The following is a 576,716-nucleotide window of genomic DNA, read 5'->3' as shown; positions in this document are numbered from 1 at the left end:
GATGATAACCTACCCGCCTCCCCCCGCTGCCCGCTTGGTTAGGGGCATAAACAGCAAGACAATACATAGACGTCATAGTGTAACACGCAGAGACAGGAGTGAAGCCGGAGGGATCGTAAATACACTCCTGACCCTCCTGTCAGGTAACCATAGACAGACACCACCCCTCATCGGCGACACCCCTGGCCAAAGGTCTTACAAGGTATTGTTTATTAGGAGCAGGGGCCTGAGCTAGCAACAAAACTGACCTACAACCAAAACCTCCTTAGCTCCAAACCTGGCCTCAGACCCATAACCCTAAGATTAAATACATCCCGTGAGCACTGACATGCCCTGTTATAACCGAAAAGCACTCACCTCATCTCCGACATGTCCTATCAAATGCAGTAGATATATAACAAAAAGTGCTGTATAACCGTTGATATTTACCTATGTCTCGCAAATGTATGCCTGTTTATAACCTATTCCTGATGTTGTGGCAGAATAGGTCAAATTGTTCTATCGTTCTAAATAACGAAATAAAAACGAATAAAAATAAATAAATAAATAAAATTCATAGGTATGTGTGTCTATATATATATATATATATATATATATATATATATATATGTGTGTGTGTGTGTATGTATGTATGTATGTATGTATATATATATATATATATATATATATATATATACTTATACACAGAAATATGTGACGCTTCCTGGAAAGAGAATACAAGCCACAAACTTTAGATCATGCCCTAACTAGAGCTAGAAACAAGATGCAGACTCTAAAGCAATACGTGTGGCTTGTGTCCAAACTTACTACATTGAATCCCCTCGTTTGAAACAAGTGACTCACAAACAGTGGTAAATGTTTGCCAGAAACACCAATCTAACAGAGCCATACCACAATCTACCACTAATGAGCAACAAGAGAAATGCCAATCTACGGGACATGCTAGCACACATGGATTAGCTTTTCATACAACAAAAGTCCAATTCGGATGCAGGCTGCTGTAGATGCTTAGGCTGTATCACCTGTGGCCACATGGCACAAGTCCTTCTATCATCACTCTTCCAGGAAAAAAATCACCCCTGTGGCCTCATCTACATTGGCAATACCTCAACTACTTTAAGAGAACACAGTGGACACTGCTCTTCTATCGTATTGCTTTATCAGAAGGACAGTCGGAAAACTGCACCCCGACCGGGTACCTTCGTCAATCGCTGCTTCCTAGTACTGCCGAGTGCCATAAGCACTGTGCTGGAGCACCATAACCAGCAGCTTGGTTGGGGTCTCGCCGTCCTCCTTCCCACCCTGGACCTATGACAAGACTCCAGGTTCCAGTGGGTGAAACTCTTTCACTCCAGAGAGACAAGCAGGAACAGCTCTTACAATAGCTTAGTAATTATACTCAGGGGAGTATAGTGATTATAGCAATCCCCAGAGTGTAGTTCTCCAATCCCCCAAACATGAGCCGAAACTTCATGAAGGTGCAAGATGATCTGAGGGTTTAATGGTACAGGTTGGATTTGTATACAACTTTTCAGGCCAGAGGAACACCCAGTGGACCTGATGGGGCACAGGACACAAATTGTACAGACCAATAGAAACAATGTAACAATGCCCGACACTCCCGCATACAGCACACAATCCCTCCCCTCTGCCTGTGATGCCATTAAGGTAGATAATGTATTAACGTAATTATGTCCAAGCATAAAACCCACATATTTTACAAAACCCCAAAAGCACCCCAAAACACAACATATCCCCATCTTACATTCCTCGATAGCCCCGATCTGGGTGAACAACATATACAAAAATCAACAAGGGCAGAGCAGGGGTTCAGGAAATTCCTGGAAATCTTATTTTTGACCCACCGTGCACATGGTCCCATGCCCAAAACAGTTTCAGAGAATTAGGGCTAACAGTCGGTCTCTCTGTCTAGAGTACAAAAGTACTTACTTCACATGAACAGAGCCTTTTAAAGTGCATTGGGCATGGTATATTGCAGGGCCCATATTCCTGAGGCAATAGGCTGGCCAGCAGGCCCCTCCAAGAACCCTTGACGAGGTTCAGTTAGTCACAGGGCCTTAATCACAGGGTAGGAGGCTGGCAAACAAGCTCCTCCAAAAGCCAGTGACGAGGTTACTTTCGTCACAGAAACCAATTTAATTGAGGTTTTGATGCATCTGGAGATCCCTTAGAGGTGAAGGATCGAGTAGCAATATCAAACGTCAAAGACATGAATACAAGGTATTCTAAAAAATATACAAATCATTGTAGTGAACATAGTGTGAACATAGAGGCACTTTGTAAAGAGAATATTAAAGGGACACTATAGTCACCCAGACCACTTCAGCTCAATGAAGTGGTCTGGGTGCCAGGTCCCCCAGGTTTTAACCCTTCAGATGTAAACATAGCAGTTTCAGGGAAACTGCTATGTTTACATTGCAAGGTTAATCCAATCTCTAGTGGCTGTCTTCCTGACAACCGCAAGAGGCGCTTCTGCGATGCTGGATGCGAAATTTGCATCCAGTGTGCATAACGTCAATAGGAAAGCATTGAGAAATGCTTTCCTATGGACTGTTTGAACGCGCGCGCGGCTCTTGACGCGCATTCGCATTCCACTCGGGAGCTGACATTGGTGAGGAGGAGAGGTCCCCAGCGCCGAGGGAGCTCGGCGCTGGATTAATGTAAGTAACTGAAGGGGTTTTAACCCCTCCAGCGCCACGGGAGGGGGGCCCTGAGGGGTCCTAAGAATGCTATACTGTCAGGAAAACGAGTTTGTTTTCCTTACACTATAGTGATCCATTAATGATCTATTTTGTTAAATAGCAACTATAACACTCTGTGGATACTCATTAAATCACACAACCAATAATATAACAGAAGGGGGGGGAGGAGGGGGGGGACTGACTGTTGTGGTGAAAGGACGCACTGTGAAAATCACTCTTATTGCCCTCATCTGGTCCGATAACGTGAAGGCAAAAGAGTGATTTTTAGAGTGCAGCCTCTAATTTCCCAACTCATCAGGCATACCATACTCCGATCATCACTGCACTGGCAGCTTCATTACCCCACCTTGTCAGATGTGGAGAAGTGCCTGCCGGGCGGAAGATGCTCAGAAGCGATAACCTCTAGCACAGAGCCTCGTCACCCTCCCCCCCCCCCCCCCCGCCCTTTGGACGGGTAGGGAAGATCTCTGTACACACCTGAGAGGTTACTGGGACTTAGCACCCCAGTGGGAGGCATGCATTGAAGTTGAAGAAATGTACCACAGGTCAACCAAAATGGCGGTGACTGCGTGTCTCCTGAACCCCAGCTCCGCACAACGTATGCTTGATGCCAAGCTAAATGCAATATTCACCATCTTCTAGAAGCGGTTGGAGGCACGGGTTAGTGAGCACAATGTGTGACCCTGACACCTCAGCATCAGTCATCTCGCTACCCCCTCAGCGACTAAACTTGACTCCACACCAGCGGTAATCCCAAAGGCGCCGGAGATGCCCGGATTGCTGCACAAAACCCGAAGGCAGGCAAACCTCACCTTCATCACTGCTTCAATGATGGACCTGCATTACGCTAACTCTAGGGACTAGCCGACAGAAGGGGCCTTTGATGTTGAGGCTGGGTCCATTTTTATGCTCTCATGGCTTTTATCTGAGCCCCTGTGTCTGATGACTGTCCTCCTCACCAGCACTCTGTGGAGCCACAGAGCAGCTTCAGCTAAATTGGGCATGGAATTTTCACCGTCTGGCGTTGATCCCCCTCTGGAGTTTTTACACTACCGAACTCTGAATGCTAAACATGATTAGAGCTACTACATATTGCATGCTTTTTGCTTATAATGCTATTTTTTTAATAGCTAATGTGCCTGTGTAAAGTAAAAGTGGAATACTCAGGGGGTCTCTTGGGTGTTTTAACCTTATCATCTCCATGTCTTAGTTATGTAATTTGTAGTTTACCTCTATAAAATGTTTAGATTAGACATGTTTAGCTCAGCTTAAGACTAGGTGCTTAAGCTGAGCTAAACATGTCTAATAATTGTTAATTAAGTATCCTAGCTTTGCTTAAGTCTATTGTCTTAACAGGTTTATTTAGCCTGTGTTATCCTGTTATATATTTTCAGAAAAAGTGCAACTTATCTTGACCATATGTGTAATATCTATCTGCCTCTTATCATTGTGCAAGTCAATGCCATATGTCAATACCAACTCGTATCTCTTCTACTGCACTACCAAAAATAATGTAAAAAAAAAAAAATCTAACAGAAAAAATATGTACTCATTGGATGTGCAGTGCTACATTATAACAACTTACCCTTTGGTATTGACCATGGCAGTACCTTGACATATATACAAGAAGAAAAAATAACGCAAGACTGTATATTTCTAATAAACTGTGCAAAAAAAGTGAGCACTATTACACTCACATTTTAAAGAGCCTTTTAGATAATTCGGCTTTAAATGTAAAATTTTCTGAGCCTTTTTGGTGGCAACACTACCTCCTCAGGAGTGGAAACAGGTATCTTCCAAAAGACTGGAGAGAAAGAAAGAAAATATTTTTTTAAAAAATTAAAGAAAAAAGAGAGGGAGTTTGGGTCTGTCCAAAGAAGGAATGGATGCTCAGATTGGATTCTGAAAATGAAAGTTTCCTAAAATATTTTTTGGAAAAATTGGTTAAAAACTATAAAAATACACAGCTTTACTATCTTATAAAAAATTTAATAATTCAAAATTCAGATTGATACCATATGGGCTCAATGTATTCAAATTAAAAATCCATTTAATTTCTGCCTGACCCAATCATTCTACAATATCCAAATCCCTCCAGTTTGTGGAGACTTGTTGTATGGCTAAGAAATGTAAATCATGTAGGTTGCTGTTATGGTGAAGTTTGCAATGAAGAGAAACATGTTTTTCATATGTTTTTTGACTTCACCATAACAGCAACCCAAAAGATTCCTGGTAAGGAGTAACTCCTGTAGAAAATGAATCAATTTTGAAATGTTGGTATATAACATTTCAGACATACTGCGATCAAAGGTTGGTCACAGGCTGCATCCTGTCTGCTTTTGTAGGTACCAAAAAGAAATTGCTGAAGAAACCCGGTGACTGTAGAGGAAAGTGTACAATAGCACCTATGTCAGCTAAAGTGCATACTTCTTGAGAAACCAGACTTTTGTCATGTTCTGAGAAGTGATCGGGGTTGTCAAGAACTCTATGTGGTATCCCATCACAGTCTGTAGAACCCACTCATCCGTAGTCAAGGTCCTCTATGCCCTGTATTATGCATTAGTCTACCCTTTGGTATTGCATGGAAAGAAGGAGGAGGTAACATTAGACTTACCATAAGGCTTTGAGGAGTGCCTCTGAAGTCATGCATCTGCCAAGGGCAATCTCTCTGGGGGAAGGAAAAAGCAAGAGAGGCTGTTTAGTTTTGTAAAAGTATGCCCTAGGATGTCCGGTGCTTCGTGGTCCGCAAAATGACCGTCTGATGAATGGAGTGGCCGTGCTCTGCCGGCCATGCCAAAAACCTTAGGTTTAAACACCTTATGCATATTAGACTGTGACTTATCAAGGCCCACAAAGGTGCTAACAACGGTGCAAAGTTATTTTACAAAACTGTTTTGGAGGCTCAGAGGTGGCAAGGTTAGCCATCTTCAATAAGGTGGCCTTGTGTCTTTCAGTGGCCAAGTTTGTAGCAGTGCCAATTAGGCAAATAATCCTTTTTATCCAGCCTCTAACAGTGAGTAGGTCTATGGAAGTGACATAAAAAGAAAAAGGGAAAATCTCCTCGGACAGATCCCTCTTGGAGTACAAAGTAATAAACTGGCTGATGGAAGTAAATACAACATATTACGATTAACGAGGAAGTGGATACTATGTAATGACGGGTAGGTTAGTAAAATGTAAAATAGGTAAACCACCAGGCTATATTTTCCTTTCCTGAAATGTATTACCCAAAAACAGTATCATCTGTATTCATAATAATAATGGTCAATGATAGTATCAAAAGATAATACATTTATCCATTTACGAAAAAGCCTTTATATTTTGTGGTCTAATTAGACCTATAATTAATGGGCTTGTATTAAACTGAAGCACGGAAAATTAAATTGGGGAGAGAATCACTAAGGTTCAAATTAAACATGAGAGGTAGATGTCAACAGTATAGGGAGATATATGTTAGGTAGGTCAAGTTAGAGGAGTGCTCACCAATCAAAATGTTTAAGCAAAAGGGTAATGGAAGGAGTACAGTGGAAATATAGAAAAAAAATATATGATTTAATAGCTCTAATAATGGTCTATAGGCACAGGGTATCAGACAGCCGAAAAATCTGAGCAAATAGGTATCTTGTTATATATATATATATATATATATAATGCGTCTGAGTTGCGAAGTACCATAGACTGTTGTAGGCAAAAGACTGTTGGTTCAAAACGCTATTGCTTCACAGGATTACTTAGATTCTAATCTCCTCCAAAAAAAAACTTGCATACATAGTAATATCTCCGTATAATATTGTCTGAATAACGGCAACTCAGCTATGCTGTCCCTATAGCACCTTCATGGGTGCCAGTTAAACTAGGTCTCCCTGCCGCTATAGCTGGATCGCTCTCACCTGCCTCCTCCAGTCAATACTGACTATACATTAGACCCCCTCTTCCTCGTTAAAAGTCCATATCCAAAACAAAAGTGAAGTTAACAAATTAGTGCATGGTGCATAGTGCTAAGTCATGAAAAAATAAAAAAAGGTCCCGCCGCGCGTTTTGGTGCTATAGAAGCACCTTTGTCAGGGAATAAAAAAGGTAAACACATTATCTATTAATAATTGAGAGAACTTATGCTATCATTGACCTTTATTATTACTTTTTCTTGTTTGACGGATGGTACTGTTTTTAGGTAATACATTTCAGACAAGGAAAATATAGCCTGGTGGCTTACCTATTTGACATTTTACTGACCTACCCATCATCATATAGTATCCACTTCCTCGTTAATTGGTATATGTTGTATTTACCTCCCTCAGCCAGTTTATTACTTTGTACCCCAAGAGGGATCTCTCCGAGGAGATTTTCCTTTTTTCTTTTTATGTAACTGTTTTAGGGTTCATGCCCAGATTGGTGGGTACCACTCACACTGACCACCCTGGTTTGGGATATTTCCCACACAGGGGTTATTAGCTACTTCTCCTTTGGTGTATGGAAGTGCCCTCAGTGAGAAAAGACTCTACTATCTCAAAGATTTTAGTACTAGGGCCAAGAATATCCAAGACCTTATCTTGGCAATTGCATTTAGGCTCTTTCTGGCTTTTCATAAAGTTTTTCCTAGAAATTGGGCAATCTTGGGGTTTACCTCTGGGGTGGCGCAGATTGATTTAGGTACAGTGGGCCCAGGGCACTTAGCCCTGAGTTTGTTCATTGTGGCCTTGAGTGATTTGCACATATTTGGCCACATGTTCTGTGGGGTACAAGCCTGTCAACCGTGGATGATATAAGTCATCAGGGTCGAAGAAGGGTTTACCCTGGGGGTTAGGCAAGACAGAGTCATATATCTGCGGATTTGTAGCGTTGGAATTTGCGAAAGGAAAAACTGGAGCAGTGTGTCGATCAGGTAAGCACTACAACAAGTAGGGGGCATTGAACAGCCATTAAAGCAGAGGAAATTGAATAAGAAATATTGGTGGACATAATATCCACACCGACTTAGCCATACCTAAGTGGATTGCCTGGGTCACAGACTAAAGGACTATGATGAAATTCCTCTGAATTCATTTGATCAATCATTACCTCAGAATAATGGTTTCCCAGAAATGGAGTGCACACTGGAAATTGTTCCAGGAATAGGGCACTGAGGAATAGCTTCAGACAGCAAATGAGAAGATGTGTATATCCAGGGTAGAATTAGTACAGGAGGGGTGTACCCAGGCAATGGTAAATATGGCAGGCAAGTTGGCAAGGTGCAGTACCAATTAGGCAGGGAGAACTGCAGTATACCCGAAGAAAATTAGTATATAGGAATAGTGATGTCCCGAACAGTTTGCCATGAACCGTTCGCCAGCGAACATAGCGTGTTCGCGGCTGTGAACACGCGCGATGTTCGGTCCGCCCCCTATTCGTCATCATTGAGTAAACTTTGACCCTGTACCTTACAGTCAGCAGACACATTCCAGCCAATCAGCAGCAGACCCTCCCTCCCAGACCCTCCCACTTCCATGACGAATAGGGGGTGGACCGAACATCGCTATGTTCGCCGGCGAACGGTTCCTGGCAAACTGTTCGGGACATCACTATATAGGAACAAATAGGTGGGGTAGTAGCAGCTACCAGGCATCTCAATACAGTGGCACTGAGAAAAATCCTAGTACTGGAAGCTACCCAAAGATCCATCAAGGATGCCTCAAGCGATCTCCGGGAGCCTGGCGAGTGACAGAGCATCCAATCAGCAGCCGCATGCAGTCAGAATGAGTGTCGCAAATCTAGGACAAGGTGGCAAATGTCAATGACCACCAATAAAAGGGGCCGCCACACGTTGTGACCTGGAATTGTGCATGTGTAGCAGTTTGTTTGGCATGGTTGCACTCCAGAACCATGGTCTACAGGAAAAGGAGGGAGTGAGGAAGCAAGGGGTTGACGGTGGGGGACAAAACCGACATCAGTGGGGGCGTTAATGGGAAAGAAAGGTAGAGAGTGTATGTGCAAGTATCTACAGAACCTAAAGACTAGTAAGGACTGCACAAAAGACAAGTAAAAATATATGGAAATGAGCAAAGGGTGCAGCAAAGAAAGAGGAGGTATTCTGGATTACATTCAACTATATATAGTGGGAGATATTGTGGGATGTTCTGATTGGTTGTGTTCATACTTGGTTAATATTTTTGTTCTGTGATGTAATTTTTTTAAAGTATCTAATATTTCCATTTCTCTCTTTGCTGCTAAGGGAATAAAGACGGTGTTAAGCATATTGTGAGCCTCAGTGTCTTTATGTTCATGTTTTCATAACATTTCCAGCTACACTAATTGTTTACAAAAAAGCTGAACAATTCTACAAAAAGACACATATTAGCTGTAGTCAATTTATAGGGCATGACATTTATACCTAGCACTTCCACAGATTAAAAATTATTCAGCAATTTATTTTTCATACATCATAGCAGTATACTACATATTTGTCATGGCAATAAATAATACATATATGTCTTGCATTGAGGGCTGTGTGGCCAGCCTCCATAACCCCAACTGAGGCAAAGGAGAGGTATACCTGGGTTCTCCTCTAATTTATTAATTAATCTTTGGCAGTCATTTAATTGTAAATAATACATTTAGCCACACAGTGCAACATTAATTAATGTTAGGTATTACTATTAGTAAAAGGAGTATTGACTAATGTGACAACATGATGTCAGTACATATAGGCCAAGGCTTGATGCGTATCAGAGATGTAGTTGGCAGATGCTCCTGTGATATCAGGTTCAAGCTTAGACAGGCACAGTAGCCTGAGGCCTGGAAGAAGGCGGACACACCTGCCTGTTCTTCTACATCTTTTTAAGGGCTATATCCTTAATATATCCTGGCATATGTTTTCTCTGCCCAAAACACTATTTGGCCATTCCTGCAGACAGACATTGATGATCTTTCCACTAAGGACTGTATTGCTGTGTGAATCCCACTCTATATTTCAAGAGAAGCTGTTAGTGGTGAAAGAAGGAGTGAATGCTCTGCCTTTTTGGGAGTAGGATGTGGGTGGTGTGCTAGACTGGCAGACACAGAATTGTCTAACAGAAATCTACAAAAACCTGTAGTGTGTGAACTCACTATGAAGGCTTCCAACATGGAGGATTTGAGCAGAATGCAGAATATGTCAGGGTTGCTGGATGACATTTCTTCTATACTGTTTCCTAAACAGGATCAATTGATTTAACTGTATGGATGTTTTAGGATAAAAAAAGTCCTCTAGATCACTGGTAGACCCACACAGGGATGTTTAGCTAATGTTCCACACTATTTTTTTTTTCAATTCTTTATTTAAATGTCAACAGGCACATAGCACGACATTACATTTGGCCTACGCAGAGGCCTAATCATCAGTCATTGCTCGACGAGTGTTTACAGCAGGGAGGAAAAGGTTAGTATTACGTACAACAGATAATGTTGATACTTTTCATGTGGCTTGCGCAGAAGCCCTTGTGGCGTGTCATTTCGTTATGCCTGTCGTTGTTTTTCTTGTTTTTTAAAAAAACAGGTATGTTTATACAATGAAAGAACAGAATAAAGGAAAATAAAGATAACAACTAGAACTGTGGGTATATCCTGCTGTGTTACCCTGTATTGCACAAGTGAAAGTTTGTCTATGAGGGAGCGCTATGACGTGTCGAGTTATATGTCGTATTGTTCCCAGAGGGCCCACGTTTCTTGAAATGTGGCGCTGGTGTCAACTTGATTCCACACTATTTTAAAGAAAGAAGCCACCTTTAAAGTGACAAATAGCCAACAATTCTTCTCTTTTAAGGGATCCCAGATGTCTTTCTTTTGGTCTAAGGTACAATAGGCGCGCTCCCTGACAGTTCACTGACAAATATACTGAAAGACTGATCTACTACTTACTGATACGAGTTCTCAAATACACTTTCTCATTGAGAAAAAGGGTAAAAGTCTCAGTATCTCATGTGTCTCTGAAACTAATGAGTTCTTACAAGTATTGGGACTGACACAGACCATTGGAGGCCTTTCATGGGGCATTGCTTACAATGACCAATTTGTCCCTCAGGAACTCCTAGTAGTATCAACAAATCTACCAACTTGAGCTGTTTGTAGTATTAAATTATTCTTAATTCCATTAGGTAAGAGAGACACATGTGAACAAAGGTCTCTGATCAGCCTAAATAGAATAGAGAGATAAATCTGAAAAAAAACTTAAGAAAAAAAAGGGATGGAAATAATGGTTTCTTTGCTCCCTGCATGTTTAGGGAATGTAACAATACTTTTGAGCCTATCATGGGCCTCTGTGATCCTGTGTTTTCAAGTATACCAAATATTGGCCATTGTGGCGCATCTGGAATATGAATCTTTAAGTCATGCACCTGTAACGAGTATATACCCCTACACGCAGGATCCAGCCAAACAGAAGACAGCACAGAGGAGAGATACGTCTACCGGACCTTAGAGTGGCCGTACTCGACGTAAGAGGAGAAGACAGAGTCAGGAACGATCCGAGGTCAAGGGCACAAAGAGACAGCGTAAACGAAAACTAGCCGGGGTCTGGTACACAGGAATCAGCAAGCCGGCAAACAGTACAGACAAGGATAAAGCGAAAACGAAGTCAGAATACAAAGCCAAGGTCAAATACGGAGAAACACAACTGAACACAACAAGCACTAAAGGGAACTGTAGCAGAAACCACGATAGGGCAAGGAACTAAGGGAAAAGGGTAAGTATAAGTAGCCTTCAAACTAATGTGATTGGCTCCTGTCACTTCCACACCCCCAACAGGTAAGTGTATGGGGTGATTGGCATGACAGGAGCCAATGGGAGCCTTTTTGCAATTTAGGCTCCCACTGTCTCTTTAAGAGCGCGCCCGAGACTCGCGGCGCGCTCTTAGCTGCAGGCGGGACACGTGACCGCATCTCGCGGTCACTGCCCGTCTTCCTGTTAGGAGAGTCGGATGAGCCGCGTGCGGCTCGTGCAGCCGCAGGACCGCGCACGGCTTGAAGAGAGGACCGCGGCCGGCCCCCGGATAAGGTAAGTACCGCTACAGCACCTTCTTCGAAAACACCTGGTAATAAGGTCTTTACCATAGATGGAGCTTTAAATAAAAATGTAATTAAATTGGATTAAACAGTATTACTTTAAGACAGGAATTCAAATGGGAGACCCCAGTTTTAAATTGGAGCAGTTAGGTTAAATAGGCTATGTATAATAGTTTGAATCATTTTCTGGAAAGTGGATGCTGGGAAGGGGCACTATAGTCACCAGAACAACTAAAGCTTAATGAATATAGAGAGAAATGGCTGAAGGGTTAGACAAAGTCCAGCCCTAAAGCCCGAAAATAGGACTAAATGGGCAACAGAATGGGCATAACCCAGAGTAATATATCAAAAAGAGAATCCTCAGATGTCAAAGGTAGCTGGACAGAAGAATGAATTCAACTTCCAACACACATTTAACTAGAGGTGTGCCCATATAGGGAGGTATATAGCTCAATAGTCATGATTATACCGTATGGAAAAATAAAATAAAAAAACTTTATTAAAGAAATACGTAAAAATCAACAGAAAAAACAGGGACAGACAGTGCTACCCTCAGAGGGTCTAGGTCGTAGCTAGAGTCTAATTATTGCAAGTATAAAATTAAGGTCTAATGTCAGATGACAGATAGGTATCGCGATAGGTATAGTATAGACAGTACACAATGTCTATGTATGAGAGGTTTACATCTGTTAAACCCAGGTACTACTAGTAGTAGGAGCAACCCTGAAGATATATATAATTAGCAATGCACATCCCTCTCAATATGAAGGTAATCGTAAGCCTATATAACCTAAGCTGTTTGCTTGTAAGCAATAGTCTGTATAGTAGAATCAGGTAAAGGAGACAGCCCCAGATCAATAAGTATGTTGATGAATGAATTAAATCTTAAAAGCCTGAAGTGTCACATATCTTATACCTGAGGTACATGTATCTGTGGCCACCATAGCAGTGGGTCTAAAGACACTAAGAAAACTATGTTTAGTTTATAGACTTTAGACCATATGCTGGACTCAGGTAAAGGAGGCAGCTCCTGGTAAATATGATATTAGTAGAGGAATTGAAGTGCCAGATATCTTATACCTGAGAAAAAGATAAAGGTACTATATAGTGACCACAGTAATAGACTAAATTACAGCTTAGGAGAACCTAATAACGGTGGTTGCAGGCAAGTAGACTTATTGAACAGTCCCTAGATCACCTATCTCATAAACATTGTAAAGTACTCTTAGGGCAATAAGCCACCCTAAAGTCCTAAATCACCTATCTAGCGAACCCAAAAAATTATGAACGTTACTAAATGCCGGTTTCCCAACATGAGAGCTAATCAGATAGTCCAGCACGACCCACAACCCGTGAGACCAAACCCATAGTGATTAAAAAAGCTAACTAGGAGCTGAAAACAGGCATGGAAATCGCCTATAAGCCTAGCTAAAGCGTCCTTGCTGACGCGCGTTTCGGCGCTATGTGGCGCCTTTATCAAAAGCAGAAATTACCTGATTCTACTATACAGACTATTGCTTACAAGCAAACAGCTTAGGTTATATAGGCTTACGATTACCTTCATATTGAGAGGGATGTGCATTGCTAATTATATATATCTTCAGGGTTGCTCCTACTACTAGTAGTACCTGGGTATAACAGATGTAAACCTCTCATACATAGACATTGTGTACTGTCTATACTATACCTATCGCGATACCTATCTGTCATCTGACATTAGACCTTAATTTTATACTTGCAATAATTAGACTCTAGCTACGACCTAGACCCTCTGAGGGTAGCACTGTCTGTCCCTGTTTTTTCTGTTGATTTTTACGTATTTCTTTAATAAAGTTTTTTTATTTTATTTTTCCATACGGTATAATCATGACTATTGAGCTATATACCTCCCTATATGGGCACACCTCTAGTTAAATGTGTGTTGGAAGTTGAATTCATTCTTCTGTCCAGCTACCTTTGACATCTGAGGATTCTCTTTTTGATAAAGCTTAATGAAGTTGTTCTGGTAAGTATAATCATTACCTGCGGACATTTTCATGCAAACACTGCCTTTTCAAAGAAAAGGCAGTGTTTACACTGCCCCCTAGGGATACCTCCAGTGGCCACTGGAAGTGCTTCCTGGGGCAGTGCTGCACAATAGCATCTCCACGTTTAACATCTCCACGCTCCTCATAAAGATGCATTTATTCAACGCATCTCTATGAGGAGGCGATGATTGGTCAAAACAATATTTGGCCCCGCCTCCATCCCATCTCATTTTGGAAAAGCATTGGATTGGCTAAAAATCTGCAATTTTCATGATGTCACCAAGGAGGCAGATTGGGGCGGGGCAAGTGATGGCCGACCCACGTAGCGCTGGAAATAAGGTAAGTTTTAACCATGGGCATCCGCGGGGGATTCATCAGGATTTATCAGTTTGTTCTGCTATTTTTTGTGTGAGATTGAAAATACAGTGAAATATGTGTGTATGGAGAGAGACAGGGATAGGAAGCTACATCTTATCCCAGCTTCTCTCTCCTGACTGAATCCGCAGGGGAGCAGCACAGAGTGCAGTCAGCAACTCCCAACCTGCAGAGGCAGCCTACAGATCAGGTAAGTGAGGAATGGGGGGGCAGCCTACAGATCAGGTAAGTGAGGGATGGGGAGGCAGCCTATAGATCAGGAAAGTGAGGCATGGGGGCAGCCTATAGATCAGGGAAGTGAGGCATGGGTGGGGCAGCCTATAGATCAGGGAAGTGAGGCATGGGGGGCAGCCTGCAGATCAGGAAAGTGAGGTAGGGCGAGGGGAGAGACAGCCTATAGATCAGGTAAGTGAGAGATGGGGGCTGAAGCATACAGATCACGTAAGTGAGAGATGGGGGGATCCGCCTACAGATCAGGTAAGTTAGAGATGGGGGGATCCACCGACAGATCAGGTAAGTGAGGGATGGGGGGGAGGCAGCCTATAGATCAGCTAAGTGAGGGGTGGGGGAGACTACAGAAAGGGTCAGCAAGGAGCAGGAAGGTAAAGTAAGAGAAGGAGCAGAAAGGATAAGGAACATAAATGAGCAGGAAGGGACATCAAGGAGCAGAAAGGGGCAGCAAAGAGCTGGAAGGGACAGCAAGGAGCACAAAAGGTAAAGTAGGAGAAGGAGCACAAAGGAACAGAAATGAGCAGGAAGGGGAAGCAAGGAGCAGGAGAGGCAGCAAGAAGCAGGAAGGGGCAGCAAGGAGCACGAAGGGTCTGCAAGGAGCACAAAGGGGCAGCAAGGAGCAGGAAGGGGCAGCAAGGAGCAGGAAGGTAAAGCAGCACAAAGGTAAAGTAGAAGGAGCAGAAAGGGTCAGGAAGGAGCTGGAAAGGGCAGCAAGGAGCAGGAAGGGACAGAAGGAGCACAAAGTAGGAGAAGGAACAGAAATGAGCAGGAAGGGACATCAAGGAGCAGAAAGGGTCAGCAATGAGATGGAAGGGAGGGGCAGAAGGAGCACAAACGTAAAGTAGGAGAAGGAGCAGAAATTAGCAGTAAGGGTCTGCAAGGAGCAGGAAGGGTCTGCAAGGAGAAGCAAGGGTCTACAAAGAGCAGAAAGGGACAGAAGGAGCACAAAGGTAAACGAGCAGAAATAATCAGAAGGAGCGCAAAGGTAGAGTAGGAGAAGGAGCAGAAAGGGTCTGCAAGGAGCAGAAAGGGATCAGAAAGAGAAAGAAGCATAAGGGCGCAAAATAAGCAGAAATTAGCAGAAAGGTAAAGGAGCCAAGGAGGAGAGAAGATAGTGTCAGAAGAAAAAGACTGTGTCAAATGAAGGAGAAGAAAAAGAGATTGGGGCAGGAAAGACAAGTGAAGTGAACCCTACACTTTATTCTGGACACCACATCATAAGGCTTTGGTACCTGGGTCTGGCAGGGAAACTTTGGACCTTCTCATTTTCCTAGGTAAAAAAAAATATCAGTGTTAATTTGTTCACTTTTATTAACTGAGTGACATCAAGGAGCAGAAAGGGTCAGCAATGAGCTGGAAGGGAGGGGCAGAAGATGCACAAACGTAAAGTAGGAGAAGGAGCAGAAATTAGCAGTAAGGGTCTGCAAAGAGCAGGAAGGGTCTGCAAGGAGAAGCAAGGGTCTACAAAGAGCAGAAAGGGACAGAAGGAGCACAAAGGTAAATGAGCAGAAATGATCAGAAGGAGCGCAAAGGTAAAGTAGGAGAAGGAGCAGAAAGGGTCTGCAAGGAGCAGAAAGGGATCAGAAAGAGAAAGAAGCATAAGGGCGCAAAATAAGCAGAAATTAGCAGAAAGGTAAAGGAGCAAAGGAGGAGAGAAGACAGGGTCAGAAGAAAAAGAAGACTGTGTCAAATGAAGGAGAAGAAAAGGAGATTGGGGCAGGAAAGACAAGTGAAGTGAACCCTTCACTTTATTCTGGACACCACATCATAAGGCTTTGGTACCTGGGTATGGCAGGGAAACTTTGGACCTTCTCATTTTCCTAGGTAAAAAAAAATATCAGTGTTAATGTGTTCACTTTTATTAACTGAGTGTCATGAAGCACAAAGTGCTGCTGGGTAGGGGTGTCGCTGATTGGCTAGAGCAGTCAGCTAGCACTCTAAGCCAATCAGTAGCTCCCCATTCATAAAAAAGTTTTAAAAAATTATGAACCGGGAACTAGCGATTGGCTTAGAGCATCAACTGACCACTCTAGCCAATCTGCAGCACCCATGCCTGACGTCAGTCTGCACTTCCTGACACTCCGTTTCAGAAGCCGAATACCACTGAGATCTGTAGCTGGAGGAAGCCTTTGGGGTTAAACCATTTGAGAGTGGTTTAACCCCTTAAAGGAAAGAGAGCATTTTCATTTAGATTAACTTGTTATGGTGACCAGAATGTTCCTTTAATTTGCTTAAAGGAACACTATAGTGTCAGGAATACAAACATGTATTCCTGATACCATAGTTGTGAAAACGCTATTCACCCTGGCTTTATGTGATAATGACTATGCCCCTACCCTTTCATGACACGGTCAAAAAGGGACCAAGCATGGATGTCATTACAATTATGCCCCTCCCCCCCCCCCTCCCGGAAACATTCCTGCGACGCCCATGGTTTTAACCCCTTCTAAGGATGCTAAGGGGGGCAAGCCACCTAAATGGTGGTTTTAACACTATAGGTTCAGGAATACATGTTAGTGTTCCTGACCCTATAGTGCTCCTTTAATGATTTGGTGCATATCTAGTTCTGGGTTGCCTCCTTACCAAGCAGACAGTCACTGGGTGTGTGTCTCCAAGTTCACTTTGGTTTTAATTCTCTGATTTATGAACGTTATGGAATTAATGACCGTTTCCAAGACCAGTGTTGACATATCAAAAGTGGTCTATTGGTTGATCAGAGTGAAAAATAATATAGGGGATGAACACTAATTGGTGCAACTCTGTCATGAAATTCATGATATGAGACATTTATATGTGGAATTTACAACTATAACTGTAGTAATTAAAATTTTCAGCTGTTGTGCCACTGGTATCCTAGAAGGGTATGAAGATGCAATATGGATACCTAGAGTTGCAATTGTTTACCTAATTTAACCCCTTAAGGACACATGACGTGTGTGACACGTCATGATTCCCTTTTATTCCAGAAGTTTGGTCCTTAAGGGGTTAAACCACACTTTTTCAAAAGTGGAGAATAGAAGAGGATTGTCCTTAAATGTAGTTGGAAGTGAGGTAGGTTTAGAGAGAGATTTTATATTGTTGTTAGAAGCATGTAAAATTAGGTCGTTATAATTTTAGCTGCTCCTTTCATCGGTCCATTGCACATATATACTGAGCTGCTACATTGTCAGCTTCAAAATTGGAATAGTAAATGCCTCTCCATCTAACAATGTTGTGGTAACTTAAAATTGTACATTTTGTTTTGTAAAACCATATAAAAGATTGTAGTTTTCTATTCCGTATTTTAAGGTCTGGTTTTATTAAAGGGAAATTCTTAAAGGAACACTATAGTGTTTGAAACACAAACGTTTATCCTAATACTACAGTGCTGAAATAAATATTTAGATGACCGGCTTCCCTCCATAGCTGAGTTTATCAATCTTAATGATCATGTAGAACGTGGAGACACTGAATGCACGGGCAAAACACAGTGTAGCACTGAAGTAGGAAGCACCTCTAGTGGCCATCTCAGTGATTACCACTAGATATGTTACTAGGCAGTAATCTAACTACTGCCTTTTCAGTGGTTCTGGTGACTATAGTGTCCCTATAATTACCAAAATCAAATAATCTTAATTAAGTGGTTTGGGTGAATAGGTTCTGCCCCTGACTTCCTGAGAATGAAAAAAGGGCTGCTTCTGAGAAAGAGCACAATTTGCATTTTGCAGTTTTCACACTTATAATCACTGTCAATCAGACAGCTCCTAGAGGCTTTGGACAAAACTAGATTCAATAATTGAATCTACTTAATGTCTGGTTTAGCATGCAAAGTACAAATATAATCAGCATTATTAAACCCCCATTGAAAATCAGGTTTATTGTCAAAATGTGTAAACAAAAGCAATTGAAATAGTTAAAACAAGAAATGATTCAAGTAATTTGAAAACGCAACTTATAATGACTTCTCCAGTCTCTAAATTATTCAACCCCTGAACAGAATACCTCTCAATAGCACAATATGCAAAACAGGTGTTGTCTCAAGCACACCTGATGGAACTAATCAAGAGCTTCATTAGTTGCACTAGGTGTGCTTGAGCTGGAAAACTTGAAATACTTGAACTGGCTAGGGGTTTGTTGAGTGTTACATTAAACTGCATGCAAAAAGAGATCATCACCCTTCAAAAACAAGGAACATGATACAAAAACCTTGGGAAGGGACTGAATGTTCCTAGAGAGACAGTTGAAAGCATAGTTTGCAAGTTCAAAGTTGATGGAACAGTGGTTACACTACCAGGATGGGGCACTAAAAGGAAGCTATCAATGGCTGCAACCAGATGTCTGAGAAGTCATATAGTGAAAAACCCTCAAGTGACTGCAAAAGACCTGCAGCAAGACTTGGTGGCAACAGGTTTCAGTGAGCACAGTAAAGCACGTACTAAATGCAGAAGGTCTCCATACAAAAACTCCAAGACATCCACCACTACTGGCCCAAAAGCACAGCTACAATATGCTCAAAACCATATAAATAAACCATAGAAATTTTGTGATTCTGCTCTGTGGAGTGATGAAGCAAAACTGGAACTTTTCAGCCCAATGGATCAAGAAGAATGAAGTATACACTGAAAAGCACACTCTTCCGCAATGCCACAAAGGCTTGGTTGCAAGTCCTGGAAAATTCTACAGTGGCCATCACAGTCATCTGACTTGAACTCCATAAAAAATATCTGGTGGGATTTGAAGAAGGCAGTTGCAGCACGCAAACCGAAGAATATTACTGAACTGGAGGCCACTGCTCATGATCAATGGGCTATGATTCCTCGGGAAAGCTGCCAGAAGCGGGTGCCTGGTTATGCATTTCATTTGCAGCAGGTCATAACAGCAAAAAACTTTAGTACTAAGTACTAAAGATGCTTGCCATGAAGGGACTGAATAATTTTGAGACTGGAAAAGTAATTATAAGTTTCATTTCCAGTTTAATTTGAGGAAGCCACTGGAAACATTTGTTTATTGCAAACAGCTGAAAGTCTGTACATTTTGATAATAAACCTGATTTTCAATGGGGGTTGAATAATTTTGATTACAAGTCTTTGTTGATGCTGGATGTGACATACAGTTATTTATTTATTGTGTTTAAATGCTGTAGCCTTATAATGCAATTGTTTAAATTGTTTTTTTGGAGATGGGAGAAACCACTGCAACACTCCGCAGATCTGGCCTTTATGACAGACTAATGCCTCTCCTCGCTGCAAGACAAATGAAAGTATGCTTGTAATTTGCAAAAAAGCACATAAAGGACTGTATGAAACAAGATACTGTGGTCTGATGAAACAAATATTGAACTGTTTGGCCTCAATTCAAAGCATCATCTCTGGAGGAAACCAGGCACTGCTCATTACTTTTGTAATACCATCCCAACAGTAAGGCATCATGCTTTGAGGGTGTTTTTCAGCAACTGGGACTGGGAGACAAGTCAGGATTGACAGAAAGCTGCACACAAAAAATACAGATATATCCTTAATAAAAGCCTGGTGCAGTGCACTCAGAACCTCAGACTGGGCCAAAGGTTCACCTTCCAACAGCACAATGCTTTTAAACACACAGCCAAGACAATGCAAGAGTGGCTTAGGATGAGGTTATGCCGTTGATTGGCTTAAACCCAACTGAACATCTCTGAAGAGACCTGAACATGGCCGTCCCCGCGGATTATGAACCCAGCCCCAGGACACTCTAGAAAAACCAAAAAGGTCGCTGTGGGGGTTCATGCTTGGAGGGAAGGTCTGAACTCTTTTCTGTAAATTCTGCAATAGGATTAGAAATATATCAAATCTATTGGTAGAGTGACTGAAGTCCTCTCATTGGGGAGACTGCAACTGGATTCAAAGCTTATTGGATCCTCTTGATAGCACACTGTTACACCAGGTATGCAAAGCTTGTCACATAAAACCCAAAAAGACTTTAGGCTGTAATGGTTGCCAAATATGCTTTAAGTAAGTACTGGGTTAATGGTCTGAATACTAATTTCAATGTGATATTCCAGTCTTTTCTCTTTAATATATTTGCAATGGTGTCAAAAAACTAGTTTTTGCTTTGTCATTATATGGTATTTAGTGCAGATTCATGAGACAAAAAGAATCTAAACAATTGGCTGCAATATTAAAAAAATGAAGGAGCCTAATGCTGGATTATAAGCAAGGTTAATGGCAATTAAAAGTATTTTTTTTTTTTTTTTAAATGAAAGGATAAAAGAACACAGTAGTCTAAAGAATATTTAATTCTTTGAATGTTCTTTTGATCCACAAGGGGAGTATTTGCAAATTTGCAATCTGAGAATGATGATTATCACCAAACGGCACTACTTTTTATGATGTTAAGAAATACGTTTTTTTTCTACGTTTGGTAGGTTTTAAGAAGTAAGGGGGAGATGTTAGTTTCATATAACATATTATATTAAGTAGGAAGAAATAAAAGTTTTTACAATTTTGGGATGCTCACTAAAATGAGAATGTAGTCCTCCAGCCACTCTTGGCTTTTAGAAAAATAGGTAGCATCATAGTCTGGACGTGGTCGATTTGGAAGCCAGAGTCTATGTGAAACCATCAAAGGAAATATAGAAACATGGGAATCGCTGTTCTTAAAGAAACAATCCTGAGATCCTCCCCTCCGATCTCCAAGTATTCACACTTAATTTCTTCTGAAACCCTTTAGTCAACATTGCCATTCAAACTAGTACTTCCAGATTCATACATCAATTGTCAGCACAATTCCTGAATACATATTAATAGAATGTCCATATTCCCAACAAAAGTCATTACTAGGGCAGCTATTTCAAAGGCACACTTAAAAGAAATACATTAAATATGCAAGTTCATTTACTTTCATAACAGCAGATAAAAGTGCAACTAGAGGGGGGGCGGGGCCAGGCTGCCATGCAGAGCAGACGTGATGTGCCTGAGCTCTTAAGCATTTTACTGCATCTGAGGTGATATCCCTCGGTTAAGGTAAGACTACGTCCAAGCAAGGGCACTAGCCGAGTTGGGGGATCCCTGAAGACTGTCCTGAACCTTGAACGGTGTTTCTACTCCACTGGAAACCGTGTCTCTTTGTTGCGGCCTACTGGGGACGGAGCTGGGAAGAGGCGGCCGATCTCCTCACTTCATAGACCCCGGTTTGGCTCAGATACACTTCTACCCCCCCTCCCCCCCCTCTGGACCGGTGGGTGATATCCCGGTCCCCACGGGATACACTGAGGTTAACTACCTTACCTACTCTGCACTCCATGTGGAAATAAGCAACACATAACCCGCACTGGGTAATCAAAATGGCGACTGCTCAATCGTCCGGCCAACAGGGCCTACAAGCACATCAATATTACTCATCTGACCTCACCTCGCAACGGCTGGATGAAATATTCCAACACTTTTGGCAGAAGTTGGAGGAGCGTATCCAAGCCTCTGCGGCAGAGCGGCAAACGGCTGCGCACACCACTAAGCCACCAGACTGGAGTGTGCCTCCGCAGGGAGAGAGAGCACAGCAAGCTCCCAGGCGCATAGCTGCCCGCCTACCCGTGCCGAGAGCTACTCGAGACCTCCCCGCCAAGCATCAGCCACCAAAGCGGAGCAACCACAGTAAGCTGCATAGACCAGCCAAACCCCCTACCCGCTCCAGAGGGAAAATAACCTTGGTATCGGAAAAGGTCCAAACCTGCAAACAAGAAGCGCCGGCCCTCTTGCACGTGTGGAGTTGGAAGAAAGCCCAGATATGCCGTGCCGCCAAAGCATATTCCCGACCGTTCCTGCACATGCATCAACCCTGCCGATTGCAGGAATTGGGTGATTCCGGGACTGCACCAATAATACGAGCCTGGCTCAGACAGCGGCGGCAATTGCATACCCAAATGACTCTGCATTGCTTATTATGTTTTCAGTTTTCTGCTATCGATATTTTCTTTATATTATGCTTATTATGTTCCTATCTATTTCATACCTAGACAAACACTATCCCTAGTGCCCGGGCGTTGGCGCTAGTGCGCCCCAGGGTCCAGTGGCCTTAAGCGTTAATTATTAGCTGGTTGTCTGCGTATGAATATTAGATTTTGATATGCAACACTAATGTGTATAGAGTATAGATTATATATATATATAAATGAGCATAGCCAATCTAGCACCGTAAAGCGACATTTATCCTACAACATGTGTTTATGTTTCTAGCATGATACTGCCAATGATACGCAATTACGCCAATAGGATTGCCCATGGCGTGGATATTGCACCACTCTAACAACGCTATTGTATATAAGTCTTGTATATATATATATAAGCATAGCAAATCTAGCACCATGAAGCGATGGTTGGTCTACATCATATACTACGTCACATGTTCAGGTCTCTAGCATGTTACTGCCAATGATACGCAATTACATTACTCGGATTGCTTATAGCATGGTTAAAGCATCGTTCTAACTTACTTATACTTACTTATATATGTCTAAAGCTAAGTGTTTAAGCCTGATTTAAAAAAAAAATTGTGCCTATCATTCATATGCCCCGCATTTTAAGCATGGGAAAAGACGGAGGATTGCTTTTGGGGCACCTCTCGCCACTCTGCACAATTTGCGTGCACAGCAAAAATAAAGAATTGAAAAAAAAAAAAAAAGTACAACTAGAAAATACACATTAGTTGAAAGACACATCATTGAAACTTCTTCATTCACGTGGCACACCTTAAATAGAGCGAAATAATTCTTTAATATCGAAGTGAACAGGAATTAGAATTAGTAATTTGTTATTTGGCAGCCTATGAAGAATGATATGGTGCATGCCTTGGGGTAGGGCAGGACCTAACTTTATTTCTAAAAATATTTATATAAAATATAAATAAAATGCTAACTATACAAATTTGTTCTGTAAATATATTGATATGTAGCCAGTGGATTGATGACATCTGCCAATATAATCAATCCATTGACTTTCCAGAAAATGATTGGCCAATGTTTACTAAAAAAGGTTGAACATACCCCATTTGCAATACCTTGGTCCTTTTGCAAATGGTATGCCAGGCAGAATAAGAGAATAATATTATTAGGCTACTATAAAACATTACATGTTACTTAAATGTGGCATATGTATACTCAGGGGAGGGCTGGCAAGGGAGGCAATTGCCCCCGGGTCACTATATTTCAAGGTTTGTGGGCTACAGCCCCAGTTCATACTGATCAAAACTGCAAGGACCTATGATGCCAAAGATGACTCCAACAACCTACATATGTTAAAACCATATATCATTTGAGCAGTGCGAGTAGGTCTATCCGCAAAACTCCATGTTTTTTTGTGTAAAAAGGTAATTCCTTTTCACATCCAGCAAGGCCAACAGTTGCCAACCCTTCGCTGCGTATATTAATGCCCCAAAAATACATGTAAGCTTTATTTCCGAGGGAGGCTGTATTTTGTAATAACATGTGTTTGTGGTTTCCCTGCATCTCCACATACCAGAACGTAATGCATTTGTGTACTGGTCCAGCTCCTGAGTCAGGATGAGGTCCAGAGCTAACCTTCTCCCCGTGATGGTGTGAAGATGAGGACTCTGTTTATCATTGCTTGCAGAATAATTGGTTCCTATCAAAAAAAAAAATCTAATTAGTGCCAAACAGTAGTACAGATCTTTAGGGATACAGGGTTTCAGTGTCAGCCCATTGAAGAACAAAACAATTTCAAAGAAGGGGAGCAAACAACCATTGATAGGATTGTGTGTTAAGAAAGAAGCAAAAAACAAACCAAAAAAACAAAAAACAAACAAGCAATACTTACTACATAAAAAGTATAAAGTGCAGCACATATAGAAAAGCACTGCTCATCTTCTGATTCAGTAAATGTTTACTGCTATTCAGAATAAACTCTTTCAACTGTTTGCGAAGACATAAATATAAAGTCTAAAATGAGTATATCACGGCACGTCTAACACAGCAAACATATGGTAGACTTCCATTAGCATTCAAGATGGATGCATTGGACTTGAGACTATAACTGGACTGAGAACAGGAAAGCTGAGTAGCTAATATACTGACACTTTTTGTTCCAGTGCGGCTTTTTTCAGGACTGATCACCTGGAGATACTGTATGTTTGGCACTACAACTGACTTCACAAACGGTTTGTAAGCAGTATACGTATCCCAAATCGTTTTTAAGAGTAAGAATATGGAAGGGATTTTAAGTTATGAAGTTTTTAACTTGCTGGAATTAACATTTTTTTATATTTTAAAGCCTTATAATCAAAGGAAAAGGTGGATTTTTTTCCCAATATGTTTAATTATTGGGTAAGTGTATAATATTTATTTGTCAATGGTCACCTTGTTTCCTAATATGTTTGAGAATAAAGAGGACAGGTGCTTGAGAGAGAAAGAAAGATGTACTTACCATTGACAGAGATTCCATGAAACACCAATCTATTTGGTATTGATGTTCATGACATAAGGCAAGTTGTAATAAGGAAAGTGGGCATTCTTGTGTTGCTACATTCTTCCATTAAAATAAAAACTACAGAATTAGCTTCTCTAGGAGATGTACATGTACATTGTATATATAGATGGAATAGCAAGGGAAATTGTAGTAAAAACAATATCCTTTAGTTGAACAAGTAGGAAGGGAGACTCAAAATGCATCCAAAGAAAGAAGCGAAGAACCTGTCAGAATGCCATGTGAACCTGATCAGTTCTGTGCAGCACCTAATTTAGTCAGACATTTGTGTTTTCTTGTTGGGATTTTTATCAGCATTTATTATCGCTAACAAAAAGTTTTATATCCTAGTATGGGGTATTTGTAAAGAAAGCAGGATGTTAGGAGAATTTTACAAATTTTCTAGTTTACATAAACTTATATGTCTACTTTTTTCAGGGCTTCACTTCTTCAATGAGGGGTGGTGAAAAAACATCACGTGACACATATATATGCAACTCTTGTGATATGTGATATGGGCTCAGGAGAGAATACTCATAAATGTAATTATAGGCCCTTTGGTACCTTAGAATATAAGTGATCACCTACTACACTGTCTATCAGGATTGTGGAAGGGAATTGCTCCTATCTCCCCCTGGTTTGTTTTAGATGGACATGAAACCTCTAACTTCAAAGAATGCACTTACTTACATGCCTCTTTAATCTACAGATAACGGTAAACATCTTCATCAGGGATGCATTTCATAAAGGTATGAGGGGCTAATTTACACTCTCTATAAAGCCATATAAAACACAGAAGGAAATAAATCCATTTTGGAAAGATGGGACCAGCTTTCCAGTTTCATAACCATCTCAGGGTAGATGGCTAGCATAAAAATGGCACCCATACACTTAAAGGGACACACTAGACAACAGAAGCACTGCAGGCTGAGCTATGCAATCCCTGCTTTTCTGCTTCCCCGTAGAGATGCATTGAGTGATGCTGATTGGCACAGAGGGGTCACTGCCACCCATGCACACTAGCCTCCGAATGGGGAAGCATTGAATTGGTTGAGATCATCTGTACAATGGGCAGTCTGTTAGTCCACCCATTGTACAGCGCTATGGAATTTGCTGGTTCTAATAATAAAATAATAATATCTGCCAGAAGGGCAACTGAGGCGAGACCAGCGCTTTGGGGCAAATAAGTGAGGAAAATATATTTTATCTTCCTCCATGAGGAAGCATAACAAAATGGGCAAGTGAAAAGATTTGAGTGACTCTGACAAGGGCCAAATTGTGATGGCTAGACGACTGAGTCAGAGAATCGCCAAAACGGCAAAAGTCTTGTGGGGTGTTCCCATATACAGTGGTTAGTACCTAACAAAAGTTGTGCAAGGAAGGAAAACTGGGGACCCAGCATCAGGGTCATGGGTGCTCAAGGCTCATTGATGCAAGTGGGGAGTAAAGGCTAATCTGTCTAGTTTGATCACACAGAAGAGCTACTGTAGCAAAAATTGCTGAAAAACTTAAAGCTCACCATGAAATATCAGTACACAGTGCATCGCAGTTTGCAGCATATGTAGCTGCATAGTCGCAGACCGGTCAGACTGTCCATGATGACCCCTCTCCAACGCCAAAAGCGGGTCTAAATACATGGACATTAATATGTAATTGGTCCCTCCCTTGCAGTTCTAACAGCTTCCACTCTTCTGGGAAGGCTTTTCACAATATTTTGGAGTTTTTCTGTAGACATTTTTGCCCGTTCATCCAGTATAGCATTTGTGAGGTTGAGCACAGATATTGGACAAGAAGGCCTGGCTCGCAATCTCCGTTCCAGTTCAGCCCAAAGGCAGGGCCGGACTGGCCAACGGGGATACCGGGAAATTTCCCGGTGGGCTGTCGGCATCTGGGGCCGCGGAGACATGTGGGTGTCCTGCGGCCGCATGGAGAGCTTGGATGGTGGCCGCAGGGGAAGCTCTTCTGGCAGCTGCTGGGGGAGCAGGCTGTTCTGTCTCTGCTCCCCCTCCCTCGCGTGCTAGCGCACCCACACAGGTAGCAACAAGTGTCTGTGTCATGCTGTGTGTGTGTGTGTGTGTGTCTGTCTGTCTGTGTCATGGTGTGTGTGTGTCTGTCTGTCATGCTGTGTGTGTGTCTGTCTGTGTCATGGTGTGTGTGTGTGTGTCTGTCTGTGTCATGGTGTGTCTGTGTCATGGTGTGTGTGTGTCTGTCTGTGTCATGGTGTGTGTGTGTCTGTGTCATGGTGTGTGTGTGTCTGTGTCATGGTGTGTGTGTCTGTGTCATGTGTGTGTGTGAGTCTGTGTCACGGTGTGTCTGTATCATGGTGTGTGTGTCTGTCTGTGTCACAGTGTGTGTGTGTGTCTGTCATGGTGTGTGTGTCTGTCTGTGTCATGGTGTGTCTGTCATGGTGTGTGTGTGTGTCTGTCATGGTGTGTGTGTGTGTCAGTCGTGGTGTCTGTGTGTGTTTTTAAAAATAGTGTTTTACTCACCTTTTTTTTTTCCTACGTCGTGCTGGTCTCTGTCTCTATGACTGAGATCATCAAGCTTGAAGATCTCAGCCAATCCGCACTGACACAGGAAGCGCCTCTAGTGACCGTCTGAGTGTTTGTCACTAGAGGTGTCACTAGGAAGCAATGTAAACACTGCCTTTTCTCTGAAAAGTCAGTGTTTACATTCAAAAGCCTGCAGGGACAGAACCACCAGAACCACTACATTAAGCTGTGTGTGTGTGCGCTTGCTAGTGAGTGAGCTTGCTTGCATGTGTGTGTGTGCCTGCTAGTGAGCGCGTTTCGGCGCTATGTGGCGCCTTTGTCGAAAGCATTGCTCTTTGTGGGGCCTTTGTCAAGAGCATTGCTCTTGACAAAGGCGCCACATAGCGCCGAAACGCGCGTCGAGCTAGACGCTGCAGTTAGGGTCTCCTTACCACTGAGTTAGACGCTACCTTTAGGGTCTTGATACCACTATGGTTTTTTCGTTATTTTGTTATCTGCTGAGCTGAATTACTGCTAATATACGAATTCAGGGGTAGTGCTGCCTGGTTACCACATCGGACTTATTTAGGCAGGAGTTTTGTCTCGGTCTAGTAGCCTATTTTGCAGCCTACCCCCATCTCCTATTTATTTACTTTACTAGCCAGCTTGATCATTTAAGGGGCTGTACAGCCCAGCCTTTTTTGTTTGGACCAAACATTAGTTAGATGGCTATTCAAGGTTTAGCAACTCTGTCTACCTCTTTACAATTAGAGTGTGCCTTATAGCAGTTTGCAACCCAGTATCCTTTATTTCGATACACTTAGCTATTTAACATTTGGATACTGTTATCCAGATATATTATAGATTACTTCTCCTAGCCAAATTCAATGTACATTCTGCATGAACAATATCCTCTAGGAAGTTTGGATCCTTGATAGGGGATATCTGTAATTAATCACTTTGGATATCTATATCCTTTATATTTTTACCTAGCTTACTGATTCACCTAATAATCTCTATTAGGTGGTCAATTTATCTTTGTTGGGCTGTATTTCCCTTTATATCTGGGGTCCCTGTGACTGTTCTTTGGTCCTAGTTCTTTGAGGAAGGTATTTTGTTTCACCTTTGAACACTGGTTCTATATTTTAGAAGTCCTTTCCTCTATATTTATCTAGATTTTTATCCAACTATATGGTCTACCTTTTCTAGATATCTATTTATACTATATACCTTAGACCTCACCTTTAGGACCTCAGTCTATCCAGACCCTGTGTGTATAATAGAATGCTTGGTTGTATAGGGAGAGGTATTAGCAGTAGAAAGAGGGAAGTGCTCATGCCATTGTACAGAACACTGGTGAGACCTCACTTGGAGTACTGTACACAGTACTGGAGACCCTATCTTCAGAAGGATATTGATACCTTAGAGAGAGTTCAGAGAAGGGCTACTAAACTGGTTCATGGATTGCAGGATAAAACTTACCAGGAAAGGTTAAAGGATCTTAACATGTATAGCATGGAGGAAAGACGAGACAGGGGGGATATGATAGAAACATTTAAATACATAAAGGGAATCAACACAGTAAAGGAGGAGACTATATTTAAAAGAAGAAAAACTACCACAACAAGAGGACATAGTCTTAAATTAGAGGGACAAAGGTTTAAAAATAATATCAGGAAGTATTACTTTACTGAGAGGGTAGTGGATGCATGGAATAGCCTTCCAGCTGAAGTGGTAGAGGTTAACACAGTAAAGGAGTTTAAGCATGCGTGGGATAGGCATAAGGCTATCCTAACTATAAGATAAGGCCAGGGACTAATGAAAGTATTTAGAAAACTGGGCAGACTAGATGGGCCGAATGGTTCTTATCTGCCGTCACATTCTATGATTCTATGATTCTATGAATACACTTTTATACACTTGTTTTTTCACTTATTTGGGATTTATTTTATTAGGTGTTTTTTCTACAGTTTTTGTCTAAATAAAGAATTTTATTTATATTCATTTCTTTTTTATTTATTTGACACCATGGGATTTGAGTTATTCATCCCTCCAGGTGGGCACACCCTTTGTTAGTGACTATTGGGGGGTTGAATTTCTCTTTTTCTCCCTCCATATAGTCCTTCCATTTGGGATCTTTTTTTCAGCATTCATAGTTCTGGGTTTATGCCCTATTTCTGCTGATCACCTAGTCCTCAGCCTGACATCAGGGTCAGTCTCTCTCACCCTGTTGTCTCTCTCTTTATCTTCCCCAAAGTGTTCCCACAAAGTTGGAAGAATAGCATTGGCCAAAACGTCTTGATATGATGAAGCTTTAAGATATTCGTTCACTGGAATTCATGGGCCTAGCTCAACCTCTGAAAAACAGCCCCGTACCATAATCCCTCCTCCACCAAACTTTACAGTTGGCACAATGCAGTCAGGCAGGGAACGTTCTCCTGGCATCCGCCAAACCCAGACTCGCCCCTCACACTGCCAAACAGAGAATCGCGATTCGTCACTCCACAGAACACGTTTCCATTGATCCAGAGTCCAGCGTTGCGTGCTTTTAGACCACGCAATCCGACGCTTGTCATTGTACTTTGTGATGTGATAGGTTACATGCAGCTGCTCAGCCATTGAAACCCACTCAATGAAGCTCCCGCAGCACAGTTTTTGTGCCGACATTAATGCCGGTGGAAGTTTGGAACTCTTCAGCTATGGAATCAGCAAAGTATTTGGGACGTTTACGCATCATGCGCCTCAGCACTCGGTGACTCCACGTGGTCTTCCTAAATCTTCCACTTTCCAACAATACCACTTATCGAATATCGAGCAGGAATGACATTTCACGAACTGACTTATTGCAAAGGTGGCGTCCTGTCACAGTACCACTGTCCTGTCACGGTACAGGCGTCCTGTCGCGGTACCGGCGTCTTGTCACAGTACCGGCGTCCTGTCACAGTACCGGCGTCCTGTCACAGTACAGGCGTCCTATAACAGTACAGGCATCCTATCACAGTACCGGTGTACCGGTGTCCTGTCACAGTACCACTGTCCTGTCACGGTACAGGCGTCCTGTCGCGGTACCGGCGTCCTGTCGCGGTACCGGCGTCCTCTCACAGTACCACGCTTGAATTCACTGAGGTCTTCTGAACGACCCATTTCTTTCTCAAATGTTTGTAAATGCCGGCCGCACGGCTAGGTGCTTGATTTTATACACCTGTGGCAATGGGCCTAAATGAAACACCTGAATTCAATCACTGAGAGGTGTGTCCTGGTACTTTAGTCCATGTCAGTGTTTAAAGTGTAGATGAAGAGATAATGGGCAGGTAAACTGGTGAATGGACAGATAGATAGATAATATGTGGAGGTTATTTTTATTATTATGTTCTAGCTCCCTGTGTCAGTCCATTATAATACAATACAGACATGGTGTCATTACTATCTGTGCTATATTGTCCTCCCTGCACATTGTTTTACCTCATGCCTCCATTCTGTGCCCCCCTCCCGCTATACTAAGGCTATAAACCATTAATGCGACCAGCCCTCACACAGACTGACCCCAGACTGTCAGTGACAGCGCCCCCTCAGGCCGAGCCATCAATCACAAGGATAGCCGCAGAAAGCGCGGGAAGAGGGAGGGAGAAGGTCGCGCGCTGCGGCACGCTCTGCGCTCCAGCCCGCCAACCTCGCCACGCGCCCTTCTCAGCCAGGGTCCGCGAGGCCATGCCTCGGGCTCGATCCTGGTTGCCGTGGAAACACAGCAGCGCATTCCCTCTCCCGGAGAACGTGTCAGGTGACCTAGCATGCGCCGCGGGCGCCCTGAGGGGGGAAACAAAAACAAGAATCCAATAGGGTCTCCATAGCAACGGGTGACGCTGCAGAACTAAAGGGGGAAGAAAGGGACGCATTTCGTGCGTTACCATGGCAACCAAAGATACAATACAGAGAAAGAAAACTATAATAATATATATATCTATTATAATAATAATATCTATAATAATATATATCTATAATAATATCTATAATAATAATATATATCTATAATAATAATAATAATATATATATATATATATATATATATATATATATATATCTATAATAATATATACAAAAAATGCTAAATTGCTTGCACTCCTGGAATAGGTAAATAAGGTGCTGGTCAGGCAAATAGCATCGAAAAACAGAGAATGACCGCACTCAGGGACTTGTAAATATCACTAAAACGTAACTTTTAATGCTCGAGCACCACGAGCGTAAAAAAAGGGGGGGGGTTTTATTGCAGCAATATTTTAATTTAACTGTGAATTATAGAGAAACTACAGTATTGCAAATTCTAGGCCAGTCAAACTGTATTTTTTGTAAATTCTCCATAATACATGGTTCACTGAATAAACTCCACAGGACTTTATAACAGTAACAACACGTTTTTTTCTGTAGTGGAGAGGGGGTGTAATTCACACCTTTTTCATTTTCTATAGAACGCACCCTTATTTTTTCTGGGTGTGAATCCTGACAAGGAATTTTATACGCTGGATAGAAAATTCTTTCAAGGTTGTTCACTAAATCAGGAAACTGCACAGTTTAGGCCCAAATAGTCAAACTGGGAAAATATGCGTGTTGTAGCAATTTCTAGTTTGGCCGTTTTTGTCAAACCTTTGCAATTCCCTTGTTAAAATGTTAAACACAGTCAAAATATATTACAAGATAAAGTGTAGACTTTCTTCCCACGATTGACAAAAAGCGGAACTACTGCCCTCAAGTTGTGGAAGTTCACTCAGCCGACACTAGTGCCTTCTGAGGTAAAATGACACTGTCTCACTGATCGCAAGACAATATCTAGACTGTAAGCTCTTGTTCCTGTGTCATTGTCTCATTTATTGTACAACTCCCCCCCCCTTCATAATATTGTAAAGCGCTGCGGAATTAGTTGGCGCTTTATCAGCAGTTCCCAAACTGTGTGCCGCGGCACCTTGGGGCGCCGCAACGGGCACACAGGGGAGCCGCAAGATTTTTTCCTGGTGCCTCCCTCTCCCCTGCCGGCTCTGCAGGACCGAGGGGAGATACGAGTACTCCCTCACGGGCATGCTAGCAGTTTAATGCTGGCAGCCAGCAGGGGAGGGAGGGAGAGAGGACCCGGGGGAGCTCTTTCATGCAGCTCCACCGTGTTCTCCTCTCGTGAGCACATTGCCGCGGTTACCAATGGTTAAAGTTTGGGAACCACTGCGCCAAATAAATACTACTAATAATAATATGAAGTCATATGCAGTCATATGCAGTCGTAAAGACCACTGATGTGGGCTCCAGGCAGGTAAATCGCCAAGAAAAAAAGATGGCAGCATCAGGTAAGTATATCTCACCTACACTGCGCCCCCCGGCCACCGCAAACCAAGCGGCAACGTCACCACTGGAGGTCTCTGCAAAATATGCAATGACCCCAGAAGGTGACCTGCCGCTTTAATTGTCAGGTTTTCAAAGTTTAGTGAACCTATTAGTGATGAATTAAAAAACAAAGTTACTAAGTAATGGCCAAAATAGCTGCGGTACAAACATTCTCCGACCCAGGTATATTCCCAGTTTTGATATGTTTGGTGAATTCTTTCCAATTTACCACAATTTGCTGTTTAGTGAATAAACTCCTTTGTGTTATTTTATACTCTGTGAAACATATTATCTGTTCATGGCTCTCAGCAAATGTTATCAGCTAGTATCGTCTAACTCTTATGAAGTGTCTAGAATTATGAGATCGCCCAGACTTGCCTTACCAGTGTTTCTTGTTTAACAGGCAGATTAAATCCTACAAGAGATTGTGTTTGTCGAGAGTTTCTAGACCTTTCCACCAAGACAGAGCATTAGTTTTACTTAACTTACGTACTAGAACCTTGTATAGGGCGTTCCATTTTATATACATTTTATAAACGTTCATATGATTTTGTATCCTAAAAATAAAACAAAGAAGTTTTTTTAAAAAAGAGAGAAAACACTGTGCGTGAGATTATAATGCTTTATTTCTCTTTAATGGTAATTTTTTTTTTTTTAAATAGATGGATGATTTTTTTTTTTTTTTTTTTTTTTTTTTTGATTGGGTGACGTGGATTCAGTCTTTCAATGAGCAAGCTGGCTGTTCCTTCTTGGGTGGAAGCTTAAAGGGACACTCCAGGCACCCAGGCCACTTCTGCCCATTGAAATGGTCTGGGTGCCAACTCTCACTACTCTTAACCCTGCAAGTGTAATTATTGGTGCATACAGGTCCAAGAATCTTCAAGGCATTAAGGCGTATCCTACCAGGGCTCTTTCTCCCTTATGAGCGTCAGTAGCTGGGGTTTCGTTTGAACTGATCTCCAGAGCAGCCACATGGTCTTTAAAGAATACCTTTGTCACAAGTCAGCAGGAATATGAAATTATTATTAATACTTACCGTAATTTGTATTTCCCGGTATTAGGCCATGGCACTATTATGCTCCCTCCCTATCTTCACAGATATGATTATCACACAAAATGGGCATGTTTTTTTTTTTTTTTTTAATCATAAAACCAGAAAGGAACATTTTTTACAACATTGCAAGGTGTTAAGTGAAGATAAGGAGGGGTGGATACAGGGTGTGGAAGTGCCAATTATTCAGTTGCATCACTAGTGATGTTCGAGGCCAGAAAGGGATAATGTCAGTACAGAAATTGTGTGTCTTGTTGACAGGTGACCGTGCATGATAACCATGCATTTTATTGTTTAGGATTATTTTCTTTTGTGTTCATCAGGTCGAAAATTGAGTCTGACCCACTAGATCTGGGATAAATATATCAGGAAGCAGTAAAGTTATGTGTCCTTTGTACTAATTGTAATAATTATGAAATGCATAAAAATTATATTTGAGTCTTCTCTCATTTCTTCCTTGTTAAGCATGTACTAGGAATATGTGCAATACTAGGCATATAAAATGAGACATGCCCAACAAAAGTACACTTTAATAGTATGGTAAATATAAACTAAAGGAAGCTAACAGGGTTCTTCACTAAAATTAAATGTAAGGCAAATTCAAAGTAAATTTTAAATCGCAGGTCAAATAGCAGAGCTGGAACCATTCTCTAAGTCCTAGCTATGCTTCAGTTCGGCTCCCCTGACCTTAGATTTAAATTCACTGTGAATTCTCAGGTTAATGAATAATCCTGTGGGTGTATCTATTCTGGTTCAATAATCTGATATTATTTTAACTACAATTGCTGTTTGATTCACGATAGTACGATCAGATATATTCACGTTTCTTGGTGGTGATTCTGATTTGTCACTGATTATGGGTTCTGCAGATAATTCCATGGCTGAAAGTGACAGACCTCTGATTATATGCCATCAATACTCTAAAACAGGGGTTCCCAACCCAGTCCTCAAGTACCTCCTAACAGTCCAGGATTTAGGGATTACCCAGTTCTATCTAAGGTGTTTTTAGAAAAAGAAAAACACTTTAGACACAACTGGGTGATCTCTAAATCCTGGACTAGTGGGGGTACTTGAGGACTGGGTTGGGAACCCCTGCTGTAGATGCTCTAGACACACTAATGCATGCTTGGGCACAGATAAATACTTGAGTTTTCTTGTGCTTTTGGGTCAGTAGTGTTCTACGTCTTGGCGTTCTGGCATGGAACGCACCTTACAGTTCTCAAGTCTTGCTGCAGGTCTTTTGCATTGACTTGAGGATTTTTTACAACCTGCCTTCTCAGAAATCTGGTTGCTGCCATTGATAGCTTGTCTTTAACCCCTTAACACCGCAGCCAAATGTACAAGTTGTGAACGAAACAAAACGTAAACAAAACCTGGCATTTGCGCTATATGTCTGTCCAACCGTAATTCACCTCTTTCATATTAAATGCACCCCCCCTTATTATATATCATTTTATTCAGGGGAAACAGGGCTTTCATTTAATATCAAATATTTAGCTATGAAACATAATTTAATATGAAAAAAATGGGACAAAATAAGATTTTTTTTTATTTTTTTCGTTCTACATGACATTTTAACTGTCAATGTCATAATACTGTTTGCTTTTACTGCAATAAAATACACATATTTGTATTCAGCAAAGTCTCACGTGTAAAACAGTACCCCCTATGTACAGGTTTTATGGTGTTTTGGGAAGTTACAGGGTCAAATATAGCGTGTTACATTTGAAATTGAAATTCGCCAGATTGGTTACGTTGCCTTTGAGACTGTATAGTAGCCCAGGAAATAAATTTACACCCATAATGGCATACCATTTGCAATAGTAGACGACCCAAGGTATTGCAAATAAGCGATGTCCAGTCTTTTTTAGTAGCCATTTGGTCACAAACACTGGCCAAAGTTAGCGTTTGTATTTGTTTGTGTGTGAAAAATGCAAAAAACGCCAATTTTGGCCAGTGTTTGTGACTAAGTGGCTACTAAAAAAGACTGGACATACCCCATTTGCAATACCTTTGGTTGTCTACTATTGCAAATGGTATGCCATCATAGGGGTAATTTTCATTCTTGGGCTACCATAGGGTCATAAAGGCAACGTAAGCAATCTGGCGAATTTTAATGTGAAAAAAATTAAACACAAGCCTTATATTTGACGCTGTAATTTTTGAAAACACCATAAAACCTGTACATGAGGGGTACTGTTGTACTCAGGAGACTTCGCTGAACACAAATATTTGTGTTTCAAAACAGTAAAAAGTATTGCAGCAATAATATCGTCCCTGTAAGTGCTGTTTGTGCGTGAAAAATGCAAAAAACGTCACTTTTACTGGCGATATCATGGTTGTAATACATTTTACTGTTTTGAAACACTAATATTTGTGTTCAGCGAAGTCTCCCGAGTAAAACAGTACCCCCCATGTACAGGTTTTATGGTGTCTTGGAAAGTTATAGGGTTAAATATAGTGCTAGCAAATTAAATTCCCTATACTTTCGGCATGGGTGGTCAGGCAGGTCCCGCTAATTGTAATTAATTAGGATACCTAATTATGTAAAATTATTACATAAATATATGTGTAGAATTAATATATGTATATATATACATATGTGTATATATACGTATATATATATATATATTTTTTTTAATATTTTTATTTATATATAGGTATATATATAGTGATATATACGTATATATTTATGTATATAGATATATATATTATTTCGTTATAAGTGTATTTTGATATAAATATATATATATTAATATCAGAATACAGTTAGAACGAAATAAAACACATCTATATATTTTTTAATATTTTATTTTGAATTATTTTTTTTATTTAATTTTTTTACGTATTCACATATTAATTTTTTTTATATTATTTATAAATATATATATAACAATAATTATATATATATTTAATCAGTATCAGTCTACGTGTAATTTGATATTAATATATATATATATATAATTATATATATATTAATATTAAAATACACCTAGACGGTGTATGTGTATGTGTGTATATGTGTATATATATACTTAGATCATATATATATAATATATATATATGATCTAAGTATATAATTTATTTATTTTTACACTGTTTTAACATTTTTTTATTTGATTTTCAGCCAGCAGGGGGACCAACTGTCATTACAGTTGGTCCCCCTGCTGGCAATGCAGCAGGCAGCTATACCGGCCATGTGATTGTGAGGTCCTCGCAAGGACCTCACTCTCACATGGCCGGGAGGGCTCCTGGAGGGCGGACGTGCCGCGGGGGGCTCCCTGGGAGTCCCCCGAACCGCGATCGCCGGCGTGGGACCGCCAGCGACCGGGTAAGTTACTAAAAACCGGAGGGCGTACTATTACGTCCGGCGGCGTTTAGAGCCGCTTTTAAAAGGACGTAATAGTACGCCCTCCGGTCTTAAGGGGTTAATTCCCCACCCAGGTAGTGAAACCACTTTTCCTTCAACTTTGAACTTATGAAATATGCTTCCAATGGTGAAGGAACATTCAATGCCTATGCTATCTTTTTGTATTCTGTTCCTTGTTTGTGAAAGGCGATTATCTCTTCTCTTACCTTTGTGTCAAACATGACACTCTAAAAACCCCTAACCAGTTCAGGTATTTCAGGTGTTTCAGATCAAGCACCCCTGGTGCAACTAATGGAACCCTTGATTAGTTGCATTAGGTGTTCTGGAGACAATATCTGTTTTGCATATTTGCATGCTTCATGCCAGTTAGACATGGCTATTCTTCAGGCGGATTTGCTCCCTTTGCGGGCATGCCTTTTGACCAGTACCAGTGATGCAGAGAGCATCACTAACCCTGCCCCCTTTGAACCCTCTCATTGATGTTCCATTTTCCGAGTATGCCTCCAGGGGAAACTGTTATTTAAATAAAGCACACAGGAACACAGGCAGGGCTACTTACTAAAGAGAAAATTCTAAGTAAATTCCATATTTAAGGCTACTACAGCTGAATTTTCTGAGTTCAGTTATTTTGAACTTATATTTGTGATTCACTTTAAATTCTCAATTTAGTAAATATGTCTATAACTGGTAGGTACATTCCTTCTCCTGTACATGTCTACAGCTCCTTTTTTTGTGTGAATAATTGTTTATTTACGTTTTCAGTTTTTACAAGTACAAACAGTACCAGACAATGCAGTAAACATTAAACAAAGAGACAACGTATAATGTTTATGTTGGTGCCCTAACAAGGTCGAGAAGAATAGCATAAAAGTAAATGGATGTCTATTAATGATATCACAGTGTTACTGTCAACTTGCCTAGCATGGTGAGCACAGATTACAATGTCAATCTAAACAGAAACAAACTATCAGGCTCAAAGCCTATCCTGCATACATAACTAGATATGGTGAGGTGAGGTTTTCCAAGTAACGGTGAGGCAAAATGAGGATCCATAAAAGACAGCATGTAGTAGCAATAGTTAACTCGTAAGAATACATAGTGTCGGAATATTCAAATTTATTATAAACATGATACGGTAAACAATCCTGGACTTCCTCAATAGCTCAGTACATGACAATCCAGAGGATGCCACTAAAGTCTCATCAGCAAGACTACTGGCTCAGGATGACTATATATGGCCAATGTAGAGGCTATGTCAGCCATCACTGAAGCACTTTGCTAACCGAGTTACATAACAAACGTGGTGTTAACGTGCGCCTATTAAACAAACCAATCATATGGTAAAAATGTATGACGAATAATACTCCAGCTTTAAATTTTGCTTGTCAGACTTCTACCAAATGCATTGATTTAATTGTATTCCTTTTTTTCTATTTAGCTTTTTTTTTATCTAACTGGCTTCCTAACGTTCCTTTTTTTGATGCCACTATTAGGTAACCAAACCTAGTAATGGAGAAAAAATGGAGCAGTAAACCTGTATGTTCAAATGCAACACGATCATGTTCCCAATGCAACCTGTGGGTTTAAAGGGAAACTCCAGTGCCAGGAAAACAATCCGTTTTCCTGGCACTGCAGGTTCCCTCTCCCTCCCACCCCCCAATCGCCGGTTGCTGAAGGGGTGAAAACCCCTTCAGTAACTTACCAGAGGCAGCGACGATGTCCTTCGTCGCTGCTTCCTCCTCCGCCGCCGCTCCTCCTCTGCTTTGCGTCGGCCGGTGGTCTAGACTGATCCCGCCCACCGACCGGGGAGACCTAATGTGCATGCGCGGCAATGCCACGCATGCGCATTAGCGCTCCCCATAGGAAAGCATTTCAATGCATTTCAATGCTTTCCTATGGGGAAATGAGCGATGCTGGAGGTCCTCACACAGCGTGAGTGCGTCCAGCGACGCTCTAGCACAGGTCCAAGAATCTTCAAGGCATTAAGGAAACTTCTACCAGGAGATTGCAGAAACAGTTCATCTATTCAAAGACGATATAGATGCAGCTTTATTTTTGTTGAGGCTTGAACGCAGAACAAACAGTCAAAAAGTTTTCTTTAACAGAGATGTTCTTCCAATATAAGTAGAGAGAGCTCTAACCAAATCCAAATTGTGCCATCTCAGCTCCTCGTCTGAAGTTGGATGAGGGAACAATGCTGGAAAGATATCTTCTTGATTGAAAACTGGCACAGACTGAACTCCGAATCAAGAAACAAACAAAATGTTTGTCCATTGTCTGTCTAGTTTGTTTCATGATTTGTCCATATAGCGTTGCAGAGTTTGGGATTATGGACGAGTCGCAGATTACACCAAATTCTTTGTAACCTAATACACAAGTCTAGTTGCATTTTTTCTGTGTACATTGCAGGAGGTGTTTATATCCCCACTAAATATTTTATACAAATTTTTCTGTGTCTGGCAGGAGATGCTGGAGGCAGAGTACTTGACACATTTATAAAGTACATTTTTTTTGAGGCATCCACTACATAAAAAAATGACAGCAATAAGAAACCTGCTATTAATGTAATTGTCTTCCTTATCATCCCTTGTATCACTGACTTGAAATGGTTAATTTTTCAGCCCAAGGTGTTTCTTCCGTTTGATATTTTATTATTACCTCTCGCTTTGCAATCTTTGATTGTGTCCTCCACATAACCCTGTCACCTCCCATAGAGCATCTTGCCAAACGTGCTTCTCAAAAATGGCAAAAATACAGCAAATAATTTAACATGACACCTCACTAGTGTACGTATCATCACCTCCGCTGGCAATAAATAAGGATATGTTTTAACCTGTTTTTGCTATTGGCAAACGGTCACCAAGTAACTTCCTTTTAATCTACTCAAGCTCATCTATACTTTGTCTCTATCTCCTCTGCAATCATGCATGCTCATCTTTAGTTACTTAAAATACACAATGCAAATGTCTGTGAAAAACATCCCATAATGAACAGCCAACCTAAACATGGGGTGTGTCAAAGAATATAATTGATAAACATTTCCACTGCTGATGTAACACATCACTGTAGCTGATATTAACAAAGCCTTTCCGTACAAGAGCATTGCCTAGCCAAATCATCTTATTAAGAGAAATCAGCTTACTTTAGCTTAATGAAGCAATTTTGGTGTGTAGACCATGCCCATTCAGTCTCAGAGCTCAATTCTCTGCCATTTAGGTTTTAAATCACTTTGTTTATGAACCCTAGCCACACCTTCCTGCATGTGACTTGCACAACCTTCCTAAACACGTCCTGTAAAGCGAGATGTAATGTTTGTACTTCCTTTATTGTACAGTCTTTAATTTACTATTCATCTCCTGCACTGTTAATAACTTGCTACACCCTGCAGGATTTTCCTGTCTGTGATTAAAGTTCAATTTACAGAAAAGGAGATAAAAACGTCTAAAGTTAGTAAAAAACAAAACAAAAGCTAAAACGTCTAAGTAACATCTGATTGAAAATTAAGCCATTTTTTGTGCATTCAGTCTGTGTGAGTCACTTTAAGTGCTTTTTTACTCTAGTGTGATTCTGTCTCTTAGATGCACAGTCTAAGCATTCAAAGCATTAAACTAACTTTATGTCCAGCTTAATTAAAGGACCACTCCACACCTCAAAAGTGCTGAACTGGTGGATCATGTCGGCCAGAGGTTTCTCTCCCTTGCTGAGCTATGGGAGCATTTTGCAGACCTTCCTCTTCCATGGTTCGCCTACCTTCAAACACGACACTACTATAACACCATTACCCAACACTTCACGCCTGCTGACTGGGAGAACCCTTTAGACACAATGTTGTGCTCTTCTAACTCCACTGCCTATTCCATTTCCAATCTCTATAAGCACCTTACAATCAGGCATGGTGAAGTGGAGGACACACTTTCCGAACATAAGGAACACCAAGGCTGATCTGTATCACTGTCTGTGGGATTGCGCTCTAATCCAATCTTTTTGGATCAAGCTAAACGGTTACTTAGATAGCGGGGGCATGCCTAGCTTACGGCTTACCCCTGAATTCTTGCTTTTGGGACACGTACCAGGGCTCCCACTGCCTAACAAACGACTCCTCCTCATCATGGCAACGGTGGGACGCAGAGCCATCCAGCACATCGGGAACCAGCCACTAGCACCCACCATGGATTTATTTCTAACCAAGCTTGCTTTTGTATTTAAAATGGATTGGTTGGACACACTAACTAACAAAGAACTCCTTGCCAAAAAATGTCTCTTGACCTGAAGATCATATATACTCACCCTAGACGAATCTTTCAAGACCAAGGTGAAAACCACTTTGGCATACACAGCATGGTTCTCGGCTGAGGTGGTGGCGGGTCGAGATCCCCTTGCAGTAATTCCTTGATGGGCTTATCTCAACCTATCCCTGGACACTGGCTTACCATTGGGCTGGAAGCGGGAGGCTAAGGCAAACTGGCAATTAGTTTACTATTGTAACGGATCACCTGGCACCCCGACCGGGTACCTCCGTTAATGGATGCTCCTAGCGTTTCCTGAGGACTCCAAGCACTGCAGAAGACACCACAACCACCGAATCAGAGAAGCGTATAAATCCTCTCGAGCATATGAATGCTGTAGACAGTTGAATAGGAAACCATACGAATAGGTTTACACTCCTAGCAGTCAAACTGGAACAGCATACAATAAATCCTCCCCCAATAATGAGACGACACTTCACTTTGAGAGTTAAGCAGGAACTCTGGACTGGCTCATCCAGCCTGGCTTTTATTTCCATCTCACACATACAGGCCACACCCAGGGGGCGGCATAAAATGACCAATAGTATCACGGGTGCAACCCACACATCCCCTCCCCTTAGTGTGACACATAATCCCATTATGCATACAGTTTAAAATATACTTTTTACACAACTTTCATAACTCTAAAACCATACATCACAATTACATAAAAATACATATCCACAATCAATCCATTAAGGGGAACAACATATTAAATGGCATGAATCCGACCAGGGGTTCAAAAGTTACTAAAAGTATCTTTTGTCCCTTACTAGCCGCATGGCAAACCGGTTTAGACAGGTTTTACATAGGCCTCTATCCTGGAGACAAAGAGGAAAGTAATCCAATTATCCAGGGCTAGAAGCAGACTCCATTAACCACATGGTTACAGAAAGACATAAAACACTTTAAAATACAGAAAGTTACTTTTTATCCATAACACACAGACATTTCACATATCCCCAGATAGCTGGGATCTGAGCGCACAAAACTATCGAATAGCGCGCAGATCCTATTCACACAGTACAATTGCCATGGAGCTAAAGTCTTTCCCATAGTCTTTCATTATATGAATAGGCTCCATGGTATAGCTATCTGGGGTATCACCGCTCACACAGGGCCATAATCACTGAATAAAAGTCCATACGTTTTTAGGGGCCATAGTCTGTATTGTTACCCAAAGTCTCAATATGTCCCCAGACAGTTCTTAAAGGGCCAGCAGCAGTACAATAAAATTCCATTCACTGTGCTTAAAGGGCCAGCAGTCGCACAATAAAATACAATATGCCCCAAATAATCCAGGGGCCATAGTCAGCAGGTAGGAGGCGGGCAAACAGGCTTCTCCAGGGCCCAGTGGCGAGGTTGGTTTTGCCACAACTATGTTCTGTTTAATTTAGTTTGGTCTTTCAATTCATGCTTTGGTAGCAGAGCACTGGAACCGCAGACCTTCTTTGGTGTACCTTCTCCTGCTCTTAACTGTGAAACTGCAAACTATTGTATGTTTCATTGCCCTGAGCAGTAACAACTCATAATCCCTGATCCACGCAAGTGGTATCTCGGAAGAACTGGCAATGGCTAAGCCTGCCGGACACCTACATCTAAAGGTAACTGTCTAAGCTCAACCTCTTACTTATTAACAATGACCTATTTGGTTTGGTAACTCTTATTTGTTTTGTTTTGGTTGTTTTCTGTTTTGTTTATGTTGAGAAAACCGCAAAATAGTGAATGTAACTTACCGAATAACCGCTTAAAAGCATAAATGATAATGTCACTCGTGTTATATTCTTGTACCATGCATTCACAATAGAAATGGTTTTGAAGAGTAAAAAAGTGCTGAACTGCTTTATGGGTGAGGAGTAACCTAGTTTAACCCCAGTTTATAAAAGTGCTGATTTCTCTGTGAAATCTGCACTTTTATTAATTAACTAGGGAACTCCCCCCTGGCTGTCAATCAAACAGCCAGGGACTCCTTCCTACCCAGGAGAGCTAAGGGAAGTGGCAGGCATGCTCTAATTGAGCGTGATTGCCTCCCTCTCCGTCACAGACCTCAGACCAGCTCCTCTGTTGCAGACGGGTATGCGTGAGCAGGCGCGCACATGGCGCGCACATGCACGTAATTACCTAGTCAGAGGCTTGTCAATGAGAAGCCCCTGATTGGTTATTTTCCTGTAAAGAGGAAAAAAGGGGAGGGCTTGCAAAGTCTGCAGTTCATAAGATCTGCAGCCTTTGCAAACTCTTTTATACCCCCCAATGAATACATGCATTAAAATTCATGCATGAATGCATTGGGGGTATATATCTACTAAACAGTGATTTTTAAAAAAAATAAATTTTTACCAGGTGGCAGTAGAGTGCTCCTTTAGGTAATTTTGTTGTATATATGTTGTTCCTGCAGCCTTGGAAGGAGAAACTGAACTGTTTGCAGCCAATGTGAACTAGAAAAAATTTAATTACTGAATCTATTTGACACTCAGTATGCAAAGTATGCTGATACATCCAATGTATTCCGTGCTTCTCTATTTATTTAATGCAACCTATCTTCATAATAATCTGCAATTAGCAATATTATGGTAACGCCACTCGACCTCTGTCTCCTAGGCAAATTTCTGCAGGTTCTTTGCAAAAAGTAGGTAAAATCATTTTGTGAATTAGCCTGCTACTGTATTTGTTGTGAGTAAATCCAGTTGAAATGTATTATAGTTTATATAGTTTGGTTTTGTTAAATTAATTTTGCTGATGCTGAAGAAAATTTTATCTCTACAGGCTTATTCAATAAAGTGGGAATTGTCTGGAATCCAAAGGTAATTTCAAATTTAAGGGTGAAATAGAAACATAATTGATCCGAAAAACCGGCGGGAAGCCCCATAAAAAGAAGATGGAGTCCACAGAATATTTGAAGCATCTCATCACTCCTGAGGAAGTCTGGAGGACAGACGAAACGCGTAGAGTGAGCTGTTTATTTGTCACTGTATTTTATTTATTTATTTTATTTTATTGTGTACCTGTTTTTTCCTGCTGGATATTCACTTGAGGGTTACTATACTCTACAGCGATGGAACAAACAGATTTGTACTGATGGGCCTTTTTATACCTTTTACATTGTAAGTGCAAACATTAAAAGCAAAATTTTTTACTTTAAGACAGTGCTATACTATGCCATTTTTTATCTTTTTCATGATACACTCATCATTCTTACTGTGAGGAAGACGTGAAGATCCACACATTTGATGTGCCTGAAAACCACTTCAATTTTGTGAGTGAGACCTATTATTAAGGGGCAATTTATGTTTTGACGTTAATCCCCTATGAGCGTATTTTCTTTTGTTTTATAGGTTTAGGTATTTCTTATATTTTCTGAAATAGAAACATAGAATGTGACGGCAGGTAAGAACCATTTGGCCCATCTAGTCTGCCCAATTTTCTAAATACTCTCATTAGTCCCTGGCCTTATCTTAAAGGGACACTCCAGGCACCCAGACCACTTCTGCCCATTGGAGTGGTCTGGGTGCCAACTCCCACCACCCTTAACCCTGCAAGTGTAATTATTGCAGTTTTTATAAACTGCAATAATTACCTTGCAGGGTTAAGTCCTCCTCTAGTGGCTGTCTAACTAACGTGTTGTTAGAAAACGAAAAGTGTTTTAAACGACGCTGGACGTCCTCATGCTATGCATGCATGAGAATCTCCAGCGTCGCCGGAATCCCCATAGAAAAGCATTAAATAATGCTTTCCTATCGGGAGGTCTAATGCGCGCGCGGCCATTGCTTTTATTGGGAGGAGCGTGGGCAGAGCCTGACCCAGCGCCGAGGGACATCGGCGCTGGATTCAGGTAAGTCACTGAAGGGGTTTTAACCCATTCAGCAACATGGGATGGGGGCTGGGAGGGAGAGGGACACTGCAGGATCCTGCAGTGCCAGGAAAACGGATATGTCCCTTTAACTCTAGGATAGCCTTATGCCTATCCCATGCATAATCAGCAAAAAGACATACCATACCATCTGTTAACGGTTTTGCTAGTACACCGCTAAGCTCTTTTAATAACTTTGGGTGTATTCCATCAGGCCCCATTGACTTATTTGTCTTTACTTTTGACAGTTGAAATAGAACCTCTTCCTCTGTAAACTCACATGTAGCAAATTACTAATTTGTCCTTTTTCCTAACTGAGGCCACTTTCATTGATCATTCATTCTCATCTGTAAATGCTGAACAAAAATATTCATTGAGGCAGTCAGCTAGACCTTTATCCTCTTCTACATACCTTCCTTCTTTTGTTTTTAATCTAACTAATCCTTGTTTTACTTTCCTTTTCTCATTTATGTATCTAAAAAAATGTTGTCCCCTTTTTTTACTGACTGTGCTATTTTCTCTTCTGTGTGTGCTTTGCAAGCTCTTATAACTTGCTGTTTTTTTTTATAATTACTAAAGGCTAACTTTTAGTTTTTTTACTATTTTGGCCACATCTGCAGAGTACTTCACTTGTTTTTTTATCTCACTGACAAGCCTAATGCAATTTTCTGTTGCCTTCAGCAGTGCAACTTTTAAATAATCCTACTTCTCCTGGACTCCACTTAAACTGCTCCAGTCTGATAATGACTACTGATAGCTGAACGGGAAGCCTAGGTGACTTGGAGAATTTTTCAGGCTCAGCTATTTTGGTCTTAAATTCACTTTGAATTTACTTATAATGTCTGGCAATTCTTACTCTAGTCTATAAACGTGACTGTCTGCGATGAACACAAATTGCCAACGCTGACTTTATAAAATGAAGGTAAATAACTAAATTGCTCCAAACCACACTGGATGTCAGCATGCCTTTAAGAGGTCACTAATCGTTGAGTGATTTGTCTGAAGTGGGTTTGAAGTGGAGTCAGAAAAACAGGTAGCTACAGTTACTTTGAATTACTTATTAGATTATTTAGATGTAGAGCACAAACACAAAGGGTGTTCAGACATTAACTAAATGCATTTGTATTTAATGCTTTAGTGAAGGGTACTTGAAGATAACAAAAAATAATCTTTTCTGAAAGAAGCCCTTCAAAAAGTCTCGTTAGCACTTTGCAATTACTTCCTCAGCTTTTTGTTTCCTATAATAAAATAAAGACCCATAAATAATATTATGCATTTATTATTGCTATAGCGCCAACAAATTCCATAGCACTTTGCAATATTATTGGAGTCGGAGATTTAACAATAAGTGAGACAATTACAAAAACTTACAGGAACAATATGATGAAGAGGACCCTGCTCAAACGAGCTTACAGTCTAGAGGAGATGGGGTATAAAACACAGTAGGGCAGGATATAGCAATCAAGGTAAATGTACCAGCTTTATGCTGTAACTATACAGTAACGTTTGCTATATTTTACTATTACATTGTGTCCCATGATGCAATGCTAGGCAAATAAAAGCCAGTAAAAAGCCTCACTGCGGCACAATTCTTTGATAATTGCACTCACTTTGTAGACGACTTTTTCTTACTTTTCCTTTCGAGGCCAGTGTTTCATTGAAGAACTTGTCATAATTGTTCTGCATTTATGTAGCTTTGCCTTACTTTGACAAGTGCACACATCCAAATCCTTTTTACACAGCCAGTTTGTATTCTTTAAAGAGCTAGGTAGTCGAGCATTGGAAATGTACTTGACCCTTTGAATGTCAAATGGCTTTGAGGTCCTTTGTGTTGCACAACTGCTTTGGCTCTCGAGGACTTTGACTCTGTTACATATTATATTTTTGTAGGTTTTCTATGAACACAAAATGTGCAAAGTAATCTTTACAACAACCTCTCCCAACAGCTTACATATAACAGTACTGAAAGGTGTAAGGGTATGGTTGCTGCATGAATTGCTTCCTTAAGGTTATTACATAAATATTTAGAAGTAACTGTGAAAAGGGATAATTATATATTTTTTTAAAATTGATTAATTATTTTTATTTTGTATCCTTAACTGTGAAAGTATTATCTAAAAATGTTTATTAACCGTTAACTTGTAAAACACAGACATTATGACAGCTTCGCTGGGCTGTGTCTGAACGTGAAGAAGAAGGTCTTGCTAAACCTATTAGCTAATTAGCTCTCCTACAGATGGCTCCTGGCTCTAATCGTCTTTGTGGCCATTTTAATCCTGTTCAAAGTGACCACTCAGAAAAAGATCAAATCTTGTTTTTCATGTGGATCAGCAAACATGTCTAACAGAGAAATGGTAGCTCTCCATTCTAAACCCATTCAAACAATACATTACATCCGCTTGATGAGATCTCCATGAACATTTCTTTTACTGGATAAACTCAGATGTTATTATACCATGGACGGATTGAAACATGAACATACTGAATGAAAACACATTTTTATTAATGCAGTTCTAAACCAGGTACGTATGGCTATTCATTTCTTGGTAATATCAGTAAACCATACCTGGTTATATTGCTAACAATACAAGAGACAATTCCATAATGGTTCTTTATCTCCGTTCTATTCTCATTGAGTTCCCATTGGTGGAAAAAACCATTTATCAGGAAATTGTCCTCAATAAAATGTTTATAACCTTCATTGGGATCGTCACATTTTATAGTGGTTGGCAAGAGCCTAATGAAGGTGGTTTGCAGAATTCATTTGTCTAGCTATAACAAAATAAGAATGTGTTTATGAACTAAATTTGCAATTGAAAGCTGACTCACCAATATAAGACTGTTTAAGCAGCTACACAGATTCTCATCCATCCCTGGGTCCCCCTACCGGAGGATTGAGGGTTTAGATCTATGAAATAATAGCACAAATAATTATTTGCCAAATCGCATTGATCAGAATGTTTAAAACAGATAAGTCATCATTTCTGTTGGCACAGGTGCCCTAATTTATTTCCCTTAGCCCTTTTAAAATGCAGCGTTGGCCTTGTTGTGATTTTTAGGACACTGGGGGGGTTTTTGGAAGCTTGCAAAACATTGAATTGTTTACACCTGGTTGTTTAAAGAATGTGTTTTTTTTATGAATGAATTCATTTATATTTGTTTTTACTTTAACATATTAAGGATTGGTTCAAAAACATATTTGCATAGTCCTGGCCCTAACATGTAATCGGTCCTAAAGAGGTCAAATTGAAAATCCTTCGGTGAGGTTTACAATGATGTGTAAAATTTAATCAGCCTATGTTACAGTTACATGTACAGTTCTTAGGTGGATAAATCCAAGCTCCAAGTTACTGAGGGGGTTTCCAGGTTCACAATGTTGCTGTTGGGCAGTATATAAAAAGTGCTGCCCTGCTGTTTGTAGCATGTACGTGTTATGGGAGAGAAATCCGTTCTCTAAGAGGGATAAAACTAGTCTCCTTTTACTGGTTATATAATTTCCCAGTGGCAACATATTGATTCTAAATAGAGAAAGGCAGCCCTTTTCATATACTCCCCATCAGCAGGTATAAGTGAAGTATCTTGGACTAGGAAATCATGAAAGCCATGGAGACCTGGCATTCTATAGTTGGACTTGGACACCCTTATTTGGAACTGTATGCCCACTTAAACAGGACTCCATTTTCGCCAAAACGTATTACATGTGTGTCTCTCAGGATTTAGTGTGAATTGTAATACAAGGAAAAAACTAATTAGCAAAACGTTGTCCCAAATAACTGGATTGGGTAATTTTTTAAAAACAATTCATCTAATTTGATATGTATTTGGTAGCCAATTGGACTATTAGTTTGCCACAATTGTTTTTAAATTATTAAACCCCAGTGTTCTACCATGCTGAGCCTTTCTTCTACAGTCTTAAGTTAAATTATAAAAAACAAACTAAACATAAAATTATAATATAAAAATATATACACACCCCTCTCCCAATCCCCCAGACATGAAACAATTTTCTTCCTAGAATACATCATTTAGGGAATACTCGTATTTGTGATTTTTTTTTTTTCATTTGATCTGGCACAAGTATAGACAGAACACTACTCTGACGTGTCTAAAAGGAAACTGTTATACACTGGCTGTAAAATCTATGAAAAGTTAATTGAAAATGTTTTTCTTTGATTTTGCTTTTTAAATCACTTCAAGTAGACTTTCATTCATTCACATTGCGTGGAATATGTTTATTTAAAAAGTTGATTTCAGGATTATTGTATACTAACTAGAACACCTGTGTTCACCAACATTTTTTGTCAAATAAAATATTTGTCATTTTTACAATCCTTATTTTTAATTAACCCTTGGTTTAATATATTTGGTGCAAACAATCACATAGCTCAACATCACTCCAACTCCGAAAGTTGAGTTAGATATCCAATTGACACACATATTTATTTATAAAATATTTTACCAGGAAAGATACATTGAGATCTCTCTCGTTTTCAAGTATGTCCTGGGTCCACAAAACATTGCATTGATACAGTAGGGTACAATAAAATACAAAATACATATGGTTATTTGGCTTAAAAAGTGAAACTCATTTTGTAGTTCCCAAGTTTGCACCTTAGTGAATAACTAATTACAAGATATTGCTGTTGTGACAATCAGAAGGGTAATATTACACAGTGGTGTTAGAGTTAAACACTTGTCCATGTGCGAAGGTATTCTGTTGCTGTGACAATCATTTGACCCTAATCGCCATGAACAGCTGACCTTATTAAGAAGTCTCCAATACACAGATTAGCACTGGAGGCCTGACTCAACAGGACATGGTATACACATGTAATACATTATTGTGCTGGATGATAAGTTTCAATTGGTTTATAGTGAGGTAGACAGATAAAGACCGAGTTTCGGTGGAAACATTGCTCCTATTTGTAATGGTTCCAATAAAGGGATCTCTTAACATCAAGGAGTGCTGGACATTTTGTTACTTTGCAGAGAGGTGTGAAATACCCTAAAGATACAATACAATTTCTTGCCTGTAAAAAAAAATATATATTTGTTCACTTATTACCTGCTATTATCACATGAACCCCCATTTGCTATAATTTATTTGAAACATAGGAAAATAGCTATCATATGAAACATAGGAAATATACCCTGCATAAATGTAAATTAAACAGCTACTTTGTATATTGATTGCTGTTCGGGGATTCTCTAATATTAACATTATATACATTTACACAGTTTTAGTTTTTCGGTAATTTGTTCATGCTTTGCAGAAATATTGATGGGATGAATGTTTTGTAGCGGTTATGTAATATCCCTCATCCCGCAATATATTAGACATAGTCTTAGATATTGGCATTGAAGCAGAAAAACACATTTTGTAATATGCAGTAGATATGACAAAGTGTATAAATGCAAATATGGGTATTAAAAATAAAATTAGAGGTCCACAGGCGTCACAACGTAGGGTGAAAGCAAAAAAATATATATAGTTACATAGGCGGAAAAGAGATATGTGTTCATCAAGTTCAGCCTTCATCACATTTGTTTTTTTGATGTTGATCCAAAAGAAGGCAAAACACCCAGTTTGAAGCACTTCCAATTTTTCAACAAACTAGGAAAAAAATCCTTTTTGACCCCAGAATGGCAGTCAGATTTATCCTTGGATCAAGAAGCTGTTAACCTACATTGAAAAATTATATAATTGACTATTCTGTTTTTACAAGTATGCATCGAGTTGCTGTTTAAACATCTGTTCAGACTCTAATAAAACCACTTCTTCATGCAGAGAATTCGACATCCTTACAGTTCTTACTGTAAAAGAACCTTTCTTTTGCCTTAGACTAAATCTCCTTTCTTCTAGTTTACATAAATGACCTTGTGTCCTATGTAAAACCCTGTTTGTGAATAGATTTCCAGACAATGGTTTGTATTGGCCTCGGGTATATTTGCATGATATTATCATATCCTCTCTGAGGCGCCATTTTTCCAACCTAAAAATGTTTAAAACCTTTCTCCATAGCTAAAATGTTCCATTCCTTTTATTAATTTTGTAGCCCTCCTCTGCACTCTTTTTAGAGCCACAATATTCCTCTTTAGAACAGGTGCCCTAAATTGCACAGCATATTCAAGATGTTGTCTTACCAGTGATTTATAAGGAGGCAAAATTATATTCTAATCCTGAGAATTATTGCCCCCTTTTTATACGGACCAATACCTTACTGACTGATTGACATTGCACATTGTTGCATAGTTTGTTGTCTATAACAATTCCCAAATCCTTCTCGTGTATTGTTATCCCTAATTCACTACCATTTAGGGTATAATTTACTTGTGCATTCTTTACCCCGAAGTGCATAACATTGCATTTTTTCTACATTCAATTTTATCTGCCATTTGAGTGCCCAGTCCCCCAAATATTCCCTCAAATATTTATTAAAGAACAAAAAGGAGAAAGAAAAAATAAGATGATAGATGATAGGTTGAACCGTAAATATTTTGTTTGTCCTTTTTGATCTCTGATAAATATATATATTTTTTGCCTTCACACTACATTGTGAAGCCTGTGGACTTCGAGTTTTAGTTATTCCTTGTGGGCTGCGTACACCCTTCCATAAGCTCCCACGTGTACTTGCTAGTTGTGTGCACTCTTACAAATATGGGTATTTGTAATGAACCCAACAGCATGCATCCAGAATATACAGATAATGACTCGATACAGTAAGTACTGTTACACCAAGCATCTGTACTATACAGGGCATGGCAGGCTGCTACTTATTGTTTCATTGTTACTTTATACTTTATCGCCAAAATAAAAAGCTGTTTTAAGTTTACCTACCATTCAGAGTCTTGGTCGGTTCCTGATCTACGGTGGTAACTACCAGTTAAGAAGGGGATAATAGCCCCCCCATCTACTTCGGGGGAGGCACCCTTGGAGCGATTTCTATCTAACAATCTTGTGAGTGCAATCTATCGCAGTGTGTGTTTTCTACTTAAATTGTATTACACCATGTTTAGTTTATTTCTTTATAATTAATACCAGCTGTATCCCATTTGTATTTTGTATATATCCAGGCTGCTAATAATGCCTATTAATAATAATTGCAGTATATGTAGTGTGCTCAGCACCTCATTCTCTTTCCTGTTACTGGCTGCATGATGAAGTCAGTATTATTTACATTCCTCACCTGTAATACATAGGGCAAGACCATCTTAGCTGTGGATTATTTATCTATATTGTGAAAACCATAACTAGATTATTGGGAAGGTTAAGTGGGAATTTATCGGCATGCAAATCAGACATTAGGGCAGCTCTAACACAGCAGGAAAGGCAATAAAAGGCTTCTGACCTGCTGTCTTATGATGGTTTTCTTGTGCATTTGTTCTGCATAAACTGGAGAAATGTCCCCAATATGCACAGCTCAGGCAGATAATTAGCATTACTAGATGCAGTCTTGCTGTGTAAACTGGCATTAAGCCCATACGAGAACACGTCACAAATGCTCTGCACATGGGCAACCTTAAGTGGAGCTGCAGGTTGGTCCCATGTGCATGCAAGCCTTGATGGCAAGCCCCTTTTCACGCAGGATTTCCCTTCTTTGTGGGAGATTTCGTTTTGGAAAATTAATAATTTAATGGATGACCCTGCCAATGTCCAGGTCTAAGCAGGGTCCATGAACTTTCTAATCTGAAATAAATATGTGCCAGGTCGACTGGGCTACCACTTTAATTCCTTGGTCCAGTAGACTTAAAAATAAAAATTCCACATTCTTGCTAAAGTTGTGAATTCTATGAAATTTAAAGTCAATTTTAAATTTAAGACCAAAGTAACCTTAAATGGAAACTTCTCCAAGTCAGCCAACTGTTCAGTTCAGCTATTTCGGCCCGAAGGTTAAAATTCACTTCTAAACAATTCACACTTTAGTGAATAATCCTCGTTCGTGTAATATTGCTATAATCAGTTATTTAAAGCATAAAAATTTGTGGAATAAATCTCTGCATATGTAGGTGACGATCTCTAGAAATTCACTATTCTGGAAGGGCGCATGTTGCTTATATTTTGATTCTGCGGTCATTGCTGCCGCCCAGGAGTAGTGGGAGTCTGGGCGCAGGACTTAATTTTGTGTATTTGTATTTGCCTTTGCATCACACAGCCATGTTAAAGTGCTGCCGCCATCCCATGTGATCCCTATTAAGGGTTAATAAGTATGTACGGGTTTAAAAAAATCCCCCTTTCAGTCTCATTAGAGGTTTTTTTTTACCTGAAGCTTAAAAGAAGCCAGGAATTGTTAGTGCAGGACCCACCTAAGGGGTTTTCCTTGACGTGGCAGGTGGGCTTACATCTAATGGCCATTGGAATAGTACTAAAAACCTCCATTTATTTAAATCTGCATGGGGATTTGGGATGGGGCGCAAATAACTTGTTTCTTTGTTTTTTGTGTGTTGGGGCTGATGTGTGCTATAATCACTGCAGCCGCCCAGGAGTAGTGGGAGTCTGAGCGCAGGACTTGTTTTTATGCTTATATTTGGAAGTTGTAATAGTGCTTGGGCTAGCTTTTCAGCTAAATTAACTCTTCTACATTACAATGCCCGTAAGCAATTTCTCATATATGGAACCATTCATTATATCACATTTCAAATGGTATGGAAAATGTCCATTATATGGCCAGTCATAGACTAACATCATTATGAAATCTGACTGATTTGGTTACAAAAGGGAACACCCCCCAAAAGTCCCAAATCTGGCAGGAATGCTCTTGGCAAGCACAGCAGGAGCACAAAATAATTTCAAATTAGAAAGTTTAGGGACCTTGCAGACTTATTCATTAAATTCAGGATTTGCCAAAAACCAAAATAGCTGATCTGGATATTCTCCAACCCAGCTATAGTCACAACGGACTATTTTTGCCTCAGATTATTTAATTTGTGAAAATTCAGAGTTGCCTCACATTGTGCCCTCCCACATAGTGTGTGCATGGTGGCTAAATGGAATGAGTGCGTGGTGTGTATTGGTTGAGTGTAAAGTGTGTGTGGTATGTGTTGGCTGTTTGTAATGTGTGTTTGCTGTATGTAATTTGTGTGTGGTGTGTGCTTGCTGTATGTGTGTACATTGTGTGTTGCAGTAGTACGTAATTTGTGTAGTGTATGCTGGCTGTACGTAATATGTGTGGTGTGTCCTGGCTTTATGTAGTGCGTGTGCTTTGTGTTAGCTGTATGTAGTGTCTGTGTGTGTGGTGCTCTCTTTGGCTCCTACTCCCAGTGTGTGTGTGCTGGCTGTATGTAGAGATTGTATTAACTGTATGTGGTGTGCATTTTGTGCTCTGTTTGCCCCTTCCTGTGTGTGTAGCTGGCTGTATATAGTGTGTGGCGGTCTGTTTTGTGCCCCCTGCTTAGCTTTCCTAGTGATTTTTTTGGAATCCTGGTGGTCCAATGGTGCGTCATATTCCCTAGCGGTCTAGCGGGGTTCCTGGATCCCTGGCATGCATGAGGTCTGTACAACAAAGCAAGTGCAAACCTCAGTAATTGCTCCTCACAGTCCCGGTACTCAGTGAGTCAGAATGCATGCTGACCTTTAATATAACACTTAAAATAAAAGTGGAGATCACCACCATAAAGGTAATAAACTTAGTGAAAGAGGAACTGTTCAGAAGTTTTCAGTGTCCTCAAAACAGAAATCTATTTGCGCAAAAACAATTATTTGCCCAATTGAGAGATATAAATAAGATTGTGTGCAAGAGCCTACAGGATAACGGCAGCAACACAATTACTTATTCGTATTGACATAGAGGCTAGTGTAATACACGAGTGCAGCGTCAATCTTAATAACTAGGTAATGGTGAAAGGCTGAGACCTCCTACATGGAGATCGCTAATTGCCCAAAGCTTGGTATGGCACCTAGTTAACAATGTATCAAATGCTCACATAGTTAGTAATAGGCAACCTTGAGTGGTGCCTAGTAAAAAGCCTTATATGGTACTTATACTTATGTGGGAATCGCCACCGTAAAGGTAATAAACTTAAACTTAATGTGGGGATCGCCACCATAAAGGTAATAAACCTAAGGTTATGAACATTAGTAGAAGAGGAACTGTTCAGAAGTTTTCAGTGTCCTCAATGCAGAAATCTATTTGCGCAAAAACAATTTTTTGCCCAGTAGGGAGATATAAATAAAATTGTATGCAAGTGCCTACAAGATAACGGCAGCAAAACAATTACTTATTCATATTGACATAGAGGCTAGTGTAATGCACGAGTGCAGCGTCAATCTTAATAACTAGGTAGTAGTGAAAGGCTGAGACCTCCTACATAGAGATCGCTAATCTGCCCAAAGCTTGGTATAACACCTAGTTAACAATGTATCAATGCTAACATAGTTAGTAATAGGCAACCTTGGAAGGTGCCTGGTGAAAGCCTTATATGTGAATATATGCCGGGGATCGGTCACGGTCAGCAGTAAACCCCAAAAACGACAATTATTTAAGTTTGATTTATACATAACCTTTAGTATAGTACTTAAGCTTGATGTGGGAATCGCCACCATAAAGGTAATACACTAAGTAAAAGAGGAACTGTTCAGAAGTTTTCAGTGTCCTCACTATAGAAATCTGTTGCGCAAAAACAATTATTTGCCCAATTAAATAGGCAACCTTGAATGGTGCCTAGTAAAAAGTCTTATAAGTGAATATATGCCGGGGTTCAGTCACGGTTAACAGTAAACCCCAACGACAACAATTATTAGTGCATGAAATAAAAGACTAACAACTGAGTGGGAGGGACGTATACACAGAACCGGCAGAATGGCCCATAAACGGTTTACTGTTAACCGTGACTGAACCCCGGCATATATTCACTTATAAGACTTTTTACTAGGCACCATTCAAGGTTGCCTATTTAATTGGGCAAATAATTGTTTTTGCGCAACAGATTTCTATATTGAGGACACTGAAAACTTCTGAACAGTTCCTCTTTTACTTAGTGTATTACCTTTATGGTGGCGATTCCCACATCAAGCTTAAGTACTATACTAAAGGTTATGTATTAATCAAACTTAAATAATTGTCGTTGTTGGGGTTTACTGCTGACCGTGACCGATCCCCGGCATATATTCACATATAAGGCTTTCACCAGGCACCTTCCAAGGTTGCCTATTACTAACTATGTTAGCATTGATACATTGTTAACTAGGTGTTATACCAAGCTTTGGGCAGATTAGCGATCTCTATGTAGGAGGTCTCAGCCTTTCACTACTACCTAGTTATTAAGATTGACGCTGCACTCGTGCATTACACTAGCCTCTATGTCAATATGAATAAGTAATTGTTTTGCTGCCGTTATCTTGTAGGCACTTGCATACAATTTTATTTATATCTCCCTACTGGGCAAAAAATTGTTTTTGCGCAAATAGATTTCTGCATTGAGGACACTGAAAACTTCTGAACAGTTCCTCTTCTACTAATGTTCATAACCTTAGGTTTATTACCTTTATGGTGGCGATCCCCACATTAAGTTTAAGTTTATTACCTTTACGGTGGCGATTCCCACATTAGTATAAGTACCATATAAGGCTTTTTACTAGGCACCACTCAAGGTTGCCTATTACTAACTATGTGAGCATTTGATACATTGTTAACTAGGTGCCATACCAAGCTTTGGGCAATTAGCGATCTCCATGTAGGAGGTCTCAGCCTTTCACCATTACCTAGTTATTAAGATTGACGCTGCACTCGTGTATTACACTAGCCTCTATGTCAATACGAATAAGTAATTGTGTTGCTGCCGTTATCCTGTAGGCTCTTGCACACAATCTTATTTATATCTCTCAATTGGGCAAATAATTGTTTTTGCGCAAATAGATTTCTGTTTTGAGGACATTGAAAACTTCTGAACAGTTCCTCTTTCACTAAGTTTATTACCTTTATGGTGGTGATCTCCACTTTTATTTTAAGTGTTATATTAAAGGTTATGTATTAATTAAACTAGGGCACTCAACCTCCTCTCTCCTTTGCATACTACTTTGGTAGTTCCCCTAGGGTTAACCCCTTGCCTTTGAGTGCTCCTTTCAGGCTTCCAGGTCTCTCCCGTTTTGTTCGCTCTAAGAATGCATGCTGAGAATTCTGCGGTTGCACTACACTCACTAGATAGCAATGGACCGCAAGGGAATAATCACTATCATCTGCACCTGTCGGAAATCCTGGACCTGTCTTCCTACTGCTAAATTTTTAAAAAAAATTGGTCCAAGCAAACATGGCCCGGGAGTCGTGTGATACAAATTTCACGCTCTTTTTTGTGAACCTGTACATTGCATACATTTTTCACCTTTGGCTATTCGTTTTTTGTTTAACTAAAGCGAGAATTGTGAGAATAAAGGGGGAAATTGAGAATTAAACAATTTTAAGCCAAATTAGAATGGAAAACTTGTCTGACGCTATTGTGAAGTACAATGTGAAATTCACTTTGAATTCACTTTAGTAAATAGTCCTGTAAATCACAGCCCATAAGTAAATGCCACAATATAAATTTTAATAGCTTTTTTTATTGCATTTTGGAATGATACATAATTTCCTTATACCCGATACGTATACCAGACTGCTAAACATCAAATCCTGGCTTGTAATCTATACTAAGTTTCATAGGTTTATACCTTTTATGAGACCAACACTTATAATGACCAACGTATTGACTTTGTCTTATCTCCTCATTTGCAGGAATAAAATGTGACAATGCTTATGTTACCCCCTATTATCTAACCATTAAGTATTTTCAGTGTTTTCCTGTAATAATTCTGCAGCTAAAGACAAATAACTTAAAATATGTTCACATCTTAGTCCTGATTGTTAAAATTTAAATATGTCCAGGATTTCAGGTGAGATTTGGAAGTTGAAGGACAAATAGTGCAACATTCTAAAAATTAAATTTTTATTTTAAAATGAAACCTTTTAGAAAGAAGCACAAACAATTATGTCCCCAGATCCTTTATTCCGGTACCAAATAAAAAAGGCAACGTTTCGGCCACACACAGCCTTTCTCAAAAGTCTCCTTTGGCACTTTAATGAAGGATCTGTGGAATTAATGGACCACTCTAGGCACCCAGACCACTTCAGCTTAATGAAGTGGTCTGGGTGCCAGGTCCCTCTAGGATTAACCCTTTTTTTTTTATAAACATAGCAGTTTCATAGAAACTGCTATGTTTATACTGAGGGTTAATCCAGCCTCCAAATCCTCTAGTGGCTGTCTCATTGAAAGCCGCTAGAGGCGCTTGCATGCTTCTCACTGGGTCAATCACAGTGAGAAGACGCCAGCGTCCATAGGAAAGCATTGTAAATGCTTTCCTATGCGACCGGCTGAATGCGCGCGCGGCTCCTGCCGTGCATGCGCATTCAGCCGATGACGTCGTGAGGAAGGAGGAGAGGAGGAGGAAAGCTCCCCGTCCGGCGCTGGAGAAAGGTAAGTGTTTAACCCCTTCCTCTCTCCAGAGCCCGGCGGGAGGGGGTCCCTGAGGGTGAGGGCACCCTCAGGGCACCATAGTGCCAGGAAAACGAGTATGTTTTCCTGGCACTATAGGGGTCCTTTAACCCCTTAAGGACACATGACATGTCTGACACGTCATGATTCCATTTTATTCCAGAAGTTTGGTCCTTAAGGGGTTAAAGGTTTGTGCTGGACATTGTTATTTTTCCTATATTATTGTTGGCCGGGGTGGAGCTAGGGTCTGTGTACCCTTAAAAATGAAACCTTAGCAAATGTTAGTCTGCTGAGACTATAACTTCTATCACTTTAATAGCGGACATATAATCTAGAATATAAGTATATATTTGTAAGCAATAGACCCCCCAGGGTGTTTACCTATGAGCTGTCATGAACTGTAATTCCAGTATGTAGAGCAAGCATGTCATGCTCAAAGGCTAACACGGGCCAAATAAACAAGATTTAAATTTATGTGGGCCGCAAAAAATCAAAAACTTCAGTTTTCATAGAAACATAGGTTTATTTAGAAAATTACAGTATAAAAAATGTTGCCTGACACTGGACGTCCTCACGCTCATAGGGCACCCTTCCTAAAATGAAAACACAGCCCACCCTCTCCCCTAGTTTAACACGCTGCCTCCGCACCCGAATTTAGCACACTACACAGGAAGGTTCCCCAAACCCCTCTTCCCCTACTTTGAAATGAGCCGCCGGCCCTACAGTTCCAGCCCTGCTCTTCTCTGCCTAAGCAGGCCAGACGCTCCTCTGGCACTGCGAGCATGAGGGAAGGGAGAGTGGCTGGCCTTTAGGAGCACGCGATCGGCCATCGGAGATAAGACAAGAATCAGACAGAAAATATCTTTCCTGTTTTGGTACTGATCGCAGCCACAACACAAATTGGCTCCAGGGCAGGTGAGCCGCAAATATATCCATCGTGGGCCGCATGTTTGACATGTTTGATGTAGAGTATAACCCCAATCAGTACACCAGCAGTCAGATAAACGTGTAAACAGAGTCAGGTCAAGGGTTCCAGAAGTCAGAACAGTCAATAGAAAACCCAGGTCACAAAACAGTAAATAATAATGATTTACCCAGGGCACAGAACACTGGGAAACACTGCTACTTATATGTTGGGAATTTTAATTGATAATCATGCCGTCAAAATGTGAGGGGATGTGTCAAATTATGCATACTTGTGCCAATGACGTAATGATGTTGGCACGCAAGCTCCGCTTCATAAAAGGGGGCATCCGTTGTCTGAATCACCATGAGAGGTTGCAGATGATTCCAATATGGAGTGGTGATGGATCGGGACTGGCGGCATGTAAGGGTAAAATAAGGCATGCTTATACGATCATTTTGACAGTTTACATTTACAGGGACACTCCACTGCCCAAATCACCACTGAGGAGATAGACCCCAATCAATAAATACCTGCATTTTCCATGCATGTGATCACTGGGGTATATCTTAAAAAAGTCTTGCAAAAGCTGCAGTTCTTATGGAGGCAGGAGCAGGCACAACACACAGGAGATGGGGGAGGGAAACCTGCAACCTCAGACTCCCACCAGCCTTAGTCAGCCAGCTACCACTGGACCCCAGGGAATCCACTTTCCTGCACTGGAAAGGTATGGAAACAGAAGGTTGGCTAACATGATCTTAAAGGGTCACTCCAGACACCCAGGGCCGGTGCAAGGATTTTTGCCGCCCTAGGCAAAAGTAAAGTTTGCCGCCCCCCCCCCCCCATATGACATCACAATGCCCCATGTTAACTAACGCAAGTGCTGCAGTGCCGCCGTGTTTACATTAAAAGGCCTGCAGGGACAGGCTATAGACACCAGAACCACTACATTAAGCTGCAGTGGTTCTGGGAACTAAAGTGTCCCTTTAATGTGAGGTAAATTAGAGATTAGTGCCACGAATAATATACTAGATTGCCTACTTACAATCAGATGAGGATGGTGATGGGCTCTAGCTGCAGTCTGGCTCCACTCGTCTGGTGTAGAACAGGCATTCTGGAGGCTGTTTGTGTTCTGGGAGAACGGAAAGCAGCTCCATTTTCTTAAAGGCCCTTTACACAGCTCATGGTCTGGGCCCCAGGGTCCACCTTCATGTTCCACCAAATAGTTTGTTCACAGGAGTAGGGGATGTCCTGATATGTGTGTAAGGAATGCATTGTGTGAATCTGTGTTTGTATGTGTAAGGGCTGCAATGTGTGTTTCTGTGTATGTACGGGATGCAGTGTGTGCGTCTGTAAGGGGTGCATTGAGTGTGTGTAAGGGGTGCATTGAGTGTGTGTAAGGAATGCATTGTGTGTTTCTGTGTGTGTGAGGGATGCATTGTATGTAAGGGTTGAATTGCTTGTGTGTGTGTGTCTGTGTGTGTAATGCATTGTGTGTTTTTCTGTGTGCAAGGGGTGCATTGTGTGTGTGTGATGGACGTCAATCTCTCCCTCTCCCTTGTCACTCTCTTCTCCCCCTCTCCCTCCCTCGTCACTCTCTTCTCTCCCCCCCTTGTCCCTCTCTTCTCTCCCCCCCTTGTCCCTCTCTTCTCTCCCCCCCTTGTCCCTCTCTTCTCTCCCCCCCTTGTCCCTCTCTTCTCTCCCCCCCCTTGTCCCTCTCTTCTCTCCCCCCTGTCCCTCTCTTCTCTCCCCCCTTGTCCCTCTCTTCTCCCCCTTGTCCCTTTCTTCTCCCCCCTTGTCCCTCTCTTCTCCCCCCTCTTGTCCATCTCTTCTCCCCCCTCCCTTGTCACTCTCTTCTCCCCTGCGTGTCCCTCTCTTCTCCCCCCTCCCTTGTCACTCTCTTCTCCCCTCCCCACTCTCATTCCCCCTCCTAACCCCGTCAATTCCACTCCCTGTCAATTACTTCCCCCCCACCTTGTCAATTTATTCCCCCCACCCTCCCTGTCCATTTATCCCCCCTCCCTGTCCACTTATTCCCCCCCTCCCTGTCCATTTATACCCCCCTGTCCATTTATCCCCCCCGTCCATTTATTCCCCCCCTCCCAGTCCATTTATTCTCCCTGTCCATTTATCCCCCCCCGTCCATTTATTCCCCCCCTCCCTGTCCATTTATACCCCCCTGTCCATTTATCCCCCCCCGTCCATTTATTCCCCCCCTCCCTGTCCATTTATCCCCCCCCGTCCATTTATTCCCCCCCTTCCTGTCCATGTATTTCTCCCCCCTCCCTGTCCATTTATTTCTCCCCCCCCTCTCCATTTATTTCTCCCCCCTCCCTCTCCATTTATTTCTTCCCCCCTCTCCATGTATTTCTCCTCCCCCCTCCCTCTCCATTTATTTCCCCCCCTCCCTCTCCATTTATTTCTCCTGCCCCCCCTCCCTCCCTCTCCATTTATTCCACCCCCCTCCATTTATTTCTCCCCCCCTCCCTCTCCATTTATTTCTCCCCCCTCCCTCCCTCTCCATTTATTTTTTCCACCCTCCATCCCCCCCCCCACCCTCCCCTACCTATGTCGTAGCGTGGCCGAGCTCTGTACTGTCCGCGGGTACAGGGAGCTTTTGTTTCCTGTACCCGGTCGGACTAAAAGGAAGTGAACACTCAGTGTTCACTTCCTGTTAGTCCGTCCGGGTACAGGAGACAAATGCTCCCTGTACCGGCGGATCATACAGGGCTCGGCCACGCTACAGTGAGGGAGTGACAGGAGGGAGTGCTGAGCGCTTCCCTCCTGTCAGCTCCTCTCTTCATGCTGCGCCCGGGCGGTGCGCCCTCATGGACGCACCAGCCCAGGCGAAGCTGCAGCCGCCTGAGGCTCTCTACAGAGCGCTCGGGCGGCTGCAGCATTAGGGGGGGCGGCGCTGCTGGCGGCGCCCCTTCCCAAGGGGCGCCCTAGGCGGCTGCCTAGTCCGCCTTAATGGTAGCGCCGGCCCTGCAGACACCCAAAAAATTTTATCTTGCTGAAATGCTTTATGTGTCGAGGGTGTTCTCTTTTTTCATTTTGCAAAAAGTGCAGATATCATTAGAAATTTACACTTTTATAAATGAACCTGGTTACACCCCCTTGGCTTTCAAGCAGACAGCAGGTAGTGTTATTTCCTGGTTTTGTTAGCAGCAGCTGACCGGATGCCCACATGATACCTGACTTACAAAGTCTGTGATTGGACAGCCACAGAAAGTCTGGGTGGGGTTAGAAGGGGAGAGTTTGCAAAGGCAGCAGACAAGATAACTTTTTCCAGCTGTTTTTTTTTTATATACCCCAATAAAAAAAAAATAGATAATTAAATGCATGCAGGTTTTAATTTGAGGTATATCTACTAAACATTGATTTTTATTTTGAACACTACATACAAATACACACCTGCATTCAAACGTCAACACTACATACAAATACAATTACATTCAAATGCAATTACTACAAACACGTCCCTGCATTCAAACTTACTCTACGCAAACACACAACTGCATTCACAAACACTGCACACACATACACCCTTGCTTTCCAATGTCAACACAGCCTGCAAACACACTCCTGCATTCAAATGGCTACAGTACATACATCACACAGCTGCATTCTAACTCCACAAATACACCTTTTTTTTATTATTGCAAGAATAAAGTTATACAATGATGACATTACATGAAGTTGTTCTTTGTCCCCTTTATTTATGTGCGTTTGTGCATAAATACATTTTTTGCATTCGGCCCTCCATACCTTTTTCGCTGGACTATTTGGACCCTCGAGAATAAATGAGTTTCACTCCTCTGCTGTATATGTTTTATTATATGTTTTATTCAGTCATGTAGTTTCCAGAGAGGTGACAGTCCCCTTATAATTTCACTTCTCTCCCAATAATAATGTAGAATATTTATTGATTAAAAAGACACATTCAAGACAGACTGCAGTCTACCTGGTTTAGTGAGATTTGTTTTTTAGATTTTTCTCCATGTAAGTTCTGTCTGAGCCGATATGTGTTTCTTTTTTTATATTAACCACAATCACTGTTTAGAAGGTGGGACTCGCTGCCTTTTCTTAGACCATGATGCATCTCTTCAGCCTAGCTGATCAGATCATCTTCTTTTTATAGACCGTGTGCTTTCTTAATTCTCCCAAACCATGATCTCATTAAGGACATTTAAAGGAGTAAACCATCCGGTTAGCAATGTCTGTTTCTGATAAAGCTCAAAGAAAGCACAGGTTAATGTACGGTATTACTTATAACAATACATATCAGATACAGGTTGAATGATGGCAATTCTAGTTATTAATTCACCACGTACAGTTGAACTGTGATGTGTGATGTGACTGGGTTCACAGTTTTTACCTAATTTGTTGTTTTTATCAGCAAATTAGTAATGGTGTCACCAGTAAACTGAATGTTTTCTGATAGGTCTTATGAAGTGAAAGTTCTGGTAGGTGTCAAACAGTGTTTAATTTAAACATGTGCAGGGCTGACCAATTTTGTTGACTTGGTCCAACAACAAAATGATGTCCCCATCCCATGCGCTCACTAACTGACACACACACACACACACACACACACACACACACACACACGCGCACACACACACGCACACACACACACACCCTTCCCTAGTCTGTCTGTCTTTTTTGCCCCTTCCTAAACCCCTCTGTGTCTCTTTGTGTACCCCAAGTCCCTGTCTGTCTCTTCTGCCCCTTCCCCAACCCATCTGTGTCCCCCCAGGCCCTGTCTGTCTCTTCTGTCCCTTCCCCAACCCATCTGTGTCCCCCCAGGCCCTGTCTGTCTCTTCTGCCCCTTCCCCAACCCATCTGTGTCCCCCCAGGCCCTGTCTGTCTCTTCTGCCCCTTCCCCAACCCATCTGTGTCCCCCCAGGCCCTGTCTGTCTCTTCTGCCCCTTCCTGAAACCCTCTGTGTCCCATCAGCCCCTGTCTGTCTCTTTTGCCTTTCTGCTATTTTCAAGCAGTTTAACATTGAATGAGGGTCCCTGGCTTCCCACCGTCCGGCCCCCACTCGAAGTGTGGTTTATGTAGAGATTATACACTTCCTTCTAGCCATACTGAATCAAACCAGCCATAAGGGCCGCCATCAGGGGGCGACAACCATAACGCCTGGGCCCCACATGGAGCGGCGGAACTGTCGCCGGTGCATCTGCACCGGGGGCCAACCGATGAGCCCTATATCTTCAGGGGCCGGGTCAGCGCTGTAATAGTGCGACTGGGCCCCTTTAAAAAAAAAAAAATGGCGGCTGCACCGCAAGTGCTGCTGGGAGGAAGTGATGGTAGGTCACTTCCTCCCAGGTTACTCCGCGCGGGAACGAGGAGAGACAGCATGAAGGTGGAGAGGAGAGGCAGCCGACGCCCATCATTCCCAGCCACCCTCCTGCAACACAAAGGTAAGGAAAAGGAGGGTGGCTGAAAAATGAGGTGTGTGTATATATGTATGTGAGTATGTATGTGTCTGTCAGCATGTATGTATGTAATGTATGTCAGTGTATGTATGTATGTATGTCAGTGTATGCATGTATGTCAGCATGTATGCATGTATATATGTCAGTATGTGTATGTATGTATGTCACTACGTGTATGTATGTCAGTATGTGTATGTATGTCAGTATGTGTGTGTATGTATGTCTGTATGTATGTCAGTATGTGTATGTATGTAATGTATGTGTCTGTATGTCAGTATGTGTGTATGTATGTATATATCAGTATGTGTGTGTCTGTATGTATATTAGTATGTGTCTGTATATGTGTGTGTCTGTTTCAGTATGTGTGTGTCAGTAGGCCTGTATGTGTGTAAGTCTGTTTCAGTATTAGTGTCTGTTAGTATGTGTGTATCTTTCTGTGTGTGTGTCTGTGTTTGTGTCTGTGTGTGTATTCCGGTGGGCGTGATTTTGAGGCGGGTCCTGGGGGCGGGCACCCGGGGGCCCAGATCTTGAGCTGTGTTAGGGGCCCCAATTTCTGATGGCTGCCCTGCCAGCAATGGGCACTGTGATTGACTGAATGCAGTCAGCTGACACTCTCAGCTAATCATAGTCACCCATTGCTGGTCAGGCTAATGCTTCCACATTAGCCGAATGATTTGCAAGCACTATGTATAGGTGACATTTTATTCTCTTTCAAAACAGTTTGGGGATTGACGGGAACGCTTTAAACAGCCCTAGATGTTAATGTGTGTAAATAGCCCTTATACTCTCATACACGCCTCATTAGACCAGCATTAACAGCTTAGCACCTTTGAAGAATTCAATTCACTAGGAGGTGAAGGAAATAGATGTATGGAATAAAGAATATTCCAAGAAATCCTGTCTTATACTTTTAAAAAAATATATGTAAAAAAATTATATGTTTCAGGATCCTGCCTCTCATCCCACCCTAGTGGACCTCTGCATTTTCCATGTCGTGAAGAGCAGAGACCCATTGCGACAACCAAAAAGTTATTTGGAGAACGGTTTCTCCAGGTCTAATGAATCCGCTGACACACTAAACAATAATAGAGTGCATTGCTTTAAATAGAATTGCACAAACACGTATCATGTTTAAAATACCAGACAGTTATAGCAAGTAATTATCAATGCAACAAAAATTTCTGTTGTGCCCAAACCAACCCACTATATTCTTACTAATGGTATAGTAAATAGCGTGAATCAATAATTCAGTGTGATGTCATATAACCTAAATGGTGATAAGCTAAAAACATGAGCACCATTGCTCACGACAAAACTGGTGGAAGACTGAGTTCCTCACAACCAGTACCTTCCGTGAGTTGCCCGTCCGCGCCACAGATGCTAGTTGTTTACAGTTTCTGGCAACCTGTTCCTAAACTTACATAGCCCAATCCAAAGAAGGACTGATACATGCACTGTGAACTTTATAAATCTGTTGTATTCCACTGCAATAATATCTGCAAAGTTGTTTTCAGCTAGATTCTCCAAATGTCCCTCATGTTCACTTTTTTACAATGCCATATTTGGATCCTGGTCTTTTTGGTTTTAAATTTTTCACTTGGGACATTAGTAGAAATGGGGCTAGTGACTAAACTAGCCTTCAAGCAGCCCACTCACAATCGCAGTGCGTGAGGGAAATATATGGAACCCACATAGACAGACTTGCGATCAATTCATTGTTGTATGGTACAGTGATAAAGAGGTATATTTTCCCAAAGTGGGGGGATTGGAAGCTTTTACTTGACTCCAAGTCTTCAGCTCATTGTGTGAACGGGACACTTTCACATAATTAACCATTTGGTTACTGAGTTATACAGTAAATATGGAGTTAATTCGTTTTTAGGTGAGGGTTGCACTTAGGTGGAGGGAATACATTAAGGGGAGAGAGTTGGACTCCCTACTCGAGCTTTGCGCACCCAATCACTGGGAAAAATATGAAAATGAAGTGCACTAAATGTCTGCCCGTAGATGGTAAAGGTAACTAGACCTTGTACATGTTCATATTTCTGACGATCTCTTCTAAAGGAGCTATGAACCAGTTGTCAAGGTTCAAACTTTGCATGGTGGTCAGTGTCATCTGGTCACGGGTTGCTTCTGACCAAAGAGAAGTTAAAATGGCTGCCTGCACAGAGCAAGAGTAAGACAGTGAAATGGTGTATTTACTTATTTGTTGGCTTTAAATCATCATACACAGAGAGGCTATAAAATACATATTTATTTTTTATCAATAATAATAAAATGTATTAAAACATTTCTTCAATGGTGCATGTAAAAAAAACAGGAAGTGATGAAGGAAGATATCAAAACATTTTCACTTATTTGTAATATTTAGTGTCCTACATTCTATGAGAAATTCCATATAGAACCAGAGCAGAAATTCTATAGGGGGACTTTGTATCTGATAGGCCTCAGTGCTATTAGCATGGATATCATGTCAGCTGGGTTAATTCCTAAACCATATGTCATATGATTGCATTATGATTGCATTAGCAGATCTTTCATGTGCATTTCTAATTCAAGTAGTCTGATTTCCATGTGACTGAACAGACCAATGAACCGGTGATGTCAGAGGATGTTGAGTGGTTATAGTTTTTTCTTGACTACCCCTTTAAATAGATTCGGCTTTTCTAACCAACTAATTAAATTCCACGTAGCGTGAACTTTTACAGTATGTAACTAATTATAGTGTTTTCATTTTCCTGCGTTCCTTGCTTAGCATTAATTATCTTATGTGTCTTAACATCAGTTTTAAACTGTGAATGTAACCTCCGTTACCTCCAGAACATTAAAGGGACACTATAGTCACCTGAACAACTTTAGCTCACTAAAGCAGTTTTGGTGTATAGAACATGCCCCAGCAGCCTCACTGCTCAATCCTCTGCCATCTAGGAGTTAAATCCCTTTGTTTATGAACCCTAGTCACACCTCCCTGCATGTGACTTGCACAGCCTTCCATAAACACTTCCTGTAAAGAGAGCCCTATTTAGGCTTTCTTTATTGCAAGTTCTGTTTAATTAAGATTTTCTTATACCCTGCTATGTTAATATCTTGCTAGACCCTGCAAGAGCCTCCTGTATGTGATTAAAGTTCACTTTAGAGATTGAGATACAATTATTTAAGGTAAATTACATCTGTTTGAAAGTGAAACCAGTTTTTTTTTTCATGCAGGCTCTGTCAATCATAGCCAGGGGAGGTGTGGCTAGGGCTGCATAAACAGGAACAAAGTGATTTAACTCTGTTCTCCAGAGATTAGAGGTAATTGTACTAACCTTTTCTCCCATGCAGCGGTGGTCTCAACGCGGCTGGCTCTGTTTGGGTGGCTGAGATAATCAATCATGAAGATCTCAGCCAATCCAATGATTTCCCATAGGAAAGCATTGGGAGACTATTGTGCATGCACGGTAAAATGCTGCTCTGTACCAATCAGTACCTCCTCATAGAGATACATTGAATCAATGCATCTCTATGGGGAACATGCAGAACTTTGAGATGCTGTATGCCCTCAGGCATACAGAGATAGGAAGTACCATTAGTGGCCGTCTGTGTGACTGACCCTAGAGGTGTAACTAGTCAGCAATGTAAACACTGCCTTTTTTCTGAAAAGGGACAGGGAGTAGACACCAGAACCATTACATTAAGATGTAGTGGCTCTGGTGATTGTAGTGTCCCTTTAAGAGGATGTCGTTCCTTTAAAGGAACAGCATATTGTCAAGAATACTAACATGTATTCCTGACGCTAAAGTGTTAATAACACTTAGGAGACTGGACCTTAATTGACATCTTAAATAAAGTAAAATGTCACCTTTATTTCAGCGCCGTGCTGGTCTGCTGGCATTAGATCCATCCACGATCCGCCCCCTTGGCCTGGTCATCAGAATTGAAGTTCTCAGCCAATCCAATGCATTCCTGTAGGAAAGCATTGGGAGAATAATGTGCACACGAGTCAAAGCACCACGCTGCCCAATCAGCATCTTCTCATAGAGATGCATGGAAAAGCTAAACATGCACCACCTCCCCAGGAAGCACCTGAGTGACTGCCACTATAAGTGTCCCTAGGCTGCAATGTAAACACTGCCTTTACATGAAATTGCCTCCAGGGAATGATTATACTCACTAGAACAACTACGTTAAGCTGCAGTTGTCCTGGTGACTATAGTGTCCCTTTAATTATTTTAGCAAAGGGCAAGGCATATTTCAATGGATTCCTAATTAAGAATAGCTCACCTTGTGATGAAAGCGTATTCTGTTCTGATCCGTGATTATCCTTTAAGCCCCATATTTCTGTGTCAGTGTTGCAAGGTTAACAAATGCGATTTTGTAGATGAGGAATTTACATATATTTGCAGAAGAGCGTTTTATATTTTCCCGGTAAAATACAGAAACAGTGTTTTTGTATCTGAGTTTGAAATAAATTTTTATTAATAATTGAAAATATCTATAAATCCATAAGACACTGTTACATGCTCGCTCTGAAAATAAATTGCTCGGTGGATTCGTACCAACGCTTGTTTAAATCTTGTCCATTGGAACCATGGAGGGCTAGCACGGCAAAGGGGGACCATTGCTCCAAGACTATTAGCATACAGGGTTTGTGGGTAGCAGCCTCTCTCCTGCTGATTAAAGACAGCTGGTGGTGGGTTACAATGTCTGGTGGCAGAGTGCTCTAGGAGTGATCCAGCAATAGTAATTGTATTCTACTGTTTTTATTTGAGCTGGTGTGGTTTGCAATCTCGATATATTTTACTGCAGTACTGGGGGCCAATCCCAGCTGCCAGACTCTGATGAACCCGTATACCGTGGAGGTGTTTTAACAGACATTGTACGTTACATGCACAGGTCTTCACTGGTGGTAATGGGATTGTAGGAGACATAGGCTGATCTGTCAGTCATGTAGATAAATATGTGCATGCTGAGCAGGTCATATAAAGGAAGGATGCTGGCATACGTAATGTCACATGATGAGGGTACTTGTTGGTCATTCCCGGTCTAAATGGTGTCTCTGTAGAGTAACAATAACAATTAGAATTACATCCAGTTAATTGGGTACAATAATGCTGGAGCCATTATCATTAATTCCCAAGTGATTCCCAATAGTGCACGTGGAATGGTGGCTGTGTGCCAGTATCCTTGCAATCTCTGATGTTCCTATTCATGAAGCCCATGTTCTCCTGTTGTCAAGCAGCAGTGATGGACAGAACGCTGTCTTTGGCTGGAATCACTCTCAATGGCGATACATTTAAATATTTGCATCACCCTGACTCATAGTCTAAAATATTTTTTTTCCACACAAGAATCATTCAACCCCTGTAATATTTTTCAAATAGCTCTTCAATTGCAGTAAACAAGAAGAAACAAAGAACATTTTTTTAAGTTTTCTAGTTTATTCTGATGTCTACGTTTCTAATTTTAACTTTCTTGTGTGTTGCTTTTACCCATCAGGGAGATTAGTCCGTTATAACATTTCTGGCCCCTGCAGAGCTGCAATCACGGATACATTCAGTATGACTATTCAGTCTGGTAGATACCACATTATTTCTAGCATGTATTTTATAATACTATATTTTCCGCAAATTCCGTGTTATATATTAACTCCGTATTCCTAATGCTGAAGGAATGAACATGGAGGTTGAGTGGTTATAAAATGTGTCTGTTCCCAATGCATGCCATGTCTGTGAAAGGACAAAACTGGATTATTATTATGCTATGCGTACTTTAATTTCCTTTCTTTGTGATTTAGTTTCCATCGTAACCACTACAGCTTGGACGGGCTCCTAGGTAATGGGGTAAACAGTCTATAAATGGTTTGCCACCTTACCTGGGTCTCCAAATCACTGAAGTGGTCATGGCACTTGGAATAAACCTTTAAGGAGCAACAGAATAGGACAATAGGGTGGAGAACTTGCTAAAAATGGGTGGAGGTGAAAGCTTACTTTATAAATCTGAACATAATAATAATAATAATAATAATGTCCTCTGCTTCAATTACAGCTCCTGCTAATTTCTCAGAATGAACCTTACTGGAACAGACGTTTCTATGGATGCTCCTTTTAGTCCGGAGCAATCCCTACCTGCTGTATCTCGACAACATCCAGTCACAGAAGTAACTCCTGCTAAAAAGATAACTTTCTTTAAGAGTGGTGACCCTCAATTTGGTGGAGTTAAAATGGCCATCAACCGGCGTAGCTTTAAGAGTTTCAGTGCGCTCATGGATGATCTTTCCAATCGCGTACCTTTACCATTTGGCGTTAGAACAATCACCACTCCTCGGGGAACACATAGTATACATAGACTTGACCAGCTTCAAGATGGAGGTAGATATATCTGCTCTGATAAGAAATATGTGCATCCAATTGCTAGCAATGGACCATGGCGCAAGGGAAGCCACCACAGACCGAGCAGACCACTTAGTGCCCGAAAACAACTTCAACAGGAAGAACTGGTTGAGGACCAATATGCCGCTCATGCCCAACAGGCATCAAAGCTACATAAGAAAATCACTCTGGTGAAAAATGGGGATCCAAACTTTCGCCGTCCAATTATTCTTAACCGTAGGAATGTGCGTAGCTTTAAAGCATTCATTGAGGATGCTTCAGATCTACTACAGTACACAGTAAGAAGACTGTACACAGTGGATGGTAGGCGGGTAAGTGAGCAATGTGCGCTAGTTATCTAAAATAAATTATTGAATAAGAGAATTTGGTATTAGAGATATATCATTATTAGTATATTATTTTATGGGACCTTCTTTACACAGAACTCAACAGTCTAGTGTACTAATGGCTCCTCTTGCACAAAACATGAGTTATTTTGGTGCTTTTCCTGCATTATAAATAAGGAACCTTATAACTGGTGTTGAAGAGGGAAACACTTTTTATTGGGGTGGAAAGGCACAGGGGAAAAGGGAGTGATGAAAAAAATGTTATGGCCGGAGTTTTTAGTTGAAGAAAATGAGAAACCCAAATAAGGTTATTGAGGAGAAAATTGAAAAAGAGGAGGAAAAGAAGTGTAAGTATGTTTTATTATGTTTGCTTAATTGATTATTATTTCTTGCAATGCAAAGTAAAGGTGATGATATTGCCTTGTTTCAACACCATGTAAATCTACAGATACAGAGATACATGTAAATATAATTTGTACCATGGCGAAAATGCAACCAGGCCCTTGTGGGGTACATGAGGGATGTGGGGTGTTAGCCATATTTGGGAAGTATAATGCAATAATTTTAAAGTCAAGATCTGCTGAAACCATCTGACATTGGCTGGAACCACTCACAAATGCCCTAAATTTATTTATTTGCATAAATGAGTTCTAAAACAGTTTTGCAAAGTCTTCAGATAACATTATTACTTACTTTCTTCAATCTGGTTATGATAGCATAGACGCTAACTAGGAAGATTGGGAAGATGTTTACTTTTAAATAATCTGGGTGATCAGATGACAACCCATGTTTTGAGCAATATATATCCTCTATTCGTCTTTAAATTAGAGTAAGCTTTTATTTTTCGGGGCCTGTACTTGGGGAAATTTACCCTTCATCAAAACTCATTATAAACTACACTGGTATTAAAAACTCATGATCAGTCCATGTTGAGAATGCCCATTCCAGTGTCCACAACTTTGAGATGGGAAAACTAGCAGACAGTACTCGGAAAACCAACCCCTAGGGCTCTATAACCAATCAGGAACCATCCAAACTACAAACCACATTCCCTAAAATAAGTGGGAAAGACAGAGTATGTGAGAGAAAGGTAAAGACAAAAATTTGCAGGTCAAAATAAATATACAAATTACATGAGCTTCACATCCACTTACCCAGGAACCAGGTAGCATTCTAAATTTGATGATATGAAAGTAGAATACAAAGTCTCCCCAAGGGGTCACATACTGTGGATGTATCATCCCTGTGCTTGCTGAGCTGACACTCTACATTACCTGCCAGTCAGCCAGGCGTCCATGGTCTTGAGGGCAAGCAAAGCCATTTAGTGACATGCTTGAATTGTGATTTCTGCTGACTTTCTCTGGTAATCTCTTAATAAACAAACTCTTTATCCATTCGTTTTCACCTCACATTACCAATTATGCCATAGGTTTCTACCGTAGGGGGAAAATAAAATACAATTGCGAATTACCAGATTATTTTGATGGTTTATTTTAATGCTATATTCACAATATGATTATAGACTGGACCTCACGTGTATGTTGCGATCATGTCAAAGCACTATTACTTTCCTTTTAACAATGTTAAAAGTATATACTGTCCCATTGGTTCTGAGATCACTGGGAGTTATACAACACATGGCAAGGCTCTTGGTTGGATTGTGGATTGTTCTGTAATGAGGGATTGCGTCAGTAGTAGGAACAGATTGGATTCCATTATGGAATGTGATGATACTGTAACAAATTAATGTACTGCTTTCCTGAGCCTTGTACTTCCATTGGTCATGTTATATTATAGTAGGGAAACGTGTAAATTTTTCATATTGAGGGAAACATGACCCAATCCAAAAGGGAATGTTAAAGGCTAACCATAAAATAAAAGCCAGTTAAACCCTTTGTGGTGGACGATGGGTTCTATACAGTGGCGTACACACAATCCATGGGGCACCTGTGCAAAACTGATCCATGGGCACCCCTCCCCCCACCAAGCCAGCCCCCTCACCTCATCGCCACCCCATACAGACACACACAGCGATACATACAGACACACATACATACTTACAGACGCACATACATACACACAGAGATACATACATACAGACACACACACACATACATACATACAAACAGGCAGGCACATACATACAGACACACATACATACATACAGACAGGCACATACATACAGACACACACACATACACAGTTACATACAGACAGGCACATACATAGATACACACACACACACACACACAGAGACAGGCGCACACACACATACAGACACATAAATACAGACACATACATACACACACATTCATACAGACACACACATACATAGACACACACACACACACAGGCACACACACACACAGACACATACATTCAGACACACACATACATAGACACACACACAGACAGACACAGGCACACATACATACAGACACACAGACACACACAGGCACACAGACACACAGACACACAGATTCTATATGTATTTTGTAGGAGAAGCTGCAGCTTTCTGATTGTTTTGGCCCAGCTACAGTTTGAATATTGCTACTCCGGGTAATGGCTACTCTAAATTACAGGTAAGTTAATCATTAAGTGGAATCTGAGCGCAGACAGTGGCCACAAAGCCCTTGCAGAGTTCATTGTAGATGGTGGTGAAGAACTAGGAATATTGTTATATGAGATGCCATTTACTATTCTAACATGAGCCATGGTGTGTTTTACAGATCTCCATAGCAATATTATTAATGTGCAGTGTTTGTTCACAGAGCTCCACAGCAATGAGACACAAAGTAATGTGCATTGTGTGAGTGGTCACAGAGCTCCACAGCAATGAGACACAAAGTAATGTGCATTGTGTGAGTGGTCACAGAGGTCCACAGCAATGAGACTCAGAGTAATGTGCATTTTGTGAGTGGTCACAGAGCTCCACAGCAATGAGACTCAGAGTAATGTGCATTGTGTGAGTGGTCACAGAGCTCCACAGCAATGAGACACAAAGTAATGGGCATTGTGTGAGTGGTCACAGAGCTCCACAGCAATGAGACTTGCATTAATGTGCATTGTGTGAGTGGTCACAGAGCTCCACAGCAATGAGACTTGCAGTAATGTGCATTGTGTGAGTGGTCACAGAGCTCTACAGCAATGAGACTCGCAGTAATGTGCATTGTGTGAGTGGTCACAGAGCTCTACAGCAATGAGACTCACAGTAATGTAATGTGCATTGTGTAAGTGGTCACAAAGGTCCACAGCAATGAACCTGACAGTAATGTGCAGTGTGTGAGTGGTCACATAATGCTAGAGAAATGACACTCACAGTGGTAATTACATAGCTAATCTCCAAACATGCCTGCAAATTGAGCTAATCGGGAAAGTCCTTTTGCATGTGTTTCTGAGATTATCTCTGAATTTGTTAATTAAATCCTAACCACCTGGATGTCTTGTGAAGAATAAGTCTGAAAATATCTGAATTTATTGGAGCAAAATATGAGATCACAGTAATTTAATAAATAAAATGTGTTTTAATAAAACACAAAACAAGTTTTATTGTTTAATAAAATGTATTTCATGGATAATACTGCATGCTTTTACTCCTGTACAAGGATAAAGGGGACTACAAGATCATGCTAGTGTCAGATTTCCCAACATATACCTACCATGACACCAAGCTAGTGTCAGATTTCCCAGGATATACCTACCATGACACCGAGCTAGTGTGAGTATTCCCAGGATATACCTACCATGACACCCAGCTAGTGTCAGATTTCCCAGGATATACCTACCATGACACCGAGCTAGTGTGAGTATTCCCAGGATATACCTACCATGACACCGAGCTAGTGTCAGAATTCCCAGGATATACCTACCATGACACCGAGCTAGTTTCACTATCCCCAGTATATACCTACCATGACACCGAGCTAGTGTCAGAATTCCCAGGATATACCTACCATGACACCGAGCTAGTGTGACTATTCCCAGGATATACCTACCATGACACCGAGCTAGTGTGAGTATTCCCAGGATATACCTACCATGACACCGAGCTAGTGTGAGTATTCCCAGGATATACCTACCATGACACCGAGCTAGTGTGAGTATTCCCAGGATATACCTACCATGACACCGAGCTAGTGTGAGTATTCCCAGGATATACCTACCATGACACCGAGCTAGTGTCAATATTCCCAGGATATACCTACCATGACACCGAGCTAGTGTCAGTATTCCCAGGATATACCTACCATGACACCGAGCTAGTGTGAGTATTCCCAGGATATACCTACCATGACACTGAGCTAGTGTCAGAATTCCCAGGATATACCTACCATGACACCGAGCTAGTGTCAGAATTCCCAGGATATACCTACCATGACACCGAGCTAGTGTGAGTATTCCCAGGATATACCTACCATGACACCCAGCTAGTGTCAGAATTCCCAGGATATACCTACCATGACACCGAGCTAGTGTGAGTATTCCCAGGATATACCTACCATGACACCCAGCTAGTGTCAGAATTCCCAGGATATACCTACCATGACACCGAGCTAGTGTGAGTATTCCCAGGATATACCTACCATGACACCCAGCTAGTGTCAGAATTCCCAGGATATACCTACCATGACACCGAGCTAGTGTCAGAATTCCCAGGATATACCTACCATGACACCAAGCTAGTGTCAGAATTCCCAGGATATACCTACCATGACACCGAGCTAGTGTCAAAATTCCCAGGATATACCTTCCATGACAACGAGCTAGTGTCAGTATCCCCAGGATATACCTACCATGACACCTAGCTAGTGTCAGTATTCCCAGGATATACCTACCATGACACCGAGCTAGTGTCAGTATTCCCAGGATATACCTACCATGACACCTAGCTAGTGTCAGTATTCCCAGGATATACCTACCATGACACCGAGCTAGTGTCAGTATTCCCAGGATATACCTACCATGACACCCAGCTAGTGTCAGAATTCCCAGGATATACCTACCATGACACCGAGCTAGTGTGAGTATTCCCAGGATATACCTACCATGACACCGAGCTAGTGTGAGTATTCCCAGGATATACCTACCATGACACCGAGCTAGTGTGAGTATTCCCAGGATATACCTACCATGACACCGAGCTAGTGTCAATATTCCCAGGATATACCTACCATGACACCGAGCTAGTGTCAGTATTCCCAGGATATACCTACCATGACACCGAGCTAGTGTGAGTATTCCCAGGATATACCTACCATGACACTGAGCTAGTGTCAGAATTCCCAGGATATACCTACCATGACACCGAGCTAGTGTGAGTATTCCCAGGATATACCTACCATGACACCCAGCTAGTGTCAGAATTCCCAGGATATACCTACCATGACACCGAGCTAGTGTGAGTATTCCCAGGATATACCTACCATGACACCCAGCTAGTGTCAGAATTCCCAGGATATACCTACCATGACACCAAGCTAGTGTCAGAATTCCCAGGATATACCTACCATGACACCGAGCTAGTGTCAGAATTCCCAGGATATACCTTCCATGACAACGAGCTAGTGTCAGTATCCCCAGGATATACCTACCATGACACCTAGCTAGTGTCAGTATTCCCAGGATATACCTACCATGACACCGAGCTAGTGTCAGTATTCCCAGGATATACCTACCATGACACCTAGCTAGTGTCAGTATTCCCAGGATATACCTACCATGACACCGAGCTAGTGTCAGTATTCCCAGGATATACCTACCATGACACCCAGCTAGTGTCAGAATTCCCAGGATATACCTACCATGAAACCGAGCTAGTGTGAGTATTCCCAGGATATACCTACCATGACACCGAGCTAGTGTGAGTATTCCCAGGATATACCTACCATGACACCGAGCTAGTGTGAGTATTCCCAGGATATACCTACCATGACACCGAGCTAGTGTGAGTATTCCCAGGATATACCTACCATGACACCGAGCTAGTGTCAATATTCCCAGGATATACCTACCATGACACCGAGCTAGTGTCAGTATTCCCAGGATATACCTACCATGACACCGAGCTAGTGTGAGTATTCCCAGGATATACCTACCATGACACTGAGCTAGTGTCAGAATTCCCAGGATATACCTACCATGACACCGAGCTAGTGTGAGTATTCCCAGGATATACCTACCATGACACCCAGCTAGTGTCAGAATTCCCAGGATATACCTACCATGACACCGAGCTAGTGTGAGTATTCCCAGGATATACCTACCATGACACCCAGCTAGTGTCAGAATTCCCAGGATATACCTACCATGACACCAAGCTAGTGTCAGAATTCCCAGGATATACCTACCATGACACCGAGCTAGTGTCAGAATTCCCAGGATATACCTTCCATGACAACGAGCTAGTGTCAGTATCCCCAGGATATACCTACCATGACACCTAGCTAGTGTCAGTATTCCCAGGATATACCTACCATGACACCGAGCTAGTGTCAGTATTCCCAGGATATACCTACCATGACACCTAGCTAGTGTCAGTATTCCCAGGATATACCTACCATGACACCGAGCTAGTGTCAGTATTCTCAGGATATACCTACCATGACACCCAGCTAGTGTCAGAATTCCCAGGATATACCTACCATGAAACCGAGCTAGTGTGAGTATTCCCAGGATATACCTACCATGACACCCAGCTAGTGTCAGAATTCCCAGGATATACCTACCATGACACCGAGCTAGTGTCAGAATTCCCAGGATATACCTACCATGACAACGAGCTAGTGTCAGTATCCCCAGGATATACCTACCATGACACCAAGCTAGTGTCAGTATTCCCAGGATATACCTACCATGACACCGAGCTAGTGTCAGTATCCCCAGGATATACCTACCATGACACCTAGCTAGTGTCAGTATTCCCAGGATATACCTACCATGACACCGAGCTAGTGTCAGTATCCCCAGGATATACCTACCATGACACCGAGCTAGTGTCAGTATTCCCAGGATATACCTACCATGACACCGAGCTAGTGTGAGTATTCCCAGGATATACCTACCATGACACCGAGCTAGTGTCAGTATTCCCAGGATATACCTACCATGACACCGAGCTAGTGTCAGAATTCCCAGGATATACTTACCATGACACCCCGCTAGTGTCAGAATTCCCAGGATATACCTACCATGACACCCAGCTAGTGTCAGAATTCCCAGGATATACCTACCATAACACCGAGCTAGCGTCAGAATTCCCAGGATATAGCTACCATGACACCGAGCTAGAGTCAGAATTCCCAGGATATACCTACCATGACACCGAGCTAGCATCAGATTTTCCAGGATATACCTACCATAACACCGAGCTAGCGTCAGAATTCCCAGGATATAGCTACCATGACACCGAGCTAGTGTGAGTATTCCCAGGATATACCTAACATGACACCGAGCTAGTGTCAGAATTCCCAGGATATACTTACCATGACACCCCGCTAGTGTCAGAATTCCCAGGATATACCTACCATGACACCCAGCTAGTGTAAGAATTCCCAGGATATACCTACCATAACACCGAGCTAGCGTCAGAATTCCCAGGATATAGCTACCATGACACCGAGCTAGTGTGAGTATTCCCAGGATATACTTACCATGACACCGAGCTAGTGTCAGTATTCCCAGGATATACCTACCATGACACCGAGCTAGTGTCAGAATTCCCAGGATATACCTACCATGACACCCAGCTAGTGTCAGTGTAACGGACCGTTTCACTTACAAGAGGGTAAAACCCAGTTTAGGCGATAATCCCCTTTTCTGGAGACAGGCACAGCTACTGCAGAACACCACACTCCCGATCTGGATACGAAATAACACTCCGAACTGGAACAGCTGAACAAGAAAAGCATACAATCGGCTTACAATCCAATCCCCCCCAAGAACGAGACGACACTTCATTTTGAGGGTTAAGCAGGAACTCAAGACTGGGACACCCAGTCTGGCTTTTATTACCAACAAGTACATACAGGACACTCCCAGGGGGAGGATGAAATTAACCAATCACATGGATGTACCTCCCACACATTTCCTCCCCTTAGATTAACACTTAACACAATTATACTGTACACCTTTTTCCCCAATTCCTGGATGTACCCCAAATACATATGCTACACCTCCAAAACAGGTATCCCCTGATAGCCCTTATTCAGGGGGACAACATATGCAAGAATCAGCCCATTCGGATAAATGGTTCAGGAGTTATGGAACTTTAAAGATTTGACCGACCGCATGGGTAAAGTATCCGAAAACAGTTCCATGCATTTTGGCCCTGCGGTCGGTCACAAACAAGGGAATGAAAACAGACGAATTGCCTGTGTTATAGAGCCTGGAGAGGGTTTGAATGAATTCCCTTGTTTATGGGGCTCTTTCTACCGAACGGGGGGTCATTCGGTAGTTTCCATACGAATTTCTGGAAGTATGGAGGTCTCAGCGGTGTTTGCCTAGTCAAGTGTCCGATTTTAGTTCCAGACACTCGACGGCAAAACACCGCTGTTCGGTAGTTTAAGATGGCCGCCGCCACGTGTTTGTTTCCCGAATGGCGGCCACCCAGAGGACAAAGAATACATTACATGGATTGCCAATTACCCGTTTGCAACATTGTTGCAAACTGTAATTGGAGGCACACTTATTCCTGGGTGGTCTGGTTGTTCGGTAGTTTCACTCAATATAATGAATGGAGTGATTCTACCGAACAATCAGGTGAATGCTGCAGGTTAAACTTAACACATGAATACATATACAATATACAGGCAGTACAATAGAACATGCTTCACAGTCTTAAAGGGACAGTAGTCCCAAAATGTCCATCGCTGATTTTAAAGGGCCAGTAGCAGCAATATAAATTATTACATGCCCAAATATAGTTTTTAAAGTGCAACATGTCCAGGGGCCATAGTCAGCGGGCAGGAGGCTAGCAACCAGGCCTCTCCAGTTCACAGTGGCGAAGCTGGTTTCGCCACATTTCTCCCCTTTGCCAATTAGACTAACAGGGTACCTGACTTTCTGCCGGTCAGTGCCCTGGTTAGTCCAGCAACCCACCCACGAAACAGAAATAACAGAGCAGCCCACCCCCCCTAACCGGTTACTACATCTGGTTGAGGAAGAATTCTGTCCAATTTCTGGTGTCTCACCACTGCTGGGTGGGAGACGAGTAGGCTGTCTTGGTGGGTTGCTGAGGGGGCAGAGACCAGCGGTACTCTGTCCTGTTGCCAGCACTACCACGGGAGTAGTCTGGTGGGCGCCTGGTTGCTGGAGACTGACTGTCTCCCCTTTAGGTGCACAGCTCGACTGCCGGAGGGGGAGACCGACTGTCTCCCCTTTGGATCCATCACACTGAGGCTGGGGAACAGGACCGACCGTCCCTATCCCTTGTGCTGTAAGTGCAGAGACTACGGTCCCATCTGCACAGTTGTGGGGCTTAACATCTCCCCTTGGTGGGTTAGGTTGCCATGGGAGAGAGGGTGTAACAAGCTCCTCTCGCTGGATGGCAAACTGCCGCTGTGGAGAAAGCATGGCACCTTCTGCTCCCTGGGGTACACACTGCCGCTGGGGAGGAAGGACTGCACCTTCTGCTCCCTGAGACACACACTGCCGCTGGGGAGGGAGGACACTGCTCTCCTCTCCCTTCACTTCACACTGCCTTCCGGGCATATCACTTTGCTGCTGGGGGGCAGGAACAACAACCTCTGCCCCCTGTAACTCAGCCTGCCGCTGGGGAGGAAGGACGACACCTTCATCTCCCTGGGGTACACACTGCCGCTGGGGAGGATGGACGACACCATCAGCTCCCGGAGACACACACTGCCGCTGGGGAGGGAGGACGCTGCTCTCCGCTCCCTTTACTTCACACTGCCTTCCTGGCACATCACTTTTCTGCTGGGGGGCAGGAACAACAACCTCTGCCCCCTGTAACTCAGCCTGCCGCTGGGGAGGGAGGACGACACCTTCATCTCCCTGGGACTTACTCTGCCGCTGGGGAGGATGGACGACACCATCAGCTCCCTGGGTTACACACTGCCGCTGGGGATCTGGGCCGACTGCCCAGCATCCCTGTAGGGCCGGTAGAGAGACCTCGGTCCCATCTCCACCTGCCTGTTGTGGTTCCTCACAGGACCAATCTATGAGGACCCCTACTTCGGGTTCTTCCTGCCGCCTCGGGGGGGGCGGCTAACCTCCTCGGATGCAGCCTCTACTCTGCTGCTGTACCACTCTTCCTGCTCATCATACTCTTCGTCCATCTTTGAGTTTTGCTCAGCCATGACCTGGTTCCAGATCCCCTGGAATGTGTCCATGGATATATAACCCCCATACTGGGCCACTTGCTGCCTCACCTTGGCCATAAAATCATCTTCAGCGTCAGAGCCTTCCATACTTGTCTGCTCCAAGTCGCTGGATACCTCTGCTGCCAGGGGCGCTGCACGAATGCTAACGTTGCCCTCAATTTGTAACTCCAAGGAATTGGTGTTCTGTAGCTGTCCTTCTGGCTGTGGGAACAATCCCGCAGCTTGTTGGTTCCTCTGCGTCGTTCGCAGCATGAGGTACGCCTGTACATCGTTGTAGACCCGGTCTGCCATCCGCTCCGCTCGGGCTGGTGAGAATAGAGCCATCCTGCTCCTATATTCCCTGGCAAACTCGGATTCCTCCTTCTCCCTCGGAGGTGCTGCAGCAGCTGCGACTCTGTCTCCTTCCATTTTCCTGATTTCCTTTGTAGATAGGGTCGCTGTACGGATACTAGCGTTGCCCTCAATTTGTAATCCAGAAATGGTGTTGTCTGTAGCTGTCCCTCTGGTTGTAGGAACGATCCCGCCGCTTGCCACCAATGTAACGGACCGTTTCACTTACAAGAGGGTAAAACCCAGTTTAGGCGATAATCCCCTTTTCTGGAGACAGGCACAGCTACTGCAGAACACCACACTCCCGATCTGGATACGAAATAACACTCCGAACTGGAACAGCTGAACAAGAAAAGCATACAATCGGCTTACAATCCAATCCCCCCCAAGAACGAGACGACACTCCATTTTGAGGGTTAAGCAGGAACTCAAGACTGGGACACCCAGTCTGGCTTTTATTACCAACAAGTACATACAGGACACTCCCAGGGGGAGGATGAAATTAACCAATCACATGGATGTACCTCCCACACATTTCCTCCCCTTAGATTAACACTTAACACAATTATACTGTACACCTTTTTCCCCAATTCCTGGATGTACCCCAAATACATATGCTACACCTCCAAAACAGGTATCCCCTGATAGCCCTTATTCAGGGGGACAACATATGCAAGAATCAGCCCATTCGGATAAATGGTTCAGGAGTTATGGAACTTTAAAGATTTGACCGACCGCATGGGTAAAGTATCCGAAAACAGTTCCATGCATTTTGGCCCTGCGGTCGGTCACAAACAAGGGAATGAAAACAGACGAATTGCCTGTGTTATAGAGCCTGGAGAGGGTTTGAATGAATTCCCTTGTTTATGGGGCTCTTTCTACCGAACGGGGGGTCATTCGGTAGTTTCCATACGAATTTCTGGAAGTATGGAGGTCTCAGCGGTGTTTGCCTAGTCAAGTGTCCGATTTTAGTTCCAGACACTCGACGGCAAAACACCGCTGTTCGGTAGTTTAAGATGGCCGCCGCCACGTGTTTGTTTCCCGAATGGCGGCCACCCAGAGGACAAAGAATACATTACATGGATTGCCAATTACCCGTTTGCAACATTGTTGCAAACTGTAATTGGAGGCACACTTATTCCTGGGTGGTCTGGTTGTTCGGTAGTTTCACTCAATATAATGAATGGAGTGATTCTACCGAACAATCAGGTGAATGCTGCAGGTTAAACTTAACACATGAATACATATACAATATACAGGCAGTACAATAGAACATGCTTCACAGTCTTAAAGGGACAGTAGTCCCAAAATGTCCATCGCTGATTTTAAAGGGCCAGTAGCAGCAATATAAATTATTACATGCCCAAATATAGTTTTTAAAGTGCAACATGTCCAGGGGCCATAGTCAGCGGGCAGGAGGCTAGCAACCAGGCCTCTCCAGTTCACAGTGGCGAAGCTGGTTTCGCCACAGTCAGAATTCCCAGGATATACCTACCATAACACCGAGCTAGCGTCAGAATTCCCAGGATATAGCTACCATGACACCGAGCTAGTGTCAGAATTCCCAGGATATACCTACCATGACACCGAGCTAGCATCAGATTTTCCAGGATATACCTACCATGACACCGAGCTAGTGTCAGTATTCCCAGGATATACCTACCATGACACCGAGCTAGTGTCAGAATTCCCAGGATATACTTACCATGACACCCCGCTAGTATCAGAATTCCCAGGATATACCTACCATGACACCCAGCTAGTGTAAGAATTCCCAGGATATACCTACCATAACACCGAGCTAGCGTCAGAATTCCCAGGATATAGCTACCATGACACCGAGCTAGTGTCAGAATTCCCAGGATATACCTACCATGACACCGAGCTAGCATCAGATTTCCCAGGATATACCTACCATGACACCGAGCTAGTGTCAGAATTCCTAGTATATACCTACCATGACACAGAGCTAGTGTCACTATCCCCAGGATATACCTACCATGACACCGAGCTAGTGTCAGTATTCCCAGGATATACCTACCATGACACCGAGCTAGTGTCAGAATTCCCAGGATATACCTACCATGACACCAAGCTAGTGTCAAAATTCTCAGGATATACTTACCATGACACCCCGCTAGTGTCAGAATTCCCAGGATATACTTACTATGACACCCCGCTAGTGTCAGAATTCCCAGGATATACCTACCATGACACCCAGCTAGTGTCAGAATTCCCAGGATATATCTACCATGACACCGAGCTAGCGTCAGAATTCCCAGGATATACCTACCATAACACCGAGCTAGCGTCAGAATTCCCAGGATATACCTACCATGACACCGAGCTAGTGTCAGAATTCCCAGGATATACCTACCATGACACCGAGCTAGCATCAGATTTCCCAGGATATACCTACCATGACACAGAGCTAGTGTCAGAATTCCCAGGATATACTTACCATGACACCCCGCTAGTGTCAGAATTCCCAGGATATACTTACTATGACACCCCGCTAGTGTCAGAATTCCCAGGATATACCTACCATGACACCGAGCTAGCGTCAGAATTCCCAGGATATACCTACCATAACACCGAGCTAGTGTCAGAATTCCCAGGATATACCTACCATAACACCGAGCTAGCGTCAGAATTCCCAGGATATACCTACCATGACACCAAGCTAGTGTCAGAATTCCCAGGATATACCTACCATGACACCAAGCTAGCGTCAGAATTCCCAGGATATACCTACCATGACACCGAGCTAGCGTCAGAATTCCCAGGATATACCTACCATGACACCGAGCTAGTGTCAGAATTCCCAGGATATACCTACCATGACACCGAGCTAGCGTCAGAATTCCCAGGATATACCTACCATGACACTAAGCTCGTGTCAGAATTCCCAGGATATACCTACTATGACACGGAGCTAGTGTCAGAATTACCAAGATATACCTACCATGACACCGAGCTAGTGTCAGAATTCCCAGGATATACCTACCATGACACCGAGCTAGCGTCAGAATTCCCAGGATATACCTACCATGACACCGAGCTAGCATCAGAATTCCCCGTATATACCTACCATGACACTGAGCTCTTGTCAGAATTCCCAGGATATACCTACCATGACACCGAGCTAGCGTCAGAATTCCCAGGATATACCTACCATGACACCGAATTAGCGTCAGAATTCCCAGGATATACCTACCATGACACCGAGCTAGTGTCAGAATTCCCAGGATATACCTACCATGACACCGAGCTAGCGTCAGAATTCCCAGGATATACCTACCATGACACTAAGCTCGTGTCAGAATTCCCAGGATATACCTACCATGACACGGAGCTAGTGTCAGAATTCCCAAGATATACCTACCATGACACGGAGCTAGTGTCAGAATTCCCAGGATATACCTACCATGACACAGAGCAAGCGTCAGAATTCCCAGGATATACCTACTGTAACGGACCGTTTCAGCATATGAGGGGTTAAAATCCGTTTAGGCGATAATCCCCTTTTCTCAGAAAGGCACAGCTACTGCAGAACATCAGAACTCACGAACTGGATATAGGTGAATAAGGTAGCACTCCAGCTGGAACCTCACAAATAGCTGCTAGCAGATGAATAGGAAAAGCAGACATCAGCTTACACTCCTAGCAGTCAAATCTCCAACAGCATACAGTGAATCCCCCCAAGAACGAGACAAGGCTCCGTGTTGAAGGTCAAGCAGTGGTCTGTTTATTCAGGGCTACCTGCCCCTGTATTTATGCAGGTCTCCCACCTGGTGGACACTCCCCTAGGGGACCAGATGGAAGACTGAAACAGCAGACAGACATGTATCATTTTCGTACACACAGCCACAATACTTTCCCACAATGCATCTTGGTTTCCTCCTCCCTGCCCTGGAGATAATTAATGAAGTAATTCAATTATCTCCTAAGACAAAGGCCAGACTCCATTATGCACATGGTGACACAGAAACAGACTATCACTTTAAAATACATACAGACACATTTTATACATAAAACACAGACATGTAACATATCCCCAGATAGCTCAGGTCTGGGTGCACATTATTAGGTGAATGGCACCCAGATCACACAAATACATTTTAATTGCCATGGAGCCAAAGTCTTTAATTATATGAACAGGCTCCATGGCAGGCTATCTGGGTTACTACAGTTCACATAAAACATAAAATACCGAATTTCCATGCATTCACCAAATTCATACGAATGAGAACCAGGGGCTGGAGGTTCAGCGGTGCCTGCACGGAAAAGTGTCCGATTTTGGTGCATGAAAGCCGGGCAGAAAAGTGCTGGCTGTCCGGGGAGCTCCAGAACAGCGCCACCTACCTCGCTAAGTGTAACAGCGGCCACACAGTTAACAGGCAATAAACCGCAGCTTCAGGGAGGTAAATTGGCAGCACACTCCAGCTTCTGGGTGGCCAATTAACAACGCCGGCCGGCTTCCCACGGCTCTGGGGAGGTTGGTGAACGGCTGTTTGTTCGGTAGATGAAATCTACCGAACTGCTGTGCAGAAAGGGAGAAATAAATCCTTCTGCACAGTAAAATTAACCCTTTAGCTGCCGGTCCATAGTCCAGAGGCAGCAGGCGGGCAACCAGGCTCCTCCAATACAATGTGGCGAGATTGGTTTCGTCACATCTCTCCCCCTTTCCAAAAAGACTAACAGGGTACCTGACCTCCTGCCGGTCAGTGCCCTTGTTAGTCCAGCAACCCACCCACAAAGCAAAAAAAACAGTACAGCCCACCCACAATAAATAGTTACTACACCTGGGTAGAGGCGAAGTTTGTCCCTGTCCAGGTGCCTCACCACGGCTGTGTAGGGGACTGGTAGGCTGCCTTGGTGGGTTGCTGAGTGGGCAGAGACCAGCGGTACTCTGTCCTGGTGCCAGCACTACCACCGGAGTAGTCTGGTTGGAGCCTGGTTGCTGGAGACGGACTGTCTCCCCCTTAGTTGCATAGCTCTGCTGCTGAGTGGGGAGACCGGTTGTCTCCCCCTTGGATACACAGCTCTGTCGTGGGGGGGTAGGACCGACCGTCCCTACCCCCTGTGTGGTGAGTGCAGAGACCACGGTCCCATCTGCACCGGTGGGGGGTTTACAGTCTCCCCCTGGTATATTAAGCTGCCGCTGGGGAGAGGGGGTAACAGGCTCCTCTCCCACTAGAACACTCTGCCGCTGGGGAAAGGAGACTGGGCTCTCTATTCCCTGCACATTACGGATCCGCCGCTGGGGAGAGGTGGTAGCAAGCTCCTCTCCCATACATACTTTCCACCTTTGTGGAGGGAGACCGACTGTCTCTCCTCCCAATACAGTGTCCTGCTGCTGGGGAAAGGAGACTGGGCTCTCTATTCCCTGCTGGACACTCTGCCGCTGGGGAAAGGAGACTGGGCTCTCTATTCCCTGCATATCAATGATCCGCCGCTGGGGAGAGGTGGTAGCAAGCTCCTCTCCCATACATACTTCCATCATCTGTGGAGGGAGACCGACTGTCTCTTCTCCCAATACAGTGTCCTGCTGCTGGGGAAAGGAGACTGGGCTCTCTATTCCCTGCTGGACACTCTGCCGCTGGGGAAAGGAGACTGTGCTCTCTATTCCCAAAAAATCACGCTGCTGCTGGGGGGTAGGACCAACTACCTCTGCCCCCTGTAACTCAGCCTGCCGCTGGGGAGGGAGGACGCTGCTCTCCTCTCCCTGCACTTCACACTGCCTTCCCGGCATATCACTCTGCTGCTGGGGGGTAGGACCAACTACCTCTGCCCTCTGTAACTCAGCCTGCCGCTGGGGAGGGAGGACGCTGCTCTCCTCTCCCTGCACTTCACACTGCCTTCCCGGCATATCACTCTGCTGCTGGGGGGTAGGACCAACTACCTCTGCCCCCTGTAACTCAGCCTGCCGCTGGGGAATGGAGACTGGGATCCCAATTCCCTGCAGGACCGGTGGAGAGACCTCGGTCCCATCTCTACCGGCCACCTGGGGTTCTTCCCAGTAAATCTCTACAATATCTTCCCAGCGGAAGGGGTCTGGATCTGGGTCTGTCACCTTACTGTCCTGCTGAGCCTTCCCAATGAAGTGGAAGAGATCTTGGTAGTTTTGCTCCAGTTCCCACTCCAGGGTTGCTAGGTGAGCCAGGTCTTGCTCTACCTCATGGGGGTCATCCCACTCATGCCTAGCCTCCCTCTCATAGAAAATGTCCTGCAGTCTGGTTTGCGCAGGGCTCCCGAAGCCAGGCTCTGCAAAGGACTCCCATAACAAGCCAGGACCATCAAACTCCTCTCCCTCTGGCTTGTCATGTTCGGCTGTCCAGGGTATATACTGTGCCATATACCACCAGAGCGCCTGGTAGGCATCCTCCAGCCATAGCTCCTGCCATACCCGGTGCTCTAGTTCCTTCACCCATTCCTCCAGGGGCTGCTCTCCCAGGAAGGGCATCCGCAGGGCCACTTGCTTCTGCAACCGCTGCTCTTCACTGGGGAGACTCTCACCCCGCTGGTATTGTACATTATCCAGGGCCTGGTACCAGATGCCTTTCCTTATTGCATCCCGGTCATCCATGTCACCCTTATTGTACTCCACTGCTGGTTCCATCCTGGTGCTGTCAGGGTCGCTGTACTCAGACATGCGTTGTCCTCAAATTGTAAATCCAAAGAAATGGTGTTCTGTAGCTGTCCTTCTGGCTGTAGGAACGATCCCGCCGCTTGCCACCAATTGTAACGGACCGTTTCAGCATATGAGGGGTTAAAATCCGTTTAGGCGATAATCCCCTTTTCTCAGAAAGGCACAGCTACTGCAGAACATCAGAACTCACGAACTGGATATAGGTGAATAAGGTAGCACTCCAGCTGGAACCTCACAAATAGCTGCTAGCAGATGAATAGGAAAAGCAGACATCAGCTTACACTCCTAGCAGTCAAATCTCCAACAGCATACAGTGAATCCCCCCAAGAACGAGACAAGGCTCCGTGTTGAAGGTCAAGCAGTGGTCTGTTTATTCAGGGCTACCTGCCCCTGTATTTATGCAGGTCTCCCACCTGGTGGACACTCCCCTAGGGGACCAGATGGAAGACTGAAACAGCAGACAGACATGTATCATTTTCGTACACACAGCCACAATACTTTCCCACAATGCATCTTGGTTTCCTCCTCCCTGCCCTGGAGATAATTAATGAAGTAATTCAATTATCTCCTAAGACAAAGGCCAGACTCCATTATGCACATGGTGACACAGAAACAGACTATCACTTTAAAATACATACAGACACATTTTATACATAAAACACAGACATGTAACATATCCCCAGATAGCTCAGGTCTGGGTGCACATTATTAGGTGAATGGCACCCAGATCACACAAATACATTTTAATTGCCATGGAGCCAAAGTCTTTAATTATATGAACAGGCTCCATGGCAGGCTATCTGGGTTACTACAGTTCACATAAAACATAAAATACCGAATTTCCATGCATTCACCAAATTCATACGAATGAGAACCAGGGGCTGGAGGTTCAGCGGTGCCTGCACGGAAAAGTGTCCGATTTTGGTGCATGAAAGCCGGGCAGAAAAGTGCTGGCTGTCCGGGGAGCTCCAGAACAGCGCCACCTAGCGGCCGCTAAGTGTAACAGCGGCCACACAGTTAACAGGCAATAAACCGCAGCTTCAGGGAGGTAAATTGGCAGCACACTCCAGCTTCTGGGTGGCCAATTAACAACGCCGGCCGGCTTCCCACGGCTCTGGGGAGGTTGGTGAACGGCTGTTTGTTCGGTAGATGAAATCTACCGAACTGCTGTGCAGAAAGGGAGAAATAAATCCTTCTGCACAGTAAAATTAACCCTTTAGCTGCCGGTCCATAGTCCAGAGGCAGCAGGCGGGCAACCAGGCTCCTCCAATACAATGTGGCGAGATTGGTTTCGTCACACCTACCATGACACCGAGCTAGCGTCATAATTCCCAGGATATACCTACCATGACACCGAGCTAGCGTCAGAATTCCCAGGATATACCTACCATGACACTGAGCTCTTGTCAGAATTCCCAGGATACACCTACCATGACACTGAGCTAGCGTCAGAATTCCCAGTATATACCTACCATGACACTGAGCTCTTGTCAGAATTCCCAGGATATACCTACCATGACACCGAGCTAGCGTCAGAATTCCCAGGATATACCTACCATGACACCGAGCTAGCGTCAGAATTCCCAGGATATACCTACCATGACACCGAGCTAGTGTCAGAATTCCCAGGATATACCTACCATGACACCGAGCTAGCGTCAGAATTCCCAGGATATACCTACCATGACACTAAGCTCGTGTCAGAATTCCCAGGATATACCTACCATGACATGGAGCTAGTGTCAGAATTCCCAAGATATACCTACCATGACACGGAGCTAGTGTCAGAATTCCCAGGATATACCTACCATGACACCGAGCAAGCGTCAGAATTCCCAGGATATACCTACCATGACACCGAGCTAGCGTCAGAATTCCCAGGATATACCTACCATGACACTAAGCTCGTGTCAGAATTCCCAGGATATACCTACTATGACACGGAGCTAGTGTCAGAATTACCAAGATATACCTACCATGACACCGAGCTAGTGTCAGAATTCCCAGGATATACCTACCATGACACCGAGCTAGCGTCAGAATTCCCAGGATATACCTACCATGACACTGAGCTCTTGTCAGAATTCCCAGGATATACCTACCATGACACCGAGCTAGCGTCAGAATTCCCAGGATATACCTACCATGACACCGAGCTAGCGTCAGAATTCCCAGGATATACCTACCATGACACCGAGCTAGTGTCAGAATTCCCAGGATATACCTACCATGACACCGAGCTAGCGTCAGAATTCCCAGGATATACCTACCATGACACTAAGCTCGTGTCAGAATTCCCAGGATATACCTACCATGACACGGAGCTAGTGTCAGAATTACCAAGATATACCTACCATGACCCGGAGCTAGTGTCAGAATTCCCAGGATATACCTACCATGACACCGAGCAAGCGTCAGAATTCCCAGGATATACCTACCATGACACTGAGCTAGTGTCAGCATTCCCAGGATATACCTACCATGACACGGAGCTAGTGTCAGAATTCCCAGGATATACCTACCATGACACCGAGCTAGCGTCAGAATTCCCAGGATATACCTACCATGACACTGAGCTCTTGTCAGAATTCCCAGGATATACCTACCATGACACCGAGCTAGCGTCAGAATTCCCAGGATATACCTACCATGACACCGAGCTAGCGTCAGAATTCCCAGGATATACCTACCATGACACCGAGCTAGTGTCAGAATTCCCAGGATATACCTACCATGACACCGAGCTAGCGTCAGAATTCCCAGGATATACCTACCATGACACTAAGCTCGTGTCAGAATTCCCAGGATATACCTACCATGACACGGAGCTAGTGTCAGAATTACCAAGATATACCTACCATGACCCGGAGCTAGTGTCAGAATTCCCAGGATATACCTACCATGACACCGAGCAAGCGTCAGAATTCCCAGGATATACCTACCATGACACTGAGCTAGTGTCAGCATTCCCAGGATATACCTACCATGACACGGAGCTAGTGTCAGAATTCCCAGGATATACCTACCATGACACTAAGCTCGTGTCAGAATTCCCAGGATATACCTACCATGACACGGAGCTAGTGTCAGAATTCCCAAGATATACCTACCATGACACGAAGCTAGTGTCAGAATTCCCAGGATATACCTACCATGACACCGAGCAAGCGTCAGAATTCCCAGGATATACCTACCATGACACCGAGCTAGCGTCAGAATTCCCAGGATATACCTACCATGACACTAAGCTCGTGTCAGAATTCCCAGGATATACCTACTATGACACGGAGCTAGTGTCAGAATTACCAAGATATACCTACCATGACACCGAGCTAGTGTCAGAATTCCCAGGATATACCTACCATTACACCGAGCTAGCGTCAGAATTCCCAGGATATACCTACCATGACACTGAGCTCTTGTCAGAATTCCCAGGATATACCTACCATGACACCGAGCTAGCGTCAGAATTCCCAGGATATACCTACCATGACACCGAGCTAGCGTCAGAATTCCCAGGATATACCTACCATGACACCGAGCTAGTGTCAGAATTCCCAGGATATACCTACCATGACACCGAGCTAGCGTCAGAATTCCCAGGATATACCTACCATGACACTAAGCTCGTGTCAGAATTCCCAGGATATACCTACCATGACACGGAGCTAGTGTCAGAATTACCAAGATATACCTACCATGACCCGGAGCTAGTGTCAGAATTCCCAGGATATACCTACCATGACACCGAGCAAGCGTCAGAATTCCCAGGATATACCTACCATGACACTGAGCTAGTGTCAGCATTCCCAGGATATACCTACCATGACACGGAGCTAGTGTCAGAATTCCCAGGATATACCTACCAAAAAATCAATCTTAATACCTCACTCGAATGCATATATTATGCATATATAAAAAAAAATTGGATAATCAATATATAGATATGCAAGAAAAAAATTAATTTTTTGTACACCAGTTTGTGTGTAATTCATGTGAATAGAACGTATAAATCAATGATCTTTCCTATTGTAGAAAATAAATTCATATATAATACACGTAACTGAAATTCATGGTATATACACAAATCTACAACTATTTACAACTATATACAGTTCATATTCCCCATATATATGGGACGGTAATTTCATAGGTAGATCCTCTACTCAATTGTGATGTTAATTATGCACTGTGGATTCCAATCACAGAAAACTGCAAGCAAAAGAAAATATGGTGAAAAAATCAATACGGAAAAACTAGCAAATATCGAACTAGTATCAGAATTCCCAGGATATACCTACTAAGGCACCAAGCTAGTGCCAGAATTCCCAGGATATACCTACAATGGCACTGAGCTAGCATCAGAATTACTGGGATATACCTATCATGACACCGTGCTAGTGCCAGCATTACCTGGATATACCTATCAGGACACAGTGCTAGTGCCAGAATTCCCGGGATATACCTACCATGACACCGAGCTAGTTTAATAATTTCCAGGATATCCCAAGCAGAGGCTTAACAAGCTCCATGGTGATCTTCAGTTTGTGCGGCTGTTCGGTTCCCGAACCAAATATAAAATCCCACGAACCAAGTCTGTTCAAATAGTTTTTAAAGGGCCCATAGTCTTTTGGTAAGAGGCTGGTCAGCAGGCCCCTCCAAGCACACGACACAAGCCTCAGTTCGTCAGCTAGTGTCAGAATACCCGAAATATACCTACCATTCCATAATGACAGCACACTAGTGTCAGAATTCCCATAATATTCCTACCATGACACTGTGACACCGAGCTAGTTTCAGAATTCCCTGGATTTCTATACCATGACACTGTGACACAATGCTAGTCTCAGAACTCACATGATATTCATATAAAGAACAACCCTATTAATTCTAACTGAATGCAAAATGTTAGGATTTCAGATTTGTAAATGTTCCTTTAGGGCCATCCTTGATGTATTCCAGGCACTGGTGAATAATTAGAGTAATTAGGGAAGAAACGTTTTCTTGGGTAGGATTCATCCTACATACTTTCTTTGTTTTCATTATCCTAATGCTACAGAACATTGTGCTACAGAACACATATTTCTCCAGACTGGCAGGAATGTCTCTCCTGGCTATAATGAATGCCAGCTATCCTTTAGGTTTTTCACTGCAATTCAGTTTGAACTGTGGAAACTGTCTGACATGGAAAGGAATTTTGATATAGAAAAGGTTATTCCCTATGAACATTGAAGTGGTATGTGATGCCCAGTGGCATATCATATCAAACAAACCTTGTTCTATTCGTTGCTCTGGGAAATATTACGGATAAAACATTTGGGAAAAGTATGAGATCAGAAATAACTCCTTTGTAAACAATTATTTCATGTTATTATTAATTGTTTTTAATTATTCTCATTATTTTAACATAGATGTCTTCTTTAGTTAATAATCCTGAATAGAAATCCACAGACTGCTAAATAATATAGACACTTTGATGCCCACCATTCTACCTCCCTTATTATAGACACAGTCTGGGTTTCTTGCTCCTCGGATAGTCTATCTTGAGATTGGCAAAGTTGGCAGATATCAATGTTACCTGATGTATACTGCATAATGCTGATCTGCTGTATAGTGGGACAATTATTACAAGGGCACAATGGGTTGCTTTATATCTCTATAGTCCAGGGGTAGTCAACCTTTTTCTACCTACCGCCCACTAATGCATCTTTCTTGATGGAAAAATTTCCTTACCGCCCACCAGTTTTTGCGCAAGTGCGGAATATTTTTTAGAAAGGAGGGTGTTTTTAAAAATAAAATAAATGTATGTACATTTATCTTTTTATTTCTACTTTATCCATGTTTATAATGTTTTTTTTAACTTTATAAAGTTTAATGAGAAAACAATAAAGTAAATTGAAATTACCTTTACTAGTGATTAATGAGGTCCTTGAGGTTGATGCTGCGAGACTAAATATTATCTGGTTCGATTTTCGTAAGGTGGATGGGGGGGCTGTAAGGTGGGTAGGTGTTCTGTAAGCTGGGTAGGTGTTCTGTAAGCTGGGTAGGGGTTCTGTATGGTGGGTAGGGGTTCTGTATGGTGGGTAGGGGTTCTGTATGGTGGGTAGGGGTTCTGTATGGTGGGTAGGGGGACTGTATGGTGGGTAGGGGGACTGTATGGTGGGTAGGGGGACTGTATGGTGGGTAGGGGGACTGTATGGTGGGTAGGGGGACTGTGAGGTGGGTAGGGGGCCGTATAGTGGGTAGAGGGGCTGTGAAGTGGGTAGGGGGACTGTGAGGTGGGTAGGGGGACTGTGAGGTGGGTAGGGGGACTGTGAGGTGGGTAGGGGGACTGTGAGGTGGATAGGTGGACTGTGAGGTGGGTAGGGGGACTGTGAGGTGGGTAGGGGGACTGTGAGGTGGGTAGGGGGACTGTGAGGTGGGTAGGGGGACTGTGAGGTGGATAGGGGGACTGTGAGGTGGATAGGGGGACTGTGAGGTGGATAGGGGGACTGTGAGGTGGATAGGGGGACTGTGAGGTGGATAGGGGGACTGTGAGGTGGATAGGGGGACTGTGAGGTGGATAGGGGGACTGTGAGGTGGATTGGGGGACTGTGAGGTGGATGGGGGACTGTGAGGTGGATGGGGGACTGTGAGGTGGATGGGGGACTGTGAGGTGAATAGGGGGGCAGTATAGTGCGTAGGGGAGCTGTGAGGTGGGTAGGGGGGCTCTATTGTGGGTAGGGGGGCTCTATTGTGGGTAGGGGGGCTCTATTGTGGGTAGGGGGGCTCTATTGTGGGTAGGGGGCTCTATTGTGGGTAGGGGGGCTCTATTGTGGGTAGGGGGGCTCTATTGTGGGTAGGGGGGCTCTATAGTGGGTAGGGGGGCTCTATAGTGGGTAGGGGGGCTGTGAGGTGGGTAGGGGGGCTGTGAGGTGGGTAGGGAGGCTGTGAGGTGGGTAGGGGGCTCTATAGCTGGTAGGGGGCAGTATAGTGGGTAGGGGAGCTGTGAGGTGGGTAGGGGGGCAGTATAGTGGGTAGGGGAGCTGTATAGTGGGTAGGGGGACTGTGAGGTGAATAGGGGGGCTGTATAGTGGGTAGGGGAACTGTGAGGTGGGTAGGGGCAGTATAGTGGTAGGGGAGCTGTGAGGTGAGTAGGGGGCAGTATAGTAGGTAGGGGAGCTGTGAGGTGGGTAGGGGGGCTCTATAGTGGGTAGGGGGCTGTAAGGGGGGTAGGGAGGCTCTATAGTGGGTAGGGGGCTGTGAGGTGGGTAGGGGGGCTGCATAGTGGGTAGGGGGGATGTGAGGTGGGTAGGGGGGATGTGAGGTGGGTAGGGGGGCTGTGAGGTGGGTAGGGGGGCTGTGAGGTGGGTAGGGGGGCTGTGAGGTGGGTAGGGGGGCTGTGAGGTGGGGAGGGGGGCTGTGAGGTGGGGAGGGGGCAGTATAGTGGGTAGGGGAGCTGTGAGGTGGGTAGGGGGCAGTATAGTGGGTAGGGTAGCTGTGAGGTGGGTAGGGGGGCTCTATAGTGGGTAGGGGGCTGTAAGGGGGGGTAGGGAGGCTCTATAGTGGGTAGGGGGCTGTGAGGTGGGTAGGGGGGCTGTGAGGTGGGTAGGGGCCTGTGAGGTGGGTAGGGGTCTGTGAGGTGGGTAGGGGCCTGTGAGGTGGGTAGGGGCCTGTGAGGTGGGTAGGGGGGCTGTGAGGTGGGTAGGGGGGCTCTATAGCTGGTAGGGGGGCTCTATAGCTGGTAGGGGGGCAGTATAGTGGGTAGGGGAGCTGTGAGGTGGGTAGGGGGGCAGTATATTTATTTATTTATTTATTTATTAAAAATTCTTAAGAAACGCAGTCTTATTACCCATAGGGTCTCGATGCGCATACCAGCAATAAAAAACAGACAAAACAATATCCAGCAAACAACAGCATTATAATCACATGCATTTGGACCAAGTTAAAAATATTCATGTCATCCCGTACGCCTGAGCAAATAAAGCTGTTTTTAAGCTCCGGCGGAACTTCAGTAGATCGTTCTCAAGCCTTACTGACAGTTGGTGGCCAGTGGTAGCTTGCTTGTCTAAAGCCTTACTGACAGTTGGTGGCCAGTGGTAGCTTGCTTGTCTAAAGCCTTACTGACAGTTGGTGGCCAGTGATAGCTTGCTTGTCTGAAGCCTTACTGACAGTTGGTGGCCAGTGATAGCTTGCTTGTCTGAAGCCTTACTGACAGTTGGTGGCCAGTGATAGCTTGCTTGTCTGGAGCCTTACTGACAGTTGGTGGCCAGTGATAGCTTGCTTGTCTGAAGCCTTACTGACAGTTGGTGGCCAGTGATAGCTTGCTTGTCTGAAGCCTTACTGACAGTTGGTGGCCAGTGGTAGCTTGCTTGTCTGGAGCCTTACTGACAGTTGGTGGCCAGTGATAGCTTGCTTGTCTGAAGCCTTACAGTGGGTAGGGGAGCTGTATAGTGGGTAGGGGGACTGTGAGGTGAATAGGGGGGCTGTATAGTGGGTAGGGGAACTGTGAGGTGGGTAGGGGGGCTCTATAGTGAGTAGGGGGCTGTAAGGGGGGTAGGGAGGCTCTATAGTGGGTAGGGGCTGTGAGGTGGGTAGGGGGGCTGTGAGGTGGGTAGGGGGGCTGTGAGGTGGGTAGAGGGGCTGTGAGGTATGTAGGGGGGCATTATAGTGGGTAGGGGCATTATAGTGAGTAGGGGGTCAGTATAGTGGGTAGGGGGCTGTTAGGTGGGTAGTGGGGCATTATAGTGGGTAGGGGGGCATTATAGTGAGTAGGGGCATTATAGTGAGTAGGGGCATTATAGTGAGTAGGGGGCATTATAGTGAGTAGGGGGTCAGTATAGTGAGTAGGGGGTCAGTATAGTGGGTAGGGGGTCAGTATAGTGGGTAGGGGGCTGTTAGGTGGGTAGTGGGGCATTATAGTGGGTAGTGGGGCATTATAGTGGGTAGTGGGGCATTATAGTGGGTAGGGGGCATTATAGTGGGTAGGGGTCAGTATAGTGGGTAGGGGGGCTGTATAGTGGGTAGGGGCAGTGAGGTGGGTAGGGGCAGTGAGGTGGGTAGGGGGGCAGTATAGTGGGTAGGGGGCTGTGAGGTGGATAGTGGGCTGTGAGGTAGGTAGAGGGACTGTCTGTGAGGTGGGGGCGTTTGAATGGTGGGTAGGGGGCTGAAAAAGGTAAATACCTTTCAGTGTCCTCTTGGTACGGTGGGCAGCTTCCCAGTAACGTGTGGGGGTGGAGCTTGAGGGCAGGAGGCAGAGCTTCTGTTTGGGGGCGGGGCATGCGACCGGAATGATTTTAGAGTGTGCAGGGAGACTGAGAGGTCTCCCTGCAGCTGCTGGCAGCCACACCAGCCCCCAGCTCCTCCCTCCTTCCTCCCCTCGGACTGACAGGCTGGCACAGTCTGAGGGGAGGATTAATCAGAATGATTAGGTCTGTCAGCCCAGCCCCAGCCCCACCAGCCCAGCCACCCACTCTCTCAAACAGAGGATTTAGCCGCCGAAATCCCTACCGCCCACCTGGAATCCTGAAACGCCCACTAGTGGGCGGTAGGGACCAGGTTGACGACCCATGCTATAGTCTATAGTTTTATAATAGCATATAGTAGTTGTTACATTTTATCCTTATGCATAAAAACTTAACATTAGTTATGTTGCCAAACTAATGCAAGGTACAACATAATGAGGTCAAATCCCAAGTGTAATTATATTTTTTAGGAAAAAAACAATATATATATTTTTTAAAAGCACTGTTGCTTATATCTGTTTTAGTTGTATCGGATTGTTTTCTTTCAAACTAAAGTACATTTTGTTTTATTGAATAAACCTCTATTTTAGCTATACTGGCATTCTGTAACTTGCAAACAGCATCTGAGTGAACTCAGCCACAACATATTGCAAATCTCCGTAGCTCTTTGAGAATAACTCATTTTTCGTTTGGAGCTTATAAACACAAAGGTAACTTTGCTAGATTATATTTAATTTCTGTAATTTGTTAATGTAGTAATAAATAGAATAACACCATGTATTAATACACTTTTTATATTTATTAGAATATATGTAAATAGGCTCTACCTGTCCTATATAGATAATCAAATCATGTATAGAAATAAGAACAACGCGGATATCTATTCCAGGGCAAATATAGCTAGGAAACATTGTCAGATTTTGTAAACCTGCCTCAGTGTGCAAGGGATAGTATTCTAGTTATATAAATCAATGCTAGAAATAAAAATGTGAACATTCGATATCGAGTGTCATGTGAAATTGCAGGATTACTGATCGATAACAGAGTATCCCAGACATACAGGATCAGACAGGTTTTTAGGGCGTGAGGATGGGAAAAGTAAATAAAGAGACTGATAGGATAACGTATTATGAATTATTTTGCACAAAGACGTCACAAGGATGATAAAGTCACACTAGACCCTAGACTAGGGATAGGCAATCTTCGACACTCCAGATGTTTTGGATTACACTTCCCATGATGCTTTATGGGGGATGTAGTCCACAGCATCTTGAGTGCCGAAGGTTGCCTATGCCTGCCCTAGACTTTGAATATCAGTAGAATGTGAATATCAGGTGAATACTCCACCCATCACCCCTAGTAACTATCTGTATTTCTTTTACGGAAAATTAGATTGATCACCATCCACTAGCAAAATGCTTGTATTTACAGGTGTCTTCAACCTATACCATCTCCGTTGCTCTATGTCTGCTAAAATGTTAATTTTAAATCATCAAGTATCTTTAATTATTGGGCAAACTGTGTATTGCTGGACACAGGGCCACGATGTATCTTACCTGAAGTTTTTAACCATAGTTAAACCAAATAATAAACGGTTTTGCAATCTCAGATTTTACGCACAGCAGACAGCACTATAGTTTAAATCATTTCCAGGACATTCTGCTAGTAATATTTGTGAGTTATCACAACATTGTCTGTTAGCACTGAAATAGAATTTGTTTTGTCCATTTGTCTCTTGCTCACGCTTCTTGGGGGATCTATAAATACAGAGGTATTAGGAGATTAAGAATAGTTAACCTTTAATCAGGCTTTGTTCTATTGGAGTTTGGTCTGATAAAGAGGGGTCTAGTCTTTTTCTACCACCTACACACGGCATTGTTCTTTAACCTTGTAGCAAATTACCCATAATATTTTATTTGGTAGAGCCACAATATGTAAGTTGAGTTTAGGGGAGTTCATTTCCTGTTGAACTTTCTTCTTCAATGTTTGTGTTTATTCCTGTTGAACTTTCTGATCAGATAGGTCCTAAAAATGGCTAATAATAATGGAGGGGGATGATTGAATCATGTACGGCAAATAAAAATGCATAGTTTTGTTTCAGACGGTCGCCCATGGCACTATTTGAGGGATATTTTTTTTTAATGTAGAACTTTTTGTTAAACAGAAATAAAATAAAAACAATTACCAAATAATGATTTTACGAAAATAGAAAAAAAAAGTAAGGTAAATAATGTTTTTGAACACATAACATATTTCCCAGGAATTCTGCAATTCTCTTACATTGTCCCCATGTATTCCCTGTATATTGTTTGTGGGTGTGACTGTGTGTGGGGAGATTATGTTTGTTTTTCTTGCCCTTTTTAATTACCTTGGGGCAGGGAGAGTGGCAAACCCCTCATCGCTGGGGCTCTAATGGTATTGCTGATTCTGTTTGTCAAATGGGCAGACCTCCTCCAAAGTCACCACTTGAAAATTAATTTTGTTTACAAGAAATACATTTTGCTTGCCGTTGACAAACGTGTGCATACACAATTCTGGGGGTATTACTACTATCAAATACTTGGACAATCATGTATGTGTGGTTTTGGTAATGTAGGGATTAGAGTGTAATTTTCCCAAACAGTTACACAGACCTGTCCTTGCTTGAAATATAACTTTTTAGTTTTCTTTACAGACAGACTGACATACTAACCATTTAATGGAACGTAGCCTTCATAGGCATTCTCACATAACCATTTAATGGAACGTAGCCTTCACAGGCATTCTCACATCTTTAACAACTTCAATTCATTGAATTTTGGTGAAAGGAATGTCTAGGCATTATCTTACCTTTATGGGTTGAAATCTTTTTCTAACAGTTTAACCCTGAAGCTGGTCCCACAGCACATGACACCTCAGCCCTCTAAAAAGTAGAGTCTATAGAGCAGTGGTTCTCAAACCAGTTCTCAAGGCACCCCATACGAATCTAAGATTTAGGCATTACCCATTTGTGTCTAAATTTTTTGTTGTTGTTTGTTTTTTCTAAAAATGTCTTAGACTCAACTGGGTAATCCCTAAATCCTGAACTGGTAGTGCTGCCTTGACGACTGGTTTGGGAACCACTACTCTAGTGAGACCTCCATAGGTGGTATTACATTCCAGTCATTATGAGACAATGTGAGTGACAACTGACAGGAAATAGCAAGATATGGTAATGGAAGCAGCTTGAAGCTTCTATAATTGCCAGCTTTTGAAAATATTGGGCTGTAGAGTGTGAATTGTTGAAAATTCATAGCGAATTTCAAGAGTAAGGCACAAATTGCCATATTGGAAAATAACACCCTCCAAGTGAGTTTTGTTTTCACTTTGACTGTTTCGACCTAAAAAAATCTAAAATGACTTTGAATCCAAGAAAATGTGCACATTAGAGAATAAGCTACATATTTCTCTGTAATGGTAATTTAATTATCAAAAATTCAAGGAAATGTCTTCTTGGTTTGTAAAATGGGAATTCTTCTATTTTTCAGATTGACAACATTCAAGGAGTTCTGCAGGCTCCTACAGTACTCATCTGTGTTGGACGAGAACCTTTTAAACCTATCCAGATTGAAACTGCCAGAAAAAGTATATCTGAAAAACTGCCGGGGCTTCACTCTCATCCAAGTATCACCACCGAGGTATTGGACAACAAGAAAAATGGTGAGTTTCACATTGGCAGGTATGGAGACCGTGGAGTCTCGTTACTAAGCTGCTGTGGCATCTTGAGGACCAGCTAGAAAGCCACAAACTAAGTTGAGCTTTTTAAGAGTTACAATCTATTTATTAGATTTGTGCATGTCAATAAAATTCAGTTTAGCTGAACCAGTTTTTCGGAAAGTTATAATTTGTTTCGTCACACACAAAGTTTCTCCATAGCCATCAATCTTTTTTTTCCCCCATCAATCATCTGTTTTTTTTTTCGTGCCGCAGTCGGAATTCACAATCACGACCCAAACCGAAAGTGTTTGGAATTGCGCCATTAAGCTGGTCCGTGATTCAGATAAATTTCGGCTCATCCGATTGGCCCAAATTTGTCCGAATTGAAGTTGGTGCTGAAACTAATCTCCAACTCTTCTATTTATATAGGATTAAAGATTCAGTCAAGATTCAGTCAAGAAGATGATTCATAAAAACATTAAAGGGACACTATAGTCACCACAACAACTACAGCTTAATGTAGTTATTCTGGTTAGTAATCATTGTCTTCAGGCATTTTCATGTTTACATTGCCCCTAGGGACACTTTCAAGTGGCCACTTCTCAGATGGTCACTGGAGATGCTTCCTAGGGCAGAGCTGCACAGTAGGCAGCACTGCCGTTCAGCATCTCCACGCTCTGCATGGGGACGCTGATTGGCCAAAAACGACGTTTGGCCCTGCCCTTACCCCGCCTCCTTGGCAATTTTAGCCAATCCAATACTTTCCCTATGGGCAAGTCTGATGATGTCATCAAGGAGGCAAATCGGGGGCGGGGCTGGAAATAATATGAGTTTTAATTCCTTTTAACGGGGATGAGAGGGAGGCAAGCCACCTAAATGGTGGGTTTAACACTACAGGGTCAGGAATACATGTTTGTGTTCCTGACCCTATAGTGTACCTTTCATTTCTTTCCTAATACAGCCTTCCTTCACTCAATGATATTATAACTACTAATCTTAATAAGATTATAAATAAATAAACTGATAAATGTATTCTCTTAAATGGAAATCTACCAACTTTCATCTATGCCCTCTGTGTTGATGGACAGATATGCAGCCATGATTGACAGGGAGCCAAAATGGAGCTGTACAGTTTCAGGACAGAGTTAAATATAGTCCAGGTTTTGTCAGTATCTCCATTGGAAAAAAAACAGGGACACACATAAATCCTGGACTGTTGGTGGTCCATGAGGACTGGGTTAGGGATCACTGTTCTATATTACAAAAGACGGGAATGTGATTTAATCCGTGCTTTTTACAGTGTGAGTGGATTCTATTCGCGTATGAAATAAAATGTCTGTTTAAGCAATTTCACACTGTTAGCAATGTCTCCTTTTAATGGAGTTTATTTAGCTCCAATATAAGCATGGCAATATTTAAGCTTTTCCTGTGTCTTGCTTCTCTTAAAGGACTACTGTCACCCCAAAACAGGTTTTTAGTATAATAATCCTTTCATCACGTTTTAAAGGATTTTTGAAAATGAAGTATATTTTAAAAATGTAGAAACGTATTCCTACCATTAGTATATGACTGGATACTTCAGCCATATGCATACACCTTGGGTCAGACACAGTTTGGAAACCGACAGTTAGTCTCTATGGTCTTCCCTATTTCCGTACTGGGAGCGAAGCAGGAGAAACCATAGAGACTAACTAGAGGGCTAATTTGTTTACATATACCTAATTTTAAAAATAAATTAGTTTCCTTTCTAAACTTCATGAAAGGATTATTATATTTAAAAATAATTGTGAGTTGATCGTTGTGCTTCCCATAACTGTGGTTCCTCCATCGTTTTTTTTGTGTGGATTTTGGACGAATGTTTTTGAGGAGTGCAGCAAAGAGTTGTTGACATAAATAAATGTGTATACTTTTTCTCTCTTTCTGACATTTATAACTTATTTTTTATCTTTATTTTATTTGTATTATTCCAGCATATATACATATATATATGGCCATTTCTCATATTTGTTATATGTGGGGCCATTCTTTAAAATCTCAGTTGCTATAACCTCACTCTGAAGCTACAGCTTCCATTGCAGCTTTGCTCATTTTTGCCCATGTGTCAGGGCTGGTACTCCTTTGAAATTCATGCAGGCTCCACTTTGCGAATTCCACTTGTATGTTTGGCAAAACCAAATGTTATCCGCTTAATTTACATGCTGACAAAATAGTATTTGTACCTCCTCAGGACTACAGGGAGGTAATTTACATAAAATGCCTTGTATTCAACTCTTCAGAAATGTAGCTGTAATGTTACGGCTTATTTTTATTCATCAGAGCATTTATAAAAGAATGTATAAGTATAAATCAATAACTACATTTTTGTGCTGCATTTCAAAATCTGAGTTTATTCCTTGAATCGTGAATTGTGAATAAGTGACACAAGAAATAGCCGACTTTAGAAGCCCAATTGCTGGGCTGGACAGCTAGAAGTTGGAGAAATTGTGTTTAAATTCAGACAATTTTTAGATCGTCTCTTGTGTAAAACCATGACAAAAGGGGTGTTAAAGGGTAAATAGAACTCTGAAAAATAAATGTAATTCTGCAGTTCTGTGGGTCTCACCATACAAACCAAAGGTGCAGCTCATCAAAGTGTTATTTTTTTTTAACAACCTATAATTTGCTTCCTCAAGTTCAGCAATAAAACTCAGCACTATGTAAACAACAGCAGGACTGAGTGACACTTTGCAATGCTAGCCCTATGACATGTGTTTTGGGTTTAATCTCAGGATGGTTTATATAGCCCTACCATCCCTCTCTGGTTATCCTTTTAGCTCTGCCATCTCCTGCTAATCCAGGGGTCTGCAAGACATCGTTTGATGTCAGACAGGCCTCAGCCTGTGATACGTGACTTCAAAGTAGGCATAGTCAAGGAAATGGCGTGTGAACTAAAAAAACATGGAATCGGACATGGGTTTTAAAGTCTCCCACCGAGTAGGTACAAGCAATGCACTTTTTTTAGTTTGCTGTTATAAATATCCATTTAATGATAATATATAATAATATGGTAACTGTATCGAGAGAGGACATGCACATAGAGCTTATTCTAAAAGATCACACAAAAAAAAAAAAAAAAAGATAAAACGGATTCTGGGGAGAGATACACAGTCTGGGAAATACTTTGGAAAATAAAAAAAAATATAAAAAATTCAAACATTGACATTATTTTTTTTACAAGTGAAACCCGATGACTAGTCAGTATTAGAGTAATCAGAGTTAGAACGTATGTTCGTAAGAACGCCATAACATGTCCTGGTTTGGGGTTATATTCAGGTTTATGGGCCTGTTGCATTATTACTATTAACTATTATTACTAAAACGCTAACTATCCTTAAACCTTCATCATAGGATTCATTGCTTTCCCTGTGTAATACAACGCCATGTACTCTGATTCCAGAGCTGTAATGGCGCCAGGGCCGGATTTTCCTATAGGCTTCAGCCTAGGGCCTCAAGATCAAGAGGGGCCTACATTCAAATTGTTAGCAAAATTAAAATTACACTATTCTAAAAACAGTGAACACTAAAACACTGAACCGAAAATAAGGAGAAATTCTACGCATATGATATGACCAGTGGCGTACTAAGGGGGGGCGGGGGCGGCGGTCCGCCCCGGGTGCCACTTACTAGGGGGGTGCCCGGGGCAGACTGCAATGCCCCTCCTGCCGTGATCGCCGAGACCGACGGTCTGCAGCTCCGCAATGTGCAGAGCTGCAGACCATGGATCTCCCGTGCACTGCCCAATAAGAGCGTTGCCGCGGGTTACCACGGCAATGCTCTGATTGGGTCTCGCGAGATCCATGGTCTGCAGCTCAGCGGAGCTGCAGACCAGAAATTAGGGCCACCAGACCACCAGGGACCCCACCGGACCACCAGGCAGCCCCCACTGGACAACCATTTAAGGTAATTTTTTTAGGCACCCCCCCTCTCCTCATCACCCCCTCCCTCTCACAATCACCCCCCCTCTCCTCATCACCCCCTCCCTCTCACAATCACCCCCCCTCTCCACATCTCGACTTTTTTTAATATATTATCCGTGCCACATTTTTTATAAAGGTTAGTACCAATCACAACATGTTTCATTTAACATATTGATATATATCACAGTAATGATGTATTTTATTGTCTCTCATGTAATTTACAAACTTAAAAATGGGAGGTGAAAGGGCGTCATAAGTGGAATAGCCTAGGGCCTCTTTTGATCTAAATCCGGCCCTGAATGGCGCCATGAATTATAAACTGCGTTAGAATGACGAATAATTCATTGTAATGAGGCGATAGCACTGCTTTTCATTGGTGTGATTTTTTTAGTTTAAAATCTAAAACTCAGCAAGTTGTGCTTTATTAATGTTGAATATCCGAGATATAGATCAGCTATTTACTAACCCTGTATATCTGGGATATAGCTATTTACTAACCCTGTATGTCTGGGATACAGCTATTTACTAACCCTGTATATCTGGGATATATCTCTTTACTAACCCTGTATATCTGGGATATAGCTCTTTACTAACCCTGTATATCTGGGATACGGCTCTTTACTAACCCTGTATATCTGGGATACAGCTCTTTATTAACCCTGTATATCTGGGATATAACTATTTACTAACCTTGTATATCTGGGATATAGCTCTTTACTAACCCTGTATATCTGGGATATAGCTCTTTACTAATTCTGTATATCTGGGATATAGCTCTTTAATAAACCTGTATATCTGGGATATAGCTCTTTAATAACCCTGTATATCTGAGATATAGCTATTTACTAACCCTGTATATCTGGGATATAGCTCTTTACTAATTCTGTATATCTGGGATATAGCTCTTTAATAAACCTGTATATCTGGGATATAACTCTTTAATAACCCTGTATATCTGGGATATAGCTATTTACTAACACTATATATCTGGTATATAGCTATTTACTAACCCTGTATATCTAAGATATAGCCCTATATGTCTGGGATATAGCTCAGCTCTTTACTAACCCTTTAAATCGGGATATAACTTCATCTCTTTACTAACCCTGTATATCAGGATATATACTAAACCAGTATATCTGGGATACTGCTCAGTTCTGTACTAACTTTGTGTATCTGGAATACAACTCTTTTCTAACTCTGTATATCGGGATATAGCTCATCTCTTTACTAATCTTCTTTATTCAGGATCAGGCCCGTACTGGCCATAAGGCAAACAAGGCAAATGCCCCATTGACGACGATGGCCATAGGCTGAGGTTCACAGGGGAGATCAAGGGATCTCCCTGGCTAGCACCTGCAGGGCTGATGGCTGTCTCTACTCAGGTGCCGTCCCAGAAAAGGGGCTCATTCACTGGTGGGGAGATCATTGGACTTGCTGTACTAATGCTTGATGGAGGAGGGATTCAGAGAGCTTAGTCTGATCCTCCAGGGGGTTCTCCACTCTTCCTACTGTATCAGAGCAATGCTGCGGGTTACCACGGCAACACACTAATACATATCCTGGTGCTGGCCAGAAGGAGCATCTTCCACTGGTCCACCAGGATATCAGGATACCCCCTTCCAGGCCCAAGGTAAGCCTCAGGGAAGGGGGGAATAAACTTTAGGGTTTCAATTAATTATTATTATTTTATTCTTTTTTTTTTAAACTTGACCCTATACCCCCCACTTCAGACCCTATACCTCCCACTTAGTCCCTATTTAACTGCAGTGCTTATCCCCCTACATTACAGCCCATTTGCCCTTCACTACAGCCCCTATCACCTTACACATCCCAGCCCATCGCCCATACACTATAGCCCTCATACACTACAACCCCAATCACCCCACACACAGCAATTTCATGTCTCACAGAATGTAATAGTATTATTTAAAAACACCTCACCTAGGCAAAAAATAATGTTTAGTATATGATCATACATTGCATAAGCCTGCCACAATGTCAATGTACCCCATTCTTTGCAGGTCCTACTCTAACAGCCTAATGTCTACTCTTATGAGACTATTATATTCTGTGAGACTTGAAATTGCTGTTTAGTGAATAAGCAAGTGCGCTGGATCTTGTATGTTGTATATGTGGCCCCAGAAGCATCCTGTAATGTATGCATGCCTCTTTGTTTCATATATTTATATTTGGGAGTCCAGGCCAACTCCCCGGTTTTGCACCTCTCCCTGTCACATGTGCTTCATTCAAGACCACTATTTAACCTTGACCTGCAGAGAGTCCCAGGAGGAAGCCCAAGTAAGTGGATTAATCTCCTGAGAGCAAGCATTAGGATGCTAGAATGTGATACATTGATGTTGTGGCAGGCTTACGCAATGTATGATCATACACTGTAACTAAACCCCCATTATTTTTCCCAGGTGAGGTGTTTTTAAATAAACGTATTACATTCTGTACAACTTGAAATTACTGTTAGTGAAAAAGGGAGTGTATGTTGTATTACTTGGCCCCAGCAGCACTCTATAATGTATGCATGTTCAGGTGAGTTTATATCAGTTTGTAATTAGTCCATCTAATATTACATTTTATTATTTTAAATTGAGTAGTATAATCTTTATTTTAGAATTGCCTTAATCTTTTTATGTTTAATGATACTACACTTGTATAATGTTTTTTTTCTTCTCTTTTTGATTTCCCAATGTATGAAATTTCGACATAAACCAGCAAACTTTGGACTGAAAACGAAGAAGAGTGTGATTCATCCCCGGTCTGCCTCAAGCAGTAAAACCAGGTTTTCTATATCCTCTGACAAATCCTACCCAAATGGTCTCAACATGTCTCCAGTAAACAGCGGCTTTGCATCTTTCACCAATGAATGTCCACATATGAAATCAGAAGATGGCGCCCACTCGTTAGTCAATGACGATATTGAGAAAAAGGTTCACGTCAACAAAGATGGAAGTCTTTCAGTTGAGATGAAAGTTCGCTTTCGTCTCTTAAATGAAGAAACAATTCAGTGGTCTACCCAGATAAAAAAATCAAGCACATTAGGAAAGACAAAATGTGAACAGCTCTGTCTATGTGATGATGAAGATTGCTTGGAGACCAAAAAAGAAATGAACTCTGAATTTTATTCTGAAACAGATGATTCATTTTACCCATGTGATGCAGACTCCTACAGCTCAAAGATTTATGATCCAGAATCAAAAGATATGTACTGTGCCAACTGCGGCATGCAGTGTCAGGATTATAATATTTGGAAGAATCCTATGCATTCCAACCAGCCCGAAGAAGACTACATCAAGAGAAGAACTTGGCAGACTCGATCATCTGCTTCTAGCACATCTTCTCACAGAAACCTAAAAAAGAATCAGAAAAGATCAATAAACAGCTCCCATACTATGTCTTCTGAAGAATATACAGAACGCATTATTCATACATCTTCAAGTTATTCAGAAACAAGAGAAAACAGAGGAACAAGGGTCACATACTCAGCTGTAAGCCAATGTACAAGTCGACGCAGTCAGTCAGTTACCTCCAATACAGCTGTAACATCAGAAAATGAATGCACACATATAGAGGAGGGCGGAAAAAAGCCATGTCCCAGTTTAAGGAGCTCCAGCTCTCTTCAGCATCAGTGCTCTGAACCTTTCTATGGAACAGCAAATTTAGTAAGCCAAAATGGTAGCTTTGAGGATTATGTTGAAACCTCATCAAGACCATGTTCCAACAGTGAAGATAATTGTATCCAGAGAATAAGTGTAATTTCTCAATCTACAGCACCACATGAAAAATGTCATAGGAGACTTAACAAGAAGGAAAGCACAAGTGCAAAAAGTCTCCAGTCACGCATGAGCTGTGGAGAGGAGAGTGATCAAAACACTAGATCAACACCCATAAAGAATATTAGGGGAATATCAAATGAAAAGGGTGACCTTGAAGACACATACGATACTGAATGTGCAGATCACTCTATGGTAAACGGGAAAGAAAGTAATGAAATGTTTTGTGATGGGGAAAATAATGAATTTGCATTAAAATCTTCAAGAACTGATGTTAGTGACTATGAAAAGTCTTCAAGAGCATCATCCCGTATGACTGAAACGTCTAATAAAAAAAGTTTGCAGAAGAGCAGAAGTGGTCAAGGCAATGAACAAGGCTCTTGTAAATCTATATGCTCATCTTTGCTCTCCAAGCAAAATAGTGACATTCTAGATAATGCTAGCAATGGACTATATGGTGGTCAAGAAAGGCTACAGAAAGCTAGCTCACCTACAGAATCAAATGCAAACTTATTAACTAAAAAACGCCAACAGACTTTGCAATCTAACAATTCCCTTCAGACTGTATCTTCTATTACAGAATCCAATTCATTTCATGAGCAAGACAACCCAAGCAAACCTTGTAGCCCTGAAATTCCTAGAGACTCCCAGCAAAACCAGGATGACTGCATGTTAGAAGAGGGTAAGGTCAGCCTTCCGAATTCACGGCCATCAAGTAAATCCCAGTCTTGTAGTTCTAAATGCAATTGTATCAGCTGTCCAGAAAATGGTAATCTTTATAGTATGAGTTCTAGAGTGTCCACAGTTTCTGAACAAAGAAGCAAGCATTCTGAGTCCTCTGGGCCATGTAACCATGGGTCAACAAATGTCAGGATAGAAGAACAGACCGACTCAAAAGTGCAACCAGACTGCCACAGTCAGAATGCTGATGTATCAAGCAAAGCATCAGATTCAGAGTTTGAATGTACTTATAGCCCTTCACCACCAAAAGGATGCCCAATCAACCGGCATCTGAGATTGTCTAAGTTTAAACATTCCAGTGGCAGTGTTAGCAGTGAACAAGGGAAGACTAGTGAGAAAGGAGAAAAATCAGTTAGTTCCCGGTCTTCAACACCTGGTTCCAAGGGAATTGAGGCATCAAGAGCTAGTACAGAGACTTGCAAAAAAATTAAAAACAGCATTAACAATAGTGCTGAGGAAATAAATAGTAAAAAACGCAAAAATAGCTCTAGTTCCTCAAAAAGGAAATTGAAAAGTGAGAATGTTGATAACGACAATAAAATCCATAGTGAACTCATTCCATCTGCATTGCCAAATGTGTCTTCCGAGGAAGTTGTTCATGAGTGGCTAAGAAAGATACCTTCTCGTACAATGGTAGTCGATTATGAAGTTGAAGATTGTCAGACAAAGGTATGTCAGGAGTCCCATTGTGAAATATTAAATAAAGACCAGGAAGATGTTAAGAGCTATAAAGATTTAGTCTTAGAAACACAAGTTTGCAATCTAGCGGAAAACGAAGGAACTAGTTCAATAACATATATTAGCGATAACATTACCCCAGATGTAAAAAATGAAAAGAAGGACGAAAATGAAGCATTAAATGACGCACAAACCAATAATATTAAAGGTAGCAGTGTACCAATACATTCAACGTGTGACTTAAAAACTCTCCCAAGTACTATACATACCTCTGTCCAGATAATGAAAGCATTGCTAAGCCCATCACAAGAATCTAAATTTGACAGGTGTAACAGTTTACCTGAAGTATCCCCTGTGAAGGGACAAAGGCTCAGTAATTCTGCAAAGGTTTTGATTTCTTGTCTTGCTAGTCTTCAACTTTTAGATGAGAACCCAATAGATCCCACTAAAAAAGCAAATGAGTTAAACAAACCCAAGTACACAGAGTTGATGGACATATTTCAGGCTCTGTGGGCAGATGGTTTGCCTAGCAAGATTGCTGCAGACATTAAACCTGGTAAGATCTACTCTCGGGAAGATGAACTAACTCCAGTTTCATCCTCTGGAGTGGATGTCAACAGTGGTTTTGGGGGTTCCGGAGATGGTAGCATAGTCGGTGGTGGTGAGTGTCCTGTAGTAGCTGAAAAGGCTGAAGAAGGGGTTTTAATAAAAGCAGCTATGAATACTAAAACTACAAATAACATCACATCAGTTGCTCAACATGCTGACTCTACTGTACAGAATACATTAACTAAAGACTGTGAAAAACCTGCGTGTCATGGTGAAGCAGAGTCTGTATATGTAGATGAAAATATGAATGAGAAAAAAATAAATCACAGAGACAGTTTGCCAGAAGAAGAATCTAGAAGTTCGGTTGTAGAGAATTTAACAAATGGTAGCTGTAATAATGTTAATGGTGATGAGACAGTAAACCTGGAGCACAGTATTTGTAGTAATGATAAACTGAACAACCTTAGCCATATTGAAAAAAATCCAGAATCAAATGAGTCCAATTCACAGGAGACAAACTGTATTAATTCTCCAAGTGAATGTCAGTCAACTGTTGTATCTTCTGATTCAAATGGAAATAGTGAGACAACTATTGATAAGCAATCATATGAAGCTGATCCAGTATGGGTACTTAAACTACTGAAAAAAATTGAGAACACATTTATGACTCACTATGTGGATGCTATGAATGAATTCAAGGTCAGGTGGAATTTAGAGGACAATGATAATCTTGATGAAATGATTGCAGAGCTTAAGTCTGAAGTAAGTCAAAGAATCCAAAGGAGTATTTCAAGTGAGCTTAAGAAAATACAAACCCGAGCAGGACACAAGGTGCCAAGACCTCCAAATGAAAGCTTAAGGCGCAAATCTTCCTTACAAGCAGAAGAGAGAAGAAAACGGCTGCAAAGTATGCACAAACGATCAGTTATGCTTCCTGCAAATGGAGAGAACAGGGAAAATGGCACATACGATCTTTCATGCGAAACTGATGAAGAAGACATGACTTTCAGTGCGTCATTTGGAAATGACCTCAATGGACAATCAAATGGTGAAGAATTTTGTCCATGTGAAACATGTATAAAGAAAAAAAGGATTTTAAAGTTAGAAAAACCCAAAGCTGTTATTGTGGATGCCCCTATTATAAAAGCATTTGATCTTCAACACATTCTAAAGATGAAAAAAGACTATAATGAATGTACAAACGGTGACACAACCAACCCTACAGTAGAAAAGTGCAAAACAGAAACTGATGATCCTGGTGTAGATGAGAAGGGCTGCTTAACTAATTCAGAAACGGAAGATCATCCAAATTGGGCAAAGTCAGGATGCTCCATAGGAGAAGATGAAACTGCTGGTCATAACGGCCATGCATCAGAAACAGATGATAATAAAGATAGTACTGCAAATAATGTTCAGGGTGAAGTTGACGAAAATATAGAATATACTGGGACAGATGTCAAGCCTGATGATGACATGGCAGAGAAACTAGAAGAGAACAACAATAAACAGCTGGAGAAGAGTTCAAGCAGTGCATCTCTAAGTGCCAAAATGTTGACCTTGGGTTGTTCACCTGAACATGAAACAACTGACATCTGTGAAGAGAATCAACATGATGAGCAAGAAGAAGGCTCCACTGATATAAATGAAGACCCTAATGTAGACCAAGATCCAATATCCGTGGTGAAAAATGAAGAAATGAAAGAGGATTCAGAAAATGGAGATGAGCTAAAGACAGAGAATAGAGAGGGCGAAGAACCAGAAGAAAGTTATGAGGGTGATGTAAACTGCAAAGAAAATGATATGAATGAAATGAGCTCAAATGAAAATATTGATGGAGAAGATACAGAACTGCTTGATGCTAATAATTACTGCTTGTCTAAGCCATGTTTGGGCCAGCATTCACTCATTACTCAGAATGGCGCTGCTGAAGATGCAGATGGAGATTATATTGGAATTAAAAACAGTACAGGTGAGACATCACCCAATAGAGACTCAAATAGTTCAGGCAGCAAGCAGTGCCAGATGTACCCAGTTAGCTCCTCAGAAGATGAGAGAGGAGACTCAGAATGTACAAGTCCCATTGGTAATTGTAAGAATGATGCTATGGGCAGAATGAATGTAAACAAGACAGGAAGCTTTGAGCAGTCTGAAAGGACATCAAGAAGGGATTCACAAGATGAAACCATTGACCAAGATGACTTTGACTTTTAGCTTTTTGTGTTGCTAGTGCCCAACTCAAAAATACCAAGCATGGTAATAATAAACAAATATTAACAATATTATGCTGCTACTTCCCAGCTCGGTGTTATGAGATATTTTATATTCCATAATTAGACTCTTTCTGGAAAATTGCTTTCTAAGAATGTCCAGAGCAACAAAAAAAAGGACAACTAAGTACTCCTCGCTGCCAATGAAATGGATTAACTAATGCTGAATGATAGAAAACTCATAGCTCCTTACCTGGCGTACTGACACAAATGTAGATAAACATCTTACCTAATGATGGTCATCCTTGGGATCACAGATACTTGTGAGCTGCATTAACCATGATGCTCAGCCAGTGGAGGTTTGCCATCAGTGGTCTAACTCTTTCAGAGCCCTACGACCGGATTGCTTTGACATTCTTTTCATTATGTCTTGGGCATAAAATATTGCATATTCTGTGTGTACCATGCTATGTCTCTGTATATTTCTTAATTTTGTATGCAAAACATGACTTTAACTCAGCAAATGTAGTAGTGGTTAGTTGAGAACACGTTTCATTAATAGATTATATATTTATTTAGCCTCATCTCGAATGTCATCGTTCAAAGAACAGGAATACATAGTTCCTGTAGAACAGAATAAAATAACTACCATTATTTAACAACAAATAAAATACATATAAATATGCATGCGATATATATACTGTGTATCATAGATTTATACAATTTGCAGAGCAAATCTACCTCTGGCCCCAATTTTAATATTTTTGGATAAACTTTTCAAAACATTAAAATATTACAAATATCTCATATTTAAAAATATATATCAAGGTATAAAAAGATAAACACAATATGAAAATACTAAAAGATTTTTCAAAGTTATAATTTTTTTTAAAGTTTATCTAGAAATATTAAATCGCTTGAAAAGCTTATTCAAAAGTATTGAATTGAGGCCTCTGTGTCAATACATCATCATCATATCTCAAAGACTGGGAAATTTAGGGCCAGCCACAGGAGTAGCTGCTTTAAATTTAACCTGGAAATATTAGGATCAAGTAAAGGTATTCCTCATTCAGTATTATGTAACATATTACTGTGACGTCCTGTAGACGCCAGCATTATCCTAAGCACTTTATTCACCAAATGTATATTAAACATAAGGACGTGTTGCTAATGAAATAATTTATTTATAAAAAAATAAACAAAAATGTTAAAACAATTTGATGATTTTTTTTTTTAATGACATTTCTAATGCAACATAATGTGATACAGATATAGGGCTCAAAAAATGTCCAAATTATTTAACTACAACAATTCATATAGACTTTAACAGAGCCTTCTACAGATAAATCATTTGGAAAGCTGATTAAATCAAGGCCTTCGTGTATTAAACATTGTATTACCTGAAAAAACAGGGTCATTTTTGTTTTAATTTGTCCACTGAAAAGCCAGATGTGCTATGCAGATTTTTATAAAAAAAAAAAATTGAAATATCAAACTATAGCTGTTTAAAATATATTTTTATTGATACTTTATAATGAAGAAGGGCCAAATAACAATTATTTATATAACATGCGTGTGCTCTGATGAGGAAAATGAATAAGACCATGTGGCTGATTCAATAACTAATTAATTGTGGTGTAATGAAAACACAATTTGCTAAATTTGGCCAATTTAGCTCAATTTGACATATGATTAAAATTAGATTTTTTTTTTGCTGTCCATCTAAACTATTTAAAAAAAAAAAAAAAAAAATACCTGTTCCAGGCTTGTTTCTAGTTCCACAAAATTCTCAATGTACTAATGATTATTTTCTCACCGTTCTACATGTTTAATATCCCGTCATGATTTTTTTTTATTATTCTTTATTTTTGTTGTACAAAAGATTGACAGACAAGCTTGCTATGCCACAACAGCAAATCGAAGATTTTCAAGAGACATAGTACTGTGACATGTGATAGAACGGCACATTTTTAAAATAATAAACAAGCTATACCGTAAAAATACAAGAGATTATAACCACTGGAGAGCAGGCACACCCAGTAATGCATGACTACATACAGAAAATGATTGTCAGTATCAGACTTGTGTAACTAGATAAAGCGATTCACAGAAAAATAAATCAAGCTTAAAAACCTTTGCTGTCTATGCAGGAGTATGACCGGTAGAAAAAACTAAAGAGCACTTAGTGGTCTATGCATGGCCGGAATACGAGGCCTACTATAGGTTAGGTTAAAATCCTATGATGGAGGGCTGGTAAACAGCAAAGTAAAACTTGAATTTAGGAGATTATGGTTAACCTATGCCTAAACTTGGGGAGAGAAGACTGACATTTAACTGCCCTATAAGCTGATATAAGCACTCCCAGCCCCAGATCCGTTCCAGAGACTAAACAAAGTGTCCGATAGCCCCTCCATACCTGGTGCTCAAGGACGAAGTCCCCAGACAGTCTTCCCCTGCAGAGGTCTCTCCGGAGGTATGGACTATGTGTAGGAATAATCCTCCCATCGCTCTCCAACCCAGGAGGGGTGCAAGCCGCCTCAGCATGCTGCACTGCAGGTAAGGAGAGCTGATGTATCTTTGCTTTTAGTCTGCGCCAGAGTTGATAGCATATGACATCAAAAGCTGCTTCCCATTGCTCAGCTACTGTAATGTCGGTAGCCATCTGAGGTAGCCAGGTACTTTGCTCACTTGTGGCTTGTGTAGGGCCCAACATCCAGGGCCTACCTGCTGGTGAGGTAAAGGAGAGTCTGGGGTTCAATGAGACACATGGGGATTAAGGAGGGGCTGGGGTTAAGGAGTCATATGGAGGGGCTGGGGGGGGGGGATAATGAGACACATGGGATAGCTGGGGGCTAAGAAGACACATGGAGGGGCTGGGGGGGTTAATGAGACACATGGGGATTAAAGAGGGGCTGGGGTTAAGGAGACACATGGGGGTTAAAGAGGGGCTGGTGGTTAAGGAGACTTATGGAGGGGCTGGGGGTTAATGAGACACAATGAGACACACATAGGGGGTTAATAAGGGCCTAGGGTATTTAAAAGACACACAGAGGGAGGGGGGCTAAGGAGACACATGGGAGACACAATGAGACACACATAGGGGGTTAATAAGGGCCTAGGGTATTTAAAAGACACACAGAGGGAGGGGAGGTTAAGAAGACACATGGAGGGGCTGGGGGGAGAGAGTGCTAGGGGGGAGAAGAACAGAAAGGGCTGAGGGGGGAGAGGCGCATATTAGGGCTGGGGAGGTCAAAAAGACATACAGTGGGCCTGGGAGGGACAAAGAGTGGCTGAGGGGGGAAATGAGACACACAAAGGGGCTGGGGCAGGAAAGTGGCAAATTTAGTTTTTTTGTAGGAGGGCACAAGTAGCTGGTCTTGCCTAGGGCTCAAAATAGTCTTGCACTGCCCTTGCAGTATACTGATACACATCAACTGAGATATAGTAACCAGTAGAGGGAAATAGAGAACCAGTAAAAACATTCTATCTTTATATATTATATTTATTAAATATATAATATATAAATATAGAGTTTGAACTGCTTCTCATGTTTTTACTGAAATGGTAAATAGAGGGAAAAAATAGGAGTAGTAGTAAAAAAAACTATTTATATATATATATTATATATTTAATAAATATATAAATATAGATTTTTTTTTGTTCCTACTTTTTCGCATCTATTTTTCACTTCTCTTTTGATCTGTGAATAAAATGAACATTTAGAGAACTGTTCCTTAACCCCTTAAAGGGACACTCCAGGCACCCAGACCACTTCTGCTCATTTGAGTGGTCTGGGTGCCAACTCCCACTACCCTTAACCCTGCAAGTGTAATTATTGCAGTTTTTCATAAACTGCAATATTTACATTGCAGGGTTAACTCCACCTCTAGTGGCTGTCTATTAGACAGCCACTAGAGGTCACTTCCTGGGTTCTAGCACAGGTTTCCTGTGCTAGAGCGTCGCTGGACGTCCTCACGCTGTGTGAGGACCTCCAGCGTCGCTCAAAACCCCATAGGAAAGCATTGAAATGATTTTTCAATGCTTTCCTATGGGGGAGACGTAATGCGCATGCGCGGCATTTCCGCGCATGCGCATTAGGTCTCCTCGGCCGGTGAGCGAGATTAGTCTCGCCCACCGGCCGACGTAATCATTAGGAGGAGCGTCGCGGAGGCGGAGACAGCGGCGAGGGACATCGCCGCTGTCCCAGGTAAGTGACTGAAGGGGTTTTCACCCCTTCAGTAACCGGGGATTGGTGGGTGGGAGGGAGAGGGACCCTCCAGTGCCAGAAAAACGGATCGTTTTTCTGGCACTGGAGTTTCCCTTTAAGACCGCAGGGCGTTCTATGCCATCCTTATTTAGATGACTCTAAACGCCGCAGGGCGGCATAGAATGCCCTGCGATCTTTTGTACTTACCCGGTTGCCGGCGATCCCACGGTATGAGGAGTTACCTGGGAGCCCAGGGAGTCCTCCTCCGTCCTCTTCGACCCCCCTGAGCCATGTGATTGCGAGGTCCTTGCGAGGACCCTGCGATCACATGGACGGCATAGCCGTCCAAGGTATTGCCAGCAGGGGGAGTGCCTGTAATGACCGGTACTCCCCCTGCTGCCTGGAAATAACATTAAAAGATGTTAAAACAGTGTAAAATGAAATAATATATACTTAGATCATATATATATATTCATTATATATATGATCTAAGTATATATATACACATATACACACATACACATAAATACACATACACTGTCTACTGTATGTGTATGGGGGCAGTGTATGTATGTGGGGGCAGTGTATGTATGTGGGGGCAGTGTGTGTGTATGGGGGCAGTGTATGTGTATGGGGGCAGTGTATGTGTGTGGGGGCAATGTGTGTGTATGGGGGCAGTCTATGTATGTGGGGGCAGTGTATGTGTATGGGGGCAGTGTGTGTGTGGGGGAGGTCTATGTATGTGGGGGGCAATGTGGGTGTGTGTGTAGGGTATGTTTGTGATAAGGATGGGGGGCTTTTTTAATGGTTTTTTTTAAATTTGATAAAATGTTTTATTTAATTTATTTAAAATATACATAATGTCCCCCCTCCCTTCTTACCGTTGTTTAGGGAGGAGGGGGGACATTTCTCGATCCCTGGTGGTCCGGTGGGGAATCCCTGGTGGTCCATGTGGTGAGAGTGAACTCTAGCCCTGGTCTCCAGGGCTAGAGTTCACTCTCGCAAGATCCGGAGCTCCATGCTCATGAGAGAAGGACCTGGAGGAGCTGCAGACTGAGCTCCCCCGGGTCCTCTCTCTCTCCCTCCCCTGCAAACAGTGCCTGCGGACCGGAGAGGGAGATCATTACAGCATTGCACAAAGTCTCAATAAAATAAAGATTGACAAAAATAAAGTATGTAACAGTCTTAGCACAGCACCCATAAACGGGATGTCCAGTTTGCAAGGTAAGAATATTGATCAAGTGCTGTTTTAGCGCCCAATAACCACTTGTAAAGATTCGCTTTAGGCCTCTGACACTCGGAGCTACCAGGCCAAGCTACTGCTCCGCTAGATTCCTTCTTAATGCATTGCATTCATAACGCTATGAAATAGAAAAAGAATACATTAAAAATAATACAAATTTACAAATATAGTTTGAAATGGCTTGACACCATTAAAAAACAAAGATGTGACTTTCGTACCATAATACTAGAAAAAGCATGACTGTAACTTAAAAAACAAACAAAAAACAAGTCAAACGTTACAAAATATTATTATTTGAGCACAAATTCTACATTAGAAAAACAAAGCAACTCAAGCACTGTAAAACGCGCACAAAATGTACAGTTTGAGAATTAGGGTCATTTTTATAAGATTGCATGTGTAACATTCATGTAGACATCGGTAATTCCTTGGATTGGGAAACAAAATGAAGGCGTCATTTATCAGGTTTTCCCCTATATGCTACAAGAAGGAATGGAAAATAAATAAATATATATTTGGTTTGCAAGCTCACATGCCGGCCCACAAATTTGACCCCTGCCACGGCAAACAGATTGTCTATGTTGTTATCTTGTGGCGTAATTCCCCTACGCTAAGCGGCTTCTTACAAGATTTATGAAATCAGCGGAAAAATGCTAACTACTGCAATATTCTGATCAAATTTAGAAGGCAGGCGTACATCAGCGACAGTCTCCCCGGACCACTAATAGTGTCTTCCGATGGAGAAATAATGTGACCGAGGTGTTCGTGGTCGCCTTATAATTACTTTTTCTTGACAACCGCTTTGTTTCGCCATACTGGGATAGTATCTTTAAGTGACAGACACCCGTAAGTACAGCTGCTTACTAGTGTATCTTAAACAAAGGTCTAGTTTTTAATGGATTCGGACGCCCACTCTACACCCAGGGGGAGCTCAGGACTCATATGCATCGAGTTTTGTACGAGTGGGCGTATTGTAGCATCTGGAAAGGCCGAATGACAATACATTAATGTATTGTTTAAATAACCAAGCGATGTTGTCTGTCTCTTTTATTCCATTACAAACTTGTGAGATATGATATAACACCCACGCATCCAGGCTCAAGTCAAAGCCCAAACAAAGTGAATTGTAACTTAATTACATAACTAACTAGCCGACAATTCTAAATACACAGAACAGAGCTAGTGCAGAGGGAAGGAGGGTCATGGGCTGTGACAACATTTGAATTCAGAGATTATTTTAAATAGAGAGATGCTGTTGGCGTTATCACATGCAGTAAAAATGAAAACATGCACAGTTTTTCACTAAATTGTGAATTACTGGGAATTCAAAACAACTTTTGACGTCTACGACAAAATAACCGAACAAAGTTTGCAATTTTTGGTAATTTTAAGCTATAATTTGAAATTCACTTTGAATTCCCAAACAATTAATTTGTTTTGGAATAACAGTGTCGGTTCTTAAATTTCAAATGTTGCAATGACCAAATATCAGATTCCTTGCGCTTCGAAATGCATGGTGGGTCTATAACTGACACAAAAAAAACCCCAAAATGATGCAAATTTTGCAATTCCTTTCTCAATTTTCCAGAATTCCAGACTTAATAAATAAACTCCATTGTTTAAGACATCCTTAATTTAGTGCATATACTGGTGTGATCTGCAGAACAATGGGATAATAAACATCTATATAAAGATTACATGATGTGTGTTTTGTACTGGGCAGATATACAATGGATACGTTGCTATCAGTCCTTGCAAAATATCAGCGAAGGTATATCTCTACATTTCCAGGTGAGCTTCTCATCTGCACATGCAGGCACAATAGGTCAGGACTGTATTTGTGAAAAGATATTTGGATGATAATAGGCCCTATCTGGGGAGAAATATGCATTTTATGTTCTTGATTTAAAAACCCCTTGGCTTATTTTGCATTTTAACACTTTCGGTATAAATTTCGACAGATAGCTGTGTGTATTCCATAGATCATGATAAAACTGTGTTTTGTAGGATACATACAGCCAGGATGGGCTGAATGATCTGTGCCATTTCCTGGTCTATGCTGACATCACTGTAGAAATAGAAGGTACTGGAAGTATCATTCGGAAGTGAGAACATTTTTATTTTATTTACTTTTCAATTATTTTTCTTTTTAAATAGATATGCCTATACTTTTTTTTTTTTTTTATAAAATTGACAGAACTGATGATGAAAATACAAACATGGAAGGGAACACACAATATTGACCCCCAATGTGCCTCTAGTCCAGAGGCAGACACATTCTCAAGTAGATGAAACACGAATTAGAACTGAGCACATGTGCGAGGTCTAAGGCAGCTTTAATGGACAAGGTGCAGCAACGTTTTGGCTCCAAAGAGAGCCTTTTTCAAGAACTAATGGCACAGGCATAATCAGAAATAAAACACAAAATATGATAAAACATATCAAACATTTTCACACTCACAATGAATTTGGCATAATAATTAGGAGAATGAAATAGAAAAGGAGAAAGCAAAAAGAGAAGGGGAAAAAAGGGTGAAATTAAATAAAAAGGATGGTTGGACCCACTCCCATGTTCAGACACAGAACTCAAGAACTGAAGACCTTAGGACCCGATGTAAGAAATACAGGCTTCCAATAGACAACCAAAAGCGAGAGAAGAATGACGGCAGGATACATTCTAATGTAGCTCAAAGAGCTCCTCGTCGCCGTGGAAGGGACCAGTCCAGAGCAGGCTTCCTGAGTTGGAGACCCGACCTGTCACAATTGGAAGAGTAAGAGTCTGTACCACAAGATCAGCCTACTGGACTGCCACTTGCCGAGGTCCGCATCACCACCTCTGCGACACCTGAACCCAGCAAAGAACTGGAACACTTTTGGGACATTGACTATGGCACGAGTATACCATCACTCTATGGACACTGCTACCACCGTCTATTGGCATGAAGCATTCACACATTACTGGAAACATTACTGTGCTACCCTGCGTGTGGGGGAGATGGTTTCTAAAAAAAATTATTAATAATTGTTCAGTGCACAAAAAAAAAATCATTATTCAGGTGTCCTGGAGGGTGGGGGGAGGGGCGGGAAACAGGACTCTTACGGCAGGTAGGCGACATTGGCGGAGGTCCAATGTGACATGAGCAAAGTCAGCTATACATGGGCTACAGGGACTAAGGGGATCGCAAAAACATAGACCCCTAATCAAACATGCAAACTCTCCACTTAAAGGTTGGATGACCCAGGTGCAACGGCTTAGGTACACTTAAAACCTCATAAGGTGTGGGAACCTAAATTACTGTTGAATCTGTGTTTACCTCACAGTTTACTTAATAGTTCTGCAATTAGTTAACATTCTCAATTGATAGCCATCCGCCTAGGGCCAGGCGTGCTACCCATACCCATTTGTATGGTTATAAGATGTACATTGCGGGTCTTGCGGGTCTCTTCTTTTCTAATACGTTACCATACCTGCCTGTCTAAACCTCTTGCATTTAAAGGTAGTATCTTACCAGCTAGGTTATGTGCGAGACCTGCGAGCCTCAATATCTTGCCACAATATGTCATTATACGATAAACCAATAAAAAAATCTATATTTACAAAAATATATATATATTTCTTAATTTCAAACTTCTTCGGAAAATGATATGTAGGTAGAAAGAATCGTACAGTCTACGTGGGGCAAACTAATGGTTTTCGTATGTTGCTAATAACTGTTGTAACATAAATCAGAGAGATGCACAGGAGAAAGGAGACATCCAATTAGACAGTGCAGTCTCTATAAAATCAATTCTCCTCCAGGATTCTTTCAGAATGTCTTCAAATCCATGAGAATGTAAAACAAAATCCGACTCATCAAGGTGAAGATGTTGTTATAAATCAGCTGCATTTGCTTTCATTTTGCAAGCTGGTTGTCACTGTACACACTTTATAGTGAACTGACGGCCTTAGAATACATGAGCCAATGATATGGTGCTTCTCTGTCAATCCATTGGCAAATTACCACCTACAGTCTCTACTACAAAGAATTCCAGATTCCAAACTTGTTCATATTCCATCCACACATTCACCGCTTTATTTACTATAAGTCAGGCACTGTTTAAAATTGACAAGAAAGTAGCATATTTTACATCAAAACAGCCAAATTTCGAAAAATTCTCCAACTGACAATTTTTTTCCCAACTATCTTATTTTGTGTTAAAAATATACACTTCCCTGATTGATTCCTGACAATGCACTACACTTGTGCATGGTGAAAAACATTGGTTGTGCCAAATTAATTTGTACGTAAAAAAAATTATGTTCGGGTAGTCTGAAATTCGTTCATTCGTCCATGCAAATAATTTGGATGAACCAAAAAGGTCGAGAAAATGATCCAATCACTATACTGCAAAATAAAAATATTAACAGACTTATTAAACATTGCTATCACTTTAAACAATACCCCTTTACATTACTCGTATTTTATTTTAATTTATTTTTTTTACCATTTTGAGCATGTAAAGGCTCGTGTTTAATATCTGCTAAATGCTATAGATTTTCTGGATCCTCGGACAGGGATTATTCCTCGGATCATATATCATGCATACATTGCCAAGACATAATAAATAACACACCCAAAACTTTAAAGGTAAAAATCAGCAAAACCATTAATAATGTTGCTGCCACTATATATCAATTTGAAAGTTTACCATTACAAGCCATCCCCTGTTACTCGCAAGATGTGGATGAGAAGCTCTTTTCCTGCTCTCTCCGAGATGCATTTATAATTAATTAATTCCTCATCATTAAAAGAAAACATTGGAAGAGCTCTGATATCAAATCTTCATTCTTCTCATCATCGTGTTTTTCTCCCAACGTGCTCTGGTATACCCCAACACCGCAATTTGTGGAGAAAGGTTTTCTTTTCTTTTTTTTCTTTTTTGTTTTTTGTAATTCACATTTTTATTGAGGCATATAGCTTAAAATCACAGGATTGTACAGCAGGGACATTGTGGTTTTTCAGGCAGACAATGAGTAGGCAGGCTTCATAGTACGATTCAGTGGCTAAGCATCAATTGCACAGGCTAAGTGATGTATCTAGCAACTCAGGATAGTACATTATGTCACGTACAGGTGATAGAGGCTTTGTTTTATGGTAAAGGGAAGTAAACTGAAAAATGACCACGATTATATTTGTTACTAAACAGAGGATCTCAATAACAGAAATCAAGAGATAACCAGTGGTTTTGTGAAACACGTTAAGCTATCACAAGTGATGATAAACTAGGATTAAGGACATGGGTAGGCAATATAAGCACCAAGCTTGGTTCAGTGTCCAGGCATTAGATGAGCCAAGTGTAGCTTCTCTCCCCAGAGTCTGCTTCTAAGGAGTGTACCCCAGCAAGACTCACATGTCTGTCTTAGAATGATGGTTAGTGAGTGGTGAGAGACTAGTGAGATAACAGGAATTAAGCACTAAAGATAAGAGTAACGAGCTTATGTTAATCTTCTCGTAGGGTAAGTAGACTGCTACTGGGTAAGTGACAGGTACCATAACAGATGCTAAACGAACAGAAAAATAAAAGATTAAGTCCCCTGGCGGCCACCCCTAGAGCAAGTATATAACAAACATATATAAACATAAACAGAACGAGTGGGGGTCCCTACGGCAATGGTGCCGATGTGGTATATTAACGTACAACAGGTACATTACCAAGAGACCTAGTGGGCTCAGAGTACAATCAAAACTGGTGGCATCCAGGGGTAGTAAGGCAGTTTGTTCGCACCTAGCCGAATAAGGCTGATGGATCCCCCTGGTGCACCCTTTTTACAGTCCACAGTCACCCTATACCTTGTATCGGTAGGGCACAGTCCCTGTCTGCACTGGGGCATGCCAAGCTTTGGGGTCCAGATGCTAGGCAGTACAGTTTGGCGACCAGAGTTTGGTCTTTCTGCAGCTTGTCAGGTGTGGGCTTGATCCATGATGGTTCCCGCCACCATACCTCCGCTTGTGGGTCTTTGCCGGGTCAGCTTGTGGAAGAGCCTCGCTTTCCGCGGTGGCCCATGGATCGGGTATGCGCTCGGTCCTGTTGAGTTTTCCGTCCGGGGGTTAGTCTGCTGTTCCGATTGGATATGTGAGCCCGCTGTTTAGCGTGTGGGGTTGGTCGGTGTCTCAAGCTCTCCTGGTGCCGAGGTCGACTCGCGGCGGCCATTTTATGCGCTCCACGTGGGTGCTGTATTGAGCAGGTGCCTTGTTTAAGTGTGGTGCTCTGCTGCATGCGCCGCTCCAGCTCATCCCAGAACGCCTGGAAATTCGCGTCCAGCCTTGCAGCGTATGCAGTGTGTTCTGGGCTTGAGATCCCTGTGATCGCCCTGGGTTTTGTGGGTGCTACTGCGGCAGCAGTTTCAGGGGATTCTCGGGTCCGTTTGGTTACATGCTGAGTTGTGGGGATAGTCGTCCCCAGCGAGGACCGGGATAACCCCCGCCGGTCCAAGGGGGGGGGGGCAGCAGGGCTCTCGGGTATGAGCGTGTCCTGTGCCAGGGGATCGGCCGCGCCAGGGGATCGGCCGGCTCTAGGCTCCGCTCCGCAGTAGCCGCATGGCCGGTTGCAGTAGTCGCTTGGTGTACCGGGTCAGGAGAGGTATCTCCCTGATCCCCGCTTGATTCCGCTTCAGTTTCCGAGCCTCCCGGGCTGTTGGAGCCAATATCTCGTTCTAAAGTAGCGTGTTTGCGCCCGTTAGGCCAGGAGCTCTCAGAAACCTCGACCGGCTATCTTGGCTGTCAGGCCCCGCCCCCCTCTTTTCTTTTTTTTAATAAGGGTATTTTTTCCCTGTGAATGCTTCCAAATTGCAAATATACAGTAACATGAGTACACTGAATCAGTACATTGCTAGGAGAGACTTTTACGGCTACAGCCCCAGATGTGGGCTACTTACCATTGGATCTCTACAATTGGTGGAAGATATTAGTGTTTTTTTTATTTTGAATTTTATATTAGACAGCAGCCACCTATTACAAAATTGAAGATGTCTGTGTGGCTATGCCTTCTTTGAGAGTGTCAGCAGCAGCTGTTCATGGGTGTAGAGGAGGGGGCATAACATAGAAAGGTGGAGACATGTCATGACACTTCTCCACCTCTCTGTTAGAGCAGGAGGTCATCAAACTTTCCTTTGGGCCCACGTCCCTGGTGTTTCTGGAACCGAGCAGTGTCCCATGATAAAATACTGTTTGATCAAGTACATTGGCAGACCTAAACATCTGGCTCAATTGTCTGTAGTTACTCTTATGAAAAGTTTAGCACATTTAAAGATTGGTAAAATGCTCAAACTATCTGCTCTCCTGCATTTGAGGGTTGAGGAGGATATTAGAAAAATGGCCCCAGGAAGGGATAACCTCCATTATTCATGAATGTGTCTATTTGTTGGAACCTTTCCATTTGGCTAGAGGACAGAATTTCCGACACAGAGGGCCAGAACACATAGTCACAACAAATGTATTATGTCACATTTCCTAATCAGGAATTTCAAACTCAAGATTGAATACAGATCAAATACTTACATGACACCAACCCCACTTCCATTGCCAAGAGTCTACAGGTCCCGTTACATCTGGTGTAAGACCAACTAAATAACCTAGGCATGGTAACTGTTGGGTATGTCTACCTCGATAGCAGTAATTTTGACCCCTTTTGAACAAAGAGATCAAAAATTGATATATAGGTCCCCCTTCCTCCCCCCCCCCCCCTTCCCTCACGCAACCCACCCACTCCCTGGTAAACACAGGGTTAAAAACACTTCATTTACTTACTCTTTCCCAGCACCAATGGTAGACAGCCACTGTGGGCAGACCTAGAGCTGCAATGTAAAAATTGGAGTTTCTCTGGAGCTGCAATGTTTAACATTGCAGCACTAAGGGCAAAAGGGACACTGCACCCAGACCACTTCAAGACGCAGACGTAATCTGGGTGCCTGTAGTGTCCCTTTAAATACCAAGATTCACTATCTCTTTTACATTCAGTTGCATAAGATTTTCTCTATCTCTTTTAACACAACAATAGTCTCCTGTGACTAGCAGGACGGGCACACGAGTCTAAAGCTCTCCAAGAATATGACTGGCCTGTGGCAACCATCTTTTTGTAGGTATACCCATACCACACAATATTGTTGGCAAGCCTCTGCAATGTTGCTACATTATGCAACAGCAACAATTTCCTAAAAAAAAAACTTTTTTTAACCAAATAATTGCTGAACAGTTCTACATCCCTGATCCCTGGCAGAATGGAGATATATATCACTACCTGGATCCTAGGCATCGAATCCATGGCATTTAATACGTTGTGAGCTCCTATTAAGTTTACTCCCATGCACACCTTCCATCAGGGTATATTAAGGAATGGTCCACAGGCCAACCCTGTTTCGGTTACACTGAGTATGTTATGGACGTCAAGGCTTTTACTTTCTGTTGTCTTTTTATTAATTATCTGTCTTTATCTCTTGTGTTGCTTGTTACAAATCGCTATTTGTAACTGGCCCTTTAAATGAAAAATTGCCCTGCTTCCCTGGATTGTGGAGAAGCCTATTTGCCAGCCTCCTTCCTTATGACTATGGCCCTGTGTGAGCGGTGATACCCCAGATGGCTATGCCATGGAGCCTATTCATATAATGAAAGACTATGGGAAAGACTTTAGCTCCATGGCAATTGAACTGTGTGAATAGGATCTGCGCGCTATTCGGTAGTTTTGTGCGCTCAGATCCCAGCTATCTGGGGATATGTGAAATGTCTGTGTGTTATGTGTAAAATGTGACTTTATGTATTTTAAAGTGTTTTATGTCGTTTTGCAACCATGTGGTTAATGGAGTCTGCCTCTAGTCCTGGATAATTGAATTACTTCCCCCCATTGTCTCCAGGATAGAGGGCCCTGTAAAACCATGCTTCCAGAAGGTCAAATGCACATTTGTACTAACTTCTGAACCCCTGGTCCAATTCGTATGATTTTTGAGTATGTTGTTCCCCTGAATGGATTGATTGTGAATATGTATTTTTATGCGAATGTGATGTATATTTTGGGAGTTATGAATGTTGTGTAAAAACTGTATTTTTACTGTCTGTGATAATTATGTTAATCCCTTGTGTAGCATAATTATATCACAGACATAGGGGAGGATTTTGTGTGTAATTACTGGGAGTGGTTTTAATGATGTACGTGTATGATTGGTTGTTTTGTCCCGCCCTGTGGGTGGTCCTGTATTTTCAAAATGGTAATAAAAACCAGGCTGGGTGTTCCAGCACCTCAGACCTATTCTGACCCTCTAACTTGCAGCCTTGACTCATGTTTGTAGGGGACAGCTATAATCACTACAGGGATTGCTATGCTCTTCATACTCCCTTAGCTACTGAGCTCTTGTAAGAGCTCTTGTTCCTGATCCTGCTTCACTCTACAGAAGGAAGAGGTTCGCCTATTGCAACCTGGAGCCTGTTCGTAGGTCCAGGGCGCAGAGCAGACGGCGAGATACCAGCCCAGCAGCGGTGGTTCGTGGAGTCTGCAGTGCTTATGGTGGCTGCGGTGCTGATGGTCACTTGGTGAGCGCTAGGAGCATCCTTTTCTACGGTCCAACTTCCAGCCAGCCTGGAGGCAACCGTAACATTGCTAATAACCCAATTAATACTCTAAGAATTACAAGCATTATGTAAAGGATTCCATTGTTCTGTAGCTTCTTATAAAATGTATAATCATTAAAAATTGAGTGTGAAATAGACAAGATGTATCAAAAGAACGATGGTGACACTGACAATGATCACAATAGACCATTTATCTGTCACTTGCTAATTGTTTACAGCATAGAAGTAACATAATTAGAGATGTCGCGAACATAAAATTTTCCGTCCACGAACGGCGAACGCAAATTTCCGCAAATGTTCGCGAACGGGCGAACCGCCATAGACTTCAATGGGCAGGCGAATTTTAAAGCCCACGGGGACTCTTTCTGGCCACAATAGTGATGGAAAAGTTGTTTCAAGGGGACTAACACCTGGACTGTGGCATGCCGGAGGGGGATCCATGGCAAAACTCCCATGGAAAATTACATAGTTGATGCAGAGTCTGGTTTTAATCCATAAAGGGCATAAATCACCTAACATTCCTAAATTGTTTGGAATAACGTGCTTTAAAACATCAGGTATGATGTTGTATCGATCAGGTAGTGTAAAGGTTATGCCCGCTTCACAGTGACAGACCAAACTCCCCGTTTAACGCACCGCAAACACCGCAAACTGTTGTCAGAGGCAGACACACCAAAAAAATGCCACACTGTTGAGCTCTGCAATGACGGCATTCTGGTGGTGGCAACAGCATACGTTGATTGGCGTGCTGTCTGGCTGACCCCGGGTGCCGATGCATGCTGTCTGACTGTGCCACTAGCTCCTTGCGACGACCTCCCCCTGCTTCCAACTCGTCTCCTCCTCCTCTCTGTCTCCCCATCTGAACTTTCCCCCTGTTCTTCTTCTCTTCTAGCGGGCACCCACGTGACATCCACGGACGCATCGTCATCATCAACCGCTTCACTTGTATCTGACAACTCAGCAAAGGAAGCAGCAGCGGGTACAACATCATCATCATCACACCGTACATGTGTAATGCTGCCTGACTGAGACATATCCCTGTTATCTACATCCTCTGGCAATAATGGTTGCGCATCACTCATTTCTTCCAACTAATGTGTAAATAATTCCTCTGGCAGATCAAGTGAAGCGGCTGTGGTGCTAGTGTTGGTGGTGGCGGCAGGCGGGCGAGTGGTAACTTGAGAGGTGCCCGGAGCTAAGCTGGAGGAGGATGGTGCGTCAAGGTTCCGAGCGGAAGCTGTAGAAGATTGGGTGTCCTGTGTTAGTCAGTCAACTATGTCCTCAGAACTTTTCGAGTTCAGGGTACGTGGCCTCTGAACACTGGGCATAATTCTAGGGCCAAAGGGAATCACAGCACCACGACCATGACGGCCCCTGCGGGGTGGCCTGCCTCTGCCTGTCATTTTTTTTCGATTAGTGGTACTATGCGTGCAAGCTACTGTGACAACAGATATGAGTGGCACTGTGCACTGGCAGAAGTTGGCAGAGTAGATGTAGGCCTGACACACACGCTTGCAGACAACTAACTGCTATTCAATCTATTACAGTCAAAATAGTTTTTTTTTTTTTTAAATGTACACTACTGTTACACCAGATATGAGTTGCACTGGTGTGACACTGTGCCCTGGCAGGCCCTGAAACGCACACGTGTGAAGGAAACTGACTGCTATTATATTACAGTCAAAAAAGTTTGTTTTTTTTTAAATGTAAGCTATTGTGACACCAGATATGAGTGGTGGCACTGGGCAAGTGGGCACAGTATACGCTGTGAGCCTAACACACACGCTGGCAGGCAGGCAACTGCAATTAGATTACACAGGAAAAAAAAAAAAAGCAGACTGATGTTCTAGCCCTAAAAAGGGCTTTTTGGGGTGCTGTCCTTACAGTAGAGATCAGATGAGTCCATCAGGACTGTAGTGGACACTGATTACGCTAGTCTAGCTATCGATTTCCCTATTAAATCAGCAGCAGCTACACTGTCCCTCCTCTCACTAAGAATGCAGCTTCCGGGGGGGGGGGGGGCGGGGCCTAGCTGTCATGGAGGAAAGACGCACTTCGTGTGAGCTCCCTCAATATCTCACTTTAAGCAGCTATCAACAAGCGAATTTCACCCCAGAAGGGGATGACCCAGCAATGTTGCTCCTACCTGACCGACCCGACATGCTTAATAGCGGTCAGCAACTCGACAGAGTCTTACTTACCTCCGCGTGGCAAGTGTGGCCTGGTGCTCACCGGGCGGGAGAGGCGGCCGATCTCCCGATCCTGGGATGCCCAGGAGCAGCTACTTCCTGGCAGGAGCTCCGTTAACCCCCCTGACCGGTGGGGGTTATCCCGGTCCACCCCTGAGAGGCTGTCTGGAGCTAATGGACGCACAGAGCACAGCCGCCCAGGCTGACATACTCATCTGCGACTCTCCCAATATGGCGGCAGCCGTGTGTCCTCCTGGTACCAGAAAAGTATGGCAGGATATTGAGTCTAAGCTGGACAGACTCTTTAATCAATTTTGGAAGCAAATAACAAGCAGGAAGCCCCAACAAGCTCCACCACAGCCCCAACAAGCTCCACCACAGCTAAGCGAAGCAGTCCCCATTAAAATCCACCAACGCAAAAGGCGTCGAAGACGGGACCGGAGGCACAAACAGAAATGCAGAGCCTGCCCCACGTCAAGCACTCGCCTCCACCTTAAGCCACCACAATCCCGCACCAGACGTGAAGCACCACCGGGACAGATCCGACCACCCGACAAAACAAGCTTCCACCACCTCAAGCCGCGAACCCGGCACTCAGCCAGAGACTTGCCTTTGTTGTTCCAGGTATCAGGGACTCTCAGGGTCTGCACCTGGCACCCAGAAGGGATCGGATGAGCACAAGCAGTAAACAGCAGCCTGCCAAGCATGTCCCACTATAGCCGATCCTCCACACCATGCCTTTGATCACATGAACTGCTCTCTGCACATTAACTAATCGTAAAGTAGCAAGCGTTTAAACATGTCATTATTTCACCTCCTAAAGAGTTTATTGTCGTAGTTCCTTACATGTCTTTACCTTAACCGTTCATGTATTATGTTATTCACTAGTCTCATGTCATGGGGCGACTCACACTTGATTTATAACTAGTGGTGGAGCTGCTGATATAAATACACAGTTGATAACGTGCAAGCTACACCCTAAACATGACAGCCATCTTTCACAACAATGTACTGCTATATACTCATACCCTCAGTGCAAGTAGCCATCATATACGCACGTTCAGCCTAGCATGCTCAAATATAACACACTTCTGTCTAAAAAAAAAAAATGCAGCTTCCGAATGAATCTACAATGGATGCTGTCTAGGAGGTGGGAGAGTCTGGGAGGGAGGGTCTGCTGCTGATCGGCTGGAATGTGTCTGCTGACTGTGAGGTACAGGGTCAAAGTTTACTCAATGATGACGAATAGGGCGTGGACCGAACATCGCATATGTTCGCCGTCCGTGGCGAACGCGAACAAGCTATGTTCACCAGGAACTATTCGCCAACGAACTATTCGGGACATTTCTAAACATAATGTCTCAATACGATTTCTTGTAGAAACGGACACTCAAAACAAGACGCAAACTGACATGATCAAAATGCAGGTCGTTATTAGTGTACAGAAAGAAATTTCAGATATAAAAATAGTTTTGGGACACCCGAAATTCGGTTGGATGTCAGTTCAGCTGGCGGAATGTGGAAACCAAACCAGGAGAAGAAACCAAAAAGGTGTTAAAATGGGACAATCAGTGTGCTGCAAAATATATACACAATATATTTTGTACTGAAAGGCACATTTTCCTGCCTTTTGGTTCAAGATCAATTGTGAAAAAGAGGGAATAGGAGGAGAAGCAGAAATACTCTATACTTATATATTATATATATTTAATAATTATATCAATATATGTTTTTATTGGTCCTAATAGTTTTACCTCTATTGCTCACTCATTAATTGATCTGTGAACAAAACCAACATTTTGTGACTGTCCCCTATCCATCAATCATTTTTTTCCATAACTCATGTCTTTTTTTGGCGACACGGGCAGAATTCAGAATATTGACCCCCCCCCCCCCCCCCCCCTCCCCAAACACGTTTGCCATTGCATGGTTCAGATTGTATATAATTGCTGTACGGTCCAAAATGAATCTAGTGGTTACTCGGCCAAAAGCCAAATTTAATCAGGTAGATAAGTGGTTACAAACTTGTATCTGACGAGCTGCGAATTAAAATCAAACCAATGTTTTGAGTTCCCTTGTCATCTTCCCTTAGTGAATAATCCCCTCTATGTTGTAATACAGCGAATGCAGAGTATATCTTGCCATAGCTATGATAGATACTCATCTAATTCCCGAAACCACTAGATCGTGCCCCTGCCCCGTTCTGGATCCAACTTAAAAGCAGCATAAGATCAATGTAAATTTTTACAAGTCAGATGAAAAGCCAAAAACTAACACCTGCTTTTTACAAATATCATTGCAATCTAAACAACTCGCCATTGATCATACGAGGGGATTAAGTTCCATGTGAGAACAGGTAAAGCCTCGTGAGAGTGTGTGTAAAGGAATAAAGAGATTAGCTGTCATATAGTCTTGTCTTACTCCACTCAGTGATCTGCTTGACAGCCAAACCTCAACTGTGTTTACTGTTAATTTTATTGACTAATGCAGTAATGAAACCAGGACGTCTTCCATAAAACCCCATGATGTTGTACATTATAAAACCATAGTTTACATACTGCTAAGTAATTAGACTTGCAAAGCTGATTGTTATAACCTCTGCAAAAAGACGACTATTAGATGATGCCTTCGGAGTTTCCTCTGTACCTCATGTCTTAGACAGGTAAACTCCATAAAATATGCCACTAATGGGCCTCACTGTGTATGAAGGACTTTGCACTTGTCCTGGTCCTCTACACCTGTCCCATTGTATAGACGTTATTGTATTGTCTTTACTGATATCATTATGTTTTTACCGGAGAGACAATGGCTCTTTCAGTGCAACTGGTGAGAGGACATCTTTGTCTCGACAGGTGCGCCTCGACATTTCTCCTTAGTCCTATTTCTTTCCTTTCCTAAACCTTTTTCATGGTGCTTTACCCAGATTCAGGCCTCGGTTTAGTATGTTTGGATAAACTTTTCATAGGATTTTTTTTCCTCAGAAACATGGAAACATAGAAACATAGAATGTGACGGCAGATAAGAACCATTCGGCCCATCTAGTCTGCCCAGTTTTCTAAATACTTTCATTAGTCCCTGGCCTTATCTTATAGTTAGGATAGCCTTATGCCTATCCCACGCATGCTTAAACTCCTTTACTGTGTTAACCTCTACCACTTCAGCTGGAAGGCTATTCCATGCATTCACTACCCTCTCAGTAAAGTAATACTTCCTGATATTATTTTTAAACCTTTGTCCCTCTAATTTAAGACTATGTCCTCTTGTTGTGGTAGTTTTTCTTCTTTTAAATATAGTCTCCTCCTTTACTGTGCTGATTCCCTTTATGTATTTAAATGTTTCTATCATATCCCCCCTGTCTCGTCTTTCCTCCAAGCTATACATGTTAAGATCCTTTAACCTTTCCTGGTAAGTTTTATCCTGCAATCCATGAACCAGTTTAGTAGCCCTTCTTTGAACTCTCTCTAAGATATCAATATACTTCTGAAGATACGGTCTCCAGTACTGTGTACAGTACTCCAAGTGAGGTCTCACCAGTGTTCTGTACAATGGCATGAGCACTTCCCTCTTTCTACTGCTAATACCTCTCCCTATACAACCAAGCATTCTGCTAGCATTTCCTGCTGCTCTATTACATTGTCTGCCTACCTTTAAGTCATCAGAAATAATCACCCCTAAATCCCTTTCCTCAGATGTTGAGGTTAGGGCTCTATACAATATTCTATACTCTGCCCTTGGGTTTTTACGTCCAAGATGCATTATCTTGCACTTATCCACATTAAATGTCAGTTGCCACAACTCTGACCATTTTTCTAGTTTACCTAAATCATTTTCCATTTGGCTTATCCCTCCTGGAACATCAACCCTGTTACATATCTTAGTATCATCAGCAAAAATACACACCTTACCATCAAGACCTTCTGCAACATCACTAATAAAAATATTAAAGAGAATGGGTCCAAGTACAGATCCCTGAGGTACCCCACTGGTGACAAGCCCAAGCTTCGAATATACTCCATTGACTACAACCCTCTGTTGCCTGTCACTCAGCCACTGCCTTACCCATTCAACAATATTGGAATCCAAACTCAAAGATTGCAGTTTATTGATAAGCCTTCTATGTGTCAAAAGCCTTACTGAAATCTAGGTAAGCAATGTCTACTGCACCACCCTGATCTATAATTTTAGTTACCCAATCAAAAAAATCAATAAGATTAGTTTGGCATGATCTCCCTGAAGTAAACCCATGTTGTCTCTGGTCTTGAAATCCATGTGTTTTTAGATGTTCAACAATCCTATACTTTAACATGGTTTCCATCACTTTCCCCACTACTGAAGTAAGGCTTACTGGCCTATAGTTGCCCGACTCCTCCCTATTACCTTTCTTGTGAATGGGCACAACATTCGCTAACTTCCAATCTTCTGGGACTACTCCTGTTATCAATGATTGGTTAAATAAATCTGTTAATGGTTTTGCTAGTACACCACTAAGCTCTTTTAATAGCTTTGGGTGTATTCCATCAGGTCCCATTGACTTATTTGTCTTTACTTTTGACAGTTGAAATAGAACCTCTTCCTCTGTAAACTCACGTGTAATAAATGACTCATTTATCCTTTTTCTTAACTGAGGTCCCTTTCCTTCATTTTCATCTGTAAATGTCCCCAAAAAGTCCCATTAAGGGGAATTTTTGTAAATAAATTACTTGAAAAGTTTTTCCAACAGATTGTGATCATTTGAAAAGCTTATTAAAAATGTTTAATTGAGGCCTTAGTTTTCATTCCCCGAACCAGCTATTAAACTTGACTGGGGCTGTTGGTAAGGTAACAGGCATGGTGGCTATAGCATTTATAATGTATTTCCTCAAAATGGCTGACACAGACTAAAGAACTACACATCCAACAAACTCAGTATCTCCAGAAATATGTGGGAGAATGTTTAGAATTTCGGAATGCAGAAAAACACATTAAAGGCCAGGGATACACGTTAGTACACACACAAACAGCATGGTTTTAGACACACAAACATCTCAAGAAAATAATTAGTTAACACACATACAGCAAGTGAAGAGTTAACACACAAATATATATAAATCAAGTAAAACATAAAACGTGTAACAAGCACACAAAGTAAAGTGTAAACTTACACAAGTACAAAACAAGTACAGTGTAAAAACACATGTACACATACACAGTAAGTAAAGCATTTAACACACACATTGCAATTAAAGAGTAAACACACACACACACACACACACACATACTGCAAGTAAAGAGTAAACACACACACTGCAAGTAAAGAGTAAATACACACACACACACACACTGCAAGTAAAGAGTAAACACACACACATACACACACACACACACTGCAAGTACAGCGTAAACAAACACATAGAGCAAATACAAATACATAGAAGAACAGAACATAGAAGAACATGGCAATAGATGTGTAAATGATTGCTACTAAAAGCTTGCAGAATAATTGTAATTGGTTAACTCAAGACAAGGTGCTGCAGCAACTAAAGAAAGTTAATATAAACAAAGCTCCAGGGCCTGACGGTATCCATCCACGCAGGGCCGGACTGGGAACTAAAATCAGCCCTGGAAAAAAATTCTATACCAGCCCAATAATGCGTCGCGCCAGCATAGTGTGCTGATATAGAGGGTGAAAAAATAACTTAAAATTGAAAACTCTTACTCAAACGAAGGAACGCATATAGGGCTTCAAAATAAACAAAAGAGCGCCTTTATTTTAAGTAGACGTACATTTGCATGTAATCAATGTTTCAGTACAACTACTTTGGCCTATTAAGGACATTTTAGTAATGATACTGAAATGCTGAATGTCTGCAGTTGCACAACTAAAAAAAATGAAGTGATCTGGTTAATTTTGAAGTTCTATGGGTGCGCTCTTCACTTTGAATATGTTATTGTGCATGAGTATGCAACTAGCAACAAGACAGGGCCAATACGTGCTCATTACACACATACACAGATACACACAAACATACATATATGACATTTATGTGTGTATAATGCATATATAAATGTATATTACAATATGTGTAAATATTATAGGCTTAATTATATGTTACTAATACACACATCAATATACATGCATATATATATATATATATATATATATATATATATATATATATATATATGTGTGTGTATTACTGTCAGGATCACATCAATTTACGTCTATTACCTTTACCTTGTTTAGTGTATCTTGTCTCCAATTGTCTCCTTTTTTTTCCTCTTACAGCAACCCTTGTGCATCTTTTACTTCATCCCAGTCCCTGTTTGTTTCTTTTTACCCTTCTCCAGCCTCTGTATTTCTCTTTCCCCCAGCCCCTTTTGTGTTGTTCTTAGCCCCAGCCACTTTGTCTCTTTCTCCCCTTCCAAATCTCATCTGTGTGTCTCTTTCTAACTCCAGACTCTGTGTGCCTCTTTCTCTTCTCCCAGCCACTCTCTGTCTCTTTTTCCCCAGCCCAGCGTTGCCTCCCACAAATCTTGTGTCACTTTGTTCCCCTTCCCTACTGTATGTCTCTTTGTCCCCCCAACAAACCGTCAGTGTGTCTCTCTTCCCCATCTCCTCCCTGTGTCTCTCTTCCCCATCTCCTCCCTGTGTCTCTCTATTACCCCAGATGTCTCTGTGTCCCCCCTTCTCCTGTGTCTCTCTAATACCCCTCTCTTTGTCCCCCCAACCCCTATGTCTCTCTATTACCCCTCTGTCTCTATTATTCCTCTTTGTCCCCCCATCCCCTGTCTCTCTATTACCCCTCTGTCTCTTTGTCGTCGTCCCCCAACCTGGTGTCTTTCTATTACCCCTCAGTCTCTGTGTCCCCCCTTCCCCTGTGTTTCTATTACCCCTCTATTTGTCTCTCCCCTTCCCCGCTATTTGTCTCCCGCCCTTCCCCTCTATTTGCCTCCCCCCTCCCCTCTATTTGCCTCCCCCATTCCCCTTTATTTGCTCCCCCTTCCCCCTCTATTTGTCTCTCCCCTCCCCTCTATTTGCCTCCCCCTTCCCCTCTATTTGCCTCCCCCTTCCCCTTTATTTGCCCCCCTTCACTTCTATTTGTCCTCCCGTCCCCTCTATTTGCCCCCCTTCCCCTCTATTTGCCCCATTTCCCTCTATTTGTCTCTCCCCCCTTCCCCTCTATTTGTTTTCCCTCTATTTCCCCTCCTTCCCCTCTATTTCTCTCCCCCCTTCCCTCTATTTCTCTCCCCCTTCCCCTCTATTTATCCACCCTTCCCCTCTATTTGTCCCCCTCCTTCCCCTCTATTTGCCCCCCCCCCCTTCCCCTCTATTTCTCTCTCCCCCTTCCCCTCTATTTCTCTCACCCTTCCCCTCTATTTCTCTCCCCCCTTCCCCTCTATTTGCCTCCCCCTTCCCCTCTATTTGCCCCCCCTTCCCCTCTATTTGTCTCCCCCCTTCCCCTCTATTTGCCTCCCCCCTTCCCCTCTATTTGCCTCCCCCTTTCCCCTCTTTGTCCCACCATTCCCCTCTATTTGCCCCCCTCCTCTCTATTTGCCCCCCTCCTCTCTATTTGCCCCCCCTTCCCCTCTATTTTCCCCCCTTCCCCTCTATTTGTCTTCCCCCCTCCCCCTATTTGCCCCCCTCCCCTCTATTTGCCCCCCTTCCCCTCTATTTGCCTCCCCCATTCCCCTCTATTTGCCTCCCCCTTCCCCTCTATTTGCCTCCCCCTTTCCCCTCTTTGTCCCCCCCATTCCCCTCTATTTGCCCCCCCTCCTCTCTATTTGCCCCCCCTCCTCTCTATTTGTCCCCCCCTCCTCTCTATTTGCCCCCCTTCCCCTCTATTTGTCTCCCCCCCCTCTTTATTTGTCCCCCCCTTCCCCTTCTGACCTTTTTACAGGAGGACTGAGGGAGGGGGCGGAGCTAACTACCAAGCTCCCTCGCGGTTCCCATAATTCCCAGCATCTACACATCATAGAGTAGGGATTACTCTATGATGTGGCTGAGCTGGGAATTATGGGAACCGCGAGGGAGCATGGTAGTTAGCTCCGCCCCCTCCCTCAGTCCTCCTGTGCTGACAGCTATGATGCTGTCAGTATCAGTGAGTGTGCTGCTGGATCGCTTAGGCGGCCGCCCGGCACACTCACTGATACTGACAGCATTATAGCTGTCAGCACAGGAGATGGGGCCGCCGGCCGCAAGTAATCACCTCATAGTGTGCCGCCGGACCGGCCACCCGGCGGCACCGACATGCGGCCGGCGGCCGCGATATTCTTGTGCTGCAGGCTCCATCTCTCCCTCCGGCCCCCCAGGTGCCGCGGCCCACCGGGAAATTTCCCGGTATCCCGGTGGGCCAGTCCGGCCCTGCATCCACGTGTACTTAAGGAACTAAGATTCTTTTCTTTCAGGAAGTGTTCCGGAGGATTGGAGGAAGGCAGATGTGGTTCCTATATTCAAAAAGGGTTCAAAATCTTTGCCTGGAAATTATAGACCTGTGAGCTTAACTTCTGTGGCTGGTAAAATATTTGAAAGATTATTAAGGGATAATATTCAAGAATTCCTTGAGAAGAACATGGTTATCAGCAAAAATCAGCACGGTTTTATGAAGCACAGGTCGTGTCAAACTAACTTGATTGCATTCTACGAAGAAGTAAGTAGAAGTATTGATCAGGGTGTTGCAGTGGATGTGGTCTATTTGGATTTTGCCAAGGCATTTGATACAGTTCCACACAATAAATCAGTGTTCAAACTCAAGGAAATCGGTCTAGATGAAAATGCTTGTTCTTGGGTAGAACATTGGCTTAAAAACAGAGTACAAAGAGTTGTCGTTAATGGTAAATTTTCAAGCTGGACAGAGGTGGCAAGTGGTGTCCCTCAGGGGTCTGTTCTGGGACCCCTTCTATTTAACATGTTTATAAATGATCTTGAAGACAGCATTGAAAGTCATGTTTCAGTGTTTGCAGATTACACACAACTTTGTAAAATAATACAATGTGAGCAAGATATTACTTTGCTGCAGAGGGATTTAGATCGACTGGAGGACTGGGCACTCAAATGGCAGATTAAATTTAATGTTGAAAAATGCAAAGTTATGCACTTCGGTGTAAAGAATACACAAGCAACGTATACCCTTAATGGAAGCAAATTAGGCATAACAACACACGAAAAGGACTTGGGAATTGTGATAGACAACAAACTATGCAACAATGTGCAAAGTCAATCAGCAGTGGCCAAGGCCAGTAGGGTATTGTCATGCATGAAAAAGGGCATTCATTCTCGGGACGAGAATATCATTTTGCCTCTTTATAAATCACTGGTAAGACCACACATTGAATATGCTGTGCAATTTTGGGCACCTGTTCTAAAGAAGGATATTATGGCACTAGAAAAAGTGCAGAGGCAGGCTACAAAATTAATAAAAGGAATGGAACATATCAGCTATGAAGAAAGGTTAACAAATTTAAACCTATTTAGTTTAGAAAAACGTCGCTTCACAAACCGGACTTTACATAGGACACGAGGCCATGCGTTTAGACTGGAAGAAAGAAGATTTCGTCTAAGGCAAAGGAAAGGTTTTTTTACTGTAAGAACAATCAGGATGTGGAATTCTCTGCCTGAAGAAGTGGTTTTATCAGAGTCCATACAGAGGTTCAAACAGCTACTAGATGCATACTTGCAAAAACAGAATATTCAAGGATATAATCTTTCAATGTAGGGTAATAACTGCTTGATCCAAGGATAAGTCTGACTGCGATTCTGGGGTCAAGAAGAATTTTTTTTCCTTGCTTGTTGCAAAATTGTGCTTCAAACTGGGTTTTTTTGCCTTCTTTTGGATCAACAGCAAAAAACAAATGTGAGGAAGGCTGAACTTGATGGACGCAAGTCTCTTTTCAGCTATGTAACTATGTAACTATGTAACAGTTAAACGGGCAGCACTCCAGGATGCAGTGGTCACAGTGTTTATTAGAGGGTAATGTATGATTAAGGCTCTAAGGCAGGGGTCCTCAAACTGTGCCCCCCCCCCCCCCCGCTGTTGCTGAACTACAACTCCCATGATTCTTTGAATTACAAAGATAGCCAGAGAATCAATGGGAGTTGTAGTTCAGCAACATCTGGAGGGCCGGAGTTTGAGACCCCTGCTCTAAGGAGCCAAAACACTGTGACCACTGCATCCTGTAGTTCTGCCTGTTTTTTTCTGTTCTTCTTAATACTGGGACGAATTGATGATGTCCATTTGCGCAGTGCGCCTCCTGGGAGAGTGGCCGGATTATTACATGGAACCAGAGACACACACACTGATAGACATACAGATACACAGACACCTACACTAACAGACATACAGATACATACGCTGACAGACATACAAATACACACACGCTGACAGACATACAGATAAGTCACACACCGAGTAGTGACCATGAGATTGCAGCGAGTAGATCATTGGATACTTTGATTAGTGCCGTTTCCACAGAGTGCTTAACGCGGAAACCAGACTGAAGTGGGTCAATTCATTTTTTACTTAACCTACTTTTCCCCTCTAATGCTCATTTCTCACTTGATCTATGAATAAAATCAAGATTTAGTGACTGTCACCTAACCATCAGTCATCTTTCTCCCACTAATCTTATAGGGATGTGCATGGGCAAAACATTTGGTTCGGTTCGGCAATTCCGAAATTCGGGACTTCAGCAATTCGGGACTTTGGTTCGGATCAGCACTTCTGAAATTCAGGACTTCGGCAATTCGGCACTTCAGCTCTTCAGCAATTCGGAACTTCGGCAATTCCCTAACCCCTATCCCTAACCCTAACCCTACCCCTAATCCTAACCTTACCCCTAACCCTACCCCGAACCCCTAACCCTACCCCTAACCCTAGCGGTGATTGCAATGTGTACTTACTATGACTAATACCCTTATATGACACAGAACCACTGTTACTTCCAATTACAATGGTCCGATGCTGTGATTGACAGTTGATGCCTGTGGACCAGCTGTCAATGGGCTAGCAATAACAGTGAATCAGCCCAGCAATAGTCATTGATGGTCTTTCAGGCTACCTCATCACCCTGGGTGCCAATCACAGCAATCGCTCTCGCAGTGATCACTGGGAGCCAATCTATCAAACAGTTAATGGTAAATGTCAGTGTTGGAGGGCAGAGCTTAATCGCGAGCCAGAGCAGACACCATTCCGCATCGCTCCATTTGCAGAGCCGATAAAAAGCCTGTTTTTTGAGGTGTAAACCCCTCACCATCCTTCTCCATGGAAAAAGCACCACAGGGGTAACTTATGCTGTTTGTACACCCCACTAATGTGAAATGGCAGAAGCGCAGGTCTGGTGCCTACAGACCCACTCCAAGTCTAGATTGGTCGGAACTGCTAGACTTATTTGAGCCTCTCGGGAATCCGGAGGCGCTAGACTACCCTGTTGCTCACTGACCTGTCCTAGCATTGATGGGCCGACGGTCCCAGAAGCCACCTCTGGAATCAACTTTGGGGTCCAGAGACATAAGGGTACTGCTGCAGCGACAGCCATCTCCTAAAATAGTGGGAAGAGCTGACCGCGGAACCACAAAGGTACCAGCAAACCCCATACAGTCTGACTCATCACCAGAGCGGCTACATTTTAATGCGGGGAACCCGGATGGGTCAGTTACACAGCGGGACTTTCCCAATCTGGTCACAGAGATCAAGAGTCTGGGGGCTGATGTGGCAGTCATTAAAGCGGACATGCAAGCAGTCACTGATAGGGTGAAGACCTCAGAGGAAGACATAGCAGACATCAAGCAGGGACATTCATCCCTGCATGACTCGTTAGGGACCATACAAGCTCACCAACAAGCTCTCTCGCTTCACTATATAGCGCTGGATGACAGGTCACAACACAAACTACCTAAAGCTTAAAGGTGTACCCTGTGGCAAACAGAACCTGCTTGCCAGCCTCCTGCTAATGACTATGGGCCCTGCAATATACCTTGACCAATGCACTTTAAAATGCTCCGTTCATGTGATTTATGTACTTTTGTACTCCAGAAATAGAGACCGACTGTTAGCCCTGATTACGTGGAACTTTTTTTTGGCATAGGACCATGTGCACAGTCGGTTAAAATATGACTTCCATGGAAATCCCGAACCCCTGAACCGATCTGGGTGATTTTTGGATATGTTGGTCCCCCAGATGGGGGCTATCAGGGTATGTAACTTTTGTGGGGTTTCCATGTGTTTGGTGGGTACTTTCGGGATGTTGTTAAAACGTTTTCTATTCAAATTTTGACCTAGAGATAATTGAGTTTAGTACAGTTCCTGACTAGGCCCAGGGGAGGGATTACCCTGTTTTGTGTGGGAGTGTCCTGGACCTGAGAGCCAATGTAAACATGTGTATGTTTTACTGTAGTCTCCTCTCAGATCCAGAGGGGAATTCCCCTGGAATATGTATCCGGAAACCCCTTGCATGGGGAGTTGCATATAAGGCTGTATGTGGCTCCCATTAAACCAGTTCCTCTTCACCCTCAACATAGAGCATCACTCTGGGGATTGCTATACTCATTAAACTCCCTTGGATTATAAACACTTGCTTTATTCTCTGGATTGGGAGAGGTCTACCCACCGGAAGCTGGATCCTGGTCTTGGGTCCAGGGTGGGTGGATGACAGCGAGATCCCAACCAAGCTGTAATACTGGCAGCAGGGTTTGCGGTGGTTATGGTGTCTGGTGGAATCCTTGGAGTACTTGGTGAGCACTAGGAAGCATCGAGGGGGTGCCAGGCGGTCCGCCACATACCCAACACCATCACACCTGACTAGCTCCTTCACTATATGAGACAACTCGTAGCCTCAATACTACCACCAAATCACGCTAAAAAGTTTACCCTAGATGGGATCTACCATTTACCATCATCAGGTGGAGCTACCTCTACTACAGTACTAGATGTGATCGTCCGTTGTTCTACCTCACAGGATAAAAGACTCCTGATGTCAGCACTCCAAGGCAAGACGCCACTAACCTTTGAGGGAGCTTCACGGCATTGCCGTGTACTCATCTGACCCTGGGCGCCCGCGACGCCTTCGCGGCAGAGTCGCAGTACTTGCCGCTCCTGGAGACCCCTCTCCCGGGTCTGTGGCGGCTTCCTCTGTCCTTCTCACCGCAGAGGTCCGCAGGGAGCACGCCGTCACGGCAAGATGGCGGCCGCCATGCGGACCCGGCGTTCTGCACAAAGAGGAGGAGGAGAGCTGCAGATCCATGAGGGAGGAACAGGTCAGGGACTATGGTGTAAAGCAAGATGGCGCCGAGTCCCTGACCTCTTTATATAGATCCTGTGTGCTCCACCTACTGGTGGGAGGTGGCCGGTAATGTGATCCCAGCCACCTATTTAAACCAAGCACACCTTCCAGTCAGTGCTTGGTTATTTTGCTTGTCTCTATATACCTGCCTATTGCCCTGATTTTTAGGCTATGTTCCTGGTTCCTGATCCTTGATTCTCCAGTTGATTATTCCTGCCTGCCTCACTCCAGATTGATCGGCTATTTCTGTCTGCTGCCTGACTGCGTTTTTATTTCTATGTCCCCTGCTCCTGTTTCCTTGGATTCTTCATTTGGCTTCTTCCCTTTAAAGGCCTCCACACCACCACAGACCCTTTGGGACCCTGTCTCCACTTGCAGGTGCTCCTGAGGGTCGTAATAACTGGGTTCCATCATCTCTGCAAATTCCCCAGGTGGGTGTGACAGGGATCAAGTATCTCTTTCTATGAGAACCTCACCAGATCCACGCTACAGTGGCGAAGATCCCTGAATCCTGTCAGCAGCCACCTAAGAGCAGCGGGAGGGGAATACCACTGGAGATCTCCCAGGTTCCTGGTGGTCACACACAATGGGACTGTATACGAAATATCTTCACTTGCAGACCTACCTTCTTTAGGGCTCTGGGCTTACCTGCCCCCAAAAATGCCACCGACCAATGATCCAGCACACCCGACTCGGACACGAGGCAGGCTGTTCCAACTACACCTACAGAAAGCCTGCTTTCGCAACCAGAGACCTGACTATACTGAGGGTCCTATTAACTATCTGTGGCTCGAACTCTTCAGTTTGGTTTAGATAATTTTTGGATAGGATTCACAACCAGTTTATTTATTTCACTCCCTTACCGAGTATATTCACCTGTCATTAAATGCTCCGGCACTCAGCCGCAAGGGCCTTTGCCCTAACATTATGGTGTTTTAAACTGCACCAACAACAGCCCTCAGCCCCCACTACTGTAGCAGAATGAATGCTCTAGCTACACTTTTATTCCCTTTTGTGTGGTCTCCTTGTTCGCACCTTTTAATTACCGACCGCCCCTGGCTGTTAACCACAAATTGGGTATTAGTTCAAGTGTTCCCCTGTGTGGCCACTGTTCGTATAACCAAACGCAGTTGTTCAAACAATTGGCGGCCATCATGTCTCCCGAACGCGGGCTGCAGTACATGGTCGTCGACAGCATGGAACTATTTTTGGAAACGCATCCCTGTGAATGCCCGGGAAACTTGTAACGCTGCCCATCCAACTTCCCGAACAGTTAGGAGAACATCGTTCTAGAGGCAAAAACTACCGAACAGGGGGAGCTTTCGTATCCTAACAGCCAGCGGATGGATTCATCAGTGTTCGTGCAAGAACCCCCGAAAGATGACCGGTCGTTGCCTTGTTTTCTCTGGAAATGTTTTGGGCCATCACCTCGTGGCCAACCGGTCAAAACTTCATTTAAATGGCGTTCCCGAACCACCGGAGGGATCTGAGTGATATTTTGACAAAGTGTGCGCTCAGCTCCAAGCTATTCAGTGATATGACCCTTGTGGGGTTCTGAAGTTATTAAAATAGATTTTTGTGATTTTCTAAAATATTGTAGATTTTTCTGTAACTGAGAGATAATTAAGTTATAGCTATTTCTCACGCAAATATCTCTCAGGCACAGAGGATCTTGGGAAGAAAAGCCCTGTAATTGTGACTAAGAAACCCCATGCTAGGGGCAATGTATATGAGCCGTGTGTGTCAAGAATAAAACAAGTTGTATTCCCAGAACTGTGTGTCGTCCAGTCGCTGGTGAGGAGGTGGGATATCTACTTGGAGTTTTCTTGTTCCTGATTTTACTCTTGGGTGGTCCAGCTGAGAGGAAGTCCCTGCTAGGACTAGGGCTCCACTACACCTACCTTGCATTGTTATTCTAAAATGTTTTTTAATAAATATAAAATATTAAATATAAATTTAATAATAAGAGATTGACAAAAATTTAAAAATGTCAGTGTTATGGCTAGCTAGGGTTAGTTAAAGATTTTCAGTAAAAGCAAAAAATTCAAGAAACCACTGTGGTACTCCGCAGATGTGGGCAAAATAGTAAAAAACTCAAAGTTAGCATTTAGAAAATATAACAAAAAACCAGAGTGAGAAAGACAGACAGATCTATAAGATTAGACAGAAAGAGGCTAAGCAAGTTATAAGAGCTTCCAAATCACACACAGAAGAGAAAGTAGCACAGTCACTAAAAAAAGGGGACAAAACATTTTTTTAGATACATAAATGAGAAAAGGAAAGTAAAACAAGGATTAGTTAGATTAAAAACAAAAGAAGGAATGTATGTTGAAGAGGATAAAGGTCTAGCTGACTGCCTCAATGAATATTTTTGTGCAGTATTTACAGATGAAAATAAAGGAGAGGGCATCGGTTAGGAAAAAGGACAAATGAGTTATTTGTTAAATACATAAAGGGAATCAACACAGTAAAGGAGAAGACTATATTTAAAAGAAGAAAAACTACCACAACAAGAAGACAGTCTTAAATTAGAGGGACAAAAGGTTTATGTAACGGACCGTTTCGCTCACAAGGGGATAAAAACCGTTAATCCCCTTCCAGATAGACCAGCAGCTACTGCAATCACCAATCTCCCGAACTGCAAACTACACGAATTCCCCAACTCCTGAACAAGAGACACACGAACACTGGAAGCAGCCGAACAGGAAAAGCCATACGAACAGCTTACACTCCTCCGCAATCGGCATACAATCAAATCCCCCCCAAGAATGAGACGACACTTCACTTTGAGGGTTAAGCAGGAACTCCTTTACTAGGGCTACCTGCCCGACTTTTATGCAGGTTTCCCACCTGGTAGGGGACCAGATGGGAAACTGGGAAACATATAGGACGCAGACCAATCACAGACATACACCTTTAAACAATCCCACAATGCATCACAATCCCTCCTCCCTGGCCTGGAGATAATTTGAGAAGTAATCCAATTATCTCCAAGGACAGAGGCAAAACTCCATTACCCACATGGCAGACAAAAAGACAGTAAAAGACACAAAATTACCCACTGACACATTTAGTACACAAAACACATACATGCAACATGTCCCCAGATAGCTTAGATCTGAGTGCACATTATTACCGAATGGCGCTCAGATCACATACATATAGTTCAATCGCCATGGAGCCAAAGTCTTTCACATAGTCTTTCGTTACATGAATAGGCTCCATGGCATGGCTATCTGGGGTGAGGCTGTTCATACGGTCAAACTACCGAATGAACAGCCAGTCGGTTCCACTACCGAATGCCGAGGTAAGGAGGCTGGCGGCTCAGCGGTGTTCGCGCAATAAAGTGTCCGTTTTCAGTTCCATAGTTTGAGCGCTGAACACCGCTGCCCGTTCTGGAGTTAAATTGGCCGCTGCCACGTGTTCGGCAAACGAACAAAGGCCACCCAGCGTTCATCAATTAAGCTGCGGTTTAGCGCAGCTTCTGGGCGGTCAATTGACGGCACACTCCAGCTCCTAGGTGGTCCCTCGTACGGTAGTTTGTTCGGTAGCTGGAATCTACCGAACACCCCGGCAGAAAGGCACGAGCAAGCCTTTCTGCAGCGAAAATAAAAGCTTTAACCTGCAGGGCCATAGTCCAAAGGGAGCAGGCGAGCGACCAGGCTCCTCCAGTGCACAGTGGCGAGGTTGGTTTCGCCACAGTTTAAAAATAATATCAAGAAGTATTACTTTACTGAGAGGGTAGTGGATGCATGGAATAGCCTTCCAGCTGAAGTGGTAGAGGTTAACACAGCGAAGGAGTTTAAGCATGCGTGGGATAGGCATAAGGCTATCCTAACTATAAGATAAGGCCAGGGACTAATGAAAGTATTTAGAAAATTGGGCAGACTAGATGGGCCGAATGGTTCTTATCTGCCGTCACATTCTATGTTTCTATGTTAAGCATAGCTAAGGTTAGGCATATCTGGGATTAGCTAAGGTTAAGGTTAGCTCAGATTAAAGTTAACTAACATTAGTAAGGTTTACCTTGTGTTAGAAATCCCAGTTTGACAGCAGTCAGTAAGATGACAAAGTCACGTTCCCACATACTATCTCTGGGAAACAATTTGGTCATTTTCATAAAAAACAGGCAAAAGCATGCTTATAGGGAATGGCTGCTGCACTCAACTCATTAGATGTAGCAGAATACAAACCTAAGTTCTTTGAGACACAAGGCCAGGACATAAAAAATAAACAAGAAAATAAAATGTACCACTCAATTCTGCTGAAAAAAATACATCGTACTTCTGCCTTTAGAGGGGTAATGTTCAGATTGCGGTGACTATATTCAGACCCAAAAGGACCCAGTAAACCAATCAGTGAAAATTGGATATTTAATAACTGACATTGAACTCTGGCCTATGCTTAAGGCCTAAGACAGTAGCAGGATACAAATTTTGGTTTTTGTTTACAGTAGTGGGACACACGATCTTTGAAATTCCTCTCGAAAAATGAAAAGCGTGAAAACCACAAAAATAAAAATAAAAATATGAAACAAAACCAGCAGATTGGCAGAGGGTGGTTATAAAATGGTTAAATGAGAAATGTCAAAATGCTCATTAACTTTAAAATGAGAAATATTATGGAAAACAAATGGCCGGGCAAAATACAATAAAATCATACCCAAGACAGTCGACAATTCTCTACAATTTTTATTGTATCTCAAAGTTTAACAACACCATTTCCTCAATAAAAGCAACATGTGAAAGTCATAGCAAGTGCTAAGATTGTTTCTCTTCATCAAAAAAAGTAAAAAAAAAAAAAAGAAGAAGTTAAAAATAATAAAATAAATCAGCAATTTTAGAACGGAGCAATCTATAATAATTCATCAAACAGAAATTCAAACTTCTTCTATGCTTTGACACAGCAGTTTGCCTTTATTATATTATTATATTTTTTTTACTAAAGAATCCGACAGCCCAAAGTGTGATGTACTTGTCTTTAAAGCTCACATTGAAGTTCATTTTTTACTATAGAAATAGTGGTTACACATCGCCCTCTAGTGGTTATCATAAGTGGTGTATGGACTTTCAAAATGTACAGTCAGAATTGTAAAATAGTTCCCAAGAAAATGGACAAATATCTAAAAAAAAAAAAATGGAAGCAATCGTCATGAGAACCATTGGAATGCAATGGATATTCCCATTAGTTTCCATGGCGATTGCTCTCATTGTAAAATTTTCACCAACCGTATTTTATCAGCAAATACTTATAAATCTCTTGGTCATGGTTATTGCAGATTGAGTACAGTTTTACAAACACAAGTATTATGTAATGTAATGCAATTCAGGATGTTTTCAGTATCTCAATCCCAAATTAGTTACGTACTGTTCAGTGATGGTGAATTATCCAACTATGTAACTTCTCGCTCAAATAAATTCACAAGTCAGGGTCGGATTTACATCTTTGCACCTGTAAACACAGAATTCTTACCTACCCGTAGCACCCCACAGATAATCCAGTTCCCTGTTGCTTGTGTCATGATTTGTAGGATGCACAAATTAGCCAAAACGTACATATCTCACTTTGTCCCTCTACAAATAAAAAAAATAAATTAAATTGGAAATACAACTACAATGATTTATAGAATGCCAACATATTCAACAGCGCTGTACAGTAGATACACCAAAACAAATAATAAATTCTAACAAAACACGTTTGACATACGAAAAGATTGCTCAAATTAACTTACAAACTACAACCACTTAATTGTAAATAGTAATTAAAATAACATCTAAAAAGGAAACAAATGCAATTTTTTTGTCACAATAGGCGCCCCTTGTAACGGGGTGCCCTAGGCAGCTGCCTACTTGTTTTAGCACATCCTGATTAGCCTGTTAGCCTTTGGTTCCATTTGGAATAGTTTATCTCATTTGCTGTTAAACCCCTATTTAAAATTAAAGAGTACTCCAAAAGTAAACACTACATAAATGGTAATAATAATAATAATGGCAATGATATGAGAGGTTGGAGGGGAAGCTCAGTAAATGTATTCTGTCGATTCCTCTGTGTGGCAAATTCTGGCTAGTCTAGTGGCTAGCATGTAATGAGAGATGACATCTAGTGGTCATAGAAGGTACTGCAGGTTAAAAAATCTACCTGCCAAAATTTAACAGATCTTTTATAGACATTGCCCATCTGTGCATGATTGATTAGTCCACTTTATAACTTGTGTGACCAGTGGCGTACACACAACCCATGGGGCCCCGGTGCGAAAACTGATCCGGGGCCCCCCCCTCCCCCCGCGCGAGCGCTTACTCTGCGCAGGCTGGGGCCGCAACACATGGGGCGGGCACCTGGTCGCAGGGCTGCGACCCGTGCGACCGCGGTATGTATGCCAGTGCATGCATAAACACATACACTTAAAGGACCACTACAGACACCCAGATCACATCAGCTCAATGAAGTGGTCTGGGTGCCTGGTCTCTCTAGTTTTAACCCTGCAGCTGAAAACATAGCAGTTTCAGAGAAACTGCTATGTTTCACTGAGGGTTAATCCAGCCTCTAGTGGCTGTCTCATTGACAGCCGCTAGAGGATTTTCTGCGATTCTCACTGTGAAAATCACAGTGAGAAGACGCTGAACGTCCATAGGAAAGCATTGAGTAATGCTTTCCTATGGGCGGTTTGAATGCGCGCGTGGCTCTTGCCACGCATGTGCATTCGGAGCTGAGAGGCGGATGGGGACGGAGAGATCCCCAGCGTTAAGGGAGTCCGGCGCTGGAGAAAGGTAAGTGCTTAAGACACACACTCTCATGAACAGACGCACACATTTACTGACAGACACATACTCAGTGATAGACACACACACTAACACACACTCACTAACACTAACACACACACTCACTAACACTAACACACACTCACTAACACTAACACACTCACTAACACACACACACTAACACACACACACACACACACTAACACACTCTAACACACACACTCACTAACACTAACACACACACTCACTAACACTAACACACACACTCACTAACACTAACACACACTAACACACACTCACTAACACTAACACACACTCACTAACACTAACACACACTCACTAACACACTCATTAACACTAACACTAACACACTCTAACACACACTCACTAACACTAACACACACACTCACTAACACACTCACTAACACTAACACACTCACTAACACTAACACACTCACTAACACTAACACACTCACTAACACTAACACACTCACTAACACTAATACACTCACTAACACTAACACACTCACTAACACTAATACACTCACTAACACTAACACACTCACTAACACTAACACACTCACTAACACTAACACACTCACTAACACTAACACACTCACTAACACTAACACACTCCCTAACACACTCACTAACACACTCACTAACACACTCACTAACACACTCACTAACACACACACTCACTAACACACTCACTAACACACTCACTAACACACTCACTAACACACTCACTAACACACACACTAACACACACACTCACTAACACTAACACACACACTCACTAACACTAACACACACTCACTAACACACTCACTAACACACTCACTAACACACACACACACACTCACTAACACACACTCACTAACACACACTCACTAACACTAACACACACACTCACTAACACTAACACACACTCACTAACACACTCACTAACACACACACACTCACTAACACACACACTCACTAACACACACTCACTAACACACACTCACTAACACTAACACACACACACTAACACACACTCACTAACACTAACACACACTCACTAACACTAACACACACTCACTAACACACTCATTAACACTAACACTAACACACTCTAACACACACTCACTAACACTAACACACACACTCACTAACACACTCACTAACACTAACACACTCACTAACACTAACACACTCACTAACACTAACACACTCACTAACACTAACACACTCACTAACACTAATACACTCACTAACACTAACACACTCACTAACACTAATACACTCACTAACACTAACACACTCACTAACACTAACACACTCACTAACACTAACACACTCACTAACACTAACACACTCACTAACACTAACACACTCCCTAACACACTCACTAACACACTCACTAACACACTCACTAACACACTCACTAACACACACACTCACTAACACACTCACTAACACACTCACTAACACACTCACTAACACACTCACTAACACACACACTAACACACACACTCACTAACACTAACACACACACTCACTAACACTAACACACACTCACTAACACACTCACTAACACACTCACTAACACACACACACACACTCACTAACACACACTCACTAACACACACTCACTAACACTAACACACACACTCACTAACACTAACACACACTCACTAACACACTCACTAACACACACACACTCACTAACACACACACTCACTAACACACACTCACTAACACACACTCACTAACACTAACACACACTCACTAACACACACTCACTAACACTAACACACACACACACTAACACACTCACTAACACACTCACTAACACACTCACTAACACACACACTCACTAACACACACACTCACTAACACTAACACACACACACACTCACTAACACTAATACACTCACTAACACTAACACACTCCCTAACACTAACACACTCCCTAACACTAACACACTCCCTAACACTAACACACTCCCTAACACACACACTCACTAACACACACACTCACTAACACAATCACTAACACACTCACTAACACTAACACACACACACTCACTAACACACACACACACTCACTAACACTAACACTCACTAACACACACACACTCACTAACACACACACACACTCACTAACACACTCACTAACACACACACTCACTAACACTAACACTCACTAACACACTCAAACTTTTTTTTTTTTTAATCCCCCCAGCCTCCTTACCTGTGGGAGAGCTGGGGGGGATTCCCTGGGGTCCAGTGGTGTTGCTGGCCAGGCTGTCACCCAGCTGGCTGGCGGGCGCGCGAGGGAGCACTGTCCCCTGGGTAGTCCCTCTTCAGCTCCCTCGCGCGCCGCGTACTGATGCCGGAGCCGGAAGATGACGTCATCTTCCGGCTCCGGTTTCAGTGCGGTGCGCGAGGGAGCTGAAGAGGGAGCACCCAGGGGACAATGCTCCCTCGCGCGCCTGCCAGCCAGCCGGGTGACAGCAGGGCCAGCCTCGGGGGGCCCGGAGGTGGCCGGCTCCTGGGCCCCCCAGCAGAAGAGGCTGGCCCAGTGACCTACATACCTGGGTCGCAGGGCGGCCGGGCCCCCTGGTGGGCCGGGCCCGGTCGCAGCCGCGACCCCTGCGACCCTGGTATGTACGCCACTGTGTGTGACAAACTCCCCTTCGCAAGTGAGTTTGCCACGAGCTCCTGAAGGAGCCTGCTTGCCAGCCTCCTGCCCACAGACTATGGGGTTGCAGGGAAACCTGTAAAATAATATTTAACTGGTTTGGTTCGTGTGATTCCCCTATGCTGTTCGGGAACTGAGCCACTGCACGAACTATGGAGCACCGGGAGCTTTTTTCGCCTAATGGATACATTGTAATGATCCTAATCGAGTTCATGGAAAGGAAAACGAACACTGAAACTCCTGAACACCGCTGGACTTCCATGATTACCTGCATTCAGTTTTATATAACTTTGTCTGGATCGTTCGTCTGGATGAAGGGAGCAAGCTCCACGGTATGTCAATGGATTCTGTTCGGTAGTTTGTTCTTTTTTAAGATACTGAACTTGACCGACCGCTACCATTTTTTCCCTGGAATTATTTTGGGCAGGAGCCTCGTGTGCGGTCGGTTACACTATGACTTCCGTGAAAATCCCTAACACCTGAACCGATGTGATTTTTGGATATGTTGGTCACCCAGATCGGGGCTATCAGGGGATATAACTTTTGTGGGGTTTTCACGTAGTTTAAAAGTACTTTTGGGGTGTCGGTGAAATGTATTTTTTGTGCCTGGAGATAATTGAGTTTTGTACAGTTCCTGACTCAATTATCTCCCAGGCAAAGGGGAGGGATTATCCTGTTTTGTGTGGGAGTGTCATGGGCGTGCTTGTCTGTGTTCAGAATTGTATAAAAGTGCAAAAACAGAGTGGTAGACCGCGCCACAGAGGAATTGAAGATAGTAAATTATGAAAATGATATATACATACATACAGGGTATTCCAACAATATGGTATTGGATATAAACCTTGAGGAAATACAAATATAAAACAATAATAGTGCAATATGTCAATATAAAATATGTATATAAAATATATGGAAAACCGGTAAAAAGGCTAACTCACACTTTGCAGAGCTACTGAGAGCTCTGCCGTATAGTGCCTGGACGGTATAATCCCCGTCTTGGGATATAGGAATTGTGATAAGATGTAATATCCAAAGCTCCACAGCCGTGCATAAAACAAAGACACAAATAAAATCCAATGGTATAGTATGTACTATAAATGATTGGTAAAAAAAGAAGTAAGTATCCGACTTATGATTTCCAGAGCAATGACTTGCTCTGGTGATGAAAGCTAATGGTGGTATAATCCCCACCACGGGAAGCAGTCCATCTGGCCAGATTGAAACATTCCAGCTTGTACTCCCAGAACTATGTGTCATCTGGTTACTGGGAGGGGAAAGGGCTAATTACTGTTCCAGTGTGGAGGAATCAACGGGGAAAGTCCTTGTAAGGACTAGAGCTCCCAAGACTGAGTGTCGTCCAGTGCCTGGGGGTGACTAGAGCGAGTTCCCCATTCAGCTCCAGGACCCCAGTCAAGCCACGGCGACTGTGGGCAGAAGTGCTGCGGTTAGTCCCCTGTTCCAGCAAGGAAGCGGTCCTTGGCAGAGGTACCCAGCCAGAGGTAAAGGGAGCTCTGTTACAACTTGTATAGACTTTCCTTCTTCTAATTTGTCAATGGGAACAGTCCTCAACATGAGCAGCATTGCTCTCATCCCTACTACAACATTTAAATTCTACAGCGATCTCAGTACAGTCATGTTTTAAAATCTGGTTTTTGAATAACCAAAACTATAAAAACACCTTCGGGGCAAAACATGATCTAACATTAATCTGAAAAGTGTTTTTCTGATATCAGTTTGGAAATTTAGAAACAAATTGTAGAGACCTTCGCTGGAGCAGTCTGCTTGCTACGCTGTGCACATCAGGATTTCTAAGTATTTAGAGATCAGGAAAATTAATTTTCAGTTAACACTAAAACATTTACATAGTTACATAGCTGAAAAGAGACTTGCGTCCATCAAGTTCAGCCTTCCTCACATTTGTTTTTTTGCTGTTGATCCAAAAGAAGGCAAAAAATAAAAAAAAAACAGTTTGAATTTTGCAACAAACTAGGAAAAAAATCCTTATTGACCCCAGAATGGCAGTCAGATTTATCCTTGGATCAAGAAGCTATTACCCTACATTGAAAAATTATATCCTTTAATATTCTGTTTTTACAAGCATGCATCTAGTAGCTGTTTGAACATCTGTATGGACTCTGATAAAACCACTTCTTCAGGCAGAGAATTCCACATCCTTATTGTTCTTACAGTAAAAAAAAAACCTTTCCTTTGCCTTAGACAAAATCTTCTTTCTTCCAGTCTAAACGCATGACCTCGTGTCCTATGTAAAGTCAGGTTTGTGAATAGATTTCCACACAATGGTTTGTATTGGCCCCGAATATATTTGTATAATGTTATCATATCCCAACGTTTTTCTAAACTAAATAGGTTTAAATTTGTTAACCTTTCATAGCTGATATGTTCCATTCCTTTTATTAATTTTGTTGCCAGCTTCTGCACTTTTTCTAGTGCCATAATATCCTTCTTTAGAACAGGTGCCCAAAATTGCACAGCATTTACAAGATATGGTCTAGCCAGTGATTTTTAAAGAGACAAAATTATATTCTCATCCCGAGAATGAATGCCCTTTTTCATGCATGACAATACCTTACTGGCCTTAGCCACTGCTAATTGTTGCATAGTTTGATGTCTATAACAATTCCCAAGTCCTTTTTGTGTGTTGTTATCCCTAATTCGCTTCCATTAAGGGTATACGGTGCTTGTGCATTCTTTACGCTGAAGTGCATAACTTTGCATTTTTCAACATTAAATTTCATCTGCCATTTGAGTGTCCGGTTCCCAGTCTATCTAAATCCCTCTGCAGCAAAGTAATATCTTGCTCACATTGTATTACGTTACAGAGTTTTGTGTCATCTGCAAACACTGAAACATGACTTTCAATGCTTTTTTCAAGATCATTTTTAAACACGTTAAATAGAAGGGGTCCCAAAACGAACCCTGAGGGACACCACTTGCCACCTCTGTCCAACTCTTTGTACTCTATTTTTAAGCCAATTTAAAACACTAGAACTGTTTCAGCTGGTTTAACTTTCGTTTCTCTGTATGGAAATAGCTAATTTATCAAACACCCTGAATGTAGACTGAATATTGGGAAAAAAACAATCTTTTGTATTGTACTTTAAATCATTATAACACGATGGACTATATTGAAACACAGCTGATAGTCAAACAGATGGATTCATATTGTAATTTTTCCCTCTTTATAAAACGCTGCCACCTAACCTCTAGTAATGTATGTTAAATATGTTAAAAATTCTAATTGTAATAAAATGCAATAACACACAGCTACTTCCACTGAGGTAGTTAGATGGAATGCTGTGTGATAGTGCGACTTATTTAACTTAACTTTGAATTATGGTGAATTGAGGGTAATACGGTCTAAAATAGCCAATCTGTAACCATAGCTGAATGAAAAAAATGTTTTACAAATATTTTATTGATCCTCATTTTTGCAATTCACAATTTAATTCACCACTAATCTATGTATAGTAAATAACCTCTAGGTTTTAAAAATATTTTGTTACTGTATCTACTTGTCTCCATTACCACTAAATATATGAGGAGCACTTACCTGGGGTCCGCCATTACTGGTCACTTCCTCTATCGAGACAGAGCCAGTGGAGTAGCCAATACCGGACTTAGCTTCCGACTCTCATGGGATGATGTCACCAGGGCCCCGTGAACCTCAGGTAAGTTGTCACACTGCTATCAAATGGTTGCACTACTAACAATGCCGGGTCATCACGATACAGCTAACACCATAGCCACAACTTGGAGTGTTCACTTACAATGATCTGTTGCAGTAGAGTGGAGTAGAGTAAGTACACTGTAAAGCCCATATTACTGTGGACCATTGTCATTAAGGACCAGTTCATTAAACACCTCCAGGTTCTAATATGGAACTAACTGAGCCTGGGATCTTTTTGCACCACAATTATCCCTACACTCTGGGAGACGCCAAGTCGAATTATTAATTAAAGGGATAAATGAAAGCATGCATTAGTTGGAGTCTTTTTCAGTATAAATGACGGTGTTACTATGTAACTAAAAAGTAATGCGTAATGAAGTGCGGGGAATTCAGTGGGTACAATATTACATGCTATGATCGGTCAGTTCGCACAACAGAGAGTATTAAATTAATGTCTAACTAAATATAGGCTAGAATGACCAAGCAATGGCTACAAGCTGAGTTGGAATCTTTTTCAGATTTTTAGCCTTTATTTTGCCACTCACCATGAGACACCGGATGTATTCCTATCTACGTAGAACATCTCTTCTTTAATATCAAGATCTCACTCAAGATTACACATTCACTATCAGACCGTAGGAGTCTACCAGCCTCCCTAGGGTCCATGAGAACGTTTTCACCACATACCCTGATAATCTGTACCACAAGGAGCCAGATGCAGGCACAGGACCCCACATTTTGGGATTGCTGTAGTAATTAAATAACTGATTATCATTTATCTGCTATTTCACATGAGTATAAGAGTATTTGTTTGGTAAAAAAAATGGCAAAAATAACGCCGTAAAACACCCAGCTGAAAAACTTAATGAAAGTAATGGTATAAAAGAGACATTTAAAATCTAGTTTATTTAAGTAACAAACCTGTTCCATTTGTATTAACATTTTCCTGAAGGGTTACGCCAAGCATCAAAACTCTACCACCCACTGCAATAAAGCTTTTCCCTCTTACCTGGGTCCCCACTGGACTCTGAAAGCTCCCTGGTAGTCTGATGACAACTTCTGGCTTCTGCAGTGCTGCAGAAGACGGAAACCAACCCAGTCGCTACCACCCACTGCAATAAAGCTTTTCCCTCTTACCTGGGTCCCCGCTGGACTCTGAAAGCTCCCTGGTAGTCTGATGACAACTTCTGGCTTCTGCAGTGCTGCAGAAGATGGAAACCAACCCAGTCATTGACCGCTGTCAACCAACGAATGGCACACTGTGCAAAAAACTGCACGGAATTGACCTTATCCAGCCTGGAACTCTGTATAGGATTAAACATTGCATGTCTAGCATTTTATAGAGAAACGCTGCACTTACAAACCAACGGCACCATAACCACTTCAAATCACTGAAGTCGTCATGGTACTCAGAGGGAGTAACCCTTTAATATGAATGCTGCTATACAGATATGCCCCACTTGGTGCAAGGTATCAGGATAAGGTCATTAGAATATTGGAATATTTTAATAATTGAAGGTACTGGAAGTGGGGGGTGGGGAGGAGGGCAGGAATATCTAGGCAAAAGGGCTAACAATGACATTTCAAAATTGACATGTTAATAAAGCACATTAGCAGACATCATTACTCCATAAATCCATAAAACAAGCTTTCATAATTATCTACTAAATTCTAAAAAAAATCTCTCCATTATGTCTGCTATATAAAAAATATGTTATGTTAATTGTTCCACTTCTTATCAAACACTATTATGGTAGAGTGTCCATTAGACCCGAGTGAAGGGGACAATTAGTTTAGACGACAGTGGAGGTTGAATGTGTTAATCAAAATAAAACTTTGTATTTTTAATTGTGTGAAATTACCATCTATCAAAGTTACTCACTAATGAGAGAATTCAAATTGAGCGGTCGATTTAAGGTCATAATACAAAAAGATGAGTCCTGCGCTCACTCCCATCACTACTGGGCCGGCAGCAATGACTACAGTACACATCAGCCCCAATATATAGTAAAAACCAAAGAAAAGGAAAAGTTACCTGCGCTCTCTCCTTAATCCCTATGTATATTTAGACAAATGGAGGTCATGTAGTTGCTCCAATGGCCATTGGAGGGAATGCCCGCCTGCCAAATGACCTCCATTTGTCTAAATATACATAGGGATTAAGGAGAGAGCGCAGGTAACTTTTTCTTTTCTAAGGTCATAATAGCTAAGCTCTAAAAACTCCTTAAGTCAGCAATGCTATCAGTATTTTAAAAATTATTTATTTATAGCTCTGGGAAACAAAATGAAGGCACAGACATAATGGAGTAAGCCTAAATCCCACCTCTGCTTGTGTTGTGGCAGACTATATCTAACATTAAAGGCCGATATCAGTACAAAGCTTCTTCGCCATATATGTAAAAAACTGAGAATTAGATGGGAACCAAAGTTGCCCCCTCAAGGTCACGCTCAAGGCTCAGGAAGAAAAAGAAAAAAACACCCCAAGACTGGCCTGCAAACCAACCATGAGCTCTCTATTATACAGTATAGGTATTGAAATCCCCTTTAAATTCTCACCTTAAGGGGTAATTCACCAAAGTCTGAATGTATATGGGGCCAGTTAGACTGCTAAATTTGAACGTTGTTTATGCATTTTAGCAAAGCACGGAATTCGTAATTCTGGCTGCAGAATGGGCCTGAGTTTGGTCCTGATTCCAGTTAGACCATACCAAGCTGGAAGCCTGAAATCCAGACCAAATGTCGCAAACCCGGGCCTGCTGGCTTCAAATATGGGCCCGAATTGAAAAAATCCTCACCAATGCCAAGATTATTCATGTGGCAGCTGGCCAGCACTTGCAAGAAAGCCGCCACATTAAATAGTACAAAATAAATTAATAAAACTTACATTGCATTAAGGAAAATATATATATTTTTTGTCAATCATTATTTTTATTGAGGCGCATATTAGAGAAACATGTTTCTCAAATCATGTTACAGATATGTCACCCAGAGGCAGCTCTAGACATTGGGGCCCCACTAAGAAAAAAGTGAAAAACATAGAGTTGCAATACATGCACACTGTCACATATACACATTGATGCACTGTTTACCTGTGTGTGTGCCTGACAGAGAGTATCCTTGTGTGTGTGTGTGTGTGTGTGAATGTATGTCTCTGTGAGCATGTTTGCTTTTTTTGTCTGGGACAGTATGTGTATGGTGTAGCTGCTTGAAGTGTGTTGTGTGTATGGGAGGTCTGCCTGTGGCCTTTGTGCATTGTGTTTATGGCAAACCTATGTTTCCTGACTGTGTGTGTATGATGAATGTCTTCAGCTGGTGACTGTGACAATGTGAGTTAAGGGGTACCAGTGGCAGGGAGAGTGTGGCATTGCAAAGGGGGTAAATGGACAAGGAGGGGGTGTGTGTGAGAGAGAATGAGGGGCAGGGAGTATGACATGGTTTGATGAGGGAGTGTGACAGGGCGAGTGGAGGTAAGTGTGTCAGGGCAATTGTGGCAGGGTAGGAGGGACGAGTGTGTCAGGATTAAGGGGGGTTAATGCGACAGGGTGAGTGTGGCAGAGTGAGTCTGTGCATGTTTGTATGTGAGTGCATGTATGATTGCAGATTTATGCAGATTTATGCATGTGATTTATGCATGTGTATCAATGTAGGGGATAAAAAAGAGGAAAAGGGTTAAGAAACAGACAATAGGTAAGAATGGCTGATACAGATACAGAAGAAACTACATGGGTCAAGACATACACACAAGAAATTGAAAAAGTGTTCAAAGACACACAAACAAGGTCTGGAAATACAGAGAAATACACACAAAGGGATGAGTGGGTTAGAAAGCAAAACACAAAGGTTTAAAATTGTGGGTGGAAGGGGTGACAACATAGATTTCTGTCACGGGTGACAAGTGCCTAGCTACGCCTCTGCCCAAAGGGGCTGGGGAAGAAGAAAAAGAGACACACAGAGGGGATGGGCTGTAGAGACATACAGAGGGGCTTGGGGAAGTAAGAAACACACAAAGGGTATGAAGTAAGAGACTCATAAAGGAGCTGGGGGAATTAAGACATACAAGCAAGGTGTAGGACACACAAAGAGGAAAAATAGAGTATACGATCCAATAAAAGGGGTTGTAAGACAAGATACAATACAAGGGGGGAGAGGCTAAAAGATACGCAGATAAAAATGCATTTTTTGGGTGGAGGGGCAAAATGCATCTTCAACTGAGTAGCCACAAATCGTAGCACTGGCCCTGAACGTGTGATACACAGAGATCCTAGAGTACACGTGGTTGTTGCTGATCTGTCAGTTCTTGGATTTGGCCCCCAAACTTAATATTTAAAGTGCAACTCGAAGCACCATGACAAAATTGTTGACTTGAAGTGGTCATGGTGCCTAGTGTATGTATGTGCAGCGTTTCGCTATGAAACTGCACCTCCGGCAGCATCATTGGCGACGCCATTAGCCCACCTGGAACTAGAGTTCTGTACATATTGGATATTTGACACCAGGATGCAAAACGTGCTGTTGACAGGCCCCTCATTCCCTGCTGCCCGTGTACTCTCACCAGCCCACCCTCCTTGACATGCCTCCCGCTCCAGCGAGGGGAAGGAATGTTAGTGGAGGATCAGACTACCAGGAAAACTTGGCCTGGAACCTATTGGCTTTATTTTATTTATTTAAATTTAGAGAAATAATTGAAGCTCTATATAAGCTGGAGGTATAATATTATAATCTATGGTACCAGCAAGTCAATGACAAGATCCCACCTTAAAAATGCTGTGCAGGTTTGGACATTACATAGAGATATTATGGAACTTAAAAAAGTGCAGAGGTGAGATACAACTAACAAGGAAATTGAATATTTAGTAATGAAGAAATGCAAAAAACATGCTCAGAAAAAAAAGACATAGATAACGTTATACAAATTTATATATATATACAGCCAGTACAAACAGCTCTCAACTTACCTCTTCATTAAAAAGAATGTACAAAGAACAAGGGTCACCCACTTAGACTTGAAGAAAGGAGATTTTTCACAATTTGTGGCAAAATTAAAATCACTTTAAATTGGGTTTTTGTTATCAACAGCAGAAACAGATGCATGAACGTCCTTTATTACTATGTAGCATGTACCGTTAACTATGTTTGTACATATTTCTGACCAAGTATTAAAGGTAAGTCACTGTAATAGTTAATGCTTATCTTCCGAGCTGATCGTCTGAAGCAGAAATAAAAACTGCTGACCTTGAAGTCAGATTGTTCATTGCATCCACCTATATACAATGTATTTTTCAGAATAATGCTTTTTATTTATTTATATGTACCCATACACCCCCTCCCCCTTTACACAATATGTTTAATATGAAAAAGAGTTGGCAAGACTTCCTTGAGACCCTTGTTTTCTAGTAATGTTTCTTGGCATATAGGTTATAAGGACAATATGCCCTTTGTTATTAACGAGCGTGGAGTAGCGGTAGAGGAAAGAGGAAACCCCTAATGCAGTCCCGAATAGACCTGTGAACAAGCATAATAAAAGTTATCCTGGATTTCCTTGACCAGCAGGTGCTTCCTATAACATTTCCATTCATTCATGAAGAAAAGGATAGGGGCTGCCAAATCCCCAGGTTCATGTGTTCATGGGTGAGGTAAGGTTGACCCTTGGGCTGCGGGATTCCAACCTCGATAATGCGAAAGGGAATCCCCCAGGCACTCAGTGCCTCAAGTTTCTTCTCAACAAGTTTGGCCTTTATGACTCAGAGAAAGCAATATAGTTTAATGCGTTAAAATGTAACATCCAATCTCACTCACAGGTGGACTCATCTTATTTATGTCTGTAATGTTGTATTAGAATTAAGGATAACTATCTTGATAATTATCTTGTGTTAAAATGAGTGATCATTTTCTTGTAATATAATTGACGATAATTATTTTATTACTCTCAAGCAAACAATCCATCTTTATGTTAATGCATACCTTGACCACCACAATAACAGGTCTCAGTGCATCATATAAAACCATCAGAGCCCCTGAGACTGGATCAGCAGTCGGGAAATATGGTGCATGGATGGGTCAGATGGAATAGAGACTTTGTCTAGAGCTGCTCACTGGTAGACCGTACGTAGCATAGTGACTGGTGGAGTCAGCATGTTGGATCATTCTTTATATCTGCTGTAATTACATTGGGTAGGGAGAATACTGATTTATTTTATTTTACCTGTCAAGGGACAAGAAAGACTCTGTTTTACTTTATAGATAAGAATGTGTGGCATTATGAGCAGGGACGTTTTAAAAGGACACTATGTGTATAGATCATACCCCTGCAGTGTAACTGCTTGATTCTTTGATATTTAGGACTCAAATCACTTTGTGCATGCCTCCCTGCATGTGATTTACACAGAATCCCTATTCATTTTCTGTAAAAAAAGATCTCATGTTTAAACTTCCTTTTTTTGCACAGTCTGTTTAATTTAGAATTTTAGTTTTCCTGCTCTGTTAATACCCTGTTAGTGCCTTCAGAAGCCTCCTGTGTATGATTATAGTTCAATTTACAGAGCAGGAGATAAAAACTTCTAAAAAAAATGTTATGCTGGCTGTGTGAATCACATGCAGGGGAGGTGTGACTAGGGCAGCAAAAACAGAAACAAAAGTCATGTAACTCCTAAATGGCAGACAATTGGGCCGTGAGACTGTAGAAGCATGCTCTATATATGGAAACTGTTTCATTGAGATAAAGTTGTTTTGGTGCTTATAGTGTCCCTTTAACACTATGCAATTTTCTCTGCTGCTTTTATCTTTCTAACAATCCATTCTAATTTAGTCATGAGGTGCTACTGTGGAATTTCCCTCCCTTAATGCAACCCACTTTTGCTTGTGCTAGGGTGCACACCAAGAACCATCTCCTCTCTGATTCTCTTTCCTTAACATAATTTTATCTAGTCAACTTCCCACCAAATCCAGGACACTTAGCTGATATGGTTGTTGTAGTGTTTTCTATGTCTACAATCCTGCAATTAGATCCAATATAACCACCAGCACCTGATTGATGCAGGTCTTAATCCAACATTACTCATAGATGGCCAACCACCAAGAGATAAACTCATGGAACAACATCTGAGGACAAAGTAACCAGGTGATTGGTAGGAGACTTAGGAAGGACCTCACATCATTCAGTGAGATTTATAAACCCTACAGGATCATATGTCATTTGATGTGAATCTTTAATGGAATGGGAGATTATGGAGCAAAGATATAACGTGATCAGAGGGGCTTCCACATCTTAACGACTGAGTTGCTATGTTAATTATCTCTCCACATGCTTCCTCACCACTGCATTAACAACTAGAATGAATATTCGGAATCTGAATTTGGTCTGATTGGATGTTCGGCCAAATATCCTCGAAATGCCTAGGGGACAGTCAATAAATGTTGACTTTTTTCACAGATCTAGTGTGAAAGAGAATAAAAAAGGAGAATCAGTGAAAAAACAAATGCCTATGTTATGCAATATATATGTGTGAACTATGGATAATAAGACAGATATATTGATAGAGCATATATTGATAGAGCATATATATGAAATAAGTACATATAAATAAGTCCACAATAGTACAAATTTGCACTCTGACGATAAGTGTCTTTTAAGGTGCTTTTGGTGATGGGGTGTCCTCACTGTTTATAGTAGTACGATTGTTCTCGTGATAGAAAGACAGGAGACCGATCGTATAGACTGTGTGGGTCAGTATATGTGAGAAGAAAGATAGGTATATTAAACTCACATTTAGGAGAGCTATAGCCAGCTCAGGTATAACAGACGTACATCGTTATGATCCCCGCTTATGGGATATATGGGTGGTTGTCTTCTGGAGGGAATGATGTCCAACTCTCAGGAAAGAGATATATAAAAACAGCTGATAGTGCTCTCTGTTTAGCAGTATATAAAATTTATAAAAATGAAAATGTACTTACAAGTATAGTGCAGGCCAACTGCACTATGATAACAGCGTTAGTGGTATGATCCCCACCTCGGATAAGCTAGTAAGCACGCGATAAAATCGATAAGAAGCCAGGTAAAAATAGAAAATGTGTATAAAAAGATAGTTGGCACAAATAGTAACCAAAAAACCTTTAATTATCTAAAATACACAAATAATAAAACAATCTACGCGTTTCGCCACTAGGGCTTTTTCAAAATGGGATAAAGGTCTATACAATCTAAAGTCTATACAATCGGTGTCCTATTTTGTGTCTTCCATATCACGAGAAAAATCGGACTACTATAAACAGTGAGGTCACCCCATCACTAAAAGCACCTTAAAAGACACTTATCGTCAGAGTGCAACTTTAAACTATCTTGGACGTATTTATATGCACTTATTTCATATATATGCTCTATCTATATATCTATCTTATTATCCATAGTTCACATTAAGATACTCTGGCACAGCCTTGCACTTCTGTTGTTTTTTGTTTCCTACTTTTATGCTAGAGGGTTAGAGGGTGACCCTCTGCTAGGCCGCTGCCTACCCACCTTTTATTATTATTAGCGCTGACCTTTTTTAACTTTTAACTTTTATGCAATATATATGTTCATTAAATATGTAATATATAAAGATAGATTTTTTTTTTTTTTAATTCTTTATTTTGACGTGCATAGTGATGACAAACATGCCGGCCTTGCCACAACAGCAGGTGCCAGCCATTAATCGACATAGGTTACATCTGCACATTTTTTGTTATAAGTGTCATGCTTGGTTCAGGGTTAAACTACAGCTTATGTCAGTGTAACAGGCAATATAAAGCATTGAAGATCCGAACATATACTGACATTGAGATTAGGTAGTTAAACAATACTAGTACTTGAATTTTTAAACTGGAAAATAACTGGCTTTTTAACATTAGCAGGTAGAGACATAGGAGAGACACAGAGTTGGAGTACTGCAATTATGGACACAATAGCATAGGGTTTTCATCGTTGTGTTTTTTACATGACTACAAGAAAGACAAAGCAGTGAGTTAGCAGGTGGTGCTCTCTACCCTAGCCATTATCTAGGCACTGGATTGTCACAAGCTAATATTCGGTTAAGCTCATAATGTAGATCATGCATGTTTATTTATGTCAGGTATTCTAGGCTGCACTATACATACTGCGTGCAACCTTGCACTCTCGCTTTATACAACATATGACGGGTCCCTTGCAGTGCCATGGTATGTGGTAAGGGCAGTCTAAAACCGCACACAGCACCCATAAAAGAGATCGAGAACTAGTTGAGCGCCTATGATAAGACATGCGAGGTAGCAGGCCTCGACTGAAATTGACTCGTGTGTAAGCAAAATGATAAACTGTTGCAGTGTTATAAATTAATGCAAAATTATAAAAGTCAGCTCTTTTTACGTGTCCGCCAGGTTAAGTGTGTTCTGCAGGGTCGTCTATCTCGGCATCATCACTGGAGCCGGCCGGCAGGCGGTCCGGGTCTTTCCTCCCGCTCAACCGATGCCCAGTCTATGGAGGGGAGTGTAGTCGCTTTGCCGCCGACTCATATTGCTGTTAATCTGGTCATCTGTGATGGGGACCCGAGGTGAGCGAGGATGCTGTGGGCTGTTGGATCTTAGAGCGTCCAAATCGTGATTATGGGAGTAGCAGTCCCGGGGTTCTGTGAGTTTAATCACATGCCTTCTTTCCGCCCCTGCCTGCCGGGATGAGCGGGTCTGCTGCTTGCTTAACGGTGGGCATAAGAGTGGTGACCGATTGACGGTCCGGGGTGTGCCGGTCTGCTGGTTCAGGGACTTGGCTGGCAACATTCGGCTCGGATGCTGGAGCCGACGCCTTAATTGGGCTTTACCTCACTTGTGTGTGCGTGGAGAGGGATTCCCGCCAAAATGGCATCGTGTTGCCGGGCGAATCCATGCTGCCACCTCCCGTATCGCCCTCATGTAGGCCGGTCTCTGAGTGTGTAGCGTAGTCCACAGGCTGGCACAAATCTTGTCAAAGAACACCCCTATGTGCTGGGGTGGCGTGTGGAGTATGCGGTTTCTGTGAGACCGTGCTTGTGCCGCCATCTTGACCAGGGGCCTAGTAGCTTCTCCTCGTTTTAGTCGTTGTCTCTCGTGTTGGTCGTGATGTGGGGGTGAGCGTCCCCAGCCGGGACCGGGATGACCCCCGCCGGTCCAGAGGGGGGGGGGGTTGGAGGTGAGTGCTGTGTGGGTATCACCTGCGAGGTTACCATCCAGGAGAGCGTCCGCCTCTCCCTGGCTCGGTCGCGGTTAGGCCTCAGGCTGGGATTGTGGGGACCCAATGGAGTACGGGTGAATGTCTGACATCAAAACGATTCCCTAGGCCTCCCCCACTCAGTAGGCTCCTTCCCAGCAGTGAGTGAACGATGGATCGGGGTTTATCCCCCGTTTTAGTCGTCGGTGAGCAGGAGCACTCGTGGAGCACATCCACCCTGCTAGGAAGCTAAGCTCCGCCCCCAAGATAGATTTTTTTTACTGTTCCTCCTGTTTTCCCCTCTATTGATGACTTTTTCTCAAATGATCAGTGAACCAAATGGTGGGAATACTCCACTATCGGTGTACTGCAAAATATTGATATAATACTTCTGTATGTTTCCCTGAGTCTTTTCCCATAGAAGAGATTTGTCTAAACCGAATTGGCACATGAACGAGCGCTGGGCAACCCGAACAAAATTTCAGTTTCACCGTGCACAAGTCTAGTTGCAACAAGAATCAAAACAAACAAGAAACACGTATTTAGATTTATTTAAAAACAATTCTTAATGATGCTTACGTCTATTTATTGTTTCTGTCATAAAGTTATAATGTTCTATCCGATACATTTAGTTCTGCCATCTATAGTGATACATATTACTTGTGGGTCATTTTAAATATATATATATATATATATTTTTTTTGTGGTAAGATGACCAAACTGTGCACAAATCCTTGTAACCTGTGAAGAATGAAACAAATGCTCAATATGAGATTTATATGATGGATCGTTCGGGTGTAGATAAGCAAAAATTAGATTTTTTGGTTGCAGGTGAAAAGGATCTAAGCACATGTCTAGACCAAACTGCAACCAGCCATTGCATTGTTTGATATTCCAGCCTTCGCTTTCCATATTGATCCATGTTTCTTCCTTCTATTGAGCATTTACTTAGCAGGAAGTTCATAAAAAGGACAAACAATTAATATGTTAAATTAAAGGTCAGGAAGACCCTTGTCACAAACACACATTTGACTTAACAATGACATATAACTTCTCATGTCTCCGACCCAGAAACTTATTAAAATGTAATGTTTAGGGATCTTTGCCCTCGTCAGGGATTATGTGTTTGTTACCCATACATAACCTCGACAAGCACAAGCATTGGAATGAACCTTATTGTCCCAAACTCACTGATATCAATAAAAGGAATTAGCTACTTTACTTTAATTGCATTGTCTATTCTACTGTTTCCAGCCTCAGATTTTGCTATCCCCCCGTCTCCATAACTCTTTTCTGCTCAGGCATTCAGGGACAGAAAAAGAGAGGTAGGGAATATTGTTGGTAAAAGGTCATGGTAGGGAATATTGTTCGTTAAGAGGTCATGCTGCAGGTTATTTTACAGTAAGAGACCCTGGTAAGAGATATTGTTGGGTGTCAGATCTTGATATGGGATAGTGTTAGGTAAGAGGTCATGGTGGAGCATATTGATGGGTAAGAGGTTATGGTGAGTGTATATTGGGTTAAGAGGTCATGATGAGTGTATATTGAGTTAAGGGGTCAAGGAAGTGTATACTGGGTTAAGAAGTCCTGGTGAGGGATATTGTTGGGTGTGAGGTTGTGAAGTGGGATATTGTTGAGTAAGACGTCATGATGGGGGATAAGGTCGGTTGAGATTCTATTGCCCCTTTTGTTCACTATTATACTCTAATTGCTCTGCTTACTACTCTCAGTCCTTCATGTTGTTGTTCCTCTCTCCTTGGTTATCTTCCACTCTGGAATAGGTGTGCATGCATGGATAAACAGTTTACATCCCATGGAGGACTGACCAGCACATGGGCCTTACAAGGAACTAAAGGAGAAAAAAAAAAGATCTGTCAGCACAGCCACCGTCAGCCAAGTGACCTGGGCATGCATCAAATGGTCAACTTTATGTGGTCTGGTTGGGAAGATATAAATAAGAGATCATGGTGGTAGATATTGTTGGATCAGAGGTCACGGTGGAGGATATCGGTGCCTGGTACCCCGGCTGGGTACCTCCGTGAATCTTACTTCTTAGCTCTCCACCAGGACACCCATAGTGTTTCAGCCCATAGCCGCCGCAGCTTGGCTCTCCATCCCTTCCTGCCCTGGAACAGGGTACTGGGTACAGCTTCAAGTGATTAAGCTCTCCTGCAGAGAGTATAGCTGATCCACCCAAACACTAGTCCAGAGTGAAGGGTGAAAGGAACTAGTTTATTCAGGCAAGGCACACAGAATTTATACACAGCCCCCAGCATGGGATCTCCATTGTAATCAATACAAGCCCCTCCCAGAGATCTTTGAATTACAGACCAGTAAGCCAATTATCTCCCAGGAAATGAGCACCAAACACAAAACATAAAACCATAAAAGTCCCCCAAAACATTATAAAAATATATAATAACCCCACATGTCCTTCATCCCCAAACAGCCCTGATCTGGGCACCTAAATTGTCCAAATAGCACTTACATCCATGCAGTATAGGGGAAATGCCACTGGGGCAAAGTTCTGACCAGCCGCACACGTGGTCCTAGCCCAAAATAGTTCCAGAGCGTTTGGTGCTTTTGCCAGTCAACTTTCAGGAACTCCTGAGGCCGAAAAATTGAGTGTTTCGCTTGGCTCCCAGGGAGCATTTGTTCCCCTTATTCTCAGACACCTTCCCTTCATTAAGTGCTTTCCTGGGCAGACTAGATGGGCCGAATGGTTCTTATCTGCCGTCACATTCTATGTTTCTATGTTTCTATGTTTCTGGTGCATCGCAAAGTAGTTCAAAACCCTGGACCAAGTTGTCCGGGAACCGCAAGGTCACCTAGCCGAAAACAGTTCCATAACATTCGCGGCTAAGGACCATTGAGGTGACCGGGAACCACAAAGTCCTCACACCGAAATTAGTTTCATAGCGGTTGCGGCTACCTCTGAGGACTGTTTGTGAATTTGTTCATGCAAACAGCCGCCAGGGAGCTAGCGTTCGATTCATGAGAAGGGAAAGTGCTGAACCAAGAGCACCGAGGTAAAGCTGCTAATGGCGGCTGGGCAGGGTAACTCCCGAATAGGGTCTCAGACCTAGACCATAGTTGGTGGGCAGGAGGTCAGCTTCCACACTTGTCCAGGAGTTCGTGGCAAACGTCTGTGGAAAACAGCGTTTGTCACATTGAGCTGCGGTGGTTGAGAGTTTCCAGTGCTCTGGCTGTAAAATGGAGGGTTGACACTTCCCATGCCCAATTAAGTGAAGGGAAACCTCTACTGTACTGTATTCCTGCCTTGCTGCCGTTTGTAAAATCCACCGATGTTCGATCCAGCTTGTGCACGTGTGTCCAATCACCTGCTCCTGGAAACTTGTTGGAAGGTCCCGCCTTACACATTTCGTGGCGCTATCAGCCACTTCATCAGAGGCTATGCATGACCTGTCTACATTCGACATTAAATACCCCAAGGTCTTAAAGATGCAGTATCTTCATTAAGATTTAGAGGGGGAGTATATAAAAGATCAGTGTGCTGCAAACACTGGAAATAAATATACATTGTGAATCAACCACTGAAGTTGACTGTACATTGCCCACACTCACAAAACCGAAATAGAAGAGAAAACAGTAAAATAGTGAAAATAATTTTTTCTTTTTTTATAAAAAAGAATAAATAAAGTAGGGAAAAAAAACTAATGAAAAATAAATAAAGTTGGAGGAAAAAAACAAAACAAAACATGACTTAAGCATCTATAAAATATCTACACTTATCTTATTCCTATGCTTAATCTATGCTTAACCCCTTAAGGACCAAACTTCTGGAATAAAAGGGAATCATGGCATGTCACCAGGGGCGGACTGACCGGTCGGGCACTTCGGGCATGGTCTGAGGGCCCGGCCGGGAGGGGGCCCCACCATCAGGGGGCCCGGCGGCACACTCTGAGGGGGGCGGCCGCGTTCAGGGCCGGCCCTTTAAATGCTGCAGCTGCCTGAGCGCTCTGTTAAGAGCGCTCAGGCGGCTGCAGTTGCTTCTCACCTCCTCTGAAGCGTGGCCGAGCTGCTCTGCTGTCCGCGGTGCCCGGCCGGAGTGATAGGAAGGTGCACACTGAGTGTGCACTTCCTGTGAGTCCGGCCGGGTACAGGAAACAGAAACTCCTGTTCCGCACGGAGTTTCTGTTTCCTGTACCCGGCCGGACTCACAGGAAGTGCACACTCAGTGTGCACCTTCCTATCACTCCGGCCGGGCACCGCGGACAGCAGAGCAGCTGGGCCATGCTACAGTGGAGGGGGGAGTAAGAAGAGAGGGGGGTAAGAAGAGAGGGAGGGGGGTAAGAAGAGAGGGGGGGTAAGAAGAGAGGGAGGGGGGAGTAAGAAGAGGGTAAGAAGAGGGGGAGGGGGGAGTAAGAAGAGGGGGGAGGGGGGAGTAAGAAGAGGGGGGAGTAAGAAGAGAGGGAGGGGGAGTAAGAAGGGGGGTAAGAAGAGAGGGAGGGAGGGAGTAAGAAGAGAGGGAGGGGGAGTAAGAAGGGGGTAAGAAGAGGGGGAGGGGGAATAAGAAGAGGGGGAGGGGGGTAAGAAGAAGAGGGGGGAGTAAGAAGAGAGGGAGGGGGGAGTAAGAAGAGAGGGAGGGGAAGTAAGAAGAGGGGGAGGGGGGAGTAAGAAGGGGGTAAGAAGAATGGGGGTAAGAAGAGAGGGAGGGGGGTAAGAAGAGAGGGAGGGGGAGTAAGAAGAGAGGGAGAGGGGAGTAAGAAGGGGGTAAGAAGAGGGGGGAGTAAGAAGAGGGGGAGGGGGGAGTAAGAAGAGGGGGGATGGGGGAGTAAGAAGAGGGATGAGTATAAAGAGGTGGGAGCAAGAAGAGGGGGAGGTGGGAGTAAGAAGAGGGGGAGGGGGGAGTAAGAAGAGGGGGAGGGAGGAGTAAAAAGAGAGGGAGGGGGAGTAAGAAGGGGGTAAGAAGAGGGGGAGGGGGAGGGGAATAAGAAGAGGGGGTAAGAAGAGGGGGGAGGGGGGTAAGAAGAGGGGGGAGGGGGTAAGAAGAGGGGGGAGTAAGAAGAGGGGGAGTGGGGAGTAAGAAGGGGGTAAGAAGAGAGGGAGGGAGGAGTAAAAAGAGAGGGAGGGGGAGTAAGAAGGGGGTAAGAAGAGGGGGAGGGGGAGGGGAATAAGAAGAGGGGGTAAGAAGAGGGGGGAGGGGGGTAAGAAGAGGGGGGAGGGGGTAAGAAGAGGGGGGAGTAAGAAGAGGGGGAGTGGGGAGTAAGAAGGGGGTAAGAAGAGAGGGAGGGGGGAGTAAGAAGAGGGGTAAGAAGGGGGAGGGGGGAGTAAGACGAGGGCAATTGCCCCCCCCTCCCCTCCCCTCCTCTCCCCTGTCCGCAGGCACCGTGCGGGCAGCCGGCAGGGGAGGGAGGAAGAGAGGACCCGGGAGCTCAGCCTGCAGCTCCTTTGGGTCCTTCTTGCGCAAGCACAGATCATTGCCGCGGTTGGAGCTACGGGCTAGAGTTCACTCTCAACACTGTGACCACCAGGGATTCCTGGTGGTCGCAGTGGTGAGAGTGAACTCTAGCCCCATAAACACACTGCCCCCACACACACACCATACACATTCACACACTGCCCCCACACACCATACACATTCACACACTGCCCCCCATACACACACACTGCCCCCACACACACCATACACATTTACACACATTGCCTCACCCACACACATACACTGCCCACCCATACACACACAGCCCCCCATACTAACATTGCCACACACATACACAGCCCCCTCATACACACATTGCCCCACACACCCTACACATTCACACACTACACCCCCTCACACACACTGAACCTTTCACACACACTGCACCCCTCACACATTGCACCACTGCTCCTATACCCTACTACAGCCTCATATCCCAGCAGACCCCAGGTAAGTTGTCAAACTGTTCTTAAACGGTTTGACTACTTACTCTGGGAGGGGGACCCGGCCCTCCTGGCACCATAACCACTACACAGAGCAGTAGTGGTTATTGTGCATGGATTATTTCTTTAAATAATCTACAAGTGCCCCAGTAGCAAGCAAGCCAGACAGTCCACAGGCCAGCCAGCCAGCCAGCCCACAGGCCGACCAGCCAGCCCACAGGCTGGCCAGTAGCCAGCCAGCCCACAGGCCACCAGTTAGCCCACAGGCCAGTAGCCAGCCCACAGGCCTACAGCAAGCCACAGGCTTACAGCCAGCAAGCCCACAGCCTGCCAGCCGCAGCCAGCAAGCTATAGCCTGCCAGCCAGCAAGCCATAGCCTGCCAGCCAGCAAGCCACAGCCAGCAAGCCACAGCCTGCCAGCTGCAGCCAGCAAGCCCACAGCCTGCCAGCCGCAGTCAGCAATCCCACAGCCTGCCGGCAGTAGCCAGCAAGCCCACAGCCTGCCAGCAAGCCCACAGCCTGCCAGCCGCAGCCAGTAAGCCCACAGCCTTCCAGCAAGCCCACAGACTGCCAGCCAGCAACAGTAATTAAGGTAAGAGGAGCCAACTTGGCCTAGGTATCAGCGAGCTATGTTGTGTTGCTATATTATGAATAGGAACCAGAGTGTTGGAGAGACCCCCCTCCAGGCCCCATTAGACTCCATGGTAGTCTCTAATGGGACCTGGAGGAAATTCTTTCTAACACACTCTCTAAAGGACAATGAGATGAGATGGACAATGAGAGTCTCTGCTAGAATGACCCCCCCCCCCCCCTCCATGGCCCATTAGCCCTCAATTGTAGTCTCTACTGGGGCCTGGAGGCGACTGTTTCCAGCAGGGACGCTGAGATGGCCTCTGTAGGAAAGACCCCCTTCCAAGCCTATTAAACTCCATTGTAGTCTCTAATGGGGCCTGGAGGGGATTCTTTCTAACACACTCTCTAAAGGACACTGAGATAGCCTCTGCTAGAAAGACCCCCCTCCATGGCCCATTAGCCCTCAATTGTAGTCTCTACTGGGGCCTCGAAGGGATTATTGCACTTTTGTTCCTTGTGTCTAAAGACTGTGTAGGGTGTGGCTGGAGGCGGTGCATGGAGGCGGGACAAGAGTGGCGCTTGCTGCGGAGTATGGGTGGGGCCTGTAAGGGGGCCCTTGATTTATTTTGCCCGGGGGCCCTGAGGGTTCTCAGTCCGCCCCTGCATGTCACACATGTCATGTGTCCTTAAGGGGTTAAAGGAACACTATAGTCACCTAAATTACTTTAGCTAAATAAAGCAGTTTTAGTGTATAGATCATTCCCCTGCAATTTCACTGCTCAATTCACTGTCATTTAGGAGTTAAATCACTTTGTTTCTGTTTATGCAGCCCTAGCCACACCTCCCCTGGCTATGATTGACAGAGCCTGCATGAAAAAAAAAACTGGTTTCACTTTCAAACAGATGTAATTTACCTTAAATAATTGTATCTCAATCTCTAAATTGAACTTTAATCACATACAGGAGGCTCTTGCAGGGTCTAGCAAGCTATTAACATAGCAGGGGATAAGAAAATCTTAATTAAACAGAACTTGCAATAAAGAAAGCCTAAATAGGGCTCTCTTTACAGGAAGTGTTTATGGAAGGCTGTGCAAGTCACATGCAGGGAGGTGTGACTAGGGTTCATAAACAAAGGGATTTAACTCCTAAATGGCAGAGGATTGAGCAGTGAGGCTGCAGGGGCATGTTCTATACACCAAAACTGCTTCATTAAGCTAAAGTTGTTCAGGTGACTAAAGTGTCCCTTTAATGTTATATCAATTACCTATACTTACTTCTAAGTCTGGAACTTTATCTATTATTTACTTTTAGCTCTTGGCTTAAAATCTCGAATTAATGTTAGATTAGCCACAGTCACCTCTAGAGGGCTGTAGAATCAATTACTACCAATACTTAGTTCTATAAACAAAATTCTATGATTTAACTGCACTTATCTCTAAACTGTAATCTCCATTTATACACAGTTACCCCTGCACTGTAAGGAATATCCATACCCACAAATACACTGATCAGCCACGTGAAAACCACCTGAATAACATTGTGTAAGTCCCCCTTGTGCTGCCAAAACAGCTCCAATGCATTGAGGCATGGACTGCACAAGACCTCTTAATTTGTCCTGTGGTTTCTGGATATTAGCAGCAGGTCCTTTAAGCCCTGCAAGTTGTTAGATGGGGCCTTCATGGATCGGATTTGTTGTTCCAGCACCATCCAACAGGTGCTCAGTCGGATTGAGATCTGGGGAATTTGGAGGCTAAGGCAACGCCTAGAACTCTTTGTCATGTTCCTTAAACCATTGCTGAACAATTTTTTTTTTTTTTAAATTCTTTATTTTATTGTGAATGAGAAAAAATTACAACGAGGCAGTCAATACCACAATAGCGATTGCCGGCGTATCTTTCAAACTATAGAAACACTTGCGTGACAAAACTAAACATTGCACATTTTATGGATTTACTATAGTTTCCTCATGAGTTAAACAACATGCAGTTACGAGTGAGTGCTAGAGTTATAGGTTCATATATCCTAACTGACTATGTTGTGAGAATTTAGGGTTGCAAGCTTGTCTATGATCGTTTTTCGAGTATATTACCACCAGTCAGGATATGGCATATCGTGTTATCAGCGTCAATAGGCAGGAAAGTAAAATTAATGTTACTTTAACATTAACAGTAACACCAACAGAGAGGGAGCATGCCTATCAATATCTACAACCACCACATCATCAGATGGGGCTAGCTGAGGTATATTGCAACGGTATATGTCTTAATTGTGGTATAGCCTGATGGACTGGGGTCACCGCCTGCTCCGATCATAAGTGAGATATTAAAAAGTTAGCCCATTCCCGTGCGTGGGGAAAGTCCCTGTAAAATGCCCACGAGGTTCACAGAGTCCCGTTTCTGGACACGGCAGTAAGAGGGGACACCTAAGGTCCTCCTCCTGGCCCCCACCCCTGAGCGGCGGGTGGGGGCCCTAAATACTAATAAGGGGGGGACCTAATGTGGGTGGGGGCCCTATATACTAATAAGGGGGGGGTTAATGTCCTCCTCCCCTAAATACTAATAAGGAGGGGATCTAAGGTCCTCCCCCCTGGCCCCCACCCCTGAGTGGGGGCCCTAAAAAAAATTGTTAGTAGGGGCAAAATTTCCTAATACTAAGTAATTTTTACTTAGTATTAGTAAATTTGGCTGACATACCAATTTAGGTCTTTCAGCCTTTTGGTAGATAACTCCCTTATACCGTGGGAATTAGGGAGAGATCTACTAAGCAGCTGCAAGAGAAATCCTGAAGTGCCGAAGTCCCAAAATGCTGAAGTTCCGAAATTCCGAAGTGTCGAAGTGCCGAAGTTGCCTGAAGTTCCGAAGTGTTGAAGTGCCGAATTGCCGATGTCCCGAATTGTGAAAGTCCCAAATTTTGGAATGCCGAACCGAAAATTTTCCCCATGCACATGCCTAGTAAACATGCACCAGTTCATCCACTTAATCTAAAAAAACATGATTCATCAGACCAGGCACCCTTCTTTCATTGCTCCATGGTCCAGTTCAGATGCTCATGTTCCCATTGAAGACACTTTTGGTGGTGGACAGGGATGATCACAGGAACTCAGACCAGTCTGTGACTATGCAGTCCCATACACAGCAAATTGCAATGCACTGTGTGTTCTATCTATCATGGCCAGAATTACAGTTTTCAGCCATTTGAGCTATAGTAGCTCTTCTGTGTAATTGGACCAGACGGGCTACCATACACTCCCCATGTGCATCAATGAGCCTTGGGCTTCCGTGATTCTGATGCTGGTTCACCAGTTGTCCTTCCATGCACCTCTTTTGGTAGGCACTAACCACTGCATACATGGAACACTCCACAAGACTTGCTGTTTTGGAAATGCTCTGACTCAGTTTTCAAGTTATTTCTATATGGCCTTTATCAAAGACACTCTGATATTTTCTCTTACCTCTTTTTTCTGCTTCCAACACATGAAATTCAAGAGACTGTTCACTCGTTGCCCAATATATCCCACCCTTTGACATGTTCCATTGTAACAATATAATTAATGTTTTTCACTTCACCTGTCTGTGGTTTTAAAGGAACACTATAGTGTTAGCAATACAAAACCCTTTATAACTAACCTGATTCCAGCACTGATATCCCTCTGCGCTAGGTGAGGCTCTTCGTCATCCAATGGGAAATATGTAATGTGCTTGCTTGGGGAGCGATGCATGTCTATTATCCCTTCCCCATAGGCAAGCAATGCCTCAGTGCTTTCCTAAGGAGATTTTAAAGACGCTGGGTGTGCTCAGGCAAGCAATGTGCTTATGTAGCTAAACTCTGTGAAACTGCAGGAAGCACCTCTAGTGGTTGCCTGGCAGAGGCGGCTCTCTAATTAGGCGATTTAGGCGGATGCCTAAGGCCCCATGCAAACTGGAGCCTTAAGGCTGCCAAAATCACCTTAGGGCAGACTGACATGTCTGGTCCTCAGTCTGTGACCGAGGACCCGACTCATGGGGGGCATGGCGGCTTGCCCATTATGCCACCAGGTGAAAGGCCCCTCCATTCAGTCTGCCCTGGGAGTAAAGCACCCTGTACATCATCTGGTCTGCAGCTCTTCCGGGTGCAGAGCTGCAGACAAAGATGTCTCACGATCTCCAGCAAATCAGAGCGTTGCCGCAGGTTACCACAGAACACTCTGATACTTCTGGAGATCACAAGATACATACCACGTAGTCTGCAGCTCTGCACCTGACGGAGCTGCAGACCAAATAGGAATCCACAGGACCACCAGGGGAATGAATCCGAAATAAAAAGTATGTTTGACTACCCACCTTATACACACAATGCAACCCCTATTTATTTTTACTTTGGTCGTTAGTGGGGGCCTCATGTTTGAGTTTCGCCTAAGGAAACACAAAGTCTAGAGCCGCCACTGATGTCTGGTAGACATTGCAGTTTCTCTAAAATGGTAATGTTTTACATTGCTTGGCTAAGGGGAACAGGGACAGTGCCCCCAGACCACTTCAATGAGATGAAGTCGTCTGGGTGCCTATAGTGTCCCTTTAATGTTGCGACTCATCAGTGTTTCTCCGCCCCCCCCTAGGCAATTTTAATAGGTCCTCATTGGTTGGACAGACCCTTCATATTTAGGGTGCAGGCAACCTCTGACAGTATATGATTTACAATAGGAGCAACACCATGGGTGGGTGTTCATCAGGTTTGTGTGCCTTAGCCTGCTGCTCCCTAGTTGCCAGTTTTCTCCAGAAGGTAGAGAATAGGTTGTCTAACCTAGCCAGAATGTCAAGCTTCTCTTCGTTGTGGTTGGGAGCACACATCTCTTGCAGGTGGGTTGCCTCTCAGAAGTGAACCGGGATTACCTCCACCGGTCCGGAGGGTGGGCAGGGTGTTGGTGGGTCTGTACCTCCGTTGCAGGGACCAGGAGAGCAACCGCCTCTCCCCGGCTCCATCACCTGCAGGCCGCATTGAGCCACCCCGGGCTCCTGAGCACTAAAAACACTCAGGTAAAGTATCAGGCGTTTCATCCCTAACTCAGGTAGTGCACCTCAGCTTGTATTCAGTCTTGGTTGTGTTGAGTATCTTTAGGAAATCGGCAAGTAAAGCGAGAGCCCAGCTATCATGCGACTGCTCAGCTTGCTGGTTAGCCCCCGCCCCCCATGCACATTTTTTTATAAGTATAAATTATATTAAAATTGAAGAATGGATTGCTGAACTAATTTCACAACTAAGAATTGGGCAGCAGTCTGATGACATGTACATAAATTTCGGTCAAAGACAAAAAAAGTTGAAAACCACTGAACTCATTTATCATCACATTATAATCTCTATCAGTGGAGTCAGTGAGCTATATATCTGTTCCACGTTTTTCTCTGTGTATTTATACCTTGTCCATTAATGATAGACTTTCCTTTGACTGTACAATGTAGAATCGGCAAAATCTGTGTAGTCATATATAGGTGCAATAATATTGATCACAGAAAAGTTGAGGGTTAAGATAATTCCGGAGAGTGAAATGAACAACGGGCTTTCGTTATTCAGATTTTTATTTGGCAGGTAAAACATAAAATGTTTTAAAAAAACATAAAAAGATAAATATCTCGTAAAAAGCAAGATACCCCAGGGAATGTAATGTAATAACGATATGAATGGACTGCATCCTACGGAATCATTTACTTTTTCTACAAGAGAAAACAAGTGATTTTGTTTCAACAATGCTTACTTAACACGTGTAAAAGATATAATCCCTGTGAATAAAGGAAACAAAGCAAAAGTGTGTCCACAGGGAGTACAAATCAAGAACCTTGGGGGCCTGCTTCGTTTATTGTTTGGGACCAAGGAGTGTAATTACTATCCCAGTTAGTTCGTTTTGACAAATATGAGAAAATGGCATTTTCAGTACAGATGTTGGCTGGCCAGACGAGGTTCCCACACAAGGAGGAAACAAGCCGAGATCAGAGCCTAGAGGAAGTGGCAGCATGTCTCTTTGTAACGCTGGTCTGCGGAGGGGAGAGGGGAAAGCTCACACTATCTATTTATAGAGGGCAGGTCTTATTGTGAAAGCTGTCCGTGTGCACCCTCTATGTAAAGGGGAGCCATCTGAATTGTTGTCCTTATTTCTTTTCTTTTTTTTTTACTTCTTAGTAAACGTGTTCATTCATGTTTTTTCCCCTCTTATCGTGTAGTTCCTTGCATAGGAAACAGAAGGTAAAAGTCTTGTATCTCCGTAAACAATAGTCAGCAAACAGCATATGGGACAGATGCCAAAGGATGACTTAATGGTCAGAACAGGTCAGAAAAGGCCATGTCTGCTAAGTAGGAGTCCATGTCTTCTAAGTAGGGGTTCAGCCTCAAGAATCTTTGATAAGTTAGGACAGGTATGGCTGGAACTGCAGGTCTTTGTAGACTCATGATCCATGATTCTCAGCCGTCTTTGACTCATTAATGACTAGCTTAGCCTCCTTGATAGAAATAGTCTTCAAAAGTCTACACTGCCAGGGTTAGACATCATTGGGCAAGTATGACAATATTTCTAGTTTAACCCCTTCCTTATTAAGTTATTTTTTATTAAATTGTCTTATCAGTTATTTAAAACTTTACATATAATTTACCTCTCTCATATTAAGTGCACCCACATTTATTATATATCATTTTCATCAGGAGAAACAGAGCTTTCATTTAACCAGGGCCAGAGCTTTTTATAGGCGATTTAGGCGGTTGCCTAGGGCGCGTTTTAAAAGAGTACACCATGCCTGCTGTGCGCGTAACGTCTCGCCAACTCTGTACTATAATCTATGCACTTCCGGTGCCTCTTGACCCATTTTGCAGCAGCCGTCCGAACACTGTATGGCAGGCTCCAGGTGACACAGCACTACCATAAGGGAGATGGGACGCCGCGTTGCCGGCTGTGGGTGCCTCAGCCAGCCGAACCCTTGGAGCCAGATGAGGCATTGCTGAAGAAAGCTTCCTGCTGAAGCAGGAAGCGCACTCCTACTGCCCTCCCTCCCACACCAGTGAAAAGAGATGTGTGAGGGGCGGAGTAGAGCAGCTGACAGAAGTTGGCCAGTGTGGGCACCCAGCAGCACAGTCTGGAACTGTGAAGGAGGTGGCCTGCTGCAAATGGAGTTGATTCATGCTCCCCCAGAGTGTAGATTATGGTAAGAAGCTGTCAGAGAGCCTGTTCTATACTACACCAGATTAGAGGCACCAGACTTCAGCAAGAGATAATCATCTTGCCCTCATCTGGTGGTAAATAGGCAATCTGGTAGAATATTATTGGCACTAATCTCTAATTGTGGCACAATAGTCACTAGAACAACTGCAGCTTAATGTGTTGTCTATAGTCTGTCCCAAAAAACTTGCACCGGCCCTGCATTTCACTACAAATATTAATATATGAAACATAATTCAATATAAATAAAATCTAAAAACAATTGAGAAATTAAGAAATGTTGTTTATTTTTAGGTTCTGCGGGGAGTCCATGTCTCATGTCCCAAGTAGGGGGTCTATATCTTCTAAGTATGAGCCCATGTCTTCTAAGTAGGGGTTCAGCCTACTGTTAGCTTTTACTGCGATACAGGTTATAGGGAAAATATAAGGCTTTCCCCATTTTCAGTTTTTACACCTAGAAATCTGCCAGATTGATTTGCTGGGCCTTTATTGCCTTGAATGCCAGGAATGAAATGCCAGGAATGAAAATGCCTCATCTTGGCATCCCATTTACAAAAGTAGACAACCCAGAGTAATCAAAATGTTGGATGTCCAGTCTTTTTTAGTAGCCACTTAGTCACAAACCCTGGCCAAAGTTAGTGTTTATTTGTGTTTTTTGCATTTTCCACACAAAAACTGCACTTTCACTGATGATAATCGTTACTATACATTATACTGCTCTGAAACACTCATATTTGCATTTAGCGATGTCTCACGAGTAAAACACTACCTCCCGTGAACAGATTTCAGGGTTATATATATTTTTGCACATTAAAATAGTTGGGTATGTTGTAAGTAAAAGTGGGCGGCATTGGCGTGCTAAGGAAGGGTGGGGGAGGGCGATCTGCCCCAGGTGCCACCAGGTAGGGGGGTGCCATGACCCTGGACTGGCAGCGGAAGGGGGATGTGTGAGCTGTGCGGACCCACAGTGCCCCATGGAGGGAAAGTGGGGGCAGATCTAAGAAAAGTCGGGGCGGGGCCAAACCGGCAGCTAATGCGGCCCTTACCCCTTTCTGTTGCACATGAAGGTGAAGCAAGAAGGAATCCCTGCTTCTCCAACTAACAGGCTCCAGGGAAGGACTTCAGTGAATCCACTCCTTTTCCAGCCCACACTGTCTGTAAGTAAGAGTGTGTGTGTGTGTGTGTGTGTGTGACTGTCTGCCTGCCTGTAACTGTGTGTGTGTGTGTGTGTATGACTGTCTGCCTGTAACTGTGTGTGTGACTGTCTGTCTCTAACTGTGTGTGTGTGTGTGTGTGTGACTGTCTGCCTGCCTGTAACTGCGTGTGTGTGTGTATGACTGTCTGCCTACCTGTAACTGTGTGTGTGTGTGTGTGACTGTCTGCCTGCCTGTAACTGTGTGTGTGTGTGTGTATGACTGTTTGCCTGCCTGTAACTGTGTGTGTGCCTGTCTGCCTCTAACTGTGTGTGTGTGTGTGTGTGTGTGTGACTGTCTGCCTGCCTGTAACTATGTGTGTGTGTGTATGACTGTCTGCCTACCTGTAACTGTGTGTGTGTGTGTGTGTGTGTGTGACTGTCTGCCTGCCTGTAACTGTGTGTGTGTGTGACTGTCTGCCTGCCTGTAACTGTGTGTGTGTGTAACTGTCTGCCTGCCTGTAATTGTGTGTGTGTGTGTGTGTATGTGTAACTGTCTGCCTGCCTGTAACTGTGTGTGTGTGTGTGTGTGTATGTGTAACTGTCTGCCTACCTGTAACTGTGTGTGTGTGTGTGTGTGTAACTGTCTGCCTGTAACTGGGTGTTTGTGTGTGTGTGTGTGTGTGTGTGACTGTCTGCCTGCCTGTAACTGTGTGTGTGCGTGTGTGTAACTGTCTGCCTGCCTGTAACTGTGTGTGTGTGTGTGTGTGTGACTGTCTTGATTTGAATAAATCCAACTAGGGCAGGGTGGATTCATTTTTCAAGAAATAGCTATCACTTTTGTAATTATTTTAATGTTGATGCTTATCCAGAAAGTTGGGTTGTAATGTTTGGGATCTCATTGGTCCTGGTCAGGTTAAAGTTTTAGGCAAATGTTTGCCGTTAACATTTTTGCAGGTAGTTTTTCTCCTTGTAGAAAAACATAAACTCTGCAAAGATGAGGAAGTAAGGCATTACTACATTTCTTAGAGTTCATGGCTGTCAGAACATCTGGTCCTGGACTGTTTAGCGGTTGGAATGATATGAAGGCTGCCTGAAGTTCTTAAAGTTTCCTTGGATTCCAGGGAGAGAGTCGGAAGGGAGAGAACTTTAACTATAACTGATCAGGTGATTCAAATAAAGAGAATTACATCATCCACTTTGGTGCAGAAAGAGTTAAATCCCTTAAAATCTATTCATCTCCAAATACCATATGCACTTTGCAGATATAGAAACTGAATTAAAGCGTGTGTGCGTGTGTGTGTCTGTGTGTGTGTGTGTCTGTAAGTGTGTGTCTGTGTGTGTGTCTGTGTGTGTGTGTGTCTGTAAGTGTGTCTGTAAGTGTGTCTGTGTGTGTGTCTGTGTGTGTGTCTGTGTGTGTGTCTGTGTGTGTGTGTGTCTGTAAGTGTGTCTGTGTGTGTGTCTGTATGTGTGTCTGTGTGTGTGTGTTTTAATCAGATATCCTTAGTTACACTCGTTTTATTGTGTAACATTTCCTAAAGATCACAGATACATTGTAACAATGTTTGCATTGAAACAAAGACATTCTCCTACAATGTATTTAAAGGGACACTGACAGTGACCGTGTCTCATTCACAGCTGCTCAATGTTTGGAACAGGAAACGCTGTTTACTTTTGTAGAAAGATTTCATTTAATTCCCTGCTGACAGATGAAAAATAGCGTTATTATTTATGTGGAAACAATATATATCACCTGTATACAGACTTCCATATCAGGAAAAAGCTCAAACAAAAGAGCTCTTAAGAATGAAAGGGAGAAGTGAAATGGACCAAAGAGAGAATATATTAACTGTTTCAGAGCGAGAAAGTGATCCAAATATGTATCATTCAGACACTTTGTCCTGCATTGGGATTTAGTTCTATAGATTCACTGAGAATGGAACCAGATTCCATGTAAAGACGGATCACATTGTACGAGATACAGTATAGGTGAGAAACATCGCATGGATGGTGCCAAATGTATAGAGAGATAGCAGATTTCTTACCGATTTCAATCTTTTAATATACTTTATTTAAATGCATTATAATATAAAGGTCATCACCATGTGGGTAAAAGATATTTGGCTTTTATTTCCCCCTCCAGACTCTCTATTGTCAGTGATCAAGGGTCACTCTCTATTCTAAGTAGTGAATATCAGGCTGCTGCCACTGATCCAAACTGTAAGACAGGAACACAGCAGCTCTCACTGGGGGGAACACAGCAACTGACGCTGGGGGGAACACAGCAGCTCACATTGGAGGGAACACAGCAACTGACGCTGGGGGGAACACAGCAGCTCCCACTGGGGGAACACAGCAACTGACGCTGGGGGGAACACAGCAACTGACGCTGGGGGGACCACAGCAGCTCACACTGGGGGAACACAGCAGCTCCCACTGGGGGGAACACAGCAGCTCCCACTGGGGGGAACACAGCAGCTCACACTGGGGGGAACACAGCAGCTCCCACTGGGGGGAACACAGCAGCTCCCACTGGGGGGAACACAGCAACTGACGCTGGGGGAACACAGCAGCTCACACTGGGGGGAACACAGCAACTGACGCTGGGGGGAACACAGCAGCTCACACTGGGGGAACACAGCAACTCCCACTGGGGGGAACACAGCAGCTCACACTGGGGGAACACAGCAGCTCCCACTGGGGGGAACACAGCAGCTCCCACTGGGGGGAATACAGCAGCTCCCACTGGGGGGAACACAGCAGCTCACACTGGGGGAACACAGCAGCTCCCACTGGGGGGAACACAGCAGCTCACACTGGGGGAACACAGCAGCTCCCACTGGGGGGAACACAGCAGCTCCCACTGGGGGGAACACAGCAGCTCCCACTGGGGGGAACACAGCAACTGACGCTGGGGGGAACACAGCAGCTCACACTGGGGGGAACACAGCAACTGATGCTGGGGGGAACACAGCAGCTCACACTGGGGGAACACAGCAGCTCACACTGGGGGAACACAGCAGCTCCCACTGGGGAGAACACAGCAGCTCACACTGGGGGAAACACAGCAGCTCCCACTGGGGGGAACACAGCAGCTCCCACTGGGGGGAACACAGCAGCTCCCACTGGGGGGAACACAGCAGCTCCCACTGGAGGGAACACAGCAGCTCACACTGGGGGAAACACAGCAGCTCCCACTGGAGGGAACACAGCAGCTCTCACTGGAGGGAACACAGCAGCTCACACTCGGGGGAACACAGCAACTGACGCTGGGGGGAACACAGCAGCTCCCACTGGGGGGAACACAGCAGCTCTCACTGGAGGGAACACAGCAGCTCACACTCGGGGGAACACAGCAACTGACGCTGGGGGGAACACAGCAGCTCACACTGGGGGGAACACAGCAACTGACGCTGGGGGGAACACAGCAGCTCACACTGGGGGAACACAGCAACTCCCACTGGGGGAACACAGCAGCTCACACTGGGGGAACACAGCAGCTCACACTGGGGGAAACACAGCAGCTCCCACTGGGGGGAACACAGCAGCTCCCACTGGGGGGAACACAGCAGCTCCCACTGAGGGGAACAGGGCAGCTCCCACTGGGGGGAACACAGCACCTCACATTGGAGGGAACACAGCAGCTCTCACTGGGGGAAACACAGGAGCTCACACTGGGGGGAACACAGCACCTCACATTGGAGGGAACACAGCAGCTCCCACTGGGGAAACACAGCAGCTCCCACTGGGGGAACACAGCAGCTCCCACTGAGGGGAACAGGGCAGCTCCCACTGGGGGGAACACAGCACCTCACATTGGAGGGAACACAGCAGCTCTCACTGGGGAAAACACAGGAGCTCACACTGGGGGGAACACAGCACCTCACATTGGAGGGAACACAGCAGCTCTCACTGGGGGAAACACAGGAGCTCACACTAGGGGGAACACAGCACCTCACATTGGAGGGAACACAGCAGCTCCCACTGGGGGAACACAGCAGCTCCCACTGGGGGAACACAGCAGCTCCCACTGAGGGGAACAGGGCAGCTCCCACTGGGGGGAACACAGCACCTCACATTGGAGGGAACATAGCAGCTCTCACTGGGGGAAACACAGGAGCTCACACTGGGGGGAACACAGCACCTCACATTGGAGGGAACACAGCAGCTCCCACTGGGGGAACACAGCAGCTCCCACTGGGGGAACACAGCAGCTCCCACTGAGGGGAACAGGGCAGCTCCCACTGGGGGGAACACAGCACCTCACATTGGAGGGAACACAGCAGCTCTCACTGGGGAAAACACAGGAGCTCACACTGGGGGGAACACAGCACCTCACATTGGAGGGAACACAGCAGCTCTCACTGGGGGAAATACAGGAGCTCACACTAGGGGGAACACAGCACCTCACATTGGAGGGAACACAGCAGCTCCCACTGGGGGGAACACAGCAGCTCCCACTGGGGGGAACACAGCAGCTCCCACTGGGGGGAACACAGCAGCTCCCACTGGGGGGAACACAGCAACTGACGCTGGGGGGAACACAGCAGCTCACACTGGGGGGAACACAGCAACTGACGCTGGGGGGAACACAGCAGCTCACACTGGGGGAACACAGCAGCTCCCACTGGGGGAACATAGCAGCTCCCACTGGGGAGAACACAGCAGCTCCCACTGGGGGAAACACAGCAGCTCCCACTGGGGGAAACACAGCAGCTCCCACTGGGGGGAACACAGCAGCTCCCACTGGGGGGAACACAGCAGCTCTCACTGGAGGGAACACAGCAGCTCACACTGGGGGGAACACAGCAACTGACGCTGGGGGGAACACAGCAGCTCCCACTGGGGGGAACACAGCAGCTCCCACTGGGGGGAACACAGCAGCTCCCACTGGGGGGAACACAGCAGCTCCCACTGAGGGGAACAGGGCAGCTCCAACTGGGGGGAACACAGCACCTCACATTGGAGGGAACACAGCAGCTCTCACTGGGGGAAACACAGGAGCTCACACTGGGGGGAACACAGCACCTCACATTGGAGGGAACACAGCAGCTCCCACTGGGGAAACACAGCAGCTCCCACTGGGGGAACACAGCAGCTCCCACTGAGGGGAACAGGGCAGCTCCCACTGGGGGAAACACAGCACCTCACATTGGAGGGAACACAGCAGCTCTCACTGGGGAAAACACAGGAGCTCACACTGGGGGGAACACAGCACCTCACATTGGAGGGAACACAGCAGCTCTCACTGGGGGAAACACAGGAGCTCACACTAGGGGGAACACAGCACCTCACATTGGAGGGAACACAGCAGCTCCCACTGGGGGAACACAGCAGCTCCCACTGGGGGAACACAGCAGCTCCCACTGAGGGGAACAGGGCAGCTCCCACTGGGGGGAACACAGCACCTCACATTGGAGGGAACATAGCAGCTCTCACTGGGGGAAACACAGGAGCTCACACTGGGGGGAACACAGCACCTCACATTGGAGGAAACACAGCAGCTCCCACTGGGGGAACACAGCAGCTCCCACTGGGGGAACACAGCAGCTCCCACTGAGGGGAACAGGGCAGCTCCCACTGGGGGGAACACAGCACCTCACATTGGAGGGAACACAGCAGCTCTCACTGGGGGAAACACAGGAGCTCACACTGGGGGGAACACAGCACCTCACATTGGAGGGAACACAGCAGCTCTCACTGGGGGAACACAGCAGCTCAACCTGGAGGGAACACAGCAACTGATGCTGTAGGGAACACAGCAACTGACGCTGGGGGGAACACAGCAGCTCCCACTGGGGAAAACACAGCAGCTCCGGGAATTCTGGCATTGGATTAATAGTTGCCTAACAATACCTTATCCACCAGTTGTACACAAGGATCATGCTGCCGATCCACCGACCCGCTCCTCTTTTGGACCCGCATGGAGTCTTCTCTACATCGCCTTCCATATACATAGGGGCTCGTTGGGAGCCTGTGGGCCCAAGACCCTCCTTTTGGGCCCTGAAAGTCTTATGGACTTGGATATCAGCCCCCTTCATTGCTCGGAGCCAAGGGTGCAAGGATTGGATGCTGTGCAGCTGTGCATCGGGCGGTAGGGTACCCAGCGAGGCTTCCACAGTGATGTGGAGGGGAACGGAGATACCGAGATGAGCATGAAGCTGAACTCTCTTTTGTGGCCCACAAGAGATGTAGGATCAACAGGCCTGGTTACTCCCTTACATCTGCCAAGACCAGCATCCCGGCTTCATAGACAAGTCTATAAATATGAGCATATTAATACCCAGTGGTACATTTGTTACACATAATGTCAGATAATTAAAGACTAATAATCCTAATTTAATAATGACAGGAGACGAGTATTTTGCATTAACTTCCTTTACTACTCCATAGCAACAAAAAACATAGAAAAAACAAATGACCAATAAGAGACAAGCAGAGTGTATAACAAGCTCCTCCCCCTGAGGCACTTCCTCTTAAAGACAGCGACATCACAAGTCACAAAGTAACAGTCCATCATAGATCAGAACCATGAAACGTCCAACAGATTTCGAACAGATAAGAATTGTCCATATAAAATCCATGCGACAGCCGGAATGTAGAGAATTCTTTTCACGGGTCTGAATACGGCGTCGTGTAGAGTTAAGCTGAAATGAGACCGACAGTGTTTTAGTGGTTTATCAATACTCGTGAAAACCATGAGCAACCATAGTCTGGCTAACTAGCGATATTACTTATAGAATGTAATAAAAAGTCGACCATAGTCTAACTGACTAACACCATCATTATCGAACATTAACATACTGACAATAGCACAAATACAAAGAATGTATACCATACATGTGAAAACATTTAACAGTGAACTATACTAAACAGGATTAGTGAGAAGAACAATTATGAGCCATAGCCTGAATCCCAAGCCCAGGGAAGGAGGGGGAACGATAAGGAGGGGGGGGGGGGGGGAGCGGGGGAGAAATACTCGCCTCCTGTCATTATTAAAATTAAGATTATTAGTACACTAAAGCTAGCATAATCTTAAATTTTTTACGACATGACAGGAGGCTTCATATTTTGCAATTTTAATGCTACTGTAACAGGGAGAGTGTGGTATTTGGAGGCGGACAAATATAGAAGGTCTGAAAGGTGTACTCTGATGACCAATCTGCCGGCGCAAAAATATCTGACAAGGAGACCCTGCCGCCGCACCCCAAATTCAATGCGCACCAAACGACGTGAAAATACTGGATAAGGACAACAGCCACCTTATTTATCATGACAAGGTGGGAACCGAAACTGGACTGTGGGGTTTAACATAGGAAATTAATGGTTCCCGAGAGGAAGTATGCCAAACTGTGGTTGTAGCCTCTAAGTAAGCACGTAGAGTAAATATCAAAGAGAGAAGGAATATCAGGTGTAGCGCTCTAATAATAGTGGATATGCTGGTATAAAAGAAAAACTTGATATACCTTAAGGGGTCGTATACACTTATATGTGGTCCCAATATTTTCAGATAAACCTTAAATAAGAAACACAAATATACAGAACATAGTGTAACCTGTATATAAATATATAATGGAAATAGATATGTAAATTGCTAACTCACACTTGTCTGGGCTAAAACACTAGCTCAGGTATATGCGCCTTAGGGTCTGTTGAGGCGACCCTCACCCTCTTTTAGATCCAAATTTCTCCAGGGGTTATATCCTAGATAATAAGTATAGGAGGAAAATATAGCGTAGTACAGTCGATATACTGGGTATATATTATGAGATAACTCATATATACTCACAAACCCAGAGCCAGTAAGTCGTCTCACTTCATAAGATGCATGTGGTTAAGGACCACATTCCTTCTTTGTTAAAGCAGGTAAAAATAAAAGCCGTAAGTGTAAAAGTAATAATTTATTATTTATAAAAATATATATAATTAAACATATGGTAAAAAATATATATAATAAAAATAACACTTATTCGGCTATAGTCCAATAGACAGTTCTATATGCTCACTGTTCCTTCAGGACGCGTTTCACCAATAGGGTTCCTCAGCTGGAAAAATTCTGTGATCTCTAGGACTCCTTCCTGCTTTAAATAACTTTGTTGAGTACAGCATCTCTGTCTCTGGGCTTGTAATTTTTGCAGGCAATCTCCATGGTAACAGAGATGCCCTGCGGTTCAAGCCTCCTATTCGTCCGTTTACTTCCGGGTATCTGAAAGTAAACGGACGAATAGGAGGTTTGAACCGCAGGGCATCTATTGGACTATAGCCGAATAAGTGTTATTTTTATTATATATATTTTTTACCATATGTTTAATTATATATATTTTTATAAATAATAAATTATTACTTTTACACTTACTGCTTTTATTTTTACCTGCTTTACCAAAGAAGGAATGTGGTCCTTAACCACATACATCTTATGAAGCGAGCCGACTTACTGGCTCTGGGTTTGTGAGTATATACGAGTTATCTCATAATATATACCCAGTATATCGACTGTACTACGCTATATTTTCCTCCTATACTCATTATCTAGGACATAACCCCTGGAGAAATTTGGATCTAAAAGAGGGTGAGGGTCGCCTCAACGGACCCTAAGGCGCATATACCTGAGCTGGTGTTTTAGCTCAGAAAAGTGTGAGTTAGCAATTTACATATCTATTTCCATTATATATTTATATACAGGTTACACTATGTTCTGTATATTTGTGTTTCTTATTTAAGGTTTATTTGAAAATATAAGCGCTTGTACTGTCCATTTTAAATATCAAAGAGAGTTGGGGTTTGTGACGAAAGTAACCTCATCACTGGCTTTTGGAGGGGCCTGTTTGCCAGCCTCCTACCCTGTGATTATGGCCCTCTGACGAACTGAACCTCGTCATGGGTTCTTGGAGGGGCCTGCTGGCCAGCCTCTTGGCTCAGCACAGTGGCGTACATACCAGGGTCGCAGGGGTCGCGTCTGCGACCGGGCCCGGCCCACCAGGGGGCCCGGCCGCCCTGCGACCCAGGTATGTACCCACAGGGTCAGCCTCTTCTGCTGGGGGGCCCAGGAGCCGGCCACCTCCGGGCCCCACGAGGCTGGCCCTGCTGTCACCCGGCTGGCTGTCGGGCGCGCGAGGGAGCACTGTCCCCTGGGTGCTCCCTCTTCAGCTCCCTCGTGCACCGCACTGAAACCGGAGCCGGAAGATGACGTCATCTTCCGGCTCCGGCATCAGTACGCGGCGCGCGAGGGAGCTGAAGAGGGAGCACCCAGGGGACAGTGCTCCCTCGGGCGCCCGACAGCCAGCCGGGTGACAGCAGGGCCAGCAACACCACTGGACCCCAGGGAATCCCCCCAGCTCTCCCACAGGTAAGGAGGCTGGGGGGATTAAATTAAAAAAAAAAACGTTTGAGTGTGTTAGTGTTAGTGAGTGTGTGTGTTAGTGTTACAGTGTGTGTGTTAGTGTTAGAGTGTGTTAGTGTTAGTGAGTGTGTTAGTGTTAGTGAGTGTGTGTGTTAGTGAGTGTGTTAGTGTTAGTGAGTGTGTTAGTGAGTGTGTGTGTTAGTGAGTGTGTGTGTTAGTGAGTGTGTGTGTTAGTGAGTGTTAGTGAGTGTGTGTGTTAGTGAGTGTGTGTGTTAGTGAGAGTGTGTGTTAGTGAGTGTGTTAGTGAGTGTGTTAGTGTTAGAGTGTGTGTGTTAGTGAGTGTGTTAGTGTTAGTTAGTGAGTGTGTTAGTGTTAGTGAGTGTGTGTGTTAGTGTTAGTGTGTGTGTGTTAGTGTGTGTGTCTGTTACTGAGTATGTTTGTGTGCGTCTGTCACTGAGTGTGTGTCTGTCAGTAAATGTGTGCGTCTGTTCATGAGAGTGTGTGTGTGTCTTAAGCACTTACCTTTCTCCAGCGCCGGACTCCCTTAACGCTGGGGATCTCTCCGTCCCCATCCGCCTCTCAGCTCCGAATGCACATGCGTGGCAAGAGCCACGCGCGCATTCAAACCGCCCATAGGAAAGCATTACACAATGCTTTCCTATGGACGTTCAGCGTCTTCTCACCGTGATTTTCACAGTGAGAATCGCAGAAAATCATCTAGCGGCTGTCAATGAGACAGCCACTAGAGGCTGGATTAACCCTCAGTGAAACATAGCAGTTTCTCTGAAACTGCTATGTTTTCAGCTGCAGGGTTAAAACTAGAGAGACCTGGCACCCAGACCACTTCATTGAGCTGATGTGATCTGGGTGTCTGTAGTGGTCCTTTAAGTGTATGTGTTTATGCATGCACTGGCATACATACCGCGGTCGCACGGGTCGCAGCCCTGCGACCAGGTGCCCGCCGCCATGTGTTGCGGCCCCAGCCTGCGCAGAGTAAGCGTTCGCGCGCGGGGGGGGCCCGGATCAGTTTTCGCACCGGGGCCCCATGGGTTGTGTGTACGCCACTGGCTCAGCACTATTGGCCCTGCAATATACCTTGCCCAATGCACTGTAAAAGGCTCTGTTCATGTGAAGTATGTACTTTTGTACTCCAGACAGAGAGACCGACTGTTTGCCCAAATTCTCTGGAACTGTTTTGGGCATGGGCCCATATGCACGGTGGGTCAAAAATACGAATTTCCAGGAAATTCCTAAACCCCTGAACTGATCCGGGTGATTTTTGGATATGTTGGTCACCCAGATCAGGTCTATCTATGTAACATTTGTGGGGTTTTATGTATTTTTAGGGTACTTTTGGGGTGTTTTAAAAAAGTATGTTTTTTCTGTGCTTGAGGATGATTGTATTAGATTAGTACAGTTCTTGATTTAATTATCTCCAAGGCAGCGGGGAGGGATTGTGTGTTTCTATATGGGAATTTCATGCATTTAACCATTGTTGTTATTGGTTTGTGACTTGATGCTGCAGTTCCCCACAAGGTTCAGGTGGGAGTGACCCTTGCATGGACACTTGCATATAAGGCCAGTGCTGGCTGCCATTAAAGAGAAGGCATCACCCTTTCATGAAGTCTTGGCTTATGTTTGGGGGATTGGAAAACTACATACACTCTGGGGATTGCTATATCACAATACTCCCCTGAGTATAATCACTAGCTCTTCTAAGAGCTGTTCCTGATAAGCTCTCTGGACTAGTAGAGGTCTACCCACTAAAAGCTGGATCCTGGTCTTGGGTCCAGGGTGGGTGGAGGACGGCGAGACCCCAACCAAGCTGCGGCGGTACGGTGCTTATGGTGTTCCATTACAGTGCTTATGGTGCTCGCAAGTACTAGGAAGCAGCGATTGATGGAGGTACCCGGCTGGGGTGCCAGACGGTCCGTCACATTGGTGGCAGCCGTGGGATGGCTTCTTAGTGAGGAGAAGCATCCTGGAGACACCGGTATCGTTTGGATTTATAATTTAGGGCAACGCTAGCATTCGTGCAGCACCACTGGTTGCGGAGGAATTTGGTTGGTCCTACTCCTCAGTGGCAGTGTACCGTACAGATTGGGGGGACAACCAGTCTCTCAGCGGCAGACAGTATTACCGGGAGAGGAGATTGTCGGTCCCTCATCCCAGCAGCAGCAAACATCCCTAGGAGGGGAGATAGTCGGTCTCACTACCCAGCACCAGGCAGCGTCAGTGTAACGAAAATATACCCCAACACACAGGATTCAACTCAACAGAAGACAACACAGAGGGGAGATACGTCTACCGGACCTTAGAATGGCCGGTCTCGACGTATATGGGAGGAGTACAGAGTCAGGAGCGATCCGAAGTCAAGGGCACAAAGAGACAGCGTAAACTAAGACTAGCCAGGGTCTGGTACACAGTAAACAGCAAGCCGGCAAACAGAACAGATAAGGATAAAGAGATAACGTAGTCAGGAACAAAGCCAAGGTCAAGTACGCAGGAACACAACTGAAAACAACAAGCGCTAAAGGGAACTGAAACAGAAACCACGATAGGGCAAGGAACTAAGGGAAAAAGGTGAGTATATATACCTTAACATCTATTTTGATTTGCCTCTATCCTATCCACGCCCCCAAAAGGTAAGTGTATGGGGAGTGTGGCATGACAAGGGCCAATTTAGGCTCCTACTGTCCCTTTAAGAGCACGCCCGATACCCGCGGCGCGCTCTTAGAGTCAGGCGGGACACGTGACCGCTTCTCGCGGTCACTGCCCGCCTTCCTGTCACAGACGGCAGATGAGCCGCGCGCGGCTCGTGCAGCAGCAGGACCATGCGCGGTTTGAACAGAGGACCACGGCCGGCCCCTGGAAAGGGTAAGTACCGCTACAGTCATAGGTAGAGGAGATTGTCGGTCCCTCATCCCAGCAGCAGCAAGCAGTTCAGCACCAGGCAGCCGAGACAGTCTCGACTCCCGCTACAGTCACAGGTAGAGGAGATTGTCGGTCCCTCATCCCAGCAGCAGCAAGCAGTTCAGCACCAGTGGCAGTATGGGCTAAAAGGAGAAGAGACAACCGGTCTCTCCCCAGGGGCAGCCGGAGTTACCGAGAAAGGAGATTGTCGGTCCCTCATCCCAGCAGCAGCAAGCAGCACTGGGAGTGGAGATAGTCGGTCTCACTACCCAGCACAAGGCAGCGTCACAGGGAAAGGTGATTGTCGGTCCCTCAGCCCAGCAGAAGCAAACAGCAGTGGGGGTGGAAACTGTCGGTCCCACTACCCAGCACCAGACAGCATCACAAGGAGAGGACATTGTCGGTCCCGCATCCCAGCAGCAGAAAGCTGACAAGCTGACTCATCTTAAAGTTTGAACTAACCTGTAGCAGGTCCCTGAGACAGGCAGTAAATGATAGGCAGATTGCTGAAGAAATTCCCCAATTTATCACAGCACTGGGTGAATACGTCCACACAGTAGAAAACTCCTATACACACTCTGGGTTTAAATTGGCCGCGGGGATCCTCATGATGCGAAATCCAAGATGGCCATTAAAAAGCCTGTGAATCTACAATAGATTTCGCGGGAAAAACCCGCTAATGAAATAGACAAAATAAAAACACTAACAGCGTTGAAGCGCAAATACCGTTGTTTATTAAGAACTGTTCGTGGCGAAGATACGAACCCAATGGGAAATTATCCACCAAACACGTATGACTGTTCGTGTTCAATAAGTAGCGTATGGGAGATAAGCGAACGCTGGTGCTCGCTAACGACCGTGCATTCGCGGGAAAATGAATCGAAGGAGGGAAATTCACTGAACGCGTAATGTAATGTACTCGTTTGGTGGATGAAACACACCGAACAGGCAAATGTTGCCACACGAACGAGTGTGGCGCGCAAATGCCCAACAGTAGGAAAGCCTCACAGGCACTTTACGCTCACCGTTGTGGGCAAGCTGTGCCGCGAGACCTCTCCAAAGTGGTAAACATAGCCACAGAGGGGTGGGAATATACCCCGACAGATCAGTACCGTCGGTATAAGCCCGAAAAAACCAACACCTATGGAGAAAACTAGAGGTACTGACAATCTCATCTCCCTGTGACACACTGGCACATACACACAGATACAGAGGGACCGAGAATCTAATCTCCCTGTAACTCTGGCTGCCGCTGAGGAGAGAGACCGGTTGTCTCTTCTCCCTGCATGATACACTGATGCTAGGGAACGAGACCAGTTGTCTCCTTTCCTTGGACCACACTTATGGAGCCATCCGTGCTCGGTGGGCAAAGGCCAGCGGCGATCTGCCCCGTAGCCAGCGCTTCAGCTGGGTTAGCCTGTTTGTGGTCAGGCTCAGGAAGAAGGAAAAGGGGAGGGCAGAAGCCAGCTGCGCTCTGCCCTGATGCCAGCTCTTCTGCTGGGAGGGTGTCAGTGGAGACCGCAGTTCCATCCACTACACCTGGCAACTTGATGTCCCCCCCAGGACCAGTCTAATAGGTCTCCAACTGCTGGAGCTGGTGGGTAGGCAGGGTCCGCTAACAATGGGACAGGTAGGGCAGAGGCCAGCTGCACTCTGCCCTGATGCCAGCTCTTCCGCTGCCGCTGGAGAAGGAGACTGGTTGTCTCCACTCCTTGTAACACACTCTCCCACTGGGGAGGAAGGGTGACACGCTTCTCTCCCAGGTCTGCACACTGCCGCTGAGGTCTCTCCCAATGTGCCAACTCACTTTCCAGCTCTGCTTTGCACTGCAGGTACTCGGCCACTAGTTTCCTCGTGTGTTGTATGCTTTTCTCAGAGGGGTTGGGTCCATAGAAAGCCAACAGCCCCTTAAACTCTCTGTCAAAATCCACATCAGTGTAACTGGGCGCCATGTTTGTTCCACTCCAGAAGATGTGCAGGAGTCTCAAGGGTGTTCTAGATGTTCCCCTAAGGAAGCCATCCCACCACTTCTGCCAATTTAACAGAGCTACCCCGACTAGGCACCTCCGTCAAGGACCGCTTCCTAGCTGGAACAAGAGAAAAACCTCAGCGCTTCTGCCCCCAGTCGCCGTGACTTGACTGGGGTCCTGGAACCTCTTCGTCCTGGAGCCAAATAGGGGACTAGCTCTATCTACTCCCAGGGACTGGACGACACTAGTCCTTACAAGGACTTTCCCCGCTGAATCCTTCACGCTGGAACAAGCTGGAACAGGGATTAGCCCTTTCCCCTCCCAGTAACCAGACAACACATAATTCTGGGAGTACATGCTGAAATCCTTTAATCTGGCCAGGTGGCCTGCTTTTTTGTAAAAAAAAAATATATTTTTTTGCTGTGCATAGAAACATAACAACAGGCGCGAGGTACCCCAACGGTATTCCTCACGCTGATTTTCAACGAATGAAACAGTGGGGTATACAAGATTATTAGCACATTTTGGTATTTAAAATGAGGAACAAGTGGGAACTTAATGATAAGAATACAAATAACGGTGGCCTGCTTTTATACATTTATGGACAAAGTCAAACACGCCCATGACACTCCCACACAAAACAGGATAATCCCTCCCCTTTGCCTGGGAGATAATTGAGTCAGGAACTGTACAAACTCGATTATCTCCAGGTACAGAAAAACATACAATTTACAAACATCCCAAAAGTACCTTCAAAACCCACAAACACCCCACAAAAGTTACATCCCCTGATAGCCCTGGGTGACCAACATATCCAAAAATCACCCAGATCGGTTCTGGGGTTTGATTTTTCCATGGAAGTCAATTATTTGACCAACCGCGCACATGGTCCTTTGCCCAAAACAGTTACATGAAATCAGGGCTAGCGGTCAGTCAACTTCGGTAACAAAAAAACAAATAAAATACTGAACGTAGTCTTTATTTGAACCGTGGAGCTTGTTCTCCTCATCCAGACGAATGAGTGAGCACTTCCTGTCAGTCCGCCGGCGGCCGGGTACAGGAAACAGAGGTTCCTGTCCCGGGTTCCGCGCCACCCGGCCACACTACATGGGCAGGAGGGGAGGGTAAGAACCACTATGGGAGGGGGGGATAATGGACTACTAGGGGAGGGGGGGAATAACGGACCACTAGGGGAGGGGGGGGAATAACGAACCACTAGGGGAGGGGGGGAATAACGGACCACTAGGGGAGGGGGGGGATAACGAACCACTAGGGGAGGGGGGGGGGGAATAACGGACCACTAGGGGAGGGGGGGGGAATAATGGACCACTAGGGGAGGGGGGGAATAACGGACCACTAGGGGAGGGGGGGGGAATAACGGACTACTAGGGGAGGGGGGGGGGAATAACGGAGCACTAGGGGAGGGTGGGGGAATAACGGACCACTAGGGGAGGGGGGGGAATAACGGACCACTAGGGGAGGGGGGGGAATAACGGACCACTAGGGGGGGAATAACGGACCACTGGGGGGAGGGGGGGAATAACAGACCACTGGGGGGGGAATAACGGACCACTAGGGGAGGGGGGATAACGGACCACTAGGGGGGATAAGGACCACTGGGGGTGGGTAAGGACCACGAGGGGGGGTAAGGACCACTAGGGGAGGGAGGGATAAGGACCACTGGGGGTGGGTAACGACCAGGGGGGGTAAGGACCATGAGGGGGGGAAAGGACCACTAGGTGAGGGGAGGGAGGATAAGGACCACTAGGGGAGGGAGGGAGAGGGGGGGATAAGGACCACTGGGGGTGGGTAAGGACTGGGGGGGGGTAAGGATCATGAGGGGGGGTAAGGACCACTAGGGGAGGGGAGGGAGGATAAGGACCACTAGGGGAGGGAGAGGGGCGGATAAGGACCACTAGGGGAGGGAGGGGTGGATAAGGACCACTGGGGGGGGGGTAAGGACCACTGGGGGGGTAAGGACCACTGGGGGGGTAAGGGCCATGAGGGGGCGGTAAGGACCACTAGCGGAGGGGAGGGAGGATAAGGACCACTAGGGGAGGGAGGGAGAGGGGGGGATAAGGACCACTAGGGGAGGGGGTGGATAAGGACCACTGGGGGTGGGTAAGGACCAGGGGGGTAAGAACCACTGGGGGGGGTAAGGACCACTAGGGGAGGGGAGAGTAAGGACCACTAGAGGAGGGCGAGGAAGGACCACTAGGGGAGGGGAGGGAGGGTAAGGACTACTAGGGAAGGGGAGGAGGGAGGAAAGACCACTAGGGGAGGGGAGGGTAAGGACCACTAGGGGAGGGGTGAGTCAGGACCACTGGGGGAGGAGGGTGAAGGAACACAGGGGGAACGGGGGTGGGAAGGTAAGGACCACTGAGGGAGGAGGAGGGGAGGTCCACTAGGTGTTTGGGAGAGGACCACTAAGGGGGGGAAGGACCACCAAAGGGGGGTAAGGAGGGAGGACTACTAAGGAGAGGGAAGGAGGGTAAGGACCACTAAGGGGGGGGGGGAGATTACCACTAAGGGGGGGTGGGAGTAGGGGAAGGTCTACTAAGGGGTTTGGGAGAGGGAGGACCACTAAGGGGTTTGGGAGAGGGAGGACCACTAAGGGGGGGAGAGGGGAGTGAGAAGACCACCAAGGGGGGACTGCAGAGGGACAGGGGGCCAAGGGAGAGCACTAAGTGACACACACACACAGAAACATACAATGCATTCCTACTCCCACACAATACATCCCTTACGTTCTCTTACATAATTAATGCACCCCTTACAGACACACACTGCATTCAATTACATACACAGAAAAAAACCTTGCACCCCTTACACACACACACACACACACACAGAAACATACAATGCATTCTTTACACGCAAACACACACTACATCCCATATAAACACACTACATCCCTTACACAAATTGCACACATGTAGGTGGATTTATGGGTGGGCATTGTAGGCGTATGCCCCCTGGGGGCCCAGACCTTGAGCTGTGTAAGGGGCCCTAAAAAATGGAGCTGCTTCCTGTTCGTTAATTGTTGTGAGCACTGTTAAAAACAGTCTCCAGAGAGCCTCTTCTACACCAGACCTGTGGAGCCAGACTGAGCCCATCATCAGCCTCTTGTCCTCATCTGGTGGTAAGTAGGCAATCCAATATATTATTAGTGGCACTAATCTCTAATTTACCTCACATTAAATGGATACTATAGTCACCAGAAGCACTACAGCATAATGTAGTGGTTCTGGTGTCTATAGCCTGTGCCTGTAGGCTTTTTAATGTAAACACACTGTCTTTTCAGATAAAAGACACTTTGTGAAGACTGGCGTTGGCCCATATGGCAGAGCATATGGGCGGGGCATTGTGATGTCACATGGTGGGCAGGACATATGGGGGGGCGGCAAAAAATTTTTTGCCTAGGGTGGCAAAAATCCTTGCATTGGCCCTGGACAGAAGGCTAGGCGCAATGCAGGACACAAATGTGAGTGCAAACCCTTGCGAAACCTGGCCTTATTACCTGTAAACAGTGCCAGGGTACTCCTAACATCACAACCATTACAGCGGGCTATATTGGGTGTGATGCTTTGGGTAACCCCTTAAGTGTGCATCATTGTTATCTGTGAATGTGAATATAATTTTATAATATTTAAAGGGACTCTCTTTGCTGGAGATAACCACTTTTTTGTAAATGTATTTTTTTTAAATGTTATAATCTAATCATTGCAGTGTTTATCCATTAATACAGTAATCTTCATGATGATATATTCACTTTTTAAAAGTATAATAAAAAACACTAGGTGGCACCAGAGATCCATAAATGGAAGGTTGGCCTTTTTTTTTTTTTTTAATGATGTAGCCATGAGGCCTGCTACATTCCACTAAACCACTGAGTTTATACAGTTAAACCCATTCATAACACAAAGTGTGAATTTGTGAAAAGTTAAATTATAGTAAAAAAAATATGTAGACGTGTGTTATAGAGGAGTGTTCACAATGGTTTTACAGGAACCCAAAAATGAATGTCTGTGTCATTTTAGTGGGTCCCTAATGACAGTAAAATCTATTTGTTAGACCCCAGGTAACTGCCTTCAATAAACTGTTTACTTAAAATAAAAGACTGAAATGTGAAACAAATTGAGCAATGAGTTCCTTTATAATAGACATGTATTTAGTTTTCCCAGAATTGCAGTTCCTCAGCATTTTGGGCAATTGGTAGGTCTCCTGAATTCTCCGATCTGCCATATCATCGAATTACAAAACAATGGACAATGGCCAAGCCAGTTTAGTTTATTCGTGTTTCGGTGTTTGGCCATGGCTCAAAAAAACATAGATGATTCATGGTTAGGGGACAGCATTCAAATCAAATAAATAAATAAATGCTAAACCATGGCTTAGCTAGACCAAAATTAAAATATACAGCCAAATGTTTAAAAGTAACAGAATGCTCAAGTGAGCGAATGTTGACTAAATTGACACCAAATTTGAATGGTAAAATACTTTTCTGTTCAGTCATAATTAGGTTGGAATTCGGTCAACCAAATTGTTACTGAAATTATTATATATATATATCTCATCTCAAGACGTTTAGCCATAGAAACGTTGATCTATTTTCATGTGAACTTTAGTACACACAATTTGATTTCATGAAATCCAGCAAGTGCTCTCTTTTATATATATATATATTCACACAGACATGCAGGGCCGGATTAAGAGCACAGTGGGCCTGGTGCTGACAATTATGATGGGCCTAATTACGGAATCTTATCGACCACAAACACTAAAACAGTCATACCTCCCAAGCGTCATGTATCTGATGGAGATGGTGCTAGAGGGAAACTCATAGGATGCAAAATAAAACACATACTCTATGCTAATCTCTCTCTAACTTATGCTTTCATCTTTCAAGTAAATCGATAACCCCTAACAGCAGTGTCCAGTGAAGCAGGAAGTCAATGGGCGGGGTAAAAGGGTGTGCCACTGGTGCGAATCATGTTACCAGACCTGCCAAAAGGGAGTGAACATGCCCAAAAAGAGGGAATGTTTGTCCAAAGAATTGGAAGGTCAGCCTGGCATGAATGCATGTCAGGCTGCCTTCCAATCCTGCAGGCTGTCCAACTAAGGGCATACTATGCAGGCAGCACCCTGAGCTTGACATAAATGCGTCTAATGATGCACTTACTCCATGCTTTCTAAGGACTTTACCCTAGCACTCGCTGGTCCACTTGTCTCCTTACCTTCTTACTAGCAGGCAGAAGTTCCTGGTATATAGTCTGAGACAGAGAAAAGGTGTATGTAGTGAGTATAGAAGAAAGGGAACATGCCACAGTGTTAGAGAGACCAACGTCTGCATTACCTAAACTAATTTTATTGTCAGCCAGTCCACACAAGTTTGTTCCCATACATCCCTCTTAAGCTTCCAAACTTAAAGGGACACTATAGTCACCAGAACAACTACAGCTTATTGTATTTGTTCTGGTAAGTAGAATCATTCCATTCAGGCTTTCTGCAGTAAACACTGTATTTTCAGAGAAAATAACTCCTTTGGCCGCTCCTTAGATGGCTGCTAGAGGTTCTTCCTGGGGCAGTACTGCCTAGTGTGCAGCACTGCCATTCAGTGTCTCCACCCTCTGCATGCAGACACTGAACTTTCCTCATAGAGATGCATTGATTAAATTTATCTTTATGAGGAGATGCTGATTGGCCAGGGCTATGTTGGACTTGTGCTGGCTCTGCCCCTGATCTGCCTAGTTGACAGTCTCAGACAATCCTATGGGGAAGTATTGTAATTTGTTCAGACCACCACTTCTGATGATGTCAGCAGACAGTCAGTTCAGAGGCAGAGCCAGCAGCTGCAGACTTGAATACAAGTAAGATTTTACTATATTTAGGGAGGGAAGAAGGGGCCAGGGTGGTGGTTTTAACATAATAGGGTCAGAAATACATGATTGTGTTCCTGACCCTATACTGCTCCTTTAAGCAAGAGTATGTGAAGAGTAGTTAAGGTTGCCACCTTTCTTGGAAAAAAATACCAGCCTTAATCATTTGTATAATTAGTTATGCATGACATCGCATGATGTAAATCACAAGGAGTGACATCAGAGAAAATTCTGTAAAATCACCAACAAACTACTCACAGTTTGATTCTGCTGTATAGATGGATTGCTCCCAGTGTCACCCTGTCTCCCAGTGTCTCAGTCTCGCACGTCACCCAGTGTCTCAGTGTCCCTGTCCCCATGTCGCCCAGCCCCTAGTCTCCCAGTGTCTCAGTTTCCCCATTTCTCCCAGTGTCCCAATGTCTCAGTGTGTCCCCATGTCACTAGGATACTGGGGACACAGTGAGACATGGGGACACTGAGACATTTAGGGAAACTGGGTGAAATGGGGACACTGAGACACTAGGGACACAGACACTGGGAGACATGGGGACACTAAAACATTTGAGGACACTAAGACACTAGGGACACAGAGACATGGGAACACAGAGACACTGGGAGACTAGGGGACACTGGCTGGGAGACAGACACTTGGGGACACTGGGAGACATGGGTAAAGTTGTGGACATAGACATGGGGACACTGGGACATATAGGGACACTGGGAGACATGGGGACACTAGGCACACTGAGAGACATGGGACACAGACACTGGGAGACTTGGGCACACTAGGGACACTGGTTGGGGGACATGGAGACACTGGGAGACATGGGGACATAGTGTCTCCCAATGTCCCTATGTCTCACAGCGTCCCTATGTGTCCCAGTGTCTCAGTGTCCATGTTTTCCAGTGTCCCCAAGTGTCTCAGTGTTCCCAGGTCTCCCAGTGTCTGTGTACCCATGTGTCCTAGTGTCTCAGTGTCCCCTAGTGTCTGTGTCCTCTAGTGTCTCAGTGTCCCCATATGTCCCCTAGTGTCTCAGTGTCCCCTAGTGTCTCAGTGTCCCCATATTTTCAAGTGTCTCAGTGTCCCCATGTTTTCCAGTGTCCCCAGGTGTATTAGTGTTCCCAGGTCTCCCAGTGTCTGTGTCCCCATGTGTCCTAGTGTCTGAGTGTCCCCATGTGTCCCTGCTGCCTTCCCCCCATCCCTCACTTACCTGAGCTGTATAGCTGCTGTCTGTGCTGTGTATCTGCTCCCCCACGGATCAGTGAGTAGTATAGATAGGCAGGGAGGGATATGCTGTAACTTCCTGTCTCTGCCTCTCTCCACAGACAGTGACCCCTACTGGTTGGTGCTGGTATTGCAGAGTAATCTCCTTTTATTCTGAGAAAAATACCTGCATTTGTATTGCCGGTATTACTGCAATACCAGCACGGCCAGGCAGCCTTAAATACCGGCTGTGCTAGTAAAATACCAGTCAGGTGGCAAACCTAAGAGAAGTGTTTTTTTTTTTTTTTTTAAATGGGCCTATTCCATGGGCCTGGGCCTGGAGCTGCAGCTCCATCAGCCCCTATGTTAATCCGGCCCTGCAGACATGATATTACTTGTAAATTTTGCAGTCTACTGATTGGCCAATTTTCACAAGGTTTTGGTTCACCCAAATAGTTTTTTTCACAATTATTTACATGGACAAAATTCAGACACACGTAACCGTCGCGTAAAAACGAAATTCCATTGACCGAAACAAAAAACCTTTTCAGACAAATTGTTTCGGCTAAACCAATTTTTTTCTCTATGCAGTCTAGTACATATTGATAGTCCTTTGGTGATGGAGCAAGGTGTGAAATCCAGATCATCTATAACAAGATCATGGTTTTCACAGCCACCAAGCTGCATCCAACTATTTTTATTAACATGTTTTTTTTGTGAAAAGCTGATTAATGAAATTACAAAATGTTCCTGGATATTTAATTGTAAAAAATATTGACCGTACACCAATGTTTTCAGTAGGTTATGGCTTCTGGCCTTCCTAAAAATCCACCATGCCATATTTTATTACATTATTTATTTAATAGAATCTGAATGATAATGATCCCTCTATAAACACTGTCCAACTCTCCGCTATATATCTTCTACCAATTATTGTAGCACCATGCGTTCTCATTCAACCTGTTTCATGTTTGTAATAGACTTTTCCAGTAAAACATGTGAAATGTACTTAATGCCAGATGCCATCAAAGCTTCATTTTCAGTGGAGATGGATCAAAGAGCAGAAATGAGGTACTAAAGAAATACACAAAACACATTTCATCTGACATGGTGCAAATTGAATTTGTGCATATAATAAACGTGTTGACATGTAATTTGCAAAAGAGCAGTCCTACAAGATATTGGATATTATGTTAATGGGTATATTAAACAAACTGGTGAAGATTTGAAGACAACCAGATCATGCATCATTAGTCCTGTTACCTGACGTTACAATGTTACAATGTTAGTGAGACTATGTGAAAGATATGTTTGGGTCTGTGTAGAGCAAGCATAAGTCACATCTATTTTAAATTCAATTACACCCCTTTTTCTTGATATAGGTAGAGGGATATTCTCAAACCATAGTGTCACAATCCACCTGGTGATTAGAGAGCGAATGGTAGTCACAAGCCAAATGGTGGTCAAGGTTCATTTAATGGTATAGATACAGCCTTCATGAGTTGGAGATTGTGCCTCAAAAAATGATTAGATAAATAAAGATTGAGTTACAGCCAGAAATAGATGTACTTGATTCCTTCACTAGTTGAAGCGCTAATAAAGCTCAATATTTGTTTAACTTTCTACTACCTCTCCCAAGCCAAGATCCAAATGACTTGGCATGAACACATGAAATTATTTTTAATCAACAGATCAATCCATCAATCACTTGGATAAATCAATCCAAAATTCATGTGTGGGGTCCTGTTCAATAAAAAAACACATTGGGCACCTCTTAAAGTCAATTGGTCATGTAATCTGGCAGCCATTTTGAAAAATAGAAACATGCAAAAATACACAATGACAGTTCATTGTAAATTAACTGCAAAATCAAAACTACTTAACAAAAACTCTTCAAAATCAATATGATGACAACAGCTACTTTGTGCACTGACATTTGCAATATGAAGCCCATATGTCTCTACAGCTCACATATAGCCCTTATGCTCGTCCAACTCCATTGGTTAATCAGTCATGTATGTTGAAAGCCATTTTGAAATTGTCAAAAATGTGTAAATAAACTTCTAAAATAACCATATAATCAAAACAGCAGCATGGAAACTCTTTAAAAGTGGTTTTAAGATATATATCTACAGTGTGATCCACCATCATTATTATGAAGCTCAGATCTCATGAGGTCTGGTGGCCATGTTGGTTTGTTTGACCCGAAATTTCCAATATTGTTTAAAAATGCAATTCCTTTTTCTTTGCATACAATCTTTCTCCACTTACTGTGGAAGGCTCTAGTTGGGGTGGACTTGATACAAGCCTGGAAACATGAAGTCGGGGAGGTGAGGTGTAATTAATAATTAATTTAAATAATTTCTATCTAGACGGTGATCAAAGAAGGGGCTTCCCTTTGGTCAGAGCTGCCGTGGATTATAATATAATGAACACATTTTCTACTCAATTGTTTTTTGGTTCCCAACATCGACATGAGCAGATCTTCTAGGGCACACCTTAAAGGAAGGCAAATTTGTCCTCTCTGCCTCTCATGTAAACTCCCACCTCAATTTTGAATCATTTACATTTTTTATTATCTAGTGGCTGAAAAAGAGCTTACAAAAATATAGGGTATCAGTTTATTTATCCGGTTAAAGCTAGGGAAAATGCTGTACCTCTCCTGTTTTTGTTTGGATTTTTTGAAAACGAAAAATAGCTAGAAATTAAAAAAAAACAAAAAAAAAACCCTCAAAGTTTGATTAATTAATATACTATAGTTATCGTTTATAAATGTTATAAATGTTTGCCTTTAATTTGGAATAATCCATGTAGAATCAGCATTCACGTTCTGTAATCCCCGCAGTGACGAACAGCCCGGGGTACAGCGTTGCGCGGTACTAGTACGCATTTCACAGAAAACAATTACTTTGTAGCAACCTGGGCAGAGACTGGCTAAAATGATGGATGAGTTTTCAGGTGAAAACTACAAATCTGGTTTTTTTTTATTGTAAAAGGCATTTTTTGGAAGTCCCAACACATCTGCTCTAATAAATGCAATTATTGTTTCTGCCAGTAATGTGAGAAGTGGATTTTCTACTCATAACTGTGAAAATCCTACAGTGGTTTGCAATCAATAATGTCTCACTTGGGCTTACTCTGCCATCCCAACATATTTCAAAAAACAAAGACGAAAGAAAGCGTATTGGGAAAAAGAAATGCAAATCAAACAAGAACGTAATTCTTTGTAAACTGAAAAAACATATTATGAACTTACTTGGAGTGCTGTGATTGCACGTTGGTTGTTTGTGTGTGACCGTTACACAATACAGAACCCTCCATTCAAAACCAGCATAACAACGTATAAGGTTTGTAAAAATATCTGTTTCTGGTAAAACAATGGGAATTTAGATACAAAATATTATCATACATTGCATTTGTCGGCCATACTGTCATTACACCCCATTTTGTTAGGTACTACCATATCTGAACCTAATGACTGATTTAGCCTACCCACCCCCACCATTGGTGAAGTGCAACACTAATGGCAGGGGGGTAAAGGAGGTGGCGCAGTAGAGTCACTGGCAGTTCCGCCCATATTACCGACCGGTCAGCCTAGTATGAATGCATATAAGGCTGCGTGTTAATCAAGCAGGTCAGGGTATGCACTGTTCCAGTACTCTCTGCTGGCTTCTAGTGCCCTGAGTGCTAATGATGCCTCGTGCTACCCTTTTTGCGAATAGTTTCCTTGTGTCCCCAAAAGCGGGAGACCAGGGAACAAAGTAAGCATGATGGGAGAGGACCCAAAGGCAGGACAAAAGGCAACAAAGCAAGGACGATGGGACAGAACCCAAAAGCAGGACACCAGGGAACAAAGTAAGGATGATGGGAGAGAACCCAAAAGCAGGAAACCAGGGAACACAGTAAGGGTGATGGGACAAAGCTAAAAAGCAGGACACCAGGGAACAAAGTAAGCATGACGGGAGAGGAACCAAAAGCAGGACACCAGGGAACAAAGTAAGGATGATGGGACAGGACCCAAAAGCAGGACAACAGGGAACAAAGTAAGCATGATGGGACAGGACGCAAAAGCAGGACACCAGGGAACAAAGTAAGGATGATGGGACAGGACGCAAAAGCAGGAAACCAGGGAACAAGGTAAGAATGGCGGGACAGGACCCAAAAGCAGGACACCAGGGAACAAAGTAAGGATGATTGGACAGGATGCAAAAGCAGGACACCAGGGAACAAAGTAAGCATGATGGGAGAGGACCCAAAAGCAGGACACCAGGGAACAAAGTAAGGATGATGGGAGAGAACCCAAAAGCAGGAAACCAGGGAACAAAGTAAGTATGATGGGAAAAAGCTAAAAAGCAGGACACCAGGGAACAAAGTAAGCATGATGTGAGAGGACCCAAAAGCAGGACACCAGGGAACAAAGTAAGGATGATGGGACAGGACGCAAAAGCAGGACACCAGGGAGCAAAGTAAGCATGATGGGACAGGATGCAAAAGCAGGACACCAGGGAACAAAGTAAGGATGATGGGACAGGACGCAAAAGCAGGAAACCAGGGAACAAAGTAAGGATGGCGGGACAGGACCCAAAAGCAGGACACCAGGGAACAAAGTAAGGATGATGGGACAGGACGCAAAAGCAGGACACAAGGGAACAAAGTAAGCATGATGAGAGAGGACCCAAAAGCAGGACACCAGGGAACAAAGTAAGCATGATGGGAGAGGACGCAAAAGCAGGACACCAGGGAACAAAGTAAGGATGATGGGAGAGGACGCAAAAGCAGGACACCAGGGAACAAAGTAAGGATGATGGGACAGGACGCAAAAGCAGGACACCAGGGAACAAAGTAAGGATGATGGGAGAGGACGCAAAAGCAGGACACCAGGGAACAAAGTAAGGATGATGGGACAGGACGCAAAAGCAGGACACCAGGGAACAAAGTAAGCATGATGGGAGAGGACCCAAAAGCAGGACACCAGGGAACAAAGTAAGCATGATGGGAGAGGACCCAAAAGCAGGAAACCAGGAAACAAAGTAAGGATGGCGGGACAGGACCCAAAAGAGGGACACCAGGGAACAAAGTAAGCATGATGGGACAGGACCCAAAAGCAGGACACCAGGGAACAAAGTAACGATGATGGGACAGGACGCAAAAGCAGGACACCAGGGAACAAAGTAAGGATGATGGGACAGGACGCAAAAGCAGGACACCAGGGAACAAAGTAAGCATGATGGGAGAGGACGCAAATGCAGGACACCAGGGAAAAAAGTAAGCATGATGGGAGAGGACCCAGAAGCAGGAAACCAGGGAACAAAGTAAGGATGGCGGGACAGGACCCAAAAGCAGGAAACCAGGGAACAAAGTAAGCATGATGTGAATAATCCAGATGGGGGGGATGGATTCATCAGTGTTCGTGCGAGAACCCCTGGAAGATGACCAGTCGTTGCCTCGTTTTCTCTGGAAATGTTTTGGGGCATCACCTTGTGGACCGGTCAAAACTTCATTTGAATGGCATTCCCGAACCAACAAAGGGATCTCAGTAATAATTCAGGAAAGTGTGCGCTCAGATCCAAGCTATTCGGTGATATGACCTTTGTGGGGTTCTGAAGTTATTAAAATGTATTTTTGGGTTGTTTTAGAATATTGTAGATTTTTCTGTACCGGAGAGATAATTACGTTATAGCTTGTTCTCACGCAATTATCTCTCAGGCACAGAGGATCCTGGGAAGAAAAGCCCTGTATTATTGCGCGGGAGACCCAATGTAGGGGTTTGTGCATAAAAGCCGTGTGTGGCCAAAATAAAATCAGTTGACTCCCAGAACTATGTGTCGCCTAGTTGCTGGGGGGGTAAGTGTCTTGGATTAATATACAGCTTCTTTCAGCTTCGAGGTAGGAATAGCAGACAGAGATACCTGTGCCAGGTATTGGAGCTCTGCTACAGACACTCTAATACCTTTGTGCTAAAATAATTAAAAAATCCTTTCTGTTTCCTTCAAACTATCTTTACTGTGTTAGAATGCACAACTTCGGCAGAAGGTGGAATCCAAATCTGTTCCTGCTGTTGTTTATAGTATTGTGTTGGCTCCAACATATGAAAATGTTTTAATCTTTCTTACAAAAATGATCAGTTTTGCTCCATTTAACAGTCGCATGCAGCACAGGGGGAAGAAGATTAAAACATTAATCTAAAACCTTTCTATGCAAAATGTAAGAACTAAAGAGTTGATCTGATTCCACGTTGTGTCTTCATGTAGTTCCCCAGAATGAGTAAAGATCACATAGAACAGGAAAGTAAACTATTATTTCATCAGAAGCAGTGATTCCTCAGTCACGACGCTAAAGATTTCGTAACTGCCGCAGTTTTTTTTTTTTTTTTTTTTAATTTTCCCATGTCCTGTCACTGACTGTTCCATTTTGCAATGTTGTGATGCACATTAAATAAAATAGATCCAATGTTTTGTGCCATTTTATTTTTGGAAGAACTACGGAATGATACCATCTCCACGTACAAAACCTCTCAGGCATTTTTCGTTTTGAAGTTATTTGCATTAAATCCTTATAATCAAAATCTAAATCCAATAATCTAGTCCAAAGCTAATAATCCAGATCCAAATATAATAATCTCAATCGAGAACATAACACGCAAGCGCTCATGGGAAACACTGCATAAGAATTGACATTTGTTTTCTAAGTCTTAAGTTCTGCTTAGGACATACTGGTACGCTGAACCAATATCCCTACATATAGTGTTATATATAGATAGTATTGCTTTTATATGTTAAATCATTTTTTTTACATTTTTGTGGTTTTACTATATAACTTATAACTGTAAAAATAGATTTTAGATCATATAGCAGATAAGATAAACATGACCTAAACTTGTCTGCTACCCCAAATAATGTCTTATTGTAGAAGCACAGAATATTCATTTATAATTTATCATATGAGAAATGTATCCGCTGTGTTGTTTGATGTCATAATCTGTCTACTAGCTTATGTGATGTCATGATTCTAAACATATTTGCACGTTATGCCCGTAAATGCAGGTCTAGCCTTGCTTCAAAGTGTAAGACGTGGTTAATGAATGCACCAGGGGTTCTGAAGCGCTTTCAAGTCTACAGCTTCTGCTGAAATTCTGAAGGCAAGCTTATTAAATATCTCCAACCTTTTCAGAAGACGCTTTCTGGAGGCTGGCAAGACTGATTCGCATTTACTTTGATACACAGCCAAAAAAATGACTCAGCAGACAATTTCAGAGAATTGTGTTGCTATCTCCATTTCAATTAAAAATGGGGGCACATAGGACGCGCTTGCAGAATGCAAATAATTTGGCTCCGTGAAGCTCTGTTAAAAGCTGTCAGTTTAAAGCATTGAGTTTTTCAAATCACATTTAGGGCGAGTAAACAGGAATTGTTGCTTTTAGAAAACAAAAAAAATTCAGGAGAAGACTTCAATAAATTATAGTAAAGACTTTCAGCTCAATTCACTAAGGCCTGTTTGAAAAAAAAAAAAATTAAAAAAAATTACTTCACGACTCATGTTCAATCTATCGCCAAATCCTGCCGCTTCCATCTCAAAAACATTGCGCGCATCTGCCCCTATTTAACGCCAGATGCAACTAAGGTGCTGGTCCATTCCACTGTCCTTTCTCGCCTTGACTACTGTAATCCGATTATCAGTGGTCCTACGTGCGCCCAAGTTGCGCCGTTACAGTCCATAATGAATGCAGCGGCAAGGCTCATCTTCCTGTCCTCCCGCACCTTCCACCCCTCACCCTTCTGTCAGTCTCTACACTGGCTTCCTGTAAGATATAGAGCTTAATTTAAAATTCTGGTTCTTGCTTTCAAATCTCTACATAATGCTGCTCCCACCTATCTATCCTCCCTAATACACAAGTATGTCCCGTCTAGGCCCTTACGCTCTGCTAAAGACTTACGTCTATCTTCTGTCCGTATTTCCACCTCTAAACCTCGCCTTCAAGACTTCTCGAGGTCTGCAACGTTCCTGTGGAACTCGCTTCCCTCCTCCGTTAGATGCTCACCCAGTCTCCACTCCTTCAAAAAAATCATTAAAAACCCACTTCTTTATAAAAGCGTATCAATTAAACTGTTAATAGTTCCTGACTGATTCCTCTTCTGCAACTGTCACTAGTCTAATACAATCCTTAAATTTTTGTGTCATTTCACCCCACTCCCTCTAGCATGTAAGCTCATTGAGCAGGGCCCTCAACCCCTCTGTTCCTGTGTGTCCAACTTGTCTGGTTACAAATACGTTTGTTCGTCCACCCACTGTAAAGCGCTGCAGAATTTGTTTGCGCTATATAAATAATAACATAATAATAATAATAATAATAATAATAATAACATAATTTAGATTGATATAAACTGTATTCTAGAAGTGAGTAGATCCATACACTTTGAGTTCTTGGATTTAAAAAAATGCCATTTGCTTTTACTTGTCGTCAGTACAAAAGTAGCTAGCCCTTTTGAGACCCTCCCCATAGCATGATATTGGTTAGGAACATCATATGTTCATAATTTCAGGGTCCTACTGGCAAGTCTTCCTGAGATTATTACTGGAGTAAGAAAACCCATGTGTAAAAATTAAAATGGCCTTCCATTGATTTCAGCGGTGTGCCTCTCTCTCTTTAACCCCTTAAGGACCAAACTTCTGGAATAAAAGGGAATCATGACGTGTCACACATGTCATGTGTCCTTAAGGGGTTAATAAGAGACGCATACTGAATATTTAAAGGGATAATTTTTTAATCTGCTTCATTGCATCACATGTGCAAACTACAAACCAGTCACTAAATGCCTGTTATGGAGCAGGGATGACCCCTACAGAATTACTCAACATCTGCGATAGACAGGATGGTATTGGTCCTGGAATAAATGTGCAACCTTGGTCAGAGGCGTAACTAGAAATACCCCTGGCTCCCCATATGTGTCTCATTCCCTTGCCCCAGCTCCTCCATGCATCTTATTCCTTCCCCCCAAACCCTCCATGTGTCTTATTTGAATTTCCCCCTCCATGTTTCTCATTCTATCCCTCTAGCCTCTCTATGCATATCACTCCCTCCCCCCAGTCCCTTCATGTGCCTTATTCCCTTCCCTCCCCCCCCCCCGGCCTCTCCATGTGCCTTTGTCCCTTCTCCCCAACCCCTCCATGTGTCTCATTCCCTCCCCACCAGCTTCTCCAATGTATCATTCCTTCCGCCCCGGCCCCTCTATGTGTATCATTCCCTTTCCCCCCAGCCCCTCCATGTGTCTAATTTCCTCCCCACCAGCCCCTCCATGTGTGTCATTCCCTCCTCTCCAGTTTCTTGATGTGTCTCATTCCTCACCCCCCAGCCTTGCATATGTCCCATTTCCTCCCATCCCAGCCCCTCCGTGTGTCCCATTTCCTCTGCAACCGGCCCCTCCATGTGTCTCTTCCCCCTCCCCTAACTGCTCACCGTCACGGTACTGGGTCTGACAGGAAGACCTTTCTCAGCTATGCTACAGACAAAGGCAGCAGGGGAGCAGCACAGCCGTGCATTTTCCCTCAAAGTATGCAGATGGCCCACGGTCACAGGGGTTGCAGCTGTGGTATTTACTCCACTAACCTTGGTACTGTTACTTAGTGATTTCCCGAATGGTTCGCTGGCGAATAGTTCCTGGCGAACATAGCTTGTTTGCGTTCACCACGGATGGCGAACATATGTGATGTTCGGTCCGCCCCCTATTCGTCATCACTGAGTAAACTTTGACCCTGTACCTCACAGTCAGCAGACACATTCCAGCCAATCAGCAGCAGACCCTCCCTCCCAGACCCTCCCACCTCCTGGACAGCATCCATTTTAGATTCATTCTGAAGCTGCATTCTTAGTGAGAGGAGGGACAGTGTGCTGCTGCTGATTTAATAGGGAAATTGATAGCTAGGCTAGTGTATTCAGTGTCCACTACATTCCTGAAGGACTCATCTGATCTCTGCTGTAAGTACAGCACCCCAAAAAGCCCTTTTTAGGGCTAGAACATCAGTCTGCTTTTTTTTCTGTGTAATCTAATTGCAGTTGCCTGCCTGCCTGCCAGCGTGTGTGTCAGGCTCACAGCGTATACTGTACCCACTTGCCCAGTGCCACCACTCATATCTGGTGTCACAATAGCTTGTATTTAAAAAACAACAACACTTTTTTGACTGTGAAATAATAGCAGTCAATTTCCTTCACACGTGTGCGTTTCAGGGCCTGCCAGGGCACAGTGTCACACCAGTGCAACTCATATCTGGTGTAACAGTAGTGTACATTTTAAAAAAACAACACTTTTTTGACTGTGAAATAATAGCAGTAAGTTTCCTTCACGCGTGTGCGTTTCAGGGCCTGCCAGGGCACAGTGTCACACCAGTGCAACTCATATCTGGTGTAACAGTAGTGTACATTTAAAAAAAACCTAGAAATCTGACTGTGAAATAATAGCAGTCCGTTTCCTTTACGCGTGTGTGTTTCAGGGCCTGCCAGGGCACAGTGTCACACCAATGCAACTCATATCTGGTGTAACAGTAGTGTACATTTTAAAAAAAACAACACTTTTTTATTGCGAAATAATAGCAGTCAGTTTCCTTCACGCATGTGCGTTTCAGGGCCTGCCAGGGCACAGTGTCACACCAGTGCAACTCATATCTGGTGTAACAGTAGTGTACATTTAAAACAAAACTAGAAATTTGACTGTGAAATAATAGCAGTCAGTTTCCTTCACGCGTGTGCATTTCAGGGCCTGCCAGGGCACAGTGTCACACCAGTGCAACTCATATCTGGTGTAAAAGTAGTGTACATTTAAAAAAAAACTAGAAATTTGACTGTGAAATAATAGCAGTCAGTTTCCTTCACGCGTGTGCATTTCAGGGCCTGCCAGGGCACAGTGTCACACCAGTGCAACTCATATCTGGTGTAACAGTAGTGTACATTTAAAAAAAAACCTAGAAATTTACTGTGAAATAATAGCAGTCAGTTTCCTTCACACGTATGCATTATCAGGGCCTGCCAGGGCACAGTGTCACACCAGTGCAACTCATATCTGGTGTAACAGTGGTGTACATTTACAAAAAAACTAGAAATTTGACTGTGAAATAATAGCAGTCAGTTTCCTTCACACGTGTGCGTTTCAGGGCCTGCCAGGGCACAGTGTCACACCAGTGCAACTCATATCTGGTGTAACAGTAGTGTACATTTACAAAAAAAAAAAACTAGAAATTTGACTGTGAAATAATAGCAGTCAGTTTCCTTCACACGTGTGCGTTTCAGGGCCTGCCAGGGCACAGTGTCACACCAGTGCAACTCATATCTGGTGTAACAGTAGTGTACATTTTAAAAAAACAACCCTTTTTTGACTGTGAAATAATAGCAGTCAGTTTCCTTCACGCGTGTGCGTTTCAGGGCCTGCCAGGGCACAGTGTCCCACCAGTGCAACTCATATCTGGTGTAACAGTAGTGTACATTTAAAAAAAAAACTAGAAATTTGACTGTGAAATAATAGCAGTCAGTTTCCTTCACACATGTGTGTTTCAGGGCCTGCCAGGGCACAGTGTCACACCAGTGCAACTCATATCTGGTGTAACAGTAGTGTACATTTAAAAAAAACCGAGAAATTTGATTGTGAAATAATAGCAGTCAGTTTCCTTCACGCGTGTGCGTTTCAGGGCCTGCCAGGGCACAGTGTCACACCAGTGCAACTCATATCTGGTGTAACAGTAGTGTACATTTAAAAAAAAACTAGAAATTTGACTGTGAAATAATAGCAGTCAGTTTCCTTCACGCGTGTGCGTTTCAGGGCCTGCCAGGGCACAGTGTCACACCAGTGCAACTCATATCTGGTGTAACAGTAGTGTACATTTAAAAAAAAACCTAGAAATTTGACTGTGAAATAATAGCAGTCAGTTTCCTTCACGCGTGTGCGTTTCAGGGCCTGCCAGGGCACAGTGTCACACCATTGCAACTCAAATCTGGTGTAACAGTAGTGTACATTTTAAAAAAAACTAGAAATTTGACTGTGAAATAATAGCAGTCAGTTTCCTTCACACGTGTGCGTTTCAGGGCCTGCCAGGGCACAGTGTCACACCAGTGCAACTCATATCTGGTGTAACAGTGGTGTACATTTACAAAAAAACTAGAAATTTGACTGTGAAATAATAGCAGTCAGTTTCCTTCACACATGTGCGTTTCAGGGCCTGCCAGGGCACAGTGTCACACCAGTGCAACTCATATCTGGTGTAACAGTAGTGTACATTGAAAAAAAAAAAAGAAATTTGACTGTGAAATAATAGCAGTCAGTTTCCTTCACACGTGTGCGTTTCAGGGCCTGCCAGGGCACAGTGTCACACCAGTGCAACTCATATCTGGTGTAACAGTAGTGTACATTTAAAAAAAACCTAGAAATTTGACTGTGAAATAATAGCAGTCAGTTTCCTTCACACGTGTGCGTTTCAGGGCCTGCCAGGGCACAGTGTCACACCAGTGCAACTCATATCTGGTGTAACAGTAGTGTACATTTACAAAAAAAAAAAACTAGAAATTTGACTGTGAAATAATAGCAGTCAGTTTCCTTCACACATGTGTGTTTCAGGGCCTGCCAGGGCACAGTGTCACACCAGTGCAACTCATATCTGGTGTAACAGTAGTGTACATTTAAAAAAAAAACGAGAAATTTGACTGTGAAATAATAGCAGTCAGTTTCCTTCACACGTGTGCGTTTCAGGGCCTGCCAGGGCACAGTGTCACACCAGTGCAACTCATATCTGGTGTAACAGAAGTGTACATTTTAAAAAAACAACACTTTTTTGACTGTGAAATAATAGCAGTCAGTTTCCTTCACGCGTGTGCGTTTCAGGGCCTGCCAGGGCACAGTGTCACACCAGTGCAACTCATATCTGGTGTAACAGTAGTGTACATTTAAAAAAAACCTAGAAATTTGACTGTGAAATAATAGCAGTCAGTTTCCTTCACACGTATGTTTCAGGGCCTGCCAGGGCACAGTGTCACACCAGTGCAACTCATATCTGGTGTAACAGTAGTGTAAATTTAAAAAAAAACTAGAAATTTGACTGTGAAATAATAGCAGTCAGTTTCCTTCACACATGTGTGTTTCAGGGCCTGCCAGGGCATAGTGTCACACCAGTGCAACTCATATCTGGTGTAACAGTAGTGTACATTTAAAAAAAAACTAGAAATTTCACTGTGAAATAATAGCAGTCAGTTTCCTTCACGCGTGTGCGTTTCAGGGCCCGCCAGGGCACCGTGTCACACCCAGGGCCGCCATCAGGGGGTGACAACCATGACGGTTGTCACGGGCCTGGCGGCCCTGTGGGGCCCGGACTGCTCTGGCAGTCCTGGGCCCCACTTTCCCTCCCTGCACACATAGATAGCGAATATCGCTATCTATGTGTGCAGCCGCGGGCCCCCCGGCTTCCCGGTTACCGCAGAGGGGGCCCAGGCAGCACACAGCCTCTTCTCTTCGCTCTCCTCTAATAACTCTTGCGAGACCCGGTTGCCATGGCAACGCTCCGCGGATCTCGCGAGAGTTATTAGAGGAGAGCGAAGAGAAGAGGCAGTGTGCTGCCTGGGCCCCCTCTGCGGTATCAGGGAACCCGGGGGGCCCCACCATGCCACCGGACCACCAGGGATGGAATCTCCCCCCTCCCTAGACACAGGTAAGCAGGGAGGGGGGGAGAAACAATTTAATTAAATGTCATTTTTTTAATTATGTTAAAATGCCCCCCCTCACCCTAGATTGCACATTTACACACATACACTGACACAACACACACACACTACATACACTGACACAACACACACACACTATATACACTAACACAACACACACACTACATACACTAACACAACACACACACACTACATACACTGACACAACACACACACTGCATACACTAACACAACACACACACACACACACTGCATACACTAATACAACACACACACACTGAATACACTAATACAACATGCACTCTGCATACACTACACACTAACCCACTCACTGCATCCACTATACTGACACACACTCTGCATTCACTACACTAGCACACACTCTGCATCCGCTACACACTAACACACTCTCTGCATTCATTACACATTAACACTCTGCATTCACTACACTAGCACACACTATGCATCCGCTACACACTAACACACTCTCTGCATTCACTACACATTAACACACTCTCTGCGTTCACTACACTAACACACTTTCTGCATTCACTACACTAACACACTTTCTGCATTCACTACACATTAACACACTGCATTCACTACACTAACACACACTCTGCATCCACACTAACACACCCTCTGCATTCACTACACATTAACACACTGCATCCGCTACACACTAACACACACTCTGCATTCACTACACATTTTCACACACTCTGCATTCACTGCACTAACACACACACACTACATTCATTACATTGACACACTCTGCATTCACTACACACTAACACACACTCTGCATTCATTACACACTAACACACACTCTGGATTCACTATACTGACACACACTCTGCATTAACTGTACACACAGCATCCACTACACAAACATCCTGTATTCACAGTACACACACTACATCCACCACAAATTGAAACACTCTGCATTCACTATACACAGACACTGCGTCTAATACACACACTGCATCCACTACAGACACTGCATCCACTAAACACATTTCATCTAGTACATACAAACACTACATCCACTACACAAACACACACTACATCACTGTACACACACTACATGCACTACTCAAACACACTTTGCGTTCACTATACACACTGCATCCGCTACACAAACACACACTCTGCATTCACTGCACAAACAGTATCTAATACACACAAACACTACATCCATTACACACATTCTAATTCACTTCCACTATACACACCACATTCAGTCCCGCATCATTGTCAGCGGACTAGGTAGGGCGTGGGCGGGCCCGGGAGGGGGCGGAGGGGGGGGCCCAGACCTTGTGCTTTGTCAGGGGCCCCACAATTTCTGATGGCAGCCCTGGTCACACCAGTGCAACTCATATCTGGTGTAACAGTAGTGTACATTTAAAAAAAAAAAATTTTTTTGACTGTAATAGATTGAATAGCAGTTAGTTGTCTGCAAGCGTGTGTGTCAGGCCTACAGCATCTACTCTGCCAACTTCTGCCAGTGCACAGTGCCACTCATATCTGTTGTCACAGTAGCTTGCACGCATAGTACCACTAATCGAAAAAAAAATGACAGGCAGATGCAGGCCACCCCGCAGGGGCCGTCGTGGTCGTGGTGCTGTGATTCCCTTTGGCCCTAGAATAATGCCCACTGTTCAGAGGCCACGTACCCTGAACTCGAAAAGTTCTGAGGACATAGTTGACTGGCTAACACAGGACACCCAATCTTCTACAGCTTCCGCTCGGAACCTTGACGCAGCATCCTTCTGCAGCTTAGCTTCGGGCACCTCTCAAGTTACCACTCGCCCGCCTGCCGCCACCACCAACACTAGCACCACAGCCGCTTCACTTGATCTGTCAGCGGAGTTATTTACACATCAGTTGGAAGAAATGAGTAATGCGCAACCATTATTGCCAGAGGATGTAGATAACAGGGATATGTCTCAGTCAGGCTGCGTTACACACATGGACGTACGGTGTGATGATGATGATGTTGTACCCGCTGCTGCTTCCTTTGCTGAGTTGTCAGATACAAGTGAAGCGGTTGATGATGACGATGCGTCCGTGGATGTCACGTGGGTGCCCGCTAGAAGAGAAGAAGAACAGGGGGAAAGTTCAGATGGGGAGACAGAGAGGAGGAGGAGAAAAGTTGGAAGCAGGGGGAGGTCGTCGCAAGGAGCTAGTGGCACAGTCAGACAGCTTGCATCGGCACCCGGGGTCAGCCAGACAGCACGCCAATCAACCCATGCTGTTGCCACCACCAGAATGCCGTCATTGCAGAGCTCAGCAGTGTGGCATTTTTTTTTGTGTATCTACTTCTGACAACAGCGATGCCATTTGCAACCTGTGCCAAAAGAAACTGAGTCGTGGGAAGTCCAACACCCACCTAGGTACAACTGCTTTGCGAAGGCACATGATCGCACATCACAAACGCCTATGGGATCAACACATGAGTACAGGCAGCACACAAACTAAAAGCCGCCATCCTCCTCCTGGTCCAGCATCTTCAGCCACGTCAACCACTGTTGTCCTCCTTGCCCCCTCTCAACCATCCGCCACTCCGTCTCTCGCCTTGAGCAGTTCCTGTTCATCTGCCCACAGTCAGGTGTCTGTCAAGGACATGTTTGAGCGTAAGAAGCCAATGTCACAAAGTCACCCCCTTGCCCAGCGTCTGACAGCTGGCTTGTCTGAACTCTTAGCCCGCCAGCTTTTACCATACAAGCTGGTGGAGTCTGAGGCATTCCAAAAATTTGTAGCTATTGGGACACCGCAGTGGAAGGTACCCGGCCGAAATTTCTTTTCACAAAAGGCAATCCCCAACCTGTACTCGATTGTGCAAAAGGAAGTAATGGCATGTCTGGCACACAGTGTTGGGGCAAGGGTCCATCTGACCACTGATACCTGGTCTGCAAAGCATGGTCAGGGCAGGTATATCACCTACACTGCACATTGGATAAACCTGCTGACGGCTGCCAAGCATGAAATGCGTGGCTCTGCAGAGGAGTTGGTGACACCGCCACGACTTGCAGGCAGGCCTGCTGCCACCTCCTCTACTCCTCCTACTCCATCCTCTTCCATAACCTCCTCGGCTGAGTCCTCTTCTGCTGCTGCGTCTTGCTCCACATCAACGGCACCCCCCAGCTCCCCAGGTACTATTCCACATCCCGGATACGGCAGTGTCACGCCGTCTTGGGGTTGACTTGCCTGAAAGCAGAGAGTCACACCGGACCAGCACTCCTGTCCGCCCTGAACGCACTGGTGGATCAGTGGCTGACTCCGCACCAACTGGAGATCGGCAAAGTGGTTTGTGACAACGGAAGAAATTTGTTGGCTGCATTGAATTTGGGCAAGTTGACACATGTGCCGTGCATGGCACATGTGTGTAATCTGATCGTACAACGCTTTGTGCATAAGTACCCAGGCTTACAGGACGTCCTGAAGCAGGCCAGGAAGGTGTGTGGCCATTTCAGGCGTTCCTACACGGCCATGGCGCACTTTTCAGATATCCAGTGGCGAAAAAACATGCCAGTGGAATTCAACACTCCTAATATTCGACCGCCTGCTCCAACAAGAAAAAGCCGTTAACGACTATTTGTATGACCGGCGTGCTAGGACAGCCTCTGCGGAGCTGGGAATTTTTTTGCCATGTTACTGGACGCTCATGCGCAATGCCTGTAGGCTTATGCGTCCTTTTGAGGAGGTGACAAACCTAGTCAGTCGCACCGAAGGCACCATCAGCGACATCATACCATTTGTTTTCATCCTGGAACGTGCCCTGCGAAGAGTGCTGGATCAGGCCGTAGATGAGCGTGAAGAGGAAGAGTTGTGGTCACCTTCACCACCAGAAACAGCCTTATCAGCATTGCTTGCTGGACCTGCGGCAACGCTGGAAGAGGATTGTGAGGAGGGGGGGGGCGGGAAGAACATACCTTCAGTGAGATCACTGAGGACCCGGCGAACTGTTCGGGACATCACTACTTAACACACCTTATAATAACGCAGAGAGAGGCAACACAGAGAGAGGAGTCTGAAGAAGAGGAGTCAGAGGAGGAAGGTGGCTTTGAGGAGGTGGAAGACCAAACACAGCAGGCGTCCCAAGGGGCTTGTTGTCACCGTTCGGGGACCCTTGGTGTTGTACGTGGCTGGGTGGAGGAAGAGACCTTCAATTACATCAGTGAGGACAAGGAACGGGACATGGCTAGCTTGGTATCCAACCTTGTGCAAATGGGGAGTTTGCTGTTGTGCAAATGGACTGTTTGCGGTTGTTTGCGGTGCGTTAAACGGGGAGTTTGGTCTGTCACTGTGAAGCGGGCGTAACTCTTACATTACCTGATCGATACAACATCATACCTGATGTTTTAAAGCACGTTATTCCAAACAATTTAGGAATGTTAGGTGATGTATGCCCTTTATGGATTAAAACCAGACTCTGCATCAACTATGTAATTTTCCATGGGAGTTTTGCCATGGATCCCCCTCCGGCATGCCACAGTCCAGGTGTTAGTCCCCTTGAAACAACTTTTCAATCACTATTGTGGCCAGAAAGAGTCCCTGTGGGTTTTAAAATTCGCCTGCCTATTGAAGTCTATGGCGGTTCGCCCGGTTCACGAACATTTGCGGAAGTTCGCATTCGCCGTTCGCGAACGGAAAATTTTATGTTCGCGACAACACTACTGTTACTACATTATTAGTAAAATGCTCAGAATAAGGACATACATGCATACTTATCTAGTAGACATTTTTATTCAACTCAATTTATAATCTGGTATATGAGGTACATTCACAACCATTGATTTATGGGATAATGGTAACCTTTGGCAATATTTGTGGAAAGTCTTAAAAGGGCATAGATAAAAGAGAGAGTGTGTGTGTGTTTGTGCATGACAAGATTGGATGCTAGGCCAACAGGGCAGATAACATGTGTTATACAAATTGCCCATGTGAAAGGACCAGGTTATATCCAGTACCTTGGTCTCTGTTTACACCAGACTACCCCAATCCCCTAGCCCCAATACTGTGAAACCTCCAAGTAATAAAGAAATTAGATAATGTCCAGTCTGCTGGTTTTAAGTGTCAATCTCACTATTTACCCAGTGCTGCGCTCCCAATCTATAAACCACCAAATCAATATATAGAACTGTCTCCCTTCCCTTGCTAGAATAATATAATAATACAGTACATAAATAGCCCCCATCAAGCTACGTTTTACCTTTAATATATTTTGTGTCTCCCTTAAACATTGTGATTAAAATATTATATAAATTATTGATGTTTTTAGGTAGATTTATGCTGAATTCACTTTAGTTTTGTTCTGACTTAATGTCATGTTATGTACTATGTCCGCGTATTAATGGTAAGTCCCAGTGAACGGGCTGTAATGTTGAATAAAAATATATTATTGTAAGACTAGTTTTGTTGATCTCTGGTTTTATATCCACACTAGAATGGTGGACATCTTGGAGCATCCATATTTTACAAATTGTTGTCTACTATGCAAATTATGCAATGGTAGTTTTATATGACAAGGAATCAAAGTATCTAGTGACTACTTGCTGTATACAGTCCAATATATCTGGGGAGCGAGCAGCGGGGCCCGACGCTGCCATCATATACTCTGTTAGTCATTTGCCCTTCACGGCTCTGATTCCAGGATGCAGAATTCTGGATTTTTGTCATCCTGTTCGTCAGAATTAATTTCTTCATTAATTAAGATCCAGTTGGCCAAAAATATGAATAAAAAAAACCCCAAACCATTCAGAAAACTAATAAACAGTAGACAATAAGAGGATATAGAATCAAATGATAATATCCATTTGGGGCTGCATACACAAAGTGATTTAATTCCTAAATGGCAGAGAATTGAGCAGTGAGACTGCAGGGCCATGATGTATTTACCTAAACTGATTCATTAATCTAAAGTTGTTTTGGTGACTATAGTGTCCCTTTAAATGTAAACGAAAATGGAGTATATTATGAAAATGTTTTTTTTTCAATGGGTTTTTTTTTTGGCGTAGAAATGACAGTTCCCCTTTAACACAAAAGTGGACCCTATTCCCATCAACAGGCAGTAAATCCCAGAGAAAGATAATTTATCTCAGATTCCTTTACAAAGGACTCACATTTGGTGACAGGGTATGCCCATAAAATGACATAATTTGAGGATTTGAGAGTTTCAAAAATCTTGACTGCCCACGCTCTCAAAATGATAGTAAAAAGAGAAACGATTTAACACAAAGTTATAGTTAAAAACCTTCACGTTCATGTCCTGTGGAGTTCTCCTGACAATATGGTCCTTGTTCCCAGAGCCCCTCTTTTTTCCTCCAACACCAATCACACTCTGTGCCCTGGCTGGTCCTAAGCAGTGCCATTGTTCACACTTTAGTTTACCATCGGTGAGAGACATTCTGCTTCTCGTTGGTATACAAAGGGTTAAGATTTTCTGTAACCATTGTCCGTTATCTGTTGCAGGAATCTCTGGGGTGTGAATGTCTTGTATTTTAACCGCCTGTCCAGTTCTAACTTTGCAGACACAAATCATCAGTTATATAGCTTAATTAGGTAATTATTCATGGCGATCCCACATATGTTCAGCAAATATGAAATCTGTTTCTAATTTATAATAACTTGAAATGTATTAACACTGGAAGAGCCAGCAGGCCAAGGAAAACACAGACACAGATTTTAATGTTGGGTTTTGTCTTTAGAAATAAAACCCTGTAATAAAAAGAATTGGAACTCTCTATACAGCTACGCCATCCCCGAAACAATAAAAAACGGACCTCTCTATACAGCTACAAAAACGCTGCAACAATATGAAATAGTCTCTTTATAGAGATACAATACCATTCAATAATACGAAACGTAACCTCTCTATACAGCTACACCCTCCCCAAAACAATAAAAAACGGACCCAGGGCACAAACACTGCCAGCAAACACAGGGCACAAACACCGCCAGCAAACACAGGGCACAAACACCGCCAGCAAACACAAGGCACAAACACCGCCAGCAAACATAAGGCACAAACACCGCCAGCAAACACAGGGCACTGATTCATTCTTCATTCTTCTCTGACTCCCTATAGCAAGTAACAGTTCAAAACGCAATAAGTCTAGTAACATTTCTTTGTGTATATTGGTAATCATGTCTTCCCATCTTATAATAGATACTTTAAGTTTATCTGCCACCAATTTCTGCATATATTTTCCAGCATTTTTATAAACGCACACTGACACACACATACATGTGCTCTCTCTAACTCTATCTCTCTGTCTATCTTGCCAGTTCATTATTATTGTGTTTGTGTTAAGAAATACAGGAATACATATGACAGTTTTGTATTAAAGAGACACTCTGGGTACCGACACAACCCCTCCATGTGTCTCTCCCAACCACTCTCTCAAATTAATTTTACTTTCTTGAGGCCTATCCAGCCTCTCTACCTTTGGGAGAGCTAGTGTGGATCCTCTCCCTGGAGTCCAGTGTGGGGCTGTGTTGTAATCTGGCAGTTCCTCACTCCTCCCACGCGCTGATTAGTATGCCGGGCCGGAATGATGTCCTATTCCGGCTTCCGACATCACACAGGGCACGCGAGAGAGGGGAGAGAAACTGACAGATCAGTGCTCCTTCATCACCGCCAAATGGCGCTTGCCTCCTGTCCTCCCCTGCAGTATATATCAACAGAGTAGGCAACTGCCATCCAGGTAAGCAGGTGCCTACTCTGCCTCACTGGATAAGCGCCAATTCAGGGGTGCCCTAAGGTGGGCCGCCTGTGACAGCGCCTCCACCTTCCGGCAGCCCGCGGTTGCAGCAGTCAGCAGGGAGGGACAGGACCAATCGCAGGTGCGACCTCAGGTTGCATTTGATAACTTTGACCCCAATATCATGTGGTAGTCTTTGCATGCTGAGCTCAACTCAATAGTTTATTATTACTTTTTTTAACAAATGTTTTTTTTTATTATTTTGCACCATAAATCTTTAGTCTCCAGTTCTAACCTCCGTTTAGCTCCTTTAAACATTTCGTTTGTACTCGTTAATAAACATGGAAACTAGACGTGTTATGCTAAATCTATCAGCCCGACAAGTTAACATCCTTCCAGATTAGATTTAGCCTTTTAATATTTCAAGGTCAATATGAGTATCAAAGAGTTGGGTAATCATAAGATCTATAACACCATCCAAAATATACAAAGAAAACAAGAGCAATTTCAGAGTATTCTTCTTGATAAAAGGCTTTCATATTTCAAACAATAATCTATGCTTTTTACCTTTGAACACATTATATGCGGAATCCTTAATATCTCCGTCTGTACTTTGTAAGGTTTTGTAGCATAACCTGTTCTTTTGAATTGATCAGATTTCGCTTACATTTTGAGCACAACCGTATCTGAACAATCAAATATTTAATGGCAAATTTACTGTAATTTAGTTTGCCCCCTTCCATTCCATCAAGAGCCCACCTGGCTATTATTTGAATAATAAATACAAAAGAAAGTTTTAAGGAAAAAAAAAAGACAGATATAGAAGAATTGTATTAGCCCTAAATTCTGTAATCAAGCGATTTGAAACAGCGTGTATAAAAGTACAAAAGATTAGACCATAATAGAAAAGACAGACTGTTGAAAACAGTTTGCCATTTTCTTGTCCTCTTTCTTTGTATTGTCAAGGTAAAATGAAACAAGTGTTTGGAGAATGTCAATTAAATAGCAACACTTTTTTACAATATTTGTACAGTACGCAAGAAATTCTGCAAAACAGATTGATTCTCGCCCGTACGTTGAGGGAAGTCAGAGGTGGCGGAGTGTCGGCCCAGCGCAGAGGGACATGATAGTGCCAGGAATACAGCTTTGTAATATAATACAGAAATATAGATTTTTTTTATTTACTGGTCCTCATTTTTTTCCTCCACCTCCCACTTGATCTGTGACTAAAAACAACATTTAGGGACTGTCTACTAGCCATCAATCATCCCCTTTTGCCATCAATCACTGCTTTTTTGGTGCCACGGGCGAATTCCAGGATCACTAGCCAAACCACGAACATGTTTGGCGTTGTGCGTTACAGGTGGACCATATTTCGGGTACATTTGAACTCAGAGTGAACACCCTGATCGGCCCAAATTCGCCCAAATTGCAGTTCAACCAAAACAAATCTCTAAGTCTGTTTAATCAGGCTGAACTTCAGTTGCCGATCGTGTAGATAACCAGCCCTGCATTATAAGGTGAAAAGGGAATATACCCCAAAGCTGAATATCTGATCGGAACTCTGCACTGCAAGCAGTAATAGAATGTGTAAATATTTTTTTTTTGTTTGTGCATGAGATAACATTCCGGTCCTCTTCGCCACAACAGCTGCAGAAGATCAATCAACATTAGAAAATAATATGGCATAACAATTACTGTGCACAATTTTTTAGGTAATAGACAAGTGTGAGCAATATGAGTCAGTGTGTGAAATTACAGAAGGCTAAGTTATTATATGCTTTGTAGCCTGACTCCGAGTTAGTAAATATAGTGAAGTAAATAGCTTGAAAAGTTGTAACAAGTTAAGGCTAGCTGTGTCATAGTAGAGAGGTATTCAAGAGTTAATAAGACTTTTCTAAAGACCTGACACTGAGTAATAATACAACAAGTCATAGCAACCAGCAGAGGCAATAAACATAATAATAATAATGAAATTGAATGCAATCAACGTATCACGCTGGTAAGATATATAACTGGCTGATACCCTGGTTGCATTGGGTCGTTTGTTAGTCTGCTTGTGGCGTTCAGCCTATGCCGCATAGAGTCCATGTAAAGCGTTGTCGCCTGGTACCAGTCTCTGCGTCCCCCTCCTGCTCTTTCCTTGTGCGGTGTATAGGCAGAATGGGATGGGATCTCCGTGTGCCTGCGACTTAAGGGGACTGTCTCTGGTTTGTGCCGTACTCGCTGGGGAAGTCGGGAGCTCTGCTGTCGAGGTGGGTAGAGATGTCCGCGCTGGTGGTCTGGTCGGTAATGCGTTGCCCGCCGCTATGGCTTCTTGTGCCTTCTCCTGTTGGTAGTCGTGTGGGGAGGGGGGGGGGGTGTTTTTTCTTACCGCTTCTTTTTACAGGATGACCTCCAGAAGCTGCTGGGCTTCCCGCCGGCTTATAGGGTGGCTTTCTGGATTGTTCTCTCTCAGGAGATCGGTGTGGTATCTCTGCAAGACAAGCTTCCAACTTGTCAGAAGCTTGCAAAGATCCAGCACATGTTCGGCGGCCCCTCCTCGTGCCTCCATGGGCTGATGCAGGCATGTTTGTTGGGGCTTATGCATGGCCACCATTTTAGGTGATACGGCCTCGTGCAGGCTTTGTGGGGCGGTGATCGCTTAGGGTTGGTATAGGCGCCAGCCAGTGGATACCGGGATGACCCACGCCGGTCCAGAGGGGGGAGGGATAGTTTTATTCCCGGGTCCGCTCGATTTGTCCAAGGTGCCTGGGAACGGCCGTCTCCCCAAGCTCAGGCTTGTGCAGGCCGCAAGTCGCTAGCAGGACGTTCCGGGGTCGGACAGGCACCCAACGGGTATCCACTGGTGCACCGACGGACCCTCAGTAAGGTGAGTGCGTCTTGCAGTCTGGTTGTTGGGAAACCCGGATATAAATCTCGCTTTGTTTGGGCCTGCTGCAGGAGCTCTTGCAGAGCACGTCTGGCTGCCTTAGCTGTCAGGCTCCGCCACCCCCCCACCCCCCCGTGTAAATATTTATTGATACATTTAAAACTGTTTATAACCCCAAGCGTTAATGTAGGGATATGGTCAGCGTAATATCAACAATTTATCGCAGGTCATAGTGTCTATATTTAAAAAAACATTTTGCCGGGTTATTCAATGCACTCCAAAATGTAGCAAATTGAAGTTAAGATCAAGTAATGAATGGATGCCGCATGTGACTGTGTTAATAAAAGCTCTCATGTATATGACTATGTGATAACTTGATTATACTATTAAAATAATCATATTGTAAGAGGGACCATCAGGATCATTGCGAAGGTGGGTGGTTGTCTATGTCTCCTTACAAATAACGGCTTATAACAGCAGCAGTTTGCAAAAAAATCTTTGCAGCAATAAGCCCGCTTCTTTTTTATTAGATATTAAAGAATGAATTCATGCTTTCTACGATGACTGCTTAAATATTTGCATGGTGTGCATACGCTGTGCAAGTTCCTGCCTCGTACCAAACTAATAGGATTATACGGGGATAGCAACTTGCTTTCATGTGTGCACCGATATTGGGAACATGCATTATTTTCATTATATATATATATATATATTTTTATGATAATTTTACCAAATAATAATAATTCGCCAAATAAGACAAATGAGAATATTAGTAGGAAATAAGACTAATTTGCAATTTGAAGATTTGTTTTATCCCTTAAACAAAAGGGAAAGTGAAAAGCTGTGTACCCATCACAGAAAATCAACCACTCTGACTGAAATGGAAAACTTTGTTGCAACCACCCTCCCCTTCACCCTTCTTCCCCCTCCCCCCACCAAAAAAAAAAACCACAGCACACTTTCGCACCTCTGTTTTATACTTTGGGAGCGACACTTTTGTGAACTGAAAAAGAAAAATGGAACAGTAACATAAAGTGTTGGAGGCACAGTAAGGAATATTTTGGTGCAAATAAGAGAATAAACAGGTGCAGGAAAATACCAGAATACCAGCCTAAAACGGAACACACAATAATAGCGAAAATGTTGTAACATGCTGTGTAAGCTTGTAGCACTCTACTGACAGTCTCAATTATACATTTGTGAATCCTTATCTGGGGACTCTCTCACATAGCCCAAAACCGGAGATGAAACCTTAAACTAACATAAAAAATTTAATATTCTCTTACTTACAATCAGCTCAAGAGACAAGTAGATGTAACAAGACAAGTTGGACGCACAGAAACAGATATGGAGCTTCCATTCTAGGGAGAGTGGGGTAAAGTGACACAAGACGTCATCTACATATCATTCGTTACACCTGGAAACATTTTCCTATTTTCCCTCGGCTAGCCTTGATGGACACGTTACACGTATCCACCACAATCTCATCTTCTTCTTGTCCTGTACAGTTTGTTAGTGAAGAAGCTGTTGACATAACCAAGTGAATGCAAGATTGTGTCTATAGCTTCATTCATGAAATCAGGAATGGAGTTATTAGTAAGCTGACAGCAGTTACACTTGCAATATATTAGCCTTAATGGGCTACTTTAACCCTTTCTAACACATTTTCTGTCTAAGTTTACTATGCTCTATTGGGCGTGCTAGCTAGATTCCCTACCATTTAAAACCTAAAAAAAAGACTTTAAAACTTACCTGAAATCCCGCGATGGGCGAAGCTCCCAGTGCTCCTGTCCACGTCTCCATCAGACATCACCAAGGGCCTCATGAAGTCCAATCAAAAGTCTGTCACTGAGAAGCCTTTGATTCGACCGTTTTGCTGTCTCAAAGTGCATGCGTGTGCTCAGAGACCACAAGAGGAGGGTGTAGGAAAGGGGCGGGGGGAGTCAATCTAAAATATGGAGGGAGGTGGGAGACAGTGTACAGAGGGAGAGAGGGGAGACAAATGCTTCCCCTTGCAGTTGTGGCGTTATCAGTGTCATAATGTTAGCGCGTACGCACAGCGTCATAAAAAAGAGTAGAGTTACAGCGGTCGGTGTCGGAACCGCAGGGGACATGAGAGGGATCATGGGAAGGGTCTGTGGCGGTGCTCCCTGTATCCCTGTCTGGGTACCTCCGCCAAGGACCGCTTCCTATCTGGAACAGGGGACCAACCGCAGCACTTCTGCCCACAGTCGCCGTGGCTTGACTGGGTCTCTGGAACCACTCCCTCCTGGAGCAGAATGGGGAACTCACTCTAGCCACCCACAGGCACTGGACGACACTCAGTCCTGGGAGCTCTAGTCCTTACAAGAACTTTCCCCGTTGAATCCTCCACACTGGAACAGTGATTAGCCCTTTCCCCTTCCAGTAACCAGACGACACATAGTTCTGGGAGTACAAGCTGGAATAAGTTTAATAAGTTTAAGTTTAATTAAGTTATTATGTTTTTTTATTTTGCCTTTTTTGGGGCTGAAAAAAGAAGATTTTAGAAGAAAAAAAACATAGAATGTTTTTTTTTACAGGTACTTAGTTAAAGGCCCCCCCCTCATTAGTTTTTAGTGTGAGGGAGGTAGGTAGGGGGATAATTTGTATTGGGGGAGGGAGTGACTAGGGGTTTGGGGACCCCTAGTCACCTGGGGGGGGGAACATTTTTTTTAGGGCCCCGACCCGCCGCTCAGGGGTGGGGGCCAGGGGGGAGGACCTTAGGTCCCCCCCTTATTAGTATTTAGGGCCCCACCCGCCACTCAGAAGTGGGGGCCAGGGGTGAAAAGGGAATATACCCCACAATTTAGGGCCCCACCCGCCGCTCTGGGGTGGGAGCCAGGGGGGAGGACATTAGCCCCCGCCCCTTATTAGTATTTAGGGCCCCCACCCGCCGCTCAGGGTTGGGGGCCAGGGGAGGACCTTAGGTCACCCCCTCTTATTAGTATTTAGTGCCCCCACTCGCCGCTGAGGGGTGGGGGCCAGGGGGGAGGACACTATCTCCCACCCTTATTCTTGTTTAGGGCCCCAACCCACCGCTCAGGGGTGGGAGTCAGGGGAGAGGACATAAGGTCCCCCCTTATTCTAGTTTAGGGCCCCCACCTGCCGCTCAGGGGTGACTGCCAGGGGGAGTACATTAGGTCCCCCCTTATTCTTGTTTAGGGCCCCCACCAGCCGCTCAGGGGTGGGGGCCAGGGGAGGACCTTAGGTAACCCCCCCTTATTAGTATTTAGTGCCCCCACTCGCCGCTGAGGGGTGGGAGCCAGGGGGGAGGACACTAGGTCCCCCCCTTATTCTTATTTAGGCCCCAACCCACATTAGGACTCCCCTTATTAGTATTTAGGGCCCCCACCCGCCGCTCTGGGGTGGGGGCCAGGACATTAGGTCCCCCCCTTATTAGTATTTAGGGCCCCCACCCACCGCTTAGGGGTGGGGGCCAGGGGGGAGGACAATAGGACCCCCCCATCATTTTACTTTAGGGCCCCCACCCGCCGCTCAGGGGTAGGGGCCGGGGGGCACTATTTTTTTTTTTTAAACAGTGAGCAGTCACAGGCTGCTCACTGTTTACTAGACATGCCCCTACTCCCGGTATAGCGAGTAGGGGCAAAATTTACTAATACTAAGTAAATTTTACTTAGTATTAGTAAATTTGGCTGAAAGACCAATTTAGGTCTTTCAGCCTTTTGGTAGATAACTCCCTAATATCGTGGGAATTAGGGAGTTATCTACCAAGCGGCTGCAAGAGAAGTCCCGAGGTGCCGAAGTCCCGAAATTCCGAAGTGTCGAAGTGCTGAAGTTGCCAAATTTCCGAAGTGCCGAAGTTCCGAAGTCTTGAAGTGCTGAAGTCCCGAATTGCGAAAATCCCGAATTTCGGAATGCTGAACCGAACCGAAAATTTTCCCCATGCACATGCCTAATGTTTTTTAACAGCCTGGGCAACGCAAGGTACCATGACATCGTATCTCTGCTACGTTTGATGTTTAAACGCTGCACATACAGACTCTGTTATACATGCAGACACATTACTAGGAGTATTATTGCTGTGGAGCTCTGTTATACACTCAGATACATTACTGTGAGTATTATTGCTGTGAAGCTCTGTTACACAATCAGACACAATACTGGGAGTATTATTGCTGTGAAGCTCTGTTATACACTCAGACACATTACTGGGAGTATTATTGCTGTGGAGCTCTGTTATACACTCAGACACATTACTGTGAGTATTATTGCTGTGAAGCTCTGTTACACAATCAGACACAATACTGGGAGTATTATTGCTGTGAAGTTCTGTTATACACTCAGACACATTACTGGGAGTATTATTGCTGTGGGGCTCTGTTATACACTCAGACACATTACTAGGAGTATTATTGCTGTGAAGTTCTGTTATACACTCAGACACATTACTGGGAGTATTATTGCTGTGGGGCTCTGTTATACACTCAGACACATTACTGGGAATATTATTGGTGTGGAGCTCTGTTATACACTCAGACACATTACTGGGAGAATTATTGCTGTGGAGCTCTGTTATACACTCAGACACATTACTGGGAGTTTTATTGCTGTGGAGCTCTGTTATACACTCAGACACACCCACAATATGGAGCTCCTAGAAAAGAAGGACAGAAGGATTTAGGCCCAAAAAGGCCATATATAGTGGCTCTTGGGAGATACGCGCTATCGATATATTAGTGTGTTTAAACAGCTGAAGTTTTAGCATTGCGAACTCCGAGAAAGCAGGTCACGCTGGAAACTTGCAGACCAGTACCTTAAAATATAATAATATAAATAATGAAGACACATAAATAGGAGTGTGACATATCTTCTGAGGTTTAATGTTGGTGAGGTAAACTGTGTATTCCTAAACGAACTGGAATCCCATGAAGCCGTAAAAGTTATGAAATATGTATGAGTACAAGAAATACACATTTATTTCACTAGTGTCCTATTAAAAAATAATCACTGCGGCCAATCTTCCATAGAACATTGATTTTTTTTTCCAGATAGAAAAAGGAAATTCTCCCTCTCCAATTTGCTCTGAACATCCCGATGCACAGAGCACATTTATCTGGAAGTGAATCTGTCACCCCGGTAGCGAGGCGCTGCTTTATGGGCTTGTCAAACTTCCAGTAATCGCACCAAAACTTCTGTCAAACAAGTATTAACAGCATTCAGGCTGGTAAGGTGTGCGCCCAGCTCGTAATGTCCATGGATTCTCATGCAATGTTTTAATTCCGTTCTTTTTTTTTTTTTTTTTTAATTCTTTATTTTTGTTGTGCACAAATTAACAAATAGTTTCAATACGTCACAGCAGTGGTAGCATGATATATGGTGTTTCAACATACAGCGCATAATGTGACATGTGAGATTTCTGCACAGTTTTTTTTTTTAAAAAATCAAGGAAAAGAACATGCATCAAAGACTAAACCTTCATGACTAAATGCTACTTGTAGGGTTATGCGGCATAAAATGTGATGTGAGTGTGACAAGCTGCATAATATTAAGACTAGTTAGAGCTGTGACCCATGGCACCATGGATATATTCAATAGGTACCTAACAGTATACGGTAGTAGTTTGCTAATTAGACGCCGTATAAAGTGGGGAAGTTCAGACTCTGGGACCGTCTCTGTAATGCCTCTAACCTTTATGTTTTGGGCTCGGCGTGAGTCTTCCAGTGCCGCCATAGTCTGTTCCATCCTCAGGTGCTGTAGTTGTAGCGTTTGCACCTCCTGCTGGAGCGTGGACATTTGTCTCGTGTGGTTGCGACAGTCTTGCTCCACAGTGCTCACGCGATGTGTTAGGCCCTGAATATCTTTTTTCATTTCAGCCATATCACCCTGTATGTTTCTGCGGAGCTCCGCCAACAGCTCCCTCATCTCAGCTTTAGTGACCGGGGCAGTGTCCGGCTTTGCTTGAGGCTGTGTCAGGGTGTGCATTGCCGGTGGGCATGTCTCCTCAGGCTCGGAGAGACCTTCGTCGGAGTCTACAAAGTCATCCATGTAGGCGTCTAAGTCAGGCTCCGGAGCGCCACGTGCTCGCCGCCATAGATCCCCTATGCTGGTGCCCGGCCGGGGCGGGTCAGGTTTTGGCTTTTTATGTTTCCTGCCCATTGGTGTGCCGCCTGTTGCAGTAGGTCCTCTGTTTTACACCGTATGGTCTACAGTAACAAATCAGATTTTACCTAGATATTTGCTTAGCACGATGTTACGTAAAAAAGATGATCTGATCCTTAGCCGGCATTGTGAGTCCAGTTGTGCAGGTTTTTGTACTGCGTGTTGTGTAAGAATTAGGTCATCACAAAGTAAAACTCTTGTGAGCACATACCCTGTATGTTATAGCATATTGAAAACATGATAAAACTCGAGACCATCTTGCTTGTCTGGAAGACACACGTTTAGCTTCAGCTACATAAGAAAGATTTTTTTTGGGTCGGTAATTACCAATATAGGATATTTGGAACCTCATAGTAAGTGTCTCCATTCCTTAAAGCGACACTGGCATGCCGAACTTACCTGGGTGAAGATGGATTACGTTTTCAGAGTTGGTATTATTATATTTTTATTGATTTTTTTGTGCTCGTTTTTTATTTTGTTTGATAAGTTTGACGGGTAGTATGGTTTTTTATTTGGCCTTTTTTGGGGGCTGAAAAAATAAGGTTTTAGAAAAAAAAAGACATCAAATAGTAAGGGGGGGGTGACAAAAGTAACCTCGTCTTTTGGAGGGGCCTGTTTGCCAGCCTCCTACCCTGTGATTATGTCCCTGTGACGAACTGAACCTTGTCAAGGGTTCTTGGAGGGGCCTGCTGGCCAGCCTATTGCCTCAGGAATATGGGCCCTGCAATAAACCTTGCCCAATGCACTTTAAAAGGCTCTGTTCATGTGAAGTATGTTCTTTTGTACTCCAGACAGAGAGACCGACTGTTAGCCCTAATTCTCTGGAACTGTTTTGGGTATGGGACCATGTGCACGGTGGGTCAAAAATAAGACTTCCAGGAATTTCCTGAACCCCTGCTCTGATCTGGGTAAGTTTTTGGATATGTTGTTCACCCAGATCAGGGCTATCGAGGAATGTAAGATGGGGATATGTTGTGTTTTGGGGTACTTTTGGGGTTTTGTAAAATATGTGGGTTTTATGCTTGGAGATAATTACGTTAATACATTATCTACCTTAATGGCATCACAGGCAGAGGGAGGGATTATGTGCTGTATGTGGGAGTGTCAGGCATTGTTACATTGTTTCTATTGGTCTGTACAATTTATGTCCTGTGCCCCATCAGGTCCACTGGGTGTTCCTCTAGCCTGAAAAGTTGTATAAAAATCCAACCTGTACCATTAAACCCTCAGATCATCTTGCACCTTCATGAAGTTTTGGCTCATGTTTGGGGGACTGGAGAACTACACTCTGGGAATTGCTATAATCACTATACTCCCCTGGGTATTATCACTAGCTCTTGTAAGAACTGTTCCTGCTACGCTCTCTGGACTAAGAGAGGCTTGCCCACTGGAAGCTGGATCCTAGTCTTGGGTCCAGGGTGGGTGGAGGACGGCGAGACCCCAACCAAGCTGCGGCTGTTCGTGGGGTTTCAGTGCAGTGCAGTGCTTATGGTACCCGCAAGTACTAGGAAGCAGCGATTGACGGAGGTACCCGGTCGGGGTGCAGGTGGTCCGTCACAAGGGGTGACTAGGGTCTTGGGGAGGTATTTTTACACTTAGTCCCCACCTGTCATCCATGGGTGGGCGCAGGGGGGGAGGACAATAGGTCCCCCCTTTTCATTTAGGGCCCCCACCCATCACCCATGGGTGATGGAGGACAATAGGTGTCCTCCCCCCCTCATTCTCATTTAGGGCCCCCACCCACCGCTCATGGGTGGGGGCCGGGGGGGGGGGGAGGACAATAGGTCCCCCCATTTTCATTTAGGGTCCCCACCTGTCAACCCTGTGTAGAGGTAGGGTGGGGGAGGACAATAGGCCCCCCTTTTCATTTAGGGCCCCCACCCATTGCCACTGGATGGGGGAGGACAATAGGTGTCCTCTCCTCCCTCATTTTCATTTAGGGCCCCCACTCGCTGCTCATGGCTGGGGGCCGGGGGGGGAGGACAATACATCCCTCCCCCCTTTTCATTTAGGTCCCCCACTCACAAGGCACGGGTGGGGGCTGGGGAGAACACTATGTCAAAAAAAAGAAGACATCAAATGGTATTTTTTATTTACAGGTATTTAGTTTTATTGTCTCACCCTCACTATTTTTAGGGGGGAAGACAATAAAGGGGAATTTTAAAACTTAGCCCACACCCATCGCCCATGGGTAGGTGCAGGGGGAAGAACAATAGGTCCCCCCCATTGTTATTTATGGCCCCCAACCGCTGCTCATGGGTGGGCCCCGCATGGCAGGACAATAGGTTCCTCCCCTTATTGTAATTTAGGGCCCCCACCAGCCACTCATTGGTGGGGACCGGTTGGAAGGACAATAGGTGTCCCTCCCCATTTTCATTTGGGGCCCCTACCTGTCACCCCTGGGTGGGGGCAAGGACAATAGGTCCCCCCATTTTTATTTAGGGCCCCAACCCATAGCCCATGGGTGGGGGCAGGACAATAGGTGTCTCTCCCCTCATTTTCATTTAGGGCCCCCAACCGCTCTTCATAGGTGGGGGCCGGGGGGGAGGACAAGAGATCCGTCCCCCTCTTTTTCATTTAGGGCTCCCACTTGTTTTTTGTTTTTCACAGTGAGCAGCCACAGGTGTGTGCTGGTACTCCAGAGACGGGTTCAGGAACAGAAAACACTCTTAACAGCTTTGTCTTTTACAGCGTCTGGCTGTAAATGTGCAGTACACACTAAGATCGTCTGCAAGGCCTGGGCGAATTGATCCATGCGGTGATCAATACCGTCCATTCTTGCGCCACAAATGGTCAACTGCTGTGACACGTCTGTAGGTTCCATAATCTATATCGCCCTGTTGTAATGTCAGGAATCCTGGAACTTGAACACACAGACAGAATCACTAAAAGAAAAAGTCTGTTATAGCGGTCCTTAGAATGTCCGGAACATTGTAGGTATAGCAAGCCAGCATCAAAGGAGTACAGAGATCAGAGAATAAGATTTAAACAAGCCAAGGTCAATGGATAACAGAGGACAGGATAAACGTTGATGAGAGCCAGAACAATATACCAAGAAATACAAGAGGAACTATCAAGAAACCACAACAGGGCAACAAGGAATGGGTAAGGTAAGTATATATATATGCATCAATTACTCCTTTTCCATTTGGAATACACCACTATTTTCATGTACGGTACAGCGAATGCAGAATTCGGTAGGTTATTCAGGCGCATACTTATACAAGGAATGCCGGAGGGGATCGCGGCACTCGGAGCTTCTGTGGGAGGTAAGCGGCCAGTAAGCCTGACAGTTTCAGCGCTAATTAGGTTGAGAAAACTTTGTGAAGCTCGGAACCTTAAAAGAGAATGTTGTATCAGATTGTTTCATCAGACGATTCGTATTCAGTTTGTAAACTACTGAAGTATTTATAAGCAAGGCTAGTGTGGGCGGTAACAGAACGATTAACGTGTTACATTTTCTTTAATGATGCATCAGTGTGCTGAAAGCACGCGGGTCAGAAATAAGTCATATAAAATATTTACAAACGAAAAAAGCTTCTCTCTGTAAAAATGATGTGCTCTCAACAATCCACTAATGGAGAAGTGGTCCTTCCCTAGCGTTAACATATACGATCGTCGTACCACCAGAGTATTTTGGAGAAACTACCTGTCACATCATCCTATCCCTCATTTTATTGTTCTTCTTCCTTTCTATAGAAACTAAACAAAGTGAGCATCTCCTAAAAATGTGAATTAATCCCACACCTGCTGCAAAGGTACAAGAAAAGGGGGTACGCTGTCTCTTTAAGAAAACTACACACCGAGTGAAACCGTGTTCTCTGTGCACCAATGATTTACCACACAAAATTAAAAGTGACAATTCACCTGGCAGCGGTGCTAATGTTTTGGCTAGTCCAAGGCATTGTCATCTTTTTTATGTACAACTTTTCATCTGTTTGATTCCATTGGCATGCATTGCAAATTGCCGTGGCAACAACCTTCATTTTTAATTAATTAGCGTGTGTAGAATCGCCTCCACCTTTGCCCTAAAGAAGATGTTGAAACGATACACAATACCTCACACCACGACTTATTACATATTTTAGCCTGTGGCAGCCATTTGTCTGAGATAGCCCCTAGCATTGTATGTGAGCAATGTGCCACACAGACACCAACTGAGTGTTAGTGGAACTTCATTCTCCATCGCTTAGTTCATCGTACCATCAGGAACTAAGAGCTGGCCGAACACACATAGCCGTCACAGCAGGGTCAAATGTACTCATCCTGTGCAATACCAGAGCAGTCAGACAGGGGGCAGTGAGTCTGCTTTACGTTTTGCTTACGGAGAATTAGCACTGTGTGTCCTGTTTGATATTGTTTATCTCCCTTGATGCTAGTTATTATCTTGGTTTGCAATGTTTGGGAGGTTCATTATTTAACTATTATTTCACATCATTTTTCTTTCTTCTTTCACATGTTGGAAAAGTGGCGATGGGATTTGATTTTATACATATTAAGTAAAAAAAAAAAAAAAAAAGGTTTTTGTTTGTTTTTTGATGGAGGGATTTGTGATTATTACCATCGTTAGATTTTAAAACAGCGCTTTTCCAGATACTCATTATTTAGACGATCAAGACACACTCACATACTAACGCATTATATTTAAATACACTGTAGGAACGAAATAGAATCTGGGGGTAGACTGCATTTCATAACAGATATGTGGTCTTTAGGGAGATAATGTTAAATGATGCGCTTTTCTATAGATACAATTATAACTGTAATAGCGGAGCCTTTTAGTGGAATGTAATAAAGCTCTAAATAAGCTGCCTGACCTCAACATATAAATTTATAAATAAAGTTAAAATAAAAAATCAATTATTTAATAAAGGTCTTTTTCCTTATATTTTTGCATTTTCTTGTTTAAATGTAATTCTTTTAAAGTTTAAAAGGAGAAGATAACCAACTCCTTTAAAATATGTTTTTTTTTTATATATTTCTTAAACAGTAAACCTCCCCACACTACATTTCCACCCCTTCCATCCCCCTGCTTCCTGTATCTGTGTTCAAGTAGGATACATTTAATGATAGGGATTTACACATATTTTCCTATAGCAGACATATCACCATTGTCCCCTTTTGCAATGTAAGCAGAGCTGGGCACCCACTGAAGTTTAGCTTTATCAATATTCCAGCTCTATGCTGCTTGGGATAGTAACCATACATCATTTCAACAACCAATTCGATCTGGTGCTCCTCACTGACATCCATCCTAAATTCTTGAAATTAGATAAAGATCACTGTGCACAGTTACCAACATCTGAGGTCAGTCACCTTAGATCATCTGTTCCAAACAATATGGGAGTTGAATGGGTTACCGGCCAGGAACGTATGTCCATAGGAGACACAGAGCATTCATGTGAAATGTATCGATAAAATAAGTAGATAGTGCTAAATGTTAAGTTGGAGAAGCTTTGCCCAGACTATGACAAACGTATTAAATAAAATTAAAAAGATCATAACTAGAATCCAAAAATCACAGCATTTTTTACATTTTGCTTAAAATCAAGCAGATTATTTAATTAATTGTTTAAGGGCACAGCATGATGTTTTTCGTTTAAAATATTATTTTACTATTTCAAAATTTCAACTCAATTAACAACAGTAGTTCCCTTATAAACATGAGGAAAACCGGTCAAAATATTTCCACAATAATATAATGGCATTTTTCTCAAATCACCCTATAATGAGGTCTGGCACATAAAAGAATATAAAGGACCTCTCGCAAGCATTAAGATATTCTTTCTGTAACATTTAGAATTTGTATTTCTAAGAGAAGAACAAACTGTAGTAAATCAGGGTTTGCCGTAAGGGATTGCAGATCCTAGTGGTCTCTCAACCTGACACTAATTCATGTGTATAGGTAGGAGCTATTCAATTCCGATAGGGCAGGAGACACCAGTGCCACCCAAACCACAGTAACCGTTGGGCGTCTTGCTGAGGTACTGCTGATGATAATCTTCGGCGTAGTAAAAGTTTGTTTCTTCTCGGATTTCCGTAGTAATTTCCCCAAAACCCTTCTTGGTTAGTTCCTAAGAATAAAACAGAATCGAGGCAGTAATGTAAGTCATTTCAGGTCAAAACTTCACGAAGCCTAGAAATGAACAAATCATTAACACATCATGCCCAATTACCAGCACGCTTCACTGCGCCCATTAACATCTGTCTACAGATGTAGCACTACCCATTTACAGTTCACTATATTCTAGTCAACACATAACATTTAAAACAGTCATATTTATCCACAACAAATACGTATAGAACGTTTACAATTTTATATTTCTGTAAGCAAGATTTTTTTATATTAACCCTTGTGTCACAATAACATTTTGTGAAATTACAAAGTGTGTAAATAAAACAGAAAAACCTAAATAAAGTGCAATTTTAAGTAACACTCCAATCATCATAACCACTACAGCTTGCTGGAGCTATTTAGAACAATTTGACAACTTACCTGGGTGTCTCTTTAGAGCAGAGCAAGCCCGCAGTTATAGACTCAGAGCGTCACCCGGAGGTTCTCAGCCAATGAGCACTGTCCTGCATTGGTTCTGCAGGACTACAACTACAAAATGTGACACTTTGTGGAATCAACTAAGGTGGGAAGGGGCGGGGGGTGAATACTTGAAAATTAGTGCCAGATAGGGTGTTTACTAAGGATCTATCATATAAAGAAATGCAATATAAGTCCTCCTGTGTGAAAAACAAACCATTAAGACGGATCTTCTGGACTGGTTTTATCAGAACTATCATGTTGAATGTAAGAATGTATAACACTCCAGGCATACACAGAAAGAAGATACCATGGATACATTGTATATGCAATGAAAAAAGAAGGTTTTAACGGTAACAAACAATAACATGGGTTTTACCTTGAGTAGGCTGGGTTTAATTTGCCATTACAATATATGTTTCTGTTTTGCAAACTCTAACATGAACGTGGCTCTACATTAATTAGTAGCAAATTAGGAACAGAGCAGAAGCTGCAGATGTGTCGGGATATGACCGCGGGCAAAATGCCAACTTTCAGCTCATTGATGAAAGACAACCAGATGTCTTAGACCTATCAGTCGCCGTGCTGGGATGTCATGGTATATACAGATGTACAATCTATTCACATGTGGCACTCTGTGTATGTGTTGGAGAAAGGGGGGCAAGTGCCAAAACAATCATGTCCTGAAATGCAGCACAGGACCTTCGATGCCAAGAGACTCATTATTACATCTTTTCATCTGTTATAGAAGTATAAAACATTAACAATGGTTGTGAAAAAAGAGCCACTATCAAATATAGAAAAACATGCACCCGAGAGTAAAGAAATATAACGGCTTCGTAAAAATCACGCGTCGCCATATTTGTATTCAGGTCAGATTAACCCGCTGGCCCATTTTCCTTTTGAAAGATAGTGTGTGATGGACTGCGGTTGGATGTGTTTGTCTATCATTCTTTTCATAAGGCGTTGAACTTATGTTGTCTACAGAGTGTGTAAGGTATGGTCCGAGGTTTGAATACCCTCTGCCGATATGTGTTTTAAAATGGTACAAATCAACCCCCCCCCCCACCTTCAGAGAGCTATGGAGAAAAACATAAACAGATTTTTTCGACAGATGGCTCTGTACAAATTTCTGCCCAGCTCACATTTTTTTTTGAAATTGCAATACTAAGGATTGCCTCAAATGACCTATTTTCTATAGTAAGATGTGATATTGCATAGATAATGGCGATACGACCTTTCGATGTGCAACACCGTGTACCAAGACAGCACTTTCTTTGTCGTTGTGTGTTCTATGTACATCGTTTGTACTCTCTGTATTGAAGGGATTGATATGTTGTCCTTCCTGAGCTCACGGCTGGGAATATAAGATCCCGCTGCACGGTTTGTGACATTACGGCAAAAGCATGATATGATGTCACTTTGGATGACTCATTTAGGTGTAATGGTTCTCACAGCGGTTATACTTCCACTGCAGGCTAATAAAAGCTCTCTCTTATTGTTTAATAAAAGTACAAAATGAACAGGCTAGACCAGGTGCTCAGACAGCGTGAACAGATTTTCAATATAGAGAATTTATTTCTCCAACCAAGGTCATCAACTGAGTTCTGAGAAATAATTGTGAAATCTGCCAAGAAGATGATATAACCTTTCATCGCAAAGCAAAAGCAGAATAATAGCACAGGAGAAATTTGTTAAACAATGCATACGTCTTGATAACTCCACTGACAAATAAAACAATATGGTTCTTAATATCATCATTCAATGCAATTGTCTTGGGCAAAAAATGTCATGCATTTCTAAGTGTAAGCAGAATACTGAGACTTTGGTCAATGTAAATAATAACACTCTAACACAGTTATTTGCAAGATTTCAGAGGGAATTTCAGATGTGAGGTCCAAAGTGCTGAATTTGAAAAATGCTCTAAGTCAGCTATGCTTTGTGTTCAGCTACTTTGGCATTACATTTAACAAGTAACCCTGAAAGAAACAGAACATTCTTGGAGAAGGTACACTGGAGACAGAACATTCATGTAAACAAATGATTCAGTAAATGGGAATTCAGGTGAAGAGAGACACGTGTTTAGTAACTAGAACACTAGACTTAAGGAAGACTTGTATTCAGTAAACAATATTGATCCTATTGTGGTATTCAGTAGACAGAAACAAAAAAAAAACCTAGAGTGTGGAGAAACTTGATTTAGGTGATGGCAAAATCCCTAGAGCTGTGACAGATTGATGTAAAAAACTCCTGCTGAAGAGAGACTAGAGGCCAGTAGATCATAAGAATCTTTGTTGAGATGCGTCTTCAGAAGATAGTATGAAGAGAGACTGCAGATTAGTTGGTATACTTGATTCTACTTAAGATAGACCGATGTTAAGACAATCGTAGGAATCCTAATAGAAAGTGAATGGTGGTCAGAATATGGTAAGAATCCTAGTCGAATAAGACTGGAGCTCAACATTTAATAAGAATCCTTGTGGAGAGAAACTGGTGGTCAAATATTATTCCCATTCTATCATTGTAAATCAACGCGGAATACGCTGGCGATAAATAAACAATAATAATAATAGTAAGAACCCTAGTGGAGAGAGACTGGTGGTCAAACAATATCCCCATTCTATAATTGTAAATCAACGCGGAATACTCTGGAGATAAATAAACAATAATAATAATAATAGTAAGAAACCTAGTGGAGAGAGACCGGTTACGGAAAGGTAATAAGAATCCTAGTGGTGAGAGACTGGTTACGGGAAGGTAATAAGAATCCTAATTGGGGGAGAGAAAGGTAATCAGAGAAGCGGAAAGAGACTGGAGGTCCGGAGTTAGTAAGAATTCTAGTTTAGAGTCTTGTGGTCACAATATGGTGAGAATGCTGGAGGAGTGTACTTGAGTCCAAAGTCATTTGGTGATTCCTTCATAAAGCCCCATCCATGGTCCTTATCAAAATCCCTTCCCCGCCCATCCGTAAACCCATCACTTAACACACCTCTTGGCACACTCTTAATTACTTGAGTGTGAGACACACAGACATGCACAAGCACACAGAGGTACAGGCACCAACACACACATCTATACACAGTCAAAGATAGGCACAAAGCCACAGACAGACAGAGCGGTACATACATACACACAGGCATTCATTTACACAATAAAAAAAAAATATGTTTCTGTACCTTGGAGGATAGTTAAGGTAAAAGCAGGTAGCCAGTCACTGTTTCAGAAGGACCACTGTGAATCTTTCTCCCAGATTCCCACCCTCTGTATCCCACCATCCCGTCTATTTGCACTTGTGGTGCCTACGCACAGATCCCCTTACTCTGTATCCCATCTGTCCAGTACTCTGTACATTTTCTGCCCATTCCCCTCCAGTCCACATTCCATCTGCATCCCATCTACTTCTTTCCATCCTCCTGTATCCCTTCCGCTGTACTGGTACCTCACCTGTCACCATCCGCAGCTCACTCTCCCAGCCCTTTCCACCTACCCTGTAACTACCTGCACATTACTCTTTTAAACACTGGTACACCATCCAGATGTATGTACCTACATCCAGTATTCTTCATATCCTCAAACCCTGCCAGTTACCTCACCTGCCTCCCTGGTCTCACTGATCTTGGTCAGGTTGTTTTGCAGGTGCAGGAATATACTTCTGCAAACATGAAGCCTTAACCCACCGCCATGCCATGCACCATAGCCTCAGACCAGAGAAAACCAGGAGAACCAACAGAGCAGCTTCATTAGTCTACCTGGTCTCCTCTGCTGCCAGGCCACTCTGTTCTATATGCCTGCTGTGCCCATTCACCTCAGTGAGGCCCAGTAGGCAGCAGAAGAAGCGTAGTGAGAGAGACACACAGGGAATATGACACTAACATGTTTTTCTATCACTGTGCTGCTTCCACTCCCGACCAACTCATAGACTCACCGAGGAGACAGAGAGCAGAGAAGGTAAAAAACAAAAGGATCTGGGTCTGTAGAGCCCCACATTCGGGCCTCCAGCACCCCTAAGAATCTTTGTGGAGAGATACTGGTGTTCAATTGATAGCAAAAAATGTTTCAGAATAGGAAATTGGTCACTTGATGGACCCCTATGAGAAATCTTGTCCATACCTATCTGCTAAGAACTGAAAGTCTGTTCTGGTATTTAATAATTTTATGAATCTTAGACTTAAATGTGTCTTGTACACAGTTGAAACCTCTGCGTATTGTTCAAGTGGTGTACATATTACAAACAATGGATTGGAGACATGTCACAATAACTGTCCCTTACGGCACCGTGCGATCACGGAAGTGATGCCTCTTCTGTGTTCTGATGAACAAGCACTCATCTCTAGCTTCCTGGTGCCGCATGGTGATATCATATAGGACCTTTAATCCACCCAAAGCCTGTACTGACTCAACTCATGTCCTGACATTGACCCTATACTTCCCAACCTGAACGTCAGGATTCCATGGTTGGAAAAAAAACAGTGTTCCACGACATATGTGAAAAAACTTTTAGGTTTTATACATATATATGTCAAACTGGTGAGAAGTGGAGGGGACAAATTAGTAATGAAATTCAGTGCTCATGGCTCTAACTCAATCTGTGAGAGTGTGGGCAGTGCATTCTGGGAAATTACACTAAGCATTATGGGACTGGACATAGGAGTTTAGAATCCTCGTCGATGTTCCAGATAGAACGGGGTATTAATTCAGCAGAATTAGTGAGAAATAGTTATTGTTTACAAAACTGTCTTACATCGAAGACATAATGCTACCACAAATATGGGCATACTGTATTCTGGCAGCATCACAACTGTCCCTGACAATCAAGACTAACCTCATTTTCTCCTTAAATCCCCAAAAGCTCTTCCTGAAAACACACATTTTCCAAGATCCCATCGGAGTGCTCTACGTGCCAGGTTTGAAGCAGCAGTATCTTGGCATCATTCATGGAGCCAGATGTCCTACTTATTTGACTGTGTTGCCTGGTAATTTCTTGAAATGAACAGCAGAATTAGAAGGAGGGAGATTAAAAAGAAGGGCAATAGCAGTGTTCCGTGCTAAAGTAACACCAATGGAAATAATCTGTACTCAATCATATATCATTTTGCACAGATATAAAGTTAAGCAGCCAATTTGTCAACGTCGGTTTATGTGAATGAAAATGTGCATCTTATGTGTTCTCAGATCATTGAGAAAATATACAGACAACAGGGTCAATTCATGTCCTCCTGTGTTGATCTGGCAAAAAAAGATTCCATTCCATTGGTGTCCGCAAGTGTTACTGACAACTTGCTAATTGTATAAATGGCTGTCGCTAACTTCAGTGACTACAATTTCCATGCTATAAAACTTAACCCCTTAAGGACCAAACTTCTGGAAAAAAAAGGGAATCATGACATGTCACACATGCCATGTGTCCTTAAGGGGTTAATGGGACTCTGTGCACCAGAACAACTTTAGCTTAATAAAGCCATTATATATATATATATATATATATATATACATATATATATATATATATATATATATATATATATTTATTTTGTATATATATGCTTAACGAAATAGTTATGGTGTATAGATCATGCCCCTGCAATCTCACTGCTCAATCCTCTGCCATTTATGGATTGAAGGATCACCAAAGGCACCCAGACCATTTCATCTCAGTGAAGTGGTTTTGGTGCAGTGATTCTGTAGTTTTAAGCTTGCACTTTATAGAAAATGCAATGTTTCCATGCCAGGTAGAACACACTTTAAGTGGCTGTTCTCCACTCCAACTGAGGATACATGTTATGGTGTTCCTTTAAAGCACTCTTGTTTATAGATCTCTAGTTAAACCACGCCACCCAACCACCCCATTGAGGTCATCCACTTTCCTGAGCTGTTACATCGTAATGTTGGGAGGTATGAGTTTAAGAGACCCTCTTAGTACCAGAACTACTACAGCTTAATGAAGTGGTTCCGGTGCAAGGAGACTGTACCTGCAGTCTCAAAAATGTAAATGCTGCCTTTTCTGAGAAAAGCCAGTGTTTACATTGCTTTCTAAGTCCACCCCTAGTGTTTGTCACTCAGAGAGCCACTAGAGGGGCTTCCTGGTGCGGTCCTGCAGTCTTTGTAGGATGTTCGGTATCTCCACGCTCTGCATGAAGATGCCAAAAGTAAAAAAAACATTCATCTACAACAGCGGTTCCCAAACTGTGTGCACACAGGGGTGCCGCGGAATGTTTCCCCAGTGCTATGATTATAGCACCGGGGGAACAATACTACTGAACAGGGGCCCGGTCAGGTGCCGCAGTCCTTTAAGACCACGACTGGGCCCCTGTAATGTTGGCCGGCTGGGAGGAAGTGACAGTCTGTCGCTGACTTCCAGCGTCCTGCTGGGAGACAGCGCGTGAGGGAGAGGAGGCACCTGCAGCGTGAGGAGCATGAAGAGCTGGACTCCAAGCCACCCTTCTGGCACATAAGGTAAGCTGGAGGGAACAGGAGCGTGGCTGGAGATATTAAAAAAAAAAAATCACTTGTATGTGTAAGTATGAGTGTATTTTAGTATGAGTGTATCTGTGAGTATGAGTGTGAGTATGTGTGTTAGTCTGAGTATGAGTGTGTGTAAATATATGTGTATGAGTTTGAGTGTGTGTGTGTGAGTATGAGTGTTTGTATGTATGAGTGTGTGTGCATCTGTGTGTGTATATATATGTCAGCGTGCTTCTGTGTCTGCGCACAGATCTGTGTATGTGCATGTGTGTTTTTATGTCAGTGTGTGTATCTGTGTCATGGTGTGGGCATGTGTGTAACGTTTGTGTGTGTCAGGATGCAGGTGTGTATGTCGCCCCCAACTCTTACACTCACCCCCCACCATTTCACACCAGTCCCCCAAACTTTGCCATACTCCGCTCCACAGCCTGCCACACTCACACCCCTCACCCTTTTACACTTAACCTCACAGTCAACCCCCTACTCACCTTATCAAATTCACCCCTGACAATAGTGATTGTCAAGCACAGTCACCACTTGAAACACAGCCTCACCATAAACACAACACACAAAGACCACGAGCAGCCTCCCTTACAACACAATGCAAGCAACTACCCCACACACATACACTTCCGGACACAGACACACACAAGGATGATCAGGCACATACACAGGTACATTATGCTAGACACACAGGCAAACTTAGCCACCTCCCATACAGCTTTCAGCCTCATCCACACACAACACTCAGCCACTAAATACGCTCTCACACTCACAGAAACAGAGAGGCTTTAAGCTGGTACCCTACTTAGGGCACTGGGCAACATTAATCTGGCTCTGTATTTACATATTTATGCAAAATAAAAATGTGTATTTTGTAACGCAATTCTTTAAATTTTAAATAGTAATTTTCTCCAGGTGTACATCCTAATGCAATTTGCTACACACGCCTATGGAGGCATACACACATTTAAAAAATATAACACAGAGTGTGTTTAATATTTCTTGTATATCTATCCTGAGTTTGCGGAGGGAACATTTAAACCGCACTTTATGAGAGGAAGGCAAGAATCCTCTGCTACTCACCCGAAAAGGGCTTTATCTAGAAAAACACACTTCCTGATTGACGGACTTTAGTTATCATGAATAAAGACGAGCTGTGTGAATGTACGAAGGGCTGGTTAACAGATTTCCCATTATACTGTCATACAGCTCATTTGTGTTTATGTCTGTATACACAGTGTGTGTGTGTGTGTGTGATGTCAAAGGAAATTGTAAAACCTGCCAAAAATACCAATTTTGTTGCCATCTGCCTTAAAGGACGAGCACACCTGTCATTGGCAGCTGCTAGATGCAAAACAGAGGTAAGGAGAAATCAGTTCCACACTCAAGTTGGCGTGGTTACGCTGCCATGTGTAACGCGGAAAGCGTCTGTCTGAGTTTTGTCATTAAAAGTAATGAAACTAACAATCTATAAACAGAAATGTATGCAGTCAATCACTGGCAAATTGCATGTACTGCAAAATACATTCAAGTAAGGTTTTATTTAACCTATTCAGTGGCAGAATTCGTTCCAGCAAATGTGTTTTTTTCTAATATCTTTATAGCTAAAAGGGCTAGACGACACTTCGGGATGTAGTGAACCCCCTATTTGTGCTTAACATAATAGGACACGCAAGTCCCCAGTTCTGACAAATATATCTGGTCTCACGCGACATTACACAAAGATCAGTAGCTGAATGGCATGGGTCTCGCTGCTCCTTGCATAGTTATTCAATTAGAAAGATTACCAAAGAGAAGGTGGCTAATAGGAAAAGAGCCCAGTCTAATACACTAGTAGCCAAACAAAACAACCAACATATTTAATAATATCAGAAAATGAGCTACTAGAGAGAGAACTCTTACCAAAATGGTAAGTGCATCTGTGAACTAGATAAACAATTATCCTAATATTTGGGCAGGTGAATAATATAGGAGGGAGGGGTAGGAAGTAACAAGCTCATACCAAGATAAGGGATAGAGGAATGAAATCCTAGGAATAAACCCTACCCAGAAAATGGTCTCCAAATACTGAGCTGAAGTCCTAATTATAGAACACTACCTACCCCTAAGTGAAATACCTCTAGAGGACAAGGGACATAGGACACTGATACTGCCCACAACTAGTAGACAAGGTTCCCAGCTAGTGGGAATAAATAGTAAACGGCAAGGTTTGCGAGGGTCAGCACACACACTTGTCCCTATTTACCTCGGCACCGCACAAAGCTAGTGCAACCTGCACCGATGCACCGAGAGTCCTTCAAAGAATAATCAAGGTGAATAAAAAAAAAAGTTTATTCTGCCCCATATGATGGCGTAGCCATACGCCGAAACGCGCGTTGGGTGTTCTCTTTCTCCTTTTTTATTTCCAGTATTTATCTCCAGTAGTTCTTCTGTGTGATGAGACCAGACGAACAAGCCTTATTGCATTAAACACAAATATAATACCTAAAATACACACTACTGTATGTTTTACTTTTGTGGAGCAAAAACAAAAAATATTAAGCTCCCCAAAAAAGGTCACAGGATATGAGTATGTGGGTGTGTACAATCTGGAAGGATTAAACACACAACTACTAATGAACCTGTGACCTAAAAAAGCAAAAGAAGGAACGAGAGATAAAATGAAAAACCTCCATTGATATGTACGAAGGAGGTTATTTCAGCAACAGCTACAATTATTTGTCTCAGGCCTCATGCTTATTACAGGATTAGGGTATAAGTCTAGACATTGAAAGAGAACCAGGCCTTGTGATGCGATTGCATCCTTTCAGGAGAGCTTGTCAGATGGATCAGACAATGCGAAATGTCAGACATATAAGGAGGCTTTTACAAAACGCTAAATAAAATTCCCGACAATACAAGTTCTGAGAGCTCTTTCATAATCATACAATACACGGCGGTGACATTCTTCTGTGATAAACACGTCCGTTCCAAATGTGGCTTGTGTCTGGGGGAAATGTATAGACTTATATTTTCATCTAATGGTTGTATACTTAATAACATAAAAGGCATTGCAGGTATATATTGCAGGGGATATTGTGTTAACTATTTGAGTGTTTATTGAATAAGGGTGTATGGCATAAAGAAATATTTTAAAATATACAGGGTTATTCACTAAAGGGAGAATTTCAGGTGAGTTCAAGTGAATTTTATATTAAAGGCCAAAGTACCTGATCTGAAAGTATAGCCTACTGGGATAATTTTTCCAGTTCAGCTATTTTGAACTTACATTTTAAATTAAATTTGAATTCCCTACAATTCTCATGTATTGGAGTGAGGGTCCGTCATATATATATACACGCCAGATTAAATCAGTAAATTGATTCTTTATATTTTAAATAGTAACTTCTACCTTACAACAAATGCTTACTTCCCGTATGTCAGTCGTGGCCAAGTGTCCTTCAGCAGAATAGTGCACCCAACTCACTGCAAACATTATTCTGGAATGGTTTGAGGAACATGACAAATAGGTCAAGGTGTTGCTTTGGCCTCCAAATTCCAAAATCTCAATCCCACTGAACATCTGTGGGATGTGCTGAAATAACAAATCTAATCCATGAAGGTCCCACCTTGCAACTTGCAGGGCTTGGATTGGCTTTATGATTCAATAGCTTGTAGAACCACCTTTAACAGCAATAACAGGAAGTTATCAGTTTCTGTATAACTTTATCAGTTTTTCACATCACTGTTGCTTCAGTTCGTCTGACATTTATTTATGGCCAATACTCTTAAAGTCCTGCCACAGCATTTTAATCAGGTTTAGGTTTGGACTTTGACTGGGCACTTGCAAGACCTTGATTATTTTCTTTTTCAGCCAATTTGTTGTAGATTTCTTGATTTGCTTGGAATCCTTGTCTTGTTGCATGACCCAATTTCGGCCAAGCTTAAGCTGTCAGAAAAATGGCCTCACATTTGACGCTAAAATACTTTGATATACAGAGGTGTTCATGGTGGACTAAATGTTTGCAAGGTTCCCAGGTCATGTGGCTGCAAAACAAGCCCAAATCAGCACCCCTCCACCACTATGCTTGACTGGTAGTAGGAGATGTAGTATGAGATGTTTGTGCTGATATTCTCTGAGATCATTGCTGATGTCTTTCCTCCTTGGCATTGTGTTAACACACACCTGAATGCTCCGGACTAGGAAACTGCTCAAACTTTGGCTTTTATAGAGGAGGTCACACTTGCTGATGATCAATTCAGCAATGGCATTTAAATAGCAGCATCAGTCTGCTACTTAGCATCTTAATTTCTATGGAAGCAATAAGGGTGTACTTTGTTTTTCCACACATGGCTTCTCCATTTTGGCTTTATTTTTGTTTAAAAATTGATGACATGGTATAATTGTGACAGACCGCCGTCACTGAGTACCCTGCCCACTTATGCCCACTTGCTTGCCCGCTTTGTTTCAGATCAGTGATCTCCCTATTTAAGAGGCAATGTATTGGTTGTGGGGTTCCCTTGTTCGCAAATCATGTTTGAGCTGGATTGGAAGATTGTGCTTGTCCTATTCTGGATATAATATTAAATCACAAGGGGGTGTTTGTTGCTGAAAGCTGATGTGCATTAACATGTCAAAGGACTTCCAATCTGAGAGGCAAACCAGGCTTCCAGGGCATTTAGGTGTGACTTCTCACACCTTACCGAATAGCTCTGCTGGAGTCCCCAACTTCAACGAGTAGCTCAGGTTGTAAGCTATGTCCTTTCATACAATCAATGAACCCCTTTTGTAATGTTAAAATGTGTGTGTGGGGGTTTGGAACTATTGTAGACTTTTCTGGACCTCAGAGGGAACTTGATTATCTCTAAGGAACAGAGGATTATGGGAGGGATTACCCTCTCGACCTGAGAGGAAACTTGATTATCTCCCAGACACAGCGACGCCGGGGCGGGTTTATGTTTTGGGTTACTTTGAACGGAGACACCCTGCTGGGGTCTGTGCATAAAAGATGTGTGTTCCAAATAAAGATTGTCAGAGTTTGTACCTCCAGAACTGTGTCTTGTCTAGGTACTGGAGGGGAGGAAGATTTAACCTTTTAAGGACTGAGTGTCAGGGTCGGCCTTAGGGGTGCGCGAGCTGTGCGGTCGCACAGGGCACCATGGAGCAGGGGGTGCCCTGTGGCCGACACAGCTCGCACATGGCTGGCTGACAGGGGAGCTTAAGCAGGATCTATTAAAAAAAAATAAAGAAATTCGCGGCAGAGGGGGCAGGGCTTACCGAGCGGCGGGAGCGGAGCTTATCGCAAGGCGGAGGCGAGGCTAATACCTCCTGAAGCCCCTGCTGCACAGGAAGAGGGAAGGAGTCCCTGCTTCCCCATCAGCCAACTGCATCCACTGGAAAGAGGTAAGTGTGTGTGTGTGTGACTGTCTGTCTGTCTCTGTGTGTGTGTGTGACTGTCTGTGTGACTGCCTGCTTGTGTGTGTGACTGCCTGTGTGTGTGTGTGACTGACTGCCTGTTTGTGTCTGTCTGTGTGTAACTGTCTGTCTGTCTGTCTGACTGTCTGTCTGTGTGTGTGACTGCCTGCCTGTGTGTGTATAACTGTCTGTCTGTGTGTGTGTGACTGTCTGTCTGTGTGGGTCGCTGTAGCTGTGCCATTGTGTGTACCTGTGCCTGTATGTGTGACTGCCTTTAACAGAGTGTGTGTGTGTACATGCCTGTAACAGAGTTTAAATTTCCCCCAGCCCTTCCTGTCATGGCCACACTTTGACTGACAGACTCTCACTCACTGACAGACGCACGCTCACTGACAGACACACACTCTCATACACACTGGCAAGCAATGACATACACACACTATTACTTGGACACACACTGACAGATGCACACTCTCACTGACAGACGCACCCACTCACTGAAAGATGCACGCCTCCACTGACCGACACACACATTCACTCACAGACACAAACACACATAAACACTTACAGACAAACACATATTCACTTACAAACACTTACAGACACTTACACACTTACAGACATACAGACATACAGACACACACACATTCACTCACAGACACACACACATTCACTTAGGCATACACACTCACAGACACACACACACACACAGACATTTCCACTAACACTCACAAACTAATATTTTTTTATTTTATTTTAAATCCACCCAGCCTCCCTGGGAGAGCTGGAGTGGATTTCTTACCTGCAGTCCAGTGTGGCTGCTGGGCAGGCAGGCAGGGGGCGCACAGGCTGAGTAGGCAGCGCTTAGTGTTGCCGGGAGCCAGGCTGAGGTCATATTCCGGCTCCCGCCTTCATTAAGCGGCGCGGAAGGGAGCTGAGCAGGAAGAGCTCAGGTGAGTATGCTCCTTCGATGCCTGCTGCCAGCCTCAGGGGGGCTCAAAAGTGGCCAGCCGGCCAGCTCTTGAGCCCTCCAGGACGCGAGGCAAGCAAGGGAGATCTGCCTGAGCATTTTGCCAGTCCCTGCAAAGTGCCGCCCAAGGCAGATGCCTTGTTTGCCTCGCGATACACACGTCCCAGGTGCCTGTGTGTGTTACTATATTCAGGCAATTTGGTGGGGGCGCCGTGAAGACTTTTCGCACAGGGCGCCTAATTGCCAAAGGCCGGCCCTGATGAGTGCCATCCATTCCTGGGATCGCATAGAGCTAAGTCTCCTAACCATGTAAGAGTTCCTGATCAGCTTAGGAAGGGAACTAGCGGAGTTAACTGGTCTAGTTAGCCGGGGATCCGCTACAGTTATATATCATGTCTTGTTGTTCATCTGAGGTTGTGTTTACCTAATTAAAATTTTACGGATATTAAAACATAGACACACAGATATATTTAGAAGCAAGAGAAGATGGCTATCTATATTGGTTTAAACAAAATACTTCACATTAATACCACCAGCAGTATTTAACGGTATCTCAAACTACAAATAACTATTAATAAGCAAGTAAGATGTATACAGTGCATTTTTTTTAATATATAGAATATGCTAAGAACTTTGCAAAAGATCAGAGTCACTGCTGAATAAATTGCCTTTCCTCCTTCGACTGGCATACTGCCTGTTCCTGATAAGCCTTGGCACTCTCGGCCTTTGCCTGTTGGCCCTTCTGTTCCAAATAACATGGTAAGCTACTTAAAGAGACGTGGCCCTCTCCAAGGTCCTCCCCATACGTGCCATTCTGCTGTACAAACTGAGATACAGAAAGACCTTGCTAGGATTAAATAATGGCCCGTACAGGAGTAAAGTATTTTTGACTTTGAGGGAAAAACAAAAAACAAAACACTCCTAATACTTTTTAAAAAGGAATAAATTATGTTATTTGTATAACTGATACACACGTATACTAAAATAAAAAGCATCTATCTATCTAGTTATCCATCTACCTATCTATCTATCTGTGTGCTTTGCCAGTGCCCCTGTGAGAAGCAGATTCTGGCCAATTTTCATGCACATTTTATCAAATCATATTTGAACAAAATTTTAAAATAACCAACGGGACAAATTTAAAATTGATCTGACCACAACAATCTAGATTTCAACCTACCTGCATATTATAGGACCTTATAGGCCACCAGACCACTTAATCGCAATGTCTGGGTGCAGTGGCTTTCATTGCAGGGCTAAACACACCTCAGGGCTAAGCACACCTCTAGTGACTGTCTTCTACGGAAATGGCCGGGTTTGAAGACAAACAAGGTCAAATGATGATTTAATGCGTTTCTATGAAAAGCATTTTATTGGACGAGCAAGGAGTTCACCTCGCATATGCTTTGCATTCCCTGTGCTACTCTCGGAGAAGCATTGGATTGAGCGAGAAGACGGAAGACGTCAGCATGCTTGCTGACAAAGAAGGAGGTGGAGCAGGTAGGGAAAAAATATAATTAACTTGCCTTTTTCATAGAAACATAGAATGTGATGGCAGATAAGAACCATTCGGCCCATCTAGTCTGCCCAATTTTCTAAATACTTTCATTAGTCCCTGGCCTTATCTTATAGTTAGGATAGCCTTATGCCTATCCCACGCATGCTTAGACTCCTTTACTGTGTTAACCTCTAACACTACAGCTGGAAGGATATTCAACATACAACACACATATTTTCAACATACAAGGGGGTGGACAGAGGTCACGGTAACAGCAGGGGGTTGTAGGTTACCTTTAAAATGCACACATAAATCACTTTCATATCTGTCTGTATTTTGTTTATTTCAGCACAGGTTCTAAATATCACGCAATACGCACTGAAAAAGAAAAGATAAAGAGGAGGGGGTCACCAGGTTAATTTTGGGATGTATGCTCTAAGGGAGGTGATATAAATACAAATCTGATGCATACTGTATCTTAACACCTTGGAAATGGCATAGAGGATTTAAACATAGCAATAATCATTTGTTTAAAGTTTTTCGGAGAGAGATTTACTTTAAATTGTGGAGAGAGATATACTAAATTTAGATAATATCTAATGAAACCTAAAACTCAGAGTTACATTTGTTTATCATTTCTTTTACCAAAAGCTCTTGGGAAGGAAAACCCAGTTTCTTCTATAGGACAGTTAGCAAAATAAGGACACTTGGGAGATATGCAATAAATATTCTTTTTATTAAGGTCTGCCTTTGTGTGATATACAAATCACGTTACCATAGAGACATGTATAACAGTACTGGGTTTTTATGTAGATTCTAAATAGTTTGTGTTTTGGGATTTTTAATCCAATTTTGCCAGCGCAACCCATTTTGAAATAGTCCTTGTGTTGGCAGCTTTTATATTACATTAATAGGTGTGGGTGGTGTTAATAAGCGGATTTGTATGTTTATTTTGTGTCTGACAGGGACGAATGGTGATTTATTTTAACCTTTGCACTCAATGAACTCAGTCGTTTGTATGCCTGGAGTGGTCTTGTTCGTGACAATGCCCACCCACCGTCTTCTTCTGCAACAGATTACTGAAATGCCTGTTCTAGCAGGAACACATTGCAATGTTTGTGGCTCCCGAGTAGCACATTATTTTCGATCCTGGAGGGAAAGGAATAAGTGAGAAGGGAAGAATCACTTGCTCAGCTTGCAGATGGCTGTACAGATGTATTTTGTGTTACCAGGGACTTATAGCTGTCACTGTGTGACAGTCAGGTGGAACCAACATGCCAGCTATGTTTGTATGTTTTTCCCGTGAAGCATATTAAGAAGAACACAAATTGAGTATCAGCACAGTGTCTCAAAAGAGCATTAAAAGCAGATTTCATTTTATGAACTCATTTACTCCATATGCAGCCGGTTTTAACAGCTAGAAAGAAAAGATCCATGTATACAGCAGTGTAACCTATTGAACTGTATAACAATATATTACATGCTGGAATGTAACTGAAACCATAAGCGGTTTACCATACCCTATTTTGGACCCAGATCCCTCTGTCCCTCTTTTGTCTCCCAATGTCCCTCTTTTCTAGGAGCTTGGTATTGTTGGTGTGTCTGAGTGTATAACAGAGCCCCACATCAATAATACTCCCAGTAATGTGTCTGAGTGTATAACAGAGCTCCGCAGCGATAATACTCCCAGTAATGTGTCTGAGTGTTTAACAGAGCTCTGCAGCGATAATACTCCCAGTAATGTGTCTGAGTGTTTAACAGAGCTCCGCAGCGATAATACTCCCAGTAATGTGTCTGAGTGTATAACAGAGCCCCACATCAATAATACTCCCAGTAATGTGTCTGAGTGTATAACAGAGCTCCGCAGCGATAATACTCCCAGTAATGTGTCTGAGTGTTTAACAGAGCTCTGCAGCGATAATACTCCCAGTAATGTGTCTGAGTGTTTAACAGAGCTCCGCAGCGATAATACTCCCAGTAATGTGTCTGAGTGTTTAACAGAGCTCTGCAGCGATAATACTCCCAGTAATGTGTCTGAGTGTTTAACAGAGCTCCGCAGCGATAATACTCCGAGTAATGTGACTGAATGTATAACAGAGCTCCACAGCAATAATACTCCCAGTAATGTGTCTGAGTGTATAACAGAGCTCCACAGCAATAATACTCCCAGTAATTTGTCTGAGTGTATAACAGAGCTCCACAGCAACAATACTCCCAGTAATGTGTCTGAGTGTAAAACAGAGCTCCACAGCAACAATACTCCCAGTAATGTGTATTTAGACTACAATAAATGTGTTTAGAAATCAGTCTGTGTAAATAAGATACATTGTTATTAGTAAGTCACCTAAAATTTCCTTAGCCCCGCGCCTGGGCATACCTCCATTCACACTCGAAACCTAAAGTGTAAATCTTTGTCCATTTAAAACTTGTTGGGAGGTATGGTTTAAATATGAAGCTTAGCTACCTAGACACTCCAACCTCAGCAACTCACATACATCACCATAGGACACACGATCCGTTTAACAGGCAGGAAGGGAACATACATCACAGCACTTCCCCTCCTGCTGGTCATTGCATGTGGTGTGGCCAAGCCGAAGACCGTGGTAGAGGAGTTTCTATATGCTCTACGCAATCTGACATGAGAGAGACATCAGAGAGAGCGACGAACAGTTTCCTGTCAGTCCAGTAGAGGATAAAGAAGCTAATCTACTGTGCCACGCACAGGAAGGTGAGTGGGCACAAAATGGGTAAAGAGACCTCAAAGCAAGGGGGGGGGGACAGGGGGAGGCTGGGAGAAGAATCAAAAGAGACAGAAAGGGACAAAAAAGACACCCAGAAGGCTGGGGGGGGGGATAAAGACATAGAGCAGCTAGGGGTGAAATAGACAAAGTACTGGGGGGGGGGGGGAGGAGGGGGAGAGACACAGAGGAGCTTGGATAGGGAGAAAGAGACACACAAAATGAGCTTGGGGGAGAAAGAGACATAGAAGGGGAGAAAGAGACACACAAAGGGACAGGAAGGGGCAACACACAGAGCAAGGCTAGGGAAGAGGAGAAAGACACACAAAGAAGCTGGGGGGAGAAAGATACACACAAAGGGACTGAGTGAAGTAAGAGGCACACAATGGGCTGGGGTAGAAAGAAAAACACAAAGGGGCTGGGGTAGAAAGAAAAACACAAATGGGCTGGGGTAGAAAGAAAAACACAAAGGGGCTGGGGTAGAAAGAGACACAAAGGGGCTGGGGTAGAAAGTGACACACAGGGGCTAGGACAGAAAGAGACACACAAAGTGGCTGGTGTAAAAAGAGACACACAATTTATTGATATTTTATAAAACAGCCCCACCATGAGCCTGATAAGTCTTTATAGGTCTGATCGTTCAATGTAAACAGTCTAGAGTCCAGAACAGAAGTAGCAAACTGACCCACCTCCTTACATGTTTTTTTAGCATCCCATGCATGCGCTCTGAGCCAGCTAGAATGGTCCACTCAGATGTTCCTCTATGAGAAGCATGGGAGTGGACCATGGAGAGGGAGACAGTGATGAAGTGTGACACCCGGCAAGGCATGGAAACGCTCATGGAAAGCTTTGCACGTGCTGGATTGAAGATACGTTTATACTCTTTTTATAGGTTTTTGGGGTTAAGTGTATCAACTATATCCCTGGGTGGAGATTACTAGTAATAATTACTACTAGTAATTTGTTTTATTAGATTTTTTTTTAAATTGGTGCAACCTGGTGTTTGTAATATTTGTTTACAGACTTTTGTGCTGATGCCATGTTAAAGTTAATTGATCTAAAGAGGAAGCTGTGAACTCCTAAGTTGAGGAACCCAGTACATCATACCATTTAACTCCACTTATGAGAGCTGCAGAATAAAGTGTACTTGCTGATTTTATAACAAGACAAGGAGGCTCATATTGCATATCACTTTCTTAACTGTCCACCAATAGCAGCAAAGAATACAAAACAGTAAGAAAAAATGGCATACATAGTGATAAGTCACTCCCATACCAAGTCCCAGTATAATAGTCAGCACCTCCCTACACATTTCCTCTTTCTTTGCTGCTCCACAGTCAGTTGAGTACCATTTATTTTGTCTCTTGAGACTTTGGTTGTACTAGTTTTGTGTACTTGTGATAATTTGTCTGGGGATTTTAGTATTAACTTAACCTTTGGGTTTACCTTGTAAAGACTGTTTGTGCACCTGTTTATTGTGTATTTACTTGGTTCTGTGCTCAGGGTCCCAGACAGGCTGGAGGGGGAGGGAGGGGGGATTCTTCCTCCTCTCACTTGGGGGTGTTCCTCACTTTTTCATTCCTTTCTACTTCCTGGTCTATGACTTTGATTGCGGGGGTGTTCGGGTCTTGTTATTTCTGTCTCCCCAGCCCGCTGCAAGGGGTCCCAGAGCCTTTTTGTAGTGTTTCTTGCTCTCGTTCGGCACTATTCATACCATACCATACCTGTGATATCTGACGTTCAGGAGATTGCACGCGCCGAGAGTTCGCCTGTTTTGCTCATTGTTTTTCGGGCCGCAAATGTTGTTCGTTCGTGGGCTCCTTCGTATCCGACCTTCCGTTTGTTCAGCCACTTTCACCAATTGTCTCATAGTCGCATTCGACTTGCAAAGGCGCCTTAGTCGTGATACAAATTTTCTTGTTCGGGAGTTTTTCTCCTCGCAAATTTTCACGGCTTTTCCTTCCGGTTTTCTGCTGGTACCTTCCTCCTTCTGCCTCATGTCTCTTGCTGCTGGTCTGCGAGAGCAAAGAATGAGAGTGACTCCGACTCAGAAATCGGGTCTAGTGAGGAGGCTGGAGTGGAGTCCAATAGTGACTCGGAGAATCATCATGGGGACTTGGGTCTTGATCTCCTTACCTCCACCACAACGGGGATGACAGGAGGCGACTCTGGGGCTGATCCTCCCGCGACTGTGGCTCCCGGCAGACCATGTGGCCCGCTACCTGGAAATTGGGTGCGGCGCCCCCATAGCAAGGCGGCACGTAATAAGCTCAGAGCTGCATGCCCTAGACCGGTGGTTCCTAACAAGGTGTGCGAAACCCCGGAAGTGGACCCCAAAATTACACAATTCTTATCAAAGATGGGTTGGAACCCACGTAAAGGCCTGGACTCGGCACTCAGGTCGTGCCAGAATAAACACCTAGACATTTTTGGGCCCCTGGCCAAGCTTTTTGATCTAGCTGAGGATGCCAGGGCTGATAACAGGTTAGTCGACCCGGACAAACTCCGTGGTTGGGTCCAACGGGCCATCTGTATTGCGGGCAGCGTCAATGCTTCTCTATCTATGGAGCAACTTTAATTGGAATAATCCAAGAACATATGTATGTATTTTTGTATATTTTATTTTTAATACTATAAGCGCGGTATACGCCCTCTCTTTTTCTGCTATTTCACTCACAAGGTTGGGGAATCCTTGTCCTGTATACTGCTGCCTGGTTACTATAGTGAGCGCCTATTACCCTTCTTTTTTTGTGACTATCATTAATTCCTCATATAGGCAGCCCTATAGATTATTGTAGTATGTCTCTTTTTGAATATCGAGACAATTATACCATTAACATCAATGATGTTTTTAATGAATTAGAAGAAATGAATACCAATGAGCCCTTAATTGTCTTCGATAATCTACCAGAATTACTAAAAGAATTAGAATTCTCTCTAACAAAAGAAATGAAATTAAGGTGGGAGATTGCAACATTAACTAAATATGTAGAGGAGAAAATAACCCCTAGAGGTCTCAGGTTGTTTAAAATGCCCACCTCAGATACTGAAAATGAAAAATTTATGGAAGAATGGTATAACCATCTAGAATATTGTACATTCGGACTAATGAAAAGTCTCATTAAAGTTAAAAACGAGAAGTTATCTATAATAGATAAAAAAATTAATGCATTGCGAGAGCAACTTATCCCTTTTGGGGACACCGAAGAGTACTATAATGCATCCCAAAAAATAAAAAAAACAGTAGAAAAAATTGAAATCGATACAAAAAAGATAAAAATTCAGAAATATAACCGAGACAAATACGACTATGCCCAAAAACAAGTTCGTACATACAATATAAAAAAACCAAATATTCAAAATCGATGGAAAAATGGGGGAACTAACTACAACTCAAATACACAAGGAGGTCATCAATTCAGACACAAAAGGTTACAAAGTAAAGAATTTCACGAAAAGAAATACGTTCACAATAATCGTCACAAATCACCGGATAGATCTCCAAGGTATAACACAAGATATGAGAGACACAACAAAGGATATGATAAATTTAATACTAGATATCAACAGAATACTCACTATCCGAACACTCGTTTCCACTACAAACCCTCCAACTCACACGATTCAGAAAAAAACGAAGATCGCACCAAACACAAATATCACACCCACCACGTTGCCCAAGAATCACCCCTTGTCGTTAGACCTAAAACTCACAGATACACATTTATGCCAGACTCCCCCAAACACAAATTAAGAAATAGAAAGTACTCTTGGGAAATCCCCAAAAAAACCTACAAGAGATTAGATGAAAACAAACCACCATCACCACAAGATCTAACCAAGAACAATAAATACCATGTCTTATCTTTCTGTGACCAATTTGATGAGACATCTTTTTTAGAGATCCCCTCCAACAGAGAGAGACAAACTCACCAACTCAACATCTCACCTATAAAAAGTCGCAAAAGATGCTTAGAGGGAGGAGATCAGGTAGAAGATACCAAAAAAGGAAGACTAGAGAGCTTTTAGATCAAAAAACACAGGAGACACCTACTGGTATATTCAATCTATCTGATAAAATCCTGAATACAACAGAAACAAATATTTTAAAACGAGGCTTAAAGTTTGCCCCCACAAAGTCATACAATTCTTTCCTAGCCTACATAGACGTGAATAAATTTGTTAGGAATGCGACCTTAAAACGCTTTTTTGTTAATAAAAGTAAAACTAACCAATCAGCTAATACAGCGAATACAAATCCAAAAGTTTATAAAGATAGTGAATTAAAAAACAAATCCACTTTCTACCCGGCACATTTTAAATCAAGTGCTTTAGATATATTCGAAAAGAAAGTAGTCAAGGACTTAAAAATCCTAGACACTAAAAAAATAAAAGACAGACCAAATATGAGCAGAAAAGAAATAAAAATATTAAAAGAACTATATGACGATACTTCAATAGTAATCAAGCCAGCCGATAAAGGCGGAGGCCTCGTCATTTTATCTAAAGACAAATACGAAACAGAAGCTTATAGACAGCTCAATGACCCCAATACTTACATTAAATTGGACAGTGACCCAATAGGAGATATAAAATTTAAATTTTATGACTATTTAAATAGAGGTAAAGAGATTGGAATTTTAAATGAGAAGGAGTATAATTATATAAAAATACTATTCCCCAAAACCCCAGTGATATACTTTTTACCAAAAATTCATAAATGTTTAAATAACCCACCGGGACGCCCTATTGTGTCGGGAATAGGATCCCTTCTCTCCAACCTATCTGAGTATATCGACATAATGCTGCAGCCATACGTTAAACAAACAAAATCTTACTTAAAAGACACAATAGATCTTTTGAAAAAATTGGAAACCATTACCTGGAACAATGATTATATACTCATTACGTGTGATGTGCAGTCACTATACACGATTATTCAGCACAGTAAGGGATGCCAAGCAATAAGATCTGTTTTAGAACGAGATGACTCTATGCCTCAAGAACACACTGATTTTATTATTGAAGGCATAGATCTAATTTTAAAATATAATTATTTCTGGTTCAAAGATAGCTTCTTCCTACAGAAAACTGGCACAGCTATGGGTACCAGGTTTGCACCCAGTTATGCCAACCTCTATATGGCGGAGTGGGAGGACCGAGCCGTATGGAGGGGGCGTGACTGGGTGGAAAACCTGGTATCCTATTCTCGTTATATAGATGACCTCTTATTCATCTGGAAGGGCTCTATGAGTTCGGCCAAGGATTTTATTTCTTTTTTAAACATAAATGAAGAAGGAATAGTTTTAACAGCTGATTTTAGCAGTACTGCAGTGACCTATTTAGATCTAAATATATACATTAAAGATAATCAAATACAAACAAAGACACATTTTAAAGAGGTAAATGTAAATAACTATATAAGCACTGAAAGTTGTCACAATAAAATATGGCTGGACAACATACCCAAAAGCCAAATGATGCGCCTAAAAAGAAATTGTTCAGATAATTCTGTGTTTTTAGAGCAAGCAAATACATTGAAGAAAAGTTTTATACAAAAAGGCTATAATGGTAATCACATTGATTCAACTATTAACCAAATTACCACAACCAATAGGAACCAACTTATACATAAGGTCAAAACTCCAGCGAATCAGAACAATCGTGATTTTACCCTACCAATCGTATTAGATTACAATAACAAAAACAGACAATTAAAGAAAATTCTAATGAAACACTGGCCCCTATTGAAGGAAGACGAAATTTTAGGTAAATTAATCCCTGACAAACCAAGAATAATATTCAGAGGAGCTCCTAACCTTAGAATGCATTTAACAAAAAAATTTACAAAAAAGAGTCCTAATAAGATAAATAATTTTATGGACAAAAAAGGTTTTTATAAATGTAATTGCTGCATGGCATGTAAGAAAACAAAAACTACTAAAAGAACCATTACTGAGTTTAAATCAAATAATACAAATAAAATATATAATATAAAAGATGTCATTTCATGCAACAGCAAAAATGTAATTTATCTATTAGAATGTTCATGCGGCCTTCAATATGTGGGCAGAACGATCAGACCACTGAAAACCAGAATTGCAGAACATTGCAGAAATATAGAAAAAGGTGTACAAAACCACTCAATACCAGCACACTTCTGCATGCACAACAATGATCCTAAGCACCTTACTTTTATTGGTATTAAAATAGTAAAAAACCACTGGAGAGGAGGAGATATTATAAGAAAGATTGGACAAACTGAAATGCAATGGGTATACCAACTAGATACCCTACACCCCAAGGGGTTAAATGTGGACTTCGACCTTTTTAATTTTTTATAATTATACTTCAAATTTAAGTTTTTAAAGTTCAGATAGATATTCTATATTTTATAGATTTCTTATGGTTAATCTTTTATCCTCCTTTTTTTTCATATCAGATTTTTACTAGTAACCCCGTTTTTATACAATACACTATATTATATATTATATATATATTTTTTTTACTCTATAGTTTAAGCCATATGCTTCCATTATTATTTGTCCACCCTTTCTCAGAATATGCTCCAACATCTATAAATTGGGTGCACCTATTCCCAATACTTGTACCCTGAGAATTATGTATGATAACTAGTCTTATCTGCAAAAGCTATTGTCACTATATTCACTTTAGAGGTTTTAGCCATTTAGTGAAGCTGCCCTTTTTATTCTTGTTTTTATTCTGATTATATGATATCACTATTATAATATCTACTTTCCTTATAATCATTGCTTGTATCATTTATCATGTATTATTATGTGTTTTTTTCATATATTTACGGACTATTGCCCTTATCCAATATGGCCGCCACACCATCATCCGGTCATTACAGCCTATACTCTCTTTAAGATTGGACTTAGGAGTGACATCTGGAACGCGACGCACACCACTTCCTGGGTGTACGTGCGTCCCACGAGCGTCACGACATCATGCTCCCCCTCCCCTTATGGACATGCCGCGGCCATTCCCGGCCTGCATCAGAACAACGCATCACTTCCGGTGCGACACGGATGTCGCGCCATTTCCGGTCTGACGCATGCGTATCAACACAAAGCCGAAACCCGGAAGTCACCTCACCAGGAAATCATCTACTCATCAAAGAAGATATAAAAACGGACTGTTTGAACTCTACACCACACTTCTGAAGAAGCCTATCAGGCGAAACGCGTTAAGTGGGACTAGATTTTATATCTATATTTTATATCTATATTTTAGAATTCATTGTTTAGTTTGTTTACATTAAAGTATACTTTTTAAGTTACTTTTTTATTATCTTCATTTCCTGGTATCCTGTATATCCTTGGTGGGGATCATACCACCCAAGCTGTTTACACTAGAGCAGGTTACATGCTCTGGAAAGTGTAAGTACATTACTTTTTACTATTTTATTTTACCACTTGGACTTACTTCACCATATTGCTGCTATTTTTTCTTTTTATACCAACTATACACTTGGCACCTTTGAATACATCTGCGGCAACCACCACAAATCCCAAGACGGGGATTGTACCGTCCAAGCGCCTTACAGTAGAGCTCTGTTATAGCTCTACTTCATGTGAGTGGACTGTACTTAGTTTCCTATCATTTATTTCTTAAACTATATTTGCTGTATTGCGCTATTATTTTTTTATTTCTATTTCCCTTTGAGGTCACGATTAATTGGAATATCCAAGAACATATGTATGTATTTTTGTATATTTTATTTTTAATACTATAAGCGCGGTATACGCCCTCTCTTTTTCAAAAAAGCCATCCTGTTTAAGATTCAGACGAAACTGGCTAATCTCGCTCTCACTGAGGCTGGCAAGGATGCCCAAGGCCTCCTGTTTGGTGACTCCTTTATTAAGGACCTTGGGCATTTCATTGGGGAGTTTACTGCCCTAGATAAAGTCCAGTCCTCCATGAGGAGGGTGTTCAAGGGACGGGTCTCTACCAGGGCCGGCAGATCCAGGAGCCGTCTTGCCGGCCACAGCTACTTCTTTTCCTGCGGCACGGGAAGAGGCTCCATCAATCAGCGCCCCAACTTCCATGAGGCAAAGACCCGATCTCCCTTATTCCCATCCCGTGGTCGGCCATGGTTCCGGTGGCAGACGATCCTATGTTAAGCTTGATTCTTCCACATGTTTCTTCTCCTGTTTGAGTAGGGGGCAGACTCTGTCTTTTTTTCCCAGCATGGGCGTCTATCACATCAGACACATGGGTTCAGGACACGGTGAGAAGGTTTCACATAGAACTTGTGGGGACACCTTGTTACATCCCTACCCCTCAACCAATCTGTTTTTCCCCGGTTGATCAATGAGGAATTGTAGGCCTTACGTGCAAAAGAGGCTATAGAGTTGGCGTCTCTAGGCCCTCCAGGGGTCATCAGCAATATATCTTCCTGGTAGAAAAAAGGGAGGTAAAATGTGCCCGGCTATAAACATGCACCTGCTCAATTTCAGGGTACGTTACCGGCATTTCAAAATGGAGGGCATCCATCTTCTCAGGGATTTACTCCTGCACGGGATTGGCTGGCGAAGCTAGACCTGAAAGACGCATACCCCACAGTGCCAGTGGACGCGACTTCCAGGGACCTCCTACGCTTCTGCTGGGAGGAACACATATGGCGTTTCACCTATCTTGCGTTTGGTCTCCCTTCGGCGCCTTGGTGCTTCACCAAGCTGCTACGGCCAGCTATGGCCTGGTTCCGCAGTCAGGGTGTACGCCTTATTGTTTATCTGGACGATATTCTGCTCATGGCCCAGTATCGCTCCGTCCTCCTGCAGCATCTGCGATGGTGAATCTGCTGAAATTGCAAATCTTCGAGAGGGAGCATCATATGCAGACCTAGTATCACTGGACAGGGAAACGAAAGACTAATTGCGCTGGTGGATTCACAATCTATGTGCGTGGAACGGCAGGGCCATATTCAGATCTCAGTCAGAGTTCACCAGACTCGGACGCGAACCTCCATGGCTGGGGCGCTCACTGCGAAGGTGTGTTCACAGGAGGGCGGATTGGAACTCACATTTTCTCTTGGACAGAAACGATTAGAGATTGGATGTAGGAGTGTTTGGCACAATTTCATCCCTTTGGGGTCCCTTTATCATAGACTTATTTGCCTCACGGCACTACACCCAGCTGCCCCGTTTCTTCAGCTGGGGTCCGGAAGCAGCTGCGGAGGCGGTGGACGCTTTCCTGCAGGATTGGAAAGGACCTCTTCTCTACGCTTTTCCTCCATTTGCCATGCTTTCCAGGACGCTGCTTCAGGTTCGCCACCAAATGGCGGAGTTGGTTCTCTTAACTCCATTCTGGGGGACTCAGTTGTGGTTCCCTCAACTGCTGGGTATGGCAATAGATGTTCCCAGGTTATTGCTGATACGTCCGGACCAACTTCAGGACCCAGCAGGACGTCATAATCCTCTCCTCCTGGAAGGATCCCTCCTGTTGATGGCTTGGCGGAGTTCAGGGGATCCTGGCAGATCTTGGGAGTTTGGGACGCAACTCAGCTGATGCCTTGCAAGTGACGTGGATCCCGTTTCAGCGCTTGTAACAGCAATTCTTCAATTTCTCACGTCTCTGTTTTAAGCTGGCTGGGGCTATTGAACAATAAATGTATACAGGTCAGCCATTTATTTGGCCCATCAGGGTTTCAAGGATTGTCCGGCATGACAACATCCCTTAGTATGTCGGCTTCGGTGTGGCTTCCGCCTATCATGCCCAGCTAGACCCCGATACTCCTCTACATGAGATGTCTCCTTGGTGCTATCACTGTATGAGATTCGCACTGAGCCGCATCGGTCGCCATATAGACCTCATCTTTTTCTATCCTTTCGACCTCCGTCTCCACCGGTGACGAGTACTACCATGGCTCGTTGGTTGAAATGGTTGTTGCAACAGGCGGGTGTTGACACTTCTGTGTTTGGAGCCCATTCTGTCCGGGGTGCTTTGGCTTTGACCTTGGGAGCATGGTTGGAGGACCTGATGAGGACGGTGGACTGGTCTCGGGAATCTACTTTCCGTTAAATTTATTTTCGACCGGTGACTCATGTTTTTTCTACGGTTGTCAGTCAGCTTTGAACTTGCAATATGAGCTTCCATGTCTTGTTATAAAATTACATGATTTTGCTATTACATGATGAAAAGTCATGATTTTATTAAAGACACGGAGGCGAGTATTGTCCCACCCTAGATACAATTCTGTCTTGGTTTACATCTTCCCTCCCTGGTATGTTTATGTTTGGATAAGGTTTGTATTACGGTAAGTGGGGATATTATTGCTATAACCTTTATGGTCAGTATATATTTTGAATTTGGGTTTGTTCTTGGGTCTCATGCTTATCTGAAAAAAAGGGTCTGTCTCTCCCTTATGATTGCACTAAGTTGCATGGACTGAAATAACCATGTGGCTCCTGTCTTTTTATGTTTTCACAGCCTAATTTGGACTGGTGTGATGGACTCCAACTGATTATCATATAATGGAATCCTCTATGTTGGCGGTTTCTTGTTTCCTATGATGGATTTGTCCCGGTTCATTGGATGGTTACCTGGTTGGACTCCGACTGGATTTAAAGGCAGTTGTTATTGTGCGGTAGGACTGATCCCTCGGATCCTGTTTGATGTTTGTTTATTGTGGTCGCATCTCCAAAGAAAAAGGAAATGTATAGGGAGGTGCTGACTATTATACTGGGACTTGTTATGGGAGTGGCTTATCACAATGTATGCCATTTTTTTATTTTTACTGTTTTGTATCCTTTGCTGCTGTTGGTGGACAGTAAAGAAAGGCATATGCAATACTCGCCTCTGTGTCTTTAATAAAATCATGACTTTTCGTCATGTAATAGCAAAATCATGTAATTAAAATAGTGTTTCTACATCAATGCTGGTTTTATTTCCAAGCTACTCCAAGTCAATAACGAAATAATTGGAGTCAACATCCGACCGACCTCTGGAGAGATAAGAACCCTAAATTGGGTTCACATTACTGGGATTATCTCCCACGAAATATATAATACAATAAATTCACCCTTGAGACCCCAGCAAGCTGATTCTGCATTTAGAAAGACAAGCAAAGCAGATTACGTATTTTTAGGTCAACAAGTGCAGCTCATTTAAACCATTTCCAAACTGTACATCTTGTAAAAAGGTTTTCTCTCATCGTGGCCAACAAAAACGGACATTACTTAAAATGCACTGCAGAAAAAATCTGGATGGACCTGGTTTTTCAGCAGCATTTCACTCTTAGAGAATACATTTAACTTTATGATTAAGCTTTAACCCCTTAAGGACACATGACATGTGTGACATATCATGATTCCCTTTTATTCCAGAAGTTTGGTCCTTAAGGGGTTAAAGGGACACTCCACTGCCTAAAAATGAGATGATAATAAAAATCACTATTTAGTAGATATACACATAATGCATTTTTTCATTGGGGTTAGTACCTGCAGTACTCTAGTCTGCTGCCTTTGTAAGCCCTCCCCTTCTAACCACGCCGAGACTTTCTCTGTCTGTCCAATCACAGGCTTATGTCTGCAAGGCAGGTGCTCTGGGCAATTGCTGCCTCTTGAGTTTGGCTCCAATCAGATGCAACTTACATTAAAAGTTTGTTTCTCCTGCTCTATAGGTTGAACTTTAATCACATGCTCCTGCAGATTCTAGCAAGCTATTAACAGAGCAGGAGATAAGAAATTCTAAAATAAACAGGATTTCCAGTAAAGAAAGTGAAAACATTAGATCTCTATTTCAAGGAAGTGTTTAGGTAACTGTGCAAGTCACATGCAAAGAGGTGTGACTAGGGCTGCATAAACAAATTTAATTCCTAAATGGCAGATAATTCAGTGGTGAGACTGCAGGGGCATGATCTACACACCAAAACAGCCTCATTAATTTAAGCAAAAGTTGCTTTGGTGACTATAGTGTCCCTTTAAGTGATCCGTTTCCTATTATAGTGACTCATGCAGCGTGTGGTAAAATAATAGTTGTGGCTGCTAACCTTAAAACACATCAGTAATTTCACGGGTTGATGCAAGCTTTTATTATCACGTATAAAAGTATATGGAAGAAAATATGATTTTCACATAATAAATTGAGAGGTGTTAAATAGAGTGCATGCACGACTTTGATAAAAGCCTGTGACACGCTACAGAACGTCAATCACTTTCAACAACAAAGACAGTGAGAGAAAAAAATATCTAAATACAGTGTGGCATTACCTAAGGTTTTCACAAGTTCACACGTTTGAGATAATGGAAAATTTGACAAATATTTTGTGAAAATGAATGTTCTTATACCACATGCTGCTGGCTTCTCATTTTAACAAACAAGACTTTAGGTAAAATTCCACAACACCGGCACATAACAGCTACCCTGACATCAGACGAGCTACCAGAACAAAGGAACTAAAGGAGAACGGTGAGCCGTTCTTTGCTGGATGCACATTTTACATCTAATTCTGCACATTTAATTAAAGAGAAAAATAATAATTTGTGAAGATGTTTACGTGATAACATCCATACAGGCTCAGTGAGGAAAGGAAGACTTGGACTATTTAAATAGAGACCAGATCTGAGCAAACACAGGCTCGTTGCAAATCTTTTCTGCCAATTATAGAGGCATTTGCAACCCTCAGTACAAGCAGTCCAGTTTGGTTGCCCGATAAAACTCACTCACTGTCAGCCTGACATGCATGGATGTTGTCCAGACATGTCAACTTTTTTGTGTACATGTGATGCCCAGAATTGCTCGTATCATCTACGTGACTCCCTATCATGGTAGGGTTTACATTATTTAATTGATCAGGAGCAGCATCATTTAGACTATCGACCTGAAGTTTATAAGCTTTTTTCCATTTCATCATTTTGATGACCTCATATTTTGATTCAACATTCGATGATCACACTTTTCTTATTTTTCCCTCGTTTAACTTTGCCAATTGTGCTGACTGTCATTCGCACAATCTGGCGTTGGCGACTAACGCTGCAAGTCACGGAGGGGGAGAAGTATCTGTAGACCGTACACTCATCGTTGGTGAAACAATGTGTGTCTTTGCTGTAGCAGCATTTCACTGATTCTTGCTTTTACAATGTATCTTCTACTCCAGCACATTTCTTTTCTCTCTGGACTGATTTCAACTAAAAAAAAACAGCAAAAAAAAGACTAAAAATAAAATAGATGCCTATAGATAATTGATATTCTGGAGGCGTTGTCTTAAGATGAAACAATGTAAATTCGGATTTGGATGGCAGATGGCTGGCAGTTTACTCTTTGGCAAACCAACTGGTATGGTATTCTAGAATGTAGGAGCAGCAGGTATTACAGATCAATTTAAAACGACCACAGATGCTAGGAAAGGAGCGGGGGAGGGGCACAAGCTGGTCAGGAAATTAAAAACAGTACTCAGAACTCAGACGGAAAAAAATTATGGTAATTAGTTAAAAGTTTAGCTTTTTTTCACTTGATGGCTACTGGCATCATAGACAATTAAGAGTAAGGATGAAATAAAAAAATGGGGCACTGAGTGAACAAAGCCTGGAAATATTGACGTGCCAGAGCCTTCCGGTTCTTCTGTCAAGTCTCCGATGACTATGACATAACCTAAGATAATGTGACGTGGTTGGGACACCAGTAGAAATATGGTTACCGCTCACTACGCTTTATGAAGACTGGATAGAGCGGCCCGAGGAATGGGTCGGATGATAAATCACCATCTGATTCTGAAAGTAATATTGGGAAATATCCATATGATCCCCATTCAAACACTTGAGGAACAGATGATGGCAAAGGTTAGAGATTGCAAGAGCATCACCAGTAGCCTTCATCATACAAACCCTGTCATTGTCCACTTCCTGATGTGGCAATATATCAGTATACGGCAGTCGTAGCCAGAAAGGCCACAAAGGAAGGTTGACAATGTTCCAGGACACTCAAGGTAAAGTAGATATACCCCTAATGGATGTGATGACTAACAGGTACAGTGTGGCCAGTTTACATTATAAGTCCACGAACAAAAGCACAGAATGCTTGCTCAAAACTCCAGGCTATTACTGACATAGGAGGCCCTTTCCAAGATGGAGTACTGGTTGTCTAACCACCAGCATAGCAATAAAGTACGAGGCACTGGTATAACAGAATTCTGAGTTTCTTTCTCACTGTATAACAGAGCTGAAATTTCCAAGTTTGGACCTTACACATCGGAGGTTTCCCTCTTGCTGGAGTGCAATTTGCCCATGATCAGCAGGTTCTTCACCTAAGACTTTGACACCACACTCGTCCCACTGCGATATAGCATGTAAGAGTTACGTAATCTATTCTCCATATTAATTCTTTTATGTTTTACTATCTTATTCAGATGCACACCTGCGTTACGTTTTAAAACCATAAAAAAAATCGCAAAACTAACAAGATTATTTTAGAACAAAAATAAATTAACTAAAAAATATATACTTCTGCAACCATCCTGTGTACTGTGTTTTATATATATATATATATATATATATATATATGGATGTGCCAGTTGCATACTTCAGCCACTAGACCACCAGAAAGTCTATATAGAGGTAGGGAATGTGCTTAAACATTCCCAGCATTCTACACACTTACTATCCACATGAACACGTTATATTTAATTAACACAATTGCCGAAACATACATACTAGGAAATCAACCTCAAAGTGGAGGAGTTTCATTGATCAGTAAACATGGATTGGTGTCTTCCTCCAGCACAATGTATACATTAAATTTGTACCTCGCCATCCACATGATTTTTGAATGACACTTTCCATGCACAGCACATTATCAGCACAAGACAGAGGCACCTTGCTAATTCTGATAAAGGCCATTAGTCATCCCATCACTTTTGCTTCATTTCCAATATTTTCTTGACGCCACAAATATCCGAGCCAGACAATTTGAAGAAAAAGCAACAGAACAACAACCAAAACATTTAGGTAAATGTTTTTTGTTGTGGGTGTTTCTTATACTTTCTCCCCTCTCCAATTCACATTAAATAAAAAGGCAGACTCATCTTATTGTGTGGTATTAGCAATTTAGAGGATTCTATTTAGATAACACACAAGTGCACACGGAACATTTAAGTCATTTGCAGTCCCACCATAGAACAGGAAATAAGCTACTTAGATGGAATGGGTCATCTGTGATTTGCAGCCGGAAAAATGGTCAAACTCTGCGAACAAAGCAATTGTTATCTCCTGTCATTTTGGTCCACTACAGATTGAACAGAATTACATTTTTTGAACAGAAACTGTATAGTTCCTGAGTGAAAGGTTAAAATAAAGTTCCTCTATTTCATATAACAACAAAAAAAAAGAAATCCAATCAAAATGTCATTTAGTGTGTACCAAAAAAGTGAGACGTATTAAAAATGGACAAGGGGTGTGTGTCGCATAAACCCCTGTAGCATTGTAGATAAGCAGGTGTCATTTTATTTTACATGGTGAGATGGCTGTAAGATTTTACTTTTATTAAATCCTATTTATATCATGTAACATTTTAGATGAAGATTGTTACAGGGAATATGTCGAAAAAAAAAAGAATAGGATGGAAGATGTACAGTATTACAAAACTGTAGGCCAGATTCCTAATTCCACTTTTCTAATTATGTCTCAGCTGGTTATAACATTTTGTTCGAGGACGTACAAAACTTTTGACTCCCGTCTGTTTTAGAACTCATCCCAACATTCATCTGTTAAAGGTGAAATAAATCATTGGATAAAATACATCAACAATCGAAAACAAACTTCTCAGAAACAGATACATGTAGCGTTACAATTTTCTGTAAAGTATTTGGTCATTTTAAAGATTTATCATGAATTTTCACATTTTTTTTCCTTATATCTCGATTTAATGTTGATAGAATTCTTTGAAAGCCTCTGCTTGTCAAGCCATTGTGTGTATTCGTGTTTAGAAATTTATTTTAATTGGGGCAATTATTCTTTGTGCTAGATTTTCAGTATTGTTCTTAGGAAATGCTACCATTGGACATAGGAAATAGAAGCTGATTATAGTCACTCTTTATAGCATTAAACCAAACTTTGCTAAGTTAACATTCTGATAAAATGTTATGTTGAGCTAATGCTGGACCTTTCTTTAGCCCTCCTTTAGAAAGATTGTCAGAAAAAAAACTATAAAACACATTGTCTATTTTGTGAACATTACCTAAGAACCAACACTATAAAATACGCACATCCCTATTTATTGGTCATCGCTTGCCACTTAGCCCCACTCATACTGTTATTTGCATCCCATTTCCACCCCATCATGCTAACAAAAGGTAAATGGTTCTACATCAAGCATGTCAAACTCAAATGCTAACACAGGACACATAAACAAAGTTTACTTTTCTTCTTTTATTAGCTCATCCTCTCGCAATCCCAGACGTCTTTTTGATACCTTTAACTCTCTTCTTTGCCCTGCTGCGGCCACCCCCCAAACTAACCTGGGCCGCAAAGATATTCATCGCGGGCCGCGAGTTTGACATGCTTGTTTTACAGCATGTGGCCCACAATGGGCATCTTTGCAGCCCGGCAAGCCGCGAGTGCATGCTTAGTGTTAAAGCAGAGTAGGCAACTGCTTTCTCCACATTGCAGGTGCCTACTCTGCTAAAAGTTACCTGGCCGGAGAGGAGAGGAAGGTGGATGCAGCGAGGGAGCTCAGCCTTCCTGCTCCTCACTGCTCCCTCGAGCACGCGTCTGTAGTGATGCCGGGCGCCGGAATATGATGTCATATTCCGGCATCACTAAACTGCACACGAGGGAGCAGTGAAGAGCAAGAAGAGATCTCCAGATAGAAAAGCGCCCACACCAGCTCCCAAAGGTAGGGAGCAATAAATAAAATTATGTGAGTGCAAGAATGTGTAAATGTGTGTGTGTGTCTGTCAGTTTGTGTGTGTCTGTCAGTGAGTGTGTGTGTCTGTCTGTGTCGGTCAGTGGGTGGGTGTGTCTGTCAGTGAGTGTGTGTCTGTCTGTGTATGTAGGTCATTGAGTGTGTGTCTGTCAGTGAGTGTGTCTGTCTGTGTCAGTGTGTGTCTGTGAATGAGTGTGTGTGTTTGTCAGTGAGTGTGTGTGTGTGTATCAGTGAGTGTGTGTCTGTCAGTGAGTGTGTGTGTATGTGTGTATCAGGGAGTGTGCGTGTGTGTTCGTCAGTGTTGCATTGGCTGCAACTGGACAGTGGAGTACCTGGAGGTGCATGGAGGCACGCAATGCCACGTCACATTACGACACGACATCGACGTGGTCCACCTTCACAGGGTTTTAAGAAGTAGCCGGAGGATCAGATTTGGCACAGAGTGCAGACGGCGCCATTTGGGGTATACCAGAGGCCGGAGTCGCATACTGGCAGCGGCAATGTGAGTGGAGTCTGCTTGTTGGCTAGAGGAGTACTAGAATTTGGTATATGGGGGGGGGACTGGGATTTAGTAGAGGGGGGGGGACTGGGATTTAGTAGAGGGGGGGACTGGGATTTAGTAGAGGGGGGTGCTGTGGTTTAGTAGAAGGGGATGCTGTTTTTTTTTTATACTGTACTTTTTTCAAAATAAACCTACGTTTCTATGAAAATGTAAGGTTTTTTTTTTTGTGTTCCACATAAACTCAAACCTTGTTTATGTGGCCCATGCTAGACTTTGAGTTTGACATGCTTGTTCTACAGTTTAGCTCTTAGTGACCACAGAGCTGACTGCATTCCTTCCCAAGCAACCTTATTTAGGAGGGACAGTCCCTATTTTGAACCCGTAGCCCTCTGTCTCCTTTATCTAGGTGCTACAAATGTTTAGTTTGTATGAGTGTGTACTGGAGCTTTATATCAACAAAATGTTTTCACTTTATGAAATACAATTCTTTAGTTTTGCTGTAATTTGGATTTTCAGTTACACAAGCCGTAGTTCATGAAGTCATCTAAAATGATCCACAATAGCCCCACCTCGGCTCAACCTCACTCACTACTTGTTATGACCTTGTGCTGGGTTGAAATGTTGCCAAGTTGGACTGTGGCCTGAATAGAGTGACTTCACTTTCACAGAGGTACTGTGTGCTCATTATCACGGAATTACCAAACCATGAATTGGGTCAATTTTGAATATTCAGACAGTTAATGGAGGTGTTCCGTTTCCGCATCTTGGCAGCATAAATTGTATCGTGTATAGTGGATACTACATCCCAAAGTCTGGGAAACTCTACATTTATCGCGGCACGGCATTGTACAGTATCTAGACCAATATTTTTAATATACTGCTCATGTTAGTTCATCGGCATAGAAAGTAGGTAGGAAAAGTAGAGTTTGGAGTGCACTACACAACGGGTATGATGGTTAATTTGATCCCTGGAGTTTGATTCGCAGACTGACAGATTCTGACACCAGATGGTCCCGACTTAATGAACACAAACTTATCACTTTTACTCACCAGGGAAATGTGCAGCTCAATCTCATTTGTTCTCTGAAACTAAAAATGTTTAACTTTTTTGTCCCCCAAGCATTACATGGTGTTAAAATGACACTTCAGGAAAAATTGCAACTACGCAGACTGATCAACAATGAACGCTCACGGAATGTGAGTTTCTTGTATCTGTCCAAGAATAAAAAAATCTGATACTTTTTTCTTTTCATAAAATTGATTCATTAAAACAGTAGAATAATATTTATTAAGCGTTTGAGCAGCACACTTCGAGACACCCTATCTATACTTTTTACTCTCACATCACTGCAATCCTTGTCTTACTCACTCATCTTCTTCACTGTTCTGTTTATTCTTCCACTAACTACTATTGAATTGTCATGTTCAGTCACCAAACTTCGTTGCATCAAACTTGAGAAAACGCGACCCTAGAAGGGACCTTGTAGGCGCTGTAACTGGTTCATAGCAGTGCATTAGTCATGGTATTTGGAGACCCCTGGTGTCATCATTCCATTCAGTGTAAAACCAATTTTAATGTTTTTTTTTAATGTGAGTCCCCAGCAGCCCAGTGCTGCTCGGGCTAAAGAGGAAGAATTAATGATTGATTAATTTGTTAGTTAGTGCTTGGGCTAATAAAACAACATCAGCAGCTCATTTCAGTGCCCTTTATTGGTATGGCTTGAAGTAAGTGTGTAATCTATGAATTAAAGGATCACTATAGGGTCAGGAACACAAACATGTATTCCTGACCCTATAGTGTTAAAACCACCATCTAGCCCCCATGGGCTCCTCATGCATCCATACATATAGCAAAATCTTACTTGTATTCAAGCCTGAAGCTGTAGCTCTGCATGCTGTTTGCCTCAGGAAAACAAGCTGTCTGCTGACATCATCAGAAGTGGTGGCCTGATCCAATCACAATGCTTCTCCATAGGATTGGCTGAGACTGACAAGGTCTCATAGAGATGTATTGAATCAATGAATCTCAATGAGGAAAGTTCATTGTCTGCATGCAGAGGGAGGCGATACTGAATGTTTGGATGCATTTTAGGCAGCCATAACCCAGGGAAGATCTTTAGCAGCCATCCGAGGAGTGGCCAGTGAAGTTATCACTAGGCTGCAATGTAAACACTGCATTTTCTCTGAAAAGACAGTGTTTACAGCAAAAAGCCTGAAGGTAATGATTCTACTCACCAGGGTATATGTACGTGTGTAATCTATGAATTAAAGGATCACTATAGGGTCAGGAACACTAACATGTATTCCTGACCCTATAGTGTTAAAACCACCATCAAGCCCCACTCCAATCACGTGAAGATCCGGGTGCTAAACTGGACAAAGTGTCAGCACCAGCCCCAGGGAGTAGATATCAGTGGTAGAAAGAGGATCCAGGCACTCCAAGTATCTTGAATTGTATTTATTAGACATGTGCAACATATGCGAGCCGCCTTGCATTGGATGATAAAGTAGACATGTGCAATTAGTTTCGTTCCGAATGTACATTCGTACAAATTTCATGCCATTCAGACATTTGGATGCTTACGAATGTCCGAAGTGCCGAAGTTCGGCAGTTCTGAAGTGCTGTACCAAGCCGAATGCCATTGGTCCGAATTGCTGAAGCAGACGCATTGTTTTACTTACCCGAATTTCCGAAACGAACCAAATTTTTTGCCCATGCACATCCCTAGTATTTATTTGGATAAGTTTCTACCACTGATATATATGGCACATAAACAAGTATTGCTTCTCTGCACCCTTCTGGTACTTCAAGTGTTAATAGGGGTCTGCCTGCAATTTATTAAAATAACACATTTATTTATCAAATTCAGAGAAGCCAAATGGTTGCTCAAATCATTTTTGAATCAAGTGAAAAGGCAGGGGAATTCAGAAGAATGGTTTGTACAAACCAAATGTTTATTTTTGTGTATATGTCTATTTAACCCCTTGCATTTTATGTCACGCTGGCCTTTTACTTCTGAAGCTGTGCCATTGAGGTGTTAAAATCATCCACAATGATTAGTTTAACAGAATCGTTTACTCTATGAGTTGTTCTGCAGTTTAGGCACAAGTGTCTCGCTGGCAATCTGAACCGTCACCTCTGACCGAATCTTAAAACTGAAAGGTTCGAGAATCAGTTGGCAAAATACACGAGTAATGGAAGCAAAACATGTATATATAACTACGAATCCTTGGTAAAAAGAACAGGAGTACAAAAATAAACTCCCACGTGTTGAGAAAGTGACAATGACTCAAAGTCAAGAGAAATGAAAAAAAATCAAAAATCAAAATCGTGTTAAGAGAATCAGCAGCGTGTGGGAAGAGATCAGCTCTTCCGAGACAATGTAACCTAACACGTCTAATGTTAACGTGTAACATGTCACGCAGAGATCATACGGTTTGATCTATAGTTTGTCCTCACAAGGTGCCAACTCAATATATATGTGAGTACAGAGAAAAAAACAGCACTGAAGGTTCCATCCATCGGTGTGTTAATAAAGGACAGCTAGAAAAAATATCAGTCCTGAAGGAGTGCAGTTATATCAAAAGGAATTTCAAGGCCAAAAGGGCTGAACTGGAAAAATCCTCCAAGTCAGCTATGCTTTTAGTTTAACTGCTTTGGCCTAAAATGTAAAATTAACTTTGAGATCTCACTTTAGTAAATAACTCTGAATTCTAATGGAGCATACAGCATTCGGTGGCTGAACATTGTGACATATAACATCACTGGACAGAACATTCAGCTAAATTAAAGGAAAACTCCAATGCCAGGAAAACAATCAGTTTTCCTGGCACTGCAGGTCCCCTCTCCCTCCCACCCCCCATCCCAGGTAGCTGAAGGGGTGAAAACCCCTTCAGGTTACTTACCTGAGACCCCACCGATGTCCCTCGGCGGTGGTTTCGGGTCGGCGTCGCTCATCCCAGTAATCACGTCAGCCGGTGGGCGAGACTAATCCCGCCCGATGGCTGAGGAAACCTAATGCGCATGCGCGGCAATGCCGCGCACGCGCATTAGGTCTCCCCATAGCAAAGCATTGAAAAAGATTTTCAATGCTTTCCTATGGGGAATAGAGCGACGCTGGAGGTCCTCACACAGCGGGAGGACGTCCAGCGACGCTCTCGCAAAGAAAATCTTTGCTATGAATCAGGAAGTGCCCTCTAGTGGCTGTTTAGAATACAGCCACTAGAGGTGGAGTTAACCCTGCAAGGTAATTATTGCAGTTTATAAAAAAAAACTGCAATAATTACACTTTCAGGGTTAAAAGTAGTTGGAGTTGGCACCCAGACCACTCCAATGGGCAGAAGTGGTCTGGGTGCCTGGAGTGTCCCTTTAACTATATGTTTCTTAAAGGGACACTATAGTCACCAAACCAATTGTATCTGGTGTATAGATCATGCCTTTGAAGTCTCACTGCTCAATTCTTTGCCATTTAGGAGTTAAATCATTTTTGTTTCTGTTTATGCAGCCCTAGGCACACCTCCCCTGTCTGTGACTGACACAGCCTGCATGAAAAATAATGGTTTCACTGTCAGTCAGATGGGACTTACTTTAATAGTTTTTCTCTCCTGCTCTGTAAATGTAACTTTAATTGCATACAGGTGGGTCCTGCAGGATCTAGCAAGCTATAAGAAATGTTAAATGAAACATAATTTTCAATAACGGAAGTTTAAACATTAGATGACTCTTTACAGGAAATGTTTAAGAAGGCTGTGTAAGTCACGTGCAGGGAGGCATGACTGGAGTACATAAGCAAAGTGATTTACCTCTGAAATGGCAGAGAATTGAGCAGTGAGATTGCAGGGCATGATCTATACACCAAAACTGCTTCATTTATCTAAAGTTCTTTTAGTGCCTATAGTGTCCCTTTAAATATAATGGTTTACAGTGCGTCCGCACCTCCCACGCCTCCCCCTTTGTCAGTCCCTACATTGGCTTCCTGTAAGATATAGGACTCAATATAAGATCCTGATACTTGCTTACAAATCTCTACACAATGCTGCTCCGACCTACTTATCCTCACTATTACACAAATCTATCCCATCTAGGCCCCTACGCTCTGCCGGAGACCTACGCCTAACCTCTGTACGTACTCCAACCTCTGATGCTCGCCTTAAAGACTTCTCTAGGGCTGCACCGTTCCTATGGAATACCCTTCTCCTCTCTGTTAGACTCTCACCCAGTCTCCACTCCTTCAAAAAATCTTTGAAAACATACTTCTTCAGGAAAGCACATTATTTAAACTGTGAACAGCTTTCTCTCCCCGCACCCTGATTCCTGTCCTGAAATTGTAATCAAAACAAAACACTAAGCCCTCAATGAACACTATCCTTGCAACCTACTTTTCTACCCTACCCTTACGTGTCACTATACCCCACTCCTCTAGCATGTAAGCTCATGGAGCAGGGCCCTAAACCCCTCTGTTACTGTGTCACTATACCCCATTCTTTCTAACATGTAAGCTCACTGAGCAGGGTCCTCAATCCCTCTGTTACTGTGTCACTATGCCCCACTCCTCTAGCATGTAAGCTCAATGAGCAGGGCCCTCAATCCCTCTGTTACTGTGTCACTATACCCCACTCCTCTAGCATGTAAGCTCATTGAGCAGGGCCCTAAACCCCTCTGTTACTGTGTCACTATACCCCATTCTTTCTAACATGTAAGCTCACTGAGCAGGGCCCTCAATCCCTCTGTTACTGTGTCACTATATCCCACTCCCTCTAACATGTAAGCTCACTGAGCAGGCCCTCAATCCCTCTGTTACTGTGTCACTATACCCCACTCCCTCTAGCATGTAAGCTTATTGAGCAGGGCCTCAATCCCTTTGTTACTGTGTCACTATACCCCGCTACCTCTAACATGTAAGCTCACTGAGCAGGGCCCTCAATCCCTCTGTTACTGTGTCACTATACCCCACTCCCTCTAGCATGTAAGCTTATTGAGCAGGGCCTCAATCCCTTTGTTACTGTGTCACTATACCCCGCTACCTCTAACATGTAAGCTCACTGAGCAGGGCCCTCAATCCCTCTGTTACTGTGTCACTATACCTCACTCCCTCTAGCATGTAAACTCACTGAGCAGGACCCTCAACCCCTCTGTTACTGTGTCACTATACCTCACTCCCTCTAGCATGTTAACTCACTGAGCAGGAACCTCAACCCCTCTGTTACTGTGTCACTTTACCCCACTCCTTCTAGCATGTAAACTCACTGAGCAGACCCTCAATCCCTCTGTTACTGTGTCACTTTACCCCACTCCTTCTAGCATGTTAACTCCCTGAGCAGGGCCCTCAATCCCTCTGTTCCTGTGTGTCTAACTTGTCTGGTTGCAAATACGTGTCTGTTAGTCCACCCATTGTTGGCGCTTTGTAAATAATAATAATAATAAAAATAATAATAATGTAATTTTGCTTTGAAGAGATCAGATACTATTATTTAGACCTTTTTTGAAAATGAAAAGCTAAATGATAAACGGCTAAATAGCACACATCTTGCATCTTGCAAACTGATTAGTGGGACACTCCAAGTACCACAGCCATTTTTGCTATGGGTACAGTCTTTCCATTTTTTGTCAAACTATTCAAGAGCTTTCCTTGGCTGCCTGGAGACTGCATGAGCAGCGTTTCACTTTGAATTGAACCCTTTTGCAGCCGGAGGTGTAAATCCACCTGTCGCATCTGGCTAATGCCAATTCTGCAAATTTTGATGCACAGACACTCATTCATTGGCTGAGAGTGATCAGCTGACACCGGCTGTGGTGGTTATAAGATCGGGAAATACATTAGCTGTAACCTGCGTATGAATGCGTACGTACTCCCTCCAGTGATAGGAGAGTCACTATCAGTGCTGCACATTTATAAATGCACGTGTTGCGGGTGTTCTAATCCACTTATAATATGGTGCGTTAGGTAAATTGCTGAACAGCAGTGATTGCAAACATTCTGTATGACCTGACTCAACGAGAATCTGGCACAATAAAACACTCAGCCGTTATTACACTGTTTAATGTGATATTGACCCATTTACTAATGGACAAAAATGTGAACTGCACAGTAATACAAATAACCACAAACTAAAAATAGTCCATTAATGATCGTCAGATTAACCAATTCACTAAATGAGCTTGATTCTATTAGCGGTTCAGGAAAAGAAACATTTGTTTAAAAGGCCGTGGGGGATATTTCCGAGGAATAACTTGAGTAATGTACAGCTGGTGCAGGAACGTTCACATTGTGTAGTAGAATAAAATACATATATATCTCACACACAGGGTGGGAACAGACGTGCCCCGTACGGATATCGACAGACACGTATCGCTGTTTTCTAGCCGTAGTCGGCTGTTTATCTTTACATGTGTCGGTGGTGTTTGAGGTACCAAAGCCACCTACACTTACCCTTCACGAAAGGGACACTAAAGGCACCCAGACCATTTAATTTCAATGATCTGGGTGTCATGTCACTGTCTGTTCAAGCCTGCAATGTAAAACATGCCCGTTCTTTGGGAAAAGCGATGTTTACATTGCAGGATTCACACGCCTGTAGTCTTCCAGACAGCCACTAGGGGCGCTGCTTCTGTTATAACTGAGTTAAACATAGTTAAATATCAAATGCTGCTCATTATTATTATTATTATTTATAAAGCACAGTGGCAGGAGGGACTCCTGGATGGGAATCATGATACTATACCACTAATATAAGTGTAGAAAGTAATCCAGGCACGCCAACGAATTCCAAATAAATAGGCAATTTTATTAGAACCAGGAACTACACAGCAACGTTTCAACCCCTTAGGGTCTCTGTCAAGCTGTGTAGTTTCTGGTTCTAATAAAATTGCCTATTTATTTGGAATTCGTTGGAGTGCCTGGATTACTTTCTACACTTATATTTCACATTTGGTCCATTTGGTACTGGGACTTTTCCATTGGAGCACCCTGGATTCCAAGACAGATGGGTTGAGTGCACTTCCATTTGCTATTGTATAACTATACCACTGACATTCCTAATTCCATCATGTTCTTTTAACCAGGCTACTGCATGCATCTTCCTGCTCTGACATTAGTTAGTATTTTTGCATTTGTCCATCATGACAAGCAGTCGTGCCTATGTGTTCCTCTGGTTTTGATGCCTTGTTTCCTGCCCCTCCCTGTGTTCCTGTATTAACCATGAGCAGTCCCGGACTGGCCATCGGGCAAACCAGGCAAACACCTGATGGACCGCTATGGCCATGGGTCGAGATCGGCAGGGGAGATCAGAGTATGCAGTGCCAGCCTCATTGTGTGCCTTCTCGGATCATTGGGAGATTCTCCCTCACTGGCTCCGTGGCCCTTTGTTGAGAGAGGTTGAACAAACCTCTCACAAGCGCGGGCCATGGTTACCCCGCCAACATTCTGACACAGCACATAGCCGGAGCTCGCAAGAGGACAGTACACAGCCTGCTGCATGAGAAGCTGCAGGCCAGAGTCTCTCAACATCACAAGACCACCAGGGCTCGCCAGTCCACCCTTCCTGGGCAAAAGTAAGGAAAAGGGAGGGGGGACATAAAGGTTTTTGTTTCTTTTAAACAAAAATAAATATATAATTGCTCTTTTCTCACCCCCGCATAATAGACTTTATACCATCAAACAAAGTGCACCCCTCAAACACACACTATATCCCCAATACACTGGATCCCCTGGATCCCCTAAACACACTAGATTTCCTGTATATGCAAACACACACTACATTCTCTAAACACACACTACAGTCACTATGCACACACTACAGTCACTATGCACACACAATGCCCCCTATACACTACAACCCCATGCCGCACATATTACATCACAAACACAAAATAACTGAAACTGACCTATTTACACAAAACACAACACCCCAATCAGCTCACTCGACACACACTCAATCCCGCAAGCAGCCTCCAAACACACGCACAATACACTTTTCTGGCCCTTTTTACCTCTGGTTTCCACTAATAGAGAACCAGAGACAAGTCACAAGTAAACACAGCACGAGCATGTCATTAAATTTGCTTGCGCTGTGCAGAACAAATACAGGGCCTTTTTCTCATGCAAGAGCTCTTCAGCGGGGCTCTGTGCATGGTCTGCCCTGGAAGAGCATTGAACCAACATGCTCACTTTGAGAGGGGGCATGTTTGTCATTGGTGATGACATGACAACTCTGCCTCTCTAACCCTGCCGCCTGCTAACTGGGCCGCTGTGATAAAAAAAATGACCGGACCAAATGTTTTACCCGGACCAGCCCTGACCATGAGCCAGTCAACTTCTGAACTTGACTTTATACCCGGTTTCTGTATCCAACCTGAAAATGTTTCTCAATACTTTCTCTGTCTCCCACTTGCACACCAGCTTGCCATTTTCACTTTCCACCCTCTATCAAAATCATTACAGAATTATCGCACACCATTCCCCATCACATCCATCTGTCCAGGTAGCCTCTACCCTTCCTCTAGAGGTAATGCCTGTTCTATATGTAGAATCTCGTCTCCCTTCACGATATACTTAAATCACCCAAGTCATAGTCTTCTTATCTGCCTGCTGCATTGCTGCTACAGTGTTTGATGTGAGTTATCGGACTAGATGTGACTAATTGTCTCAAGATTATGTCACAGAGCTAAACGTGGGCTCCAAGGATTGACAGTTACTTTGTAGGCAGATGGTGAGTGACACTTTGGGCGTTCACCCACCACCTGTCTACACTGGGAAAGCAGAATATTACTGACATTGGGTGGAAGAAATTCTGTATTTCCTAAGAGCATGTTCTCAATGTCGCTTTATTTGATCGTTATAAGCCTTCAAAATGTAAAAAAAATTCTGAATTTTTCTTTCAAGCCTGTGCAAGCAAAATATTGTTAGATTTTATTAATGGATCATAATTAATATTGGAAAGGAAAGTTACCTCCTCAGAACCATAATTTAATGGATAGTACACCCAATGTTTAAACGTCCTCAGGAAATATACATGCATGTAGCACAGTAGCAGGTATTTCAAGTTCTCCAGCGTGATGTATGGCAGGTTGTACACTAGGTGGCGCTCACGTGACAGAGACAGAAGAGCCGCACTGCATATGTATCGATCGGGGAACAATATAAAACATAAAGTCGTTTTGTTGCTGAGTTATAGCAACAAAAGGTTTTTTTTATAAAGAGGATGTATCGACAGCCAGAAAAGATTAGATTTTTTTTATTTTTTTTATCACATTGACTAGCTCGGAGCAATAAATCTGCATTACACATATCAGCTATATTCTATCAGGGACAAACCTACTACAACATATTTCCCATTAACAACAAAAAAATATATAAAAATAAGAATCTGTAAAAACAATCTGTTTGTATATCTTATCCGAACAATGAAGACCCCCCAGCTGTCCAGCCCTTGTGCTCTTACTATATTTACATTCCAAAGTCAGAATAAGATTGCATTCTTTGTTTAAGGCTGCAATCCATCTTTATGGATGTTTTGAAATGATACGCTGTTGTATCTTCTCTCTCTATACAACTCATCTGTCCGACCTCTCCTTTCACCCATTTTTACGCAGACAATGTCCAGATCTTACCCATCCTTTACACCTGATCTCTCCTCCTGCACCTGATTTAGGCTCTCTGATATTTCACCCTGGGTCACCTCGCATTTTCTGCAGATAAAACGACCTAAATCCGAAATGCACTTCACCATCTCAATTACCAGTTCCTTTCATCCTCTCACTTTTCCATCTGAACATCAGCCCACAGCGTACATGCAGGGCTGCCATCGGGGGGGGGGGGGGGGGGGGTACATAGGGGCAGCAGACTGGGCCCCTTAGCTGACTGGTATTAGTGGCAGGATGTGATAGTACATCCTCCCAGCACGCGAAAGAAGCCACAGCGCAGTGAAGAAGAAGATGTCAGCACAGGTTAAACTGGCTCCCACTAGATCTCAGGAAAATCATTCTCATGGGACACAGGCCTGGCAAACCAGAGGGGGATACAAACATGCACTATAATATTTGTGTGTAGGTGGAAGTGTACATTTACAGACATGTGTTTGTGTCTGGTAGTGTGCACTAGTGTGTTTGTGTCTGGTAGCGTGCACTGGTGTGTTTGTGTCTGGTAGCGTGCACTGGTGTGTTTGTGTCTGGTAGCGTGCACTGGTGTGTTTGTGTCTGGTAGCGTGCACTGGTGTGTTTGTGTCTGGTAGCGTGCACTGGTGTGTTTGTGTCTGGTAGCGTGCACTGGTGTGTTTGTGTCTGGTAGCGTGCACTGGTGTGTTTGTGTCTGGTAGCGTGCACTGTTGTGTTTGTGTCTGGTAGCGTGCACTGTTGTGTTTGTGTCTGGTAGCGTGCACTGTTGTGTTTGTGTCTGGTAGCGTGCACTGGTATGTTTGTGTCGGGTAGTGTGCACTGGTGTGTTTGTGTCTGGTAGCGTGTATCTGGGGGTCTGTGTGTTTAGCAAAGTGTATTTATTTTTAGCTTTGTGTATCTGTGTGTCTCTAGCTGTGTGTGTATCTGGAATAGTGTATATGTGCGTGGATCATAGTGTGTGTCTATCTACACAACTGCTTCACTAAACTTGACTATTGCACTTGCCTCCTGCCCTGTCTCCTGCAACTCTCCATTATTTTAACTCGAACACATTCCAAATGTAGTTTGCCTGTACCCTCCTCAACACGTCCATCCCTTCATAAAACACTCTAGGGGCTCCCACCTTGCTCTATTTTAACCCCTTAAGGACACATGACATGTGTGACATGTCATGATTCCCTTTTATTCCAAACGTTTGGTCCTTAAGGGGTTAATATGTAAATCTCTCCACAGCCTGGCTCACTGCTTACTCATTGCTGCTACACTCCTACTTCATTTTTACATTTAGCCCCCTATTGGATCCCCCGCAACTGGCTATCTCTTTATTTGGAAAAATCTTGAAAACCATTATCTTCACAAAAACCTCCTGGGATACTTCATAACTCAGTCCCATTAATTGTCCATCTCAGTCCTCCACATCTGACTATATCCCCTTACCATCATTCCCTGCCCCCGACATTGCGAATATCACTCTGACCTCTACCGTTCCCATTCTCCCTCTCGACAGCTCCAAGGATTCAGATTCTATGTGCCCTTTAATAATTCTATGTTTTATGTATATAATCATTGCTTACTAATGACTGTAGCATTACTTATACGCCATTCAGCGGTTTGGATAAAGACTGTATAAGAAACGATGAAAAAATAAATATGATTTCACCCCTCCCCCACACCCAACACCTCCAATAATAATTATGAATGCAAAATCGTATTGGGTTTTCTTATTTTTTTTAAGTATGTATGTAGACCGGCACCATATACTTTAAAAATTAGTCACAAAATAGCCAGGCATTAGTACAAGCACAGCAAAAGTATTGCTATATAATAAGTATTCAAAATAAAAACATGGATACATGCAGAAATGTCATCAGAGAGGCCCAGATTCTGTCTAATAATTTACCATTTAGCACAGAGAAATGTCTAATTGATTAGAAACATTATTGCCTTCTTTTGGAAAAAAATATATATCATATTTGGTCTTTAATACTGAACATAAAACGGAATGTTTCAATACGTATTTCTTCTTTTCTCTCACTCAGAGATTGAGGTAATGACCGCGACCTAGAGGTCGATATATCCGCCCAGCCTGATAGACACAGCTGCCAGACATCGTCACCTTGTGAATCCAGGTCTTACCCGCTTAATTCAGCCGGGAGGAGCAGCTGATTGAAAACAGCGGCATATATACACAGGGGGCATGAACTTTGACCCTGGAGGACTTTAATTTTTTATTCTTTTCTGTTATAAGCCAATGAGGGCTAGCGCTCAAATGAGCTGCCATGGAAACGTGACTGGTTTTAGTCCTCATTTGAGCAGATGTCACACGATCGAGTGTGGATGTGGTGACAAGGGAAATGGCTGATAGGAAGACGAAGATGAAGAGGTGCCCAAGAGGGTTGGAATGATGTTAAAATAAGCAGAGGCCGGAACAGTTCTGTAATGTCTAAAAGGAAGATTCGAGCGTTTGAACATGCTTGCAACTCTTTTAGTTGAACTTTCATTTTTCACCCCACATTTCTTTTCGCTTTTCATTCAGACTTGAAAGAAAAAAAAAAAAAAAAGGAAAAGCAAAGCAATATAATTTTTTTCATGTTTTCTCCCGCGGCTGCTTTCCCAGGGAATCAAATAGGAAAACAATATCTGTTAAGAAAGACATGAGCGTCTATTCATGTTGAGTCAGAATTTCAGAGATATTGTATAAATTTTTTTGGAAGTGAAAACAGACACGTCTAATGGACTTTAGCAGCAACTTTCTGGTTATGTTTTTACTATAATTTTAAATAGGTTTATATTACAATACGAGCAGTGATATAAGCTGCAATGAAGGCACAAAGAGCTGTGTTTATCTACACCATGGAATGTGGTGTCCCACGATGCCCACTTGGCTCCAGGCTTGGCTTTGTGGGGTGAGTTAAAACTTTTTGTCAGTAACGTAGTTCATCATGGTTATCAAGGCTACATTTGACCATTATCTCCCCATGACCCAGCTTGCATCATCGCCTCCCTGGCCCATGCTCCCTGGACACGTGTTCCCAGCACATCCTGGGTTTCTTCTTGGTAGATTACCATTATTTCCATCATAACAGTATGCAACAGTGGAGGCTGCTCTGCAAGGGTCGGGGAGGGAGGTGCCCCCTTTAGTTTTTGTTGCCAAAAAAATAAATTAAAAAAATATATATATTGGAACAATAAGGACTGCTGATATGTGTGTTTCCAACACTGTCACAATTGTATCTAATGCTTCCATTCTTCCTTTATTGATATCTGGAGAAGCAGCTGGTTTTGAACATGGCACGGGTATGGGTAGAGCCCCACAACCTGTGTGGGGGGCGTGCCCCATCATCTTTAAACTTCAAGCTTTTCAAGGTGTCATGTGACAGATCTAATGGCACAGGCTACTGCTGTTTAAGAGGAGCAGTTCCCTAACACCAGTACATGTCCATCTCTGATCTTACAGTCCAAGATCTGCACACCACGATCCTGTATTATAATTGTATTATATTTATTATTGGCATTTATACAGAGCCAAAACATTCCGCAGCACTTTATCAGCCTTGCCACATCCTTCCTCGATCTTTATCCACCCAATGACAAGTCCTTGGTACCACTATCAATGGGAAAACCTGGGATTTTCCTCTTCTTATCCACAGTAATACTAACAAAACAAAGTATCCACGTTAACTATTTCTAACCCAAAACAAATTTTAAATAAACAGACTGGCCATTTTTAATAAATTAAATTAAAAAAAAAAAAAAATACTGCTTGTAGTCATGGACCATTTATTGTGATGGTCAATTAACTCGAAATTCCGAAAACCGTGGGAGAAAATTGATACAAAAATTTGGAAGATTGAAAACAGCTTCCAATGTTAGAAGCATGAAAAGCTACAATGATCTCTCAGGCAATACCAGGGTTAACCAGTCACATAATATAGCAGGTTACCCACACATACTGCAACGTACTCATTTTAGGGTGATAAGATTCAATGCATTACTCATCTAATAATAAACGCCATAACTAAGTAATTACATTTTAGCAAATAGCCCTATCTACGTAACGCATATGAAAAAACCAGTTCTTTCTCGAAATATGTTGAGTTTGATGAAAAGGAAGCAATCATTTTGGCATGTGTATAGTATCTGCAACACAACAAATGGTCTGCTGGAATTTGGCTTAATTGGAAAGAGGAGATTACACGCAATCAGAATAAAAAATAAAAATTAAAATGCAACGGTCGCGTTCAACCAAGTGCAATAAATCTCTCTCTCTTTCTTTATATATAGTGACATTTAAGTGTCATTCTGAGTAAGAATATTCGATATATAACCTTTTGGTAGATTGATAAGTGCGTTCACAGCTATTTAGTACTGCAGAAAGGAAGGAAACATCTTGTACTATGCATAGATCTACTATTTTTCTGTGAAATTGACATAAACACAAAATATCACATCAGCACCTGCATTAACGGAGCCTCTTTTGACCAAGTACATGGGAATTTAAAGGCCAGTAAATCGGGACTTTGGTCTCTGGTATTCTGAGCAGGAGAACTGGCAGGTGAATTGCTGGCCGTAGGTTAAACTAGACAACGTGGAACAATAGCTCAGTTAGAGACTGCTCCCATTCTAGCAATATTTACAATATTCTCATCAATTCTCTACAGTTAAGGTTAAAGGAACCCAAACAAGATTACGTGAAAAATATTGCAGACAGGATGACATAGTGCTAGAAGCCTCTGATACTGGCTATCATGCTGTGTTATGGAAACGGGGAGGTATCGAGATAATGTAACTGTATATAATGTCACTGTATATAATGTAACGGTATAGAAGCCTCTGATACTGGCTAGCATGCTGTGTTATGGAATCAGGGAGATATCGAGATAATGTAACTGTATATAAGTACTGGCTACTGGTTTGCATACTGTGTTATGGAAACGGGGAGATATTGAGATAATGTAACTGTATATAATGTAACGGTATAGAAGCCTCTGATACTGGCTATCATGCTGTGTTATGGCATCAGGGAGATATCGAGATAATGTAACTGTATATAATGTAACTGTATATAAGTACTGGCTACTGGTTTGCATGCTTTCTTATGGAAATTGGGAGATATTGAGATAATGTAACTGTATATAATGTAACGGTATAGAAGCCTCTGATACTGGCTATCATGCTGTGTTATGGAAACGGGGAGGTATCGAGATAATGTAACTGTATATAATGTCACTGTATATAATGTAACGATATAGAAGCCTCTGATACTGACTAGCATGCTGTGTTATGGCATCAGGGAGATATCGAGATAATGTAACTTGATATAAGTACTGGTTTGCATGCTGTGTTATGGAAACGGGGAGATATTGAGATAATGTAACTGTATATAATGTCACTGTATAGAAGCCTCTGATACTGGCTATCATGCTGTGTTATGGAAACGGGGAGATATTGAGATAATGTAACTGTATATAATGTCACTGTATAGAAGCCTTTGATACTGGCTAGCATGCTGTGTTATGGCATCAGGGAGATATCGAGATAATGTAACTTGATATAATGTAACTGTATAGAAGTACTGGCTACTGGTTTGCATGCTTTCTTATGGAAATTGGGAGATATCGAGATAATGTAACTGTATAGAATGTAACTGTATAGAAGTACTGGATTGCATGCTGTGTTATGGTAACGGGGAGATATCGAGATAATGTAACTGTATAGAAGTACTGGCTAATGGTTTGCATGCTGTGTTATAGAAACAGGAGGTACCGTTGCCTTGGCATGCTCTTTGACTCCGACCTTTCCTTCAACCCTTACATAAAATCTATCACCAAATTCTGTTGCTTCCAGCTTAAAAACATCTCTCACATTCACCCCTTTCTCACTCAAGACACAACTAAAACCCTTGTCCATGCTCTTGTTGTTCCCTGCCTTCTCGGACTGAGAAGCATCCAGATTGCCCCTCTACAGTCAATAATGAACACCTCTGCCAGACTCAACCAACTAACATCCAGGAATTCTCACCCCTCTGTCGGTCTCTACAATGACTCCATTTAGGATTTGGTTCAAAGTTCTAATGCTTACATACAAAGCTCTCCATAACCACGCTTCCACTTACATCTTCTCCCTTGTTTGCAGATATGTTCCAGCCCGGCATTTTCGCTCAGCTGACGACATGTTACTGTCCTGTTCTGACACCCACACCCCATACTCTAGCATGCAGGACTTCTCCGGGCTTTCCCCCACTTTATATAATGCTCTCCCGTGGACATCAGCTTCTCTTAGTCACTGCAGTCCTTTAAAAAAACATTCCTAAAAACACACTTCTTTAGAGAAACCTAGCAGCCCCTACAACCCGCATCCCCTACAACCCTCCTTGACCGTCTCCCACCTACTGTGCTCCCTCCTCCCATCCCCAGGTACAGTCAAATGGCTTGATTCCCTTCCTTCCCTGCATGAATTTGTCCCTCATACCTTTAGATTGTGAGCTTATTTGGGCAGGGCCCTCTTCACATACCGTTCCCATATGGCATACATGTTTTGTTAGAAGTAAACGTTTGTCTTATTTCCTATTGTACAGCTCAGCAAAATATGCTGGCGCCATATAAATAATTGTATTTGTAAAAATTCATGTGGCCACAATGTTATTAAACTGCTCCCAAAAAGGAAGACAAAATGTGAGATTTGGGTTAGGGGATACTTGCTTTCAAAAGGTGCTGTGAATGGCAACTCGCATGACTCTCAGGCATGACCCCAGTTGTAAGTGACCCTCAAACTAGCAGCTTGTTAAACATTTGCAGCAAAGGAACACGTTAGTTTCATCCAGGAAGAGGAGATCTGTGCAATGTCAAACCAGCTCACTTGGAAAGAGCCGGGCTACATCTATCCATAATAAAAACACATTCCATTAATATTTCAGCTACAAGACTCCCTCTTTGTAAAGTTAAAGGGACTGGAGTTTTGCGTCACTATTTTCAGTTGTGCCCAAAAGATTCCAAAATGCATTATGTTAAAAGGTTGGCACAGTATGCATAACAAACATTATTTATTGGTGACAAAAAGATAAACGCTCTTACATATGTATAGAGGCAAGATACTGCAAACGTATGAATTCAATGGATTTCACAAATCTTTTTTGAGATAACAATCATAAACAAACTATAGTTTTTAGCTGCTTTTCTTTCTGGATGTCTACAAATGACGAAGCATGCTATACTGGTGAGTTACACAAACTGTGAAGAATTACAATTTTAAAGCGGGTTATTAAAGCCTGAATAATTCTCCAACATGGATTTTTCACGAGAACAGATATTTTGATCTAAAATTCCTTTATCAATGCACCGCAATTCCCAGTTTAGTAAATACACTCTTAATGATAAAGAAGACGGAGCAATCAAAGTACGAGTCTCAGCTCATGTCCAATTTGGGAGAGGTTGAGATATTCTTGTCATTCTCTGACATTTCATACCCTCTTTACCAAGGCCACAAGTTTCATACTGTAAGGATACATACTGTTGCGCTACGCCACTGACCTGGTACCCAATCAGGCACCACATCGGTTTAACACCCTCATATACCTTTGCCAATGTTTCTGAAGCCAGAAGCTGAAGCCCCACCCCATTAAGCACATCATTAAACCCTACCCCCTTGTGACCTCATCAACAATTTTTCATGACATCATCATGCCATTGACAACACCCACTCATATTTAAGGGTGTGGCTACCAAGGAAAATGACAAGACCAAAATAGAGCTTTACGGTCACAACCATAAGCACTATGTTTGGAGAGGGGTCAACAAGGCCTATAGTGAAAAGAATACCATCCCCACTGCGAAGCATGGTGGTGGCTCGCTGATGTTTTGGGGTGTGAACTCTAAAGGCTCGGGAATCTTGGCAAGACGAATACAGCATGTTATCAGAAAACACTGGTAGACAATTTGCATTCTTCTGCACGAAGGCTGCGCATGGGACGCTCTTGGACTTTCCTGCAAGACAATGACGCTAAGCACAAGGCCAAGTTGACTCTCCAGTGGTTACAACAGAAAAAGGTGAAGGTTCTGGAGTGGCCATCACAGTCTCCTGACCTTAATATCATCGAGCCACTCTGGGAAGAGCTCAAATGTGCTGCTCATGCAAGACGACCAAAGACTTTGCATGACCTGGAGGCATTTTGCCAAGACGAATGGGCAGCTGTACCACCTGCAAGAATTAGGGGCCTCATAGACAACTATTACAGAAGACTGCCCGCTGTCATTGATGCCAAATGGGGAAATACACAGTACTGAGCACTAAGGGTATGCAGACTTTTGAACAGGGATCATTTCATTTTTTTCTTTGTTGCCATGTTTTGTTTGATGATTGTGCCATTCTGTTATAACCTACAGTTGAATATGAATCCCATACATTCTGTCATACATACTCACAAATGATCCCCCTACTCCGTGGCACTTTCTGTGAAGCTGGGAGAAAGTGAGCCTGGTTGTTAAAGGGCCGCGGCACATGGCCGGGCCCCTGTTCAGCCATAATACTCATTGGGTAGCTGCAAATCATATAATATCCCAGAAATCTCACACACACTGCCTGACATACTTTCTATATCAGATGTGTGATCAGTGTGCGATTTCTGGAATATTGTATATGATTTGCAGATGTCAGGCAGCTACATTGAAAAAAGTAGGAGACTCCTGGAACCTCCGGGACAGTTGGCATGTCTGTTCAATATATTACAGTATAGAATAGTTAGGAGGGTAAAATGCCATCAGTAAGTATTAGGCTATTGTGGCGGAAGTAACCTTGCCACTGGTTCTTGGAGGGGCCTTTTTTCCAGCCTCCTGCCTCAGGACTATGGGCCATGAAAAAAGGCTCATAAAAGACCTTGTTCGTGCCCTTTTGCTATTCTGCTCAATAGATTGCATTCCCCTCCTATTCTAAGATTATCCCGTTTGACTACCGAACAGAATAGCAAAAGGGCACGAACAAGGTCTTTTATGAGTATTTTTGTGTAGCCCTGAGGCAGGAGGCTGGCAAACCGGCCCCTCCAAGAACCAGTGGTGGTTACTTTGGCCAAAGCTTTGGCCAAAGCTACCATTTGGGAAGAACAAGTGGGCTCAGTCCATGTTTGTGAGCCCTACTAGTGAGTGGCACTCACTCTAACATGTGAGGGTGATGGAACAAATGTTTTAACCTATGGCTGCTTGGTACCCAGGCACTCAGATGCTGGATCTGCAGTAGATGCACATAGTATACAACACAGTCACTGGCTGCCTATATATATGCAGTGTATTACCAAAGGGGAGCTAGAGGGAAGGGAGTGCTAAGCTGCGCTCGGCTCCCCTGCTACCCCGACACTAGGCACACACATCAGGAAAACACAGCCACCGCTTCCTCTCTGAGTATGCTGAGATACAGGGGGAGAAAAGTGACAATACAATTCTAAAACATGAATAAGTGCGTGTCCATGTGCTAGCATGTATCTATAGAAGTGTGCTAGTGTGTATACAGCATGAGACCAGTGTTCTCCCTGCAGTAAGGGGGCTGAATACAGAGTGACAGCCAGTGTTCTCCCTGCAGTAAGGGGCTGAATACAGAGTGACGGCAAGTGTTCTCCCTGCAGTAAGGGGACTGAATACAGAGTGACAGCGAGTGTTCTCCCTGCAGTAAGGGGGCTGAATACAGAGTGACGGCAAGTGTTCTCCCTGCAGTAAGGGGGCTGAATACAGAGTGACACCCAGTGTTCTCCCTGCAGTAAGGGGACTGAATACAGAGTGACACCCAGTGTTCTCCCTGCAGTAAGGGGACTGAATACAGAGTGACACCCAGTGTTCTCCCTGCAGTAAAGGGCTGAATACAGAGTGACAGCGAGTGTTCTCCCTGCAGTAAGGGGGCTGAATACAGAGTGACACCCAGTGTTCTCCCTGCAGTAAGGGGGCTGCATTCAGAGTGACACCCAGTGTTCTCCCTGCAGTAAGGGGGCTGAATACAGAGTGACACCCAGTGTTCTCCCTGCAGTAAGGGGGCTGAATACAGAGTGACAGCCAGTGTTCTCCCTGCAGTAAGGGGGCTGAATACAGAGTGACACCCAGTGTTCTCCCTGCAGTAAGGGGGCTGAATACAGAGTGACACCCAGTGTTCTCCCTGCAGTAAGGGGACTGAATACAGAGTGACACCCAGTGTTCTCCCTGCAGTAAGGGGCTGAATACAGAGTGACACCCAGTGTTCTCCCTGCAGTAAGGGGGCTGAATACAGAGTGACGGCAAGTGTTCTCCCTGCAGTAAGGGGGCTGAATACAGAGTGACACCCAGTGTTCTCCCTGCAGTAAGGGGACTGAATACAGAGTGACAGGGAGTGTTCTCCCTGCAGTAAGGGGACTGAATACAGAGTGACACCCAGTGTTCTCCCTGCAGTAAGGGGGCTGAATACAGAGTGACAGCGAGTGTTCTCCCTGCAGTAAGGGGCTGAATACAGAGTGACAGCGAGTGTTCTCCCTGCAGTAAGGGGGCTGAATACAGAGTGACACCGAGTGTTCTCCCTGCAGTAAGGGGCTGAATACAGAGTGACACCCAGTGTTCTCCCTGCAGTAAGGGGGCTGAATACAGAGTGACACCCAGTGTTCTCCCTGCAGTAAGGGGCTGAATACAGAGTGAAAGCGAGTGTTCTCCCTGCAGTAAGGGGGCTGAATACAGAGTGACAGCGAGTGTTCTCCCTGCAGTAAGGGGCTGAATACAGAGTGACAGCCAGTGTTCTCCCTGCAGTAAGGGGGCTGAATACAGAGTGACAGCGAGTGTTCTCCCTGCAGTTAGGGGGCTGAATACAGAGTGACGGCAAGTGTTCTCCCTGCAGTAAGGGGGCTGAATACAGAGTGACAGCGAGTGTTCTCCCTGCAGTAAGGGGGCTGAATACAGAGTGACACCCAGTGTTCTCCCTGCAGTAAGGGGGCTGAATACAGAGTGACACCCAGTGTTCTCCCTGCAGTAATGGGGCTGAATACAGAGTGACACCCAGTGTTCTCCCTGCAGTAAGGGGGCTGAATACAGAGTGACAGCGAGTGTTCTCCCTGCAGTAAGGGGACTGAATACAGAGTGATGGCCAGTGTTCTCCCTGCAGTAAGGGGGCTGAATACAGAGTGACAGCGAGTGTTCTCCCTGCATTAAGGGGGCTGAATACAGAGTGATGGCCAGTGTTCTCCCTGCAGTAAGGGGCTGAATACAGAGTGACAGTGAGTGTTCTCCCTGCAGTAAGGGGGCTGTTATGATCAGACCGTGAGATATGGAGGAGGAATAGGGCAGTAGCATATTGAATTTGTTGAAGCGGGATAATGGAGTATTAAAGAAAGCGGCAAAGCCTGGTAACAATGATATAGAATAGATACAGCAATTTGCAGGTTTAGTGACGAGTCATAGATTTTTCTGAAACTGAAGAGGTTCAACAGTAACGTAGCAACAATTTTTTTTATTGGATTAATTGCATGAAATATAAGCAGATGGTAAGATTAACAATTACACATTTTATTTGTTTTAGAACTCAACATCGAGCTGTGAAATTCTCCTTTTGTTTGACCATGCCTGTGTTTTGTGAGGTTGTTATAGTCCACTAGAGGGCAGTCATGTAAACAAATCGAGTGAGATTAAAGATTCGCTTAACAATTCCAGCCAGTTTGATTTTCCCCTATAATAAAAAATACTGTGTTGTGGGGTGATTTATTTGTTATAATTACTGGCTCATGAAGCACATAATAAATAATAATGATTAAAGTTAAAATGAAAGAAATGAGACATTTAGGGACACGAATGGACATAACTAACCAACTGAAAAAAAGTATAGAAGCAATCGGATCCAATTGAAGGGCTACACTTCTCACCCGGCATTCCTGTCAATCTGTGCATTACATCGACGCTATGCTAAAGGTCAAGGATCGGCAGCTTGCCTAATATGGATGGGAGTCACATGGCCGTGTATAATGTATGTTCCAATATCAGTAATACCATGTATCAGCACAGTTTGGGAAGTCGAGAATATTAAGAAAAACACACAACCCACGCTCTGCTACAACAGCTCCAGATCCAAGCACGGACGATCGATGGTAACACCAGATTTTGCAGGTCGCTATTATCGCTACGCAGTCTGTGAAACAGAGAGAAGGGGGCAGTAATGCAGTGGCAGATAAACGTGGCACTGCAGATGTAGGTGAAACACATTTTACATTTTGCCAAGGCTGGTAAAGATGGGAATTGTAGTTTACAAACATCTGCAATGCAAAGGTAAGGTGATCAGCATTCTCAGCACAGTTGATGACGTGTGCGACCCATGCTGCTGCTGGTCTTTAAAACAGAAACAGAGGCATCCTTAGATCTGAAATAAAGGTTGCATATTATATCATAAAGACGGGAAAGATCTTGTCTTCAGTCAGAAACAGATTTTCTTTTAACCCCTTCATGACCCGGGTCCTGTCCTTTTGATATTCCTGACACGTCACTAACCTTTAATCAGAGTTAAAAGATGTGGCAGAAATGACTCTGCCACGTGTTCCTGGAGGTGCCTGCTGGCCAGCCTCCTGTGAAAGACTATGGGCCCTTTAAAAAAACCAAAAAACTATGTAAACAGACTTCGTTCGTGAAATTCTATATTTGCTTCGGGAACCGAACAGCCACACGAACTTCGGACCACCTGGGAGCAGGGCCGGCGCATCCTATAGGCTCAGTAGGCGTCCGCCTAGGGTGCTTCTTAAGAGGGGTGCCGGCAGTGGCTTTACTGCTTGACTGCCCCCCCCCCATCAAGTTAAATTAATTATAGAGCAGGCCGTGGCGGCCATTGGCCGCATTACCAGGCACTAGGCAGCACTTACTTGTAGACTAGCGCCCGGTAGAATGTCGGTCCGGCATTCACCACAAGTCAAGCCCACTCTTCCAGCCAAGCACCGCAGCATCGCAAGGGCACGTCATTCACTCACTCCCTTACCCTGTACGTGGGGACAAGTGGGCGGGAGAATAACAGGAAATGGGGCTGGGCGGCAAAAATCCTTGCACCGGCCCTGCCCGGGAGCTTGTTAAGTCTTGTCATCGCCTCATAACGATTCTGACCGCGGTGACACTTTTTAAACTACCGACTGTTAGCACTGAATTCATGGAACTGTTTTGGGCATAGGACCATGTGCACGGTCAGTCAAATAATGACTTCCATAGAAATTCCAAACGCCTGAACCGATCCTGGTAATTTTTGGATATGTTGGCCACCCAGATCGGGGCTATCAGGGAATGTAACGTTTGTGGGGTTTTCATGTGTTTTGGGGGTAATTTGGGGGTGTTGTAAAATTGTAAGTTTTTCTGTGCCTGGAGATAATTTAGTACAGTTTCTGACTCAATTATCTCCCAGGCACAGAGGAGGAGTTTTGTGACATTTAACAGACTACATCCCAGCATTAAGCCTTGGCTCATGTGTTGGGCAGGAGGGGAGGATTGCTATACTTCTCTTTGGATTACTATATTTGTTATACACTCTTGGAGGAGAAGTCTTCCCACTGGGAGCTGGATCTAGGTATTGGTCCAGGGTGGGAAGGGAGGGCGAGACCCCAGCCAAGCTGCGGCAGCTACAGTGGTTATGGTGTCCAGTGCGGTGTTTATGGTACTCGGTGAGCACTAGGAAGCGTGATTGGCGGATGTACCCAGTTGGGGTACCAGGCAGTCCGCCACATCTGGTGGCAGCGGTGGGATGGCTTCCTAGCGAGTAGAGAAGCATACTCGAGACACCGTACGGAGTACAAATAGAGGAATAAAGCCAGCACCCATGCAGCGTACCTGTCTACTATAACTCAGCAGTACAGAACAGGCTAGTCCCCGGACAGCATTCGCATACGAGGAGGAGGATGACCCGGACTGGAGCCATGCAGTCCGCAAAGACGTCTGGCATGAGGCCCTGGGGAAAGCTCAAGTTCGACAGGGAAGGAGGCTTCCAGCCCGGGTGGCGGGTGGCGCTGCGGATGCCTCTCCTGGGACAGCAGCCCCTGGATGAGTGGGTGACAGAGCTCGAGAGCCTGATAAGGGAGGAACTGTGGCTGGACACCGCGTACCAGGCGCTATGGTGGTCCATGGTCCGGCATTTCCCCTGGACAGCGGAGCACGACAGGCCCGAGGGTGAGGATTACAATGGCCCTGGTCTGTTGTGGGCCTTTGCAGAACCGGAGTTCTTGAGAGTCCCGGTTCTGGGACATATGTGACTACAGGGAGATCATATGTGATCTGTCTACAGTTAACAATGTGAGACAGGACATGGTGTTTCTCGTTACCCTGGAGTGGGAGCTGGAGAAGAATCTGCATCCGTTCCACCGGATAACGATGCCGGACTCAGAAGTGATGGAGCTGATGGACTTTACAACACAGGGAGAGTTACGTTTCTTTCTTCCTCCCCAGCAGCAATGCCCATCACCCAGAGACAGGACACCTGGAGTGGAGGGTGCAGATGGGACCGAGGTCTCTGTACCGGGAAAGCAGGAAAGCTGGGTGGCTGACCCAGACCTGCCACACTACGGGTGGGAAGAACTGGCTGCTATAACCCCTGCTTTACATCCAGTTCCAGAGATAGAGGATGTAACGGCTACCCAGATAGAGAGAGGGTTTCTGCCGTTGAAGACGTCCTTTTTCCCTGCAAGCTGCTGTGGAGAAGTAGGCTGATGTAATCCCATCCACGATATCCAGAGTGAGAAGCAGGTTCAGCTGTAAACAGGAGCAGAATAATATTCCCAAATAATCCCCTTCCAAGAACGAGACGAGGCTACGTTTTGAAGGGTCAAGATGAACTGAGGACTGGAACACCCAGCCTGCTTTTTATTAGAAATAGATACACACAGAACACTCCCAGGGGGAGGATGAAAACAACCAATAATACAGATGGTAACACCCCCACGTCTCCTCCCCTCAGATAACTACATAACCCAATTAAAATGTCCACATTTTTCCACCAGTTCTGGATGTACCCCAAAAACAGGGGGTACAGCTTTACAGCTGGATAGCTCTCCTTCAGGGGGGCAATATATCCAAAAATCACCCCATTCGGATGTATAGTTCGGGAGATACAACGTTCCAAAGTTTTGACCGACCGCACAGACCAACTAGCCGAAATTAGTTCCATGAGTTTTGGCCTTGCGGTCGGTCTCCGTTCGCACGGTAAAAAGGTATGATATTCTTGCCATCCATGCGAATCGCGGGGTTCGCTGGAATCCCCATAGATGATTGCATATAACTACCGAACGAGGGGACGTTCGGTAGTTTCCGTACGAACTTATGGAGGTCTGGAGGACTCAGCGGTGTTCGCCTGTTTGCGTATCCGTTTTCAGTTCCATGCGGTTACAGGCAAACACCGCTGTTCGCACACAAGATGGCCGCGAACACGTGCAAAGTCCCGAAATGGCGGCCACCTCTGTATTACACGCGAAATTCGCACGGAACCAGACGAACAGAGGAATGAAACGAATGGATGTGTAAGTTGTAATTCCCTTGTTTGTTTCACATCCACCAGAGGTTGGGAGGGATCTGTTACACTGCTCCCCTTTTGTGGAACACTCCGGCAGACCCGGATTGATCCTTTTCGGGTCAACTTGGGGCTGTCCGGTCCTTTGTTAGGGCAATAGTTCTGTTTGTCTGGACAGACCGTCCGCGTTCCCATTAAACTTGCCAGGGCGGTATTGGATGGAGAAATTGTATGGCTGTAGTGCGAGACTCCATCTCAGTAAGCGTCCATTATCTCCAGCTACTCGGTTCAGCCATACAAGGGGGTTATGATCAGTAATTAAGGTGAATTCTTGACCATACAGATATGGGGTCAATTTCTTTAGGGCCCAGACCAGGGCTAAGCACTCTTTTTCCACTGCCGCGTAACTCACTTCTCTAGGTAACAGTTTTCTGCTGAGATACGCGACAGGGTGTTCGCCCCCGTCTTCGCCGACCTGGCTTAGCACTGCCCCCAGTCCGTACATGGACGCATCTGTGTGGACGACAAATCTTTTGTTAGGGACGGGGGCAGACACAACAGGTGCATTGATTAAGGCTTGTTTCAAGGTTTGGAATGCTGTTTCACAGGCGGGAGACCACAGGACTACCCTAGGTAAATTCTTCTTTGTTAAATCTGTCAAGGGTTTGGCGATGGCGCTGTAGTCAGGGACAAATCTCCTGTAGTACCCTGCTGTCCCTAAAAATGCTAACACTTGTGTCTTAGTGTGGGGTGTGGGCCAATTGGCTACGGCCTCTACTTTAGCGGGTTCTGGTCGTTGTTTCCCACACCCCACCCTGTGTCCCAAATACTGGACTTCAGCCATGCCAAAGTTACACTTCTCCGGCTTCAGAGTTAGGCCGGCGGCCCTAATCTGATCCAACACAGTCTCTATGTGTTGTAGGTGTTCCCCCCCAAGTCTCGCTATAGATCGCAATGTCATCCAGGTATGCGCAAGCGAAGTCCTGGAAGCCATCAAGGAGGCGGTCCACTAAGCGCTGAAAAGTAGCTGGGGCGTTTTTCATCCCGAAGGGCATGACCTTAAACTGGTACAGGCCAAACGGGGTGACAAACGCCGACTTAGGGATAGCGTCCTTGGCCAGGGGAATCTGCCAGTACCCCTTGCACAAGTCAATGGTGGTCAGATAGCGTCCCCTGGCAATGCGATCCAATAGCTCGTCTACTCGGGGCATGGGGTATGCGTCTGTCACAGTTCGGTCGTTGAGGCGTCGGTAATCGACACAGAACCGGGTCGTCCCGTCCTTTTTGGGGACTAGGACGACGGGAGATGCCCAGGGACTGTCGGATGGCTCTATAACCCCTAGTTTTAACATCTCCTGAATCTCCTTCCTCATCTCTTCTTTTACAGCCTCGGGAATTCTATAGGGAGTTTGTCGGAGCGGGGCTTGTCCTGGGGTTTCTACGTAATGGGTCGCTACAGGTGTGTAACCTGGCTCCTGGGAAAAGGTTAATCTCTTTTCAACTAGTAGTTGCTGGAGTTGTTCTCGTTCTGTGGGAGTTAATCGCTCCCCTAGCTGTACTGTATTAAGCAGAGTTTTGGACTCGGGGTTGGCTAATAGATCAGGGATGGGGAGACTGTCAGGGTCCTCAGTGGCGGGGATGCATATGGCGGCTATGTCTTCGGGCCGTTCTTGGTATTCCTTTAATAGGTTTATATGAAAGGACTTCTGTATCTTTTCGTCCTTGCTACTGGCAATGATATAGGTGGTGTCACAGACCTGGGCTACTACTTTGTAGGGGCCTTGCCAGGAGGTCTGCAATTTATTTCCTCGAACGGGTTTAAGTACTAGAACTTTCTGTCCTACCTGGAATGTTCTCAGCCTAGCGTTCCGATCGTACCAATGTTTCTGCCGACCCTGGGCCGCATGGAGATGATCCCGGGCCATCCGGGCTAACTGTTCCATACGGTCCCGCATTTCTAGCACATATGGTACGATGGGGACACCTTCGTGTTCCGTCTCTCCCTCCCAGTGCTCTCGGATGAGGTCGAGGGGGCCTCGCACCCTCCGTCCATAGAGCAGTTCAAAGGGAGAGAACCCAGTGGACTCCTGCGGTACCTCCCGGTAAGCAAACAGGAGGTGTGGCAAAAATCGCTCCCAGTCTCTGTATTCCGCCGTAAAGGTCCGTAGCAATTGCTTTAGGGTACCATTAAAGCGTTCACAGAGACCGTTAGTCTGGGGGTGGTACGGTGAACTAAGCAGGGGCTTAATACCACAGACCTTCCACAACTGCTGGGTTAAGTCTGCGGTAAACTGGGTCCCTCTGTCCGACAAGATTTCCTGGGGAAATCCTACTCTGGTGAATATCCCGACTAGCGCACTGGCGACAGTGTCAGCCTGGATATTCGTCAGAGCGACGGCTTCTGGGTAGCGGGTGGCATAGTCCACCACGGTAAGAATGTATTTCTTACCAGAGGGACTGGGGTTAGGTAGGGGTCCTACTAGATCGACTGCCACCCTGCTAAATGGTTCCTCGATCACAGGCATAGGGGACAGTCGAGCTTTCGGATGATCCCCTCTCTTCCCCACCCTCTGGCATACATCACACGTGCTACAGTAACGGCGCACGTCCTTCGAGATTCCTGGCCAAAAGAAGGTCTGAGTGATTCTGTAGGTTGTGCGGTTACCCCCTAGATGTCCTGCTAACGGAATGTCGTGGCCAATTCGGAGAAGCTCCAATCGGTACTTTCTAGGTACCACTAATTGGCGCTTCTGCGAAGGAGCACAGCCTCTCTTCCTTCCTTCGGTTAATCTGTATAATCGGTCCCCCTCCCATATAAAACGTTCCCGCTCATCCCCTCTATTGTCAGCTAGTTCTCGGTACTTTCGGAGGGTGGGGTCCTGTCTAGTTTCCCTACCAAACTCCTCTGGGGTGTCCCAAGCTAGCGGTCTCTCTGTAGTGTCATTGCTAGGTGTCTGTCGGTGGCTTACCTGGGTCTCCCGACCTGTTGGCAGATCGTCCTCGATACGGGTCTGTGAGCGGGTGGTCACGGGGCAAGCCGCAGCAGTAGTGGGTAAAAAGGCCGAGGCTAGAGGGCCAATATCATTGCCCAACACGACCTCAGCGGGTAGGTTGTCCATAATGCCCACCGTGGTCTTTCCTGACCCGACTCCCCAATCCAAGTGTACCCGGGCGGTGGGTAAGCGAAAGACAGCCCCCCCTGCGACCCGAACAGCAACAGTACGGTTAGACACAAGTTCTGGTTTCACCAGATGCTTTTGTATTAAAGTGATGGTAGCGCCAGTGTCCCTTAGGCCTTGTGCTATCTGTCCATTTACACGCACCTCCTGACGGTGGTGCTGGCGATTATCTGGGGAAGCCGCTTGTATGGGGTTGGCCTCATATAATATTCCCAGGCATTCCTCAGGACTCCCTTCAATTTCCAGGCAGTGAGCAGCAGCGGGGCGTGAAGATGGGCTTTCGGTGTTAGATGTGCGCCTCCAGTTATTATTGGCTGATCCCAACGGGCAAACACGGGCAATATGTCCCAGGTTGCCGCAGCGATGACACGTCACTTTGTAGGATTCCCGGGGCTGGTTGTTAGACCCTTGAGGACGTGGAGGTCCTGGGGGTACTGGGGCCCGGAATTCTGTGCGTGCAGCGTAGGTTGGGGTGCGGGCCTCTGTTCTAGGTGCTGGTCGTGTAGTACCTTGGCTCACTTTTCTCGTTTCCACATATTCGTCCGCTAGTCGTGCTGCCTCATTTAAGTTGGCTGGGCGGCGATCTCTCACCCAATCCTGTGTATCTGCCGCCAAATCTTGGAAGAAATGTTCCATCAAGAACAATTGTAGCACTTCTTCTCCGGTGTTAGCATTGCACCCTTGCATCCAATGTGATGCCACCCTTTGTAGCTTGTTTGCCCATTCCATGTGGGAGTCCGCTGCCTTCTTTTTGGACTCCCGGAAGCGACGGCGATACGCCTCTGGGGTGACTGCGTATCGGGTGAGTAGTGCGGCTTTCACCCGCTGATATTGTGTGATATCTTCGGCCGTGAGTGCCCGAAAAGCCTCATTTGCTTTTCCTGAAAGTTTTCCAGCCAGAATAGTAACCCATTGGTCTGGGGGTACCTGGTGCAGTGAGCACTGCCGCTCAAAATCTGCCAAATATCCATCAATTTCCTCCTCATTTTCTACAAACGCTTTAAATGCAGTAAATGGTATTTTCTTCCCTGCAGCAACGGGAGGAGGAGTAGGAACTATATGTGTACTAGCTTGTTGCGCCAATACATGTTCCGTGTCTTGCCTCCTCTTAGTCTCGATCTCCTCTTTTGCGTTCTTGAACAGTCTGTCTATTAGCTCCGTGGTCTTTTCTGGATATAATGCTAATCTTCGCTGTACAATAGCAGTGAGTACATCGTTCTCGCTGACCGGTGCAATAGGTTCAGTTACCTCCATGGATCTATCCATTTCGTCCAGCTCCAGTAGGTCAGCTATCAGCTCTCTCCTTGGTCTGTTACTGGCACTCCTACCACGATTTTCCAATAGATCTTTCAGTGTGGGTCTTTTCAGCTTGGCATACTGAGACTCCATTCAGCACTTGCTCCTTGGGCAAAAAGAACCATCCCACCGCTGCCACCAATGTAACGGCTACCCAGATAGAGAGAGGGTTTCTGCCGTTGAAGACGTCCTTTTTCCCTGCAAGCTGCTGTGGAGAAGTAGGCTGATGTAATCCCATCCACGATATCCAGAGTGAGAAGCAGGTTCAGCTGTAAACAGGAGCAGAATAATATTCCCAAATAATCCCCTTCCAAGAACGAGACGAGGCTACGTTTTGAAGGGTCAAGATGAACTGAGGACTGGAACACCCAGCCTGCTTTTTATTAGAAATAGATACACACAGAACACTCCCAGGGGGAGGATGAAAACAACCAATAATACAGATGGTAACACCCCCACGTCTCCTCCCCTCAGATAACTACATAACCCAATTAAAATGTCCACATTTTTCCACCAGTTCTGGATGTACCCCAAAAACAGGGGGTACAGCTTTAAATCCGGTAGCGCTGGATAGCTCTCCTTCAGGGGGGCAATATATCCAAAAATCACCCCATTCGGATGTATAGTTCGGGAGATACAACGTTCCAAAGTTTTGACCGACCGCACAGACCAACTAGCCGAAATTAGTTCCATGAGTTTTGGCCTTGCGGTCGGTCTCCGTTCGCACGGTAAAAAGGTATGATATTCTTGCCATCCATGCGAATCGCGGGGTTCGCTGGAATCCCCATAGATGATTGCATATAACTACCGAACGAGGGGACGTTCGGTAGTTTCCGTACGAACTTATGGAGGTCTGGAGGACTCAGCGGTGTTCGCCTGTTTGCGTATCCGTTTTCAGTTCCATGCGGTTACAGGCAAACACCGCTGTTCGCACACAAGATGGCCGCGAACACGTGCAAAGTCCCGAAATGGCGGCCACCTCTGTATTACACGCGAAATTCGCACGGAACCAGACGAACAGAGGAATGAAACGAATGGATGTGTAAGTTGTAATTCCCTTGTTTGTTTCACATCCACCAGAGGTTGGGAGGGATCTGTTACAGAGGACCTTATAAACTTGTCCTGGGAAGACATCCAGTTAGCAGGTGCAGATGGGACCAAAGTCTCTGCAACAGCCCTACAGGGATGCTGGGTAGTTTTCCCAGAACCCAACAGCAGCAACCTCACTGGAAGGGAGGACAACCGGTCCCCTTTCCCCACCCACAGCTGGAAGTACCGGGAGGGAGGACAGTCAGTAATGCAGTGGCAGCATACCTTATAGGGAAAGGAGACAACTGGTCCTTCTCTACAGTGGCAGCGGAGATACCAGGGGAGGAGACAGCTGGTTCCTTTCCCCAACTACAATGGTAGCTCATGGGAGTGGGGACAACCGGTCCTACTTCCCAGCAACAGATGCCCCAGCAAGCCTTGGGGGCAGCCGATGGCATCAGGGCAGAGCGCAGCTGGCCTCTGCCCTACCGGTCCCTTTGTTGCAAAGCCGGACTATCCACCAGTCCCCCAAGCATAACGCTGGCATCTGGGCAGTTGGCCTCTGCCCTTACCTTTCCCTTGGTCCAGGGCCTGGCCACCAACAGACCAACGCAAGGGAAGCGCTGGCTACAGGACACTATAGACATCAAAACAACTTAAGCTTAATGACGTAGTTTTGGTATACAGATCATGCTCCTGCAGTCTCACTGCTCAGAATATCCCTTTAATAATCATCATTGTGTTCAGTCTGAGTGGGCGGGGCCATGCACAGATCACGGTGTTCAGTCTGAGGGGCGGGGCCATGCACAGATCACTGTGTTCAGTCTGAGGGGGCGGGGCCATGCACAGATCACTGTGTTTAGTCTGAGGAGGCAAGTCACAGATCACTGTGTTCAGTCTGAGGGGGCGGGGCCATTCACAGAGCATTGTGTTCAGTCTGAGAGGCCATGCGCAGATCCCTTTGCTTAGTCTGAGGGGGCGGGCCCATACACAGATCATTATGTTCAGTCTGAGGGGGCGGGGCCATGCACAGAGCATTATGTTCAGTCTGATGGGACGGGGCCATGCACAGAGCATTGTGTTCAGCCATGCACAGTTCATTGTGTTCAGTCTGAGAGGCCGAGGCCATGCGCAGATCCCTTTGTTTAGTCTGAGGGCTCGGGGCCATACACAGATCATTATGTTCAGTCTGATGGGGCGGGGCCATACACAGATCAGTGTGTTCAGTCAGAGGGGGCGGTGTCATGCACAGATGATTTTGTTCAGCCTGTAGGGGCGGGGCCAGGCACAGATCACTTTGTTCAGTCTGAGGGGGCGGGGTCAGGTACAGATCAGTGATGCAGTGATTCCCGAGTATTGCAGGCAGCAGACACAGGACAGGAGGTAAAGAGGGGGTTTTCGCCCACAGAGCAGGATTCCCCTACAGGACAGACACATGTAGGCAGGTAACTACTCTGCCTAATGGGAAATCCAGCCCTGCAAATGACAATACATGATTTATTTATGGGTTTGTGAAGTGGAAGTATCGATTTGTAGAAAATGATGGGGCAACAGTAATACAACTAAACTTTTCTATATGGTACCAACATAGTCGGCAATGCTGTACAATGAAATTAATGTATGACATACGGGAACAGTAGGTGAAGAGGGCCCTGGCCAAACAAGCTCACAATCTAAAAGACATAAGATAAAAGGGCCCCAATTTCTAATTAGTTCACTGCAGACATTCAGGACAGCTGGTAGAAATGGGGGCTTTTAATGTGCTTCTATTTTACCCCAATATCAGGATTTTGGCAGTCAATGAAGGTAACAGCAAAATCCAGGCTGAATCTCGAAGACTTTTGGAATGCAAAATACGTTTATTAGAGAAATCAAGTATTATCCATGCTTCCATCACGCACAACTATTCGTCAAAATTACCACTTGTCTTAAAATACCTTATCTTTAATGTACTGGCATGGAGCTTTTATAATGCTTGTTATCAGGTCACCTTAGTTTGAAAGGGATTAGTGTGTTGCAATTAAGGAAGATTTTTTATAGCATTTCCCAAAATACGGGTAAAATATTTTTGGGGTGACTGTGACTAAGCAGAACACACTTCCAAGTGACATGAACGTGAACGGAGAACCTGAATCTACCCGGTAGCAATGTTCAGGTACACCAGACATATTGTTTGCCATGATTTGACTACAGATAGAAGCCCATGCGTTACAAAGCAATAGTTTAATGAGTTGCCTGGAGAGTCATTTAAATCAATTTACAATAATTCCATATCTGTGTGCAGACAGATATACCAGCTGCCATGGATCACGTCTTCAAATTAATCACATGAGCTATTCCCTGCCACATTTCTCCACGCAACCTCTATTGTGCAATCAACCCCCCATGTGAGATGCGGAGGAGGTAGGCGCCTTCCCTCACCCACCTTGTTTTTATACACAATCTAGGGAGATTAACCCATGACTGGTACTGTGTACCATTGAGGGAAAGGAAAGGCTGCAGAGGCTGTGTACATAGTGTGTACGAACCTGTCAGAAATGTATATTGCCAATAGGAGAGGAAAAGTAAAGAGGGAATGAGGAAAAGGGTCGGTGGTTTAGGGACAGGGTATGAGCCTCTTGTTGGATAGATTATTGTCTTGCTTAGGGAATTATACAGGAAAAGAGCTAAATGTCAATTTAAAAAAAACAATATTCAATAGAGAAAAATATGGGATATGGTGTTTCTGTTTTTGTTAAAATCATGCATCCCTATTAGAATTCACCATCTACCAAATGTTTGTTTTCCTGCCGTGATTTCAACGGAGTACAGGCTGACTACGCACAAGGTGACACTACGACCAGCTCCAGAAATACACGGGGTCTAAGGGTTTAGTGAGATTTCCGACCTCGATGGCAATGGTTTTACCTTCTCATTCTCCTCAAACGGCAGCAGCTATAGCGTGTTTTATTTATGGAGCTATCTGCTTATACACATAAGAGTTAAAAGAAAGCACAGAAAAAATATATATACACCCGATGTAAGGAGAACAGAATGCTTCGCAGAACTAAAAAAGAATGAAGATAGGGTTTGCATTGAAACAATGTATATAGAACAATCATATAGATCACTTGGAACTCAAGTGGAGATAATTTCCATTTAACATAAAAATTGTTGGCTTGTCATAGTTCATATTATATATCTATGTATATATAGATATAAAATGTACATGGATTTTCTTAGAAAACCTTTAGATTTATTATGTTTCAGTGATCTGATGGTATTACTGGGAGTTCTTTCAGACTGCAGACATTTCTGTGAGCTGTAAGTCGTGTGTTTCGCTGCCTCCCTTGCACAGAATATCTGACCATATACACAGATAAACATTCAATCTATCTAATCTCTGCTTAAAACTCAAATATCACATATGGTAAAGCCTTCAACCACTGCCCGCAGACTTTCCATGTGAACACAGCCAGAAGCATTGTAAACAAACTAACACAGAGAGCTCCATGAGTCTCAAAATACAGAGTGATGTCAGTATATAAACAAGTGTTATATGCAGCTCACTTCACCCATACCTAGATCTGAAAATGTATGTGTGACGGACCGCCTGGCACCCCGACTGGGTACCTCAGTCAGTCCTCCTAGTCCTTGCGAGCACCATAAGCACTGCACTGGAACACCATAACCACCGTAAACCCTACAAACTGCTGCAGCTTGGTTGGGGTCTCACTGTCCTCCACCCACCCTGGACCCAAGGCAAGGTATATTGCAGGGCCCATAGTCCTGAGGCAAGAGGCTGGCCAGCAGTCGTCTCTAAGAACCCGTGACGAGGTTCAGTTCGTCACAGCACGTACAACAAAAACTCCCAAAATGTAGAATATATGAAACATCCTACACAAAAAAAAGAAAAAGAGAAAAGGTCAATGATTTTCCTCCTGGTTTTGTTCCCACTCAGGAGAATCACGGTGACACTTGAAATCTCTAAATAAATCTATATGGGAAACATCTACCGTATATGGGTTTTGGGCATCCTGTCAAACAAGTGTAGCTGTTTTGTGCCATTACAGAACAAACCCACACATTACCAGGGTTTTACTAACAATTAAACAAGCAGAATTAGAATTCCTGACAATAGTTTCAGCCTCTCAAAGGCTTCATCAGTGGGGTACTGTGTACACCTATATATATAGAGAGAGAGAAATGCTCTGGATAATCCTTTCAGGCTTTAAAAAACGGTCCAATGGCAGGAACATTGTCCTTCTCTGATCATAAATAAAAGCCATTTCTTGATTTCCTACAAAATAAACTGGAAAGTAGCAAAAACAGGGTGTACGAGACATTTATGGAGAACAAACAGAGACACAATCACTTGCCCACTGGTCGGTTCTCATAAGAGTGCTAGCTCTCTTTCACACTATCTGTGGATCGCATTTACTATTTGGTGCAGAGCTGCTGTGGCCATTGTGCCTCTGGATGTTGCATATCTAAATACTTATTGATCCGTACCACGTCCACGCTAAAGAAATAGAAAATTTGTCACAACATTAATATGCTCCTAAAGCAAGTAAGCCAACTAATTAATATCTGCAGAAACATTGTTCATCTGGAAGCACATCGCGAACCCTGAGAGAGGATGTCTTGGTGAATGGCAGCAATAATTAAATTGTCCTTCACTGGATGACTTCGCTATTGATCCGAGGAGCCGGGAAAGGTCAGCTAGACAATCATGGTTTTGCTGAGCATCAATTAACCCTTAGAGGGCATTTAAATCATCGACACACACCAAATGCTGATGCATGCCACATACATTTTTCTAAATACCAAAAACTATTTAAATTATAAAATCTTAAACCACAGCTGTCACCTCAAAACATGTTTTTTTTAATAAAATAATCCATTGATCATGTATTGAAAGGAAATATAATTTTTTTTTAAATAAATAAATAAAAAAAAAATGAGAAAAAACTCATGCCTAACTTTAGTATATGACAATATCCTTCAGCCATATACATTGTATCTTGGTTCAGACAATGTTTGGAAACCGACAGTCTCTATGGTCTTTCCTGCTTTACGCCCTACACAGACGCAGGGCAGAACATGGAGATTAACTGCCATTGATCTTTGCACCAATCAGAATGTTACATTTCTCATGAACAAACAGAAGGCCGCCTATTCCTCCAAATATGGTAACTACAATCCTGCTTGCTCAGGAATGTGAGCAAAATACGGTCATGTAAGGGCTGCTTTGGTTATTGAAAGAATATTGTTTCTAAAAAAATAAAAATATGAACACATCCCTGAATAACTGCATGTGCCACCCAACGAATGGCTGTCTGAGCCTCATGGAACACATAGTAAGCAACAGGAGGGGTGTCCATCATTAGCTTAGGGCAGTGATGACAAGCTAGAGCTATGCACACATCCGTAAAACTAGATGCTGGCCGATCATTACGACAAATATAGTTGAAAAATATATTCAATGCCAAGTTAATTTTGAAGTTCTCCATTGTGCATCACTTGCACATTAAAAAAAGTTTGTCATCGACACAACAGCTCTGAAAGGTCACATTTCCAGACGCCTCCCAGAACACCATGCTGTATATGCAAATTAGCACTGGCTGTTGTTACTTTTTTTTTTTTTTTTTTACCCACATTCGTGCATTCTCCATTAACAACGGCAAGTTGTTGTATGACACAGCCATACATTCTGTCAAAGTGTGTGTTGTGATCCTAATAAAATAAAACCACTAAGTATGGACTGTGCGGTTTCATCCTTTTGGAACTCATCAGCATGATACAGACCTAGCTCAAACATGTTATTAGGCTGATAACTCATATTTTTGGCAAAGGGGCAATTTGCTCTAGCTAGGAAGGGGAGACTGCCAGGGCAATGGAGAAACGGTGAGAGAGTACTCAGGCTGGACAAAAAGGTGAGTTACATTTATTTTTTTACTGGGGGCATTTGACACTGTGAGGGTTAAACAAACTCTTCAAAATAAGAATATGGGATTCGTTTTTGGCGTGATCTATAGCAGAAAAATAGTTAAAAATCTGTAAAAGTTATATTAGGCATGGCATTCTAGGAAAATTGTGTAAAAATAGTCTTATTGAGTTGCTACGTCCATGGAAGATAATATCAGAATATACTTGACACGGTGGGTTTTTAAAATATATTTTCTGATATCACAGCAATAGTAAACTTTTGTTGGTGTAAATAATTTATCATCTGTCTTTGTATACACTGTGAATATTGGTTAGTTCAAATATTCCTTTATTAAGTTCTGCCTTTGTCTAGTAAAAAATCCCATAGCTATTGTGCTAAATCGTATTTTGTGAGTTTTTAGTCTTGTTGGTGGACCAAGGCACCCAATTTATAAATTGTCTTGGTAGTGGCAGTGTTATGCTATTACTTACATTATTATAATTAAGTGTGGGTGGTGTTTAGTGAGATTTTAATCATTGTTCTCAGTCTAGTGCAGACAAATAGTGAAGTTTAACCCTTATACTGCCAAAACCAAGTCTCGCGCACACTTAGAGTAGGGTGTGTTCGTGACAACACCATGCATTAATGTGGTATGCATTTTACTGGGGCACCGAGATGAGCTGGGTGGAGATGCCGTGGAGGGGAAGTTGCACAGACTGTGGTATAAGAGGGTGGACAAAAGGAGGGGATAAATATAAAAGGGTTGACTACGAGAGCTGTCGTTATGGTATCAAGGAGGGAAGGGAAAATGTAACATTGAGCACAGCCCTACTGGATTCTCCTTGCAGGTGCGCTAACACAACTTTACTGATTTCTCTATAGGCAATGTTTCAGATTGCTTACACCATAACCACTTCTAAAAGCAGCATTGCTTATAGGCAATGGCAAATTACATTTTTGCTCTGGTTAATCGTATATAAGTGGTAATTTTCAGAAATATTTTTTTATTTTTCATTAGATTCCCTTTTTAAGGTACGTCTTTACTTCCTCTGCATAGAAAATATTTGAGATCAGTTTTATCTCAATAGAAGACCCGGATCTGGATCTCAAATATTTAAAATCATCAATCCTTTCACCATAGAAGATCTTTGCAGCCAATTTATTTAATCAGTTGGTGATTACACAGATTTAGTATGTTTCACACAATAGGCACGGTCCGTCTAACTGTAAACTAAATAAAGTACCGTACCTTCAAGATTTAAAAAATAATAATTTTGTTAACAGAAATATTGTACATTTAGAATGTGTTTTGCTTTGTAATTCCTTGTTTTGGATCAGTGGGCTGGATGTCAGATTTAGCTGAGTGTGTGTTAGCCAATAAACGTTACCTTTTGGTAATCTTCTTTGGATTTCAGAGCCGCCTCCATCTGTTCCTTCGTGTAGGTGTAGATGGCAGAACGATACATCGTTCCAACGTCATTACCCTGACGCATTCCTGAAACAAAACAGTGACACCATTGTTACATCACCCTGGAAACTGGTATATTAACTATCGAAGGTATTAAGCATAGACCTCAATACAAAAAGAAAGCAGCACGATCCTCCTCCTCCTACAGAGCGCCGCAATTGTGGAACGACCTCCCGCACACTTTAAAATCTTCCCCAAGCCTAAAGTTCTTTAAGAGATCCCTCTCTACTTACCTCAAAACAGAATGCACGTGTTATGGGTGATTATATATTTCCTACCTGTTCTTTGTTACATTTTGTATATATTGTGTATTAATATTATTTTTGTATTTTATTGTACCCTATTGTATCAATGCAATGTTTTGTGGACCCAGGACATACTTGAAAACGAGAGAAATCTCAATGTATCTTTCCTGGTCAATTATTTTATAAAGAAATCCTCCACTACAGCTATAGCACTTCTTTCCCCTTGCTTCCCTCATGTATATATGGTCATCTGCAGGGTAACAAGAGGGCAACTGGCCCCAAGCGTTCATCTGTTAAGAAAATGAAATAACTGGTTTTGCCGCTATACCCGAACCGGCAATAAATCCCCCAGGAAAAATGTGCGTTCAGTTGGCGATGTGCAAAAACCCCCCAAAAAGATACAGTGTAGCAAGAAAATCAATAACATCAAGCTAATGGAATCTTATCCCTCTGTCTGCTGGATAAAGGGTGTTCTCAACCACAAACTGTCCATTTCTCATCCACACTGAACGGACTAGAATTTCAGCTTTATAAATATGCACTAAAAAGAGTTTAGCCTTAAAATAAACCGTGGCTTCTCCCGAACTCTTAAAAATGATACACGGTACAACGGAGAGGCTTAACATTTTACACAGCTTGAGCAAGCAAAAAGCTTATGACGTTCTTTTTGATTTGATTCCTTTATGACCCCGCAGTCTATATTTTTAGAGAATGGAAGCAAGGTTTATTTTTTACTTATCTAAATTGATGAATACCATTGAGTGCAACTGTGCCATGCTTGCTTGTTATTTGTTCATTAATATATTTATATCCTTTCCACTTGCAGAGCAAGTCTAAAACGTCAAGGTGGGCATTTAGGGTGACAGAGCAATCCATTCAGTTTTAGATATACTTTGGTTCTGTTATGTGTTTAATCAGATCTGGTGAAGCCCAGCAACACTGGATGGGCCATCGGGTGACCCATGCACTTAGGGCCAGCCGAACATGGGCCTGGTCAACAGTGACAGTCATACAAATACACCCCTACATGCACACACACTCCCCGTACCTGTAGTGTAAGATAAATGCCACATGCGTTGATCCATACAGTTTAGAAAATAATAAAAACCAAAGGAAAAAAGTTACCTGCGCTCTTTGCACATCCCTATGTATTTTTTTTTTAAAATCACTTTTGTATCACACAGCTAGGTTGCAATGCTGCTGCCCATCCCATGTGTTCCCTATTAAGGGTTAATAAGCATGTAGGGATGTATATAAAAAATACCCCTTTCTGTCTCATTAGAGATATTTTTGCCAGAAGCTCAAGGAAGCAAGGTGAATGGTTAGAGTTAGGACCCACCTAAGAGGTCTGCCTTGATGTGGCAGGTGGGCATACCCTCTCATGGCCATTGGAGGGAACTAAAAACCTCCATTTGTTTACAAATACGTAGGGATGTGGAAAGAGCGCAGGTAACTTTTTTTTTCCTTTGGTTTTTACTATATGCATTTTGGCTGATGATTACTGTGGTCATTGCTGCCGCCCAGGAGTAATGGGAGTTTGAGCGCAGGACTAGTTTCTTTGTATTTGTATTCACTTTTTGTATCACACAGCTAGGTTGCAATGCTGCTGCCCATCCCATGTGTTCCCTATTAGAAATATTTTTGCCAGAAGCTCAAGGAAGCAAGGTGAATGGTTAGAGTTAGGAACCACCTTGACGTGGCAGGTGGGCATACCCTCTCATGGAATGGTTAGCGTTAGGACATAGAAACATAGAATGTGACGGCAGATAAGAACCATTCGGCCCATCTAGTCGGCCTTATCTTATAGTTAGGATAGCCTTATGCCTATCCCACGCATGCTTAAACTCCTTTACTGTGTTAACTTCTACCACTTCAGCTGGAAGGCTATTCCATGCATCCACTACGCTCTCAGTAAAGTAATACTTCCTGATATTATTTTTAAACCTTTGCCCCTCTAATTTAAGACTATGTCCTCTTGTTGTGGTAGTTTTTCTTCTTTTAAATATAGTCTCCTCCTTTACTGTGTTGATTCCCTTTATATATTTAAATGTTTCTATCATATCCCCCCTGTCTCGTCTTTCCTCCAAGCTATACATGTTAAGATCCTTTAACCTTTCCTGGTAAGTTTTATCCTGCAATCCATGAACCAGTTTAGTAGCACTTCTTTAAACTCTCTCTAAGGTATCAATATCCTTCTGAAGATATGGTCTCCAGCACTGCGTACAATACTCCAAGTGAGGTCTCACCAGTGTTCTGTACAATGGCATGATCACTTCCCTCTTTCTACTGTTAATACCTCTCCCTATACAACCAAGCATTCTGCTAGCATTTCCTGCTGCTCTATTACATTGTCTGCCTACCTTTAAGTCATCAGAAATAATCACCCCTAAATCCCTTTCCTCAGATGTTGAGGTTAGGACTCTATCAAATATCCTGTACTCTGCCCTTGGGTTTTTACATCCAAGATGCATTACCTTGCACTTATCCACATTAAATGTCAGTTGCCACAACTCTGACCATTTTTCTAGTTTACCTAAATCATGTGCCATTTGGCTTATCCCTCCTGGAACATCAACCCTGTTACATATTTTAGTATCATCCGCAAAAAGACACACCTTACCATCAAGACCTTCTGCAATATCACTTATAAAAATATTAAAGAGAATGGGTCCAAGTACAGATCCCTGAGGTACCCCACTGGTGACAAGCCCAAGCTTCGAATATACTCCATTGACTACAACCCTCTGTTGCCTGTCACTCAGCCACTGCCTTTCCCATTCAACAATATTGGAATCCAAACTCAAAGATTGCAGTTTATTGATAAGCCTTCTATGTGCAACAGTGAAATCTAGGTAAGCAATGTCTACTGCACCACCCTGATCTATAATTTTAGTTACCCAATCAAAAAAATCAATAAGATTAGTTTGGCATGATCTCCCTGAAGTAAACCCATGTTGTCTCTGATCTTGAAATCCATGTGTTTTTAGATGTTCAACAATCCTAACCTTTAACATGGTTTCCATCACTTTCCCCACTACTGAAGTAAGGCTTACTGGCCTATAGTTGCCCGACTCCTCCCTACTACCTTTCTTGTGAATGGGCACAACATTCTCCAACTTCCAATATTCTGGGACTACTCCTTTTAACAATGATTGGTTAAATAAATCTGTTAATGGTTTTGCTAGTACACCACTAAGCTCTTTTAATAGCTTTGGGTGTATTCCATCAGGTCCTATTGACTTATTTGTCTTTACTTTTGACAGTTGAAATAGAACCTCTTCCTCTGTAAACTCACGTGTAATAAATGACTCATTTATCCCTTTTCTTAACTGAGGTCCCTTTCCTTCATTTTCATCTGTAAATACCGAACAAAAATATTCATTGAGGCAGTCAGCTAGACTTTTATCCTCATCTACATACCTTCCTTCTTTTGTTTTTAATCTAACTAATCCTTGTTTTACTTTTCTTTTCTCATTTATGTATCTAAAAAAGTTTTGTCCCCCTTTTTTACTGACTGTGCTATTTTCTCCTCTGTGTGTGATTTGGAAGCTCTTATAGGTCTGCCTTGATGTGGCAGGTGGGCATACCCTCTCATGGAATGGTTAGCGTTAGGACCCATCTAAGAGGTCTGCCTTGACGTGGCAGGTGGGCATACCCTCTCATGGAATGGTTAGCGTTAGGACCCATCTAAGAGGTCTGCCTTGATGTGGCAGGTGGGCATACCCTCTCATGGCCATTGGAGGGAACTACAAACCTCAATTTGTTTAAAAATACATAGGGATGTGGAAAGAGCGCAGGTAACTTTTTTTCTTTGGTTTCTACTACATGTATTTTGGCTGATGTGTACTATGGTCATTGCTGCTGTCCAGGAGTAATGGGAGTTTGAGCGCAGGACTAGTTTCTTTGTATTAGAAAATAATAATACATATACATATCACTGTTTAGTAGATATATCCCAATGAAATCATGCATATATAAAACATACATGTAATTATGCTTTTTTTTTTTATTATTTTAGTGACGGTTATATCTACAACAGTTTCCTAAAGCTGCAGAACTGTTCTCTGAATCTGAATCCTTTGCAAGACCTCTCATCCTAACCCTGTCCAGACATTCTGTGGCTGCCCAATCACAGACTTCCCAGAGCAGCTCAGTGAGAAGTATTTGCAAAGCAGGGGCTCTGGGCAATTGCTGCCTCTTGAGTTTATCTTCACTGAACAAACCAAACCAGGCAGTAACATAACTGGTTGTCTGATTGACAGCCAAGGGGGGTGTAACAAAGGTTTATTTATAACATTTCCAGTTCCTATTGAGATCTGCACTTTTTGTAAAATTAAACATAGGACATACTTTTCACACAAAAAGCACATGAGCAATAGGCATGTGCATGGGGAAAATATTCGGCTCGGTTCGGCATTCCGAAATTCAGGACTTCGTCAATTCGGCACTTCGGGACTTTGGAACTCCGAGATTTCGGGACTTCTTTTGCAGCCACTTGGTAGATAACTCCCTAATTCTCACGGTATTAGGGAGCTATCTACCAAAAGGCTGAGTAGATACCGCGAGTAGGGACATGTCTAGTAAATTTAGTAAATTTGGCTGAAAGACCTAAATTGGTCTTTCAGACAAATTTACTAATACTAAGTAAAATTTACTAATACTAAGTAAAAATTTACTAATACTAAGTAAAATGTACTAATACTAAGTAAAAATTACTTAGTATTAGTACATTTTGCCCCAACTCGTGGTATGTCTATGGCTGCTCACTGTTTAAAAAAAAAAAAAAGGGGTCCCCCCTCCTGAGCCCCCACCCGCGACTTGCTAGTGGGGGGCTTTTAAACTAAAGGGGGGCCCGACCCCCACCCCTGAGTGGCGTGTGGGGGCCCTAAAGTAAAAAAAGGGGGGAGGATCTATTGTCTTCCCCCCCTTGGCCCCCACCCCTGAGCGGTGGGTTGGGGCCCTAAATAAAAAAAAATTGGGGGGGGGACCTAATGTCCTCCTCCCTGGCCCCCATCGCTGAGCAGTGGGTGGGGGCCCTAAACTAGAATAAGGGGGGAGGGCCTAATGTCCTCCACCCTGGCCCCCACCCCTGAGCAGTGGGCGGGGGCCCTAAACTAGAATAAGGGGGGGACATTTTGTCCTCCCCCTGGCCCCCACCCCTGAGTGGTGGGTGGGGACCCTAAATACAAATTGGGGGGGGGTCTAATGTCCTCCCCCCTGGCCCCAACCCCTGAGCGGCGGGTGGGGGCAATACAAATGTAACCCCCCCTCCCCCCAGCCTTTTAGTAGATAGCTCTCTAATACCGTGGGAATTCGGGAGTTATCTACTTATTCATTCCTGTCATTACACTGACTGGCTAAGTAACTTACATTTTATATGAATGTGTGTTACTTGATTGTTGTAAGTGTTGCAAACGCTTACAGCTGAATCCTGGCTATGTTTTTATTTAAACGTGTATACAGTGTAACATTCTTCTTCTTTCACTGGGTAAGTATATTAGTACTTAGGCAATACTGTGCTTCGGAACTTTGGAATTTCAGCACTTTGACACCTCGGAACTTCGGCAATTTGGTACTACTACACTTCGGAAATTCTGTAATTTCGGCACTTCGGCAGTTAAGCTATTCTGAAATTCGGAAGCACCCGAATGTCCGAATTACCCGAAATTCAGCCGAATTTTAATTCGGACCGAAACGAATTGCACATGTCTAATGGGCAAGCTAAAGGGCTTTATATGTGTGTAGAGTGTAAGAACAGGTTACAAACTATTGTCATTAATGGCAAACCCTTAGCACACCAGCTGTGACAGTATAGGTAAAAAAATAAATCACATTTTCATAACAAGCACTGTAGAGAAAGGGCAACAAAATAACGATAAGGAAAATGGATGAAGAAATAATTAAAGTCATCATTTTCTGCTGTTCCAGGACGACTCCACAGCAATGTCACTTTAAAGGATGGCTACTGAGGGCCAATAAATAAAAATGTGCTTATGCGGCTGCTACCAATGGTCTAAATATGATGCCATTTCTCAAAAGAAATGAGAAACACTAAATGGTTTATCAGCTCCAGGGATCAATGCTTAACAAGGAGCAGGACTCAATCCGTGCGTGGAAATCAAGAGAGCATCGTGGGTGCTGTTTCTCTCGGTTTGTGATGAACAGAAAACGAAAAGAGCTTGTTCAGCAGAAACAAAGCAAACTGCAAGATTTGTGAGGGTTCATTGGCAAGCCTGCCATTAGGCTTTCATCGGAATGAGAAGTCATTAAGGCTTATGGCAGGGAGACAGGAGAGCGTTCGGCCTTCTGCAGCCTGAAGGGCAAAATGAAAAGGCTTCTGGGTAAAATGCCGAAAGACGAACATAGAAAACTGGAAGAGCGATGTTTACTGAGCTTGTAAAATGAATCCTAAAAACAATTTGCAAGGGAGAAATATAGACATGGAGATATATAAAGATCTCTTCTTTATCTAATGCAGTGATAGCAGTTTTGATACAGTGTATGGAATTGAAATTATAAACTAGATAATCATAGGCTGAAAGAGTTCAGGATGTGTTCATTTCTGACTAGTGATTATTTATAGTCTGCGGTGTTAACTTTAAAGGCACCCCGACCACTTCATCTCAATGTAGCGGTTTTAACACTGCAATGTAAAACATTGACATTTTGTAAAAAAAAGGTTAACGTCACCTCAGTCGAGTCAGACTCGACTCTTCAACCAGCATTTGATTGGAGGTGCGCAGTGTTTTGCTGCACATGCATATCTCGCTCTCAGGGCTTCTCTGTGAGGAGCGCTGAATTGGACGACAATGCGCAAGAGTCAGATGGCATGTTGACGAAGGCAGAGTGGGCGGCTGCTGAGGAGGTGTCTCGGCGCAGGAAATGAAGTAAAATATATAAAACTTCTTTTACATCAGCAAAGGGAGGTGGACAGAGGTCAGAACAAAAGAAAGGAATTTGTATTTCTGAAAAAACTTACTTTGTTTACCTATAACTAATATTTTATTGGGAGTAGTCTAGCACTGAAACAGTTAAAAACGTATAGCTATAGGAACCATACTGTGTAATTTGCATTATGTTTCTTTTGTTCCTATCTAAACGATGTCAGACAATATTAAAGGGATACTATAGTGCCAGGAATACAAAGCTGTATTCCTGGAACTATCACTTTTCCTGCCACCGCCCTCCCTTGTCCCCCACCTCCCCGGAAAATAAAGGGTTAAAAAACCTTTATTTAGTTATCTGATCCCAGCTCCGATGTTCCTCCTCCATCCCGCGACAAGCGGGCTCTAATCAAGACTTTCCTATGGGGAAAAATCTGATGCTGGAGGTCCTCATGCAGCACGTAAGGATGTCCAGCGTTAGATAACGAACCTTTGGTCCTTTTCAAACCAGATAGACAGCCACTGAGGGCAGATTTAGAGCTACAATATAAACATTGCAGTTTCTCTGGAACTGCAATGTTTTACATTACAGCACTAAGGGCAATAGGGACACAGTGCCCAGACCACTTCAATGAGCTGAAGTGGTCTGGGTGCCTACAGTGTCCCTTTAATATTCCTTTCTTAGTTGGTGCAGGAATCCAGCTTACAGGGAACACTTTATCTGTTCATGCTGCCTTGCAGGACCCAGAACTCTAAAGCATCATGATTCCTCAATGATTGAGGATTTTATTTCCTGCCCTACGCATTTCGCATGCTGCCATCAATATGTACAAATGATGTGTGCAGGAAAAAACATGGAGGGTTTGGAAACGTAATGCAGACATGTGCAGTAAAAAACCTGATAAGATAAATGCTGAACTTTATGGAGGCAAGTCTTTTTTCAGCCTATGTAACTATGTACTATTACATCTTGAATGGATAAAGAGGGCCAGTTTCATGTTAGGGGTGTGAGTGGGTAGGTGCCAAGTGTGGGGCTGTTCTGAGAAATGTTTAAGTTACTTACTAATAACAATTTATGAAACAATGCGTGATTTAGGACAATAACAATGTATCGTATTTACACAGACTGATATCTAAACACAGTTATTGAAGTTAAAAGACACATTACTGGGAGTATAATTGCCAGGGATGCCCAAAAAGTAGATCCCAGGATGTTGTAGAACTACAACTCCCATAATGCTTTGCATGCCTTTAGAATGACAAAGCATCATGGAAGCTGTATTTTAAAGATCTTGGGACCAACTTTTTTGGCACCCCTGATTATTGTTGTGGAGGTCTGTTATACACACAGACACACCGGCAATATGGAGCTCCTGGAAAAGAGGGATATTAGAATATAATATCCCTCCTAGATAGAGACACTTTGGAGGTATGTGACGGCATACTACCTGCTAAACATCATAATGAGTGACAGGTTAGCCATCAGTAGTGTAATGCATTACCCATATTATCTTTATTACATTCAATAAGTGTTTGACATACATATAATATATGCAGTCAATACTAGAAAAATAATAAGTGGTTTTGCAGCTGGATTTTGCCATGGTGGCTGCCCAGCTGATATTGGGGCACACCGGCTGAATTTAAAGTGACACTATATGCACCCTGACCACTTCAGCTCATTGAAGTGGTCTGGGTGCAGTGTCCCTATTGCACTTAGTGCTGCAATGTAAAATATTGCAGTTCCATAGAATTTGCAGCACTAAGTCTGCCGTCAGTGGCTGTCTACCAGACAGCCAATAGAGGTGCTTCCTGGCTGTTAATAGTTGTTCGGTCCGGTAACAGACGCTGGAACAAATAACTTCAGCTTCAGCTATTTCCCGATTAGAAAGCATTGATTCAATGTTTTCCTATGGGGAGGGCCTAATGCGCGCGCGGCTCTTGCTGCGCATTAGCGCCTCCTCATAATAACGTAGAAAGTGGGGGTGCTGAGACCCAGTGCGAGGGAGGGTGGGGTGGTAGAGGGAGTTTTAGTGCCAGGATTACAGCTTTGTATTACTGGCACTATAGTATCCCTTTAATGGAAATCTACATCTATTTATAATAATAATAACAATGCATGTAATAATTTGAGATGCTGAGCTCCCCTTAAAACCATTTCTCAGATAAGCATAGATACCGTCCAACATTTTGAACAGAAGCTCCCTGGTGGTTCAAATCAGCATGTTCGCAATTGAAATGTTATTCGAGGTGAATAAACCCTTCAGGTGTTTAGTACATAAAACAGAAATTAAAAAGAATAGATTAAAAAAATTCAAATGTGAGGTCAAAAATCACCGGTTTGGACAATTTCCGGTTGTACTTTTCTAGCCAGTATCCTGTTTTGGTCAATGAAGGACATCTGATCGATTTAGAGCAATAATTTAAGATCCAATCACCCACTAACCCTGAATCACATTGTAAATTTGCCCCATAACAGTTTTTGGAACTCACAGTAAAAAGTACAATCCGTGTATTTCTCTGAAAAACAATTAAACTTTCAGTGAAAATGCTGTGCAATATAAACCAGCAGCTCAGCTTTTGACCTTAAAAAGATTAAATGACTAAGAGCTGGCTAGTAATCACTAGTAAAGGATGATTAACAACGGCATGCCTCATTGCCTATGATTCTAGACTCCAGAACATTTAACCTATTCAGTCCTTGGGGGATGTATAGCCAAGAGCTATTGAATGCAGAATATTAATAAATATTCATTGTCCGTGTTCGGAGCATTTCAGATTTTTTTTTCACTGATTACTTTGTATAAAAATTAAATACTGCAAAAATGACAATTTACCTTTATTTCTACATTTTGAAATTAGATAATTTTTTTTTTAAATGTCTGTGAGTTCCACTTGCATATTGCAAATGCCAGACCCATCGGGCCTTCCTGAACACGTCAGGATTATTAATTAAACGCCAAACTTTAATTTCCACCAGAACCACTACAGCTTAAAGTGTCTCTTTTACCAAAAAATACACTTCATGTAATCTGCTTCTATATAGCTTCCTGTGTCTGAATCTCTATTTTCCCCCTGAATACTCTAGTTTTCATAAAACACACAAAGAAAAGTAGGGACTATTTTTCCATATATATACCGTATATAGGAGTCAAGGTGTCAAAACTTGACAATGGGTGGAGCTTAAAGCAAGGTTTGTGTTGCAGTAGCCAATCAAATTGACTCTCAATCCATCTAGAAAATGAATCTCACAGTAGGGAAACAGCAGATATCATAGGCAGAGGAGAGCAAAATGGCTGTGCCGAGGGATTGAAATCCTGCACAATGAATTAAAAGATACTAAATATTAATTAAAGGGACACCACGTCTGCCCATTGGAGTGGTCTGGGTGCCAACTCCCACTACTCCTAACCCTGCAACTGTAATTATTGCAGTTTTTTTATGAACTGCAATAATTACATTGCAGGCTTAACTCCACCTCTAGTGGCTGTCTACTAGACAGCCACTAGAGGGCACGTCCTGGTTTCTAGCGCATGTGCGATTGGTCTCCCCCGCCGGGGAGGAGCATGAGCGGACCCGAAACCACCGCCGAGGGACATTGGCGGGGGTCTCAGGTAAGTCACTGAAGGGGTTTTCACCCCTTCAGCAACATGGGATGGCTGGTGGGAGGGAGAGGGTATCTGCAATGCCAGGAAAACGGTTTGTTTTCCTGGCACTGGAGTGTCCCTTTAAGGTAAGTTACAAGGAATAGGCTATTCATTAAGATGCATAAGGAAATGGAAACCAAATGGAAAAAAAAGATTTGTGGTTCTTGGGCAAATAGGGCAAATATTGCCATTTCTGTGCAAAGGCAGAAAAGGTCTAATAATATGTATTTCGGCTTTAGCATCCCTCCCAATTGAATGGACATTGAATGGACAAAGAGGGACACTTATTTTAGGGGTGTGAGTGGGGGGGGGGGGGAGGGCAGGTGTGGAACTGTTCTGAGTTTGTTTTAGGTGACTCACTAATAACAATTTATGTCACTAAAATGTAATTTAGAACAAGAACAATGTATCGTATTTACACAGACTGAATTCTAAACAAATTTACTGTAGTTTAAAGACACATTACTGAGAGTATTATCGTTGCAGAGCTCTGTTATAAACGGTACCTCCAAACTCCGCAATCCTGCAAATTCTGAGCGGTTTCTGTCAATCTAAAACACTGGCATCCTCAAAGCTAAGCAGTGTATGGAGTTTTGCAGTGGTGTGGTATAATGTAGACCAGTGATTGTGTATGTTAGTACATTTTTTGGGGGTTAAAAAAATGTCCTTTCTCAATTTCCAACAACTATGTGTGATTCCTTCTAAATGCCTCTCCGGGTAGTAACTGGCCTATTTAGTAAAGAAGTATTCACAGGGGGATGCCGGCACTCGTAGTGCTGACTGATGCTCGCTACGCAGGATACAGGCAGGTATCGCAGTCTTGGAGAATTTAAAAAGTAAAACTTTTATCTTCTCCTGGTGAACAAAGACCATTGTAAATTGGTTCTGCTGCTGGGAAATTAAAAGGTTTTTACACTGCTGCCCCGGGAGACTGACTTATTTTCTTTTAATAAATTGGTGTCAGTTCTCAAAACTAACTGAAAATAAAACAGTATTAATTTCCATGGAGCCAAGACAGGATTTAGAGGAAGACTGGCAACGTGGGGTGTCTTGGCTGTCGTACACTACAATTGACATCATCTGCAGCCTGAAGATAGAATTTAAAGTAGATATTTCATCAGAAATCTTTTTTCCACCTTTGTTCATCTTTTTTTGATACATTGTAAACCTGTTCAAAAACCGAACACAATATTTTTAGGTAACATGAGCTTCAGTGGGGCATAATGGGCATTCTACATCATCAGGAACTCATACAAGCATTTTGATGTATACAGCGGAATGTTGTCAGCTGATTAGCTCCACTACGGAAATCTGGTGGATTTATATTTTTTCTTCCCACCCTCCCCCCATGATAACGGTTTAAAGGTTTAAGCATTTTGAAGAATTTCAAGATGGTCCACCACACATGGTAAAACCGTTCATCTTCAAGGGATAATTCCACATCCATAAACCAACAAGAGAATAATAACTGGGAAATATTGTTTTAAACTAATGAATGTTTAATTAATTATGTCCTTTTATTATGTACCGGTATGTTCTTCAAAAGTGACTTTGGAAGCCAGAAGTACACGGTATTCCTGTTTTAGTACAGGCAATCTCAGTGGCTCTGTCATTATCACACAGAAACAGGAGTATCAGCAAACAAATCCTGGTTTATTGATCAGTCCAAAGGGCAGGTTAGACGAACACTGGTCTTAGGCTTATATGCCCGCATCTCCCAAAGCAAAACGCCTCTATTATGTTCTCTTAAAACATAGCAAGACGCACTATTGTGCCTTAGGGTTGTTGGGCTCAATAAAAGGTCGAAGAACCAGCAAGGAGGGAATGGCAGGTTTATACATGCCTCTTCCTTGTTGTTGCCAATGCTGACAGAGGTGGGCGATTGTGCTTTGGTTCATATGAGGGAATGATGCTTTATAGAGTGCCACATTTTTACAGGGCCCAACTTCAAAATGAACAGAGGAGGAATGTCTAAAGTTTAAAGGACTGTCCCCTTACCAAGCGGTAAACGTGCTCGACATTAACACTGATCCCACCGACGCCGTCACACAGAAGAGTCTAAAAACTGGAATGTCCTGGTTTGTCCTTTTTGATTGTTCATGTAGCTGCCATCAGGGAGGGAAAGGGAATCTTTTGTAGCAACACCCAATGAGACACAGAGGGAAGCTCGGAAACGCCACTGACAGGAGTTCAAATATCAGCAGGCACCTATCCTTGCACCTTGTTAAAATAAAACATGTATGTATTCTCTCTGTATAAGCACAAGTGAGCTATACTTCATTTGACACCTGAGCCCCAACTTACCATAGGGAAAGCTATTTTGACCATTCTCAGTGTTTGTTACTCTGTGTAGGCTGTAATAGCACTAGTGAGCTAAAACGTGTTTGAGACCTGAGTGGGAACTAACCATAGGATAAGCTAGGAAACAGTTGTCCTTTTTGATTGTTCTATTACATTCTGCTCGGGAAGTGGTAACTGCCCCAGGTGCTGGGGCAGTCCGGGAATTGAAGTCGACAGTAGGAGGCTCATAAGTCAATACAAAATGTTTTCTTAGACAGGCATCAAGTGGTTCTTTATAGAACAATATCTATTCTAAAAGCAGAGATTGGTAGGTTGTACGTCTAACTGATATATTGGTCTTCCTCTTCTCAATCCCTCGCAATCCATCATATGCCAGAAACTTAGATAACAGACAAATTAAGTGCAAACTCGAACACCAGGTGAGTTTGTATAACTTACTAATTATACAAGTTCTGATAATATCACTACGGGACCTTCTAGACCGAGGCTAAATCAAAGTGAATTAGCTGGCCGTTTATTAAGTCTAAGGAATGACAGAAAGGTAACTCACTGCCCAGGGTGAGACAAAGTAACAAGAAACATCCTTAATGAAAACACACAGCAGCACACATAATCGTACATCATCAGCATTTAGTGAGAATTGCACCAAAAGGAAAATATATTTGGCTACAATTTATCAGGTCCTCCATAATACGCGTCAGGAAAAGTGATTCAAATGTAGGAGAATCGCCTGGAACAGACAGAGCAGTGACGCAGTTCACATTTCTCCTGCGTTGAAAATGAAAAAGTCTGTTAGGAACCACCGATATTGGGGTACTCTGTAAATAACGGTGGTCTTAAACACAATATGGTCATACAATGTGACTAAATCCATATGTTGTACATGAGATGGCTTGAAAAGATTGTTGGGAAAATGCTTAAAAGTATTGTGTGTGTAAGTGCGCTGAACCATATATGTGTGTTATGACATTTACCATATTAACCAGTAAAGTAATATTAATTTAACCAACTATACCAGGTTAGCAGGGAGGCGAAAAACAGTTTCTTTCTGTGCTGTATTTTGCATGTTCTCTGGATTGCCTTGGACAGGGGATGGCAGTGCCAGGATTGGAAGCTGGTTTAGTAGTCCACAATATTAAATCAGGGGACCATTGACTGCAGGCATACCTATCTATAAGGGAAGGCCAGATTTGCCAGGGGGCAGGAAGCAGTACAGCAAGGTAGCAGAAGACAGTGTTATGTCTAGGAGGAGTCTTTGCATAAGGAACAGATGGCTCTCACTTCTGGGAGCAGGACTCCTGGAGCGGCTTAGAGTAAAGAATACCACGGACAGACTGTGCAGCAGCTGCTCATAGACAGAGCTGTGCATCGCCGCAGGAAAAGAGTTGTGTATCTATACGAAGTCCAGGGATGGGACTCTCTAGATATATCACGAAGAACATGGATAATGCATCTCCCCTGGATTATCATTATTTCATTAATAAAAAGTTATAATATGTGACATAAGAAAACACTTACAAGTACATACCTTAGTTAATAAATATTTTATTATGCCCGGTTTGTCAATCTTTAGTCCTGATAAGTGAGCTTGGCTGGTTACCCTCAACCTAACTTGCAGCTTAACCTGGAGCAAGCAACATCTGCCGTCCTGCACACTATGAACTAGATTTCCTGTGATATTCAGCCAGCCTTCTGAAGGTGGCCGAGACCCGATCGTTCAATCCCCCCTTAAACTGTATGCATGTGGTCAGCTTTACGGAACTGCCAACTAAGGAACTCCAGGTTGGGAGGTTGTGTTCCCACAATGGTTGGATTGTCCAAGGTCTGGCATAGTATATGCAGAGGATCTATCAAATTAAACCATAGTCTTCCAAAAGAGGTTAAAGAGAACAATGTGTGGAGGTGAAGGAATGACCTGAAGGAGTGTGAAACTTGTAAAGAATGAAAGATAATATATTTATTGGTTGTTGAAGCTTCACTTGCTCTATTTGTCCTGGATTGCAGTAGTAATTGCATTGGGTGACATACACAGTTGCAGGAGGCAGATTGCTTGTGAAATGGACAAGCTCCATGCATAGCCTAGACTTAAAGCTACCTACCTGACATGTTTCGTGGATGACTGGTTTAGTGTAAAGGTTATTTGCAGAGTGAGCTGAACAGCTAAATACTGTTCATTGTAGCAAACTTTGATGGCACTGCATGCTAGCAGACAATAAGTCCACATGCTCACTGACATGGAACTAAAGACAGCAGCTATGGTGTGGGGAACGCTAAGTGATACAATATGATAAACCTCATGGCTGTGAAAAGACAGCTAACCTAAACTGACCATTCAATGAGCACTGCTAAACCACTCTCGTGTGGATGGAAAAAAAAAACTGGAAAACCTTTGCGCAGAGTAAGCGTGTTAAGTAATCCAATGTTACCTTTGATCTGTTATCTAAAAATGTGGAACATCAGAGTAAAAAAGCCAAGGAGGTCAGACATGGGTACAAATTCCAGACTGTCCTCTCAAATTCCGAGACTCCTATCTTAAACCAAATATGTTAAGAAAAAAGTGTGTCCTGAGGGTAGTGAGATTGGTACTCTAATATCAGACTGGTCCACTGCTTTTCCACCCATTACTCAAGGAGGGGGTGAGCAGGAAATGATTGCAGGACCAAGTCAGTAAGCAGAAGGTTACAGAACATGAGAGAAATTCTGACAGATTTCACAAGTAGCCAATATAAACTGCATGTAATAACAGCATTCCTACATCCAATCCACTGCAAAATAGGCCATACTGAGAGGGAAATGAAACCTCCCGAGTGGAGCTATTTGGAAGCAAACATGAGAAATTATTTATTGGCACAGTTCAAAGAGAACAAGAAAAAAAAAACCAGTTTGTACCCAAAAGCAGCAGCTCATTGTTTTACACCTCAAACACAGCAAAAAAGAAAATATGTTTGAAGGGAGATAAAATACTTTCTTTTTCATCTAAAATAAAAAAAGAAATAATCTCAGAATTCAACAGTTTTTATTTTTAGCCTGCATGTCTTTTTCAATTTCTCGCTTATTCTGCGATAATCAGATGTCCTTTTTTTTATGGTGAACAGCTACGGAAATGCATATTGCAGAACTGCGAAGAAACCAGCACTGACACACTAACCCCACTCCATTTATTGTTTAGAAACTATTATGATCTGGATTGGTCAGAAATCACACCTGCCAAATGTAAGAATAATCCCTTCCAAGATGGTACCAACTCCACTGACAATACTGTGCTCACATTAATGGATTACTGAAATCTAGCTGTAAATCAGTTAATGAAGTGGTTTTGGTGAGCACTACTGTAGCATCACTGTTCAGTTATCTGCTATTTAAGATCCTTAATTTCTGCAACCCTCTCCACACCTCCCCTGGCAGTGACTGACACAGTCTCCCGACACACGTCCTGTTCATTTGATCAGGCAGCATGGAGAGGCCTTCCATGCACCTAACTATTCAACAACAAAAAAGAGAAACAACATTTTCACCAAGCAAAGTTGAGTTGCGCCTAATCCATCAAACTTTCAGGTATTGACTGACGCTTGGACATTATTCCCCCTCTTTAAAGGCCTAATGTAATTGTTCTGGTGAGTATAGTTAGTATAGTTCCTGCAGGAATATTAATGTAAATACTGTCTTTTCAGAGAAAAGGCAGTGTTTCGAGGCTCTCCATTGGCAGTCACTCAGACAGCCACCAGAGGTGCTTCCTGGGTCAGTGCGGCACGGAGACACTGAATATTCCTCATAAAGATGCATTGATTCAGTGCAAAATAGAAAGAAATGGAGGATGCAACAGAGAACAGAAAAGAATGGAGTACTAAACAGTACAATATCCTATATAAAACTTAACTGAAACCCCCAAGCTGATATACCCCAAACTTAAGGAAGTGACCAATGTTGATTTATTTGTTCAGATGACCACTAATAAGATCGAAAAATTACCAATACCTGAAACACAGAAACACAACCTATCATTCAATGAACAAAGAGCCTTACGGGAACTATGTAACAACAAAAATCTCATCATAAAGCCTTCGGACAAAGGAGGGAACACAGTCCTACTCAATCGTGACATATACATTTCCATGTGCTTGGATCACCTCACTGACTCTTCTTGCCATGAGAAACTTTCCAAAGAGCCTACCATGAGATATATTGAAGAATTTAAACAGGTCCTAAATCGAACACTAGAAGGCAATGTAATTACAAACGGAAAATTTAAATATATCCAACCATTGCGACCTTTTATTGCCTCCCCAAGGTGCACAAGAATAGACAACAACCTCCAGGGAGACCCATAGTATCTGGAAATAGTTCTCTGACCAAAAATCCAAGCTGATTCATTGAAAAACTTTTACATCTGTATGTCACCAGGCTAGTATCTTATGTTCAAGACACAAAACAGACATTGCTAATTTTGGAAGACCTGATAGTTCCACTATACACCCTATTGGCAAGCCTAGATGTTGTATCCCTCCACAACAACATTCCCTATGAGATGGGTTTAAAAACAACGTCATACTTTTAAAACAAATGCTTATACCCCCTCAAAAACACCTTACTGGCAAGCCTATATGTTGTATCCCTCTACAACAACATCCCCTATGAGATGGATTTAAAAGCAACTTCATACTTTTTAACCAAAAGCTTATATCCACTCAAAAATAATTTATTTTGGTGTTACTCCATTTTGTATTAACACATAATTATTATTTTGTGTTTAATGGGATTTACTATCTTCAAGTGAGAGGTACAGCCATGGGCACGGCTTGTGCCCCGAGCTATGCCAACCTCTATCTAGGGTGTTTGGTGGAGACTAATTTGAATCAGGTTATTGCCACTAATTATGGTGACTTTATCCTCCAATGGCACAGATATATCGATGATGTCCTTTTATTTTGGACAGGCCCTATAAGTATGCTTAAAGAATTTGTACAGTTCTTGAATCCCAACATTATAGAGATTCAATTGACTCATGTAATCTTTGGGTCAAGACAGTAAAGTGGACACGGAACTGTTTAGAAAGACCACCTCGACCAACAACTTACTTCTTTGGCATAGCCACATAGCCATCTGCATAATTTAAAAGCAGGAATTCCGTATGGCCAATACCTTAGAGCAAGAAGAAACTGCTCTAATGATGAGTCCTTTTATAAGGAAGCTAAAGAACTGAGGAAACATTTTAAATCTCAAGGCTATCCAAACAAAATATTAAAAAGAGCATTCCAATGGGTTGTCTAGATGGAAAGAACTACATGTTTGAGGACTAGTCGACCTAAACAAAAGCAACAAACAATACGATGCATCGGTACATTTGATCGATTATGGGATACGATAAAACAAATCTATTCGGATCACTGGCCAAATTTAAGACACAACGTGAATTTAGCAAACAATTTACCAGCATTCCCTAGCATCACAGCGCGCGTAATATGTATATACATATACCGTAATGTGTAGTGCAAAACACAATAAAACAGATAAAATAACTTCTCACATGTTCCAGAACAAAATGTGGTTTGCTCAATCCAGTGGTATTATCCCCACAAGGTTATTGCCCAAAAGATCCAGCAGCAGCAGCTGTGCAGTTGTGTAAACACTTTTGAGAAAGCCATTGTATGGTGAAACGCGCTAAGTGTATTTTTATACTTTTTTTAAAATCTTGCTACTGTTTTTACTGTTTTTTTTATATTAAAGTGTGGCAAACCTAGCCACTTCAGACTATAGAACTGTGACTCTAAAGGTTGTCCTAAACACTGCTGCCATATTATGTTTGAATGTATTTTGCATACTGTATGGAAATGTATATTTGCCTGTATCCTTATAGCATTCGTAGGCTAGCAGCCGAAAGCCGCTAGCATTTACATGGTTGTTTCATGAACAGCAACTTTACCGGCTGTTCGTGAAACAAACTAAGTACCGAACCCAAGCCCACACACTGAGAGTCGTGTGGCACCAATTACCAGATTGCAACATTGTTGCAATCGGTAGTTAAGTGCTTTCCTGGGTGGCCGTCGTTCGACTACCGACCACGCGGCGGTCGGCCATCTTGGATCCTTTGTCTCCCCAGCGGTGTTTTGCCGTCGAGTGCCTGGAACTGAAAACGGCTACTCGACGGCACGAACACCGCTGTACTTCCAGGCAGTTCGGGAGCTCTGGTCTTCTCCTATTGTGGTTCTCCATCGGTGTTCGGTACTTTCAGGCGACTTTAATAATAAAGTGTATTTCGTGCGGCGTTCGGTTGTTTTAGCTGGGGTCTGAGCGGTACTCTCACGAAAGGTGCCCTCAGACCCCAGCTATCTACAGAATGTCCGTTCGTCAGAATAACGTGAATATTGTACAAATGGTGAATTTAAATGTAAAATGCCGGTTCTGCTGCACTGAGGGATAATCCACTTAACGGTGTATTTCAGTGGGAGTGTCCCTCTCGTGCAGCAGTGCCTGATGGGAGAATTGCTCCAAATGTTAAGTCCCCCATGTAGTCCCTTACTGTATGCTATGTCAGTAAGGAAACCCCTTGCATGGGGACTTGCATAAATACTCGAAGCAGTGAATAAAGACCTCAGTTGACTCCCAGAACTGTGTTTCGCCCGGTTACTGGGGGATTTGGGATATTGCCTTACTTTTCAGCGCTGACTGTGGATTACCTTTAATACCAGCGGAGATCGTGGGATTTAATATTGCCGCTCCGCTACATAAAGTATTTTTTATTGGACCTATTGCTGCTGCTGGATCTTTTGGGCAATATCCTTGGTGGGGATTGCCACCTAAGCACATTGAATTGAGCAAACCACATTTTGCTCTGGAACATCTTTTATCTTTTTTATTGTGTTTTGCACTACATATTACGGTGTACACTATTGTGGTTTTATTTGTTTCCTCCTATATATATATATATATATATATATATATATATATATATATATATATCCATGGAGAACAACATTTTGCACCATATCTTTGAGTGGGGATCATGCCACTTCACATGATATCCTTGGAGTCATATCTACGGCTCCATAACATGTGAGTGCACATTTTTATCTATACCTACTCTTGCTCCGTAGCCCAACATACTACACCATATACGTTTATTTTATCTTTTTATTTCTATGAGGATACCTCCCACAACTACAACAAATACGAAGAATCAACCCTGCACTTAATCCTTAGGCGAGAACCATTTCGCCCAGGCACATAAGTTGGAGCTGTATCTAAGCTCCAGAAAAGTGTGAGTGGCCATTTTTTATTTTTACTTACTCAACCAAAGTTTTAAATACTACACTATTATATCTCCCTTTTCTTTTTATACCCCTATGAGGACTAATTAGGCGTTCACCTACCTCTTGTTTGTTATCCAAATATCTATTCATGTATGGGATTTTTATTTAGCTTTCAAATGTGCTCACTGTCCCCACAAATGCTTCTCTATGAGAAACATTTGATTAGACAACATGAAAAAGGGGGTGGATCGTGCAAAAGAGGTAAAAGTTTAGGGACTAACAATAAAATAATTCAAATCTAATAAATGTATACTTTTATTTTAATGAATTTGTTCAAGTACAATAAAAATGTGCATTATTTTAACCCAGACCTGCCCTTTCAATACTCCCTTTCTCTACAAACAGACCTGCTATTTTATATATTTTATAACCTTGGGTATCTCATTGTATGCATATGGTAAAAGTGGGTTTCAAGACACACATATATGGAAATGAATACAATGAGTATTAATACATATTGTGCAAAAATATAACATGAGGGAATGGATGTTAATGCAGTGCATCCCAGTATGGAGTTATGATGTGTATATGGATACAGTGAGTACCAGTATAAAGTGATGGTGTGTATATGGATACAGTGAGTACAGTATAAAGTGATGGTATGTATGTATGTGGATATAGTGAGTACCAGTATAAAGTGATGGTGTGTATATGGATATAGTGAGTATCATTTTAAAGTGATGGTGTGTATATGGATACAGTGAGTACCAATATAAAGTGATGGTGTGTATATGGATATAGTGAGTACCAGTATAAAGTGATGGTGTGTATATGGATATAGTGAGTACCAGTATAAAGTGATGGTGTGCATATGGATACAGTGAGTACCAATATAAAATGATGGTGTGTATATGGATACAGTGAGTACCAGTATAAAGTGATGGTTTGTATATGGATATAGTGAGTACCAGTATAAAGTGATGGTTTGTATATGGATACAGTGAGTACCAGTATAAAGTGATGGTATGTATATGGATACAGTGAGTACCAGTATAAAGTGATGGTGTGTATATGGATACAGTGAGTACCAGTATAAAGTGATGGTGTGTATATGGATATAGTGAGTATCATTATAAAGTGATGGTGTGTATATGGATATAGTGAGTACCAGTATAAAGTGATGGTGTGTATATGGATACAGTGAGTACCAATATAAAATGATGGTTTGTATATGGATATAGTGAGTACCAGTATAAAGTGATGGTTTGTATATGGATACAGTGAGTACCAGTATAAAGTGATGGTATGTATATGGATACAGTGAGTACCAGTATAAAGTGATGGTTTGTATATGGATACAGTGAGTACCAGTATAAAGTGATGGTTTGTATATGGATATAGTGAGTACCAGTATAAAGTGATGGTGTGTATATGGATATAGTGAGTACCAGTATAAAGTGATGGTTTGTATATGGATACAGTGAGTACCAGTATAAAGTGATGGTATGTATATGGATACAGTGAGTACCAGTATAAAGTGATGGTTTGTATATGGATACAGTGAGTACCAGTATAAAGTGATGGTTTGTATATGGATACAGTGAGTTCCAGTATAAAGTGATGGTGTGTATATGGATACAGTGAGTACCAGTATAAAGTGATGGTGTGTATATGGATACAGTGAGTACCAGTATAAAGTGATAGTGTGTATATGGATACAGTGAGTACCAGTATGAAGTGATGGTGTGTATATGGATACAGTGAGTTCCAGTATAAAGTGATGGTGTGTATATGGATACAGTGAGTACCAGTATAAAGTGATGGTGTGTATATGGATACAGTGAGTACCAGTATAAAGTGATGGTGTGTATATGGATACAGTGAGTTCCAGTATAAAGTGATGGTGTGTATATGGATACAGTGAGTACCAGTATAAAGTGATGGTTTGTATATGGATACAGTGAGTACCAGTATAAAGTGATGGTTTGTATATGGATATAGTGAGTACCAGTATAAAGTGATGGTGTGTATATGGATACAGTGAGTACCAGTATAAAGTGATGGTGTGTATATGGATACAGTGAGTACCAGTATAAAGTGATGGTGTGTATATGGATACAGTGAGTTCCAGTATAAAGTGATGGTGTGTATATGGATACAGTGAGTACCAGTATAAAGTGATGGTTTGTATATGGATACAGTGAGTACCAGTATAAAGTGATGGTGTGTATATGGATACAGTGAGTACCAGTATAAAGTGATGGTGTGTATATGGATACAGTGAGTTCCAGTATAAAGTGATGGTGTGTATATGGATACAGTGAGTACCAGTATAAAGTGATGGTGTGTATATGGATACAGTGAGTACCAGTATAAAGTGATGGTATGTATATGGATACAGTGAGTACCAGTATAAAGTGATGGTGTGTATATGGATACAGTGAGTACCAGTATAAAGTGATGGTGTGTATATGGATACAGTGAGTTCCAGTATAAAGTGATGGTGTGTATAAAGATATCAATACAACGAAGATCATGAATGCATGATGGCTATGTATAAAACATATATTATTTTCCAAGATGTTTCAGGGATAGGGAGCAGCTTGTTTAAAACGTGTCCTTTTGAAGTGATAATATCAGATTGTACATGAACCTTTAATGCTGGGTTCGGAATGTTACAGTCTATGTGTGCAGCTGTGCTTCTGTTGGTACAAGAAGACACATCTGCTCATTAGCAATACAATGGCCGTTCTAGTGTCTAATTATATGCAGATGATGCATTCTTTATTCTTCGGCTAAAAAGAGGGCAATCCGTGAAAAGTGTCTTCTCATGATGATCTTCTCGGTTCCATTGCTCCGAGTGAGGAACTTAAGAGATAGTTATCGTCTCAGCCCAAAACCTGTACCGGAAGACATCACGCTAAATCCTTCCTATAATAACTATGGAAAATAGAGAGCTGTGACAGCACTAGTATATATAGCCAAGGTGCTATTAACAGACTGTTTAAATACATACCATTTTAGAAAAGCTGTTAAAGTACTCATTTAAACAAAAAAAACAAAAAAGCTTCAACATTTGGCTTGAGAAAAGTCAGTTGTTATGATTGAAACATTGCATGTTATAAACTGGCTGGCATTGATATACACTTATAAGTTTGAAGGACATTTGTGGTATAAAATCTCAGAGGCTGACTTACTCGAGTAAACAGGCTCTTTCACGTTTCACGTACAGAATATGTACAATAGAAGGAATACAGCACAAACAGTTAAACGTCCTCGCTGTTTGCAGTTATGTTACCACCCATAAAATATAAAAACATAAGCTGCGGTCCTCTGCATGTAACAAGAGTGAGTCACTCAACACTTCCCAAAAATCCATAGGGTCTCTTAGACTGCACTATTAACCAATTAGGGTGCGAGGCCTGGTGAATGGCTTACCTAGTTTCTTCTACTCTTGTTTGTCAGTGTGAAGGCTTAGTTGGGTAGTAAATGGACCTTACCTCTTAAGCTATCTATTGGCCCTTACTTTACAATTTTCAATTAGTGCCACAAATTTTCAAAGCTGAGATTATGACTTTGACCAGGCCACTAGATTTCTCTTTATGTTCTTGAACCACTCAAAGGCTGCTTTTGAAATGCTCCGAAGCTTTGGTTTCTTTTTGTGAAGCAGGACCATTAGCGGTCATTTCTCTCTATTTTGATCTGTTTTTCATTTTCCCGTTTTAAGAAGATGTCCAATCCTTTGAAGAATCACCAAACCATGATGTTTGTCCCTACACGTAAGTCTTCTTGAGGCAATGAAGGTGTTTGTCCAAATGTGCTATCAATTCATCATTTGTCTCAAAAACAGTTTTGAACTTGAAGCACCCATTCAACTGTTTTTCTTAGTAACCGTTCAGATACCATCTGAAAGCTAGTCATACTTTCAGATGATACTTTTTAAACTTAAAAATTAAAGTTCCATATGCATAGGGATGAATAATGCACCATGACTCCAGAGGTCTACTCCGTCTGGTCCAATCACAAAAAAGAGCTATTGTAGCTCAAATTTCTGAAACACTTACTTCTGGCTATGATATAGAGGTGTGTATGGGGCAGCAAAGCCGCAGACCAGTTTGAGTACCCATGATAACCCCTACCCACTGCCGAAAAAGTCTTTAATGAGCGTCAGAACTGGATCATGGAGCAATGGTAAAATGTTGCCTGGTCTGATGAATCATGTTTGCTTTTAGATCAGGTGGATGGCTGGGTGCATGTGCCTCGTTTACCTGGGGAAGGGATGGCAGCAGGGTTCACTATGGGGAGAAAGCAGGCCGGTGGAGAATTTTTTTTTCTCTGGGCAGCGATCTGCTGTAAAACCTTGGTTCCTGGCATTCATGTGCATGTTACTTTGATACATACCACATACCTAGAGATTGTTGCAGACCACGGACACCCCTTCATGGCAATGGCAGGATAATGCATCCCGCAACACTGCAAAAAGTGTTCAGAAATGGTTTGAGGAACATGACAAAAGGTGTTGCCTTGGCCTCCTACTGGAAAAACAAATGCAATCCATATAGGACTCCTTGAGGACTCCTTGAGGACTTAAAGAATCTGCTGCAAATGTCTTGCTGTCTGATGACACAGGACAAGTTCAGAGGTCTTGTTGAGCCCACGTCTTGACGCATCAGAGCTGTTTTGTGCAGCATAAGAGGCACCTACATGATATCAGGCAGGTGGATTTAACGTTGTGGCTGATCAGAATATATGTATATATATATATATCAGTTGAGGGGAACTGGATATGCCAATGGATTCAGGGTGTATGTGATTGCTGAAATGTATTTTGTACTTACACACAAATACAGCAATCTGTATTCTTCTGATGGTTTCTGCTAATTCCGAATATACAGCTGTTGTTAGTTAAAGACAGACATCACATTTTCTTAGCAACTATGTATCAGCCACATAAACGTTGATACTATGTATATTTAAATCAAAGGATCTCATTAGTTACTAAATATATATATATAACCGGAGCTAACATTGAAAACTGGAGTACTTACAGCTAAATCTGCTATAACTTGGATAGATGTATAATAATAAGAATGTTTGGCATATTGTTTAAAGGAACTTAATGACTTGATCTGGGTGCAGTGGTGGTCATGTTAAACCTGCAATATAAAACATTGCAGTGGTGTAAAAACTGCAATTTTCACATGGAAGTGTTAAATACAGCTGTAGTTGCTGTATTCCCGTCAGACACTAGAGTTACTTCTGTCTCCATAACCGAGTCAAACTCACAGAGACCATGTGATTAGTGCAGCAAAGCTTTCTGCCGCGCATGCGCACTAGCCATCCAATGGTGAGCAAATCTCACCTTATAAACAGGGGAAGGCACTTATAGGTATGGAAACACCATAGCGTTAGGAGTATATGTTTGTATTCCTAACACCTTACTGTCCTATTAAAAGTGAAATATGTAAAGATATTTTCAGGGAAGGAAGACCCTTTAAATTTGAACTCCCAACAAGGCGAGAAACAGCGATAGCATCTCAGCAGTCTATTAACCATTACCTAATGGAAACTATAGACCTAAACAGTGCCACACAAAATGCTGGTGCATTATAAAGTAAATAATAAAATAATTGTATTACAATTAATCAATAAACATCACACCTGGGACATCGTACGAAAGAAGGAAATGGGTGATCCCCGGTATAGGAAGTCTTTGCATTAAAAATGGTCATGAAGCACAAAGAAATTGTGAGAGTAAACAAACAAAAATAGTTGGTCTCACCTATTTTGGCTTTATGGAGGCAGAATTGTGAGGGCATTAGACAGGGTACATACCACATCTAATAAGCACCTTTGAGAAGATGGAAGACAGACACTATGTGTGGGTCCCCATATTACTTTTGTGTTTTGGTCACCCTGTGCCCATTATTGGTGCAGGGCATGTTGAATGTATTGCTTGCCTGGTCCTCTCCCCCTCCCCTTTTTCCTGTCCTATTGTTTCCCCAGCAGGGCGTTGACCAGTTTAAACTAGCTGCCCAGTCCCTCCTCAATCTCCTATCAGCCCTTGCTCTTGTCTGACCCCACCCTTCCTTGTACTATAGTACTCTATGCACCCTCTTGTATGTAAATGAGTCTGTTGGGCGCTTAAAATATGTGTGCTATGTCTATTAAAGTTAGTTGTTGTTTTAACCTGGTGTTTGGTCCAGGATGGAAAAGGTCATCAGTGATGCCAGTCAAGTCTCAGCGACTGGGTCTGAAGTGCTCCTGGGTCCCTGTTAGCTAAGAGGAAGCAGACTTGGCGGAGGAATTCGGTCGCTTGATGTCAGTAACCTAGATTGTCCCTATTGAAGGGTCGGCCATATTGCTCAGCTTCACACAACTTGCATTGGAAGACCTGCTCTGGCTCCAGGTGCCAAGTTTGGACTGAACTGAAATGGAACGCAACACTGGAGGACAGTATGGCTGAGCGATCACACACAGAGACACTAAAATACACTGAACACAACCAGTTGTGATTCCTTCCCCAATGCCCTCCACAAACAGAGGAGGAAGTGAAGAATGTGTTATGAGAATGCAATCAGTGGCTGCTCTATCCAACATGCAATCATATTACGTACTAGTAGCTCACACTCTAATTTACCCAGCAGTGATTGGTAAGTTGATTAAATCCTGGTTCTCTGATCACTTTACCTTGTGTCGGGTTATGATTCTCCCAAAAGACCTTTAGCAGCTTCTCATAGCTGATGTTTTGTGGCTGATATACAACACGTACTACTTCTGCATGGCCGGTCTGTCCTGCAAAGAAAGAGTTGAGCGCAGTTAACACCATATGGTATAATAATAATGCGAAGCATCATGCATGGGCAATGTATTAAAAGGAAACTCAAAGCAATATAACCAATACGGCAAATTATAGCAGAACTTTAAATAAAGATTTTAAAGTGTTTTTCGTAAAACTTTTACCGAACACTGGGCAAAAACAGAGGCTCTCCTGACATCCTCGGCTGAAAACATATTCACAAAGATAGGGTGCGGGGCTGTGAACAAGTCATACAATATACAAAATACAGCACACTCCACACTAAACTAGCCCTAAATCTGATAAATATGACACAACCACCTGCCCTAGGTCAAATAATTTATCATTTCTGAGCTGTACATCTTGGTGAATACTTTTGCATTACACCCTCTTGGCAAGCACTCTGCCTACAACGATATCTCTACATGCTGATTCCAGAGGGTCAAAATGACTTACACTATGAATGCCAGTTCTGTTAAATGTCATTAAGACTGTGGTCCCACTGGCATGACATATTTTGCTGACTGTCTACATTTTTTTTTTTGTACTCTTATCACCATATAGTTACCTGCATCGTCCGCTGCCAAATTCTGAGAAAATGCTAATTATTGGAACAAGATCTATGGAATAAACGTATGAATGGTGCGTGTGCACTGAGCCTTGTTACATCTACATGAACGAAGAAAGAATAATTGATCACCTATAAAAAACTTCGAAGAGGTGAAGAAAATTAAAGGGAAATACCTGCTTAGTAGAAAAAAAATTATGCAGTGAGTTTTAAACAGTCCATCAATATCCGGGCAGGCACCTTTTGAGCGCACTATTTATCCTGATCTTGTGAGTGCATTTTAATCGCAGCGCATTATTGATTTGATAGTTTTAATGGGAGATAAAAAAAACACAAAAGACTAATTTGGTGCAGAACAGCTTTTTCTAAAGTATTTCCCCCTGTTGCGGTCAGTAGTTTTCTCCACCAGTGTGCTTGTATTTTGATTTAAAACGGCAAAGTCCATCTTAATTTAGTAATCTAAACGTAAGGGAGGCCTTCCACTTGCTTTGTGAGCCTGATTCAAATAAAATAATGAAAGCAGCTCTTGACACATTTGGTCTAGAGGTTATCTAGACTTCTTCCAGATCTTTCACCAAACCTTCTCCACCCATGTCGATTGTAATTCATGTGAAAAGACGTTTCTCCTCTCCAACTTTGATGTTGCTGACTCAAAGGTTGAAGACAACCTTTTTTGAAAATTGAAAAGGTTGTGAAAGTTTTAATTAACTTCTTATCTTGTCATGTTATGAAATATTGAATGCTCAGTAGTGATGTCCCGAACGGTTCGCTGGCGAATAGTTCCTGGCGAACATCGCTTGTTCGCGTTCGCCACGGATGGCGAACATATGCGCTGTTCGGTCCGCCCCCTATTCGTCATCATTGAGTAAACTTTGACCCTGTACCTCACAGTCAGCAGACACATTCCAGTCAATCAGCAGCAGACCCTCCCTCCCAGACCCTCCCACCTCCTGGACAGCATCCATTTTACATTCATTGTGAAGCTGCATTCTTAGTGAGAGGAGGGACAGTGTAGCTGCTGCTGATTTGATAGGGAAATTGATAGCTAGGCTAGTGTATTCAGTGTCCACTACAGTCCTGAAGGACTCATCTGATCTCTGCTGTAAGGACAGCACCCCCAAAAAGCCCTTTTTAGGGATAGAACATCAGTCTGCTTTTTTTTTTTTTCGGTGTAATGTAATTGCAGTTGCCTGCCTGCCAGCCTGTGTGTCAGGCTCACAGCATATACTGTAACCACTTGCCCAGTGCCACCACTCACTCACTGGTGTCACAATAGCTTGCATTTAAAAAAAAAACAAAACTTTTTTGACTGTAATATAATAGCAGTCAGTTTCCTTCACTAGTGTGCGTTTCAGGGCCTGCCCAGTGCCACCACTCACTCACTGGTGTCACAATAGCTTGCATTTAAAAAAAAACAAAACTGTTTTGACTGTAATATAATAGCAGTCAGTTTCCTTCACTAGTGTGCGTTTCAGGGCCTGCCCCGTGCCACCACAGCTTGTATTTTAAAAAAAAACAAACAACTTTTTTGACTGTAATATAATAGCAGTCAGTTTCCTTCACGCGTGTGCGTTTCAGGGCCTGCCAGGGCACAGTGTCACACCAGTGTACATGTAAAAAAAATATATATACAATTTTGACTGTAATAGATTGAATAGCAGTTAGTTGTCTGCCAGCGTGTGTGTCAGGCTCACAGCATATACTGTGCCCACTTGCCCAGTGCAACCACTCATATCTGGTGTCACAATAGCTTGCATTTAACAAAAAACTAAACTTTTTGGATTGTAATATAATAGCAGTCAGTTTCCTTCATGAGTGATCGTTTCAGGGCCTGCCCAGTGCCATCACTCACTCATATCTGGTGTCCCAATAGCTTGCATTTAAAAAAAACTAAACTTTTTTGACTGTAATATAATAGCAGTCAGTTTCCTTCACGAGTGTGCGTTTCAGGGCCTGCCAGGGCACAGTGTCACACCAGTGCAACTCATATCTGGTGTAACAGTAGTTTACATTTAAAAAAATAAAAATAAAAATAAAATTTTGACTGTAATAGATTGAATAGCAGTTAGTTGTCTGCAAGTGTGTGTATCAGGCCTACAGCGTCTACTCTGCCAACTTCTGCCACTGCACAGTGTCACTCATATCTGTTGTCACAGTAGCTTGCATGCATAGTACCACTAATCGAAAAAAAAATGACAGGCAGAGGCAGGCCACCCCGCAGGGGCCGTCGTGGTCGTGGTGCTGTGATTCCCTTTGGCCCTAGAATAATGCCCAGTGTTCAGAGGCCACGTACCCTGAACTTGAAAAGTTCTGAGGACATAGTTGACTGGCTAACACAGGACACCCAATCTTCTACAGCTTCCGCTCGCAACCTTGACGCACCATCTTCCTCCAGCTTAGCTTCGGGCACCTCTCAAGTTACCACTCGCCCGCCTGTCGCCACCACCAACACTAGCACCACAGCCGCTTCACTTGGTATGTCAGAGGAGTTATTTACACATCAGTTGGAAGAAATGAGTGATGCGCAACCATTATTGCCAGAGGATGTAGATAACAGGGATATGTCTCAGTCAGGCAGAATTACACACGTACGGTGTGATGATGATGATGTTGTACCCGCTGCTGCTTCCTTTGCTGAGTTGTCAGATACAAGTGAAGCGGTTGATGATGACGATGCGTCCGTGGATGTCACGTGGGTGCCCGCTAGAAGAGAAGAAGAACAGGGGGAAAGTTCAGATGGGGAGACAGAGACGAGGAGGAGGAGACGAGTTGGAAGCAGGGGGAGGTCGTCGCAAGGAGCTAGTGGCACAGTCAGACAGCATGCATCGGCACCCGGGGTCAGCCAGACAGCACGCCAATCAACGCATGCTGTTGCCACCACCAGAATGCCGTCATTGCAGAGCTCAGCAGTGTGGCATTTTTTTTGTGTGTCTGCCTCTGACAACAGCGATGCCATTTGCAACCTGTGCCAAAAGAAACAAAAGAGTCGTGGGAAGTCCAACACCCACCTAGGTACAACTGCTTTGCGAAGGCACATGATCGCACATCACAAACGCCTATGGGATCAACACATGAGTACAAGCAGCACACAAACTCAAAGTCGCCATCCTCCTCCTGGTCCAGCATCTTCAGCCACGTCAACCACTGCTGTCCTCCTTGCCCCTTCTCAACCATCCGCCCCTCCATCTCTCGCCTTGAGCAGTTCCTGCTCATCTGCCCACAGTCAGGTGTCTGTCAAGGACATGTTTGAGCGTAAGAAGCTAATGTCACAAAGTCACCCCCTTGCCCGGCGTCTGACAGCTGGCTTGACTGAACTCTTAGCCCGCCAGATTTTACCATACAAGCTGGTGGAGTCTGAGGCGTTCAAAAAATGTGTAGCTATTGGGACACCACAGTGGAAGGTACCCGGCCGAAATTTCTTTGCACAAAAGACAATCCCCAACCTGTACTCGATTGTGCAAAAGGAAGTAATGGCATGTCTGGCACACAGTGTTGGGGCAAAGGTCCATCTGACCACTGATACCTGATCTGCAAAGCATGGTCAGGGCAGGTATATCACCTACACTGCGCATTGGGTAAACCTGCTGACGGCTGCCAAGCATGGAATGCGTGGCTCTGCAGAGGAGTTGGTGACACCACCACGACTTGCAGGCAGGCCTGCTGCCACCTCCTCTACTCCTCCTACTCCATCCTCTTCCATAACCTTCTCGGCTGAGTCCTCTTCTGCTGCTGCGTCTTGCTCCACATCAACGGCACCCACCCCCAGCTCCCCAGGTACTGTTCCACATCCCGGATACGGCAGTGTCACGCCATCTTGGGGTTGACTTGCCTGAAAGCAGAGAGTCACACCGGACCAGCACTCCTGTCCGCCCTGAACGCATAGGTGGATCAGTGGCTGACTCCGCACCAACTGGAGATCGGCAAAGTGGTTTGTGACAACGGAAGAAATTTGTTGGCGGCATTGCATTTGGGCAAGTTGACACATGTGCCGTGTATGGCACATGTGTGAAATCTGATCGTACAACGCTTTGTGCATAAGTACCCAGGCTTACAGGACGTCCTTAAACAGGCCAGGAAGGTGTGTGGCCATTTCAGGCGTTCCTACATGGCCATGGCGCACTTTTCCGATATCCAGCGGCAAAAAACCATGCCAGTGAGGCGCTTGATTTGCGACAGCCCGACACGTTGGAATTCAACACTCCTAATGTTCGACCGCCTGCTCCAACAAGAAAAAGCCATTAACGACTATTTGTATGACCGGGGTGCTAGGACAGCCTCTGCGGAGCTGGGAAGTTTTTTGCCACTATACTGGACGCTCATGCGCAATGCCTGTAGGCTCATGCATCCTTTTGAGGAGGTGACAAACCTAGTCAGTCGCACCGAAGGCACCATCAGCGACATCATACCATTTGTTTTCTTCCTGGAGCGTGCCCTGCGAAGAGTGCTGGATCAGGCCGTAGATGAGCGTGAAGAGGAAGAGTTGTGGTCACCATCACCACCAGAAACAGCCTTATCAGCATCGCTTGCTGGACCTGCAGCAACGCTGGAAGAGGATTGTGAGGAAGAGAAGTCAGAGGAGGAATGTGGCTTTGAGGAGGAGGAGGAAGACCAACCACAACAGGCATCCCAGGGTGCTCGTTGTCACCTATCTGGTACCCGTGGTGTTGTACGTGGCTGGGGGGAAGAACATACCTTCAGTGAGATCACTGAGGACGAGGAACAGGACGTGAGTAGCTCGGCATCCAACCTTGTGCAAATGGGGTCTTTCATGCTGTCGTGCCTGTTGAGGGACCCTCGTATACAAAGGCTGAAGGAGAACGACCTGTACTGGGTGTCCACGCTACTAGACCCCCGGTATAAGCAGAAAGTGCCTGAAATGTTACCGAATTACGGCAAGTAATGCAGCAATCAATTAAAAAGTATGCTTTACACAGCGTATAAGGGTGATGTCACAGCACAACGGGAATCTAACAGGGGAAGAGGTGAAAGTAATCCTCCTCCTCCCACGACCATGCCGGCAAGGAAAGGACGCTTTACAGATGTGTTGTTGATGGAGGACATGCAGAGCTTTTTAAGTCCTACGCATCGCCAAAGCCCTTTGGGGTCCACCCTCAGAGAACGACTTGACCGACAGGTAGCAGACTACCTCACCTTAACTGCAGATATCGACACTCTGAGGAGCGATGAACCCCTTGACTACTGGGTGTGCAGGCTTGACCTGTGGCCTGAGCTATCCCAATTTGCGATAGAACTTCTGGCCTGCCCCGCTTCAAGTGTCCTGTCAGAAAGGACCTTCAGTGCAGCAGGAGGTATTGTCACTGAGAAGAGAAGTCGCCTAGGTCAAAAAAGTCTAGATTACCTCACCTTTATTAAGATGAATGAGGGATGGATCCCGAAGGGACTGACAGTGGGCGATACATTCGACTAAAAAAGGCCTGATGAGGGGGACGTAACAGGGTGTCGCGGCTGCCGGCGTGATATTTAAATCCCTAGCTCACCCAGTACCTTGCCCTGTCGTGGTTCCCTGTTCCTGGATTCCTGAGAGTGCTTTATCATTGTGAATCTGATTTCCTGGTATCCTGATCTTTGCTTTTCCCTGGTTATTCTGAATTCTGGTTTCCCTGACTTGGCTTGTGTAAACGGTATTGTGTATTTTCTGGCTTCCTTGACCTCGGCTTTCCCTTTGACCATTCTCTGTCTCTAGCGTATTAGTCCGACCATTCTAAGGTACGGTTTGCGCTCTGTCCTTTTATTTTCCTTTTCTTGCCTATGTATATGTTTATATAGTTTCTGCGTGCTGGACCACACTAGTAGTCGTGACATTGGGATTAAACTGATAAGAATAGTACTACTTAACACACCACTCCTATCTGGTGGCACATTAGATTGCACGCGCAGTGCCCCAAATTTGAAGAAGGAGGACCGACCAAGCATCTTTTTCCATCTCCCGGTTCCTAAAATCGATGCCTTATATACACGTCCCCTGATAGGGGACGTAACAGGGATTAAACTGATAAGAATAGTACTACTTAACACCCCTTATAATAATGCAGAGAGAGGCAACGCAGAGAGAGGAGTCTGAAGAAGATGAGTCAGAGGAGGAAGGTGGCTTTGAGGGGGTGGAAGACCAAACACAGCAGGCGTCCCAGGGGGCTGTTGTCACCTTTCGGGGACCCTTGGTTTTGTACGTGGCTGTGTGGAGGAAGAGGCCTTCAATGACATCAGTGAGGACAAGGAACGGGACATGGCTAGCTTGGTATCCAACCTTGTGCAAATGGGGAGTTTGCGGTTGTGCAAATTGACTGTTTGCGGTTGTTTGCGGTGCGTTAAACAGGGAGTTTGGTCTGTCACTGTGAAGCGGGCATAACCCTTACACTACCTGATCGATACAACATTATTCCAAACAATTTAGGAATGTTAGGTGATTTATGCCCTGTATGGATTAAAACCAGACTCTGGATCAACTATGTAATTGTCCATGGGAGTTTTGCCATGGATCCCCCTCCGGCATGCCACAGTCCAGGTGTTAGTCCCCTTGAAACAACTTTTCCATCACTATTGTGGCCAGAAAGAGTCCCTGTGGGTTTTAAAATTCGCCTGCCTATTGAAGTCTATGGCGGTTCGCCCGTTCGCGAACATTTGCGTTAGTTCGCGAACCGAAAATTTTATGTTCGCGACATCACTAATGCTCAGTGCTACATTCGTTTTGTCGTATGTTGATGTTGTAAGACATATTTGAATAATTTATTCCCTTTAATCAAATGTTGCGATAATTTTGTAGAGTCGTTCCTTCACTTGAGTGTATTTGACATTTGTTACTGAAAAAATAAGAAAATATGTTTCCTGAGGCAGCTGCAACTTATACAGGCAAGTAGTTTGGGGTATATATTACGTATATATTACATTATATACTTATACAAGTACAGCAGAAGACATGGCGTCACTTACTAACATTTACTACAGGGCCTGTAGATGTGCCATATTGATTGGATGTCCTGTAGTATGGAACTGCAGCCATTGGAGAAGCATGGGGATAGAAAATAGCCTTAACACCCATTCTTACCCATAACAAGTGAGTGAAAATTAAACCCACTAAATTGATCCTCTGAATTTTTTTAAATCTAAAGTCTAATTTCCTGATATTAGCCCTGAATTGGACCAACATGACTTAGCGATGGGTCAGAATAGCTCATGAACGACTATACAGAAATGTCTATGCAGTGGAATGCATTGGCTTTCCACTGGAAAATAAGCAGGGCAATGTGATTGGCTGGAACAACCCAGCCAATCGCATTGCTTTTATGCTATATGGAAAGTATAAATCAATGTTATCTTAGTGGAGCCATTTGCATATAGCCACAAACTGCAAGGCAGTATTTCTGTTTAGATATACTTACTCACCACAAGCAATGGCCCAGGTGCTCAAACCATGCAGTAATTTTATCAAATGAAAAAAGAACAGCACTATCGGCTCTTCACACAAGTGCTTTACTGTGTCACAAATGATTCCTTAAGTAAATAAATCTGTATAATCAATTAATCAAGTAAATAAATCAATGTATAAGTATGCATATTTCTTTATAGCGGAGCTGCGGTGGATGTCAGAACTGACAAACGCTACTCCTGTGCATGGACTGTACTGTAAGGTCTCCATGTAAAATATACCCTTCTACTCTTCAAAAAAGACTGTCACCCATGATGCATTGCCACCTTTAAGGCTGGCGAAGGATTATGGGACATGCTGTTTAACCAACCTTGGTTTTGGCCATCTTTCACTCAAATAATTTAGATATTAAATACATCACCCTCTCCCCAGCACACTCAGAGAGGAACTCTCTTTGAGCATTTTTTTCTTGTGGTGAATAGGTTCCTTTTCTCGGTCCTTCGGTAATTACATTTCTCTGACACTGCGCCCCTTCCAACCTCCATTTAATTCCATTAAAATGTTCCTTGTGCAGTTGCAGTGTGAGTGCAAATCCACAGCTATCCAAGCATCCCGCCTGTCTTTGTTTTTTCACAGGGTCCATTCTTCTTTCGTTGTGTACAGAGTTATTTTGTCAGAACACGGTGTTTTCAAGATTCTATTTTACAGGGGAAACTGACCTTTTTATATAGTTTTTTTCCCCTCTCTTTACAAGTAAAAGCATCTTCAATGTTCTGTGCCACAGCCCTATTAATAAAGCTGAAGATGTAGGTGGTTTGCTTTATTGTCTTTTACTAAAGCCCCCTTTATCACCCCCTCCCTGCTTGTTATTTAGTGCTTCTTGCATTGTACCATAGAAACTATTAAATTAACACATTCTGGAAATGTTTTTGGTAACATGCGGGTTTTCTAGTTCATGTAGCTTCTATTAAATTATTAAATTCAAACAAAAACACAAAAGTAAAGACTCACTTAGTCGAGATAACACCGCGATATACATCTCCTGCTCAGCTACTGCCAAAAAAAAACAGGATTTTTGCTATTCTGTGCAAGATGCAAACATACGTTACAGCAGATTTAAAAAACACATGGCAGAGGGGCGGAGCTTGGACTGCAAGCTGGCAAGACGTGCATCGCATGAGCTCCTGCCGCTAACGCTGCTTACCCAGTGATAATCTGAGCTAACAAGTCGGAGACCTCAACCCAAGGTGACTTCCGTGCTGGAGGCAACTTGACCTACCTTTGGACACCTTAATCGACGCCCTGAGGCACCGAGAACTGCGGCGGTAGGCTGCGGCCTACTGGACGGCCGCTTTCCTCCTTCTGAATCAAACCTTGCTGAACAAGAATCTCTTACCCCCTCCTCTCTCTCTGCAACAGCAGGGGATATTCTGGTCCCCCCCTGGAGAGTAGTCAGCTATATTAACTTAGCTCTACACTTAAACCGAGCAAATATCGCATCACACAACATCCCAAGAAGGCGGATACCGCGTGCACAAATGCACATGGCGCAAATGCAACCAAGAGGGCATTTTGTGACTTCACTGCCTACCCCCTGTGGCGACTAGACCAGATCTTCCAGAACTTCTGGCTGAAGATACAAGCACATAAAACAGACACCACAACCAACAAGTCTGTACCGTGGAAAGGACCTCAGAGAAAGGAGCAGCCATGTACGGTGAAGCATCCTCAGAGTGCAAGATCTATAACAAAGATTTCACGACCTCATGACCACTCACCAAGGCCGGGGGCCACCCGAGGCAGGACCTCCAGGCTTCGTCCACGCGGGCGAAAGAGCATCTATGGCCAGTGGTGAGCCAGTCACCTCCTTTGCCCTCCCCCAGAAGGGGATAGACTTGGTCCCTTGATAAACCCAAGTCTGTGGTAAAAACATGCCGGCCCTCTTGCAGGCCTGGAGCCGAGTAGGCACCCTGCTCCGGAGTAACATATGCCCAGGCGAGGAAGCAACAATGCCACTTAGAGGAATTGGCTGAACTTGCTCTTGGGACTGCCATCTGAGCATACCCCCTCTTTGATTACAAGAGAAGCAATTTATGTGTTTTAAATGTCATGCACCAAGTTTTCTTTTTTGTCTTGCATGCCTAAACAGTGTTTTACGTGTCCTGAAACCAGTGAGAAACAATCTCCTAGATATGTCAGTTTAACATGATGTCAGTATTATTATACCATAAAATGTGCAAACTCTCTGCCTGCAATGACAAAGCTTTGTAAATTGAAATGTCTTACATATGCTGTTGGGGCATGTCAAACTATCTGTATTTTATTGCACCTCAAAAATAAAGAATATAAAAAAAAAAAATTTAAAACACCTGACAAATTCGACCTTCTTCTCCAACAGAAAATAAAATGCATTCACTGTGATGATACCTAGAATTACATTGTAATTGTTGAAACTCCTCTTATTGTACCAACATGCTCTAAGCCTTCTCTCCCAATAAACACGTAGATCTTGATCACAATCTGGCACTTGTTTTTGTTTGATAACGGCTTTTGAAAATTGCGTCTTTGTTTCCAAGACGATCACAATCCAAAAATATCTTAACTTGTTTTTATGGCACAGCTGCCAAATTTAGAAATTGTTATCAACTTAAAATCAAGCAAAACCTTAGGTATTAATCACACAATCTCCAGATCGATATGTAGAGATTGATAAGCTAAATCAGCTCCGTCACCAAAAATAAACATTATTTAATCTGCTTCTGTACCGTTCCTTGTACTTAAATCTCTTTATTTTCTTTCTTGAGTGTTCTTGTTTTCATAAAATATATAAGGAAAAGTACTGCAGTGACTACTCTTCCTTATGTATGTCAGCCAAAACAACTTGATAATAGGTGGAGGTCAAAGTAAGGTTCTGTTTCAATCAAATGTAACCACAATCCATCACAGACGGCACACTGCAGGCATCCTGCAGAGAGAGGAACAAAATGGCTGCTCCCAGGTTTTGAGATTCAGCACAAGGAAAAACAAAAAGATAATTTTTCTTAATAAGTGGCAAGGGAGGGAGTATAATCATCAAGAAACAGGGACATAAGGGAATAAAAAGCAAAATAAAAACAAAACATTAACAAGGTCCCTTAAAGGCTTTTTCCAATGACATCACAGGTTGAAGGTTAGTGACAGCTAATCAGCTAACCTGGTATTACACCCAACATTAGCAACTGTATTGCTAAATCTTACATCAGAGATCAATTCACTGCTTAATGCAAAGTATAAGATTGTTTCCGATTTTAACTGAAAACACCAAAAACGAAGAACAGAGGTGATTATGATAGCAGTGACACTATTAATGACTCACCGGCAACAACAGACTGATATAAAGTCCATATTTACTAAACCCTAAACTTTAACTCAATATTGTTTATATCTGTGGCTGGCAAGGAGAGGTATTCAGTGAGGACCCCTCTTAATCTGGATCCATAAATCTCTACCTGTACACAGACACCGAGGGGTTTACTCAAACCTGGGGTAACCAAAACAGACACGCGTTTGCTCATGTTAGCCAATTAATGAAAACATCTCCAACTCACCTACTTTTTTGAGTTCCAATATTTTATCCTAATTTTTCCGATATTCTTAGAATTTCTCTAAAATATCTTATTTAGTGAATAAATCACAATGTGAATGTAATTACTGTTTGAGAAACCCTTTTATCCCCATTTTAGAGAGCATTACATTTCCACATACAACGAGCTGGAGATCAGAAATACAATATATATTCTGCCCAGTATGCTGGGGGTCTGCCGGTCGCGCACACACATATATTTATCTTTTGTCTTATGCTCGGGACGGGGAATGTTTACCATGCATTTTTTCCCAGGTGCGATTTCAAGGTTGATATCCATCTTTGTCTTTAGAAATACTACTACAAAGCTTCTGTTCTCATCTACATTTAGTATTCTATGAGCAACTTAAAAAAAAGATTTATCCATCTGCAAAGGGTTATTCATCTGCAAATAATGGAAATTATTTTCTTGTAATGTTTGGTTTGGGTCTGGTGATTGGTGAGTGCAGCTGAAAACGGAATGGGCTGGCAGGAAAGAAAGCAATAGGTTTTGTGAAAAGTGTTAGCCTATTAATTATTTTAAAAAGGAGCGTCAGAGCTCTGGCTTTTTTTAGGGTTCTCAGTGTGAGAATGGGATGTTTTAGATTTCATGCCTTCTAAATTATGCAACCGAGAGACTTTCTTATTGCATTTCTGGTTTTGTTTTGGGCAGTTAGACTATTACTTTAGGGTCATGGTTTAAATTCTGGGGATTAAGGTTTTAGTAAAGCAGTACCTGAGTAATAGCAGTGTAATACTAAGGGAATGGCGGGTAGGGGGTCCATGCTTTCAGGGTGACAGAAGCATGTATCAGCGACAGCAACAAACTAGCCTATACCTCCTTTAAGGTATCCCCAGAAATTCACAAGGTAAGTATATAACTCTGTAAGTGGGATTCTAGACATTATTTAATACACTAACATTCCAAAAAGTCACTCTCTGATAATTATTTCACTGGTACAAAAAAAAGACAGACATAAGCTATCAAGCTCACAATATGGTTTGTCATTAGATAGCATTTTCTTCTCCTGCAGAATCCACATGCGTTCAGTCCTTTCTTAATGAGGTGTAACTTATTAATCTCCCAGTGCAATGGTACTAATAACATAATGGGGCTGTCTGACAGCTTTTTAACTGGATATCCCATCACGAATGCAGAATCGATTAGTGTGCCCAGTCACGACAATCGGCAAATTTAGGAGGCCTCCTGCTGATGTGGAAGCCAGTGCGTGGTAGAGTCATCAATCAAAGATTTGTGTTATGAAGTGACTTCATTACTTGGAATGTCAGCTGACAGCTCTGAATCTCAATCAGCGGCACACGGTAAAGGCCATTGCTAGGCAGGTGGCTTCGTATTGCACACGTTATATATGATAAATTTAGAGTGACCGGCACCAGGATTATTTCCTTATCGGAGAGTATGTTGCTGATTATAACCTGGCATTTTAACACAGTCCCCTAATGTAGCATTCTAAAGCAGAGAATGATGTACTGTCACATTTGAGATAACAAGTCATTTGTAATCCAGTGAAAAGAAGGTTTGGATATTTTTTTTCTAATTTTAGAGAAAAGGACACTCCAGGCACCAATGGTCCACGAATGGATCTGAAAGAATTCATGAGAAACATCAGCCTGATTTCATGTCACATAAAGGAAAAACAGAGCTGGAACAAATGATAAAATGATTATAGTGTTACATCGCCATCTCCCACCTTACGTAGTACGTGGTGTGATACCCTGAAAGAAATATGTATCCCATGACCGGCACTGCAAGCAAACATTCAAGAGAATAGGTGTGCACTCCAGGACAATGCAGCCATCAGCTTTCACTCGAACGAACAGAACGGACAACAACAGTTTACTAAAAGGGAATGGAGGCCATCAGGATGGGAGCTTCCTTACCGACTTCACAGAATAATAATATGTATGTTTGATGTCACTAGAGCAGAGATTGAAGCAGAAGGAATACTTGCAGAACGTACGAGTGCATGCGCACACACACTATACATTTTATAATCATCTGTCAGATCATATTTTCCAATCCCTTGCTGCATGTTGGGTAACATCAAACTGTGTTACAATATATAATGCACATTGTGATTCATTCAATTCAATTATTGGGAGTTGGACTCCCAGCCAGCAGCGGCTGCCATCTTTCCAAACTGACAACCATGGCAGGAACAGAAAGAATCATGGGAAAAGTAAGATTATTTTCTCCTGAATTAATCTAAACCGCACCCCGGAATAGTTTGCAATAGTTTATTAAATTAACCAATTTAATTAAAAGGCACTGTTGGCTGCGTCTCTGCCACCCTAAGAAATGAGAAAGAAAATAAAAAATGTCCATGTACTTAATAAACTGTTATTAAAATATATACATATATATCCTGACTCTCATTGCTAAATGCAGCCCACAGACACATATCCAGGAAAGTGATGAGTTTAGACCTGCTGCACTGTGCAGTATCATGTCTGACCAGCAGGTGCCACCAAAGAGCCCTATACATTGGTAGATTTCATCAATATAATGTGTCTTTGCTGCTCCTGGAAACCAACATGGCTTTGTATGCGTCTACGGCACGACAGTAGTGCCTACAATTAGCGTATATGCTGTTTCACATCGAGAAGAGTTTAAAGGTGACAGCCGGAACTGGTCCCCTCACATTTGCAGACCAGTGTAAAAGGGGCACTCTAAGCACGCCTGGTACAATAACCACTACAGTGTGCTACAGTGGTTATGGTGCTTAAAGTTCACCTTTAACAAGCTAAGGTGTGACGCTCATAGCTTGATTATTGCTTTCTATATTGTGTGGATAGAGCCTTCTAGCTGGGGAGTGTGTACTCTCTAGTATGGAGATCCTTCTAATATGAGTTTAGCTGGGGAGAGTGTACTCTCTAGTATGGAGATCCTTCTAATATGAGTTTAGCTGGGGAGAGTGTACTCTCTAGTATGGAGATCCTTCTAATATGAGTCTAGCTGGGGAGAGTGTACTCTCTAGTATGGAGATCCTTCTAATATGAGTTTAGCTCCATACTCTCTAGTATGGAGATCCTTCTAATATGAGTCTAGCTGGGGAGAGTGTACTCTCTAGTATGGAGATCCTTCTAATATGAGTCTAGCTGGGGAGAGTGTACTCTCTAGTATGGAGATCCTTCTAATATGAGTTTAGCTGGGGAGAGTGTACTCTCTAGTATGGAGATCCTTCTAATATGAGTTTAGCTGTGGAGAGTGTACTCTCTAGTATGGAGATCCTTCTAATATGAGTCTAGCTGGGGAGTGTGTACTCTCTAGTATCGAGATCCTTCTAAAATGAGTTTAGCTGGGGAGAGTGTACTCTCTAGTATGGAGATCCTTCTAATATGAGTCTAGCTGGGGAGAGTGTACTCTCTAGTATGGAGATCCTTCTAATATGAGTCTAGCTGGGGAGAGTGTACTCTCTAGTATGGAGATCCTTCTAATATGAGTCTAGCTGGGGAGTGTGTACTCTCTAGTATGGAGATCATTCTAATATGAGTTTAGCTGGGGAGTGTGTACTGTCTAGTATCGAGATCCTTCTAATATGAGTTTAGCTGGGGAGTGTGTACTCTCTAGTATGGAGATCCTTCTAATATGAGTTTAGCTGGGGAGAGTGTACTCTCTAGTATGGAGATCCTTCTAATATGAGTCTAGCTGGGGAGAGTGTACTCTCTAGTATGGAGATCATTCTAATATGAGTTTAGCTGGGGAGTGTGTACTGTCTAGTATCGAGATCCTTCTAATATGAGTTTAGCTGGGGAGTGTGTACTCTCTAGTATGGAGATCCTTCTAATATGAGTCTAGCTGTGGAGTGTGTACTCTCTAGTATGGAGATCCTTCTTGTAACGGATCGCCTGGCACCCCGACTGGGTACCTCCGCTGAAGGATGCTCCTAGCGTTTCCTGAGGACTCCAAGCACACTGGACACCACAATCACTGTATCGGAGAAGCATACGAATCCTCTCAAGCCTCTGAATGCTGTAGACAGTTGAATAGAAACCATACGAATAGGTTTGCACTCCTAACAGTCAAACTGGAACAGCATGCAATAAATCCTCCCCCAATAATGAGACGACACTTCACTTTGAGGGTTAAACAGGAACTCAGGACTGGCACATCCAGCCTGGCTTTTATTTCCATCTCACACATATAAGACCGCCCACAGGGGAGGTGTAAAATATCCAATAGCATCACGGGTGCAACCCACACATCCCCTCCCCTTAGTGTGACACATAATCCCATTATTCATACAGTTTAAAATATACTTTTTACACAATATTTATAACTTCTAAAATATACATGTCACAAACATAAAACATACATTTTCTTACTCAGCATACTTCAATTAGGAACACTCTCAAAAATCGTTCAAATCCATCCAGTAGATAAAAAGTTAGCTGGAGGTCCCTTTATGACCGACCAAAGCACATTTTCCTGCCCAAAAAGTTCCATGGATTTGGGCTGTGCGGTCGGTCAATTTCCTGCATAAAAACGTCTAAGTCCCGTTCGAACTGTTGCCGGTACTTCGACCTTAGTCGAAGTGTCGAAGTGGAGTCGATGGTAAGGGTCGGCGGTGTTCGAAGTTAAAATGGCCGCAGCCGCCACGTGGTCCTTTGTCCGATGCCGGTCACTTCGACGACTTTGACAACTTCGGCAGCTTTGACTGCTTCGATAGCTTCGACAGCTTCGACTGTGTCCGAAGTGCCATATAAAAAAGTACCAATCTTTCCCCAAAGTATTTAAAGGGCTAGGAACAGTATTATACAATCCATTATGCCCAAATACAGTTCTTAAAGGGTCAGCACAGTATAATAGCAGTCCATAAGCCCCAACTCAGTCCCTTAAAGGGCAATCTCTCTCAGGGGCCATAATCACTGGGCAGGAGGCAAGCAAGCAGTTCCCTCCAGGAAACTGGGGCAGACTCTGGTGCAGGGTCCAGTCCGCTACATTTCTAATATGAGTTTAGCTGGGGAGAGTGTACTCTCTAGTATGGAAATCCTTCGAATATGAGTCTAGCTGGGGAGTGTGTACTCTCTAGTATGGAGATCCTTCTAATATGGGTTTAGCTGGGGAGAGTGTGCTCTCTAGTATCGAGATCCTTCTAATATGAATTTAGCTGGGAAGAGTGTACTCTCTAGTATCGAGATCCTTCTAATATGAATTTAGCTGGGGAGAGTGTACTCTCTAGTATGGAGATCCTTCTAATATGAGTTTAGCTGGGGAGAGTGTACTCTCTAGTATGGAGATCCTTCTAATATGAGTCTAGCTGGGGAGAGTGTACTCTCTAGTATGGAGATCCTTCTAATACGAGTTTAGCTGGGGAGAGTGTACTCTCTAGTATCGTGATCCTTCTAATATGAGTCTAGTTGGGGAGAGTGTACTCTCTAGTATCGAGATCCTTCTAATATGAGTCTAGCTGGGGAGAGTGTACTCTCTAGTATGGAGATCCTTCTAATCCGAGTTTAGCTGGGGAGTGTGTACTCTCTAGTATGGAGACCCTTCTAATATGAGTTTAGCTGGGGAGAGTGTACTCTCTAGTATGGAGATCCTTCTAATACGAGTTTAGCTGGGGAGAGTGTATTCTCTAGTATGGAGATCCTTCTAATACGAGTTTAGCTGGGGAGAGTGTACTCTCTAGTATCGAGATCCTTCTAATATGAGTCTAGCTGGGGAGAGTGTACTCTCTAGTATGGAGATCCTTCTAATATGAGATTAGCTGGGGAGAGTGTACTCTCTAGTATGGAGATCCTTCTAATACGAGTTTAGCTGGGGAGAGTGTACTCTCTAGTATCGAGATCCTTCTAAAATGAGTCTAGCTGGGGAGAGTGTACTCTCTAGTATGGAGATCCTTCTAATACGAGTTTAGCTGGGGAGTGTGTACTCTCTAGTATGGAGACCCTTCTAATATGAGTTTAGCTGGGGAGAGTGTACTCTCTAGTATGGAGATCCTTCTAATATGAGTTTAGCTGGGGAGAGTGTACTCTCTAGTATGGAGATCCTTCTAATATGAGTTTAGCTGGGGATAGTGTACTCTCTAGTATGGAGACCCTTCTAATATGAGTCTAGCTGGGGAGTGTGTACTCTCTAGTATGGAGATCCTTCTAATATGAGTTTAGCTGGGGAGAGTGTACTCTCTAGTATGGAGATCCTTCTAATACGAGTTTAGCTGGGGAGAGTGTACTTTCTAGTATGGAGACCCTTCTAATATGAGTTTAGCTGGGGAGAGTGTACTCTCTAGTATGGAGATCCTTCTAATATGAGTTTAGCTGGGGAGAGTGTACTCTCTAGTATGGAGATCCTTCTAATATGAGTTTAGCTGGGGAGAGTGTACTCTCTAGTATCGAGATCCTTCTAATATGAGTCTAGCTGGGGAGAGTGTACCCTCTAGTATCGAGATCCTTCTAATATGAGTCTAGCTGCGGAGAGTGTACTCTCTAGTATGGAGATCCTTCTAATACGAGTTTAGCTGGGGAGTGTGTACTCTCTAGTATGGAGACCCTTCTAATATGAGTTTAGCTGGGGAGAGTGTACGCTCTAGTATGGAGATCCTTCTAATATGAGTTTAGCTGGGGAGAGTGTACTCTCTAGTATGGAGACCCTTCTAATATGAGTCTAGCCGGGGAGTGTGTACTCTCTAGTATGGAAATCCTTCTAATATGAGTTTAGCTGGGGAGAGTGTACTCTCTAGTATGGAGATCCTTCTAATACGAGTTTAGCTGGGGAGTGTGTACTCTCTAGTATGGAGACCCTTCTAATATGAGTTTAGCTGGGGAGAGTGTACTCTCTAGTATCGAGATCCTTCTAATATGAGTCTAGCTGGGGAGAGTGTACTCTCTAGTATCGAGATCCTTCTAATATGAGTCTAGCTGGGGAGAGTGTACTCTCTAGTATGGGGATCCTTCTAATATGAGTTTAGCTGGGGAGTGTGTACTCTCTAGTATGGAGACCCTTCTAATATGAGTCTAGCTGGGGAGTGTGTACTCTCTAGTATGGAAATCCTTCTAATATGAGTTTAGCTGGGGAGAGTGTACTCTCTAGTATGGAGATCCTTCTAATACGAGTTTAGCTGGGGAGTGTGTACTCTCTAGTATGGAGACCCTTCTAATATGAGTTTAGCTGGGGAGAGTGTACTCTCTAGTATCGAGATCCTTCTAATATGAGTCTAGCTGGGGAGAGTGTACTCTCTAGTATCGAGATCCTTCTAATATGAGTCTAGCTGGGGAGAGTGTACTCTCTAGTATGGGGATCCTTCTAATATGAGTTTAGCTGGGGAGTGTGTACTATCTAGTATCGAGATCCTTTGTTTAATGTTTGCTTTATGTTTGCTAGTGATCATTTTTCCACATGTAGTCTGGTTAATTTATGTTCATCATTTATGACTTTAACCCTATCTGCTCCCCATTCCATTATACCTTTAATATTAAATTTGCAAATGTTTGTTTCTTCTGCTGTTTTCTCCTTGATTGACTGATTTTTCTCCAATAATTGCCTCCATAATTGCTCCCGGTTCTCTTTCTTACAGCCCGTGTACTAAACCACATTCATGAGTTTCACCTGGGTATTTCACAGTGGATATTATTACAAATCATTAGACTTGTGAATGGCGAGCAACTTCAGCCCCAGCAAATGAATTTCCTCCAATAAAAAAAAGAAACATTTAAATTTCAGCCAAATGTCGGTTCGGCTCAACCAACTTTTGAAACCGAGATTCCAATTTGTGAACCAACTCAAGAGAACAAAAACGGGCACTAAAATGGGCCAATCAGTGTCCTGCAAAATATATACATAATATACAGAATATGTCTAGCTAGCAATTAAGACTAAAATTAAAGAATCAAAGGGGTACCTCAGACTTTTCTTTTTTTTTAAACAAGAAAAAGATCCAGCATGCCATAACATCAGACTTTCCACTGTCAAGCCTACCAGTGTGAAGTGAATACGCATTTTGTGTTGCGATGTACATACTGTGCAAACACACAGCTCTCTTTTATCTCTTTGTATAGCTGAACCAGCCTTCATGCAATTCTCTCAATGTTTCCCCGTGCTATTGGTATCAGAACAATTCACAGACAGGAGTCAGGGATGTCTTTATCACAATTAGCCAATTACTCTCAGTTTGCTTTCATATGAATTCTCTTTGTGTATTATTATATCATCTGATGTGTTTCTCCAGGAGGTTGTAGATGTCTAGCGTGGCCTGTATTAGCCTGCGTGTGTTGGTTTTCCATACATTTGTGGACCTATTGCAGTTCCCTAGTGTGTGGAATGTGACCCTCTAGCAATGCTGTTGGATGTATAGATATAATGCCATGTTACTCTCTCAGTCCACACCATTTCCTTTCTCAGCCTCATTAGCCTAGTAGTCTGCTTTCTGTTGGCTATGGCATGGCCAGCCGGTTGCTGTTACTTAGCACTGTCAACACCTGTTTTCTCTAACTAAACAAATGTCTTAATTTGTTGATATTAAAATGTCTTGGTACCTGTGTTTACTCAGTCCCTGCCGACCAGCATGTCGTGTTTCATTTGCATTTTATTATACTGTCATTCATGTCTTTTGTCTTAGAATGTCTTATCCTACACCCAGTTCCATTATCTACCAGTGTGACTAATAGATGTTTCTGACATGCTTCCACTGCCTTTTCCAGACCTGGAACTCTCTCGATTAGCTTCCTGTGCTACTTAATAATCTTCTTTCTTCTGAATGTTTCCCTTGCTGTCCCTTTCAGTGATGTTCTGTCTTTTCACATGTATTATCTTACACTGACCTTTTGTTTCTGGCCCCCATAACTATTCCAGCTAGGATTAGCTGTGGTCATCACAGCCAAGGAGCCCAGTTAGAAAATAATGGTCCTATACTAAGTCTTCTTTTGCCCATTCCTTGATGCATGCTGAGTTCCTAACCTCATTCAAGCTGGCTTGGTCCCTCTATGTAGGTAAAACTACTTGACTTTCGATGAGAAGACTATATACCATTGGCGTTTCTACTCCTGAGAGATTTAATTAGTATTCCCAAACCCACTTGCAACTATGGGAAAAGCAACAAGGAATAGTGACAGTAACAAAAAGAAATGTTCCACACTCTTCTCATTATATCGAGCACATTATATTCTTTCAATGCTCTGTTACTACGGCAACCAAGAGCAACATGTTACCTTTAATTATGTGTTCAGATGCTTGGAAGAGTTAGGTTAGAAACCCATTGTATCCTTATTTTTTCCTCTGATTATTAACACTCAAGGCTTATTTCAACCAGCAGTACCTGCCCTTTCCACCCTCCACATCCTCAATATCTTTCAGGAAGAAAACAAACAATTTAAACACTGTTATACAATGCAATCTAACTGTGGGCTGATAGGCAGATAAAGACATAAACTCTATAAATTAGGGTCCCTTAATAAGTTATCCTGTATCGTACATCACAGGATGTGAAGTGTGGACCTATAACTGGGACTAACCAAGCCAAGGGATACGTGTTATTTCAGTGAAATTTAGTCCAGGGACATGTAGAATGGTCCAGCCAAATAAAGTGAGGGAGCTTAGGGTGTGAGATGTGAAATACATAATGCTAAAAGGTAGTTATTTAGTAGCAACCCATTTTTGTGATTGTTTTAGTGGAAGGAAGACTTGAGGTTTCTACCAATGGTGGTACAAATCTCTCTTATACAGCCTCATTGCAGTGCCAATAAATTGGATGTGCATGATATAGATCAAGATTATGTGAGTAGATTGGGTCTCCTTTGTAAGAATTAATTCAGCATTTCATTTAAATGTTACCATTCATTCATGGTTTTTAATGGATACATCGATAATTATCTACATTTCTGATGTTTCTTTGAGTAGGTGAGCTTTGAAGGGCTTCCCGAAGGCAAGAGTTGGAGTTTATGTGATTTTCAGAAATCTGGTAAAATTAAAGTGATTTCTTGAGATTTTGGCCAGATAAGGGAGCATTCAGACCTATGCATTTTTGAGAACAAACATTGAGAGTTTTAGGTCAATTCCAAACCTCTAAACAGGCACTTCACGAGAACAGAGTGCCTGGATACTGGTTTTACAACGGATGCACTGATAGCCAGGTAAACTTGTTATTAAAAACTAAACTATTTACAATAACTGTATGGCTTTTTCCTGCCACCAATACAGATTAGATAATCCCACATGAATCAGTGGCTTGCTGCTTTCTCCCTATCCAGTGTCATTATCGCCTCTCCATATCCAGTGTCACCATCACCTCTCCCTATCCTGTGTCACCATCGAATCTTCCTATCTAGTGTCACCATCGCCTCTCCATATCCAGTGTCACCATCACCTCTCCCTATCCTGTGTCACCATCGCCTCTCCCTATCCAGTGTCACCATCACCTCTCTCTATCCAGTGTCACCATCGCCTCTCCCTATCCTGTGTCCCCATCGCCTCTCCCTATCCAGTCAAACGATCACCTCTCACTATCCCGTGTCACCATCGTCTCTCTCTATCCAGTGTCACTTTCACCTCTCCCTATCCTGTGTCACCATCGCCTCTCCCTATCCAGTCAAACCATCACCTCTCACTATCCCGTGTCACCATCGTCTCTCTCTATCCAGTGTCACTTTCACCTCTCTCTATCAAGTGTCACCATCGCCTCTCCCTATCCAGTGTCAACCATCACCTCTCTCTATCCAGTGTCACCATCGCCTCTCCCTATCCTGTGTCCCCATCGCCTCTCCCTATCCAGTCAAACGATCACCTCTCACTATCCCGTGTCACCATCGCCACTCCCTATCCAGTGTCACTATCACCTCTCCCTATCCTGTGTCACCATCGCCTCTCCCTATCCAGTCAAACCATCACCTCTCACTATCTCGTGTCACCATCGTCTCTCTCTATCCAGTGTCACCATCGCCCTCCCTATCCAGGGTCACCATCGCCTCTCCCTATCCAATGTCACCATCGCCTCTCCCTATCCAGTCAAACCATCACCTCTCACTATCTCATGTCACCATCGTCTCTCTCTATCCAGTGTCACTTTCACCTCTCTCTATCAAGGATCACCATCGCCTCTGCCTGTCCAGTGTCACTATCACCTCTCCCTATCCATTGTCACCATCGCCTCTCCATATCCAGTGTCACTATCACCTCTCCCTATCCTGTGTCACCATCGCCTCTGCCTATCCAGTGTCACTATCACCTCTCCCTATCTCGTGTCACCATCGTCCTCCCTATCCAGTGTCACTATCATCTCTCCCTATCTTGTGTCACCATCGTCTCTCTCTATCTAGTGTCACTTTCACCTCTCTCTATCAAGGGTCACCATCGCCTCTGCCTATCCAGTGTCACTATCACCTCTCCCTATCCATTGTTACCATCGCCTCTCCCTATCCTGTGTCACCATCGCCTCTGCCTATCCAGTGTCACTATCACCTCTCCCTATCTCGTGTCACCATCGTCCTCCCTATCCAGTGTCACTATCATCTCTCCCTATCTTGTGTCACCATCGTCTCTCTCTATCTAGTGTCACTTTCACCTCTCTCTATCAAGGGTCACCATCGCCTCTGCCTATCCAGTGTCACTATCACCTCTCCCTATCCATTGTTACCATCGCCTCTCCATATCCAGTGTCACTATCAACTCTCCCTATCCAGGGTAACCATCGCCTCTCCCTATCCAGTGTCACCATCACCTCTGACTATCCAGTGTCACCATCGCTTCTGACTATCCAGTGTCACCATCGCTTCTGACTATCCAGTGTCACCATCGCCTCTGACTATCCAGTGTCACCATCGCCTCTCCATATCCATTGTCACCATCATCTCTCCATATCCAGTGTCACCATCGCCTCTCCCTAGCCAGGGTAACCATCGCCTCTCCCTATCCAGGGTAACCATCGCCTCTGACCATCCAGTGTCACCATCGCCTCTGACTATCCAGTGTCACCATCGCCTCTCCATATCCATTGTCACCATCGTCTCTCCATATCCATCGTCACTCCATATCCAGTGTCACCATCGCCTCTCCCTATCCAGGGTAACCATCGCCTATCCCTATCCAGGGTAACCATCGCCTATCCCTATCCAGGGTAACCATCGCCACTCCCTATCCAGTGTCACTATCACCTCTCCCTATCCTGTGTCACCATCGCCTCTCCCTATCCAGTCAAACCATCACCTCTCACTATCCCGTGTCACCATCGTCTCTCTCTATCCAGTGTCACCATCGTCCTCCCTATCCAGGGTCACCATCACCTCTCCCTATCCAATGTCACCATCGCCTCTCCCTATCCAGTCAAACCATCACCTCTCACTATCTCGTGTCACCATCGTCTCTCTCTATCCAGTGTCACCATCGCCCTCCCTATCCAGGGTCACCATCGCCTCTCCCTATCCAATGTCACCATCGCCTCTCCCTATCCAGTCAAACCATCACCTCTCACTATCTCATGTCACCATCGTCTCTCTCTATCCAGTGTCACCATCACCTCTCCCTATCCTGTGTCACCATCGCCTCTGCCTATCCAGTGTCACTATCACCTCTCCCTATTCCGTGTCACCATCGTCTCTCTCTATCCAGTGTCACTTTCACCTCTCTCTATCAAGGGTCACCATCGCCTCTGCCTATCCAGTGTCACTATCACCTCTCCCTATCCATTGTCTCCATCGCCTCTCCATATCCAGTGTCACTATCACCTCTCCCTATCCAGTGTCACCATCACCTCTGACTATCCAGTGTCACCATCGCTTCTGCTTATCAAGTGTCACCATCTTCCCACTAGACTCCACATGCGACAGGCTAACCATAGCTTTCATATATAAATATAAAATTACATATATAAATAAATCACTGCTATAAAGGCCTGAGATAAGCATTTTCTTATCTAACATGTTCTGCTAGCGTGCAAATACCAGCTGTGCATACAGACATCCCAGTCAGGTATTTTAATCTTACTTAAGAGCCAATAATAATAATAATAATAATAATAGCTGGAAGTCTATTAATACATATTTTATGAAGTTTAACAGGTTAAACTAAAATATTTTCTGAATCTGCTGGTAAAAAAAAAAGAAAGAAAGAAATGTGTTGGTTTTATCCGGAGTGACATTCTGCCTGAAGTACTAAGAAATAATAACTTTCAGTTTGATAGCACTGAAACAAACAATATCCTTAATACAAAAACAAAACAAAAAAACATTTAATACCAAACTCTTCCTAAGAGAAAGACAATGTGTAGGTATACCTGAGCAGACCTCCTGATATGTTGGGTTGGGAGTGTGGCCACCAGCAAACCCCACTTGAGTTGAATAGACTCCCTTTTGTTTCCAGAATTTCCGTTCTGCTCCCCAAAAGCAGCCCATGCCTGAAACACAATATATAAATAATATAATAATCACAATGATAGTGGACGCATGAGACAGGTATACATATATATTTATGATTATGTTGCACTTATATAGATATATGATTTGTATTCACATCGGAATACATGACAAACAATCTCAGGGTTATTCATAAAAGTGAGAACTGTTAGAACGTCAAGGAAAATTTATAGTGAATTTCAAACTAAAGGTTAAAAGTAGCCAAATTGGAAATAGTCTCCAAGTCAGCTATGCTTCCTGTTTGGTTACTTTGGTCGAAAAGTTTAAATTCACTTTGAATTCTCGCTTTAGTGGATAACCCTGTAAGTGACATTTTTCACTCACTTACATGGGAAGAAAGGAGAAAGGAGATTTAGACTAGGAGAAAATAAAGTGTGTTCGGTTTTTTTACAGTAAAAGCAATAAAAGGTGGTTTTATCAGAGTTTATTCAGATGTTTAAACAGCAACTGGATGAATACTTCAAAACGATATCCCTGAATATTATGTTTGTGAAATATGTGGGGTAATAGGTAATTGATGCAATGAGAGATCAATAATAATAGAATGTTGTAAAACTGGACAGTGCTCCTAACTGAGTCTTTTGCCATGTTTGAAAAGACAGCAAAGAAAAATGTGAGATAGTCTGAACTTGATCGATGCATGTCTTTTTTTCAGTTTATATAGCTACACTGAACAGCCACAACATTAAGACTACCTGGCTAATATCATGTAGGTACACCTCGTTCTGCCAAAACAGCATGTAATGAGGCAGGGCCGGCCTTAGGGGTGTGCGAGCTGTGCGGCCGCACAGGGCGCCATGGAGCAGGGGGCGCCCTGCGGCCGACACAGCTCACACATGGCCGGCCGGGGATATAAAAAATAAACAAATTTTGCGTCGGGGCTTACCGTGCAGCGGGGACGGAGCTAAAAGTGCCGGATAACTGCTGCAGGGGAAGCAGAAAGGAGTCCCTGCTTCCCCCAACAACCAGAATCCAGGAGCTGCACTGGTAACTGTGTGATTGTCTGTGTGAGTGTGACTGTCTGTGTGTTTGACTGTCTGCCTGTGTGTGTGACTGTCTGCCTAAGGCCGGCCCTGCAATGAGGCATGGGCTCCACAAAACCTCTGAATGTGTTGTGTTGTATCTGGCACCAAGACATTTTCAGCAGATCATTTAAAGCAGCACTGTCATGGCCGCATCTGGGGTTTTTTTAACCCCCCCCTCCTGACTCCACTACATTTCCCCTCTAGTCACCCTCAAAAACCCCTAGGCCCCCCATATTACCTTTTTTAAAATCTTTATTTTGTGCCCGGACCTATTGTCTGAAATTCGGACGGGAAATTCGGGAATTTCATTAGTCAGAAATACGGATATCTGAATATCTGTGTTTGTTTGTTCAGTTTATTGCAAGGAGGGTAGGTGGGGGCCCTAAATGATAATAGGGGGGAGACCTATTGTCCTCCTCCTGGCCCCCACCCATGAGCAGCTGGCGGGGGCCCTAAATAAAAATGGGGGGGGACACCTATTGTCCTTCCCCCGCCCCCGCCATGGGCAGCGGATGGGGGTCCTAAATTACAAAAGGGGGGGAGTGACCTATTGTCCTCCACAGGCGGTATAGCAAGTAGGGGCAGATTAATTACTAATACTAAGTAATTTTTACTTGGTATTAGTAAAGTTGGCTCAAAGACCAATCTTGGTCTTTCAGCCTTTTAGTAGATAGCTCCCTAATACCGTGGGAATAGATGCAAGATGCAGCCGCAGCACGGATCAGATCGGAATTTCATCTAATTGAATGAAATTTCAAACCGACCTAAAAGTACTGATTGTCGTCCTAACACGAATGAACAAACTGTTCTCATTCTGTTAGGACGAAATTCGGTAGTTTCACCGGCGTTCTGTCTAAATGACAGGACGTTCAGGAATAGTGAAAGGAGGCTTTGCAAGATCACGGAGGAAAGGTAAGAATTGTGGGAAATTGCTCTGACCACAGGAAATGGAGCAAACTTTGCTCCTCCGCTGGTCAGAGATGGTCAGGCGTAGGACAAATCCCTACTTTGTCTTATGCTTTAAAGAAAACTAGAGCAGACAGGAATAAATGAGGAAAATATCCTGAGAGAGTAAGAGAAGAGGAAGCAATTAGGGAAAGGTAAGTTCGGCATGACAGGTCCGCTTTAAGTCCTGCAATTTGCAAGGTGGAGCCTCAATGGATCGAATTTGTTGTTCCAGCACATCCCACAGATGCTCAATCAGATTGAGATCTCGAGAATTTGGAGGCAATGACAACAGCTTGAACTCTTTGCCATGTTCCTCAAACCATTGTAAGGGTGCATTATCCTGTCATCAGGGAAAATCATTGCAATGAAAGGGTGTATGTGGTCGGAAAATTATCTGATCTATGACTTAATAAACCTTCACCTTAATGTTTTCAATCTGCCAAATTTCTAATTTCCATCTCATTCGAGTTATTGTTTACGAAGAAAAATAATGTTGATATTTCAGATCCTATCTCCCTCCTTTATGCTTGTTAGGGTACATGGAAAAACAGACTCCAGTTTCTATTATAGAACCAAAATGCAGATATCGTTATCTTGATAAGTCAATTGTTATATCTGCAGGATAGTGTGAAGCAGATCAAAATATACTTACGAACAAAGGATAGCTGCTAACATTGCCTGCAAAGATTTACAATTCAAAAACGTTGATTGATCACCGCAGGCAAAGCTCGTTAAAACGGAACGCCATTTTTAAATGCCACGACTGATTCACAAAATGACAAAACATAACCATTTGTACTGACAGTAAACATTTTTGTTTGGTGTTACTTTAGCAGCTTTAGGATATCTTTCTGTATCGGGTAATAATGAAGCAAATTATGCATCATTCAATTGCACTTTTGAAATGAACTCAAAAGGATTCCCCTGGTTTGCAGTTTAATTACAATACTTGGGTCTGTGCTTGGATCTTCTAAAGCTTAATATTTCTTTTAGACAAAGGTTTTACACAAAAATGTGTAAAAACTTGTATTTTTCGTTTGAAGATAATTGAGTTGATACAGTAATTAACTCAATTATCTCCTAAACAGGAGGGAGGGATTGTGTACACTATATGGGAGTGTCTGAATGTAAAACTCTGTTTCTACTGGCTTGTTAATCTTGTGTCCCTGTGCCCAACTAAGTCCACCTTGGTGTCACCTATGTTGTAAAACTTGTATAAAAAGCCAGTGTAACCCCATTAAACTTTGAGTTCCTGTTTTACCCTCAACATAGAGTCTTGTCTCATGTGTGGGGGGAAAGGCTGCATATACCCTGGGGATTGCTCTCTGGAGTGGGCAACGAGCATGAGTATGGCCATGGCTTGAACCTTCATCAAATCAGGAGAGAAGCCAGCAGGGATTTGATCAGCATGTTCACATTGCATGGACACGATAGACATAAACTGATAAAAAAAAAGCATGATACTTCTCAAAAAAAGTGACCCTTAGACAGTGACCACTGCACTAATTATTTAGAACTATATTTCCCATGGTTCTCAGTCCTTGTGGCCACAGTAACTGCCAAATGAGAGATTTAGCTACACTTTTACATGGAACAGTCTGATTTTCTGTACATCACTTTGTTTCCACCTACCAACATGTCCATCGTTCTATTGTATTTAGCGTTATTTTGCCAGGACAATTACAGACACATTGTATCTGGCAATAAATTGTGTTATTAGCGACATAATGACTTATCGCAGCCACACAGAGTTAGACCCGATGGCATGGAGTCCATCGCTTCTTTCAAATGTCAGGTTTTTCCCAAGTGATAAATTAAAACATTATCCCAGTTGGTATACGCTACTGGTGTAATTATCCTACCTTCATTATTTTAAATTAAACAATATCTCTCTGCAACGCTCTACATTTGGAGGCTGTTGGACATTATTCACCTTGAACTATATATTAACATCAGTGGGGTGTATTCAGTTTGCTTTAAAAACCTTCTGATTAAAAAACAACAACAAAACTGGGAAAAAAAAAAAAAGATTAATTAATCTGAAACAATGATAATTTCACAATTTCCTTTTTATTTCCCAAGAACAACACTGACAATGAATGGAAACTAGAAATGGCATTTTCCTTATCTGATAAATATTTTATTTAAAATGAAACATTTAGGAACTCAGAAATCCTACCAAGGTTTTTTCGTGTATTGTTTTGTTTATATCGTGATTCAAACGGAAAAACAGGAAAAGCCTAGAAAATCTAGATGCATTTTTGTATTTACTTTGCAAATTTTGACAGCGGAAAACAAAATAAAAATCGCATAATGAGATGCTTCTTCTTTTTGTATTTCCTGCAACCTGTGGTTGCTTTAGGGATGAAAAGTACTCAAATAACATTAGGAAGATCGTGTATCAATGTAATTTAGCTTTCAGGTTGAACTATCTACTGAAATTTCACAGGATAAGAGAACCAAAATCACAATGTAAGAATTTGATTGAACTAGGATGTGCCGTCCCTATGGATCTCCTTATAGATTTGAGAGCTTTTAAAGGGACACTAGTAGCACCAAAACAACTTTAGCTTAATTTAGTGGATTTGATGTATAGATAATGCCCCTGCAGTCTAACTGCTCAATTCTCGGCCATTCTCTGATATTTTAGTTAAATCACTTTTTTACAGCCCTTACACAGCCTTCCTAAATACCTCCTATATCAAGAGATCTATTGTTTAAACTTCCTTTATTACACAGTATGTTTAATTTAGAATTTCTTCTCTTATGCTGTGTTAATAGCCTGCATTAGCCTGCTATGTGTGAGTAAAGTTCAATTAAAAGAACAGTCGATAAAAACTAAAGTAATAACACTGTGCTGTAAGATCTGATTGAAAAGTAAACCATTTTTAATGTAGTCTGTGTGAATTGCAGGCAGGGTAGCAGTGGCTAGAGCTGCATAAACAGAAACAAATGTTAACTCCAGTTGTTTTGGTACTTTGGGACTTGAACCCTCTGGCTGCTCTGAGTCCTTTCATGGTTTCTGAGAATTTAAGTGTGTATATATTGATTGAGTTTCCTGTTTTTGATCTTTCGTATCCTTTGACAATTCTTAATCTTCTGCAATTGTCTACTGACCTGACTTGCTCATCTACAGTAACCCTGAATCCTATTCATGTACCAGACCCAGCTTGTTCATCTACCTGTTCCAGTGGGTAATCCTGACTTTCGTCTGTTTAATTACGTTTGTTCATGTACCAGTCTGTATTTTTTTGTCTGGTACACAGTGTTGTTCTGTCTTTGTGTTCCTCTCTGGCCTGAACTATTTGTCTAATTAGCCCTGATGCGTCCTAGTTCCTGCTTTACGTTAAAGGGATACTGTAGTGCCAGGAATACAAAGTTGTACGCCTTGCACCACTGATCCCTCTGCCTCCCCCTCCCTCGCGCTCCCCCCTCCCCGGTAATTAAAGGGTTAAAACCCCTTTTATTTTCTTACCTTATCCCAGCGCCGATGTCCCTCGGTGCTGGGTCGAAGCTTAGGCCACTCCGATGTCCCGCGACGAGTGGGGTCTAATGCACATGTGTGGCTTGAGTAACTGTTGTGTGGTTGGAGTGGCTGGAGTAACTGTGGAAAGGTTGGAGTGTGGTTTACTCACTCTACAGCAGAATTAACCTGGGTGCTTCAAATGTTGTGCAATCTCTGTCTGGTAGGCACATTGACACCTCCCGGGGGAGTATCCTGAGAGATGACACTTGTCCTACCGTGACTGGAAGGTTGAGGCTGACTAAACAGTTACAGTCGCTCATCTCACATACAGTAGGTGGTTTATGCCTGCCATTGTATTTGTGGGGTTAAATGATAAGGTGCCAATGGGAAGCGGGGAACTGGCATGTTGTAAATGTTGTGGAAATTGGTCTGTACTGGTTGCCGATAAGCTCATCACCCACTGGCACAAGGACCCCGTAGAGAATGCTTCAGAAGTGATCTCTGCAAGAACCTGTAGGCTGGCCAGACATGCCCCTTCAATGGGCATGCTACTCATTTTCCAGGCAGGCCCACTCATTATGAGTGTTGCCAGTTATGCAAGTTGAGTCTCCATCTACCCCACCATGCCGATCTCATACCTTTTAGTGTTGGGAAGTATGGTACAATATGTTTTATGCAAGGTGACTGAAATCTGAAATGTATTGTAAATGAATCATTTAAAAGCACTTACCAAATGTTGCCATTTCGGTTCCCTCTGGAAACGGTTCCACCATTGAATTGCCGTTGACATGGTGTTTGGCTAAAAGAAAGAGAAGTTGTATACATTTTAAATAAGTGGCTTATACATTACATTTCCACACAGTCCTAACACACTGCAACATATTTAGAAAAACATGTCATGTATAAATAATAAGTAAAACACAGATTTAGCACTCTGGGTGTTATATTATGGATAGAGTATCAGGGATTAATCAATAAACAGTGACAGGTATCACACAACTGAATTACAATATACATACCCGCATTGGGGCAATCCTGTTATCTCTGCCCAGATAATTGGGTCACTGATGAACAACTGACTTTTTTAGTAAGAATATCCCCAGGGAATTGCTATTCACAGGAAAATTACGAGTTTTAAAGGGCTTTAAAGAAGGTGTGTATGTGCACAACGAGAATTGAAGACTCCTCGTAGATGTATAAACATCATCCTGAAAAATCTCCTATTTCTATTCAGCTACGAGACACCGCGTGCTGAATGTTAATTCGTAAAGGCAGTCCAAGCTATTTTCAATTCATCAATGAAGCACCTTGGGTTATAGCTGACTTATTGAAGAATTCAATTAGGATGGATTAGTGTGACCTTCCTCACTCTTACATGGCACGGCCTGTGTGATTACATCGAACAATCATTTTTTTAAAATGCAACATAACACTGCAGATCATCAAAGAACCAGGCATTGCAATGTGTACACTGATCCTTGCACATTCGTCTTAAGACATTCATCCTGTTAATACATACAGAATGGACACATGTCAACAGCAATACTCGGAACCTTTAGGAAATGTAGTGGCTGATAGTTGAAAGAGACAGCAGACTCGGAGTGTTTGGTGTCTATGAATGTATCACAGAGTTCAACTCAAATAATACTATGACCTAAATAGGCATTTAGATCAAGAGCATTATAGTTTGAAAATATGCACGGATCCTGCTTTGTCCACCGCTTTCAAAAAGCTAACAAACGTTTTAGCTAATTCTACATAGCTGTGGCCAAACATATTAATTTTATGCATTTTTTATGTATATTAGCTGTATAATGAACAAAAAGGACAACCTAACATGGGGTGACTCTTTAAAGCACCAAGACTTAAAGAAACACTATAGTGCTGGAGTACCTGATTATGTGACCAGCCCCCCTCAGATTGGAGATAAAAGGTAGCTTACGTAACTTTTCCCCATTGCCGTGTAAGTCTTGCCGAGGCTGGCCCTGCCTCCATGGCTGACATCATCGATCCAATGCTGTCCTATAGGAAGTCATTGGGAGGCTATTGCACATTTCTTCGCATTTAGCACATGTTACTCTAAACTTTGAAATACAGCAAATGTATTTAGTGCGGTTTTGGAATCTGATCAGCAGCTATTTTTTTGGATGTGTTTTACTGGAAGGATATTTGGATTTCGTTTGACCCTCGTTTGATGTCAACACTTACATCTGCAAGAGCTCGAGAGACAGACAGAGTCTCCTTCAACAACACTTTGCTTCACGGGTCAATGACAATAGCGGTAATAAATAGCCAGACAGACTGTTACAAGGAATATATATTAAACTGATGTTCTGCTCATGAAAGGCAGCAACACACATACACCAGCTGCTGGGAGTCTATGTCTGCAGAAGTCGGCAAAGAGTAGCGTTTACACGAAAGCAGAACGGAAAGAAATAACATAAATTATCTATTTTGTTTCATAATATGTTTAGATTTAAATATATATCACAGACAGACACACAATACAGGCTTATGCTGTGCAATCACAGACACATTACAGGCTATGATGTGCAATCACAGACACACAATACAAGCTATGCTGTACAATCACAGACACGATACAGGCTATGATGTGCAATCACAGACACACAATACAGGCTATGCTGTACAATCACAGACACAATACAGGCTATGCTGTACAATCACAGACACACAATACAGGCTATGCTGTACAATCACAGACACACAATACAGGCTATGCTGTACAATCACAGACACGATACAGGCTATGCTGTACAATCACAGACACGCAATACAGGCTATGCTGTACAATCACAGACACACAATACAGGCTATGCTGTACAATCACAGACACACAATACAGGCTATGCTGTACAATCACAGACAGACACACATTACAGGCCATGTTGTGTAGTCACAGACAACAAACAAGTAGCACAAAATAAGATACCCAAGAAGTTTACTTCTTAGGATCTATTCACCAGTTGAACACTCGAGTTATGTCCAAAGGAGCACCCCTATATCAAACCCAAGAAACTTTTGGAAAATCATAAATAGCATGCAAAGCCCCACAATCCACTCCCAACCCTCCACTGTCAAAATGGACAATCAAACACTGCAACACCCCCTAGATGTAGCAAATGCCTTTAATATTGTTTGTTGTTGGATGTGCTACCAACCTGGTTGCTAAGATAACAAATGAAACTCATTTTCAGACCACAGATAAAGATCATGCCCTGCCAAATCTTCAAAATCCTCATTTAGAGAAATTAAAATTTAGACCTGTGCCTGTTAGTGTCGCTAATAAACATCCTAGTAATTTAAAAATGAAAATCCAGTGTGGACCAGATCAAATCCCAGCAATGTTGCTGAAGCTCAGTGCGTCAGCAACTGCTAAACCTGTTACTACCCTTATCAATGAATCCCTGGTGTCGGGAGACATACCCAAACTTTGGAAGACAGCAAAAGCTGTACTTGTTCATAAAAGTGGTGACAATTCTTTGGTATCACTCAACCTCGACTGCCCTCTTAAAAGTTTGCAATGACATCCAAATTGGCATGGAGCAAGGAGACTTAACTGGAGCTATTTTCCTTGATTTTGCCAAGGCATTTGAGACAGTAGACCATGGCATTCTTTTGCAAAAACCTAAAAAGCACTGGTGATCGTCCGCTAACCTGGTTTCGATCGTATGTTTCAGACCGATTGTAATATGTGACCATTTCTGATAGCGCTTCTCTCCCTATTACAGTCACGCGTGCTGTTCCCTAAGGCTCCATACTCGGCCCCTTGCTATTAACATTATTTATAAATGATCTGCCTAACATCTGCAAATCCTCAACTGTTCACATGTATACAGACGACACCGTAATCTACGCTAGTAAACCCAATTTCCTGCAGCTTGAGGCTGTGCTCCAAAACTATTTCACAGAGGTAAAAAAGTGGATAGTGGATATTGAATAACAAGCTCTTCCTAAGCACTGACAAAACCGTTACAATGATCTTTGGAACTTTACCTAAATTACGTAAACTACAAACTCAACAATTGTTTATCAGATTCAAATCCAAATAGACTGACAGCAGTTTGCTCTTATAAATACCTAGGTATTCTGCTAGACCCCAATCTATCCTTTGGCCTTCACATTAAAAAAAATCTCTTCAAAACTTTACCCAAAACTAGGTGGCCCTGTACAGAAACAAATCCTGCCTAAGCCCTACAGTAAGGAAACAGATAGTGCAACAAATGCTAATGCCGGTCATTGATTATGGGGATGTAGTTTATGCACCCGCAAATCGCAAACCCACCTTAATGATTTTTATATATAATTAATTCTGCCACTTTGTACTAGAATGTAATTACTTTACCCACCACTGTGACATGTTAAAAGAGCTAAACTGGCTGTCGCTGGAATCCTCGACGCACTCTTCATCTTTCCATAAGAGCATTTTGGGAAGCTCCCACCCTACTTGAGTAGAATACTCTCCCCAGTTGTTACATACTGTAGCGGGGCGATACGGCTTTTGGGAAGACCAGTCAGGAGAGGGTTACAATAATGCATGTAGGAAATTACTAGAGCATAGACAAGCTCCTTAGTAGCACCTTTTGTACGAAAGGGGCGGATGCGGGCAAGGTTTTTAAGTTGGAATCTACAGGATTTGGCAACAAACTGGATATGAGGATCAAAGGTGAGGCCAGAGTCAACTATGACGCCAAGACAGCGTGCTTGTAAGGATGGACTGATGTGGATACTACTGACTTGAAGGGAGAGTGAGAGAGGAGGATCAGTATTAGGAGGAGGAAAGACAATGAGTTCAGCTTTAGAGAGATTGAGTTTCAGAAAGTGGGAGGACATCCAGTCAGAAATGGAAGAAAGACAAGCAGTGACACGCTGCAGGACGGCAGGGGAGAGGAGATATATTTGGGTGTCATCAGCGAACAGGTGGTAGTGGAATCCAAAAGGATACGTTTTCAAAGAGAGGCAGTATAAAGAGAAAATAAAAGGGGACCAAGGACAGAGACTTTGGGAACTCCAACCGAGACAGGATGAGGAGATGAGGTATCCTTGGAAAAGGAGACACTGAATGAGCGTTGGGAGAGATAAGAGGAAAACCACGTGAGGACAGAGTCACAGAGACCGAGCGATTGAAGAGTTTGAAGAAGGAGTTTGATCAACGGTGTCAAATGCAACAGAGAGGTCAAGAAGAATTAATATGGAGTAGTGGCCTTTGGATTTAGCTGCGATTAGGTCATTAGTAACTTTGATAAGAGCAGTCTCAGTAGAGTGGAAAGGGCGGAAGCCAGACTGAAGAGGGTTAAGGAGCGAGTTGGAATTGAGGAAGTTAGACACACGGGTAAAGACAAATCTTTCCAAAAGCTTTGAGGAAAAAGGGAGCAGGGATATGGGACGATAGTTAGTCAAGAGATGTTTTTTTTCAGGATAGGTACTACAGTGGCATGTTTAAGGTCAGCAGGGACAATGACAAAAAAGTGAGAGCAGTTGAAGATGTGTGTTAGGGAAGGCACAGGGCTAGGGGAAAGAGATCTGATGAGGTGAGACGGGACAGGATCGAGCGGGCAAGTGGTGGGACGAGAGGAGAGGAGGAGCGCAGCCACCTCTTGTTCAGTAGCTGGGGACATACTTGAAACCGTATCCATCCTGATAAAATATTTTATAAATAAATATAGTTCCTATATTTTTAATATGTTTTTACTGGTTTTATACAATAAAGTGTGTTCCTGGTCTGGGTATACATACAAGCCTGTATTGGCACCTTTGGAGTCTACAATACAGAGCCAGACATGGCTCTATTCGTGTGAGTTACATTCTATATATGCACCTTGGAGTTGTTTTTATTTACAGAAAGTACTATATCTGTCTGTTTTATTTTTTTTAGATTTGACCATCATTTCTATTCTACTCCTGTGTATGAGTATATTTTGTGTGCTCACTGCGGGTGTAACTGCTTGTTTTATAGCATCTGAGACAAGACACGCGTTACTGATATTGTGGTTAACAACTAGAGTCTTACAGGTTGGAGTGGACGATCAGTTATGCCAATAAGCAGACAACAACTTAAAACAGTTGGAGGCCACATCTCTGGATTCCAAACTTTAAAAGGTTACAAATTTGGTTTGGAACTCCAAATTCCTGTTAAAGGGTATGATGCATTCAGCCAGACCAGTGGCAACTTGGCACATGTTTAGAGTTTACAGATTTTTACCCAGAATGTGTACGTAAGAGCTAGCCAGTAAGAGACAGAACATACAGAATAAACAGCGCAAGGTCGACCTGCTAATTATTTTCTAATACGGCCTCCGGTGCTTGGTACATTTCTAAAGCCGTCTCTGTACAGAACTGCCTGTATGTTGTTAGCACAATAATAATAAAACTTGTTTTTATAATTAATAATAAAGACCTTGGCTTACATCAATTACATTTAAAGACTTGATTGTTATAACTGTCAGCAATTTTATTTTCCATCTGAAAGGCTTATTTGTGAGGTGTGATAACTACAACTAGAAAATTTCTGATACAAAAAGCAAAAAAATAAAAGAAAGAGGAATGTAAAGACTATTATGATGATATTTTTGTTAAATCACAATTTCTCAATTTTCTTTTCTGCACTGTTAAAGAAAAAAAAGAGGATATATATTTATACACTTTTTTTTTTATTGCTACATAAACAAACAAGATTAAGTTGGTTATTTTACAGGCCCACACACTGGAGGTGAGACACTTACCAACCTACCACTGGGTATGTGCTGCTGTACTGCTTGGGGTTCAGCTAATTAGGCCTAACATGATCGCATATGTGTATACCAGTATTAGAAATTAAGTGACTGTCACCTCATCTGTCAAATCATTATGAAAAGACTGTGTTGGAATTTGTATTACATTCCTCACAAAACAAACTACGTAAGTACTACTGTGTTTCATACTGTGACAATCTTAAGCATGAAACACACTTCTGATCCCTGGACAATCTTGTGTGATAAGAACTGGCACTTTTATGAAGAAGGTAAAGACTATGTATGGACTATCCCGCCGTGTCAAATATTACACAGATCCCACCGAGGATGGAGATATGATGGTAAGGATAGCTGCATAACTTCTACCCCACCTCAACGACTTCTTTATAAATAGACAGGTTAACTTGACGGGTCTTTCCAGTAAGTATAAATACTCTACATATGACAGTGCCACTTTAATGCCAATTAACTACAAATACTAACATTATTGCTTCTCATGGGAGGATGTAACCACTGATGAAGCTGACTTTCAGACTTCAGGATTACTTTAACCCCTTAAGGACACATGACGTGTGTGACACGTCATGATTCCCTTTTATTCCAGAAGTTTGGTCATTAAGGGGTTAAGCACCGTGACCACTTCAGAGACTTAAGGTGGTCAAGATGCCTGGAGTCTGTATGAAACGCACATACAGAGATTAAACTATGAGCTGCCTGAGGTTTTACTCCACCACTGGCAGAGTCATTGGGACTCATACTCTCGCTCTGGGCATGCTAAATCAATTCTGTACCAGATACCAGACAGCCAATGCCCCCCCCCCCCCTCCCGTCCTCCTCTAAATTCACCCTGACTAACCTCCAAACGACGTTATCCAAAGAGGATGGAACTAAGGGGACTACTTGGCCCCAGCAATGAAAACGAGGTAAGTTTAAGAATGAAAGGGTTCCGCTAACCGAAACCAGCGTGACATCTGCTTTAGTAAATTTGGCATGTTCACTTGGCCCTACTTACATTCACTAAAAATGTTAAACCTGGCAATTTAATATTCAAGCTGAGAAATTAACCAGTGTGCATAGAAAGAACATGATGAACCTATGGATTTGGAAATAGAAGACAATTTTGAGCAATTATTAGCAAGTTTGACAATATTTAGTCTCCACTAAATTCAGGGAGAAATCAAATTTGTCAGCATAGCTAGCAAGAAACATGTGTATCAGCTCTTTTTTTAAGTTTTCCACCAATAGGTCCTGGATTCCTTTTGATTTATTAGGACTCAAGAACAAATCTTGCAGTGATCAAACAACAATTATATCTGTTTTAATTATAGCTGTTTTTAATTCATTTTGGAAATAAATTATAACACAATAAAATGCTAAACCGATAATGTGGTTTTCACATTTTTAATTTGACGTTTAATGGATATAGCATTTTGAAAACTCATTCACACTGCATAGAGAATACGTTCCAAAGACCATTGCTATGTGCACAATAATCTAGTTTTTTAACTAATTAAATGCAATTATAAGTATTGCAATTTATTTCACACATTTTAATTTAATTTGCAAACTGGTTATCAAATATACATACTATATTGTAACGGAGGAGTGTGGCTTAGCCTTGGAGACTGAATTGGCTATTTAGGTTTAATTATGTTTTATCGGAGTTGCTTCAGGCACGCTTGGAAATGGAAGGTATACTTTAAGCACCAAAACAACTTTAGCTTAATGAAGCAGTTTTAGTGTATAGATCATGTCCCTGCAAGCTTACTATGGAATTATCTGCCATTTAGGAGATACATCACTTTTGTTTCTGTTTATGCAGCCCTAGCCAAAACTCCCCTAGCTGTGATTCATAAAGAACCCATGAAAAAATGGTTTCATGTTCAATCAAATCTTACAGCACACTGTGTTTACTTTAGAAATTCATATCTCCTGCTCTGTTAATTAATCTTTAATCAATCACATAAGGCTGTTGGAGGCTCTAGCATACTATGCATATAGTGGGAGATATGACATTCTAAAGTAAACACACTGAGCTATAAAGGAAGTTAAAATTGAGTGCTCTCTTTTCAGGAAGTGTTTTGGTAGACTGTGCAAGTCAACTGCAGGAAGGTGTGACTAAGGCTGTATAAACACAATAATTCAGCAGTGAAACTGCAGAGGCGTGATCTCTGATATGTCCCCCTAGTAACAATAATAGATGTACTAGTTATACGGCTTTGTACACTCTTAGCTAGAGTAATCATAGCAGCGTAAGGAAAGAGGGTCTGTGATTGTGGTGTCACGCTAGTTACATGACATCATTAGAGATTGTAAATGTTCCTTTTCAATCCTAGCTGGAAAACCTCAATTTTTTAAGATCCCAGAAAAGGAAAACTACACAAGAAAAAGTCCCAAAGGTGGCTCTGTTTGAGGAAACAAGGCACGGCACGGCTCATTACAAAGTGAAGAACGTAGATCACGATCTTACAGAGAAATATCCTGCATGATGAAAGTGACAGCACAGCACTTCTTCAACGAAGGATCTGCAAAAGCTAAATGTTCTGCAGGCGGTACAGAGGCAGCACAATGGTCTGCGAGATATACTTATGTAAATCGAGGTTTCAAAGTAATCGCTGCAAATGAGACCGCAGAGGAATTTTCTGCTTGTACACGTATATGCAAATAATGGATCTGGACCTCTGGACACTCAGTAAGTGATTCCCTCACATTCTGCTTCTTTCATTAGATCGGCATTGATGACTCAGGCGATGCCGACAGGTCATTACAAAATCCTGCCGATAGTGTCAATGTGTGTAACAGAGCTACGATTAATGGAAAAATAATTCTTCATAGGGATCGCATTAAAATTACCTGTCATTTAAGGCTTTACCACAAAAATGCTGTTGTGTTCTTCCCCCCTCACCCCTTTTTCAGTTTATACAAATCTGTAAATTTGAATATGCAGGCCTAAATCTAGCTTGTTAGGACCTGCAGGGGAGATGTTACTGCAGTCCCTTGTTCCTTTTCCAGCTGCTGAGTATAAGTGACCATAACTCCAGCAGGGGGTAGAGATGAATACAGCTTCACGACAATCCTTCCCAGTAGTTAGAGTATCCTTTCCCCAAACATGAGCCAAGACTTCATGAAGGGTGTAACAGAACTAAAACTTTATTGAAACAGGCTGGCTTTTATGGGGGTCCTCATGCAAGAGGACCTCCCAAAACAAACAAACATATTACCAATCACTGTACAGTATTTTCTTACTACACGCCCCTTCCTCTGCCTGGAAGATAGTGAGATAAGTTAAAGGTTAAATCAATTATCTCCAGGCAGAGGGCACACATTTTACCCCAACATTGGAACACCCCTTTCCCCACAAGGTATCCCCACAAAATACATATCCCCTGATAGCCCCGATCTGGGAGGCAAACATATCCAAATTTCGCCCAGATCGGTTCAGGGGTTTTTAAAAAGTGTGGAAGTCTTAGTTTACCGACCACACACGAGGCTACTGCCCAAAATGGTTCCACGAATTCCGTGTGTGGGGTCGGTCGCTTGGGAAAAAGGGCGCAAACTGTCAAAAGTCCCGAAAATACTCTCCTGGCTCATAGGAGCGATTGTTCCCCTGGTCCATACGGGGATAACTACCGAATGCCGCTCTTCTGGGTGTTCGGCAAGTTGGAGAACCGGCCGTCCGGTAGTTTTCAGCGGTACCTCGCACGGTCGAGTGTCCGATTTTAGTTCCGGACACTCGACGACCAAGTCCCGCTGACTCGCCTCGTGCGGACAAGATGGCCGCCGTTTTCTTTTCCTCGTGGCGGGCGGCTATACAAACAACGGCCACCCAGGGAACACTCAATTGTCGGTGATGCAAACTGCCGAACGGATAAGCTATTGTTGGCAGAAAAAGGGAATTAAACACAAAACATAGAAGAAAAAGGTAGCTGGGGTCTCTTTTCTTCACATTACTCCCCCTTAGTTCCATGGGTCGGCATACCCGCCTAGACCCTGCCGGGTTGGCTAGGGGATGTCCGGGTGGTAGCATTAAGAGTCCGAGTCTGTCTGACGGGAAAGTCCATCCGCATTACCGTTCTGTTTGCCCGGACGGTACTGCAGTGTAAAATTGTATGGTTGCAACGCTAAACTCCAGCGTAACAACCGGGGATTGTCTCCCGAGACTCGGTTGAGCCAAATAAGAGGGTTGTGATCAGTTAGTAGCGTAAAAGCTCGGCCGTAGAGGTAGGGTTGAAGCTTCTTTAAGGCCCATACCAACGCCAAGCATTCCTTTTCTACGGTGGCATAGCTAACCTCCCGAGGTAGTAACTTCCGACTGAGGTATGCCACCGGGTGTTCCATGCCATCTTCCCCCACCTGGCTCAGCACGGCTCCCAGCCCAAACATGGAGGCATCTGTGTGAACGAGAAAGGTCTTATTAGGGTCTGGGGCCGCCAATACTGGAGCTTTGCTCAGAGCTGCTTTGAGACTTTGAAACGCTGCTGCACACTCCGGGGACCACGATACCTGCTTGGGTAGGGCTTTTTTGGTTAGATCGGTGAGGGGCTTGGCTAGGGTGCTATACTCGGGGACAAACTTGCGATAGTACCCTGCTGTGCCTAAGAAAGCTAGGACCTGAGTCTTAGTGCGGGGTTGGGGCCAATTTGCTATGGCCTCTATTTTGGCGGGCTCGGGCCTCTGTTTACCCGAACCTACCCGATGCCCCAAATACTGGACTTCTGCCATGCCCACATGGCACTTCTCGGGTTTCAGGGTAAGGCCGGCTTCCTGTAATTTGTGGAATACCAAAGCCAAGTGCCCCAGGTGAGCTTCCCATGTGCCGCTGTAGATGGCGATGTCATCCAAGTAAGCACATGCGAAGTCCTGCATTCCTTCCAGAAGTCGGTCCGCCATCCGCTGAAATGTAGCCGGGGCATTCTTCATCCCAAACGGCATAACCTTAAATTGGTATAGCCCGAATGGGGTGACGAAGGCTGACTTAGGGATGGCAGCCGGGTCTAGGGGAATTTGCCAATAGCCTTTACACAGATCTAAAGTAGTCAGGAAGTGTCCACTAGCCATGCGATCGAGCAATTCGTCGATCCGCGGCATAGGGTAGGCATCTGTGATTGTCCTGTCATTTAGTTTCCGATAGTCAATACAGAAGCGAGTGGTGCCGTCTCGCTTCGGTACTAACACTACCGGAGACGCCCAGGGACTCTGGGAAGCCTCAATAACCCCTAGTTCGAGCATTTCCTGGAGTTCCTTCCACATGCTCGTGCGTACTGCTGCTGGTATACGATAGGGCTGTTGTCTCAAGGGGTTTTCCCCCTGGGTCTCTACTCGGTGTACTGCGGCGGACGTGTATCCGGGTAGAGAGGAGAACAGCCCACCGTATTCCTGGAGCAGGTGCTTAGCGTCGGCCTGTTGAGGGGGGTCTAGCTTGTCTCCTAATCCCACTTGTTCTACCGTCCCGGGGTTAGCCGCTAGTAGGTCTGGTAAGGGGAGTCCCTCACTATCGTCTGTAGATGGGGCGCATATGGCAGCCACATCTTCCGAGCGTCCGTGATAGGGCTTCAACATGTTGACATGAAAGGCCCGTCTTACTCTTTCATCTGAACATTTGGCCACGATATACGTGGTGTCACTAATCCGCTCGACTATTTTAAATAGCCCTTGCCAGGCTGCCTGGAGCTTGTTCTTTTTGGATGGTCTGAGGGCTAACACCCTTTGCCCTATGTCCAGGTTCCTATCTCTGGCCCCGTGGTCATACCATTGTTTCTGGCGTTTCTGGGCCGCCCGCAAGTTCTCCCGAACGGACTCGGTGAGAGCTTGTAGGCGGTCCCGAAACTCCAGCACGTATGGCAGGACTGGGACTCCCTCCTCTCCTGTGTTGCCCTCCCAGTGCTCTCGTATGAGGTTCAGGGGTCCCCGGACTTTTCTCCCGTAGAGGAGTTCGAAGGGGGAGAACCCAGTGGACGCCTGAGGCACTTCCCGGTAGGCAAACAGGAGGTGAGGTAGAAACTTCTCCCATTGACCGTAGGACTCTGTGAACGCCGTGAGCATTTGCTTAAGCGTGCCGTTAAATCGTTCACAGAGGCCATTGGTCTGTGGGTGATAGGGGGAGCTGAATAAAGGTTTAACCCCACAGCTCTGCCACAACTGTTGCGTTACAGTTGCCGTGAACTGGGTCCCTTGGTCGGAAAGTATTTCCCGGGGAAACCCTACTCGGGAAAAGATCTTAACTAGGGCCTCTGCCACCGTCTCCGCCTCAATGTTGGAGAGCGCCACCGCCTCAGGGTATCTGGTGGCATAGTCCACCACCGTGAGTATGTAGCGTTTTCCGGAGGAGCTGGGTTTGTTGAGAGGCCCCACCAGGTCTACTGCTACCCGGTAGAATGGCTCGTCAATGATAGGTAGGGGTCTTAATTTGGCCCTAGGGTGATCCCCCCTTTTTCCTACTCGTTGACAGGTATCACAGGTTCTACAGTAAGACTGCACATCGGTGGATATTCCTGGCCAGAAGAACGTCTGGGTAAGGCGGTCCTTAGTTTTCTTGATACCCAGATGTCCGGCTAGCGGGATATCATGGCTGAGCCTTAGAAGCTCCGCCCTGTATTTCCGGGGTACTACCAGCTGCCTCTTTATCACTTGTGCTGCCCCCCTCCCCACTCCCCCGGTAACCCTGTACAGCAACCCCTTATCCCATTGGAATCCCTCGTGGTTATTCCCTTCTCTGGGTGTCCCTACTGCCTTCCTGTAACCGGCTAAGGTGGGGTCTGTTTGTTGGGTTTGGCCAAAATCTTGGGGGGTACCCCAGAAGGGGATAGGGTTAGGGGCGACTAGGGGGTTTTCAGTTCCTACCTGTGGTTCCTCGGAGTGTGTTGGTCCAGCTCGGCGGGCTTGCGCCCTAGTGGTCACTGCGCAGGCTCCGGCAGGTTCGGATTGTATCAGCTTTGAAGTTAGGCAGCCTAAATCATTCCCCAACAAAACGTCGGCTGGTAGTCCCGCCATAATGCCTACTTCCATCGGCCTGTCACCATGTCCCCAATTCAGCTGTACCCGAGCAGTGGGTATCTTGTGGATGGCACCCCCGGCCACCCGTACTGCTACAGTCTTGTTGGTGCGAGCCTTGGCAGCTACGGTATGCGGCTGTACCAGCGTAAGGGTGGCGCCCGTGTCTCGGAGCCCCTCGGCTTCTTGACCGTCTACGGTGACCAACTGTCGGTGGTGGACTCGATTGTCTATTTCAGCTTGGGCTAGGTCTACCTCATGTAGGACAGCCCACTGTTCGGAGTCGGGTGTTGGCTCGCCCACCGGGGTGTGCTGATAGTGGTGAGCGGCCGCCCTCGGAGTTTGTGGGGGCCGTTCCCAGCTGGTTCGGCTCCGCTGAGGACAGTGGATCTTGAAGTGCCCGGGCTGATTGCACTGGTGACATACCGGTGGAGGTTTCCGTACAAAACCAGGTTGGGGTGTGGGTGGTCTGGGGTTGGTCACAGGTCCTGGTGGTGGAGCACTGGACCTTACCAGAGGACGGTTCCCACTAGCTTCCCCCTTTCGGCCTTCGTGATGCTCGTCCGCCAGCTTGGCTGCGGCTTCGATGGTAGCCGGCTTTCGGTCTCTGACCCAATCCCTGGTGTCTGCCGGGGTGTGCTCGAAAAAATGTTCAAGTAAGAAGAGCTGTAGTACCTCTTCCAATGTGGTGGCTAGGCAGCCTTGTATCCAGTTTTGGGCCGCTCGATATAGCCTAAAAGCCCACTCAGTGTAGGAGTCTCGGCCACCTTTCCGTAAGGCCCGAAATTTCTTTCTGTAAGTCTCTGGGGTCACAGCATATCTAGCAAGCAGAATTTCCTTTACCTTGGCATAGTCATGTATGGCTGTGTCAGGAACTGCTCTGTAGGCCTCGGCTGCACGGCCCGTGAGCTTGCTGCTTAGGATCGATGCCCATTGCTCTGATTCCAGACCCTCCAAAGCGCATTGACGTTCGAAATCCTGCAGATATGCGTCAATCTCTGTTTCTCCGTCCGCAAAGCTTTTAAATGCAGCATAGTTAATTTTCTTTCGCTGTCCTCCATTTATAGATCCTGTTAGTGATGCGTTGTCTGCTTGGATCAAGCTGGCCTGTAGGGCACTGCGTTCTGCATTCACCTGTGCCAGGATTTGCGTTATCGCCTCCGGTGGTGGGTTCGGCCCATATAAATTTAGCCTCCACATCACCTTCCGCTGGAACTCCGCTTCCTCTCGGCTGACGTCCGTCACGCTGCTGGTTTGGTCGCCCTCCATTAGTTCGGCTATGAGGGTAGCTTTTCTTTTGTTGCTTGCCACCTGGCCTCGGGCTTCCAGTAGATCTTGTAGCGTCGTCTTTTTTAGTTTCTCGTACTGCTGGGCCATTCATCAGTTGTCTTTCTGCGTTCCATTCAATCCCGTCGCTTGCCACCAGTTGTTAGGACCTGCAGGGGAGATGTTACTGCAGTCCCTTGTTCCTTTTCCAGCTGCTGAGTATAAGTGACCATAACTCCAGCAGGGGGTAGAGATGAATACAGCTTCACGACAATCCTTCCCAGTAGTTAGAGTATCCTTTCCCCAAACATGAGCCAAGACTTCATGAAGGGTGTAACAGAACTAAAACTTTATTGAAACAGGCTGGCTTTTATGGGGGTCCTCATGCAAGAGGACCTCCCAAAACAAACAAACATATTACCAATCACTGTACAGTATTTTCTTACTACACGCCCCTTCCTCTGCCTGGAAGATAGTGAGATAAGTTAAAGGTTAAATCAATTATCTCCAGGCAGAGGGCACACATTTTACCCCAACATTGGAACACCCCTTTCCCCACAAGGTATCCCCACAAAATACATATCCCCTGATAGCCCCGATCTGGGAGGCAAACATATCCAAATTTCGCCCAGATCGGTTCAGGGGTTTTTAAAAAGTGTGGAAGTCTTAGTTTACCGACCACACACGAGGCTACTGCCCAAAATGGTTCCACGAATTCCGTGTGTGGGGTCGGTCGCTTGGGAAAAAGGGCGCAAACTGTCAAAAGTCCCGAAAATACTCTCCTGGCTCATAGGAGCGATTGTTCCCCTGGTCCATACGGGGATAACTACCGAATGCCGCTCTTCTGGGTGTTCGGCAAGTTGGAGAACCGGCCGTCCGGTAGTTTTCAGCGGTACCTCGCACGGTCGAGTGTCCGATTTTAGTTCCGGACACTCGACGACCAAGTCCCGCTGACTCGCCTCGTGCGGACAAGATGGCCGCCGTTTTCTTTTCCTCGTGGCGGGCGGCTATACAAACAACGGCCACCCAGGGAACACTCAATTGTCGGTGATGCAAACTGCCGAACGGATAAGCTATTGTTGGCAGAAAAAGGGAATTAAACACAAAACATAGAAGAAAAAGGTAGCTGGGGTCTCTTTTCTTCACATAGCTTAACCCTTTCTGTGGCAGGACAGTAATGCCTTTTTTTTTTTCTACATACTGGTGGTCAGGCAAATGTTGAGCGTATACAATACGGTATACATTATACAGATATTTTACAGGTCCTAGAAGGCTCAGCGAATGAATGGCTGTACACACTAATTTATTACACAATTGTCTAGGAACGTAATTAGAAACGATCACATTAATCTTATGAAAAGGGTTCTCTATCATGAATATTAAACTTTTAACCTACAATAACTTTAATGACAAAGGCCTGTGAACGCCGAAACATTCAATTTTCAATAAATCTAACTTTTTGAAGAAACCTTGAGTGCCTGGACCTACTTTCTACTAATATCTACTATTAGATATTGGATTTTGCCAACCCGGTCTTTGATGCACTTGTTTTCATTGTGATCGTCCAGAATCCTTTGGTCCAAACAGTTTGACAGACCAATTTTTGTTTATACTATACCCAGGGAACACAACAGCTCACACTGGGGGAAAACAGCAGCTCCCACTGGAGGGAACACTGCAGCTCCCACTGGAAGGAACACTGCAGCCCCCACTGGGGGGAACACAGCAGCTCCCACTGGAGGGGAACACAGCAGCCCCCACTGGAGGGGAACACAGCAGCTCACACTGGAGGGGAACACAGCAGCTCACACTGGGGGGAACACAGCAGCTCCCACTGGGGGGAACACAGCAGCTCCCACTGGGGGAAACACAGCAGCTCCCACTGGGGGAAACACAGCAGCTCCCACTGGGGGGAACACAGCAGCTCCCACTGATGGGAACACAGCAGCAGGGCCGGCGCCACCTGTAAGGCGACCTAGGCAGCCGCCTAGGGCGCAACTTACCAGGGGGCGCCGGATCCCTGTCCCCGCTGCGCCTCCTCATGCTGCGCCGCCTGAGCGCTTTAACAAGCCCCAGGCGGCGCAGCACTGCTGCACGGAGGGCGGCCGGGTTTGAGTGACCGGCAGGAGGGAAGCGCAGAGCGCTCCCTCCTGCCGGTCTCTCCATGTAGCGTGGCCGGGCGGCGCGGAACGCGGGACAGGAACCTTTGTTTCCTGTACCCGGCCGCCGGCGGAATGACAGGAAGTGCTCACTGAGTGAGCATTTCCGGTCATTCCGCCGGCGGCCGGGTACAGGAAACAAAGGTTCCTGTCCCGTGTTCCGCGCCGCCCGGCCACGCTACATGGGCAGGAGGGGAGGGTAAGGACCACTAAGGGGGGGGGGGGGGGGGTTGTAAGGACCACTAAGGGGGGGGGGGTTGTAAGGACCACTAAGAAGGGGGGGGTTGTAAGGACCACTAAGTGGGGGGTATAAGGACCACTAAGGGGGAGGGGGGTATAAGGACCACTAAGGGGGAGGTGGGGTATAAGGACCACTAAGGGAGGGGGGGTATAAGGACCACTAAGGGAGGGGGGGGGTATAAGGACCACTAGGGGAGTGATGGGGGGGATAAGGACCACTATGGGAGGGAGGGGGTTATAAGGACCACTATGGGAGGGAGGGGGGGATAAGGACCACTATGGGAGGGAGGGGGGATAAGGACCACTATGGGAGGGAGGGGGGGGGATAAGGACCACTATGGGAGGGAGGGGGGGGATAAGGACCACTATGGGAGGGAGGGGGGGATAAGGACCACTATGGGAGGCAGGGGGGGATAAGGACCACTATGGGAGGGAGGGGGGGATAAGGACCACTATGGGAGGGGGGGGATAAGGACCACTATGGGAGGGAGGGGGGGGGAGATAAGGACCACTATGGGAGGGAGGGGGGGATAAGGACCACTATGGGAGGGAGGGGGGGGATAAGGACCACTATGGGAGGGAGGGGGGGATAAGGACCACTATGGGAGGGAGGGGGGTAAGGACCACTAGGGGAGGGGGGATAAGGACCACTAGGGAAGTGAGGGAGGGGGGATAAGGACCACTATGGGAGGTTGGGGGGGATAAGGACCACTAGGGGAGGGGGGATAAGGACCACTAGGGGAGGGGGATAAGGACCAGTAGGGGAGGGGGGATAAGGACCACTAAGGGGGGGAAGGACCACCAAAGGGGGGTAAGGAGGGAGGACTACTAAGGAGAGGGGAGGAGGGTGATTACCACTAAGGGGGTGGGGGGAGTAGGGGAAGGTCTACTAAGGGGTTTGGGAGAGGGAGGACCACTAAGGGGTTTGGGAGAGGGAGGACCACTAAGGAGGGGGGAGTAAGAAGACCACCAAGGGGGACTGCAGAGGGACAGGGGGCCAAGGGAGAGCACTAAGTGACAGAAGGGGAGAACACGGAGGGACAGAAGGGAAGGGGAAATCAATAATTGAGGGGAGAGCACTATGAATTTTTTAAAAAAAAGAAAGAGCTGTTCCCCTCCCAGTCTCTATCCTACCCCACAAACCCTCTCTTTTACACTACACACATACACAATGCACCCCCCCACACACAGAAACATACAATGCATTCCTACTCACACACAGACACACCCGAAACCCACAATGCATCCCTTACGTTCTCTTACATAATTAATGCACCCCTTACAGACACACATTGCATTCAATTACATACAATGCATTCCTACTCACACACACACACACACCCAGAAACATACAATGCATTCCTTACACGCAAACACACACTACATCCCCTATAAACACACTACATCCCTTACACAAATTGCACACATAAAACATCCCCAACTCATGGATGGGCCATGTAGGTGGATTTATGGGTGGGCATTGTAGGCGTATGCCCCCTGGGGGCCCAGACCTTGAGCTGTGTAAGGGACCCTAAAAAATGGAGCTGCTTCCTGTTCGTTAATTGTTGTGAGCACTGTTAAAAACAGTCTCCAGAGAGCCTCTTCTACACCAGACCTGTGGAGCCAGACTGAGCCCATCATCAGCCTCTTGTCCTCATCTGGTGGTAAGTAGGCAATCCAATATATTATTAGTGGCACTAATCTCTAATTTACCTCACATTAAATGGATACTATAGTCACCAGAAGCACTACAGCATAATGTAGTGGTTCTGGTGTCTATAGCCTGTGCCTGTAGGCTTTTTAATGTAAACACACTGTCTTTTCAGATAAGACACTTTGTGAAGACTGGCGTTGGCCCATATGGCAGAGCATATGGGCGGGGCATTGTGATGTCACATGGTGGGCTGGACATATGGGGGGGCGGCAAATTTTTTTTTTGCCTAGGGCGGCAAAAATCCTTGCACCGGCCCTGCACAGCAGCTCCCACTGGGGGGGGGGGGGGGGGGAAACACAGCAGCTCCCACTTGGGGGAATACAGAAGCTCCCACTGGGTAGTACAAAGCAGCTCCAACTGGGGGGGGGGGGAGGCAATGCAGCTCCCACTGGGGGGAACACAGCAGCTCCCACTGGTGGGAACACAGCAGCTCCCACTGGTGGGAACACAGCAGCTCCCACTGGTGGGAACACAGCAGCTCCCACTGGGGGGAACACAGCAGCTTCCACTGGGGAAAACACGGCAGCTCCCACTGGGGGGAACACAGCAGCTCCCACTGGGGGGAACACAGCAGCTCCCACTGGGGGGAACACAGCAGCTCACACTGGGGGGAACACAGCAGCTCCCACTGGGGGGAACACAGCAGCTCCTACTGGGGGGAACACAGCAGCTCCCACTGGGGGGGGACATAGCAGCTCCCACTGGAGGGAACACATCAGCTCTCATGGGAGGGAACACAGCAGCTCACACTGGGGGGAACACAGCAGCTCCCACTGGGGGGAACACAGCAGCTCCCACTGGGGGGAACACAGCAGCTCCCACTGGGGGGGGGGGGGGGTAGACACAGCAGCTCCTACTGTGGGGGGGGGGGGGGCATAGCAGGAATGAGGACTATTAACCAAAAATCCCAATATATTTGTGAGGTTATGTTGATGGTCATTCCAAAATGTTCAAAGTTTATTTTTCATGATAGGAAAAGCCTGTATAAAGGAAGAAAATTATATGATCATTAAACTTTTTCCTTTATTTTTTTATTTTGTTTTTTTTCTGTTAAATCTCTGGTCTACATGAAATCTATAAAAGCGGCCTGCTTGCTCTGTTATGAGTAATCTGCAAATACTTATAGTAAACTACAACGTAACAAAGCAAATTATAGTGATAAACCCCGGACGCTCCAGACTTAATGTGTCATTTTTATAGAAGCAATGCACATTCACAGCAGATGTTGCCAACGTTTATTAGTATAATTTACAGTGTTTCAAACACAATAGCATGTTTTATTAATAAGCATCTGGCCTCCTATGACATGCAATATAGTCTATTTAGAGGACATTTCCCAAAGTCTGTAACAAGCATTGCCCAATGTGCAATAACAGAGGAATGATATCATTGGAGACAGCAGATTTTACATCACATATCTGCTTTTTCTCTTACAAAGCATTATTTTGGAAAGCTGTACCTCTCGTCTGAGAGCCAGTAATGGAGATTTAGAAACATTTGTGATCATTTTTTTTTTTTTGGGAAAGGGTGTAATCACCAATTAAAAGGACCAGCTGATTTGTTTGGTTTTCCATGGTGATTGTGCCACAATGTTTAGCGACCACATCACTTCTACAAAACTGTCCCGACCGCGTCTGGAATACACAGATGCTGTATATTGATGGAAGTTTCACACAAATAATTTCACCTGCTCAAGGAAGTCTAAAAAATCAAAGCAGAAATCTCAAAAAGGGTCCCCTAGACAGTAATAGCAGCAGTAGTTTTGTATACATCTAATAAATATGGAATTTTGGGCATACTATTACTTTGGAGTGTGGGATCAATCTTCATTTCATGTATCAGCAATATGGAATGGCCCACTCATTCAGAGACTGTCCACAAGACCGGTGCTTTGTAAATATTACGAATCCTATACTTTTTATAGTGTTCGGCTGTAAAAAGCACTGATTTTCATCTGGACATCGAATGCATTCAGGTAATTGTTGTAGAATTGCTCGAACTGATTGCATTTCAACCAGATTTGGCATTCCAATGGGAATGTGGTCATTTTACTAGATTTTATCCATCCAGACAAAACCCGGTGTTTAGTAAATAGTCTTGTAAGTCCTGTTGTACATAGAGGGCCGTCAGTCTCACTTCAGAGCTGCAGAAGACCTTTATGACAGAGTAAGGCAACACAAGTTACAGTGTGTCATCTCCAATACACCACACAGTTCTACACACATTCCCGGGAGTTTCCCCTCTTCCCATCCTAGATACTCGCCAACCCAAGAATTCCAGAAAAACGATGGAAGAACTGACATCGAGGAGAGGGAGACTCCACAGATTTGATAGGATGCATGGTTAAATTTGATTTGCAAACATGCTGCACTGTTTTTGTTTATTTCCAAGTATCACAGCACTTTAATTAAAAATAAATGAATAAAACAAAATATGAAATAAAATCAAATTTTTATACCGCTCCAGTATTAAAAATATAAAACATTTTTCATATTCTGGCACCAGGCACGGTTGATGTTTGCAAATAGCCTAGAACGCTGATAGATAACCTTGACACTGCGAAATACGTGAACTCCGTTTGCCCGGGAGCCGTGAGGATGGTTGAGCATCATGGGAAATGTTGTACGTAAACATGTGAAGCACAAGGTTAGCTAACACAAGCATAGAAGATGTTAACCGTTAGCCAATTCCCCTTTAGCATCAATACTGATTCCTCAGCTTGCTTGTTTGATAAATGAGAGTCCTTGTGGGAGGAAGGCATGCCGAGGGTCACAGGCCACTTGTTCTACAGCAAATGCGGCAAACAATCCCATCCTGTAATGCAAACAGAGCAGCTCTCCTCTTCAATCTATTGTCTCCTGGCAAACATGTTCTTTGCATCTCTCAATCTATTACTCCTCAGCCCCATTCAGTTCGATGTGCTAGAAAACATTATCCTGCTCTCCTCTAATTTCTAGATTCATCAGATCCGAGAACATTAAAGAATTATAAAAGGGGCATAAATAAACAGGAGCTTCTGGAAGATCTGTTCCATCTAAGAATGATCTGAACTGTTCAGTAATGATAATACATCATTCTCCTAACACTCAGATTTTTTTTATTATCTGCTATCCTACGTCTAGGAATAACTGTCCACAAAGAGTGCAGTGTGTAGGCATCATTAAATGGGAATCGTCACTAACCAGAACTTATAACATTATATTTTCTTATCGCCTGTATTTAACATGGAAATTTGTATTTGTCCCAAAAATAAAATGAAATGAAGTAATCGACACATCTATCCTGGAACTGGGCGCCTCCATCTGGGCTCCCTGTGAGGCATTGCTATGCTCTGCAGTTAGCATACAGAGAGAAGGAAAAAGAGAAACAAAGTGCTGTGTTCTAAAAAGAGGTGCAACGTTCTGCAGCCCATTGTCAATGATGCCACCGCGCTTATAGTCCTGCTCCACCTTCAAATATCCCAATGTTGGCATGCAGTCAATGTGATGTGTACCCTGCCATCCCGAGATCGGACACCAGATGAAATTCCCTATAACTGCAGCACGGGGCATCATTGACGGTTCTTCCAGCCGTGTCAGATCACAAAGCAAGCTCTGATGTTTTCTTATTGCTTCCAAATATTCTTATCTAACTCCATGTTCTATAGCAGGGATTGGCAAATATTTACAAAGAGCATAAACGCGGTAGAACATGAAAAGATCCCCGATGGTGACTTCGCCGCTGGGAGACCAGTGGTCAGGGGCAGGGAAAGTTGATTTCTACTTACCTGAACCTGTCCCTCGCGGGCGACGCCATCTTCCTCCGGTAGCTCCACCTAGTGTCTACGAAAGTCTGGCGTTGTATAAACCATAAGAGAAAGTAGTCCCTGCTTTGTCTTATGTTTTTAGTTAGAAATAGATTAAAAATGAAAAAAGAGAGATATAAGGAAAGAGAAAGAGTACATGATTTGTTAAGAGTTGCTGAAACAGTTAATCTCCCACAAAATAAGGACGTCTGCGAAACGCTCTTATTATCTAAACATTTAAACTCCGGCTTATTTGTTACTTGTCCTGCATTTAAATGACTCTTAAATATGCAGCACTTTAAAATAAAAAAAATCTTGGCACGTACCTACAGCACAGAAAAGTAAAAAAAAAAAAAAAAAAAAAAAAAAAAGTAGCAAAGCTTTGGCAATGAATCTACGCACACACCTACCCTACGCCAAAGAATGACAGCTTAAAAGACATTGTAGAATATTATTCTTAGTGACTATTGGAGCAGAAACATCATCAAGAAGAAATTGCTGATAAAAGCAGCTAAAAAAATAATAATATACAAACAAAATTATAATCACATCGATTCACCCAGTCTCATTTATTAGGGTCATTTTAATCATGGGTAATTGCAGTGCTATCAATTATTCCTGCTCTCTGCCATTGTGAGTTACGCCATTTACACTTATACAGAATGTAACCGCATGAAGTGTAATGAATGAGTATAATCTAAAATGAATAAGGCCCACAACATGATCTTTCTAAAGACGTTCGTTTCATTCTTTTCAATGTCAGAACAAACACTTAGCACGGGGAAAAAAAATAGCAGAAAATAATAGTTCTTTATAACAGTGACATTCACGCTTAATGCTCAAGATTCAGTTCCTGACGAACACATGGCTGGAACAAAGGGCGCTACTTTACAGCATTTCTTTTTATTTATTTATTTTCTCATAATTATTTTAAGTAATCGTTAACTTCAAAAGTTATATGTGTTTCCTTGTTTGTTTGTTTTTTTATTTCTTAGCTTTGAATCATTGATGAGATAGCATTGAAAAGTAAATAAACGCATAAATACAATAAAATAATAATGCATATTGAACCTTAAGAATAGCTTTATAGAATAGCACATATTTGCATTATACGTACATATGTAACAAACCTATTTTATGTTACTTGCATACTTCTCAACATCAAGAGGTGTTAAATCAGGACAAAAAGGGAGGTGGTGTAATGCATACAGCCATTTTCCTGGTACTATAGAATCCTACAGTGCACCCCATCCAATACCAGTCTGTTGTACAGTAAGAACAGTTACAGCAAGCACCTGTGAATACATACATAGCACTCAAGGCCGCTATTGCAGCATGCAAATAATTCCTGTAGTGTACTTTACATGCTCTCAATCCTAGATTAAAACGAGTTACTTTAGAGCTGCGTTTTCCAATTAGTGTTCCGCAGAACCCTAAGGTTCAAGCATTTAGGGACACCCAATGAGAATCTCTAAACAGGGGTCTGGTAAAGCAAAACCGCAAATAAACCCCTGTTGTATGGGATGCTGGGATGAAGTGACAGGACTTCCTCCCAGACAGAGTGCACCAGCTAGAGGGAGAGCCAGCGCAGCGGGAAGTGAGCAGCTGCAACCTGGCACACCATCCTAAGCCAGCAGCTCGCAGCACTGAAAGAAGAAAAAAGGTAAGTTAAATATATGTGTCTGTGTGTGTGTGTATGTGTGCCTGTGTCAGTGTGTATGTCTGCCAATGTGTGTGAATCTGTGTGTGAAAGTGCCAGAGTGTGTGTGTATATGTGCCAGTGTGTGTATATCTGTCAGTGTGTGTGTATCTGTGTGACAAGGTGTGTGTACCTGTCAGTATGTGTATCTGTGTGCCACTATGTGCCAATGTGTGTGTGTGTGTGTATCTGTGTGTCAGATACATACACTCACACAGATACACACTGTCACACAGACATACACACTGGCACATATAAACACAGATACGCACACCTTCTCACACACCGGCACATACAAACACAGATACACACACCTTGACACACAGATATACACACACATACACAGATACACACTGTGTGTCAAGGTGTGTATATCTGTGTGTCAGGTTGTGTGTATTTATGTGCCACTATGTACATACACAGATACACACGGACACACAGATACACACACTGGCACATACAAACACAGATACACACACCTTGACACACAGACACCCACTGGCACATACAAACACAGATATAAACACACCTTGACACACACATACATACACACTGTGTGTCAAGGTGTGTGCATCTGTGTTTTAAGGTGTGTGTGTATCTGTGTGTCAGTGTGTGTATCTGTGGGCTACTATGTGTCAGTGTGTGTATATGTGTGTCAGATACATACACACACACAGATACACACTGACACACAGATACACTCACACTGGCAAATACAAACACAGATACACACAGCTTGACACACAGACACACACCAGCACATACAAAATAAAAAAGCTAATACAACGGCGCAAAATTGTTTTTTGGGGGGAAGGTGGGGGGTTCCACGATGTTGATACACTATGTCAAAGGGTTTCACGGGAAAAATGAATTGGGAAACCCTGCTTTAGAGTATAGATGGTGCAATAGAGAAAATTGACAGAATAGACATCTGTTATTAAATTTGCACAAGTATGCATGCTTTTAAGAGGGAATTGGTCAATGATGTTTGTGCATGCTTGTCCTTTTCCTAAACTTTACTCTAATTTCACTAGAAAGCATATTTTAAAGTTGAATATAAACATCTGCTTTTTTCCAGTTCTATAAGGGAACAGCCAATACAATACGATGACACCATTAATAATATATTATACTATAAATATATACAGCACCGACATGTGATCGTTGTTGTAATTGTGAACAAGCAGGCTGGAACATAACATGATTTGACATTTTGTTACAGATATGTTTATGTTCATATCAGCCCTCCAATGAAATCCTCACACTGCATTTACACGTGATAATCTTACAAGGTCTGTGCCATTAAAGCGCATGGTACCTTCTTCTGACATCAAGTGATACATCAATCATCTTATCAAATGAGTGCAGAATGTATGTGTTATTGGAGAGGATTTGAATGTTCATCATTTTTATTATGCTGAAGATTTATTAGACGCAGCAGATCCCAGTCTGAGTCCTTATGGATTCCTTTCATAAAGTAATTTAATTGTCTTATAATAAATACAACGTCCTGCCTCAGACAAACTGAGAAACAAATCAGTATTGTCTCTACAACATATTATAAAACCTTAATAGTTAAAGGGACACTATAGTCAGCAAAACAAGAACTTAATATACTCAATCCCTGTAGGCTTTTTGCAGTAAACACTGTATTTTCAGGGGCTAGGCACAGGAGAGGAACCCAGACACATGAGAGAAGATGGACCCTGGCACAGGAGAGAAGAGGAGCCAAGGCACAGGAGAGAAGAGGGGCCCAGAAACAGGAGAGTAGAGGGGCCCAGAATCAGGGGAGGAGAAGGGCCCAGACACAGGAGAGAAGAGGGGTCCAGGCACAGGAGAGGAACCCAGACATGAGAGAGGAGAGGGACACAGGGGAGGAGAAGAACCCAGACACAGGAGGGGAGAAGGACACAAGAGAGAAAACCCCTTACACAGGAAGGGAACCCAGACACAGGAAGGGAACCCAGACACAGGAGAGGAGAGGCACAACGGAGAGGAACCCAGACATAGGGATTCAGACATAAGGGAAAAAAGGGCCCAGACACAAGAAAGAAGAGGGACAAAGACACAGGAGACAAGAGGGACCCAGACACAAGAGAAGAGGGACCCAGAGACAGGAGAGGAATCCAGACACAGAAGAGGAGAAGAAACCAAATCCAGACAAGAGGACCCGACACAAGTGAGGAGAAAGAAGTAGACCAAAACACATAAAGGGAAAGAAACCCACGTGTAGGAAAGGAGGAGGAACACAGAATCAGGAGAGAAGAGTGACCAGACTGAGACACAGGAGAAGAGGGGAACCAAGCCGAGGCAAGAGAGAGGAGAGGAAGCTAGATCCAGACAAAGCAGGGCTAAGATGGGAAGATACTGGAGCCACACACACATGAGACAATAGGATTGGAAGAATGTAGGGAGGCAGATACTGAATCTACACACAGTAGAGCAGACAATAGGAGGAGAAGAGACTAGACATGGGAGAAGAGAGTACAGACCTATGTATAGGAGAGGAGAGAACAGACCAAAGCATTTTAAGGGAAAGTGTAGAATGTAAGTTATTAGACCAAAAACAAGAGAGGAAGAGGAGGAAATAAACACTGGAAAGGTGGAAGGATAGAGTCTCAATTCCCAACATGGGGATAAGAGAAGTAATAAAATATATACTAGGTCACTTCAGGGCCTTGGGACACCTCTTGCTTACTGCACAACCTTCTAATTCCTTCTGCTCCTTGCAGAGCCTTGCCATTTCCAAAGTCCTATGGAGAGACATCATGCTTAATTTCCCCTGTAGACCCTCATTATTCCTAATTGGTTTTCATTTAGAGTTTAAAGAACTTTCCAGTGAACTCTTGTTTTCACTCCTACGTAACTAATATGTGCAAAGATTAAGAGGTTGCTCCCAGAATGCCTTGCCTAAAAAAAGTAATATCATAAAATGTAATGAAAACAAACCAAATATGCATTGTTTTAATTATTGTGCAGAAAATAAAACAGAATGACTATAAATAATTTGGGTCATGGTTAGACAAATTTAAGGCATCAGCCTTAACAAATCATCCAAACTGCAGGGGTTAAAACCCAGTAGGAAGCTCAGTCTGTAGAACTACATGTATTGGAGATAAACGGAGGCTGGATGAAAAGTCTCAGCATTTAGTACAGAGAAGCCTGTGTAAGAATTGCTGCATTCACCGTCAGTACCATGGACAGCTCTCAATTGCAATGCATGTAATACCCAAGAGATGACAGCAGGGGGCAACGTCACTCAACCGCTGAGTTTGGATGTGTACCATGGGAAACATAGTTCCCAAACCTATGCAGTTATTTAGCCATCACTGTTCCACACAGAAGAGTTTACTATGTTTAATTTATTTATTGGGGGGGGGGGGGGGTAACTGTTATACCACTTATATATGGAGGTTCTCTCCATTTTAGATAGACAATTATATTGTCAAAAAAATATAATCTCCCCTTTAATTATAGAATTTCTCCTTTATTCCAACAATAGCACATTCTTCTAAAAATACCTTAGAAACTGCCCCGAAAGGAATTTCATATTTGCAATATCTGCATTCAGATTGCATTTTGTGCCATTACATTTCATAGTGAGGGGTTTGTTATTTCAGATGACATATGTATATACACGCAGCACTTAATATACTGGATGTTACGGATGTTTCTGTTTGATATGAACCTCACAGCCAAAGAAAGTTACAGGTACATTAAGCAGCTTGTCGCAGTCAGGTGTCTGGAAGTCATGCTCTGGGGGTAGATAGTTATATAAAGGGAATTCAAGTTTTGGTAAATGGCTAATCTATTGTTACTTTCTGTATGTATCATAATACTGATGGAATCCAGTCCATGAATAAAACTTGAAAACACTTTTTTTACTTACCTAACCCCAGTGCCGATGTCCCTCGGTGCTGGGTCACGGCTCAACCACCTCTGACGTACCGCTACAAGCGGGCGCCAGTGCGCATGCATGGTGGAAGAGGTCCTTACCTTTGTACACTGATTACAAAGTTTAGATTCCTGTCCATCCTGCTATGCGGGAAGTTGCTAAATTATTAATGCTGTCATGGTGACTGATCGGGAAAGTACATTTTTCTATTTTTGACAACAATTTGCACACAATGGCAACTAAAATATAATTGCTATTTTTTATTCATTTTGCAGCTTAACCCCTTAAGGACACATGACTTGTGTGACATGTCATGATTCCCTTTTATTCCAGAAGTTTGGTCCTTAAGGGGTTAAAATAATCCTTGACTTTAATATGACACTCCAAGCTGGAGTCACCACACACATTTGTTAAAGGTTCACTCCAACCATCATAAACACTAATTGAATATGCTGTGCAATTTTGGGCACCTGTTCTAAAGAAGGATATCATGGCACTAGAAAAAGTGCAGAGGCGGGCTACAAAATTAATAAAAGGAATGGAACATATCAGCTATGAAGAAAGGTTAACAAATTTAAACCTATTTAGTTTAGAAAAACGTCGCCTGAGAGGGGATATGATAACATTATACAAATATATTCGGGGCCAATACAAACCATTGTGTGGAAATCTATTCACAAACCGGACTTTACATAGGACACGAGGCCATGCGTTTAGACTGGAAGAAAGAAGATTTCGTCTAAGGCAAAGGAAAGGTTTTTTTACTGTAAGAACAATCAGGATGTGGAATTCTCTGCCTGAAGAAGTGGTTTTATCAGAGTCCATACAGATGTTCAAACAGCTACTAGATGCATACTTGCAAAGACAGAATATTCAAGGATATAATCTTTCAATGTAGGGTAATAACTGCTTGATTCAAGGATAAATCTGACTGCCATTCTGGGGTCAAGAAGGAATTTTTTGTCCTAGCTTGTTGCAAAATTGTGCTTCAAACTGGGTTTTTTTCTTTTTTTTTTTTTTCTTTTCTTTTGGATCAACAGCAAAAAACAGGTGTGAGGAAGGCTGAACTTGATGGACGCAAGTCTCTTTTCAGCTATCTAACTATGTAACTATGTAACTACAGCCTGCGGTAGTGGTTATGATGCTAGAAGTAGCCTGGCGCTATTGCCCGGTTATGGGCCAAACCGTTTTGCAATGGTTTGCCCTCTTAGCTCGATCCCTGCCGTGTCTCAGGTTTAGTCTGTAGATAGGGTTGCAACATTCGGCTTCTGCAGAGTTCCACAAGGTGGATTTGTCCACTGTCTGCTCTGAGCAAATGAATATGCGTCTGCACAGAAATCTGCTCAGAATTGGCATTAGCCAGCCCGGGACTCACACACTGGCTAATGACTCCCCAATGCTGCTGCCAGAGGTGGAGTTACAACTTCAGCAGAAACATGATTTAAACGCCATATGTGTAGATTTTCATAATGAAATGATGCACAGACAGACTCCAGGCACCATGACCACTTTAAATCCCTACAGTGGTCATGGCGATTGGAGTAACTCTTTAATGTGTTATGTAGCTAATGCACTCTTGGCCTTTTTAGATACCAATCACACTTTGTTAGAGGAAGGGGCTGATTCCCAAGCAGCCACTGTCAGCAGTATTTCATTCCCATCTTTACTTGGTCTGGAGAATAGATAAATGCCTCTAGCTGCTGTCAGGAAGATAGACACTAGAGATGGATTTAACACTTCCACGTAAACATGCTGTTTGTAAGAAACTCCAATGTTTTACATTACAGGGTTAACATGACAGGACTGCACACCCAGATCACTTCATTGAGATAAAGTGGTCTGGGTGACTATAGTGTCCCTGTAAAAAAAACTCCCTTCAAAAACATTGGAGGTTATTGACTAAAGACAGCATTGCAGTAAATTGTCAACCAAATCACAACATGTAGGCTAAAATAGCTTGGATTTTTGTTTTCCCCAAATCAGCTATTTAGGTCTAAATTTTGTAATTTGTTTTTTCATTCACCGTATGATGGTTTTTTAGTGCATAAATCCCTTTTTGTTTCTCCACAAACTCAACGCGAATAAAAGTTATTGAGGAAAAATGTGCAGATAATTAAATGATGCAATTAAATGATGCATGTGTCTCTAGGATTGCTTTGATAAAGCATCAATCTGATGACCTTACATGCAAATGGGCTAGCATCAACACTGTATTTGCATACAAGGTTTGACTTCAGTTATTAAGGGAGTGAGGCGTATCACAATTACATTTTCATCTTGTTTTAAAGCTATTTCGCAAGGACCATCTCTAAATTTGGGATTTGTTTTATTCCCTTCTAAAAGCAGAGACAGCCATGTGGAAAGGACTGAGCTCTGAATGTGGAGTGGACGTACAATTTATCAAAATATAAGTGATTTATTAAATTCCACAGCTCCTAACGCTAATTAGAAGACTGCTTGATGTGAATGATATAATGTCATTTGAGTCTTCGTAGCAGGGTACGTTGGCATTTCTAAGACAGACACACTGCATGCAGCCATGATAGTCCTTACATGAAAAAGAAAGGAGAGGGATAGAAAACGCTGAAAAACCTTCCACTGGTTCTCCGGCTCCTCGCAGATTTAATCTGACAGCATGGGGGGGTGGAAGGGGGAGCTGCGCAAGAAAGACTTGTTTCACAATCATCAATACAAATATTGTGAAATAGTGTTTGTCATCGGTAAACAGTAAGCACGTTAGCGTGGTTTTTCTAATGGATGATTTTAGATTTCAGTACGTTAAGCTTTTGTAAATCTCTATTAAATAGCTTTTTTATGAAGCAGGACTCCAGTTTCCATGGTGACGGCAGGTCGTAATTTGCTGAGAATGAAAGACCTCTTGAACGTCTCCTTCGGCAGATTTCATAGTGATGTGGACCTTTTTTTTTCTCTCTCTCTCTCTCTCCTTTAAATACCGGTTCATCTGCTATTAGCAAACTCAGGTTCCTATAAGCCTTTGCCTGTGGCTGAGAAAATGTTAATAGGAGTTGTAGTTTGCCAACAGATGGAGGTTCGATTATTTGAATGATTCTGTTTTATACAATAACCTTCAGAAAATCATTGCTGGCTGCCAAAACATATTCATCTTCTATAATGTATGATCACAGCTTAGCGGTCATTATTGTACCCAAGGCCGGTGTTTTATACAATTTATACACGCGAGAGCTAGTTTAGAATGGAGTGCGTTGCATTTTGTATATTGTATCTATTGATCTAAGCAGGACTCTGAGATATGCATGTTCATGTGGGCTCAGCGTTTTTACTCGATATATCTATATTTATTTATGGATTCTGCACACAAAGACATGTCAGACAGGTCGATTTACTAGGCCATATAAATAGCCATATTACTGCTGAACTCCAAAATGCAAAATACTGTTAAGGATTTGGTATTTATTGAGATAGAGTATTACCTGAATGGTAGCTGGTGCACTTAATGTTTTACTTAGATTGGGGTTGTGGGTTGTGTGTTGGATTTTTATATGGTGTCAATTTATTTTTAGGCTGGAGATTGGTTGTAATGTAGAAGGATTGTATTGGGGAATTGTGGTATTAGGTATCAACTTGGAAGCTTACGCTGGAAGTAAATTTGTATATAGTATTTTATAGATCACTGCTGCATTTTTGTTTAGAGGCCAACTGTGTTTCATTCCTTGTGCGTACATGGTACAGTGACAATAAAGTTGAATCTGAAGATCTCTGATATTTACTAACACGGCTCGCAGGACAGATTCTGAGCGGAACTGATCGATTTCCCTACGATATGACAACCCGAGAGAAATGGCAGGCGTAAGTCTGTCAGTAACACTATGTCATTTAAAAAAAAAAAAAAAAAGGCCTCATAAGGTCTGAGATCCCAGTGTGTTTTCTGGGCCCCACAACAAAAATATATGTGTGCCTCCCCCCCCCCCCCCTCCTTTTATGGGCCCAGGAAGTAAAAATCGATACAATTAAGACTTTTTCGTCAGTTATTCAATTAGTTGGCATCCAATCACTAACAGGATTAACTCCTCAGGGACCAGGAGACTAGGCACTTCCAGTTCCCTTTTATGGGGGGGGGGGGTCACAAATATATTTTTTATTACAGGGCTTTATTTGGTACCACAGTGGAGACAGTGCCACGTTACTCTGCTCTCCCCCACAGCCCTGGAAGGGTCAACAATACTGGCATAGTGTGCCTAGTAACCCCTAGGGAAACATCTATGCATTTAGAAGGGCTTGTTTTGGATCTGTGAAACCACAACACTATTTAAAGGACCACTCAGCACACCTAAAGCAATCCTTTATGTGTCCACGATTTAATTTTAAATTGGAGCTTTTATAAATGAACCTTGTTACCCCTCCCTGGCTGTCAATCAGATTACCAGATAACCCTGTTTGTCTAACGCAGTGCAGCATCGGACTCTAGTAAACAGAGCGGAAATCTTTTAAATTTGTTTTGAAAAGATCCTTAATACCATTTTTAATTATTTACTAAATGCTGCATTAAAAAAAAGACTGCTTTATACACCAATAATCTATTCTGATGTATATGCACGAGGGGCAGCTGAATGATCTTCTACATGCAGGATATAAATCCCCAACGAAAAAAGCAAAATCAAATAGTGTTTAGAGTAAGAAAAAAAAAAAAGGATTGTTAGTTTTATCGCACATTTGTTATCATATGGCAAAATATATTTTTTAAAGGGGAAACGTCTCTTGCCAGAATTCAAAATGTTTTTGACATTTGATATTGCTAAAAACAGCACCAGCAGTCTAATAGCACCATCACCACTTATATATATATATATATATATATATATATATAGGATTCATTTTGCCCCAATGTGGCCAGTTTAACGCTAGCCCAGTGGTCACATGACATATGAACGGCGCACTGCTGAGCTGAACATCTTCAATGCCAACACCAAGCTTTTACGCAATTATGCATTGCTCTATGTCTTTAAAACTATTAAGAAAATAAAAGAAAATCAGGTGAATGTTCTCAAGGCTTTATTCACCAAAGTAAAAATTCTAAGTGAATTTTAAATTTAAGACCAGACTTACATTTTTAGGAGACTTAGAGAATGTTTCCAGATCGGCTAGCTTGACCTTAAATCTGAAATTCACTTTGTTAAATAATTCTGTCCGTGTCACCTCTAACATTTTTGACAGTGATAGAATTTACATGAAAAACGCAAAACATTTAACAAAATCTTTGTTGTTGCTTTTAAAGAATGGCACGGTACACGGATCCCATCCTTTCTCATTAGCCTGAAACACTCCAGAAACATCCCCCGACTCTATCAAGAGGAGAAATTGATTCTCTAAGGCAAGAAAATGGGCTTGGTATTGGTTTGACCTATAAACTGCAGCCACCAAAGCGTGGGTGGGTGAATCCATGAATTAGACTGCCAGAACACAGAATACGATGAAATCAACAACACCACAACCCCCAGAGACCCCCCACATCTTTTATACGCGTAACCCCTTTAAAAATAAAGAAATTGCAACAAAATGGTTGTGGGAGTGCAGATTCAGGGTTATTTTTTAAAAAGTATGAATATAGGATAGCACTAGATATATAGAGAGGAAGGGGGTGTTAAAGGGATACTATAGACACCAGAAACCCTACAGCTTAATGTTGTGGCTTTGAAACATATAGCATGTCCATGCAAGCTGAGCAGTGTTAACGATGCCTTTACTCAGAAACTGCAGTGTTTACAGTGCTGCCTAACTTCCTGGATTCGGTCCTGCAAAGATTACAGGACCGACGTCCAGCTTCTCCATGTTCTGTGAAGCTCTATGGGGAGATGCTGATTGGCGCAGCACACAGCAATTTGCCACATATGCACAATGCTTCCCTATGACTGACATTATCGGGCTGATTACCTCAACCAGTAGAGGCGAGGTGTCCGCAGCAAGACTGGTTCACCTAAGAAAATCAAATTTTGTTGCCTAAATTAGGGAGGGCAAAGTAGATGGTGGGAACCGCACTCAATCCCAGCGGCCAAGGGTGCTCCGGATCAGGACCAGCAATCCCAGAATTATACACGAAAGAAGAAAGGACCACAGGCACTCCAAATTGAAACCGTATGCAGATTTATTAGGAAAAATGCAACGCCAAGCAACGTTTCGACCAACAAAGGTAAATTAGGGAGGGCTACATATCTAAATATTCATAATAACATCCGAGAGTTAGGAATATATGTTTTATTATAACGCTAAAGTGTCCCTTTGTTACGGTGGACACATAAGGGACCATGAACCCTTTAGTGGCAAGACCACTGGGATCTCCGCATGTCAAAGATGGAGAGTCAGCACTAGTGACACGTGGGAGGATCTTATCTACATATCAACGTCAAGGGTGGTCTAACACAGAAGGTAACTACAAGACAATGCATCAGTGACAGTAATTTCTTGCTATAAAAAAGTACATGTGCCAATGTAGTACCCATCTTAGCAATGCATGGCTATATCTAACATACAGCCATTTATTCCAGACCTATAAAGGAAGTAAATAATCACTAGAAAGGTTTACTGCGTCAATGCCAGTGGCAGTGAAAGTGTTAAGCCCATGAGTTGCAGAGGATGCGGAAAGCAGCGATATAAATATGAACTACATCTTCAGTTTGTGTGTATTAAAAATCCCATTGAAAAGAGCAACATTCAAAAAACATTCATAAAAATATTGAAATTAGATTACCGTTGAGATCCTACCCCGACCTCTCCAAAAAATGACAAAAGCAAATACCACATATTTACTCATATTCCAAGCTCGCATTCCCTTTTAACAATTATTACTTTTTGATTTTGATTAACGAATTTGGAGACAAACCTTTTACCACCACGAGAGAGTGCCATTTAAATAATCCCCACTGCTAAAACCGTTTAATAATCGTCATAGTGACAGAAAAGGAAAATCAAGACAAATAAAAACATCTAATGAAAAATGCAGTGTCCCCACACCATCCCACATTGTGAAAAGCAAGAATATTTGCCCCAATGGTAGCCGGCTAATAAGTATTCATTATCGGAGGAAGAAAGAGAGAATATCAGGCAGCAAGCTATGAATTATGCAAACAACCGTAGAAAGATGGGGAGGGTCTACTCAGAGAGCTGAAAGGCAATATCTAAAATCATCCGTATTCTCGGCAAATATATGTCCTATTTAGTTAGCGGAAAATCACAGTTTTTCTGTGTTGTGCGTTTGTGTTAACAAATCTAAATTTTGTTACATGAATATTAAGGCCACATCTGCCAAGTGCCAAGTAGCAAGCCTATTATGGCGATGATCTGAACACGCTGGCTTTATTTCCCGTGTAGTCGGTGATTGGAGGCAGACAGCATTTCAATTGCTTAGACGGCATTTTACGAGGAGATTATGCTGTGCAGGTTCTGTATGTGGTTTAACCGTGACAAATCAGACTTCATTTCAGTATGCTAATAGCAGTGGATACAAAACAATGTAATCATTGCCGTCCATCTATAATTTAATTTGTGGCACGGCCTGATCATCAGCAGGGGGCTGGGGGCATGTCATATGGTCATAAAACCATCCTCGAACAATCTCTTTCTAACAATTTTAGAGGTGTATGTTTCCAAAATATATGAAAGTTATTAACACTTTGTACGGCGAAGACAAAGGATCCCGGTTATAATGTTGGCAGACATGAGACTAATTGGATGAGGAGAAATACTGAAACATTAATTAGATAGAGTGCAAAATATATACCAGTGCTTTTGGTTACGCTAAGTTTATTTTACATCACTTTATTTTCAGAGATCTGCTTCTACAAATGTTACAGACATCTAAATTCATCATCTGGCCTTTATGGTTATTAAACAAGTCCAAAAAACTGTAACTGCATCCCGAGAATAGCCAAGGTTTATCCATCACGGCTGAAACACAACATACCTGATATTACACTAGGTACTTGCCTCCCGCACGGAAAATTCGATAATACTCTTAATTATTGCTTTACAGTTAGAAATAATATGTATTATAAAATAATCTGACAATCAATTATTAATGATATACTTTGCTTTATAGTACATGTATATATATATGCCTGTTACGCATCTTTTATATGTTTTGAGCTAGGGATAGTGCCTCGGGATTTGTTTAGAGCTAGCGTTAGTGCTGGGGCAGATAATGGGTTAAAGGAGAGGTATTTAATAATAGGGCAGCAGCCTGAGTTATGCTCTGTGGTCACGGCACAGGGAACCGATGAATTAAAATGTCAGCAGCAGCCACTCAAGTATGTGACTCCCACTAATCTCAGGCAGACTGGTATGTAGAATATGCCTGCGAGATATGCATTATTCCCTCTTCATTACAGGCAATAACCGGACGCACACAGACATGAGAGACAGGGGCACTCTAGAGGTTGTGCCATCAGCAGGGAGTGCAATGCCTTTTTCATGCGAAAGCCTGGTGATCCGAACGTGGAAATAATGAAGTCACACATGACAGGGGGAGGCGAAGCATGGACGATTTTTACTAGGAGTGATGTCATGTACAAAGGGAGAGAAGAGAAGGAGTGTGTCGGAAGGGGGGGATGAATACACATTGCCCAACCTGCAGCAGAACTGGTTTCCATGGAAACAAAGCTAAAATTATACAACTGTGCACTGCCACTAGGAATAGCAATCTATGTGCTGATGCTTCGACTCTGCACAAAGGTTCCATCGTTACACGGCTTATCGTCTAGCATTAGTATTCCAAGATTCTGTATTGTTTACGCTCCATTCCCCAGACATCTTTATTAATTCACACATTCCTGATGTATGCAAAAGCTGTTCCTTTTTTTCCTCTGGATAAGTGCTCTTATTTAGTAATTAAATAAAGGTCACAGATGTTGGCTGGTGCATTGTTTCAATTTATTTCCATAGGCAGAGAATTTAAATAGACAAAGGCTCAATTTAAAAAGGTGTAAGACACAGCCCCGGTTTAAACCCTTGAGTGGCAGATCTGTATTGGCACCTCTGCCACGTAATACTGGCAGCTCATGAACACAGGATTCTCGTGGTTGAAAAAGTGCGTAGAATTCAAGATGGCGAACATCTCATTAAAGGGACGCACCAAGTACCAAAACAACCTAGATGATTGTGCAGTATATGACGCAAGGAGCCCCCCGCCAGAGGTTTACAAGAGTCGCTGCAGCTATAAGCCAATCCCTCAGTAGAAAATGTCAGCAATACGCTACGACACACATGCTATGCACGTTTCTAAAACTAACGTAGATTGGCAAGATTCAGCAGATCCACTCACCTTATCGGATTTATAGAAATGCAACCAGGTGCAGCGATGTCCCATAAAATCCTGCTGACCAGCTGTGTCAGGAATTGCTCCGCTCCCATTAAAAATAATAGGAGCAGGTTGATTTGCAGCAAATAAAAGAACCTATATATTTATTTTTTTATATAATGCATTAAAATATGGTCATTCCATGCCTCTGGTTTAATTAGATTTACCTGTAAAATATACCGTATATACTCGACTATAAGTCGAGTTTTTCAGGCACATTTTTTGTGCTGAAAAACCCCAACTCGGCTTATACTCGAGTCACTGTCTGTATTATGGCAATTTACATTGCCATAATACAGACTGGGGGCTGGCAGAGCTGTTACTTACCTCTCCTGCAGCTCCTGTCAGCTCCCTTCTCCTCCGCGCCGGTCCGGTCAGCTCCCCTGTCAGCTCCCCGTGTAAGTCTCGTTAGAGCCGCGGGGTCATAGAGCGGCCGCGAGACTTACACTGGGACTTGCAGAGGGAGCTGACCAGACCGGCGCAGAGGAGAAGGGAGCCGACAGGAGCTGCAGGAGAGGTAAGTAAACGCTCTCTGCCAGCCCCCCTCCACTGAACTGCCAATGCCACTGGACCACCAGGGAGTGAGAGCCCCCCTCCCTGCCATGTATCAAGCAGGGAGGGGGGACGAAAAAAAAATAAAATAATAATAAAATAATAATATAAAAATAAAAAAAATAATATAAAAAAATAATAATATTACAATTATAATAATTAAAAAATAATAAAAATGCCCACCCCCTACCAAGGCTCTGCATCACACACTGCACTCATACACACACACTGCATATAAATATTCAATTAATGTAATTTTTTTAGGATCTAATTTTATTTAGAGATTTACCAGTAGCTGCTGCATTTCTCACCCTAGTCCTAGTCTCGAGTCAATACGTTTTCCCAGTTTTTGGGGGTAAAATTAGGGGCCTCGGCTTATATTCGGGGCAGCTTATACTCGAGTATATACGGTACCTTGCAGATTGTGAAGGACGGCTAAGAAAGCTAAGAAACGTTACCCTGCTCAGTCTGTGTGATGAAGCATCCAGGTGTTTCGCCCAAAAATTATTTTGCAAGTAATAATGCAATTATCTCTGTAGAATTTAATTGTTCCTTTCGCTTCTGTTTCCAGTAAGACACAGACTGCTAAAGACAATTTAAAGAGACACTATAAGCACCAAAACAACTTTAGCTTAATAAAGCAGTTTTGGTGTATACATCATGCCCCTGCAGTCTCACTGCTTAATTATCTGCCATTTAGGAGTTTAATCATTTAGTTTATACAGCGCTAGTTACACCTCCATGCATCTGACTTACACAGCCTTCCTAAACACTTCCTGTAAAGAGACATCTAATGTTTAGACTTTATTGCAAATTTTGTTTAATTTACAATTTAATATCTCCTGCACTATTAATAGCTTGCTAAACCCTGCAGGAGCCTCCTGTGTGTGTCATTAAAGTTTGTTTTGCAGAGTCGGAGATAAAATCAGAAACAACAGTGATTTGACTCCTAAATGGCAGTGAATTGAACAGTGAAACTTCACAGGCATGATCTTTACACAAAAAGTGCCTCATTGAGCTAAAGTTGTTTTGATGACTATTGTGTCCCTTTAAATTTCATATTATTTGCAGGCGTAGTCCTGAGGCCAAAGCACTGGAATAAACGTAATCACTTGCAGTAGTGTTCAAGGTAACGCACAAGCAAGCATGTTGGGGGCTACTTCCACATAGTTGCACTGGACAACAATGATTAGCTGAAACTGTTTAGATATTTCCTTGTTTCTATCAACATGAGCATTTTACAGTATGTTGTATATAAAGGTAGAAGTTTTGAGGGGAGATTATTTATTTTATTTTTATTCTGGTTTTCTTTGTGTATTTTTATTTGCTACCCTCATTATGCAGGAACAAAATAAAGACTCAACTTCAGCCTAAATCATCTATTTAAAAGCTAAGTTCAAATAACCTACATCGGCTGGATGAAAAACGAAACTAATTCACAAACACAATCTTGAGGGGCCTGGAACAGAGAAAGTCAAGCTCATTTCAAAATTGCCCATTAATCTCTAATTCTGCTCAACTCTTGTTTTTGTAACATTTTAAGCAGGATCATTAAAATAGTCATAACAGACTTCGCGTGAGGCATTTATCTGTTGACAGAAGACTATATAATTATTTTTATGAAGAACACAGATACGTCCCTTTAATTTGTTTTATGATACACAACATAAACTATTCACATTTTGCGTTGTTTTCATGAATGTTTCTGAGCCTTTTTTAAATTATTTTATATTCTTTATTTTTGATGTGCATGAAAATTACACACTCAAGCAATGAACGCCACTACAGCGATGAAGCAGATATAAATGAGTATATAGCAGTAACACATGCATGGCATTCTGTGGGGCTGCACAATTTTATAATTTTAAGTTAAACAGGTGAGATTAACATGCCTAAAGTTGTGTCAGATAACAAGGTAAAATATAGGTAGAGACAAATAGACATGTAGGTAGGATTCTATGCAATTAAGAAAACATAAAGGGTGAAACGTAATAAACATGTTAGCTATGTCAGAATCATATTATCAAGTATGTCAATAATAGCTTATGCTTTTGGTTGCAAACTTGTTAAAATTACCACTGAGGCGGAGTACCATTTCTATAAAGCCACCATTTTGAAAGGAAAATAAAGATAAAAGACAACAGGTCGAAAGCAAATAAAACATTAGTACAAGCTGGTGGCCTCTAGGCGGCAGGAGTCCACAGTCATCCGATTCCCGATATTGGGAGGCCTTTAAAGGAAGCCGGAGGGTAATAAAGGGCAGCAACCACAGGCACAAGTGTGTGCTCCCCGGGACCCCCGTCTGGCAGTTGTTTCTCCTTCAGGTCTAGGACTTCCTGAGGGTGTGGGCTACGTGAGGGGTGACGACTCCGTTTGGATCAAGAGCTGGGTGAGTGGCAAGTGAGCTGGGTACCTGTCTTCCGGAAGTGAGGACTCTTCCCAAATTCCTCTGCAACCACAGTCTTGCAGCAGGTACACTATTCAAAGCAGGCTTTGGTCAATGCAATCGGCTATGTCATGAGACCTGGGTTTGAGTGTGTCTCTGCACTCGTTGCTTGCTTGTGTCCCAGCTCCTCCGGTCTCTTTCAGGTGGTTGCTGCCATACGCTTCTCCAGTTAGGCCCAAAATTGCTCAAAGATTGCCTAAAACCACAAGAGTATGTGACTGTAATGATCTTGTAGTTGTGAGCTGCACTACGTCAGGCTCCGCAGCCCAGGAAGAGTTGTCTCGGCCATTGTGTGTGGAGCAGTCTCTTCAGAGCATGGGAATTGTAAGTAGGTTAGTGCTTTTGTGTTTATTAGCCCAGTGGGTTCCGGTATAACCCCTGCCAGACCAGGGGGGGGGGGAGGGGGGGCTATGAGCAAGGTGAGTTCAGACAGAAGGCTGTTGAGCAGGAAGAGCGTCCGCCTCACTTCGGCACAGATGCTTGTAGGCCACAGATGCACACCTCAGGCTCGGACAAGAGTGGACTCTCCGGATTAGTCAAAGTGTCTCCAGTGCAAACAGTACACTGTGGGGCGAAATGAGGCTCAAGATTCCAGAGTACAGTCGAGAAATCTCACAAAAGTCATGGAGCTCTTTCACCATGTGTCCAGTCACCTTGGCGGTCAGGCTCTGCCCCCTCTTCTGAGCCTTTTAAGTACCGCATTTTTTCATTTATTCAAAAGAAACCTTTAATGACCTTTTAAAAACCTGGAATGGAAACTACCGACGACTTTTATCAAACAATAATTTTTATGTAAAAAATAAACATGCTTTTCAGAGTAAATATATTTAGATAACAACCCTAAAATGTTCCCTCATGTAGGGTACTAAATAAAATGCACTAGGACAAATCTAAAAAACAAAAACAAAAAACACATTGACCTCACTTTCTAGGCCCCAAATATCTTGAATCCTATGTAATCACACCAAAGAAAAATTGAACTTAATGACTTAGTTAACTGAACACAACATCAGAAAAAATGTGGTTACCAGTATAATGTCCCAATCAAGAAATAAATAATAAGAAACGTGCATCTGTGTGTAATATTTGTTATGGGTGTATTGCCTCCGTGTGTGATATTTGTTATGGGTGTATTGCCTGTGTGTGTGAGATTTGTTATGGGTGTATTGCCTGTGTTTGATATTTGTTATGGGTATATTGCCTGTGTGTGATATTTGTTATGGGTGTATTGCCTGTGTGTGTGATATTTGTTATGGGTGTATTGCCTGTGTGTGATATTTGTTATGGGTGTATTGCCTGTGTGTGTGATATTTGTCATGGGTGTATTGCCTGTGTGTGATATTTGTTATGGGTGTATTGCCTGTGTGTGATATTTGTTATGGGTGTATTGCCTGTGTGTGATATTTGTTGTGGGCATTTAATTCAATTTTTTTTTAAATGCATGTAGGCCCATGTGTGAATGCAGGTGTGTATTTTTGCACACTGTCAGACACACAGTCATATGCACACATACTGTCAAATACACCCATGTGCACAGTAACTCGCACACAGTCTAACACACAGAGTTACACAGAGTCACAGGCAAGCAGTCACACACACACACACACAGTTACAGGCAGACAGTCATACACAGTAAGAGCAGACAGTCACACAGTTAAAGGCCGACAGCTCGCACACCCATAAGGTCGACCCTAGTGTCCCTCTAAAAGGAAAAACATGATCTCATGTACTAGAATAAATAGAAAAGTTCTGGTATTAACTTACATTAACATTTAGGATGAAAAGGATCCACGATCCTGAGACTGGACATAGGAGTTAATCTAGATATAGAATATTGGGAATAACCAATACAATTGATGCACCTATGGACACCCTCAAATTCACCATTCACCATTCATCTTTCACCATTTCTCTGAAAAGTCCCTGCACTCCTTGAGCAGAATGTCCCTTTCCAGCTCACCAAGACTCCTACAGCTTCCTGTCTACTCCAGCCTTACTCAAGCAATAATTAAGCAGAAAGAGAAGCCTTCTTCTACAGAGTTCTGCAAAAGGAAAACCCTACTAAAAAAACATAACAGATTTGTTTTTCTATTTTAAATCTCTCCAAAACTCTAGCTCTCTGCAAGTAAATTGTAACCTTACCCGTAATAACTGCTATTGTGCAAAGACTGATTATATGTAAGGTTTACATTTTCAACCTTGTCACTGTATAGTTTGTGAATCCGAGACAAACGTGAACACAAGATCAATGTGTACATATTGCCCTGGTTTTAAAAACCAAAAAGAAATGCAATTATGAGATCATTAGTAGGAGTCAAAGTTGGTTCGTTAAAACCAGATTTGCCAAACCAACCTAATTTGAGTAGTATGAATCCAGATCAAGGTGTTGCAGTAGATGTAACCTAATTATTATTATTTTTTTTTGCTAAAGCGTTTGCTAATGGCTCATCACCTGGTGAAAGGTTACTCTACAAACTGAAAGATATCGGCTTTGGGGAAAATGCTTGTAACTAGATTCAAAACTGTCTGAAGAACAAAGAGTGTGGACCTGTTAGTGAAATAATATTAAATAGGACAAAAGTAGTAAGTAGAGGACTCTAGGGTTCTGTCCTCTTTTCTTTAATTTGTTCCGTAATGATTTTGCAGAGTGCTTTGAAACTGTTGTTTCCTTATTTTTCAGATGGCACAATTAGATATGATAATATAGCTAGAAAAAATATGTTACTTATCTTCAAAGCAGTTTTAACAAACTGGGGACTGGGCAAGGCAAGTTACAGATGATCTATCATTTCGACAGATGTAAATTTATACAATTTCAGAAGAAAAAGAAACCTGCAGCTTTTATTCTCAATGGGTTTGAGATAGGGGGATCATTAAACGAACTTCTAATTAAAAGAAATATATATAATATACAACATGCGTATTTTCCTTTACTGCTTAAATTATGATTTAACTACCTTTATTCCAGCAACAGGACAGCCCGACACTCCTTAGAGGAAGTCAACAATCCTGATAGATGTAATCTAATCAAATGCTTCTCAGTGAAGCACATGCTCATAGAGAAGCATTGAGCACACGCAGCACATACTCACAGAGAAGCACACAGCACATACTCAGAGAAGCATCAAGGACGCACACCACTTGCTCAGAGAAGCATTGAGGATACATGGTACATGCTCATATAGAAGCACTGAGAACACACAGCACATGCTCATAGAGAAGCATTAGGGACACACGGCACATGCTAAGAGAAGCACCAAGGACACATGGCACATACTCATAGAAAAGCACTGAGGACACACGGCACATACTCAGAGAAGCATCAAGGACACACAATGCATACTCAGAGAAGCACTGATGACACACGGCACATATGCATAGAGAAGCACTGATGACACATGGCACATATGCATAGAGAAGCACTGAGGACACATGGCACATACTGAGAGAAGCATCGAGGACACACGGCGCATGCTCAGAGAAGCATCGAGGACACATGGCACATGCTCATAGAGAAGCACTGAGAACACATGGCACATACTCAGAGAGGCACCGGACGACACACGGCACATGCTTAGAGATGCATTGAGGACACATGGCACATGTTCAGAGAAGCATTGAGTACACACAGCACATGCTCATTGAAAAGCATTAAGGACACACGGCACATGCTCAGAGAAGCATTGAGAACAAACCGCCCATATTTAGAAATGCATTGAGGACACATGGCACATGCTCAAAGAAGCATTGAGGATACATGGCACATGCTCAAAGAAGCATTGAGGATACATGGCACATACTCAGAGAAGCATCGAGGACACATGGCACATGCCCATAAAGAAGCATTGATCACACACGGCACATGTACAAAGAGTAGCATTCAGCAAACACGGCACAAATATAGAAGCGCTGGACGCACACAGCACATGCACTTTGAGAACACACAGCACATGCTCTTTGAGAAGCATTGAGAACACACAGCACATGCTCTTTGAGAAGCATTAAGAACACACAGCACATGCCCATAGAGAGGAATTGGGCACACATGGCACATGCCCATAAAGACACATGGCACATGCACATAGAGTAGCATTCAGCACACACAGCACAAGCCCTTATAGAAGCACTGGATGCATACAGCACCAATTGTCAGTATACTTCATTTAGATAATGCATTAAAACTAGACAAATAAAAATGTAAAAAATACTTTTTAAATTTCTCTATAAAACTGCACTTGAACAGCAAATGTCAGAAGTTGGCAGACCTGTCCCTTACCTGAAAGAAGATACACCTTTCATTCTGATGTATAAAATCTGATCTTATGCCATAAACATATGTACAGCAGGGGTTCATGAGATAAACAGTTACTCTTCCAGGAGCAGTTCCAATCATCCCATGATGGAACCTCTGTATAAACTGTCTGACCTCAGGCTAGAGCATGCACAGTCCTCAGCTTACTCTTTTAGGAAAGAGAGCTCAGACCAAGGTGTGCGTTTTTGTGTGCCAGTTTATACTTGCTGTCCCTCTTTGCCTACCTTCACCATCCTAACAAACTTTCATTTAAAATCGCTAATGTCTATAACACAGCGACAATTAGTGGCGGCCAACCCACTCACCTTACCAGTGAGATGTCTTACATGGCAAGTAAGCAATCAATTGAGTTATGTACAGACATATCTAGGACATTCAACTTGACTGGCAAATCTGAATAATTGGAAAGGGAATTGCAAATTTTAAGCCAAACTCCAAACTCCCAACTTCGCTATTTTGACCTCCAAGTAGTAATCCTGCTGTCGGTTCTCTCAACAATTATCTGTTTAGTAAAATAAAAATAAAAAAACCTATACACCATACCATAATGATAATTTCCCGGGCTATATACCTCTAAAAATGAACATGTAAATATTCTGGGTCGTCCATAGCTGAAAAGGAATAAAACAATATTGGCATTCGGGCAATTTACAGCAGGGAACATTAAAATCGGTGGTATTTGCGAAGGAATAACGGCTCTTCAAATACAAAATGTAGATTGCCTTTTAATGGACAATGTAGGCAGCCAGAAAGACAGATGATTAAAATTGCCCATAGCCCCACAGTTCCTATTGACTTAGGGTCATTATTTTAATTTAAATCATCTCAACCTATACGCTATCTGAATATATAGCCATTTAGATGATAAATATTCATAAGTCAGACCTGTGCAGGTTGTTTTATGATAGGCTATAAACGTTATTTTTGATGAGGGTGAAAATAGGAAATTAAACTGTTCGATAAACAGAATATATGCGTTAATCCATTTAAAAATTACCAGTAAATCCTAAAGAGCGTGATATGATACTTTTCTTCAGGGCCACCGATGTACAGTTATTGCTACAAACTAACAATTATCTATGACATCAAAAAAATAAAGATTTGGGTTCACGGGGACTCAACCAAGCAAGACGTGACAAATCGCACAACTGCCTACAAAAAGCACTTAATATAGATTACAGAAATGAGAATCCATTCGCCTATCTGCACATTTGACATAAACGGTGGATAAATTGATTTAGATTCATGCATGTGTACCTTTATAGGGTACAGAACGATTTATCTTTATTAATGGGAGAATTGAGAGAAATTATTATGCAGGGACAAATGTGTGATGTCATAATTTAAAGGTCATCTACTCATCACCGTGTGTAAAATGATCAGTGACAGACACAGCCCCAGAGTGTTGGCGAGTCGATTATATTGTAATTATCGTACCAGTGTATCGTAATAGGACACCACATCTTTGTTCTGTTAGAATATTCTACTGAGTCCCACTGATCTACTCCTAGGGTATGCTACATTAGCAATCTGAACATTTAAAATTCCTTTGAGCAGGAGGTCTAGGTTCTAGTGAAGAGCTCCGATGTATTCATAATTTCTGTCTGGACGGTTGAGGACTAGCTGGATATTTTATAACTATTTATATATCACCAACATATCCCACAGCACTGTACAGACAAAGAATAATATGGTGTTTCCCAGAAATACAATTCCAATGTTGGGTTCTCGATGAAGAAGAAAAAACATTTATTGATGCTCAACATACATGGCTGCAAACCATGTCAGACATGAGTACAGCTTTCTCAAATCCATATTGATTTCATCCAAATGTTCATTTTAGCAGACGAGGCACTCTCTAGTGGTGAGTTTGATCTGCATACTGGGCAGGCGCGGGCTCAGAGAGCATTATGCCTTTTAGGCAATGCCAATGTGGCAATCTCAACAGAAAGGCGCAAAGCTGCACTTTATAAAATTGACGCCAAATTGGCCGACCAAAGTTCAAATGAGTTGGGACCAGAAGCCAACGGATTATTATTTGGAGACAGCTTTATGCAAGACCTCTCTAAGTACGTCTCCGTTTTTACAACGTTAAAAAAAAGCCCAGTCCTCACTATGCAGGGTCTTTCGCTCCCAAAATCGTTTTTGGTCGCTATAGAGGACGAGCCACCAGCAGAGCAGCCTTCTCAGGCTACAGGCCGAACCCCACAGATAATTGGGCTTTAGGACCCAACAGACCATATCATCAACAGTTCTTCAATAACAGAGGATCTATTCGAGGACGTGGCTCTGCCTCCCTACGCGGTCACACTGCTTCTGGTAATAAACCTTATTTATTTCAATGTACCAATTGCAGGTTGATTAATACATTTTTTCAAACAGTGGGAACAACTATCTTGAGATCAATGGATCCTACACAAGGTCAAGGGATTCAAGATAGATTTTATCACTCACCCCATGCAATACACTCCTCCGACACAACTATGGATGTCAGAGGCAGTCGACCTAGCCTTAAACCTAGAATTACATAAACTCAGGGAGAAGGGTGTGATCGAGCGGTCGCCTTTCCCCTGTACTTTTCTCAGTAACATATTCCTTGTACGAAAAAAAACTGGGGACCACCGTCCAATTATCAATCTATAGGACCTGAATAAATATGTCAAATACAGAGATTTCAAGATGGAAGGCATCCATCTTCTCATGGACCTCCTTTGCGTAGGAGACTGGTTCTCCAGATTCGATCTAAAAGACGCATACCTCACAGTCTCAATCCCCTGAAGCCATCGGGCATTCCTTTAATTCCTCTGGCAAGGAAAAATGTGGCAGTTCACCTGCCTTCCCTTGCCCTTTTCTCCGCACCATGGTGTTTCACCAAACGGATGAAACCAGTGATGGCCCAGCTCCGCTCCCAAGGAGTTTGCTCCATTATATATCTGGACAATATCCTTATAATGGCCCAGGACTCACACCAACTGCGCCATCAGACAGACATGACTTCAGCTTTACTTTAAAACCTTAGTTTTGTCGTAAATTCCCAGAAATCAGATCTAGAACCTTCTCAAGTAGTTCAGTTTCTGGAATTTCAAATAGATTCTATAAAGGCAATTCTCCAACTGCCTTACCCCAAAATAAAAAAATATAAAGATAGAGATTCGGAAGTTGCTATCCGCCCAACGAATTTGCCACGCGATCTAGCATATATGAAAGGCCTGCTATCTGCATCCATGCAGGCTATATTCCCAGGACCTTTACACTACCGAGCAATGCAACGTTTGAAAACTTTCTACTTGCATCGTTCAACTGCCTACGACCAATTAATTTCTCTGACGGACGAGGCCTGTATAGAAGAACTCCACTGGTGGCTTTGCAATATTGAAGCCTGCAACGGGAGAGCGATCTTTGGATCACAACCAGATTTCATCCTAGAGTCGAATGCCAGTCTTTTGGATTGGGGAGTGACTCGTTACAAGCTCCTCAAGAATCCAGACAGCACAACTAATCTACGTTTTCCTTTGGAACCACTGCTCATTTCTTATGTTAGACCGCACAAACTGGTCTCCTCTCCCATGATTGCACGCTGGATCAGATGGTTGCTAACTAATGCAGGAATTTACCAATCTTTTGGTGCTCATTCTGTTAGAAGTGCAGCCGCATCTTCTGCATTTCATGCGGGCAGCTCTCTATCGGATATTTTATCTTCCGCAGACTGGTCCAGAGAATCCACCTTTTGGACCTTTTATTTCAAACCTACGACACATGCTGCTTTTTCCATTTTCATAGAAGAGCGTTAAAAAAGCAAATATGAATCCTTCAGTCTTGCCATAAAATTAGGGATCATTCTAGCTTAAGTGACTGAATAATGTAAATTTTATTAAAGACAGGAGGCGAATATTTTCCCACCCTTCAAGGTAAGTCTCAGACTCTAATATTTATTTGTTCACTCCAGATACGAGGTTAGTCGTATACTAGATGTGGTTATATCATACACTATTGCCTTACTGTGTGGACTATAGTTCAGTTGTTAGATTGTTTTATATAACTTAAGCTCAGATTTAAATTCAAGTTATCTAAAAATTACTTGTGAGGATTTAACTTATTTTACCCATGAGACCATACTTTCACGGCTCTCTCTCTTTTTCTCCTAGTGTGAAGTTTCGCATTGACGCTGCAGGGAGTTTCTAATCTGTCTTGGTACAGCTTGTTTACCTGGTTGACTTCATAAAGATCTACTGGATCTACTGTTCGTTGATAGTTTTGTTTACAAGGTTGACGCTACTACAGTTCGGCAACATCAAGAAAGAGAAATTGGGAGGAGTCTGATGGCACTGTATATTACTGTTATGCACTCTGATTGGTAGATTTTTTTTTTTACACTAATTTTAACTGTTTCTTTGCTGCTGGGAGTTTCAGTAAAGAACGATACGAAAATATTCGCCTCCTGTCTTTAATAAAATTTAGATTATTCAGTCACTTAAACTAGAATCATCCCTAATTTTGTAGCCCATCCCTGGTGCCCGAAACAGCATAGTCCATGTGCGACCATTGATTTATAATTATAGAACAATCATGTGAATTAAAGAAAGACTAAATAATAGCGAGGGCTGGATATTGCTAGCTGACAAGTAAGCAACAGACTTACAGTAAATTCCACAACATTTCTAAAATAAGAAAAACAATGTTGAGACTTCACTGCAGGCAGCCATTTTGTAGATGAAGCATGGCTCCCAATTCTCCTGCTTTTGAAGGATTTTGAGGTTCTATCCCACCCTCCCGAATTAGCCCCCTGGTGTCCCTTGGAAGCATAGAACAAGCTCAACATGCTTGTACTGTCCAGTAGGATCATGCATGGTCCTTTAGGTTGGGGACTGGCTGGGAGATTGACTGTCAGTCTTGCGTGCTGACAGTTCCTGCAGTGGGTGGCAAACCACACACATTACAAACAGTAATGTAAGTTGCGTCACTGGTGATGCCCCATTGACCCATTGAAGGTCAGCATTTCCTTCCGATCTCATGCCTCCCAATGTTGGGAGGTATAAGGAAGTGCAACTTAAAAGCTTTGCCGTTAATACAAAGTCACTGGATGTAAGCAATATCAAATATATAAAACAACAATCACAGTTGTTTTCACACACAAAATCTCCTCTTGTGATGAAATATCCTAAAATCATCAAAAAAAAATGCATTAAATTCACAAATAGGAAAAGTCATGTTTTGTATTATGTGTAAAAACTAAAAAAATTAAATAAAATTTTGCAACAAATTACACAAATGAAATGAGACTACTACATTAATATCTCAGTCAGTATACATCATTAAGGTACACTACTGACTGAGATCTATTCCTTATGCTATAGTGTTCTCCTCCCTAGTTACGCTTCACGGTTCCACCTATATTTAATTTACAAAAAAGAGAAAAAAGATTTTCACTGGCCTTTTTTTCCCGAGTCGAGACTCAATCAATGCAGACGTTTGGATCTCCCCCACGTGACGCAATTACGCGTGTGTAACTTCTTCATCTTCTTATCCATCCCAATGCTTCTCTGGAAAGCATTGTGGATGAGAAACTCTGTGCTCCTCCAAACAAATGCTGTTTGAGCAGCATTCAGAGGAGGGGACGTGTGAGAACCAAATCTAGCTCAGTTCTTACAGTGAAAGCTCCTCTGACATCTATCAGCCAGACAGCGGAGTTGTGTCTAGCCCTGCAGTGGAAGTATTGCCGTAAGTCCTGAAAGGCAATATTTTACATTGCAGGACTAAAATGACAGGAGCACTGCACCCAACCCACTTGACTGAGATGAATTGGTCTGGATGCCTTTAGCGTCCCTATAAACAGAGTTTAGTATGTTTTAAAAGTAGGTCAGTGATGATCTAATAATAGCACTGTAGATTTAGTGAGCACTATGGAGCACGCACACTGTAGAAAAACAGCAGAACATTAAATGAAGTATTTTTCACTTTAGACGTGGTTAGATTACTATTTATTGTGTTGTAGTGTTATATCTTGATACACCGGGATCCAGATATTTGTATTTATGTTTATATGTGTTGGTTGGTGGACAGAAGAGTGGTATTCCCATAGATCTCCTTTTACATACATACATACATACATACATCCATACATAGTGAGCTTTTTAAATTAGTTGAAGTCTATGGATCCGAGGTTTGTGTTGCAATTCTCATGTTGAGCAAATCTAATATGTTTTGTATGGTATGGATTGTGATATATGTGCGTGTGAACAATGGCGTTTATGGGTTGACGTCAACACATTTTTATGTTTGACATCAAGCTTGATGGGCAACTTTACTGTAGAATAGAGCTGATTGGTGAAAGGAGAAAACAGCGTACAAGTTATGCTTGAAAAACTCAATGATGGCAGGCGAAACACACTGAGTGCTGTTGAAATTATCTTTTCCGATTGGTGGATAACACGAAAAGATTTGCAACAAGGAAGGTCTGCAAAAGAGTCACGGCTAATTCATAGTCACGACTGGTGGGAAGCTGGACACTTAGGCTTAGAATGCTCACTGTCCCATGATGGGCAAAGAGCTACTACACACATTTGTTTTTGTGTGTGCATATTTGTTTGTGATTGGTTTTATTTGGTCTTTGGGTCGCAAATTTATTGTAATAAAAAAAATATGTCCAATTCTGATTATGTGAGAAGATTATTTCCTGCAATATTTTTTACCACTTGTGTTTTATCTATTTTATTATTTACAAAAAGTTTGGTTGATTTTTTTTTTTTTTTCCTGTGCCGCTTATTTTTGCTTCTGTACATTTTTGGGAGAAATAATTTGGGTGGCTGTTGGAAGCACTATCCTTTGGCAGTTATATTATTTGTGCTTATATATATATAGTGTAGATTGGATTAGCCGTATCAGTAAAGTACCAGAGTAACATAATATTTCATATTTCTTTGAAATATTGTTAGTCCAATAAAAAAGGTATCATTGCATACTGCAATACTCTGGTGTTTTTGCATTCTATACATAAATAAGCACATATATATATATATATATATATGTTTGTAGGTATGTTATATCTGCACAGTGACGTTTAATTTCTTCTTTCAATGTGGTTGTTCCTAGCACCCAGACATTTAAGAAACAGCAACGATACATAAACTTGTACCTATATAATGCTGCCTGGTTTAAATAAGAAAGTAAGCAGACAGTTACGGAAAAATACAGATTGAAAAGTCAAATGTGTTCTGAAAACATCGTAAATATAATTGACTGCATAAAAATACAATCTAGCCAATAGACTGTTTAAAGCTGAATTGATTAAATGTTGAGGAAGAAAAAAAACGAGCCTTAAAACACAAGCCAAATTATTTTGCCAGTGACAGAATGCGCTGACAGAAAAATCTTTGTCCCTCAAAGCACAAGAAAAATCCAAATTAAAAGTGGGAAGCTATATAGACTCAACAAAGGGTGTTTAGATTAATGACGGTAATGAAGAGAATATAAGTCAGTTTGGAGAACAGATCAGCTGACAATGCATGTATACAGCATTTCAAAATGTCAAGAGTCTGAAATACAATAAAGCAATTAATTTGCTACTGGTCTGATTAGTGTTTCTGAAACGGAGAAACGGAACTTGACTAAATCAGCAATAAGAAGAGCAGGTTCTAACGACCTCTAGTGTCTGCTACGATAGGAAAGGGACTACAACAAAGATACAAAATATAGGAAATTCCATACTCAGCATTTATATCTATTAAACAATGATGGCTTGCCAAGAGAGTCAAATCCTGATTAGAGGGACCAGTCTCCATATTACTCTCCGTGATCTGGATCAACCAAGAGAAAATCCAACATTTAAACTTAAAACGACGATTCAGAATCACAAGTGAATGAATATTTGTATTAACATGTCTGTTACTTGAAGATATTTTATTGAGAAAAATCAGTTTACTATGAAATATAAACGGTGTTAGTTCCCTCCTCCTGCGTCTAGCAGTGACATCACTAGGAAAGAGTCAGTGATCTAGGTAGACGTCACACAATGTATGAGCACACACTACCACTCACACAGATAGCACCCTGTGTAACACACTACACTCACACAGATAGCACCCTGTGTAACACACTACCACTCACACAGATAGCACCCTGTGTAACACACTACCACTCACACAGATAGCACCCTGTGTAACACATTACCACTCACACAGATAGCACCCTGTGTTACACACTACCACTCACACAGATAGCACCCTGTGTAACACACTACCACTCACACAGATAGCACCCTGTGTAACACACTACCACTCACACAGATAGCACCCTGTGTAACACACTACCACTCACACAGATAGCACCCTGTGTAACACACTACCACTCACACAGATAGCACCCTGTGTAACATACTACCACTCACACAGATAGCACCCTGTGTAACACACTACCACTCACACAGATAGCACCCTGTGTAACACACTACCACTCACACAGATAGCATCCTGTGTTACACACTACCACTCACACAGATAGCACCCTGTGTAACACACTACCACTCACACAGATAGCACCCTGTGTAACACACTACCACTCACACAGATAGCACCCTGTGTAACACACTACCACTCACACAGATAGCACCCTGTGTAACACACTACCACTCACACAGATAGCACCCTGTGTAACATACTACCACTCACACAGATAGCACCCTGTGTAACACACTACCACTCACACAGATGGCACCCTGTGTAACACACTACCACTTACACAGATAGCATCCTGTGTTACACACTACCACTCACACAGATAGCACCCTGTGTAACACACTACCACTCACACAGATACACAGTGTGTGCAGATAGCATCCTGTGTAACACACTACCACTCACACAGATAGCATCCTGTGTTACACACTACCACTCACACAGATAGCACCCTGTGTAACACACTACCACTCACACAGATACACAGTGCGTGCAGATAGCATCCTGTGTAACACACTACCACTCACACAGATACACAGTGCGTGCAGATAGCATCCTGTGTAACACACTACCACTCACACAGATACACAGTGCGTGCAGATAGCATCCTGTGTAACACACTACCACTCACACAGATAGCACCCTGTGTAACACACTACCACTCACACAGATAGCATCCTGTGTTACACACTACCACTCACACAGATAGCACCCTGTGTAACACACTACCACTCACACAGATACACAGTGCGTGCAGATAGCATCCTGTGTAACACACTACCACTCACACAGATACACAGTGCGTGCAGATAGCATCCTGTGTAACACACTACCACTCACACAGATACACAGTGCGTGCAGATAGCATCCTGTGTAACACACTACCACTCACACAGATAGCATCCTGTGTTACACACTAACACTCACACAGATAGCATCCTGTGTAACACACTACCACTCACACAGATAGCACCCTGTGTAACACACTACCACTCACACAGATAGCACCCTGTGTAACACACTACCACTCACACAGATGGCACCCTGTGTAACACACTACCACTCACACAGATAGCATCCTGTGTTACACACTACCACTCACACAGATAGCACCCTGTGTAACACACTACCACTCACACAGATACACAGTGCGTGCAGATAGCATCCTGTGTAACACACTACCACTCACACAGATACACAGTGCGTGCAGATAGCATCCTGTGTAACACACTACCACTCACACAGATACACAGTGCGTGCAGATAGCATCCTGTGTAACACACTACCACTCACACAGATAGCATCCTGTGTTACACACTAACACTCACACAGATAGCATCCTGTGTAACACACTACCACTCACACAGATAGCACCCTGTGTAACACACTACCACTCACACAGATAGCACCCTGTGTAACACACTACCACTCACACAGATGGCACCCTGTGTAACACACTACCACTCACACAGATAGCATCCTGTGTTACACACTACCACTCACACAGATAGCACCCTGTGTAACACACTACCACTGACACAGATACACAGTGCGTGCAGATAGCATCCTGTGTAACACACTACCACTCACACAGATACACAGTGCGTGCAGATAGCATCCTGTGTAACACACTACCACTCACACAGATAGCACCCTGTGTAACACACTACCACTCACACAGATAGCATCCTGTGTTACACACTACCACTCACACAGATAGCACCCTGTGTAACACACTACCACTCACACAGATACACAGTGCGTGCAGATAGCATCCTGTGTAACACACTACCACTCACACAGATACACAGTGCGTGCAGATAGCATCCTGTGTAACACACTACCACTCACACAGACAGCATCCTGTGTTACACACTAACACTCACACAGATAGCATCCTGTGTAACACACTACCACTCACACAGATAGCATCCTGTGTTACACACTAACACTCACACAGATAGCACCCTGTGTAACCCACTACCACTCACACAGATAGCATCCTGTGTTACACACTAACACTCACACAGATAGCACCCTGTGTAACACACTACCACTCACACAGATAGCATCCTGTGTTACACACTAACACTCACACAGATAGCACCCTGTGTAACACACTACCACTCACACATATAGCACCCTGTGTTACACACTAACACTCACACAGATAGCATCCTGTGTAACACACTAACACTCACACAGATAGCATCCTGTGCAACACACTACCACTCACACAGATAGCATCCTGTGTTACACACTAACAATCACACAGATAGCACCCTGTGTAACACACTACCACTCAAACAGATAGCATCCTGTGTTACACACTAACACTCACACAGATAGCACCCTGTGTAACACACTACCACTCACACAGATAGCACCCTGTGTTACACACTAACACTCACACAGATAGCATCCTGTGTAACACACTACCACTCACACAGATAGCATCCTGTGTTACACACTAACACTCACACAGATAGCATCCTGTGTTACACACTACCACTCACACAGATAGCACCCTGTGTAACACACTACCACTCACACAGATAGCATCCTGTGTTACACACTAACACTCACACAGATAGCATCCTGTGTAACACACTACCACTCACACAGATAGCATCCTGTGTTACACACTAACACTCACACAGATAGCACCCTGTGTTACACACTACCACTCACACAGATAGCATCCTGTGTAACACACTACCACTCACACAGATAGCATCCTGTGTTACACACTAACACTCACACAGATAGCATCCTGTGTAACACACTACCACTCACACAGATAGCATCCTGTGTTACACACTACCACTCACACAGATAGCACCCTGTGTAACACACTACCACTCACACAGATAGCATCCTGTGTTACACACTACCACTCACACAGATAGCATCCTGTGTTACACACTAACACTCACACAGATAGCACCCTGTGTAACACACTACCACTCACACAGATAGCATCCTGTGTTACACACTAACACTCACACAGATAGCACCCTGTGTTACACACTAACACTCACACAGATAGCATCCTGTGTAACACACTACCACTCACACAGATAGCATCCTGTGTTACACACTAACACTCACACAGATAGCACCCTGTGTAACACACTACCACTCACACAGATAGCACCCTGTGTAACACACTACCACTCACACAGATAGCATCCTGTGTAACACACTACCACTCACACAGATAGCATCCTGTGTTACACACTAACACTCACACAGATAGCATCCTGTGTAACACACTACCACTCACACAGATAGCATCCTGTGTTACACACTAACACTCACACAGATAGCACCCTGTGTAACGCACTACCACTCACACAGATAGCACCCTGTGTAACACACTACCACTCACACAGATAGCATCCTGTGTAACACACTACCACTCACACAGATAGCATCCTGTGTTACACACTAACACTCACACAGATAGCACCCTGTGTAACACACTACCACTCACACAGATAGCATCCTGTGTTACACATTAACACTCACACAGATAGCATCCTGTGTTACACACTAACACTCACACAGATAGCACCCTGTGTAACACACTACCACTCACACAGATAGCATCCTGTGTTACACACTAACACTCACACAGATAGCACCCTGTGTAACACACTACCACTCACACAGATAGCATCCTGTGTTACACACTACCACACACACAGATAGCATCCTGTGTAACACACTAACACTCACACAGATACACAGTGCGTGCAGATAGCATCCTGTGTTACACACTAACACTCACACAGATAGCACCCTGTGTAACACACTACCACTCACACAGATACACAGTGCGTGCAGGTAGCATCCTGTGTAACACACTACCACTCGCACAGATACACAGTGTAAGCAGATGGCATCCTGTGTAACACACTACCACTCACACAGATACACAGTGTGTGCAGATAGCATCCTGTGTAACACACTAACACTCACACAGATACACAGTGCGTGCAGATAGCATCCTGTGTTACACACTAACACTCACACAGATAGCACCCTGTGTAACACACTACCACTCACACAGATACACAGTGCGTGCAGGTAGCATCCTGTGTAACACACTACCACTCACACAGATACACAGTGCGTGCAGATAGCATCCTGTGTAACACACTACCACTCACACAGATACACAGTGCGTGCAGATAGCATCCTGTGTAACACACTACCACTCGCACAGATACACAGTGCGTGCAGATAGTATCCTGTGTAACACACTACCACTCACACAGATACACAGTGCGTGCAGATAGCATCCTGTGTAACACACTACCACTCACACAGATACACAGTGTGTGCAGATAGCATCCTGTGTAACACACTACCTCTCACACAGATACACAGTGCGTGCAGATAGCATCCTGTGTAACATACAACACCTCACACAGATACACAGTGTGTGCAGATAGCATCCTGTGTAACACACTACCACTCACAGATACACAGTGTGTGCAGATAGCACCCTGTGTAACACACTACCACTCACACAGATACACAGTGTGTGCAGATAGCATCCTGTGTAACATACTACCTCTCACACAGATACACAGTGTGTGCAGATAGCACCCTGTGTAACACACTACCACTCACACAGATACACAGTGCGTGCAGATAGCATCCTGTGTAACACACTACCACTCACACAGATAGCACCCCGTGTAACACATTACCACTCACACAGATACACAGTGTGTGCAGATAGCATCCTGTGTAACATACTACCTCTCACACAGATACACAGTGTGTGCAGATAGCACCCTGTGTAACACACTACCACTCACACAGATACACAGTGCGTGCAGATAGCATCCTGTGTAACACACTACCACTCACACAGATAGCACCCCGTGTAACACATTACCACTCACACAGATACACAGTGTGTGCAGATAGCATCCTGTGTAACATACTACCTCTCACACAGATACACAGTGTGTGCAGATAGCATCCTGTGTAACACACTACCACTCACACAGATACACAGTGCGTGCAGATAGCATCCTGTGTAACATACAACACCTCACACAGATACACAGTGTGTGCAGATAGCACCCTGTGTAACACACTACCACTCACACAGATACACAGTGCGTGCAGATAGTATCCTGTGTAACACACTACCACTCACACAGATACACAGTGCGTGCAGATAGCATCCTGTGTAACACACTACCACTCACACAGATACACAGTGTGTGCAGATAGCATCCTGTGTAACACACTACCTCTCACACAGATACACAGTGCGTGCAGATAGCATCCTGTGTAACATACAACACCTCACACAGATACACAGTGTGTGCAGATAGCATCCTGTGTAACACACTACCACTCACACAGATACACAGTGTGTGCAGATAGCACCCTGTGTAACACACTACCACTCACACAGATACACAGTGTGTGCAGATAGCATCCTGTGTAACACACTACCACTCACACAGATACACAGTGCGTGCAGATAGCATCCTGTGTAACACACTACCACTCACACAGATACACAGTGCGTGCAGAAAGCATCCTGTGTAACACACTACCACTCACACAGATACACAGTGCGTGCAGATAGCATCCTGTGTAACACACTACCACTCACACAGATAGCACCCCGTGTAACACATTACCACTCACACAGATACACAGTGTGTGCAGATAGCATCCTGTGTAACATACTACCTCTCACACAGATACACAGTGTGTGCAGATAGCACCCTGTGTAACACACTACCACTCACACAGATACACAGTGCGTGCAGATAGCATCCTGTGTAACACACTACCACTCACACAGATAGCACCCCGTGTAACACATTACCACTCACACAGATACACAGTGTGTGCAGATAGCATCCTGTGTAACATACTACCTCTCACACAGATACACAGTGTGTGCAGATAGCATCCTGTGTAACACATTACCACTCACACAGATACACAGTGCATGCAGATAGCATCCTGTGTAACACAGAACCACTCACACAGATACACAGTGTGTGCAGATAGCATCCTGTGTAACACACTACCACTCGCACAGATAGCACCCTGTCTAACACACTACCTCTCACACAGATATACCCCTTGCGTGCAGATAGCATCCTGTGTAACACACTACCACTCGCACAGATACACAGTGTGTGCAGATAGCATCCTGTGTAACACACTACCACTCGCACAGATAGCACCCTGTGTAACACACTACCACTCGCACAGATAGCACCCTGTCTAACACACTTCCTCTCACACAGATACACAGTGCGTGCAGATACCATCCTGTGTAACACGCTACCACTCACACAGATACACAGTGCGTGCAGATAGCATCCTGTGTAACACACTACCACTCACACAGATACACAGTGTGTGCAGATAGCATCCAGTGTAACACACTACCACTCACACAGATACACAGTGCGTGCAGATAGCATCCTGTGTAACACACTACCACTCACACAGATAGCACCCCGTGTAACACATTACCACTCACACAGATACACAGTGCGTGCAGATAGCATCCTGTGTAACATACTACCTCTCACACAGATACACAGTGTGTGCAGATAGCACCCTGTGTAACACACTACCACTCACACAGATACACAGTGCGTGCAGATAGTATCCTGTGTAACACACTACCACTCACACAGATAGCACCCCGTGTAACACATTACCACTCACACAGATACACAGTGTGTGCAGATAGCATCCTGTGTAACATACTACCTCTCACACAGATACACAGTGTGTGCAGATAGCATCCTGTGTAACACATTACCACTCACACAGATACACAGTGCATGCAGATAGCATCCTGTGTAACACAGAACCACTCACACAGATACACAGTGTGTGCAGATAGCATCCTGTGTAACATACTACCTCTCACACAGATACACAGTGTGTGCAGATAGCATCCTGTGTAACACATTACCACTCACACAGATACACAGTGCATGCAGATAGCATCCTGTGTAACACAGAACCACTCACACAGATACACAGTGTGTGCAGATAGCATCCTGTGTAACACACTACCACTCGCACAGATAGCACCCTGTCTAACACACTACCTCTCACACAGATATACCCCTTGCGTGCAGATAGCATCCTGTGTAACACACTACCACTCGCACAGATACACAGTGTGTGCAGATAGCATCCTGTGTAACACACTACCACTCGCACAGATAGCACCCTGTGTAACACACTACCACTCGCACAGATAGCACCCTGTCTAACACACTACCTCTCACACAGATACACAGTGCGTGCAGATACCATCCTGTGTAACACGCTACCACTCACACAGATACACAGTGCGTGCAGATAGCATCCTGTGTAACACACTACCACTCGCACAGATACACAGTGTGTGCAGATAGCATCCTGTGTAACACACTACCACTCGCACAGATAGCACCCTGTGTAACACACTACCACTCGCACAGATAGCACCCTGTCTAACACACTTCCTCTCACACAGATACACAGTGCGTGCAGATACCATCCTGTGTAACACGCTACCACTCACACAGATACACAGTGCGTGCAGATAGCATCCTGTGTAACACACTACCACTCACACAGATACACAGTGTGTGCAGATAGCATCCAGTGTAACACACTACCACTCACACAGATACACAGTGCGTGCAGATAGCATCCTGTGTAACACACTACCACTCACACAGATAGCACCCCGTGTAACACATTACCACTCACACAGATACACAGTGCGTGCAGATAGCATCCTGTGTAACATACTACCTCTCACACAGATACACAGTGTGTGCAGATAGCACCCTGTGTAACACACTACCACTCACACAGATACACAGTGCGTGCAGATAGTATCCTGTGTAACACACTACCACTCACACAGATAGCACCCCGTGTAACACATTACCACTCACACAGATACACAGTGTGTGCAGATAGCATCCTGTGTAACATACTACCTCTCACACAGATACACAGTGTGTGCAGATAGCATCCTGTGTAACACATTACCACTCACACAGATACACAGTGCATGCAGATAGCATCCTGTGTAACACAGAACCACTCACACAGATACACAGTGTGTGCAGATAGCATCCTGTGTAACATACTACCTCTCACACAGATACACAGTGTGTGCAGATAGCATCCTGTGTAACACATTACCACTCACACAGATACACAGTGCATGCAGATAGCATCCTGTGTAACACAGAACCACTCACACAGATACACAGTGTGTGCAGATAGCATCCTGTGTAACACACTACCACTCGCACAGATAGCACCCTGTCTAACACACTACCTCTCACACAGATATACCCCTTGCGTGCAGATAGCATCCTGTGTAACACACTACCACTCGCACAGATACACAGTGTGTGCAGATAGCATCCTGTGTAACACACTACCACTCGCACAGATAGCACCCTGTGTAACACACTACCACTCGCACAGATAGCACCCTGTCTAACACACTACCTCTCACATAGATACACAGTGCGTGCAGATACCATCCTGTGTAACACGCTACCACTCACACAGATACACAGTGCGTGCAGATAGCATCCTGTGTAACACACTACCACTCACACAGATACACAGTGTGTGCAGATAGCATCCTGTGTAACACACTACCACTCACACAGATACACAGTGCGTGCAGATAGCATCCTGTGTAACACACTACCACTCACACAGATAGCACCCCGTGTAACACATTACCACTCACACAGATACACAGTGTGTGCAGATAGCATCCTGTGTAACATACTACCTCTCACACAGATACACAGTGTGTGCAGATAGCACCCTGTGTAACACACTACCACTCACACAGATACACAGTGCGTGCAGATAGCATCCTGTGTAACACACTACCACTCACACAGATACACAGTGCGTGCAGATAGCATCCTGTGTAACACACTACCACTCACACAGATACACAGTGCATGCAGATAGCATCCTGTGTAACACAGAACCACTCACACAGATACACAGTGTGTGCAGATAGCATCCTGTGTAACACACTACCACTCGCACAGATAGCACCCTGTCTAACACACTACCTCTCACACAGATATACCCCTTGCGTGCAGATAGCATCCTGTGTAACACACTACCACTCGCACAGATACACAGTGTGTGCAGATAGCATCCTGTGTAACACACTACCACTCGCACAGATAGCACCCTGTGTAACACACTACCTCTCACACAGATACACAGTGCGTGCAGATACCATCCTGTGTAACACGCTACCACTCACACAGATACACAGTGCGTGCAGATAGCATCCTGTGTAACACACTACCACTCACACAGATACCAGTGTGTGCAGATAGCATCCTGTGTAACACACTACCACTCACACAGACAAACGGTGCGTGCAGATAGCATCCTGTGTAACACACTACCACTCACACAGATACACAGTGCGTGCAGATAGCATCCTGTGTAACACACTACCACTCACACAGACACACGGTGTGTGCAGATAGCATCCTGTGTAACACACTATCACTCACACAGACAAACGGTGCGTGCAGATAGCATCCTGTGTAACACACTACCACTCACACAGACACATGGTGCGTGCAGATAGCATCCTGTATAACACACTACCACTCACACAGATACACAGTGTGTGCAGATAGCATCCTGTGTAACATACTACCTCTCACACAGATACACAGTGTGTGCATATAGCATCCTGTGTAACATACTACCTCTCACACAGATACACAGTGTGTGCATATAGCATCCTGTGTAACATACTACCTCTCACACAGATACACAGTGTGTGCAGATAGCATCCTGTGTAACACACTACCACTCACACAGATACACAGTGTGTGCAGATAGCATCCTCTGTAACACACTACCACTCACACAGATACACAGTGTGTGCATATAGCATCCTGTGTAACATACTACCTCTCACACAGATACACAGTGTGTGCAGATAGCATCCTGTGTAACACACTACCACTCACACAGATACACAGTGCGTGCAGATAGCATCCTGCGTAACACACTACCACTCACACAGATACACAGTGCGGGCAGATAGTATCCTGTGTAACACACTACCTCTCACACAGATATACAGTGTGTGCAGATAGTATCCTGTGTAACACACTGCCTCTCACACAGATACACAGTGTGTGCAGATAGCATCCTGTGTAACATAATACCTCTCACACAGATACACAGTGTGTGCAGATAGTATCCTGTGTAACATACTACCTCTCACACAGATACACAGTGTGTGCAGATAGCATCCTGTGTAACACACTACCACTCACACAGACACGCAGTGTGTGCAGATAGCATCCTGTGTAACACACTACCACTCACACAGACACACAGCGCGTGCAGATATCATCCTGTGTAAAACACTACCACTCACACAGACAAACAGTGCATGCAGATAGCATCATGTGTAACACACTACCACTCACACAGATACACAGTGCGTGCAGATAGCACCCTGTGTAACACACTACCACTCGCACAGATACACAGTGTGTGCAGATGGCATCCTGTGTAACACACTACCACTCACACAGATACACAGTGTGTGCAGATAGCATCCTGTGTAACACACTACCACTCACACAGATACACAGTGTGTGCAGATAGCATCCTGTGTAACACACTAACACTCACCCAGATACACAGTGCGTGCAGATAGCATCCTGTGTAACACACTAACACTCACACAGATACACAGTGCGTGCAGATAGCATCCTGTGTAACACACTACCTCTCATGCAGATGGTGTCCTATATAATAGATTATCACACTCAGACACACATAATGTGTACAGATAGCATCTTGAGTAACCCACTACTACTCACACACAGATACACATTGTGGTATGTAGATGGCATCTGGTATAATGCCCCCACAAAGTGTGCAGATAGTTGTGACATTTGTTCCATGTTGGCCTCATTCTGAGGTCTTCCTGACGTGGACTGCTCCACTTTGGCCACGTTCAATACTCCAGAAGGTTTGTGTCATTTTTATAACACCAAGGAATGGTACGTCAGTTTGGTGCCATCTGCCACACACGTTCTGGCATATAACATAGTAGGCATATAACATCTGGGTTCACACTGGTTCTTTGCCCTCTTGTGGTTCCTGTAAGCCCTAGACTGCGATTTGGTTTTGACTTTGGCTCATTTGACTACTCCTGATCTCTGTAATCCTTACGGCGGCTTGTCTCATGTATTTGTGCAGATAGTATACACAGTGTGTATATATAGTATCCTGTGTAACACCCACAGTGTGTGTAGATAGTATCTTGTGTAACATACAGTGCGTGTAGATAGTATCATGTGTAACATACAGTGTGTGTAGATAGTATCCTGTGTAACATACAGTGCGTGTAGACATTATCATGTGTAACATACAGTGTGTGTAGATGGTTTCCTGTGTAACATACAGTGTGTGTAGATAGTATTGGGTGTAACATACAGTGTGTGTAGACAGTATCCTGTCTAACATACAATGTGTGTACATAGTATACTGTGTAACACACACACACATAGGCGTGCGCATGGGCACACCCTAATCCCCGCGGCCCGCAATATAGGGAGGAGAGGACCCGGAAAGCGATTGCCAGCAGCTTTGCCGAGTTCCTCTTGCGAGGTCGGAGCGTTGCCGCTGTGAACTCTAGCCCTGCACTCACCACTGGATCACCAGGGATGGCAGCAGCACGGGATATTAATTAAATGGCCCCCCACACAATACACACTAACAGCACCCACACACATACATCACCCTTACATACAGTACCCTTACACACACACTAACAGCACCCTTACACACACAGCACTCTTACACATACACACACACACATCACCCTCACACACATAGCGCCTGCACACACGCACAGCACCCTCACACACACAGCGCCTTCACACACACACATCACCCTTACACACACACAGCAGTATGTGTGTGTGTGTGTGTGTATATATATATATATATATTTATATATTTATATATATATATTTATATATATATATAAATATATATATACACGGCGTGTGTTTGTGCTTTAGGGTGCACACGCTTATACAATAGGCGCACATCTATGAACACACAGTGTATATAGATAGTATCCTGTGTAACTTACACAGTGTATGTAGGTAGTATCCTGTGTAACACACACAGTGTGTGTACATAGTATCCTGTGTAACAGACACAGTGTGTGTAGATAGTACCCTGTGTAACACACACTGTGTAGATAGTATCCTGTGTAACACACACTGTGTAGATAGCATGCTGTGCAACACACACAGTGTGTGTAGATAGTATCCTTTTGCAACACACACAGTGTGTGTAGATAGTATCCTGTGCATAATAAAAAAAAAAAAGAAAGTGACCGCACCCAAAGATAATTGATAAAGCTTGATACGTACACAAGTCTTTTGGATTTATACACGTATTTGACCTCAAAAAAACAGAAAGAACAATAATAGCAATATGTACAATAGGCGCGTGATAAGTGATCCAATGTGATTACACTCACATTTGATTGAGCTATTGCAGAGCTCAGCTGTTTCAGCGCATGGACGGAACAATCCCCGTCTAAGGATATATGCAGGAACAGGCGTCTCAGATGGAGTGTAGTATATAGGTCATATATAGAGATAAATACAGAGAATACTCCAATGGTGAAATAAATATGTATATATGTGGAGTAGAAAAATAATAAAATGTACTCACATTTTCCAGAGCAAAACTTGCTCTGGTATATAGAACGTTGGTGGTACAATCCCCACCTAAGGATGTGTTGGTACCAGGAAGTGATGAGTGGAAAAATAAAGTGTAAATATAAAATTAAAATACACTATTTATTAACCACATAAAAGGATAAAAAGCAATATAAAAGAGCTCAAGAAGTCTCACTTAACGAGTTTCGCCTCTCCAGAGGCTTCTTCAGAAGTGTGGTGTAGTCCTCTCAAGATTCCGTTTTTATAGGCAGTCTCTTAAAGGACCACTCTAGTGCCAGGAAAGCATACTCGTTTTCCTGGCACTAGAGTGCCCTGAGGGTGCCCCCACCCTCAGGGACCCCCTCCCGCCCGGCTGTGGAAAGGGGAAAGGGTAAAAACTTACCTTTTTCCAGCGCTGGGCGGAGAGCTCTCCTCCTCCTCTCCGCCTCCGTTCCTCCCCGTCGGCTGAATGCGCACGCGCGGCAACAGCTGCGCGCGCATTCAGCCGGTCACATAGGAAAGCATTCATAATGCTTTCCTATGGACGCTTGCGTGCTCTCACTGTGATTTTCACAGTGAGAATCACGCAAGCGCCTCTAGCGGCTGTCAGTGAGACAGCCACTAGAGGATTAGGGGGAAGGCTTAACTAATTGATAAACATAGCAGTTTCTCTGAAACTGCTATGTTTATTAAAAAATGGGTTAACCCTAGCTGGACCTGGCACCCAGACCACTTCATTAAGCTGAAGTGGTCTGGGTGCCTAGAGTGGTCCTTTAATGAAGAATGGCTTCCTGGTGTTTTGATTGAAGGTTTCTGTCTCCATGATTGGAACACAATTAACACACCAGGAAGCCAGTACAGACGCATATATCCTTAGATGGGGATTGTTCCGTCCATGCGCGAAACAGCTGAGCTCTGCAATAGCTCAATCAAATGTGAGTGTAATCACATTGGATCACTTATCACGCACCTATTGTACATATTGTATTGCGCTATTATTGTTCTTTCTGGGGTTTTTTAATGTCAAATACGTGTATAAATCCAAAAGACCTGTCTACGTATCAAGCCTTATCAATTATCTTTGGGAGCAGTCACTTTCCTTTTTTTTTAATTATTATATTCTATCACCCACAAGGCTTGGGAATCCTTGTACTAGTCACTGCAGCCCTATCACATCCTGTACCGCACTGTAGTGAGTGCCTATGATCTTTCTTTTTTCTGCTACAGTATCCTGTGTAACACATGCTGTGTAGATAGTATCCTGTGTAACACACGCTGTGTAGATAGTATCCTGTGTAACACACACAGTGTGTAGATTGCATCCTGTGAAACACACACTGTGTGTGTAGATAGTATCCTTTGTAACACACACTGTGTGCGTAGGTAGTATCCTTTGTAACACACACTGTGTGTGTAGATAGTATCCTTTGTAACACACACTGTGTGCGTAGGTAGTATCCTTTGTAACACACACTGTGTGTGTAGATAGTATCCTTTGTAACACACACTGTGTGCGTAGGTAGTATCCTTTGTAACACACACAGAGAGGACGTGTAGGTAGAGGACAGCAGTGATCTCAGAAATGACCACAACAAAGAGTTATAGTGGGAAACTTAGTTACTAAAGAAGAAAGAATCAAACAACACTCATAGAGAACCGCAAGAGAGCTGTACCATTGACACCAAAAACAGAATAGTTTGGAGGAGGTGATGTCTAGCTATGTCAAAAATGTCAGAAAGGTCCAGGAGCAGCTGTCAAAAGTGACCTTTAGATTTAATTGCAACAGTACAATTTGTTACGTTGGCAAGTGCTGTTTCTGTAGCACATCAAGGATAGTCGCCAGGTGGCATGGGATCAAATAGAGAAAGAAAGAATAGGCTGTTCTAGATCGTGAGGACAACCATATAAAACGTATATCAAAGTATTTAAGTTCGGATTCTAACAGCCCTTTGACCCACATCGCTCAGTTAGGTTTCTACCAAAGTACCAATACTCCTCTTGATCTACCATTGAATTTACAAATGTGATATATCTAAGTAGATGAGCAATTTTATATTTTAAGGAGACTTTGCCATCTATAACGGATAAAATGTTTAGTTAACCTTAATTTCTTATTGCATATACAAAAAATTCTCAATATCTTTTGCAGAGCTTCTCAAACTGCTTCTCATGGGCCACCTTGTCCAACGTGTGATTACCTTTTTTTTTTCCAGGGATATATATGTTAATAGAACACTGACTGCTCATGGCTTTTGAGCTCTGGTCTGAAATAGATCATTTAATAGTATTAACCTCTTAGTGACCAGACAGTTTTTAAATGTTCTTACCGTTAAGGACCAGTTTTTTTTTTTACATTTCTGCGCTGTTTGTGTTTAGCTGTAATTTGCCTCGTACTCATTTAGTGTTCCCACACATATTATATACCGTTTATCTCGCCATTGAATGGTCTTTCTAAAGATACTTTTCATCATATCATCTAATTTACTATAAAAAAAATTATAAAATATGATGAAAATGTTTAAACACGTTTTTTCTAACTTTGTCCCCCAAAATTTGTTACGCATCTACAACTGCCAAATAACACCCATGCTAAATAGTTTCTAAATTGTGTCCTGAGTTTAGAAATGCCCAATGTTAATATGTTCTTAGCTTTTTTTTTTTTTTTTTTGAGTTATAGGGCAATAAGTACAAGTAGCAGTTTGCTATTTCCAAACCATTTTTATTTTCAAAATGAATGCAAATTACATTGTAACACTGATATCTGTCAGGAAGACAACCTAAGGTATTAAAGGATCACTATAGGGTCAGGAACACAAACATGTTTTCCTGACCCTATAGTGTTAAAACCACCATCTAGCCCCCCCTGGGCCCCTCATGCCTCCATAAATATAGCAAAATCTTACTGTATTCAAGCCAGAAGCTGTAGATCTGCATTCCGTTAAACTCAGACAAACAAACAGTCTGCTGACATCATCAGAAGTGTTAGCCTGATCCAATCACAATGCTTTCCCATAGGATTCGCTGAGACTGACAAGGAGGCAGAAAAGGGACAGAGCCAGCATGATTCAAACACACAGCCCTGGCCAATCACCATCTCCTTTTAGAGATGAATTGAATCAATGAATCTCTATGAGGAAAGTTCAGTGTCTGCATGCAGAGGGAGGAGATACTAAATGTTTGGATGCATTTTAGGCAGCCATGACCCAGGAAGGATCTCTAACAGCCATCTGAGGAGTGGCCAGTGACGTTATCACTAGGCTGTAATGTAAACACTGCATTTTCTCTGAAAAGACAGGGTTTACAGCAAAAAGCCTGAAGGTAATGATTCTACTCACCAGAACAAATTCAATAAGCTGTAGTTGTTCTGGTGACTATAGTGTCCCTTTAAACTTGGGGTATTTTGACTCTTTTCATGCAACCATTTTACCACCAATGCCAAATAAAAAAAAAACAATTGGTGATTTTTTTGACACACATAGCAATTTAAGAATACATGTACTGAGAACTTATAGGGTTACTGCCAACACCCCAATATGAGTTCAGCAACATCTCCCGAGTACAGTGATACCACCCATGTATACGTGAGTCAGGTTCTCTGGGGGCTAAAAGACCTTATTTGGAGGGTGCGCATTCCAGTTTTCCAACTTGGAATTTTCACAGCTGGGCATCATGCACCAATGTCCTATTTGGGACATTTTTGAAGCTGGTCAATGTAATTTACCCCCATCAAACCATATATTTTTTTTAAAGTAGACACCCTAGGGCAGAGATGGCGAATCTATGGCACATGTGCCACAGGTACTTACCACCACCGGACCACCAGGCTGTGTTCCCCCCCCCCTCCTTCATTAAAGGTAAGAAGGAGGGAGGAGGGATACAGATTTAGCATACTTTTTTTTTCTAATCTCCCCCTACACATCACCCCATACCCCCCCACACACAGTACCCCTACCCTCCACACAGCACCCCTCCCCCACACCCAGCACTCCTTCCCCCCCACAGAGCACCCCTTATCACACACAGCACCTCTCCCCACACACACAGCACCCCTACCCCCCCACACACAGCACCCCTACCCCCCCCACACACAGCACCCCTACCCCCCCACACACACATAGCACCCCTACCCCCCACACACACATAGTACCCCTACCCCCCCCACACACACAGCACCCCTACCAACCCAACACACACAGCACCCCTACCACCCCAACACACACAGCACCCCTACCACCCCAACACACACATAGTACCCCTACCACCCCAACACACACATAGCACCCCTTCCCCCCACACACAGCACCCCTACCCCAACACAGCACCCCTACCCCCAACACACACACAGCACCCCCCACTCACACACACAGCACCCCCCCCACACACACAGCATTCCCCCACACACACAGCACCCCCACGCACACACACAGCACCCTACACACATACACACAGCACCCTACACACAAACACTGCACCCCTCAATGCACTATGTGTGTGTGTATTCAGCAGTCTGTGTGTGCGTGTATTCAGCAGTCTGTGTGTGTTTGTGTATGTATTCAGCACTGTGTGTGTGTATTCAGCAGACTGTGTGTGTGTGTGTGTGTGTATTCAGCAGACTGTTTGTGTGTGTGTGTATTCAGCAGACTGTGTGTGTGTGTGTGTGTGTATTCAGCAGACTGTGTGTGTGTGTGTGTGTGTATTCAGCAGTCTGTCTGTGTATGTATTGCATTTGCTGGAGATACTAATAAATATAAGCTTAATTTTATCTATTTATATCATATTTAAAATTTGTATAATTGAACTCTCTGTTGTTGTGTTCTTCTTTTAAAACAAAAGTTGTTAATTAGTTCGGACAACTGTAAGAGTTGTTTTTTCTAAACTTAAACCTCAGTATTCAGGTTTAATTGCCGTGTTGGCACTTTGAGGGGAAAAAAAGTTGGCATGTATTGTGGTTTGGGCACTCGGGCTCAAAAAGGTTCGCCATCACTGCCCTAGGGTATTTCAAATGGTGGTATTTTAACATCTTCCATGCACTAATTTTACCACCAGTCTTTGTCAAACTATATATATATATATATATATATATATATATATATATATATATATATATATATATATATGTGTGTGTGATCTAAGTAGTTTTTATGTACTTTTTAAACTTTTCTTAACTTTTACTAACTTTTAAAACTTTTTTTCAGGCACTAGGGGGCCTGTCTGAGAGCTCAGACAGGAGCACCATGGAACTATCCTCAGGTAGCACAGTGCAAGAGTATCATTAGACATGAGGGATCACTAGGATTCTGCAGAGAGCGCTTTAGCAGTTCTATCTGCAAGGTCCTGCAGATTGGGGGGCGGTCAGACAAGCTTCTTTAGTGGGAACTCCAATCCCTTTTCTGGGCAGGTGACCCATCATGGGCATTGTCAGGACACCCCCTATCAGTACCGCCCACTCAGCCTGATCTCATATTTTCCAATGTTGGGAGGTATGATGGGAGTGCTGAGCAGACCTGCTCCCGACACTCTCAAACAATCACAGCTGTCACGTTTGGATGAAATTGACATTAATAGCACAGAAGTTTTAATTTCACATTATCAAAGTGGCTAAAATATGCGTGATCCCAAGAAGTAGGATAGGAGCTCCCAATACCATTAATTTCTTTGTTTGTGGAAGGGTAAGAGGGCAGGAAGGAGGTAACAGGCACATATTTATTGGCAATCATTGTCTCAATTACTATAGTTTTTACCAATCACTGTTAACCATTGGGCCCAGCATGGCCACAAGAAAAAAATCCTCTGCGCTGGCAGTGGCATAACCACTACGGTTGCAGGGGTCGCAGCCGTGACCAGGCCCATGACTGCTGTCACCGGGTGACCGGCGTGAGGGGAGTGCGCAGCGACGGTCACAACAAGTAGTGTATCCGAGTAGAGAGAGCACTTCCTGTCAGACTGGGTACCGCGCTCCGCTCGGCCACGCTACAGGAGAGAGCAGGTACAGAGGTTAATGGGGAGGGATAGGGAGGTGGGGGAATTGACACGTGGAGGGACAGGGGGGAGGGGGTATTTGACACATGGAAGGACAGGGTTGGGGAGTTGACACATGGAGAGAAATGGGGAAGGGGGAGACTGACATGGATGGGGATGTGGGAATTGACATAGGGAAGGACAGGGGTAGTGGTATTGATACATGGAGGGACAGGGGAAGGGGGGAATTGGCACATGAAGGGACAGGGGAGTTGACACATGAAGGGACAGAGGGGAGGGGGAATTGACATATGGAGGGACAGGGGGAATTGACGCATGGCAAGGCATGAGGGGGGGGGAATTGACACAGAGGGACAGGGGGATTGACACATGGAGGAACTGGGGGAGGGATTGAGACACATGGGGGGAATTAACAAATTGAAGGAACTGGGAGGGGATTGACATATGGAAGGGGGGATTGAGACACATGGAAGGGACTGGGGAGGGATTTGAGACACATGGAGGGACTGAGAGGGACATTGACGCACATGGAGGGACATGGGGAAAGGGGGATTGACACAAGGAGGGACAGTGGAGGGTGAATTGACACATGGAGGGACTTGGGGGGGTTGACACATGGAAGGGGGGGATTGAGACTCATGGAAGGGAGGGGGGAAATATGACACATGGAAGGGACTGGAGAGGAAATTGAGACCCATGGAGGGACTGGTAGGGAAATTGACACATGGAAGGTACTGGGGGAAATTGACACATGGAAGCGCTTGGTGGGGATGAGACAAATGGGGGAGGCCCAGTGATTTCTAGTTACGCCTTTGTGCACTGGAGTTATGATCCACTGCCTTCCAATCATACCTAAGACAGGGGCGCAAAACCTCTGTTAGAAAAAAAATAATTAAAAAAGCAATCCGGTACCCAAAAAAGTTAAACAAAGCCTTTATTTGATGAAGACGCGGCATGTCAAACAACTCTTTTCTGTTCCACCATCCCATATTTATCATCTAGAGTCTCACTTTTCCAACATCTCAGATAAATCATCTGGAGTCTCAATTTTCCAACATCCCAGATGAATCATCTGGTGTCTTGCTTTTGGGCACACCTAAGACAAAACCCAATAAAGCACAGTACATGCCCAATATTATGCTCTCTCTGCAAGAAACAACTCACAACCTTTCTGCCCATGAAGAGGCCTTCAACAGAACTCTGTGCAAGGGTAACCCTGAGAGGGGTTGGTGTGCATGAACGCTATCAAGGCAAACTGTCACGATTCGGGGAACCCAACACGCTAACACACACACAACACACAGAGAAAAGGTGCAGTACCGGACCTTTGAGTGGCCGGGCTAAGCACACAAAGAATAGTTAGGAGACAAGCCGAGTAAGGGGAACCAGAAGACAGAATAACGAGAAACAAGCCGAGGTCAAAGGGTAGGAGAAAGTCACAAAGTCAGATTAACAAGCCAGAGAGTACCTAACCAGAAACACAAGTTCAGTAGCAATACTAGCAAGCAAAGACCACAACAGGGCAGGGAGGAACAGGAAAGGTAAGTATTTAAACCATAAGGTTAATTCTGATTGGATAATTTCCAATCAGAATTAACAATCACACGTGGGAGATATCTAAACCTCCCACTGTGATGGAGGCACTGTGCCTTTAACGCCGGGTCAGGTGACTGACCCCGGCGTGTAATATATTGGGCGGTCTCCCAGCGTGCAGCGTCATGCATGCTGCCGCTGGGGGACGTGGAGGAAGACGCGGGCGGCGTCCGAGGCTGGAAGGATGGCGCTCGCCGAGCCCACGAGGAGGAGGAGACCGCGGACGGCTGGAGGGTGAGTACCGCGAGCGGAGTGCAGCCTCCCCTCGCAGCCGCCCGCGGGATCCCGACACAAACGTGCCTTTTTGGCAGGGCCCACCTCAATCGTGACACATTGATGCTATACGCATCATTGGAATGCTACTTCCTCCCTTCCTGGCCTCCTTTCATAGTGAAAAAAACTTCTGACTATATGGAACTCTGTCAAAGCAGGACAATGAAACCATAACAAACTACAATAATAAAGAAAAAAAAAAACAATCTTTTATCCAAAACTGAGGGCCACTTGTTTTTCTATTTATATAGAATTTAGATAAAAAAAAATCATTCTGAATAAGAATACGCAATTTGAAAAAGTTCAGTATAATCCTCACAGGATTGAAGGTGGGAACTTCAATAAAGATCTGTATGAAATGTAAGTATCTATTAAAAAAGTGATTCATAAAATGGTACATGTAAAACACCAAGTATTGTTTGAGTGACAATGGTGTATGATTACAACTCGAATAAGAAGGGTCCTGCTATAACTGCGGGTGGTATGGTTTTGGGGTGCTTAATGTAAGAGGGTACTCTATATCGAGTCATCAGATTTTCAGGATGAGGGGGTTTTGCACTCAATATTTTTAGGACGGCATCTCCTGTCATTCTCAGCCAAGTCAGGCCATGTCGTAACCTGTTCACTGCCACAAGTGTTAGCAGGGACCCTATTGTACCCCAAGTACTCGAAAGACACAGGGTTCCATCTCAGAGCACACAGCTGTCCTGCATGCTATTATTAACAATATTATATAATCAACAAAAGCTAACTCTGCGTTTGATAAATACAGCACCATCATGGCATCTGTACAACAAAGTTCACTATGTTTAAATCAACATTTTCAGATTTGAAATCTGACTGCCTATACATTTAAAACCGAATATGCTATCTATCTGTTCTTGAGCTAGCACATAACAGGTTTATAGAGCATATTAGTGAGACAGTTTTTGCATACCACAGCTTGATTAAGAAATATCTGCTTGAGTTCCTGGTTTGTAGCACAGGGTCTACCAGAGGGCATATTGATTGTGGCACCGTGCCATCTATCACCGATCTCGTTTTATTAAATGGGCAAACGTCTCTACATTGTATCTTGTCTTGAAAGATCCTGAATAATTTGCGTATTACTTTGAGATAAATGCCTGTTTCAGCATTACTCAGCATCTGATAATAATAATCTAAATTAGTAATGTATTCACACTCTGCAAAGTTCATACAGAAAAAATACAGATCAACAATTAGTGAATCGGAAAAGGTCCTAAAATATCACGGTTCTCTTCATATAGTTATTTAGCTCTTGGCATGTAAAACAAAAGCGTTTGCAACCAAACAAAAGATTAGGTGTTTGCTGGTAAGAGACGTGTGTCTATCGTCTGAAATGACAGACACTCACCCCCCCCCCCCCACCACAACATCTATTTACTGAAAATAAGCAAAACACTTTCCTAAATATATAAAATTATGTTCTTTTTTTTTCAGAATAACCAGTAATCAGATTTCTTTTTTTAAATTCACTTTTAAATAAAATCAGACATACAAATAAATTGATATATTTGTTCAAATATTATTAAAAATAAGTAAGATACAGATGGATATTTTTTGACTTTCACAGTGATTATTTGATTTGGTTATTTTTTTCATATTTAAGATTAAGATATGGCTATTAATATATGAACATTATTATTCTTCAAATATTTATTTTTATCAAGATATTTTTGGGAACCAAACATATTCTATGCTACATATATTCACAATTCCATGTACATATATTCACAATTCCATGTACATATGTTCACAATTCCATGTGGAACTATAAATAATTACACATTTTTACTTTACATTTTGGTATATACGTCTACTGTAAGCCTTTGACTAATTTTTTGTCCCATCTGAACATTATAAGGATGTATTTGCTACTTAGAAATCAATATTCTGATCTTACAAACACATTAAAGACCAAAAAAGGCATGCTCACATTTTTTTGTTTATTTTCCTGTAGTTTCAGTCTTCTCATTGGAGGTAATCGGAATATATGTCGCAGACACAAGGAAAAGAATTTGTTGCTTCCAAATCCAGACTTAGAAGCTCAACTTTCTGTCTTCTGAATTTTCTTTCTTGATCAGTTAATAATAAATTCTTCCTTAAAGTTACTTAATAACACGTGCGCACATCATGATTCAAACTTTTTTCCCATTCCGAATAAGGAACACAATCCGGGATTTAAATTAAAAAAAAAAAAAAATACATTTTTTGTTACAAATAATAAAAAATAATTAACTGAAGGAAACAAAAAAATATGTCCAATGCGGTGGTCTGCTATGAATTTATATTTGCAAAAATTGATTCAACCCGCCTAAAAAAAAAGTCTTAGGTTTGTTTACCTGTGTGCATAGGATGAATGGCAAAGGCAATTTAGAATGAGTTAATAAACTTCGCTAAACCAGTGTTACTGAATTTAACATTATTTGCAAATGACCAAGTGATTTGAAAAGCAATCCAAGTTTGAAAATGTGAAAAAAAAAAAAAGTTTATGTGTTCCGTTCAGTCCAAAATAGGTTTTCTTTCCTAAACCTCAAGCCGAGAAAACAGACAAAAGAAAGTGATTTGACTGAGCTGTGCCAAGTCTTGCCTCCCCCCCTTTCCTCTTCTCCGTCTATTTCTCGTTCCCAGCATGGCAACCATCCCAATTCTTAGTTGTCTTGGCAATGGTCCAACCCATGCCAGTCTGAAGCCTCATTTCCAAAAGATGCCCTTTGCGGATCAGTACATATATTAAAGAGGGGAATGAAAAAAAACAGGAAAAAAAAAACAAGACGATGGTTTGCAAAATGTGAATCTATACCCAAATCTCGTATTGACAAAACCTTTCCGACTGCCAAATACGTGTTATTCTTTTGAAGGTATGGATATGTAACGAGAGCCATCTATAATTTTTAATAAGCGCTATTGTAGAATTAGAAGCCATTTGTTATTCTGTGATAAGAAATCTGTTCTGTCTGCAAATGTCCGTATGCGACACATGCACAACCTGCTCTAAACCAAAATATTATTTTGGGGGGAGGAGAAGAGAAGGGGTGTGTGTATAGAACTCTAACAAGAAGCCATACTTCTTGGGATTCTACTTGGGATTCCATGCTGTAGAGCATCACGGGAGAGAATATTAATTCCAATTAGCAAGGAGTACAGCTTGCTCTTAATTACTGAAACCTATTCTTGGAAATCAGAAAAGACGCATGCACTTAGAGAAATGATTAGGTGTTGGCAATAATTGGAGCTTGCCAAAAAAAATCAACAAATGAGGAAATGAGAGAATAGAATATGTTTCTCAGGTACATTTCTTTTTTTGTTTCTACATCAAAAATGTGTCATTGGGCTTACTAAAATAAAAATATGCACAGCCATTCTTTCTTCTTTAAATAAAGTAAATGTGTTTTCTAAAACTGATTTTCAGCACAACCTTAATAGACATTGACTACATTTGAAAAGAGAGAAACAAGTCTAGGAGAACATCAATCGTGTTACTCCTAGTACACCAGAGTACAAAACCTTTCCTTCTTAGTATATGGGGTACCCAAACTTTCCCCTTCAATTAGTAGAGACTGCTGAAACCTTTCTCTCCTAGTATAGTGTTTGCTAGAACATTTCTCTCATAGTATAGTTGAGTGCCAGAACATTTCTCTACTATTATAAAGGAGTTCTAGAACCTTTCTCTCTTAAAGTATAGAGTCCGCGATACTCCGAGTATAGAGGAGTACTAGAACCATTCTCTCCTAGTATAGTGAAGTGCTAGAACCATTCTCTCCTAGTATAGTGACGTGCTAGAACCATTCTTTCTTAGTATAGTGAAGTGCTAGAGCATTTCTCTTCTAGTATAATGGAGTGCTAGAACATTTCTCTACTATTATAAAGGAGTTCTAGAACCTTTCTCTCTTAAAGTATAGAGTCCGCGATACTCCGAGTATAGAGGAGTACTAGAACCATTCTCTCCCAGTATAGTGAAGTGCTAGAACTATTCTCTCTTAGTATAGTGAAGTGCTAGAGCATTTCTCTTCTAGCATAGAGTAGCAACATACCTTTCTATCCTAGTATAGAGAAGTGCTAGAACCTTTTTTCTTCTAGTATAATGGGGTGCTAAAACATTTCTCTCTTAGTATAAAGTAGCACCAGGCCTTTCTCTCCTAGTATAGAGGTTGCTAGAACCTCTCTCCTAGTATACATTTCACTGCTAGTATAAAGGAGTGCCAAAACATTACTGTCCTTGTATAGTTGATTGCCAGAAACATTTTCTCTCTGTATAGAGGAGAGCTAGAACATTTCTCTCATAGTATAGGAGAGTGTCAAAAAATTGTCTCTGTGTAAGGGGGAGCTAGAACATTTATCTCCTAGTATAGAAAAGTGCTAGAACATTTCTGTCCTAGTATAGAGAAGTACCAGAACCTTTCTCTCCTAGTACAGCGGAGTACCAGAACATTTCTCTCCTAGTATAGAGAAGTGCCAGAACATTTCCCTCCTATTATGGAGGAGTGCCAGAACATTTCTCTCCTAGTATAGAGGAGTGCCAGAACCTTTCTCTCCTAGTATATGAGTTATAGAACCTTTCTCGCCTACTATAGAGGAGTACCAGAACCTTTCTATCCTAGTATAGAGAAATGCCAGAACATTTCTCTCCTAGTATAGAGGAGTACCAGAACCTTTCTCTCCTAGTATAGAGGAGTGCCAGAACCTTTCTCTCCTAGTATAGAGGAGTGCCAGAACATTTCTCTCCTAGTATAGGAGTGCTAGAACCTTTCTCTCCTACTATAGAGGAGTACCAGAACCTTTATCTCCTAGTATAGAGAAGTGCCAGAACATTTCTCTCCTAGTACAGAGGAGTACCAGAAAATGTCTCTCCTAGTACAGAGGAGTGCCAGAACATTTATCTCCTAGTATAGAGGAGTACCGGAACATTTCTGTCCTTGTAGTATAGTTGACTGCCAGAAACTGATTTTCTCTCTGTATAGAGGAGAGCTAGAACATACCTCTCATAGTATAGGGGAGTGTCAAAAAATCTTCTCTGTGTAAGGGGGAGCTAGAACATTTCTCTCCTAGTATAGAGGAGTACCAGAACTTTTATCTCCTAGTATAGAGGTGTGCCAGAACTGTTATCTCCTAGTATAGAGGTGTGCCAGAACTGTTTTCTCCTAGTATAGAGGAGTATCAGACCATTCTGTCCTTGTAGTATATAGTTGACTGCCAGAAACTTGTTTTCTCTCTGTATAGAGGATAGTTGGAACATTTCTCTCATATTATACGAGAGTGTCACAAACCTTCTCTCACTGTATAGGTGGAAGTTATAAACTCTTTCTTGATACAGGGGAGCTACAGAACATTGATCTCCTATTATAGTGGAATGTCAGACCATTTCACACCTGGTATTGGAGAAAGCTAGAACGTTTTCCATCCATCATGAGACAGCAATGGGATACATTTCTAGCAATTCCCTATACTAGAACAGTTACATTGCTTAAAGTAAATCTGTTTCATTAATGTAAATATAATTGTTACAAAAACTGTTACAAAAACCTTATTGCACTGTGTGCCTTTAAATACTATTTTCGCCTTTCTGACTTATTTGCAGTCGTTGGTATGGTTCAGCACGAATCCTTTGTGTAAACGTATAGGTGGCCGCCATTTCGGGACTTTGCACGTGTTCGCGGCCATCTTACGTACGAACAGCGGTGTTTGCCAGCAATCGTCTGGAACTAAAAACGGAGACGCACACAGGCGAACACCGCTGAGACCTCCAGGATAGCATAACTTCGTGCTGGACCTACCGAACTGCCCACCGTTCGGTGGGACGATTACTCTTCGCATGGGGAGTACAGCGACCCCCAGGATAACTATGGATGGCAATGGGTTCGTGGAGTTTTACCATACGAACGGAGACCGACCGCAAGGCCTAAACGTGTGGAACTATTTTCGGCCAGAAAGTCTGTGCGGTCGGTCAAAACTTTGAAAACCCCTAACTCCCGAACCGTTCATCCGAACGGGTTGGTTTTCGGATATGTTGCTCCCCTGAACAAGAGCTGTACAGCGGTGTAGGATTTAAAGGGGTACCCCCTAGTTTTGGGGTACATCCAGAACTTGGTTAAAAATATGTACTGTATAATTGGGTTAACTGTTTATCTGAGGGGAGGAGATGTGTGGGAGGTACCCAAAATGTGATTGGTGATTTTATGCCTCCCCCTGGGAGTATCCTGTTTGCATGTAACCACAATAAAAAGCAGGCTGGTCAGCCAGTCCTCAGTTCTTACTTGACCCTCAAATCGCTGCTTTGACTCGTTTTGTGGGTAGAAAGGTATCCTAGCTATGCTATAGCTAGTGGGATGATTCTACACTTACAGGACTCGTATGGAATACTATGGAAATCGGCTCTCCCCTCTTCAGCAACTAGGAGTCCAGACGACTAAACGGTCCAGCTCTCAGCTAGCCTAAGGGTAACCGTAACATTTGGTGGCAGCGGTGGGATGATTCTGGATATCCTAGGAGAGGCACGGAACGGATGGAGAGCACCTACACGAAATTGAAACGTACAACCCTGAAAGATTGATTGGAAAGCAGAGGAAGGCACGCCAGCAACCGGCCAAAGAGGGAACTGATCGCAGAATTGACAGAACTGGATCAAAGCTCCACAATGGCGGAACCACCAATCACGGATGATGATGCAAAGGCAAGACTTGTTCGGGGGAGGCTTCCCTTATACGGGCCAAACCCATCTATAGAACTGATACAGCAATTGATGGTGGAGGCAGACGCGGATTTACAAAAGACCCGAGCCTACAACATTGAAATGGCCAACGCACAGCGCACTGCTGAAGCCCCACAAGTAATCGTTCCTGTTGAAACTACTGGGAAGCCCAAAATATTCCGATCCTTCCTGGAGAGTGAGACAGGAATTGATGAGTACTTGGCAGACTTCGAAAGGCAATGCGCCCTGCACCAGATTCCCACCAGAGAGTGGCCCACGATCTTGTCTGGGAAACTATCCGGGCGAGCCCTGGAAGCTTTTCGTACCTTGGGTGCTGAGGAAGTGACACAATATGAACGAGTTAAAGAGACTCTGCTAAGACGATACGCGGTAACTCCAGACACGTATCGCCGGCAGTTTCGGGGCACGAAAAAGAAGCCTAACGATACACATATGGAATGGGCGCACCGAATGCGGAGAGCGGTAAATCACTGGATGAACGGAAGTAAAGCTGTGACTGGGGAGGAAATTTTACAATTATTCCTCTTAGAACATTTTTACGATGGCATGGAACAAAAAGGGAGGGAGTGGCTGCGAGACAGGCGACCTTCCACCCTAGAAGAAGCGGACAAATTAGCTGATGAACACTATGATTCACGTCTTCACGAGTCAACAAACTACCGGGCTCCAGCACGGGTTGAGCCCAGAGAGGTTTACCGTGCACCTCCTCGTACGGAGTTCCGGGCCCCGGTACCCGCCGGGCCCCCCAGACACTCAGGGTCACCCAATAACAATTTTGAGCGTCCTAGGCCCACTTGCCACCGATGCAGACAACCAGGGCATTTCATGGCTAACTGCCCTCTTGGCCCGCACCAGACGCCCAGGAATTACAATTACCCCTCTGGGCCATACCGTCCTGCCCGAGCCCTCTGTGTTAACCAGGAGGCCCCTATGGAAGAATATTTGGGGCCGCTTCACGAGGCAGACCCGGTATATGCGGCTTCAGATAACCGACAGCACCATCGGCAGAAGGTATGGCTCGAAGGGCGATCTACCGAGGGGTTGAGAGACACAGGGGCTACCATAACACTGGTACAGAGCCATTTGGTGCCAGAACACAAGCGGTCAGGGCAGACCGTAGCCGTTAGAGTGGCGGGAGGGGATGTGTACAAAGTTCCGACCGCTAAAGTACATCTTGATTGGGGAGCGGGGAAAGGAGCTGTGAACGTGGGTATAATGGACCATTTACCTGCGGAAGTACTACTGGGCAACGATTTGGGCCCCATGACTTCTGCCTATGCGCCAGCATATAACAACGAAGCGAACCCAGTGACTACCCGAGCACAAGCCCGGACGGACCGAGAACCCTCACCAGTGCGGGAGACCCAGGTAAGACCAACCCCGACTTCTCTTGACCTGTTAGACCCCATACCCTGGGACACCCCAGTTACTTTCGAGGCCGAGTCTAGGACTGACCCGACATTACAAAAATACCGGGAACGAGCAGAGACCGGGGGGAGCGGGGCCGATAACGAAACTTTTCTATGGGAAAAAGGGAAACTATACCGCTTGACAGAGAAAAAGGGACAACGTAGGCGACACCTGGTAGTACCCCACAAATACCGTCGGGAAATCCTCAAAACAGGACACGACATTCCCTTGGCAGGTCACTTAGCTATAACACGTACGCTACACCGCATTACCCACACATTCTTTTGGCCAGGAGTACACGCTGATGTTAAGAATTACTGTAATACTTGCGATGTATGTCAACGAGTGGGAAGGCGAGGCGATCACCCTAAAGCCCATCTAGTCAATATGCCCATTGTAGAGGAACCCTTTAGCAGGGTTGCTATTGACCTAGTAGGACCACTGGCCACCCCTAGTCCCTCCGGTAAACGCTACATCCTTACCGTAGTAGACTACGCTACCAGGTACCCCGAGGCAGTCGCCCTATCCAACATCCAAGCGGATACGGTAGCGAATGCCCTAGTACAAGTGTTCTCCCGGGTAGGATTTCCAAAAGAAATTCTATCCGACCGAGGCACCCAATTCACAGCAGAATTGACCCAACAACTCTGGCAGGTTTGCAAAATTAAATCCCTCCTGAGCTCACCCTATCACCCCCAAACGAACGGACTTTGTGAGAGGTTTAACGGAACCCTCAAACAAATGCTCAAAACGTTCACACAGGAGTACCGAGATTGGGAACGTTTCCTGCCGCATCTCCTATTTGCGTATCGGGAGGTGCCCCAGGAAACGACAGGGTTCTCTCCCTTTGAGTTGCTCTACGGACGAAAGGTACGGGGCCCCCTAAACCTGATCCGGGAGCACTGGGAAGGAGAGACGGAAACGGACGGTGTCCCCATTGTGCCATACGTATTGGAACTCAGAGACCGCATGGAGCAGCTAGCCAAATCAGTGCAGGCTAACCTCCAGTCGGCCCTGAGAAGACAGAAGGTATGGTACGATAGGGGGGCCCGAAGGAGAATCTTTACCGTAGGACAAAAGGTGTTAGTACTTAAGCCGGTGAAGACAGACAAATTACAAGCATCATGGCAGGGCCCATACCAGATCGTAGAAAAAAGGGGCGACACCACTTATGTTATAGCCAGTTGTCACGACAACAACCTTAGGAAGACATTCCATGTAAACATGCTCAAGGAATACTTGGAGCGACCCGAGAACGTGACCGCCGTATGTTGTCCTCCCCAGGAAGACCCCGACAGTCTACCCATTCCCGACTTACTGGAAAAGAGTCCACCCACAGGGGTAGTGACCCAGGTTCAGATAGGAGACCGACTTAGCCCCACTGAAAGGGAGCAGCTCAATACCCTCCTCCAGTCCAAGCACCTCACGTTCTCTCAGAAACCAGGGTACACCACCTTAACTACCCACCAGGTCGATACCCCCGGACAAACACCCTTACGCCAACCCCCGTATCGCATCCCCGAGGCAGTTAGAACCGGAATGAAAAAGGAGATAGATGAGATGCTACAACTCAGGGTGATTGAGCCCTCCGATAGTCCCTGGGCCTCCCCGGTTGTCCTGGTACCCAAGAAATATGGGACAACCCGGTTCTGTGTAGACTATCGGAGACTCAATGAAAAAACAGTGACAGACGCATACCCTATGCCCAGGGTAGACGAGCTACTTGATCGCATAGCCAGGGGGAATTACCTGACCACTATCGACCTCTGTAAGGGTTACTGGCAGATTCCCCTGGCCCCGGAGGCTATCCCCAAGTCGGCATTCGTCACCCCATTCGGCCTATACCAGTTTAAGGTAATGCCGTTTGGGATGAAGAACGCCCCAGCTACATTCCAGCGCTTGGTGGATAGACTCCTGGATGGCTTCCAGAGTTTTGCCTGTGCATACCTGGACGACATAGCGATTCACAGTGAGTCCTGGGAGGATCACTTGGCTCATGTAGGAATGGTTCTGGATCAGATCCGGGCGGCTGGCCTGACTCTGAAACCAGAAAAATGTCACTTTGGAATGGCCGAGGTACAGTACCTGGGTCATCGGGTGGGGTGCGGAAAACAGCGACCAGAGCCGGCCAAGATAGAAGCTGTTGCCAACTGGCCCACCCCCATCACTAAAACCCAGGTTTTAGCCTTTCTGGGCACGGCAGGGTACTACAGACGATTTGTACCCGACTACAGCACACTTGCCAAACCCCTGACTGACTTGACCAAGAAAAACTTACCTCGACAGGTCCTGTGGTCTCCCCACTGTGAAACGGCTTTCCAGGCCCTCAAAAATGCTTTGGTTAATGCTCCTGTCTTGGCGGCCCCAGCCCTTAATAAACGTTTTATCGTCCATACAGACGCTTCCATGTTCGGGCTGGGAGCCGTCCTTAGCCAAGTAGGTGAAGATGGAGGGGAGCATCCAGTGGCCTACATCAGCCGGAAGCTCCTGCCCCGTGAAGTCAGTTATGCAGCGATCGAAAAGGAGTGTTTGGCCTTGGTATGGGCATTAAAGAAATTGACTCCCTATTTATATGGACAAGAGTTCACTCTGGTCACCGACCATAACCCGTTGGTGTGGCTAAACCGGGTCTCTGGAGATAACGGCAGGTTATTACGTTGGAGCTTATCATTGCAACCCTTCAATTTCACCATTTCCTACCGACCCGGGAAACAGAATGGCAATGCGGACGGGTTGTCCAGACAAACGGACCTCAGCCCAGCATAACCAGCGGTCTGGACAGCCTTAGTCTGCCCCGAAAAGGGGTCAGACGGTGTCTGCCAGAGTGTTCCACAAAAAGGGAGCACTGTTACAAAAACTGTTACAAAAACCTTATTGCACTGTGTGCCTTTAAATACTATTTTCGCCTTTCTGACTTATTTGCAGTCGTTGGTATGGTTCAGCACGAATCCTTTGTGTAAACGTATAGGTGGCCGCCATTTCGGGACTTTGCACGTGTTCGCGGCCATCTTACGTACGAACAGCGGTGTTTGCCAGCAATCGCCTGGAACTAAAAACGGAGACGCACACAGGCGAACACCGCTGAGACCTCCAGGATAGCATAACTTCGTGCTGGACCTACCGAACGGCCCACCGTTCGGTGGGACGATTACTCTTCGCATGGGGAGTACAGCGACCCCCAGGATAACTATGGATGGCAATGGGTTCGTGGAGTTTTACCATACGAACGGAGACCGACCACAAGGCCTAAACGTGTGGAACTATTTTCGGCCAGAAAGTCTGTGCGGTCGGTCAAAACTTTGAAAACCCCTAACTCCCGAACCGTTCATCCGAACGGGTTGGTTTTCGGATATGTTGCTCCCCTGAACAAGAGCTGTACAGCGGATTTAAAGGGGTACCCCCTAGTTTTGGGGTACATCCAGAACTTGGTTAAAAATATGTACTGTATAATTGGGTTAACTGTTTATCTGAGGGGAGGAGATGTGTGGGAGGTACCCAAAATGTGATTGGTGATTTTATGCCTCCCCCTGGGAGTATCCTGTTTGCATGTAACCACAATAAAAAGCAGGCTGGTCAGCCAGTCCTCAGTTCTTACTTGACCCTCAAATCGCTGCTTTGACTCGTTTTGTGGGTAGAAAGGTATCCTAGCTATGCTATAGCTAGTGGGATGATTCTACACTTACAGGACTCGTATGGAATACTATGGAAATCGGCTCTCCCCTCTTCAGCAACTAGGAGTCCAGACGACTAAACGGTCCAGCTCTCAGCTAGCCTAAGGGTAACCGTAACAATAATAATAATAATAAAAATAAACTGTTACATCTTGGAACCACCAATAACACCGTCCAAAACACAAGCGCACATTCTTTTTCCACATCAACAATGGAAGGCATATGAAGAATATTTGATATGGTAAGGTCACAAATCATGGACAAAATACCAGAAATGGTATGTTCGGAAGAGGTAAGACAATTTCCCTCTCAAAACCAATTCTATTGAATGATTCATTTTCTGTAATTTTGTTTATTGATAGGGGAAGGTCAGCCAGCCAAGGTGAGAATATTTGAATGGTTTTAGTCTGTTTGGCAGACCATTTGTCCAATATAAAAACCAATGCAATGAAGCATATAACTGCCGCAGGAATCCGTAATTGGAAATTGATCGATCTCTAGTGATTGATAGATCAGCTAATGCAGATCTAGGTTTGCATTTGGCTAAGGCCTCTCTTTTATTCCCTTATCAACTAATGTGGGCAGCAATAAGGTTTGCAAAGTTCATCACAACGTACAAAGCACAGAGGGACTCTGCAGACTAACTTCAAACAGCACTTGCCCACCGCACTTGCCCACTGGCATTGACAGAGTTAAACCGCCAAATTAGCAATGCTATCGATGTTATGAAAACGTGGACAGGTCATTTTGATGAGATATCAGATAATAATGTACAGCATCTCTTCTCGACACGTTGGTAATCATCTGTATTCTTCTAACTTCAAACAAGTTTTATTGATTTTTTGAACTGGAAGTTCAAATAAAGAGTCAATAAAATATGTAGTATAAAAGACAGACAAAGTAATAACCATTGAAACAAGAAATAAAAAAAGGGAAGAGGGAGGAAGGGAAAAAGTCAAGTAGTATGAAATACTGTTTATTATTCCAAATCTTTATCAGCACATACCGTAATTCTGTACTTAATTTACATCTCAATTAATAAATTAAGAAGATTAATTAATATAAGCACTTTCCCTCTGTTATCAGTTTAATCAGATATAACAGCAGCTCCAAACTGTGTGCCACTGGCACACAGGGGCGCCGCAGAATGTTTCCCCGGTGCTATAATCAAACATTAGAGCTGAACAGGGGCCCGGTAATGTCGGCTGGCTGGGAGGAAGTGACAGCCTGTCACTTCCTCCAAGCATCATACAGGAAGACAGCGTGGGAGGGAGAGGAGCACTGCAGGAGCTGCTTCAGACCCCTCACTCACACCAGCCAGCAGGACTCCAAGCCACCCTACACAAGATAAGCTAGCATATGTGTGTGTATATGAGTGTGTGTGTGTGTGTGTGTGTGCATCTGTGAGTGTATATATATGTCAGTGTGCTTCTGTGTCACTGTGTGTGTCTGTGTGTGTGCACACATCTGTGTATGCGCATCTGTGTGTCAGGGTGTGTGTTTTTATGTCAGTGTGTGTATCTGTGTCATGGTGTGTGCATGTATCAATGTTTGTGTGTGTCAGGGTGCATGTGTGTATATGTCGGTGTGCATCTATATGTGTGTATGTGTCTGTGTGTATCTATGTGTGTGTATGTGTCGGAGTCTATGAATTTGTGTGTATGTGTTGGAGTATTTATATGCAACTATGTGTTATTGTGCATGAATATCTGTGTAAGTTTGTATATAAATCCAAACAAACACCAGCACAACATACAAGCACACTCCTGCAATCTAACACAAATATTACATTCAGACACACCCCTGCAATCAAACATCACATACAAACACACCCCTGTATTAAAACACTAAAACTATATACAAGCCCCCTTCAAACACCAACACTGTACATTACACTATAGCACCAGTAAATGCAGCAGCGCTGTACAGTTATACAACCTAGACTTTTTGACTCGGGGTGCCTTGGAAAAATACTGAAATATTAAGGGCGCCTTGAACTAAAAGGCAGCGAATGCCTTAAGTGCATTAAGCCCTGCCCATGAGAAAGCATTTCCGCAATGCTTTCCTACGGGGAATTGACTGACGCGGGACATCCTCATCACCAAAAGTCGCCTAACCACCCAGAACTGCCTCTAGTGGCTGTCTGATTGAAGGCCACTAGAGGCAGTTCTTAACCCTGCAAGGTAACTATTGCAGTTTCTCAGAAACTGCATTAATTAACATAGCAGAGTTAAGGGGTTTTCATTTCAATGAACTGAAGTGGTCTGGGTGCCTATAGTATCCAACATTGTCAGAATGTTCTATGAAATCCTACACAAAGTGGGCTTAAATGTCTGTAGGATGGCATGGAACGCCCTGATATGATGTGAGCATGCCAGGAAGCCCCGGGTATCAATGGATAAGCCAGCATTGCAAATAGCTCCTTAAATAGGCATTAAAAGATCACGGTAACAATCAATTGATACCTGGGGCTCTTGTAAGTCAGCTGGAGCCATTTTTACTGACTGATGAGCTGTGTGGAAGTCAGCACTGCATCGACCCCTTTAACTCCATTCATAATCCGCAGCTGAATGATTGTACACAATCACGTTTTTTCTCGGTTGTATGCTGCTTGGGGTGACCCTCCTGGGTTTACAGAGACTGTGGTAGGGTCTCCCAGCCTATCCCCAGCTGATGGTGACCGGTGCTGTACTTTGCCAGCTGGCCAGCATCGACCTCTGTATATGCGGCTGGGAACCCTGTTTCATTTGGAATTACACTAAGTGTAATTCTAAAAACATCCAGTAGACGGTGGTTACAAACTACTATCTACTACGTTAGAAAAACCCATTTCTGAGAATTGATATGAGCAGTAGGTTACCTCATGGGTGGGGTTAGAGTAGGGTTACAGTTAGTGTTAGGATAGGGTTAGGATTAATTAATTTTGGGATTAAAGATAGTGTAGGGTTGAGGTTAAGAGTAACATTGGTGTAGGCATATAGTTTGCGTTAATGTAAGCATTGTGTAAGGGTTATGGTTATTACAGCATTAGTGTAGGGGGTTGGTATAGGGTTACTGCTAACTATTAAAAAAGTAATTTAGATCCTAAACATATCAAGCATTTAACACTCAGGACTGATATATGAATCTAGTTTGAGTTCTTTTTAATTAGTTGCACTTAATGTATAAGCATGCAAAAATACATATATAAGATGTTAAATGTAAGTCCTTTCTGTCCTTTAAAATCAATATATAATATGTACGGGGGCACGTAAAGAGAAACCCTCACATTATGGTGGAACAAACCTATCGCTTAAAAACAAGATCTTGTTTTGGTTCAAAACGTGGACAACTGTCTCCGTCCTTAAGGGTATAATGCCAGCGTTTCTTTGTGTGTAGCACTGGGGCAAATTCTGGAAGGTGTTGGTGTGTGTGTGAACATGGGTCTGTCAGTGTGTGTGAATATGTCGTGTCTGTGAGCGAATGCATGAGCATTTATTTGGGGCATCGACACAAATATGAATGTAGGGGTGTAATTGTATGGAGTGTGTAGCGGCATAAATGCAGGAATGATTGGTTTGGGTGACAGTATGTAGGCAGAGGTGTATTTGCCCGATTTTGATTTCTTTTTTTTCTTTACCCATTTCTGTAACCCTCATTTGTGTCTCTCACCACTTCCACCACAGGTCTTTCATCCCCCTGCCCATACTTACATTAATCTCTCTTTATCCCTTCATTTGCGTCTCTTTCTCTCTCCATTGTTTCCCCACTCGAGACTTTCTCTCTTTTGACACCCCTCTTTTATCTTTCTCTCCATCCCCTCTAAATTATGCCTAATTCCCCCCTCGTGTTTTTTTCGCCCCTCTATTTTGTTCTTACTCCATCCCCATGTGTCTTTCTTCAACCTCCTCCCACTCATATGCCCTCTAATTTGTGTCGATTTCATTAACTCTCCCTGCAGTTTCTCTTACTCTCATACATTTGATTCTCTCCCCATCCTCGCCTTCCTGTGTGTTACTGCTGTCTATATGATCCCCCCCGAAGTGCCAAAGTCATTTATGTCTGGCTTGTAACATGATTTCAATGAGTAACCATATCTACTCTGTCCACAAATGCCTGAAGTCATGTTGTATGTATAAATCTGTGTGTAGATATTTGTCATTGTGCGCATGCATTATGCCAACTATTTAAAATATGCTTTAGAATCTAGCAATGTATGTCCTAAGTTTTGGCTTTGGATTCGCCCCTGATATGAGTCATACGGAATAAAGTACAACATTGTTCTATTACGTCCAGATATGTATGTCTCTTCTGATTGGTCAATGTCCCGGTAGAATGGGGACTGACGGCAACTCAAATCTGGGTTGATGCTTACATTAAAATAAATAACAAGATAAGCCAGGAAACAGGAATTAAAAAAACCAGAGAGGAGTAAGATTGTGACTCATTTTTATTACTGTCATTTGTTGCACTACAGGGTGCAAACTGAGAAAGCTGATGGCTGGAAATGTATGAATTGATGTCCTATAACTCTCTGGATTTTTTATTTTATTTTATTAAAAGCAACATGAACACAGAAAATTACATCAATGAACAATGATGAAAAATGTCATACGACTTTCTCCTAAATAATTAAAAACAACTAAAGCTAACTTAAAGTGTAATAGAAAGTTCCTCCTACAATCAAACTATACATCTTTGTTTCTTTGACAGCATTGTCACGTTAAACGCGCCGGTTCCAGGAACTCACTCCCATTTAAAGGTACTAATGGCATTCTGTTAATGGAAGGGAGAAACAATGAATGCCTCGCGAAAAGTATAAATTATTCAGAATTCAGTTTATTAAAATCATTAAAACTGCTCTAAAAGACTCAAACAGAACATATCTTACTTTGTACTTCCTCTCATTGGTAATTGGATGCGCAGTTTAATAGGAGGTGAAATTGAACCACACCAAGCAATTATTAGGAATTTCAATGGCACTCCGTGGGTTGCAAAACTGGAGCTTAATATAGCGTTCTTTACACATCTGGTAGGAAAAAGACGATTGATGTAATCTACATACGTCCTCGACTTGCCTTCCGAGGAGAATGCACTTTTACTTTAACTGATGTATAGGTAGCTTTAAAAAAAGTCATCGTACGCCACTATTCTGTTGCACCAGCTTAATATAAATACTTAACGATACGTTCTTCAAAGAAAACGTAATTCAAGTTTGTTACGTGTTTCTAAAACCAATGCAAAAGTACTAAAACAATTAATTTATCGAAGGAATTCCATATGTAACTCTTGATAAAATTGACCTTGGTGACACAAAAAGATAAAGGATTGTCACCAAAAAGCAATTCAATCAGAAGAAAATCAATTAATTGAAATATGATACCTTAGGTTCAGCAGTTCCTAGATCATGATTAATGCAAATTGGTAGATCGCGATGAAAATACGAACTAGTTTTAAAAAAATATATTCACTTTAAAGGGATTTAGAAACGCTTTTGATGAATATTAAGTTGGAAAGGATCTGAAAATCTGAATCTTATTTGACTCCACTGTATATGAGGATCTTAGTCAACCAAGCAATATAATTCTCTTAATTTTAATATTCTTCAATTAAAGCATGTTAATGTATTATCTCACCCAAAGCAAACATTAAAGGGACACTCCAGGCACCCAGACCACTTCTGCCCATTGGAGTGGTCTGGGTGCCAACTCCCGCTACCCTTAACCCTGCAAGTGTAATTATTGCACCACTGAAATCCCCATAGGAAAGCATTGAAAGCATTATTCAATGCTTTCCTATGGGGAGGTCTAATGCGTGTGCATGGCATTGCCGCGCATGCACATTAGGTCTCCCCCTACGCCGGCCACGCATGCTCAATAGGTCTCCCCCGACGGATGACGGCGGCGGTGGAGGAGCATGGGCGGACCCTGATCCAGCGCAGAGGGACATCGGCGCTGGATACAGGTAAGTCACTGAAGGGGTTTTAACCCCTTCAGCAACATGGGATGGGGGTGGGAGGGAGAGGGGACCTGCAGTGCCAGGAAAACGGTACGTTTTCCTGGCACTGGAGAGTCCCTTTAAGTTGGGTATTGCTTGAATAGTTTTATTGATTCAGGACAGTACAAGACTTAACTGCAAGGCCAATTAACCAATAAAGAGAGGGTGTTTTTGCTGGGAGGGGCTGGGAGGTCACAAAGAGACACAAAGTAGCTGGGGAAAGGGGCAAAAGAGACAGACCAGGGCCTGGGAGAGAGACACCTAGAGGGGCTGGGAGGACACAAAGAGACACCTAGAGGGGCTGGGAGGACACAAAGAGACACAGAGGGGCTGGGAGGACACAAAGAGACAGCTTTAACAAAACCCATTAGATTTTAGTTGTGTCGAATAAAATCTACTGGAGATTTAGTCGAATTCTAACCATATTTGACTTTAGTAAATATGAGAATTGTTACTGTGGTCAGAATTCGTCCATTTTCACTGGATTTTGTCCATCCGGGTGTTTAGTGAAAAACCTGCTTAGTTTACTGCAATATTAAACTGTGCATACAAATAAAGAATGTTTTGTGACGATTAATAACGGAAGCTGAATATGAGGAATTAGAATGGAAGGATTTGTCAGTACAGAAAGTGGATTTAAAGTAATTCCCAGCTGGCAAGCTGCACATGCTGAAATATTAAGGCTATATATAGCCTTCCCTAAAATCAACTGTCCACATGCATGTTCTAAGGTTCATTTCTAATGTATTGATTAATAAAGCATAACAAGTAAAGGGGACTTTTTATTGGGAATAACAAAGAAAGGAAAACGGACATTAGCATGCAAAAAAAATCTCAATATAATCTTTGTTCTAAAATATCATCTCATTAATTTTTTTTAATTCATGTTCATTAACATTTTTAAAGAAATTATCAAAATATATGCACAGTCAGCCCTAACAGTAGTGAGCATCTTTTAACTCACAACCGGGCTACCAGCAGTGAGATAGACTGCGAACATGTAGTGATATCCATACTATATGCCTCCCAGGGTGTCATGCAGTACTGTCAGTGACTGAGCTGTGTACATACTCTGACCAGGAAGTATTTTTTTTGGGAGTGAAGGGGTGTGGCTAAGAAGTTAGCAGAACATTTATGCATTTTATGCATAAACTATAAAAATTTGGGCATGCAAAAATACAGCATGTTAGTGAGATCAAAGCCTATCAAATGCTTTATAGTAGTGTAGGTGCTCGTAGGGGCCATTCAACAAAATTTGGGGGAGTATTAGAGACAGAGAGATCTGGTGAGCAGCATCTGCTAAATATTTAAATATCTTTAAAAAGGATTTGGTATTATTTACAGGAAGAGCAGAAAAACTTCTTACAGAGGTAGTGACTGCAGATACCTATTTTCGTTAATGCTGATGGTGGTATCTGATAGAGGGGGCTAACCTAAAATAAATCAAAGGTCCTTGAGAACTTCTATTTCATCTCAAATCTGCAACTGAAAAACATAACAGGCTGTTTTCTTTCTCAATGGTTGTACGCGTCTTTTCAACCCCAGTCTGTATATTTGTAAGACGCACCTGCATAGTATTTTGTTTTTCTCAACATAAAGAAAAAATATACAGTGGTACCTCGGTTTACGAATATAATGCGTTCTCCGGGACGTTTCTTATTGTGAAAAATGTGTAAACCGAAACGTGGTTTCCCATAGGAATACATTGAAAAACAATAAATGCGTTCGGGAGGTCAGAAAAAAGTCAAATTGAGCTGGCATGGAAACCAAGCCACAATGCAGGACACACAGTAAAAGGCATGCTAACGAAAAAGCTCAACCTTTCAACCGCTTGAGAAATACACCAAAAAAAGTTACAAAAAGTTCCAACACCACTGCAAACAATTTCCAGAATGGAAAGCCGCTCCAACACCTCCACACTCGACGCATCGTGCTACCCACAGACTCCAGCATGCACAGGGGCGGCTCTATAAACCTCCCAGGCGCAATGCATCCTGGGGAAACTTGCTTTGTATTGCGAAAACAATTTGTAAACCGAGGCATTATTTTCAATGGATTTTCATTTGTAAACCGAAAATTATGTTAACCGAGGCATTTGTAAACCAAGCTACCACTGTATACCACAAGTATAATATGTAGAAGCAAAGGAGTTGTTTTCAGTCATAGGTCGCTAAGAAAAAAGTAATTTTTTTCATTGCGACACTGTAATCATGGTGGTGTGAAAAATGACATTGGATGGCTTGAAGCAGAACAAAATGTCCTTTGTGTACAGGATTACAGTTTAAAGAGAGCAAATATATCAAAAAGCCCTAATTGAGATATTTGTGGAAAATAACAGGAAGCATAATCCAAAATAGCAAAATAATTATATTTACCAAATTTGTGGATTTTAAGAGAGGGGAGAGGTGCCGAGATTATATTGCATTAGCACCTATTGTCCAAGAAAGGGACAATATTCAAGTTTCGAACAGGAGAACTGTTTACATGCCCTTGAAAAACACTAAAAGAAACCTAATATAATCAAGTATATTGCTGTCTGTATGTGCTACTTCCCTTCAACAAGAAATAAAGGGAGAAAAGGCTGAACAAGATTATTTTAACTCAAATCTGAACAGTGAAATGTCAAAGTTTCTGGACTGATAGTTTGAGCTGGATCTCCCCACCTACTCTGATCACAAAGACGAGATAATGAGGTCAATCCCAATAGAATCAAGAGCGATGGGTATATATATCTCTCCTAAACCCCCAAAGCTAAAAAAAGAAGACAATAGAGTATTTATATATTTTTTGATCACAAAAGACCAATTTGCAGACTTCAGTTTTTCTTTATTCATTGCTCCCGTGCAGCAAACTGGCGTTTAGTGAAATGCTCTCCCAGATACAGACTTTCGAGACTGAGGTTCAAGAAGTTGTATAATTCATTCCGGTACGTGCCAGGCATGATCTACACTGATACAGGTCTGATGATTATTAGTCATATGTTGGCCAAGCTCCTATTTATCTACTATAATCTCATGTGGTGGCTAGTAGTGATGTCCCGAACAGTTCACCAGGAACCGTTCGCGGTCGCAAACACGCGCGATGTTCGGTCCGCCCCCTATTCGTCATGGAGGTGGGAGGGTCTGGAAGGGAGGGTCTGCTGCTGATTGGCTGGAATGTGTCTGCTGACTGTGAGGTACAGGGTCAAAGTTTACTCAATGATGACGAATAAAGGGCGGACCGAACATCGCGTGTGTTCGCGACCACGAACACGCTATGTTCGCCAGCGAGCGGTTCCCGGCGAACTGTTCGGGACATCACTAGTGGCTAGCTAACCTCAACATCCAAAGAATCACTGGAAATTAAGAGACACTCTGATGCTGATAAGAACAGTGGGTTCAATAAACCCTCATTAAATCTGGTGGATGAGGCATAGGATACGTTAAAATTAGAGGAATGAGAAGAGTGATACAATTATACCTGGAATGGTCAATAAAGTAGATGAAGCATCATCTAAGTGAAGTGACTGAGACTTGTATACGCGTAGAAGACTAGTGTCTTTTGCAAGGTGCCAGAGAATGGGATGAAGGACTAATGAGCTGGAAATATTGTTAATCAGATCTTGGTTTCCAAATGGAACCATTGAGACAGATGGGGCCAGTAGATGTTCTTCTCTGCAGAAATAGAGCATACCAACAATGAGCTGGGAGCGGCACCTTCCTATACTAAACAATACACTCAGGGGTATAACTAGAAACCACAGGGCTCTAGTGTGAGAATCAATGAACAGCCTCTACCTTCAGCCCCCTCTCTCCCCCCCCCCCCCCCCATGAACTCCTTGCCTTAGATGTAGGGTTGGCTATGTTTGAATGTGTGGTGGTTAATCAAGTGTGACTGTGTGTGGGGGTGGCAGAATGTGATTGGTGACTAGCTGAGTGTGACTCTGTGTGGGGGTGGCAGAATGTAATTGGTGACTAGCTGAGTGTGACTGTGTGTGGGGGTGGAAGAATGTGATTGGTGACTAGCTGAGTGTGACTGTGTGTGGGGGTGGCAGAATGTGATTGGTGACTAGCTGAGTGTGATTGTGTGTGGGGGTGGCAGAATGCGATTAATGACTAGCTTAGTGTGGCTGTGTGTGGGGGTGGCAGAATGTGATTGGTGACTAGCTGAGTGTGACTCTGTGTGGGGGTGGCAGAATGTAATTGGTGACTAGCTGAGTGTGACTGTGTGTGGGGGTGGAAGAATGTGATTGGTGACTAGCTGAGTGTGACTGTGTGTGGGGGTGGCAGAATGTGATTGGTGACTAGCTGAGTGTGATTGTGTGTGGGGGTGGCAGAATGCGATTAATGACTAGCTTAGTGTGGCTGTGTGTGGGGGTGGCAGAATGTGATTGGTGACTAGCCGAGTGTGACTGTGTGTGGGGGTGGCAGAATGTGATTGGTGACTAGCTGAGTGTGACTGTGTGTGGGGGTAGCAGGATGTGATTGGTGACTAGCTGAGTATGACTGTGTGTGGGGGTGGCAGAATGTGATTGGTGACTAGCTGAGTGTGACTGTGTGTGGGGGTGGCAGAATGTGATTGGAGATTAGCTGAGTGTGACTGTGTGTGGGGGTAGCAGGATGTGGTTGGTTACTAGCTGAGTGTGATTGTGTGTGGGGGTAGCAGGATGTGATTGGTGACTAGCTGAGTGTGACTGTGTGTGGGGGTGGCAGAATGTGATTGGTGACTAGCTGAGTGTGACTATGTGTGGGGGTGGCAGAATGTGATTGGTGACTAGCTGAGTGTGATAGTGTGTGGGGGTGGCAGAATGTGATTGGTGACTAGCTGAGTGTGACTGTGTGTGGGGGTGGCAGAATGTGATTAATGACTAGCTTAGTGTGGCTGTGTGGGGGGGTGGCAGAATGTGATTGGTGACTAGCCGAGTGAGATTGTGTGTGGGGGTGGCAGAATGTGATTGGTGACTAGCTGAGTGTGACTGTGTGTGGGGGTGGCAGAATGTGATTAATGACTAGCTTAGTGTGGCTGTGTGTGGGGGTGGCAGAATGTGATTGGTGACTAGCCGAGTGAGATTGTGTGTGGGGGTGGCAGAATGTGATTGGTGACTAGCTGAGTGTGACTGTGTGTGGGGGTGGCAGAATGTGATTGGTGACTAGCAGTGATTGTGTGGAGGGGTTGGCTGAGTGTAAATGTAGGGGTTGGCTGAGTGTAAATGTGTGTGGAGTTAGTAGAATGTGATTGTGTGGAATTGGCTGAGTGGATTGTGTCTGTGGATGGATAAATGTGATTTTGGGAGTGGTTGGCTAAGTGTGACTTTGTTTATAAATAAACCCCCTCCTGCTTACATTTATCCAGGGGTGTAATCCCTGGTGACTCACTGGGTGCTGGCAGGATCCCTGGGGGTGCTGTGGGCAGGATCTATTGTAGTCCAGTGGAGGAACGTGTGACCTACACCATAGTGTTGCCATAGCAATCCAGCGGCAGTACTCTGACTTACTGAAGGAGTGCTGGGACGGTGGGTGGACGCTAACCAGACACTCCCTCGCAAACTTTAAAAGTTATTTGATATATCGCCAAAAAAGGTAACATATTAAATAACGATTTGTCAAGAGAGGGGGGCCCAACCAGCCTGGGCTGCCCATCCGCTGCGACCATGGTAGTTACATAGGGGATACTAAACAATAGTGGAATTTAGGGAGCTCATAAATCACACTTTATGTTGTCTGTAACCGGGACCCCCCCACCTCTAAGAAAGTCGCCCTTTAGCTGAAAACCTAAAAAGAGAATGAAAGAACTAGTCCAGAAAGAAATATTCCCAAAAGGAAAAGCAGTAGAAAGAATAATGTATTCTTCTGGGAAATTCATGGATCTGTAAGAGATTTGATATGTGGAAGTCATATGAGAGATTTACGCTCCGAGAAATGGGGGCTTTCAGAGGGGAAATAATTAATTCAGGCAGAAGTGTTTAGCCTTAGATATTGCAAACAGAACCAATTCCTTGATCCGGCTTCAAATACTTCTTACACACTTCAAAAGACTTTGTGAGGGTTACCTTAGGGGGGACAGATACAAATTGCAATGTACACACACACATACACACGCAGGTTTTTCCTTTGTTACTTTGTATAAACAAGGGCACTCTTTTAATACTAAGAATAATAATTATTATAATGTAGCGGGTTTTATGGTTGGCTGTCCTTGTGCAAGAATGTTCTTTATAAAGATACCTGGATGGGATTCACACATGAAAGGAAACATTAGACAGGAGGGAAAATAAAAATGTACGTACATACAGAACACTGAATATACTAAATGTATGATTCAGTCACACCCAGCTGAATGTCCCGAATATAAGGATATTGTGACAGCTACCCACAGAATCTGGGGCCAGTGCCGTGGCTAGCACAAATATTTACAAAAAACTTGTCAAGAGCCTTGTCTCAAAGCTCTACACAAGCCAGCAGATGAGTAACAATAGTGAGTAAGGTGGCTGTCCCAGCACAGGAGCCAATAGGAGCATACACAAGAAGGGGACGAGTTGGGTAAAAATTACATCTAGAACTCAATCTCATACTTAGATACTCTGATGTTATTAAATTCTGCCTAAAAAGGTATCTGTAATGGGTTAATACTTTCTATTCATTTACTAATAAGGTTTACTTGGGAATGAGAAGCTGTGTTGAGCGTACACTCACCTGGCAGCAGTGAGATGAGTACATCGAAGGAGTTACTGGGCCCTCCATAGGATCAGTTGCTAATCATAGTCCAAAAACCCGCCCAGTGCCATTGACAACAAAACCTCTCCGTCCCTCTATGTATGGTATATATAATATGGATCAACAGCAAAAGCATATGTGAGGAAGGCTGAACTTGATGGACGCAAGTCTCTTTTCAGCTATGTAACTATGTAACTATGTAATATATATTACTTGCTAGTAGTAATTCTCAGCAAGATCCCAATTCATGTTGTAAGTTTACAATAGTAAAACCCCTAAATATATATATATATATATTTTAGTAATGCGAACGTATAACGCAAACGTAAAAAGAAAAATATGGGGAATTGAGGACAATACTTGTTACATGTGAAAAAATGTATGATCTCGTAAATCCAAATATTAAAGGAGATGCTATCCCCCGGTTCTTGCTATAATAATATATATATAGGAAACATGGGGGAAACATATATAGGAAACATATATATATGTATATATATATATAGGAAACATGGGGGAAACATATATAGGAAACATATATATATATATATATATATATATATATATATATATATATATATATATAAATAATCCACACCCCACACTCTCTCCCCAGCAAAACAATGGACATCTTTGAGCATGAATATTAATCCAAGTCAGCTAATTACCATTGTGCCAAGCTGGGACGCACTCTCATCCAGCCAGCCAGGCACAGAAGCATGCACAAAGCATAGCAGGAGTGCTTGTTATATGGCCCCAAGGTACATTCAATGTTGCACTTGCTCTCTGTTTTTGGGAGTTTTTGTCTGGTGTCTCCATGAAGCGAGAATAATCTAGGATTGTAAGGCAGGGGTTCCAAATCAGGACTGTCCTGCTGAATTGGGGTAGTTGGGTAGCGTGTAATACTGCAATATGTCTTAAAAGGGGCACCATAGTCTTCCAGACTACTTCATCTGGGTGCAGTGTTCCTGTCCTTTTAACCCTGCAATGTAAAACAGTGTTTATACTGACAGCCACTAGAGGAGCCTCTTCTGCAGAGAGTACAATGCTTTCCTATGGGGAAGCTTAAATGTGCATGCAGCACTCTAATCATCAGGTCCTCAATGCCTCCTTGATGACGTCACGGGAGGTTTGAAGTGAGGTATGAGGTGAGGGGTGGGGGCTTTAATACAACTAGGGACAACGGCACTTTAACATTAGGAAAACATGTTCGTATTCCGAACGCTATAGTGTGCCTTTAATATAGCTATTCATATCCATTTAAATGGCCGTCTGTATATGCAGCTAAAAGGTTGATTTTCTCGTGTTGATGTTTGGACTGCTTTCAGTTTTCTTCTGCTCCTAATTCTCTGAGACATTTCGGTTGAGTATAAAGCATAAATGTGTTAAGCTTCACAGTATTACAAATAAATTAGTCATGGGCCTAGCTGATCCGCATTAAAAATTAATAAGGTATGTGAAAGATTGCCTTGCAATGCAAGTTTTCTGCTGCATAAAGAAAAGCCTACAGGAGTAACCGCAAAGAAAGGACAAAGCAGTAGAACACACGATCTCAGGCCAGTTTGTTAAAGCGGCTCTGTCAGATTTTGCAAAGACCCCCGTTGCCGACCATGCGGCTTGCAGTGCGATGGGTTGCAGGGAAAGAAGTTTTACGTACCTGAAGCTCGCCCTCGCAGAAGCCGTCATCTTCTACCTCTTCAGCTCCTGGAGCGTCATCTGCCAGGCGTCAACATCAGTGCTGTACTATTGCGCATGCGCGAGAGTACAACACTAATGTCTATGGAAGATCCAAGACAACAGCATCTCCATACACAAAGTCTAGTGTCGGCTTGCCAGTGATCGCTCCCCCTTCTTGTCAAGACTTGTCAAAAATGCAGAGGACAAAGTAGTTCTTTTATCTTTATGTGATACTCATTGGTGGAGGGTTCTACAGAGCTGTTTTATGGAGCCATCAATGCCATACAAAAGGAAAACAGTATATTACAAAGTATATACTTATGTGGGTGACCAGTAAAACCCATCAAGGAAATTGCCCACAGAAAAAGCCTCGCTGTCATAAATGCGCATAAGAAAAATGCCCACACAAAAAAAATGCCCACAGTGAATAATATACATCGTCATCTTAACTTGCAAATGACTATATGTTAATATTATTCTGTGTGGACAATTTTCCGTGTGAGCTTCTTTCAGCGTGGGCAATTTTCCGTGTGATAAAACAGTGAGTTAGTTGAAATTAAATGTAGGATGGAGAAAAAAAAAATGCTAAATTATGCTGAGAGAGAGTCTTTCCTGCATCCCCGACACAGGCAATTACCTTCGTTAATATTAATATATTAATGCAAAAAGAGCAGCCCACGGGCATTCATGCACACATAATGTTGAACTAATTTATGTATATTAGTGATATGTTGTTAACCTATCAGCACGTCCTCTCCTGCTGTGAGCTTCTCAGTGCCAACACAATGCAGTCCAGGAAACCGTGCATCTTCTACACAAAAACACAACCAAGACAGCTTTCTCTCATCGTAAGTAAGCGATATTGAAAATAAGCCCCCAAAGCAGCCTTTTCTGTCTAAGAACAGATAGATGTGTTTAATAATAAGGTTACAGGTTACTGCCGGAAGGCTAATATCTACTTGGACTGTAAGATCGTTCAGTTGGATTCTCTCCTGGTATTTGCAATCTGTGTCTGTCGTGTGGAACATGTACATCAATACAATATATATATATCACATTGCATGGTTGGTTGTTTGTTTTGCCAATGCACTCTGTGGTTTCAAGCGGCATAATTCACAGGGATGACATCAATCTTGTGAATTACATGATTCTGCATTTGAAACCAATAAGGAGGGCAGGACGTTAAATAGATCTGCTCCCCCTGGAGTAAGGAAAAAAAAAAAATTATCTCCAAAGTTTGTAACTCGTCTATCGACACTTGATTATCTGTTACAAATGTCACCTTTTGCCCAGTATTGTAGGATCGGTTCAGTCCCTACACCTGATTATTGTGACTGTTGCTATCAGTACCCTGCGGTATCTTATCCTCAAGAATCCAGCCTTTGGCTGAGCCAGGCGCTGCAGGTAATAGTAATATATCTCGGAAATGAAATTCAGTATAGCGTGCCCGGTGTAAAATGTGACACACGTAAGTTATTCAGGCGGTGCTGGTTCTGTTCTGCAATAAAATTAAGTCACCAGCACAAGAAATCCCCTTTTACTCACTAAAAGATGTGTAGTGTTGACAAATCTCTATCTCTGCTGTCTATCGCCCCGGAATGTTTCAAAACAGCGTTTAACTCTACACAACTTTAGTAAATTAAACCATCGGAGGAGAGTTCACCAGGGAAGCCTTCTCGGTGTCTGCCCAAAAATGCAAGTATTCGAATACAAACCTAGAAGGTGATCTCCTCAGAGAATATAGGATAGATATCTAAATCTGGTCTGTACATATTATTTTAGTAAGGAGAATTAGCAGAGATTTACGGTAGGTTTTTGGGATCTCAGAATACGGAGCGAGGGAATTTTATAAAATGGCTATTTCGAAGAAGTATGTTATTCCATGTGAGTATGTGTGATGTGACAGGTAGACAGACAGACAGACAGGTGAGAAAAATGCCGGCTCCATGTGTCAGTTCAGTAGTGTCAATGTGTCAGTGGAGATTTGGCAGCAATGAAATGTCTGTAGAGATTCAACGTTCCCAAATCCTCTTGCAGAAGGGCTTGACAAATATTCCTAGAAGAGCCAATGCCAAACATTTAAAGGAACACAGTACTCACTATAACAACAATCTACTAGAAGTCGTTATAATGTCTACAGAGGTTCCCCCTTGACTTCGCCCCAACATGTAATATTTTAGCAATTTGAAGGCTTGGAAGAATGGATTCAAGACACACCTCCAAGCACTTTGGATAGGAGATCTGGGAATGTAAGTTCCTGACTGTTACCCAGGCATACGTGATGACACGGGCACATGTGCAGTGCCGTCATGGGTTCTCAAAGAGAAATATTCCATATTCCATCCACAAGTAAAAAAGTAAAATGTTTCTATTTTATGTTGTCCAGCACACGGGGGAGCCCTATAAATAACTAGGGGTAGGTTTACTACAGCGTTAGGAATACAGGTTTGTATTGATGATTTATGCAACTTCCTTCATTTTTTACAGCATGAATTCAGGAAGAATTTAATTTTATTAAACATTCCATCTTAATACAGCACATGCTACCCTTTAACCCCTTAAACACATGACGGAAATATTCAGTCATGATTCCCTTTTATTCTAGAAGTTGTGTCCTTAAGGGGTTAAAAGCATTATTTCACTGTGTCACTCTGCACATATAAACCAGCACAGCAATAATAATAATAATAATATGATAACTTACAATAGAATAATCTGTTTTTATATAGGACTTCACCCCCAACGGGGCTCCCAGACGGAAGTGAAATGTTAGCTACCATCACTCAACTTACTCATGTTACTGAGCACAGCAAGCCGAACTGATCCTGCTGGGAATTATACGTACAACCTTGAGGTTTGAGCCAGGTGCTACAGCCTGTGCAATAGCAATCAACTATGTCACAGGCTCACCTGGAAGCCTGGTCATTATATTTAAACACGTAACATATTCTAAGTGTAGTATTAAACTCCCAATCCAGTCATTTACTTCTTCATGGATCACAGCCTGCAGAAGTCATAACAGCGGTCACTTCGGCCACGGCGTTAGGCTGTTAGTCACATGTAAACAGATTACTTCAACAGCAAAGCTCCATCTCCAAGTCATATCATCATAGAAAAATAAAGAATATATATATTTTATTTTTTTGTTTGCATTAATTTAATTTTTTTGGTAGGTAAGGGTTTTATAGTCTCACAATCCAAACCCACAACAAAATAGAATGATATGTTTGCAATCCGTCGGTTGCTAAAGAACCATCTTACAGATGTCGAATACATGAATTTCAATGAGGGGAAAAAAACAAATTCTCTGGGGATCAAAATGCAGATGAGTTTATTATTACTGGTTTTATCTAAATACAAAGCCCCTGCATTGGTTTTCGATTTCATTGCTTTTACCCCAAATTTTATCACATGACAGGAGGCTTCGTATTTTGCATAACTTTCTTTACTTTATGCCTCCAGCAGCACAAGTCAATCAGAAAACTTTAAACCAATCAGTAACCAGCATCACATCCATATATAAAGCCCTGACAGTCACATGATTTCCTCTTTCTTTGCTGCTTCCAGCCAAGGCACAGGTCAGAGTATTATGCTCTCAACTGTTTTCTGTTTATAGTGAAATCTTAACTTGTATTTATACATTTAAATTCTACTGTACACTGTGTATTTAACCCCCTGTTTGGGGCTTTAATCTGTCCCTCTATTATCCCTGCTTCCACTCAATCTACCCTTCTCCCTGGACGGTCCGTTTTTCCTCCACACTGCCCTGTGTTTTTTCCCTTCAGGGCTTTGTTCTGTCAGGCTGCTTGCCTGAGGACCCTCGCGATTCGCGGCATTTTACCGCGATCGCGCGGGACCAACCGGGTTGATTAGGGTCCAGGGTGCTGGGGGGTGGATGGGGGGACACGAGGGGGTGCCGACCGGTACCGTCGAGCCGCGATCGCGGGCCGCGATCGCGGACATAGCGGCAAATTTGCGCGCGAATGGCGGCCATCTTGGATCTCGCAATATCGCGAGATCCTCGGCGGCCACCTTAATTTCGCCAGTTCGTGATTCCCACGAACTGGCACTAGGTTTTTTTTTTTTAAAGGTAAAGTGTTAAATTATGGATACTGTTGGAAATAAAGTTTTTGCCACATAATATAAATGTGTAAAACTAAACACACTTGTCACTGCAGTTAACCCCTGCAACTCTGTGCTAAGGGCCACTGCAGGTAACTTACCATTAGAATTGTATTGCACCAAACCAGGAACAACTCCCATCAGGCTGAGCACACTTCTCACTGCAGTTAACCCCCGCAACTCTGTGCTAAAGGTCCACTGCGGGTAACTTATCATTGGGATTGTATTGCACCAAACCAGGTACAACTCCCATCAGGCTAAGCACACTTCTCACTGCAGTAACCCCTGCAACTCTATGCTCAGGGGCCATTGCAGGTAACTTACCATTGGGATTGTACTACACCAAACCAAGAACAACTCCCATCAGGCTCAGGCTGCACTGGCCAATTGGATGATCACTCCCAGAAGGCAATGATGATTGATCCACACGGGTGAAAACACCACAGAACTATCCAGAAACCATTACAAATTTGTTTACAAAGGGTGACCACCACGCCCAACCAGGGGCTTATAACGAAGTACGCACAATCCACAGTGGCGAAAAATTCCACAAAATTACATGCACAAGGATGACTCCTTACAAAAGCGTACTGAGGTCTTCGATACCTCCCATTACCGGGCTTACGTCCCGACCATTACCGGGCTCCGTCCCGACCATTACCGGGCTCCGTCCCGACCATTACCGGGCTCCGTCCCGACCATTACCGGGCTCCGTCCCGACCATTACCGGGCTCCGTCCCGACCATTACCGGGCTCTGTCCCGACCATTACCGGGCTACGTCCCAACATTTATGACCGTTCACCCCGGTCGATAGGAGGGTGACCCCTCCACAGACCACTAGTCAAATTCCTAGTGGTACTGAGTACATGGTACCTGGGTGTCCCCCAGTTGTATGTGGAAGCCACTGTGTAGCTACATACGCACTGACGTATACGCTGTCTCCCCACAGAAGGGAAAAAATCACGCTACCATGGTGTCAGACACTCCTCCATTATCAACGGTGGATTTCCAGGCCATGATCACTGCCGCGGGGTCGGCTTCGGGAAAAAGGCTTTAGTCAAAAGGATGACGCAGACACCGCCGGAGATGGTGGACACCATGCCTCCATCAAGAACAGAGGATAAGGAACCTACACAACTTAGGCAGGAGACAGGGGCGTCCAAACACCAATGGATGGGCTCCAACACAACCCTTCCAAGAGGTGAAGGGAATATACTGCGGAAGCGGAGCCACCAGTCCAAGGCATGGACCGCTACCCTCCACAAGACCCTCATCAGAGGATGAGGAACCATTATCCCCACCGTCATTAGAAATCATAGACGAATGGAGGGCAGAGGACTCGCCCTCGGAGGAGGAGGACTAGCAAGACATACCTCAAAAAGTCGGAGAACCCAACCAAGACCCGGAATGGCTAAGGACTTATAGATATTGGGGTCTAATCCACACGCCCTAGGACGGGCTGATAACCACGGAGTACGATCTGTTGCGGTATGCCAGACCGGAACACAATGGATACATGTATGTCGACAGCACCAAGAAGGAGAGCTTACGGTGCTGCCAAAGCTCCACAGTACTATATCCAATAAGGGTGACCCCTTGGATAATTGGGAGACTACCATACCTCCCCATACACGGGCTTACGTCCCGACATTTCTGACCGTTCATCCCGGTCTTATTGAGGGCGACCCCCTCCTCAGACCACTCACAGGAAATCTCTAAGTGGTACTGATGAAAACAATTCTGGGGGAACCCCAGTTGTACGTGGAGACCCACTAGTGGCAATAAATGTTTTACCGTACCTGACACCTGTTTAGGTACCCCACAGACCGGAAGAGAGTCCCAACAGGCCATAAGAGACATACATACAGGGGTGACCCCCTACGCTGGGTGACCCCAGGCTAGCCTTACTCCGGTGCTAGTGGCATAGGTACGAAGGGGTGATACCCCGCGCCCTTGTCTAGGGCTTCTACCTTCAGAGTATGTTCTGGCATGGTATGCACAGACCAGGGCACACTACAGGCATGTGTTCCGACACCTCTATGTTTCAATTGGAGGATCCGTACGCCCTTCCCTTAACCGAGAAGGAGAACTCACTATACCGCCAAACTCCACAATTCTAGGACATATAAGGATGAACCATTAGATTATACATAGGGAGGCTTTCACGTCTCCCATACCCGGGTACGTCCTGGTCCTACGGAGGGTGTCCTCATTCTCAGGCCACTACCCGGATACTGCGAAAGCGGTACCGATTAATCGAAGTACTGGGTGACCCCGGTTATAACCAGAGGCACACTGAGTGACAATAAGCGTACTGTCGTACGATCCTGACTCCACAGACCGAAAGGGTATGAACCAACAGGTCGGATTTCCCTCAATTCACCGACCGATTTCCAGGAGAAGATTAAGCCGCCAGGGCAACTCCGGGGGAAGAAGTCCTCTCCAAGAGGCTGGCTAACAAGTCGGGCGCCTTACCACCTAAACACCATTGGAAGGGCCCAACGCGGCTTCCCCAAAGGGGAAAGAGAACACCCCGACTTAGCGGAACCGTCTCTCAGAACGTCCTGCGCATTGAACATCTCAGACTCCATCATCAGGGGACGAGGACTCCATTCCCCCCCTTCTCTGGAGATCATAAGAAAATGGAGAGTCTCCATCGGAAGAGGAAAAGCGTCAGAACCCGCCTAGCAAGAAAGTTTCCTTTGGCACACTGGACAACCTTGGTCGACTCGCGTACCACCAGACACCCAGGATCATCCGAAAGGGGTTTGCCGGAGCACCGGGCACACCTTGCCAACCTCCGGCTTAGGGGAAAAGAAGTACGAAACAAGCTCAGGATGGAATACCCAGGTCATCTAGGAACGAACAAGATAGTTCTCAACAGGGAGCTCGGTGTCACTGCAGGGATATCTATGTCCCGATCAGACCGAGGTCCACGTTATAGTAGTAAAGAAGAAGACAGGAGACTCTCCCCCAATCATCAACATAGGCCAACCCAATGGTTTTGGGGCGTACCGACATCTCAAGAAGGAAGGTATACATCTATTAGGAGACCTACTCCTCAAAAGGATTTTGGAAAGTTAGATTTGAAAGGACACTTACCTATTGGTTCACATAGTACCTCAAGAAGTTTTGGAAGCTGGTCAGGACGCACTGAAGAGCAAAAGGTATCCGCTGTAGCATACCTAGACGACTTGCTGGCCCTTTGCAAGCCCAATTCCAAACTACGTATACAAACGAGGTTTATTGTTACAGTTTCTGGAATTGTTGGGATTCATAGTGAACAGAGAGGAGTCGGTTCGGTTCCAGTTCCGAGTAACTACGTACCTCTACTTCGGAATAGATTCCACCCTAGACGGATTGCACCTTTCCCGCATCAGCGATAGCGACTTTCGTAAGGATATTCGACGGATATGGCGGAAAGGCTCCATAGTACCTTGATTATTTCCCAGGACCACTTCACTACCGGGCCAGACATCGACTGAAAACTCACTGCATGAGATCCGGGCTCACCTATGAAATTGGGATCAGAATGGCAAGGACTTCGATAGTACTCATTACAGAGGTAGAGGAGCTAAGCGGGACACCTAGAATGATTGTCTTTAATTGAGATCATCCTCTGCTTCTTCAGTTTTAACTTGCCTTCGGGCAGATCAAAAGGGAGAACATCATCGATTGATAATGTAGGAGCGGCTAGAGTTGGTGGATTGACGTCTTCCAAGGGAGACTGGTAGGTCAAGGGACTATCGCAACCAACTAGAGTCATGGGACTCATGGACAACAGGTATTCCCCGAAATAACTTATCCACATGGAACACTTAGAATTCACTGGGGTATGGAAAGGGACCACGATTTTTTTTATTACCCCTATCTACCTTGAGGTTGAATCTTTATCATAATTTTCGCGACGGGCCGATCGGAACGATCCAACCGCTCCATTATCGGGATACGTTCCGTTATTTCGACAGCGCATAGTACGATTCACGACACTCCGGTCGATCAAGAGCTTTTGATAGACAGTTTTTCCGCGGGGTAGCATACGGTCCAGAACCATGAGCTAAAGTATCACTGTGGTGAGACTTCGTTTGGGTTTTTCGGAACTAGTCAGATAACACGAACCTATCCCTTCGTCAGCCGTCAGCCGTCAGCCATCAGCCATAATCACGTTACGTTAGATTTTTTTCGTCGGGTATCAGATATTCTGGAGTTCGACGTAAATGGTTTTTCGGTATCACCAGAAGGAAGGACCTCTACGGTGTCTCGTAGAACTAAATCTTTTTCGCGTCCGTATTTTACCCTGTTCCCGACGGTTTACCAATCTTTGTGCAGCTATAGCAGTGTTTTGTTATATGGGGATCCCGACAACACTTAGATTGACACATTATAGGCATCTGCTGGGCTTATACCAACCATACAAGCCAGTTACCATGAACAATCCGCATATTTATTTTCGTCAACCACACGCGCATCCTTTTCGCTCATACCAAGCTTTAAAAATGCAAAATACGAAGCCTCCTGTCATGTGATAAAATTGTAGATTATGCTAACGTAGTGTACCTATAATCTTAATTTTAATAATGACAGGAGGCGAGTATTTTCCCTCCCTGTTTCCCCCCCCCCTATACTCTGGGAAATTCTAATTTTCTGGTTGCCATTTTCACAGTCTAATTATAAGATTTTGGATATTTCAGTATATTTATGGGATGCTTATCTGGTTGACGGGTGTTACAGCCGTGGCGATTATTAAAGATACTACGGTTGTTTAATGTTTCAGTATATTAACGTAATATAAATATAGATGCAGATAGTACGAGATTTAATGCGGACACCAGTTGGGTTCCATCACCTTTCACGTATTTCTGTTCTTTTCAGAGTAACCATCATAAAGATAAAGATCAAGATAAAGCTGGAAGGTTTTTTCAAGTCGTGTTCCAAGTCATGTTCTACACGTTAATCAAGACTGTTATTTGAATTCCCTGACGTTATAATGGACTGTTTTTCGCATCAAAGAAAGAGGAAATCATGTGACTGTCAGGGCTTTATATATGGATGTGATGCTGGTTACTGATTGGTTTAAAGTTTTCTGATTGACTTGTGCTGCTGGAGGCATAAAGTAAAGAAAGTTATGCAAAATACTCGCCTCCTGTCATTATTAAAATTAAGATTATAGGTACACTACGTTAGCATAATCTACAATTACTTAACGAGTTTGCTTAAATCGTGACTGGAATATCAGATAAATAAATATCTGTAAAATGTATTTTTCACGTAACAGCATTTTCTTTATGTTGTGTTTTCGGTACATTCCGTCAATGTGACAGAAACTGATTAAAAGATGTTTTTAATATTATATAGCGCTACTTATTTGTGATTAATTGGATATGTGCAGCATGTCAAGTCACGGTAGTAATGCGAACGTATAACGCAAACGTAAAAAGAAAAATATGGGGAATTGAGGACAATACTTGTTACATGTGAAAAATGTATGATCTCGTAAATCCAAATATTAAAGGAGATGCTATCCCCCGGTTCTTGCTATAACCGTCAGCTGATGGTGCTAAACCTGATAAATATGGAGGACATTGATATTGCTAATGCAGAGGCATTGCCAAAGGAAGCAGATAGCGGTACAGTGATTCAAAGCACCATGCATTAGCAAAACACATCACCTTCATCTGGAAAAAATGAAAAGCTACAGGAAATGTTCTATAACTCCACTTGGGAATGTGGTCAACTCAGCAAATTCACAAAACAGATTTTTGGCGATAAAATAGTTTTTTTTTTTTAAATAACATATTATATATATATATTTTGTTATAATTTAACTTTACTCTAGATATTCAGAACGGAAAATGTTTGTGAAAAAACAAAACAAAAAAAAACACAGCAAAAGCTCTCAGGCTGACGTTTATATGCATCAGACATATACACAGAAATCTATAACCATGCATATACATAGCGTTCTGAAACGGCAGAAGATACATCTTCAGACTGATAAAGATGGATTTGTTTCTACTTCGGCTATTTAGAATTCACAGTTCATACTGCAAAAAAAAAAAGAGCACAGATCGTGGTCCCTTCATATTAAACATTTTCTAATCAATGAAAAAGAAAAAGATGTGTGTATATTGGCAATATATACCATACTGTGCCATGCAAGAAACCGCCGAGTATCAGTGAGAATAATCCATGTTTCGTGGGAGCAGAGATGCTTTGGGGAATTATTTAAAGAAACTGTAACTAAGTCTCCTGAACAAATTTTATGACAATGACAAAATAAAGGGCTTTAAAAGTCGTAGCATTGACAGAATTCCAAAACCCCTTCAACTGCCCGAGTGAGTGTCGCTTCTGAGTGTCAGACATAGGGGAGAGTAAAACAGCATGTAGTGGCAGACACGCAGTGGCTAAACCACACGAGAAAAGAGGGTTTTAATGTTTCTCTATCAAAGATGTGAAATCAAATCACATTCCACAATATTAATGCAATACACCAAATTAAAAACATGCAATACTTTAAAGCAATTTAAACTTAAAAGATACCATCTCTGAATGAACTTTATTTGCAGCAAATACCTAGATTTCGCTGCTTCTGCAGTGTTGTCTGGAAAGCCTAGGAAATGACTGGGATATCTCATCTTATCCTACCCCTTACGTTAAGAATAAGGTATAAGAATTGGGGGGCGGAGTCTAACGCCCCAATGGAGCAGATGCCATTTCCTCGAGCTCTGAGAGTCTGTGCCCTAATTGGCGAAAAATCAAGCGCATCCTGCTGTATCACTGGCAACCCGACACGCCATGACATGCAGGGCAACTTGCGGATACCGCAGATGCCTTTCTTTCAGCCCACCGGCGAAAAACTAGACGCTGAGGCAGAAAGGCCTACCACGTGGGAGGACAGCAGGGAAATATCGCTGGAGGGCTCTGCCCGTGGAAAATCCCCAGTCCGGAGGTCCTGACACCCGAAACACATAACGAAGGTGAGATGGAACATAGATCGCAGAAGCCACCCCTACTCACCCTGGAGACACAGAGGGATATTGGCCACATGTTACAAACCCCTACTGTACCGCAGCCCCGACCCCCGAGAGGCCTCCCCACAGTCATTGGAAGACGGGAACCCACATGACAGCCCCCTACCGAGCTCCCGACCTCAAGAGCTCCCACAGGGCACGCAAGACTGCACACCAGCTTCCAAAAGCGACATACAAGCCATGCCTACAACACAGCCTTGGGCAGATGTGGGAAGCATATCTGCCGGGACTAACTACCAAAGTACAAGCGGTGACCACACGCACCCAAGCAATGGAAGAAGAGGCAAAAGACCTAACACAGGACCTCTACACAGTGGGGTAAAGTGTAAGGCTAATACAATCTACTCAGCAAACCATGGCCAGACAAGTAAACACACTTGATGACAGGAGCAGACGCAAGAACATAAAGATAAGAGGGGTCAGGAAGACAATACCGGTGGAAGAACTACCCCACTTTATCAGATGCCTAGCGACGGCAGTGCTGCCACCGAGACAAGCCAAAACCTTCTCATTCGACGGAGTCTGCAGGATCTCTAAATCCCCACATGCCCCTAACGCAGCTCCGCGGGACCTTATACTGCGGTGCCAATCGATGACAGACAAACTGGGATTGCTTGCTGCATTAAAGGGAAAAAGACCCTTTGAATTTGATACGTACCAACTCTCATTTTGTCAGGACTTAAGCAGAGCTATGCTTCTGTGGCGCAAAAATATGCAACCAGTAACCAAATCACTACACGCAGCAGAAATCGCTTACAGATGGGCAACACCTGGGACACTGTGGGTGACAAAGGAGGGACAACACTACAGTGCCTCTGACCCAAAAGACGGCCCCTGTTCTAGTATTCCACAAACAGACTATGCTTCACAACCTATTCTAGCCCAGTTTCATGTAAGCCTCAATCTCTAGCAAACAGCACACCATACATCACAGTACTCTCCACTAAGCCACTCTCAGCAACTTCCACTGTTGGCACTCATGAACCCCCAATGACACACAATTTTATGTTCAGGTACTGCCTGGACCCTAGACTGACAAAACCCAACACACTCAACGTTGAACATACTCGCCCATAATCCCGAAGGTGAAGGGCTACCCGCAACACTGGGGCACTACAACAGACTTATCTATCACATTAGCCACGTGAACCACAGATAGTGGTGCTGTTAACCCCACATAGTTGAGTGGACCACACTCATTTCCTCATCCTACATCTCTCGTTACAACCTATCAGTCCATTATAGTAAAAATATGCAAATTTTAACACCATGCTGCCATGTATTACCTATGATATGCTCTTATGTAACGTGTTATTGCTGTCGTGGTCATACACGTATGGCTTTTACTTATTCGTATGAAAAATAAAGAATTAAAAAAAAAGGTATAAGGATATGGACATTATATTAGAAATGTTAAATAAAACATTTACATATCTGCCAACAATAGGCGGTATGGATCTGGGGAGATGGGGTACAAGGACCAGCAGGGAGCTTCAATGCAGGTCAGGCTGGTGTGCTAAGGGGGAGTGCGAGTCTGAGGTTAATGCACACCCAGCTGACTGACAGCCATTTTTACTGGCCCCATTAAAAGCAAGTAAACCGTCTTCTAAGTTTGCCAAACAGACAAATAGGGCCACTTTCATTTTAGGGGTGCTATTGAGGGGGTGTACAAGGGTGATTCTGTTCTGAAAAATTTTAGGTGACTTACCAATAAAAAGTTATGCAACTAAAATGTAATTTAGACAGAGAACGATGTACCTTATTTCCATAGACTGATTTCTAAACACATTTATTGTATTTTAAAGACACGTCACTGGGAGTATTATTGCTGTGGACACCAACAATATGGAGCTCCTAGAAAAGAGGCACAGAGGGATTTGGGCACAAAAAAGGGACTGAAGCTCATAATTAGGGACAGTTGGGATGTATGCTTTACAATGGAATATAAAAACACAAGAGAGGTAAAGAACAGCTGGCCAGGATGGAATAGACAGGACCAGGTAACATGCCTGTGTCTATGAATTGAGGGTGCAGGTTAAAGTAAAAAGGTATTCAACAGAATAATAAAGAGAAATGAATCAATGTACTAAAATATTCTGAAAACAGGTTTCATATATTTCAATTCCTGTAGAATTTCCCCTTCACTTCAGTACCTGGCTAACACACTGTACGAAACCTAGAACCGTGTTATATTAAGAATTCCACTAATGTAGAATGCTTGGCTCCTTAAGCAATGTGGTTTCCCAGCAACCCCATCATAAATCAGTTGCCAAGGAGAGGACCGCAGCAATACTAGCTTCCTTATCAGAGTCACAGCAATCCTAGAGGGGAATAGGGACGAAACGCAATGTCACAATATGCCAAGACACACGTCTGCGTGTGAGAAGAATAAGAAAAAGGCCAAACCGGTCTCCGGGGACCTAAATTAGTTTTGTGCTGAGCTTACAAACAGATGACATTGCCCCTTAGGTTTGGTAAGGAACACAGAAACAAACCAGTTCGGTGCACTGCAGACAATTTAGTGTTGTAGCCGTCTTGCACGAGATAATTTCTCATTATCTGTCCTGCGCACATTCGGCCAAAAAAACACGAAAAACCATCAGTCATTCATTTACTGCGGATCTTATTAGAGGTTGTTTATTTTTTTCATTTGGTCTTTTTTGTTTTGTTTTGTTAGACAAGGGAGAAATTGCTGAGCGGGCTGGCAGAAGGTTAATTATTTAAATCAGTATGTTAATCCGTCAGAACCAGAGGGATTGAAAGAGAGCTACAACGGCTGATTAAATTAGGGAGAGTGAGGGATCTAATGTTTCAAACCCCCTGCACTTACTTATTTCAGAAAACATTTAAAGCCCCCACTCTCCCTGCTTTAGCGAGTAATATGCACTGGCATCTAAGCTGATCCCGCATGCACAAAACAATTGCATTTTCTCCTGTAATTTGATTTTTTTTGTTTCATTCTCCCAGGCGTTTTTCTGCTCACTTGGATGGTGTATAATGCAAGTTTAATAAACTACGGCAGTAGAAGAGGAGGAGGGACCCATGATAACCTGCCTGCAGGGCACCTCGAGCAAATCGAACCGAGCTCTATATGCTTTATAAAAGTTGGTATGGCTTCTAGTTTACAGAGAATAGCAGGGATAGAGTGGGATTTGTTTCTACATACTGCTGCACGCTGTATACTTTACCAAGGTTATGTATTATGTGGCTCTATAGTAAATACTAACAGACTGCTCTCTGTACGCTGAGCACAATGACAAAGAAGACTCTCAAACATCCGCAATGCTCAAGTTAGCTGCTGTCACAGAAACATGTACATACCAGGACACTACAAAACGGTTAAATTTTAGACAGCATACTTCCTTCTGTTCTTGTGCCGGCTTTAGAATTTGTATGTAAGACAGACCGATAGATTACTGTGAATTCCCTGTGTTTGCTACATATACTAAACCGGTCCTAGCTTTCCTGCGGTTTTCCCATGGGAGATATGAAGCTGGTTATATCATGCATTATGGGATATGTAGTTCTACAATCCAGAGCCGTTCAATTCAAGAATGCAGAGCGGTCGCTGTCGGTATACGGACAGCTAAAAAAAAAACTGCAGAGAATACGAGAACTCTGACGAGAATGGACAAAAGCTCAAATAAACTCGGTATCTCGTATTTCGTTTAGTTCGCTCTTCAGTGTCAAAATGTTTTTTCTCACCTGTGCCATTACAGAGAGAACCTACAGAATTTGCATATCAGACTAAGCCTACACATAAGGGCAGTCCAAAACCAAAATGCGGACAGCTCCGCTAAGAGGTTGTGACCGACGATGTGAGTAGTTTTCGTACTAGCTCATTCATAATAAGCTGTGATAATAAGGAGCCTGCTGCTAGGGACTGTTAAAGCCATACAAGTACTGGACAGGAAGGAGAATGATGAAGGTCCAACATGTGACATCTATAGCGGCAGAGACTATCGAAAATGGAGCCCATTCCACTAAAATCAAGGCATTCATGTTTATGGTGCGTAGAGTGTCAATTTAAAGGGATATTCCAGTCCCTTGAACTAGGGCTAAGCTTGCTGCAGTGCTTTCTGGGCTAACCGTATGCCCCCTCTGGTTTATTCTATAAAATTCCTGATTTCAAGAGAAATGGTCATTTTTATAAATTCCATTAGCAATACATTTCAGCTGTCAATCAGAAATCCAGGAGACTTTCCTGCCTCAGAGGGGAATGAGAAGCATTGACTGCCTCACATGCACCGTATGGCCTCAATGCTTCACAGCAAGCGGGATAGGATCAGTATATAGATATATAGCCAAGAAGGCAGCACTCACCTAACATTGCATACACGTTAAGGGTGCTGCGGCTAATTAATATAGAGTTAAAGATCCAGCGCACTCAATCACTAATCAGCTTGAAAGCTCACAAAATGTTGTAGTTTAAAAAAAAAAAACATCTGACTTGGGCAAAGATAATGGGGGTTTAGTTACAGTATATGATCATACATTGTATACAGTGCCAATGTACCCCATTCTTGGCAGGTCCTATTTTAGTCTAATGCCTGCCTTTTTGAGATTAACCCACTTACTTGGAAAATCCTTCCTCCTGGGACTCTCTGCACGTCAAGGTTAAATAGGGCCCTGGAAAATAGGGTACATTGGCGTTGTGGCAGGCTTATGCAGCGTCTGATCATATACTGGTGTTAAAAAAACAAAACAAAAAACTATTAGATTCTGTGAGCTTTGAAATTGGTGTTTAGTGAGTTAGTGGATCTTGTATATTTATATAAATATATAATCATTTTAAAATTGATATAATCATAATACCCTAACACAAGCATGGTATTGGAAAGATTAAGATTTTTTACACCCCTGATTTCATGATTTAAATCTACTGAAAGGACAGGCAGCTAGCTGCGGTGATTATTTTTATTTAACCATAGAAGCAGCAGGCGGTAGGACAGACAAAATAGACCAATAGTAATAGTTTAATCCCAATGGCCACGCTAATCAGAAAATGTAGCCATTTTTTGGTGCAGATATTTTGAGTCTGATTCTTGACGGGTCTGTCCGGCTCTTCCCGACACATCTTCATTGTGTCACTTTATTTTTCCCTTAAATTTCAGGCCGCGAATTCTTGTATTATAACGCCTTATCTGATATAGGCTTCAATGGCGCAGACATGCACATCTCCCAACAGAGAAACAAAACACGGCCCTGTTCTGCTCCGTAATCTATAGACATTCTGAACCTGTAACAGCTAATCTATTCACTGCTCGGGTACATCCATCAATTACCGGAGCAATGCTAGCACATTGCGTTACTCTTCTTCTTTTAGAAGGTGATAATTATACTTAACAGGGAGGTTCATGCGCCAGAACAAACACAGATGTTGAACAAAGCCCATATTCTATGCCTGAGACACAATGAGAGGAATACAAGATGGATACGGGATCGTTAAGGAGCTCGATATTCTGTGATTTTTGTTCTATTGCTTGAAGGCGTGGAAAAACATAAATCGCTGATTAGATACAGTATTAAACAGAAACTGTTACCTGGTTTCTACTGGTGACATTTACTTACGTCTCACCTCAGTAAATGCAATGGAAGAGGTGTACAAACCCACCTTTTCACCAACCTGTCCCTGTAATACTTAGCATTTACATGCAAGCCAAGAATCATGGGACATTTGGAATTTAAATTGTATGCCAGGCTATGAGAACATTAATATATATATATAGCTAATAACTAAATAGTTAAGCATGTCTTTTCCTCCAATGTAAATACAGAAATCCTCTGCACACTGATAATACTTTCAAATGAGGTTGTCATTAAAGGAACACAAACCTGTATTTCTAACAATTTAGGGTCCTAGTTTCCTTGTTATATAGACATTGCCCCCCACCCCCCCCCCACCCCCCTCCCCCCCCCCCGGCACGTGCAATTGAAAATAATAAAAGTTTGACTCGCCTTTTTCAAGCACTGAGACCAACTCAGCGCTTCTCATCTCTCCGCCTGGTGCAACGTCATGGAGGCATGGCCTCTTCCAGGCAGTGGCGGATCCGGGGGAGCAATTGCCCCCCCCCGAGATTCTCCACTGCCGGCTAACGCAGGGCTGGCATTGTCCAAGTGCCAGCCCTGCAATGTGCCTTCGCGGACCGAGACTGGAGGGGAGATCAGAGGGAGGAAGGGAGAGAGGACCCGGGAGCTCTTACCTGCAGCTCCTCCGGGTCCTCCTCTCGTGAGCACGGAGCGTTGCCGCGGTTACCACAGCAACGCTCCAAATCTCGCGAGAGTGAACTCTAGCCCTGGAGCGCGGGCTAGAGTTCACCTCATCACCTCACCACCACTGGCAACACCAGGGATCCAGAAATGTCCCCCCTCCTCCCAGTAAAGGTAAGAAGGGAGGGGACATAAAGAATATTTGTTTAAATTAAATTTAAAAAAAAACATATAAGAAGGGTTATAATATGTGTTGGCTTTTTTAAAATTTTATTATTATGTATGTATGTATGGGGACAGTGTATGTGTGTGTGTGTGGGGGGAGCAATGTGTGTGATAAGAAGGGTAGGGGTCTTTTTTTATAATCACACACAACACATTGTCCCTCCCCCCCCCCCCCACACACACACTGACCCCCATACACAGACACTGCCCCAATACACACACACTGCCCCTATACCCAGCGCTACGGAATCTGATGGCGCTTTATAAATAATAAAATAATAATAATAATATACACACACACTGCTCCCCATACACACATTGCCCTACACATACACTGCCCCCCCCCCCCCCCCCACACTCACACATACACTGAAATCCTCACACACACACACTGCAAATGTCACACACAAATACTGGCCCACACACACACTGCCCCCCCTAACACACACACACACTGCACCCCTGACATATACTGCAGTCCTCACTCACACACTGCAACCTTCACACACACTGCTCACACACTGTGAGCACACTGCACCCCTTACACATTGCACCACTCACACACACCACTGCTCCTATGCCCTACTACAGCCCCATTTCCCAGCAGACCTCAGGTAAGTTGTCAAACTGTTCTTAAACGGTTTGACTACTTACTCTGGGAGAGGGTCCCGGCACTATTGACACCATAACCACGACACTGAGCTGTAGTAGTTATTGTGCATGGACTATTTCTTTAAATAATCTACAAGTGCCCCTCCCGAGATCAAGTTCTGGATCCGCCACTGTCTCCAGAGTGGCCCAGTGCAATTCCCCTTATACAGAAACATTGGAAACCTGATGGCCATGAGAGCAAAATGCCCTACGCACATCCTAAGCTTCGCCATAGTGAAGCATTGACTCAATGATTTCCTATGGGGGCTTCCGAGTCACATGACCAAGTCTTACTAAATGTGGATTTAACCCAGCAACGTAAACATTGCACTTACTACAAAACAGAGATATGGGTGAGATATGGGTGACTCTAGTGGTCTTTTACACTACTAGTGTCAATGTTTTAACACCAGTCGTTGACTTTCTCAGGTCATAAAAAAGAGAGGGGCTTTTCTGGTTATATTTTATAAACCTAAATTTAAAGGAGATAAATAGAAGATAGAAGTTTGGATTAAGGTGTCAAGCAAGGTTTTGCTCACTTGTGTCATTCTAAAGAGAACCTATTTCATTTGTATATCATAAGTGATCCCACCCAGAGGGGAAGTCCAGGACTCAAATACTGGTAGATTCCCATCTTGACTTGCTCGTTCTCCACTCCTGAGGTGGAGTGGACTGAAAATGATATGGGTTCAGGAAAGCTGGTACTACTGCCAATCACTGCTGCCCCGGCTTGAACCCTGGCGTGAAAGCCTTCACTATGGGATTCTTTAAACAGTTTGACAAAACCTCGGGAGATGACTGCAACAGGTTCTGATGCTTAGAATGTCCCTTTAACTGCAATACAGGCAAAGGTCATTTTCTGTACCTTGTATTTTCTTCCTTTAGTTTGCTAGAAAAATTATAACCGTTTCCTTCTCTAAAAAGCGTTTACACCTTCCAAGGGCAATTACATAGGAGAAGCAAGAGAAATCAATCTTATGTTAGAAGTCTAAATAGCAACCAGTGACTTGTATCCATGTCACCTTTCGCAGTGTTTGCCAAACTAGCTTGCCTTTTCAATTCATCAAAGATCTGCCTTTTCGTTCTTGCTGCCAACAGACGACTGCGCAAACAGCTACACAGTGTATTTATCAAGCAAGCCTCCCATTGCTGAGAAATGAAGCAAAATTGGAGATTTTTCGCATATTAAGACGGTGCAAGGAGAACGTCTTACTGCACCAACTCAACCCGACTACACACAAAAAAAAAATACACACAATTCAGTTCTTATACGGAATATTAGACCCTTCAATCAATGAATGTCAAAGTTTAAATATTTGCCTTTAAAGCACTGGGTCATGATGTAAACCTGGGTGACCCACGCCATTTGTCTGGGCTCCCAATGGTGGGAACTGTTATATTATGAAGGTTCAGCTTATTGCCTAGAATTGTTTTCCGCAGAAGCCATATATTCCAGACTGTGACTGAGATGACCAGAATTAAATGAATTTATTATATACCGCATTACTCAGGTCACTGAGATCATTTTGCAGTTGTATAATGGGCCTCAAAGTCACTTATGAAATTTGGAATGTCTGTCAAAAAGGATAAAAAAAAAACACGACACTAAAGGCACATTCAACTTTAATATTTGTAAGAACTCTAAAGACAGGGATTGATGCCCGCCCCTCTATTACTTTATTGCGTTATATCAATGAGGAACATATCAAAAATAATTCAAATATAAATTAATAAATAAAAACAATAACTTTTAAAAAGGACAGTGTTCCGCAGCAGACTACTTCCTGATAAAGCCAGTCTGGAAACACACATTCTGGCCTCTGCTCTTATCTCATAAACCACTGTTCAGAGGATTATGGGATATGTAGTGAATCCACCACCAGCAGTTCCAAGATGTGTGGAGCTACTTTATAAACTGATAGCAGTCATATTGTGGATGAGATCAGTTTGTACAGAGTTTCGGCTCTCTCCAGGGGAGGAGAGAGATGTCTGTCCTAGCTGTGCACGTAATGTGAGTACACCAGATGTGCTTACAACATGCAACACAAATAGTAAATTGTGGTGAAATGAAAAACAACATTTGTGAAATGTATTTGTGAGTTGGAGGATTTTCTAACATAGGCCTCGATTTTATATTTTTGGGTAATATAACGCTGCATTTTTAAAAAAAAAAAATTTTAAACTGCGCTTTTTATCAAATTTGTTTTGCATTATATATATATATTCACAATGCTCTTACAACGGATTAATTACATTCACTTTAGCTTACTTAGCATTAGCTCAATTTAATTTGTCTCCCAGTTTGGAATTAGTGTAGGACCCACCGATATTGGACACGTAGTGGTGGGCTTAACACAATCTGGCCATATGGTAGAACTGAATCTCCATATTTGTTAGATAGATAAGTAGGCTTATAAAATGTAAAACTGTGTTTGTATGTGTGCGTTGTTCCTTAATCTGTATTTTGAAATTCCGACCCAGTCAAAAGGGACTACTTTGTCTCAGTATTTTTCCTACACCTGACACTTCTAGGCACTGGGCCGAGCTACAGCCATCTAGAAGAGTGAATCTCCCAGCCGTCACTAGTGACTGCTGCAGAGATATTAGATATATCTTGGAAGGATCCTCCAGGCCTCAATGCTGTACTCTCGGGCATGCACAAGAGTACAGCAGTGTCATTGGATCCAGGTGCTTCTGAAGAGGACCCGCCAGAAGAAGATGGTTCAGTTAAGGAAATCTTACCCTACCCTGCCACCCCACCCGGGCTTCGGACCACCAGCGGCAATATCACCATCGGGGATCTTTGCAAAGTATACAAAGTCCCCAGACGGTGACAGTGCTGCTTTAAGGACTTTAATTTTCCAATATGGTTTTCTATTCACTACAATCCTTTGGATCCAGAACAATTAGTCACAGACTCCAAATTAATCTAGATATACAAGCTTTATTGTGGATCTGCTGTCTGACATTGGAATTACTTGGACGACTTATGCTGGCAGTCGTCCAGACATGCTGGCACATTGCCATTGCATATTACCCATTAAATAAGCTATCAGGAGGCACTCAGTGCTTACTTTCATAGCACATGGTATAAATGCATGCAGGTATGAAATATGTAAAATGATTTCTGCGTGATGTTTTTTGCCAATGATGCACACTCAGGGTATATTGATAAAATAATGCACTTTAATTAAACCATAGGCTGCTGTAAGAACTAGTGATAACACTGAAAATATAATAAGGGAACTTTAAAAGTTGTCTCTAAACACAATCACAACTTCGCTAATTGTGCCCATTCCCAGTTCTCAGAGTGTTTTCTTTTTTTCTCAAATCGCTGAAATTCTAAGGGAGCTCCTCAGTTTTCAATGAGCAGCCAGGATTCCCAGCCTATGCTGCCTTTTATCATTTTTTTGCACCTAAAACTTGGGCTGAGCTATTTTTCCCAGAATAAAAGCAAGCAATGGACTGCAGCTCTGCTGGTCAATGCAAATAGCCCAATGTACTAACCAGTGAACTGGGCTCTGTGTATTTTGATAGTAGTTAATAGAGCAGTTTCACTTTTTCTAAATGATAAGTTGAAATGCTTTAGGAAGATGGATAACCAAGGGTTTATGGTATAAAAAATAGACTCCGTAAACCGGAAAGAGACGCTCCTGTCTGCTAGGCTCTTTCTGAGTCTGCTCGTAACTGCAGGATGACCAACTAACAGTGCATCTATGGGGAACTCTAAAGGTTTTTGTTTTTATTTAACTTCATACATTAGGTTTAATATAGTTTTCATTATACAAAATAAAAATAACAACAGACACTATAAGAAAACTTAGTATGAGCTAAAATGTAGCCTACTAGATAATATAGAGCAGCAACCCTCATAGGCTTTTCCAGCTTATATTGGAGATTCTCTCCCTACCATTTGAACGAAGAGACATTACCCAATTAGATTACGTGTCCCGTATAGCCCCATTGTGATCTGTGACTTAAAAACTGTGTCTTCAATGGGCTGCACATTCAGAAATGCCCCTTTGCAAACCACTATAGAGCTGCTGTTTGCACACCAGTGGCCTTTGTGTCAGTTTCGCAATCTGGCTATTTTCTTCTGAACTCTCTCAACAAAGTATTTTGATCCATAGAACACCTGTTCACTGGATATGTTATGGTTATAGCACCATTCTTTGTAAACTCTGTGTTAAAGGTATACTGTAGTGCCAGGAATACAAAGCTGTATTCCTGGCACTACCGATCCCTCTACCTCCCCCCCTCCTTCACACCCCTTCCTACTCGGTAAATAAAAGGTTAAACTCCCTTTATTTAATTACCTTATCCCAGCAGCGATGTCCCTCGGCGCTGGGTCGAAGCTCCGCCTCCTCCACAGTCCGGCGACGAGCAGGTTCTAATGCGCATGCGCTGCAAATGGCACGTGCATTAGACCTCCCCATAGGAAAGCATTGAATCACTTTGCAGAGCGTGAGGACGTCCAGCGTCATTTACCAAACCAAAAGTCTGTTGCGATCCGCAAGCCCTCTAGTGGCTGTCTGATAGACAGCCACTGAGGACAGACTTAGAGCTGCAATGTTTAACATTGCAGCACTAGGTGTAAAAGAGACACAGCAACCAGACCACTTCAATAAGCTGAAGTGGTCTGGGTGCCTATAGTGCCCCTTTAAACTCTAGGACACAAGACACACCAACAGTCTACCATTGTAGGGATTACCAAATTCTGTTCCAGTTGGCATACTGACAAAATGTGGATGATTGAGGCTGATTGACTCATTTAGGAGCTACTGATCTATGACATGCCTAATTTTTTTTGCATTGTTATGCATAACTATTTCAAGATGCCAGCTGTTTCTGGAAAGGTAAAACCACAACATCTGGCAACAAGCATATCACGCTCAAAGTTCCTGATACCATCTCTTCCAGACTTCTACTTGGTTTGAGAAAAACAAATTCTATTCTCTAGATTATGTCCACATTGGGCTGTAGCCACATGATATACTGCTAGGCATATTGAGGTAACAAGTATGTGTATTAATCAAGTGGCCACTGATGTGAAAGAAAGAGGCACACTACAATTGCTTCCGAAAATTTTCAAACAAACATAATTCTCTGTATTTAGCTAATTTTTTTTTTTTTGCAGAAAAGAGAGTCAATGCTCTGCAAAGTAGTTTATAATCAGCCATCCAAATATAGAAAATATAGAAACAATGGTATGGATATTTGTCAAGTATCCTCCACTGTCCCTCTATGGTCTTCTACTGCCCACCACTTTTGGTTTCCAAAGCATCATGGATATTTTTTGTTGTGTTACATGTATTTTAAAATTGACTTCATCTCAATGAAGTGGTCTGGAGTGAGTGCCCCACACATTTTAGCCCTACAATGTAAAACAATGCTATTTTTCAGATTAAAGCCAATGATAACAGGGATAAACACACCTTTAGTGGCTGTCTTCCTGATCGGGAACTGGATCTTGCAATGGAAAAAAAAGGTGAGTACAAGATATCTGTGAGTAGAAAACCCTAGAATACAGCCTTGAATTAATCTAGCGTATTGAGAATACAGCCTTGAATTAATCTAGCGTATTGAGAATACAGCCTTGAATTAATCTAGCGTATTGAGAATACAGCCTTGAATTCCTAATTCTGTACGTTTGCTTTAAAAGGTAAAACCCTGATGAGATCACAAAAAATCAACTTTCTCTTTCCATGTTTCCTTCGTTTCTCCAACACCTTTGTCTGCATTAACAGGATCTAGCTTAACTGATATTACACTTGAATTTTATATCAATCATATAGCATATTTTGGTTGGTTTGTTTTTTTACAATACAATATTGACTACAATATGTAATATGTCCACTGTCAGGGGTATGCCCCATTTATTGTTCTTATTATGTTTGATCTTTGTACTACTAATACTTACTTTGATAAAAATGAAAACAAAGAATTGTTTAAAAAACAAAACAAAAAAAAAAAACAATTGAAAGCGATACGAGACAGTAAATGATGGGCACATTATTATTATTCAGACCCCGACACAGAGCAGACATCTGGGAACAAACATGCACACAGGCAGCTTAACACCGTTACCCCTTGATCCACAGCAGGCATTTTATTAAATCAAGTTACATGCACTAAAATGATGGACATTGAAAGTAAAATAAGGAAAGTTTGAGATCAGGTCAGTAATCTGATCACCCTGTTAACTTCCATAATCTTAATGCATCAACAGGATGAATGGCAGGAAAACTTTAATTATAATTGAGAACATTTTATCCAAAAGGTCAAACTGTTTGTTAATGGAAAGATTTCCACAAATACACGTTACACTTTTATATAAGGAACACTATAACTTTAAAAATGAATAGATTTATTTTTATATAATCTAATGCGTTGTACTTAGTATAGATAACTGCCCTCCCATTTTAGATTTTTATAAAAAAAAAAAAAAAGTTAGGAAATGTCTCTAAACTTACTGTTAAGCATAGGGGTATAGGGTGCACATGTGGCTATCATCAAGCTCCACCAATCGAATGCTTCTTATATGTGTTCAGCTTCCTCATGCTGGGATCTTAAAGGATCACTATAGGGTCAGGAACACAAACATGTATTCCTGACCCTATAGTGTTAAAACCACTATCTAGCCCCCCTGGACCTCTCGTGCCTCCATAAATATAGTAAACATCTTACTGTATTCAAGCCTAAATCTGCTGGCTCTGCCCTGTCTACCTCAGAAAAACAAGCAGTCTGCTGACATCATCAGAAGTGGTAGCCTGATCCAATCAGGATTGTCTGAGACTGACAAGGAGGCAGATATGGGGCAGAGGCAGGATGATTCAAACACAGCCCTGGCCAATCAGCATCTCCTTATAAAGATGAATTGAATCAATGAATCTCTATGAGGAAGGTTCAGTGTCTGCATGAAGAGGGAGGAGACACTGAATGTTTGGATGCATTTTAGGCAGCCATGACCCAGGAAGGATCTCTAACAGCCATCTAAGAAGTGGCCAGAGAAGTTATCACTAGGCTGTAATATAAACACTGCATTTTTTTCTGAAAAAACAGTGTGTACTGCAAAGGGCTGGAAGGTAATGATTCTACTCACCAGAACAAATTCAACAAGCTGTAATTGTTCTGGTGACTATAGTGTCCCTTTAAGAAGAAAGTGCCTCTAGTGTCTGTCAGTCTGCAAGCCACTAGACATGTGGTTTAGGCAAAATGTAAACATTTCCTAGAAATAATATAACAAATGTTCCACCTGTGAGGAGGGTCCGAGCAAATATGGACCGTTTCACTGGTGGAGGAACACCTATTGGGACACTCCAGGGGTGTCCTGGGGCTTAACCCCTATAGCTTAGAATAGTCAAAGAAAACTCAACTGCTGGAGTGAACCAGACTGGTTAAGTATACGACTGGATATAATGAACGAAATAATACTGATAATGTTACAAATCCCGTCTAGTGAAACACCAGTAAATAGTAGTGAAAATCTAGCCAAAATGGCTTACCTCTATGTACAAAAAATGAATAATACCTATGAACCTACAGAGCTCCAGAGTAGCTTACTGGCTGGTGACTTTAATTAGTAGAAAAAAATGGTCAAACCCAGAGCTAGGGGCCCATAAGGTAGGTATGAGTCAAAATGACAAACATAGGTATCAGGGGTGCTGTCACGTTCAGCTAAACACGGTGCTGGATCGTGCTGCTGTAAGATGGTCTATAGACTTGGTGACCAGTATAATGTAAAATCTGGTCGGCTGGTATACCAAGCAATAGTACCACTGTCAAGGGGGGGGTGTCATAAATGGATGATAAATACTTAACATGAATGACATAGGGAAAGAGGCATATAGATAGGACCTCCCCCTATATAACTCGATAACTGTAACGCTGAACAAATAATGGTTACAGTGTATAATCGAGAAACCCCAGTTGGTACTACTGAGTAATGCTCAGCAGATACCAGACGTGACCCAAACCCTAGTACAAATAGGAGGTAGAAAACACACACAAAAGGGTGACTACATGTGCATAACCATACTTAGTGTGTTGGTTGCCTACACATGGTGATAGAGATCCCTAAGTGAAAAAGTAGAGTGAGTAGAACAGAGAGCCCTTAGAGCCCGACGCGCGTTTCGGTGCTCGCTCGGATGCACCTTCGTCAGGGGCTAATTTGAGACTAGTCCGAAGTCTCCTTTTAAATGTATTCAAGTCCCAGCCACTTGCTGATTGACCAATGGAACCGCCGGAATTCAGCGCTAAAACAACCACGTGGGCGTATGTAAATGCCCTGGGTGGATGGGCCAATCACAGATCTTTTCGTCAGACGTCATCTGACGTTTTTTACTTATACACTTTTTCTTTTTGGCCAGTTTGTTAACCCACTGTGTGCCGAGTGGATTTAGTCCTTATTGGCTGCTATCATACCGATATCTGTGCGGATTTGTAGTATAGGCGTGTAACTAATCTATTCTTTAAGTGTTGGTTACGAGTTTCAGATACACTTAGATCGGAGGTCCATCTGGAATGTCGGCATAAAATATTTTGCTTTGTTGTTTCAGCCTCGGAAAAGGCTGAACACAGCTACATCGTTCTTTCCGATTTAACCCTAGGGGTATTAAGATCGGGTGGAGTGGCTCCTAAGATGTATCAATTGCTGAAAACCTCTATCGTGTTTGGAGTGCCAGTGGTATGCTGACGACTAGTGTACCATGATAGAGAGATCCTTTCATCATAGGTCTAAGGAGGGTCTGTCAATTACCGAAATAACCTTAGTATCTGCATCTATACTGTGTATTAATCTGTGTACCACAGCTTCCCTATTCCACATGAACTTCGGATATCTTACCCTTAACATGGCGAGGGGTGTCAATTAAACAAACCTCATGCTATTATGTAGGGTATTTATACCTCCACGTAGGTAACTTGTGTTGCCTTAGTGCATGTATAGGGTTTTAATCGTGAGCACCATATATTGAGTGGCAGTGCTAACTGTCAGAGAGCCGCAAACAGTACCAAAACTCGCCCGTCTATGTCAACCAGTGCCGATATATAGATAATGTGCATAGTATTCTATTGGTACTGAGGTTATGTACTGGCGTGTGACAGGTTAAGAGGTAAGTAGTGAGCCCTACGTATGGAGGATCAAATTACACTGTGATGCTTAGGAGTATCAACTTATTTAGGTCATCTCAGTGCAACCAACTCAATAGACATATATACTATGTTAGGTATCCACCCCTCTGTTACATAGGGGATAATGGAAGATAATCCCTTATTGGTGTATAGTTATCTATACTCTGTTAGGTGGAGATAGCAGGCTGTACAGGGGCTGGGCGGTTGGGCAGAGGACTTGGAATACAAAAAGTGAAAGTTATGATAGTAACTAATAGATCTAGATATTTACAGGTATTTACAGTATATACAATTATATTAAAATTGGTAGTGATTCGTAGAGCGTGCTTTAGGATGCTGGATTTAACAAATCACTTCTCAGATGGGTACGGATCCTAATATTAGTTTAAAATTGGCGAGACATTCATCCGCAGGTACTGTGTATGTCCAGTATGGTACTTCTTGGGATGAAATGAACTCATTACCCTTAGTTGGTTAGGAGAAGTTTCATATAAAGGGGGTGTAGGAGAAGCCCTCATTCAAACCATTTGGGGATAGGGTTTTTAATGTAAAGATCCAATAACTCTCTCTTTGGAGAAGTTTGGTATCAATATCACCCTTTCTGGGACCTAGCTTAATCTTTTCAATGCCGTTAAAACGTAGGCCTTGTGCTGAGCCACCGTGTTTTAATTTCAGGTGTCTGGATATGACTGTGTCAATTTGTCTCGTAGGGTTAACCGAGTTTACGTGTTCGAGAATCCGGTTCTTGAATGGTCTAAAGGTCTTCCCTACATATTTTAGATCACAGCTACATGTTAGGAGATAAACCAGGCCCTCAGTCCGGCAGTTGAAAAAGGTCTTAACTGCGTGTGTCTGAGTATTTGTTGAATTCGAGAAGGTCTTAGAATTTCTACGGATGAACTTGCATGCCTTGCACCGGCCACATTGGAAAGTGCCTTCAGCTGGGGTTTTTAGCCAGGTGCCTTCCGACTTAGGTAGTGGAAGGTGGCTGGGTACCAAGATGTCCTTGAGGTTACGTCCTCTTCTGGCTGTAAGTGAGACATATGGGGTTAGAACCTCCTTTAGGTGTTGGTCTTGGTATATGAGGGGCCAGTATCTCCCAAGGATCTGCTTTACTGGATCCCAGCCGGCGTCAAACGTGCCGATGCACCGAATTATGTTTCGGGATTTGTCATTCTTCTGTTTTTCAATCAGGAGTGTTTCACGTTCGGTCATTATGGCTCTCTTATAAGCGGATTTGAGACACCTATTGGAATAGCCTTTGGTTTTGAACTGCGCCCTTAGGATCTTGGCTTTGCATTTAAATTTGAATCTTAAGTTTACTTACGAGATAGGCGGAAAACACATAAATTTCTTGGATCTAACATTACAAACTATGGAGAATGAACAATGTATCTCCACTACCCTCTTCAGGAAGCCCACAGCGACGAACAATCTCCTGAACTGGCAAAGCCATCACCCCAGCAGTCTCAAAAAGGGTATACCGACAGGCCAATACCTGCGCGTCAGACGCAACTGTTCGACTCTTGAAGAATTTAAATGCAAAGCCAAGATCCTAAGGGCGCAGTTCAAAACCAAAGGCTATTCCAATAGGTGTCTCAAATCCGCTTATAAGAGAGCCATAATGACCGAACGTGAAACACTCCTGATTGAAAAACAGAAGAATGACAAATCCCGAAACATAATTCGGTGCATCGGCACGTTTGACGCCGGCTGGGATCCAGTAAAGCAGATCCTTGGGAGATACTGGCCCCTCATATACCAAGACCAACACCTAAAGGAGGTTCTAACCCCATATGTCTCACTTACAGCCAGAAGAGGACGTAACCTCAAGGACATCTTGGTACCCAGCCACCTTCCACTACCTAAGTCGGAAGGCACCTGGCTAAAAACCCCAGCTGAAGGCACTTTCCAATGTGGCCGGTGCAAGGCATGCAAGTTCATCCGTAGAAATTCTAAGACCTTCTCGAATTCAACAAATACTCAGACACACGCAGTTAAGACCTTTTTCAACTGCCGGACTGAGGGCCTGGTTTATCTCCTAACATGTAGCTGTGATCTAAAATATGTAGGGAAGACCTTTAGACCATTCAAGAACCGGATTCTCGAACACGTAAACTCGGTTAACCCTACGAGACAAATTGACACAGTCATATCCAGACACCTGAAATTAAAACACGGTGGCTCAGCACAAGGCCTACGTTTTAACGGCATTGAAAAGATTAAGCTAGGTCCCAGAAAGGGTGATATTGATACCAAACTTCTCCAAAGAGAGAGTTATTGGATCTTTACATTAAAAACCCTATCCCCAAATGGTTTGAATGAGGGCTTCTCCTACACCCCCTTTATATGAAACTTCTCCTAACCAACTAAGGGTAATGAGTTCATTTCATCCCAAGAAGTACCATACTGGACATACACAGTACCTGCGGATGAATGTCTCGCCAATTTTAAACTAATATTAGGATCCGTACCCATCTGAGAAGTGATTTGTTAAATCCAGCATCCTAAAGCACGCTCTACGAATCACTACCAATTTTAATATAATTGTATATACTGTAAATACCTGTAAATATCTAGATCTATTAGTTACTATCATAACTTTCACTTTTTGTATTCCAAGTCCTCTGCCCAACCGCCCAGCCCCTGTACAGCCTGCTATCTCCACCTAACAGAGTATAGATAACTATACACCAATAAGGGATTATCTTCCATTATCCCCTATGTAACAGAGGGGTGGATACCTAACATAGTATATATGTCTATTGAGTTGGTTGCACTGAGATGACCTAAATAAGTTGATACTCCTAAGCATCACAGTGTAATTTGATCCTCCATACGTAGGGCTCACTACTTACCTCTTAACCTGTCACACGCCAGTACATAACCTCAGTACCAATAGAATACTATGCACATTATCTATATATCGGCACTGGTTGACATAGACGGGCGAGTTTTGGTACTGTTTGCGGCTCTCTGACAGTTAGCACTGCCACTCAATATATGGTGCTCACGATTAAAACCCTATACATGCACTAAGGCAACACAAGTTACCTACGTGGAGGTATAAATACCCTACATAATAGCATGAGGTTTGTTTAATTGACACCCCTCGCCATGTTAAGGGTAAGATATCCGAAGTTCATGTGGAATAGGGAAGCTGTGGTACACAGATTAATACACAGTATAGATGCAGATACTAAGGTTATTTCGGTAATTGACAGACCCTCCTTAGACCTATGATGAAAGGATCTCTCTATCATGGTACACTAGTCGTCAGCATACCACTGGCACTCCAAACACGATAGAGGTTTTCAGCAATTGATACATCTTAGGAGCCACTCCACCCGATCTTAATACCCCTAGGGTTAAATCGGAAAGAACGATGTAGCTGTGTTCAGCCTTTTCCGAGGCTGAAACAACAAAGCAAAATATTTTATGCCGACATTCCAGATGGACCTCCGATCTAAGTGTATCTGAAACTCGTAACCAACACTTAAAGAATAGATTAGTTACACGCCTATACTACAAATCCGCACAGATATCGGTATGATAGCAGCCAATAAGGACTAAATCCACTCGGCACACAGTGGGTTAACAAACTGGCCAAAAAGAAAAAGTGTATAAGTAAAAAACGTCAGATGACGTCTGACGAAAAGATCTGTGATTGGCCCATCCACCCAGGGCATTTACATACGCCCACGTGGTTGTTTTAGCGCTGAATTCCGGCGGTTCCATTGGTCAATCAGCAAGTGGCTGGGACTTGAATACATTTAAAAGGAGACTTCGGACTAGTCTCAAATTAGCCCCTGACGAAGGTGCATCCGAGCGAGCACCGAAACGCTTGTCGGGCTCTAAGGGCTCTCTGTTCTACTCACTCTACTTTTTCACTTAGGGATCTCTATCACCATGTGTAGGCAACCAACACACTAAGTATGGTTATGCACATGTAGTCACCCTTTTGTGTGTGTTTTCTACCTCCTATTTGTACTAGGGTTTGGGTCACGTCTGGTATCTGCTGAGCATTACTCAGTAGTACCAACTGGGGTTTCTCGATTATACACTGTAACCATTATTTGTTCAGCGTTACAGTTATCGAGTTATATAGGGGGAGGTCCTATCTATATGCCTCTTTCCCTATGTCATTCATGTTAAGTATTTATCATCCATTTATGACACCCCCCCCTTGACAGTGGTACTATTGCTTGGTATACCAGCCGACCAGATTTTACATTATACTGGTCACCAAGTCTATAGACCATCTTACAGCAGCACGATCCAGCACCGTGTTTAGCTGAACGTGACAGCACCCCTGATACCTATGTTTGTCATTTTGACTCATACCTACCTTATGGGCCCCTAGCTCTGGGTTTGACCATTTTTTTCTACTAATTAAAGTCACCAGCCAGTAAGCTACTCTGGAGCTCTGTAGGTTCATAGGTATTATTCATTTTTTGTACATAGAGGTAAGCCATTTTGGCTAGATTTTCACTACTATTTACTGGTGTTTCACTAGACGGGATTTGTAACATTATCAGTATTATTTCGTTCATTATATCCAGTCGTATACTTAACCAGTCTGGTTCACTCCAGCAGTTGAGTTTTCTTTGACAATTTCCTAGAAATAGCAATGTTTTTAATTGCCAGAGAAAAGAGAGAAGGCCATTGGACCAAAGCCACTTCAATAAGATGAAGTGGTTTTGGTGGTTATCGTCCTTTTAGGGATGATAAAGAAATAACAGAGCAACTTCTTCAGTATTCAATAGGACCCTTTATTTTACCATCAGAATTTCCATCAGCCAACAATTTGACCTTTGATAGTTTTTTTTTTTATCAAATAGGATTATTCCTTATCAGTGATTAATGAAAAAAATAATAATCTAGTAACACCTCTGTGACGCCAAATGATTCCTATTATTTTGCCAGAAGAGATAAGGCGAAGTTGATATATTTTTATCACATGTGATAAGAAGAATGGGGTCAGTAATCTGATCAAGGAACAACAATTCTTTACCTTCTACAACAGGGGTTCTCAACCCAGTCCTCAAGGACCCCCTACCAGTCCAGGATTTGGGGATTACCTGAGTGGGTCTAAGGTGTTTAAAAAAGGGGAAAAAAAACACCTTAGACTCTAAGGTGTTTTTTCTTTTTCTAAACACCTTAGACACACCCAGGTAATCCCTAAACCCTGGACTGGTAGGGGGTCCTTGAGGACAAGGTTGAGAACCCCTGTTCTACAACCTTAAGGATAGGTTGAAACAACAAGAATTACAAAAATGACATTTTGTCTACATATTTTAAGGTCAAATGTTCTTTTATTGGATACGTTCCCTCAAAAAGGCTTTTTAGACTATATCTAAGGATCCCTGCAATTGTAATTTTAGTTTGTGTGAAAATGTAGATCAATTTTAAGGAACTGAAATTTGATTAGTTTAGAAAAAAGGCACCTCAGAGGTGATATGATTTATTCATAAACTATACATAGGACACAATGTCACGCTTTTAGACTGGAACAAAGGAGATTTAGTCTAAAGCAAAAGAAAGTTTTTTTTACAGTAAGAACAACGAGGATGCAGAATTCTCTGCCCAAATAGGGGGTTTTTATCAGCGACTGTACGGATGTTTATACGGCAAACGGATGAATAATTGCAAAAAACATAATAATCTGGGATTTAATTTTTAATTTGTGGGGTAACAGCTTCTTGATCCATAGAGAGATCTAACTGCAATTCTGGGGTTAAGCAATATTTTTTTCCCTAGTTTGCTGCAAATAGGAAAGTGCTTCAAACAGTTTTTTTGTTTTTTTTTGCCTTCTTTTGCATCAACTGCAAAAAACAGCAATTTTGTTCTGTTAGAACAGATGTCAGACACAGTACATGTATGCCCAGCTTTGATGGTATATGTACTGGCATGTGCACAGCTGGCAGCTCCAATTAATTTCAAAGGAAAAAGCACTGAACAATCACACACAAAGCATGACACACACTCAAAGAGCTTATCTCGTTGATTGGGATGTCAGAGACTGCAAATGCAGGAGCCAGCAGAACAAATAAAAAAGGGTCAAGGTTACGTAGAAACATACAATAATAGAATAAAAGGAAATTTTAATGTATTTTACACAGAATACATTAGAAAAACATTTGGCTAAATCCACCCTGAAATGTCAATTTTTTAAGATTTTACCCATCGTCTATTAAACTTTCCATCACAGCTGCTGTAACACAGTAAGCAAGTGCACCGATCACCTATTTACTGAATTGAGAATTGTCGGGAATTCAAGGTGTATTCCAAACGTAAGGCCAAACCAGAAGAACTGAAATCATTGGTGAATTAAGAGACATTCGCCTTCACTTTGAAAGTAACTTTAAACAAACTCTCCACACTCAAAAAATAATAATTATAAAACACTATTTAGTAGAAATGCCATCAACTGCCATTGGGGTTATATCTAAAATCAGTTTTGGAAAGCTACAGATCTTCTGCCTTTGCAAGCTGTCCCCTTTTCCCCCCGAAATGACCAGAGGCTTCTCATACACCTTTCCCCAGCAGTGAATACGTTCTCCTCATTCTATCCCACCTAGAGGCTTCACATACACTATAAGCAATATCCTCCATTCTCACCTTCCTACAAGCCCTGCGCTCTGCTTCCTTTATAACTTGAACTACTTGTTCATTACACTCAAACCTCCACCTGCTCCCTCGTCTCACGTCCCCATCATATCGTTTAGAATGTAAGCTCACGAGCCACATAGCACTTTGTATAAAAGGACAGTAATGATGCTAAATCTCAGCTCAGGAGCAGGGACCTCTATTCCTCTTGTATTGATTTGTCTATGCTGTACTGTCTGTTTTCCCTAATTGTACAGCGCATCGGAATATGTTGGCGCTTTATACATACCAGTAAGAATAATACACTCTGATGCGTCCCTCCACAGACATGAACACACTCACACTTACTCTGACTACGAATTTTCTTACTTTGAAATGGGGACATGATCGGTGGGTTATTTCACAGTATATTTTATGGAATTTTGTCTACACAGTATAATATTAAATTATGATCAGTATTCAGGTCCTGTAATGATACTACATAAAGCTCTGATTTCTGCTTGTATTTTAAGATTTTACAATTAGTTATTAGCTGTGTTCCAGCCCAGCAGCAAATTCCCCTTAGATAAGTCACTAAGATGAACTGACAAGGTCTTACCTTTTTATAAGAGGTAGAAAAATAAGAATTAGAGATATATTTTTTTCAGTCTAGCTATCTGACATTTGAAATCCGCTTATCAGTATTCTTCAAATTCTGAGACAGCGTTACTGTTAAAGTGGCCATTATACAGGGATTTATACAAATGATATTGGATGGTTTCAACATGGACTCGCTGTATTTACCTTCCTACCTGCAAACCCAAACTATGATATAATCTGTTTATTACTAGCACCAGTCGCGTAATATATTGCCATTTAATATTGCCATTTACATAATAAACTAAAAGAAAACTCGTAATTTCCTTGTAGTGAAGTCTATGAAGGTTCTGGGAGTATACTTTACACAACGTAATAAGGTTTATTTTATGTAGAGACACTTACCTGAGACCGGCATGTTCTGTGATCTCCCTGACAAGCTTCCTTCCTTACTGGGAATGTTTAATTTTGAGCTCATTTCCCCCATCCGTGCGTTTCCAAACAGGTGGAATAAAAATATCCCTGAGTTGAGAAGACGAGATGTAATCAACATGAGGCTCGAGTTTAGAGCTTGTGGTTACAGGGAAGTAGTTGAGAAAAAGCCTAGAAAGGAAGCAGGAACAGATCACAATGTTCATTTGCTGTTTGACAAGTGTAGGGGGTGTCCCTGGCTATTTCCTAATATACTGCAATTAATGGACACAACTAGGATGCTGCCAGTTACCAACCAATTGAGTAATGCCAACTTCCCTAAACCTGCCTGCAGTGACACACCCACCAACCCCTGCCAGCCAGGATGGGTACCTGTGTCAGGACAGAGTGGAATTTGATATAAATGGGCCAGCCCATAACAATGCCAGATCCATCAGAGAAAGGTTTCTTTATTTACTTCATTTGCTACAATTTTACTGTGTTTTTTAATATATATTTTACTAACAAATTGTGTGGACTGATGTCTGCACTCGTTGTACGTGGGGTTAGAGACCATGCGCTCTAAGCAGCCACATGTCAGCATTTTACACCCCCTGCTATCGGAGTTTGTGTTGTGTGTTCATCACAGTAAGTGGCAGAATTTGTGTAACATGTACAATGAGCACACTGTATATTTAGAAAGTAAAGAATTAAAGAGACTTAAGCTTCCTCAAAACCAAAAAAAAAGGGATTGGCAAACCGGTTAAGTAAAGCAATATACATTACGCAAGGCACAATGGGAACATGTGAGAAGTAACAATAGTCAAACAGACGCAGAAAAAGCCTATATCAACCAACAAACGAGTATAAATGGCAACTACAGTCAGAAGCAGGTCCCACTGCCATGTGTGTGATACCACTGCCTGTAATGGGACATTTTCTGCTATGACTTTATGGAACAACTATCATTACTGGGACACTGTGCGCTGCAGACTCCAGGCCGTCTGTACTGGGACACTGTGTACAACAGACCCTCGCCGCCTGTACTGGGACACTGTGTACAACAGACCCTCGCCGCCTGTACTGGGACACTGTGTACAACAGACCCTCGCCGCCTGTATTGGGACACTGTGCGCTGCAGACTCCAGGCCAACAGACCCTCGCCGTCTGTACTGGGACACTGTGTACAACAGACCCTCGCAGCCTGTACTGGGACACTGTGTACAACAGACCCTCGCCGCCTGTACTGAGACACTGTGTACAACAGACCCTCGCAGCCTGTATTGGGACACTGTGTACAACAGACCCTCGCCGCCTCTACTGCGACACTGTGTACCACAGACTCCTGGCTGCCTTTCCGTTTACACTATGTACAACATACTCCTGGCCGCCTGTGCTGGGACACTGTGTACAACTGACTCTTTGTCGCCTGTACTGGGACACTGTGTACAACATCCTCCTGGCTGCCTGTTCCGGTTACACTATGTACAACATACTCCTGGCCGCCTGTACTGGGATACTGTGCGCAACAGACTCCTGGCTGCCTGTTCCGGTTACACTATGTACAACAGACTGCTGGCCACCTGTGCTGGGTGCACAACAGACTCCTGGCTGCCTGTACTGGGACACTGTGTACAACAGACTCCTGGCTGCCTGTACTGGGATACTGTGTACAACAGACACCTGGCCGCCTCTACTGGGACACTATGCACAACAGACTCCTGGCCGCCTGTGCTGGGACACTGTGCGCAACAGACTCCTGGCTGCCTGTACTGGGATACTGTGTGCAACAGACTCCTGGCCACCTGTACTGGGACACTGTGTACCACAGACTCCTGGCTGCCTGTGCTGGGACACTGTGCGCAACAGACTCCTGGCTGCCTGTGCTGGGACACTGTGTACAACAGACTCCTGGCTGCCTGTGCTGGGACACTGTGTACAACAGACTCCTGGCTGCCTGTGCTGGGACACTGTGTACAACAGACTCCTGGCCGCCTGTACTGGGACACTGTGTACAACAGACCCTCGCAGCCTGTACTGGGACACTGTGTACAACAGACCCTCGCCGTCTGTACTGGGACACTGTGTACAACAGACCCTCGCAGCCTGTATTGGGACACTGTGTACAACAGACCCTCGCAGCCTGTACTGGGACACTGTGTACAACAGATCCTCGCAGCCTGTATTGGGACACTGTGTACAACAGACCCTCGCAGCCTGTATTGGGACACTGTGTACAACAGACCCTCGCCGCCTGCATTGGAACACTGTGTACAACAGACCCTCGCAGCCTGTATTGGGACACTGTGTACAACAGACCCTCGCAGCCTGTATTGGGACACTGTGTACAACAGACCCTCGCCGCCTCTACTGCGACACTGTGTACCACAGACTCCTGGCTGCCTTTCCGTTTACACTATGTACAACATACTCCTGGCCGCCTGTGCTGGGACACTGTGTACAACTGACTCTTTGTCGCCTGTACTGGGACACTGTGTACAACATCCTCCTGGCTGCCTGTTCCGGTTACACTATGTACAACATACTCCTGGCCGCCTGTACTGGGATACTGTGCGCAACAGACTCCTGGCTGCCTGTTCCGGTTACACTATGTACAACAGACTCCTGGCCACCTGTGCTGGGTGCACAACAGACTCCTGGCTGCCTGTACTGGGACACTGTGTACAACAGACTCCTGGCTGCCTGTACTGGGATACTGTGTACAACAGACACCTGGCCGCCTCTACTGGGACACTATGCACAACAGACTCCTGGCCGCCTGTGCTGGGACACTGTGCGCAACAGACTCCTGGCTGCCTGTACTGGGATACTGTGTGCAACAGACTCCTGGCCACCTGTACTGGGACACTGTGTACCACAGACTCCTGGCTGCCTGTGCTGGGACACTGTGCACAACAGACTCCTGGCTCCCTGTGCTGGGACACTGTGTACAACAGACTCCTGGCCGCCTGTGCTGGGACACTGTGTACAACAGACTCCTGGCTGCCTGTGCTGGGACACTGTGTACAACAGACTCCTGGCCACCTGTGCTGGGACACTGTGCGCAACAGACTCCTGGCCACCTGTGCTGGGACACTGTGCACAACAGACTCCTGGCCGCCTGTGCTGGGACACTGTGCACAACAGACTCCTGGCCGCCTGTGCTGGGATACTCTGTACAACACAACCTTGTCACCTGTACTGGGACACTGTTTAGGGACTATTTTGACTAATGTATTTTTCCTTTGCTTGACAAAAAGGAGCAGCTAACGTTTGTCAACTCTCAGCCATCAATAGTGACGGTTGAGGGATAAAAGCCACTTTCCATGATGGAACCTGCATTCTCGCGGGATCCTCCATAGATATCAATGTTGTATTCTAGCACATGTAGCACAGACAACATCATAAGCTGTATACAGTCTCTATAGGATCCCATGGGCAGGTCAGGCATTATATATTCTGTATATTGAATACATTGTATAACTGATGTGGTCATTGTGTAACATATAACACACTGTGTAAGCTGTATACAGTCTCTATAGGATCCCATGGGCAGGCCAGGCATTATATATTCTGTATATTGAATACATTGTATAACTGATGTGGTCATTGTGTAACATATAACACATTGTGTAAGCTGTATACAGTCTCTATAGGATCCCATGGGCAGGCCAGGCATTATATATTCTGTATCTGTATATTATATATTCTGTATATTGAATACATTGTATAACTGATGTGGTCATTGTGTAACATATAACACATGGTGTAAGCTGTATACAGTCTCTATAGGATCCCATGGGCAGGCCAGGCATTATATATTCTGTATATTGAATACATTGTATAACTGATGTGGTCATTGTGTAACATATAACACATGGTGTAAGCTGTATACAGTCTCTATAGGATCCCATGGGCAGGCCAGGCATTATATATTCTGTATATTGAATACATTGTATAACTGATGTGGTCATTGTGTAACATATTACACATGGTGTAAGCTGTATGCAGTCTCTATAGGATCCCATGGGCAGGCCAGGCAGTATATATTCTGTATATTGAATACATTGTATAACTGATATGGTCATTGTGTAACATATAACACATGGTGTAAGCTGTATACAGTCTCTATAGGATCCCATGGGCAGGCCAGGCATTATATATTCTGTATATTGAATACATTGTATAACTGATGTGGTCATTGTGTAACATATAACACATGGTGTAAGCTGTATGCAGTCTCTATAGGATCCCATGGGCAGGTCAGGCATTATATATTCTGTATATTGAATACATTGTATAACTGATGTGGTCATTGTGTAACATATAACACATTGTGTAAGCTGTAAACAGTCTCTATAGGATCCCATGGGCAGGCCAGGCATTATATATTCTGTATATTGAATACATTGTATAACTGATGTGGTCATTGTGTAACATATAACACATTGTGTAAGCTGTATACAGTCTCTATAGGATCCCATGGGCAGGCCAGGCATTATATATTCTGTATATTGAATACATTGTATAACTGATGTGGTCATTGTGTAACATATAACACACTGTGTAAGCTGTATACAGTCTCTATAGGATCCCATGGGCAGGCCAGGTGTGGCGGAACCCACCTCGCCACTGGACATTGGAGGGGCCTGGCTGCCTGCCTCTTACCTGCTGACTATGGCCCCTGGAAAATTGGTACACTTAAAGATTTATATTTGGGCATATTGTACTGTATATTGCTGCTACTGGCCCTTTTAACAGCATCTATGGACACATTGGGACTTTTGGGACTACTGTCCCTTTAAGACTGTGAAGCATGTTCTAGTGTGCTGCCTGTAATATTGTATATGTATTCATGTGTTAAGTTTAGCCTGGGTGATATGTATGCAGCATTCATCTGATTGTTCGGTAGAATCACTCCATTCATTATATTGAGTGAAACTACCGAACAACCAGACCACCCAGGAATAAGTGTGCCTCCAATTACAGTTTGCAACAATGTTGCAAACGGGTAATTGGCAATCAGTGTAATGTAGTCTTTGTCCTCTGGGTGGCCGCCATTCGGGAAACAAACACGTGGCGGCGGCCATCTTAAACTACCGAACAGCGGTGTTTTGCCGTCGAGTGTCTGGAACTAAAATCGGACACTTGACTAGGCAAACACCGCTGAGACCTCCATACTTCCAGAAATTCGTATGGAAACTACCGAATGACCCGCCGTTCGGTAGAAAGAACCCCATAAACAAGGGAATTCATTCAAACCCTCTCCAGGCTCTATAACACAGGCAATTCGCCTGTTTTCATTCCCTTGTTTGTGACCGACCGCAGGGCCAAAATGCATGGAACTGTTTTCGGATACTTTACCCATGCGGTCGGTCAAATCTTTGGAACCCCATATCTCACGAACCATTCATCCGAATTACTTGAATTTTGGATATGTTGTCCCCCTGAATAAGGGCTATCCAGCGATGCTGGATTTAAAGGTGTACCCCCGGGTTTTGGGGTACATGCAGAACTTGGCTGAAAAAGTGTACCGGATAATTGAGTTTAATGTTATCTGAGGGGAGGGGATGTGTGGGCTGAACCATGTATGTGATTGGTTATTTTATGCCTCCCCCTGGGTGTGGCCTGTATGTGTATTATTGTAATAAAAGCAGGCTGGATGAGCCAGTCCAGAGTTCCTGTTTTAACCTCAAAGTGATGTGTCGTCTCATTATTGGGGGAAGGATTTATTGTATGCTGTTCCAGTTGACTGCTAGGAGTACAAGCCTATTCGTATGGTTCCTATTCAATGGTCTACAGCATTCATACGCTTGGGAGAATTTAAAGGTTTCTCGGATTCGGTGATTATGGTGTCTGCCAGAGTGCTTGGAGTCCTCAGGAAGCGCTAGGAGCATCCATTAACGGAGGTACCCGGTCGGGGTGCCAGGCGATCCGTTACACCAGGCATTATATATTCTGTATATTGAATACATTGTATAACTGATGTGGTCATTGTGTAACATATAACACATTGTGTAAGCTGTATACAGTCTCTATAGGATCCCATGGGCAGGTCAGGCATTATATATTCTGTATATTGAATACATTGTATAACTGATGTGGTCATTGTGTAACATATAACACATTGTGTAAGCTGTATACAGTCTCTATAGGATCCCATGGGCAGGCCAGGCATTATATATTCTGTATATTGAATACATTGTATAACTGATGTGGTCATTGTGTAACATATAACACATTGTGTAAGCTGTATACAGTCTCTATAGGATCCCATGGGCAGGTCAGGCATTATATATTCTGTATATTGAATACATTGTATAACTGATGTGGTCATTGTGTAACATATAACACATGGTGTAAGCTGTATACAGTCTCTATAGGATCCCATGGGCAGGTCAGGCATTATATATTCTGTATATTGAATACATTGTATATCTGATGTGGTCATTGTGTAACATATAACACACTGTGTAAGCTGTATACAGTCTCTATAGGATCCCATGGGCAGGTCAGGCATTATATATTCTGTATATTGAATACATTGTATAACTGATGTGGTCATTGTGTAACATATAACACATTGTGTAAGCTGTATGCAGTCTCTATAGGATCCCATGGGCAGGCCAGGCATTATATATTCTGTATATTGAATACATTGTATAACTGATGTGGTCATTGTGTAACATATAACACATTGTGTAAGCTGTATACAGTCTCTATAGGATCCCATGGGCAGGCCAGGCATTATATATTCTGTATATTGAATACATTGTATAACTGATGTGGTCATTGTGTAACATATAACACATTGTGTAAGCTGTATACAGTCTCTATAGGATCCCATGGGCAGGTCAGGCATTATATATTCTGTATATTGAATACATTGTATAACTGATGTGGTCATTGTGTAACATATAACACATGGTGTAAGCTGTATACAGTCTCTATAGGATCCCAGGGGCAGGTCAGGCATTATATATTCTGTATATTGAATACATTGTATAACTGATGTGGTCATTGTGTAACATATAACACATGGTGTAAGCTGTATACAGTCTCTATAGGATCCCATGGGCAGGTCAGGCATTATATATTCTGTATATTGAATATATTGTATAACTGATGTGGTCATTGTGTAACATATAACAAATTGTGTAAGCTGTATACAGTCTCTATAGGATCCCATGGGCAGGTCAGGCATTATATATTCTGTATATTGAATACATTGTATAACTGATGTGGTCATTGTGTAACATATAACACATGGTGTAAGCTGTATACAGTCTCTATAGGATCCCATGGGCAGGCCAGGCATTATATATTCTGTATATTGAATACATTGTATAACTGATGTGGTCATTGTGTAACATATAACACATTGTGTAAGCTGTATACAGTCTCTATAGGATCCCATGGGCAGGTCAGGCATTATATATTCTGTATATTGAATACATTGTATAACTGATGTGGTCATTGTGTAACATATAACACACTGTGTAAGCTGTATACAGTCTCTATAGGATCCCATGGCAGGTCAGGCATTATATATTCTGTATATTGAATACATTGTATAACTGATGTGGTCATTGTGTAACATATAACACACTGTGTAAGCTGTATACAGTCTCTATAGGATCCCATGGGCAGGTCAGGCATTAAATATTCTGTATCTGTATATTATATATTCTGTATATTGAATACATTGTATAACTGATGTGGTCATTGTGTAACATATAACACATGGTGTAAGCTGTATACAGTCTCTATAGGATCCCATGGGCAGGCCAGGCATTATATATTCTGTATATTGAATACATTGTATAACTGATGTGGTCATTGTGTAACATATAACACACTGTGTAAGCTGTATACAGTCTCTATAGGATCCCATGGGCAGGTCAGGCATTATATATTCTGTATATTGAATACATTGTATAACTGATGTGGTCATTGTGTAACATATAACACATGGTGTAAGCTGTATACAGTCTATATAGGATCCCATGGGCAGGTCAGGCATTATATATTCTGTATATTGAATACATTGTATAACTGATGTGGTCATTGTGTAACATATAACACATTGTGTAAGCTGTATACAGTCTCTATAGGATCCCATGGCAGGTCAGGCATTATATATTCTGTATATTGAATACATTGTATAACTGATGTGGTCATTGTGTAACATATAACACATTGTGTAAGCTGTATACAGTCTCTATAGGATCCCATGGCAGGTCAGGCATTATATATTCTGTATATTGAATACATTGTATAACTGATGTGGTCATTGTGTAACATATAACACACTGTGTAAGCTGTATACAGTCTCTATAGGATCCCATGGGCAGGCCAGGCATTATATATTCTGTATATTGAATACATTGTATAACTGATGTGGTCATTGTGTAACATATAACACATTGTGTAAGCTGTATACAGTCTCTATAGGATCCCATGGGCAGGTCAGGCATTATATATCCTGTATATTGAATACATTGTATAACTGATGTGGTCATTGTGTAACATATAACACATTGTGTAAGCTGTACACAGTCTCTATAGGATCCCATGGGCAGGTCAGGCATTATATATTCTGTATATTGAATACATTGTATAACTGATGTGGTCATTGTGTAACATATAACACATTGTGTAAGCTGTATACAGTCTCTATAGGATCCCATGGGCAGGTCAGGCATTATATATTCTGTATATTGAATACATTGTATAACTGATGTGGTCATTGTGTAACATATAACACATTGTGTAAGCTGTATACAGTCTCTATAGGATCCCATGGCAGGTCAGGCATTATATATTCTGTATATTGAATACATTGTATAACTGATGTGGTCATTGTGTAACATATAACACATGGTGTAAGCTGTATACAGTCTCTATAGGATCCCATGGGCAGGTCAGGCATTATATATTCTGTATATTGAATACATTGTATAACTGATGTGGTCATTGTGTAACATATAACACATTGTGTAAGCTGTATAGAGTCTCTATAGGATCCCATGGGCAGGCCAGGCATTATATATTCTGTATATTGAATACATTGTATAACTGATGTGGTCATTGTGTAACATATAACACATTGTGTAAGCTGTATACAGTCTCTATAGGATCCCATGGGCAGGTCAGGCATTATATATTCTGTATATTGAATACATTGTATAACTGATGTGGTCATTGTGTAACATATAACACATTGTGTAAGCTGTATACAGTCTCTATAGGATCCCATGGCAGGTCAGGCATTATATATTCTGTATATTGAATACATTGTATAACTGATGTGGTCATTGTGTAACATATAACACATGGTGTAAGCTGTATACAGTCTCTATAGGATCCCATGGGCAGGTCAGGCATTATATATTCTGTATATTGAATACATTGTATAACTGATGTGGTCATTGTGTAACATATAACACATTGTGTAAGCTGTATACAGTTTCTATAGGATCCCATGGGCAGGTCAGGCATTATATATTCTGTATATTGAATACATTGTATAACTGATGTGGTCATTGTGTAACATATAACACATTGTGTAAGCTGTATACAGTCTCTATAGGATCCCATGGGCAGGTCAGGCATTATATATTCTGTATATTGAATACATTGTATAACTGATGTGGTCATTGTGTAACATATAACACATTGTGTAAGCTGTATACAGTCTCTATAGGATCCCATGGGCAGGTCAGGCATTATATATTCTGTATATTGAATACATTGTATAACTGATGTGGTCATTGTGTAACATATAACACACTGTGTAAGCTGTATACAGTCTCTATAGGATCCCATGGGCAGGTCAGGCATTATATATTCTGTATATTGAATACATTGTATAACTGATGTGGTCATTGTGTAACATATAACACATTGTGTAAGCTGTATACAGTCTCTATAGGATCCCATGGCAGGTCAGGCATTATATATTCTGTATATTGAATACATTGTATAACTGATGTGGTCATTGTGTAACATATAACACATTGTGTAAGCTGTATACAGTCTCTATAGGATCCCATGGGCAGGCCAGGCATTATATATTCTGTATATTGAATACATTGTATAACTGATGTGGTCATTGTGTAACATATAACACATTGTGTAAGCTGTATACAGTCTCTATAGGATCCCATGGGCAGGTCAGGCATTATATATTCTGTATATTGAATACATTGTATAACTGATGTGGTCATTGTGTAACATATAACACATTGTGTAAGCTGTATACAGTCTCTATAGGATCCCATGGCAGGTCAGGCATTATATATTCTGTATATTGAATACATTGTATAACTGATGTGGTCATTGTGTAACATATAACACATTGTGTAAGCTGTATACAGTCTCTATAGGATCCCATGGGCAGGCCAGGCATTATATATTCTGTATATTGAATACATTGTATAACTGATGTGGTCATTGTGTAACATATAACACATTGTGTAAGCTGTATACAGTCTCTATAGGATCCCATGGGCAGGTCAGGCATTATATATTCTGTATATTGAATACATTGTATAACTGATGTGGTCATTGTGTAACATATAACACATGGTGTAAGCTGTATACAGTCTCTATAGGATCCCATGGGCAGGTCAGGCATTATATATTCTGTATATTGAATACATTGTATAACTGATGTGGTCATTGTGTAACATATAACACACTGTGTAAGCTGTATACAGTCTCTATAGGATCCCATGGGCAGGTCAGGCATTATATATTCTGTATATTGAATACATTGTATAACTGATGTGGTCATTGTGTAACATATAACACATTGTGTAAGCTGTATGCAGTCTCTATAGGATCCCATGGGCAGGCCAGGCATTATATATTCTGTATATTGAATACATTGTATAACTGATGTGGTCATTGTGTAACATATAACACATTGTGTAAGCTGTATACAGTCTCTATAGGATCCCATGGGCAGGCCAGGCATTATATATTCTGTATATTGAATACATTGTATAACTGATGTGGTCATTGTGTAACATATAACACATTGTGTAAGCTGTATACAGTCTCTATAGGATCCCATGGGCAGGTCAGGCATTATATATTCTGTATATTGAATACATTGTATAACTGATGTGGTCATTGTGTAACATATAACACATGGTGTAAGCTGTATACAGTCTCTATAGGATCCCAGGGGCAGGTCAGGCATTATATATTCTGTATATTGAATACATTGTATAACTGATGTGGTCATTGTGTAACATATAACACATGGTGTAAGCTGTATACAGTCTCTATAGGATCCCATGGGCAGGTCAGGCATTATATATTCTGTATATTGAATATATTGTATAACTGATGTGGTCATTGTGTAACATATAACACATTGTGTAAGCTGTATACAGTCTCTATAGGATCCCATGGGCAGGTCAGGCATTATATATTCTGTATATTGAATACATTGTATAACTGATGTGGTCATTGTGTAACATATAACACATGGTGTAAGCTGTATACAGTCTCTATAGGATCCCATGGGCAGGCCAGGCATTATATATTCTGTATATTGAATACATTGTATAACTGATGTGGTCATTGTGTAACATATAACACATTGTGTAAGCTGTATACAGTCTCTATAGGATCCCATGGGCAGGTCAGGCATTATATATTCTGTATATTGAATACATTGTATAACTGATGTGGTCATTGTGTAACATATAACACACTGTGTAAGCTGTATACAGTCTCTATAGGATCCCATGGCAGGTCAGGCATTATATATTCTGTATATTGAATACATTGTATAACTGATGTGGTCATTGTGTAACATATAACACACTGTGTAAGCTGTATACAGTCTCTATAGGATCCCATGGGCAGGTCAGGCATTAAATATTCTGTATCTGTATATTATATATTCTGTATATTGAATATATTGTATAACTGATGTGGTCATTGTGTAACATATAACACATGGTGTAAGCTGTATACAGTCTCTATAGGATCCCATGGGCAGGCCAGGCATTATATATTCTGTATATTGAATACATTGTATAACTGATGTGGTCATTGTGTAACATATAACACACTGTGTAAGCTGTATACAGTCTCTATAGGATCCCATGGGCAGGTCAGGCATTATATATTCTGTATATTGAATACATTGTATAACTGATGTGGTCATTGTGTAACATATAACACATGGTGTAAGCTGTATACAGTCTATATAGGATCCCATGGGCAGGTCAGGCATTATATATTCTGTATATTGAATACATTGTATAACTGATGTGGTCATTGTGTAACATATAACACATTGTGTAAGCTGTATACAGTCTCTATAGGATCCCATGGCAGGTCAGGCATTATATATTCTGTATATTGAATACATTGTATAACTGATGTGGTCATTGTGTAACATATAACACATTGTGTAAGCTGTATACAGTCTCTATAGGATCCCATGGCAGGTCAGGCATTATATATTCTGTATATTGAATACATTGTATAACTGATGTGGTCATTGTGTAACATATAACACACTGTGTAAGCTGTATACAGTCTCTATAGGATCCCATGGGCAGGCCAGGCATTATATATTCTGTATATTGAATACATTGTATAACTGATGTGGTCATTGTGTAACATATAACACATTGTGTAAGCTGTATACAGTCTCTATAGGATCCCATGGGCAGGTCAGGCATTATATATTCTGTATATTGAATACATTGTATAACTGATGTGGTCATTGTGTAACATATAACACATTGTGTAAGCTGTACACAGTCTCTATAGGATCCCATGGGCAGGTCAGGCATTATATATTCTGTATATTGAATACATTGTATAACTGATGTGGTCATTGTGTAACATATAACACATTGTGTAAGCTGTATACAGTCTCTATAGGATCCCATGGGCAGGTCAGGCATTATATATTCTGTATATTGAATACATTGTATAACTGATGTGGTCATTGTGTAACATATAACACATTGTGTAAGCTGTATACAGTCTCTATAGGATCCCATGGGCAGGTCAGGCATTATATATTCTGTATATTGAATACATTGTATAACTGATGTGGTCATTGTGTAACATATAACACATGGTGTAAGCTGTATACAGTCTCTATAGGATCCCATGGGCAGGTCAGGCATTATATATTCTGTATATTGAATACATTGTATAACTGATGTGGTCATTGTGTAACATATAACACACTGTGTAAGCTGTATACAGTCTTTATAGGATCCCATGGCAGGTCAGGCATTATATATTCTGTATATTGAATACATTGTATAACTGATGTGGTCATTGTGTAACATATAACACACTGTGTAAGCTGTATACAGTCTCTATAGGATCCCATGGGCAGGTCAGGCATTATATATTCTGTATATTGAATACATTGTATAACTGATGTGGTCATTGTGTAACATATAACACATTGTGTAAGCTGTATACAGTCTCTATAGGATCCCATGGGCAGGTCAGGCATTATATATTCTGTATATTGAATACATTGTATAACTGATGTGGTCATTGTGTAACATATAACACATTGTGTAAGCTGTATACAGTCTCTATAAGATCCCATGGGCAGGTCAGGCATTATATATTCTGTATATTGAATACATTGTATAACTGATGTGGTCATTGTGTAACATATAACACATTGTGTAAGCTGTATACAGTCTCTATAGGATCCCATGGGCAGGTCAGGCATTATATATTCTGTATATTGAATACATTGTATAACTGATGTGGTCATTGTGTAACATATAACACACTGTGTAAGCTGTATACAGTCTCTATAGGATCCCATGGGCAGGTCAGGCATTATATATTCTGTATATTGAATACATTGTATAACTGATGTGGTCATTGTGTAACATATAACACATTGTGTAAGCTGTATACAGTCTCTATAGGATCCCATGGCAGGTCAGGCATTATATATTCTGTATATTGAATACATTGTATAACTGATGTGGTCATTGTGTAACATATAACACATTGTGTAAGCTGTATACAGTCTCTATAGGATCCCATGGGCAGGCCAGGCATTATATATTCTGTATATTGAATACATTGTATAACTGATGTGGTCATTGTGTAACATATAACACATTGTGTAAGCTGTATACAGTCTCTATAGGATCCCATGGGCAGGTCAGGCATTATATATTCTGTATATTGAATACATTGTATAACTGATGTGGTCATTGTGTAACATATAACACATGGTGTAAGCTGTATACAGTCTCTATAGGATCCCATGGGCAGGTCAGGCATTATATATTCTGTATATTGAATACATTGTATAACTGATGTGGTCATTGTGTAACATATAACACATTGTGTAAGCTGTATACAGTCTCTATAGGATCCCAGGGGCAGGTCAGGCATTATATATTATGTATATTGAATACATTGTATAACTGATGTGGTCATTGTGTAACATATAACACATTGTGTAAGCTGTATACAGTCTCTATAGGATCCCATGGGCAGGCCAGGCATTATATATTCTGTATATTGAATACATTGTATAACTGATGTGGTCATTGTGTAACATATAACACATGGTGTAAGCTGTATACAGTCTCTATAGGATCCCATGGGCAGGCCAGGCATTATATATTCTGTATATTGAATACATTGTATAACTGATGTGGTCATTGTGTAACATATAACACATGGTGTAAGCTGTATACAGTCTCTATAGGATCCCATGGGCAGGTCAGGCATTATATATTCTGTATATTGAATACATTGTATAACTGATGTGGTCATTGTGTAACATATAACACATGGTGTAAGCTGTATACAGTCTCTATAGGATCCCATGGGCAGGCCAGGCATTATATATTCTGTATATTTAATACATTGTATAACTGATGTGGTCATTGTGTAACATATAACACATTGTGTAAGCTGTATACAGTCTCTATAGGATCCCATGGGCAGGTCAGGCATTATATATTCTGTATATTGAATACATTGTATAACTGATGTGGTCATTGTGTAACATATAACACATGGTGTAAGCTGTATACAGTCTCTATAGGATCCCATGGGCAGGTCAGGCATTATATATTCTGTATATTGAATACATTGTATAACTCATGTGGTCATTGTGTAACATATAACACATGGTGTAAGCTGTATAAAGTCTCTATAGGATCCCATGGGCAGGCCAGGCATTATATATTCTATATATTTAATACATTGTATAACTGATGTGGTCATTGTGTAACATATAACACATGGTGTAAGCTGTATACAGTCTCTATAGGATCCCATGGGCAGGTCAGGCATTATATATTCTGTATATTGAATACATTGTATAACTCATGTGGTCATTGTGTAACATATAACACATTGTGTAAGCTGTATACAGTCTCTATAGGATCCCATGGGCAGGCCAGGCATTATATATTCTGTAATGGAACACTCTGCTATAGTATGCAGAAACCAGGAGCTAACCTATGGTACTGGCTGAGTATGGTAAACGGTAAAAGATAGCAAGTATATAAGTGTGTACTATGCCTTTAAGGTATGAGAAATGTGTGCTGTGCCTTTAAAACTCAGATAATATGCGTGGCCTTAAAGGCATAGTACACACTTATATACTTGCTATCTTTTACCGTTCATACCTTAAAGGCATAGTACACACTTATATACTTGCTATCTTTTACCGTACATACCTTAAAGGCATAGTACACACTTATATACTTGCTATCTTTTACCGTTTACCATACTCAGCCAGTACCATAGGTTAGCTCCTGGTTTCTGCATACTATAGCAGAGTGTTCCATTTTTGTATAGTGTTACGACACTCACCGCCTGGAGAGTGAAGCAGCCGTTTAGTCGATATTCCCCTTTCTCCAGAAATGCAATTCCAGCATAGCCGATCACAAAACTCCCGACCGGAGCATACGAACACGGTAACTCCCGATCAGCAATCCATCCGAAATCCTTCCACAGCTATAAATAAACGAAAACGCTGTCCCAATAGTCAATCCCTCCACAAACGAGACAAAGCTCCGTTTTGAAGGTCAAGCAGAATGTGTTTAATGGGGGCTACCTGCCCAGTATTTATGCAGGTCTCCACCAGGTAGACACTCCCCTAGGGGACCTGGTGGAAGACTGTAAAATATATTAGACAGTAGCCAATCGCAGTGGCTATAACACAAGCCCTCCCCATTTTACCCATAATACATCTCTTCCTATCCTGGAGATAATTAGGGAGAAACCTAATTAACTCCGAGGATAGGAACCATCGCCATTTTAAACACAAACACAAAAAGTGCAATAAAATACATAAAATCCGAAGTACCGAATCCATAGTGTTCGTGTCACGTATCCCCAGATAGCCTGAATCTGAGGGCATATTCCTACCGAATAGCGCTCAGATCCGAAGTACACAGTCCAATCGCCATGGAGTCAAAGTCTCTCATAAGTCCTTCGGTACACGAATGACTCCATGGGACGGCTATCTGGGTAAGTTCCTACGGATGAAGGAAACCCCCGAACGGAACAGGGTTCGTATGCCTCCCAGGGAATAGGAGGGGAGACGGCCGTCTCCAGCGGTGTTCGGTAGATAAAGAGTCCGTTTTTAGATCCATGGGTTTCGCACCGAACACCGCTGATTCGCCTCGTGTTCAAAATGGCCGCCGCCTCGTGGTCGGCATACGAACGACGACCACCCGTACGATGGAATGGAGAGGTGTTTGCGGCTAACCACAGCGTTCTAATTTGTGGTCAAGGTGTTAATGAGCCGCACACTCCTCTCCTGGGTGGCCGATGTTCGGTAGTTTTACTCGGTACTTTAGAAAACGAAAAAAACAACAGCGTACGGACAGGAAATCCACGAATCCAAGGAGAACAGATGAACCCGCAATACAGGCCTATGCAGCAGGGTTCGTCACACGGCTCCCCCCTTGTGGAACACTCCGGCAGACCCGGCTTGGCCCTTTAGCGGGTCAACGTGGGGATGACCGGACTAGGAAGTAGCAAGGACGTCGGTTTGCCGGGATAATCCATCTGCATTCCCATTCTGCTTACCGGGTCGGTAGCTGATGGTGAAGTTATATGGTTGTAATGCTAAACTCCACCGCAGCAGTCTACCATTGTCTCCCGAGACCCGGTTAAGCCAAACAAGGGGATTGTGGTCCGTGATAAGGGAAAATTCCTGTCCATACAAATAGGGACTCAATTTCTTCAATGCCCAGACCAGGGCCAAACATTCTTTCTCCACTGCCGCATAACTCACTTCCCGGGGTAACAGCTTTCGACTGAGATATGCGACAGGGTGTTCTCCTCCATCCTCCCCGACCTGGCTTAGCACAGCCCCCAGTCCATACATGGAAGCATCTGTATGGACGAGAAAACGTTTGTTAGGAAGTGGGGCAGCCAGGACAGGGGCATTCACGAGGGCCTGCTTAAGTGCTTGAAACGCAGCTTCACAAGCTGGAGACCACAGGACCTGCTTAGGGAGGTTCTTCTTAGTCAGGTCTGTCAGGGGTTTAGCTATCGAGCTATAGTCGGGGACAAAGCGTCTGTAATACCCTGCAGTCCCTAGGAAGGCCAATACCTGGGTCTTAGTGATAGGTGTGGGCCAGTTCGCTACTGCCTCTATCTTGGCCGGCTCTGGTCTCTGGCTCCCACACCCCACCCTGTGACCCAAGTATTGTACCTCAGCCATACCTAGATGACACTTTTCTGGCTTCAACGTCAGGCCAGCGGCCCGAATTTTATCCAGTACTACCCTACGTGTACTAGGTGTTCCTCCCAGGACTCACTGTAGATCGCAATATCATCCAGGTATGCACAAGCAAATTCCTGGAAGCCATCAAGGAGCCTATCCACCATCCGTTGGAAGGTAGCTGGGGCGTTCTTCATCCCAAATGGCATAACCTTAAATTGGTATAAGCCAAAGGGGGTGACGAAGGCCGACTTGGGGATGGCGTCCTTGGCCAGGGGAATCTGCCAGTAGCCCTTACACAGGTCTATGGTGGTCAGGTAGCGTCCCCTGGCAATGCGGTCTAATAATTCGTCTACCCGTGGCATCGGGTAGGCGTCAGTGGTGGTCCGCTCGTTGAGCCTCCTGTAGTCCACACAGAACCGGGTGGTCCCATCTTTCTTAGGCACCAGGACTACAGGGGAGGCCCAAGGGCTATCGGAGTGCTCGATGACCCCAAGCTGGGTCATCTCCTCTATCTCCTTCCGCATTCCTTCTCGGACTGCTTCAGGGATACGGTAAGGGGGCTGTCGTAAGGGGTTCTGTCCAGGGGTCTCTACCTTATGTACAGCTAGGGTAGTGTAGCCGGGTTCTTGGGAGAACGTCGCCTGCTTCTCCCACAGAAGCTGTTTCGCCTGTTCCTTCTCCGCGGGGCTTAACCTGTCCCCTAGCTGCACGAGCTCAGTCAAATCCGTCTGGGCACCTCTGGCTAATAGGTCGGGTAAGGGCAAGCTTTCGGTGTCGTCTGCAGCGGGGGCACACACTGCGGCTACATCCTCAGGTCGTTCCTGATACTCCTTTAGCATGTTCACATGAAAGGAGCGCTGGATCCTGTCATCTGAACAGCTGGCTATAAGGTACGTAGTATCGCACACCTGGGCTAATACTTTATACGGGCCCTGCCAAGATGCCTGCATCTTGTTCGCCTTCACAGGTTTGAGCACTAGTACCTTCTGCCCAACCTGGAATACTCGCTGTCGGGCACCCCGATCGTACCATTCCTTCTGTCTCCCCTGGGCCACCTGGAGGTTCTCTCTTACCATCAGAGACAGTTTCTCCATGCGGTCCCGAAGTTCCAGAACATACGGTACTATGGGGGTACCTTCCTGCTCTGTCTCCCCCTCCCAGTGGCCTCTAATGAGATCTAAAGGTCCGCGGACCCTTCTCCCATAAAGCAGCTCAAAGGGGGAGAACCCAGTAGATTCCTGGGGCACCTCTCTGTAGGCAAACAACAGATGAGGCAGGAATCGCTCCCAGTCTCGGCAAGTGTCAGAAAAGGTCCTCAGCATCTGTTTGAGGGTGCCATTAAATCGCTCGCAGAGACCGTTAGTCTGTGGATGGTATGGGGAACTAAGTATCGGTTTAATGCCGCATACCCTCCACAGCTGCTGGGTGAGCACAGCGGTAAATTGGGTTCCCTGGTCAGAGAGAATCTCTTGAGGGAACCCGACCCTGGTAAAAATCCTAACCAGGGCATCAGCAACTGTCTCTGCCTCTATGTTAGACAGCGCTACTGCCTCTGGGTAGCGAGTGGCATAGTCCACCACGGTGAGAATGTATTTCTTACCAGATGGACTAGTCCTGGCCAGTGGACCCACAATATCAACGGCTATGCGGGCAAAGGGCTCCCCAATAATAGGCATCGACATAAGCCTACCTTTTGGGTGGTCCCCCCGCTTCCCTACCCGTTGACAAGTGTCACACGTGCTACAATATATCCGCACAGCCTGGTTAATCCCTGGCCAAAAAAAGTTCTGCATAATCCTATGGCCTGTGCGGCGGGACCCTAGATGTCCGGCTAGCGGGACATCATGCCCTATCCGCAGAATCTCCCGCCGGTATTTCGCGGGCACTACCAGCTGTCGATTCGGCGGAGGGGCAATACTTTTCTGGGACGGCTTAGGGATCCGATATAACCTGTCCCCCACCCACTCATACCGCTCCCCCTCTGCTCCTTCCTCTCCAGTGTCTGCTCTGCCTCTATACCTCTGGAGAGATGGATCTGTCTGGGTTTCCCTCCCGAACTCCTCCGGGGAATCCCAACTAGCTAACGTCTGCCCTGGGGTGTCAGTCGGGGAATCGGGTCTTACCTGGGTCTCAGCAGCAGGTGGGCCGGTTCCAGCAGCACGGGTCTGAGCACGGGTAGTCACGGGATTGGCTTCGCCAGGCCCCATAGTAGCATAGGCAGAAATCAGAGGGGCCAAATCATTTCCCAGCAAAACATCGGCAGGCAAGTCCTTCATAACCCCCACATTCACATGTCCAGCTCCCGCTCCCCAGTCCAAATGAACCCGGGCAACAGGCAGACGGAACACGGCGCCTCCTGCCACCCTTACTGCCACAGTGTTCCCGGTGTGTTGGTGTTCCGAAACCAGGTTCTTTTGAAGTAAGGTCATAGTAGCTCCGGTGTCTCTTAGACCAGTGACCTCTTTCCCGTTCAACTTAACGGTCTGCCTGTGGTGTTGGCGGTTGTCCTGCTGAGCTGCGTGAACTGGGTCTGCTTCGTGTAGGAAACCCCAAAACTCCTCCTGCTCAAGGCAGTGAGCAGAAGGGTGAGGTGGCTGCTGGGCTCCGCCGGCTGGGTTTCTCCAGGATGGTGCTTGGTTGGCGTGGTTTAAAGGGCATTCTGGTCTTTTATGTCCCATCTGCTTGCACCCAAAGCACTGGACCTGGTTGGAGTAACCCCGTTTGTTGAATCGGGCTGACTGCCCATGGTTGGTTGCTGGCGGTACAGCGGGGGTACGTTGTGCTGGGGGGTGATATAGGTTGGTGGTTGGAGGTGCTGCCGGTTTGTATTCCACTCGGGCAGGGACCTTGGCTGCTGTCTGATCGAGCTTACGGGCATCCGTGTATTCGTCAGCCAGACGAGCAGCTTCATGGAAGGTAGCGGGTTTACGGTCCCTGACCCACTCTCGAACTCCTGCAGGTAATTTGTCAAAGCAGTGTTCTAGCAGGAACACTTGCAGCACCTCTTCCCCAGTTACCGCTCGACACCCTGCCATCCAGTGGGTTGCCGTGCGGTGTACCCGGCATGCCCATTCCACATAGGAATCACCAGCCTGCTTATTATTGTCTCGGAATCGCCTCCGGTACGCCTCAGGAGTAACAGCGTACCGGGTCAAAAGGGCATCTTTTACTGTCCGGTAGCTAGTGAGTTCCTCCTCTGGGATGGCCCGAAAAGCTTCACTGGCCCGGCCGGATAATTTCCCAGAGAGGATAGGAACCCATTCTTCTGCGGGCACCTGGTGTAAAGCACACTGTCGTTCAAAGTCCGCCAGGAACCCGTCTATCTCTCCTTCAGTCTCAATAAAGTTTTTAAAAGCAGCAAAGGGTACCTTTTTCTTCCCATTGTTATTATGGGGTACCTCTGCTGCTGCAGCTCCGCTTCTCTGGAGCGCCTGTTGTGCTGCTACTGCGGCTTGTACTTGAACCACAATATCCGCTGCAGGGTTGGGGCCAAAGTGTGCCAGCCTTATCTGAACTGCCCGGTTAAACGCTATTTCCTCGGGTGTTAGATCCAGCAGGCCAGGCACATTAGCTATCTCCCTTCCCTGTGCTGTATCCATCTCCACCAATATAGCAATAATCTCTCTTTTCTTGAGATTGCTCGCTGATCGTCCTCTGCGCTCCAAAATGTCTTTAAGGGTAGTACGCCTTAACTCCTCATATTGCATTTCTAATCCGGGGTGTGTAGCTGGCCTTCAGGGCGGTGGGATTCATCCCGTCGCTTGCCACCAATTGTTACGACACTCACCGCCTGGAGAGTGAAGCCGCCGTTTAGTCGATATTCCCCTTTCTCCAGAAATGCAATTCCAGCATAGCCGATCACAAAACTCCCGACCGGAGCATACGAACATGGTAACTCCCGATCAGCAATCCATCCGAAATCCTTCCACAGCTATAAATAAACGAAAACGCTGTCCCAATAGTCAATCACTCCACAAACGAGACAAAGCTCCGTTTTGAAGGTCAAGCAGAATGTGTTTAATGGGGGCTACCTGCCCAGTATTTATGCAGGTCTCCACCAGGTAGACACTCCCCTAGGGGACCTGGTGGAAGACTGTAAAATATATTAGACAGTAGCCAATCGCAGTGGCTATAACACAAGCCCTCCCCATTTTACCCATAATACATCTCTTTCTATCCTGGAGATAATTAGGGAGAAACCTAATTAACTCCGAGGATAGGAACCATCGCCATTTTAAACACAAACACAAAAAGTGCAATAAAATACATAAAATCCGAAGTACCGAATCCATAGTGTTCGTGTCACGTATCCCCAGATAGCCTGAATCTGAGGGCATATTCCTACCGAATAGCGCTCAGATCCGAAGTACACAGTCCAATCGCCATGGAGTCAAAGTCTCTCATAAGTCCTTCGGTACACGAATGACTCCATGGGACGGCTATCTGGGTAAGTTCCTACGGATGAAGGAAACCCCCGAACGGAACAGGGTTCGTATGCCTCCCAGGGAATAGGAGGGGAGACGGCCGTCTCCAGCGGTGTTCGGTAGATAAAGAGTCCGTTTTTAGATCCATGGGTTTCGCACCGAACACCGCTGATTCGCCTCGTGTCCAAAATGGCCGCCGCCTCGTGGTCGGCATACGAACGACGACCACCCGTACGATGGAATGGAGAGGTGTTTGCGGCTAACCACAGCGTTCTAATTTGTGGTCAAGGTGTTAATGAGCCGCACACTCCTCTCCTGGGTGGCCGATGTTCGGTAGTTTTACTCGGTACTTTAGAAAACGAAAAAAACAACAGCGTACGGACAGGAAATCCACGAATCCAAGGAGAACAGATGAACCCGCAATACAGGCCTATGCAGCAGGGTTCGTCACATATAGGTTTCAGTGAATCCCTATTTTTCCAGTTTTTGAGCGACCTACTGTCAGTCGGACTCCCTCTCCCCTGGGCATTACATTAGGTATACCAGCACTGTCTATTATATATTCTGTATATTGAATACATTGTATAACTGATGTGGTCATTGTGTAACATATAACACATGGTGTAAGCTGTATACAGTCTCTATAGGATCCCATGGCAGGTCAGGCATTATATATTCTGTATATTGAATACATTGTATAACTGATGTGGTCATTGTGTAACATATAACACATTGTGTAAGCTGTATACAGTCTCTATAGGATCCCATGGGCAGGTCAGGCATTATATATTCTGTATATTGAATACATTGTATAACTGATGTGGTCATTGTGTAACATATAACACATGGTGTAAGCTGTATACAGTCTCTATAGGATCCCATGGGCAGGCCAGGCATTATATATTCTGTATATTGAATACATTGTATAACTGATGTGGTCATTGTGTAACATATAACACACTGTGTAAGCTGTATACAGTCTCTATAGGATCCCAGGGGCAGGTCAGGCATTATATATTCTGTATATTGAATACATTGTATAACTGATGTGGTCATTGTGTAACATATAACACATGGTGTAAGCTGTATACAGTCTCTATAGGATCCCATGGGCTGGTCAGGCATTATATATTCTGTATATTGAATACATTGTATAACTGATGTGGTCATTGTGTAACATATAACACACTGTGTAAGCTGTATACAGTCTCTATAGGATCCCATGGGCAGGCCAGGCATTATATATTCTGTATATTGAATACATTGTATAACTGATGTGGTCATTGTGTAACATATAACACACTGTGTAAGCTGTATACAGTCTCTATAGGATCCCAGGGGCAGGTCAGGCATTATATATTCTGTATATTGAATACATTGTATAACTGATGTGGTCATTGTGTAACATATAACACATGGTGTAAGCTGTATACAGTCTCTATAGGATCCCATGGCAGGTCAGGCATTATATATTCTGTATATTGAATACATTGTATAACTGATGTGGTCATTGTGTAACATATAACACATTGTGTAAGCTGTATGCAGTCTCTATAGGATCCCATGGGCAGGCCAGGCATTATATATTATGTATATTGAATACATTGTATAACTGATGTGGTCATTGTGTAACATATAACACACTGTGTAAGCTGTATACAGTCTCTATAGGATCCCATGGGCAGGCCAGGCATTATATATTCTGTATATTGAATACATTGTATAACTGATGTGGTCATTGTGTAACATATAACACATGGTGTAAGCTGTATACAGTCTCTATAGGATCCCATGGCAGGTCAGGCATTATATATTCTGTATATTGAATACATTGTATAACTGATGTGGTCATTGTGTAACATATAACACATGGTGTAAGCTGTATACAGTCTCTATAGGATCCCATGGGCAGGTCAGGCATTATATATTCTGTATATTGAATACATTGTATAACTGATGTGGTCATTGTGTAACATATAACACACTGTGTAAGCTGTATACAGTCTCTATAGGATCCCATGGGCAGGCCAGGCATTATATATTCTGTATATTGAATACATTGTATAACTGATGTGGTCATTGTGTAACATATAACACATGGTGTAAGCTGTATACAGTCTCTATAGGATCCCATGGGCAGGTCAGGCATTAAATATTCTGTATCTGTATATTATATATTCTGTATATTGAATACATTGTATACACATAGTTACAGGATTTGCAAACACAAAGTACTGATCTCTGCCCCCAGCATGCTCAGCTCTCACAGTCTGATAAAGTTTTATGGCTTTTCCTGTATTGTTTCTATAATTATAAAGTTATCCGTCATTTGTTCAGAGAAAGAAATACACACATTACCTAACTGCCTGCCATGTCCAGGAGCATGCCGAATGACTACATATCCCGGCATGCTTCACTTCCTGCATGGAAACTACGGGGCTCTGCTAGGGTCAAACTTCGTCAGTAAAAAAAAATTACAAGCATTTTTTTTTTTTTGGTGTTTTTTTTTTTTTGTTATCCTTGGTTGTCATGAATAATAATTTTCTTCAAATGTGAATGTTGTCAAGAGTCAGTGTATTTCAAGCATAAAGTGGGAAATAAATATCATGACCCCTGCTTAAAGCACAGATTATATAAATCCAGGGATTTACAAATTGTCATGCTTCAGTACTGTGATTTGTAAAAAGGAAATTACAGACTGGATATATTTTTTAAAGATCCACAATAAAATATAAGAGTAGAAGTGATCATAATAAAAGGTTCTGTGGTACCCCCAATATCTGAGGGCATGGGGTGCAGCAATGTAACGCTGCCTTATTAGAGGTTAGAGGTACAGAAGCAGGGGTCAAGTCCTGGAGAAAAAAGTGTGGGAACTCACCCATGATTCCCCCCCCTCCCCGCCCCCTCCCCGCCCCCTCCCCGCCCCCTCCCCGCCCCTTCCCCGCCCCTTAAAAAAATAAAATTTACACTCCTGTGCATGTAGTGCAGTTCAGGGTGTGTATAATGAATGTAGTGTGTTTGTAGTGAGTGCAGAGTGTGTATAATGAATGCAGTGTGTTTGTAGTGAGTGCAGGGTGTGTATAATGAATGTAGTGTGTTTGTAGTGAGTGCAGAGTGTTTATAATGAATGCAGTGTGTCTGTAGTGAGTGCAGAGTGTGTATAATTAATGCAATGTGTTTGTAGTGAGTGCAAAGTGTGTATACTAAATGTAGTGTGTTTGTAGTGAGTGCAGAAAGTGTATAATGAATGTAGTGTGTCTAGTGAGTGCAGTGTGTATAATGAATGTAGTGTGTTTGTAGTGAGTGCCGAGTGTGTATAATGAATGCAGTGTGTTTGTAGTGAGTGCAGAGTGTGTATAATGAATGTAGTGTGTTTGTAGTGAGTGCAGAGTGTTTATAATGAATGCAGTGTGTCTGTAGTGAGTGCAGAGTGTGTATAATAAATGTAGTGTGTTTGTAGTGAGTGCAGAATGTGTATAATGAATGTAGTGTGTCTAGTGAGTGCAGTGTGTATAATGAATGCAGTGTGTTTGTAGTGAGTGCAGAGTGTGTATAATGAATGTAGTGAGTGCAGTGTGTATAATAAATGTAGTGTGTTTGTAGTGAGTGCAGAGTGTGTATAATGAATGCAGTGTGTTTGCAGTGAGTGCAGAGTGTGTATAATGAATGTAGTGTGTTTGTAGTAAGTGCAGAGTGTGTATAATGAATGTAGTCTGTTTGTAGTGAGTGCAGAGTGTGTATAATGAATGCAGTGTGTGTAGTGAGTGCAGTGTGTATAATTAATGTAGTGTATTTGTAGTGAGTGCAGAGTGTGTATAATTAATGCAGTGTGTTTGCAGTGAGTGCAGAGTGTGTATAATGAATGTAGTGTGTTTGTAGTAAGTGCAGAGTGTGTATAATGAATGTAGTCTGTTTGTAGTGAGTGCAGAGTGTGTATAATGAATGCAGTGTGTCTAGTGAGTGCAGAGTGTGTATAATGAATGTAGTGAGTGCAGTGTTTATAATAAATGTAGTGTGTTTGTAGTGAGTGCAAAGTGTGTATAATAAATGTAGTGTGTTTGTAGTGAGTGCAGAATGTGTATAATGAATGTAGTGTGTCTAGTGAGTGCAGTGTGTATAATGAATGCAGTGTGTTTGTAGTGAGTGCAGAGTGTGTATAATGAATGTAGTGAGTGCAGAGTGTGTATAATGAATGTAGTGAGTGCAGTGTGTATAATAAATGTAGTGTGTTTGTAGTGAGTGCAGAGTGTGTATAATGAATGTAGTGTGTTTGTAGTGAGTGCAGTGTGTGTATAATGAATGCAGTGTGTTTGTAGTGAGTGCAGAGTGTGTATAATGAATGTAGTGAGTGCAGTGTGTATAATAAATGTAGTGTGTTTGTAGTGAGTGCAGAATGTGTATAATGAATGTAGTGTGTCTAGTGAGTGCAGTGTGTATAATGAATGCAGTGTGTTTGTAGTGAGTGCAGAGTGTGTATAATGAATGTAGTGAGTGCAGTGTGTATAATAAATGTAGTGTGTTTGTAGTGAGTGCAGAGTGTGTATAATGAATGCAGTGTGTTTGCAGTGAGTGCAGAGTGTGTATAATGAATGTAGTGTGTTTGTAGTAAGTGCAGAGTGTGTATAATGAATGTAGTCTGTTTGTAGTGAGTGCAGAGTGTGTATAATGAATGCAGTGTGTGTAGTGAGTGCAGTGTGTATAATTAATGTAGTGTATTTGTAGTGAGTGCAGAGTGTGTATAATTAATGCAGTGTGTTTGCAGTGAGTGCAGAGTGTGTATAATGAATGTAGTGTGTTTGTAGTAAGTGCAGAGTGTGTATAATGAATGTAGTCTGTTTGTAGTGAGTGCAGAGTGTGTATAATGAATGCAGTGTGTGTAGTGAGTGCAGTGTGTATAATTAATGTAGTGTATTTGTAGTGAGTGCAGAGTGTGTATAATGAATGTAGTGTGTTTGAAGCAAGTGCAGAGTGTGTATAGTGAATGTAGTGTGATTGTAGTGAGTGCAGAGTGTGTATAATGAATGTAGTGTGTATGTAGTGAGTGCAGTGTGTATAATAAATGTAGTGTGTTTGTAGTGAGTGCAGTGTGTATAATGAATGTAGTGTGTTTGTAGTGAGTGCAGAGTGTGTATAATGAATGTAGTCTGTTTGTAGTGAGTGCAGAGTGTGTATAATGAATGCAGTGTGTGTAGTGAGTGCAGTGTGTATAATTAATGTAGTGTATTTGTAGTGAGTGCAGAGTGTGTATAATTAATGCAGTGTGTTTGCAGTGAGTGCAGAGTGTGTATAATGAATGTATATAATGAATGCAGTGTATGTAGTGTGTAGTGAATGTAGTGTGTATAGTGAATATAGTGTGTTTGTAGTGAGTGCAGAGTGTGTATAATGAATGCAGAGTGTTTGTAGTAAGTGCAGAGTATGTATAATGAATGCAGATTGTGTATAATGAAGTGTGTGTGTGTGCTGGATGATGTGCGTCCGTGTGTGCTGGATGATGTGGGTGTGTGTGTTTGCTGGATGATGTCTGTGTGTGTGTGTGCTGGATGATGATGTGTGTGTGTTGTGTGTGTGTGTTGGATGTGTGTGTGTGTTGTATGTGTGTGTGTGTTGGATGATGTGTGTGTGTGCTGGATGATGTGTGTGTGTGTGTGTGTTGGATGATGTGTGTGTGTGCTGGATGATGTGTGTATGTGTTGGATGGTGTGTGTGTGTGTGTTGGATGGTGTGTGTGTGTGTTGGATGATGTGTGTGTGTTGGATGTGTGTGTGTGTTGGATGATGTGTGTGTGTTTGTGTGTGTGTGTGTGTGTGTGTTGGATGATGTGTGTGTGTGTGTGTGCTGGATGATGTGTGTGTGCTGGATGATGTTTGTGTGTGTGTGTGTGTGTGTGTGTGTGTGTGTGTGTGTGTGTGTGTTGGATGGTGTGTGTGTGCTGGATGGTGTGTGTGTGTGTGTGTGTGTGTGTGCTGGATGATGTGTGTGCTCTGGATGATGTGTGTGTGCAGGATGATGTGTGTGTGTGTGTGCTGGATGATGTATGTGTGTGTGTGTGCTGGATGATGTGTGTGTTAGATGATGTGTGTGTGCTGGATGATGTGTGTGTGTGCGCTGGATGGTGTGTGTGCGTGTGTGTGTGCTGGATGATGTGTGTGTGTGCTGGATGATGTGTGTGTGTGTGTGCTGGATGATGTGTGTGTGCTGGATGATGTGTGTGTGTTGGATGATGTGTGTGTGTGTGCTGGATGATGTGTGTGTGTGCGCTGGATGGTGTGTGTGCATGTGTGTGTGTGTGCTGGATGATGTGTGTGTGTGCTGGATGATGTGTGTGTGTGTGTGTGCTGGATGATGTGTGTGTGCGCTGGATGATGTGTGTGTGTGTGCTGGATGATGTGTGTGTGTGTGCTGGATGATGTGTGTGTGTGCTGGATGATGTGTGTGTGTGTGTGTCTGATGATGTGTGTGTGTGTGCTGGATGATGTGTGTGTGTGCTGGATGATCTGTGTGTGTGTGTGTGTGTGCTGGATGATGTGTGTGTGTGCTGGATGATGTGTGTGTGTGTGTGCTGGATGATGTGTGTGTGTGCTGGATGATGTGTGTGTGCGCTGGATGATGTGTGTGTGTGTGTGTGCTGGATGATGTGTGTGTGTGTGCTGGATGATGTGTGTGTATGTGCTGGATGACGTGTGTGTGTGTGTGTGTGCTGGATGATTTGTGTGTGTTGGATGATTTGTGTGTGTTGGATGATGTGTGTGTGTGCTGGATGATGTGTGTGTGTGTGTGTGTGTGTGCTGGATGATGTGTGTGTGTGCTGGATGATGTGTGTGTGTGTTGGATGATGTGTGTGTGTGTGTGTTGGATGATGTGTGTGTGTGTGTGTGTGTGTTGGATGATGTGTGTGTGTGTGTGTGCTGGATGATGTGTATGTGTGTGTGTGTGTTGGATGATGTGTGTGTGTGTGTGTGTGTGCTGGATGATGTGTGTGTGTGTGTGTGTGCATGTGCGTGTGTGTGCTGGATGATGTGTGTGTGTGTGTGTGTGTGTGTGCTGGATGATGTGTGTGTGCGCTGGATGATGTGTGTGTGTGTGCGCTGGATGATGTGTGTGTGTGTGCGCTGGATGATGTGTGTGTGTGCTGAATGATGTGTGTGTGTGCTGGATGATGTGTGTGTGTGCTGGATGATGTGTGTGTGTGTGCTGGGTGATGTGTGTGTGTGTGTGTGTGTGTGTGTGCTGGATGATGTGTGTGTGTGCTGGATGATGATGATGTGTGTGTGTGTGTGTGTGCTGGATGATGTGTGTGTGTGCTGGATGACGTGTGTGTGTGTGTGTGTGCTGGATGATGTGTGTGTGTGTGCTGGATGATGTGTGTGTGTGTGTTTGCTGGATGATGTCTGTGTGTGTGTGTGCTGGATGATGATGTGTGTGTGTTGTGTGTGTGTGTTGGATGTGTGTGTGTGTTGGATTATGTGTGTGTGTGCTGGATGATGTGTGTGTGTGTGTTGGATGATGTGTGTGTGTGCTGGATGATGTGTGTGTGTGCTGGATGATGTGTGTGTGTTGGATGGTGTGTGTGTGTGTTGGATGATGTGTGTGTGTGTTGGATGTGTGTGTGTGTTGGATGATGTGTGTGTGTGTTGGATGATGTGTGTGTGTGTGTGCTGGATGATGTGTGTGTGCTGGATGATGTGTGTGTGTGTGTGTGTTGTATGGTGTGTGTGTGCTGGAGTGTGTGTGTGTGTGTGCTGGATGATGTGTGTGTGTGTGCTGGATGATGTGTGTGTGCTGGATGATGTGTGTGTGTGTGTGCTGGATGATGTGTGTGTTGGATGATGTGTGTGTGTGCTGGATGATGTGTGTGTGTGCGCTGGATGGTGTGTGTGCGTGTGTGTGTGCTGGATGATGTGTGTGTGTGTGCTGGATGATGTGTGTGTGTGTGTGTGTGCTGGATGATGTGTGTGTGTTGGATGATGTGTGTGTGTGCTGGATGATGTGTGTGTGTGCGCTGGATGGTGTGTGTGCATGTGTGTGTGTGTGTGTGCTGGATGATGTGTGTGTGTGTGTTGGATGATGTGTGTGTGTGTGTGTGTGCTGGATGATGTGTGTGTGTGTGCGTGTGCGTGTGTGTGCTGGATGATGTGTGTGTGTGTGTGCTGGATGATGTGTGTGTGCGCTGGATGATGTGTGTGTGTGTGCGCTGGATGATGTGTGTGTGTGCGCTGGATGATGTGTGTGTGTGTGTGCTGAATGATGTGTGTGTGCTGGATGATGTGTGTGTGTGTGCTGGGTGATGTGTGTGTGTGTGTGTGTGTGTGTGTGTGTGTGTGTGTGTGCTGGATGATGTGTGTGTGTGCTGGATGATGATGATGTGTGTGTGTGTGTGTGTGTGTGTGCTGGATGATGTGTGTGTGTGCTGGATGACGTGTGTGTGTGTTGGATGATGTGTGTGTGTGTGCTGGGTGATGTGTGTGTGTGTGTGTTTGCTGGATGATGTCTGTGTGTGTGTGTGCTGGATGATGATGTGTGTGTGTTGTGTGTGTGTGTTGGATGTGTGTGTGTGTTGGATGTGTGTGTGTGTTGGATGATGTGTGTGTGCTGGATGATGTGTGTGTGTTGGATGATGTGTGTGTGTGTGCTGGATGATGTGTGTGTGTGCTGGATGATGTGTGTGTGTTGGATGGTGTGTGTGTGTGTTGGATGATGTGTGTGTGTGTTGGATGTGTGTGTGTGTTGGATGATGTGTGTGTGTGTTGGATGATGTGTGTGTGCTGGATGATGTGTGTGTGCGTGTGTGTTGTATGGTGTGTGTGTGCTGGAGTGTGTGTGTGTGTGTGTGTGTGCTGGATGATGTGTGTGTGTGTGTGCTGGATGATGTGTGTGTGCGCTGGATGATGTGTGTGTGTGTGCGCTGGATGATGTGTGTGTGTGCGCTGGATGATGTGTGTGTGTGTGTGCTGAATGATGTGTGTGTGCTGGATGATGTGTGTGTGTGTGCTGGGTGATGTGTGTGTGTGTGTGTGTGTGTGCTGGATGATGTGTGTGTGTGCTGGATGATGATGATGTGTGTGTGTGTGTGTGTGTGTGTGCTGGATGATGTGTGTGTGTGCTGGATGACGTGTGTGTGTGTGTGCTGGATGATGTGTGTGTGTGTGCTGGATGATGTGTGTGTGTGTGTTTGCTGGATGATGTCTGTGTGTGTGTGTGCTGGATGATGATGTGTGTGTGTTGTGTGTGTGTGTTGGATGTGTGTGTGTGTTGGATGTGTGTGTGTGTTGGATGATGTGTGTGTGTTGGATGATGTGTGTGTGTGTGCTGGATGATGTGTGTGTGTGCTGGATGATGTGTGTGTGTTGGATGGTGTGTGTGTGTGTTGGATGATGTGTGTGTGTGTTGGATGATGTGTGGGTGTGTTGGATGATGTGTGTGTGTGTGTGTGTGTGCTGGATGATGTGTGTGTGCTGGATGATGTGTGTGTGCGTGTGTGTTGTATGGTGTGTGTGTGCTGGAGTGTGTGTGTGTGTGTGTGTGTGTGCTGGATGAAGTGTGTGTGTGTGCTGGATGATGTGTGTGTGCTGGATGATGTGTGTGTGTGTGTGTGTGCTGGATGATGTGTGTGTTGGATGATGTGTGTGTGTGCTGGATGATGTGTGTGTGTGCGCTGGATGGTGTGTGTGCGTGTGTGTGTGCTGGATGATGTGTGTGTGTGTGTGCTGGATGATGTGTGTGTGTGTGTGTGTGCTGGATGATGTGTGTGTGTTGGATGATGTGTGTGTGTGCTGGATGATGTGTGTGTGTGTGCGCTGGATGGTGTGTGTGCATGTGTGTGTGTGTGTGCTGGATGATGTGTGTGTGTGCTGGATGATGCGTGTGTGTGTGTGCTGGATGATGTGGGTGTGTGCTGGATGATGTGTGTGTGTTGGATGGTGTGTGTGTGTGTTGGATGATGTGTGTGTGTGTTGGATGTGTGTGTGTGTTGGATGATGTGTGTGTGTGTTGGATGATGTGTGTGTGTGTGTGCTGGATGATGTGTGTGTGCTGGATGATGTGTGTGTGTGTGTGTGTTGTATGGTGTGTGTGTGCTGGAGTGTGTGTGTGTGTGTGCTGGATGATGTGTGTGTGTGTGCTGGATGATGTGTGTGTGCTGGATGATGTGTGTGTGTGTGTGCTGGATGATGTGTGTGTTGGATGATGTGTGTGTGTGCTGGATGATGTGTGTGTGTGCGCTGGATGGTGTGTGTGCGTGTGTGTGTGCTGGATGATGTGTGTGTGTGTGCTGGATGATGTGTGTGTGTGTGTGTGTGCTGGATGATGTGTGTGTGTTGGATGATGTGTGTGTGTGCTGGATGATGTGTGTGTGTGCGCTGGATGGTGTGTGTGCATGTGTGTGTGTGTGTGTGCTGGATGATGTGTGTGTGTGTGTTGGATGATGTGTGTGTGTGTGTGTGTGTGTGCTGGATGATGTGTGTGTGTGTGCGTGTGCGTGTGTGTGCTGGATGATGTGTGTGTGTGTGTGCTGGATGATGTGTGTGTGCGCTGGATGATGTGTGTGTGTGTGCGCTGGATGATGTGTGTGTGTGCGCTGGATGATGTGTGTGTGTGTGTGCTGAATGATGTGTGTGTGCTGGATGATGTGTGTGTGTGTGCTGGGTGATGTGTGTGTGTGTGTGTGTGTGTGTGTGTGTGTGCTGGATGATGTGTGTGTGTGCTGGATGATGATGATGTGTGTGTGTGTGTGTGTGTGCTGGATGATGTGTGTGTGTGCTGGATGACGTGTGTGTGTGTTGGATGATGTGTGTGTGTGTGCTGGGTGATGTGTGTGTGTGTGTGTTTGCTGGATGATGTCTGTGTGTGTGTGTGCTGGATGATGATGTGTGTGTGTTGTGTGTGTGTGTTGGATGTGTGTGTGTGTTGGATGTGTGTGTGTGTTGGATGATGTGTGTGTGCTGGATGATGTGTGTGTGTTGGATGATGTGTGTGTGTGTGCTGGATGATGTGTGTGTGTGCTGGATGATGTGTGTGTGTTGGATGGTGTGTGTGTGTGTTGGATGATGTGTGTGTGTGTTGGATGTGTGTGTGTGTTGGATGATGTGTGTGTGTGTTGGATGATGTGTGTGTGCTGGATGATGTGTGTGTGCGTGTGTGTTGTATGGTGTGTGTGTGCTGGAGTGTGTGTGTGTGTGTGTGTGTGCTGGATGATGTGTGTGTGTGTGTGCTGGATGATGTGTGTGTGCGCTGGATGATGTGTGTGTGTGTGCGCTGGATGATGTGTGTGTGTGCGCTGGATGATGTGTGTGTGTGTGTGCTGAATGATGTGTGTGTGCTGGATGATGTGTGTGTGTGTGCTGGGTGATGTGTGTGTGTGTGTGTGTGTGTGCTGGATGATGTGTGTGTGTGCTGGATGATGATGATGTGTGTGTGTGTGTGTGTGTGTGCTGGATGATGTGTGTGTGTGCTGGATGACGTGTGTGTGTGTGTGCTGGATGATGTGTGTGTGTGTGCTGGATGATGTGTGTGTGTGTGTTTGCTGGATGATGTCTGTGTGTGTGTGTGCTGGATGATGATGTGTGTGTGTTGTGTGTGTGTGTTGGATGTGTGTGTGTGTTGGATGTGTGTGTGTGTTGGATGATGTGTGTGTGTTGGATGATGTGTGTGTGTGTGCTGGATGATGTGTGTGTGTGCTGGATGATGTGTGTGTGTTGGATGGTGTGTGTGTGTGTTGGATGATGTGTGTGTGTGTTGGATGATGTGTGGGTGTGTTGGATGATGTGTGTGTGTGTGTGTGTGTGCTGGATGATGTGTGTGTGCTGGATGATGTGTGTGTGCGTGTGTGTTGTATGGTGTGTGTGTGCTGGAGTGTGTGTGTGTGTGTGTGTGTGTGCTGGATGAAGTGTGTGTGTGTGCTGGATGATGTGTGTGTGCTGGATGATGTGTGTGTGTGTGTGTGTGCTGGATGATGTGTGTGTTGGATGATGTGTGTGTGTGCTGGATGATGTGTGTGTGTGCGCTGGATGGTGTGTGTGCGTGTGTGTGTGCTGGATGATGTGTGTGTGTGTGTGCTGGATGATGTGTGTGTGTGTGTGTGTGCTGGATGATGTGTGTGTGTTGGATGATGTGTGTGTGTGCTGGATGATGTGTGTGTGTGTGCGCTGGATGGTGTGTGTGCATGTGTGTGTGTGTGTGCTGGATGATGTGTGTGTGTGCTGGATGATGCGTGTGTGTGTGTGCTGGATGATGTGGGTGTGCGCTGGATGATGTGTGTGTGTGCTGGATGATGTGTGTGTGCTGGATGATGTGTGTGTGTGCTGGATGATGTGTGTGTGTGTGTGTCTGATTATGTGTGTGTGTGTGTGTGCTGGATGATGTGTGTGTGTGCTGGATGATCTGTGTGTGTGTGTGTGCTGGATGATGTGTGTGTGTGCTGGATGATGTGTGTGTGTGTGTGTGCTGGATGATGTGTGTGGGCGCTGGATGATGTGTGTGTGCTGGATGATGTGTGTGTGTGTGTGCTGGATGATGTGTGTGTGTGTGTGTGTGTGTGCTGGATGACGTGTGTGTGTGTGTGTGCTGGATGATGTGTGTGTGTGTGTGCAGGATGATGTGTGTGTGTGTTGGATGATGTGTGTGTGTGTTGGATGATGTGTGTTTGTGTATGTGCTGGATGATGTGTATGTGTGTGTGTGTGTGTTGGATGATGTGTGTGTGTGTTGGATGATGTGTGTGTGTGTGTGCTGGATGATGTGTGTGTGTGTGTGTGTGTGTGTGCGTGTGTGTGTGTGTGTGCTGGATGATGTGTGTGTGTGTGTGTGTGTGTGCTGGATGATGTGTGTGTGCGCTGGATGATGTGTGTGTGTGTGCTGAATGATGTGTGTGTGTGCTGGATGATGTGTGTGTGTGCTGGATGATGTGTGTGTGTGCTGGATGATGTGTGTGTGTGCTGGGTGATGTGTGTGTGTGTCTGCTGGATGATGTGTGTGTGTGCTGGATGATGATGATGTGTGTGTGTGTGTGCTGGATGATGTGTGTGTGTGTGCTGGATGATGTGTGTGTGTGTGCTGGATGATGTGTGTGTGTTGGATCATAGGAGGGTGAAGCATTTTTTTTTTAACTTTATGTGTTTGTATTTTTTTATTTTACCCCCCCCCCCTCCCTGCTTCTTACCTTGTCAGGGAGGGGGGAGATCGCCTGGTGGTCCGGTGGAGGGAAGCAGCCACTGCACACAGGGGCCATCACACGCTGTGTTCCCTCTCCAGCTCTAACTCTCGCGAGACTCGCATGTGCGGAGCGTTGCCATGGTAACCCATGGTCTCGCGAGAGTTAGAGCCGGAGAGGGAACACAGGGTGTGATGACCCCTGTGTGCAGGTAGCATGGCGGGTCCTGCAGGACTGGTAACGGGAACGGCGTTCCTGCTTTGGAAAAAGTGCAGGAACGCTGTTCCCATGCGTTCCTGCAGGACTCGAGCCCTGTACAGAAGTGTATTCTAATGGCCACAGGAGATTGACTGGACTGCAAATCCCATCACTCTCAAGCAGCTTTTGCATGGCTGACAATGATGGAAGTTACAAACCAAAGCATCGTGAAGGCATGGACTCCTAAGTAATCCCTGACCTTAAGCCACACTAACAAGGTTACCGTATATACTCGAGTATAAGCCGACCCGAATATAAGCCGGGGCCCCTAATTTTACCCCAAAAAACTGGGAAAACTTATTGACTCGAGTATAAGATTAGGGTGGGAAATGCAGCAGCTACTGGTAAATTTCTAAATAAAATTAGATCCTAAAAAAATTATATTAATTGAATATTTATTTACAGTGTGTGTATATAATGAATGCAGTGTGTGCGTATGAATGCAGTGTGTGTGTATGAGTGCAGTGTGTGTATGTATGAGTGCAGTGTGTGTATGTATGAGTGCAGTGTGTGTATGTATGAGTGCAGTGCGTGTGTATGAGTGCAGTGCGTGTGTATGAGTGCAGTGTGTGTGTATGAGTGCAGTGTGTGTATGAATGCAGTGTGTGTATATGAATGAAGTGTGAGTGTGTGTGATGCAGTGTGTGTTTGTGTATGTGTTGGTGGGGGTGGGCATTTTGATTGTTCTATTATTAATTATTTTATTCATTATTATTTTATATTTTAATATTATTATTTTTTGTTTTATTAATATTATAATTTTTTTTCGTCCCCCCTCCCTGCTTGCTAGCTGGCCAGGGAGGGGGGCTCTTACTCCCTGGTGGGCAAGTGACATTGGTGGTTCAGTGGGGGGAGAGGGGGGCTGGCAGAGCTGTAACTTACCTGTCCTGCAGCTCCTGTCAGCTTCCTCCTCCTCCATGCCGTCCGGTCAGCTCTTCTGTCAGCTCACACTGTAAGTCTCGCGAGAGCCGCGGCTCTCGCGAGATTTACACTGGGAGCTGACCGAGGTGCTGAACGGACGGCGCGGAGGAGGAGAGAGCTGACAGGAGCTGCAGGACAGGTAAGTTACAGCTCTGCCAGCCCCCCTCTCCCCCAGTCTGTATTATGGCAATGCAAATTGCCATAATACAGACTATTGACTCGAGTATAAGCCGAGTTGGGGTTTTTCAGCACAAAAAATGCCCCTTTGGAATTTACCTCACAAAACCATAAACTGAGGAGAGTCTATCGGAGCAGTTTAAAGGGAAACTATAATGTTCCCCACCCCTTCTGTCACTTACCTGATTCCAGCGATGATGTCCCTCTGTGCTGGTTTAGGCTGCGCCTCCGCTCCTCAGCGGACTTGGACGGGGGGAGACTAATGCGCATGTACAGCAAACGCCATGCTCGCATTAGGACTTTCAACATAGGAAAGCATCCTATGGGGTTACGGGTGACACTGGAAGTCCTCATGCATAGCATGAGAATGTCTAGCGTCAGGCGATCGAAAGTCGCCTAAACAACTGGAGTTCCTCTAGTGGCTGTAGGGTCATTGTGTAACATATAACCCTCCCACTATAATAGACAGCCACTAGAGGTGGTGTTAACCCTGGCAGGTAATAATGCAGTTTATCAAAAACTTCAATAATTACCTATGCAGGGTTAAGGGACCTGGGACACTGCACCCAGACCACTTCAATGAGCTGAAGTGTTTTGGGTGCCTATAGCGTCCCTTTAAGCAGTAAGCATCGCAGTTAATCTCCCATGTTAAAATTAGTGCAGGACCCACTGATATTGGGGTACAGTGACACAGTGGTGGGCTTAACACAATATGGCCATATGGTGGAACTCAATCCCCATATTTGTTTGCTAAAATAGTTTATTTTAAGTAACTTTGCTAGATTTATAGTAGTTTTTTTTTTGTTTGTGCTGTTACTTAATCTGTACTTCTCCCAGCCAGCAAAAACTACCGATACACAATATCTCAATAAAGCCCACATTTTTTTCAAGAATAAATTCACTAGACAATGAATTAGCAGTTCCAAGATACTTTTAATCTCGCTTCTGAACTCTCTTGTTAGTTGTAGATTCGTAGAGTTCTTTAGACTTTACATTTTTGCATCCCACACTCAGAATCAATCCACCTGCAGTGCGTCTTTGTTCCCACCCCGGCAGTTGAAGTAATGCATAGAATAGAAAGTCTGCATTTACCTGACTAGCTAATTGACGTAGCGTCTAATTCTATGTGCTTTTGAAGTGTTGAGCTTTGCATGATTAAAGTGCTTTTTGAGCTTCCTTTGTTTGCTGCATTATGAGAATTAGCTGTAAATAAAATCTCGGTTTAGACCACAAAGGAGAAGTATTATAAAAAGCAGGATTTAGCATGTACTAAAATCAAAGAATACGTGCCCTACAAGCCTTCGTCAAATCCAATATTAGTTGATTGTCATTTTGGTTCAGATTTATAATTGCCCCCTCGGACAGAAAAGGTAAGCCAGTTCCGCTTTGTTTTTCTGTATTCCTATCACTTCTTTGTGCTGATAAACAGCAGCATGTAGCTAGGATTCGTATGCTTCAAAATGGAACTATTAATTAATCAATTAATTAAGCCTAGAGGAACTGCCTTGATTTGTTAAGTGATTCCCTTCCTGCAATATAAGAATTCTACATACTACAGTGCTGTGCAGTAAAATACATGTGTATTGACTAAAAAGCCATAACATTCATCACAACTGAAGTTGCGGTGCACTTTGTTCCAGTCATGCCAAGAGTGGCGGGCAGAGAGTACGTCAGAGGTGTTTGGGTGGACTATTTACAGACCATTTGTCATTTTCCACATGTAAAATAGAAACATAGAATGTGACGGCAGATAAGAACCATTCGGCCCATCTAGTCTGCCCAGTTTTCTAAATACTTTCATTAGTCCCTGGCCTTATCTTATAGTTAGGATAGCCTTATGCCTGTCCCACGCATGCTTAACCACTCCACTTCAGCTGGAAGGCTATCCCATGCATCCACTACCCTCTCAGTAAAGTAATACTTTCTGATATTTTTAAACCTTTGCCCCTCTAATTTAAGACTAAGTCATCTTGTTGTGGTTGTTTTTCTTCTTTTAACCCCTTAAGGACACATGACATGTCTGACACGTCATAATTCCCTTTTATTCCAGAAGTTTGGTCCTTAAGGGGTTAAATATAGTCTCCTCCTTTACTGTGTTGATTCCCTTTATGTATTTAAATGTTTCTATCATACCCCCCCTGTCTCGTCTTTCCTCCAAGCTATACATGTTAAGATCCTTTAACCTTTCCTGGTAAGTTTTATCCTGCAATCCATGAACCAGTTTAGTAGCCCTTCTCTGAACTCTCTCTAAAGGATCAATATCCTTCTGAAGATACGGTCTCCAGTACTGTGTACAATACTCCAAGTGAGGTCTCACCAGTGTTCTGTACAATGGCATGAGCACTTCCATCTTTCTACTGCTAATACCTATCCCTATACAACCAAGCATTCTGCTAGCATTTCCTGCTGCTCTATTACATTGTCTACCTACCTTTAAGTCATCAGAAATAATCACCCCTAAATCCCTTTCCTCAGATGTTGAGGTTAGGACTCAAATATTCTGTACTCTGACCTTGGGTTTTTACGTCCAAGATGCATTATCTTGCACTTATCCACATTAAATGTCAGTTGCCACAACTCTGACCATTTTTCTAGTTTACCTAAATCATTTGCCATTTGGCTTATCCCACCTGGAACATCAACCCTGTTACATAACTTAGTTTCATCAGCAAAAAGACATAACTTACCATCAAGACCTTATGCAATATCACTAATAAAAATATTAGAGAGGGGGACGGGGCCTGACTGCAGAGCTAAGAGGACGCTAGCTTCAGCAGCTCCTGCCGACTGCAAGATAAAAAGCAGACTTTTGCCCACAAAACGGCAATCTCTCACTACAGAAAGGCCACCAAGCTTTTGCTGACATCGAGGTGAATAGGATGATACCATCCAAGCGACACTATGAGCTGTGGCCACCTGTAACCACTCTCTGCGGCCTACAAGCATGGCGGGCGTGGGAGAGACGGCCGCTCTCCTGCTGCTACGACAAACCGAGACCCTGAATCTGGGCCCACATTCCCCCCCCCTCTGGACCGGCAGGGGTTATCCCAGTCTACCCTCACACGAACCCCAAGCAAAGCAGTGTGATCGATACAGCGACACGAAGCTCTAACCCAAATACCAGAGAGACCTCTAAAATGGCATATGCCGGCCTCTGCAGAGCATGTAGGGACACAGAACTCCGGCTGAACTAAATCTTTGCCTCCTTCTGGGAGAAATTGGAGGCCCACATGCAACCCCCAGTACCAGGGGCTCTGCCCGGGGACCTGCCGTGGAAGCCAACGCGTGTGGCCCAGAGAAGTAAGGCAGTGATCCCCCCCAATTATCCACCCATGGCGGGTGCTGCAGAGACGGCCTTCCGGCAATGCCATCATGGCGGACGCCATGTGTGAATCAACAATGCGAGACCCGAGGCCCCCAAGCCTGGGAAAAACAGACAGACTGCTTGCTGACCCTGGGCTTCGGTTTGCCTGGTGCATGGAGGATAGGGTGGAGAGTCGGGGAACTCAGAAAAGTGCAACCCAACCTTACGACGGCGACACCTGCAAGAAGGCTCAAAACTCGGCTACAGTAAAGCGAGGTTAGCCGCGGAAACCGCACGACCAACTGGGATGGCGAAGAGTGGTCCGACACCCTGCCAGCCGCTACCGCAGAGTGACGAGTCCCATCATTCAGGTGTTTGTCCTAAGCTCCATGGAGAAAATTCCCCGGTCACCTCTGAGCTGACACTCAAGCTACCTATGGCCGAGCATCTCCTCACCAAACGAGCAAGTCGCTCCCTGGCAAGTCACCTCTATGCTGGACAGTTCAATAGACTTGGGGGTAATTGGACAGGCATGTAGAGCTGGAGTCCAAACTCCTGTCTCTACCGTTTTCACTTTATCGGACAATGTTACCGTTGGCGGAGCCTGGAGGCTCTGATACCCACCTTCTGCATGTGCCCAGATAAGTTGCAATGTATAACCTAACCTACCCTAATGTGAACACACAATGTTTTACCTACTCTATGACATGACATAGAAAACATGTACACGCTCCATATAGTGTTAACTTACGCTCCTTATACCGGAGCAATGTGGCAGCTAAGATCGCAATTTCATACTCGCTTTAAAGGGCAAAGCGCTTACCTGTTATGTACCCTAGACTACCCTACTTTGAAGCAGACATGGTGGCATAAGTCAAAATGGCGCCTGAAACCATTTACCCTAGAGATGGTACTGCCTGCTAAAGCACTGTCACACCTGTATTCTCGTACTAATTGGTCCCTGCTGTTGCGGCAACGTGAGCCCCTTAGCATAACTAAGTACCGCAATAACATCTGTTCACCTACATATGTCTTGAGATTAACATCTTCATAGTGTAACATGCGTATACCCTCCCAGTTACCCTAGAGATAGAGTATTGCTCACATGTATATAGTGTACCCTCTTCTAGTCTACCCTATCTGCATGATCTGTTTCCTGCCCGCATGTCTATTTGCCCCTACCTACAATTTACCTAAATAACCAATACAATCTAAGACATGTTAAGCTTGCTTAGTCTTCATATTATAACTCTGTGCAGCTCCATAGAATTTCACAAAGGTGTTCATGTGTCAAGCACTGTGTTCTTATAACCAGCAGCATGTGTATACAGGTAGCCAACGTGCTTAACTACACGATGCCCAACCGGGCAGGCTTGCAGAGCTCAACGGCTCCCTTAAGCTCACTCTTTGATTCAAACTCATGTATACCATATGTATACCATGTTTCTCCTCTTTGTCGCACCCCAGAACATTTCTCCTGAAAACCTTGCATCCAGCGAATGTCACAACTTATCTTGTAAAACTGTACTTTGATATACCTTGGAACCGCTGTTGTGGTGCACCAAGGCTGTTTGTTAACTTTGTACACGACTAAAATAAAGAATTTAAAAAAATATATATTAAAGAGAATGGGTCCAAGTACAGATCCCTGAGGTACCCCACTGGTGACAAGCCCAAGCTTAGAATATTATCCATAGACTACAACCCTCTGTTGCCTGTCACTCAGCCAGTGCCCATTCAACAATATTGGAATCAATGTAGGAGGGTTCTCCTGATTTCCTCTTTATTGCGAGTAAAGAAATCTGTGCCAAGAAGTGGTTGATAGGTTGGGGAGGCACTATACTATTAGATAGCATTTTCTCAGGATCAATGTATTTGTTATAACAATGTCCCAATGATTTTTATACCCTTTGAATAGTGTGAAAAAACGCTCATCAAAACTTTATCCAATACTCGGTGCCCTGTACAGAAACAAATCCTGCCTAAGTCGCACAGTAAAGAAATAGATGGTGTATGCACCTGCACCCCAAACTCACCTTAATAAACTTAATACATTGTATAACTCATTCTGCCGCTTTGTGCTACAATGTAATTACAGGACCCACCATTGTGACATGTTAAAAAAGCAAAACTGTCTGTCGCTGAAATCCAGACGCACTCTTCATTTTTCCAGCCTTGTGTTTAAGAGCTATTTTGGGAAGCTCCTACCCTGAGCAGAATGCTCTCCCGTCCGTTCTGACTACCTATAATCTCCGATTTAGTACCAGCACTTTATTTTCAATACAAAAAGAAAGTGTCTAGATCCGATAAATTAAACGTTTGCTTCAATCACCATGACCTCCTTCCTACAGTAAAGAAACCCTCTTCCTTATACCCTCTGTTATTTTTAAATTTTTTCCCTCCCGGTCTCCTTTTGTCTTCCCCCTTGCTGGCTCAGAACCTGTGCATTCTCTATGAGCTGAGTAAACAGTCTAATCAACAGCTTCTCTATGAGAAGGCTTTGATTGGACCTCGTGGCGGCTTCCATGACATCAGACGAGAAGTGAGGAGCAGGGGAAAGCCGCACCAGAACTTTCACCCAGAGCTGGATTTCAGGTCAGCTTCAGCTTGTTTTTTGTATTCATTAAAAAAAGATGGCAAAAAGTGGTTGGAGTAACTCAAATCAAAACCAGGGCCGGAATGGGAATGCAAAACAGTATATAAACAGTATATAAACAGTATATATAAATATATATATATTTATAAAATATCTGTTATTAATTACTCAATCATCTGGGGTAGCAAGACAAAGCCATAATTTACATGTTATGAAGTAATATTTAATATTATCACTGAAATGTATTTATAAATATATATTTTTTTATTATTGGTATGTTCCTTTTTTAATTTAAAATATTGGTGCTTTAAGGGTAATAAAATAAATTATAAGCATGCTCACATGCAGGCACAGACAGACAATCTCACTGACACAAGCACACAAGCTCACTCATACACAGGCCCACAGACAGACAATCTCACTGATACACACAACCTCACTGACACACACAAGATCACTGACACACACAGACAAGCTAGCTGATTTCCACACACAAACCTAATGCAGACAAAAATCTGACACACATACAAGCTTGCTTTAGACCAACTCACTGGTATACACACAGAAGCTCACTGCAGACAAGCTAACTGACACACATGCTCACTAAACACAGGCTCACTACATGCAAGCTCACTGACACACATACACACACACACACACACACACACACACAAAAGTTCCCTACAGACAAGCTAATTGACACACACACACATGGAAGCTCACTCACTAGCAGGCACACACACATGCAAGCTCACTCACTAGCAGGCAAACACACATACAAGCTCACTCACTAGCAGGCACATACACATGCAAGCTCACTCTCAGTCATGGCATGGGCTGCTGAGTATTTGAATCCTACCTAAAAGCTGTGGGAACACTGGGAGGTAAAGTTTCCACATTCTGGCCTGTACCTGACGGCGAGGTCAGCTGCTTGAGGCTGGAGGCGGAACTTGAAAAAGGAGGTGGAGCTTAAGTGTGGAGGCAGAGCTTGAATGTGAGGTGGAGCAAAATAGACATATAAAAGCTCCCTCTCTACAGTGCTGCCTCCGGGCGCGGACAGCCTTATGTCACCCCACCAGCTCCTAATATCTCCCTCCTTAATTTCCTCAGACTGATACAATTTAGTAAAACATAAGTGTGCACCTTCATGTACAAAGATTATATTCTCATCATACCTTCAGTTTAAGGAGCATGGATCCAACACAAGACTCTACAGTTTACAATTCCTATAACATTTCAATCAAAGACAAGCAGAGGCATCTCCAGTTGACTCACATTTATTTGTCCATCAAGTTTTGGAAATATTTTTCCTGTTTAATGGCTTCGTAAGGGATCGAGAAGTGTAATCCCATGATACTTTTGTGGATGCAAAAAAAAAAATAATTCCTACTGTTCTGTTTTTATTTTAAAAGTTTACGTTAGAATGTTGCGGGTGACTGCTTGTCTGTACCCGGACATTAAACCAGCAGCTTTGCTTAAATATGAGGAAGAATCAACAGCCAACAGGTGGCACCACCGTACCATTTTAAGTGATGTATCACCTGGAACGAATGCTAATATCGATGGGAATGTTTTTCTTGTAAGCGTCCCATGTTTTTAATCTTATTATTATTATTGCCATTTACATACCGTGGATATAATTTTTATGCATGTTATATTAACCTTTTTATTCAGCCCAGTGATTAATTGCATTGGACAGGTGCCCTGACAGCCGATAATCTGGGGTTAGCTGCAGGTTAAATTCCAGTCTTCTGTTTCAGAGTTAGAGTGGCATTTCCAGCGTTTTTCAATGCTATTCTTCATTAGACATTAACTCGTTTACTTGTGTTAAGAACAGAGCCAACTATAAGAGTATCTATCTCTTTCAGAGTATCCTTAGTCTATGCAGAGTATACTTAAATCCTAGCTATAAAAATACAGATTTTCCAGTAAATACGAGCTATTGTATCACTGAATATGGCAGGTGATATGGTAAAAGCAGCGAACAAAAGAAAGTTATGGAATGGTGAAGCATTGATAAAGTGTTGTTTACTTATTTTGACAGTATGTAATTGGGGGAGCACCTGTTTAGAATGTGTGTGTACCCCAGGTTTTCCAGAAAAGAAGTCATTGTAACTGATCAAACATCTGGATCCTTGAAAAAAGTAAATAACATGGAAATACTTTGATCCCAATCACAGGGCGACAAACTTTCGGTCCTTATAATAGACCTTTTAATACTGGCAAATTAAAATGTTGCCATCCATGATTTGAATTAAAATGTCTCCACGTCTCTTACCTATTTTTAAGTATCCGGTCCCTTCTTCCTGGGGGTGCACATAGCAGCACCTACCTACCGACGCATTGCTGGTGGGGGGCCGACCGGCTGGTTTCTGCTATAAAGCCGATATGCTGTGGCTGCGGAGGGGGCTGCTCGGATCTCTCTGCACTTTTTCCTCTTTACTGATACAGGTGCCAGTATATGATGTCACCCCAGCTCTGGCATCAGTACAGAGCAGAAGGGAGATGTTACAGAATCAGTAAAAAGACTGATCCCAGCAGCAAACCACTGGACCCCTGGCATTAGGTTCCACTCCAGCCTTCTCTGTCAAGGTAAGAAAAGGAATGTTGGGTGGACCTCATTGTGAACCCCCCAAAATGACATAGAATTTAATTTGTTCATATTAATGTGTGTGTGTTTGTGTATATGTATTTGAATGTGTGTTTGTGTATATGTGACTGTTTGTGTCCATGTGTGTATGAGTCTGTGTGTATGTATATCAATGTGTGTGCTAAAATTAACTTTTATTGGAGGACACAGGCAAATATTTGATGATAATGGTGGGCAGGCCTGGACTGGCTATTGGGCAACCTTGACAAATGCCCAGTAGGCCGCAGTGGTCAGGGGCTTAGAGTGGCTGAGGAGTTCAAAAGATCTATCCAAACTGTACAGCAAAATCATATAAACTGGGACAAGTCAGTATATATAGAGCCAATCTGCATGGAATGACCCTGATGGGGGATTGTAGTGAAATATAGCTAATCCAGCAGTCCCTCTAGATCAGTAGTTAAAGGTAGAGGGGAGGAAGGTTTGGAATAAATTATGTCTGATGCAGTGGAAGTTATTATCTGGCTAGTCCTGTTGGTGGGGACATATAACATGCCAACATTAAACTTAGTATTAGGTCACATGATAAAGGGAGGCATTTGAACTACATTTAAGCGACAATGTCAAAGTAAGTGTAAGGATCTGTGCAATTGTGATCAGGCTCAAATTAAAGATGACTGTGCTTTCATGGTAGATGGCAAGTTGCTAATAACAAGTGGTCGAAATCCCAAAACCAAATAGAAGTAAGTCACAGACACAGCCCGGGAAACAAGACCTTTACTTGGGCTGGATGCAGCAAATTCACCAAATTTAATACAACACTGTATTCCTAACACTATAGCACCCTCTGACACTCCCTCCCTTGCGCCCTCCCCATTAAAAACTTTTTTTCTTACCTGGTTCCAGTGTTTTTTTTTGTCAATCTTTGTTTTATTAAGGCATGTGCAATGGGGTACAGAATGGAGAGAGGGAAATGCAAAAGTGGCATACAAGTTAGGGTTTATACATCGTTAGTTACATTTCCTGGGGAACAATGCCTAATTTTTTATTTTTATGTTGGTTAACGAAAACATCTTGGTCATTCACAGTGTCGAGTAGTTACATTAGCTTAAAGTTAATAATGATATCGAGTGACGTCGCTTCAGTATCTATATAGTGATAGGGATACGCTTGACTAAAAACAGCACATTTTTTTATAATATAGGAGTAAAAGGTTCTGAGGTATCATCGCTTTGTACCGATTAATATATATATATGCTATAATACGAAGTAAGTGGGCCAAGCAATCTTGGTAGGTATAAGTGTGTAGCAAACACGCTAACATGCTAGACTAGTCATGTATACAATAATGGTTAGTGCCCTTAGGCGTTTATGATTATGCTAAATATAGTAATAACAACCTGGCTAGTCATGCTCATCTAAAGAGAAGTCATAGGAGTTAAACATTAATGCAGGCATAGAACGGTAACAATATACGGCAAAGGCCTTGCTTAGCAGTCGTTAGCCCTGAAACAAGATTAAAAGGCCAGATTAAGTTTTGTGAGGCTTATACATTGCATATGCACTTTGGTGAACTTAACGTAATAGTAGAATGAGTAACTGCCTGGCAAAAGTTACTATCAGTGTGGTAACATAGGTGTATACTTTGCTAGGCCTTTGTGTTTGGTTATATATTACAGGTGAGAGACAATGCACTAAAGAAGAAATAACGAGTGGTAGGCTGTGGGATACATTACAGCAGCCAGTAGGTTAATTATGAGCGTTCAAGTCCTTGTGTGGTATATTGGAGCTGCGTAGGTAGTCCAGGTAAACCTGATTAGCCTATGCCCATGCGTGAGGCCGGTTTCAGACGATCTGTCAGTGGTGTAGCAGGGAGCTGGTTCCACATGTCCCGGTGGTGCAGCCTGTGGGAGATTGTTATGGGTGTTCGCCCGTGTATGGAGCTCGTTTGCGGTACCGTCCCTGGAGTATGTAAGCTGGTTCGGTGAAGTCGCAGGTGGTCTTGACGCTGTCTCCTTTGTGGTCGCCTGGCTTTTACCCCGCGCTGGGCGTTAGTGCGCCGCTTGGGCTGTGTATATCTGTTGGGAGTTTGTCGCGCCCTCAGGGAGTGCTGGGGTCTGCGTGGCTGGCCCAGCCAGCCTTCCTTCGGAAGAACACGCCTGATAGTGGTGAGGGGCCCCGCCACACGTTTGTCACTGGGTGCTCGTTTTAACCTAGGGTGCTCCCCTTGGCGATGTTTGTCCCCAGGGGGTGTGCTTCCCCATTGTACCTGCTTAAGGTGTTCTGCCTTGCTCTCGAGCTTTTTCCAGAATCTCCTGAACAGGTCGTCCAGGCGCTTTCTGGTTCCAGTGTTGATGTCCCTCAGAGCTCCTCCTCCACTGATGTCATGGCAATTCGGGAAGATAATGAGCATGCGCGGTGAGCACTGTGCGTGCTGTAGGCCTTCCCCATAGGAAAGCATTGACTCATCGCTTTCCTATTGTCAGGATCGGGACAGGGATCCAACACGCAGAATACAAACAGGTAGTATGTACGTATACCGGACCTTAGAATGGCCGGACTAACGTAAGGAGTAAGCAAAGAATGGTCTAGAGACAAGCCGAGGTCGAGGGAACGAGAGAGCAGGTAAACGAAAGACAAGCCGGGTCAAAAGGGTAACAGAGGTAAGCAGAGTAGAATAAACAAGCCAGATCAGAACCAAAGAGTACAACAGAGGTAAGAGCGCTGAGTGACTAGACTAGCTAGAACCACGACAGGGCAATGAACCAATACACAAAACCTCATTATATACCCTGGTTCCAGATAGATGATCACGCCCCCGACGAGTCCTGATTCGAGCTCAGGACTGATTGACAGGTCGGAACGGCAAATCGTCATGACGTCGGCTACTAGAGCCGCGTCATAAAAGGAGGCGGATCAGAGGCGTCCGGCGTGTAAACGGCCGAAATGACCGCGAGGAACGAGTGAGTCAGTTCCTCTGAGAGAACGGAATTCTCAGTATCTCACCTCCTCTGAGGTAGAGACAACAGGTACCCTGACAGTACCCCCCCTCTCAGAAACGCCCACCGGGCGGAAGGAACCGGGACGAGACGGAAACCGGGAATGAAAAGCCCTGCGGAGGCGAGGAGCATGCACCTCCTCCTGGACCACCCAGGACCTCTCTTCCGGACCATATCCTTTCCACTCCACAAGATATTGTAACCTCCCCCGAGAAATTCGAGAATCGAGGATGGAGTTGATCTCATACTCCTCCTGGCCCTCAACCTGAACAGAGCGAGGGGAGGGTACAGGGGAGGAAAACCTGTTACAAACTAGAGGCTTCAACAAGGAAACATGAAAGGAGTTGGGGATGCGCAAGCCAGGTGGAAGAGCAAGGCGATACGCAACGGGATTAATTTGAGTCAGAACCTTGTAAGGACCAATGAAACGAGGCGCAAATTTCATAGAAGGAACCTTCAAGCGAATATTTCTGGTACTCAACCACACCCTTTCCCCTGGAACAAAAACCGGAGCCGCCCTTCTACGCTTGTCTGCGTGTCGTTTGAACAACGTGGAATTATGAAGGAGAATTTGTCGAGTCTGATCCCACAACCTCTTCAAATTGGCAACATGGACATCAACCGACGGTACCCCTTGGGAAGGGGAAACCGAGGGAAGAATAGGAGGATGAAAGCCATAGTTCATGAAGAAGGGGCTAGAACGAGTAGAGTCACAAACGAGATTGTTGTGTGCAAACTCCGCCCAAGGAATCAGACCGACCCAATCATCCTGGTGTTCGGAAACAAAACAACGCAAATATTGCTCAATCTTTTGGTTGGTGCGTTCAGCAGCTCCGTTAGACTGGGGATGATATGCAGTAGAGAAATTCAGTTTGATACCCAATTGAGAACAAAAGGACTTCCAAAAACGGGAAACAAATTGGGAACCTCTATCAGAGACAATTTCGGAGGGTATACCATGTAAACGAAAAATCTCTTTTGCGAATATCTCAGCCAATTCGGGAGAAGACGGAAGTTTAGGTAATGGTACGAAATGAGCCATCTTAGTAAACCTGTCAACCACCGTGAGAATAACAGTCTGTTTTTTAGAAATAGGTAAATCGACAATGAAATCCATAGCCAGACAAGACCATGGTCTCTCAGGGATCTCCAAGGGGTGCAAGAGCCCACAAGGAAGCGTATGAGGTTGTTTAGTCTTCATACAGACCTCACATGCCCCGACGAAATCCTTAATATCCCTACGTAACGAAGGCCACCAGAAATCTTTAGAAATCAAGGAACACGTCTTGCGTATGCCAGGATCCCCAGCCACTTTGCTGTTGTGAAAGCATTGCAACAGTTCCGGTTGAAGTTCAGGAGGAACGAAGTGCCTTGCCCCGGGAACCTGTCTGGGAGCCAGATGCTGCACTTTCATGATCTCGGCAAGCAACGGAGAGTGTATCCTGAGATTCGTGTTGGCGATAATATTGCACTTGGGAACTACAGATGACACAACCGCCTCAGATACAGTAGAAGGTTCATGCTGGTGAGACAAAGCATCGGCCTTAGAGTTCTTAGAACCAGGTCTATAGGTGAGCACATAATTGAAATGAGTGAGAAATAAGGACCAACGAGCTTGCCTGGCGGATAAGCGCTTGGATTCCCCAATATAAGACAAGTTCTTGTGATCCGTTAGAATAGTAACAGGGTGCAAGGTCCCTTCCAATAAATGTCTCCACTCCTTTAAGGCCATAATAACCGCTAATAGTTCCCTGTCACCAATGTTATATCTGCTTTCAGGCCCAGACAATTTTTTGGAAAAAAACCCACAAGGATGTAATGGTTTATCCACACCTAATCTTTGAGACAAGATAGCACCTATACCCGTCTCCGAGGCGTCTACCTCGAGTAGAAAAGGCAAAGACGTGTCAGGGTGAACCAAAATTGGTGCTGAAGAGAAACGATCCTTGAGTGTCTTGAAAGCAACGAGAGCTTCAGTAGACCAAGTCTTAGTGTCAGCCCCTTGTCTAGTCATATTAGTAATAGGCGCAATAATAGACGAGTAACCTTTAATGAAGCGCCTATAATAATTAGAAAATCCAATAAACCTCTGAATGGCCTTGAGTCCCCTGGGCAAAGGCCAATCTAAAATAGACTGGAGTTTAACCGGATCCATCTTAAACCCGTCCCCAGAAATAACGTACCCAAGGAAGTTTATCTGAGACTGGTCAAAACTACACTTCTCCAATTTGCAGTATAATCCATGTTGTAGAAGTTTGCGCAATACCCTTCTGACTTGTCTGTGATGAGTCTCAATCTCACTAGAATGTATAAGTATATCATCTAGGTATACGATAACGCAATCATGTTGAAACTCCCTAAGAACCTCATTAATCAGATCCTGAAATACTGCTGGTGCATTACAGAGACCAAAAGGCATTACCGTGTACTCATAGTGCCCGTAACGGGTATTGAAAGCTGTTTTCCACTCGTCTCCCTGTTGGATTCTCACCAAGTTATACGCCCCTCTGAGATCTAACTTGGTGAAAATTTTGGAGCCCTTTAAACGATCAAAGAGCTCAGTAATCAAAGGGATCGGATAGGCATTTCTAATAGTTATTTTATTCAATCCCCGATAATCAATACAAGGCCTTAGTGTACCATCTATCTTATTCACAAAAAAGAACCCGGCCCCGGCAGGGGAGGAGGATCTCCTAATGAATCCCTTGTCCAGGTTCTCACGAATATATTCCTCTAAGACTAGGTTCTCCTTAGTAGATAAAGGATATACCGTGCCCCTCGGAGGCATGGTACCGGGCAAGAGTCTGATCTTGCAGTCAAAGGACCTGTGTGAAGGTAGAGTGTCAGCATTCTTCTTGTCAAAGACTGCCCTTAAATCCAGGTATAGGGGTGGTATTTGTAAGTCAGAAGACTGGCTAGAATTAACCAGTGTGTCAGCTACGCAAACCGGTGAGACCTTCTGTAAGCACCTGTCTCGGCACCCCTGGCCCCAAGAGATTATTTCACCCAATTCCCAATCGATAATGGGGTTATGTTTTTTAAGCCAAGGATACCCTAAGACTATGGGAACAGAAGGGGATGAAATGAGCATAAGAGATATACCCTCCTCGTGTAGGATACCAACAGTTAAGTTAAGAGGTAAGGTCTCATGAGAAATAACAGGTTCAGATAATGGTCTACCATCTATGGCCTCAACGGCCAAGGGTGTCTCCCTTAGCTGGGATGGGATAGAGTGTTTAGTGACGAAGGTTCGGTCAATGAAGCTTTCAGCAGCTCCGGAGTCTATCAACGCCATGGTATTAAGTACTCCCTTCTCCCAAACTAAAGAAACAGGTAGTAGAAGCCTATGATCTTTATAGTCATGTATAGAGGACAAGATAGAAACACCCAAGGCCTGTCCTCTGGAGGAACTTAGGTGCGAGCGTTTCCCGGGCGGTTAGGACAATTTAGGCGTAGGTGACCTCTTGCTCCACAATACATGCACAACCCCTCCCTTCTCCTGTACTGTCTCTCCTCTTCTGAGAGACGAGTATTGCCTATTTGCATAGGTTCTGGAAGCGCTAAAGTTGTAGATTCAGGATTTTGGAATGTGGGAGCTAGTCTAAAGGAAGGTCTACGGGTTCTATCTCGAGTGTTCTGTCTCTGTCTTAACCGTTCATCAATTCGTGAAATAAAAGAAATTAAATCCTCCAAATTTTCAGGAAGCTCTCTTGTGGCAACTTCATCTAGAATTTGGTCTGATAGTCCGTTTAGAAATACGTCCATGTAAGCCTGTTCATTCCACCTGACTTCTGCTGCCAGGGATCTGAACTCTAAGGCATAATCAACAAGGGTTTGGTTATGTTGTCTAAGACGTAACAGTAGTCTAGCAGCATTAACCTTTCTACCTGGAGGATCAAAAGTCCTTCTAAAAGCAGTAACAAAGGCATTATAATTATAGACTAACGGATTATCATTCTCCCACAAAGGATTAGCCCATCTCAAAGCTTTATCAATGAGTAGTGTGATTATAAATCCAACCTTCGCCCTATCTGTAGGGTAGGAGCGGGGTTGTAATTCGAAATGAATACCTATCTGGTTTAAAAAACCTCGACACGTATCCGGGGAGCCACCATAACGTACAGGAGGAGTTATACGAGATGAAGTACCTACTGTGGCTACCTCTAGGCCTGAACTTACAGGAGAGACGGAAGCAGTACGCATCTCTTCTGATTGTTTATTAGAACGAGATAGTAAGGCTTGCAATGCTAGAGCCATCTGGTCCATGCTATGATCCATAGCCTCAAATCTAGAGTCAGGAGAACCGACCTGAGAGTTTGTACCTGCAGGATCCATGGCCCTGTCGTAATGTCAGGATCGGGACAGGGATCCAACACGCAGAATACAAACAGGTAGTATGTACGTATACCGGACCTTAGAATGGCCGGACTAACGTAAGGAGTAAGCAAAGAATGGTCTAGAGACAAGCCGAGGTCGAGGGAACGAGAGAGCAGGTAAACGAGAGACAAGCCGGGTCAAAAGGGTAACAGAGGTAAGCAGAGTAGAATAAACAAGCCGGATCAGAACCAAAGAGTACAACAGAGGTAAGAGCGCTGAGTGACTAGACTAGCTAGAACCACGACAGGGCAATGAACCAATACACAAAACCTCATTATATACCCTGGTTCCAGATAGATGATCACGCCCCCGACGAGTCCTGATTCGAGCTCAGGACTGATTGACAGGTCGGAACGGCAAATCGTCATGACGTCGGCTACTAGAGCCGCGTCATAAAAGGAGGCGGATCAGAGGCGTCCGGCGTGTAAACGGCCGAAATGACCGCGAGGAACGAGTGAGTCAGTTCCTCTGAGAGAACGGAAGTCTCAGTATCTCACCTCCTCTGAGGTAGAGACAACAGGTACCAAGACACCTATGGGGTTTTTGAAGACGCTGGATGTCCTCTTGCAAAACGTAAAAAATAGCAGGAAGTGTCTCTAGTGGCTATCTTGTAGACCGCCACTGGAGACAATCTTAACCCTGTAATGTTAACATTGCTGTTTCTCTAAAACTCCCATGCTTGCAGCTTCAAGCGTTAGGGGACAGGGACAGTGCACCCAGACCCCTACAATGAGATGTCGTGATCTGGCTGCCTATAGTGTCCCTTACATAGGGTTGTGACTGGCGCTTTTGAATTTTGTTGGCTCTTACTATGCATCATTAGACTGACTTAACAACCATATTTATGCATATTCTAATTTGACACACATTAACTCTAGTTAATACAATGTTGTCATAGTAATTAATAAGTAAATGTAATTTCAGTACACAGGTTCTAGGCACTTTAATCAGAGTGTTGGCAGAGGTGACCTCAGATATCTCAGGTGGGTTTCCAAACGCCAACATCACAATCTGATAAACTGTATAAAGTCTGACAATTATCTCTGTAGGAACAGAATGTAGGAGTAGGAGACAGCTGTCATTCTTCTCTTACATAAGCAGCTTTTACGGCAACTTAGTGATTAAACATGTCTAAGTTACTTAGTGTAGAAGACTGTTATTTAACCCCTTAAGCATCTTTTCAATACATGTTAAATATTACTCTTCTATCCATACCCTGCCCTCAACCCATGAATCTCCTTTCTCTTGCTTTGTTCCACATATGTTGAGCCTCAAGCAAACTGACCCAGAATAAAAAAAGATGAATGAAAATCAGGAAGGTTTTATTGAATTTAGTTTTTTAAACCGGTCATTAGTGATTGCAGAATGACCCTGAGGCAACACATCTTTCCTTCCACACTCGTACATACCTTGTGCAAGCAGAGCTACGATGACATTCTAGCACACATACATTGATACAGACTAACACACATACATAGATAGCCACTAGCAGAGGTTCAATGACACTCTAGCACACATACATTGATACAGACTAGCACACATACATTGATACAGACTAACACACATACATAGATAGCCACTAGCAGAGCTACGATGACATTCTAGCACACATACATTGATACAGACTAGCACACATACATAGATAGCCAATAGCAGAGGTTCAATGACAATATAGCACACACACATTGATACAGACTAGCACACATACATAGATAGCCACTAGCAGAGCTACAATGACATTCTAGCACACATACATTGATACAGACTAACACACATACATTGAAAGCCACTAGCAGAGCTACAATGACATTCTAGCACACATACATTGATACAGACTAGCACACATACATTGATACAGACTAACACACATACATAGATAGCCACTAGCAGAGCTACGATGACATTCTAGCACACATACATTGATACAGACTAGCACTCATACATAGATAGCCACTAGCAGAGCTACAATGACATTCTAGCACACATACATTGATACAGACTAGCACATATACATTGATAGCCACTAGCAGAGCTACAATGACATTCTAGCACACATACATTGATACAGACTAGCACACATACATAGATAGCCACTAGCAGAGCTACAATGACAATCTAGCACACATACATTGATACAGACTAGCGCACATACATAGATAGCCACTAGCAGAGCTACGATGACACTCTAGCACACATACATTGATACAGACTAGCGCACATACATAGATAGCCACTAGCAGAGCTACAATGACAATCTAGCACACATACATTGATACAGACTAACACACATACATAGATAGTCACTAGCAGAGCTGCAATGACACTCTAGCACACATACATAGATACAGACTAGCACACATACAATGACACTAGCAGAGCTACAATTACATTCTAGCACACATACATTGATACAGACTAGCACACATACATAGATAGCCAATAGCAGAGCTACGATGACACTCTAGCACACATACATTGATACAGACTAGCGCACATACATAGATAGCCACTAGCAGAGCTACAATGACAATCTAGCACACATACATTGATACAGACTAACACACATACATAGATAGTCACTAGCAGAGCTACAATGACATTCTAGCACACATACTTTGATACAGACTAGCACACATACAATGACACTAGCAGAGCTACAATTACATTCTAGCACACATACATTGATACAGACTAGCACACATACATAGATAGCCACTAGCAGAGCTACGATGACACTCTAGCACACATACATTGATACAGACTAACACACATACATAGATAGCCACTAGCAGAGCTACAATGACCATCTAGCACACATACATTGATAGCCAGTAGCAGAGCTACAATGACAATCTAGCACACATACATTGATACAGACTAGCACACATACATTGATACAGACTAACACACATACATAGATAGCCACTAGCAGAGCTACAATGACAATCTAGCACACATACATAGATAGCCACTAGCAGAGCTACGATGACATTCTAGCACACATACATTGATAGCCACTAGCAGAGCTACAATGACAATCTAGCACACATACATTTATACAGACTAGCACACATACATTGATACAGTCTGCGTCTGTATGTATATCTGTGTGTCTGTGTATATGTTTGTGTGTGTGTGTATCTGTCTGTGTATCTATATGCGTATATCTGTGTGTCTACATTTGTGTATCTGCATGTGTTTCTGTGTATCTATCTGTCTGTATGTATCTGTGTCTATCTATGTGTATCTGTGTGTCCAGGGCCGGCCTTAGGGGTATGCGAGCTGTGCGGCCGCACAGGGCGCCATGGAGCAGGGTCCCAGTCTGTGCTCCCCTCTTGCATGGTTCTGTGTTAGCTGGGAGGCTGTCACCTAAGGGGCCTGGTTGTGCTTTTAAAGGGCCGCAGCGCTGACCAGGACTCTGAAGTCAGATTGTGATCAGGTGGCCCTACATGCATGAGCCACGCAATGGGCCGCTTAGCATGGGCCCATATGCAGAACACCGACTGCACCATTGCTACATAGATACACAATGGTACACATACATTGATACACACAGTAGCGGAATGGAGAACCCAAATATACTTGTATTCCCTTTGTTCGGCTGTCTGTATACCCCCGTTCGTTTACTGAACGCCATCTCTGTGTTGCCCCTTGTTCGCACCTTTTAATCACCGACCACCCCTGGCGGTTAACCACAAATTGGTTATTAGTTCAAGTGTTTTCCCTGTGTGGCCACCGTTTGTATAACTGAACAACGCACGTGTTTAAACAATTGGCGCCCATTTTGTGTCCTGAATGCGGGCAGCAGTACATGGTCGTCAACACCGTGAAACTGTTTTCGGACATGCGACTCCGCGAACACCCGGGAACCTGGTACCACTGCCCATCCAACTTCCTGAACAGTTAGGAGAACAGCGTTCAGGAGGCATAAACTACTGAACAGGGGGAGCATTCGTACCCTAATAGCCAGGGAATGGATTCATCAGTGATTGTGCGAGAATCCCCGAAAGATGACCAGTCATTGCCTTGTTTTCTCTGGAACTGGTTTGGGGCATCACCTCATGGCCGACCGGTCAAAACTTCATTTGAATGGCGTTCCCGAACCAACAAAGGGATATTTAGACAAAGTGTGCGCTCAGATCCAAGTTATTCGGTGATATGACTTTTGTAGGGTTCTAAAGTTATTAAAATGTTTTTTTGGAGTGTTTTAAAATATTTTCTGTACCTGGAAGATAATTAAGTTATAGCTTTTTCTCATGCAATGATCTCTCAGGCACAGAGGATTCTGTGAAGAAACAGTCCATAAAATCATGTATGGGGTATGACACGTGGTGTTGAAGTGTAAGCATAGTTGTAGCTACCATTGCCCAATATTAACTATAGACTATCGTATGGCTGTAGGTGGGCAGCCTCCTTCCTAGCTAAGGTTGCTGGGGTGTAGGTCACCCAATGTACCCTTCCTATAGGTGCCTTGTATGTTCTCTGCAGCCCCAGGAACCCTTCTGTATTGCTCCTGGGCAGGCCATAACTGTCTGTATATCTATACAAAAAAATGATTGCAGGTCGGACGAGGGACCACATTTTCAAATAGGTTTTTCTTAATATGTATACATTAGTTACAGCAGGATGCCAATGCTGCACAATGTAGATATGGAATTGTGTGTTCTTTTATTTTAATTTTAGTCATCTGATACTTTTTTCATAAGTTATCTGATAATAATCATTTGAATGGCTATTATCTTCACATTCTCAAAACAGGAAGACGTTATCATCCAGCACAAAGCTCTGCTAAATAAAAAAAAAAATAATGAAATCGCTAGTCCGTTTTCTCTCCAAAATAAAGCCTCTTTTATATCAGGATTTATTCTCCTCTTTCAATTTTAAGCTTCTGCTCAGAGATAATGTCACTGTAACCTTCTGGATTCACCATTTATAATGGAGTGTTTTGTGACCCAGCAGCGCCCCTACTTGGTAAAGAAAGTATACATCATTTGTGTTCACATGAGACAATGCTGGCAGTCAGTGCCCAGTGCACTCTAACCCTTCAAACTGAACCAGTCATTGTAATTTATACTCTTTGTAGATATTCCACTTTGTAGCTCTGCTAGTGGCTTGTCCTCTTGCGGAAAAACATTGGCATAGGGTCTGTGCCAATAGTATGTCTGACAGGAGGAAGGGGGTGCGGAATTTTATTGCAAAAACTTTACATTGCTTAGTGATTTGGCTATAGGCAGATTTAGGAAATTAATTTATTTATGCAGAATAGAAAATGCAGGAGATGTAACCATTAACCCTGCTCAAATGCAGCCAGCAGCTCGGACAAACTTGGAGCATACTTTTAGGGGACTATGTAAATCTATCCAGTGTACAGACCGCATTGTGCCTTGCCGATTTCCTTGCTGCATTAAGTAACATATTGCTGTCATGATGGCAAGAAAAAGGCAACTCACAATGGAAGAGAGACAGGCCATGATAACTCTTAAAGGTGAAGGTCTTTGCTTTAGAGAACATGCGTAGCATGCAAGGTGTCAGTGAGTACAGTTTCCAACATCATCAACATGGAGAATATTCTGACAGAATGAGGTCTGGCAGACCCAAAGCCAGGACAGAAATAGGAGACAAGTTTCTGAGAGCAAGCCACTTGCATTGTAGGTGGCTTACTCGACAATAAGGTCAAGCACTGCTTAAGACTGGTGGAGGTTAACAACAGTCTCACTTTCATCTGTGAAGAAAAGGCTTCGTGGTGCAGGTTTGACAGGTCGAGTGGCAGTAAGAAAGCCATTGCCAGCCTGTCAAAATAAAAAGAGGCTTACGTGGGCCATAAAGCACCACGACTTGACTAGTGAGCACTGGAAGGTCTTATGACTGATGATTCACAATCTAAAATCTTTAGTTCTTCGTGCAGAGTTTTTGTTAGAAACCAGGAGAAAGATTGATTACTGAGTGTGTAACATCCATCCACTGTCACACCTAGAGGAGGAAGTATGCTTTTGCTAGATCCATGTCGTCGACTTGCACAGAGCTAATGGAACCCTGAAATAGAAAGACTAATGTAGCATTTCATAGTATGGTGCTATACCCTCTGATATATGCCTAGCTGGTCAAAGGTTAATTCTACAGCAATATAATGGCCCAAAAGATAAGTCCAGGCTATAGCAGAACTACCTTAGAAGAAAATAGTATTACCGTAGGGATGGAATCTTGGCTATCACGGCCTCCAGACTTAAAACCTATTGAGCTAGTTTGGAATGAACTGGACAGAAGTATGAAAGCAAATCAGCCTAAATGGCAACTTCAGGAACACTGAGAAGTACCGACCAAACAATTTTCATATATTTAAAATGTTTTAATAAAATGTAATGGAAACTCATTTAATACAAGCAAATTAGAAGTAGTTTTACAATACATTTTGGTGATGTCATTTTTTTTTTCTTTGTGTATTTCCAATTATTTATTTTCTCTGTGCTTTGAAGGGAATCTGCCAATCAAACTTAAAGAATAAATCATTGAAAATCACCTATACCAAAACTTTTGTTTTCTTTTCAAACTGATATTAAAGATATAGCAAATTATATCGTAATCTAGTTCAGACAATACAAAGCAAATACAGAGGCGAAATAAAAGATATTGTTTCATTCCACCATTTCTCCGTACGGACACAACATTACAAACATGCAGATACAGAACAGATATGGACAACCTGTGAGGGCAGCCTTCTTTTTACTTCCCCTTAAAGGCCAGAAAAAATTGCAGACAGGGGGTGCCACCTGTATTGGCTATACAGCAACTCACTATGGAGCCAGATGGAATTAAACAGGTCTCAGCTTAAATTGTACACAAACACTAAGTCACTCACATCATCAATTCGCCTAATGGAAAAAAACTTAGTTTGGTACATGGATCCTCGAGGCGTGAAATCTATCACATTATAAATGTTGGTTATAGTAAAATAATCCTTTCTGGGTCTGGGCAGAAATTAGTCATATTTTTTTTTTTTATTGAGTAATTGATCAATTTGGACAGTTTTATATGTAAATATAGATGTAAAAAAATAAGAGGGCAACACCCCTAGATAGAACAATATCTTGCAAGTTTCTAGCCCCTATTAATGCCAGACTTAGAAGTATATATCCAGTAGCAGTAACTCTTCTTTACACCTTCGACAGTGACTCGCAATAATGGGAATACAGCCCTTTTGGGCACGATAACTTCTCGGGCCCATCAGCTACACAGATTGTGTTTTGTTACATTTTCTTGATAGAGATTAATAAGCAGATTTAAAATAAACAATGCTTAAAAAATAATCTATGATACTTGACATATGTAGCTCATTATAACCGAGAATTTGTAGACCGAGCATGCGACGTTACTAAACAAAGCGACGAGGAGGTCCAAGGGCAGATGTAATTTGTGAAGAAAGAAGTTGAATGAATGGCCTTTAATAGGCCAAATAGTTTGTCATTTCATCTGAGTGTCCATGCTGTGGTATGATATTATATCGAAATGAGAAAATCTGCAATTTGTTTTCTTTGCGGTCAACAACAAAGGTTGTAATCAACCTTTTTTTTAGCTCGAAGAAAAAGAAAATGAGCTTTGCAAGTCCACGTAGACATATTGTAACTTACAGGCCTTTTTTTTTATGAAATGCAAGCAGCAGTAAGAGGTCATAGCACGTGCAAAGGTTTTGTCGTTTTCTACAGTCTTGTCTAAAATGTTCTTGGTTCTCCCAGTGGCCATGCTAAATTCCAATTTATGTCAGTCTTAGTGATTAATGCATACGGGGCAATTTTCCCAAATTACCATAATGCAATCTAAATAGCCACAGCAAAATTGTTTGTTGCGCACCGCAGTAAGTAGAAATTATGCAGAGACATTGTTGGTATTAGTAAAAAGTCATATCAAAGATATATCTGCCATTGGACGTAAAAAGAATGTTGCTTCAAATCTAGTCCATATACCATACAGTAAAGTCTCTTTTATTTTCCAAATGAAGTAATCCAGCTGCTAAAATATAATTCAAACTTGATGAACTCTTTTCTATTGTAAAACTTGCTTCTTTCGTTTGACAATAGGTCAAAGAAAGAGAGCAGCACATGAGTCATACATTTCTCAATACTTGTGCTGCTGCGAAGACCTCACTTTATACAAAACTCAAGACAAAGACAACCATGCACACACAAAACATTCAGTTTAAAATCTTCCAGGGCATTATGTCCACTAGACTTGGGCATTCATTTTCATAGGAATCGCAATTCGGACGAAAATCGTCTTGTTCGGCCATTGTTCAGAATTCCGAATGACACGATGGAAGAATGAACTGATGAAATAATTGCTCAAAACAAAACCTTTGTTTTATTTGTTCATCAGTTTACTCATGTAAAATAGGTGCCCTTATGTGGGATTACCAATCCATATTTAAGGGCATCACTTACAAATTATAGAGCTGTTGTGTTTAGTCTGTACTTTTGTGTCCTTAAATGTGGCCCATTTCTTCATTTTAATCATTCAGCTGCTTAGCAGATAGCTCCTGCATATGTTATCCTAATGTGGGATTTGCCATATTTAAAGATACCTAAATAGGGCTTTATCTACTGAACATAGCTTACTCCCTAACCTTTACATATAGCAAGCTCACACAAGGGTACCATGTTAGGACTTATCTACTTTATAAACCAAAGAAAGATTTGCTGATGATCACGGCATTCCATTCATCCGAATAGAAATTGAAAACTGAAAATATTGGTCAAATTTCATCCAATAAAAATCAACTAATGGATGAAATTTGTTTTTGGACTAAGCTACATTTATTTTCGTCTGAGTTCATTTGGGCTAACTGAAAATGTCCACCATACTCAAGTACTCAAGTCCAATGTGAACCACCCTGTCAAAGTACCCAAGAGATGTTCCTCAAATTTATACACAACCACTGTAAGTCCTAGCTGGCTTTACTCAAATAGCCAAGTCAGGGTGCCAAATGTACATTTTATTCTTTATACATTTGTATCTGTTTCTTTGGAATGCCTTGCAGCTAACATGTTCATCTCATATGTTCAAATTTGATTAGGAGACATTATTACAAGCTACATTTAATTCGAAAATGAGTACATCAGGGCATAAAAATGATGTACGTAATAAGAATATTATTTCCTGCATACACTTTGGACACACAAGAGGAATTAAACTAGTCTTTGGTTGTCGTACAACAAATGGAGCTGTCATTGACAATTGACTATTGGCACTATGTAAATTTTAATATTTTACTGGCTCTCCTTCATTAGTTTTATTGCCCAAGGTTAGAATATAATGTCATTTGGTTGTCTACCTCTAGATGACCCTTGCAGGCCACTTACAGTTCAAGGATTCTTTTGTCTTTCTGAATTATCATTCGTTCGTATCAGAGAAAAATGAATGATTTCACATTTTTGTGTTACTATCATATTCTATAACCTACAACATTAGCTACTAAGTATTTACTGGTAGAATTGTTGTTTTGTATTTTTTATAATGATTGACTATACTCTGCAAATACAGCCAGAAAGCAGTTTCAGATTACAGCAGTGTCTACTTGGGAAGCTAACATCTAAAGTACAAGCCAGGATTTCACATTTGAAGTCCTTTTTAAAGCTTGAATATATATATATATATATATATTTATTGGAGGGGGAGGGGTGGGGGCCGAGAGGGGGTGTATTTTTCTCAGTTCAGGTTTTTTGAATTCTACTTCCACCTTTTTATGTGTCCTATAAAAATAAGGTCAATGTAATAGCAAAGCAATGAATGGACCTGGATCTGTATTTTTCCACATGTATCGTACCATCCCAGTAATTGTATTTTGTTGCTACAAGTTTGCTTTGATGACCAGTCCATGTTCAGTGAATTGGCATTCATATTATTCTACAAATCATGTTAACTGATGGTAATTTCTAGCACGTGTTGTTTTGGTGCTTGTTAGGCACACATAACAAAGGCTGAGTTCAGAGAATATTCAGTTTTAACCTCCGTACCAGACATGACACTTAAGATTTCCTTTTGTTTGGCACCTAACGTGCTCTAAAAACTCTTTAGGTTTTATTTTCTGCATTTATCTAGCAGTGTCAGCAGTGCCAATATCTGTATTCTGGTTTTCCGGCTGAGAATGAAGAAGATGAGTCCAAGAGAGCAAATCACGATTAACTTAACAATATCACTACCAAAATGTAATCTTTTTTTATTCTGTATTTTCAGTATTAAACTTAGTCTATAAAGTATCAGTCACTCATATTTATACTCTAGGAATGATTATCAACCTGTAGAGGAACTCATTTCTCTGAGAGAAGCCAATAGTCAGTGATATAATGCCTGCAAGTTTAAATGTAATCTCACCACATTCTTCCAAAGAGTAAGGGAAGTTTCAATGGGTCATATCATTCCTTCAGTGATATATGGGGGAACCATTTTACTGTTATAATTGCATGGCATTTCAGAGATTGATAAAGCTTGCTATAGCAGTTTTAAATAGTATTATATTATAAATGTATTATTTAACTGTATTTACTGTATATGGGCATTATGCATGCATGCAGACTTTTAGTAAAAGTGCAGAGAGTCAGTGCTCAGTGCTCAGTTGTTTTGTTGTTCCCCTAGAGTACAGAGACAGCTCTTGACTGGAGTGAGTTGATTACCCTCACCTGTGGATTCCCTTATTCAAGTCGTATTTGCCTGAAACCTGTATTATCCTAGATTAACCTCTGCAACGCTGTATCAACCTTGATTAACCTCTGCAACATTGTATCAACCTTGATTAACCCCTGCAATGCTGTATCAACCTTGATTAACCCCTGCAATGCGGTATCAACCTTGATTGACCCCTGCAAGGCTGTATCTACTTTGGTTAACCCCTGCAATGCTGTCCCAGCTTTGATCTATCTCCAGCAATTCAACTACACCTTCAATCAAGTCTTTCTTCATTTGCCAAGGGCTGGAACTCCGGTCAAAGACTTTATTTTTCCTTAAAGACTTTTATTTCTTATGAAGAAATTGCTTTATTTACCGTTTATTTATTATTTATTTTCAAAATAAATCCTTTTAATTCAGTGACTGTGTCCGTATAAAATCTCTGCATACTGAGCCCATTCACCCCAAACCGGTGACTATAAGATTCAACTGTGAAAGCACCGGTTTAAATCATCGAATGCGTCAGTGAAATTTCAGCACGTTTGCTCGGGAAGACTGAATTCTGAACATATTTGACTTTAGTAAATATTCGAATTTCTATTGTAGTCAAAATTCTTAACCTTTTATATCTGCTAGCACCTGCTATCCAAGAACATCGTGCTGTTTAAAGGGAAACTATAAACTTCCTCCTCCATTAAGGCCACCCTGTAGTGCAGAATGGGTTCAAAACCCCTTCTGTTACTTACCTGGGTCCAGCGCCGATGACCCCTGGCGCTGGCTCGGGTCCGCCTTCTCTCCTTCGCGGCTGACGTAAGCCAGCAGGGGAGACTTATTGCCCATGCGCGGCAATGGCTGCGCTCGCATAAGGATTTCCCCATAGTAAAGCATTAGTCAATGCTTTCCTATGTGGTTTTAGGTGACTCTGGACGTCCCCGTGCACAGGGTGAGGAGGTCCAGCCTCAGTTACCAGAAGTCCCTCTAGTTGCTGTCTGGTAGTTTCTTATAAACTGCAATAATTAAGGAGCCTGGGACACTGCACCTAGACTACTTCAATGAGCTGAAGGTGTCTGGGTGCCTATAGAGTCCCTTTAACTGATGTGTACTGTGTACAGTTTGTTGAAGTCCATCCCTGCACTTTGTTTGTATCCATTCTCATGCATTGCCTTTCCTTTTATTTCGATGGTTTGCGTCACTGTATCTTATTTCCTGCTATATATCTTGTATATACTTTACTAACAAAAATAAAAAACAGGAAAAATACTCCTATGGTCTGAAAGTTGGAGATATGTTGATTCATAGAGACGACTGAATAATGTTTCAAGAGCGCAGTCACATTTTCACTTTAAAGGGCTATTTGTCTTAATTTGGGTAAACAGGAAATAGGACTTAATAAAAGTTTGAGCTTATACCGTTAGGCCTTCTATGACATTGTTGCTCTAGTTAGTGACATTTGCACAGACGTTATTCGGCATGTGCTAAAACTTTTATATAAACCTTTGTACAGACGATATTCGTCATGCACTATAACCTTAAACTGAATAAGACACGGACACAGTTAATTCTGTTGGAGTATAAAGTCCACAGCTTTATTAATTAAATTATTAATTAAATTATCATAAATTAACATAATTTAGGGTCATTGTCCAACTATACATTAAATTACTATACCCCCCACACAGTACCCCTGACAATGACCCTACCAATTGAACAATATATAACAAATAACAATTCACTTGAAACACGGCCTACCAAAGAGGCCCCACATATATTGTTAACTGTAGGGGTGTACCTCAGACACCCCTACACCCACAGGTTCGTCGCCACCGAAGAGCTAGAACCAACCAGTCCTTAATTCCATCAGGCCTACACCTCGGCCTGTCCAGTCCAAACTCTACGCCAAATTCCAATTTCTACTATGCCCTGTTCCGCCACAGCACATGGCTTGACCTCCTTAAGCGCATGTGCGACCCCCACCACACCTAAACAGGGCCTGCTCAATACCTTCATGGAACCCAAGGTTCAACAAATCGTTCCCCACGTCTGACAGGTGTACACCGTCCCTCCTGAAATACCCAGGTAACATGCCCTCCAACTCTCTGTGACGCACCACTACGCCCCCAGAACGTCTAATAAAAACTGACATAATCTTATTAACCTTACCCCTCGATCGAGCTATTGCAGCCGGGTCCCTGGCGTGCCGCCACGCAAATCGCGGAACCATTTCAGACCACACCACCACCACGCCAGGAACCAGCTCCCTCAGCCGATCTACATCCCTTTTCATCCTTCTCACCAATTCCCTTTGCGGAATCCCACCTAAGTCGTTCCCTCCTCCATGAATCAATACCACATCCGGGACCGACCCACCAACCACTTTCTGAAACAAGAAATTACACAAACTCTGCCAACTTGCTCCCCTGAAACCAAACCAACATAGAGTCACTCGTTCCCAAGGAAAGCCCAGCTGTGATCCGCTTCTGCGAACTGCGGCCCTCTTCTCCGCCCAGTACACATACGAGTGGCCCAGCAACCAAACTTTCAAACCTGAAAAGAGACAAAATTAGTGGCAGAAAAAGGCAACGTCCCCATCCCAAGATACGTGCACCCTAGCAATTACACCAACTTATCAGGCCTTACATACGAGCGGAATCGCACGGACTCCCACCTCCCTATTTGCTTGATCTTCTCGTCTCCCAGACCTAAACGCGCAGCTTCCGTCGCTGCCCCAATGCGAAAGGAGTGCGTTCCAAATTGACTCGGCTCTAAGCCCATTCTCTGCAGACCCATTCGAAAAATCCGCAGAAACTGAAATCTCGACAACGCTGAACCATCGGCGTGTAAAAAGAAACAACTCTTACCTTCTGGCCGCACCTCACAGTACCTTTTGCCACAAGCCACCGGGCAAGCCTCTGATCCTGGCAACTCATACAGTACCACCGCACGTCCCTTGCCGTACACGTCCGTTTTAGACCGGCGCAGCCATATCTGCACCTGATCAATACCCACGACCACGTCCTTGAACATCAAACCGCCGTTCCCCAACTTGTTGGCACTCACCAGCTCACTAATGCGAAAAGCCCCAAAAAACGCCCAGACAAACGCCCCGGAAAATAGTGTCACTTCGAAAGGGGAATTACACAGATCAATCAACACACTTAACAGGTTTTGCAAAACCGAAAACGACACCGGTCGCCTCGGGTCCGCGAGCTTCTTACCCTTCTTAAAGCCCTTCAAAGCCTGGCGAATTAAAAAATTCTTCGTAATGTCCTCCCACCCGTTGAACTTGAACAAAAACGCCATGGCGGACATGCACCTATCTATCACGGCCGGCGACGCTTGTTTAGCAAACAAGCGACACAGCACCCACAACAGCACATCCACCCTCTGCCCTTGCGAACTGTCACCCCCTACCTGCTGTACCGCCTCGTCCCATTCTTTCCAAACCTTGACATAGCCTGACCAAGTGCTCGGCGCAAGAGAATTCTTTATACACTCCCCAAGCATGCGGTCCCGAGCTGCCACATCTCGCCAGGGCAAGCCTGCCCCTGTGCCAAAGCGTCCGGCGCCTCTTCCCGAAATCGTTCCCACTGAAAACGAGAAAGCGCATCAGCTACCACATTCAACATACCAGGGATGTGCCTAGCCCTAAACACCAAATTAAAAGACATACAAAGAAGGACAAAACGCCTCAGCAAACACAAAACAGGGGGGGACGACGCCGACAAACTGTTGATCGCCTGTACTACCGCCATGTTATCTGAGTGAAATATAATATGCTTGTTGGACAACACCCGCCCCCACAAACTCACCGCTACCACCACCGGGAATAGCTCCAGAAACGCTAGATTTTTAATCAGCGAGCTTTGCCTCCAGGCCTCCGGCCATGGCTCAGCGCACCAGTGACCCCCCAGGTAAGCCCCAAAGCCTACGCTACCAGAAGCGTCGGTGTATAGACCAACAACTTCCCCTGATGCCGCCGGCTCTCGAAAAATCACCGTTCCATTAAAATCCTGCAAAAACCGGTCCCACACCATTAAATCTGCCTTCATATCGGCCGAAACCCTAATGTAATGCGACGGCAGACGCACCTTACTCGTAGCTTGCGCGAGGCGCCTACAGAAAACCCTCCCCATGGGTATGACCCGGCACGCGAAATTAAGGCTCCCCACTAGCGATTGGAGCCCACGCAGTGTCACTTTCTTGGCCCTCCCTACCGTGGCCACCAGCTCCCGCAGCCGTGACAATTTGTCCCCCGGTAACCTGCATTCCCATTTACAGGAGTCAATTTCTAAGCCCAAAAAACTAAGGCACGTCGTAGGCCCCACCGTCTTGTCCTCCGCCAGGGGAACCCCTACTTTATGCGCCACCCACTGAAACACGTCCAATATCTGTTTACAGCGGTCCGAATCCCGCGGGCCCACGCAAAGAAAATCATCTAGGTAATGCACCACCGCACCCTCTGCCGATTCCGTCCGCACAACCCACTCCAAGAAGGTACTAAACTTCTCGAAATAGGCGCACGAGATCGAACACCCCATAGGCAGGCACAGATCAACAAAATATTCCCCTTCAAAACAGCAACCGAGTAGATGATGGCAGTCCGGGTGTATCGGGAGCAGTCGAAATGCTGCTTCCACATCTACCTTTGCCATCAGTGCACCATGCCCCAGCCTCCGAACCAACTCGACTGCCTTGTCAAATGACGTATAAGAGACGGAGCTAAGAGCCGTGTCGATGTCATCATTCACCGAAGCCCCTTTCGGGTACGATAAATGGTGAATCAACCTGAATTTGCCTGCCTCCTTCTTGGGGACCACGCCCAACGGTGATATTCGCAAATCGGGCAATGGCGATGCCGAGAACGGCCCTGCCATCCTCCCCAGTTGCACTTCCTTACTTAGCTTGTCCCTCACTACCTCTGGGTGTTCCCGCACTGACTTAAGATTCCCACATAACGTACCAGGTCCCCTAACTACGTAGGGAATAAAGAACCCTTCCCGAAAACCCCGCCACAAGAAAATAGCATCTTCCCTGTTAACGTATCGCCTTAGCCAAGGCAACATCGCGTCTATTTTCACCGGAGACGCTCCCAACGGGAGCTGCGGTGGCTGCCGCCCCTGCGGGCCCGCTTCCCCCGCCAGACTTACCCTTTTTGAAACAACGGCTGACACCGTGGGACCCCCCGCAGCCTGAGCATTCGTGCCGGAACCTGCAATTATTTCCCCATTTGCAATGTCCTTCGTTGAACATCCAACAGAAACCTTTCTTTTGCCCAGCCGACCCGGCCCCTGAGGCCGTGCCGGCTGCCCCAGGAAAGGGCGCCGCCTTCTGAGCCATCATAAGGCGCATCCATAACGGCAGGTCCATTTGGTCCCACCGCATGCTCGCATTCGCTGCCAGCCGCTGACGAAATTGTTCGTCGTACCTCCACCAAGCCAAACCTCCGTAGGTTCGGTACGCGTCACCTATCCCGTCCAAATAGCAAAATAGTTCTGAGCAACGCCCCGGCGCCTTCTCCCCGATTACACTAGCTAGAATGCAAAAGGCCCTCAACCAATTCCCAAAGGTCTTAGGTATCTTGCGATACCTCCGCCTTTTCTCCTCTTCCTCCTTTTTAGCATCCTTCTTATCCTCCTCCTTCAAGTCTAAGAACTCCTCTAGGGGAAGGAGGGAAAATATCTCCACAAACTCACCCTTCCATATCTTCTCCTTCACTTCCACCTTTAAATGACATCCGAGGGGGCCCGCGAAGGACACGTGCACATTCTGCCGCGCCGCATCCGGGACATCACCTACCTCCCGCTCTTCGCCCCCTCCTTCCAACCCAGACAAATCAGCCCCCGCTCCCGACTCACCTCCGCCGTGCGCAGACAGCTGTGTAACCCCGAGCCCTGTAGCTATGTCCCGACTACTCTCTCGTGCCCACACCTTCCCGAACTGCGCAGGCGACCCCTCTTTCCCAGACCAAGAATCTAAAAATGTTCTTAAATCATTTAACAACTGTCCTGGGTGTCGTGTGTGTAAGAACTCACCACTCGAACCTCTGGCCGTAGCTGGCTGCAGAGGCGCCGTCCTTCCGTCCACCTTTTCAGGCACCGGAGAATCCCGTTGTCGCCGACTCCCATCCGCCTGGACTCGCCTCGAGACCGTAGGGGTATTGCTCCGAGACCTGTAGGGAGAAGGAGATCTGGGTAGTCTGTCCTGAACCTTCCTCACCCGCCTTTCCTCCCTACGTTCCTCCCAATCCTCCTCAGCAACGCTGCGTCTCGCAGGGCGACTGCCCTCACGAGATGATCTCCTCCACCGATCACTGAGCCTCTCTCCCGGCGAACCCGATCTTCTCCGCTGACTCCTCCTCATGCTATCCCTGGAATCACGCCTCCTGCAACATGAGCCTGCTAAGCTGCACCCGCTCCGCGCAGGTGATCCTTCCCTGCTCCCTGAACTCCTTGCTCTGCTCTTCGAAACGCTGCGCCTGACGCCAGAGAAGCGTCGTTCTGCTCGCCACTCACTCCTTGAGGCCTCCCTGTCATGAAGCTGACCCTGGGAGCGGCCAGATGGGCCCTCCCGCCTACCGCTGACATCCCTAACCAGCTTAACAGTTTGAGCACCCTGTCCCTCAACTGTCAGTGCCGAGCCTGGCCTCTCCTCGGCCGTCTGCCCCATGTCCGATTCATCTT

General features: G+C 43.2%; 2 protein-coding genes across 2 annotated transcripts; one reads left to right on the top strand and one right to left on the bottom strand.

The window, feature by feature from the left end:
* Positions 1–47,518: 47,518 nt before the first annotated feature.
* On the top strand, positions 47,519–114,575 carry RP1L1 (RP1 like 1). Its single transcript, XM_063442011.1, has 4 exons — positions 47,519–47,708; positions 71,023–71,677; positions 101,745–101,916; positions 108,597–114,575. Exons 2-4 carry the CDS (start codon positions 71,042–71,044, stop codon positions 113,831–113,833), a joined length of 6,045 nt encoding a protein of 2,014 aa, XP_063298081.1. The 5' UTR covers positions 47,519–47,708; positions 71,023–71,041; the 3' UTR covers positions 113,834–114,575.
* Positions 114,576–239,825: 125,250 nt separating this feature from the next.
* On the bottom strand, positions 239,826–507,061 carry MSRA (methionine sulfoxide reductase A). The gene is made up of 6 exons (XM_063440808.1): positions 506,867–507,061; positions 372,271–372,339; positions 365,963–366,082; positions 341,078–341,182; positions 313,984–314,090; positions 239,826–240,205 (listed from the first exon to the last, which is right to left on the bottom strand). Exons 1-6 carry the CDS (start codon positions 507,012–507,014, stop codon positions 240,044–240,046), a joined length of 711 nt encoding a protein of 236 aa, XP_063296878.1. The 5' UTR covers positions 507,015–507,061; the 3' UTR covers positions 239,826–240,043.
* Between the last annotated feature and the right edge of the window lie 69,655 nt (positions 507,062–576,716).

Source organism: Pelobates fuscus, chromosome 2 (assembly GCF_036172605.1).
Source record: "Pelobates fuscus isolate aPelFus1 chromosome 2, aPelFus1.pri, whole genome shotgun sequence".
In the NCBI taxonomy this organism is placed as follows: Eukaryota; Metazoa; Chordata; class Amphibia; order Anura; family Pelobatidae; genus Pelobates; species Pelobates fuscus.
Note: the sequence above shows the minus strand (reverse complement) of the source record. Positions and strands in the feature narration are given on the sequence as shown.

What these genes read in the sequence shown, in the direction of transcription:
- RP1L1 (XM_063442011.1), top strand. Translation starts at nt 71,042, where the DNA reads ATGAACCTTACTGGAACAGACGTTTCTATGGATGCTCCTTTTAGTCCG. An exon ending in ACACAGTGGATGGTAGGCGG is followed by an intron (nt 71,678 to 101,744) that starts GTAAGTGAGCAA and finishes TCTATTTTTCAG; the next exon opens with ATTGACAACATTCAAGGAGT. An exon ending in ATTGGACAACAAGAAAAATG is followed by an intron (nt 101,917 to 108,596) that starts GTGAGTTTCACA and finishes GACATAAACCAG; the next exon opens with CAAACTTTGGACTGAAAACG.
- MSRA (XM_063440808.1), bottom strand. Translation starts at nt 507,014, where the DNA reads ATGTTGATTACATCTCGTCTTCTCAACTCAGGGATATTTTTATTCCAC. An exon ending in ACAGAACATGCCGGTCTCAG is followed by an intron (nt 372,340 to 506,866) that starts GTAAGTGTCTCT and finishes TCTTTCTTTTAG; the next exon opens with CCAAACACCATGTCAACGGC. An exon ending in ATATCAGGAGGTCTGCTCAG is followed by an intron (nt 341,183 to 365,962) that starts GTATACCTACAC and finishes CTTTCTTTGCAG; the next exon opens with GACAGACCGGCCATGCAGAA.